This window comes from Monodelphis domestica, chromosome 6 (genome assembly GCF_027887165.1).
Source record: "Monodelphis domestica isolate mMonDom1 chromosome 6, mMonDom1.pri, whole genome shotgun sequence".
Taxonomy (NCBI): Eukaryota; Metazoa; Chordata; class Mammalia; order Didelphimorphia; family Didelphidae; genus Monodelphis; species Monodelphis domestica.
The window spans coordinates 71,037,005-71,613,720 of NC_077232.1; the positions used below are offsets into that span (position 1 = coordinate 71,037,005).

General features: G+C 36.4%; 1 protein-coding gene across 1 annotated transcript; it reads left to right on the forward strand.

Moving 5' to 3' along the window:
- The first annotated feature begins 42,809 nt into the window (after positions 1-42,809).
- On the forward strand, positions 42,810-486,854 carry SPON1 (spondin 1). The gene is made up of 16 exons (XM_001377891.5): positions 42,810-43,897; positions 68,619-68,725; positions 149,564-149,697; positions 233,516-233,589; positions 243,307-243,429; positions 281,369-281,517; positions 422,756-422,820; positions 458,917-459,118; positions 468,180-468,320; positions 469,401-469,476; positions 474,254-474,436; positions 476,602-476,772; positions 477,346-477,513; positions 479,386-479,550; positions 480,161-480,424; positions 484,754-486,854. Exons 1-16 carry the CDS (start codon positions 43,675-43,677, stop codon positions 484,915-484,917), a joined length of 2,409 nt encoding a protein of 802 aa, XP_001377928.2. The 5' UTR covers positions 42,810-43,674; the 3' UTR covers positions 484,918-486,854.
- Positions 486,855-576,716: the final 89,862 nt, after the last annotated feature.

Here is a 576,716-nt window from a genome sequence, read left to right on the forward strand (position 1 = left end):
TCCAAGCATTTGTAAATAAAAGACCAGATCTGAACAGAAATTTTAATGCCCAAATACAGAACTCAAGAGAATCATCAAAAGGTAATTAATGGGAAAAAACAAAAACAAAACAAAACAAAAATCAAACTTTTCTTAAGGGACCCAATAAGTTAAAATGATACTTATCCCTACAAGAAAAGAGGATATTGGTAACTCTTAAAAATTGTTATTATCACCTGGTTAGCTAGAAGAATTATACTTAGAAGGAACAGTGACAAACTATATAGGATGAAATGCCAAGACATAAATATGTATATAGATATATGTATGCATATGTGAGATTTAAAATGGTTGAGGTCTTAAACTGTAGTGATTAAAATAGTGGAAGATATAAATTGTGATAGATATAAGAGAGGGTGAGTAAATTTGACCTCAGAAATATGTTTCACTACAGTGTCTTGGGTTTAAAATCAAATATAAGGTGGTCGCCAGGGAAATATTCCCAATTATTCAAATACCCAAGTCAATTGGGTTTTATAGAGATTTTAATTAACAATACAATGAGTAATCAAAGAAAGGAAGGGCCTCAAAGCCAATATGGCCTAGACCTGAGTCTTAAAAGAGAAATCAGTCAGTTTTTTATAACTCACCATAAGATCTGTCTAAGTAAGGATTTCTAATGACACCAGGCCAGCAGCATCTCAGCTGCTTTTCCCCAGTCCCTCCTCCATCTGAATGTTTCAGAATCAGTCTCCTCAGAATGGGTCTCTCCAATCTGAATGTTTCAGAAATGACCTCTAGCTCTTCCCTGAGCTCTTATTTTTAAGGGCAAAATCTCCTCTGTCACCTCCCCTAAGTTCTTACATCTACCAATCACTGTAGATATTTCTAAAGGACCGCCCATTCTTAGTCCACACCTAAGAAGGTGTGGATTTTTGAGTAATTCACACCAGGAAAGCTCTGAGTAAGTTTAACAGTTCTTTGTTCCTTGTAAATTCACAAGTTGCTTGACCTTTATAGGTACTTAGCTTAAGAAAAGTATGGGTTTAAGTACTTTTCATTGTTCAGAAAAGAGTTTACAACTTTATCTTCCCCTAGGGCAGACCCAAGTAGGTAAAGTAGAATTCTCACATTCCTGCTTTAAGTAGAGTTCACTGCCCAAATGGGGAATGGTCTTAATCCAATCTTATAAAGTAGGGTCTGGGAAATTTTAAGGTTTACAAATAAATATATATATGTGTATATATATGTCTCTATATATATCACTAGAGTTAAAAAAAAGACATTAATACTAAGAGAAATGGAAAAAGAAATAAAATGGAGTAAATTTATACATCACAAAGAAGCACATGGCAGGAGGGAGGAGAACATTAATACAGTGGAAGGGTAAAGAGGTTGGAGATAGGAAATACTCAACTCTTACCTGCATTGAAATTGACTCAAAGAGGAAAGAACAATTAAATACATTGGAACAGAGAATTGATTTGCACCCTATAGGGAAGTAGAAGGGTAACAAATGTACTGGTGGGGAGGGAAGCAATACAAGGGAGTGAGAGGGTGGGGGGTAGTTTAAAAAACTGTAAAGAAAATAAGAGGGGAATAAGAAGGGATGGGGGTAGAAAGGGAACTATAATAAGGATGGGAATTGGGGAACCAATTAAAAAGAAAACACTGGTGTAGAAGGAAATAGTGAAAGAAGAAAGGGCAGGACTAGGAGTGGAAATCAAAATGCTGGGAAATACACAGCTGGTAATCATAACTCTGAATGTGAATAGAATGAACTCACCCATGAAATGCAAGTGAATAGCAGAGTGGATTAGAATCCAAAACCCTACCATATGCAGTCTACAAGAAACACACATAAGGAATGTAGCTATGCATAGGGTCAAAGTAAGAGGATGGAGTCAAATCTATTCAGAATCAACTAATAAAAAGAAGGCAGGAGTCGCAATCATGATATCTGACAAATCAAAGCAAAAATAGATCTAATCAAAAGAGATAGGAAAGGTAATTACATCCTGATAAAAGGCAGTATAGACAATGATGAAATATCAGTACTCAAAATGTATGCATCAAATTGCATTGCATTCAAATTTCTAAAGGAGAAACTAGTGAACCTCTAAGAAGAAGTAGATAGAAAAACTATACTAGTGGGAGAACTGAACCTTCCTCTATCAGAACTAGATAAATCAAACTGAAAAATAAATAAGAAATAGGTAAGAGAAGTGAATGAAACTTTAGAAAAATTAGAGTTAGATATGTGGAGAAAAATAAATAAGGACAAAAAGGGAATAAACCTTTTCAGCAGGACATGGTACATTCACAAAGATTAATCATGTACTAGGGCATAAAAACATTGCAAACTAGTGCAAAAGAGCAGAAATAATAAATGCAACCTTCTCAGATCACAATGCAATGAAAATAATAATTAGCAAGGGTACATGGAGAGGAAAATCAAAAATTAATTGGAATTTAAACAATACGATTCTCTAAAATCAGTTAGTTAGAGAACAAATCATAGAAACAATAATTTCTAATGTAATGGACTTCTCCATTAATGGCAATGCAGTGATCCTGAACAACTCAGAGGGATTTATGAGAAAGAACACTATCTACATTCAGAGGAAAAACTGTGGGAATTGAAACACCAAAGAAAAACAACTGCTTGATTACATGGGTCGAGGGTGGTATGATTGGGGATATAGACTCTAAATGAATATCCTATTGCAAACATCAACAACATGGAAATATATTCTGATCAAGGACATATGTATTACCCAGTGGAATTGTGCATCAGCTACAGGAAGGGTGGAGGTAAGGGAGGGAGAGAAATAATATGACTCTTGTTACCAAGGAATAATGTTCTAAATTGACTAAATAAAATTAAAATAATAAAAAAGATATTCTTTTAACAACAAATATATCTTCTAGATCCTTTGATAACACAATAACTAGCAGTTAAGAAATAGTTGATTACCTTTGGGACAGTGGCTTTGGTCAAGTAGTGGGGCCAGAAGCCTGATAACAAGAAAATGGGAGATGTGCAGAGACTAAATTCCTAGCTCTAGGCAGTTGACAGTTGTCCAAATATCTTCCCATCTTCATTAAATATAGCTAAGCTCCCTCTACTTCCTTATTCCCTTTTAAACCTCCTTGTAATCAGTCTTCTGTGTCTATAACTACTGGAATGCTCTTTCAAAGGTCACTATTTGCCAAATGTAATAGCCTTTTTTGCTCCTTATCCTCTAAAATCTACTGTAGCTTTTAACTACTTCCCACTAATGGATATTCTTTTCCCTTGGCTTCAGGGATACCACACTTGCTTGGTTCTCCTCCTATCCTTCTAATCCCTCCTCTGTTTCCTTTGCTCATCTGTGATCCTCTGCCAGACACCTTAATATGGATATTTCTTAAGGGTCTGTTCTCATTTCTTTTCTCTTTTTTTAAACCCTTATCTTCTGTCTTGAGTCAATACTGTGTATTGGTTCCAAGATAGAAGAGTGGTAAGGACTAGGCAATGGGGGTTAAGTGACTTGCCCAGGGTCACACAGCTGGGAAGTATCTGAGGCCACATTTGAACTTAGGACCTCCCATCTCTAGGCCTGGCTCTCAATCTACTGAGCTACCCAGCTGCCCCCAATTCTTTTCTCTTTTGTGCCTGCACTTTCTACCCTGTCTATCTTATTCACTGCCATGACTCAAATTGCTAATGTTATACAGAAGACTTTCAATCCATATCTGTGGGCTGGAGCTTTTCTTTGGGTTCCATCCACTTATCTTCTCCAAAGCCCTAGCAGGAAGAATCAAAGTCAGATCATACCAGCTCAAGCCCCCTCCTAAATTTTCAATGTGAGTATCTACAGTTTGGAAATCAGCAAACACTAAAAGTTTTGACTTGATTTCTTATTTTGTTGATTGCAAAGACCTAAGAAAGTGATGGAGAACATGTTAATAATGTAGGTTAAATATTTAAATGTATGTTGTTAAAAATTTACCAGTGGCAGACCAAATTGTGGCATCTGTTGGTGATGGAATACTATTGTTCTCAAAGGAATAATAAACGAGGAATTCCATGTGAACTGGAATGACCTCCAGGAGTTGATGCAGAGTGAAAGGAGCAGAACCAGGAGAACATTGTACACAGAGACTGATATACTGTGGTACAATCAAATGTAATGGACTCTCTTGTTAAGGCCCAGGATTTCACCCACCACCAAGGAAGACCACAGACAATGCAATCAGGCAAGGAAAAAGGCCATTTATTATGGAACTGGTACATGCACCAGTGGGAACCTTTGCCATCAGAGTTCCGAGTTGCTTCTGAAAGGCTGGGCCTTAAGTACTTTTCAGCATGTATGGCCCCCCTTCCAGCCCCTTATCTGCTACATAACATTGTTGGAACGTTGCTGGCATGTATGGCTCTTATCTGCTACATACTATTCTTGGAACCTTGACAATTTTATGTTATGGGGGTCTTCTTGGCCTTTATCTGGTACCCACTGCAGCTGGGGTTTTGGCATATTTATGGTTTTGAAAAACTCCCAACGCCAGGCAGCTCCTTGTTCAGGCCTTCCTTAACTTTCAAGGCTGGTCATTTTCCTGCTCTGGCCTCCCTCACTCTCCTAGCAGCAATGCAATGATCTAGGACAATTCTGAGGGACTTATGAGAAAGAACACTATCCACATTCAAAGAAAGAACTGTGAGAGTAGAAACACAGAAAAAAAAAACCAAACAACTGACTGATCACATGGTTTGATGGGAATCTGATTGGGGATGTAGACTCTAAAGGATCACCCTAATACAAATATTAATAATATGGAAATAGGTCTTGATCAATGACACATGTAAAACCCAGTGGGATTACTTATTTGCTATTTAGGGGAAGGGGGATGGAAAGAACATGAATCGTGTAACCATGGAAATATACTAAATCAATTAATTAAATAAAAACATTCAATTAAAAAAAGCCTTTCAACTGATCTTTTTGCTTCCAGTCTCACCTTTCCCCAATCTACCCTCCAGAAGCTCCACAAAAATATCACACCCTGTTCAAGAAGGTCCAGTAGCTCTCTTCTAGATAAAACATAAACTTTGCTTCTTGGAGTTTAAAGGCCATCACAACCTGGCTCTCAGCTAACTTTCTAGCTTCATTTTATATTACCGCTAACATTGTTTATTTGTTTAGTTGCTATTTCATATATTTTATTTGAAAACTTTCTCCTCAACAGCTAAGAAACCAAGCCCTGGATAATTTAATACTTTCATACCTGGAAGTCCTGCCCTGGGGTCCTGTCTTTATTCTTGGATGTCTGACTCCAGCCATGGTTCATTTTAATCTCTGGATATCTACTTTGCAGCTACCATATTACTATGTACACACCAGCCTTTCAACTATAAGGATAATTTTAGGGTTGTGACCTAATCTAAATTAATTTTGATCGCCAGGGAATATCCCAAATAAAATACCCAAGTCAGTTTGGAGATTTATGGTGGTTTAATTAATATAGAGGGAAGGAATTAAGGGGAAGAAAGAGGGAAAAAGTATAGGATTTCTCCCGCCTGACCTGTGCCAGGGGGAGTTCAAAGTCCTCCACCATGAGGTCTCCTATGAAGATTAGTGGCTTTCTAAGAGGATAGTGTTTGGAAGGTAAAGGAGAAAGAATCAGCCTAAACTCCAAGAGAGCTCAGTAAAGATACCTCACCTGAACTAGGCTACTCAGCTTCTTCCAGTATGGTATCAAGGAAAACTCACCACTAAACCTGGACAATAGCAGCCACCACGCCAAGATGCTGAAATGCTCAGCATGCAGCCACCAGCCACCTCTATGCCACCAAAGAGGCTGGAGAGAGGAAGTGATGCAAAATATATAAATGGTTTTTACATTACTTTCCTGGATCTCACATGTACCAATGGTAGCTTAAGGTTGACTTAGGACAGCCCAGGAGTCTGTCAGTTGTTTCTGATTTGTCATTTGCTAGCATATGTCTGTCATAGGCCATCCTCCTAAATACTTATGTATGGGTGTAGACATTCCTGTTTTTGTTAGACTAAGTAGGGTGGAGTAATCTAAAGTTCACAATCCCCCCTGATGATTATTGGGAGACTACTCTCCCCAATTGATCACTAAACATAATCATCCTGCACCTCCAAATTTTCTAACTGCAGGTGCATACATAATTTCACCTTCTAAGAGGAAACTACAATAGTTAGATAGAAGAAGGAAATAGAAGAAAGACAGGTGGCAAAACCAATGTTTGCTGGGCACATTGAGAAAAACCAATTAGGGGGCAGTCCCCTTTTGGCATAAGAGTATACATTCAAATAAATGTCCAATCAAATTTCAGTTCAATCAACCACACCCAAAGTTCGTTCTGGATCTTCTTGATGTAGTGTAGGTTTTATGGCATCTTTCTGCAACAGTTCATTCTCTGTATTTAGGTGTTAGCAAGCTTCTTCCATGAAGATCTTTACTCAAACAAAATTTCAAAATCTTGATTTTTATTAAAATACAATCTCTCCTTAAGTGAGTGTTAAGAAACATCCAGTTCAGCTCAGGATGCATGATTGAGTTACGGGGTTGTATGAGTCAATTATCAAAGGAAGAGAAAAAAAGAAAAAACAAAAACAAACAGAAAGAAAAAACAGAAGAAAATTAAACTTTTGGGAGAAAGAAAAAAATCAAAATCAGAATCAAAATATCAAAATCTATGTATATAAAATGTTGAGTAAACAAGAATAAATTCATAATAGGCCCTTGTACAGGTCCAATTTAAAGTAATTTCTATCCCACAAGTCTGTAGGACAGAATACAGTAATATTTCACTTACCCATTTGCAGCTAAAACTACAGGAATTTGCCACAATATAAGAAGAAAAAGAACTAGAATTTTATTTTAATAGGGAAGTGTCATTCCCTGGTCTGATTTTTTTGTCATTCTCAGGGATATGGGGAGCCAGGATGATAGTCAAACTTTGGTACTTGTCTTTCACAAAGAGTATAGATACAAGGAAGTCCTAGGACTTAACATATGTCAAGCATCGCAACCTCGACTCTCTAGTTTTTTAACCTGTGTGCTTTTTTGGGCACTATTCAGGTTAAGTCTCTGTTCCTTGTTTTTATCCCATTTCCTAGAATCAGACACAAACATTAATCATAGTCCCATAACATTTTATCAATAAATGGCAGGTTCTCACAGTTTAAAGCTTTTGATTGTGCATTGATATCATAGCAAGTATATATATATGTATATATATATGCATATATATATTAAACTTATATTACTGCAGAAAAATAATATTAATTGTATGTACCTTTAGTAAAAGAAATGAGAAAAAAAGAAAAAATCAAATATTCTAATCAAAATAAAAGAAAAGCAATAATAAAAATAAGGGGGAAAAGAAGAAAAAAATCAGGAATTCAATGCGTTCTTGAAAAACAGCATCCACTTGTCAATCAATTATTATCTCCAATGCATGTGATAGGATACAGTCAATCAGTCTCAACAGAAGATGCTCTCTTTACATGTGATCAATGAATCCAAGAGTCCTCTCCAACCTTTATAGATGTTGGAGTAGTTAACAATATTTGGAATGGTCCTTCCTAGGAAGGCTGAGTTGCTCCAGGATGCTAGAAATTCTTAATATATACCTTGTCTCCTGGGTTCAGGACATGAAATGAAAAGTCTAGTGGTTCAGATTGTACTGCAGCTCCGGATTCATGGAGTTCATGCAGTTTGTGCTATAATTCCTGTATGTAGGAAGCAATAGTAGGAAGCAATAGTAGTATCTCCCCCTAATAGCGATGTATATGCTGGGGAGAAAGGCTTAGCCTGTATAGGTGGTTGTCCAAAAATCATCTCAAATGGTGAGATGTGTAGATCTCCTCTAGTCTGGCATGATGAAGAGACATGAGAGGGTCAAGGTAAAGAAATTCAATGAAGCATGGGTAAATGGTGGGAGTAACTAGGACTCTCTTAAGGTATCCAAATACCTCATCATCTAATTAGTGAGGCACATGAATGGATGAACGAGATTTCCACTGTCCCTACCTACTATCTAGTGAAACCACAGCCACAGGGAATGGGCTTGGTGGAATTAGCAGGAAAAGAAGACCCTGTTGAGCTTGGCTGTAGTGTATTAGCCTTGTAATATACTATAAACTCCATGAGGGCAAGGGCAGTATTCCCTTATCTAAATACTACATATCCTAGTACATGTTCTACACACAGTTGTGTTTCATAAATGTTTATTGAATAAACTAATGATTTAGGATGTCAAAAGATCTCAAAAGATTGGGGTGTGGGAAGAGACTAACAAGATGAAATTTAATAGGAATAAATATCAAAACTTGGTTAAAATGATAAATGGACAAAAGGACAAATGTTGGCAGGGATGTGAAAAAATAGGGGCACTAATACATTGTTGATGGAACTGTGAACTGATCCAACCATTTTGGAGTGCAATCTGGAATTATACTCAAAGAGGTATAAAACTGTGTATACTTTTTGACCCAGTAAAACTACTATTAGGCTTATTTCCTATGGTGATAAAGGAGAAATGAAAATAAACTATATTTTCTAAAATTTTTATAGCAGCTTTATTTTTATATGGTGGCAAAGAACTAGAAACTGAAGAGATACCTGTCATTTGGGGAATGGCTGAACAAGTTGTGGTATATGATTGTAATGGAATACTATTGTGCCATAAGAAATGACAAACAAGATGATCACAAAAAAACTTGGAAAGGTTTATATGAAGTTATACAAAGTGAGCAGAATCAGATCATTGTACACAGTAACAACAATAAAGTATAATGACCAATTATGAATGACTTAACTATTATCAACAAGGCAAGGATCCAGAACAACTCTAGGGGAATTCATGATGAAAAAGGATAACCACTGCCATAGAAGGAACAGATGTACTCTGAATGCAGATCAAAATATCACATTCTTCATTTTATTTCCTCTACCAAATTTTCTCTAATGTAAGCAGTATCTTGTGTCACAACATGAGAAACCAGGAAATATGTATTAAATGATATGTACCACCTGTATCATATTACCTGTCTTCTTATGGAGAAGGGAGGAGTGGGAAAGGGGGAAAAAAGAGACTTTTTTGGGCATAGCTAACATGAGAATTCATTTCTCTTGGATAAGCACATATATTATAATTTATTACATACAACAAATCATGTGCATTGTAATATTGTTATTATATATTATATTATATGTAAAAATGAAAATAAATGGTAACAAAAAAGCTTGGACCAAGATTTTTAACAATTGTTAGAAACTGAACTGCTGAAAAATAAAGGGAACAGACTTCCTTGGGAGTTTGTGAATTTCTGATCACTTAGCAGTCTTCAGGCAGAGTAGAATAGATAGCCAGTTGGATGGAACATTGCTGGCATTCACTATTTAAGGAAGGTTTGGACTAGATAAACTCTCAGCCTTCAAACTCTAAGATTCTATGGCTTTATGACATTCAAGGTAAGATTATGTTTCAGTAGCCAGTGGCAGCTCCATGCAAATTAAAACAGCTGAGTTATGCACCATTGAAACATTAGACTTATAATGGAAATGCCAGCGGCCCTAAACTATAGCAGTGCTATGGTTAGCTGCTATTGTAATATATCACTGCACCTCTAGTGTATAGAGCCATTTACTTAATGAATGGATAGAACAAAGTGCCTTCTTTCTAAAAGAGAAACATTTGCACCTATCCTGCAAGATAGATAAGTGCCTGTTTCCTTCCTCCCTCCCTCCCTCCCTCCCTCCTTCCTTCCTTCCTTCCTTCCTTCCTTCCTTCCTTCCTTCCTTCCTTCCTTCCTTCCTTCCTTCCTTCCTTCCTTCCTTCCTTCCTTCCTTCCTTCCTTCCTTCCTTCCTTCCCTTCCCTTCTTCTTTCCTTCCTTCCTTCCTTCCTTCCTTCCTTCCTTCCTTCCTTCCTTCCTTCCTTCCTTCCTTCCTTCCTTCCTTCCTTCCTTCCTTCCTTCATTTCTTTCTTTCTTTCTTTCTTTCTTTCTTTCTTTCTTTCTTTCTTTCTTTCTTTCTTTCTTTTCTTTCTTTCTTTCTTTCTTTCTTTCTTTCTTTCTTTCTTTCTTTCTTTCTTTCTTTCTTTCTTTCTTTCTTTCTTTCTTTCTTTCTTTCTTTCTTTCTTTCTTTCTTTCTTTCTTTCTTTCTTTCTTTCTTTCTTTCTTTCCAAAAGACTTGGTGAGTGTAGATGAGTAGTGTGTAAAAAATCACAAAGGAGCTGCATGTCAGGAAGGGACAAGTGAATGACCTTCTGTTTGGACAGCTGAAACTTCTCCCTCTGGACTGTCATGTAATCCACAGATCCCACACTGAATTGTAATGTGGGGGTAGTTGGCATGGACTCTTTGGGGAAGATTTTAAAGAATAGCTCAAAATCTTCATACAACTCTGAGGAACCTTCCCACAGTCCCATTGCTCTCCTCCAGGAATACCTCAGAAAGGTTCTGGCACCATTTAAAATTACTCTTGGAATTTTTCCAGGATCTTTAAGGTAGCTGTCAGCTTTAGTGTACATGGATAAATAAGGAGTGACTAGGAATAGTGAGAGAGTCTTTAAAAAGGGACTTTTGCCATAGAGCTCTGACATAATTTGAAGCTGCTTTTTGAAAAATATCCATTTCATGGGTCACCATTTATTAGATAACAAAAAAAGTTCCCAAGAATCAGAGCTATTATTTAGATGAAAATTTCCTTCCAAAGGAAATATAAGTACAGTAGATTCCTGCCATATTCTTAAGAGTCCCTCAAAGCTCCCCCAAATTTTGGCACCTAAGATATTAGGATATTTAGCATATGGCTTTCCCTAGGGTGCCATCTTTTCTGAAGGCTGCCTACTTGCAAGTCATGCTACACATAATTAAACCATTGTATATTAACTTTAATTTTTACATGAGAGAGTTTGTCAGCCCAAAACTTCCATGTGAACTTGGGTTGGTCTAGCTGGTGCTTTCTGTCTGCAAATATGGGATTCTATGATTTGATACTGCATTTAGTGTTCATTTTTCCCAGAACTGAGCACCCCTATTACACACAAAAAGGAAAAAAAAAACCTCACCCTTCAAAACCCCCATGGGCAGATGCAATCAGAAGTTAGAGTAAAGATAAGAGATTCAGGGAGTTGATGGACAGAGATTGAAATTCTTTAACAAGTCACTTTGAGCCCTGCCTTGTGGTACTTTTTCCTGATGAAGAACAAGATAAAAAGTATTATAAAATGAAATTGCTATCGAAATGATGGAAGTCCTAGGGATAACAGAAAATATACCATGAGGCTTTGGTCTAATTCTGAATCAAATGTGTGCACTGGGTTTCAGCATCAAAAAGAAGAGAAAAAAGGAATGGGAGTGAGCAGGTGGGTAGGGTGACTCAGAGACTGAATCCCTTAAGTGGGCTTTGAAATGATAGAATTAGAGAAATTTTAAAAATGGAAAATACCCAATAGGTCATTGAGTTGGTCTCTGGGCAACACTTCTAAGAATTTTCCTGGCACAATAATCCACAGCTATGTGTTTCAAGGAGCAAGGAAGGAAGGACACCAGATTAGATGGGTGAAGTTTGTGAGGCCAGCAGGCAGAAACATTTTTCTCTTAAAAATTTTCCAAATGGGTTTTCTAAAATGAGCCCAAATATGGTGACTTGGAAATGTTATCATGACCTCCTTCCTTCTTTCTTTCTACTTTGCATCTGCTGTTCTGTCAGTTTCAACTCCATGGAAAATGATGCCCCTCCCAAGAGAAGCTCATCACTTCTAATCTCTATAACTCAAACCTCTATTGGCACTACGTTCCTTAGCATCCTGTCTCCGCTCATTGGAGATCTGGAGGCTGGAGAATCAAAATTTGTGCCCATGTCTTCCTTTGTAAAGGGCAGAAACTGAATTTTTAGTTCAATCCATTCTACAGTGGCTCTTCTATTTGTTTCATTTCTGGGTACAAGATTCCCCTTGATGCTTCCCTGCCCTCATTTCCTACCTCCTTTTGTGTTTTGCCTCCTCTTATAAGAAGAGCAAGTACTGTCTTTATTTTTACTATGTCCCAGTGCTTAGCATAGTGCCCAACATGTAGTAGATACTTAATACACATTTGTTGGATTTATTGAGTACTTTCTTTATACAAGGCTCTGTGCCAGATCCTGTTCTCAAGGAGCTAGTAGTTGAGAAGGGAAGGCATGTATTAATATATACTAATTTAACAAGACCTGGCCAATGTTACAGTTGAACCTATACTTACCTGTACTTACAACTGGCTTACCATGAAGCTGGGCTGACTACACATGCTGAAGGATTAGATCCCCTATTGGCCAGTCTCTATTACAGTGATAGCAAACCTATGGCATGGGTCCCAAAGATGGCATGCAGAGCACTCTCTGTGGGTACTCAGCTGTAACACCCCCCCACCAACTCCCCCACAAGAGTTCATTACTAGAAAGGTAGAGAGACTTGGGTGGAGCTGCTCCCCTAGCCCTCTCTACCATGCCTGATGACATTTTTTCACATCTCTGCCCCTCTGCCCAGAAGCCCAATGGGAGCACACAGAGGGTAAGATAAGCAGCTCACAGGCAGCAAAGCTGGAGGGGATCAGAAAGCTTGGGCCACTCCCCTCCCCTCTCTACACTCACTGAAGACATTCCTCACTTCACCTGCCCCCTCTGCCCAGCAACCCAATGGGAGTGTTTCCTCCCTCCCCTGTGTGGGGTAAAGGGGAGTCAGGGAGCATCTGGCACTTGGTGGGGGGGGGCATGGCACTTGGTCTAGAGGGTGGGGTGGTGTTGGGGCCTAGCACTCCTTCTCTAAAAGGTTCCCCATTGTTGCCCTATGATATTATATATGTATCCACATGTCTACATATATATGTAATCCAATATTATATATATAAATATATAAAATCCATTGCATCATGACCACTCCTATCAATAATACATAGATTACTATTTATAATAAATATAATCACAACTAATATTTATAATATGTAATAATATACATGTAATTATTTAGTTTATATATAAAATATCTAGATATATATAAAATGTGTTTATATACACATATCTGTATATATACACATGTATTTACATATGTGAATATATATTTATATGTATATGCATGTAGATATGTATACATATATTTGGAGATTTAATCCCTTAAGAGGATTTTGAAATGATAGAAATAGAGAAGTTTTAAAAATGGAATATATGCATATATGGTATATATATATATATATATATATAAATAGAGACAAATGAGAGAGATGTGTGCACACATATATACACATTATAACACTCATATGTATGTATGTGTGTGTATATCTAGTATATATGTATATGCATGTGTGTGTGTGTGTGTATAAAACCACTAAAAGCAGTCTTGGTATAATGGATAGAGCTAGTCTTGCAGTCTGGAAGACTTGAGTTTAAGTCCTACCTCTAACACATACTAGCTAGGAGAGTCTGGGCAAGTCACTTACTCCTCAGTGCCCAGAGAACTCACAGAAGGTGTTGACTTCCATATTGGAAGGACCTGAGAGTTCCCTTTATTAATGAGATCAAAAGTTTAGTCCACTATAGTACAGGGTGGCCTGTGATAAATACTTTAAAAGGAAGAAACAGAACTAAAAGACTTCAGAATGAGGTGAAACCATTTCAAGTAAAAGAAGGAAGAAGGAAAGCCTGGGTGAAGTTCAGAGATTATGGGACCATCCGAATGCTTTAGGCAAATATACTAATTGCTTACAAAACTTTAAGTAAATTCACATGTAGTGAGTGACATGTGTTGATTGAATTCATTTAATGAGGACCTACTATGTGCCAGACACTGCCAATATTCTAAAGTATCAGCAGCAAAACTTGGCATTTTCCTGGGATGAGCATTTCAAATTAAAATATGCAGCTTTAACAAAATCACATCATACTCTTCATAGAACTCTTTCCAAAAGGTCAACATCTGAGAGGTAAGTGAAGAGGCCAGAGCAATTTAGGGAGAATTAAGCAACAGAGATATATACTGTTATGTATCACAGAATCTCAGGGTTGAAAGGGACCTCAGAGGCCATCTAGCATGTTTAATGAGTTAATGGATCCATCCTGCCGAATTAATTAACTTTTAATTGGTTCTACTGTAGGGCTGCATTTAAGTGCTTTGTTGAAAGGCATACTTGTTCAGGCTGAAATTTTCTCAAGAAAGATTTTAACCTAATCCAATCTAAACCCATAAGCATCTATTAAGTACCTATTATGTGCAAGGCACGTGCTAAGCACTAAGGATACAAAGGCAAAATGAAAAACACTCCTGGACCCCAAGGAGTCTATATTTGCATACTTGTCCATGTACTGAAACCTGAGTTGAGTCTAGAAGGAAGTTAGGGATTCTCTGAGGTGGGATTAAGAAGGGAGTTCCTTGCAAACTTCTGGGACAGCTTTAGTAAAGCCTCCAAGGGAAGAAGTGGAACAATTCTCTGAGGAAAGGGCAAGTAGGCTGAATTGATTGAATTTTATTTCCAACTTCTCTTGAACACAAACCTTTTTCACTAACCATGCTCATATCTACCCTGTCCCATGATCAGATCATGCTCATGTTTTGACTGTCCTCTTCCTGCCCTCTTTTTGACAAACTGGGATTTCTCCTTTTCTGATTTACAGGGAAATGGAGATAATTTTTCTTGGTATTTAATTATATTATATGTTAGAGTGCTATATAGGTTCCCCTTCCACACTGTGGAGGTAGGGGGCATGGCACCACCTTCCCCTTCCCCAAATCTGGAAAATTAATGTAAAATATTTTAGCTCTTCTTGCCAGAGAAGAAATTGGAATTTTTTCTTTTATACTGTATTTACAATATATTATTGTAAAATTTAGATTAAATATTTGGTCATTGGCTTTAAATAGGTCAGTGTTAAGATATCTCTACTTTTCTATGAATGTGTCATCTCCTGGTTTTTGCATTCTCTTCTCAAACTTTAATTTTTTACTTATTTTAGCAAAAAAAGAAATGTGCATATTTGTGATATTAAAAGATAAATTATGTTGATATGCATATACATTATGTACTTCTGAGTTTCTAAACTTTTTCTGTGTTGTCTGCTGGACTTTGCTTATCATCTGCAGTTTCCACAAAACTCCCTCAAACTTTCCATTTAGTTTCTTATGCCAACTTGCAATATATGGAAACAGTAATAGGAAAAGTTGCAACATGGAAGGGATAACTGTACTTGTGATTGCATTGATGGAGGGAACTTCAAATGAGGTGATACTTTTGGTTACATGTTCCACAGATGTCACAGCAAAGGTAAGATGTGACTACCTCTGACCTGCTTAGATGCTCCTGTTTCTTGAGCCTATGCAACCCATGGGCAGAGACAGTACAATCTAATTATCCCAACTCTTTCCATTTTTACTTCTTCCTAGGATGCCGACTCTGAGCTCTGTCTCTTGATTTCCACTTTGGGTTTCTTGGCATGTTAACTGGTGAGGAGAGAAATTGCTAGTTCTGCTCCCTACTTAGGGTGCTTTGCTTTGAGATGATTTTTCTTAGGCTTGCTTGTAGGGTGGTCATTTGGTATGCTGCCTTGGCAGAATTCTTATACTGGATGAGAAACCTTCAGAAATGTCAAGCAAAAGCTTCACACTTAACCTAATGATTTTCACATTTTTTCTTTTTCTAGGACAAAGGACTTCTAAATGAAGATTTCCTTTTGCAATTGTATCAGACCCAGCAAAGATTTCTGAAACTGCAGAGTAGACTGGACCATCCACGCAAATATTTATTAAAATCCTAAGACAGGACCCTAAAACAAGAATTCTCTTTGCCCTTCCATGACTCAGGGATAAAACTTAACATTCAACATTTAGGCCTTAAGCAACCATCCAGTTACATTCACATCTTAAGTAATATTTGGATGGCAATTCCTCAATCCCTCTCCCCCCAATTTATTCCATCAATGTAACACTAGCTATCTCTTCTGTGCCAGGAGAGACAATACTTAGGCTATCCTACATTTAAGCTCAAAGAAATCATCTGTAATCATCTCCTATGAATGCTATCTACTAGAATCAAAATCCGGCTATCTCTACTGCCCATATGTGTAATACTGATAGAAACACTTATAGATGTGATGCAAGATTTAACGATCTTTTAGTATTCTTGAACACTTATTTTATCTTCCACCAGAGGAGGAAATTGGTATATTCTGATCAATATCTTAATATGATTGTATAATTTAAAAATAACTTCTTTTCCTTTTGAGGGGGAGGAGGTGGCTTCTCTCTTAATTCCATTATCCATTGATTTCTCTTTCCCACAACTATTTTTTACATTGCCTCTTCTGTGTCTTCCACTCATCTTCTGACCCCATGTATTAATCTTCTTTATCAAACTATCCTTCCTCCTTGTGCCATTGTTATCTCCAAGTCCATATAATATGAGGCTGAGAGAAAGGAAGGAAAAAGGGAAGGAAGGGAGAGGAGGACAAAAGAAAAAAGAAAGGGAAAGAGAAAAGGAGGAAGGAAGTTATTTAGATGAGGGCCTCCTTTTCCCTCTGGTCCTGGGTTAAGGAGCATCCCTACAGAAGATCCATGTATCTCTTAGTCTATGAGAGATGAAGGAAGCTCTTCAAGTCCTCCAGATCAATTACAGTAGGGATAGTTGTCCTGAAACTCCCACCTTCTGAGACTTATTCAAATGCCATTGTGAAAAAGCATATGTTGCTGTATCCCATCTGGGGAATGGCAGCCATATGCCATCATTAAGCAAATACTAAGATGGGAAAAAGAACAATCCTTTTACAAAGGACAGAATACAAATCAGGATCCATGTAAACAGGAAAGCTAGGCTGGGCCAGTGCCAGGATTTATTCAGAACATTAAAATCCAGTGTTGAGATAACTGATAAAACTATTTTCTGGCATGGGTATTCCAGGTCAGGATGTCAGTACTGACCAGGATTGAGATATAAAATGTGTCAGAGGAGTTTATATGCTCCACCTGTCTTTCCCAAATATCAGGCATTATAGTAGCTAATCAAATAGGTATGTGTGTGGCATTCCAAGAGGACTAGCAACTCTGGTATGAGGGTTTTCAGAAACATTTTAAGGATGCTTTTTCACCTTTGGAGTTTACCTTTCACCCCAAATTTCACTTGTGACTCCAAGATGCTGGAACATGTACAATAGCCATATCAAGGTACAACTGTCTCAGAGAACAAGCTAAACTAGGTTGAGGGTAACTACAGGTTTCAAACCTATTAGTGAGGTAGGGAAATGCCTACTCCAAGCCTCTGAAGACTTTTAATGGAATGGGCAGATGAGAACAATTTGTTCCAATGGTCATAAAGGTGGCTGAAGCGGTCTCTGAGGAATGCTTAGAGCTTGGCCAGATATTGAAGGTGCCAAGGTCACTCATTGCATCCTTGGTTATCTCATTGTCCTGACTTCTGTCTTGCCACTGGATTTCAATGATTCTAGAAGATAGAGTAAGACTGATGACTTTGTGCAGTTCTGCCTCACCTAAATCCAGTTCATGCACAAGTCAAGACATCATCTGTTATGTCATTGGCCCTTTTTGAAAAATGAAGGATGAACAACAGTAACAGTTGATTATATATCTGTATAATTTACAATTATCATTGTATGCCAGATCTACTGGGCCCCATCCAGAATCATTTGTACCAATAAAACCTGTTTTAGATCCTCACTTTTATCATGACCTCCAGGGATTATAAAGTAATGTAGATGCAACTTGGTTCATCAAAACATCTTGTTAATTCTAGCTGAAAGCTAAGGGAAAGATACCTGATGTACATGCATAGTTCAGATTCAATATTCCATCAAGATATATTAAGTAAGCTATATTACACTATATTGTAATACTCATTCTAATACCCATTATGATTATGAGTATTAATTCACCCTCATGTCTCCCCAAATTTTATTCAAGCATCAGTCTCAGATGTTCTACTTTTGTTGTTGTTTATCCTTATTATAACATTATTGGTATTCATTACTATAGTACTGTACATGCTTGATAGGAACCCTACATAGGGATGCAAGATTCTCCAATATCTTGGTAACAGTTCTAATGAGCTTGAATGTCAAGGCTTATTCCCTAGTTATTCTGACCTGATTTTGCTGGTTCTCTACTTCAGATGTCTTTAAGTAGTTATCACCTTCATTTATATGACTCTAATAAGTTCTATTAGAGTCTATTAGGCCCTCAAGGATCAAGGACTCTCCATTCCTTCTATCTGTTGTGATTCCCACATATTTTTGAGATCGTATGTTTACAATATCACATATTCAAAAGAAACCACCACATTTTAACAATAAAGTTATAAAGGTATTAGTGATTGACAGAATAATTCATTTTTCATTATCAATATAGCCAATTAACATGAATTAACTTTTATAAAGAGATATTTACAGAGGAAATAAAGCAAAAAAAGTAGAAAAGCAACTTACTTCCCTTCCTCCTGACTGGGAACCTATTCTTTCTTCTCTCACTTTTGTCCATGGGGAAAATGAATTCACACTTAAAGTTGTGATTAAAAACTTTCACCCCACCAAGTTCACTTCTGAATGAAGCATCTTTGATGGAATATTTACTCCCTTGCTGCAGGATGTCGAATTGTGGTTCATTGCTGAGTGTAATCAAACAAGTCACTCTTCAAGTCTGTCAGTTTGGATGATGACAAATTCTCCTGTGGACTTTTATCACTGAACCTTTACTCTCTAACCTTTTGAAGGTTCTTACCAAAGGAAAGAGAACACAGAAAAGAGGAAGACCCAATCCATTGCAGAAACAGGCCTCCCAGCAGGCCATGTTCTCTTGGGAGTACATGGGGCCTGATAGGAGGAAGAGTATGTTTTTCATTGAGCCCTGAGAGTTATCTTTAGATCTTAGGACTTGTAGGAAGAGTGAGTTCCTACATTGGGACGTTTTGTATGCAGACCATATTCCACCTCAGGAGCTAGACTAGATTCCTCTTGACCATGCATTAAGCAAACAAGAAGTTGCTATAAAATACCTATAAATACCCAGAAGGGGGGATGCAAGCTTCTTCATGTCATGTCATCATAAACTTCCAGAAGTTGGCTTACCAAATATCCATGTGTCTCTCCTACACAAATTCTTAGGACTATACTAGGACTCTATTGTTTCAATTATATGCTCTCAAGGACCTTACAATCTAATAGGGGAGACAACTGCAAACAACTATATACAAATAAGATATAGTCAAGACAAATTAGAGGTAATCAACAGAGAGACAGCACTAATATGAAGAAAGGCTGAGAAAGATTCCTTGTTGAACACAGTATTTTTGGCTTAGAATTGAAAATGAAAATTAAGGGGCATTTTCCCCAGGCATTCCCCATAAGAATTCTAGTCATAGGGAAGACCAATCAAAATGCACAAATGCAAGGTAAAGTATTTTATACCAAGAACAGTAATGAGATCAGTGTCACTGGGTTGTAGAATACACAGAGGGGAGCAATATTAGATATTAGATAATATTAGTAATCTTAGTAATATAAAATTAGAAAGAAAGGAAGAGTCCACCTTATAAAGGTCTTTTATAGTCAAATAGGGGATTTTATAGTTGATTTTAGAGGCAATAGGAATTACTGGACTTTTCTGAAAATGGGAGCTCACTTTGATAGCTGAGTAGAGGATGAACTAGATTGGGGAATGATGAATCAGGGAAAGGAGAAGACAGTGGTCCAGGTGTGAAGAGATGAGAATCTGTACCAGAGTGATGGCTGTCTCCTAGAAGAAAAAGGGGCAAGTGAGAGATGTCATAAATGTAGAAATAACAGGCTTTGGCAACAGACTGGATATGTGTGTGGGTGTGTGTAATATTCTTCTATTAAATCTTTCACAAATCTTTCATTGTATTAGTCTAATGCAATGGACTTTAAATATTTCATGGTGTACTTAGACCATCCATTTTCTGTTACTATTCTACATGATCAATCCACATCCTTTGGTGGTTATCATGAGCCTGATGATGTCTTTCACATCATATCTTTTTGTATTCTACTACTTTGTTGAAGCTATTGTCTGAATTGTTTTTTTTTTTGCTGATTCTCTTGAGTTTTCTAAGTAAGCAATCATGTTGTCAGTAAATCTATTGTCATTCAGTTATTTTCCAGTCATATCTGACTCTTCATGATCTTGAGGTTTTCTTGGCAAAGATACTGGAGTACTTCACCATTTCCTTCTTCAGCTTATTTTACAGATGATGAAACTGAGGCAAATAGTGTTAAATGACTTGCCCAACATCACACTACTAGTAAGTGTCTAAGACCAGCTTTGAACTCAGAAAGAGAAGTCTTCCTGACTGCAGGTCTCATGGTCTATCAATTGCACCATCTTATTGCCTTGTAAATAAATAGGGATAATTTGTTCTTTTTTCTCCCCACCAGTGTTTGTGTCTTTTATTCCTTTCTTTTGTCTTTTTTCTATTACTAAAATTTCTAGAATTCCAGAATAGTGTCAAGTACATTCAAGTACAAAGCATTCCTGCCTTACTCTTGTTTTTACTGGGAAAGTTGATATTTTTTCAATGTAAATAACACATTTTTTTCAGAGACACACATTTGGACATACATGTAATGATATTAGGACGACAGTCCTATGTCTATGTTTTTAGGATTTTTAGCATAAATGAGTATTGTGTTTTGCATGTCACCTAGAAAAAGTAATTGTTGTTCATTTCTTGTGGTCTACTCCAACTCCTTTTGGGTCTTTTTATTGTCCTTTGAATCATCTGAAACTAATTCTTCTTAGACCATAGTTTGCCATCCATATAGCATTACCAGGAAAATACTGGTGCTGAAAAGATGGAGTAATATGGCAGAGACCCAACTACCATCACTGAAAGTTACTTTACAATTTCTCAAATGCAATTTTGATTACCTTCCTCCTCCTCTTCAATTTTGTGTCTAACTTTTTTTTCCTATTTGCATTCCCTTTCCATGAATATGGGCAGCAGGTGGCACTAGGGAGCAAGGCAGGCTGGGTGACCACTGCACCAAGTTTTGATGTGTGTTTTATTTTCAGTTCCATCTATCTTCAAGCCTATGGTTCTCCATTCTTAAAAGATAGCCAGAAAACTAGAATGAGTTTTTCAATACCTGGCTCCCTAGTATCCTGAGCTATCAGGGGTTTGTGATTTATTTCTAATAGTATCTGGATCCTAAATTCATATGCCAGGCTTGTGCAATCTAATATTCTCTCACTTCGTCCCAATAATTCCAAATTTCCAGATTAGCTCTTACTTTCCAAACTTTTCATCTTTCTGGAATAAGGAATATTCCCTTATTTTCTCTCAATTTTAAGGCTTTAAACAAAATACACACAGCTTAGCATTTTTACAGACCAATAGAGTTTTATAGTAGGTAAATGAATTCTAAATTGAAAGCAACAGATAAAGAACAGAAAAGTTAGCATTCTTGTCTAATAGGAAGAGGGAAAAGTGGCTTTGCTTGGAAACTGAAGGTGTTCCTGTATCAGTCTCATCCTTTGGGCTGGCTCTCACTGCCCTGTAACTATAAATTCCTGGCTCTGTCATTTCAGATATATTACAGCCTAGGGTCAGTCCAGATTTCCTGATACGTTCTCAAAGATTATCTCAGCACCAGCTCATTTCTATCCTCAGCAATCAGGTCCTATTGACTTATTCATCTCTACTCAATGCATAAAAGTCTCTCTATAGATCTACCTACATCTTTTACTCTGCCTTCTAGAATCCTTCTTCCATTAATGAAAATAATTCTTTTTCTTTTAAACCTCTTCCTTTTTCACTCCTTTCATCTTTGAACTCAATGTCACATAGCGTCTTCTCAAACTGAGTTTGTCTAAAACAGTATTCATACTGTCCAAGGCACCACCGTCCTCACAGTCACTGAAGCTTACCCCATTTATCCAATCTCTCATCAAATATGTTCATTTCTACTTTCATAAAATCATATATATATATGATATATATATATATATCATATATATATATCCTCTTCTCTCCACTCACACAGCTACAACCCTAGGTCAGGTCCTCATCCCCTCTCACCTGGATTATTAGCTTCCTAAAAAATGTTCTCCATGCCTCAAGTTCCTTCACATTCTAGTCCACTCTCCACTCAAGTCCAAGTGTGATTTTTCCAAAATGCAAGTCTGACCATGTCACAGCCCCTTCTGAATGAGCTTCAGGGATGCCCTATTGTTTGGTAGCTGAAGCTCTTCATAACCTGGCCCTTTTCAACATTTTACTCCATTCTACATACTCTGCAGACCCACTTATAGTCATTTGAAAATAGTACCCCAAAATTCAATCAGGATTTTTATGCCATTTATTAAAATATTTTTCTTGTAATAACTAAACTTAAAATAAACATATTTTAACTTATTCCAAAGCAAAAACAAAAACAACAACAACAACAACAAAAAACAACAACCTTCAATTACATGAATATTTTAGTATGGAAAACAAAGTGACCAAGAAAGCACAAGGAATTGCAGTAACAGTATTTCAGAGTTAACAAGAACTCAAGTCCCCTAGTTCAATCCATACTCAACTAAGAACATCTACAATATTCTCAAGGTCTCCAATATGCCTCTACTTCAAGACCTATAGTGAGGTGAAACCCATAAGCTTCAGATTTCACTTTTGGACAGTTCTAACTACAGTGAAACTTTTATTTAGATCAAGCCTAATCGTGTCTTTCTTCAGTTTCTACCCAATGCTTCTAGATAATTCTCCTTGGGGGAAACCAAACAAGGCAAATCCCTCTTCTACATGACATCATGTTTCCTCTGTCTTCTCCTCTCTACAGTAAACATCCCTATTTCCTTTAATGGGCACTCTTCTTATATCTCTGATCTTTTCATTATTCTATTTTCTTTCTGCTGTTCTTGTTCTAGGTCATATTTATATCATCACCATCATCATCATCATCTCTCTCTCTCTCTCTCTCTCTCTCTCTCTCTCTCTCTCTCTCTCTCTCTCTCTCTCTCTCTGTCTCTCTCTCTCTCTCTCTCTCTCTCTCTCTGTAGGAAGTAAGTAAGGGATAGAATAAATTTCATGGATTATCTTTAAGAGGAAAAGAGGAGAATTTGGATACAAGCCCTGAGGGGAAAGATTCTGGAGGGAAGAAGAGGATTTGTGGGTTTGACTGTTTTTAACTCTCACCTCCTGTTTTGGCTGAGATGGAAGGAGGATCTTTGCTTTGACATTTCCATGGAAAACCTGATCTTGTGGGAAGATTTGGATATTCCTGGGTGGGAGATCTGCCTCAGAGGAGACCCGCTTTCCCCTGAAGTACAGAAACCATCTGCCTGAGATCCATCTGTCTGAAATCTGCTTGGTGATGGTAAACCCCAGGGTTTGGTCATCTGGGACTCTGGGTATACCTAGGAACAACCCCAGGCTTTAGGTAAGGGCTCAAAAAATCTGTGAACCCTTCATCCTTTTTGATAATCCATACTAATTAGGTTATCTTATAGTCAGATAGCTGGGTTTTCTGGATTTTAATTAGAGATAAGGAGTTTAGAGTAGCTTGAGTGAATTCTCCAGAAAAAGAAATAATTCACCGTGTGGTGAAAGAGGTTGGGTGGAAATTAGATCTATGGTTTTAGGAACCTACTCATCATTTCCCCTTTATTCCTATTATAAAAATAAACTTTTTTTCTAAAGCCAAAGGGGTTTATACTTTACTGGCCCTACAGAGGTCCCTAGGTGGATGGTTATCAACTCTCATCCATCTAGGAAGGATTTTTATTTCATATCTATCTATCTATCTATCTATCTATCTATCTATCTATCTAATATTTCCTAAAATATAATTCTTTCACACTAAACACAATATTACAGGTATTGCCTGCAGAGGATAAAGAATAGAATGATTATTGTCTATTTAACTTTAGATACCATGTTTAACTTCATGCAAGCTTACAAAATGACATTGTTTTCCTGGCTACACTTTTTAAAAAATAAAAAAAAATATTTATTAATTAATTTAGATATTTTTCCATGGTTACATGATTCATATTATTTCCCTCCCTTCCTCCCTCCCCCCTCCCATAACCAATGTGCAATTCAACTGGGTTTTATGAGTATCATTGATCAAGACCTATTTCCATATTATTATTTGCAATAGAGTGATCATTTAGAGCCTACATCCCCAATCATATCCCCATCGAATCCTGGCTACACTTTTGACTTATACATAATTTGGAATCCACTAAAGCTTTTTGACAACTTTTCCAGATACTTTCTATAGTAAATCTGCATAGATTTTAAACCGAAATATAACATTTGGTATTTATTTATATTAATTTTCTTCTTTTTCTTTTTATTTCAACTTGCAAAGCAGCCTGTTCACATAGCATTTGGTATTCCTTCCAGATTTATGTCATCCAGAAATTTGACAAGAAATTCACCTATTGCCTCTTCTAAGTAATTGATATAAATGAACAATAATACAGGGCCAAGATCATATCTATAGGACACTTTATTGGAAATCTACTTCCAAGCTGATATGAAGTTATTAATGACTGCTTTTTTGATGCAGTTATTCAATTACCCAATTGCCAAATCACCTAGTTGTATTATCATTTGTCCTATAAGTCTCCATCTTGTCCAAACAAATAGTACAAAAGGCATTGACAATTGCTTTCCAGAAATCCAAGTATGAGATGTCTATAACATTGCATTGATAAACCTGTCTACTTGATTTGCCCCAGGTCTATAATTTCATTTGTATACTGGACTCCTGGTGAAGACATCTTATATCATTGCAGATAAGCAATTGTAGTCTTATAATTTATAGTCTGCTCCACAATTTATAGGTTTTTTTTTTTAAACCCAGTTGCTTGGAGGTACTGAGAGGTTAAATGAATTGCACAGAAACACAACACTAGTCTGTGTCAAAGGCAAGACTTGAACTAGATCTTCTTGGTCAGTTTTTGATCTGCTATTCCAGCCTCCCTTTAGTTTCTTGGAAAAAGGCAAGGAAATTAGTCTGGTGTGATCTGTTTTTTTAAATTTCATTTTTAATGACTTTTGTTTTAATATCACATTAATTTATAAATATATTCTCCTACTCTCCCTTTCCCACTTAGTCTTCCCTCATAACAAAGATTAAAAAGAGGAAAAAAGTATTTCAGCTAGTCAAAGCATTATTTGTGTCTGTCAGTATATGTTACATACCATGCACTTTTAGTTCTTCTAAGGAATAAGTTTGGGCAATTTTTAGCAGTCACTGCTTTCCTCTCTGTTTGTTCAGTCATTTAGTCATGCATGACTCTGTAACTCCATGGATTATAGTACAACAGGCTCTTCTGACCTGCTGAAGACTTCCTTTTCTAATGTAAAGCCCATGGAGTTTCTTTGGAAAAAATAATGGAGTGGTTTAGTATTTCCTTCACTAGTGAGTCACTTTTTGTCAGAACTTTCCACTATGACTTGTCTGTCTTGGGTAATCCTGCATAGCATAACTCATAATTTCATTGAGCCACCAGAGGTAGTAATCTAGGAGGGGATTCCCTCACTAGATAGTCTCAAATAGTCTCTTGTATAATATGTTTTTCTTTAATGAAAAGAAGTCAAGCCAAGCTCACTGGTTTGTAGTTAGCAGACTTCCCCTCCTCTTCTTTCTCCCCTTTTAAAAATCAAGACAATATATGTCCTTCTCCAGTCATGTGATACTACTTCTATTCTCTAAGATCTTTCAGAGGTCATCAACAATAGTTCAGTAATCACATATAAAGTGAAGAGGAGAATTTAAATGGTTAACTAAATGAGATGATTAAGTTAATTAAATAATTAAGTCAGATGAATTCTTAGTGGAAATTTAAATTTTTCCTTTAGGGGAATAGGTAGTATTTTTCATCATAATGAAAAATCATCATTAGATACCTTCTGAGACTAGACTTCAGAAGAAAAATGTGATTTGGAAGATTAACAGCTGGCTAGAAAGTTGGCACATGAGAATTGGATTTAGATTTCTGACTATATATTAAAACACTGGAATGATAGGCTGTTGGCCAGGGATGAAGTACATCAACCTTAATGAGAGTTGGTAAAAAATAAACTTGCCTAGAGGCTTGCAAATCTGATCAAGAGTGCTATAAATTGAAATGTATAGGGAGGCAGAAAACTTTCTGAAGATATCTGCCAAGCCAGATACCTCAGAAAATACTAGATACAAAAGATAAAGAATACCATAAGTGATAGATAATTCACAGGGGACTAAGAAACGAACCAGGTATACAAATCATGATGCCACATGTATATATACATTAAAATGAGATAATATTTGTAAAGTACTTTGCAAACCTTAAAGTGCTATATAACTGCTAGTTATTATTATTTATAAAAACACAAAATCAATAAGAAACAGGGCAATTTAGAATTCTCTAATACAAGAAGACATTTGACTTTAGGAGTATTTCTAAAACTTTGTGGCATGACAGTTATAATTTGTTAGAACTCTGAGAGTACACTTTTCTTGGAAGGGAATGAAGGGAGTGGAAGAAAAGCATTCCATATTAAGACAATATAACCAAGGGAGAAGATCCAGGACCTTTGGACATTAGGCTATCAGGGTGGAGAACATTTGGGCTAAGATCAACAAAAACAGAACAGAAATTACACTGCTTTTGGAATATACTACTAGACAGAGAGATGAGAAGATGACTCTGGGAAATAGCCCACATACATAGTCAGGAGGTATGTACTAATAATGGAAGACTAGTCCTCCAGAGAATTACTGGAGTTTTCTGGCAAAACCAGAAACTGACACATTCTTGAATTACCTTATTACTTCAGTCTAAAAAGATGAAGGAAGAAACAAATGGAGATATTATTCTTGACCTGATTCTAACCAACAAGAAAGGATCTATTACTGAGTTAGAAGTGATGGGAACTTTGAGGGGGATGTGACTAAGGGAGTCACATGATAGAGGAATACAGAAAAGTCTGCATTATCCTGGCATACAACTTGAAATTTGAAAGAGCACATTTCAGAGTTCAGAGGAAAGATAGGTAGGATCCTGGATGAAGAAAAATCTAAGGTACCAAAAACAAAACAAAACAAAACCCTATCAAGATGTGATTGATTAGTCATGGTCAGTGATTTTTTAAAGGCTGAAGAAGAGAGGTACTGAAGAAATATTTAATTGTTTTTCAAATGAGACAAGAATGAAGTTTAACTCTAGGATTATGGGCTTAATTACTCCAATGATTTTGTGGATCTCTGATTTCATTAATGTGGGTAGGACCTCCAGTTGGACAGATCTCTACTGACCCATACATTCTCATTCTATGTGACTCTTGTCCATGTTAATCATGTAAATATTCTCCAAAATATATTCATTATCCTTGAGGCCTTCTTTTAGAACTTTTGATATTGTGTTAATATACAAAAGAACATGGTTCTATTCCAGAGTAACCCTCTTCTTGGGATAAGGATAGTATATTTCTTTTCAAGTTCATATATCTCACTAATGTCATTATTTATTCATTTCCAAAATATTTATTTTCTAGCAGTAAGTTGCAACCTGCCCAAACTCACCAATAATCTCTCTGTTACTCTTTGGATGACCTACAAATTTATTCTTTGGAGAATTTCATAGCCCATGACTCGTAGGTATATAGCATCACCAAAAAAATAACAATATTAAGAAAATAATTTGTTTAGAGAGATTAGGATCTTTAGAAGTACTGTAGAATTTTTCAGTTTTCCCCTTTTATTTAATTCTGTTCCCAGCTCATTGTCCATTTATATCTGTCTAAACTATTTTTGCTGATGGGCCAACTCTATATGTTGCCCATTAAATTGTGAATCATAATTTGGACAATAGGAATGAACTTAAAAAAAAACTGTGATTCATTTGAAACATGTCTCCAAAGAATTAAAGGGGGGGGGGGAATGAAGAATTAAAATTGATACCCAAGATGCAAATCAAAACAACTCTGAGGTATCACCTCACAACTAGCAGATTGGCTAACATGATAGCAGAGGAAAGTAGTGAATGCTGGAGGGGATGTGGCAAAGTAGGGACATTAATTCATTGCTGGTGGGCTTGTGAATTGATCCAGCCATTCTGGAGGACAATTTGGAACAATGCTCAAAGGGCGATAAAAGACTGTCTGCCCTTTGATCCAGCCATAGCACTGCTGGGTTTGTATCCCAAAGAGATAATGGACAAAAAGACTTGTACAAGAATATTCATAGCTGCACTCTTTGTGGTGGCCAAAAATTGGAAAATGAGGGGATGCCCATCAATTGGGGAATGGCTGAACAAATTGTGGTATATGTTGGTGATGGAATACTATTGTGCTAAAAGGAATAGTAAAGTGGAGGAATTCCATGGAGACTGGAACAACCTCCAAGAAGTGATTCAGAGTGAAAGGAGCAAAACCAGGAGAACATTGTACACAGAGACTGACACACTGTGGTACAATCGAAGGTAATGGACTTCTCCATTAGTGTCAATGTAATATCCCTAAACAATCTGCAGGGATCTAGGAGAAAAAACACTATCCACCAGCAGAGGACAAACTGTGGGAGTAAAAACACTGAGGAAAAGCAACTGCTTGACTACAGGGGTTGAGGGGAAATGTCTGAGGAGAAACTAAATGAACACTCTAATGCAAATACCAACAACATGGAAATGGGTTCGAATCAAGAACACATGTGAAACCCAGTGGAATTGTGCGTTGGCTATGGGGTGGGGGAGGAAAAGAAAATGATCTTTGTCTACAATGAATAATGTTTTGAAATGACCAAATAAAATATTGTTAAAAAAATTGGTACCCAATCTTAATTTGTGTTATTTTAATATGGCTATGTCAACTTATTGTGTATTAATGATTCATCTACTATATATTGGTTTTCCCACTTGTTATATGAGTTTGAATTTTCTTAAGCCTCCCTGTAATTCAAACCTGTAAATTTGCTGACCATGAGGAGAGATGAGGGATTTGGAAAGCCAAAAATGTTTTTAAATCATTCTTTTGAGTGATAACAGATCTTATTTAAGAGTCTACAAAGTCATGGAGCTTGATGAAATCACTTCAACATAATCTGTATATAAGAAAATTTAGAGGATTTTACTTTTTATATGGAATTCTTACTCTATTGAGAATGTATTGAACATTCCTTATAGTAGCAGCAAGCACTCTTTGGGAGCATATATCTCTCTGCTTTATGCTTTATGCTATGTGACACTGATAGTCACAAGATTATCTCTGCATATCTTTCATATGTGCTTTTAACATACGTACAAGATATATTTTGTGAAAGGAGAACCTTTAAATTGGCATTTTGCTTTACTATCTCAAATACTTTTTTATAGTCAAAAAACAACAAAGTGGGATCTCATATTCTTTGGGTCTTTAAGCTAATTATGTTACTGGAAAGTTGTGGTCTACTATAGAATATCTTCATCAGTGACTGACAGTTTTCTTCTCATTCCTTTATAAAGGATATCCTTGAAATATATTTAAATTAGTTTCATGGAAATCTTATAGAGCTAGGAAAGTATTCATATGGGTCAGTAGTTATTGACATTTTCTCAGTATTATTTTTTCTCATATGTAATAATATCTACCCCCCCCACACACAAGCATTTGGTATCTTCTTTTCTTCCATATGTCCTAAGGACTTATTCTTTAATGCCCTCACAATTATTTTGTCTACTGTAAAGACTTTTTTTTTCTGTATATACTTGGTTGAGTCTAGCTGCTTTTCATACATTTGTTTATAGGGCCATTCCTTTCCAAATTACATTTTTCAATTATTCATCATTTTTCTCATATCTACTCCCCTCATTGGAAAATACATTTTAAAAACACCTATAAATAAACCAAATTCTCATACTGGCCAGGTCCACAAATGTATGTATCATTGAGCAGACTGAATCCATTACTTCTTTTTCAGGATATGGGCAACATTCTTCACCACTGGTCATCTGGAATCATAATTATTCAGTACATTGAACAGAATTCTTGTCTTTCAATTTTTAAAAAAATTTTATGTGGTTGAGAGAGTATATTCTTCTGGTTTTCTATCTAAGACGCATATAGACACAGAAACCCTAGAGGTGGTAACACCCCTTAGCTCCCTATCACAATTCTTACTACTGTGAAAGGGAATTTTTTTTATCTTAACTTAATCAAGTACTTGAAGTGCTCCACCCTTTTAACTTAATCAGTCAGGAACTTGTGAATCCTTTTGATAAGAGTTCACACTCCAGAGGACAGGAGATGGATCCCACAGACACAGACCCCTGGGCAGTGCTAGGCAAATTGAGAGATTTTTATTGGTTCCTGAGATGTGATAGACAAGCCCACAGTGAAAGGGAGGAAGAACCAGAGAGACAGGAAGTGACTGGGAGAAAACAACTTATAAAAGACAGCTGAGAACATTCTGAGGATCTTCTGCTTTTGCTGTGCTGGTGGCTCTTGCCTTGAAGGACTTTCTGAGTTGGAGGACTTCTGCTTTGGAGGCTGAGACTCTTTGGCTCCTCTGGCCAGAGATTAGAGTTTTGACAGGGAGTGAGCTAGATTTCTTCAGGGCAGACTTAGAGTGGTAGGCTAGACAATTCCCCAATCACCTTCTTACATTTCTCTCTTTACTATCTTTATTCTGCTGTAATGAAGCTACTAAAGCTGCTAACAGCCTCATGACTTAAGAGTTAATTTTATAAACAGTGACCACAATAACTTTTTAATTCTTATATTTGTCAAACCCATTTTTAATTATTACATTACCAATTCATCCTTTGTAGCTGTTATCCTAAGAAATAGCTCCTGTGGAGAAGAGAACATCAGTCCTCACTTGCTGTCAACCAATTGCCACATAGAGCAAACAAATCAAATTGTCTGAAATAGCAAGGCACCTAAGGGAAACATAAGTGGGAGCATTTACCAGGAAAATGAAACCACCACCACCATCATCTTGACCACTATTTCCCCCCAGGCCAGAGAAGAGGGAATAACTGAGGAATATGAACCTGAGTCTTGTGAATAATAATGCCTTATAGCCCAGTTCCCTCAGACACATCTGGGAAACAATCCCAGTGGAGATGCAACCTGGCAATTGTTCTTGCAGGCACTACAGCTGTAGCTACCAATGACATAGAAAAGAAAGTTCTTGCCACTAAAAGGCCTTGTTAACATCAAATATTTCAACCTCAATAACTGATATGGCTTTATTGGTGGAAATGGTATTAAAGAAAACACAATATCTGTTTTGCCAATGCACCCTAAGAATCATGGGACTTTTTTCATTTGAATTGCAGATAAAATCTTCCATATGTGTTAAATGCCCTATTCAAAGAGGGACTATTTTATTTTATTTTTTCTATTTGTATCCCTAGCACCAAGCATAGTGCTTTGTGTATAATGCTTCATTCATTCATTTACTCAGCCTACTCACTTCCATCTACAATTCATAGAAATCTTCCTAAAGTTTTGTAAAACTTTATAATTATTTCTTAGCAGCTAAGACTCCATCTTTTATAGTAAATCTTCTTAATTCTAATGCCTTCTCTCTGTTTCCTATCTCATATATGATTTGCTTTGGATGTATTTGTATGCATGTTGTTCCTCCAACTCATTGTAAGCTACTTGAGGGCAAGGGATATCTTTTGCCTTTTTATATTCTTGGTGCTTAATACAGTTTCTGGTCCATAGTAGACACTTAATAAATGCTTATTGAATGCATTCTGATTAGTAGTATTCATTATATTCACATTTCATAATTTTACCTAGTCCTTCCTCAATTAATAAGCATTCACTTAATTTCTAGTTCTTTGACACTACAAAAAGAGCTGTGAGAAGTACTTTTGTACCTACATGATCTTTTCATCTTCTTTTGGTCTCTTTAAGGAGTATAGGATTTAATACCATTTCTTCTTCCTCTTATAGTATATTGGGGACTGAAACATTAGCGTCCAAATGTGGTGGATCCATTGTCATTGTTATAGAAATCTTGAGATACTATTGTTTTCAATCTGTTTATTGTCTTTCCAGTTTCATCTTGGTGTAACCATCAAGAATTATGTTAAGTTAGTATAAGCCATATTTTCAATGGTCCAAAGTCATAGAAACACTACTTTTAGAAGTGTAGTTATGAAATGGCTTGTTATGACCATTAAAGAGAAAAAGACTGTAATGATGGGCTAATATTCCAGTTCTGTGCTAGGAATGGTCACTTTTTCCTGTATGACTACCATGGTTATTTCATCCCCTAATAACAGGAACAAAAAGCCACCAGGAGTAATGAGGACATCATGGGAAGAAATATAAATGTTCACAGGATCAAGAGCCAAGAAGTTTATTACTCACAGGCAAGCAAATATGTGGTTTCATGGCCCTACAGACCTAAGGGCAACACAAGTGGTGGCTCAGGAGTATTGTGGAATAGGTATTCTTACTCAGAGTTTAGCTCACTGGGTTTCTGCCCATATATCTAAGCATATTATCTAAGCATATTGCTAAGCATATTATCAGTGATCCAATTGGAGGAGGGCCTTAGCAATAGTAAGTCAGTGGTTGATCTAGACTTCAACCCCCTACTCCCCTTTAATGACCATAATAGCATTGTAACTAGGAAAGTCTGTTAACCTTGAATACACAGATTAGCCAAGTTTGATAAATTGATTATGATTAGGAAAATTTTACACTTGTTGCTGAAATATGGTTGATCAAGCAAGTTAATGGGTAAATAGAAACTTACTGGAACATAGGTGGGTTGATCAGTGGGAAAACATAGAGTCACTTCTGTCAGTTATGGCTCAACAAGAAGCCAATCTTCCTAATAGAGGAGGTCAATTACAAGTGTTAATGAGAAATAAGATTAGATCCAACAAATGCAGTCTTTAACAGAATTTTTTTAAAAGACATACTTAGAAATGAGTTCCTTTTGCTAGAGTAACAAATGATAAGGATAAAATCCTTAGGGTTTTTTTTTTTTTTGTATATTTTTCTCTTAAAATTTCAGCTACCAGAGCAAATGCCTATGATTAAACACCTTCCCCCTTCCCCTCATCCTCAGCAGTTTACCTCTCTGATTTTCCATTTAGAAGCTATTCTCATTGTTTCCTATGGAGGCTTAGATTGGAAAAAGGGAATTACAAATAACACTACCTCTGGACACCAAGATTTTATTCTGCTCTTCTGTGTCAGGACAAAGTAAGTAGAAAATTTCAAAATTCTCACTGTACTGGAAGGAGGGAGAACCCCACTTCTCCAATCCTGATCTTGCATTAGCTTCATCTCTTCCCAAGATGGGAAGAAACACAACTCCCATTGTCTTTCTGGATAGACCAAGCCTTGCCAGAAGAATTTTAAATTTGCTTTTTTTTCTTTATTCCTCCCCATTTATAATTTATTTATTTTTAACATTCTTTTAAAATGAGTTCCAAATTCTCTCTACTTCTAACTCCTTCTCCATCCATTGGCAAGAGAAGCAATTTGAGATCAATTATACATGAAAAGAAATGGAAAATATATTTCCATATTAGCCATGTTGCAAAAAAGCAAGAAAAATAAAGTTAAAAAATTATACTTTGATTTGTGCTGAGAATTCAAAGGATGTTAAATTTGAATGACTTCAGAATATTCTGACTAGTTTGGATCTGTTGCCAAGCTTTCTGTCAATTTGCTTTTCCCTCTATTGCTTTTCATTGTTTTATGAGGTGACATAACTTATAATCTTCCATTATACTTTTCTATGGAGTTTTACAAATGAGTTTATATTTTAAGCCAATGTTGCCCTTGGTTGCCATTTCTTTCTGTTTGTAGGGACCTTAAATATTCAATTCATTGTTTCAGCTGGTTTTTAGGCTCTGTTAGTCTCTTCATTATGGTGCCTGATTTACATCAGCTAAACCACTTGAAGAAATAATAGTATGTATTGATATCTGTTGTTTTATCCAAGTTCTTTTCCCCTCCCCAACAGCTTGTTTAAAAAGGTAAAGTTGAATTTACCTAAATTGCATTGCATATTTTCTTCTTTTTGGTATTTATGGTTTTTTTTATTAAGTATCAATTTTCCGATTGTATACAAATAGCTATTCTTTCAAAATCTCAGAATTCTTTGCTAAAGGAGATTGTGACTATTTAGACAAAGGCCTCTAAAAATCAATATAGTTTAACTGGAACAGATGAGATTAACTTCTTTGACCTTTTTAATGAGGCTTTTCTGCTAATAGATCAGATGGATCATATACCGAATATATTTAGACTTTTAACAGGCATTTGACAAATTCTACTACTTGCAAGGGATATTGTAAAGAAGCTTTGGAAAGCATGCCATATTGAGTTTCAGCATCTGGGTTTGCCACAGCTCTGTTACTTACTAAAAGAGTGACCATGGCAAATTGTTTAACCTCTCTTGGTCTCAGTTTTATCATCAGTAAAGTGATGTGCTTAAAGTAGAGTTCTCTGAGGTCTCTTTTAGCTCTGTATCTATGATTATATGATTCTATATTAGATGGTCATAGAATCTACCATTCCTTCAATTATCTGATTATGTATTCCTGACTTTCATTTTATCATCTCCACTTCTTTTTACAACTTTTTTTCTGTTTCCTATTTAAGTTGGGGTCATAATCCATAGAACTACTAATAAACAAGGTCTCAGAATCCCTCAGAAATTATCTCCTAGTAGATAATTGAGTTATTTCCATTTGAAGATTTTCTCCATGACTGCTCTATAGGTCAAAGAAGATTCTAGCCTGTCCCAGGCTTCCTCTTCTCTCAGTTTTTCTACTTCTAATGAGAAGCTCTTTCCTCCTGAAGTTTCAGTAAAATAAAGCATTCTTTCTCTCTCTTTCTTTCCCTTTATGCTGGCTTTTATGAACACACAGGTAATGAGATATAGATAGCATTGTATTTCTGTACCAACTCTTGGGCTTTTTCCTCTAAGATTTAGTCTTTCCTTCTTGACCACAAGGAAGATGGAAACATTATCTCTTTCCCAAGGAAGTATAAAATCCTCCTGATGAAAAGGAGGCATTTTTTCCCAGTCACTTTTCTTTCCTAGAGATTCATCTGAATTTACTTACCTACATATTATAATGGTGAAAATTGTCAACCTTGGTGAACTGATTTTTTTTTTGTATTGATTCCCTACCAACCAACTTCAGCTTTCATTCTGATTATAAAATTGGAAGATCCTTACACTTCCAGGATTCATTATAATAGATCATACTACCTGAAGAGAAAATTAAACAGAAAACTAAATTATATTCTTCATGTGAAGGAAAGATATACCTAAACTTGTTAAATATTAATGAAATGTATGTGTCAAAGTTAGAGGGCTAGATTAGCTCAAGTATAGAAGTTAGAATCAACATCCTAATAATGATTAGTATTTAAAATGTTTGCTTTTCTTTAAAATTTGTAAAGTACTTTTATTCATTATTGCCATATTGGCAAACCTATGGCACACATGCTAGAGGAGGCTGCTTCATTATTCCTCTCCACTGTGCCTAAGGACATCACCCAGCCCTTTGCCCAGCAGCCTAGTGGAAGTGCTTTCTCCCTCCCCTGTCTGGGGTAAGGGACTAGCTCACATGAGGCATGAGGGTGCAGTTTTGGCACTTGATCTCTAAAAGGTTCACCATCACTACATTATCTCATTCAAGTCTAATAAAAAGCTTGTTGGGAAAGTACTACAGGTATTGTTATCTCCCTTTTAAAGATGAAGAAACTGAGACTTGGAGAGATGAAATTATATATCCAGGGGTACACAACTGGTAAGGCTCAAAAGGAAGAGTTTAACTAAGGCCTTGTGTCTCCAATTCCAACACTTTATCCAATTTGCCAGGCAGTCAGTCAGCCAAATAAGTATTAAGAACAAAACTGGAGTACAGAAATGTTGAATGAATTCAGAATTGGAAACTGAATGTGAGCTTTCTTATTTAAAGAATAGGACTTTTTTGTTTTTGTGTGCAGCAACAGCATTGTATATAAGCAGCAGAAATGGAGCCTGAACTAATGTTGGCATTATATTTCTGGTACAGAATGGAAAAAATGTCATCTTTCTATGAACTCTTAGTTTAACAGGAGGAATATGACATATTTGCAAATATGTTATTACTAGAATATAAATGTATTATATACATAAATATTCTAAATATTTTATAACCATAAATCTGATTTTGTCAGTATGGGGAACTCCTTGCAGCAGGATAGATTCCAACTGCCTATGATTTAGCAAGAAGCTGAGTTTAAGTGATTTGTCCACCTGTTACATGTCAGAGGCAGGATCTGAATCCTAGTCTTCCTAACTCCAAGCCCAGTACACTGCCCATTACACCAAGGTAATTTCTTAATAACTATCAAACAGAACTAAATGGAAACACTGTAAGTGAACTATATAGTGTGATGTGATACAGGAGGAAGGAAAAATCATTTTCAACTAGATTAGGGAAGGTATGAGTACTGTTCTCTCCCATTTGAAAATGCCCATTACCATGGAGAGCAATTAAAGGGCTATGGAGAATTCTCCAGCTGAAGAAGCTGGAAATTTAGGTGGAAAATTATTCTATTCCTGAAGACTGTTAAGGGTAGCAGAAAGAGAACTCTTTATCAAACTCAACATCTTATCGTTAATCTTCCAAACATAAGCACTCTGACTTTGGATCTTACCAATGTGACATGGTAAAAAGAACTCTGGGTTAGGACCTACCTTCAGGTTTAGATGCTGCTGTCTACTATCCATCAGTCATTATCTATTAAGCACCTACTACTATATGCCAGATCCAGTGCTAAGTGCTGAAGAAGCAAAAAGGGACAAGCTATGTGATCTGGGGCAAGTAATTTAAGTGGCACAATGGATAGAGTGCCAGGCCTGGCTTAAGGAAGACTCTTCCTGAGTTCAAATCTGGCCTCAGATATTTACTAGCTGTGTGACCCTGGACAAATCACTTAATTCTGTTTTGACTCAGTTTTCTCATCTGCAAAATGAGTTAGAAAAGGAAATGGCAAACCACCCTAGTTCCCTGCCAAGAATATCCCAAGAGGGGTCACAAAAAGTCAGACATGACTGAAAACCACAGATACAATTCCAACAAAATTTAACTTCTAAGGGCTTCAGTTTCCTCTAGATAAAATGAAATTCAGATGATGTCTAAAGCTCTTTTCAGTGCTAAGTTCTATAATTTCTCCTTCACTCACTTAGACTTTCATCTTATTTCTATCCCAAATACCATGCGACTCTTCTGGCACTCTAGGCAAGCAAGTGGCAAAGAACATGAACAACAGAAGCTCCTGATGAGTCCCTTTGCTCTGTGCCCTTTACTTCTTTACCATTCAACTATTCCTTGACCGCATGCAATTTGGCTTGTACTTATATCATTCCATGAGAACTGGTCTGTCAAAGCCATTTCCTTCTTGTCAAATTCAGTGATCTTTCTATAGCATTTGACTATGACTACCCTTTTTTTTCTCCCCAAAGACAGCATCTTTCTTGACTCCTGTGCCACACCCATATACTAATTCAACCCTTTCTTTGATTCTTTTCTGGTCACCAAGTTTCATTTCTCATTTCGCAGTTATTCTTGCTTTACCCATTCTTCTTAGAGGCTCTCCTACATTTTAAACTCCATTATCTCTATTTGAATGACATATCTATGACCTCTTCCTTAAACTCCAACTATGTAGTGGACATCTTCAATTGTGTGTTCTGTGCTCCCTCCTATGGGAAATATTTCCAGATCCATGTAGTAATTAATGCTATGTCCTCAAATCATCTTTCATTTATCAATGTCATGTTATATTTTACTATCTTTCCCCACAGAATGTAAGATCCTTGAGGACAAAATTTTTAAATGTTGCCTTGTATCTTCTGTGCCTAACATGTCTTGCACATTGATACTTTCACATAGTAAGGACCAAACAACAATAAGCATCAACTAAGCACTTCCTGTTTGCCATGCACTGGGGATTCAAAGAAAGGCAAGAACAATTCCTGATTTTGGGGGAGCTGACAGTCTAATGGGAGAGAAACCAACAATTATGTACATATGAGATATATAGTATAAGTGGAACACAATTTTAGTGGAAGACATTTGAATTAAGGGGAACCAGGACAGGCTACTTAAAGATGGGATTTGAGTTCAGACTTGAAGAAAGCCTAGGGATGAGGAGAATAGCATTCCAAGAATGGGGGACAGCTAGTGAAAAGGCATGGAGTTGGGAGTGGGAGCACATTGTGAGAGGAACAGTAAGGAGGCCAGGGTCACTGGATCATAAAGCGCACAGAGGGAATGAAGCATGAGAAGTCTAGAATCTTAGGTTATGAATAGCTTAAAAAGCCAAACAAAGGATGTTATATTTGATATAATAAGTAACAAGGAGTCAATAGAATTTCTTGGATGGGATGATGGCATGCTTAGAACTGCACCTTTGGAATGTCAATTTGGTAGCTGAATGGAGGATGGACTAGAAGGGGAGAGAATTGAGGCAGAGACAGCAGTCAGAAAGTAGTCCAGGTATGAGATGACAAGAGCCTATACTATGGTGGTGGTAGTGTTAGAGGAGAGAAAAATGTATAGGAGAGATGTTGTGAAGGTAGAATTGACAGGACTTGGCAAGAGATTGGATTGGGAGTAGGTGACTTGAGGAAAGCACCTAGGTTTTATAATAGATATTTTAAAATGTTTGTTGACTGAGGAAATGAATGACAGATCATCCATGTCCAAATCAGACTCATCAACTTTATGTATATCAATGGAACCACTATTATCAGTCTCCTTGGCTCAAAACCTTGAACTAATTAAATCTATCCACTATCTACTTCATTCTTCATATCCTGTCATTTTACCAAGTTTTCCTATTTCTAGCTTTAAGCCATCTCTCATATCCATCACTGGGCAACCATTTTCACCAAAAGCATCTTGTCTAGACTCATATCAGCTCCAACCTAGTACAACAGAATAGTTCCTTAACTCTTCCTACCTATAATCCTTCCTCTATCCTCTATATATGGCTATCAAGTTAATTTTCCTTTGAATACTTTCATTGTATTACTTTTCTACTAAAAAGTCAATAGTAGCTGATCAGTGACATCAGGGTAAAACACAGACTAGCTTTTGACCATATTCACAACTGATCCAACCATTCTGGAGGGCACTTTGGAACTATGGCCAAAGGGCTATAATACTTTGCATACCTTTCCATTTGATAATGCCACTACTGGGTCTGTATCCCAAAGAGATAATGAAAAAGAGGAAAGGACCTACTTCTACCAAAAAAATTATAGAAGCTCTTTTTGTAGAGGCAAAGAATTGGAAATTGAGGGGATGTTCATCAATTGGGGAATGGCTGAAAAATTGTGGTAAATGATCGTGATGGAATGCTATTGTGCTATAAGAAATGATAAGCAAGATGATTTCAGAAAATAATGGAAAGATCTGCAGGAAATGATGCAGAGTGAAATAAGCAAAACTGGAACACTGTACACAAAAAAGTAATACTGTACGATAATTATCTGTAAAAATATGGCTACTCTTAGTAATGCAATGATCTGGAACAATCCAGAAGGACTTATGATGGGAAATGCTCTCCACCTCCAAAGAAAGAACTGTTGGAGTTGTCTTTCACATCAGTGTATTTATGGTCTTATTTGGGGGTTTTGGTTCTATATGAGTTTGCTTTTATAACAATGACAAATATAGAAATGTGTTTTGCATGACAATAAAAACAAAATAAAAACTCTCTTCACAGAATCATTCTAACCTCTCTATCTAAACTTAATTACCATTGTTCTTTTACAAGGAACCCAGAATCTTAATAAGGTTAGTTTCAACAGTCAACATTCAGGATAAATAGTATTTAATTTGGAGCTAGAGGAACTGAGTTTGAATCTCACCCTCTGCTAGGTTAGTGTGATATCCCTTAACTTCTCTGGGCCTCAGTTTCCTCATTTTTAAAATGAGGGGATCAATTTAAATGTCCTCTACAATTACTTCCAGCTCTAAACCTATCAGACCAAACTGTATTATATGCTGTAGAATTCATTTCCCTCTTCCCATGCCATTCTACCTTAAGGTTCCAACATGGAAAAAAAGGTTATATTCTTTCTCTGAGGATAGACACTTCCTTATCAGGGCATGTTCCCTCTTCCTGGTATTTTTTCTTCCCTTATGTGTATAACTAAATATTATTCATCCATCAAGGCCTAGCTCAAACGTAACTCGAAGAGGACATAGATCATGTCTTAATTATATTTGTATCTCCCTTGGTGCCTAGCACAGGGTATTGTAGGTAGTAAATAGATAGAATACTTTGACTTTTTAAATTTTATGGAGGTAGTGTATTCTAAGTCATATCCATATTGTGCTCTGCCATGATGTGGCCTGAGGCACATCACAATCTTTATGGGCATCATTTTCTCAAGCTATAAGAAGAATTAAGGATGCATTGGGGTGTTCATGGAGGACCAGCATTTCTGACGTGAGGTTTTCTGATGCCTTTTCAAAGCTATTGATACACTTTTGGTGTCCATCTGTCATCACTGACTTTGGTGTCCAAATCCCACCTGTAGCTCCAAGAAGCTGTAGCCACACTCCTATATAACTGTTTCAGAGGACAGGCTGAACCAGATTGAGGGCAAAGAAATCTGTCAGCAAATTAGAGGAATGTCTATCCCAAGCTTGTGAAGACTTCTCCTGGTGGAATGGGCAGAGGAAAACAATTTGTTTCAACAGCCATGCCATGAAGACAGTTGAAACAGGCTCTGTGGAATGTCTTGAGACTGATCAGATATTGAGGATGTCAAGGTCATCCCCTGCATCCTGATTTTTGTAGTATTGCCACTGGAATTCATTAACTCTGGGAGAATAAAATTGAGGACTTTGTGAAACTCTGCCTCACTTAAATCCAATTTACACACAAGTCAAGACATAATTTTCTTCATAAACAAGAGGAATAAATGGATCTTTGAAGTTCCTTTCATTTCCTAAGTGGAGGAAGAGAAAGGAAGAAGAGAGAGAAGTGTGAGTGGGAGGTGGAATAAGGGGGGGGGAGTGTGTATGTGTTAGATAGCCAAAGATTTAAAATGTGGGTAGAAGACCAGAAGCCTATAGGTTAGGTGACAGAGGATTCCTGATTGGCAGAGACTAGAACTTATAGATCTGGAAAGTGATTTTGATCTAGCCTGCTCACATAGACAAATCCAAAATCTGTATATAAGTGTTCTGGGGCATTAAAGACAATTTCTTCCTTTGGGTCTAGAAAGGGACCAGATTGAAAACTATGTTATGGGTTGCTAACCAAGAAAATATTTTGACTACCTAGCTTGGGTACTACCTGATCCAAGTTTTAAACATATATGCACATATATGGTTGTTAAAAATACAGTACAACCTTCCTCTGGTATATTATTTCAGAATTTGAATAGTCTTTCTCTCTCTCTCTCTCAATAAAGTAGTAAAATTAGTTTTGTGGTCCTGGAATAAAAAGGGAAAGGGTGAATTCCAGACTCATATATCTAACTACTGTAACAGTGGCAGAAGAGCAGGTATGGGAAAGAATGGGCATAAGAGATGTCTGAGCCCAGGGTGCCAATTCAGTGCTTTGAATTAGGGTAGAATGGGGGTTTAGAAAGTAGAGCTATAATCAGGAATATTTTAATTTGGGACAATCAGAGATGAGTAATGGGGGAGTGTGGTTGGTTTAGAGGAAAGTTTCTATTGTGATTCAGTCATACTTTGTTGGACATTGGTACCCCCAGGGGTTGGATGTGAAGAGGGGCATCATAAAAAGGGAATCCTAGGAGAGAAGGGAGGCTAGCTGTGACTGTGACATGGCAGCTCAGGCTGTCAGACTTTGAGATGAAGTGTAGTGGAATGTGGTCACCATGGGGAGGCAGTGTCCCTTCTCTAGAAGGAAACGGTCCTCTTCATATTGCAGTCCTGGGCAAATGTTTCAACTTCTAACCTTAGTTATAATTACAACTTTATAAAGTGGTGAAATATCTTTCGCAGGGATAAGGTCTTCTAGACTGATTCAAAGGTGACCCAGAAAATTTATCATCAAGGCCTTAGGCAGGATGCTAGCTTAATAATTGGTTGTTAAATAAATGATATATAGCCCCTTCATTGTAGACATTTGGCAGAGTAGAAGACTATGACTTAAAGGGAGAAGAGGGGTGGGTGGTCAAGGAAAGGTGTTTTACTGGAAATATGGGAATCCTCAGGATCATATGGAGCTAGACGGAGAAAAGATTCATTATACGTGAGAAGGGATTGGATAAACATAGGCACAGAAATTCACGGAGGACCCAGGTGTAGTGGGAGAGCCAGGAAGCAGCATGAAGGCAACTGATGCCCACAGCTGTAGTTCATTGTGCCTACCTCCCAATTTTCCCTAACTTCACCCCCAGGATTGTGTAATAGGTTAAAAGATCAGAGGAACCAAGTGTCTGTGTTGGATGTGTGGTGGGATGAGTTAGGGGGCTGCAGACTGGTGGAGTGGCAAGGGTGCTGGGCTAGAACTTACTCCCAATCCTGTTCACCAAACTTAGCAACTATGCCAATCTTGGACCAAGTCTGCATAACTTTGAATTTAAAAAGTACTTTGACAGATCTTAAAGGGATGTTTGAATGTGCATTCTTACTGTTGCTTTACCAGGTTCTTCTATTTAGGGAAATGGGTGGAGAGAGATCAATCTCCTTCCTCCTGATGCCCAGTGTTCTGCTAACTGGCACCTTTTCAGCCATTGGCCCCGCTCTCTATGCTTCCCCAGCGAAAGGCCCTGGCAAGGAATCGTCAAAGTTAAAACTGCTTCTCACCCCTCCCCGAAGCGGGGAATCCGCCCCAACAGCCCGGCATCCAGGCCCCATCAGTATTTGGCTGGAGGGTGGGGCATTGAGAGAGGAAAAGAGAAAGCAAGTTTAAAGATAATGATTACCCACAACAGAGAAGAAAAGAAGGCCCTTCTTTGAACTTTTAGAACGACCATAACAACCACCACCCTGCCCCCCAACACCTTTTAAAATTCTGGCCTCTCCTCCCTTCCCCTCCCCCGTCTATCCCGTCTAGTTGGCGCACAGTGACCAGACTTTGGCCGGAAGGCGAGGGATGAATTTCGATGCTGTCAGCCCAGCTCACATGGTGAGCGTGGCTTGAGCCTGGCTGGATGTCTAGGAGACAGGCAGCGGAGGCAGCAGCAGCAGCAGCAATAGCGTCTTCCTGCTCTCTGTTATTTCACCAAACCTTGGGAATACCGCCGGGCAGAGTAAACATTACAACTGCTAATCACTAGCTCTGAAAGAAAACAGCACTTCACTTGGGGATCTGGGCAAAATCAGCCCTCCTGCCTCCGCCTCCCTCCCCCCTCCGCTCCTTCGCTAGCTCGCTCAACCCGGCGGCAGCTGATTAGAGAGCTGGGAACATTCCCCCGCTGGCTCGTTCGCTCTCTCTCCCTCTCTTTGTTTCTCCCTTCTTTTCTTTCCCCTTCTCTGCTCCTCTCCACAGTTTCTCGCCCCTCTCCGGGTCTCTGCTCCCTTGGGAAGGGGGGGGGGAGGTCCCTCCTCCAAGGCTGGAGCTGACGAGCCGCTACCCGGCTCAATCGCCTCCCCTCAGCCCGGCTTTCTCCAGGGGGCATTTCCACAGCAGCGGCGAGGGCGAGGAGCAGAAAGTTGTGGGGCTCCTGCGAAGATGGGACTTTCTTCTTTAACCTTCCGTTGGGCGCTCCTCACCCTGGCGCCGGCTCTCACGGTGTTGGCGTTCCCAGATGAGACCCTGGACAAAGTCCTCAAGTCCGAGGGCTACTGCAGTCGCATCCTGCGCGCCCAGGGCACTCGCCGGGAGGGCTACAATGAGTTCAGCCTCCGGGTAGAAGGGGACCCGGAATTTTATAAGCCGGGTAACAGTTACCGGGGTAAGTAGTCTATACGCTGGGGCTGAGGTCACTCCCAACCCCGGCCACTTGGCCGGCTACTCAGCTCCGAGTCTCCCGCCGGGCGGGTGGCTCTTTGCCGCTTGGGGGAGAACGGGAGCCGGCCCAAGAAGTTCTGAAGGTTCGCTTCCAGTGCCCAGAATATCAGCAAAGGATCTTTTATTGTTTTCTTTCCCTAGTTTGTGAACTCGGAAAAGGGCTTCCGCGTCCGCTCGGGGCAGTAGGGGGTTAACGGCAAAAGCATTTTTGTCTGCCACTTTTCTTCACGTTTGGTGATTCGGGTTGGAATGAGCTGAGCCGTCGGAGCAGCCCGGTTGCTGCTCCGCGAAAACCCAGCTTCGCCTTGCCTTCCATCGCTCCTACAGCCCCGGGTTCCGGGTGAGCTGAGCTAAGGTTTAAGGAAAAGCTGAAAAGAGTGCAAGGGTTCTAGGACCGGGAATGGGGGTAGGTGGGGTGGGGAAGGATCCCTAGTTAACCCCACTCCCCCAATTCACACACCCCTGCTTCTCACAGGTGTGCTGGTTGGAGGCAACGGAGGGGCGGGGCAGAGCTGGAGGAGGCTCTAAGGAACCCCACTGGAAAAAGATGGGATTCCGACCCCGGCACGTTTTCTCCCCACTGCTGCTTCAGGGACTTCCCGGGCGGGGGCGCTTGTATTTTTCCATTCTAACTCCCTGGCCTTCGGCAGGTTCACCTGGGACCTTTCCCCACCTGTATCTGGAGCTCCTAGCGGTAAATAAAGACTCTAGAATTGATCTAAATACCCAGTGAGGGTACCCTTGCTTCCTCCTAGTGCCGGAAACCTTTTGCTTTGAGGCCTGCAAAGCTGGCTGGAGGAGGAGTGACCTGTCAGGCCCTTGGTCAAATCTAGTGTCCGCGAAGAGGAGAACGAGCCTGGGAGCCCATTTCCTGGAGGGAGTTGGGGACAGCAGCTAATAGTCAGGTTCCTCCCTTTTTTTTAAGCACATCTCTCAACCTGGGTTTCTAGTTAGCTCGAGTCTATTCCTCCCCTTGGGGAAGTGAAGAAGGAAGGATTATCCTGGGAGGGGAGAAACCAGCTTAAAAAAGCTGCTTGGTTTGAAAAGAGGAGAAAGGTGCATGTATTGAGAGGGATGCAGGGTCCTAGGCTGGTGAAGAAGTAGAGGGAAAGGAACACCCTCGTTAATAAATAAATAAATAAATAAATAAATAAATAAAGGTGCCTGAAAAAGAGACAAAGCAAGCAAAGACTTGATCCTCTGGCACTTCTGGGAAGAAAACACACAAAGTTTTAGGAGAGAATTCTACTTAAAAGCCAAGGTCTCTTCCCTAGCCCTCCCCATTGCAGCTTCCAAGATATATTCATTTGTGTGTTTAGATGCAACATATTTGAGCCACTTGAGGGAATGAGTGTCGGGGGCTGCAGGAACCCTGAGTCTAGCAGAATTGACTGAGATCCTTCCTTCGGGTTCTCTTCTTCCCTCTGATGCTGGCCCGGGAGGCCTCACTGCGCCCTCTGCAGTTGCGGACAAGACAATCATAAAAAGCCTGACAGGTGAACTGTGTTTTCCAGTTACATAAAAACTCACCTCAGAAAAAAGGTGAAAAGGTTCAGTGTAGAACATGGAGAAAAGCAGCAAGGCTGCTGTCTCAAAAGACCCAAGCTGAAGGGCCACAGAGTGCCATTCACTTTGTCTTTTATGATTACAGGAATGCAGATCCTTTTCTCCTAACAAGATTCCCCTTCCACCTCCAGCTCAAAAACCTGAAGTAGGAGTAGTAATAGAAAACTTAGTGAATTAAAATAAAATCTTTTTGACTTAAAAAGGAGTAAATAGGAAAAACAACTTAAAACGTTTTACCTTTTTATATAGGGGATAGTATAGTGTATTTGAGCACAGATTTGTTCATCAGGAGACCTGGGATCCAATTTAGCTCTGACACAATTCTATTTTATTCCTGGACTGGGGTTTTCTCATCTGTAAAGTAAGGGAGAGGAACTATCTGGATTTAGCAGCCAGATGCACTAGAATAATCCCCACCAGGTAGTCAAAAGTCCTAATTTTGATTTTTGGAAACTGTACTTTCTGTTGTATGGTCTTGGGCAAATTATTTTAAACTTTCTGAGCCTCAGTTTACCCATTTGGAGGATAGGTAAAATAATACTTGTATACCATCCACCTTTCAGGTTACTGGAGATTCGGAAAAAAACTTTGCAAGCCTTTAAGTGCTTTATAGGTAATATGTACATTATTATTAACATCCCTAGCAGCGCTGACATCCAGTGATTCTACTCAAATGGCACTTTCTTCATAAAGATTTCCTGGCTCCCTCATCTGGAAGTATTATTTCCTCATATAAAATATATACAGATGTAAAATATATATCTAGATATGTTATATGTATCTAAAGCTCACATTCTAATTTGTATTATATTATTTATGTCTCTTTGCTAGTTGGAAAGCCACAAAAGAGTAAAGATATGTGTGTGTGTGTAGCATCTGTAGGAGCAGCACCATCCTTGAGGACATCATCTGGGAAATGGTCAATACTGTTAAATTTATTTGGTTGGACTTGAATAATTAATTGGTGGTCACCAGGGATTTAATTTCTAGATCCCAAAATAAATTACTCAAGTAAATGGAATTTATGGTATTGTATTTACAATAGAGGGAAGATATTAAGGAAGAGAGAAAAGGGGAGAGAGAGGAAGAGAGAGCTCTGGATTTCTCAAAACCAGGAAGAAATTCTAAGCCCCAGCCAGGGGAAAGGAGTCTAAGGACAATTGGCCTTTCTCAGAGGTTCACACCTTCAGAAAGGCAAGGAAACTAAGTCAGCCTTTTAACTCACCAAGGTGACTGTCTAAAAGGAAAGCAGTCTGACATTTCCTGCATGAGCTCTTCCAGAGGTCCAGTTCCACAGCCAAGTGTCTTCACTCCAAGTCTGAGTGTCTGTCTTCCAGTCTCTCCTCAAGTGTATCTCTTCACTCCAACTCCAGGTGTATAGCATACCAGGCATGTTAGCATCTGGGAAGTATGATTGATGTATTGATATTGTATTACCAGACACAAGGTCAGACCTCTTGATGTTCATTATATGGAAAAAACTCAGTCCTAGGCACTAACATAGGATGGGCAAATTCATGAGCTGGGCCTTGGCGGTTGCCCCTGTGCCTCCTATTGCTATAGGAGGCACCAAGGAGATGTGACTCCCCTCTTTTTCTAGTGATGCTGTTGCCCCCAAAGCAGACTCTCTTGTCTATAGAGTATCAAGGAGTTGATACTCTCCACCTATTCTCTTATTCCTCTTCTTTCCTTGGAGTTTGCGTTACTCCCCATGTGTTTCAACTTTTGCCTTTGAGTCATTATTATTCTCCCATTTCCTTAGCCTCCTCTCTCCACCTCAGGTTATTACCCACAGATAAATAATATAGGACTCCCGTGGGGGGTCGCTGTAGAGTGTCTTCTTCCAGTCCAACTCTGAGTGACTGAATGATCTTGATCTATTGATTGATCTTGTGTGCCTGTTTCCTCTATTTAAAGATCTTTTCCTCTTGTGTCACCTCCCCTAAATTTTATGTCTACCAACCACAGCAGAGATCCTCTCCGGGACTGCCACTCAATGTATGAAATGGGTGTCACACCTTTGTAGTCAGTTAACACCTGTTTTGGTTAGTTAACACCTTTTTGTAGTTAAAATGGGTAGATCTGCTTTAAATACTGAGTTAACACTTTGGGGATTAAAATCTAAAAATAGACAGGGGATTATAATTTAATCTTCACTATAAAGGAAGAGCTAAGTACTTTCATTGTTACAATCAGGGGATAGCGGAATCCAATCTTCACAATACCAGGGTGGATATATCTTTGAGCTTTTCCCATCATTTACTTTCCTTTTCTTCTTGACTCTTGAAGGGATGCCAGGGCTAGTCTTTGACTGATATTGTCACACTTTCTTGGCTAAAGTTAATTTACTGTTAGTTCTTGCTTCCCACTCTGGGTCCAGAAGCCTCATGTATGAAGATGAATTTAACTTCTCTAAGTCTATGCCAGTGGAGCTGGCTGGTCCATCTATGTTGGAAAAATTTCAAGTCTGTCGATAGGTTATGTGTTCATTCTGTGCCCAAGCATAGTCTTACAAGCTCAGAGAGCTTCATCTGTAGACTTGCTGCAAAGGGATGAATTTGTCAGCCAACCTCAAAGCATCTGCTAAATTATACAGAGAAAGATAACTTCATCAGTGGAAGGATGTACTTACATACTGATAGGACACACTCTTGAAAGATTGAAACCTACAGAGCTATATAGTACTTTAATATTTCAAAGAATCCATGATTTGATCTGTCTGACTTGACCCTTTACCAAAATGCTACCCTCCATTATTTAAATGATTCCATAGGTTTCTGGTCAGTTGTCTAAGGAGCTTCCTAGGATAGGTTTTTCTGCCTTTAACTAGGTTGGTCTTCAGATGAAACATTGTACAGTTATTGTTGACTTGAATACTTTCTGGCTTAATACAACTTTCCAAGGCTTGTGCTTTGCTGGTATCACCCTTCAGGAACCCAGAATATCTTGGATCCTTTTTAGTTGCCCTGGTAAGTTGTCAGAAAATGGAGTAGTAGAGGATATATATATCTTATTACTCTTATAAGATTTTAATAGGTGAGAAATGAGGAATTATTTTTATTTCCTTTGATATTTAATTTAGGAATTTATAAGATTTAGAGTTAGAAGACACTCAAGAAACCATGTAGTACAATTTTCTTTATTTCACAGAGGAGGAAACTCATATTTATGGAAAGTTAAATGACTTGCCTAAGGTCATACATGCCATAAATTTAAGAGCTTAGATTTGAATCCATATACTCAGATTCCATATTCATTTGCCTTTCAAGAATACCATGGTCATATCATATAACCCTGTATGCTGTAGGTAATTTTAAAAAGTTAAAATAATTAATAGCTCCTATTTATACTTTACATATTTCTTTATGTCTGTTATTTTGTAACATTTTTTGCAACACATATGTATAATGTTTTTCTTGTATCAGTCCCAAGAGACATGTAATAATAATATTGTCTCTGTTTTATAAAAGGAAACTGACACCTAAATTCACATTGTGGCAGAGCTTGTCAGTAGTGGTTCAGATCCTAGAACTTTGATCTTCCAACTTTAGTGACTAAATAATTTCAGTTGAGAATTGCATTCAATTATGTCTTTAGCCTTTCCCCCCTTTTGCTATAGGGATGGCATTATTTTGCCCTTGGTTTATGCCTTGACTTGCTTTATGTTGTGTCAACATAAATAAAAGGGAGACTATACAGAGGTCTTCATCTTGGAATGTATTCACCCTATGAACCTCATTAAGTCATTAGGAACCTAATGGTGCTGGCTTAGTTGATGTGACATTTTCTACATGAGAGAGTTGGCCTGTGCCCTCTGAGAACAATTATATTAAACATAGTTCTGATGTGTTTTATACAGCTTATTGACCACAAAAATTAAAATGTCATTCTTGTTTTTGCTAGTTTTTCAACTGGGACAAGCACAAACCAAACAAATAGATTTTGTAGATGAGTGGTTTGTTGACCTGCCTTGTATCACTCTTTGGTGTTAGAATTACCTAGAATGTACTTATAGACCAAAACCCCAGTCCCCTATATGTGTATTTATACATATATGTGTATATTCACATGTATGTAGTTTGGATGGGCCAAACTGATCTTTCTGGTGTTAAATTATTATTGTCCCCCTTATGTGTACTGAATGGGATTATTTTCTAACTGGAAAGAGACCTTTGTGGCTATCTAGTCCAAAATTCTCATTTTAAAGATGAAGCAACTGAGGTCTGGAGAAACTAAGTGAATTCTCCAAGATCACACAGGCCACCAGTATTGGGGGCCTGGGATCTGCCCCCAAAGCTTCTGACTTTAAAGTTAGGATCCTTTTGATTGCCTCATGCTGAATAGAGACTAAATTCTTAAGCCCATTGAAACAATCCTTCATGGTCAAGCTCTCCCTCATCTTTCTAGCCTTATCTTACATCAGTCTTCCTTGTGAAATCTCTACTATAATCAGATTATTCTCCCCAAACATCTCACTCTCTCCCACTTTATTTCTTTGCTTATGATATTGTTTATATCTGGAATTCCTTTTTCCTAGCTTGGTCTGTTGATACTCTACCCATATTTCAAGGACCTGAGAAGTTTTAAAGGACTTGGGATCTTATGCATCATACCAGTAACACTTTGAGGATAAGGGAAAAAAACCAGAGAAAACAACCAATTGAAATATTTAGAATTAATTTAAATGGTTTAAATTTTTTCTTAAATTCTTCCCTGGCTCTGTTTCCTGCTAATGCAATGTTAAATTTAACATATAAAAATAACAGTAAGACATTTATGTAACACTTTAAAGTTTTAATACAGTTTTATCTACATTATTTTCTTTTTTAGGCTCACAACAATCTTGTGACATAGGTGCTGTCATAATATTTTCAATTTTACTGATGAAGAAACTAATGACTTGTCCATGTCCACAAACCACCTACTTATTAGAGGCAAGATTTGTCTCAGGTCTCCACTTATTTCAAGTTCAGCCCTCTGTCGTCTCTGCCATACTGAGATGTTCACCTTTATTGATCGATGCATTTGAACACTGAGCTGTCTCCATCAGAATGTTAATCATCTTACACAAAAATGTAAAACAGATTCTTCCCATAATTATTCTATGCACTTTCTAAAGTAGTTTTCTGTGTGTCTGTCTTTGTTTCTGTATTTCTCTCTCTATCTTAGAATGCTGCATTTGTTGCTTACTTTATGTGTGACCTTGAACATTCACTTAAGTTTCCTGACTCCCTTTCTTTCCTTGGAAAATGAGGACAAGGATAACTGATCTGTTTACCTAACATGGTGGCTTCAGTGGTTAAATGAGATAATGGATCATTCTTAAAGTGCTTTGGAAACTCGACAGCACTACACAAATGCAACAATTTTTAAGTTGCTTGATTGACTATCACATTTAGGAGAAAGGTCCATGGATGGGAGGTTCTCTATAATTCAGTCTTTGGTGATGAGCAAATCACAGCAAATTTTAAATCTCTGTTTCTGCATCTGTAAATAGAGAAGTTGGACTTAGCTGACCTTTAAGGTCCCTTCTGAGTCTGTGATTTGAAGAGTCTATGTAAGAGTTCCATTTATTGCCTCTCAGATAGGAACAGGAACTGGGTCTGTGATTTCAGTATTATAAGAAACTCCCTGTTAAGGAAACACGCTACTAATGCAGACCTTCACTTTCCTTGCAATTTATAGATCTAGAGAGTTGACAAGGGGACTGAGAGGATGTGACATGGCCAGCATCTGTCAGAGGTGGGACTCAACTACGAATTTGAGTACAAGTCTTCCTGGCTTCAAGGCCAGCTATACAATTCATAAGGAATCAAGAAATATCTATTAAGTACCGATTGTGTTCTCAGTATCAAAAGTTTCTATTGTTCTACCTTTTAGGCAATCAAAATGACTTCCAGATGAGCTGTAGAGCATGAGGCTAACTAGGTTCTCTACCCTCTCAAACCTTCTGATAAAGGTCAAGTTTCCCCTCTGCCATTTCAGCTCTTTTCATTGAAGTTTTACTTCTTTTTTCAAGAAAATTACAATGTTAAAAGAATATTTTAAAATATTTTTTCATGTTTACATAATTCACTTTCTTTCCCTCCCAGAGCTGACAAGCCATTCCACCAGGTTATACAAATGTTATCACTTGATACCTATTTTTATATTATTCATTTTTGCTACAGAGTGATTTTTTAAAGCCTAAACCCCAAATCACATACCCCTATATACATGTGATAAGTGATGTCATATGTTTTTCTTTTGCATTTCTACTCCCATGGTTTTTTTCAATGTGGATAGCATTCTTTCCTATAACTCCTTCAGGAGTATCCTGGCTTGTTGCATTGCTGCTAGTAGCAAAGTCCATTACATTGAATTGTTACACAGTGTTTTACATTCTGTGTACAACGTTCTCCTGGTTCTGCTCATTTCACTCTGCATCAGTTCATTGAGGTTCTCCCAGTTCATATAGAAATCCTCCAGATCATCATTCCTTACAGTACAATAGTATTCCATCACCATCCATATATCACGATTTGTTCAGCCATTTCCCAAAGAACATTTTTTAATATCTCTGGTAACATAAAGCACAGATAAAATATTCCCTTATCTATAAGGTGCTCCTTTTTTATCAGAGCTCAATAATATAATCAATTGCTACATAGTAAAATCTCTGCCATTTGGTGCTCTAGGAAAATGAGTCAGTCTAGCTTGCTGAGGCTTGTGGCATTGGGGTACAGTTGTCTGGACTAGCTTTCATTCCTGATTTTAGTTTAACATCTCTGATCAATAGTACTGATCCTTTCCCCCTCTTTTCTCCCCAAGGAAGCAAAGATACTCAGCTGCCATATAAGCACTCAGAGTAGTAGTCTCTCAGTAACCAAGAATGACGATTGTCTTTGTGCGCTTTCATCAGGGTTAGGATAGATGAGTGTGCACAAAAACACTTGTGTGTGAAGGAGATTTAAGTGGAAAAGTCGATGCACAGAGACAGTCCCACTCTCGCGTTGGAAGCCTGGGTCCAGTGGCATGAAAAGTCGTTACACCTGGAGACTTCCTCAGCTGCATTGGATGGCCGTGTTGTCTTTTGTGCTCCAACACGCCCTAAGCACTCCACAGTGCTTTGCTGCGTCGCCCTCTCAGCTGTTGAACTTTCTTATTGGTTTCTTCCGTCTGTTCGGCCGAAGCAGCCTTCACATGCTGGGTGAGCAAAGCCCTGGTTCACCAGGGGTCAATGACCCGATGGCTACCCTCACAAGGTTTAGCCGGCCTGTTGAAGCCATTGCCCAGGGTGTGGCCACTGCCGCATGCTAGCAGCTACTGGGAGCCACAAGTGAGAGCTGGGTGTCAGGTGAGGGTCAGAGGCTGGAGAGCTGCCCTAGAGGGCACGACAATCCCTCCATACCAGAGATACTACTCCTTCCTGAGCACCCCATACACCCCAAGCACTCAGAGTATCAGGGCATCAAATATAGGATGGACTTTATGTCACTTGTTAGAAAATGTAAAACTCAAAAAACTTGTCTCTGGGTTCACAAATAAATCTCTCTTCCCCTCTAGTCAGCTTCCACTTCTCCCAGGAAACTCAACAGACTTATAATGCCTCTATAGGGTTATGTTCTACCTACCCCTCTTATCAGAGCAAAAGATTTAGGTTTGCTAGAGAATGACTCCTTTCTCTCAGACAGAAATTCAGATTTGCTCCTCTGCACTAGTGGTATCAAACTCAAACAGAAACAAATCCCTGTCAGCTATATACTGACTTAGAAAACCACAAATGATGATTATCTATGTTTTATGGTATTTTTATATATTTTGTTAAATATTCTCAGTTGTATTTTAATCTCATTCAGATCATACTTGACTTTAGGCCTGGAGTTTAACACATCTATTCTATACTGTGGTTTTGTTTGCTCATTGTTTCTCCTTTGCTTTGGTTCCTATTTGACTTAAGAATTTGGCATTATTTAGGAAATAATACTGGTCCTGGAGTCAGAAGGCTTGTATTTACAACCTCGCTTTTTTGTTTGCTATCTTTGGGCAAGCCATGAGTCTCAGATTCCTTATTTGTAAAGTGAGGAGATTGGATTGCATGGACACTAAATTGTCTTTCAACTTGAAAAGACTATAAATTTTTATTCTTTTTTTATCTCCACTGGTACCTCTCCTTTTTCTTTGCTTTATTGTGAACATTCTAACTTTTACCAGGCATGCTGACATGCCTGTAATCTCTTTTGCCAGGGAAGGTGAGGCAGATGGATCTTTTGACCTTGGGTGTTCTGAGCTAGACTATGTAGGGAATTATGCTAGTTTGGTGCTTGCACCAAGTTTAGCATTAATGTTATGAGCCCTTTGGAATTGGGGATTCACCACATTGCCACCAGGTTGGAAATGGAGCAGGTCAGAATTCTTGGAATTGGGTCTATGATCAGCCTCAGTATTTCCTTTCCTTCTTTTTCTTTTTAAACCCTTACCTTCTGTCTTAGAGTCAATACTGTGTATTGGTTCCAAGACAGAAGAGCAGTAAGGGCTAGGCAATGGGGGTCAAGTGACTTGCCCAGGGTCACACAGCTGGGAAATGTCTGAGGTCAGATTTGAACCTAGGACCTCCCATCTCTAGGCCTGGCTCTCAATCCACTGAGCTACCCAGCTGCCCCCCCCCCCTTTTTTTAAATACCACAGCTTTCTGTGTTTGAATTAATGATAAATTACAAGGTAGAAGAGTGGTAAGGATTAGGCAATTGGGATTAAATGACTTTCCTATGGTCACATAGATAGGAAGTTTATGAGCCCAGATTTGAATCTAGGACCTCTAGCACTCTTATTTACTGAGCCACTTAGCTCTCCCAGACCCAGTACTTTTTTTTTAAACCCTTACCTTCCGTCTTGGAGTCAATATGATGTATTAGCTCCAAGACAGAAGAGCAGTAAGGGCTAGACAATGGGGGTTAAGTGATTTGCCCAGGGTCACACAGCTGGGAAGTGTCTGAGGCCACATTTGAACCTAGGACCTCCCATCTCTAGGCCTGGCTCTCAATCCACTGAGTCACTCAGCTGCCCCCAGACCCAGTACTTTTAACCTAGATGAGATAGGAAGATCCATTCCTAATTAAAGAAAAAAAATGCTGACTCTATATATATATAGTAGTCTCTCGTTGATCGAGGATGACTATTGTCCTTGTGCAGTTTCATCTACGGTGTACCCTCATGTGGCTTTGGAGTCCAAAGGCTGAGGCACAAAGTTTGTGGTACATGGGGCCTGGGACTCCAGTTGTTATGGGAGGTGCGGCTGTGGCCTGGTGTCGGTGTTTACGCGCAGTGGCAAGACGTCGACGTCGCTCATCTTCAAAGGTGGTGGCGGCATGGTTAATGTGGGTTCGCCAGCTGCTTCTGTCAGAGGCAGCGAGTTCTAGTTGCTTTGGTGTCATGCCAGCCCACTTCAAGTTGGACTTTAGCTGATCCTTGAATCTTTTCTTTGGTTGGGCTTGTTTCCTGAGTCCAGCTGACAGTTCACCATAGAATACCTGTCTTGGTATTCGCTGTGGGCCCATGTGGATGATGTGTCCAGACCATCGTAGCTGGGTTCTGAGGACCAGGACTTCGATGCTGGTGAACTTGGCTCTGTCGAGGACTTCCTGATTGGTGATTCGGTCCTGCCATCGGATCCTCATGATTGACCGGAGAGAGTGTTGGTGGAATTGCTCCAGCTGTTTCATGTGCTTCCGGTACAGTGTCCATGTCTCACAACCATACAGGAGCTGAAGACCACTGCGTTATACACTTTGAGCTTCGTCGCAGTGCTTACACCTCTGTGTTGGAGGACTTTGCAGCGCAGCCGCCCGAGTGCCTGGCTGGCCTTTTGGATCCTGGCATTAATCTCGTGGTCTAGGGACCCGTCATTGGCGATAGTGCTGCCCAGGTACTTGAAGGTGTTGACGTTAGAAAGCTGCGTGCCGTCGATTGTAATGCACGGCTGGTTCATTGGCCTCACTGGTGCACGTTGGAACAGCACCTCTGTTTTGCTGAGGCTGATAGTCAGGCCAAAGAGTTTTGCTGTGGTGGAGAACCTGTCCACAATGGTTTGAAGATGATTTTCTTGGTGGGCCATGAGAGCATAGTCATCTGCAAAAAGAGCTTCCAGCATGAGTCTCTCAGTTGTCTTTGTTTTTGCAGTCAGGCAGCGAAGGTCAAATAGTGAGCGATCCAGTCAGTATTTGATGTAGACGCCCAGGTCTAGATCCATCACAGCATGTCATAATACTTGGGTGAAAAATAGGTTGAATAGTACCGGAGCGAGGACACAGCCTTGTTTCATGCCATTGGAAATGTTGAAGCGATTGGAAGTCTCTCCACCAGATAGGACTTCCCCTGTCATGTCGACATGAAAGAGCTGGATCAGTTTGATGAATTTTGCTGGGCAACTGAGCTTGCTGAGGATCACCCACAATGAGTCCCTGTTCACTGTGTTGAACACCTTTGTCAGGTCTATGAAGACAATGTAGAGACTCAGGTTCTGCTCAAGGCATTTTTCCTGCATTTGCCTCACCGTGAAGACCATGTCGTTAGTGCTGCGATCTGGTCGGAAGCCACATTGTGATTCAGGCAGGTTCTGCTCTGAAACAGATGATAGGAGTCTGTTGAGTATAATATGGGCGAGGATCTTTCCAGCAGTAGAGAGTAGTGAGATGCCTCTGTAGTTGTCACAGGCTGCTCATGAGCCTTTGTTCTTGTATAGTGCTATGATGGAGGCATCTCTGAGTTCTGGGGGCATGTCTTCCTCTTCCCATATGCTGGTCAGCACTATGTGGAATGCCTGGAGCCCCTTTCCATTTAAGGCCTTGTACACCTCGGTTGGGATCCCATCTTTACTGGGTGCCTTGCCTGCACTCATTTGTTTAATGGCTTTTTGGACTTCCTCTATTGAAGGAGGGACATCAAGTTGTTCAATGGAGCAGTTTTGGGGGATCTGGCCAAGGGCGCTTTGGTCGACTGAAGAGGGTCGGTTGAGAAGCTGACTGAAGTGCTCTTTCCACCTGTTGCTGATACCTTTTTTATCTTTTATGAGAGTGTCACCGTCAGAGGATAGCAAGGGAGTGGTGGTGGGTTTTGATGGCCCATAGACAGTCTTGAGGGCACTGAAAAATTGTTTGTAGTTTTCCATATCAGCAAACCACTGGATTTCTTCTGCCTTTTTTTCCCACCATCAGTCTTGCATCTTCCTGATCTCACGCTGCGCTGTGGCTTGGAGAGACTTGAATCTGTCCTTTTTGGAGCAGAGTTTGAGTTATTTTGCCACTCCATAAAGGCTTTGTTCTTCTTGCTCAATAGGTCTTCAATAGCAGTGTTGTTCTCGTAGAACCAGGACTGGTGGTTGCGTTGTTTTGGGCCTAGGACTGCCTTTGATGTTTCCTTCACTGCGTCTATGAACTGGTTCCATTTCTCGTTTGAGCTTCCAGTGAGTGGTCCCTTGGCAGACAGCTTGTTGTCCAGGCAGGACTGGAATGTTTGCAAATAAGATGGATCTCTAAGATGACTCAAGTTGTAAAATGCGTAAACTGTTTTGGATGGCGAGGCGCAATGCGCATTTGAAGAGTTGCTCTAACCAATTGGTGGTCTGTCCAGAATTCAGCTCCTCTCATGGCTCTGGTGATCTTTACATCCTGGATGTCTCCCGGGCATACAATGATGTAGTCAATGAGATGCCACTGTTTTGATCTTGGGTGCATCCACATTGTTTTATATTTGTTCGCCATTCTGAACACAGTGTTCGTGATGGTGAGTTCGAACTCTGAGCATTTGCTGAGTAGCAGTAGGCTGTTGTTCATTTTGCCCATGCCATGTTTGCCGAGCACTCTTTTCCATCTTTCATTGTCCTGGCCAATGTGGGCGTTGAAGTCTCCCAGTAGTATCAGCTTGTCATTTGTGGGCACTGAGTGCAGGACGGCACTCAGGTCAGAGTAGAACTGCTCAATGGTCTCCTCTGTGCTGGTCAGTGTTGGGGCATATGTGCTGATGATTGTGGCATACATTATTTAATGTTAATTCTCTTTTACTTTTCCAAGTTTAGTCAACTTATTAAGTATAATTTTTTAGTCTATGATTCTTTTTTAGAGAGTTTTAAGGTCCTAGACTACTGCTTAATAGCCAGAGGTTAGAAGTAAATTACAGCACCTACTGTGCTGGGCTGTTGTGAGGACCAAATATGATCACTTTTGTATGGACATGGCACATGGTGGGTACTATATAAATACTTATTTCTTTCCATCTTACCCCCAAAGAGGTGGGGCTTATGGGGGTACTTCCATGTACAGAATAATTCAAAAAGTCTGAATGGCAGAATTTTTTTCCTTGCACCCGATCTTTGTCAGCACAGTCAGCAAATATCTATTGAATGAATGGATGAATGGTTTATTAAATAATTGATATTTAGTAAACACCCACAACTTATTGTATCTAATGCAACTGGAGCCAGTGCAAAAGAAAAAAAATTTTTCTGTGCTTTTTGCTAATGGCAGAGTAAGGTGCTAGATTGTTTCCCACTCAGCAACAGTTATAAAAATCACAAGATTTTTGAGTTCGAAAGAACCTTTGTGGTAATCTCATTCAATTTATATTCCCAAATATATTCCTACAAAGCATTAAATAACAAGTGGCTATCCAGTGGGTGATTAAAACCACCTATAAGGATGGGGAACTTCTTCTGATGCTAGTTCATTTCACTTAGAGATAGTGCTGGTTTTTAGGAAGATATTCCTGACATCAAACTTAAATTTGTTTCTTACAACTTCCACTCACTGTTACTGATTCTGATCTCCAGAGGAAAATAGAATGAATCTTCTTTCCCTTCCATATGACAGCCCTTCAAATACTTGAAGACAGCTATAATGGTCCCCTCAGTGTTTTTTTTTTTGCCAGGATAAGTATTCCAAATTAAATTATCCCTCAGATGATATGGACTCAAGACTCTTCTCCATTCTGGCTGCTGTGCCCTAGATGCTTTCCAATTTACCAATGTCCTCCCTAAATCCTGGTACTTGAACTGAATATAGTACTGCAGGTGTGGTCTGATCAGGGCAGAGGATAAAGTGATGATTACCTTATTAGTCCTTGAATCTGTGCCTCTCAGTGTAGTCCAAGAATATATCAATTTTTTTTGCCTGACATATCACACTATTGACTCATATTGAGACTGCTATCCAGTTAAACCCCCAGATCTTTTTCAGATAAATTGTTCCCTAGCCAAGTCTGCCCTCTTATATTTGTGAGGTTGATTCTCTGAATCTGGATGAAACTTTATATTTAACCTTTTAAAACTGAACTTTATTTAATTTGGCTCAATGTCCTTGCCTGTCAAGATCTTATTGCTTTTTCATTGTTTCTCCTTGGCTCTGGTTCTTACTTGACTTAAGAATCTGGCATCATTTAAAAAAGAATACTGGATCTGGAGTCAGAAGACTTGTGTTCAAAACCCTGCCTTGCTATTTGCTGTATGACTTTTGGTAAGCCATGAGTCTCAGGTTCCTCATCTGGGGCATTCCTCCTGCCCTTCACTTTTATGTATTTTTATTGCCGGCAAATTGGTTTCAATTTTGTTTCTTTGGAGAGGCTTAGCACTTTAGATTCAAGTTTTTCTATTCTGACAATTTTTTGTGCAGGCTATAAATTCTGGTTCCATGATTATTTCTCTGTTGAGCTATTCATAAATACCCTGCTATGGTTCCATGTTTTCTTGGAAATCCATAGGGTCCTCTCTCTCACCACATACTGATTCATTTTCCTTTGTCTTGCAGTCCTTATTCACATATGTTTGGACTTATATCCTGGAGATGTCTTGGAGGCCAGATTCCTTTGTGTTATTACTATTTTCCCAGTTGATTTATCTGCTTGTGCTCAAAGTTTTAAACTGAGTTTTTCTTCTAGTGATCTTCAATGATTTCAGCCTTTCCTCCTCCCTTCCCTTATATTGCTCTATTTCTCACTTTCTGACTCCTTCCCCTTTAATATTAGATCACCTAAGGACTGGATCTCAAAAATTTAAATTAAATGATAGGGAATTTAGTTTTCATTTGCCTCAGTCCTTGCCCCAAATGAATTTTGGGGGGATAGACTGGCCTCATATGGATGATCCAGTCTCTTTTATTTCAGGTCCTCTCCCACATGTAGGCATCCTTCCCAGAATAAATCCCTGTTCTTTGGTTGAATAGTGCAAAGCTGAAGACATGTCTCTACTTTCCTATACCACCACCTCCACATGGAGTATATCTGTGACAGAAGTGAATTCTCTTGTTTGTTGCCACAGAATGGAATGATGAAAGGAAGGCAAGGGGTGTGCTGGCAGAAGCTCCAGTAGCATCAAGAGAACTACTGAGTGGATCCCAGAGTGGGGTTCCATTTTTCAGGTTTATCAGGTTGGCAGTGGAGGGATTAAGGATTGGCCTTCTCTGTTGTTAATTCATTAGGTGGTTATCTTACTAGGGTTGTTGGTAACTTAGCCTTTAATAACAGATGGAAATACTTTGTTTTTTGCATCTTAATCTTTTCTTTTGAAGAATTTTGAGAGGTTATGAGGATTGGAGAAAATAGCTAGATTTCCATCTTGTTAGTCTTGTGACCCTGTTGAGGTCTTCTAAAGTTCTGTGTTAGCTGATCCATAGTTGCATCACCAATACATCTGAACATCATACCATTTCTGCCTTTATCCAAATCATTGATAAAAATATTAAAGAATTTATGAGAAAGAATGCTGTTCACATTCAGAGAAAGAACTGTGAGAACAGAAATGAAGAAGAAAAACATAGATTGGCCATGTAGTTCTACAGGGATATGATTAGGATTTTGATGTTAAAAGATCATTCTGGTGCAAATATTTTTATTTATTTATTTAGAGAAACTTTTATTTAATTAAGAATATTTTTCCATGGTTACAAGATTCATGTTCTTTCTCTCCCCTCCCCTCAACCCCCTCCTAAAGTTGATGTGTAATTCCATTGGGTTTTACTTGTGTCATTGATCAAGACCTATTTCCATATTCTTGATATTTGCATTAGGGTGATCATTTAGAGTTTACATCCCCAATGATATCCCCATCCACCCATGTGATCAAGCAGTTGTTTTTCTTCTGTGTTTCTACTCCACATTTCTTCCTCTGAATGTGGATAGTGTTCTTTCTCATAAGTCCCTCCAAATTGTTCTGGATTATTACTCTAGTGCAAATATTAATAATATGGAAATAGGTTTTGAACAATGATACATGTATAACCCAGTGGAATTGCTTATCAACTCCAGGAGTGGGGGGAGGGAAGAGGGAAAAATCACAAATCATATAACCATGGAAAATATTCTAAATAAAAAAATTAATATTATAGAGCATGGGGCCCATTACTGATCCCTGGGTCATTTCTCCTGCTGAGTTATTATTGACCCTTAACAACTATTATTCTGGTGAGGTTGACATATTATAGGGAAGTATAAAGGGTAAAGGGAAATTATTTATATAGTGCTTCCTGTGTAACAGACACCGAACTGTGTTTTACAAATATCTCATTCTGTCTTCATAATAATTTTAAGAGGTAGGTGCTATTATTCTCTCCACTTTACAGTTGAGTGAGACTAAGACTGAGAGAAATTAAGCAACTTGTCCAGGTCAAACATATAGTAAGCCCCTGAATCCAGATTCAAAGAATCAAATGTTCTTGACTCCAGACCCAGGACTTTAACCACTATACAACCTAGTTATTATAATTTGGTAAACTTTTAAACTAAACATAAACTTTGAGTTTGTTTCTGTATGATTTCTTCCAACCCATTTTTGATAGGTTTCAGCTATATCACTTCACAAAACTCACAAGTGTCAGCCCTCAGATGCCCATGTCCACAAGCAAACTTTAGGTTTTTGTCGAGATAAGGGGCCCCATTTAACTGTATATCTTCTGGTACAGTAGAAGCTGCTGGCAGAGAAGACTGGATCATACCACTCCTACTCTCATGGAACACCTAGTTTCTGCCTGCCTAACTTGCTTGTGGGACTGAAAGCCCAGGTCCAGCAGAGATGGGACCATTTATGTATTTCTTAACCCTTTACTTGTATAAAAATGTGCTACTGTTTTTATTAGGTTCCTATCTTTTTTATGTGCTGCTATCAGTTTTTAAGCTTTGTGCCTCTTATCCGATTACTCTTATAAACCCCATGGCTTTCACTGATTTGATTTTTTTCATAGCCTGATGTTTTTAAGAAATGCATATGTTGTGTTATATATTCTCAATTAATCTGATTATATTATGGTATAGTCCATATCTTTCCTTGCTTTTTGTAAGAATAGCTTGAAATATTTTCTCAAATGCTTTATTGAAATCTTGGTAAGCTCTATGACAAATGTGCCCCCCTCCCCTTTTTCCTGAGTTTATTAGGCTTGTCAAAAACGGTAATGTTGTATCTGGCATGGTTTATTTTTGATGAAATCTTACTGACTCTTCAAAATGACCCCTTCCCTTTTTACAGATTCTCTACCCATCTCTTTAATGATCCATTCTAGAATTTCCCCCAAAACTGAAAACAAGCTCATCAGCTTTTCCCCCCCTTCTTCCTCTTCTTGCCTTTTTTGTGAAGAGGGGGCAGTTTGGGGAGGGAAAGAATTAAGACATTTTCTCATTTCCAGCCCTTTTGTACCTTTCCTATTCTCTCTTTCAAATATCCATGTAGTTATTTAGAAATCTCATCTCTATTCTTTTGGTACCAGAAAATGTAGTTTATCTGGGCCAAGTAGCTTAGATTCATCAGCGGTTGGATGCCTTGATACTATCTCCTTATTTATCTTGGTTATCAACTCCATGTTAGTCATTCTTCTTCTATCACTTACATTACGTAAGCCATTTTCATTGATAAAGAAGATAAACTTTACCAGTAATTGAGCAGCTCTTCCTTCTCTCTCTTCATCATTGCATCTATCTCAGACTCTGATCACATCATTTTATTTTTTTAAATTACACTTGCTTTTTGTCTTAGAATCAATAATAAGAATCGGTTCCAAGGCAGAAGAGTGGTAATGGCTAGGCAATTGGGGTTAAGTGACTTGCCCAGGGTCACTCAGCTAGGAAGTGTCTGAGGCCAGATTTAAACTTGGGTCCTTCTGGCTCTCTATTCATTGAGTTAACTAGCTGCCTGCCTCTTCAAACCTTTTATACACCTTTTTCTTTTCCCTAACATAATTAAAAAAAAATTTATTTAATTAATTTAGAATATTTTTCCATGGTTGCATGATTTATATTCTTTCCCTCCCCTCACAAAGCCAATGAGCAATTTAACTGGGTTTTACAAGTATCATTGATCAAGACCTATTTCCATATTATTAATATTTGCATTAGAGTGATCATTTAGAGTCTACATCCCCAGTCATATCCCCATTGAACCATTGATCAAGCAGTTGTTTCTCTTCTGTGTTTCTGCTTCCATAGTTCTTCCTCTGGATGTGAATAGTGTTCTTTCTCATAAGTCCCTCAGAGTTGTCTTGGATCATTGCATTGCTGCTAGTAGAGAAGTCCATTACATTCAATTGAATGACAGTCTCTGTGTACAATGTTCTCCTGGTTCTGTTCCTTTTGCTCTGCATCAATTCCTGGACGTCGTTCCAGATCACATGGAATTCCTGTAGTTCATTATTCCTTTGAGCATAATAGTATTCCATCACCCACAGATACCACAGTTTGTTCAGCCATTCCCCAAGGGCATCCCCTCATTTTCCATTTTTTTTAATTGTTAATAATAGCTATTAGTTTAATAGCATTTTAAAATTTGCAAAGTGCTTTACATATATAGTAACCCATTTGATACTCAAAACAACCCCATGAAGATATTTCCATTTTACAGCTGAAAAAACTGAGGCTGAGAGAGGTTAAGTGAACTGCTTAGGGTCAACCAGTTACTATAAGGCTGGACTTAAACTTGGGTCTTCCTGATTCCCAATTCAGTTTTATCAAACATACTACTTAGTGACTTAAAATATTCTTCTTTTTTTCCATTTGAATTAGTTTATTTAGTCAATTTAGAACATTATTCCTTGGTTACAATAATCACATTATTTCCCTCCCTGCCCTCCACCCCTCCATATCCATAGATATGGAATCTATTTCCATATTGTCAATGTTTGTACTAGGATGTTCATTTAGAGTCTACATCCCCAACAATATGTCATCAACCCATGTATTCAAGCAGTTGTTTTTCTTTGGTGTTTTTACTCCTACAGTGTTTCCTCTGGATGTGGATAGTGGTTTTCCTCATAGATCCCTCCAAATTGTTCAGGATCACTGCACTGCCACTAATGGAGAAGTCCATTACATTCAATTGTACCACAGTGTATCAGTCTCTGTGTACAATGTTTTCCTGTTTCTGCTCCTCTCAGTCTGCCCATTCCTGGAGGTCATTCCAGTTCCCATGCAATTCCTCCACTTTATTATTCCTTTGAGCACAATAGTATTCCATCACCAACATATACCACAGTTTGTTCAGCCATTCCCCAAGGGCATCCCCTCATTTTCCAATTTTTTTTGCCTCCACAAAGTATGCAGCTATGAATATTCTTGTTCAAGTCTTTTTCCTTATTATCTCTTTGGGGTAACATAGCCTTACATAACTCTTAACCAAAGCTAACATAGCTCTTAACAAAACTAAGATTGTCCTTAGCTTTCTTTGATTAGTCCATTCCTATTTTAATATTCTTGTCACTGTTTTTACAATTAGTACGATGTTGTGTTTATCTCAACCATTTTTTGGTTACCATCTTCTGTACATTTCTTCTTATTTAGTTGACATTTATTTGGATGTATTCCTTGAGTACCACATCTATTTCTTCAGACAATGCATATTTTTCCTTTTCATTGGAATTGTGTCCTTTTGTGGCTTAAGAATTTAATTCTTGAGAGTTTCTGAGATCTCCTGTACTGACTGACTTTTCTGTGTAGAATTTTACTACATGCAATCCCTTCTAATCTTCTTCTAAACCCTTTGACAACTGCTCTTCTCAAATCTAAGTAGCCTTTTCTTTTTTATAAACTCTAGGAGAGAGTGGCCATTTTGTCCTCAGTAAATTTCAGGTGCTTCCTACCCTGGATTAGTAGTGAAATACTCTGTTGGGCTTTTAAAATCCTTTGCAAATGAGCCATTTCTTACCATTCTAATCTCACTTTTCTCTTAAAATACTCTGCCATCCAACAATATTAAGTTCTTGATTTTCCATGCAGACAGTATTCAGGCTTTGCCTCCTGAGTTCTCTGTGCATTTTCACTAGTTGTTTCCCATATCTAGAATGTTTTCCTTCTTAGTCCCCACCTTCTGTCTTCCTTCAAGACTCAGTTGAAATCAGACTTTCTGCAAGAGGTTTTTTTCAGTCTTCCTTGCTGCTAGTATCTTCTCTCTAAGATTATTACCAATTTATATATCATACACCCACACAGCTGTTTGCATGTTGTCTTCTTGATAGATTGTGAGCTCCTCGAGGGACCATGTTTTTACTTTTCTTTGTCTTCCTACTTTTGGCAAGTAGGTGACATGGTGAATAGAGTTCCAGGTCTGAAGCCACAAAGACTTCCTGAGTTCAAATGAGTTTCAGACATTATTAGCTATGTGACCCTGGGCAGGTCATTTAACTCTGTTGGCCTTAGTTTCCTCCTCTGTAAAATGAGTTAGAGAAAGAAATTACAAACCACTCCAGAATCTTTGCCAAGTAAACCGCAAGTGAAGTCACCTAGAGTCAGAAATGACTGAATAGCAACAAAATGTTTAATATAGGGCTTGGCACATACTCGGCATTTAATAAATGTTTATCGATTGAAGATTCTCATCACTTCTACCTCAGCATTGGGTTCCTCCTCCCTATTTGTAGGATATAGAATAGCATTTTCCCTTGTTTATTTCTCCACCTTTTGAAGGATAAAATTATCATTAAACGATGTCAAGAAGTTATTATCTGCTCTGTTTTTGGCAGAGAGGGAGAGAGAGAGTATTTGCTTCAGCATAAAGTCTTAATAATTGAAGTCTGCTGTCAGTACTCTATCATGTCTCTGTGCCAAGTTTTCGATCTGTTTATTCAGCTCCTCATCTAGTTCCTCTGTTGATCCAGGGGGTCAATAATGTCCTCCAATGACACAGATGCTTTCTCCCTCTATTTCTCCTTCCATTGTTCTCTACTTAATTGTTTTCTTCCTTGTTCCCCTTCCCACATCTCCCCCATTTCCTAGATTTTCCTTCCTTGGAATTTTTCACAAGTATAGCTTCTTAATGTATAGTGACAATCTCTTCCCTTTTACATACTTTTTTTCTTTAACTAAACTTTGTTGATATAGTTTGTTTTTTAACTACTATGTCTCCCAATTTATCCTTCACACCTCCTTCTTCTGTTTCCCAAGACCCATCTCATAAAAAAATTAAAAGGGCAAAAAGGCAACGCAGTGAAACTAATCACAATATATCGAAAAATTGACACATGGAGCCTTCCATACACATAGTCTGCCATCCCTACCAACCTCTTGTGTTTTTTTTTAAATAAGGTATTCCAGTCATGAGTTTTATCCTATCACATTTCTATGATAATTATGAGGTCAAATTTAGTTCCTTACTTTAGGACTTTAATTTCCCTTATTGCCTAAATGTTGCAAATTTTACATAGATATTTGAGGCCAGGGATTTTATTATTGACCTGGATTTTGTTTCCTGTAAATTATGGTTGTCTCAGAAGCCATTCTTGTCCCTTCATGGGATCCAACTTGGTGGATATATTTTGGTTGTTTTCTTACTCCTACGTTATTTTTATTTAAAAGTCATTTCCGTTATATTTTGAGACACCATGCAAACACATTTTTACCAGCTTCAATTAGGTATACTCTATTCCTGTCCAGGAGTGTGTCACTCCTTTATTTTAAGCTATGGTCTACAATTCAAATTCCATATTCATCAGCCATCTTCTCAGCCAACTCACATCTCAAGTCATTTCCCTCTTTGATTCCCTTTGTATTCAAAGGACAGCAGTAAAGGAAACAAAACTCCTATCTCCAAGGCCTCAGGTTTTTTAAGACTTCATAATTTTTGTCAGTACCTTCATTTCCTTCTGCCAGATCATTTTTGTCCAGGAAAATCACAAGCGAGTTGTAGTCACTGGGTTTGACGAATCTTAGGATATTTTTCTGTTTTAGATATTCATCTCAGGAAAACAACAAATCTTTTTGTTGTTATAAGATCAAAAAATAGTTGCCTCAGTACTTTTAAGCAAGGAGTACTACCACTAGTCCTATTCTGCTAACTTTGGATGTTCTCTCTCACATAATAGCTTTTGTGGGTCTCCTTTATCATTCCTTGGAAAAAAGAAGTTGCTTCACTTTCAGAACATCCAACTTTCTCCTTTTTAGGAAGAACTTCAGCTTTTGAAGTTCATGTGTACAATTGTCCTTTTCGTTTTCTTAAGCCTTTGTGTGACCCTTCTATTTTCCAAACTGAAGAAGGCCAAATTTCTTCTCTGCCACTTCCAAGCTTTTTGCTCCTTTAAAGTTTTTTTTTTAATTTAATGCCTAGTTGTCTTTAATAACCTGGAGTGTGGAGTGAATCTTCCTCAAGTTTTATTTTCTCTTATTGGAGAACATAGAACATAGCAATCTCTTAACTGTGGCAGAAATGCACACCAGCACACTCAATGCATCGCTACAGATTTTTTTCCTGCTTTCTGTACATATTGAGATTACCAGGCTATTTTAAAATTACTTTTAAAAAATTCCTTGTCTCCTAAGCACCCCTGTAAGATATTATAGGATTTTATTGCAGCTCTTAACAACTTGATAGCCACACCTAGTTTTCTAGGTCCCAATAATAGGCATACTTTCTTTTTATTTATTCTACTTAGGTTCTGACCTCTTTTCCTTTGCCTTCTTTTACATTTTTTTCCCTCAGAGAAGTCAGGTGTAAAATTTGAAAATAGAGATTATTTTCCTTCAACTTTTTCTAACTTTTCTTCAAATGTTTCCTCCACAAATCTAGTCTCTTATCTTCTTCTCGTCTACTAAATCCCTAAGAAATACTTTGGTAATTTCCTTTTTTTTAAAAAAATTATCTCTTCTCCTATCCATTCCACCAAAGGGACAAATTAGAAACTCTGATGTATTGACATTGACTAAAGCATCTTTGCTCTGGGAGCTACACTTGCTCAGACCCAATGCCAATTTTATATCAAACTCTAAAGAAAATAAACAAAATAAAATAAGGGCCTATATTATGAAGACACAGTGCCTGACAGGCCAATGCTACTTGGGGTCTGTTTCCTGATTTCATTATTATCACAATGGAGCTTGGGGCTTTAGTCACCTGGCAGGTCTGAAATTAAATAAAAATGTTTGGAAGCATATGACAAGCCCTATTAATTTGGCATAGAAAATGGTCTGAAGATACAATTTTTGGTCAAGGGTAATAAGTGCCCTCTGTCACTAGAGATTTTCCTTGGAGGACTAGGCATATCTTCTTGCTGGGAATGTTATAAAACACATGGGGAAAATGCATATAACAGTAGAAAGAGTCCTGGGTTTGAAATGAGAAGACTTTTAAGCCCAGCTCTGCTACATCTGACGTATTTGAAGATAGTGGATCGAGTACTGGAATCAGAAAGACTGGAGTTCAAAATCTCACCTCAGATACTTATTAGCTATGTGATCCTGAGCATGTCACTTAGCCTCTGCCTGCATAAAACTGGAAAACCATTCTAGCATCTGCCAAGAAAACTCCATGATAGTTGGTCTATTGGATCAGGAAGAATTGGATAGGACTGTGAATCACTCAATAACAAAGTCAATTAACCTTTCTGGGACTTAGTTTCTTTATTTTTAATAGGAAGAGTTTGGAGTAGACACCCCTAAGGTCCCTTCTAGCTCCAAATCTATGATTCTATTATCTCCCTGTTCTGGAGCGGTTTGGAGTAGTTGACCTCCGTGGTCTCTTCTAGCACCAGGAATTTGTGATCAAAATATGCCTCTTCAGGCTCTAGGCTTCTCGGGTTTTACTCTAGTAAGCTAAAGAAGTCACTGTCATGCATCAAGCTGATTGATTCCACAGGTAGTCATTTTCTGTGTTCCTTCTCTCTCTGCAGTGACTCTCTCTGCTGCTACTCCCTCCTACTTCAGGGGTTTCACCTTGATTGCTCTCAAAGAGAACAAAGAGGGAGATAAAGAGGAAGACCATGCTGGGACTTTCCAGGTAGGAAACCTTCCATAGCTGTCATCCAAATCTCCATTAAATTACTTGATTCCAGAAGCTAAATGAGGCTTGACTCACTTGGTTGATGTTAGCATGTTCTACCATTAGTTACAATGTGTGGTTAAAGCCTTTAGAAAACTACCTCATCCTGATTTTAAAATATATACAAATGTAACTTTGTTCTTTGTTTGGTAATTCCTAAGTGTAAACGAAAGGAGAGAGACTGCCAAACTGGATGGAGTTCAGAAGAAAGACAGCTGAAAGGACTATATAGGAAACAGAGAGATTGATTTATGGGCAGAGATTAAAAGAATTAAACATGCTTTGCTTGGATACTTGGAGGAGCCTGGGCAAAGAAGGAGCTTAGGGAGGGCCTGATAACTGTCTTCAAATGTCAGGATGTGTTTGATTTCCTGTAGGAGGAGAAGCATCATTTAACCTTATTCCAAAGGAGAGAAATAGAAGAAATGAACCAAAAGCAGAACAGGAATAATACATTTTGTGGTCAAATAGACAGAATGGCATTTCTTTTCAGATGCTTAGAAGACAATGAATAAACTCATAGAAAGGCCTAGAGTCCAAGAAGGACTAACATAGTAAAATTTTTTTATCCCTAATTTTGTATTTATTCTGGAATCTATTTTTATCAGGCATTTTAACTGTAAGGAGATAACAAATGTTAAAATTTTTTATTATAACTGGCTTGTTGAAATGGTCTATTTGGAACCAAGGGCTGGAGAAGGCTTCCGCTCCCCAACTATCTCTGCCTCAAGATGCTTTTTTAAAAAGTTCTAAGTATTCTTGGGAAGGGCTAGCCCATTAAAGTCATTCATAATGACACATCATGGCAATTCACAGTAAGGTGACTCATGAGGTCTAGGCAGGAGAGAGAATAGATAGATAGGCAGAGAGAGAGGAAAGGGCACAGAAAGGGGTTATAAAATTTAACTAATTGATAATTGTGCCAAAGGCCAGATCTCATTAAGACTTTTAATTCTTTCTTATGTGATTTGTGAAATACTTTCAGTGATATTTAAAAACATCCTGGAGAACAGGAGAAATGGAATAAGATTAGGAAATGACAAGCATGATTTTTTTTTCAAAAACAGGAGGCAGAGACTATGAACCATAGGTCAGGGAGCTTGACTTTGGTTCCTGGCAAAATTTAAATATGTATATTTAAAACCCTTGCGTTCTGTCCTAGAGTCAATACAAGTATCAGTTCCAAGTCAGAAAAGTGGTAAAGGCTAGGCAATTGGAATTAAATGACTTGCCCAGAGTCACATAGCTAGGAAGTGTCAGAGGTCAGTTTTGAACCCAGAACCTTCTGTCAATTGGAATTAAATGACTTGCCCAGAGTCACATAGCTAGGAAGTGTCAGAGGTCAGTTTTGAACCCAGAACTTTCTGGCAATTGGAATTAAATGACTTGCCCAGAGTCACATAGCTGGGAAGTGTCGGAGGTCAGTTTTGAACCCAGAACCTTCTGGCAATTGGAATTAAATGACTTGCCCAGAGTCACATAGCTGGGAAGTGTTAGAGGTCAGTTTTGAACCCAGAACCTTCTGGCAATTGGAATTAAATGACTTGCCCAGAGTCACATAGCTGGGAAGTGTCGGAGGTCAGTTTTGAACCCAGAACCTTCTGGCAATTGGAATTAAATGACTTGATTAAATGACTTGCCCAGAGTCACATAGCTAGGAAGTGTCAGAGGTCAGATTTGAACCCAGAACCTTTTGTCTCTAGGCTTGGCTCTTTATTCACTGAGCCACATAGCTGCCCCTAAGATGCATTTTTAAAAGGATGGTTTTTAAACATTTAGAAACAAAAGTGATAATTGGGAGACAGTATGACCTTAGTAGGGATAACTCATGCCTTATTCATTTCATTTTTTTTTTGACAGGATTACTAGACTGGTAGAGTTGGGGGCCTATAGGTGTTGTACCCTTAGATTTCAACAAAGGACCTGATAAAGTCTCATGTAATCCTTGTGGATGAGGAGATACGTGAGCTTAGATGATAGAAATCATCTGTATTCATAAGTGGTGAATGATCAGACTTGAAATATAGACATTAATCATTTGATGTCAACTTGGAAGGATGTGTCTAGTGGAGGTCCCTGGGAAGCTGTCCTTGGTCCACCTTTTAATGCCTTGGTTAAAGGCACAGGTCACATGCTTATTCTATTTGCAGATGGCATAAAGCTTGTAGGAAAATATGACATAAAAATGACAAGACGACAAAATCTCATAGGCTCAAATGATAGACTATAGCTAATTATAAGATGGGTGCTTTGTAATGGTAGATTGCTGTTTCGGTATAGCATGAGTTCATAGTTGACTTTTTTTTTAAGTAACCATCACTGTAAATTATAAAAGCTGCCTCTAGGTTGGAGGGGCTTTAGCTTTACTTGTTTGCTCTGAGTTGACAGACTCCTAGAATGTTAGAGCCAAGGGGAAGGATCTCAGAGAATATCTAGTTGTAAAATTTAAGGCAGAGATCATTTGGTCCAGACCCCTCATTTTATAGATGAGAAATGGAGGCCTCCAAAAGTTGAGGCCACATATCTAGTAAATAGCAGAATAGATGAACTATGCATTCTCAAAAAAACTTCTAAAAGCTTGCTTCTTTATTCTTGATGAATCCAAATAATCAATGAAATGTTTATTAAGCATTTATTAGGTACTGTGGATACAAGGCAAAAGTGAGACAGTCCCTACCCTCAAGAAGCTTCTATACTAATATTAGAAAGTTGCCAGAGGTTGTATGTAGCCATTGTCCCTGGCTACATGTTTTTTAATACCTTTAAATAGATTTTATTTTTTAAAAACCCTTACTTTCCATCTTAGAATCAAAACTGTTTATTGGTTCTAAGGCAGAAGCACAGTAAAGGATGGGGATTAAGTGACTTCCCAGGGTCACACAGCTAATTAAGTAGCTGAAAGCAGATTTGAACTCAGGATCTCCCATTTCTGGACCAGCTCTCAAATCACTGAACCACCCAGCTACCCCTTAGTACATTTCCTTTAAATGTCTACTAAATACTTGAAAGCAGTGTAGTACAAAGAAAACAATACCAAAATGACCTGAATTCAAATTATGGCTCTCCATACTTGCTAGCTGTATAAATCCAGGCAAGTTTTTCTCTAAACTTTAGTTCTCTTGCCTTTTACATAGGAGTAATAAAACTACCGAGTAAACATCAGAAATATTCAGTATAATGCCTCAGATTAACTAAATGCCATAAAACTCTTTAGTATAAACCAGGGAGGCTTTACTGGACTAATTAAGTCATCTTAACCTCATCTACCCTTTTAATTCCTTTCATCATTTTTATATTCACTCATTCATTTATTCAATCATTCAGTCATTCAGCATTTGTTGAGCAAGTGCTATGTGTGCAGGCCTCCATAAGGAACTAACACTGTCAGCGTTTCTTTCATTTTCCCAAACAGTAGGCATAGAAAGAGCCAGAATAAATTGCTTCTCCCTTCAGTGAGCATCTGCAGCCTTTCTCTCTTTATGCTTACAGCAGTTTAGCTTGGTCTTAAAATCCTTTCCTAAGTTTATGTCTCTGTTTTCCTCCTGGCCTCTCTGCTAGGCCATTATGTCACTGACTACTTCTAGGCTAGCTTTTTCAGGCAGGAAAGCCCTGTTTCTCCTGCATTTCTCTGTTCTTAAAACAGCCTGAGGCCAAGATGCTGAAGGTCTTCAGTCTTAACTTCCCCACGTTTCCTTTCTTCTGAGAAGTAGAAAACTCCATCAGTTCTAAATCCCCCTGCCACAGTAGCTTTTTGTGGCCATCTCCCTCAATGCAATCTCCAGAGAACAGACTTTCAGTTGTTTCTATTTACCCCCAAATTAGGATTCTAGTTTTTTCCTCTATTCAGTTTAGCAATCAAGTTAGATAGGCCTTCTTTAAGAAGTCTGGGAAGCAGACAGTGTTTTACAAATTGATTAGATAATGGGGGAGTTACTAGCCATGAGAAATTTCAAAAGGTGGTAACAATTCTGGAGTTCTTATGCTGGGGTCAGGAGTCCAAGAACTTGAATGAGGAAAAAACTGTATCTTAATTTTCACTAACCTTTGGTTTCTTTTGTAATTCAATGTACTTTATTCTGAGAAGGTATCTATAGACTTTGCCAGACTGAAATAGGGAACCCTGACATGTAAAAATGTTGAAGGATCCCTTTTAATCCTTCCTTGTAGACTTTTCTCATCAGCCCTACCCAAAGCATTCCTTGAGCTGGTGTTCCAGAGAAATGGAAAGACGTTCTAAACTGCTAAGAGGATAATAGGTATTAAATGATGGCTCATTTGGCCCACAAAAGCCCAAATGAAATTTATTTAGATTTGAGAAAGAATCAGACTTTCTGGCATCCTGACAGTATTCAACAAGTACTTATTAAGCAATAAAGTACTTTGTGCCTGGCTCTTTGCTTAAGGCTGTGGACTCAAAGAAAGGACAAACAGGATCCCACCTGGCAGAAGCTCCCATTCTACTGGGAGAGATAATATGCACAAACAAGATATGTAGAGAGCAGATAGAAGATCCTCTCAGAGAAAGGTACTAGCATTTGGAGAAAGGAAGTGTCACTGATGCAGATCCTGTGTTAAAAAAGATGTTACCATTTGGAAAAGTTCTTCGACGTCTGGGAGTTCTCTCTGAAAAGGGTGGTATGAAGAGAGTCCTTAAGGCTTCATTCAGCAGAGGGCCTCAGGACTATAGTGACCTAAGGCACGTATTTATTTTCAGTGGTACATGGACCAGGTACCAATGTGATAAAAGGGAAAACTCGAAAGTCAAATGGAATAGTCTGCTCTTGAAAGGTAGTGAGCCATCTGGGAGATTTCCATGTAAAGGCTGAATGACCACTTGACAGGGATACTGTAGAAAGATAATTCAGGAATGGGTTGGATACCCTGCCCATGAGATCCTATTCAGCCCTGGGACTGAGGGATTCTGGCTGTACTACCACACCTCATTGCTTCTGAGAATTAGCAGGATACTCTGCTTCTTCTTTTACCCAAAGAATTGTTGCTGAGGCAATACTCCATTATAGAAAATCAAGGATTGCTGACAGCGTATCATTTTTATTTTTTAATTAAAAATCAGTTTTCTCTCACCTACTGTGTTGGAAAAAAAAAGAAAAAAACTGAAACCATTTTACACAAATATGCATAGTCAAAGCTCATTGCCACATAGATAATGTCCAAAAAATGTCTCATTCCATAGTCTAACTCCATCACTGTCAGGAAGTGGGTAGCCATGCTTCATTGTTGATCTGCTGGAATCATGGTTAGCCACTGAAGTGATCTGAGTTCTTAAATCTTTCAAAGTTGTTTGTTTTTTACAGTATTGTTTTAATTATATATACTAATCTTGTTTTAGTCACCTCATTCTGCATCATTTCATCTAAGTCTTTCTAGGTTTCTCAGAAACTGTCCCTTACATCATCTCTTATGGCACGATAACATTCCATTATATTTATATACCATACTTTGTTCAGCCATTCCACATTTGAAAAGCTTCCCTAGCAGTTCCCTTTTCAAAAGTTCCTAACCTACTCTAGAATGCCAGGATTATTTTTCATTCTTCAGATGCAGTATTTGTGGCTAATGAAAGCATAAACCTGAACCCTTCTTAGCAAAATCCACTGGCCCATAGAGAATTCTTCTCTTCCAAGTTATTCTGGATAAGCTGTCAGAATAATCTTATTAAAATACAGCTCTGATCACACCATTTCTAGGACCAGGAGCCCACAATGGACTCCTATTGCTTATAGTGCAATGAGAAGGGGAAAGAATACTTATTTGTACCCTAAAGATATTGATTTGTGCTCTAGTTTTATTACTTACTAGTTTTGTATAACCTTTGGTAAATCATTTTATCTCTATGAGAATCAGTTTTCTCATTTGTAAAATGAAGACAATAAGATTCGCACTACCTATATTAAATCTTTTTGTTTATAGAAAGGAACATTTGGTTCCAGGCTCTCTTCAGGAGGCAGCCCCTGGAGGGAGAGAAACGCTGGGAAGAAGCTGACATATAGATGACATGCTCCACGCTCTGAGCATGTCCCTATTTCCAGTTTGCCACATTAGAATGGGGAATTGGGGAATGTCTTTTTTTTATTGACAAGGAAAATATGGAGCACCTGAAATATTTTTTATGGTAATGGACTACAAGGAAGAATGCCAAACAAGCTGATGTGGCTTTCTAATAGTTCTGCATGGTGGTGGTTTTGATTTCTATATATCTTACAACCTCTATTATGCTATAATGAAAAATTAAGAATTAAATTCCATTTAAGGAATAGCTAACATTTGTATAGTGCTTGCTACAAACTGAGTTCTATACTAAGTGCTTTAAAATTATAATCTTATCTGATCTTCACAACAACCCTGGGAGGCAGGTGCCATTATAATCTTTATGAGGCAAATAGAGCTTACCTGGCTTGTCCAGGGGCAAATAGCTAAAATGTCTGAGACATAATTTGAACTTGGGTTCTCATCACTATGGGTCCAGTGCCCTATCCATGGCATACCCAGTTGCCTCATTCTTGCCTTGAATCTTCCTTTAAAGAAGTGCCAAAGCCACTTATGTTTTCTTCTATTTCAGTTCTACTCCTGACTTTTCAGACTACTTTACCTTGCTCTATAAGGTTACCTTTCCTCCTACAACCCTTTTAGCTCTTTCATGTGCTCTCTGCTATTAAATTGTAAACTCTTTGAGAGTAGACTAGATTTCTTTTTTCTTGCATTTGTATTCCCAGATCTTAGTATATTGCCTTTCCCCCCCACCTTTCTTACCCTATATACACACACAGGATTGAAATATTTAAATATTTAAAGGGGAGTTGTTCAAACTCTCATTTTAATGCAGTTTGAACTCTTTAATGTTAGTGTTAATGTTTTGGCCTCAAACTACTTTTTTAGGTCTGATTCCTCACTATTTTTTTATTCATAATCTACATTTTGGACAAATTGAATTCACAAAAAGTATCCTATACTTTTCTGATTCCTTGATTCTACTCCTTTCTCCCCCCCCCCCTCAATTCAATATCCTTTTATTGAATTCTTCACATCTCTGGAGGAGGCACAAACATCAAAGAAGACAAGTCCCATCCTAATCACATTCAATCTAATATGGTAAAAGAACATTTGATAAAAACTTTCAAATTATGTCAACCAATCATTCTGCTAGTATTTATTACTTCAATTGTCAATTGATATCAAGTGACATCACTATCAAATATCAATTATCTCTTTCTCTCCTCCCTTCACTTCACGTTGAGTTCTATCCTTTTAGAATAATGGTTCTCTCTATAGCTTTGGCTGTGGAAATCCTATCCATCCATCAACTTCTTTTTCAAATGTTTTATGAATCCTTCCCAGATACCTCTTGCACCTCAACCAGATATGCTTTTTTTCTTCTCTGAGTTCATATAGGACATTAGTTGTACCTGTAGGGGATTGGGGGCACTTAGCCCTCTTTATTATTATTATTTTTAATCTAGCTCATTTTCTAAAACTATGTATTGCTGTGTGCCAGAACTGGGTTACTTTGATTTTCCTATGCCCTCCTTCCACTATCAAAGTACATAACACTTTGCATGTAATATGTGTTCAATTAATATTTATTGAATTAAATTGAAGAACTGTTTGATGTTACTAATGAAACGAAACTCCCATATTCCTTACCGATTATTTGGAATCAGTATATTTATATATCAGTAGTCCCTGTGAACATTATATCAGTTTTCTAGATAAGCTTAGGAATCATTAAGCTGGAAATCTGGTGATATTACAGGGCATGATAAAGAAAATCTCTTGTTTTACAACATATAGCAATATACTTCCTACTGTATTTTCAGATTTCCTCTCCTATCAATGCTGGACTGATGTGAAAGTTGTAATTTCTTAAGCAATCATTGAATGGATGTTATGAAAAGGAATAGACTAAGTAGTAAGAGATATTAGAATCAGAGGACCTATAAGGTCAGGGTTAGTGTTGGCAGGGAACGGAGAAACTCTATAATCTAAACCACTCCCTTACTGAATGAAGGAATTTTCCCTTACCTCATGACGGGGGAATGATCATCTAGTTTTTACTGGAATACCTCTAGCAATGATGGACTCATCTCAATTTGGGATTGCTCATTCTCTTTTTGGACATCTGTTTGGTAGGAAATTGATATGGAATGGTCCAAAAGGTAGGTACTGTGTGCAAAAGGTAGTTAATCTATACTTAAATACATTGAGTGACAGCAACAATAATATTCTTCTATAAATTAGTGCTGGATTCTAGGTGGTGTTAGACCAATAAGAAATGAGAAATCTTTCAGATGCACATGGGCACATGTATACTTTTACACAAACATGAAGAAATTTATCCAGTGATTTCTGTATTTTTGCCTCATTGATAGAGGAATCTGGAGGAGAGGGGAATTAGTTTGAATTTGCTTCAAAGTTAGTGAGCATCCAAAGAAGAGGAAAATGGAAGAGGAAGGAAAAATAATAATAGCTGACATTTCAAGTTTTACAAAGAAGATGAGGAAATTTTGGAAGAGAGAAGACAGCCGCAGAGAATATAACATTCTGCAGCCCATAAACCTCAAGTTCACTGCCAAGAGGATAGAATAGGATGAATTAAGTGGGGAAATGAAGTGATGGAAGAAGGCAGATTGGAGTTTTTGATTATCTTCAAATTTGTCCATCATTTTCTCCCCTAATTTCCTAGCCTTCCAAGCAATCAATACCTTGATGTAACCAGGCTTATTTTAATCCCAGAATAACCCCTGATATCTAGAGATGATGAATCCTCAGGCCCCACTGTCCTTTTTACTTTGTGTTCATTTTGCTACTACTTATGTGTATATGAGTTACTTTTCTTGTAGAAAGTTACTTTTTCTCATTCAAGGAAAGAATTAGTTAATTTTTACCTTTACGTCCTTTGGGTCCAGCACAGTGCCAGACACATTATTAGGCCCTTAAAAATGCCTGATTAACAGACTGAAAGCTTTTGATGGATTTTGTCATTGTCGAGTTATTATTTGTATTTTTAAGAAATTGTTGTAATAATAATCTTTGTTAGTTGATCAGATAAGCCAAATCTGTGTTTATATACTCTGCTTAACTTGCAAGCCAAGTGGGAGTGTTTGGTTGATAGGACACTCTTCAGAGTCCCTAGGAGCCCTGAGGAACAAAGTGTTCCAAGGCCAAACAACTGGACACAGAAAATCATTAAAATCTGCACGTAGTTTTTAATCCACACTTCCTTATCTCTAGGATTCTTGGTATCTTCCCTTGACATTCTATATTCCTACAATATTATTTCCTGTTTTACTCAAAGGAACTTTAGTGTTTTTTTGTTTTTGTTTTTGTTTTTTTGTAGGGCTATTTGGATTTGGTTTGGCTCTCTGAGCTGGTCTACCAGTTTAGGAATCAGATTCATTTTTCTTTCCCTGGAAACAGAAAAATTCATGTGGCATTTGGGAGATGAACAGAAGGTAGCACTTTGCAGTAGGGTTTGATTCCCAGATGGCTTAGTGGATAGAGTGCTGATGGAAAGTCTGGAGGGTGAGAAGTAGAATCTGCCATAGAAGAGAACATGGAGATCCTGGGCATTTCCTTTAAATGGTGGTGCTGGGCATATACTTACCAATCAGAAGAGGGGGACCACAGGGATAGAATCAGAAATGCTAGTGACTGAGATCCCTCTTCCTTACCCTGCTAATTCTCCTCCACAGCGTGGAGGAGATATCAGATATTGAGGTTTCAGTGGTTTGTCCAGGTCTTGGTCTGAGAGATGAGCAAAGCCATAAACCATTTAGAACTAGAAGAGATCTCATGGATCTTCTAGTCCAATTCCCTCTTTTTTTTACAAGTATTATTGGTTTATTTTCCTATTTTCATTGTAAAGGATACCTCTTTGGATAGATGAGGGAAAAAAGGGATATATGCTGAAATAGTAACAGCAAGTACCAGTTTGTTGGGGATTTTAAAAAATAAGAGCAATGATCCCATAAGCCAACATGGGTTCCCTAAAAAGCCAACCCAGTAGTCCCACAACAGAGAACAGATCATAGAAATACTTATTTTCCAGAAACAAGTCTTATAGTTTATGATAGCAGAAGCAAAGTCTGTCTAAGGTCTAAGGTTGCACAATGGCAAGAGCTGGGATTTAAATTGGGGCTCTGAACCCAGATCCACCACTCTTTTCACTATACAATGCTGCAAGTTAAGCAGGTCAATATTTCTTTTTAATTGAACATTTTTATTTAATTAATTACTTTAGCATATTTTTCCATGGTTACAAGATTCATGTTCTTTCCCTCCCCTTCCCCCCGCCCCCATAGCCGATAGTGCAATTCCACTGGACTTTACATATGCCATTGATCAAGACCTATTCCCATACCATTGATATTTGCTCTAGGATGATCATTTAGAGTCTACATTTCTGATCATATCCCCATAGGCCCATGTGGTTAAGCAATTGTTTTCTTCTGTGTTTCTACTCCCACAGTTCTTTCTCTGGATGTGGATAGCATTCTTTCTCATAAGTTCCTCAGAATTGCCCTGGATCATTGCAGAGAAGTCCATTACATTTGATTGTGCCACAGTGTATCTGTCTCTGTGTGCACTGTTCTCCTGGTGCTGCTCCTTTCACTCTAAGCAGATCAATATTAAAGATGCTCACTAGCAGGTCTGTGACCACTGCTCCATGAGGTCTCTACTTTGTCTTCTGCTCCTTGGTATATGAGTGAAAATATAGATCAGTAAGTGTGAATTTGCAGCCAGAAGGAAGCAAAGATCTGTGGGTATGAGAAGAAACTTTTTAAAACTAGAGCTGCTGTGGGCATCTGACTTTTGGCAACCTTGGTCCTACCAATACATAGTAAACAACAACTGTGCTTAAACCATTCACTTTGCAAGTACTCTGAGGATTCTTTGTTAACAGCTTATTGACTCCATTTTTGTGTGGTTGCTTATGAACAGCTTTATATAATAATGTAGGAAATCTTAACCTAGGGTTTGTCAATTTTAAGACAAGTTTTTTTAATGACAGTGCAATCCGAATTTTGTTTTATGCATTTGAAAGTATTATTCTGAGGAGTCCATAGGTTAAACCAGACTGTCAAAGGAGGGACCATGTCTCAAAAAAGAGTTAAGAACTCTTGAGTTCGATATCAAAGAGTAAAAGCATCCTTTAGAGCAATTTAGTGTAGGGAACCACCTATCTCAGTGTCTCCAGAGGGCACTGATATGTTGAAGAATAGCATAGCCTGGTCAGGAAGGATCTTTAAAATAATGAATTTAATCCTGTAGGAAAAGGTCAAATTATGGTCAGCATATCAGTTTGAGGCAGTTATGTAGAAAAAAGATGTCAGAAGAATTTCCCTAAACTTTCAGGTTTCAAAAGAATCCAATTCAGATCTTCTAGACATCTCACTTTTGTGAAATATTCCTTTTGCCACTGTCACTAGATGAATGAGAGACAGTGTGGTATGTTGGAAAGAGCCTTTGAGGGAGGAGAGTCAGGAAAGCTGACTTCTCATCTCAGTGCTGTCACTCACTCACTAGGTGAATTTGGGCAACTGAATCTTCTCTGACTTTTTCGTTTTCATCTCTAAAATACAGTAGGAATAAATGATGTGGGTCTCTCTGAAGTTCCATGACTCATTCTCTAAATCAGGTGTTACTATATATTACACATTTATCTGAATACTCTAATCTTACCTTCAGGAAAGAAAAAGTGCCATTTAATTTGCCTATTATGTCTGAAACAATTAGCAATCAGCAAAGTTAATCCTTTAACTGACAGAGGAAGCTGGGAAACTGAAATGGCTCCGATGACAAAATTGGGTCAATTTTCCTAGAAGCACACTTGGGGTTTTTTGCCCCCCATCTATCAGTGTAATTGTGCAGAGATCCAGTTTTAACAGGTAGATGAATTTAAGTGACAACAGCAAATCATCTCCTATTTTCTTGGCTTTGCTGATCGATTTAGGTAGATTGAGTAAATTATTTGAAACTTTTATCTACATGGAGGTAAGATTAAAGAAATGCTATGTTGTATAATATCATTTTGCTGTTGAATTGTTTCAGTCATGTGTGATTCGTCATGACCCATTTTGCATTATCTTGACAAAGATACTGGAGTGGTTTTGCCATGTCCTTCTCCAGCTTATTTTACAGAGAAGGAAACTGAGGCAAACAGAGCTAAATGACTTGCCCAGAGTCACTCAGCTAGTATCGGAGGTCACATTTGAACCCAGATCTTCCTGATTCCAGTCCTGGCATTCTATCCATTGCTCCAACTAGCTAGCTGCCCTGTGACCGTTGGCAGATTTCTCCATCTCTCTGAGTCTGTTTCCTCATGTCTCAAAGGTCTCTTCCAACTCTAACTTCATTCATAACTCTAACTTTCATGATTCTAATTCATGATACCAACATTTCATAATCTTTCTCATGCCATGTTATGCTTATTATTGTTCTTACCTCACTTCCAAGGAAGCTTTACATGATGCAGAGACTTGAACTCTGAATGTAAAGTTGGAAGAACTGAGTTCAAATCCAGGCTCAAGAACTCATCAGATTTGTGGTTCTTGACAAGTTACTTAACTGTTTCTTCTTCAATTAAATGTGAATAATAATAGTACTTGCTTCTCAGAGTTTTCATGAGGGCTAAATGTGACAATTTTTATAAGCCACTTTGCAAACCTTAAAACTCTATAAACATTACTTATTATTATTGTTCTTATTGGCATTAGATTCTTTTGCCTCTGGATAATGTTCTGTTTTGTTTTGTTTTTTTGCTTAATTATGAGTTCAGTCTTTCTTGATTACTAAAAAGATATTAAACCATTAGTGACTGATACTTCTTAATGACTCAAAAGAGTGGTAAATGGAAATGATTTAAATAGCTCCAAACCACTTTCTGTCACAGTGCAAAAGTAGTCATTAGGCTATTTAATTAGGCTGGCTAATCTACTTGCAGACTAAATCCAATATTACAAAAATCTGAAATAAGTAAATTCATGTTTTGTTGGAACAATCTGTGTCCATCTTTTCCTCCCTTAAGGAATGCTAATTTATTGGGACTGCTGCTAAAGCATTCCCCAAACACAGAGCGGAAAGCTCTTGCTAAGTGACACAGTTACTGCTCTGTGTCTATACTTGTTAAAAGCCAGGGAGAAGAAAAAGGTCTGGGGCTGCTGTCAGCTATAGGTTGTCTCATCACGAAGGGAGGTGAATTAGTTCCGCTTCTGCCTTTCTACTGCAAGGGAAGGAAGAAGAGACCTGGCCATGATCCAGTTAATTTGATCTATATAGAGAGCCAAAGTGCCCAGCTGAGTTAGCTCCCCTGCCTGTCTACACAGATCCCCAAAGCATACCTCTCTGGCATTTCCAGGCTGTGAAAGCCTACTGGATCATTGCATTTCCAGTTAATTGCTCCAAAGAAGATTCAAAAAGCTACTTTTTTTTTCAAGAGAGAACCTCTCAATTTGTGAGTCTAGACAATTTGTGTGTTCCTAGACAAGAAGACCTTTCCATCACTAGCTCATCAGTGACTTTTTCTAATGGGGGAGACCACATGCAAACAAGCATAAAAAGCAAGCTCTAGAGAGGGCAAATAGGAAATAATTAAAAGAGGGAAAGCACTGGCATTAAGAAGGGTTAGGGAAAGCTTCCTATAGGTAGAATTTAGAGGTTAAAGGAAGTATAGAAGGAGAAGAGAAAAGGACCCAGGACAGAACTCTGAAGGACATTTATGGGTTAGAGGATATGATCTGGAGGAGGATCCAGCAAAGGGGAGACAGGGACAGAGTGGTCAGAGAGGTAGGAGGAGTATAGAGTGGGGTCCTGAAAACGAGAGAGAAAATATAAAGGGAGAGAGTAATCAATAGTGTCAAAGGCTGCAGAAAGGTCAAGGAGAATAAGGGCTGAGAAAAGATCATTGGATTTGGCAACTAAGAGATCATTTGAAACTTTGGAGAGAGCAGAAGAGAAACAGGATGATAGTTAACAGGAATGGAAGGATCAAGTGAAGGTCGTTTCCTTTCTTCCTTCCTTCCTTCCTTCCTTCCTTCCTTCCTTCCTTCCTTCCTTCCTTCCTTCCTTCCTTCCTTCCTTCCTTCCTTCCTTCCTTCCTTCCTTGGGAATACCTGGGCATATTTGTTGGCAAAAGGAAATGAGCTAGTTGAGAGGGAGAGATTGTTTAGTTCCAGTTACTACTTCTCTTGTCATGATTCTCATCCCTTCAGTTTCTGCTGTTTTGGTTCTATAATTATAAACTCACAGTAGGTGTCAAATGGGATAGGATGCTTTTTGGGTGGAGTTGGGGAAAAGATGGTTAGCCTGCAGTGACTGAATTCAGGGCTTCAAAGTAACTTTTAATTTAGTAGTTATAGTTTTGATTTTCACTGAGAGGAGCTACCTAGCCTCCCAGCTAGCCATTCCATGATACTCCAGATACCCCTCTAGTTTCCTAGCCGCAGCAGTTGCCTTGTCCTAGTGTGGGCACCACTTTTCCTTTTTCCAAACACAGAGCTTCCTAATATGATACCCTGTGATGACTCTCATTCCTGAGTGATTAACATACTCCCACCCCATCATACTCTCCCTATCCCAGAGAGTCCATCCCCTCAACTATTGTTATTCAGATCCCATCCTTGACCACTCCTTCATTTTTGTCTCCCCTAACTCGGACCCCAACTACATTCTACTCTAAAGGTACCTTCTATTCCTTCCACTGTGCTCTCTGGAATGCTTGCTCCATAATTTAAACCATTTCAACAAACATTTATTAAGCATTTCCCAAGTGACAGGTACTGTGCTAAACCTTGGGGATAAAAATAAGAAAACAAAAGAGAGTCTCTGCTCTCAAAGAACTTATAATCTCATAAGGAAAAATAAAACTCAAAAGAAAGCTTCAAAGCAGTTAGTGGAGGAATTACCCAAAGAGTATTCAGCATGGTGGCATGATGTTTGAAGGAGTTAAAAGCAAAGAGATTTGTTGATGGAAATAAAGTCATCTGGACAGTCCTGAACTTTCTGAAAAAGGCAGCTTTGGAGGAGTTTATTACTTTACTTTCCAGCCTTCCAAATGAAGAGGAGAGGTTCATGATCCTATTTAGGATTTTCTTAGGAAAGACACTAGAATAGTTTGCCATTTCCTCCTCTAGATCACTTTATAAATGAGAAATCAAGGCATAGAGGGTTAAGTGACTTGCCCAAAGACACAAAACTAGTATCTGAGGCCAGATTTGAATTTATGAAGATGAGTCTTCAGGACTCCAGGACTGGATACTCTTATCCAGTGTACCATGTAGCTGCTTCTATTGAGAAGGTGTTGAGGTACATGAGATTTCAGCTGATCAGTTTATCTTGGGGGAGGTATAGGTAACAAAACAGCTTTTATCATAAACCTAACAGAGACTAACTATTGTCCTTTATCTCTTCTCAAATTGGTTATCAGTGTCTTTGACAAGGCTATCTAAAGTTGGTAGATATACAATAAGTGCCTTCACTTTATTTCCTCTCACTCTATTTTTAACTTTCTGCAATCTGCCTTCATTCAACTGAAATAGCTTTCTCCAAAGTTGCTAATGAGTACTTAATTGCCTAATCTAAATGCCTTTTCTCAGTCCTCTGCCTTGACCTTTCTACAGTCTTTTGATCACCTTCTTTACTAGATATCTCTTCTCTGCAGGTTTTTGTGATTTTACTTTCTCTTAGTTCTATTATTTGTCCAACTGCTCCTCAGTTTCCTTTGTTGGATCTTCATCCAAACCATGCCTGCTAATCATAGTGATCTTCCAGTGTTCCACGCTGGGTTCTCTTCCCTTTTCTTTCTATACTGTTTCATTTGATGATCATTATCAGTTGCTATGGATTAAAATATCATCTCTGTGCATATGATTCTCAGATGTATTTATCCACTCCTAACCACTTTCTTGACCTCATCTTAATTCTCCAACTACCTATTGGATATTTTGAACTGAATGTCCTGTAGACATCTTAAATTCAGGAGATCCCAAACTCAACTCATCTTTTCCCTTGAACTCCTTTCTCTTCTCAACTTCTCTATTACTCTCAGGTACCACCATCTTCCTAGTCACCCAAGATCATAACCTAGGTGTGTTAACTCCTTGACTTCTTGACCCTGACTCCTCAATCTTTTCTCACCTGTCCCTGCTCCATATCCAACTGATTGCCAGTGGTGTCAATGATACCTTCATAACATCTATTATATAAACCCTGCTTTTCTTCTCTGACACTGCTACCCCTCTGGTGCAAACCCTCATCACCTCAAACCTATTGTTGCAGTGGCCATTTTATCTCAAGTCCCTCTCCACTCCAGGTCTCCCTCTACTCAGCTATCAAAGAAATCTGCCTAAAGTACAGGCCTGACTAAGCTCCTTCTCTATTCAGTAAACTCCAATGGTTACCTATTGTCTCCAGGATCAAATATAACATTCTCTGGAATTTATAGTGTTTCCATCTCTTTCTGGCATTCTTATACATTATTCCCTTTTGGTGCGTTCTGATCCAGTGATATCAGCCTTCTTGCTGTTCTTTGAACATGGCACTCCATTTTCAACCTCTGGGCATTTTCACTGGTTGTTCCTCTTGCCTGGAATTCTCTTCCTCATCATCTTTGCTTCCTGAATTCCCTGGTTTCTTTGCAGTCTCATGGCTAACGTCCCATCTTCTTCAAAAAGCTTTCCTAGACCTCCTTTATTATAGGGCCTTCCCTTTGTTGATTATCTCTAATTTATCCTCTCTACATCTTGTTTGTACATAGGTTTTTAAATATGTTTTCTTAATGATAAATGATCATTTATGTCTTTATTTTTACAATGCATTTTATATAAGTACCTCTTTTAATATTTATAACATCAATGTGAAGGAGGTAATTCAAGTATCATTACCTCAATTTATAGATGAGGGAACTGAGTTCAAATACATCATTATTGTTCTGTGGTCACATAGATGTTGGGAATCTGAACTGTTTCAAACTCAGGTTTTCTAGCTCCCAGTCCAGTAATGAAAAAAAAGGAGGTTTTATTGCTGATTTCTCTCTTTTTTCCACATTTGTCGCTTCCCACAGAACTCTCCTCTCCACCCCTACCCACAAAGAATGCTTCTTCTTTACAAAGAAGTATAAATAAATCACTGCATTGATAATGTCTGGCAATGTATGACTCCTGTGCCTATATTGTACCACTTGTCTCATAAGAAGTAGGAAGCACACTTTGCTTTCAGTCCTTTGATATTGTAATTTAATTATATTTCCATTATGCCAAATCTCAAGTCTTTGGGCTTCTAGTTTCCTCATCAAAGCAATGAGAGGCTTGGATTAGGTCATCTCAGAGATCCCTTCTGTCCCTATTAGTTTATGATCCTATAACCTCTATGTTTTTTTAATGGTTTAGTGTTCTAAGATTCAAATTAAAAATAGTGATAGGGTTTCTTCCCTCCTATTCAACATGTATAATATTATACTTATTCTATTTCTCACAAACTTGCTTATGCTTCTAACACAACTATTCCTGTTAATAGTACCAAGATTCAGCTAGGTGATACAACAGATTGAGAGTCAGGCCTAGAAATGGGAAGTTCTGGATTGAAATCTAGTCTCAGATACTTACTAGCTATGTGACCCTGAGGAAGTCATTTAACCACCCATTGCCTAGCCTTTAGTGCTCTTCTGCCCTGGAGTATACACAGAACAATACAATATACAGTATCGATTCTAAGATAGAAGTTAAGGGTTTAAAAAATTTATTTAAATTTAAATGAAAAAAAAGTCCCAATATTCTTCTGGTCCCTCTGATTTAGGGACCAGATCAGGGTCCCTCTGATCTTAGGGTCATATGTCCCTTCTTTCTCCTTCATCTTCTACTTCCAACTAGTTAATAAATCATCAAATCATTCACACAGTATTTTTCCAATATGCTCCTTCTGTCCATTTCTAATTGCTACCTTCCTAGGTTAGACCCACATCACATGCCACCATTACTGTAGTAAACCCAGATTGTTCTAGTCAGTTCAGAGAACTCTACATTTTAAGAATGGTTTTGATGAACTTGATCACATTGTGAGAGTCTGACCAGGACTGTGAGAAGACTCAAAACCATGGCACATGAAGACTGGATAAAGAAAATTGGAATGTTTAGTATAGAAGTGAGAAGGTTTAGGTTTAAATTTTATCCATGGCTTTGTAATACAAGAGTTAAGTGGTTAGTCTGGTAGGCCTAATTATGCATTAAATTAATGGAACATTAAGGTGTATTCTAAATTATAAAAGATTCTTCTTATAAGGGCCAGAGGATATCAGTTGGTGTTTTGCCTCCCTAAAGTCAATAATCTCTTTGATGGCAGGGGCCTTGACTTAATTTGTTTTGCAACTTCAGGGCCCAACACAGTGCCTCAAATAGATATTTGCTATATTTGTCCAATTGGCTTGAAGTTCAATGAAATAAATCCAGAATATATTTCTCTAGGAGGCACTGTGTTAAGCAGGGCAGAATAGAAAAATAGAGAGAGAGAGAGAGTAGACCATATTTTCAAGGAGAAACAAAGGGTGAGTCAAGGAAAATTGAGATCACTTTGATGCATAGTGGTTGGATGCCCATCAGGAGCAGGTAATAGGATATGATATTGAAATCTGAGTTGCAAATCTTATTGCCCAGGGTAGTTCCAGATCTGGCAGTGGGAAATGATTAAGGCATTGAAATGGCATTGGCATTACTCCTTCTACAAAACTGTCTTTACAGCACAAAAGGCACTAGGGCCTATGAGTTCTGGGGATCTGGTTGTCTGTGATGAATTTCCCTTTTCTTGTTTTGAGTTTTGCAGATCATTTATTTTCAAACCATCCTCTGTAGTATCCCTAAGCCTAATTTCTTTGTCAATCACTTTGGCTATTTTCTGAGTGTTCTGAGTCCTATTAAGGGCTATCCATTAAAGTTCCATTGAAGTGGCCAATGCCAGGATCCATTTAAATCCAGGTTTTTGCCACTAACTGCCTGGATAACCATGAATGAGTTATTAAGTTTCTTTCCTCTCAGTTTTCTCTTCTGTAAAATGATCTATAAAACCCAACCAAACAACCAAACAAAAATAATTAATTGATTAACAAGTGTCTAAAAGCCTAATTCTGTAATAGACCTACGATGCTAAACACTAGAGGTTGAAGAAGGCAAAAGCAGTGAGACACCTAACAACTACATACATGAAAGATCTCTGCAGGGCACATGAGATGGAATTTCAGAAGAGCAGGTACTATCAATAGGGGTAGGAGTGGGGGAGAGCACTGGAATGTCCCTTTTATGGAAGATGGATTAGGGGAAAATCTTGAGGGAAATCAGGAATAAGATGGCAGCCAGTGGATCTTTCCAGTTGCAAAAATGATTCTTTCACTCTACAGGGGTGAAATCAGGTCAGGCCCAAAATTTCAACTTTGGCCATCTAGGATGGGGAGGTAATTATGGAGGAAGTGGGAATAAATACCAGAGTTAATGAGAGAGGCTTACTCCACCTTAACACACATGCCAAGTAGGCTTGCTTCATTCTGTTCTCTGGCATTCAGTCTTCCTTGGGAGAGTTTCTGCTGTCTTAGTTCTGTTACTAAGCTCACAGTAGGTGTCACAATGGGGTGAGTTATTATTTTTTTATGGGGTGGCCAAAAAAGGTGGTTAGTCCACAGTGAATTCATGATAGAAAAAGTGCCCATGGATGAGTAATTATAGTCTTGGATTTTTATTTTTATAATTCTCAAAGACTTCTTAAGAAGTATCATACAACAAAATTCACACTTGGAATTTATTATTAAAATTGATTTTTTTCAGGCTGGAAAGTGTCACAAAGTCCAAAATAATAGAATTACACATATTCTTCCTGATCTTAAAAAAAATAAACCTCCTAGAAAGGAAGGAAATTATATAAATTATTGCATTTATATGGTATCTATTATATGCTAGGCACTGTACTAACTACTTTACAAATATTAACTCATTTGATCTTCATAATGACTCCGGGGAGGTAGATGCTATTATTATCCCCATTTTATAGTTGAGGAAAATGAGGCATTAGAGTTTAAAGAAGTTTAGGAAGGCCGGGACTTGGGTCATGTTAGTTTGAATAGAGAAGGGGGGGGGAATGTGGGAGAGAGATTCCTAAAGTATAATTGATCAAACTAGGAAACTGATTGGATCTAGGGAGCTATGGAGAAGCAGAAGCAATAATTAAAGATGAGGAAGGGATTCTTAAACCTGGGGTCTGCAAAATTATTTTTTAAAAATATTTTTAGTACTGTTTCAATATAGTTGGTTTCCTTAATAATCCTATGTAATTTGCTTTATGTAAATAAAAACAGGATTCTAAGAAGAGGTCTATAGGTTTCAGTAGTCTGCAGAGGAATCCATGAAACAAAAAAAGCTAAGTCTGAGATTTCAAGTCTATGCGACAGATTAGATGGGTGAACCAGAAACAGAATTTCTGAAGGGGAAAGAATGATGAGTTCAGCATTAGACCGTATGAATTTGAGGTGTGGGGAGTACAAATGTCTATCAAGTAACTGGAATTTCAGAAAAGTCATATGTATACTTGGATATGTCAAATCTACCATCAGTCCAGTAATCTTCTCTCTCTTATCCCTGGTAAGCATCATTCAGCATCTGCTGATTATGGCCAGCCACATTTCTTTTTTTTTTTTTTTCAAATCTTTTTTCCTAGTAGGTTCAGCTAGGGAAACCTATCTTCTATTTTCTGCCCTTTGATTTTAGGTTTGCAAAACAGAGCAGACCTTTTCTATATGGCAGCCTTTCTGAAGATAGTCACACTTCAGTGTTTTTTCTTCTTTAGGGCAGGTATTCCCAAATCTTAGTATGACATTTCTATGGTTTCTCATCTTCCTCTGCAAAGTGAAGGGGTTTAGCTAGATGATATCTACAGCCCTATCCAGCCCTAAATTTATAGCCCTCCAGGCTAACAAACTCTGTATTGGACCTTGTGAATTTGAGGTGTGAGCATTATGAATATCTATCAGGTCATTGGAAATTCAGAACAGACAAATGTGTATTTGGATATGTCAAATCTACTATGAGTTCAGTAATCTTCTCTCAATCATCCCTGGAAAATGTCATTTAGCATCTGTTTGATTATGTCCCATCACCCCTCTGGGTTTCTGGATTATGTCCATGAGATTGCATTTATGCCTTCCTAACTTTCTAGTTTCTTTACCCTTTGCTCCCCTCCACATCCCCTATAATCTAGCAAAACTGGCCTTTTCTCTGTGTTTTGGGCACAGCACTCCATTTCCTGACCATTTATACCTTTTCCTTGGTTGTCCCCTAGAATGATCCCTCCTGTATTACTACTACCTCCTTGATTCCTTGACTTTTCCTCCATATTCTCTCTTTTATGAGAAATATTTCACAGCTCTCTTTCTTTACCCCTTCCACTCAGTCCCTTCCCTCAGAAGTCAACTCCCATTGACACTATGTAGATCTTGAAGGTTATCTCTTCCATTATAATATGAGATTCTTGGATCCTATTTTGTTGCTATTATGTTTTTTTTAAGTCTTTCTTTGCAGCACTTCTTGCTCAGTGCCTTGCACACAGTAGGCACTTATTAGGCTTGTTAATTGACTGACAGTATCAATAGCTATGGTTGGCAAGAAAAAATAAACTAGATGGACTTATGTAAATTGGGTCACTTCTCTCATTGGGATCCCTTTCCTTTTTAATTAATATTATTGGTATTCATTAATTCATCCCTGTTTATAGGTATTTCTAGAGCTTGTTCTTTTAGAGTGCTGAGGGTATTGTGCTGAAAAGTGAGACACAAGATTCCTTCTGTTCCAAATTGGCAGCTTGGGTTATGTTTTGGCACACAGCTCAGTGTTCCAGATGATGGGGCTTTTGGCTTTCATTCCATCTGCTGTAAAATAACGCACAAATTATGCCAGGATCCAGAAAGGTTACATGTCCTTGTACACATTTTGAGGGTTGCCAAGAAGCTATAATCTGCCTTGTAGATCTTTTTCTTTCCAAACTTCTGCAGCTTTGTTATTACAAGAGTAGGACTCATTATGCATTGGGTTGGAAGATGGTAGAAACCATTTTTTTCTTATCTAGGGCATTGTCTCATTGGGCTCTTTGCAGTTGTCATTTTAAATGAGGTGCCCTGGTAGGTGAGTGTGTTGAGGTGGCCCTGGATTAGTCCATACTGCGAGCAGTTCTGGCCTTCTTCTCCCTAATGACCACAAAGGCCTGGAAGAGGCCGCCCTGAAGGGTGATCAGAGCTTGTTTATATAACATAGGACAAAGTGTAACAAGCACCAGATGGTCACCACAGGCTTGTGGTTTGTTGTGTTTCACCCATTAAGCCATTTCTAATTTCTGTTTGCAATCACTAAAAGTTAATCTGCAAAATTATTTCTGCATTCTCTACTGCCTAGTGAAACGTTCAAAGGGATTATGTTCTTAAAGGAGCACAACTCCTAAAGCTCACCTATTACTTAAGCCGAGCGACCTCCCTGGCCCAGCAGCCAGCTGGGTATTTGAGGACATGTGAGCATGACTCAAAAATTCAGAATAAGCAAAGCCCCTGCCATTGCAACATGATCATGATTTTGAGAAATCCAGCAGTCTTCTGAACTGAGGAGCTTTGTAAAAAATGGGAAATATTTTACATCTAAGGTTCTTAATTTTGTGTGTGTGTATCTTGGATCTCTTTGGAAGTCTGTTGAAGTTTGGAGATTCCATCTCAGAATCATTTTTGAAATGTATTAAGTGAAATTAAAGAAAACAAATTAGATTGGAATATAGTTATCAAAATATGTTTTAAATAGTTCAGTTTAGGAATCCCCATTTTAGATGCTTTTGGGCAATCATGAGTTCTTGTTTCAAGTGGAACCAAAATGATTTGCATAAAATTCTTATCTTGAGATTTGCTAGCATTGCTGCATATTAACTTATCCACCAATGGCAACTCCACTCTAACAGATGATGCCCAATAGCACTTTAATTTTCTGATAACACAGCATCTCTCCCACTTTTTTTTCTATCTGATCTTGTGCTTTATTGGTATGATTTTACCAATTCAGATTGGCATCTGTTCAGTAACTTCTAGTCTTAATGAATTTTCTGAATCACTAAGAGATTTAATTCTTTCCCGGGATCACAGAACTAGTATGTTGGGCTTGAACTCAAGTTTATATAACTTGAAAGTCAATGTTTTCTATGCATTATGCCATGCTCTGCCTCATATTTTAGTTGTTTATTTACATTAATAGCTGATGCTTTTAGATATGTAGATGTGATTCTAGTCACTTATGCCAATGAGATTCTCATAGATACTACCAAAATAGAAATGTGTGGAACATGGGCTTGGTAATGGGCAGTGTATCTGTAATGTGAGGATCAGTTTAGGCAAATTTGAAGAGGTCACTTAATAGAAGGATAGTCAGCAGGTGATTATTTGTTTATGATCCCCTATGTAGCAGAACCAAAGCATCTTAAGAATTGGAAGGGATACCAGAAGCTAGTCTACAATATATATATGGCTCTCATTGTTAGGAAATCTTGCCAGCCCTAAATTTTTCTCCTGAAATTTCTTCTGCTCTCAGCTCATATTAAGCATCTATGTTTTTCACAAATAGCATGAGTTTAAGACCCTTCATCATCTTTGCCACCCACATTTGGACCTTCTCTAGCCCACCAATACCTTCCATAGAACATGATTCCCAGAACATCAACACTCTAGATGTGATCTGATCAGGGCAGAACTGGAACTTCCTAATCTGGGACTATATCTCTGTCTCCTCCAATGTCAGCTAAGACCATAAAAGCATTTCTGACTTCACACCACATTCCCAACCCTATATTGAACTTGTAGTCCACCAAAACCTCGAGATCTCTTCCATACAATTTACTATATCCCTTTACTCAATTTCCAATTTCTTAAACTCAAGTGTAAGACTTCATATTTTTTCCCCTTTTAAGGAATGGAGAGATTAGGATATACATGGATTAGAAAGTTTTTGAGCTGATGCCAAATGGCTTTTTAAAAATGGAATGAAAAAGCATTTATTAAAAATAGGTACTATGTCTCCAACACTGTGCTAAGGGCATTCCTAGTTCTGAGAAACCACATACAAAAGAATTCAGGGAGGACAAAGGACAAAAAGACCTGGTAGACCTTATGGTTCAGTGATGGGGCAGAAGGTAAAGCCTTGGAGTCATGGAGTTAGACTCTCAAGTGTTGAATGTCTTGACATACATTAAGTATTGACATTCATGAATTACTATTTGGAATTACTATTTGGAACTATTGAAGGAGATAATATCACATAGTGGAAAGAAAATTATATTTGAAGGTAGAATAACTGAGTTGAAACTCATATGTAACAATGGGTAAATCTCCTTATTACGCTGGGCCTCAGTTTAGGGAATCAGTGTAATGTGATGGGGAAAATGTTGGACTTAGAATCATAAGGCCTGAGTTCAAAGCTTAGCTTTATTCCTACTTGTATGAACTTGGGCAAGTCCCTTTAACCTTCTTCAGATTATTTTTTTATTGGTGAAATGAAGAATTTGGACTAGTTGATTTCTAAATTCCTTATAACTATAAGTCTACGAACCTGTCTTATTTGCTAAGGTCCATTTTAAATGCTAATTTCTAAAATCCTTGTCATTTTTCCTACTAGGTTATATGATTGAAAGATTTGGGAGGATTTCTACAATCTGGTATAGTGGGTTGAATGTATCAAAATGAAGTGAATAGGACTAATGAGAGCCATGCACTCAGACTCCAAAATAATCAGCTATAGAATAAATGAATTCCAAGCAAGACAAGAGTTCATATGGAAAAGATGTGCGATGTATGAAATTGTGAGTGATTTTACTACTCAAAAAAAAGCACTAATTTAAGACACTGAATTCATGAAAAAATAGTATGCAGCATAGGGGAAATGATAACTCTATCATACTCTATTCTGGTTAGACAACATTTGGATTATTATGCTTAATTGTGAGAACTATATTTTATAATACCAAATAATAACAATGGCTAGCATTTATATAGTACTTTAAGGTTTGCTAAGCACTGTATGAACATCATCTCTTTTTAAACTCACTTCAACTCTGGAAGGTAGGTGCTATTGTTATCCCCATTTTACAGATGAAAAAAAGGAGGTTCAGAAAGGTTAAATGACTTGGCCATGGCCAAACAGCCAATCAGTGTCTGACGCCATATTTAGATAGAGGTCTTCCTGAGTTCAAGTTCAACTCACTTCACTTGTGCTATTGAGTGCCAGATGAGATAAGATGGAGCACTTTTCAGAAGGAGGTTGAGTATAATGGTAAGGGATTTTGATAAGGCGATGTGAAGATCAAAGATTGAAAGAACTTTATTGAATAGAAGAGAACTGGGGGAAATTTGATAAATGAAGGGCTATTTTGTAAATTAGGGATTAGATTTGTTTTGTGTGTTTCTACTACTAGAACTACTAGAATCATCTGATAAAACATGAGAATGAATTTGCCAAGATTTAGAACTGCTCCAAAATGGCATAATCTTACTTGTGAGGACATGTGCTTTTCATGTCCCCCCTCTCTCTCCATGGTCAATGAAGAAAAGAAGAAAGGATTTAAATTTTTAAAAATTTATCTTTATTTTAAAAAACCCTTACCTTTCATCTTAGAATTAATACTATGCATTGGTTCTAAGGCAAAATAGAGGTAATGTCAAGGCATTTGGGGTTAAGTGGGTTAAGTGACCTTTTCACAGTCATGCAGCTAGGGAGTGTCTATAAGCAGATTTGAACTCAGGACCTCCCATATCCAGGGTTGGCTCTCTATCCACTGGATCACCTAGTTGCCCCTAGAGAGGGCATTTTGAAAGATTTTTTTTTTCACTGAGGAACCATAATGAGGCAACTACAGATATATGTTGCTACAGAGAAAGATCAAATGTTGCTTGGAAGTCTCATGCAAGATCTTTTGATATATAAATGCATCGAAGTGCTAACATATATTGAGTCTTAGGCTAACCCCAAGGAAATTCCATCTATAAGTTCAGGAGGCTGAGGTGAATTAGAAGGTCATTTCTCATTGCCTTGTGGGAAAAGTAGGGTTAGGTTAAATTGCAGAAAAAAATTGAAAAGAGAATTGGAATTAAGGTTAGCTCTGTCTGCCACATTTATCAAAAACCTTGCTGTTGGAATCACATGGTGCACAGGAACAACTATTTGTCTCAGTTTACCTATATCGTAGACTTGGCTTTCTTTGTTGTTCTAGTCTAGTAAACTCAAACCTAAAAAGTGATAGCAACTCTTATCATTGCTGCATACAATAAATATTGGGACCCTTATTCTTCATCAAGTGATGTTAGAGAGGAATTATGTAAAAAGAGCACCAGATTGGGATATCAGAAGACTTGGGATGATATTCCTGCTTTGTTATTCACCTCAGTAACTTCCTCTCTCAGGTCTTAGTTCATTCATGTGTAAGATAAAAGGAGGCTGGACTCTCACTGTAAGGTCCATGGCTCCAATATTCTTTCATATTCTATTTCCCATTCATCTCTCCTGAGAGTTGTCCAAAGCCCCAGTGAAAGAGACTTAATTTGTAAACAGAAAATCTGGCTGTAGTTTTCAGTTTTATTTTCTTTTCTCCCTTTTTAATGTAGAGGACAGAACAGATGGCCAGATGTCAATGTGATATTTGTAGTTGATGTCTTAATGAAGTTATTGACTTCTTTGTATACACTAGAAGGGAGCAAAGAGGGATTAGGGTTTAATATTTGCTTGACTTGAATTAGAAGGATATAGAATTCAGGTCAGTTATTACTCAATAAAAGAATTTTGGATTTTTTTTTTCAGGAATGGGTCCCTGGTGCTCAGCATCCCTTGTCAGATTAACATACAACAAGCCATCAAAAATACAAGTTATTAGAAAAAGTCATGGTAGTGTGCTGAGCGGGTCCACTCTATATTTATTCATACCCTATTACCTCAGTTTGGCACTAATTTCTCTTCATACACATGTATTGTCTCTCCCTGATATCTCATTGTCAAAGCATCTTGGGTTCTTGAAAGATATGACCAGTAGAGCCCAAGCTCTGGAAAGAAGCCATACCAATCTAGAATGGCTTTGAGAAAAATGTCAAGGTTGGTCTACTCTTTTTTTTTCTTTAAAACCCTTACCTTCTGTCTTAGAATTGATACTACCAGTTCCAGAAGAGAGGTAAGAGCTAGGCAATTGGGGTTAAGTGACTTGCCAAGAGTCACATAGCTAGGAAGTATTTGAGCCTAGTTTTGAAATGAGGACCAACCATCTCCAGGCTTGGTTCTCTATCCATTGAGCCACCTACCACTGCCCCTTGTCTTTTCTTCTTGAGTTGTGGACTTGAAAAAAAAGATAAACATTTGGTTGCTAACCTTCTCATGATAAAGGCTGTTCCTGAACTGGCTAAATTGTTCCTCTCATGATGGATCTACATTTTGTATCCCTGGCATTCCAATTTAGTAGAACCTCATAGATCTCATTCTAACCTGCTTTCATTCTTATCCTATACTATTTTCCAAGCATCTCAAGCATGCAAAGATGATGCATGACTATTTCTTGAAGTGGTCTTAGTCTTTCTTACCTGTTATCATTTGCTCAATAGGACTGGACTGCCTTCTTCATTGTTAGTCCATCATCGTCATAACCCTAGGGTATGCAGTCTTTCACATAGGCACTTAATAAACATTTGTTGCATTAACTAGGTTGAATCTCTCCACCTGTTATTATTTCACCTGGTGTTTCAAAACCAAGCTCATATGTTACCTTTTACCAGCAGCTGGGAAAAAAATCTCTCCCTTCCAGATTTCTTATATAAAAAAAAACACTTGGCATATGCAGCCAAATCAGTATTTATTAGGCACCTACTTTGTGCCCCCAGGTACTGTGCTAAGATCTTGTGATATAATGAAAGACAAGACAATCCTTGCTTTGGAAGAGCTCTCAGTCTAATGATGCTTATCGTATTTTATTAATACCTATCACTTTCCTGACTTCTTCAAGGCAGAGACACTCCCATTTCATTTTTATATTCTGTATAATAAGAGCTTAATAATTACTTCAGAATTGTGAAATGCAAAGAATTAACTCCCATTCTTAAAAAAAACTCTCTTGAATACCATCCATTTTTGAGAATCAATGCATAAACCCTGGTAGAGAGTAGTGCCCAGGTAGGCACTCTCTGCCAATTCTTTAGTTTCCCCTGGAACAAGATGAATGACATATGGAAGATGGTCATGTATAACAGCTTGCTGCGTAGCAGCCCAAGTCAGAGTGAATCTCTCTGCTTTTTGGCTTTGCTGAGATGTAGTAGTGGTGGAGACCAGCAATATAGAATTTTATTGAAGGTAATTTCCCTGACTCTTCATTTATCTGATAGATCAAACTATTCCAAATAAATAAATCACAAAGATAACTGAAGGTCGCCGTTCCCCTTTAAGCACTAAGCACTTAAAAAATTAACTAATTTTGATGGCAATATTTTTATAATGAATTACACAGTTCCCTGTCTTATTATAGCTCAATAAAATATATCATGCATCTTGCCATGGTAAGCAAATGTAGCTATTTGCCTCTGCCTCTGGAGTGCTGTACTTTTCCATTCACTGTTCTTGCTATCTCCTTGGTGGTCAGCTGTCCCTTTTGGAATGGGTCCGAGCCTAGGAATATGAACCTCAACCTGAAATTTATGTATCAGAATCTTGTCTGAATACAAAAGCCATATATAATAAATCTATCGATGCTCCCAATTCATTTATCCTTATAGAAGTTTTGGCTTTTCTCTCTGATTCTTCAAGTTCTACCTAAGGGTGTTCATCTGAGAAAGTCTGAATTACATTAGAAAGAGCAATACTGTGGAATCTTCTTTTTTTTATTTTAAACAGTATTTTATTTGGTCATTTTCAAACATTATTCATTGGAAATAAAGATCATTTTCTTTTCCTCCCCCCTTTCCCCAACCCCTCCCATAGCCGACTTGTGATTCCACTGTGGAATCTTCTTAACTCTTAAATGCTTCTTGAGTTGTATCCTATGATATCCATGCTTCTCCTGTAGAAAAAAAATACCCAGGCTTGGGTTCACTATTGCCCTGCTTCTCAGAGATTTGGGGGAGGCATGGGGATAATCCTTGGCTTTATGCTTCTCAAAAGATTAAGAGCAGGTCAGCTAGGTGTCTCAGTGGATTAAGAGCCAGGTCTGGAGATAGGAGGTTCTGGGTTCAAATCTGCCCTCAGATATATCTCTAGCTAGGTAATCCTGGGCAAGCCACTTAACCTTTGTTGCCTAGCCCATATTGCTCTTCTGCTTTGAAACCAATATACAGTATCGAGTCTAAGATGGAAGGTAAGGGGTTAAAAAGAAAGACTTAGGTCATTGAAATTGTCAAAAGGCTGGTCCCCAGGTAAATGGGAAGCCTTTAATTTGTTGAATATAGAAGCTAATCCTCCTAATGTTTAAATGGCTCCTTAGAAATTCTTATAATAAATAAAGAGTAAATAGCACTGGACTTCTATGTTAGAATTACTGTAGCATTTCAAAGGACAGTCTTAATTACTGGCCACACAGGTCAAAATACAATGAAAAGAACCATATGCAAACCCTCTCTTAGGAATTACTGTTCTCTGCTATTTGGAGATGACTGATTCCCTTAAGCACAGTATTGTGAGCTTGACTGAACTTTATTCAGGTTCAGTGGAAAGGAAGTTGCTGCTTCATATCAGCTACGAAAATGGACCAGAGTTCCAAGAAGGTAGAATACAGCAAGGAGCACTTGAGCCTGATCCCCACACCACATAATTGTCTGTTCCTTGAACTCAAAATCTTGTAAATGACCCCCTGTTAGTGAAAAGATGACAGATTTGTAGTCAGAGATCCCAAGTTTGAATTGCAGCCCTGCAACTTAATTCTTGTGTAACCTTGGGCCAGTTACTTTTTCTCTTTGGGCCTCATTTTTCTGATCTGTAAAATGGTGGGAGGGTAGAGCCCTTACTTAAGTTCTCTTATAGACTGCCATATGCAATCCTATGGTCATGCTTTTGGACTGGAGACTGCTGTCTGTCTTGAGGCCCCCCTAAAGCATCCCCAACATCATTAATCAGTCCTACAAGCCAAGCTCCTCTCTGAGGAGGAGCCTTCAAGAAGAAGCCTTTCTTTCTTCATTTCCTAGTCCATGGGGACTTCAGCCTCAGCCTTACCTGAAAGTAGCTCCCACTATTATGGTTGTGTGATGAATGGGTTCTGTAAAAGGTCACGAATGGGAGGAGGAAGGAACAAGACAGATTTACTGGAAGTGCAAAAAGACTTGGAGAGAATGTCACAGAGCAAAGATGATAAAGGATAGCTAGAGGAGGGGAGTTCTTGCATCCAGCATGTTAGAAGCCAGAGCTTCTTAAGCCCAGGTACTGTAAACTTCAAGGGGGGGCAGGAAGCAATGGCAGAATCCCAAATTGGTTTGCAGGAGGGCTCCAAGACTACCATGTTTCATGGCTAACTCCCTTTATGATCTAGGGCAAATCATTGAAGCTCATTTCTGCTTTTCCTTTTGTAAAATCAATTGCTCAGTCAATCTACAAGCATTTATTAAGCATATAGAGTGGGTAAAGTGTCAGGAATATTAATATATGTAGGATGAAAGATAATTACTGCCTTTAAGGGGCTCCCATTCTAATAGGAGATAATATACACAGGGAAGCTGAAAATGGAGGGAGGGTTGAAGAGTTAGAGCTGATCATGGTAGAGGAAGTCCAGAAGTATAGTGTAGAGAGGAATGAGCCTTTAGGTTTCCTTTCAGATCCAGAGTTCTACAACTTCACAGATAAGATTAATAGCTGATGCTTATTCAGGGTGTCCCCAAAATTCAATTTAAAACTTCAATAGATGAAACCTACACTAAGACTTTTGGGACATGCTGAACAGGACTTTTAGATTTTGCAAATTGCTTTATGTACATGATCTTGTTTAATTCTTACAATGACCTGAGAGAGGTAGGTGCTATTATTAGTGTCCTCATTTTTACAGATGAAGAATCTGAGGCTCACAGGGGTTAAGTGACTTGTCTGGGATTACACAGCTGGGTTCATAAAATCATAGGTCTGAAGATCCTCATAGGCCATCTATTGTGACATCCCTTATTTTATAGACAAAGAAATTGGTGCTTATTAGTTAGGGAACTTGTTCAAGGTCATACTAGTAGAATCATAAATAGATTTAGATTTAGAGCTAGAAGTCAGAATTGGCCTAGTCCAACTCTCATTTATAGATCACAGGATCATAGATTTTAATATAGAAGGAGCCTCAGAGGCCATCTAATGTGAGAACCCCTATTTTACAGAAGGATAAATTGATTCTCAGAGCTGTTAAGTGATTTCCCTAGGTTTATATAGCTAGGATCTTAGAGCCACAGATTTAGTACTGGAAGAGATCTCATCTTATGGAGGAGGAAACTAAAGCGTGCAGGGACCCATCCCATGGACTTGAAATATTGATTGGCTGACAAAAGGAGATTCAATCCAACTTAATTCAATAAGTATTTATTATATACAAGTTAGTCATTTGCACTCAATGCTTTTACTTCCTATGCTCTCATTTTATTCTAAACCCTGCATTATGGTTTCTGATTTATTATTTAATCATACATATATATATATATATATAATTATATATCATCATTAAACAGAAACCTCTCCAAAGTGACCAATGATTTATTTTATTTCTTTACAATTTTACCTATCCATTCATTCATTTATCCATTGATATCTTAATTGCCAAAACTAATGGTAAATCTTTTCTCAATCTTGAGTATTCTTGACTATCACATTTGACTCTAGCTGTATGACTCTGGGAAAGTTACTTAACCTTTGTATGTCTCAATTTCATTATCTTTCAAATGGAGATTATCTGCAGAACTGTAATGAGGATCAAATGAGATATGTGTAAAAAAAAAAAAAAGCTCTAGACTTTTGTGAAACAGGGGGTCACTTAAAAGGACTCTAGAATTTGAGTTCCAGGAACTCTCACTTGATTATCTTCCTATTTGCTTGACTGTTCTTTTCTCCATCTACTTTGCTGCATCTTCATCCATGTTATGTCCACTAAAAACTGATGTGCCCCAAACCTCAGTCTTGGCTTTTTTCTTTTTGCTATAATTATTTCCCTTGGTGATTTTATGACTTGGGCTATCATCTCTATAGAGATTGTTTCCCATATTTAGCCTCTCTCCTGAACTATAGTCATGCATCACTAGCTACTTCTTGAACATTTCCAAATGTATGTGGAATAAGCATCTCAAACTCAACATGTCCAATACAGAACTCACTTTCTTTTTAAAAAATTAAATTATATTTTTGGCAATTAAAAAAATCCAGAATTCTTTATCTTTTATTCATAACTCTCTCTCATTCCAGACCTTATTACAATTGAGGACATCATAATCTTTCTGGTAGCCCAGGTTCACAACCTTAGTATCTTCTTTGATTCTTCACTCTCACCAATCCTTTGCCAAATATTTTCATTTCTACTTTCACATTACCTCTTGTATACATACTGCTCTCTCCACTAATACAATTATAACTCTAGTTCCTGAGGAATTTGGTGGTACATACAGTGGATAGAGCACAAGATTTAAAGCCAGGAAAATATGAGTTAAAATCTGGCCTCAGACACTTACTAGTTGTGTGACTCTGGGCAAGTCACTTAAACTCTGTGTGCCTCACTTTCCTTTATCTCTCAAATGGAGATAATCTGCAGAGTTATAATGAGGATCAAATGAGATAGTTGTAAAAAATGCATTTAGCATAACAGATAGAACAATGATTCCTTTACCATTTCTAGCTCATGCCCTAATCATCTCTGACTTGGACTATTGCAATAGCAATCAAGTGGTTCCCCGGTCTCAAATTTCTCTCCATTCAAATCTATTTTTCACTAAGCTTCCAAGGTGATTATTTTAAGTGATACATATTCCAGCTCTGCATTTTAGTTTTTCAAGTTTTCTTCAAAAGTTAGTAGAAATTTCACTTTCTATAGAAGGCCTTTCCTGATTCCTTAGCTACTGATGCCTTCCTCTTTCAGATGACCTTCCTTCTATTTTGTACATAAATGGTATGTACCTGTTTTTTGACCTAGTAACTCTTCCTATAAGAATGTAAGCTCTTTGAAGACAGGGTCTGTTTTTGCTTTTCTTTTTATTCCTAGCTCTTAGCATTGTGCCTAGCACATCCCATAAGCTTAATAAATGTCTGAGGACAGAGGTATAAAAGACCAGAAGCTATCATTTTAGAGTTTAGGAAACAGGCTCTAAGAGGTTATATAATTTGCTCAGGGTCACACAGCTAGAAAGTGCCTGACGTGTATCTTGAACAGGAATTTGTTATCCTGTCCCTAAGCCCCATTACTCTGTCCACTATACCATGCTTCCTCAAAATTAACAAATTTGTAGCTTGCTTCTTCTGTACAATACTGTATTAGGTGTTTGGAAGTAAAGAAGAAAGATACGTGGACACAAAAAGCCTGAGAAACAGACCCTGGCTACAACTGAATTGGATTAAGAGTTAGAGGTTGTGCAGGTAATCTTTTTCCAAGACCAGTTTCTTAAAGGTATTGGATTGTTAACAAAAGAACAAGCTAGAGTCAAAAAGGCTAGATGGATGCAAATTAGTCCCCAGATAAGTGGAGTTTTCTAGTGATTTCTGTCTTTTAGCTGTTCTTATCTTGAAAAAGAAAGGGAACCAAAGCCCTGACATAGTTAAGTATGTACTTGCTGTATTTTTTTTGTCAATAACAATTTACTGATGATAAACATGGAAGGTCAGCTGTGTGCTAAGCAAAGGATAAACAATTCAGTGTCTAGGTTCCATGGGATGGTGGTGTTACCATAGAAACATGGTCTGCAAGACTTTTCCCATTAAATTTAATGAAGCTTTTTCTCTCTCTCCTATCTTCCCTTGCCCCATACATACCCATTGAGAAAGTAAGGAAAACAAAACTCTTGTTACAAACATGTTAGAAAGCAGAACAAATTTCCACATTGGCCACATCCAAAATACAACTCAAACTGCTCTTGAGTTCATCATCCCTCTTTTAGGAACTCGGTGGTATGTAGCATGTGTCATCTGGAGTCTTGGCTGGTCATTATGTTGATCAAAGTTTTTAAGACTTTCAGAGTTGTTTGTCTTCACACAATTATTACTGAATAAATTGTTCTTGTTCTCTTCATGCTGCATCAGTTAATATACATCTTCCTAGGTTTCTCTGAAACATTCCCTTCATCATTTCTTATAGCATATTAGAGTTCTATCACCTTTTTATATTATAACTTGTACAATCAGTCTCTGACTAATCAGTACTCCCTTTAGTTTTCAATTCTTTCTCAACATAAGAAGAGCTGCTATAAATATCTTTGTACATATGGGTTCTTTTCTTTTTGTTTCTTTGGAGAATAGACCTAGTAGCAGTATCTCTGAGTCAAAGGGTATGTACAATTTACTAGCTTTTTGTTCATCTTTCAAAATTACTTTCCAGAATGGATGGACCAGTTAATAATTCCACTAACAGTGCATTAAAGTTCATGTTTTCCCACAGCCTCTCCAGCATATGTCATTTCCCAATTTTTGTTCAACTTTAACAATTTTGATAGGTGTGGCATGGCACCTCTGAATTGCTTTAATGCTCATTTAATTATTAGTGACTTTAGAGCATTTATTTACTTATTTTTAGAGCACTTTTCATATGACTATTGATAGCTTGGATTTCTTCTTGTGAAAACTGCCAATCCATGTTCTTTAACCATTGATTAGGTGGGGAATGGCTCTTATTTTTGCAAATTTGACTTAGTTTCCTATATATCTTAGAAACGAGACCTTTATAAATGAAACTTGATGCAATGATTTCCCCCAGTTTTCTGATTAATTTCCAATTTTAGTGTCATTTATTTTATTTATGAAAAAAAATAAATGTTTTAACCTTCCACCATCTCTATTTTTTCTCCTTAAACTCTTTCCTATCCATATATATGACAGATGGTTTATTCCTTGTTCTCTACTTTTTTTAATGATTTCTCCTATGTCTAAGTTATGTATTAATTTGGAGTTTACCTTGGTATATGGCATGGGAGATTGTTCTATATCCAGTTTTGGCCAAATTGTTTTCCCATTTTTCCAACAGTTTTGGTGGAATAGTGAGCTCTTTCCTAAAAGCTGAAATCTTTTGGGGGTTTTCACACAATAGTATACTGTGTAGGTTCTAAAATTAATAATTTCAAGAATTTCTAACTATACAACTGTGAACATTTGTTTCTGTATCTTCTGTACTTTAATTTGCTATACTGATTAGCCTCTCTATATTTTACCCAGAATCAAATTGTTTTAATGATTATGGATTTGTAATACAGTTTGACCAAGTTCCTTTCTTTCTACTTATAAATAAATTCCTTTCATATTCTTGACCTTTTTATCTGCTAGATTAATTTTGTGAAACAATTTGGTGGTATTGTCATTTTATTATATTAGTTTGACTACTCATGAAGAATTAATGTTCCTCCTATTATTTATATCTGTCTTTATTTGTATAAAGAGGATTTTGGAATTGAATTGTGTTCATACAATCCCAGTTTATCTTGGCAGGTAGCTTCAAAATATTTTATGCTTTTTAGGGTATTTTAAATGGAATTTCTCTTTCTTTGTGTACCTTCTAGTTTATCTTGGTAACATGCTGATTGATATATGTGGACTTGTTTTCCATTCGAAAACTTTGTTGATGTTTTCAATTATATCAATTTTAAAAATTTAATCAATTAGGATTCTCTAAGTTAACTGTTATATATGTGGAAGTGACAATTTTGTTTCCTTTTTCCTTTGCTGACTCCCTCAGTTTCATTTTTTTCTTATTGTTAAAGAGAACATTTTTAGCAATGTATTGAATTGCAATGGTGATAATAGACATCCTTGTTTTAGCCTTGATTTTATTGGAAAGGCTTCTAGTTTATCCCCTTTTTAGATAAAGTTGATTCTTGGTTGTAGATGGATACTATTTATGTTAAAGAAAACTCCATTTATTGCTTTGCTTTTGGTGTTGTTTTTTTTTTAGGTAGGGATGGATGTTGTATCTTGTCAAAAGCTTTTTTGCATCGGTTGATAGTACACTTTTTGTTTTTGCTCTTTTTAGTAATATGATCAATTTTGTTTATAATTTTCCCAATATCAAGCCAGTTCTACATTTCTCTTATAAATTAAAAAAACTTCTTTTGTGTATAATTTTTGTGATATATTGCTGTGGTCTTCTTGCTAACACTTTAACATTTTTATATCAATATTCATTGGGGATAGTGGTCTATAATTTTCTTTCTTTGTTTTGACTATGATTTTGGCATCAAGAATATATTTATATCATATATGGAATTTAGTAGGACCCCCCATTTCCCCAAATAGTTTATATATTATTGGAATTATGTTCTTTAAGTATTTAATAGAATATACCTATAAATTTCCTTGATCTTGACGTTTTATTCTTCAGAGCTTTATTTAGGGCTTGTTCAATCCTTTTTCTAGAATTGAATTATTTTAGTCTTGTATTTTTTTATAAAAGGGGTATTTTATATTTTAAAAAGTATTTATCCATTTCATCCAGAGTGTCCATTTAATTGGCATATAAATGAATAAAATACTTGCTAATACTTTCTTTAATTTCTTAATAAGTTGTGAATTTACCTTTTTGATATTGATAATTTGTTTTCCTCCTTTTAAAATTGCTAGTTAGTGGTTTGCTTAGCAATTTTTCAAAAAAAGAAAAAATGTTTCTACATTTATAACTTCATTTTTTTTGGTTTTGTTCATTTCCCCACTAATTTTCTCACTTTTTATTTATTTATTTTTATTGGAAGAAGATATTTGTTGATTTTCTAGTTTTTTGATTTCATGCCCAATTCAGTGTTTTAATTTTTTTTATTGATGAATATGCTTAGAGATAGAAATTTGCCCCACAAAGCACTAATTTGTCTGCAAATTTTTTGTTTTGTCTCATTGTTGTAATAAAATTTTTCTATCATTTTTAGATTCAGTCATTCTTTAGGATTACATTATTTAATATCCAAGTAAGTCTTACTTCTTCAGTGGCTTGAATATAATTGAATATAATTTTTACTCGGTTGTAGTCCATAAAAGATGAATTTGATGTCTGCTTTTCTGCTTCATTTGTGAATTTTTTTTTAACAGCCTCATATATGGTCAATTTTGTGAAGACACAAAACAGAGAAATAGGCATGCTCTTCCCTATTTCCATTCAGCAATCTCCAGAGTTCTATGATTTCTAACTTTTTAAAAATCTGGTTCATATATTTCACTTCTTTATTTATTTTTTGTTTAGATTTATCAATGTATAAGAAAGGTTGGTTATAATATGCTTCTACACTCCTGCATTCTATTTTTCTCTTAGAGCCCAAGATCCACCCACCTTACAGTTTGTTTTGCTTGAGATTTATCCCTTTTATAATTAGCCTTTTTCTCTTATTCTCCCCTTTCCATTCTCTTCTTCACTTTTGTTTCCTTCTCAAGGAATTTGAGGGTATCTGCATTTTTGTGCATGTATGCATTTGTGAGTGAATAGGTGTGTATTTTTTCCTTTGAATAGTGCAAATAAGGGTAAGATTAAAATGCTGCCTCCTTTATATGACTCTTTTCTCTTCCTGTGGACTTCTACTTGCCAACTCCAATTATGTGATATTCTGTTCTTCCTCTCTCTTTTTCCTCTATCTATTGTAATTTTCTTCTTCTGCCTTTCAATTCCTCAAGATCATCAAAAGATAATAGAACAATTTTCGGGTCCTCTGCCTAATTAAATTTGCTCCATAACCTCTAATGGTGACATATCTCCCCATATTAGAATGTACATCATTTTCCTTGTTTATTCCCAAATAATTGCTTTTTTATATTTTCTTAACTCCTTTGTATTTCAAAATTTCTATTCATCTCTAGTCTTTTAAATCAAGAATTTTATAAGTTGTAAAGATCCATTTCCCCTTCTAGGATTACACTTAGCTTTTCAGGGTAAGTTTTTTTTTTTAATTGTAAACTCTAGCTATTGTCTTCTGTAATATTTAGTTTTATTTAAAATATTCTGTTCTTTTATATTGCTGGACACTAAATCATATGTGATTATGACTGTGACTATTAGATACTTAACTTCTTTCATTTTGACTACTTGCAATATATATTTTTTTACATAAATAATCTGGATTATATGATACAGAATATTCTTGGAAGTTTTCATTTTCAGGTTCCTTTTAGGAACTGATCGGTGGTTTCTTTGAATTTCTACTTTGCCTTCAGGTTTTGAGAGATTTGGTTCTGTATTCCTTGAAAGATGATGTCTAAGTTCTTTTTTTTTTTTTTCATTATGGCTTTTAAGTAGTTCAGTGAGTCTTATGTTCTCTCTTCAGTTTGTTTTCCAAAGCAGTTACTTTTTTCCTATGAAATACCTTATATTTTCTCCTGTTTTTCAATCTTTTTACTTTGTTTTTAGTACTCCTAATTGTCTCAGAGTCAATAGCTTTATTTAGTCAATTTTAACTTTATTGGAGTTTTTTTTCCCCTTGGATGAAGTTTATACTTCTTGCTCCTAGCTGTGTATTCCTTTCTCATATCTTTCTTCAGTGAGTGCTCTTATTTCTTTTCCCATTTCCCCATTTTCCCCTCCAGTGCTCTCATTTGACTTAAAAAAATTCTTTTTGGCCCTTTTTTAAACTATCATTTCATCACTCATAAGAATTCTATTTGAACTTATGACTAAGCTAGATTTTTATTCAATGCTTTGCTTATAGATGTTTTGGAGTAATTCTTTTTTGAATTTGTGTCTTATTTGTACCTGTCACCTTAATAATTTTTTATAGTGAGATTCTTTTGTTTGTTTCCTCATTGCTTCAGTATATTCCTTGATTATAGACATTATGTTAGGGTTTTACTCTATGTGTTTCTGAGAGAGAATGCCTGGGTTGAGCTTTTGTCCTTTTGGGTCCCTCTGTTATTTTCCTATGGGGATTAATATTGAATTATTCTAGGGTCTCAGGGACAGCTCAAGCTTTGCACCTGAAAGCTTTCAGTGATCCCATAGAGGTCTGATTCTGGGTAAAGTATGTTCTGCAAGTTCCTGACATGTATCGGGTCTTGAGTAACACTTTTGTGGACTTCCCCTTGGAAGGTGTTTTAGTAGATTGCTGTTAGAACTTCAGGCAAATGAACTTCTCTGCAGGTTCAGAATGCCAGAACTATGAACTTGAGATTTCTTCCTTGATTATTCTACTATAGGCTTCAGACCGAGTCCGGGCTGGAACTGAAACCTGGCTCTACTTATGTTGTCTGAACCACACAACTAATGTTTATTTCCTTACTTAGTACACAGTCTTGGACGCATGACTACTCCTTACCTTGGAATGTCACTCCTTGGTCCAGGTCTCTTCAGACTGCATTAGGTCTATAACCCAGAGCTGTGTAGTGAACAATAGAGCTGCCAGTTGATAACTATTCCAGCATAAAATTGAGACTCTCTTATATGGACTTGGAACCTCTTCTATTCTTGGTGCACAAACTTGTTCATATTTCAGTTCTAACCCAGACCTCATCCTCAGTATCTTTAGACCTCTCTGTCTCCCTATATAACCTGGTCTGAAAATATGACTCACTATTCCCCCCCGCCCTTGGATTACCCAATCAGGGCTTGATCTGGTGCAATTTTTAGATCTTTGTTAGAGGGTTTGTATTAGGGAGTTCATTTTTGCTTTCTCATGCTACCCCACTCTCTTAGCTCTGGCTCCCTTACCCCCCAACACTTTAAGAGTAACACCTCCCTTCCTCAACTCCCACCTTTATGCATTTGTTATTCCCTCTGTGAGATAGGCTTCACTCCCTCCCCCATCAAACTTTAGCATTCTGGGAACCACTAAGCCCTGGCCAGGTTGATGGATTTCCTAATAACTCAGGTAAGAATGGCGAATTACCCATTAATAGACTGAAGATATGGCTCTGAGCAATCTGGCCAACTTCAAGAGGATGGTTTTCTTCCAGTACATAAAAGGTAACAATAATAATACTTCCAGGGGTTGTTGTGAAGATAAAATGAGATATTTGTAAAACACTGAAAAATCTTAAAGCACTATATAAATTCCAGGTATGATAGTGATGATAATGCATATAGAGAAGTAAAATACAGGGAAAAATTCATATATAACAAGTTACAATTTTGCAAAGACTGTTGCATTCTTCATCTTATATGCTGTCATATGAGCCTCTTATCAGTCATATGAGGTAGGTATTATAAATATATATATATGTATATATGTGTGTGTATATATATATGTGTGTATATATATGTGTGTATATATATGTGTGTGTATATATATGTGTATATATATGTGTGTATATATATGTGTGTGTGTATATATGTGTATATATATGTGTATATATATATATATATATATATATATATATATATATACTGTGTTCATTTTGAAGAAAGAAAAATGAGGATGTGAGAGACTGGTCACAGGTAGGATTTGAACTCAGGCTCTTTTGACACCAACTCCAATACTTTCCCAATATTCCATATTGCCTCTCAGTAAACTGGAGAGGGAAGACATTGGATAAAGAGAGACCATTTAGCTTAAGATATGGCATTTATATATCTAAATTGGAATTATCCTCAGAGGTTGTAGATTCCAACCCCGACCTGGGCAACATTTTCCTCTACAACTTATTGAACAATCATATAGCTTTCACTTCATGAAATTTAATGAGCCATGCATTGCCACAACCCACTTAGCTAGTCCATTCCTTTTGAGGCTAGCTCTTATCATGAAGATGTTTTTTATTTTCCATAGGCCTATATCTGCTTTTCTACAGCTTCCATCCATTCTCCCCAATTCTGTCTATTGGGTCCAACTAGAATATATTTAAACCCTTTTCCATATAACAGCCCTTCAGGTATTTAACTACCATCCCATTTAAAAACATTTCTCCTCTCAATTATAAACATTTCCAGGCCCTTCAAGTGTTCTTGATTTGTCTCTTCTAGATGCTTTCCAGATTATCAGTATCCTTTCAGTGAAGTGGTAGCTATAATTAAGTGCAATATTCCAAGTTAGTCAGACCAGGAAAGAGTATAGTGGGAGTATAGTCTCTCATTCTACCCTATGCATTTGAAGCTTGCAAACACAGTTTTTGATGGTCACTTCACACTGAATCATATTGAGCTTTCAGTCCACTAAAATCCTCGGCTTTAAAAAAAGCACCCACCTTTAGTCTTGGAATCAATACTATTAGTTCTAAGGCAGAAAAGTGTTAAGGCCTAGGCAGATGAGTTAAAGTGACTTGTCCAGAGTCACATAATTAGGAAGTTTCTGAGGTCAGGTTTGAACCTAGGAAATCTCCCATCTCCAGACCTGGCTCTCTATCCACTGAGCTCCTTAGCTGCCCTCAGCTCCCCCCCTCCCCACACTTTTTAACAAGAGATGTTATCTAGGGGAAACTTCTTCAATCTTTTTTTTTAAACCCTTACCTTCTGTCTTGGAGTCAATACTGTATATTGGCTCCAAGGCAGAAGAGTGGTAAGGGCTAGGCAATGGGGGTCAAGTGACTTGCCCAGGGTCACACAGCTGGGAAGTGCCTGAGGGCAGATTTGAATCTAGGACCTCCCGTTTCTAGGACTGACTCTTAATCCACTGAGCTACCCAGCTGCCCCCAACACTTCTTCAATCTTGTATGGGTGAGGCTAATTTTTTGAATCCCAAGTGAAGAGTTTTACATTTGCCACCATTGGCTTTGGTTTTTCTTTTGGGAGCTGAACTGCCATACAACATGTTAGCTACATAATCAAGTTTATCCAAATATGTCATTTGCAAATGTAATGAGTGTTAATTATTTTTCTTCATTACAAGGGAGGTTCCAGTGGAAATGAGAAGCAAATTAGGAAGTTAATTATGTAAAATAAAAGGAGGAGGCATTAATAAAATTTGAAAAAATGAGTAGCTTGTTATTTATGTCTTTATTCAACTTATAGGCATAAAAGTTAAACAATGGAGGGCCAAGGCCACTCCATGGGACATTTCACTACAAACTTGCCTTCAAATGAATGATGCATCAATGAATACACTATAAGTCCAATCTTTGAATGAATTCTCAATCTATATAATTATACTGTTACTTAGCCCATACCTTTCCATATTTCCTGCAAAGATAGAGTGAAAAGCATGGCCAAATACTTTCCTGAAATCTATATAGTCAAAGTCTATAGAACTCTGTCATAAAAATAAATGAGATTACTTTGGTGTCAACTGTTTTTGATGTAGTCCTGCTGGCTTTATTGATAACTGCCCCCCCCCCCCCTAATTCTAGTGATTCATCTTTTTAATAATGCATTCTCAGTTTTTTTTCAATGGTAAAAACAAAGCTTAGAGACTTTTAGTTTGAAGATTCTATCCTTCCCTTTCTTAAAAATCAAGTCATTTGTCAATTTCAAATCCTGAGATAACTTTTCCATTTTTCATGATTATCAAAATTAATTGTATTTGCTAATAATGTCATTACTGTGAGATTTAGTTCATCTGGACCAGTTGATTCAAAAATTATTGAAGGTGGGTTAAGTGTACTAACATTTATTCACTTATATTGTTTCAACTCCCTATTAAGTTTTGTTCCCTCTCTTCATCTTTTATGTTCCAAAGATCATTGAAGGAAAGAAAAACAAAACAAGAGTTGAATAATTTTGCCTTTTCCTCTTCATTCATTATCACCATCACTTTCATCCTGAGCAGTTTTCCTAATCCTTTTTGGATCTTCCCCCTGCCTTCAAACATAGCTCGAGACTATTTTTGTTATTCTTAGCATTCATTGCCATCTGGATGACTTGTTTCTTGGATCTTTTTGCTTCTTTGTTGTGGTGACAATTTTACATCTGTTAAAATCTCCTCTAAATGTTGATAGTCAATGTCTTTAGTTTTATCCATTTCCTCCCCCCCCCCCCCAGGATTAACAGCTTGTTTAAATATGTTAGGTTAGAGCTGTTGGATTGACACAGTGTCCTCTTTTTACATTTTTTTTCTTGTAATTTGGTATTGATTTCAACCTTGTCCACTCAATGATCAGACTGCAATGGACTTAGACACTAGATCTTGAAACAACTCTGTCAGTGACTAGTCATTTTCAGTTTGTTAAAATAGAATCAGTTGCTTTTATTTTACCCTTGGTGCTGGCCACACTTTTAATTTCCTACTTTTTCCTATAAAACTATACTTTCATGAGATACATGTGTGAATTTTATGAGATATCTATAAGTCTTTGGCCTTTCTCATTCTTTAATCTTGAACTGTATTTCTCATAAATTTTCATCTTTATTTCTAGTTCCACCCTCATACTGAAACCACAGAGCATCAAGATATATTCATATTTTCTCTTTCTCTGTTTCTTTACCTCTCAACTCCAATTATACTCCAAAGGTATAATTTTTAAGATCCCAGGTGCATCTCTATGCTGTGGTAAGACATTAAAGTAGGAATTTTGTCCCTGTCCAAAATGTATATGTATATATATACAAACATATATGTCCATATATATATGCTTATATGTATATATACTCATATCCTTAAATACATATGTTCACACATGCATATATATGTAGGATGTTTGTGGAAATTTTAAAGTAAAGGTTTCTTTTTAAAAAGCTATGTTTTGGGGGGCAGCTGGGTAGCTCAGTGGATTGAGAACCAGGCCTAGAGACAGGAGGTCCTAGATTCAAATCTGGATTCAGCCACTTACTAGCTGTGTGACCCTGAGCAAGTCACTTGACCTTGACCCCCATTGCCTAGCCCTTACCACTCTTCTGCCTTGGAGCCAATACACAGTATTGACTCGAAGATGGAAGGAAAGGGTTTAAAAAAAAGCTATGTTTTCATTGCCTTAGTGAGCCTAACATTAAGGAAAGAAAAATTAAAAAATATTTAAGTAGTACAAAAATGTTATCTAGTGTTGTTACATTTATCTTACTCAGTGATGTCCTCAGCTGTTTAACATTTATTGAGCAATCTGGTCAGTAAGAAGCCAAGTAGACTGGAGTAGATTTTAGCTAAGTGCCAACTATATGGTTCCTGATGGAAATGCTATACAGAAACTTTGAAGAGTTTCCATTGTGGGATTGGTGTATCCTGATGATATCAAGGGAGATGCTATTTGATGTCCTTGGTTGTTGCCAAACATATTCCCTACGGGCAATGGATCAAGTGACAAAGACTGAATTGCTCTGTGAAAAGATGAGAAAAATCAATTCCACTCCCTTAAAGAATTCACTCCCAAAGCGATTGTTACTAGCTTTCTAAAGTTGGAAATCACCCAAATGCATACAAGAGCCTTTCTTGGCTTTAAAAATGAAACCGTTTCTCAAACACACACACACACACACACACACACACACACCCAAAAACTTTTACTTAGTTGAAAAATAGGCCATAAATGAACACTTTTAAAAACTTAATAGTTAAAAGTAAATCAAACAAAATTTATAAGTTGATTTGAACAATTTGAAAGTATTATATTAATCTATTTTGGAGCTTGATAGTTAAGTAAAAGTTTTTTTCCCCTTAACTAGCTAAATTCATTTTAATTAGATTTTTAAAATAATCTTATTATTCAACTAGATTATCCCTGAATTTTTTACAGCACATAGTAGGTGCTTAATAAATGCTTATTGGATTTAATTCCAATTTATTTAATAGAATTGTGTGATTGTTTCTTAACATGAGAAATTAAGCTCTTATCTGTTCTTGTCCATCTCTGTACTATTCATTCATTCTCTTCTTATTTATTATTTATTAATTTTATGTTATATAATAATATTTATTAATTATAAAATAATAATCAATAAAATATATTAATATATTATTTAGAGAATAATGATTCTCTAAAAGTTAGAAGGGGTATCTGAAGCCAAGAATCTCCATACAGTATCCCTGATGGCTGGACCAACAGCCTCCTTTTGAAATGCCTTAGTGAAGGGAAAAGACTGGCCCCAAGACCTTTCCATTCCAACCTCATAAAGTTTTAATTGCTAGATTTGTTTTTATAGTGTTCATTAGACTTTTTTGATAGATTTTCCCTTCATCTGAATCAATTATTAACCACATAACCAGAATTTTGTTATCATGGTCCTTCTTTCCCTTATGCTAAGTTCCCCTATAGAATTTTAGTTCATGAGATCCTATTTATATATTTTCCATATCATTTGGAATCTCCTCTTCCAGGACCATAGAACACATCAGATTGTGGCCGTTTTTATTCATTATGAACTTAAATATATATTGGTCTGTTTCATTCAAGGTTTTAATCATGTTTACTTCAGCAACCTGATTTTCCTTAGTGGTCAAAATCAAGACCAGAATAATAGTTTTCCTTTTCATTTTCCTACCATTTTTAGGATGAAATTATAAGCAATTGAAGTATAAGATGGGGCAAATATCTCAATAAACTAGGATACTTTTATCAGGTAAGAACATATCTCAGTTGAATCAGCTAGAGATGTGAACAGGGCCAACATTATCCTAGCATTTCAACCAGAGAGGTCAAGATGTCTTTTTGAATTGGTCAATGGAGGACTTTGATCTTGCCCTGTGGATATTCTATAAAATAGTGGACCATTTCAGAATCCAGAGATTTGGATGAGTGGAGCAAGCAAAACTCCAGCAGTCTCCTGAAATGGGAGTCACTTTGCCAGGGCAGAGTATATGTAACTTTTCCTCCTCCTTGGCTAGAGGAGGATCAAGTGAACTTTGGAGGATTTGGACTTTTTCATTGGCATCCTAGTAGTGGCTTTGGGACAACAATGACTAATAGTAGTATGTGCAGGGGGAGCCCTGTATAGAACAAAGACAAAGAGAGAGGAAAAGAAGCTATAAGGCCCTTCAAGGAGTCTAACAGAAAAAACCACATCTTGAGGAGTTTAGTAAAAGGATTTCTTGAGGACTAGAGTAAAAAAGTAACTCCTTTGCCACATGTGCTCTAAGATTAAGTCTACTTTTCCTTGACTTTTTTTTGAACCACTGGTGAGAGTATTAATAAATTTTGGAGGGGGTGTATTTTGTTCCAACTGTTCTAACTATATTACATTATTAAATACCCCTTTATAAAAGTTCATTAAATTTGTTTGAGAGATTTAAAAAATACTCTTATTTTACATCTTAGAATCAATACTGTGTGTTCATTCCAAGGCAGAAGAGTGGTAAGGGCTAGGCAATGGCAGTTAAATGACTTTCTCAGCTTGGAAGTGTCTGAGACCAGAACCATGATCTCCCATCTCTAGGTTTGGCTCTCAGTCCACTGAGCCACCTCACTGCCCTCTTAAATGACTGTCAACAGATGATCATGGAGAAAGGAAGCCTATCAGTAGGGGCTTATGTGCTAGGGCATTAGAAAAATACTTTCCTCTTTTCCCCCACCCACATGCACATTTAACCCCTTTAATACTGCTACAGTTCTCAGGAGAGATAGCAGCTGAATTTTTGGGATCCAGTCTTGCAGTGTGAATGGGACTGGGAGGAGTAGCTTCAGAATATGCCCGACATAACTACAAAATACCTTAGCTTTCCTCCTTTTCAAAGAGAGAGATTTCTGGTAAAATTGCCTAGACCATTGAAATCTATTACTATGATGCCTTGCTCCCATGTCAGTGTTCTGATCTGCTTCTGGAACTTATCCCTTTCCTTCTTTTGGCCAGTAGTCTGTACCATACTTCCAAAATGCTATTGATTCAAACTCTCCTCTTTGAATCCTCACCAAAGTCTTCCTCCACTTCATTTTCCTTTTCCCTATTTGTCAATTTTCATAGAAAAAGCAACTGTCTGTTTTTATAATTCTTTCATTGCATGTTTATAGTTCAATCTGATCTTTTCTTTCTGAATAAGATCTAACTTCCTTAATCATATTTCAGTTATGACTCGCACTCTGCCATGCCTCAGTCATATAGATAAAGTCTTCCCATAAACAGTTCTAATTCATGTTGTTATCCATTTTTTGTACTTATATAGACATCTGAAACAGTATGATTTTAAGCCTTTTTTCTTATCTGGGCACATATTGATATTCTTCTTCCAATGTTTTATCTGTTACTTGCTGTGACATCTGGCTCAGTAGTTAAATTTGGTAGGAGGACAGTTTCTTTCCTTTTTTTTTTTAAACTTTTACTTTCTGTCTCAGAAACAATTCTTAGACAGAAGGGTAAGGGCTAGGCAAATGGAGTTAAGTGACTTGCCCAGGGTTATACAGCTAGGAAGTTCTCTCTCCTTTCTAAAGTTTGTGTGATCAAAAACACAAATATCCAAGCAAGAATATTCTTCCTTCTTTTCATAAGTTTCATTTTATCCCTGGCCAAGAGCCCATCATTCCTAAATCTTAAGGCTTGGACTAGAAATTAAAATACTTTTTTCCCAGAGTTATCTTTCAATAAGCTGTTCAATAGACACATTTGCCTTTCTCTTTCAAGACCTTTTCCTTCCATCAGCAGCAGTGAAAAATATGCTACTTGACCTGACCTGAAAAATATTCTGCTTTTTTGCTCAGGAATTTATAGTCCCTGAAGATGCTTTCCAGATTCCATCTCATGGGGACACTTGTTCCTACACACATCACCAGTATATTAGTCAGGTTCTGGATCTTAAGCAACAGTTACACATTCACAGTTACTTCTAACTTAACTCTATGATATTTATTAATAGGATATGCACCCGTAATGGAACGCCTACTTGCACCAAAATCATACAGATTGTTTCCACCTCATTGCCACCCTCAGGTCCCTATATTGGTCTCATTTTGGGAAATAATGTTGCACACATAATGTTTAGCCTAAGAAAATAGCTCAGTGCAGACACCAGGCAGATTTGAAGTGGCCCGAAGTGGGTAGGTTTAGTTCAGCTTCATACAGAGATCAGCAAAGAAAGCTGGAAACCCTCACAAATGCACCAAATTAGGATCAAGAGATCCAGGGGCCTCTGAACTTAATGATAATAAGTTAGTCAGATAAGACTAATTACATGACTTGGTAAATTTCTTTGATATCAGGGGTTGATCTCATGAATTTCTCAAGTATCCTAATAATTTTCTGTCAACATTTCTGTAAATTTTTCTTTCTTCCTCATGGAGTAAGGAACCTGGAATAATCTTCATCAATCAAAAATGTGTAGGAAGCATTAGGTCTATCAAGTCTCAGGAGGCACTTTGTTACTTCTCTAGTATGTGCCTTGGTAAATGGAATATTTGGAGTCAACAGTTGGCTGCTGATCAGTAACTGCTAGGAGCCATATCTTTTTCTATGACCACTAATGAATTTATTTTCTCCTAAGAAATCCATGGATTCATTTCCTATTTCCCTGAAGCAGGAGAAATTCCTTTTCATTAAGTTTTGTGAAATTGTGGATATTTAAAAATTATGTAGAATTTTGCACTTATCTTTATTAAACTTCATTTTATTTTGTCTATGTATGGTTTTTGTGTTTTTGTTGTTACAACTTATAACATCCACTGACAGCTATCTCTCGAAGCTTCATGTTATCTCTAAATTTAACAAAAGGAACACTTTTTCCATTCAAATTACTTTTTAAAAGCAAATTCAAAGGTTGGGAGAAGTCATGACTAGACAGCAGTTTTGTCTGACAAAGAATTGGTTCTTTTAGTAGATGGCAAGATTAATATAAGTCAGCTTCATGATAGGGGCAGGGGGAAAAGCTAATATGATATTAAACTTTATTCAGAGAAAAACAGCTTTCAGAAATAAGATGATAGTCCCTTTGTACTTTTCACTGGTCAGATCACATCTAGTATACTACATTTTAAGAAGGATATTGATAGATTAGAGAGCATCCCAGAGAAAGCAACCAAGATGATAAACAGTCTTGAGTTCATATTAGATTAGATTTGACTTGAGGTTCATTTGTTTATCCTAGGGAAGAGAACACTCAATGGACTCCATACTCTAACTCCTTATAGCTAATATGCTATGAAGTCCTATAATTTCTACTTTTATAATATTTCTCCTGGGTAACTCCTTTTCTCTTCTTACATTGCCACCATCATGGTAGAGGCCCTTATCATTTTATACCTGGACCATAACAGAAGCCTTCTGGTTGGTCTTACTGCCTCATGTCTTCCCACTCCAGTCCATCTTCCATTCAGCTATCAGTTCTTATTAAGGTACAGGTCTGACCATGTTCTATATTAACAGTGAATTTTAGTAGCTCCTTATCCAAGATCAACTATAAAATCGTCTGGCTTCCAAAGCTCTTGAAAAACCTACCTTACCAGTCATCTTGGGCTTCACTTCACTCCATATACTCTGCCTTCCAGTGAAATTGGTCTCCTTGCTTTTACTCACACAAGACAACTCCCTGTCTTCACTGTAGGCATTTTTACTGGCTGTCCTTAATGACTGCAGTTCTCCCTTTCTTTTCCTCTCTTTTTTGGCTTCTTTCCACTTCCAGCTATAATCACACCTTCTGCAAGAAGCCTTTCCTAATCCTCCATATTGCTAGTGACTTCCCAATAAAGTGATCTGTTTACATCTTGTTTGTACATAGCTGTTTGCATATTGTTTCCTCCATCAGATTGTGAGTTCCTTGAGAAATGAAACGAGGTTTTGTTTTGTTTTGTTTTGGTCTTCTTTTGTATCCTCAGTGCTTAATATAATGCCAAGTGGGTAGATGGCTCCAAATAAATTCTTCTTGGCTTGAAGGTGCATTGTTGCTGCTGTTGTTTGGTGAATGTTATTAAATATGCCTAGGAAAAGACAGGTGCAATGTTTTAAGGTTTTCAGATTGCCTAAGCACTGGTGTTCCCTCTTCTCATTATAATTTCATCAATGACCAAACATTTATTAAGTACCTCTTATGGTTCAAGTGCTCCACAAAGTGCTAGGGATACAGAGACTTCTATCACCTTACAAGTCAACTTTGCCTCTGAATGAAGCAGCTCATTTGGCAAAGACGACCCTGCTGCAGTATAGTCACTCAGCCACTCAGGGGAGGGGGGAGTTGAGAGAGACTTGACCATGAGAGATTTATGCGGTAATTTTGAGAACAGAGAATGTCCTATCTGGGAGGAACCTTAGGAGACATCTCATCCAGCCTCCACATTTTCAGCTCAGAGAAGGGAACATGACTTGCCAAGATGATAGGATCATAGATTTAGAGCTAGAAAGTACCTTAGGCACAAATGAAGAAAACCTGCTCATTATATAGGTAAAGAAACTTGAAGCTTGTGAACACTGTGATTTGATTTGGGTCATACGATTGTTATATGTTTGTATCCAACATTTGCTTCAAAGCCAACATTCTAACTATTATACCAGTGGTATCAAATGCAAATAGAAGATGGGGCCATTAAAGAATACATAAAGATCCCTACTGGCCACATATTAACTTAAAAACCACATGTAAACATTATCTATGTTCTATTGTATTTTTACTTATTTTATAAATATTTACCAATTACATTTTAATCTGGTTCTGGGGGTATTTAGGATTATTGCAGTTGCCATATGACCCATCCATGTGTTTGACAGCTTTGTACTACACTCTGCTCTTACTTTAAGAAATTTTAGCAAAAGATTCTCTCTTGTTGGCAACCCAATCTAGAACTTTCCTAGGTAGGAAATAAGATCATGGACCCAGTTCTGAAGATACCTTAGATGCCATGTAAATGAATTCCTTAATATTACATGTGAAGAAACTGAGGCCCAGCATGATTAAGTGATTTCTCCCTAGATCACATAGGGAGTAAGCATGAAAGGTAATATTCAGATCCAGGTCCATATGATTAAGGTAACCATGGCTACATCATTGAGAAGTTCCCAGGTAATTACCCAATAGATTAAATATTATATAGTATATACCAAACAGATAATATATCAATTATATCATAAATATAATTTAATCTTGTCTAAGAACTTGGGCCAGAAAATTCTTGGGATTGCTCAAACCAGTTAGTTTGAGTTGGAGGGGGATTGATTGTTCTAGCTGTCCCTGAAGCCAGATGGAGGAAGTTCATGACTTCTGTCAGAAGATAATACATCTGGGAGTCTTCTTCGTTACTATACACTGTTATTTGCCTCTTCCTATGTGGAGGCATCTCTTTTAGATAATAAATTGTTGAACCTTAGAGGGACTTAGAAGAAGTTCAGGATGATACCATGAGAAGAGCGTTTTATTTTGGAGTTGGAGAGCTTGACTTGAATCCTAGTTCTGTCATTTACCTTATATGTAACCTTAGGAAATAACTTTTAATTGTAACTTCAGTTTCCTCATCTGTAAAAATGAAAGGGTTGTATTATATGACATTTAAGGACCTTTTAAATTTTTAAATTTTGACTCAGTATATCTTTGTCATCTTTAGCATGGGGATTTTGAGATTTATGATCTTTTAGGATATGAGATGTGACAGATTGAAAAGGACAGAGCTTTAACACAGAAAGAAAGAGTATTGGCCTATCCAAAGACAATGAGTGTTTTTTGAAAATTTTATTTAATTAAAAGATTTAGAATATTTTCCCATGGCCACAAGACTCATGTTCTATGCCTCCCCTCCCCTAACCCCTCCCATATCTGACATGCAATTCCACTGGTATTAACATGTGTCATTGATCAAGATCTATTTCCATATTATTAATATTTGTACTAGGGTGATCTTTTAGAGATCCTTCCTACTTCCCCAGTCATATCCCCATTGATCCAAGTGATCAAGCAATTGCTTTTCTTCTGTGTTTTTTTTTCCCCACAGTTCTTCCTCTGGATGTGGATTGCATTCTTTCTCATAAATCCCTCAGAATTGTCCTGAATCACTGCATTGCTGCTAGTAGAGAAGTCCATTTCATTCGATTGTACCATAGTGTATCAGTCTCTGTGTACAATGTTCTCTTGGTTCTACTCCTTTCACTCTGCTTCAGTTCTTGGAGATCATTCCAGTTCATATGGAATTCCTCCAGTTTATTATTACTTTGGGCACAATAGTATTCCATTACCAACATATACCACAATTTGTTCAGCCATTCCTCAGTTGGAGGGCATCCCCTCATTTTCCAATTTTTTGCCAACACAAACAGCACGGCTATGAATATTCTTTTTTTTAAACCCTTACCTTCCATCTTGGAGTCAATACTGTGTATTGGCTCCAAGGCAGAAGAGTGGTAAGGGCTAGGCAATGTGGGTCAAGTGACTTGCTCAAGGTCACACAGCTGGGAAGTGTCTGAGGCCAAATTTGAACCTAGGACCTCCCATCTTTAGGCCTGGCTCTCAATCCACTGAGCTACCCAGTTGCCCCCTATGAATATTCTTGTACAAGTCTTTTTCCTTATTATCTCTTTGGGGTACAAATCCAGCAGTGCTTTGGCTGGATCAGAGGGCAGACAGTCTTTTAGTGCCCTTTGGGCATAGTTCCAAATTGCCTTCCAGAATGGTTGGATCAATTTACAACTCCACCAGCAATGCATCACTGTCCCAACTTTGCCACACCTTCTCCAACAATCTGCTAGGTGTGAGGTGATACCTCAGAGTTGTTTTGATGTGCATTTCTCTGATTTTAAGAGATTTAGAACACTTATTCATGTTCTTATTAATAGTTTTGATTTCTTTATCTGAAAATTGCCTATTCATGTTCCTTGCTGATTTATCAATTGGGGAATGGCTTTTTGTACAATTGGTTTAGCTCTTTATAAAATTGAGTGATTAGACCTTTGTCAGAAGTTTTTATTATAAAGATTGTTTCCCAATTTGTTTCTTCCCTTCTAATTTTAATTGCCTTGGGTTTGTTTGTACAAAACCTTTTTAAATTAGTGTATTTAAAATTATTTATTTTGCATATTGTAATTTTTTTCTAACTCTTTCTTGGTCTTAAAATCTTTCCTTCCCCAAAGATCTGACAAGTATACTATTCTGTGTTCACCTAATTTACTTATAGTTTCCTTCTTTATGTTCAAGTCATTCACCCATTCTGAGTTTATCTTGGTGTAGGGCAGTGGTTCTCAACCTCTCAATTTGAAACAATGAAAATACATAATGCATATGAGGTATTTACATTCCGAATCATAACTGTAGCAAAATTACAGTTTTGAAGTAGCCACCAAAATAATTTTTTTTGGTTTGGGGTCACTGCAACATGAGGAACTGTATTGCAGGGTCACAGCATTAGAAAGGTTGAGAACCACTGGTGTAGGGTGTGAGATGATGATCTAAACATAATCTTTCCCATACTGTATTCTAATTTTCCCAGCAGTTTTTGTCAAATAGTGGACTTTCCCCCCCAAAGCTGGGATCTTTGGGTTTATCATAGACTGTATTGCTGAGGTCACTTACCCTAAGTCTATTCCACTGACCTTCCTTTCAGTATCCTAGTCAGTACCATATTGTTTTGATGACCACTGCTTTACAGTATAGTTTGAGATCTGGGACTGCAAGGCCACTTTCCTTCACATTTTTTTTCATGATTTCACTGGATGTCCTTGATCTTTTGTTCTTCCAAATGAACTTTGTTATGTTTTTTTCTAATTCAGTAAAAAAGTTTTTTGGTAGTTCAATGGGTATGGCACTAAATAAGTAAATTAATTTGGGTAGGATTGCCAGTATTATTATGTTAGCTCATCCTACCCATGAGCAATCAATGTTTTTCCAATTGTTTAAATCTAGTTTTAATTGTGTATTTTTGTGGTTGTATACATATTGTTCCTGTGTTTGTCTCAGCAGATAGATTCCTAAGCATTTTATATTGTCCAGGGTGATTTTAAATGGAATTTCTCTATTTCTTGCTGCTGTGATGTGTTGGAAATATATAGAAATGCTGATGACTTATGTAGGTTTATTTTGTATCCTGCAACTTTGCTAAAGTTGTTGACTATTTCAACTAGCTTTTTAGTTGATTCTCTAGGATTCTTTAAGTAGATCATCATATCATCCCCAAAGAGTGATTGCCAATTTTAATACCTTCAATTTATTTTTCCTCTCTAATTGCTACTACTAGTGTTTCTAGTGCAATATTAAATAATAGAGGTGATAATGGGCATCCTTGTTTTACTCCTGATCTTATTGGGAAGGCTTCTAGTTTATCTACTGCTTATTATTTTTAGGAAAGATCTTTCTATTCCTATGCTTTCTAGTGTTTTCAATAGGAATGAATGTTGTTTTTTGTCAAAGGCTTTTTCTGCATCTATTGAGATAATCATGTGATTTTTTTCAGTTTTCTTGTTAATATGGTCAATTATGTGGATGGTTTTCCTAATATTGAACCATCCTTGCATTCCTGGTATAAATCCTACCTGGTTATAATGAATAACCCTTGTGATGACTTGCTGGAGTCCTTTTGCTAGTACTTTATTTAATATTCTGGCATCTATGTTCATTAAGGAGATTGGTCTGTAATTTTCTTTCCCTGTTTTTGATCTGCCTGGATTTGGAATCAATACCATATTTGTGACATAAAAGGAATTTGGTAGAACTCCTTCTTTGCTTATTCTGTCAGATAGTTTGTATAGTATTGGCATTAGTTTTTCTTTGAATGTTTGATAGAATTCACTTGTGAATCCATCAGGTCCTGCTGATTTTTCTTAGGGAGTTCTTTGATGGCTTGTTCAATTTCTTTTTCTGATATGGGGTTATTTAAGTATTCTATTTCTTCTTCTATTAATCTAGGCAATTTATATTTTTGTAAAGATTCATCCATTTCACCTAGATTGCCATATAATTGGGCAAAACAGTTTGTAATGATTGCCTTGATTTCCTCTTCATTAGAGGTGAAGTCTCCTCTTTCATATTGGATACTGTAAATTTGATTTTCTTCTTTTCTTTTTTTTATTGGGTTGACCAGTACTTTGTCTATTTTATTTGTTTTTTTTTTTCAAAGTACCAGCTTCTAGTCTTGTTTATTAATTCATTAGTTCTTTTACTTTCAATTTTATTAATTTCATCTTTAGTTTTCAGGATCTCTAATTTAGTTTTCATATGGGGATTTTTAATTTGTTCACTTACCACTTTTTTAATTAGCATGCCCAATTCTTTGATTTCTACCCTCCCTAATTTGTTAATATATGAACTCAAGGATATGAATTTCCCCCTTAGTCCTGATTTGGCTGCATACTATATATTTTGAAAGGATTTTTCATCATCGTGATTTTTCTTCAATGAAATTATTAATTGATTCTATGATTTTTTTCTCTAACTGGTTTTGGAGAATCATATTTAGTTTCCAATTAATTTTTGATTTGCCTCTCCATGTACCCTTACTAATTGTTATTTTTTATTTTTATTTTATTTTTATATTATATTTATTTTTTTATTAAATTGTATTTATTTTTATATTTATTTTATTTTATTTTATATTTATTGCATTATGATCTGAAAAGGTTGCTTTTATTATTTCTACTGTTTTGTACTTGTTTGCCAAGTATTTATGCCTTAGTACATAGCCAATCTTTGTGAATGTACCATGTGTTCCTGAAAAGAAGGTGTATTCTTTTTAATACCTATTTATTTTTCTCCATATATCTATTCACTCTAATTATTCTATGATTTCATTCAGATATCTTACCTCTATCTTATTTATTTTTTGGTTTGATTTATCTAGATCTGAAAAAGGAAGGCTTAGGTCTCTCACTAATATAGTTTTACAATTTATTTCCTCCTTCAACTCCTCTAATTTCTCCTTTAGAAATTTGGATGCTATACCATTTGGTGCATACATGTTGATTACTGATATTTCCTCATTGTCTATACTGCCTTTTATCAGGATGTAATTACCTTCCCTATCTCTTTTAATCAGATCTATTTTTACTTTGGCTTTGTCAGATACCATGATTGCAACTCGTTCCTTCTTTTTCTCTTTTTGAAGCCCAATAGATTTTGCTCCAACCTTTCACCATTAATCTGTGTGTATGTGTCTACCTGCCTCATGTGTGTTTCTTGTAAGCAACCTATGGTAGGATTTTGGTTTCTAATCCACTCTATTTGCTTCTACTTTATGGGTGAGTTCATCCCATTCACATTCAAAGTTATTATTATTACCTGTGTAGTCTTCTACATTTTGATTTTTTCTCTGTGTCCTGCCCTTTACTCATTCACTATTTCCTTCTATACCATAGTTCTATTTTTAATCAGTCCTCTTACCCCCCATCCTTATTTTTACTTTCCTTTCTCTCTCCTCCCTTCTTATTCCTCTCTTATTTTTCTTTTGGGATCTTTTTAAGCTATCGCACACACTCTCCATCCCTAGTATTGCTTCCCTCCCCACCCTCTGTTCCTACCCCTTCTCTTTTATTCCCCTTCTATTTACTTTTTAGTCTATTAAATTCCCTTCCACCTCTCTTTCCCTCCCCCCTTTTTTAACTCTCTTCCCCACTTCCCCCCTTGGTTTTCCCCTCTCAAATTCCCTATAGGGTAACATAGAATTTGATACCCTAATGGATCTAAATGCTCTTCCCTCTTGGAACTGATTCCACTGAGAGTAAGGTTTTAGTATTACCTTTTAGCACTCTCTTCCTCTCCTTTTTATAGTTGTATTCTTCCTCTCTCCCTCCCATGTGCCTTTTTTGTGTAGTATAGATTATCCTAATTTTCTTATTGCTTCAAGTTTCTCTTGGTGTCATCTTCTTTCCCCTCCACCCCTTTCTTCTTCTTTTTTTAATATATGATTTTAAACCACTTAGTACTGCAATCTCTATGGATAATTCTTCTAACTACTATAATAGTTAATATAATTTTTGACAGTTATAAATAACATTTTCCATTTAGGAATATAAACAATTTGGCCTTATTGAGGCCCTTAAAAGAAAAAAAAAAGACTGCTCTTTTTATTATTTACCTTTTCTTATTTCTCTTGGTTCTTGTTTTTCAATGTCAATTTTTCTGTTTAGTTCTTGTCTTTTCTTTACAAATATTTGGAAGTCTTCTATTTTCTTGAATGCCCATACTTTCCCCAGGAAGTATATTGTCAATTTTGATGGGTAAGTGATCCTTGGTTGTAGACTCATGTCTCTTGCCTACCTTATTCTGAATACCATATTCCAAGCCTTGCAGTCTGTTATTGTGTAGGGTGCCAGATCCTGTGTAATCCTGATTGGTGTTCCTTGATATCTGAATTGTTTCTTTTTGGCTTCTTGTAATATCTTCTCCTTAGCGTGGAAGCTCTTGAGTTTGGCAATTACATTCCTGGGGGTTGTCTTTTAAGAATTCAGTGTAGCAGGTGATCTATGGTCTCTTTCAATGTCTATTTGCCTTCTTGTTGCAGAACCTCAGGGCAGCTTTCTTGGATAATTTCTTGTAATATGATGTCAAAGTTTCCGTTTGTTTCCAGGTTTTCAGGTAGGCCTATGATTCTAAAATTGTCTCCCTGAGATCTATTTTCAAGGTCAACTACCCTCTTTTTAAAATTAATTTATTTAGTCAATTTAGAACATTATTCCTTGGTTGCAATAATCACATTATTTCCCTCCCTCCTCTCCACCCATCCTTCCCGCAGCCCATGGGCAATTTCATTGGGTATTATTTGTGTCCTTGATCAGAACCTATTACCATGTTGCTGGTGTTTGCATTAGGATGTTCATTTAGAGTCTACCTCCTCAGCCATTTCCCCTTGACCCATGTATTCAAGCAATTGTTTTTCTTCTGTGCTTCTTCTCCCAGAGTTTTCCTCTGAATGTGGGTAGTGGTTTTTCTCCTAGATTCCTCCAAGTTGTTCAGGATCACTGCATTGCCATGAATGGAGAAGTGCATTACATTCGATTGTACCACAATGTATCAGTCTCTGTGTATAATGTTCTCCTGGTTCTGCTCTTCTCACTCTGCATCAAATACCCTCTCAATAAGATGTTTTGTACTGCCTTCTAATCTGTCATTCTTTTGACTTTGCTTTATTAATTCTTGCTGTCTTGTGAGATCATTGGCTTCTACTTGCCCAATTCAAGTCTTTAATGACTGGTTTTCAGCAAATATCTTTTGATTTTCCTTTTTGGTTTGATCTATCCTGCTTTTCATTGCTTCATTGGTCATTTCTGGTCTTCAATTTGTTTATTATTTCATTTGATTTCTGGGCTTCAATTTCCAAGAGGGAGATCATGTCTTTTAAACTGTTATTTTCTTTTTGAACTATTTCCCACTTTTCTTGCCCCATCTCTTTCATTTTTCTCAGGATCTTGAATTTAAAGTCTTCAAGAACTTGTGACCAATTTCCATTTTTTTTGAAGTTTTGGGTGTATTTAATTGTTTGTCATCTTTCGAGGTCTCTTCTTTCATCTGGGGCTTTTTTCTTCATAAAAATTATTAATGGTTGAAGTTTTCTTCTTGGGTTTTTTTTTTTTGGTGTTTGTGGATTTTAGTTCCTGGGAGTTGATGGCAATTGCCTTGTTCCTTCCTGGTCAGATGTCTAAGTGAGGAATGTGAGTGATCTTTGTTTTGGGCTTTGGAGAGGTTTATGCCCTGAGGATATTTTTCCCAGTCCTCAACAGTATCCAGCTGCTCTTATTTGCCTGTCCAGCCCCCAGGAACTGAAAGATTGCCTTGAAGAGGCCTGGGTGTGGAGTGTAGGCAAGTCTTTGTGTTGAGTGCTGGAGAGGTTTTTACCCATAGGCTATTTTTCTGGTCTCTGGGGGGGGTTTGCTTTGAATGGCTTCTCTCTGCCCAAGCCCTGAGCCCTATCTACATGTTATGTTTCCTCAGTCTCCTGGGGTCCCTAGTCTTGCTGCACTTATGGGAAAATCTAGCTCCTGAGAACTTAAAGATTGTCTGGAAGAGGTCTGGGTTTGGAGTGTGGGCAAAACTGTATTCAGCCCTGGAGAGGTTATTGCCCAAGGGCTTTTGTTTTGGTTTTCTGGGCATTTTTTTCTGTGAGCTGCTCCCTCTGCACAAGCTCCACACCCTATTTCCACATTTCCTCCTGGGGTCCCTAGTCTTACTTATGGGCAGGATCAGCTGCTGAGAACTTAAAGATTGGCTGGAAAAGGTCTGCGTGTGGAGTGTTGCTGGAGAGATTTTTGCCTGAAAGCTTTTTTCAGTTCTTTTTGGCATTTTTCTATGAGCCATCCCCTCTCCCCAAGTTCTGCACTCTATCTCAAAGTTTCCTCAGCTTCCCAGTGTTCCGAGTCTAGTTTCTCTTAGGGGTAACTCTGTGTTGACCTCAGCCAGCCTCCCTCTTAGAACTTGGAAGTTTGTCCCATGCTTGCTGGGATTCTGTAAAGGTAGGTGAAGTGGGGGAGGGATAATGAGCTTGCTCCTTGGTGAGGGAAATTTTGGCCCCTTTTAGCATGAAAATGCCCTAACTTTGCCTTCCTTCCATTCTGTGCCCTACCATGGAATTCCTTCACTTGTTTGACTTTGGTTTTGTCGTTTTGAGGCACTCTGTCTCAATTGGTGGAGAAGAGAAGAGCTCTGCTTTTACTCTGGAGCCATCTTGACCGGGAAGTTGACAATGAGTTTTTAAGTGACCAGGTCCTACAAAGAATCAAATTATGTTCTGAGGGGGAGCCCAGAAGGAGTACCAGAACTACATTTGATAAGGGAAATCCAAAAGCACATTTGCTAGCAATTGCTATCAAAGAGAGAAAGATGAAAGGCTGTCATAGCAAGAATTCATAGATCATGCCATTCTAACCAAGAGAGTCCAGAGACCAGAAAAATCAAGATCTGAGTAGGGGAAATGAACTACCATGGAATTACTCACTCTGGGTTTTAGTACCAGGGCCTTGGTACTGGCTGTGATAACCAATTTGTATAGCAGCTTTTCATTATTTATAGATCATTCTTTTGTATAGCTATTGACCTTTCTAGTAGTGGGGCCCAGATTTTCTCCCCATTATCCTTCTTGATGTTCTGTTTCCTTGGCACTATTTTATCCTGGAGTGTCTCTTACTTTTATAGACATATACTGCCTTTGTCACTGCCAGTAAATAAAATCTGGCTATTGATTTAGGCAAAGGATAAAAGTGGGGACTTGTTATTTCTGCTACATAGTCACTCCTCAAGTCCAAGAATCCCTGAAATCTGGGATATGCACTAATATGGAGATCAATAGAGGCACAATAGGACCATCAGGGGTGACTTAAGGCAGTGAATGTGGAATGAGCTTTTTATAATAGCAGTATGAATTGGCAAAAATACACTAGTCTGTTTGTGGCATCATGGAAAGAAGGCTCAACAGGGGCTAAGCACTGTGTTTGTTTTAAGTAAATAGGAAGGCTTCACTGATCATGACAAGGGAGCCAAATATCATAGCAGGTAATCTGAGTTGTACAAACAAAGAAGTATACAATAGCAGTCAAGACACACAAACAGTTTAAATCTGTAGAAATCATGTAAAAGCATTTTTTCTCATGAATAGAAACAGCAAAGGACTTTGGAAAGACCACTGACTTTGGAGTTAGAGGACATCCATTTAAAACCATATTGCCACTTACTACTTTTTTGACCTAAGACAAGTCAATCTGGGTCTCTCCACTTAAATAAGAGTTAGATGACCTCTAAAATCCCTTCTCACTCAGTGTATGATTCTATGATTAAATCACCTAGACCTTTTGGACTGGTCCCTTGCATTGGTACTATCTACCTCCCATGATAGGAAAATAGAATCTCAGTGAAAAGAATCTCAAAGGTCTTTCTGTCCAAACATATATCTGAGCAGGAATCCCTTCCATAATGGCTCCAGTAAATATTCACCTTCCATTAAAAATATCTATTAATAGGAAATTCACAACTTCTTGAAGCTGATTTCAACTTTTTTTTATAGTCTGGGTGTTGGGGTTTTCCTCCTTGGGTTGAGCCATTTTCTGCCTCTCTGAAAAGTTGCCTTTTAATCTGACTCTTTGGTTATTTGGGACCGAAGAAAACAATTTTTATCCCTTTTCCACATGACACATTTTTAGTTGTCTCATGACAAACATGGGAAATCATGTATCACATAGTTTTGAGCATCCTCATTCTTTGGATAAGATTCAGATTGTCAATATCCTTCCTGAAAAGTCAAAGTCTTTCCTTGATCTGATTACTTCAGATGGGTTTTCATCAGTGCAGTGGCACTACTATACACTCATTCTGGACAGTGTTTTGTTAATGCAGCCTGAGATTATATTAACTTTATTTTTTGGCTGCCTTATTGCATTGTTACCTTGTGTTGAGCTTGTAGTCTACTAAAACTATTAGGTATCCTTCACACCACATATTTTCTAGCCCTGTCTCACCCCATCAGTATTAATGCTATTGATTTTTGTAGCACAATGTAGGCTTTTATTAAATTTCCCTTTATTAGATATGGTCCATCATTCCAGCCTATCAGTGTTATTTTGGATTCTGATTTTGTTCTTCAATATGTTAGCTACCCATCTTGGATTAATATATTTTGTATACAAAACAATGATAAATTTCTGGCTATGCCTTCAACCAAGTTTTTGGTAGCAATATAAAACAGAACAGGACCAAGTTCAGACCCTTAGCTACTCCAGTACAGACTTCTAGGTTGGCTTGTTGGCTTTGATGCTCTGAGTTTGCACTAACTAGTCCCATAATTTGTTAAATCTGATTTACTATTACTCAATCTACATATCTTCATTTACTTCCAAAGGATGTCATTAAAAGTTTTGTTTAATGCTTTTCTAAAATGAAATGCAATCTAACTTGGACTATAGGCATTTAAACATACTTTTTACCCCTTTAGATTTAAAATTGCTTGAGAAACAGAAAGCTATGTTATTTTCCATCTTTGTGCCTTTGGTGCTTAGCACAATGTACATCTCAAAGCAGGTACTTAAAATGTTTATTGAATTAAATTGACCATTTTCCACCTGCTAATGTGGAACAAGGATGATGATTTTGCAAAATGTTTTCAACGCTGACCTCTTAGAAGGGTTAAATGAATTTATTACCAGATTGATAATAATTTATCCAGTATGGTACAAAGAAAGGTTCAATTAAATCATAACTCATTTCAAGAGCTTTTGTTACACTTGTCATATATTTGTAATATATTGCTATACACATCCAGTAGATAATTAATACTTTTATATTGCACTGTATATTATTAGTCTCTTGATTTAAGTTATTTGGACCTTTTCAAAGATAACAGTCTAAGAAGTCAAAAACTGGGGAGACTTGTGTTTGTGATATATTTGATACTTTGGGCCAGTAATTTAATTAAATTCAACAAGAATTTGTCAAATGCCTTCTCATAGAAGGTATTATTCTAGATGTTGGAACCACAGGATAATGGCATCATAGATTTTGGTCTGGAAGGGACATAAGAGACAAATAGGTGGTACAAGTAGATAGAGTTCTCAGCTATAAGTCAGAAAGAACTGAGTTCAAATTCAACCCTAGACCCTCACTAACTATGTGACCTTGGGAATATCCTTAAACTTTGTTTGCTTCTGTTTCCACAATTATAAAATGAGAATAATAATAGCACCTTCCTCCCAGCTTTGTTAGTGAGGATCAAATAAGATAATATTTGTAAAGTGGTTAGTACAGTATTTGGCATATAGTAGGAATGATATAAAATATGAGGTAATCTTAGACACTGCCAAAACCAACTCTCTCAATTTACAAATGAGAAAACTGGGGCACAGAGAAATTAAATAACTTGACCAATCTTAAACGGTATTGCAAAGTAAAAAAAAAAGCCATGTAGTACTTGACCTCAAGAAATATATATATATATATGTATATAAGCATTGATAGTAATCTTCTCTCTGCCTATCTATCTATCTATCTATCTATCTATCTATCTATCTATCTATCTATCTATCTATCTAATATTTCTTTGTGGTGTAGCATTACTTACAATGAGAAAAAGACTTATAACAAAAGAAATGCCATCTGCTTCCAGAAAAGAACCAGTGGATTCAGAATCTAGAGCAAAGCAAACTTTTTTCACCTTCTTAGTTTTTTTTAGTTTCCTTCCCCAAAATGAGTAATATGGAAAAATGTTTTACATGGTTGCACATGTAAAATCTGGATTAGTTGCTTAATATCTCAGCAGATAGGGGTGGAATTTGATGGAAACTCAAAATTCTTTTTAAAATGTTGGAAACTTTTTATATATAATTTGGGGAAATTAAATAAAAAAACAAAATTCGCCAAATTTTATTCTTTTTATAGGAATTCACTTGGAGAAAGGGCTAGCTTATAGCTAATGGAGTCCTTGTACCTACTGGCTTAATAAGAACATCTATTCTATAATGTATATATTCTTGTAGATAGCAGATAGCGTCTACCATTGACCTCATGTGGTAAAAACCATTTCAAAGAATCTTAGACTTATCTTGCCTGAGAGTTGAAGGAGGCCTTTGTGGCTATCAAGTCCAAGCCTCTTTTTTTTTTTTTAATATAGCAGCATTCTTTTCTATTGCATTTCCAAGAAGTGATAAACCAATTTCTTCTTAGACACCTCTAGTGATGGGAAACTCAATAATCTTGAGGCAGCTCATTCTACTTGTGGACAGCTCTGAGTGTTAGGGGAATTTTTCCTTTCTATTGAAACATTATCTTTCCCTCTCTATCTTCTGCCCACTGGCCTTGTTTCTGTTCTCTAGTGTCATGTAGAACAAGTTTCATTCCTTTTTAAGGTGATAGCCCTTCTCTTAGGTAACATCCAGGTTTTCACTGTCCTTTATGGTTTGTGTATCACACAGTCCTCCAAATGTGCCTTTTCCAGGACAAAGTGTGCTATTAATTCGTCTTGTGTCAGGAATGATGTTTTTCTGTCCTCCTACAAAAATTGCATTAGCCCTTTTTTTAAAGCAATCTTTTATTCTACTCCTATTAAGCAGGCAACTCAGCATTTTTCATCTTATCTATTGCCAAACTATTTCTTCTTCAGGAACACAACACCATGGCAAATCCCTACAACTATACTCTCTCCCATCCATATCTCTTAAATTTTTCTCTCTCATCACAAACTTCCGTTCTTCGATCTTACTCATTTGCCTACCATAGTCTTTCCAATCATTCTTTTTCTCATTCTGGTTTGTCTTGCCTCCATGCTCAATCATCCATTTCAGTGATTAGCAAATCACCAGGCTCAAATACCTCTCCTCCCCCTTGACTTTTTGTTGAACCCATCCTACTATTCCTCCACCCTAAATAACAATTACTCTATGATTTCAGCAATCCTATTTTTCAGGTCTGCTGAGTATTGCTAGAAGAAATTATGAAATCAAAATTATTTCATTTTGTTGCCAATTTCTGTTGTATGGACTCATCTGGGTGCTAAGTTTTTCTTTGTAATCTCTTACCTCTAATTTAGCTCATATTTAACTTAAAATAAATTCTTGGTTGATTCAGGGGTAAGAAACCTATACCTGAAGTCAGAGAAATCTCAGTTCAAATCTATCCCTAGAGTTTTTCCAGCTGGGTGAACTTAAGTAAGTCATTTAATTACTATTTCCTCATCTATAAAATGTAGATGATGTTAGCACCTACAACACAAAGTTGTTGTGAGGACAAAATGAAGGTACTATTTGTAATACATTTTGTAAACTTTGAACAACTTTATAAATATTATTTATTCTTTTTATGTCAGAGTGGCAGAAAATGCAGCTACTAAGAATCACTCTGAACAATCACAATATTAATTAGCGATACTCTAAATTGTTTTATAATAATTTGCTTCGTGATTTTTCTGCTTCCAATGTCTCTCTTCTCCAAACTATCTGCCACATAGCTAGCTCCCTATTTCTTGCAAGATAAATTATGAAATATTGCATTTGACATTTGAAACTTGTCTCTTTCCTAGTTTTCTAGTTTCTTTATACTTTACTGTCCTTCACATACTCAACAACCCAACTACACTAGTCTACTTCCTGTTGTTGCATATGACACTCCATTTCCTGAGTTTTACTTGATTATCCCCATGCTTGACAAGCTCACACCTCCCATCATTACTTCCTGGATTTCCTGACTTTTTTTATATTCACCTCAAATCCCACTTTTCCCCCATTTATTTATTTATTTTAAAATATTTTCCCATGGTTATCAAATTCCACTTTCTGCTTGAAGTCTTTTTCAGTCAACCTCACTACTAGTGCTTGTCCTCTGAGATTATTTTCCATTTATGTCTTTGTGTAATTAGGGATTTGTATATTAGAATATAAGGCTTATGAAGGCATGGAGTTTTTGCCTTTCTTTGTAATCCCAACTTCTAGCACAGCTTCTGGCATTTAATAAGTATTTAATAAATATCTGTTGATTTGCTGGATTGGCCATTGTGGCCCAGTGAGGGGATGCCTCTGAACAGTCAAGTCAGTTAACATTTTCAGGCATGAAAATAATTCCTCTAGCCCCCTGTCTTTTTTTCCTAGTCATTTTATGGATTTCTTGGCTATCCAGGATTGCATGGGAATTAGGAAAGGTTATTTTCTGCTCCTAGTGTTGTCAAGAATAGATATACACTACATCAAAATATAGCCCTCAGCTAAGTCTTAAGCTAGAATTGTTTTTCTAGTGCCAGGGCAATTAGTATGTGCTTTGTATGGTCTTCTCAGATGAAGTGATAACATATAGGTTGTTTGATTACAGTTTTAGGAGCCCCATTTTAGACATGTTATCTATGGCCCTACAAGAGTTCTTGGATGGGAGGAGAACCCAAGAAACCAAAGAAGGTATTTTTCCAGATAAAATTTTTCTTTTAGGGGCCATACATATTGCTCTGTTTGTGGAAAGTGTGAGTGAATGAGAAATGTCTTTTCAGATTTAGCACCATTCATTGATATTGGGTGCTAAAATGCTTCTCAAAACATTTTAAGGATTTCTGAATTCTCTGTTTCAAGACCTATGGCATCTATGGATAGGGAGTAGTTTGTCTTGATTTAGTCTAACCTTGGGATTCTGTTCAACACATTGAATTAGTAGAAACCATTGCTTAGTACTTACACCAGCACCAAATATTTACCAAACTGGGGAAATGACAATTTAAAGAAACCTAAAGAAGAGACTTCACAGATGTGTCCTATCCTTGAAAAGAAATTCCTTTTGTTCACCTTTTATATGAATATGAATTGTCACTGCTACCAGCTGATGAACTTGTTGTGCCTCCTGCATTTTCACTGAGAGTATGAGTGAGGTGTTCCCACAGCCTCCAACCCCCAATTCCACTGTTCCAGCAGAGAAACCTACCTTTGACATTTTCTGTCCTGTTGCAGTCAGATCTTTTACCTTACCTACCTCTTTTACACCCCCTCCCCCTGGGAGAAACCATCCCACATGAGTTCTAGAATTATTTTTCCAAGTATTCCCTAATCACACATTGACATTCATGTTGAATGTGTCAAATATCTCATACTCACTTATTTAAGAGAAATTTTTGGAATTAGAATACCATTGGATGAAGGCACAGTTCTTTCTTTGTAGATGCTTCATGAGTTCCCAGATGTACAGCATATTTGTTACAGAACTATTTCAAGACTATCAGGTCTCTTTAAACAATCAGAACAGAAAGTTCTGATGTTATCCAGTTGGCCTGTGCTTACTAAATTAAAAACTAGCTTAATCTGAGTGCTGTGGCTCCTGCCATTTGTAAGCAATTGAAAGTCCTGACTAAAGGCAGGAGGCCCCACAGCTGTGCTTTTCCTGTTCTCTGTGCCTCAGACTATGCACATTTTCTGTCACTAAGTTTTTTTAAAACTCTTACCTTCTGTCTTAGAATTGACACCAAGTATTGGTTAATGACTCGGTAACTAGCATTAAGTGACTTGCCCAGGAGCACACAGCTAGAAATGTCTGAGGCCAGGTTTGAATCCAGGACCTCCCCTCTCCATTCATGAAGCCACCTAGATGCCCCTGTCAGTGTGAGTTTTTAGAATATGAGTTAGACCAGGAGCTGAATATTGGATTGACTACTTGGTATGGGGAGTCTGAGACCATAAGAGATTGGTTTGGGTAAACACAACTTTTGCTGAGTGAACTTTGCTTCTCCATTCATAGATGATAGCATTAAATAATTTAAAGCTGAAAGGACCTGAGAAATCATATAATTCAACATCTTTCCCCTATTTTCCATGTGAGGGAGCAGAAACTCAGAGATTTGAAGAGACTTGCCTGGTTTCAAGACTTGTCTGGTTTCATGCATCTAATGGGGAGCAGAACTAGACCTGGAGCCAGTTTTTCCAGGGTTTAACACTCCAGTTCAAGTCGAGAAGAATTCATTAAGGACCCACTAGGTGCAAGGTATTGTGCTCAGCTTTGGAGCTACAAAGCCAAAAGTGAAAAATAGGATCTGCCTACATTGACTCAAGGGAAACAATATGTATGCCAAAGATGACTTTAGGAGAGAAAGCATTTTAACAATGAAGGGATTCAGAAAGGTGCCCATCAGAAATGGCATCTGAGATGAGTCTTGAGGGAAACTTAAGACTCTATAAGATGGAAGTAAAGGAGGAAGTATGTTTCATGCATGGAGGAACAACATGGCTAAAGACATGGACTTGGTAAATGGGATACTGAATTTGGGAAATAGAAGTCAGCTAATTTGACTTGAAACCAATGTACATGAAGGGAAGAAGAACTTTAAATGTCAGTCTCGAGAGCTTGTATTTTATCCTAGAAGCAGAAGGAAAAGTCTGAATATTTTTGAACCAAGGTAGTGAACGACATAGGCAAAACCTCTACTTTAGGAAGAATATTTTGATTACTGTATGGAAATGTTTAGATTTGGGAGGTATAGAAGCAAGGAGTCCAACCAGGAGGCTAGGGCAATTGTCTAGGCAAAAGGTAAATAGAGCCTAAACTACTATGATAGTCTTATTATTGGAGAAGAGACAGATATATTGATTGTTGTGAAAAATGGAATTGACAAGATTTTCCCAATGAGTGATAGGAAAATAGAAGAGTTAAAAATGATTTCAGGTTTATAAATTTGAGAGACTAGAGGGGTGAGGGTTTCCTTAGTAGTAATTTAGAAGTTTGAGAGAAGAATAGTTTTTAATAATGATGATGATAATTAGAATTTGTATAGGACTTTAAGGTTTTCAAAGTCACACACACAATTTCATTTTATCCTCACAACAACCCTGAGAGGCAGGTACTATTACTATCTTCATTTCATAGATGAGGAAACTGAGTTTGAGACAGTCTAAATGATTCCCCTGGGGTCACACATCTAATAAATATCTGAAGTAGAATTTGAACTCAGATCTTTTTAGTTGGAGTTATGCACTATATTTACTGTTTTCACTTAGTTGCCAAGGGATGGGGTGGTGAGTTCTTTTTTGGGGGGGCTGAGTTAGGGATATCTAGGAAACATCTACATTGGGATATTCAACAAGAAGCTGGTGATATATAATTGGAGCTCAAGAGGAAAATGGGATGGTATATAAATTTAGAAATCACTTATATAAATGTAATCATTGAACCTATAGAATCTGATGAGAGAGATTGTGTGTCAATCTAGGGCAAAGATCTGGGGGACCACCTTGTTTAAAAGACAGGACATGGATCTGGTAGATGATTTCCACAAACATACAAATTAAGTGATATGGATGGATGTAGATAACTTCAGAGGAAAAAAATATCGTTGAGTAATGATAGCAGAGGGAAGGTCTGAATGTGGCAGTAAAGATGTAGGAATATGACCATTTTTCTTGGCTCAAAATGTTGGGCCAGGAGGAGCAAAGATTTCACAAATTCAAGAGGAAAAGAGTGTGAGGAGCAGGTCTAAGCTAAAAGAATGTTTATTTGTTATAGAAGGATGAAGGTTTTCCAAAGTGTACGAAGGGAAAATCACTTCTTTGCTTGCTCATCTGTAAAATGAGAGGGTTGGTCTCAAAGGTCCCCTTCCACCCTAAAGATATCATCCAAATACCTCTTCTATTATACCATCCAAATACTCTACCCTGAAATGAAGATGCTAACCAAGGGTCTGGTCCTGTTAGTAAGCAGTTTCTCTGTTTGCCTACCCAGAGGGGGTCAGCTCAGGAAATGAAGTGTCTTGAAATAATTTAATGCTTATTTGTACAGTGTGTTTAAAATTTCACTAACCTGATCATAAATTTGAATGAAATATTATAAAAAGCATTTAAAAGCAATTCAGTCAGAGCGATGCTGCTTTAAGGTCCATGGTGTTTTCAATTACTCATTTTGAGTATTTTTTCATGACACGCTTTAGCAATGGTTATTAAACATTCAGTTGGATTGCTGTTTAAATTGTAAAGTGTAGATTTATCTCCTATATGCAATGGTACCTAATGTAATCACTCAAAACCTGATTGCTTCTCCATTCCACATTAAGACCTCCTTATTCAAGTCTTTTTCTAGCAGTGTTGGCTAATGCTTCTATAGATCAGATCATATGTGATTACGTTGGCCTGGGGACCCCCTTTGCCAACACAGATGGTGCTCCTTCCACAATATATTGCTGTGGCCAAGAAGAATCATCCCCTGTTGGCTACCCTTCTGGCAAACAGCCCCTCCATGTGCAGCTAGTCTGATCTTTCTCCACCAGATGTAGTTCATTCCTGAATATGTATCTCATGAGTTTCCAGCTTGGAGGAAGGATCTGCCATGACCTGCATTTCTGTGGCATAGCCTTCAAGAGCCCCAGGTCATCTCTACCTCATGATGAAACACTAAAGTAGCACCTTAGGGGAGAGTCAAGGAAGAGAGAGGTCAAGACTGGACCTGTGAGTTGAGTGGCCTAGGAAACTCTGGTGAGGAAAGTCCCTACACTAATAAACATCAGCAACATTTGTTCATGTTCTAGTCTCAAATTAAAGCACTTCCAGTTTTACTTTGAGCCCATTCCCACCTATTTGGTATAGGGAATAAGGACTAGGTCTGAGATTTCATTGGTGTAGGAAACTCCCATGTGAGAATTCTCTCTACTAGTGGAGGCCAGTGCCTTCTCTTCAACAATGTCTTCATGAGTTGCCCAGAACATAGAAAAGTTGAGTGACTTTTTCAGTCTTCCATCTATTCTAGATGTATGGAACATGTGAAGCAGTATATGAACCCAGGTCTTCTTGACTCCAAGGCAAATTCTCTAGTCATTGTACCATGCTGCCTTTCTTTTAAAAATTAATTAGTTTGTTATATTAAAATTCCCAGGTATCTCCCACCCTTCTTTCCCCCACTCCTTCACTAGGGAAGGAATTATTTAACAATATAATAGTGTTCCATCACAGTTATATGATGCAATTTGTTAAACCATTGCCCAATTGATAGACATCCCCTCAATTTCCAGTTTCTTGCCACCACAAAAAGAATGGCCCTAAGATATTGAATAATATTGCTAATAGCTTGAGAAGCATTATGGAATGGCAGTTAGGGAGCTGACCTCAGAATCAGGAAGACAGTTCAAATCCTACTTGTGACATATACTAGTTGTGTGACCCTATTCAAGACTCTGAATATCTCTTATGTCCTGACACAAGATGTCCTGACAAAGTTGCAGAAGAGATACAGGTCCACATTGATACAGGTTATTTCCTTTTTCAAATTCCAATAAAATTATAGGTCTGTTTTTAAAAAGTTTATTGTGTCTAGGACCAGCATTTCATTGACATAGCTTCTTTTCTCTCATGTGCAACAAGGAGGGAATTTGCTTGAAAGAAGACCTGATTGTCCAGGCTTTCCTAAGGCAGCTTTCTCTCTCCCTTCCTCCCCTTTTCTCTTAGCTAAAAGTGAGGACTTAGAGCAAAGCTGCTTCTGGACCTTGATTGGTCCCAGCTTATCTGATATGATTTCCTGGTCATATAAGGGCATAAAAAGTTCCAGCCAGGTGGATAGACTCTAGATATCTCAGAATTAGTGGATTTTTGAAACCTATGTTAGTCATTTTACCTAATAAGGAAGACTCACCTTCCTGAGTTCAAATCCAGCTTCATACACTTCCTAGCTGTGTAACTTTGGGCAAGTCACTTAACCCTGTTTGTCTTAGTTTCCTCATCTGTAAAATGAACTGGAAAAGGAAATGGCAAACTACTACTGTATCTTTGCCAAGAAAACCCCAAATGGGGTCATGAAGAGTCACAAAGGACTGAACAATAACCATGTTCTGCTGACCAGAACCATTTCCATGTGAGGATGAAGGGTGACAGAACACCCAAGTGCCACTGTATCCTTGTTAGATGTCTTAATTGATCAGGGAAAAGTAAACATCCTTGTATTAAATGCTGGATGACTTGCAGAGCACCTCATCATCTAAACTAAGTAAATGCTTAGTTTAATAATTAATTCACTAATTAAGCTTATTAAAGTCCTACCTCTGACACATTTATACAGTAGGTTTCCATTTCTAAAATGCTTTCCTTATGTCAACCTTGGGAAGTTGGTAATGGAAGTCTTCTGATCTCTATTTCATAGCTGAAGAATTTGAGAGTAAAGTAAGTTAAAAAATAATGCAGTCACAATCCCAGTTAGTGAACAACTGAGCCAGGAATAGATGCCAGGTTTTCAGAGTATCATGTTCAATCTATTGGTCCCCCAGGTTGAGGATTAAAAACCAAAAAACAATAAATATGAGATTAGGGTAGATCAAAGGAAACATAGTCCCCAAAGGCTATCAAGCTAGACATGTCTTTTCAGAATTTATCCTTAAAGCAAGTCACAATTAGTCTGACTCAGGAATTTTTCTTTCTGGTCTGAATGGGGATCTTTTCTTCCATTCTTACTGTTGTTCAAGGCAGATATTTACTTTTCCTTATTGTGCCTCTTTCTTCCCAAGCCATCCTGGACTATTGCCTCTTTCTAGTACAGAATTTGGAGACTAGTGGCTTCCATCTTTTTTGGCCATAACTGGCATATCAAGACAAAAAAAGAAAGGAGCCAGTTGGGTTCATTAACTGGAGAATGTTATTTGTATCAAGAAAAAGAAATGGAAAGCCTTGGAGATGAATAGAGCCCAGTCTAAAATATCCCAAACTCCTATCCCTTTTTATCTCTGTTCCTCTCCTTCCCTACCTTTGCCTCTCTCAAAGTCAGATACTCCTTGTCCTCTAAAGGGTTAATTTACCAGTGTTTTCTGGCCCTTTCCCCTTCTTCTACCTCTTCAGTAGGTTTCCTCTAAGGGCCTCTTTTGGGAGCACTTTTCCCTCACTATCTCACTTACTTTTATGGTTTTAGATATAAAATTTACACTTATGATTCTCAAATCTCTATCTATTTTCTGAGTTCACAGGATTATTGATGTGGAAGTAGAAGGGAATAGCAGTATATTTAATTAGTTACAGCTCATATCTGAAACTCAACATGTTTAAAATTTGATTCACCATCTTCTCCTTAGTGGATAAAATGCTGGGCCTGCATTCAGAAAGGCCTGAGTTTGAATTTGACTTCAGATACAAACTAGCTGACTAATGCTAGAAAAGTCACTTAATCACTGCCTGCCTCAGTTTCCTCAACTGTAAAATGGAGAAAATGATTGTATCAACCTCTCAGAGTTGTGAGAATTAGATAAGAACTATTATCTATAAAACACTTAGCATAAGACCTGACACATAATAGATGCTTACTAAATACTTGTTTCCTTTCTTCCAAACCAGATTTTCTGCATTAACTTCTTAAAACAGTTGCTTCTTAGGTTTCTCTTACACAGTCTTTTTTTCCCCTGAGTTTTTTAAGCAGAAATGAAAATAATGATAATATTAAGTACTCTGCAGTTTTCCTAATGCACTGAGTTTTGGTTTAACAAATGCAGTCTTCTGAAAATAAATTTCTGTAATTCCTTTTTGAGCATAAGTTAAGAGTAGAAATTATACTTCAGGATAGTAATGGCCAGCACTTATATAATACCTACTATGTGCCAGGGATTAAGCCTTCATGATATTATTTCTTTTGATCCCCATAGCCATTCTGGGAATTAGGTACTCTTATTATCTCAATTTTACAGTTGAGGAAATTGAGGCAAATGAATTAAGTGACTTGTCCAAGGTCACACAGTAAGTGTCTAAGGCCAGATTTGAACTCAATTCTTCTTGGATCCAGATTCTATATGCTATCAACTGCTGCTATGAGCTCCTCTTTGACCTCAGGGAGTGTCTACAGTTGGTTAGTTAACTCCAGAGCTTCCCACTGACTTGATATCTTTTTAGAAATCTATAGACATGGCCATTATTATTCTCATCATCTCTTCCTATATCATGTGAGATTGATCAGTACCATTTTTTTTGGCCCAGAATCATTAAGTAAATGGCCCAGAATCCAAATATTGTGATGAAGTACCAGGTATCAGAATTCACCCAGGATGCATCTTTAGTGAACATAAATATAACATGGAGTATCAGAGGAAATAGGACCTTAGTTGTGACAGATCCTGAAATCATGTTGATTCATCTACCAATAATAATTGGAAGAAGAATATGTTATACTCTTTTTTCATCATGTCTGTGAGTATGGTAGGATCAGTCACTGGAGATGGAAGCATTACCTTTATTTTTAGTTTTTTTTAACCTTTCAAGATCTTTGAAAAAATACTTTTGTTTCATGAAAGAATTTTTGGGAATACATTTTCCATTCTTCTTGAGAATGCCTCTTTGATTTAGAACACACTTGTCTGATACCTCTTCTTAAGTGAATTTAAGAATATTGTCATTCTTAAGTAGGCTACACATTAGTGCTAGATAATACCCATGTAGATGATGATGAAGACAATAACTTCTCCCATTGTCTTCTTTATGAAAACCCAGAGCTGTCTTTGACTTTTCCTTTTATTTCAAATGCCACATCCCATTAATTGCCAAGTTCTGTCAGTTTTACTTCCCCACTCACTCTCATATCAGTCCCTGCAATTCTGATGACATAGATGATTGTAGCCACACCTAACTGGCTTTTCTGCTCTTACAATATTTTGTCTGTGATTCAGTCTTTATAAAAAAGTTTTATTGATATTTTTTGTTTATTTTTACATTGTTGTCACTTCCTGGTTTTTCTAAAAGAACCCTTCCTTGAATCAAAGAAGGAACATTAAGCATAGAAATAAAACACGGATCCAATCCCAAACTTAAATTCCTCATATCATACCCTCTGTTTTACTCATCTACTAATCTTCTTAATTTGTCAATTAAATAATGTCACTTTTTTACTATACTTCCCCAAATTTGTTAGTGCCAATTTTGTTGTTGTTATTGGTCAGTGATGTCTGATTCTTCATGACACCAGTTTGGGGTTTTCTTGGAAAAGATATTAAAATGATTTACCATTTCCTTTTTCAGCTCATTTTAGAGATGAGGGTCTTGTTAAGGGATTTGATCAAGGTCACATGGCTAGTAAAGTGTCTGAGACCAGATTTGAACTCAGGAAGTTGAGTCTTCCTGACTCCAGGCCCAGAACTCTATTCACTGCCCCATTTAGTTACCCTTGCTAGTGGCACATTGTCTAACAAAAAGGAATAAATGCTCAAATCTCATATTCATCCCCCTTTATTTTTTACCTGTCACTGTTTTTTAAAAAATCTTGTTCTCAGACAGGTCAGACTACTCTTTCTTTCTTCTGTTCTTTTTTGTTCTGCAATCTCCTGTCTCAGCATTTGTTCACATTGCTCCCTAACCATTCCAAGGGTAGTGAAATGGAATCTTTCTTCCCATTCCCCAACTATTGTATTATGTCTAGACATTGAATACCTCTTTCTTTTTTAGGCTCAAGTGTAGCTTCCTTCATGAAGGTCTCCCTTGTAATGTCCATGCTTTCCACATTCTCTCTTATGACCCAAGGACTTATATACATGTATTTTGTCCCCTTTGAGAGTTTAATCTCCCAGAAAGCTGGATCTGTTTTGTATTTATCATTGTATTCCCAAAGTCTAGCTGAATTTGGACATAGCAGGAAATTAATAAGGATTTCTTGAATTGAATTAGCTAATCTGATAAACCCATTGTACCAATATGCTAAAGAAAAACAAAAAACTCTTCAGAGTTCCCCCTTCAGTGCTTAGACCACACATATGCATGGTAAAATGGGGCTACTAGAGACAAAAAATAATTATTTGGTCTTTCTATTGTATTATTTTAATTTGCGTAAGTGAAGTAAAATGAAACAATGTATAATCCAATACAGATGAGGTAGTATAAAATGGTTTTGACATCCATTAAAGCTATTAAATGAAAATATCAAGAACAGGTCATTTGATATTAACCTTATTTCTTTTCATAACATAATTACTGGATTTGTTGATCAAAGGAATGCTGTTGATAAATTTATATGTTAACTAAGTTGGAGGTATCACTAAAGTGTTGGATGATAGTCAGGATCCAAAAAGATCATGATAGACTAGAATATTGGACCAAATTGAATAAGAAGTTATTTAAATGGGTATAAATGGAAAACATTACACTTGGGTTAATAAAATCAACTATACAAAGGAAACAAGGCCATACAGTAGTGGTTCATATAAAAGAAAGTTGGGTTTTTAAAAATATAACAAGCTTAATATGTATTGGTAGTATTATATTAAAACTAATAAAGCCAAATGTGATCTTGATCTATATTGAAAGGAATAGCATCTAAGAATTAATAGATGAGAATCCTGATCTATTTTGTCCTGGTCAGTCTATGTCTATAGAATTTTATTCAGTTTTGGAGCACAACATTTTTCCAATTGACAATCTGGAGAACATTTGGAGCAATCAGGATGCTGAAGGGTTGCAAGATCAGGCCATATGTAGATGAATAAACCAATCAGCATTAAGTACATGCCATATGCTAGACATTGTACTAAATGCTGGGGATATAAAGAAAGAACAAAAAAAGATGGTACCTGCCCTCAAGAAGAACAGTGTAATGGAGAAATGACATGCAAACAATTGTACAAATAATACTTATATATTTAGGAATACTATGTGTGTCTTTAATTTACCACATATGTGTGTTTATATATATGATAAATTGAGGGTTGGTTGAAGAAACTGAGCATGCTGAGCCTGGAAAAGAGAAAACCTGCCTGGGCAAGGAATAAAATGATTTATCTCTTCGAGTGTTTGAAGACCTGCTATGTGGAAGAGGGATTAGAATTATTAGGCTTGTCCCCAGATGGCAAAATGAAGAAGAATAGGTGGAGGTTGCAAAGAATTAAAGATGAATTTATTGTAAGGGAAAATAATAAGAACTCTCTAGAAGTAAAGATGGTCTGCTTCCTAAGGTATTGTGATCTCTCTCTCCTCCACAAATCTCCCCTTATTGAGAGTCTTCAAAGAAAGATTGGATTATCACTTAGGTAGTTTATTATAATGGGAATTCTTTTGTAGGTATGGGGTATTCTGAGTGGCTTTCAAAGTCTCTTCTAAATTTGAAATTCTGTGATTATGTGACAGAAGGTGAGGGACATGTATGAGTTAGAGAAAATACCAGTGTTTTGAATATGGAAGACAGTTATAGAAGTAGTTATATAAGTAGGTTTATGGAGAAAAACTTGGTTCTGTTCATGAGTTTGAGGTGCTGGTGAGATATCCACTTGAAGATTTCCTAGAGACTATTTGTGATATGTCTCTGGAGCTCAGAAGAAAGCTCATGGCTAGAGATTTAGATATGGGCTTCATGTTTATTAAATTAATATTTAAAACCATTGGAGTGAAGGAAGCTGCCAAGGGAGATGGTAAAGACAGTGAAGAGATACTTTCAGACAAGAGTGAGGTCCATGAGATGCTTATTTCCTCCTATCCCTTCATATTGTATATTCTTCTCATGCTTCTAAGTTTTAAGAAATATGAAGTACTTCTTTCTCCTTTTTATACTTGTATATTCCTCTTTTTATCTACTTTTCTTTCCCCTCTTGAAAATCTCAGAACAGAGCCAATCCATCCCCCAGGATCTGTTTTTCTTTTTTAATATGCTTTGAAAAAATTCGGAAGGGAAATTTAATAATAGTTTAATAGCTAGTATATTATGTCATTTGGACCTCATCGTGTAGGAAGGTAGATATTATTTCCTCATTTCATAATTGAGAAAACTGAGGCTCAGAGTGGTTAAATGACTTTCTCAAGGCCACACAGCTAGTGTCAGAGGCAGAGTTGTATATGGGTTCTTTTGACTCCAATTCCAAAACTTTCTTTACTTTGCCACTCATAGTATCTAGCTTGTAGGGTTGTTCTAAATACCAAATAATAAAATTACTCAATTATCTCTCTTTTCTCATTATAAAATGCTATATCATCGCACAGCTACTTCTAACTGCACAAATAAATTTATCTGTTAGGTATCTTTGGACACATGTCTTTATTTCGAAGGTCAGCTTTGGTCTTAACACTGGAAATGTTTGAAACTCCAATATTCCACTAAAAGCCCATTTTCCTCCTGTAACATTGTGCTCAGCTTTGCATTGTAAGTTATTTTCAGTTGGAAACCTCTCTCTTTTGGCTAATGCATTAATATCCAAGATTTCCTCTCATTTTTGGTAGAAGTTGCTAGATCTTGTGAGATTCTGACTGAGGTTCTTTGCAAGTTGAACTATATGTATGTATGCTTTCTTCTCCATTAGAATGGAAACTCCTTGAAAAAAGGGACTCTTTTTTTTTTTGCTTTTTTTCACATCCCAATATATTATCATAGTACTTAGCATTTAGTATTTGTTAATATTTGTTCATTAATATAAGGCATTTGGACCAGTTGATCTATAAGGCTGCTACCAACTCTAAATTCTATATTTTCTATTTATTTCCCATGTGGACTTTAGTTGAAAAAATCAAGGTGGGCTTGGGTTACATGGTTGCTAAGGTTCCTTCTAGCTGAGATATTTTATGATTATGAAATAAAACAATGGCATCCTTAGGAATTTCCTTGCTCAATATGAAATCCTCTTCTTTTTTGTTAGGCTCAGAGAGTGCTGTGGAATAGGGATGTTCTCTCTATTGAGTGTGATTCCCAACCTGTTATGGTACAGGAATGCTAGTTTTCCAAGTTCTGAGGCAGAAATTTACTAGCTCTTGCCCTATCAATACCTCTTCCCTGTCACTCAATGCTTTTTGTTGTCTCCATCTCCCCTCCACCAACATTCTAATAGAAATAGCATAGCCTATGTACTGTTCATGGCAAATAATACACAATTTTTTCCAAGCTACAATTGTCAAGGTTAACTTAATCTTTTAACACTGATTTATAGCTATATTGACAGTAGACAGGCAAGCCATATATCCTGAAACTATAATCTAACAATGTTCTTTTTAATATCCTCAGCTTGTTTTGGCTTCACATTCAGTGGCAATTCTATTTTTATTTGCAAAAATAGCTATCTCTATCCCTCTATCCACATTGGATTCTATACCTATAGGCATGATGTAAGGGGTGAAAGAAGAAAAAAAACTCCACTGGTAATTGCTTAAAAACTGCTTGCATTGTTAAACTTTTAAAAAACATTAAGAGGTTTTATGGGAGCTTGATTTGCAAACCCGGCCCCATAAAGCCAACATAACCAACAGCCAATGTTTTCCCAGAAATAGTTTCTCTCCTTTAATAAATCTTAGCTGCTAATGCCAGATTCATTTTCTGAAGATCACCTTTTCCTTTTGCTCAACATTCTTTACTGGCTCACTCTTGCCTACCAAATAAAATCTTCATTAGCCTGGCAATCAAAGTTGCCCACATTGTAGACATCATTTTTCCATTTTTATCTCTTAAGAACATATCACAATGGAAACTTATGATTGAAAAATTCATTATCTTAGGTACATGAAGAGTTTGATGGATACTGGATTCATTTTCAGAGTGTTTAATTTATATTTACCTGTGAAGTCTAAACAGACCCAGAAGGTTTCCACATTTGACAGATGCTCTGTGGAGGATTATTGAAAGAATATGGACCAAAATTGCATAGGTTGAGAGGCACAAATAAGTCAGAAGAATATTCACATTGATGATATGATAGATATGTTGGAGGATCTCCCCTTATGTACTCTGTTCTCTTACCAAATTGGATTATTCACTCTTGTGCAAATATATCCCCATGCTTTTCAAACTTTGTGTCTTTGCCCACCAACAAATCTCTGAAACTGAAAGGCCAGTCTTTACTATCCTACCTATCAAAATCCTAGCAATTCTGCAAGGTCCAGCTCCAATGTTGCTTTCCTAGTTGAAATCATTACTGACATCTCCCATTAACTTACCCACTCACTACCCACATAGATATAATCCCTTTGCTGAATCCCTATACTTAACAGTAAGTCAATCTTGCTTGAAAAAGGTGAAAGGTAGTCATAGGACTAAAAGGAGCCAGACACTCACCATCATCTTCCCACCTTTTGTCAATTAGAAATAGATATAGCACATAAAAGCCAAAGAGAAACTCCCCAAGCTGTGGTGTGAACTAATAAATTAGGGCTAAGTACTGTCATCTTGGAATTTGGAAGCCTAGACCTCCATGGAATTGGTTGCTAGGATGTATCTTTCCCCTCCCAGCAGCCAGAGTTAATAGGGGCAGATCTGTAGATTAGATCTGGGAGCATGAGAGAGTTGCCATTTAGTCTAAGAGTCACAGGGTGACTAGGCACTGATGTACAGTATCAGTGGATAGAACTTATCCATGGGGTCAGAGGCTTAAGATCTGGTTGGGATTCAGAGACTTTGGGAATACAGGGCACTGAGAAGCAGGGAGACATGAGTGGAAAGAATAGTGAACTGGGAACTTAAAGTTTTTATCTATAGCTAATTTAGGACTATAAACTCTGGAACATTAGAGAAAACTGTTAAGTTTAAATAGAGAGAATAGCAACATTTAAAAAGTGGAAATGATAGAAGTAGAGACTATATAAATTTACAGGTGTTAGCAACAAGGATTCTATATGGCTGTGGAATGTCTTCAAAGAACCAGAACTGAAGGAAGGTTACCCAAAGGACAATGGAGAAGCACATTTTAGATGTGAATAAGCTCTGTATCACATCACCAATGAAGAATTATGCAAGAGAAACCATGTAAAAGATGTCAACAGGGGATTATATTACTGGAAAAGAAAGTGGGTTGGCCATGTGGCAAGAGTGAGTATTTCTTAGAAAATTTAGGGGAAATCCCTCAGCATCTTGAGAAGCACCCCCTGTAGCACTTTCCTTGGAAGATATGGACAATAATTGTGCAAGACAAGAAGGGTGATGGGTAGGTCACATCATAAGGGGACTGCCCATATGAATGAGATTACAGATTCATCCATGAGAAGGGAGATTTTATTAATATAGATTATTACTCCAAAGGAAAATACTCTTTCAAAATTTTCTAGATTCTTGGCTCTGCTACTTATTTCTTTTGTGACATATATCAAGTTTCTTTTCCTCACTGGATAGCAGTTTCCTAATTCGTAAAATGAGGGAAGTTAATTAGATCTCTCATCAGAGCCATGACTAAGAAATCTGGAAGTAGATGGTGCCTGTATAGATAGTCCATCCCAGTTGGGTTCAGAAATATTGGGAGAAATTTTAGCTCAACTCCAACAACACAGTTGATTGCTGATTCAGCCTCAGAAAGAGGGAAATATCAGACACTGGTCAGAAAAGACAGCCCTTTTACATGGTAGATAGAGGACCTGGAAGTATTGAGGCAATCCAGAAAACTGCTAAGGGAAGAAGTACCCCAACCCTATGTTGGCAACCTCAGGAAAAGCCATAATTGTCCCACCCTAATTATATTTTTGACTTGAAAGTCCTTTTCAGCTCTCTGGTGCTCTATGTTCTGTGACCTTATTTATAATCATGGAAACTTATAAATATAGGAAACATTAAAGATTTTATACTGATGATTTGATCCTTGGAAGTAGAAACTTGAAAATCAAATGTGAGCCTGGATTTTTATGAGTATATATTTCTACTTTTTCCCCCTTCAGATCATAGATGAAGAAGAAACACAATTTATGAGTAACTGCCCTGTAGCTGTCACCGAAAGCACACCACGGAGGAGGACACGAATTCAGGTTTTTTGGACGGCTCCACCTGCTGGTACAGGCTGTGTGATTCTAAAGTAAGTTAAGATTGATATCCTTGCAGTAATGTGACTCAGCTTCCTGCAGCTCACTGACAACCCACACTGCAGTAAGAACACAGAAAAAAAAATGAAAGTACTGCCTAGGCAGATGCACTATGAAACTCCAATGAGCTTTGGTCTACATCTCTCAGTCTCTAATTCCCATTAGCACCACCTCCTATTTGACCCCACAGGAGAAGAGTTGGGATTTCCAAGGGGTAAACTTTTGACATAGGAGAATTCTGTCTTTTCTGTCTTTCTTTTTTTGTCTTTTCTATCCTTTCTTAATGCTTCCTTTTTCCCATGTAAAAAAAAGAAGACTGTGTTCCTCTTCCTCAATTCTATCCCTGGTTCCTAAAGTGATGGTTTGGCAGGGTGTCAGTAGTACTCAGCTACATTAAATCCAGGACGTGTGTTTTTGTGTGGCTAAATGTATTCAACAAACATTTATTAAATGTTTGGTAGGCACATAACTTTTCTAGGCTCTGGAGAAAATATAAAGTTTAGGAAGGAAGGCAGTGTCCCTATCCTCATGAATCTTACAGCATACAGGGGGATAAGATGCACAGATAACTATAATATACTTTATTATAGAAGTATATTAGAGAAGCTAAAATACAAAGTGCAAAATGGTATCTGAGGGTGACTGTCATCACTGATAAAAGGGATCAGGGAAGGCTCCATGAATGAAATAGCATTTTGGTTGGATAGCAACAGATGAAGAGAAGAAAAACCATGATAGAAGCATAATGGATTATAGAAGGGGACTTACAGTTAGGAAAGATCTGGTTTAAAATCCACCTCTGAGAATTACTAGTACTTTGACAATAATCTCTCTGTGCCCCAGTCTTCTCATTTCTAAAATGGTTCTGAATCTCCAACACCCTTCTCCAACCAACCACACTGAGAGCCACTGTAAGAATCTTGCTGACTTGGATCCCAGGACAAAGGCTACAACCTCAACAGAATATCTTGATTACAGGGTGGGGAGCACAGCTCCCTTCAGCCTCCATACCTTCATCTATACCTTTAGCTTTTGCTGCCAGCTGGGGAAGATCTGACCTCAGGACTCATTAATACTCTATCAGCCTAATAGAGTCGATCAGCAGAGCAGAGAAGAAACCCTTTCAGCTCAGAGTATCCCAATCACACAAATTCAGCAAATAATCAAAGGAGCAGGATTACAGCCAATGACAGAGAGCAAATAAGGAAAAAATATGAATAAACAACAGAAAAAGAAAAAAAGAAATTACAATCAACAGCTTCTGTCCAGGTAACAAAGAGCAATGTAACAGAGGAGGACTGAAGAACAGCAAGCAAAAATGCAGAAATTCCAGTACATTGATGTTGGGCTTTGCAAGAACTCAAAACACAATTCAAAAAAGAATTAAGAGAGACTGAAGACAATTGGAAAAAGAACTTAAAAAGCAAAATAAGTCATCTGGAAGCAGGCACATGTACTAAAACAAGAAAATAGTGTCTTGAAATCCAGAATTGACCATCTTGAAAATGAAAGCAAGTGAAAGATGACCTACAAAGAATAACAGATCAGAAGGAGAAGGATGACCAAGAAGCCGGGGATGAAATTCAGTCTTTAAAAATTAGAATCCAACAACTATAAGCAATGTCTTATAAAGGCAGCAAGAGTCCTATAAAACAAAATCAAAAGAATAAAAAAATTGAGGAAATATGAAATACCTCATTGATAAAACCACAGACCTGGAAAATATATCCAGAAGGCAATTTAAGAATTATTGGATTACTGGAAAATCATGACAAAAGAAAAAGCCTGGACTTCATTCTACAGAAAATTATCCAAGAAAACTGCCCTGACATTCTTGAACAAGAGGGAAAAGTAGAGATTGAAAGAATACACAGATCACCTCCTGCATTTAATCCCCAATTGACAACACCCAGGAATGTTATAGCCAAGTTCAAGAACTACAAGACCAAGGAAAAGATACTACAAACTGATAAGAAGAAACTATTTAGATATCATGGAACCACAGTTAGGCTAACACAGGACCTGACTGCATCCTTATTGAAGGATGGAATATCTTATTCATAAAAGCAAGGGAACTGGGTCTACAACCAAGAATTAGCTACCTAACAAAATTGAATATATTCTTTCAGGGGAAAGTATGATCATTTAATACAACAGAAGACTTCTAAGCATTTCTAAAGAAAAGACCTGTCTTAAACAGAAAACTTGATGCCCAAACATAGAACTGAAGAGAATCACTAAAAGATAATTAAGAAAGGGGGATAATTTTTTAAGGGACCCAATAAATCTAAATGATTTGTATTCTTTTAAGAAAAGATGATATTGATAGCTCTTAAAATTGTTATTATCATCAGGGTAGCTAGAAGAAGTATACTTAGAGGGTACAAAGACAAATCATATAGGATGATGTTAAAGAATACAAAAAAACTAGAAGTAAAAAAGAGGATAAAACTAAGAGAAATGAGAAAAGAGATATAATATGGTAAATATATATTGTTTAAAGAAGCTCATAGGGGGAGGTGGGTAGAAGACCAGTACAATGGAAATGTGAAAGAGGTTGGAGACAGTCTCCAAGAAAATTCTAATCATTACAATGGGAAGGGTCAGGAAGGTTCACATGGAAGGAAAACCTCCAACTCCAGATTCAATCATCATCATCAGAAACATCAACAACATCACCAACATCATCAACATTGACAACAACAATACCAATATTATCAACAACAGGATCATCAATATCAACAATATCGACATCATCAATGTCATCATCAACATCAACATCTAACTATTCATCTTTTCCTGGCCCAGAAAAGATTTTTTCTGGGTTGCCTAAACTAATAGCATGCTATGCAGAGTATTGAATGAGATCCCAAAGACCTAAACTCTTGGCTTGAGTGCCATTATATGTCCTTTGGGGGTAAAAAGAAAGCTTTCTATTTTCTGGACTCAGTTTCCTTATTTATGTATGAGTGAAGCTTACCTGGACTCTGTATTAAGTTAATTAAATCAAAGAATAAACCAGGTGTAAACAAGAAAAAAAGCTTTCTGTAGCATGGCAGCAAAGTTCAAAAACTTAAAACTCCAAGTATAGCTTGCCCCCTTAAGTCCCTGCATGACTAGGGCATTTTATTCCTTCTCAGGTTGGAGAAATTGACTGGCTCAGTACCTTTTCATTTCTATACCTAGGAGCTCCTTGTCAATGTAGTTTATGCTTAAGATGTTCAAATAACACATTTTGATTCAATGCAAAGAGCATTTAATTAAAATGGAATAAAGCATTAAATAACAAAGGAAAAGAAAAAAATAAATTTGAGGACAAGAAAAAAAAAATCATGTCAAACACATGAATGGCCCAGAGCCACAACACTTCTGAGAAAGGCTGACCCAGATTAAAATTTAATTGAGAAACATTGAACAAAATAAATAAAAATATAGTAAAACGTAGATAAGGTTACATTTTAAAACCAAGTTACTATGTGCCCAGCAGGCACTATAGTGGCCCTGGTTTTCATCTGAGTTTGTTACTACTGCTCTGTAAAGTCTACCTCATGCTCTCAGTGCTTATAGGAGAGGAATGGATAGAGAGAAAAACTCAATGGTTATATTACTTTGGGGATGGCAATGAGAGTCTATGCAAGGTATCAGTCATGCATTGCACAGGTAGAGTTCTACCCAATGGATATCTGGATTGTCCTAAGGATGAAGAATACCATCCTCAGATTTTGTCACTCTCCATCAAAGTTGTAATCACCCTGCCCTAGTTATACTTCTGCAATTCTGCTAATATTGCTCAAACCATATATATGCCCCTCTTTGGGGCATGCGTGAATCAGTGGGATTTACAAAATATTCTTTTGTATATCCTTGGTGTCCAAAAATCTCCAACTCCTGAAAATGGAACTGATTTTTAGAAACAGACAAAAAGCCATTTTCAATAAAATGTGGAGACTGGTGAGTGATGTAGCATGAGAAAACCATGTCTTCCATATTACTAGGAATGACTGCAAGAGAATGAGACTTTTTCTTGTGAAGTTTATAAAATGAATGTGAAAGTTCCAAACAAATATTGCTAAAATCCTTTTGTGCAACAGAATAAGTGTGCCCTTTAGCAGCTCCTTTTTAAAGTATAACACAATTGTATAGGTTCTGATGTGCTTGGAAAAAAAAGACACAAAACCCATTTAATATCCTTATAGTTACTACATGTATGCACATAGAGGAGACATCTTCACAATTCTATCAAGAATTTCCCATGAGGTACAATTTGTGATTGTTCTGATGGAATCTCCACCAATCCTTTGCTTTAGGAGTAAAGCATTTATGACTCTTTTGTAGCCTTTGTTTGGATGTAATATTGATTTATTGCTCAACATTAAGTGGTAAGAAGAAAATTAATTGAGGCTATTTGATGGGTCTTTGAATACATGCATTGTCAATAAAGATAAGCCTGAATGAATTTCTTTGCCACATGACAATATTAGGCTAAGAGAGAAATTGGGCAGGAAGAGGAGGACAGAGGAATTGAAACTGTTAAATCGGTTATTAATAATAACCAACATTTATATGGCACTTTGAGACTTGCAAAATACTTTTTTAAAAATTTATTTATTTTAAAATATTTTTCCATGGTTAGATGATGTATGTTCTCTCTAATCCTTCTTTCCTCCCCCCTTCTAGAGCTGACAAGCAAATCCACTGAGTTATACATATGTTATCACTTGATACCTATTTCCATATTATTCATTTTGCAGAATACTTTTCATACATTATCTTATCTTTTCTTCACAAAAACTCTGTGAAGTTAAGTGCTAGAGCTTTTTATCTACATTTTATAGATCAGGAAACTGAGGCTGAGTGATTAACCTATGGTCACATGGAGATCAGTATCAGGCATGGAATTTGAACCCCTATCTTCCTGACTCTTGAGTTTGATGCTTTATCCACTGTCATGGAATTCTACCAAAATCATTGTCATGAATGATGATGATGACAATACTTACTTCATGCCTGCATGAGGTATTTTCAAAGTGCATTTAGGCCCATTAGCTTCTTTGAGTTTGATGACAAACAACCTTGAAGGAGTAAGGAAGGAAAAAAAATTAGAGATTCATGAGGCTGTGACTTTGATGGTCAGTCTTCTTTCATCTCACATTTAGCAAACATTTATCAAGCCTTTCTTATGTATAATGCATAGTCTTTAGAAAGCCATTGTTTCATGACACCCTTGTCATTTCAAGTTCTACTTCCTTTGCAAATCTAGGAATTTGACCTCTAGAGGAGAAAACAGATGTTGAAAGGAATATTGCTTTTCTCCAAATATAGATGGGTAGGGATTGGCTAATAGGATTTGATTTTCTATAATGTATTAGGTTGTCAATGAAATGTTGTTGCTGTGTTTTTATTTGAAATCAGATGTAAATAGATTCCTCTTTCTTTAAGGTGGGTTAGCAAATAGGTAGTTCTGGCAATAGTCACACAATATCACTCAGAAAATTGGACCAAGAGATTCTGCCTTCATTCTAGGTCTTCTTTAGTCATCTAAGGAAGTCAGGCTTTCTAGCAATAGCCATTGTTTCTGGGAAATGGAAAACACAAGGCTTCATTGTTAGTTTTACTTTTGTAGCATTTTCTTCATTTGCTTCCTGAAAGTCACATTCATTCATGATTTTTATTCAGCTCCTGCTATTCCTGGCCCTCCACTGGGTACTATCAGGAATATAGGGTGGAAGAAAAGGCTCCAGTGAAATAGGAAACATTCAGTAGAGGAAATTATCAGAAGGGAGAAAGTACAAAGAGATGTATGTATGTGTGTATGTTTGTGTTTGGTGAATATTCATTCATTCCATCATCCCTTATTAAGCACCTACTATGTGCCAGGCTCTGTGCGCAGGACTAGGGATGAAAAAAGAGGAAAAAGATAGTCCATACTCTCAAGGAGCTTATAATCTAATGTGGGAGACAACATATTATCAAAATACATATAAAGCAAGCTATGTACAGGATAAATAGGAAATGATTAAAAGAGGGAAAGTACTGAAATTAAGAGAAGTTAGAGAAAGCTTCATGTAGAAGGCAGGACTTTAATTAGACATTAAATGAAGTCAGTGAGATCAGTAAAAGAAACTCTGTGGTATTTTCCCCCCTAAGTAAGACAATAGGAATATGTGATTTAGAACAAGACAGGTTGTTTCTTAGACCTTTGGAAAAATTAGCAATCTGCCTATACTGATGTATTCCTTTGTTGTCCAATGTGATTGGGTTGTGGGAAGTAACCTGTCCTTACTGATTTCCTGTTGACATGAACTTAATGTCATTCACATTTTCCATTCAGGTGCAAAATTTTGAACATTTCCAATTTCTAGAGTTTCTGCTTAGTTCCTTTGCATGCTGTTCCCTTCAAGTGGTTGGGCCTGCCTAATCAGTTTTCCAGGCAGCCTTCAGAATATGATAATGTCACCATCAATGACACAGGCTCCAATTGAAACATCTTAGAAGTATAGTAGGCATTTTCAAATCTACTTAATGGGAAATCCTATTCTTCTGAAATCTGCCTAAAGGACTAACCAAGGAGAGCTGCTCACATGTCTTTTGTGTTTGCTTGGTTTTGGGGAAAAGCCATTTAGCCCCATATATGTCACTGGTGTCTGAAATCTATAAGTACTTTCGGTATTCCACTAGGATTTAGTTCCACTGTAACTATTTCTTAAAGGTGAAATTTGAATATTTAGAGTGGAGGAAAAGTAAGCCAAAGATTTGTTCAAACTGGCTAAATAAAAAATGGCATTCTTTTCATAACTTAAAGGGAAGAATTTCTTGTCACTCAATAAATTTAAGAAGTCCAACATTCTAATCCAAACCAATCAAGCAAACATTTAGTCAGCAGTTATGTTTAAAACATTGTGCTAGACATTAGGAATATAGACAAAAATAAAAAAAATGCTCACTCCCCTTAAGTAGCTTACATTTTGTCAAAGGGGATATATATTAAAATAAGTCTATATGTGATGATTTGAGGAGAAAGGGAAGATCACTGATGAGTAGGAGAACCAGGGAAGTCTTCTTATAAGAGATGGCACATGAGCTGAGCATTGGAGGAAATAGATTCTAAGATGCGAAAGTGAAGAGAGAATATATTTCAGATGTTGGAAGACAACTTGTGAAAAAATATAAAGGAAGGAGATAGAATGATCATGTCAGAAAATGGCCAGAACAATATAATAAACTTGGAAAGATAGGACAGAGTGAAGTTTTGAGGGTTTTCAATGTTCATCTGAAAAGAATATATTTTATCCTAGAGGCAATAGGAAATGAGACGGTATTCTTGAGCAGGGAAATGATATGTTCATATTGAGTTTTTGGTAGTTTATTTTGTTAACTATGTGGAGGCTATATGGAAGAGGGGAAATCTTGGGGGCTTAAAGTCCCATTAGAAGAGTGTTGTAGTTCAAAGAAGTAATGAGACAAAACTAGAGTAATGGCTGCTTGAGTGGAGAGAAAGCGGTGTACATAAGCATATTTTGAAGGAAGAATCAACAAGACTTGGTAACATTAAAAATTGGGATAGGGATGGAAAGGAGAGAATTATGCATCATTCTGAAGTTGCATGACCATAAAAATAAGATTGGTAAGGTCTTCAACTATGTAGAAATATAGAAGCTTTGAGGACAGGTGAGTTTTGGAGTTGGGATGAGTGAGTCTGAGATGCTTATGGTACATTTGATTAGAAATATCTATTAGAGAGCTGGTCTTAGGGACAGGAGCTCAAGAAAAAGAAAGGAGTTTAGCTAGGAGATATCTGTGAAGAATTAATAAAAACACTTAGATTATATGAATATCTAGAGAAAAGATACTGAGAAAGACAAGAAAAGGCTGAGGTCAAAGCCTTAGGGAACATATATGGTGAGCATACTAGAATATGGATGATGATCCATTAAAAATGAAGTCATATGAGTGGGGGAGGGAGAAGGGGCGCAGGAGAGAGTAAAGCTAGAGGAACCAAGGTAGTATCCAGGAGGAGAGGGGTAGTCAGTTGTGGTGTCAAATTTTGCAGATAGATAATGAAAAATGAAATTGAGAAATAGTTACTAGACATAGCACTTGTGGAGTTGAGACTAGAAATCAGATTGGAATGGACCAAGAAAGAAGTAAGAGAAGAGAAAGTGGACACAGTGGATATGGATGGATTTTTCTAGAAGTTTGGCCATAAAAGGGAGTAGAGATTTAGTGAACAGTAAGGTCAAGTTAGAGACGAGAGGCTCCATTTATTGTCTGGAGTCTCATAGTTAGAAGGGACTTCATAGACCACCTGTTCCAACCCAGATTCTTGTATGGGTGAATAGTCTATGGAGTTTCTTTGTTTGGAAGGGTAAAGTGCAGAAGTGTTCAGAGAAAGTGTCATAATTACAGGGATTTTTGTCATAGTGTGTTTTAAGTGAAATTTTCTGAGATGTTAGAACAAAACGGCATAGAATACAGACTTGTCTTATCTCATTCTTTCTTAAGCAATTATGCATTTATTAAGTATTTACTAGTGTTGGGCACTGTGCTAAGGATTGGGAATACAAATATATGCAAAATAAAGAAATATCCTAACCTCAAGGAGTTTATATTGCAGTGAGGGAAAAGAACACACAAAAAAGCTGAAAAGGTGTGGGGAGGCAAGCAGAGAAGGTACCTATGCAAGAGCAAAAAAAAAAAAAAACAGAGAATAAGAAGTAGAGCTTATAGAGGGAGGGAAGGAGTGGCCATGTCTGACTTGAGTACTTCCTCAAAGTGGAGGTTTCAGGAAGATGGCGGCTTAGAGAAAGCTGAAGTTCAGATCTCCGGAAAACCCTTCCCGACCGATCTCAAACTAGAAGCTCCTAAGGCGCCGAAATTCAAAACGATCAACAGCACAGACCCTGGGAACCCTCCTCCTGGACCTGGACCCGGTTCAAAAGGTACGGCTCCCCTTAAAAGCCAGAACCCGAGATCCCTCGGACCTCAGGGGTAGGAGCGCAGAGTCCAAGGCTCCTGGAAGCGGCAGCCGCGCCGGGCTCAGAGAGCAGGGTCTGAGGAACAACAACCCTCAGGGTCTTCTACCCAAGTCCCAGTCCGGGTGAAAGTTACTGCCTGGGGCCTCCGCTGCAGAGAGCTGGTCAAAACAACAGCAACCCTCAGGGCGGGCAAGACAGCCTCACAGGCTGGATCCTGCTATCCAAGTCTCAGTGAAAGTCTGTGCTCTCGGAGCTTGGGGAAGCGGCAGCCCATCCCCCCGCAGGCCGACGAAACAGCCTCACGGCCAGGGATTCTGAAGGCAACTTCCGGAAATTGAGCCAGGGGGAGAGTGTGGCCTCGTGGTCCGACCCTTCCATTCCAGTTCCAGTGAGGCATATTCAGTTTAACCCAGGGAACGCTCATAGAACCAACATCTGCCCAGGACTAAAGCCTCTGATCACCAGACAAAGACAAGAAAAGCCAATCCTCCACGTTCAGAGATGACAAACTCCACAGAAGCACAGAAGCCCCAAAATACCAAGAAAAATAAGAAGAAAGGGGCGACTCTGGACACATTCTATGGAGCCAAAATACAAAATACAGAGCAGATAGAAGAAGATATACAAGAAAATTCTCCAAAATCTTCCAAAGGAAATAGAAACTCTCCACAAACACATGAAGAATTTGAATCAGAAAGGACCAAAAAGATGGAAGCCCTCTGGGAGGAAAAGTGGGAAATGATGCAAAAGAAATTCATGCATCTACAAAACCAGTTTGACCAAACTGTAAAAGAAAACCAGGCTTTAAAGCAAGAACTAATAAAGCAAAGCCAAAACACCAAGAAATTAGAAGAGAACATAAAATATCTCACCGACAAGGTGATAGATCTGGAAAACAGGGGGAGAAGAGAAAATTTAAGAATAATTGGACTCCCAGAAAAGCCAGAAATAAACACCAAACTGGACATGGTGATACAAGATATAATCAAAGAAAATTGCCCAGAGATTCTAGAACAAGGGGGCAATACATCCACTGACAGAGCTCACAGAACACCTTCTACACTAAACCCCCAAAAGACAACTCCCAGGAATGTAATTGCCAAATTCCAAAGCTATCAAACAAAAGAAAAAATCCTACAGGAAGCCAGAAAAAGACAATTTAGATATAAAGGAATGCCAATCAGGGTCACACAAGACCTTGCAAGTTCTACTCTGAATGATCGTAAGGCATGGAACATGATCTTCAGAAAGGCAAGAGAGCTGGGTCTCCAACCAAGAATCAGCTACCCAGCAAAACTGACTATATACTTCCAAGGGAAAGTATGGGCATTCAACAAAATAGAAGACTTCCAACTTTTTGCAAAGAAAAGACCAGAGCTCTGTGGAAAGTTTGATACCGAAAATCAAAGAGCAAGGAATACCTGAAAAGCAGGAAGCCAGTAAGAGGCCAAGAAGAAGAATGAATGACAACTTGAACTTCCACAGAAAATAGAGGCTTCAAAGAAACTCACAGATGGGACAAGAATAAGAGCCTTAAAGATGGATATTGAAGGTTGAAAAGTTCTCAGAGGTGATTAAATGTTTCAGGGTGAACAAATGATAGGTCCTGAGGGAAGCTTTAAGATGGGGAATCAGGGTGAGAAAATCAAGCATGTAATACTACTAATCATAGCTTAATTTGTATATTACCCACTATCTAGCAGGCACTGTGTCAAGTGCTTTCCAAATATAATCTCATTTGATCCCCACAACAACCGTGGGTTATAGGGGCTACTGTAAAATTACAGAAACTGGAACAAACAGAGGTTAGGTAACTTACCAGACATGTTGGAAGCCAGATTTGAATTCGGGTCTTGCAGACTCCAGGCTTGATGTCCTACCTACTGTGTTACCCAATAGCCTATAGCAGACACTCAATATTATACAAAGAGGAATGTGATAAGATGGGCAATACAATCAAAATACTAAGTGAGGAAAAACCCAGAGTGGAGAAAGGTAGCAGAGGATCATCACTTAGGACAGAATGAGTAAATGTTTCCATATGTTGGGGGTATCCTCTCACTCCTTGACCTCCAAATCTAAGCCCAGACCTGAGAGGGAGCCAGCCAGCCAGCTTTCTGGGGGCCCAAGCATGTATGTATTTGTTACTGACCATACAAAGAGGAAGAATAAAAAAAGAAGGTAAATTCTTAGATTTAAGGCTTTTGATTCATAAATTGCCCCCCAAATAACATCTCAACTTCTAAGAGCATTCTTTTCCAAAGCTAAATGCTATTTTTCTATCCTATGTCATCAGCTAAAACAGAAAGATGGGAGTGCAATACTCCTTCCATCCTTTTCTCATGCCTATTCCCAAGCTCTGTCACTGAACCAATGAGTATTTTTCCTACATGTATTAAATAACATGTACCATTCAGTAGTAACTGCTTGTTAATACTCTTTTCTCATCAGTAATTAGTTTTCATTTTTTACTATATTCCCATACTGTATTGTATAATTATGGGTTTTTCATTCATTGTTGTCATCAGATCAAAAGAATAAATGCCTAATTGAGGAAAAAATAAAATCCATCTTTTCCTGCTCTCTGGAAAAAAAAAAAGTGGAGGTTTCAGGAAACCAACTAATCAGAGGATAGGGTCACAGAGATGGAAGATGAGGATGAGAAGGCTGCTGGAGATGAAGAAATCCAAAAAGTCAATCTGAAAAGAACATACTAGGGGTTAAAATGGAAGAATTTACCTTAAATAAAATAATAGAATTTCAGAACTAGAAGAGCCCCCAGAAATCATTTTGTCTTAGAGAATCCTAGAGTAGAACAAACCTCAGAGTTCAGTTCCTTACCTGATATGTGAATTCATCTGCAAAATCTCTGTTAAGTATAATTTTCCAGGTTCCATTTGAAAGTCTCTAATAACAAAGAAGTCACTACCTCATTAGGCAGCTAGTTTTATTTTTGTGCAGCTTTGATTATTACTAAAATTTTCCTCAACAATGATTCAAAATTTGCTTCTCTGTAACTTCCCCTTATTGAATTTAGTTCTGCCCACTGAACCCAAGTAGATCATGTCTTCCTCCAATCACAGCCCTTCAAATATTTGAAGACAGTGATAATTCCCCCAACTTCCAGATATTCTCTTTTCCAGATCCTAAAAAGTGATACATTTATAAAGAAATGTAGGTGCCTTTCCTAAAAATGGGAGAAACATGGTAACTGAATCTCTATTCCCCAAGGGTGCACCAAGGAAACAAAACCTAGCCCACTGGTGGGGAAAAAAGAGGGGCTAGGGTAGATTGGACAAAATATTCATCAGCATCCATCAGGACAAATCCTGGCTTTATGGTGACATGATGAGATTTTCCTTCAGATCACTTTCAATCCATTTATTTGCCCACCTCTCCTTGAGTATGATCATTCAAAAAGTTTTTAATACCACTTACCTTTGCTATCATCCAGTCCTCATTTCTTCATCAAGATCTCATTAGGATTCTATGGGAATTTCTTTCACATATTTTGTTCACATGCAGGTATACCACCATTATCCCCTTGTTTGACTAGTCACTAGTAACCCCATAGGAAAAACTTTGGTATTTGTTTGATAAGACTTATTCTTTGAGAAACCTAACTGTTAGATCCTTTAATTTTACAAAAAAAAAGGAAACTGAAGCCTTGAGTGCGGTACCGGTGTGATTTATCAAAAGTCACATTGTTAATTAATGACAAATCCAGGATTAGAATCTGTTTCCCTTGCCTCCTAGGCCAATATTATTCCCAGCTTATAATGCTGTTATTTTCTTAATTTAGAATGAGTCTTTCTTCTTATTGGATTTTCACCACCTAGTGACAAAAGGTCTGTACTCTCTCACACAGTCCTGGAGTCCAAAGAGACCTTGGGCCATCTGAACATTCTTCCCTTTAACATTTCTCATAAGTGTTATCTAGTGTCTACTCAAAGAAAGAGTCTACCATTACTTAAGGTTTGTTCCAGTCCAGTAAGGCAATCTTATCTGAAAGACAAGAGGTTAAGTTTCTCAGTATTTATCTTTGCCCCACCCCTCCCATATCACCAGTGCAGAGTGCCATAGAACTATCCTCATGAGTGATTGTAACTAAAATCAGATAATAATGTTTTTTCTATTTGGTAGTTGTACATTCTATTGGTATCAGATCTTTTCATTTAATTCAATTCAGTGAACATTTTTAAAACACCATTTACTTACTGTGCTAATTGCTACCTTTTTGGTTCTTCATGAAGACACATTTCCTACCTTCCTGGGGATAAAAGTTTAGTAAGGGGATAGATACAAAAAAAATAATTATGATACATGATAAGTGAATAAAAGGTACAAAATACCTTATAAAGTAAATTGAGGGCAAGGGAAAGCATGGGCTTTGGAGGCAAAAAGATAATTGTCCCCTGTGGGCATTAAGGAAGACTTCAACAGGAACACAACTTTCTGGATGGGTTCTAAAAAATAAGTAGTGTTCTAACAAGTAGAGGGACATAAGAAGGCATTTCAGGCATAGAGAAAAGGATGAATAAAAGTGAAAGTGGGGAAATTTGGGGCATGCAAATCATAGACTTAGAGTTGGATGAACACCAAATGTCATTGATTCCCAAACCAGCCATTTTAGAGATGAGGGAAAACTGAGGTATCAGTAATTTAATTACTTTTCCAAGGTCATACATATAATTAGTAATTGGGCTAGGATACAAGCAAATCCAGGTCCTTTGATTATAAATCTTTTGTTCTTTATCATATTGGACAGTTCAGGCCAAGTCAAGTCAACAAGTATTTATTAAATGGCTAGTCTAGTGTAGGGAAATCAAAAAGCCTCAAAACAATCTCTGACTAGAAGAAATGGAAAGTTATGTGAATGGGCAAGGGGACAGCAATAAGTACTCTATTTTAGCTGAAGAGTACACTAGGAGAGGTGAGAGGGGTTATATGTAATAAGGATGGAAATATAGAATAGTGTCACATTATATAGATACTAAGGTAAGGATCATAGAATTTATAGGATCCTATGATTTAGAATTGAGAAGGACTTTAAAGTTTGTTCAGTCTCTCTTTCTCATTTTACAGAAGAAGCAACTCGTGGTCAGGAAGAGAAATAGTTTGCCAAGGTCACACAGCTAATAACTAACAGAACCTGGGTTTGAACCTTTGACTTTAAATACAATATATTTTTGATTATACTACCATACAATGCTAGCCTCTGTGTTTACAAAGATAAAAAAGTGACACAGTAAGCACAAAAATGTGTTAGGATGATTATTTTTTTCTCTTACCAAATAAGGGAGAATTTCTTAATCTTAAAAGTTGGTTGAGAGTTTGCAACATCTGGTGTTTAAATTGGGACAACTTATTTTTAGGCTCTAGTAAGACTAGCAAATTGATTTTCTAACATTATGAGAGAAGTTGGAGTTGGAAAGCATATTACTGTAGGGAAATCCTTTCTGTAAGAAACACATCATGAAGTAAAGTCATCGAGCTTTTGTTGGATTATCTCTACTAATGGGAAATTTATCATCTAGAGCAGTGTGATACAGTGCAGGGAAAGGCTTTGGTTTTGGAGTCAGAGGTCTTGAGTTCCAGTCTTAGCTTTGTCATTTGCAACCTGAATTATTTTGGCAATTCACTTAGACCTCTCTGGGTTCTGATAAATGAGGGACTTAAAATAGATGATTTGTAAGATTTCTATTAGCTGTAAATTTTTAATCTTATGATCTCCTGTTCCATTGTTGGTCAACTCAGATTATTTAAAAGTTTTTCCTTAGTTTAGTCATACTAATTGGACTTAGATTGCATTGAATCTTCCTTCTTGTCACATCCTCATTTCATATTTATCCCTGTTAGATTTTCTTTTGTCATTTTCAGCCAGTTATTCTGATCTATTGACTTTCTTTTATATCTTAATTTTATTATCTCTCACTTTAGTAATTTTGGAATCATTTTCTATTGTTTCTACAATTACTGATGTAGAAACACTTTTTTCAAATTATTTGTTTGACCATTAAAAAAAATTCTGAGTTCTCTGTTTTTACTCCCTCAAGTCCCTCTTCCACCCACTGATAAAGCAAGCAATATGGTATCAATCATACATATAAAGTTGCTTCCTTATTAGCTCTGTTGCAAAAAAAATAAAGTTAAAAAAGTATTCTTTAATCCATACTCAGACTCCACTGGTTCTTTCTCTGGAGGGGGATAGCATTTTTTTTCATGAGTCTTTTGAAGTTGGATCTTTATTGGATCATTGTATTCATTGGAGTAGCAAAAGCTTTCACAATTGATGATCATTACAGTATTGCTATTCTTGTGTCTAATGCTCACCTGGTTCTGCATACTATACTTTGGATCAGTTCTCATCAGTCTTCCTAGATTTTTCTGAAATCATCCCAAGGTAATAAATGTCAAGGGACTTCCGGTTAAGATGGCGGCTTAGAGAAAGCTCAAGTTCAGATCTCCGGAAAACCCTTCCCGACCGATCTCAAACTATAAGCTCCTAAGGCGCCGAAATTCAAAACGATCAACAGCACAGACCCTGGGAACCCTCCTCCTGGACCTGGACCCGGATCAAAAGGTACGGCTCCCCTTAAAAGCCAGAACCCGAGATCCCTCGGATCTCAGGGGTAGGAGCGCAGAGTCCAAGGCTCCTGGAAGCGGCAGCCGCGCCGGGCTCAGAGAGCAGGGTCTGAGGAACAACAACCCTCAGGGCCTTCTATCTGAGTCCCAGTGAAAGTCACTGCCTGGAGCAAGACAGCCTCACGGGCTGGATCCTGCTATCCAAGTCTCAGTGAAAGTCCCTGCCCTCAGAGCTTGGGTTAGCTGCAGCCCATCCCCCCGCAGGCTGACGAAACAGCCTCAAGGCCAGCGATTCTGAAGGCAACTTCCTGAAAGCAACGTGGTCCGACCCTTCCATTCCAGTTCCAGTGAGGCATATTCAGTTTAACCCAGGGAAAGCTCATAGAACCATCTGCCCAGGACTAAAGCCTCTGAACACCAGACAGAGACAAGAAAAGCCAATCCTCCACATTCAGAGATGGAAAACTCCACAGAAGCACAGAAGCCCCAAAATACCAAGAAAAATAAGAAGAAAGGGGCGACTTTGGACACATTCTATGGAGTCAAAATACAAAATACAGAGCAGATAGAAGATAATATAAAAGAAAATGCTCCAAAACCTTCCAAAGGAAATGGAAACTCTCCACAAACCTATGAAGAATTTGAATCAGAAATGACCAAAAAGATGGAAGCCTTCTGGGAGGAAAAGTTGGAAATAATGCAAAAGAAATTCACGCATCTACAAAACCGGTATGATGAAACTGAAAAGGAAAACCAGGCTTTAAAGGCCAGAATCAGGCAGCTGGAAGACAACAATCGTGTAAAAGAGCAAGAATTAATAAAGCAAAGCCAAAATACCAAGAAATTAGAAGAGAACATAAAATATCTCACCGACAAGGTGATAGATCTGGAAAATAGGGGGAGAAGGGATAATTTAAGAATAATTGGACTCCCAGAAAAGCCAGAAATAAACACCAAACTGGACATGGTGATACAAGATATAATCAAAGAAAATTGCCCAGAGATTCTAGAACAAGGGGGCAATACAGCCACTGACAGAGCTCACAGAACACCTTCTACACTAAACCCCCAAAAGACAACTCCCAGGAATGTAATTGCCAAATTCCAAAGCTATCAAACAAAAGAAAAAATCCTACAGGAAGCCAGAAAAAGACAATTTAGATATAAAGGAATGCCAATCAGGGTCACACAAGACCTTGCAAGTTCTACTCTGAATGATCGTAAGGCATGGAACATGATCTTCAGAAAGGCAAGAGAGCTGGGTCTCCAACCAAGAATCAGCTACCCAGCAAAACTGACTATATACTTCCAAGGGAAAGTATGGGCATTCAACAAAATAGAAGACTTCCAACTTTTTGCAAAGAAAAGACCAGAGCTCTGTGGAAAGTTTGATACCGAAAATCAAAGAGCAAGGAATACCTGAAAAGGTAAATATTAAGGAAAGGGGAAAATGTTATCTTCTTCTTTTACTCAAACTCTCTTCTATAAGGACTACATTTATATCAATCTATGTATACTAATATGTGGGGAAAATGTAATGTATAAATAGGGGGTAAAGAAAGACCAAATAGAATAATCATTCTCACACAAAGATTCATATGGGAAGGGGAGGGGAAGAAAACTCCTATAAGAAGGAGAGGAAGAGAGGGGGGGGGTTTACTTAAACCTCAATCTCAGGGAAATCAACTCTGAGAGGGAAAAACATCCAGATCCATTGGGATCTTGAATTCTATCTTACCCAACAAGGGTAAGGAGAAGGGAAAACCAAGGAGGGGAGGGGGAGAGGGAGAACAAAAAGGGAGGGAAAGAGAGGGGGGAGGGGGAGGGAACAAAAAGGGAGGGACTAAAAAGGGAAACATCAAGGGAGGGGGCAAGGGGGACTGTTTCAAAGTAAATCACTGGACTAAAAGGTAGAGCCGAAGAAGAAAAGGTTAGAATTAGGGAAGGCAATCAAAATGCCAGGGAGTCCACAAATGACAATCATAACTTTGAACGTGAATGGGATAAACTCACCCATAAAACGTAGACGAATAGCAGAATGGATTAGAATCCAAAACCCTACCATATGTTGTCTTCAAGAAACACACATGAGGCGGGTTGACACCCACAAGGTCAGAATTAAAGGATGGAGTAAGACCTTCTGGGCTTCAACTGATAGAAAGAAGGCAGGAGTGGTAATCATGATATCTGATAAAGCCAATGCAAAAATAGACCTGATCAAAAGGGATAGGGAAGGTAATTATATTTTGTTAAAAGGGACTATAGACAATGAGGAAATATCATTAATCAATATGTATGCACCAAATAATATAGCACCCAAATTTCTAATGGAGAAACTAGGAGAATTGAAGGAAGAAATAGACAATAAAACCATACTAGTGGGAGACTTAAACCAACCATTATCAAATTTAGATAAATCAAATCAAAAAATAAATAAGAAAGAGGTAAAAGAAGTGAATGAAATCTTAGAAAAATTAGAATTAATAGACATATGGAGAAAAATAAATAGGGATAAAGAGGAATACACCTTCTTCTCAGCACCACATGGCACATTCACAAAAATTGACCATACATTAGGTCACAGAAACATAGCACACAAATGCAGAAAAGCAGAAATAATGAATGCAGCCTTCTCAGATCACAAGGCAATAAAAATAATGATTAGTAATGGTACATGGAAAACCAAATCTAAAACCAATTGGAAATTAAACAATATGATACTCCCAAACCGTTTAGTTAAAGAAGAAATCATAGAAACAATTAATAATTTCATCGAGGAAAATGACAATGGCGAAACATCCTTTCAAACCTTTTGGGATGCAGCCAAAGCGGTAATCAGAGGTAAATTCATATCCCTGAATGCTTATATTAACAAACAAGGGAGAGCAGAGATCAATCAATTGGAAATGCAAATGAAAAAACTGGAAAGCGATCAAATTAAAAACCCCCAGCAGAAAACCAAATTAGAAATCCTAAAAATTAAGGGAGAAATTAATAAAATCGAAAGTGATAGAACTATTGATTTAATAAATGAGACAAGAAGCTGCTACTTTGAAAAAACAAACAAAATAGACAAGGTACTGGTCAATCTAATTAAAAAAAGGAAGGAAGAAAAGCAAATTCACAGCATTAAAGATGAAAAGGGGGACAGCACCTCTGATGAAGAGGAAATTAAGGCAATCATTAGAAATTACTTTGCCCAATTATATGGCAATAAATACACCAATTTAGGAGAAATGGATGAATATATACAAAAATACAAACTGCCTAGACTAACAGAAGAGGAAATAGAATTCCTAAATAATCCCATATCAGAAATTGAAATCCAACAAGCCATCAAAGAACTTCCTACGAAAAAATCCCCAGGGCCTGATGGATTCACCTGTGAATTCTATCAAACATTCAGAGAACAGTTAATCCCAATACTACACAAACTATTTGACATAATAAGCAAAGAGGGAGTTCTACCAAACTCCTTTTACGACACAAACATGGTACTGATTCCAAAACCAGGCAGGTCAAAAACAGAGAAAGAAAACTATAGGCCAATCTCCCTAATGAATATAGATGCAAAAATCTTAAATAGGATACTAGCAAAAAGACTCCAGCAAGTGATCAGAAGGATCATTCACCATGATCAAGTAGGATTCATACCAGGGATGCAGGGCTGGTTCAACATTAGGAAAACCATCCACATAATTGACCACATCAACAAGCAAACTAGCAAGAACCACATGATTATTTCAATAGATGCAGAAAAAGCCTTTGATAAAATACAACACCCATTCCTATTAAAAACACTAGAAAGCATAGGAATAGAAGGGTCATTCCTAAAAATAATAAACAGTATATATCTAAAACCAACAGCTAATATCATCTGCAATGGGGATAAACTAGATGCATTCCCAATAAGATCAGGAGTGAAACAAGGATGCCCATTATCACCTCTACTATTTGACATTGTACTAGAAACACTAGCAGTAGCAATTAGAGAAGATAAAGGAATTGAAGGCATCAAAATAGGCAAGGAGGAGACCAAGTTATCACTCTTTGCGGATGACATGATGGTCTACTTAAAGAATCCTAGAGATTCAACCAAAAAGCTAATTGAAATAATCAACAACTTTAGCAAAGTTGCAGGATACAAAATAAACCCACATAAATCATCAGCTTTTCTATATATCTCCAACACAGCTCAGCAGCAAGAACTAGAAAGAGAAATCCCATTCAAAATCACCTTAGACAAAATAAAATACCTAGGAATCTACCTCCCAAGACAAACACAGGAACTATATGAACACAACTACAAAACACTCACCACACAACTAAAACTAGACTTGAGCAAATGGAAAAAACATTAACTGCTCATGGATAGGACGAGCCAATATAATAAAAATGACCATCCTACCCAAACTTATTTATCTATTTAGTGCCATACCCATTGAACTACCAAAATACTTCTTCACTGATTTAGAAAAAACCATAACAAAGTTCATTTGGAAGAACAAAAGATCAAGGATATCCAGGGAAATAATGAAAAAAAAAAACACATATGATGGGGGCCTTGCAGTCCCTGACCTAAAACTATATTACAAAGCAGCAGTCATCAAAACAATTTGGTACTGGCTAAGAAACAGAAAGGAAGATCAGTGGAATAGACTGGGGGAAAGCGACCTCAGCAAGACAGTATACGATAAACCCAAAGATCCCAGCTTTTGGGACAAAAATCCACTATTCGATAAAAACTGCTGGGAAAATTGGAAGACAGTGTGGGAGAGACTAGGAATAGATCAACACCTCACACCCTACACCAAGATAAATTCAAAATGGGTGAGTGACTTAAACATAAAGAAGGAAACCATAAGTAAATTGGGTAAACATAGAATAGTATACATGTCAGACCTTTGGGAGGGGAAAGGCTTTAAAACCAAGCAAGATATAGAAAGAATCACAAAATGTAAAATAAATAATTTTGACTACATCAAACTAAAAAGCTTTTGTACAAACAAAACCAATATAACTAAAATCAGAAGGGAAACAACAAATTGGGAAAAAAATCTTCATAGAAACCTCTGACAAAGGTTTAATTACTCATATTTATAATGAGCTAAATCAATTGTACAAAAAATCAAGCCATTCTCCAATTGATAAATGGGCAAGGGAAATGGATAGGCAGTTCTCAGATAAAGAAATCAAAACTATTAACAAGCACATGAAGAAGTGTTCTACATCTCTTATAATCAGAGAGATGCAAATCAAAACAACTCTGAGGTATCACCTCACACCTAGCAGATTGGCTAACATAACAGCAAAGGAAAGTAATGAATGCTGGAGGGGATGTGGCAAAATAGGGACATTGATTCATTGCTGGTGGAGCTGTGAACTGATCCAACCATTCTGGAGGGCAATTTGGAACTATGCCCAAAGGGCGACAAAAGAATATCTACCCTTTGACCCAGCCATAGCACTGCTGGGTCTGTACCCCAAAGAGATAATGGACACAAAGACTTGTACAAAAATATTCATAGCTGCGCTCTTTGTGGTGGCCCAAAACTGGAAAACGAGGGGATGCCCATCAATTGGGGAATGGCTGAACAAACTGTGGTATATGTTGGTGATGGAATACTATTGTGCTAAAAGGAATAATAAAGTGGAGAAGTTCCATGGAGACTGGAACAACCTCCAGGAAGTGATGCAGAGCGAGAGGAGCAGAACCAGGAGAACATTGTACACAGAGACTAATACACTGTGGTATAATCGAACGTAATGGACTTCTCCATTAGTGGCGGTGTAATGTCCCTGAACAACTTGCAGGGATCCAGGAGAAAAAAACACCATTCATAAGCAAAGGATAAACTATGGGAGTGGAAACACCGAGAAAAAGCAACTGCCTGAATACAGAGGTTGAGGGGACATGACAGAGGATAGACTCTAAATTAACACTCTAATGCAAATACTATCAACAAAGCAATGGGTTCAAATCAAGAAAACATCTAATGCCCAGTGGACTTAAGCGTTGGCTATGGGGGGTGGGGGGGGGGGGAGGAAAAGAAAATTATCTATGTCTTTAACGAATAATGCTTGGAAATGATCAAATAAAATATATTAAAAAAAATAAATGTCAAATAGAATATAGCAGAGTAAAGTAAAGTTTTACTTCAGGTTGACACAAAATCCATGATCAAATTCTGTGTATCTGTTCAAACAGCCTAGCTGCAGATCCAAGTAACTGACCTCCAGGACCTCAGTGCTTTTCTGTTTTCTTAATATATAACTCATGGTTTTTTTTCCCTTTTCTCTTCTTTCACAGTCTTGACTCATTGGAAAATGGTGTACTCTTAACCATTGAATTGTCCCCTTGTTTATCCTTACTGTTCCTCCCCCTGGCAATCCTCTACTGAGTTGTCCTCCCACGATTCCAGTGGTTCTCAACCTCATAATGCTATGACCCCACAATACAGTTCCTCATGTTGCAGTGACCCCAAACCAAAAAATTATTTTGGTGGCTACTTCAAAACTGTAATTTTGCTACAGTTATGATTTGGAATGTAAATACCTGATATGCATTATGTATTCTCATTGCTACAAATCAAACATAATTTAAACATAGTGATTAATCACAAAAACAACATTTAATTATATGTTGAGAAATATTAATCCAGCAGGAGGTAGCCTGAGTGCTGGGGTGGGAGGTAAGTCCTGCCTGGGGAGGGGGTCCACAGATGCTGCCTTCTTGCTGTCGTCTCCCTCCAGCTTGAGCTGAGGCTTCACTTTGCTGGGGTTACTCGGCTCCGTTATCCGCTCCAGGAGTTATCCACTCCAGGAGTTATCCACTCCAGGAGTTATCCACTCCAGGAGTTATCTGCTCCAGGACTCGATCTTAACCCCTCCAGAGCCATTGCCCTGGTGCTCTCTCTGGGTCTCTGTTTGAGTCCTGTCTCTAGGCAACAGGATAAATCCATCGCCCCTCATAGGGGGAGGGCTGCTGATAGGTAAATAATATTAGTACGTGTGGGCAGCAGGGTCCTGTTCTTTCCGAGATCTTGCTATAAAGTAGCATGATTTCTCAGTGGCTAAAACCATCAGAAATATGTATTTTCCTGATGACTTTAGGCGACCCCTGTGTTTTGGTCGTTTGACCCCCACTGGGGTCATGACCCACAGGTTGAGAACCATTGCACTATTCCATTTACAGAATGGAGCCAATAGGATTCATTGCAAATTCTTGCTACTTATGGCAATTTCATTTCAAGCAAAGCCTGGATGAAAACTTATTATCCATGTTGTAGAAAGTATTTTTGTTTAGATGCAGTTTGGACTTGCTATCTCTGAAACTTCCTCCTGTTCTATCGGGGGAAAAACATAGCAATATGAGAATCAAACAATATAATAAAGACTATTCAACTAATTGATCTGAACTTTTCTGTCATATAAACCATGTTTCTTCATTTTGTTCACAATGATGTTATGCGAGACTGTTACATATTTTGTTGCTATCAATGGAAATATCTTTAATATTTTTTCAACCTATCAATCTATTTGTGCTATCAAAAATGGAAAACTGAGTTACTTTGATACAGCATGGTAGTCAACTCATATTGGCAGAATAATCACTATATTTTTTTCTTGATTCTTACATCTTCAATTTAATTACTTTTCTAAAATGTTCACAATAATTATTCATACTTTATCATTTTGTATCTAGTGGATTATATGCATAGGGACTAAAGCATAGGGACTAGTAGAAGTTAGACTACTGCACAGTAATTATATAGTCATCAGTCTTTATACACATCTATAACATGTGGTTAAGATGCTAGTGGCACTTTAAATTTCTTTGGCCAAGGACAAAAAAGCAAAACTTAGAACTTGATTTATTTATCACTAGTATAAAGCATCAGTGCCAACTATGTTTGTTGCTCCATATATTTTGAAGGTTGCAATATTTTCTAGTAAACTGATTCATGCAGACATTGTCAATAAAATGAACAGTCATAATAAAACTGGTGTGTGTACACTTTTATTTTAAACTTAGGACAATAACATATTTTGTAAGAGGAAGAAACACTTTATGAAATCCCTTGCCTATACAATCCTTGACTTAGTCATTTCATTTTTTCAAGGTCTTGTAACATTTTCTCACTGTCTAAGGAAATAATATGAAGATATTTATTATGTAAATAGGGAGCTAAAAGTATTCTTTATTTCTGAAAATTAGTGAGATACATTGTGATTGAATGCCAATTTCAGTAATAAACCTTTTGGGTGGGTAAATTTTCTGAATATTTAATTTACTCTTTGAATTTTAAAGTAAACATAAATAAGACATTTGATTAGAGCACAAGATAAAGAGTATTAGAGGCAGTTAATGTGATTCCTGTAACAAATGAAGCATTTGCAAGTCTTTTTTTGAAATCCTAAATTATGACTAATCAACCAGCTAATGAAATTTTAAAAAGCATTTGTTTATTATTTGAAAAATCTTCATCAAGTTCTCTTGTGGTTCCTTGCTTTATGATAGAGATGGCTTTAGCATGTTTTTCTTGGTAAATAAAGTTTTTTGATTTGAGGTTTAAGAAGCCCCAAGTGGCTTTAAATAAGGAGAGCCTGGTTGTTGAACTCCTATAAAGTGGTCACATTATTCAAGTCAACACTTTTGATTAGTAGGAGAAAAAAGTCACAATGTGTACCTCTTATGTCAGTGACATCTCTGATGACCGATCTTAAATTAGTGCTAAGTTGAGTGTCATGTTTATGAAATGAATTTCATACATTTTGAAATAATGAGACATGCAGAGTTAAAAAGAGAGTGGAAGTGTACATCTGTGAAACAGAAACTGTCACTCAACACGTTGATTAATAGCACACGTTTAAGTATTCTTTTGGTTCAAAATGATCCCATACAAAGAAAAATGGTTAATGAGAAGATGTACAATGAATGCCTTTGAAAACATGCATTATGTTAACCTACAAAATAAATTCCATCTTTTTTATATAAGACCTTTGCAAATGTATTGACCATGATATATATTTAAAAACAGTTCACAGGTTAGCAAAATATAAGTGAGTAGGGAAACAATTCAGCTTTCTGACTTTCATAGGCATAGCTAGAAGTTATCTTTATTGAGATTTTTAATGGAAGAACACTCTGAATAAAGGGTTTTATTTGCAAATAAATGATTCTAGAATTTGATATGTTGCCATTCTTTCAAAACACAAGGAAATCATAAAAAGACATTTATTGATCTTATAAAGGAACACATAGTATAATAGAATTAGAGCCTATATGACATGGTCCTTTCCCAGAAGGGCTTATCTTTGAGAAAATAGGAGAGAAACACATGAGAGAAAAGGCAATAAAGAATTAAATGCTAATAAGGACCATAAAAAAAGTTGCTAAGATAGTACCTGACTAATTACCAGATAAACATTAGAGAAAGTGGATAGTATTATTCAGTGATAGGAAAGAGCTTAGCAAGTCAAATGAAGTGTAAAGGTTTCATGGAGAGGATAAGACTTGAACTGGCTCTTGAAAAACAGGTAGGGTTCCTACCTCCATATTTTTTCCCTGGCCTTCAATTTGCCATTTCTGCTCATTGAATCTAAATTGTGCATTTTTTCAAGGCCTTCTTCAAATCCTACTTACTCTGTAACACTTTGTTCACCTGAACTCTTGAGAGTATCTTCTTTCTCTGATATCCTGTATCATATATTATCTTCTACTTTTCAGCTCTCACTGAGTCTGTTGTAAGGAGTCTTACATCTTTTTTATCTATTTGTTATAATTATGCCTGTATTCAGTAGATATTCAATACATATTAATTGATTATGAGATGCAAAGAGGATAAAGAATATATTTTTTGTCCTATCTTCTATGTGAAATTTGCCTCCCTTTACTCCTAACCCCTGTACCTCAGAAATCTCCCCATTTCTAGGTTTTGAACAATAATACATGTATAACTAGTAAAATTGCTGGTCAGTTCCAGGAGGTGAGAAGGAAGAGGGGAGGGAAAGAACATGAATCATGTAACCCTGGAAAAGTATTGTAAATTAATTAATTAATAAAAAACTCCCCTTTTCTGTGATCTTATAGAAGTGAGTGGTCCATTTTCTTGGCATTGAATCTGTGTACCCTGTACTTCAGACTTATAAAATAAAGAAGCAGGTTATAGGTTGTACTCCCATGAACTAGTATCAATTGAGATGTGGCCACAATATTGAGCTGACAGAAGTACTTTTTGTTTCATGAAAAAAGGACTGTCATTCATGAGGACCATGATGGGAAGCGTAGATTGAGAAGCATGGTTAAACTTAAGTAGATATTGGTGTATTCCATACCGAGTGGTATTTTACAGTTGATCATCAAGAACCCTTTCATGTAATTTCATATAAATAGCTTTGTTCCAGTTCCTTACACATAGAATTCCGTCTCTTGTCTTCAAGTCTCCATGCTACCTTCCATGCCTGTAATTGTAATATATTTCTTCCTCACCCCCACCTCTTGGAATTACCAAATTCCTTGAAAGGAAATTTTACTTTTGTTTTTATATCCAGGACACTTGGCACAGTCTTTGGCATAGAGTAAGTACATCATCTATGATTATCATTCATTCATTATTTGATTGTGGAGATCTATTTACAGGTCTTGGTAGGAAGTGATAAGACTGTAAGAATATCCAGTATTTTCCTTATCATCAAAAATTTCCCTTTTCTAGCTGAATTTAGGGCTAGTTTATATAGGGATATTAGTAGATGATGTTGGGCAGTAGAAAAGACCAATTTATCATCCAAATAGATGACTGTGAAGAGCCTGTTTTTGAGAAAGTCCTAGTAAATATATAAGTAGTGTAATAGATAATAATGAGGGGGTATATTTGGTTGTTAATTGATAGCTACAGATCAGACAGTTATTTTGTTTCTTCTACTTTCCCCTCCTCCCTTTATACCTCCCTTCCTCCCATTTCCTCCTTCTCTCCCAGGCTTCCTCTTCAGCCTCTTCAGCTTCCCTCCCTGTTGTCTTCTTCTTCCCACTAAATCACTCAAGGGTGAGTTTGTGGTGTCTCAAATGAAAATACTTTATCTTCTTTTACCATAAGCAAGGGTTTATTTGAGGAATATGGGAAAAGGTGGAGAATGGGGGTAAGAGGGTTAAGGATTTCCCTAGATTACAGGTTGGCCTCCAGTTGGAGGATATTGAGATAGAGTTCAACTTGAGAGGAATGATTGATAGGTCTGGCAATTCAGTCACTATCATAAACAGAGCAAGCCAAAGAGATTATCCAAGTCCAAGAGATAATCCAGCTCTTCCTTCCCTGGTATATGACAACCAGCAGAAGACAGGACCTCCAAGTTCAGCCACAGTTCGCTTTTGCCTTCAACTGTTTTCCAGTAACATTCCAAATGAAACCTTCATTTTATTAGCAGGTCACCACTCAGCCACTGCTTCTTCCTTTTGCATGCTTTCCCAATTCATCTTTCACAGTAGATGGTCATCTATTAAATAATTGGCTATTTTAGTAGAATCACCATAAGTCAGCAGTGTGAATTGTTAATCCAGAATGCTAATGTGAACTCGGAGGCATAGGATACGTGTCAAGATAGAAAGAAGCATAGTACTCTGCCATGGTCATAGCACAACTAGAATATTACATTAATTTTTTGTGCCATGTTTTGTTATAGAACACATAGGTTTTAGTCTTTGTTGCAGAAATAACCCCTTGTTATTGTTCAATATACTTCTAGTTGATTGAGGGGGTGACACAGGGATAGAGTTGGTACTCTGATGGAAATATTAAAGAACTAGAATATTTGTCAGTGGGATTTTCCTTCATAGAAATGGTTCTCATATGTAGGCATTCATACTGCATATGGTATATATTGTGGGTGGCTTGAGGTGGAAGATATAGGATAGTGGAAATGCCCTTTTAGAGCATGCTGGCACACACAAGGCAGACTTAATGGATGCCTCTGTACCTCTGGGATTTCTTGTTAGCATCCAGGGAATAGGAACTAGGAATAATTGGTCTCTTTAGGTTAACTCATAAAAAGGGTGGCTAGCATCAGAAGACTGATAGGAAGGCGGGGTGTTCTTCGTTGGGTGCAGATCAGATAGAATAGCCACCCACTATGCAAAAAACAAACCTTTAATAATTGACAACTAACCCTACAACCTGGCTTAGCTGCAGGAAGAGAGGACAAGTATAACCAGGAGGTAAATATGAATGTTTTGTATAATTTGGTAGATTTTCTTTGCTCCCTTGATTCTTAGAAGTAAATAACTTAGGAAATCTCACAGAATCTGATCTCTGGAGATGTAGGGGAAATTAGCAGGGTATGTGCAGTAGGAATGATATCGAGTCCCTAGAAATATGTGTTTATTAGGAGCCAAGAACGTCTTAGTCTGGATTCTCTAATGAAGGCAACAAGGACAACAATATCTGTAAATTAATAGAGGGCAAGTCCTATGCTTTATTCATCTCTAGATCCCCTATATTGCCCAGAGAAAAGCTTTTACAGTGCTCAGTAAGTGTTTGTTGAATAAATTAATTGCTCAGTAAGTGTTTGTGGAATAAATGAATGAATGAAAGGATGGCTACAGAATGACAATTCCTGAAGTAACTTTCCTCCATAGGCATTATTTCTTTCTTGTCCCCTATTTATCTGTCTTTTGTCCACTAGCTTTTTTTTTTCTGCTACCTTCTGGTAGCTTTTGCTTCTTACAAAGACATGTCCATGAGAATCAAAAGCAGAGCCTGAGATAGCATGAACAACTTGAGAGTCTATACCTTTCACCTCCCCATCACCACATTCATTAAAATTTTTAAAAGTCATTTTATTTGTGACTATGAGAACATTCTATTGCTACCTATGTTGTTTGCCTCCCTCTAGGCCCATATTCTATAGAGAAGAGCAAGAGTTGAATGAGGTTGGGCTGGGAGGGAGCTATTACCTTTCTCTAATGATCAGTTATATTTTTATGATTTAAGGTATATATTTTCCTTGGGAGTTACCCAGATTGTCATACTAAAAGTCTTGAAAGCAGGGAAAAGCTAAAAGAAGTGTCTCCTTGCTCATTGCCTATCCCTATGTAGGGCTTAAATGCAAACTGTGTTGATTTAGGAGTCTGACAGATGTGGAACACTTACAGCAGCTGTCATCAGCATTGTTTTGTTTTTCAAGCAGATGTTGAAGTTGACTTCGGTGTGGTGCTTTTGCCAGTTTTTGAGGGAGAAGAAAGAACAAAAGCGGATAGAAATCATCATGATATTTGTCATTTGGTTTCCTTTAAAAACATTAATCTACATGATTAATGACAGCATCAAGAGCTCTTTACTTAGATGTTAAAACATAAGACTATTGGGCCATCTTTTCTGATAAAATCAGAGGCTGACTGGTCAATAAGCTGTAGGCAACAAATCATATTCATTTAGAAATAGAAACCAAAAAAAAAGGATGATTTCCTTTGATTAGTAGGCAGATGTCAATCACTCACCACATAATGGAGTCTTGACTGGAGGTTGTAGCATCAGAAAGGCAGTGTGAAAAAGCAATCAAATCCAAATAGACCAGCATTTTGGAACTTTGCTCCATCTCTACATTTTTAAAGAACTTTGATGTTCTCCATTGCTTTGCACATCCCCTTCTTCCTATCTCTTGTTTATGATCAGCTAGGTGGCATTGTGGACAGATGATTGGGCCTGGAGTCAGGAACACCTGAGTATCCCATTCAGCCTTAAACACTGAGCAAGTCATTTAACCTTCATCCATGTCTCTTTCTCAACTGTAAAATGGGGATAATAATAGCACCTAACTACTAGGATCGTTTGAAGATCAAATAAGATAATATCTGTAAAGTGCTTATCACAGTCACTGACACAAGGCTTTTAATATATACTTCATCCTTTATTTTGTTCCCAATCTATTTCTCATTCTTCCCTACTTCCATTACATTATCAGCTCCTTGGAAACAACTTCTTTGTATCTCCAGTGCCCAGCAAAGTACCTTTAATTCAGTAGACATTTAATAAATGTTGTTTAAATGATTTCGCTCATGCATGTTGACCCAAAGCAGGGCAACCTGAATACATACACAATCACTGTGTTCAGATCTTCTCTATGGAAACAAATAATCACATCTGTTATCCAGCTCTCCCATTCAGCAGCTCCATGTGTACACTTGAAAGAGGACCTCCTGGTTAGGCTATTTGCTTGAAGGCAGTCACCTTCTCACCAGCTGTATCATTTGTGAAATAGTCTTCTCTAGGTCTTATTTTTCCAATCTTTCTTTGCCCTTGGCTTTGATCTTAGACATCTATCTGTTGTCCCACATGATTTTTGTTTTTGCATTATCTTCTTCTGAGTAATAAACAACCCCACTTTCCTGACCTTAGTGCTCTCCTTTACCCTCATCAGGCCACCAATAAACCTAAGGTGAAGCAGGAAGACAAGAAGAACCAAAGAAAGTTTAAAAAAAGCCTTACTCTCAAAGAGAATAGTACAGCAGACCCTTGGTATTCTTGGAGACCAGTTCTAAAGATATATAGGGAAATCATATGAACACTTTTATGGAACTATACTGGTAATAAATACAATTAGGATTACAAATCTCTACCATTGAAGAAGACACTGGATCTGCCTCTCCTCCTTCCTTTTTAGAGATCTTTAGGAAGGCACTTTTAGGTATAGGTTATACAAATAGGATGGGTGTATAAAAGCATATTTCAAAAGAATGGATTGTAAAATTGTAAACTCATTTGGTTGAAACCTTCTGGTTATCTACAAGGTATCTCATCCAGTGGGAAAGATGATAACCGTCATCTGGAGGAGGGTGGAAGAACTGAAAGGATTAATAAATAAAGTGAGCTACAATTGGTGGATTTGTAGGAGTGTCATGCTATGAGAGTTGATCTAAGGAAGGGAGAACTGTAGCAGTGCTTACAGCAAAGCTATAGCAAAATGGAGCTACTGAAGATTGAAGTAAAAGGTCTCAGTGATAAAATAATGTAATATAGACAAAGGGATTCCAGGAGGAAATTCCAATTTGGAGGATCAAATCCTGTTTTCTCACCCATGCTAGAACCGCATACACCATAGTATTGTAAAACAAAGACTATACAGGTCCCTGGGAAGTGGGTTGCGCATTGGAGGTAGAGAATCTCTTCACCCTCTTAGTATTTGGACAGGAACATTTTCTTACAATTTTGCAAATTTTGAAAAAAATTACAAATTTGCCTTATGTTTTGATCACTGTGAGGCTGGTTGCTTATAAGGAAAGTTGGTAACTGTCCTAAGGGAATCATCATTCTCAAATTCTACTACAGTGGAAGGATGTGCCAGAGAAGCAAGGAATATTGGTTCTTCATGTCAAGAGGGAACTTCTAAGAGATCATGATGCAGCAGAAAGAGTACTGAATTTAGAGTCAAATAATCTGAAATCAAATTGTGCCTGTGCCACTTAATATCTGTATGATCTTGAACAATTACTGAATTTCTCAAGGTTTCAATTTCCTTATCTGAAAAGGAAGCAGTCAAGTGAAATGTTCTTAAAGGCCCTTCTACCTCTCAATCCATGATTTTATTTACTCCAAATGGCTGGAACAGAATGGCATAAAGTAGGACACAAGAGTTATGTAACCAGAGAATATATGGTGTTGGAAGGAATCTCATACATCATGAAGTCCAATGTCTTCCTTTGAAGATGAGAAAGCAGGAAATCAGAGCACTTCAATGACTTCTCTAATATACAGGGTCTAAGTGGGAGAGCAAGGACATGAAGAAGGGAGGAAAATAGGAATGGGGTGGCTTACATACATTTCCACATACTTTCTCCTCCTTCTTTTCCTCCTATCTTCCTCCTCCAATAACTACCAATGATCTCTTCATTGCCAGGTCTTATGGCCTGCTACCTCTTAGGCAACAGAGAATCATTGCTGGGGGGAGAACATGTTATTTCAATGACCTTGGATTCAGGAATTTGAGAATGTAGGATGTTAGTGCTGCATTTTGAATTTCACTTTCTTTGCTTGGATAGAAACTACAAGTGAAAAGGAGAATCATGGAACTAAACATGGGGAACAGCTGTTTAAAGCAGTAATCTGCATTGCTGTCTTTTCATAAAAGCCCTAATTATTCTTCTACCAAGATGTGACATTTTACTTCCTTGGCAATCACCATGGTTTCTGGGGCAAAAAAAATATGTTTTTTAATACATTATTCAAGTTAAGTAATTAATAATATTTTATCAGAAAAGGATTGCTTTGTATTAAATAGGAAATGCTGAAAAGGTTTGTTGAATTCTTTTTTTTATCCTGGTCCAAAATTGTGAGATCAAAATCTTCTCTGTGAAATGAGGCATGTGGGTGTACTGTCTTTGGCATTTAAAGTTTTTCACAACCTGGACCCTAAACTATTTTAAGGTGATTGTGCATAACTTTCACCCCATTCTCATCTCAAGCTAATTGACTTGTTTTTTTCAGTGCACATCATTCATCTTCTACCTCTGTGCATTTGTATAGGTCATTTCCCATTCCTGGAATGTTCTCTGCCCTCACCTCCACCTCTGCCTCATTTCAAGTATTATTTTTTAATAATGACATAAGAAAAGATTGACCAGGTTGGACTTGGGGGATCATGTTAGACATTCAAACCAAGTGAGATACTTACAGGTCATTCAGCATTTTTTAAAAAAGGAGATTTATTTAGCCACTGTATAGAGAGAAACTCAATAAAGATTTGATATATTTCCTAAAGACTGAGTCCTTCTAATCCTCAAGAAGTTTGTTTGGCCAGCAGAGTAGGGTGTGTGACTTGATGGCCAAGGGACATCTATCAAGTCTGAAGGGCCCTGATTTCATGTGCACATAAAGTGGAGATGACTAATATTGGGACTTAAATTCTATTTCTTCTTCAACCGTCCAGCTTTTTCCTTAGAAAATTTGATAAGTATACTATTTATGCCTTTACCTAAGCTATTGTGGATCATAAACATCACTGGGCTGACCATAGATCTCATATAGACTATCCACTTTTCAGAAAAGCATTTTGTATACTAATGCTATCCTTATAGATAAAATGGACAGATTTGGACTAGGTGATAGAACACTGAAGTGAATTTGTAAATGGTCAAATAACTATACCCAGAAGTCTTCATGAGTCTAGACTCAAATCAAGCTGAAGGAGTTCCATTAGAAGAGCAGCTTAGGGATGTTTGCTCACCTATGGTGTCTAACTTTTTATCAGTAGCCTTTCTAGTAGCATAAGTGGTGTATATCAAATGTTCTTATGAAGAATAAATTAGATGACTGAAGGAGGGATCTATAATTGAAGACTAGCTTCCTTTAAGCCCCCTCAAATGATAGTAAATGCACCAAATGAAATAAATGAACAATAACAGGAAGGAAAAGGCTTTGTTCTCATGGGTGAAATGGCTGGCAGACTGGAAATGAAGAAGCAAAGTTCCTAATATATTAAAGAAATATTCTGGAGACAATTGAATACCAGGGAGCTCTCCAAAAGATAAGAATAATTTTGCAACAAGTACAGCTAAAAACTCATAAGAGAGAATGGAGTGACCACAAGAAATTCCCAGCATCATTTGCAGGCCTAATAAAAGAACTGAAGTGAAAAATCAGTAATGAAATGATTATTTTTTGTTGAAAATTTTATTGACATATTTAGTTTTACATCTTGCATATATATGTGAACCTCTTTCTCCTTTCCTCAGAGAGCCATCTTTTGTACCAAATAATAAGTGAGAAAAAGAAAAATTCAATTCAGACATTTCAACCAAAGTAATTCAGGCAAGTTAACTATAATATCAAACAAATCTCACATTTTATATAAGGTTCTATGCCTATGCTCCTCTCTCTCTGCAAAGAGAAGAAGAAGGGAAATGTATTTCCTGCTTTGGTGCCAAACTTGATCATTATAATTATGAAATATGCTGGTACAGCTAATGAGTGGTTTTCTTTTCATTTATTTTGTTGTATTTATTGTCTATGTCATTTTCCTGATTTTGCATAATTCCTTTTTGCATCAGTTCATATGAGGGTTCTTATACTTCTTTTTAGACTTCATATATTCTATTTCATTTATATTCATGTACTATTTTAACCATTTTCCAGTCAAGAGAGTTTACTTTGTTTTCCTTTCTTTGCTATGACAAAAAGTGCACCCATAAGTACTTTGGTGTATATGAAGACTTTCCGTATTTTGCCTCTTTGGGGAGAATTTCTAGGTTAAAGGGTATGGACATTTTCATCACATTCTTATTAGCAGAATTCCCACTGCTTCCCAGAATGGTAGGCCTGATTCATGACTCCACTACAATCTACTAGTGTCCTTGTTTTTCCATATTCCCTCCATCATTGACTCTTCTCATCTTTTATCAGCTAGTTTGCTAGTTGAGAAATGAAACTTTTTAGATTCTAGGATTTACATTTTGAGCAATTTTTCATATACTTATTAATACTTTGCAATTCTTTCTGAGGACTGTTCATATCCTTTGTCTACCTGTCACTAAATCCACTAGGAATAATTTCTATCTTTTATAGAAATTTTTTGTTTGTGTTAGCTAATAATAAGTCTATTAGACTTAGATTTTAGAAGTATTTGGTGCAAAGACTTTTATTTGCCAATAGTCTTTTCTTCAAATTGTATTGATTTTGTTCATGCAAAAACATTTCATTTTTTTTTCAAGATTGGTATGGTGTTTTACATATTTTACCTCTGAGCTCATAGTATCTTCCAGTGAAGTAAATACTATTATTACCTCCATTTTATGCATGAAGAAACTGAGACTGACAGATTAAGTTACTTGCCCAGGGTCACACAGCTCATAAATGTCAAAAATAATTTTATAATCCCACACATCCTTAATTTAATCCCAATGATCTCTTATTTTTATTAAAGTCTTATTTTGGTGCTTCATTCTGTCCTGGATATGAACCTGGCTTCATTCATTCATACAAGCAATAAGTATTTCTTCCACTCATTGCCACTCTACATTGAATACTAGAAATAACAACAAAACCCAAAACCTTTGTGACAAACTTGGGTGGTTCAATAAAGGAAATTTCCACATTGGCCACATCCAAAAATTGATATCTCATTCTGGATTTTAAGAACCTCATTTCTCTGCCAGCAGGTGGGCAATATAAATCATCTCCAGTCTTCTGAACACGTGGGACATAATCACATTAGTCAGATTTCCGAAGTCTTTCAGTGTTGTTTTTCTCTGTAATGTTGTTTTCCCAGTTCCACTCATTTCACTGCATCAGTACATAGAGAGATTCATAGTTTCCTCTGAAATTGTTCACTTAGACTTACAGCAAAATAATATTCCATTATATTCTTATGCCACAACTTACTTAGTCTCCAAAAGATGGATACACTCTTACTTTCCAGGTTTTAACTATTTTGATAATAGCTACAATGCATATTTTGATCAAAGTCCTTTACTTTCATCTCTTTAGGGCATAGGATTGGGAGTGGTATATAGTTAGATCTCAAATATATGCAATTTGATAACTTTGGGGGTATAAGCATAGTACCAAATTACATCACAAAATTCCTACACTGATACACAGCTCCAGCATGCCAATTTTCCTATAGACCCTCTAAAATCTGTTATTTCCTCTTCTGTTATTTTTTTTTTAGTTCTGATGAATATGAGGTAGAATGTGAGTAAAACTTTTATTTCTTTAAATACTAGTGATTTGGAGCATTTTTCATGTTGTTATTGATTGATTAGATTTATTCATTTTTAAAACTGACTTTCCATATCCTTGACCATTTATCTGTTGGGGAATTGGTTTTAGTCCTATAAATTTTAATCAATTCCTTATATATTCTGGTTGTGTTCTCTTAATTCTCTTAATCAGAGAAAATCATTAGAAGGGCTTTTTTAGCTACCTGTTGCCCATCTAGTTTTAACTAGAGAATATTTGTGTGTGTAAAACCTTGTTCATTTTACATAATTGAAATTATTTTATTATGTACGATCATTTGTATTATTTGTTTGGTCATGAATTCTTTTATTCTTAGATTTAGAACATAATTTCCTCCTTGTTTCTCTATTGCTTATGATATCACCTTTTATGTCTCAGTCATACGTATCCTAGGTTGGTCTATACATAATTTTGGCTAAGCAGATAAAAGATTTTCAATTTAATACAGTTGAAATGAATGATTTTTATCTTTGGTGATCACAATATGTTCCCCAAACAGAACTTTGAAAGTTACCTCATGGGATCCCTTCTAATTTTTATTGTAGAATAAGATATAAGATATTGACCTAACCCTAATTTCTACTAAACTGTTTTCAAGTCTCTTCAGCAGTTCTTCTCAAATGCAGACATTTTTTTATTTTATACTTAAGTTTATTGACCATGACTTAAGTTCAACTCTTCCTGATTCTTCCTTATCAGAAGATGATAGTAAGTCTGTTCCTCTGATCTACTTTTTAACTGTTTTTTGTATCAAATATTTTCAATGATTACTCCTTTATATTGTAATTTAAGATCTGAATATTATTCCTTCATTAATTTCTACTTTTACATTGTTTACCTGGATACATTAAACATTTTTATGCAAATACATCTTGTTATTATTTTGTCCAGTTCTGTTAAATACCCTCTTGTTTGGTATGACATTTTAAAAAAAAATGTATTTTATTCTATTTTATATTTTCTAGAGTGATTTTATTTTATTTTATTTTTTAGGATTTACTTATTTTTTGATATTTTTATTTAATTAGTCAATTAAGAAAATTATTATTTGGTTACAAGAATCATATTCTTTCCCTCTCCTCCCTTCCCATAGCCAATGCACAATTCCACTGAGTTTTCCATGTGTCCTTCATCAGAACCTATTTCCATGTTGTTGAAGTTTGCACTAGGATGATCATTTAAAGTCTACATCCTCAATCATATCCCCTTCCACCCATGTAAGCAAGCAGTTATTTTTCTTCTGTGTTTCTACTCCCACAGTTTTTCCTCTGAATATGGATAGTGTTCTTTCTCGTAAATCCCTCCAATTTGTTCAGGATCACTGCATTGTCATTAATGGAGAAGTCCATTACATTCAATTGTACCACAGTCTATCCATCTCTATGTATAATGTTCTCCTGGTTCTGTTGTTCTCACTCTGCATAGAGGTCATTTCAGTTCCCATGGAATTCCTCTAGTACGTTATTCCTTTGAGCACAATAGTATTCCATCACCAACATATAATACAATTTGTTTAGCCATTCCCCAATTGGAGGACATCCCCTCATTTTCCTTTTTTTTCCCACCACAAAGAGCGTTGCTATGAATATTCTTGTACAGGTCTTTTTTATTATTATCTCTTTGGGGTATAAACCCAGCAGTGCTATTGCTGGATAAAAGGGCAGACATTCTTTTAGCACCCTTTGGGCATAGTTCCAGATTGCCCTCCAGAATGGTTGGATCAATTCACAACTCCACCAGCAATGCATTAATGTCCCAACTTTGCCACATCCCCTCCAGCATTCATTACTTTCCTTTGCTGTCATGTTAGCCAATCTGCTAGATGTGAGGTGATACCTCAGAGTTGTTTTGATTTGCATCTCTCTGATTATAAGAGATTTAGAACACTTCTTCATGTGCTTATTAATAGTTTTGATTTCTTTGGCTGAGAACTGCCTGTTCATGTCCCTTGCCCATTTATCAATTGGAGAATGGCTTGATTTTTTGTACAATTGATTTAGCTTTTTATAAATTTGAGTAATTAGACTTTGTCAAAGGTTTCTGTTCTGAACATTTTTTCCCCAATTTGTTGCTTCCCTTCTAATTTTGGTTGCATTGGTTTTGTTTGTACAAAACCTTTTTAATATAATTGAAATTATTTATTTTACATTTTTTTATTTTTTTCTAACTCTTGCTTGGTCTTAAAATCTTTCATTTCCTGAAGATCTGACATGTATACTATTCTGTGTTCACCTCATTTACTTCTAGTTTCCTTCTTTATATTCAAATCATTCACCCATTCTGAGTTTATTTTGGTGTAGGGTGTGAGATGTTGATCCAAACACAATATCTCCCATACTGTCTTCCAAATTTCCCCGCAGTTTTTATCAAATAGTGGATTTTTGTTCCAAAAGCTGTGATCTTCAGGCTTATTCTAGACTGTCTTGCTGAGGTCACTTACCCCAAGTCTATTCCACTGATCCTCCTTTCTGTCTCTTATCTAGTACCATATCATTTTGATGACCACTGCTTTATAGTATAGTTTGAGATCTGGTACTGCTAGGTCACCTTTCTTTACATTTTTTTTATTTCCCTAGATATCCTCAAGCTACAGGGTCTAGTATGGTACTATAATATGAAATTGGTCTCATTTGCAGTCCAAAGGTCTGGGCTAGGACACCTGAAGCTATCCCCTTTGCTCTGTGGACATATAAATGGAATTCTTTGGTGTAATCTGGAATTCCCAATGCTTGAACTGTCAAAATCACTTGCTTCAGTTGTGAGAGAGCATTTAAGTGTTCTTTTGTGAGTTTTAGGGGTTCTTCTACTGCATTCATAGTTAAATCAGTCAGATACTCAGAGATGTTAAGAGTACCCAATCACTCACTGCCTTGAAGATCCACAAATCCCTAGGAATGCCTTTAGCTGTTTCTTTGTTCTTGGCACTACTAGTCTTTGAATGTCTGCTATTCTTTTAGTGGAAATCTTTCTAGTGCCATTCTCTAAGATAAAGCCTAGGTATTCTACCCTAGGGGAGACCCATTTTAATTTTCTTCTTGAAACTTTGTGACCTTTCTTGTACAATTCAATTAGCAATGTTTTTGAATCTTGCAGGTATGTTTTAGCAGATGGAGATGCAAGCAGTTGGTCATCCATATATTGTACTATCTTGCTAGGTTTAAACTTTATGGATTCTAGATCCCTTTTTAATAGCTGGAAAAATATTGATGTGCTTTCAGAACAACTCTGAACTAATCCAGTCCAGCAAAGCTTATGGTTCTCCCACTGAAATGCAAAAATGTTCTGACTCTTGGGGTCTAATGGGACCCTAAAATAGGCATGTCTCTCACTGTGAACCACTTAGCTGAACTGGGGATCTCTGATAAAATTGCACTCAGGAATGGAGTGATTGTATGGGTTCTTTATATGAAATTATTGATCACCCTCAAATCTTGCATGAATCTCCAGTTGGGGCTTCCATAAGATGTGGTTTTGTTCTTTTTGATTGCTTATTGGGCTATTGTATTCTGAGATTGTAGGTCTTAATATGTCTTACTCCAGTAGACTCTTGATAATTGGATCTATGACCTCTGTGGCCTCTTTGCTCAGTTTATATTGAGGAATTTTGGGGTGTTCCTTCTTTCACCTCAATTTTCACCAGTGTAACTGATTTAATTCTTCCTACATCATTTGAATGTCTAGCCCATGCACCCTGTGGTATGTCTTTGGGGATTTCAAACATTGGTTTGTCTATGTGCAGCTGATCAGGTCTTTCATCTAATTGCCCCAAGAATAGGAGTGAGTAGTGTTTCAATGCTTGCTTGGGTAGATGCAAATATATTTTTCCTGATTGCTCACACTGAATATTTGCCCCAGTTTTGCATAAAAAGTCCCTCCTCTAAAGATTGTGGAGGCATCCAGATATTAGTAAGAAGGTGTGATCAATTGATAAAGGACCTAGTTTTATCATCTTTGGTTCAAATTTTGGCACCCTTGGTATTTCCCTGGTATCCCAGCTACTGTCATGGATCCATCTACGGTGCTGTTCCCTGGGAATAACTTGAGAACAGATCTTGTTGCCCCAGTGTCAATCAAAGCTCTGTGGTCTTGTTCCCCAACTTTTATCCACACATAAGGATCTTGATTGTGATAGCTTTGCAGAACTGGTACCATGGTGTTCAATGATTCTGTGTACCCCAAGTCTTGAACTAACTCTTGCCCAGTAATCTGCTTTAGACCTGTGTCTTCTGTTTGTGAATCTGGTTCCCCTTCTGTTAAATATTGATTCTCTACCCCTTCTTGTGAAATTTTAATGATTTGGTATTCCCCGGTGTAGTTTTCAGCCTTGGAGTTGGTCATAGAGAGACTGACAGGCAATGGAATGCTGGTGAGAGAAGCTGCATTCTGGTTTATAGAGAGTTCAGGGTCAGAACTTCTTAGAGAGTGTATAGCTGCTTGATCTTGTCTTATATCTCCCTCTCCCATCTTCTTGGAGTTTGGGGAACTTGCTGGTCTGTGGGAAAGCATGTGCTTATGGCAAGGATTTTGAACAATGCTTTCCCCTTCCCAATTTTTCCTTTCACTGATTTCTTGTGATGTTTGGGATTATTGTTTACTTCTATATTTTTATCTGAGTGCTGTGATTTAGCTATTGCTTTGGGAAAGAAATCTTTTGCTCTAGGATTTAAGTTGGATTTTTTGTTCACACTCTCTTGATTCTCTCTGTACCAAAATTTGTCCTTGCACTGTAGCCTGTGGGGTTATGGATTTTTGTGTGTTAGAATTTGCAATTCTGGACTTTTTGGGGGCTGTCTCCAGCAGAGAGCTGACCAGAAGTAAGCTGGCAGTTTTGAATTCTCTCAGCTCCTCTATTCCTTCCTGGAATCTTGAGTCTTCCTTGCCCTTCCCCCACTTGGACTGTTCCTTTGCATTGCTGGATCTGATTTTTCTCTCCTTTTGTAACTTCTCTCTTACGCTATGATAAAGTTTATATTTGTACAGTATAGTATATAAAATGTCCTGACAGGCTTTATAGGACCCATTATCACAAGTGAGAGTTATAGCATCTGAGGCAAACTGGACAAGAGAACAGAGAAAGGTGAGAAAATCCATTGTCCATATGTACGTATTTGTCTATATTTGACCATCCATGTATTTATATGTCATCTACTACCCAGAATGTTTGGGGAATGTAGAATTATCTTTAATCAAATATTCTGGTTATTGTAGAATACACAGTTTTGTTTTTCTATATTATTTGACTTTTCTATAGTTTTGAAATAGAAACACTAAGTTGAAAATTATATCATACAAAATAAACCACCAAAAAATATAAAGTGAACATTATCCTTTCAAGATTACTTGTTAGTAATAGGGATAGTGTAAATGAATGCTAAATAGAAATACAAGGTTGAAGGAAGTTGCTCTTGACATGGATAAAGCTGGAAAATGTACTTTCCTGCAAATTGCTTTAATTTAGTCAGCAGTAAGATTAAAAAGACACTCACACCTGCAACTCTCAAATAATATAGTCCTCTCAGCAGCTGTTACTTAATTTGATTTTCCTAATAACAGCTCTTTGGTAACAGACAGAAAGGAGAAAATCCAAACAAACTTAATTTTCCAGTGATTAGCCCTAGGAAAAAGAGTCCAACTGGATTTGAATTGAAATTTATTTAAATAGAGGCTCAGCCATGTGTTTGAGAACTGGGCCATTTAATGAAGTTAATTAAAACCTTCCGCCCATTAGAGATCAAAGCATATGTGATCATGAAAACAGAAATGCTTCTGGAAGGAATGCTTCTTCCCACCATTTATAGGTGGGTAAGTGATAATGACTTTTTGGTGATATGAATGCCTTTGTAGTCTTCACTTCCCCACTCCTAGTAATATGTGATGATTTATAGTGATTGTATGTCAGAGATACCCATAGAAAGAAGGGTTAAGACCAGGGGTGGGGAAGACTTTTAATATATCTTTGGAGTTGATCTCCTTCCTTCTCCCACCAAGAAATGGGAAAAATTTCTCAGTTCAACTCACTTAGTGTTATTTAAAACCCTCTACCCTTACTTGCTGTGCACAATTATTCTCCAGGGTCACTCTCAGGCTTCAGGGAAAGCTTAGAACATTAACAGACCAACTAAATGCTCTTCCCTACATTTTTGTAGCTGCTTCAGTGAAATTCACAGCTTGTAAAGGAGAATCATAATTACCAACTGCTTTCTTGGGCATTGGGTCAAACATCTTGCCCCAACACTGGTAACTTTCCTGTGCTTTTTTGCACTGGAGGACGAGTTTTCTTCCTCAGAAACCAGAGCCCTGGAATGTAGGCATGATATAGTTGACAGACCTTTGCTATACTATTGGGATGCCATTAACTCACTCAGTAATCCTAAGCATGACACTTGGTTTCTCAGTCTCCATTTATTCATCTTTTATAAGAAAGGGATTGAAAGAGATAGCTTTTCAAACGCTAAAGCTTATGACCTTGAAGATTCCACCAGTCCTAACCTTCTATCCCTCATCCTAGAGGTCCCTGGGATGTTGAAATTATTCTAGGCACATCCACAATATACTGGCTGTTAGTGGGCAGTGGTGTTATTTCCTGAGGGTCACTGTTCTGTCCATAGCTGTTTCTTTTCTTTTTGGATTCTCACTATTTATCTTTTATCTCATTGAATTTGCTAGAAGTCTCAAGTGGTCCACAGCTCTTCACAGCCTGGTTCTTGTCTAGCTACCTTTTTTTCAGTTTCTTTACTCAATCTTCAGCTATCAGAGTGTGGAGTCCCTATTATATGACCTCGCTCGAGTTTCTTTTTTCTCTGGATGGTTTGGCTGCATTCTGAGCTCAGAGAGAAGACCAAAAAAAGGGTTCTTCATGTCACCATATAGAGATTCATAGGAGAGCTAGGTGACACAGTGGCTAGAACACTGTGCCTGGAGTCAGGCAGACTCATCTTCCTAAGTTCGAATCTGGCCTCAGATAGTTACTAGATGTGTGAACTGAGCTAAGGCACTTAAACCCTGTTTATCTTTGTTCTTCATTTGTAAAATAAGATGAAGAAGGAAAATGGCAAACCATTCCAGTATCTTTGCCAAGAAAACTCCAAATGGGATTGGAAAGAGTCAGACATGAATGAAAAACAACTGAAGAAGAGATACATAACCCCAGAATTTCCCTTTTGTCCTGAGCAAGAAAAAAAGGGAATTACTCTTACTTAATTTTTTTTAGGTAATATGATTAATGCCTTCCTTCTGTCATTTCTAGAGATGGCTAAGCATCTCTTCCCCAGAGTAACATATCCATGACCTTGAAATGAAATAGCATTTATAAAGTCCTTTATAGACCTTAAAATGCCATATAAAGGTTGGCTGTTATTATTTTTATTTAGGAGCTGACAAAACCTGCTCATTAATCCCAGTTTACTCCCGTTAGAGTCTGAATTAATTTACTGAGGTGATTAATAGTATAATAGTAGTCCTATACACTTAAGTAGATCTTTTAATATGGAATGGGGGTGACTCTAGGCTGAAGAGCTTAAGCTCTAGGAGGCTGAAGCAAACTAAAAAGGTTTCAAGTATAGTCATATAGAGGATATTTGTTGTATGTGAATCTGCCTTGAAAAAATTGGAAAGGCTATCCCTCAGAAAAATCTGAAGCCTTGGCTCACTAGTTCAATATAATAGTTGAGATCTCCAGCTTAGAGAAGAGCCCTATGCATGTTACAAGGTGAAAGAAAGGTCTCCTTTCCTAAGGAACCCAAGTATGGAGATTGTTGAATTTACTTTTCTTGTTCTTGGATTGAGAAATATCCACTGAGTAGCGCAGATTTAGAGTCATACAGACCTAGATATATTATTTAGTGCAACATATGAATCATACAGAAAGAAAAATTCAGACCCAAAGAAGTTAGGTAAGTTGTTCCTATGATAGCACTAGAATCTGAACCCAGAATTTTTTACTTCAAAGCAAATACTTTTTCCATTCTACCACATAGTCAGAAAGACAATCTGATAATAAAATGGAACTAGCAGGCTTAAAGTAGCTTTATTTTTGTGTAAATGTTCGCAGACTTTGACTTCATATATGATTATGAACTTTTCACTGAACACCTAGACATAAATACTAATTCCTACAAAAGCCGGACAACTATGTACATAGGTTCAGGTAATCAGGAAGTAAAGCACATATACAGAATTAAAGCTAGTGAACTTAATTGCTAGATTTCCAAGATTCTGCTAGAGTGATGGGCTAGTCTCTGACTAATTACCCTTTTATCTATGCAACTGGGGCTATATCTAAATTACCTAGTTATCATATACCCACCTCCTGTTCAAGGAGAGTATCAAATAAAGCTGTAGCAATCATGACCTTCCCCTTCCCCTCTTTGAAGGGAAGTTTGAACTGAGAGACATAGAAATACCTTAATTAGCTTCCATCTTTCCCTGTCTTTTTAATATTCATCATTGTACATGTAGGGCACATAGAAGTACAAAAGGAAAATAGTAAGGAGTTCCAGATAACAAGCTTAGGACATTCCCTTTCTTTAAGCTCTTAAGGCTTACTTGTGTCTTACTTCTGTCCATAGATGGGACAAATCTGCCCCAAAGCAAAATTTGTGACCAGTCACATAATTTCTTTGCAATGGTTCCCTGTTAAAAATTCTAGCTAAATATGGCCCCTGTGTACCATTACTACTTATGTAGTTTACTTAAATTCTGGTTCTGCTGGGTTTCATTAGCAGTTGTACTACCAAGTACCATGCCATCAGTTTGAGGGAAGTGCAACTTTTATAAGAAAATAATTAAAGAAAAAAAGGCTGAGTACATCACTTTATATTTCATTTTCTCTAATTAAGACATTTTATTTTGGATTTGGAAATACTTGAGGGAGGAAACAATTCATAGGGTTTTGTAGATGTAAGAAACTTATAAAGGTGGTCACCATAAGATCACTCATCTCATTCTGAATGGAACCTTAGAGATCAAATAGTCCAACCCCTTTCATTTGACATGTAAAGAAACTGAGGTCTAGAAAGGTTAAGAAACATTCTCTTGAATGGATAGTAAATGGCATACCTTGAATTCAAACTCAAATTCTCTGTTTTCAAAACAAGTATTGAATCTACTATGTCTCCTGTGTTTGAAACAGAAATTTAGCAGTTAAAATAATTTTCACCTCCAGAATAGGAAAGTATTCTAAATGAGAGCATTTTTACTGGTAATATGACGTGATAAAAAATTATTAAATAGGATCATAGAGTTTGAAGGGGACTGAGGAATTATCTTGATCAACACTTTCATTTCTTTTTTTTTTAAACCCTTACCTTCCATCTTGGAGTCAATACTGTGTATTGGCTCCAAGGCAGAAGAGTGGTAAGAGCTAGGCAATGAGGGTCAAGTGACTTGCCCAGGGTCACACAGCTGGGAAGTGGCTGAAGCCAGATTTGAACCTAGGACCTCCCGTCTCTAGGACTGGTTCTCAATCCACTGTGCTACCCAGCTGCCCCCAACACTTTCATTTCTAAAAGAGGAAGCTGACCAAAGAGAGGTGGAGTATGGAAGAACTGATAACTTTCCTAAAGGAGAGAAGGATAGAGACTTCAGATAATAGGACAGAAACTTTTTGTACTTGGAGAGGAATCTAGAATGCATTACTAAATTGATGATATTTAGGGAAAAAAGACATAATCAGTAAGAGTTGGGGTAGTTTCATCAAAAAAAGCTCCTGCCAGACTAACTACATTCCATATTTTAACAGTATTACTCAATTAGATCAAGAGAATTCCATGGACACAAGATAACTGAATTTCAGTAAACTATCTGACAAATTCTTATGCTATCATTGTGGACAATATAATGAAATTTTAGGATAAGTAATAGTACATTTAGGTGGATCCTGAAGTTGTCAAGGAATGGACACAAAGAGTCATCACTGATGAGTGGATATCTAGTTAGAGGGGAGTTCAGGGGATGTCCTCAGACCTAGGCTCTTCATTTTTATTAGTAATGTAAATGAAGGTATAGATGGGATGTTTATGACAGTGACATATTTCCAAAAACTGAGAGAAAAAAGTAAACTCACTGGGAAGCATAGTTGGGCTTCTCAACTAAACCAATGAAAATATTTCTCTTACCAGTGTTTATAAGATTGTGAGACTGGCTGCAGCTCTGTTGTTTTGGGGATTTGCTTTTTAGAGTCAAGCTGACCTTACTAAATCAATTGTAATAAGGATAAATATAAAGTCCCGACCTCAGATTCATAGACTATATATACTGTACAAAAGTGTAAATTATGAAAGGGTGTCTAAAACAACCATTCATGAGGAAAAGATTAAAAGCTTTCAGTAGTGGCCAATTTGATATGAATTAGTCATGATACACTGGCAAAAAAAGGCACAATGAAAGTCAGAGTGTTCCCAGTTGAGGGTGAAGGGAAGATGGAGTCCCTTCCTCTGATGAGATAAAATAGATGTCATAAAGTCTCTGAAATGATCTTTATTTTGCTTGTACCTTTACTGAAAATGGAGCCTTTCAGGCTTCATTTTGAGGCCATTTTAACTTATGTTCTAAAGAAGATAGGAATTGGACCTGTGATTCCCTTGGTACAGAGAATTCCCTGTGGGGAGAATAAGCATTTATACTGTGCTTACCATGTTCCAAGCACATTCCTAAGTACTTTTTGAATATTTCATTTGAACCCTACAATACCCCTGAGGTAGGTGCTATTATTATTTTCATTTTTTCAGGTGAGGAAACTGAGGCAAATAGTATTTAAGTTACTTGCCCAGCATTACACTACTAAATGCCCTAAAACTGGATTTGAATTCAGTGCTTTCTGACTCCAAGTCTAGTGCTCTATCCATTGTGCTATCTAGTTGCCTCCAGACATAGAAGGAAACATCTACTAATACAGGTCAGCACCTTCTCTACATCTTATGTTCTTTGAGAGTTGTCTAAAACACAATGGAGTTTAAATAACTCGTCTGGAGTCATACAATTGTTAGGCATTAGAGTCAGGACTTAATCTAAGTCTTCTTGTCTTTGAGGTCAGCTTTCTTTTACTATGCCTTGCTGCCTTTCTTGTTTTATATATGATTTGAAAAAGCTTGGCTTTTTCCAGTCCACTGAAGATTATGAGATGACAGAAAGTCATGATAGAGAAAAGAAATTACTGATAACCTCTGATGGAAAAGACAGAAATCCTTTACAAATATAGGTTGGGGAGGGGAGGGAGTAAAGAACAAAGATATAGAAGCAGAAATTATTGATTAGAACACCAGGCAATGAATTTTTTATATTATTGGCAAATAGGGGTAAATTCATTTAAAATAAGTCTTTCTTGCCATAAAAAGTAGAAAGGAAGACATTTTTCAAACTTGGCAAGGATTAACTCTTGTAATCTAACAGGACACTTCTGATTGATGGACAGATTTAATTTTCTAAAGTGTATTTTTCATGTTAAAATCACATCCAGATGCAATTGCAAATATATGCCATTTAACATAATCCATGCTGGCCTGTCTGCGGAAGCTGATTGAACAAATCTCTAAATGGACCTTGTGGGTTTTTGCCCATGTTATCTCTCAGGCAGTTTAATAGCTCTCTTTTCCATCATTTTGTTCATTCCTGAAATAAAACAGTCCTTTGACCTCTGGCCTTTTTAACCTCTTTCCCCTTCTCTCAGCAACTGGACACTTATATTCACAGCCAGCTGGTGATTATTTCCTGCTTGCTTTGGCACATGTCTGCCACAGGTTTTCATGGGCACATTTGAAACATCTTAGTTTTTGTAACTATAATTCATGAGTCTCTGCTCTGATATGAAAATCAATTTTGCTGTGTTAACAATTTTCTACTGGATTTAAAGAAACAATTGAAGTGCTAAAATGATATTGACAAGATGGATGATGGAGATAAATTCTGAGATTAGATAATGTTCTGCTCATAGTTCTGTCAGGAATTTGAGATGTTGCAGAGACGGGGCTGGAAGAGATGCCCTTCTGCTACATTTCCTCCTAGTCTCCCATTATTACAAGGGTGGTTAAAAAGGGGAACAAGAGATGGCAGTTCCAACAGGAACACAGAGGGGGGCAACAGAAAGTAGGGATAGTAAGTAGTATATGCTGGATGGTTGTTTGGAGTATGGCCTTGAGGCAAAGGATGCAAAAGTATAGAGAGAGGCAGTGATAGCAGTGAGACCTATCAAATTTCAAGAGCTTAAATCTTCGCCTATTGCAATCAAGTGAAAGTGGGAATACTGATAGTTTAGGAAGTAGCCTGAAAGAAAGAATGAGAGTAGATGAGTGCAGAGGGTGGGAGTCCTCAGTCCTATGGAACATCTTGGATTATTAGTTCTCTCCCATTTGCTACATACCAATATGCCAACTCTCCATAGAATATCTTTCATGACATCAACAGAGACCTTTCATGAATGTCTCACTCTTTTGTATTGATATTCAAGAATCATTGAATGAAGTTCTTTCTGTGCTGGAATCTACTTTAAGATATGTAAAGGATATGTCTTATTAGAGGAGAATCCCAAGACTGGGCTTTGTTCAACTAAATTAAATACTGTTTAGCATTTACATTTTCTGAATCAGTCAATTGTATGACCATGGTGATGTTTATTATAGAAAATCACCCATTAAAGGTTTTTTTTCTTTCACTTTTCTTGCTTTCATCAAGGATACCTTAAATATGTATATATGCTAGTATCATAAATGCTTTATGATAATGCAATACAATAAACATTTATTAATATATACTATATATGCCAGGCACTGGGATAAGAACTGAAGATACAAACAAATAACAAAAGACAACCCCAGCCTTCAATGAGCTTATAATTAATGAAGGAAGATAATAATAAAAAAAAACAACTAAAAGATACTTAGCTTTGGGAGGAGTTTTTTGCTCCATATCACTGTCTCTGATCAGAGTGGCAAAGGCAATTGAGGGTACTAATGAAGTTTAAATTAATCAGTATCCATGATGATAAGTTTCCTGGTTTTGAACTTATCCTAAGGGAGTATGTTGGTGGAGGTGAAACCAAGCAGAACATCTGGAAGGAAATGAAGAAAATGAGAAAATGGGCATATGAGCCATTTATTCCTGATATCTTACTTTCTCTCAGTCTCTCTTTTCCTACCCCATGATAATACCTTGCATAGCTCATCAGCTGCTAACATGTTAGATTGTAATTGTGTGGAGTTACATTACTTTCAACGATGAGACTAGATCACTGTATAAACACTGATAGATCTGTTCTAAGTCATATTTATTTGCTGTCCTTCTATTTTTATCTATAAATGTTCTTGATTTATCTACCTTAGCCAAGTCTACCATTTTCAGATTAATTTTTCCCCTTACTGCCTCTTCTTTTCTTTAGTATTTTTTTTTGGCATGGAAACATTGATAATAATATCTCATCTTCTTCCTTTATAATGTTTTACAAATAATGTGCTCTTAAATTGGTGTTGCTTTTCCTACCATATGTCTTTCCTTGGAAAGGGGTTTCTGCGGCCAACTTTTCTGTAATTTCATTTTCCATTTTACTGTTTTATGAGGTAATTATTATCCTTCTCTCATCTTCCCCTGGAATACTTTTTAAAAGCTCATCATATAAACCTTCGTGGTTCCTGACTTAATTCCCCTTCCCTGGAGTTAAAATGTTTTCTGCTACAGTGTTTTTTGTGCTCTTTTGCCTTACTTTCAGTGGCAATTATTTAACATTGTTTTAAATTCTTAATAAATGTTGTTCAACAGTCAATATTTTATTTATCTCCCATTTTTCCAGTGTTAGGTGCTTATCTAAGCAGGTTGATTTGATATTCCATTTATGTAATCTTTATTATAATTATTAATGCTTTATTCTAATTTTTCCTTGATTTTGAACTATCTGGCCAAACTATGACTAGATTGTCCACAGATAACCCAGAGTCACCACTTCCCCATTCTAAGCATCTGCCTTGGACTTTTGCAGTGTGTATATTCTGTCCTTAATGAAAGAAAAATGTAACTATGTTAAGCACAAGAGCCAGAGAGGAATTCTAGTAAGAAAAAATGAGGACTAGAAAAGCTCCTTTAAAATTTTCATAGGATTGGGGCAGCTGGGTAGCTCAGTGGATTGAGAGCCAGGCCTAGAGATGGGAGGTTCTAGGTTCAAATCTGGCCTCAGACACTTCCCAGCTGTGTGACCCAGGGCAAGTCACTTAACCCCCAATTCCTAGCCCTTACCACTCTTCTGACTTGGAAAAAATACACAGTATTGATTCTAAGATGGAAGGTAAGGGTTTATAAAAAAAAATTCATAGGATTGCAGCCAGTCTTTTTGTGACTGTAATTTTATTTAATTTTGTGAGTCAGAGAAGTAGATAATACAGCAAGAATGTAAAGATGGGAACCATTTAGAGCAGGGTTTCTTAGTCTGGTTTATGGGTAGATTTCTAGGGGTCTTGAACGTAGATGGGAAAACTATATATTTATTTTCATTAACCTCTAATTGAAATTCAGCATTTCCTTCAATTATTTAAAAATAATGTTCTGAGAAGGGTTTTATGTATTTCACCAGGCTGCTAAATGGTCCATGGCCCCCAGAAAGATTAAGGAAGCTTTTTAAAAGAATGTAATGACTATTTGACTAGATTCTTATAACACTGTCCATTAGGCAAATATATCTGCCACATATATGCGTATATATGAATATATACACATGTGTATATATGTATATATGTGATTATCTGTGTCATATTGGTGACACAGTGGATAGAGCACCAGTACTGGAGTCGGGTGGACTTCAGTTCAAACCTGACCTTAGACACTTAGTGACTATTACCCTGGACAAGTCACTTAACCTTGTTTGCTACAGTTTTCTCATCTGTAAAATGAGCTGGAGAAGGAAATGGCAAACAACTTCAGCATATTTTTTCAAGAAACCCTAAATGGAGTCACAGAGAGTCAGACAACAACAAAACCAAAAACACATTTATAATATAAATGAAATAATATAATAAATATATGCATGCAAACATATCCACACATACATATATATGGAGCTGATGCCATTGCTGGTCTTGCTATTGTGGCTGCAAAGACTGATCATGAGCAGTTATCCTATCTACATTGGATGCCTAACGAATGTTGAAGACTCAAGTTTTCCTCCCTTAGAGTAAGTGTCTGGATTAAATATGGCTTATACAACTGGAGGTAAACCTAAAATATAATCTGAATCTTGATATTTTTCCAGATTCCCTAGAAAGGAGGGAATCCTTCCTATGAACTCACCTGGTATTTTCCATATTCTACCTTACATAGTAGGCATTTGTTTAATTCTATCTTTTAATTCCCTGCTAATCTTAGGACTAGGAGTCCTATGGATTTCTAAAGTTGGTGTTGCCACAGCCCCCAAGACAGTGTAAGAGAAGTCCACAGAAGAAGTAAATCCTTAGACACAAAGGACTGCTGATGAGTGTCAGTAAAAGACAAAGAAAACACCATCTGTTTGCCACTGCAACTCTCTCCTCTGCATTTTGATCCCTTGGTACTACTGGTTCCTTTGATCTCCATTTTTAGACTTAATTTCTGGGCTCCCATTACTGAGTACAGTGTTCCCTTTCCTGAACAGAGTTCCATGTAAGACATGGTCTCGACAAGAATCATGATTTCCCTGGCAACACTTGATAGGCCAATATTCTTCCTTTCTGTATAGGTTGGCACTTTAATGATATAGCTACAAATTTGTCTATGTTGATTTACAATGCAATGAATGGTATGATCTCCATTATCCTTTTTGTGAGAGACCAAAAAATTCCTCCTATATAAGCACAGGCAGGAAACAATTAATTCTATTTTGGGATTTAGTTGTAAAGATGAAAAAAAGCATCAGAATTCATGTTGTTTAATCTACAAATGAACATGAGTTTCCTTTATGATATTCCTAACAAGAGTCATTCATTTTCTGCAAGTGAAAACCTCTATTGGTAAACTCATGATCTTCTGAGGTAGCTCATTCCATTTTTGGACAAACAGTTCTTATTCTTTAAATTATTTTTTATTATTTCTTTCTTTTCTTTTAATCATTGAGCCCAAGGCAGTCTCTTTGTAGCTTCTATCTATTGATTCTAATTCTACCTTCTGGATTTAAGAAGCCCAAGTTTAATTCCTACATGAAATTCATTCAAAATACTTGAAGAAGAGAAACTACCATGTTTTCTCTTAAGTATTCTCTTCATGTTATTGCCCTTCATTCATTTATTTGATTCTTAGATGTTTTGGTTTGAAGGCCCCCTGTAATCTTTGGCAGTCTTCTCTGAATACCTTCCAATTCTTCACTGTCCTTCCTAAAATGTGTATCAGATTTGATCCCCAGATATTTGTTACAGATTTAATGCAGGCAGAGGATCATATGGGAATACTATAGTTTATTATATGGGCTATGGGGTATCATAAATGGATAAACTGCTTCTCATTGATTAAAGAAACATTGAACTCCAGATAAAGCCTATGGCTTTTGTATTCCCAAGATCATCCATCGCATCTAGGGACATCTACAGTTGGCTTGATTTTTGTCTTGCCACTAGTCTTTGATGACTCTGAAAGAGATTAAAAATGAAGATCGTGGCTGATATCATTGGTCTTTGAAAATAAAAGATTGTTCAGTTCCGGGTTAATATGGCTGCAATCTAGACATGAATCACTTCCTCTCCCCAGCACCGAATGAAATAGATTACCTCAAAAGAGCATAAAAGTCACCTTTGGAAGAACAGAGGGACTCTCCAGTACCCCACAGAAATGAATGTACGTGGGCCTTGAACATTTCCACACTATAAGGAGGAGGAAAAGCTTGCACAAAAACATGAACTGAGCTTCCCTCCCCCCCCAACCAAACCAGAGTAAGGTATCAGAGCACTCACTGGGGAAGCAAATGAGTGAGGAACATCTCTGTCTGGGGAGGTACACCAAGGTCCTTGGGATCTAAAGACTGCAAGGAAAAGACCTCTCAGGGTGGTTTCACGGGAAAATCCTGCACTGAGCAAAGGGGTGGCCGTGCTGACAGACTGTGCTGAGCAAAGGGGAGGCCACGCTAAGCAAAGGGGCAGTTGCACTGAGAGGCTGCGCTGAGCAAAGGGGTGGCCACGCTGAGAGGCTGTGCTGAGCAAAGGGGAGGCCGCGCTGAGCACAGGGGCCTGCGCTCTAAGAAACCTCAGAGGCTGGGAAGAACTAGTCTGAAGCAACCTAAATTCACAGAAAACCTGCCCATATCACCCAGACCCCAGACCAAAAAGGAAAGGGGAATAAAACCACTAAAGGGATGTCTCACATGGCCCAAAATCAAGCCTCCAGGAAGAAAGGGAAAAAGGTGACTATTGAAAACTTTTATGGTGGGAGTACCAAGGAAAAGAAGAGAAAGAGGATGAAACCCAAACAAAATCAAAACATGCCTCCCAAATGGAAATTATCCACAAGCTCTGGAAGAACTCAAATTGGAGCTTACCCAAAAGATGGAAACCTTCTGGAAAGAAAATTGGGAGAAAGAGATCAGCAGTCTGATAGACAAGACTTCACAATTGGAGAAAGAGCTGGAAGCATCTAATAGAAGGGCAGACAAAGCTGAAAAGCAAAACCAGTCCCTGACGACCAGAATTAAGGAACTGGAAGACAGGGAGCGTGCAAAACAGCAAGAATTAATAAAGCTAAGCAAAAAAATTAATGAATTAGAAGAAAACACAAAATATCTCACTGAAAAGGTCACAGACCTGGAAAACAGAGGAAGAAGAGACAACGTGAGAATTATTGGTCTTCCCGAAAAACCAGAGATAAACAAAAACCTCAATGCTATACTACAGGAGATTATAGAAGAAAATTACCCACATGTTCTGGAGCAAGGGGGCAAAATAGAAATAGAAAGGGTTCATAGAACACCCTCTATATTAAATCCCCAAAAGACAACCCCCCCGGAATGTGATTGCCAAATTCAAGAGCTTCCAAGAAAAGGAGAAAATCCTACAAGAAGCCAAGAAGAGGAGCTTCAGATATTGGGGGGCTCCCATAAGGATCACACACGACTTAGTGGCTAACACACTAAGAGACCGCAAAGCATGGAACACAATATTTAGAAAGGCAAGAGAGCTGGGTCTCCAATCAAGAATCAACTACCCAGCAAAACTGACTATATACTTCCAGGGGAAAGTATGGGCATTCAACAAAATAGAAGATTTCCAAGCATTTGCTAATAAAATACCAGAACTAAGTGGAAAATTTGATATCCAATCACAGAAAGCAAGAGAAACATGAAAAGGTAAATATGAAAGAAAGGGAAAAGGAGATAAATCTTATCTTTTTCTTTAAGTCAAACTTTCTTCTATAAGGACTACATTTACATCAAATTATATTTATTAATATGTGGGGAAAATGTTTTGTGTAACTCTCAAAAATTGTATGCACCATAAGAGTAGTTAGAAGAATCATGCATAGGGAAAGATTGGGGCATCAAGAAGATTTGGTGAAAGGGGGGGGCAAAGAAAGGAAAAGGGAGGGGGTAGCGTCGACAATACTAAGACTTACTTCAAGAAATGGGGGGGGGGACTGAATAGAATAACCTTTCCCATACAAAGATACACATGGGAAGGGGAGGAAAAGATCTCTCATATGAGAAGGAGAGGAAGAGAGCGTGAAGTGGTATTACTTAAACCTTACTCTCAGTGAAATCAAATCTGAGAGGGAAGAATATCTAGATCCAGTGGGATCCTGAATTCTATCTTATCAAGCAGGGTAAGAAAGAAAGGGAAATTAAGGAGGGGATGGGGGGAGAGAGTATAAAAAGGGAGGGAAGGAGGGAGGGAGGGGAAGGGAGCACAAAAAGGGAAGGGCTAGAAAGGGAGGCATACCAAGGGAGGGGACTAGGGGGACTGACCTAAAGTAAATCACTGGTTCAAAAGGAGAAAGCTAAAGAAGAAAGATCAGAACTAGGGGAAGATATCAAAATGCAGGGAATCCACAAGTGACAATCATAACTTTGAATGTGAATGGGATGAACTCACCCATAAAATGTAGACAAATAGCAGATTGGATTAGAACCCCAAACCATACCATATGTTGTCTTCAAGAAACACACATGAGATGGGTTGATACTCACAAGTTTAGAATTAAAGGATGGAGTAAGACCTTTTGGGCCTCAACTGATAGAAAGAAGGCAAGAGTTGCAATCATGATATCTGACAAAGCCAAAGCACAAATAGACCTGATCAAAAGGGATAGGGAAGGTAAATATATTCTGTTAAAAGGGAATATAGACAATGAGGAAATATCACTAATCAATATGTATTCACCAAACGGAATAGCATCCAAATTTCTAATGGAGAAACTAGGAGAATTGAAGGAGGAAATAGACAGTAAAACCATATTAGTGAGAGACTTGAACCAACCACTATCAAATTTAGATAAATCAAGCCAAAAAATAAATAAGAAAGAGGTAAAAGAGGTGAATGAAATCTTAGAAAAATTAGAGTTAATAGACATATGGAGAAAAATAAATAGGGACAAAAAGGAATACACCTTCTTTTCAGCACCACATGGCACATTCACAAAAATAGATCATACACTAGGTCACAGAAACATGGCACTCAAATGCAGAAAAGCAGAAATAATAAATGCAGCCTTTTAAGATCACAAGGCAACAAAAATATTGATTGGTAAGGGTACATGGAGAGCCAAATAAAAATTAATTGGAAATTAAATATGATACTCCAAAATAGGTTAGTTCGAGAAGAAAGCATAGAAATAATTAATAATTTCATTGAGGAAAATGATAATGGTGAGACATCCTTTCAAACCTTATGGGATGCAACCAAGGCAGTACTTAGAGGAAAATTCATATCCCTGAGTGCATATATTAACAAATTAGGGAGGGCAGAGATCAATGAATTGGAAATGCAAATCAAAAAACTTGAAAAGGAACGAATTAAAAACCCCCAGAAGAAAACCAAACTAGAGATCCTAAAAATTAAGAGAGAAATTAATAAAATTGAAAGTGATAGAATTATTGCACTAATAAACAAGACTAGAAACCAGTACTTTGAAAAAACAGACATCCCTCCCTCCCTCCCTCCCTCCCTCCCTCCCTCCCTCCCTCCTTCCCTTCCTTCCTTCCTTCCTTCCTTCCTTCCTTCCTTCCTTCCTTCCTTCCTTCCTTCCTTCCTTCCTTCCTTCCTTCCTTCCTTCCTTCCTTCCTTCCTTCCTTCCTTCCTTCCTTCCTTCCTTCCTTCCTTCCTTCCTTCCTTCCTTCCTTCCTTCCTTCCTTCCTTCCTTCCTTCCTTCCTTCCTTCCTTCCTTCCTTCCTTCCTTCCTTCCTTCCTTCCTTCCTTCCTTCCTTCCTTCCTTCCTTCCTTCCTTCCTTCCTTCCTTCCTTCCTTCCTTCCTTCCTTCCTTCCTTCCTTCCTTCCTTCCTTCCTTTTCTATATTATAGCTTCCTCATCCTCAGCATCCAAGTCACTGGTTATACCACATCTGGGTCTTATTTTTAGAACATAAGTTATGAAAGCATTGTTTTCTTGTTACCATCAGGGACAGCAAGATATCAAGAATGCAAGTAGCACCTTTTCTCAGAATAACTTTTATAAACCATACCTATGAACATTGATTGTAGTGTCGTGGCAAAACCATTATATGTCTATTTTAAAACCATACATTCTGTTTAAACGTATTCCAACAATTTTCTGAAGAAACGATAAAATCTTTGGAAAGATAAGTGGGTCAAAAGTCTCTGATAGAGGGCAAGCCCTAAACCATTGGAAGCTTTCAGAGGTTACTGAAGAAGTGTTAGTCAATATACTCAAGGGATTGTATGCTAATTTCAGCACCCCATTGGGAGGGGATTTTGGAAAGAATTAGTAAGTCTGGTTGCCAGGGAAACCCTTTCTTGGAAAAGGCAGATGTGGACCAGAAAGCTGAGTGAAGAACAAAGCAGTTTCAAAGGAAGACAGGGATGCAGAAGAGAGCAGGAAGTGCTTAGAGAGCTAATTGGGTGTGCTAAGAAGGCAAATGAATACCTTTTCTCTGATAAATTGTAACAGGTTATTAAAAGCATCTCTTAAAAGAAAGAATGAAGGTACCTATGAGTCTTTTGACACAAAAGCTGTTTGAAGTTCCGAAGTCCCACTCTAAGGACATGTATGATGGAGATAAGTATAAACCCTTGGATATCTTTTGATTAGGTGGAAAAAAAAATCAGAAAAATATCTCTATGCATTTTTAAACTAGTCCTATTATTGAAAACTGGATTTGGGTTGATATTTAAACACTACATTTATTTGACTGCAACCTTTTGCATGATGACCCTGTTACAGTCACTGTGAGAAGGTATGCAAAGATGAATATGACATTGTCCCTGCTTGAAAGTAGTATATGATCTTGAAACAGAGAAAGCAGATGCATATAAATGATTAATGTATAAACTAAAATATGGTTACTGTTTTAGGATAGTCATAAAGTGTTAAAGGAACCACAAGAAAAAGTTATAGGGGGAAATAATGGATTTGGTCTGTATTTTCAAGAAAAAGGTCTCAAATTATACCTAAGGTATTAATGTTTCTTTAAATCATTCTAATTTAGGCCACTCTTTGACTGTTGTCTTTCATATTTTAATTGTTTGTGCAAGTCTATGCTGTTGTCTCATTTCAACATAAAAATAATTATCACTATTCACTTTGTGGAAGTTACTAGCATACATACAAATGTTGCTCCTGGTTGGAATAAACATTTGAGGGCTGCAAAAATATGAAAATGTCCAACTGTGATGTAGTAGCAAATAGGCCAGGTAAATGTAATTTACTAATTCTTAACTGTACTCTTTTTTGAGCCATTATTCTCTTTCCACAAGGAGAAATTAAAAGCTGATAGAGGATGTTAAAACCACTGAGGATGAAATCATTCTAGAAAATTTTAGGTTAATCCAGTTGGATGGTTCAAATGCAAATACTGGGAAGAGTTTTGAGTATTAGGAGAATATTGTACACATTTTAGACACTATGTAAATAATTATTAATTACAACTTTAAGGTGAGGCACTACTATGTACTGAAATGTTTGGAGTCGGAAATCTGATGTTAGTAATTTTTACTAGGTAAATTATTTTACTTCATTTGGCCTCATTTTCCTCACATAAAACATTAAACAATTAATTAAACAATCAAAAATAATTTTAAAAACCATCTTATATATTGGACACAATTAAAATGATCAGATTTTAGTAGTAGATAACCTTTAAGTTCCCTTCTTAGAGGCAGTTCATGCAGCAGAGAGGGTACTGGGCTTGGAGTCAAGAAGAATTATAGAAGGAAATGACAATCCACTTTAGTATCTGTGCAGAGAAACCAAATGGGGTCATGAAGAGTTGGATACAGGCTGAAATGACTGAATAACAAAAAAAAGTCATTAAGGTAGTACTATTGTTTTCTGCAACTAGATTCAACCTGAAACCCACCCCCTGCAAATGCCCCAGATATGATAGCATTTTCATACTGCTTAAGTTGTATAGAGTGCTTAATAAATATAACATTTTATTCTCACAAAACCATGGGAAGCAAGTACTATTATTATCCTCATTTTTCAGATGAGGAGACTGAGGAAGGTAAAGGTTAAATGGCTTGCTGAAGGTCATATAGCTAGTAAGCATCTGAACTGCAAGTTTGAATTCAGGTCTTCCTCACTCCATGTCCATTGCTCTCTCTGCTCTACCAAGGTACAAAGTACAACTTAGCTGCCTAAATATAGAACAAATAAGGCTGAAACCACTAGATAAGAAGACAAGTATTCCACAAGGAGTGAAACTGAAAAATATAAAAAAAACCTCATTAAATAACTGCTGGGATTGAAATGTTCTCAGCATAGCCATCTCCAACCCATACAGTGTTTTGTATTCAGTCAGTATAAAACCTTTGTAGGTATATGCTTATGGTTCTGCTTATTCGTGTCCCTGTGCTATTCATTTATGGCAATGACTAAACTTGAATTCTCTTACCCGTTCCCTCAAATCTTAGTTAAGGGGGAGCAACTGGAAGAAACGTAGAGATATGTGGTATCTTGGAGCCAAATAGACAGAAAACAATTTTTATGTCAGAAAAAAAATGTAGATTAGAAACCTGTAAATGAAAAGTTGTCTTCTCAGTGGAGCATTTTATATAGTCAAGGATCCTGGCCTTGCTCTCATACCTTGATAGCATGAGGAGACAGAAAATTCTCATCTTAGGAGGAGAAGGTGGAGAAAGCTCTGTGCAATAGGGGAAAAGAAAGGAGCCAAAAGAGTGAAAAAGCAAATCAAAAATAAGCTACTGGGTATCCAAAATAAAAGCTGAAATACATAGATTTGAAGAGAGAAAGTTTCAGTATATACTTAAATCCTAAGCAGATAAGCCATCCAAGAGGCTAATAAAGTAAAAAAAAAATGAATAAAAATTTAGTGAGGCAAGAACACAAGGTAATATGTATTATACTAAAAAGCAAAATGAACTAAAATTCTTTATATAAGAAAGATATCTCTTCATATCTCTAGAAAGAGTAACTAAAGTAAGACTCATCAAAATGGTTCATAAGAATAATAAGCCTCTTGAAAGAAAATAAGAAAAATAAATGTAGCTAGAGATCAATGAAGAATATGAAAAGTCAAATTGTAATGTAGAAATAAAATTTTAAAAGATGGAGAATCTATTAAAGAAAAAGAGACTCTAAAAGAGAGAATGGCAGATTTATAACACAGAGAGACACCAGGACAGAAGGAAATTTGGCAGAAGAGAATCAGAATGCAAAAAATTTTTAAGGTCTGAGAATGACTATTCTAGTGCAAGTAATCTTTATTTTTTCCATTAATTTTTTTTCAATTATAAGTAGAAACAGTTTTTGACATTTTAGAAATAGTTTTCTCCCTCTTTCCCCTTCCTCCCTCCCCGATGTGATGGATAGTCTGATAAAGGTTATATCTGTTCTCTCCTATAATACATATTTCCATATTGCTCACATAATGATAGAATTCACTTATCACATATATAATAGAAACCTCATGAAGGAAATAAAGTGGAAGATGGAGTGCTTTAATCTGCACTCAGATTCCAATAGTTTGTTCTTTGGCTATAGAGAGTATTTTCATCGTGAGCCTGTTGTGGTTATCTTGGAGACTTGCTTTGCTGATTATGATTGAGTCCTTCACAGTTAATTATTGTATGATATTTCTGTTACTATGTACATTGTTCTGCTTCTGCTGACTTCACTTTGCATAAGCAGATATATTTTCAGTTTGTCTTTTTTTTAACTCATCCTGTTCATCATTCCTTATGATTACAACTATATATCACAACTTGTTCTTCCATTCCAAATTAGTGAATTCTTTCCCCAAAATGGGGATATTTGGGTTTATTGTACATTAAGTTGTTATAGATATTAATTGCCATGTATTGATAGCCTGATGTATTCCTTTGATACACCACTCTATTTCTTAGGTGGTAGATTTTCAGGATTTCTAATTTTGTATTTAATTAGGAATTTTTAACTTGTTTTTTTTCCCCTAAGGCTTTTCTTAGTTGCATTCCCAATTCATTGGTCTGCTCTTTCTCTAATTTATTGATGTAAATATTTAGAGATAAGAATTTTCCCTTAAGCACTACTTTGGATACATCCCATGAATTCTGATAAGTTGTCTTCTCATTGAAATTTTCTTTAATGAAATTGTTGATTATTTCTATGGTTTGTTCTTTGACCTAATTATTCCTTAGGATAAGATTGTTTAACACCTAATTTTTAGTCTTTCTGATGCCTTTTGCTGAGTGTAATTTTACTTAGATTATGGTCTAAAAAGTAGGCATTTAATATATCAGCTTTTCTATAATTGGATGTGAGGCTTTATGTCCCATTTAATGGCCTATTTTTGTGAAGATGCTATGTACTGCTGTGAAAGAAGGTATATTCCTTTCTATACATTCAATTTTCACCAAAGATCTATCATATTCAGCTTTTCTAAAGTTCTGTTTACCTCCTTAACATTTTTCTTGTTTAATTTTTGTTGGATTTATCTACTTATTTAAGGGGAAGGTTGAGGGCCCTCATTAATAATGTTTTACAATGTATTTCTTCTTGTAATTCATGTAGCTTTTCCTTTAGGAATCTGGATGTTATAGCACTTGATGGATGTATATTTAATATTGATATTGTTTTATTATCTATAGTGTCTTTTATCATGATGTAAATGTACCTTATCTCTTGATTAGATGCATTTTTTCTTTGCTTTCTCTGAGATCTGCTTTTTTTTTTTTACTTTAGCTAAGGCATAGTAGTTTCTCCTCCAGCCTATTTTAAATGTGTTTCTTGTAGATAGTATATTGTGGGATTCTGTTTTTTTATCCACCCTACTGTCTTTTTCCATTTTATGGGTGAGGTCAATCCATTCACATTCATACGCATGATTACTAATTGTGTGTTTTCCTCTTATATTATTCCTATTTACTCCTCTCTCTTTCTTTAGCTTTTCCATGTTCACAGATATTTTGATTTTGATCACCACCTCCCTCAATTCACACTCCTTTTTGTCTTTTGTAAGGGTCAGAATGTAAGGGGTTGATATAAAAGGTTGGACTGGATTATTTAAGAATATGGTCATCAGGAATCTGATCAATTACAAAATGATCTTTTTAGCAATTTTATATAAAATATAGAAAGAGCGAAAGTAAGAAAATCAGAGGGAGGATAGAGTAAGATATCTAACCTAACACATTTAAGTATTTTGCTCTGACTCCTGGCTTAACCCAGGCAGGACTAATTAGTCCTTAACCAGAGGAGTATCAGCCTTGAGCTGAGGATCTGGGGATACAGAAAGCCTCTCTCAAGAGGGGAGGCCTCTCCTGGGGCTAGTCCCTTCAGAAAATCCAGGAAAGGAGTTGGCCTTTTTCACTCACCCCATGTAGTAGTTCTAAGGGAAAAGTCGAAGAGCAGACTGAAATCTCAAGCTGGAGTTCCTTCAAGATGAATTTGAAGGTGAAAGATATCTTCACAAGAACTTCTTGGTATTTTTAAAGACCATTCCTTTTTGTTACTTCCTGTGAATTCCTTCCATTTTACATGTACCAATAACAACTAAAGGATTTTATTATCACTGCCTAGGGGTCAGTCAATCAATTCTGATTCATCACCCACTATTGCACACGTGAGTCACAGACCCCCCCCCCCCCACTCAAGTTGTAAGGGGGAAAACGGGTTAATTCCTAAAGGGGTTAATTTTTAAAGGCATGGACTTGATTACTTAAGAGTTTGGTCACAAGGAATTTCATTAATTCCAAAGAGATTTTACTTACAATATATTTACAAAATGTAGAAATAGTGAAGCAAGAAATCAGAGAGAGGTTAAGGTAAGATATGTAGCCTGAGCACTAAGTAATTTACTCCTGGCCCCTCTTGGCAGGGAGAATTAGTTTCAATCTGCTTTGGCAAGGCCAAGAACCCAGGAAGTCTCTTCAGAAAATCCAGCGGTTGAGTCGGTTTTTCAATCACCATGTGTTAGTCCAGTAAACAGATCCTTCTGTCCCTCTTCACCAGCCTCAACTTGAAAGCATGAAGAATTGAGCTCCAGCAGAAGTGGAAGTCCAAGTTGAACTCTGCTCCCAGAATCCCAGTTCCAAGTTGAACTCCACTTTTAAAGACATTTTCTCTTACATCACTTCCTGTGCTTTCCCCTAATTTTATATCTACCAATCACAGTTGCTGCTCTGCTCCAAGACTGCCCAGAAGGCAGTCAGTTGATTCTGATTCATCACCCACTATAGCACATGTGGATCACAGATCTCCCACTTCATGATTAAGTGGGATATTTGTACTTTTGGTGATTAGATCTAAATGGGCAGATCTTTATACTTAAATTTTAAGTACCATGTTTGGAATTTTTGTGATTGAATCTAAAATAGACAGGTCTCCATAGTTAACTTTTAGGTAGGGTGTTTACAATTATGGAGATTAAAATCTAAAAATATACATGAGTTACAATTTAAATCTTCACAATCAGGGAAGAGCTAAGTACCTTCATTGTTATAATCAGGGGAAAACCAAATCCAATCTTCACAAAGTGTAAGTGTGGTGTATATACTTTTGGTGATTAAATCTAAAAATGGATGGGGGGGAAGACCTAATCCCATATTCATACTCCCCTTCCTATTTTCTTGTAGGGTAAGGTAGATTTCTACAGTTGGCTGAGTGTGGGAGTTATTTCCACTTTGAGCTAACTCTATTGAGAGAAAGCTTCAAGCATATCCATCTCCAACTATCTTCTCTACTGTATGTTCTTCTTTTGTGCCTCTTAATGAGTGGCAATTTACCCCCTTCTATTTCTCCTTTTCTCTTCTTCCCATGCATTCATCTCTTCCATCCTTCTTTTTTTGGGGGAAAGGGAAGTCAGTATATCTTATTTAGCCTTCTTCCCTCTGTCTATGTATACTCCTTTTTGTTGCTCCCTTAGTGATGTAGTTCTTAAGTATCTAAGGTACTTTAGGCATCTTGCATACTTGAAGTAGCTTACCTTTCTCAAGTATCATAGGCTTTTAATTATTTCCATGATCACCTTCCAAGGTATGCATGTACTCATCATTTATCCTCATCAAAACTCTTAAGTTTTCACTTTACCTTTTTTATGATTCTCTTGAGTGTCAGATTTGCTCATCAGATTTTCTTTTTAGCTTTTTTTTTTATCAAGAAGGTCTAAAATTCCTCTATTTCACTAAAGGCAATTTTTGTCCCTGAGAATAACGTTCTGTTTTTCTGGATGTATGATTCTAGGTTGTAATCCTATATCCTTTGCCTTTTAGAATATCATATTCCATGCCTTCAAGTCCTCTAATATAGAAGATCCTGTGTAATCCTGACTCTGTCTCCACAATATTTGAATTATTTACTTTTGGCTGCTTATAGCTGCTTTGTAGTACTTCTTTCTTGGCCTAGGGGTTCTGGAATTTGGGGATCATAGTCATGGGGTATTTTATTTTCATGTCTCAGGAGGTGATTGAAGAATTATCTTAATTTCTATTTTCCTCTATCAGGGCAATTTTTTTCTGATAATTTCTTATAATATGCTGTCCAGGCTCTTTTTTTTTTTATTGTGGTCTCCAGGTATCCCAGTGAGTCTTAGATTATCTTTCATAGATCTATTTTCAAGTCAGTCATTTTTTCCAGTGAGGCATTTAACATTTTTTCTATTTTTATTGTTTTTGATTTTCTATTACTTCATGTTTTAGGGTTTCATTAATTTCTATTTGTCCAGATCTAATTTTTAAGATGTTCTTTTCTACCTTGAGTTAGTTCTGTGTTTCCTTTTCCATTTGGCTAATCCTACTCTTTTAGAAGTTTTTATCTTCAATGTTTCTTTTTTTAACCTACATTTCCATTTAGTTCATTCTATTCCTTAGGGAGAAATAGAATTTTCTTCATTTTTTTTCAGTGTATTTTCATGCCTATTTTTCTTTTTGGCCTATTCTAGTTTTTTAGAGTTGATTTCTTCAGTGAAATTTTCCCTAGCCATTGAGTTTTTCTGTCAATTCTTTTATTTAGTTTTTAACTTCTTTTGAAGTCCTTCTAGAGGTTCTTTTGGGACCTGACATTCTTTATTACTTTCCTTTGAGACTTCACAGTGTTCCTTTTTTGATATTGTTTTCTTCTGAGTTCATATTTTGGTCTTCTGTCACTAAAGTAACTTCCTAAAGTCAGAGGTTTTTTTGTCTTTTGTTTATTTTTCTAGTTATCCCCCTCTCCTTGCCTCATTACCTTATCTATGTGTTGAGGTGCTTCTTTGTTCCTGGGGTAGAGGACACACTGCTCCAAGCTTACAGAGTATTCTTCTCTGGAGTCAGCCTGGCTGCCTTTATTTTTCATAGCATGTCTTGAGGAACTGGTCCTGCTACCTTGCTCTGAAGAGGTTTGAAGCTGTTTTATCCTACTATATTTAGCACCCCGTATTAGCAGTTATTTCATTGGCAGTGCTAGTCCCTTCTCTGTTGCTTCCTTGCCCCTGCCATGGGGCTTTGGTTGGTCTGGTCTCCTGCTTTGGGCCCTCTGTTGCCATATGGGAGTTAGAAATTTCCTGCAGTTCAGCCAGGCCCCTTCTCTGCTGACTTGTGGCATCAGAGTTCCACTGCCTAATGGGAGTGTGCAATTTTCTGCCATCACTCCTTTCTATATCTGTGTAGGGTGACTTGAGATGGGCTTTGACCCAATGTGCAGTTTTGTTGCCTCTGGCAGAGTCATGATATGTTTGGCTGCTCCAAGTCTGGCCAATTTTTGCAGATCCTCTGCTGCCTGGACACTACTCTTTCTTCTTACCCCAGTGAGACATGTTCCTCAAGTTTTTCCTTTGTTTTGAAGCAATTTGTGTGTGTGTGTGTGTGTGTGTGTGTGTGTGTGCGTGCGTGCGTGTGCATGTGCGTGTGCGTGTATAGACAGATCAAGAGAGTGGAGCATCTTTTACTCTGACTCCTTAGCTCCCAGAATGCAACTCCCCAAATGATTGATCTTGAAGAGAGGATGCACAGAGATAGCATAAATATCATGGGTCTCCATTAAGAATAGGAAATATGGAGAAAAACCTGAGTATGAAATAGTAGAAAAACTATATAAATTTTAACATTCACATAACAAAATACTGATTGACTAAATTGATAGATTATTGCCAGAAAGCATAAATATATGAACACATGAATATACAAAGCATCATACATACCCAGATTTAACTCCAAGGTAGATAGTATTTATATTATACAATTTCAGTAACAAACAAGAAATTTTGCAAGTGACCGTGAGAAAGACTTCAAGTTATGAGGAAATACTAATTTACATCACTTTCTATTCTGTCACCATGAGAAATCAAAGGAAAAAATGAAATAGATTATTATGAAAGGCAAATTTGTCTAAGCTAGATCCTAAAACAGCCTATCTTGAAAAGGTGAACTTAAAAATTAAAAAAATTTGGACCTTCTATAAATTAGAGATATTTGAAATATTACTTCAAAATTAAACAAAATAGTCACTAGCATATTTTGCAACTTTCAAAGAATCCAAAATGTGGGGTTTTCCTTAATGGACTTCCCTGACCAGCAGGGTCCCACAAGGGAAGGGGCTCACCTTTGTGATGGGACCCGAAGAGAGGTAGGAACCGAGAACCAGGATGGAGAATGAAAGACACTGACAAGTCAGTGTTTGAATAGGGCAGGCAATCCCTATGATACTCCCTTTGATAGGAGAGTATGAGTACAAAGGAACACAGGCGGAGGAGGAGATTAAGATAGGAAATGCAGGCGAGATGGTTACAGCCTCGGGGAAGGAGAAGGTCAAGAGGAGAGAAAGAGATAGTCATTGAGGAGCCCAGTGGAGCTCCATGAAAGGGAAAGGCCAAGAGGCAAGAGGAAGTTCATGGGATTGCCTCTGAATTTAATCCTGTCCTGCTTGGGCAGTACTCCCAAGCACGTAGTAATCACATCACAAAGTATAGACAATTAAGATTGGGTGGCAAGGTAGAGGGAACACCTTTGGGCGTGTAGATTGCAAACCGTGCTTTCCTGGGGAATTGAGTCCGAGCATGTTAATGAGTTTGTCTTAGCCAAGGGCCGCATGGCCAGTTCAAGGTTACATTCACAAGCCTCACTGGTATAACCTTATGCTTGGAGACACAGTAGCCATACAGTCATTTATATTTCATAGATGTGAATATGCTTGGGATGCTACACAAAACAAGGTAAAGATGAGGAGGTAAATGAGTATACTTTTCAAGAAAAAGTAGTAAAATAGTTTTTTAAATATTTATGAGATTTTTTAAAAAACAAATTGAACTGAAATATTTGATAGAGTAAAATAGGGATCAAATGGGGAAAAAATTCAAACAACTAATATTTTAAAGGAAATGTAATGAATCAGGAAAGAGGTGGAACTGAATTTATGTTCTCTGGCATACATCTCATTTTCTTCTTAAAAAAAAAAAAAACTTTAACCTTCTGTCTTAGAACCAATACTGTGTTCAAAGGCAAAGAGAAAATTAAGGATAAGGCAATGGAAGTTAAGTGACTTGACTAGGGTAACACCTGAGAAGTATCTGAGTTCACAATTGAACCAATAACCATCCTGTTATTAGGTCTGGCTGTTTAAATTTTTTTTTAATTTTTATTTATTTTATTTTATTGATTAATTTAGAGTATTTTTTCCAGGATTACAAAAATCATGTTCTTTCTCTCCCTTCCCCCAACCCACTCCCATAGCTGACACACAATTCCACTGGGCTTTTCATGTGACATTGGTCAAGACCTATTTCTGTATTATTGGTATTTGCATTAGGGTGATCATTTAGGGTTTATAACCCCAATAATGTCCCTATTGACTCATGTGATCAAGCAGTTGTTTTTCTTCCGTGTTTCTACTCCCACAGATCTTCCTCTGAATGTGGATAGTGTTCTTTCTCATAAGTCCTTCAGAATTGTCCTGGATCATTGCATTGCTACTCATAGAGAAGTCCATTACATTTTATTGTACCACAGTGTATCAGACTCTGTACAATGTTCTCCTGGTTCTGCTCCTTTCACCCTGCATCAATACCTGGAGGTGATTCCAGTTCATATGGAATTCCTCCAAATCATTGGTTCTTTAAGCACAATAGTATTCCGTCACCAACAGATGCCACAATTTGTTCAACCTTCCCCAATCAAAGAGTATCCCCTCATTTTCCAATTTTCTGCCACCACAGAGAGCTCAGCTTTGAATATTCTTGTACAAGTCTTTTTCCTTATTATCCCTTTGGGATACAACCCCAGCAGTGCTATGGCTGGATCAAAGGGTAGATAGTTGTTTAGCGCCCTTTGGGCATAATTCCATGTTGCCTTCCAGAATGGTTGGATCAATTCACAGCAATGCATTAATGTCCCAATTTTGCCACATCCCATCATTCATTACTTTGCTGTCATGTTAGCCAATCTGCTAGGTGGAGGTGGCACCTCAGAGTTGTTTTGATTTGCATTTCTCTAATTATAAGAGATTTAGAACCCTTTTTCATGAGCTTATTAATAGTTTTGATTTCTTTAACTGAAAATTGCCTATTCATGTCCCTTGCCCATTTATCAATTGGAGAATGGCTTGATTTTTTTTTACAATTGATTTAGCTCTTTAAAATTTGAGTAATTAGACCTTTGTTAGAGTTTTTTGTTATGAAGGTTGTTTCCCAATTTGTTGCTTCCCTTCTAATTTTAGTTGGATTGGCTTTGTTTGTACAAAACCTTTTTAATTTAATGTAATGAAAATTATTTATTTTTTATTTTATAATTTTTTTCAACTCTTGCTTGGTCTTAAAATTCTTTCCCAAAGATATGACAAATATACTATTCCATGTTCAGCTAATTTATTTATAGTTTCCTTCTTTGTATTCAAGTCATTCACCCATTCTGAATTTATCTTGGTGTATGCTATTAGGTGTTGATCTAAACCTAATTTCTTCCATACTATAATCCAATTTTCCCAGCAGTTTTTGTCAAATAGTGAATTTTTGTCTCTAAAGCTGGTATCTTTGGGATTATCATAGATTGTTTTGCTGAGGTAACTTACCCCAAGTCTATATCACTGATCCTCCCTTATATCTCTTAGCCAACACCATATTGTTTTCATGACCACTGTATAGTTTGAGTTCCGGTACTGCTAGGCCACCTTCCTTCAAATTTTTAAAATATTTCCCTTGATATTCTTCATTTTTTGTTTTTCCAAATGAAGTTTGTTTTAGTTTTTTTCTGATTCAGTAAAAAAGTTTCTTGGTATTTTAATGAGTATGGCACTAAATAAGTAAATTAGTTTTGGTAGGATTGTCATTTTTATTATGTTAGCTCATCCTACCCATGAGCAATCAATGTTTTTCCAATTGTTTAGATATAGTTTTAACTGTGTGGAGAGTGTTTTGTAGTTGTGTTCAAATAGTTCCTGTGTTTGTCTCAGCAGATAGATTCCTAAGTATTTTATATTGTCTAGGGTAATTGTACGTGGAATTTCTCTTTCTAATTCTTGCTGCTGAGGTGGGTTGGAAATATATCGAAATGCTGATGATTTGTGTGGGTTTATTTTGTATCCTGCAACTTTGCTAATGTTGTTGATTATATCCACTAGCTTTTTAGTTGATTCTCTAGAATTCTTTAAGTTGACCATAATATCATTTGCAAGGAGTGATAGTTTGGTCTCCTCACTGCTTATTTTAATGCCTTCAATTTCTTTTTCTTTAATTGCTACAGCTAGTGTTTCTAGTACAATGTTAAATAATAGCGATGATAATGAGCATCCTTGTTTCACTACTTATTTTATTGGGAAGATGTATAGTTTATCCCCATTGCAGATGATGTTCGATAATAGTTTTATATATGTGTATATATATATATATATACACATATATATATGTACTATTTATTGTTTTTAGGAAAGGCCCTTCTATTCCTATACTTTCTAGTGTTTCCAATAGGAATGAGTGGTATATTTTGTCAAAGGGTTTATCTGCATCTATTGAGATAATCATGTGATTTTTGTTGGTTAGCTTGTTGATATGGTCGGTTATGTGGATGGTTTTCCTAATATTAAACCATCCTTGCATTCCTGTTATAAATATCACCTGATCATATTGAATGACTCTCATGGTGACTTGCTGGAATCTTTTTGCTAGCATTCTACTTAAATTTTTTTCAACTATGTTCATTATGGATATCGGTCTATAGTTTTATTCTCTGTTTTTGACCTGCCTGGCTTTGGAATCAGTACCATATTTGTGTCATAAATTAATTTGGAAGAACTCCTTCTTTGCAAATTATGTCAAATAGTTTGCATAGTATTGGGATTAGTTGTTCTTTGAATTTTTGATAGAATTCACTTGTGAATCCAGCAGGTTCTGGGGATTTTTTCTTAGGACATTCTTTGATGGCTTGTTCAATTTCTTTTTTTTTTTTTGATATGACATTAAGTATTATATTTCTTCTGTTAATTTAGCAATTTATATTTTTATAAATATTCATCCATATCACCTAGATTGCCATATAATTGGGCAAAATAGTTTTTAATCATTGCCTTAATTTCCTCCTCATTAGAGGTGAGATCTCCCTGTTCATTATTTATACTGTTGTTTTGGTTTTCTTTTTTCCTTTTTTTAATTAAATTGACCAATACTTTGTCTATTTTATTTGTTTTCTCAAAATACCAGCTTCTAGTCTTATTTATTAATTCAATAGTTTTTTCACTTTTGATTTTATTAATTTCTCCATTAATTTTTAGGATTTCTGATTTAGTTTTCAACTGGGGATTTTTAATTTGTTCCCTTTCAAGTTTTTTGATTTGCATGCCCAATTTTTTGAACTCTACTCTTCCTAATTTGTTAATATATGAACTCAAGGATATAAATTCCCCCCAATTCCTGCTTTGGCTGCATCCTATAGATTTTGAAAGGATTTCTCATCATTGTCATTTTCTTCAATGAAATTATTGTTTCTATGATTTGTTCTTTAACTGATTTTGGAGATTCATGCTATTTAATTTCCAATTAATTTTTGATTTGCCTCTCCATGTACCTTTACTAATTATTATTTTCATTGCATTGTTGTCTGAGAATGTTGTATTTATTATTTCTGCTCTTTTGCACTTGTAAATGTTTTTATGTCCTAGTACATGGTCAATCTTTGTGAATGTACCATGTGCTGCTGAAAAGAAGGTATATTCCTTTTTGTCCCTATTTATTTTTCTCCACATATATACTAGCTCTAATTTTTCCAAGATTTCATTCACATATCTTACATCTTTTTTATTTACTTTTTGGTTTGATTTATCTATATCTGATTGAGGAAGGTTCAGGTTTCCCACTAGTATAGTTTTACTATTTTCTCTTTCAACTCCACAAGTTTCTCCTTTAGAAGTTTGGATGCCATACCATTTGGTGCATACAAGTTGATTACTGATATTTCCTCATTGTCTATACTGACTTTAATCAGAATTTAATTACCTTCCCTGTCTCTTTTAATCAGATCTATTTTTACTTTGTTTTTATCTGATATCATGATTGCAACTCCTGACTTCTTTTTCTCAATTGAGGCCCAATAGATTTTGCTCCAGCCTTTGATCCTTATTTTGTGAGTGTCTATCTGCCTTATGTGTGTTTCTTGTAGACAACATATGGTAGGATTTTGGTTTCTAATCCACTCTGCTATTTCCTTTTGATTTATGGATGAGTTCATTCCATTCACATTCAGAGTTATGATATCCACCTCTGTATTCCCCAACATTTTTAAATCCTTTCCTAGTTCTGCCCTTTTGACTTTCACTATATCTTTTAAAACCAGTGTTTTGTGGGAAAATTAAATTTAACTCTCCCCTGATTATAACAATGAAAATACTTAAATCTCCCTGATTGTGAAGATTAAATTGTAACCTTTGTCTATTTTTAGATTTAATCCCCTAGGTGTAAACAAAGTACTTAAAAGTTAAGTATGAAGATCTTCACTTTTAGATTTAATCACCAAAAGTGCAAATATCCCACTTGATCATGAAGTGGGAGGTCTGTGACCCATGTGTGTGACAGTGGATAATGAATCAGAATCCACTAACTGCTTTCTGGGCAGTCTAGAACAGGACTTCAACTGTGATTGGTAGACATAGGATTAGGGGAAGACATAGGAAGTGATGCAAGAGAAAATGTCTTTAGAAGGAGCTATTACTTCCTGTGAGAATTTGATTCTTCATGCTTTTGAGTTGAGGCTGGTGAAGAGCGGTGGAAGGATCTGCTGACTGGATTGACATGTGGTGAGTGAAAAAGCTGACTCTTAACTGCTGGCTTTTCTCTGAAGAGAACTGCTTCAGGTAAGGCCTATCCTCTTGAGAAACTTCCCAGGTCCTCAACTTTGCTGAGATTAGCTGAAACTAATTTCCGTGCCTGGAGGGGCCAGGAGTAAATTACTTAGTGCTCAGGTTATATACCTTACCTTATTCTCTCTCTGATTTCTTGCTTCAGTCCTTCCTTTTTGTAAATAAACTGTAAATCAAATCTCTTTGGAATTAATTAAATTCCTGTTGACCACACTCTTAAATAATCAAGTCCAATCCTTTAAAAATTAACCCCATTTCCCCCTTACATTTGCTTTGTCCCCCTAATCCCCACCATTATTATACTTACATTTCTCCTATTTATTCCCTTTTAATTTTTTTAGTATCTATTAAGTTCCCTCCCCCATCTTTCCCTCCTTTTTTGTATTCCCTGCCCCACCCCATCCTCCTTAGTTTTTCCCTTCTCACTTTCCCTGTAGAGTAAGATAGAATTCTATACTCCAATGATATAGATGCTCTTCCCTCTCAGAATTGATTTCCCTGAGAGTAAGGTTTAAGTATTTTCTATTAGCACTCTCTTCCTCTCCTTCTTATAATAATATTCTTCCCCTCACCTTCCCATGAGTCTTTCTTTTGTGATATTGATTATCCTATTTATCTTTTTCCTTCAACTTTCTCTTGGTGCTATCTTCTATTCCCCCCTCCCTTTTTCTTTTTTTTTGCACATCATTTTAGACAACCTTTTACCCCAGTATTTACTTATGAATGATTCTTCTAATTTCTATAATTGCGAATATAATTTTTGATTTACAAATAACATTTTTCCATATATCAATATAAACAATTTGATCTTATTGATGCTCTTAAAGAAGAAAACTTAAAAATAGTTTACCCCTTTCTTATTTACCTTTTCATGTTTCCCTTGATTTTTGTGTTTTGATATCAAACTTTCCACTTAGTTCTGGTCTTTTCTTTACAAATGCTTGTAAATCTTCTAGTTTGTTGAATGTCCATATTTTCCCCTGGAAGTATATAGTCAATTTTGATGGGTAGGTGATCATTGTTTGAAGACCCAATTCTCTTGCCTTTCTGAATATCATATTCCAATCCTTGTAGTGCTTTGTTGTGGAAGCTGCCAGGTCTTGTGTGATCCTGATTAGTGCTCTTTAATATCTGAATTGTCTCTTTTTGGCTTCCTGTAAATTTTTTTCTCAGATTGGAAGCTCTTAAATTTGGCAATTACATTCCGGAGGGGTTGTCTTTTGAGGATTTCATGTAGAGGGTATTCTATGAACTCTTTCAACATCTATTTTGACCTCTTGTTCAATTACTTCAGGGCAATTTTCTTGGATAATTTCTTGTAGTATGATGCCAAGGTTTCTATTTATTTATGGGTTTTCATGTAGACCAATGATCTCAAATTGTCTCTTCTAGAATTGTTTTCTTGGTCAGTCATCTTCTCTGTGAGATATTTCATGGGTTTTTTCCTATTTTGTCAATCTTTTGATTTTGCTTTGTTAATTCTTGCTCTTTTGTGAGATCATTGGCTTCTAATTGCCCAATTCTGATCTTTAAAGACTGGTTTTCTAGTATACTCTTTTGATTTTCTCTTTTGGTTTGCCCCTCACTTGCTCACTGATTCTAGCATGTGATGGCTTTGAGTGTAGTTCTGTAGGTGGGGTGGGTGGAATGTAGATCAGTTTGCATTTTGGTGGAAGCTATTTCACCCCCTTATAGTGTGGAAATGCCTAAATCCCATGTATCTTCAATGCACTGCACTACTGTGGAGTCATATGAATTCAGGGTTTTTTGAGATAGTCTATATTAGTAGGAGATGAGGAGAGATAGATTTATGCATCTAAAATGTAGCCATGTTTATCCAGCTCTTAAACCATCTATCTATCTCATATTTTCTTTCAAAAGTGAATCTCCTTTGTGGGAGAGATAATAGTAGATAAAAGATGATAATTAGCTAGAGATCTATTGTTACTCCCCACTTGTAAGTGATCAGAGAAGGATAGTAAGTTTTTTCTTCTTTCTATAAGAGTTGCATATAGAAGTATCATAATATAAATTCAATTGAAAGGAAGAAATAGGTTGGAGGGAGGAATTAGAAATGAGATCTTGTCCCTGAAGAGTAAATGAAAATACATCAAGAAGGAATATTCCAATGTGCAAGGAGCTACTGTGTATATTACTGTGGAAAGAGATAGGAGCATTATAATGAGTTTCATCTCAGGGGAACTTGCACATTTGAAGATCTCCTTCTCTGAGAAAAGAGTTGAACTTCCAAGTATTACATTCTACCCAAGGAGAGAGGAATATATAAGTACCCAAGGGAAGTCAAGACTGAGGTTAAGAGATGAGTCATGGAACAAAAGATAGTATAATTTGGCCTTAGGAGTGGTGAGTGATTATGGTAAGGGCAGAGGGGTAGGACTGAACCTTATTACCTAGATTATAGAATGAGTCTTAGCACATGGTCCTCCTTCCATTCAACATAAATTTCTTTATGAATTAAAATTCCTAAGCATGAGGCAGAGAAGGAAAAAAAGATAAAGTAAGATATACACATGCAATAATACAGAAATGGAGTAAAAGAGAGTTGAAATTTTGGAGTCCAGAAATTCTATTCTCATGAGAAATAGAAAATAAAGAAAGAATAAATAAGTTTACAAATTGGAAATTACAAGTCAGAATAGATTAGAAAGGGAGAGAAAAAGGAGTATGACAAAATAAATGAAAACATTGTGGAAAAGATAACTACCAAAAAATGTTACTCAAACAGGGATTCAATAGGAGAAAGGGAAGATTAGTTGGGCAAGAAAAGAGAAAATCAAAAGAGTTGGAGTCAGAACAGAAATAAAATAAATTAAAATGAGGAAAAATTAACAATTTAAGGTCAAGAATGTTAATATAGGACAGATAAATGAGAAGAGGGAAACTTTGTGAGAACAGGCTAGCATGAAAGTAAAACAAACTAATTATAGGAATAAAAATGTCTTAGATGAATAGAATAAAAATACACACAAAAGAAATAAGTGGAAGAAAAAATCTAACAATTATCTTGAATATGAATGGATAAAAATTCATTAAAAGAAAAGAAAGTGATAGAATGAATAAACAAATGAATAAAGACTATTAAACACTATTTGCAAAACACTGTGCTAAATACTGAGTACACAAATAGAAAAGTAAGACAGTCATTGCTCTCAAATAGCTGGCATTCTAATGGGGATACAGTACATATGGGAAGTTTCAGCTGCAAATCAGATTTTAAAAAATCCCATTATCCTTAAGGTCCAGTAGCAAAGCAGTTAATGATCTTTTTTCTTTATCATCATTTTAATTGATAAACTCATGTGTTTCTGGTATTGAACAGTGGTATTCGACAGTGACAGTTACTTTGATATGAATAAGAAAGCAAAACCCTACAATCTCCTATTACTTAAGAAGCACATCTAAAATAAAGGCACATACAAAATTTAAAAAGGAGAGCACTGAATAAAATTTACTGTCTTTTAGATGATTTTTAAAAAGCAAGACTTGCACTATTAGAAAAAGAAAAAAGAAAAATTCTTGCTAAACTAGAAACAACAAGAGTTCTAAATATATAACCATTCAATGGCATAGCATCTACATAAAGAAAAAGTTAATTGTAAAAAGGGATAGATAGTAATAATTATAAGAAACTTTAAATTCCTTTCTCAGAGCCAGATAAATCTAAGTAGATAGATAAACAATAAAGAAAATCTTGAACATGAATAAGCTATTTGTGAAGTAAGATTTGAAAGACCTAATTTGCTTTTGAAGTAGGAACATTATATTGCATATATGTGTGTTTGATTGCAAAACCTATGTAAGCTTCACAGTGTTCCTTATTACACATTACATATATTACACATATATATCACACACAATTCTCGCTTTTATGTCAGTGGACCATTCTGCAGACCTCTACCTAAGCTTCATTTGCAATTTACTTTTTTCTTTTTTTTTTAAATCCTTACCTTCCACCTTTGAGTCAATACTATGTATTGGTTATTTTAATAACCAATGAGCAACCCAGCTTCCCCTGCAATTTACTTTTGTTGGAGTGAAACACTGCCTTCTTAAAGACAAATGAACTATCTTGCTAACAAACCTTGTGGATTTCTTGTTTTTCATTTAGTAGCTTCTGAATTTCTGTATTATTTTTATCAAATTAATCCTAATGTTTGTGAGTGTTCTGATACAGCTGTGCAAATTCAGCATTTGTTCACCAGATCTCTAAAAGCTGCCCATGCCTTTCTGCTCCACTGTTGCCAACTTTGTGTTAACTCAGCTTTCCTTCTAAGTCAGCAAAAAACCATTACAGCACTGAGAAGTGCTGTAATCTGTTGACAATGTCTTATGATAATCATCTTGCCTTGGGGCCACTGCTTTTTTTGAATGAGAATCTTTAACTTGGAGAGGATGTCTATGTTCTGCACTGTGCCACATCATCACCTTCATCACTCTCACATTCTGTCATTCTCTTCTCTTCTCAGTGGCATAGTCTATTAAATGCCAGTGTTGCTTCAGATGTATACATGAATTTTATTGCATTAAGGTAAATTGAAGATATTGTCAGTGATGAGAACGTTATGAGATGCACAAGTCTTCAGTAGTGACTGTTTCTGTTTCTGATTCCATTACTCCCAAAGTTTCTCTGCCATGTGTTATACATGCCTTGTCTGGTCTTAAAGTCACATAGCATTACAAACTTGTCCTCTTTCAGCACATTGATAAAGAGGATCTCCAAATCTTCATAATTTTTTTCTTTGACTTCATCAGGGTTTGTCATAGTGGGACCATACACACTGATAATGGTGGTGCGGCATTTTCCTGCAGATGGCAATAACATTGTCTTGAGCTTGTCATTCACATCTTTTCAAAGACATACAAGATTTTGTTGACTAGATTAGATTTGATTGCAAACCCTATGCCAGCTTTACAGTTTACATCATGGCAGCCCTTCCAGAAAAATATGTATCGATCTCCAATTTTAGTAAGCCGGTCTTCATTTACCAGCCTTGTTTCACTCAAGGCTGCTATTTGAATATGATACTTGCTGAGTTCTCTCACAATAAGAGCTGTTTATCTTTGAGGTCCACTGGATTTTGTTTTATCCATAAGTGTGAACACATTTCCTGTACCGTTGATGAGTAGAATTGTCTTCACAAAAGTTTTTTTAAAATATTAAAAATTGAAATATTGAAAATTTAAAAAAATTTATTTATCTTTTTGTAGGGTAGGATACCCTCCTACCATGGTAAGAAAGCCTACATTAGGTTGGGTGAAGCAGACAATTTTTAGGGCGTCTTTTCTAGTACCTTCTTCACACTTGGAGGTGAGTAATTTGGTTCTTATCAAAAGCTGCTCAGACACTCAGGAGCCTGCCAAATTGCACTTCTACTTCCAGTGAGAAGACAACCCTATGCCTTAGGACATGTGACTATGTGCAGTTGTGACTACAACTCCAAGTATTATCAGTACCTGCTGTTTTTGTCACTTACCTGTTGTCATGGGATATTGAAGTAGGAGTTAAAATGAATAGAAAAATGCATAAAATTGTAAAATGTAACATGAGTGTTATTTTTTGACTCACACATAAATTGGATTTAAGTGAGACAGATTTGCATGAAGTCATATGCCTCAGTTGCTTATCCAGATTCAAAGAATTCCAATGGCAAGACAAAAATCAAGGTGACTAATGATGGCTCAGGATGCAGTGGATGACCTTGGCATCTTTGATATTAAACCAAGCTCTTCATGCTTCCTAATTCTGCCACCTTTGAGGCCCATTGGAACAAATTATTAATATATGACTACTCTGCTAGGAAATTATTCATATGCCTAGGGTAGAAACCCCTTTCTTAACTCACCAAAGGGTTTGAGACTGTTGGTTTCCATCAACCTAGTTTAGCATATCTGCTGACATGATTTTACTAGGGTGTGGCCACACATAGCACATGCTACAGCTTCTTAGAGCCATAGGTGATAGCTGGGTGGCAGGTGGACTCCAAAGGAGGAAAACAGCCTTGAAAATGGCTTCATAAAACCTTACTCCAGAGGTGCTAAATTTCCCCGATCACCTTGTACCCCTTACTAAAAATTAGTAATACTGAACAATTCAATAAGGATAAGAAAGGAACACCAGGTTTAGACTGAGAAGACCAGGGTTGAATCCTGTCTCTGCCACATAGAATACCTATGTTTCCTGGGCCAAGGCATACATACTCTCTGGACCTCCGTTTCCTCATTTGTAATCTGGCAAGTTCAGCTAAGTTATTTCTCCTGCTCCTTCCAGTTCTAGATCTATAATCTTATTATTTTTATATAGAACTTTTAGGTTTAAAAATGTTCTTTCTTAATAACTTTGCAAGTTCAGCAGTTGGTATTGATATTTTCAAGTTAATTTTATTATTTTATTTCTTTCTCAATGGTTTTGACTATTTAAAAAATTAATTTAAAAAATTAATATTAAGGTCAAAGAGAAATGTTCTAAAGCATGCAAATATGTGTGTGTGTATATATACACACATACATATTATCAGACATGTATTGTGCCCATGTATTTACAAACATACATTAATATTCACATATATGTATGTGGGAATATGTACACATATATTTACATAAACAAGAAACCCATTAATAAAATTAGACCAGGGGAAGACAACAGGAAATAAGGTCTTTCTAATTGAAAAAGGCTAAGTGAGTTCAAATGAGTTAGGAAATTATTGGTGAAAATTTTCCATTTTAAATCTAAATGAAAGTTTTTGCTGTGATGATTAGTGAATTATTTAGATCCTCATCATAGAGTGGGGAATTTGAGTAGCTAGCATACTGAGAAATTTAATTTAGATTTCTTTAATGCATTCCTTCTTGAAAAAAAAGTATTTTGGATATAAATGTTATTTAACCATGCTGCCAAATCACTGCAGAATATGAGAGAGATTTATAATTCTAGAATATCAAGGGACTCCTTATAAAGCACTTTATCATTTTGTAAAGCTGTTATCTTTTTGAAATAGAATGTAATTTGTAAGATTACATTGAATATTATACCCTTGATATTAGTAGCTTAGAGTACCAAACATTTCTTTTGAGCACAATCAGCAATTTTCTCTGGATACAAAATTATATCAGGCTCTGACAGACTTTGGGGAAAAAATAAACATCTGTAAGAAAACATGCAATACATCTAAAGAAAGAGATGGAAGAAATGATTGTGGATGTATAGTCATGGAGCCAAGGCTATTTCATAAAGAGAGTAAGAAGGCAACAGTTTCTGCTAATAGTCTCAATGAGATCACCAGGCTCCTTTGCTCCTATATGCTTCCTAAAAGAAATGTCAGGGGGAAATAATGCCTGTGTTAGTATACATGTCCTGGTGCCTTGCCCAAATGTTGGAATTGCTGGTTGTCTTTAAAAAAAAAGAAAAAAAGCTAGCTTAGTCTTTGTCCCAGTGGAGTGGTGTTCTGGGTGGCTGGGCCAGAGGCATGACTGAGGAGCTTTCCCTACTTGGCTGTTTTTTATGTCTCCAATTAAGTCTTTGGAGTGTGGTCATGGCCTGAACTTCTTGAGGCCTTGGACAAGAGAGTTGAGCAGAAATAACTCAGGAAGGTCAGTAGTGGTATTCCAAGTGTCCGCTTCTGAGCCCCATCTTATTCTCTCAGTCATGCCTTTTTTTGGAGATTGTGGGACTCTGGCAGACAGAGATTTTAGGACTCTTACTACATGATCTGTATATTACTATCTGTATGTGGTCTATATATTGCAAAGCCTTAGTTATGTACTTCAACTGAAACTCAACAGAGTCAATTAAAGTAATAAACTTCAATGAAAGTAACATCGATAAGAAAGTAACTTAGCTTTTTGCACTATTGTTTATCATTTAGGCTTTTAAGGAACACTGAATTCTGGAACTATTTAGGGAAAATAGAAATGGAGAAAACTGCTTTCTGGTATCTTCATTGGGATTTACCTACTAACTGTTCTCTCTGGGATTGCCTTCTAGCTTCATTTGTCCTTGTGAAATAATGTAAGATTTACAGGGGATTTCAGCAGTTTTACAAGCTTCACAATTGCCAGCCTTGACCTGAAGTGGAATGTGGTACTTTTAGATACTGTTACAGCTGTAGCAACAGACAGAGCCTACAGTTATCATAGAACACACAGTATCCCCCTTCCCAACACTGTTACTACTATTTACTAGTGTGGTTACTGTCAAACTTCTCAGGATTTTTTTTTCCCATTTGATCTCCCATAATCCTCTCCTGTCTTCTGAGTTTAATGAAAACAATGCATACATTTCTTATAACATGTCAAAACAGAAAGCATCATGACCTGGACACTTGCAGGTCCTTCTTGATACTGGACATAGTCGATCTTTTACCTCCTTCACTTTATCAAGAACTTAATGATTTCTTCTCCTGAGGAAGACTTACCTTTCACTAAATCTATTGTCTGCCTCCACAGAGTTACTGTCATTGTCCTGAGATTTTTGTACTTTACCTCAGACTAGATGAAGGATTATAGCAGATTTGTTTGTATTCCCTTGCTTAGGTAGGTAGGTAACAGAAAAAGAAATGTTTCATTCATTTATTTCAATATTTATGCTGCTGCCTTCCCTTTATTGTTTCCTGTTGACCCCTATGTATCTTGATTATATATATATATATATATATATATATATATATATATGTATATTTATTTGTTTGTTCTCTCCCAATTAGACTGTGAGCTCCTTCATGACATCAATGGTCTTTTGCCTCTTTTGGTATTTATAGCATTTAGCATAGTGACTGACACATAGTAGGTACTTAATAAATATTTATTGATTGGTTGCTTCATTAAAAGCTGGTTAAAATATTTTTTAGGGCTGATAATAGTTTGCTTTAATTTTCAAGAAGCTGTGTTTACTGGCACATACCTGTAATTCCTGCTTCTTGTTGTTTGCCCTTCATTTTTGAAGAGGACCAATAATATCATAGGGTGACTTCTTGACTTATACATTGGATTTATGAGAATCAGATTGCATCCAGTCATCAGCCTCACCTCCTTTTATAGTCACTTTAGTCCTGTGGTGGAGACTGAAGCTAATGGATCTTTTGAGCTCAGGAGTTCTGAGCTGCAGTGGGTTAAGGTCAATCAGGTGTCCACATGAAATACAACAGCACTATGGTGAACCCCTGAGGGTAAAAGGCCAAAGAACAAAATAAGGAGGGAACAATCTGGCCTAGATTATAAATGAATTGTTAATCATCAGTGGGTCTGGGCCAGGAATAGTCACTGCCTTTTTAGCCTGGGTGAGAGAGAAGCCCAGGCTCAAACAAACAATCAAACAAACAAAAAAACAACAAAAGCTTATCTGTAAATTATGTTAAGAAGTACAAAAATAGAGAAATGCAAATTAAAACAACCACCTCATACCTATCAGATTGGCCAATATGACAGAAAAGAAAAATGATAAATGTTGGAGGGGAAAACTGGGATATTAATGTATTGTTGGTAGAATTTTGATCTGATCCAACCATTCTGGAGAGCAATTTGTAACTATGCCCAAAGGATTCTAAAATTGTGCATACCCTTTGATCCAGTAATACCACTACTAGGTTTGTATCCCAAAGAAATCCCCAAAAGGAGGTCTTATTTGTACAAAAATATTTATTGCGGTTCTTTTTGTGGTAGTAAAGAATTGGAAATTCAGGGATTATTCATCAACTGTGGAAAGGTTGAGCAAATTGTGATATATGATTGTAATGGAGAATTATTGTACTATAATAAATGACAAGCTGGATGATTTCAGAAAAAAACCTGGAAATATTTACGTGAACTGATGCAAAGAGAAGTAAGCAGAAGAACACTGCACATGACAGTATATTGTGATGAATAACTATACATGACCTAGTTATTAGCAATTCATAGATCTAAAACAATCCCAAAACCTCATGATGAAAAATGCCATCTGTCTTCAGAGAAAGAATCAGTGAGGGCCAGATATAGACCAAAACATATTATATTTCATTTTCTTACTTTTTTTTGACATCTTCCACAAAATAGTAGTATATAGTAGTAGTCTCTCGGTAACCGAGGATGACGATTGTCTTTGTGTGCTTTCATCTATGGTGTATAGATGAGTGTGCACAAAGACACTTGTGTGTGAAGGAGATTTAAGTGGAAAAGTCGATGCACAGAGACAGTCCCACTCTCTCGGCGTTGGAAGCCTGGGTCCAGTGGCACGAAAATTGTTACACCTGGAGACTTCCTCAGCTGCATTGGCAAAAAATTGGGGAGTTAGAGGGATAGAAGGAGAGAGTATGAGAAGGATAGAGAGGATTTGGAACTCAAAATTTTTAAAATGAATATTAAAATTGTTTTTATATATAATTGTGAAAAAATAAAACATTATAAAAAAGTACAAAAATGCAAGTATTTCTTTAGGAACAAATCTTGAACTAGTCCCCTTTCATAGGTCTGTACAAATACCTTCAGCTCTTCATGTCACATTGTATTCATGGACGTATCTTTAGATTTTAGCTCTGGCTTGTCATGCAGTAAAGGCAACTCTTGTCACATGTGTCATCTGGTGATTACTAATCCAGAGGTTCCTTCTTCTTTGCTATGCGATAGGACAAGTTACCAAAATGAACCTTTGAGAAGTATTGTGGGGGAAATACATGAAAAACAGTAAAGAAATTATCTTTTAAATTTAAAAACATTTTTAAAATGGCAACTCCAATCATTTTCATTGGATGCTTCCATCCTCTTCCTTCATGTCTTTACCTCTTACATCCCTTGGTCTTTTAAAAGTCTTAGCTAAAGCCAACATTAAGCAAAAACCTCTTTCCAATCCTTCTTGATATGCGTTCCTTGCCTCTGGTGATTATTTCCAGTTTATCCTGTGGATACTTGCTTGCATGTAGTCTCCCTCATTAGTCTGTTCACTCCTTAAGAACAGGGACTACCATTTGCCTTTATTTGTATTCCCAGTATTTAACACCATACCTAGTATATAATTAAGTGCCTAGTAAGTGCTAGATGACTCGTTCGACTTTCATTTTTTTCAGTGAAAAAAATTGAGTTTCTGCTCATTGGACTACCTATACCCCAAATCAAATCAAAACCTTGGTTACAAATATGAATAGTTGAGTAAGATAAGTTCTTGCATCGATTATTTCCAGAAATACATGTTTCATTCTGCATTTTTGAATTTATCATCTCTTTTTTAGGTAGTTTATTTTATCATTGGTCATCTGCAGTTGTGCTTGGTCATTTCATTGACCAGAGTTCCTAAATCTTTAAAATTGTTTGAGTACACAGTGTTGTTGAAGCAGGACAAAATCATAAACTGTATTTTTTCACAGATGGATTTCAAGATGCTAATTCTTTCCCCTTGCTAGCCAGTAGCTCTCAGGATTTTTCAACAAATGTTGATAAGATACCAGAGTAGACTGAGCCCAACTCAGAAAAGACAAACACTTTAATCAAGAAAGGACTCTAAGGAAAATATCAGGCTTGGTACAATTACTCTAGAAATATAATTTAGTATCTTAATCCAATGGTTTTATATGAGATCATCCAGGCCTGTCACCTCTTAGCAGAAGAAGGGAGAGATTTAGAGAGTGAGGGAGAAGGAATAGCATTGCATCTAGGTGTGTGTGAATGTGTGTGTGTGATTGAGAGAGAGAAAAGAGAAAAAAAAAAGGGTGGGGGGAGAGAAGTCCAGTGTGTATTCTATGGTTTCTAGTCTCTCTTCTTTCCAAAACCTGCTCCTCAGTTTCCCCTGAGGATTGGCTACAAGTAACTAGATCTATATTTCAAGTCCTATGAGAATTTGAGAGGGACAGTTGTTGTCCCCTTTTAGAGGAATGGGTCAACTTTCAATTAAGAAAATCCTGCCATGCTAGTGAAAGAAACCTGTCTCTTCAGTCCACTCCCATGTCACATTGCTGTCTCCTTTTCAAGACCTGTTCTGACAAGAGCTGAGTGTATGTGGGATGCTTTCATTCCAAATAGCCAGAGGGTAACAAGGGATCAGAAGATGATACTGATATTGCTGGGGATAGCTAAGCATACAGTCCCCAACCAAGGAGCAGAATCCAAGTGGTGACATTTTAATATATTGTTATTTTCAGATTTGAAAATCTAGAGATTTTGAGAGTTCTGACATTCAACCTCTGAATAGGCCAGGTAAAAATAAATAACATTGGATGAGAAGACTGAAGCAGAGGTAACACATCCATGAAAAATCCCTAATTAAAGAGTCTATCTTGGTGGTCTTGAAATAACTACTTCTAAGCCTCAAAACATTCTTCTAAAATTCTCATATCTTCTGTTTGACAAGTTTAAGGAAGAGCTGGAACTCCTGAAGCAGTCTTTGTATAGAATGTCAAAAGTTAGTTTAGTCTACTAATTTTGGCAAGAGGCAGGGTGACATTTTCAGAGCAAAACTAAAACATATTTTAAATTCCTCTGTCCCATCACCCTTCAGGAGAAAAATTGGAGGGAGTACTTGTCTCATGTAATTTGTGCTTCTTCAAAAAGATTTCAGCAACCTCAGTAGTTTGAAATTAATAATATAGCTAAGGAAGTCCCTAAAGAAAATGCTGTCCATTTACTTACTTTTTGCCTTGAAGAAACTGTGATCCTCACACTGATAAGTGTTTGTTTGTTTGTTTTTTGCAGGGCCAGCATTGTGCAGAAGCGCATAATTTACTTTCAAGATGAGGGCTCTCTTACCAAGAAACTCTGTGAACAAGGTAAGACTAATACATCGCAATACATAGGTATAGACTATTTGACATGGGTGTTAAGCTTCTAGAGAAGCATTTAGGATATATTTTTCTTTTTTTCTTTGGTTTCAGTGAATGACATAGCTCAAATGTTTTAATGGTGTCTAGAGGTTATGTACATTTTGATCCTGCTTTCTCTCCAATTAACCAACTTGATTTCTTTGGTAAAAAATTTGGCAGCAGACGTTAGATGTTATTTTCTTTTGGGCAAAGTATAGTAATTTCAATCCAAACATATTTATTATTAAGCATTTGCAATGTGTAAGACACATGTGTTAGTAGCTAGAGATTTAAAAACGAAAATGGAAAAAAAATAAACAACCAGTCCCTATCCTCAGAGAACTTGCAATCCACAGCTAAGAGATTGTTTTCAAATGGATTTGCCATGAAGATGTTTCTAGGTGCTGGCACACGGCAGGAGCTTAATAATTGCTTGTTGAGTTGACTTGATTGAAAAACATGGTTTTATGGCTTGGTGGTGGGCGGGGAATGGACCAATTTCTTTTGGAAAACTGTTAAATGAAGTCTGACTTTTTTTTAAGTCTTTGGGCTCATCTTTTGGTTGTTGATGCTGGGGATATGAACAAATTCTTCCCCTCAGTGTCATAGTAAGGGTGAGGCATTTCCTAAGAAGAAAGAATTACTACATTCAGGGCTAACATGATGTATTAATCAAGGCTATCATAATAGCAGTGCCATGATAAGTTAACAAAAAAACTTGATTTAGGATCTTAAGAGTTTTTATTTAATGGAGAGAAAAGTAAATTAACCCATCTGTTTTTATAAAACAAAAAGGCAAGATGTATGAGACTTTAGTCATTCAGTTTAATAAATATATGTGTGTATGTATGTGTGTATATATATGCATATATATAAAACTATGAAACCACTGTATATTTGTACACTGGATATTTATATATATATATATATATATATATATATATATATATACTACAAATTATAGATATATTGCTGAACTGGAAGGATGTTGATGTGGAAGGAATTCAACACCAAGAATTCTTTTTTTTAAGTTTAATTAATTTAGAATATTTTTCCATGGTCACATGATTCATATTCTTTTCCTTCCCTCCTCCTACCCCCTCACGTAGCCAATGAGCAATTCCAGTGGGTTTTACTTGTGTTGTTGATTCAGACCTATTTCAATATTATTAATATTTGCACTAGGGTGATCATTTAGAGCAGGGGTCTCCAAACTATGGCCTTCAGGCCACATGCAGCCCCCTGAGGACATTTATCTGGCCCCCACCACACTTCCAGAAGGGGAACCTCTTTCATTGGTGATCAGTGAAAGGAGCACAGAATGCATCCTGTGCTCCTGGAGTACTGTATGTGGTGGTGCCGCAAAGTGCAACGTCGCTCAAGTACAATACTGCTTCTGGTGACATAATCCTTTGCATGGCGCCATGTTCTGAGAGTAACTGAAAGAGAACGAGGCATCATGCAAAGGATTATGTGGCTGCACAATGGAAGATGTCAGCATGGTGAGTGGTGATCTGGGGGAGGGGATTCCACACTGTGTATACTGCTGCCCAGCATAGTGGTGGCGATGATGGGCCTGTGCAAGGTGTGACAGGCCCATCACAGCTAGCGCTGCAGCCTCCGCTATCCTAGACAGCAATACACAGTCTCAAAGGCCCAGAACCACCTCCAGTACTGTATATAGGCATCAGATAATAGTGATCTGGCCTGTGACATCAGCAGTGGACTTCTACTACTACCACTGAGTGTTTTATAAGACATCCCCAGTTTTTAGGGTCAAATTAATATAAGACAGTATCTTATTTTCAGGGAAACATGGTAGTACACTAGCCCCCATATTCCCCCAGATGCACAACATAATGGCTCCTATAATAGGACATCTGGGGGAGTGTGGGGGCCATTGTACTATGTAGTAAAGTGGGGAGAGACTTTTAGGCAAAGGGAGGTTATAGGGGCCATTATGTTGTGCATCTGGGGTAGTAAGGTTGCCATTGCACTATGTGGGGGAAGTGAGGCATGAGTTTTTTGTATTATGGTCTATAATTACAGATTTATAAATACAGACTATAAGAGGACACACACTAGTGTCATGCCTTCTTTTTTTTTCCTGCCATGGAATCTGATTGCATAGGTCTTATCCATGTGATCAGATTCCTGTGTGAGTTTGCAGATCGCAGTACAGTTCGCACAGGGTAGTGTGAAATGGAAAAGTGGTGGAGGAACCAGCTCTGTAATTGTTCTGGTTTCATCGCCACACCAGTCTGAGCCTGAGGTAAAAGTGGAGTTCCACCAATATGGCCACTGGTGAGGCTGAAATGATGTGGACTGGGAAGGCTGCATTGATGGACGCAAATCAGACTGCATTGATGGGCAGTGCAGTCTGTATGCCTCTCTGTGGGTAAACTTATTGTTGGTATATTGTTTTTGAAGGGCTGTCTATATAGACAGCCCTTCATATATATATGTATATAGATATTTTACTAATAGCAATTTGGAATCCCTAGGAAACAATGATGTCAAGAAAGAGGAAAACTGACTTGGAATGTAGTATATTCAAAGAACAGTGGACTTATGATTACTTTTCATGCAGTACAAGGAAAGAGCTGTGTATTTGATATGCCAGAATATAGTGTCTGTGGTCAAAGAATACAATTTGTGTCAACACTATCAAACTCAACATAAAGATAAATATGATTGTTTGGTTAGAGATGTGAGAAAAGATAAAATATTAAAACTGAAAAATACATTGACAACTCAGCAAAATACTTTTGTGAAGCAGAAGCAAGTAAATATTTCATCACTGTGAGCAAGCAAGTTTTCAAGTTGCCAAGTGAATAGCCTGCACTGGAAGACCATTCGTGGAGAGAGAATTTGTTAAAGAGTGCTTTCTTTCTGTTGCCAAAGAGATGTGTCCAGAAAAGGCAGACTTATTTAGTACAGCAAGTCTTTCAGGATCTACAATTACATGAAGGATTGAAGAAATGGGAGACAATTTTCATCAGCATTTGCAAAACTCTGCAGGAAAACTTTCCTATTTTTCCTTGGCACTCAACAAGAACAATGATATTTGTGATTCTGCCCAACTTCTAATTTTTATTCAGGGGATGAATGACAATTTTGAAGTCACAGAAGAGCATGCTGTGCTGCAAAAAATCAAAGGAACTACAGGAGAAGATATCTATGAAAAGGTTTCACAAACTGTAAAGGATTTGGAGCTGGACTGGGCTAAACTAGCCAGTGTGACAATTGATGGTGCTCCTAGCATGGTGGGGTCTAAGAAAGGAGTAATTGTTCACATTAACCAAGAGATGGACAAATGTAACCATTCTCATCCAATAGCCATACACTGCCTCATCCACCAACAAGCGCTGCTATGTAGTAAATTCACTAAAGTGGGACTCTGTTATGAAAATTGTGGTATCTTGTTAACTTCATTAGAGCTAATGCACTAAACCATAGACAATTTCAGGAATTTCTGTCTGAGCTAAATGTTGCCTATGAAGATGTTCTGTACCACACAGAAGTCAGTTGGCTGAGTCAAGGGAGAGTTTTGAGACATTTCTATGACTTACTTCCACAGATTACAGCTTTTATGTTTTCAAAAAACAAAGAAGTACCAGAGCTCAGTGATGCAGAGTGGAAATGGCACCTGGCCTTTCTGACAGATGTAACAGAGCTATTCAACAGTTTCAATGTTCAACTTCAAGGAAAAAGGAAACTCACCTGTGATATGGAATCACATGTGAAAGCATTTGACGTAAAATTAAGCCTCCTTATAAAACAAATGAAGGAGGAAAATTTCTGCCGTCTCCCCTTAACTCAGAATCTGTTAGCAGAAAAACGCTTGATTGCATTCCCAAAAGAAATATGTGTGGATTCACTGGAAAAGTTGCAAAAGGAGTTCCATTTCAGATTTAAAGAGTTTCATCTCCATGAACAAGACATACAGCTATTCCATAACCCATTTTCTATTGACAATGAAAATGTGGATGCAATTTACCAAATGGAACTGACTGAATTGCAATTGTGATTCTGAAAGATGCATTCAAGTCAAGCAGCTTGCCTAATTTCTATGCATCTCTCCCCTCTGAGACATATCCTAATCTCAGGAACCAAGCACTCAAAATGGCAACCATCTTTGGCAGCACTTATGTCTATGAACAGACATTTTCCAGAATGAAACATCTGAAATCTCCAACCACATATAGACTAACTGATGCACACTTGCATCACTTGTTATGGCTAGCAGTGACAGATATGAAACCAGACACTGACCATCTCATTAGTCAAAAGTAGGCCCACAGTTCCTATTGAAATACTGGTCAGTTTGTTGATTTAAATTTACTTGTTCTTTATTTTAAATATTATATTTGTTCCCATTTTTTTACTTTAAAATAAGATATATGCAGTATACATAGGGATTTGTTCATAGTTTCTTTTATAGTCCAGCCCACCAATGGTCTGAGGGAGAGTGAATTAGCCCCCTGTGTAAAAAGTTTGGGGACCCCTGGTTTAGAGTCTACATCTCATATCATATCCCCGTCTACATCAATCCATTCAATCAAGCAATTATTTTTCTTCTGTGTTTCTACTCCCCCAGTTCTTTCTCTGGATATGGATAGCATTCTTTCTCAAAAGTCCCTCTGCATTGTCCTGTGTCATTGCATTGTTGCTAGTAGAGAAGTCCATTACATTCGATTGTGCCACAGTGTATCTGTCTCTATGTATAATGTTCTCCTGGTTCTGCTCCTTTCACTCTGCATTGGTTCCTGGAGGTTGTTCCAGTTCACTTGTAATTCCTCCAGTTCATTATTCCTTTTAGCACAATAGTATTTCATCACCAACATATACTACAATTTATTCTACCATTCCCCAATCAAAGGGCATCCCCTCATTTTCCAACTTTTTTGCCATCACAAAGAGCGTTGTTATAAATATTTTTGTACAAATCTTTTTCCTTGTTATCTTCTTAGGGGGTATAAACCCAGAAGTGGTATGACTGGATCAAAGGGCAAGTAGTCTTTTAAAGCTTTTTGGGCATAGTTCCATATTGCCTTCCTGAATGGTTAGATCAATTCACAACTCCACCAGCAATGCATTATTGTCCCAATTTTGCCACATCCCCTCCAATGTTTATTACCTTCTTTTGCTGTCATATTAGCCAATCTGCTAGGTGTGAGGTGGTACCTCAGAGTTGTTTTGATTTGCATTTCTCTAATTATAAGAGATTTAGAACCCTTTTTCATGAGCTTATTAATAGTTTTTATTTCTTTAACTGGAAATTGCCTATTTATGTCCCTTGCCCATTTATCAATTGGAGAATGGCTTGATTTTTTTTCACAATTGTTTTAGCTCCGTATACATTTGAGTAATTAGACCTTTGTCAGAGGTTTTTTTATAAAGATTTTTCCCCCAATTTGTTGCTTCTCTTCTAATTTTCGTTGCATTGGTTTTGTTTATACAGAACATTTTTAATTTAATGTAATCAAAATTATTCATTTTACATTTTGTAATATTTTCTATCTCTTTCTTTGTCTTAAAATCTTTCCTTCCCCATAGATCTGACAGGTAAACTATTCTATATTAATCTAGTTTACTTATAGTTTCCTTCTTTATATTTAAATCATTCACCCATTCTGAATTTATCTTGTTGTAGGGTGTGATATATTGATCTAAATCTAATCTCTACCATACCCAAGAATTCTTTACATTGAAACAATGATAGTTTTGATAAAAAATAAAGAAAATTAAAAGGCACCAAAAGGCACTGAGAAATGGAATTTGAGGTTACAGGTAAAAAGAGAAAGAGAGAAAAAAACAATAATAGCAATTAATATCACCAACAATGAAAATTTATGTAGTGTTTGCTATGTGTCAAGCACTGTTCAAAATGATTTAAAATTATTTTCTTATTTGAAAGGAGAAAAGAGAGAAAGTAGAAGAGGAATGGAGGAGAAAAAAAGGATGGACCATTCTAGTTTCACTTACTTCTCTGCCTAGCCTTGATCAATCTTTTTAATGAAATAATTACCATCATGCTAGAAGTTTTCACTCACTCTGATCTTTGGCATCATTAAGTCTCATGTCAGGGCAATCTTTACCATGTGACTCTTTTGGTTTTGCTCCTAGGATGCTAATTTCCTAAAAGGCAGGAGATTTGAGGTTCAGTTGATCCTTGTCAGTCCTATACTTCTCTCTTGGACACCCTCTATCACAATTCATGTGTTCTAAATCCTTTTTCTCCTCAGGTCCTCAGCTATACTCCCTACCACCCTTACACCAGGTGATCTACATTTCTACCTACTTCATTGAGAAGTTGGAGGCCATTCAAAGCTTTCTTGGATCCATCTTCTACTTCTCATAATGACTGAGTCACTCATTCTTTCTTTCCTATTTCACATAAAGACATCTTTTACTACTTAACATTACTAGTAACTCTGTGCCTTAAGTGCTGCTTCTCTCCCTTTTTTCATGACTTGCTTTAACAAGTTATTCCCTTTTTCTCTTGCATCTTCAACTTTTGCTTCTCTCCTGACTTCTCGCTTGCCTATATGTATGTGCATAGTTCTCTGCAATCCTAGAATAGCTTTATCCTTTGCCTTCTATCTCACCAAAGTACCATCCCATCTCTCTACTCAAATTTATGACCAAATTTGAAAAAGGAAACCTTTTCTTAATACTTTTACTTCCTCATGATCCACTTTACCAATATCTTATATTATGATTTCTCTTCTTTCTGCTCTGTTAAATGTCACCAATTACTTCCCAAAGCAAACTTCACTGAGTTGTCATTTTTATGACCATTCTGCAGCATTTAATATCATTCTACCCTTCCCATCTTTTAAGTTTTAATTTTCCTTGAAGTTTGCTCTTTGTTGTATCAATTTTCTATTCCTAGTAACTATCACTAGGACCACTAGGTGCCACAGTAGATAGAGTTGCAGGCCTGGATTCAGCAAGATTCATCTTCCTGAGTTCAAATAAAACAATAGATACTAACTGTGAGCCTGGGTAAGTCACACTGTTTGCCTTAGTTTCCTCATCTGTAAAATTATCTGGAGAAGGAAATGACAAACTACTCCAATATTCTCATCAAAAGAATCTCAAATGGGGTCACAAAGAGTCAGATATAAATTAAACAACTTAACAATAGTGGCTTTCAGAGTTTCTTATTACATTGAAGTTGTATAATGACTGTTTTTATATTTAAATTGAATCCATAGTGTCAACTTTCTTAATTCCTGAGTCAAATCACTTTCCTAATCCTCCTATTCCTTCCCTAACCACTTCGGTGTCTCTTGCTGATCACTTGTCCTCTTTCCAAACTCATAATTTGCTTTTCCCCCCTCTGTCCTTTGTACACTTCCTCCTGTGACAAAAATTACAGAGTTCCATATATCATTCCAAATTCAATGTGCTGAAACTTTAATGTTTCATGTTTCATCCACTCTTTAAATCTGCTTTTTCCTCTGGTTTTACTGCTCTTTCAGCAGTTCCACTATGCACCTAGTGTCTTTTGTTTCCAAACTTTAGTATATTATTATTATTATTTGTTTTTAGTATATTATTTTGGACTCTTTCCTCTTCATGTCTTTTCTTGTTCAGTAATTACGAGGTTCTGTTGTTTTGGTATTTTTAATGCCTCTTCCAGATATTCCTCTTTTTTATTCCTATTGCCATCACCCTGTCTAGGCCCTTATCAGCTATTTAGACCATTAACTGTTCTCTGTATTTGACATGATATTGCCTATCTCTTTGATGAACTCCTTAGTGTTACTTAGGATGTCTGGCTTCCTCTAAGGATTAGCTCATGTACCATCTACTCCCAGTATTCTTTCTTATTTGGCCCCAACTTGTCCCCATTTGGTAGTACTTTCTTCTTTCACAAAACATCTTGTATTTTCTTATCTTGAACTTATTCCCTTCTTTTTTTTAAACTCATCATGACCATCTACTATAAAATAAGCTGTTTACTTTTTTAATCTCTTCCTGGAAGACATACCCTCTTCTTTCTGCCTTATTATCATCTAATTTTTGCCAAGTTTGGAAGCCCCCAATTATCTCACTTTTTGATTTCTCAAAATCCTACAAGATATTCCTGTTGTTAAATATTTTTCTTTCCTTAAGGAAATAGTCTGTTGTCTTAAATTAGGAACTAGGAGACCTTGGTTCAAGATGGATTCAACATTATTGCATGTGTCACTTAGAGCAAGACATTTCATTTTTATGAGTTTTAGTTTTCTCATCTTTCAAATGGGGCTAATGATGCCTGTCCTACTTATTTTATAGACTGATTGTAGGGGTCAAATAAGAGTATATATATATATATATATATATATACTGGGCATTATATATATAATGCCCAGGGAACTTTAAAGAACTGTATAAATGGCAGCTTTGATGATTATTGTGTAGTTCCTTTAAAAATGTGTAAGAATATATGTCCAACTAGGTTTAAAAAAGGACTTTTCTGTTAAACTGCTAAAAGGTTTTGAGAAGTAGAAGAAGGATGTGTTTGAAGCAGGTTAAATGGAAAGAAATTGTGTTCATGATGCTGGAAAATCAAGAGTAGGAGTCTGACAAGTGGAAAAACCATTTGCTCATGTAGCCCTCTCTCCTTGCTATCAATCAATAACTATAAATGGGAGTTTAGAAGACTTGTTTACAAGTTCATTACTTGGCATCCATTGAACACAGAGGTGAAGTCAAGGGACCCAACCTTGAGTAGTTGGGGCAGGTTGACCCTCTTACTATAGCCTCTCAACCCTTAATAGGAATAACTGAGCATCTTCAAATGGTATTTAAGCATTACTTTTATTTTCATTAAATTGAATCATACACATCTATTTTTCTATTCTCTCTGCCCAAGCCTTTGGAAGATCATTCTTGTTGCTATTGATAATTTAAGTATGACAGAAAGCATTGGTAGGAAGCAAGGAAGTTTGCATATTTCCTTCAAAAACTAGGGGGCAGACTGAACAAATTTTGGTATCTGATGGTGATGGAATACTATTGTGCTTAAAGAAATAATGAACTGGAGGAATTCCATATGAACTGGAATGACCTCCAGGAATTGATGCAGAGTGAAAGGAGCAGAGCCAGGAGAACATTATACACAGAGACAGATACACTATGGTGCAATTGAATGTAATGGACTTCTCTACTAGCAGTAATGCAATGATCTAGGACAATTCTGTGAGATTTATGAGAAGGAACACTATCCACATCCAGAGAAAGAACTGAGGGAATAGAAACACAGAAGAAAAACAACTGCTTGATCACATGGGTCAATGGGGATATGATAAGGGATGTAGACTCTAAGCAATCACCCTAGTACAAATAGTAATAATATGGAAATAGGACTTGAACAATGACACATGTACAACCCAGTGGAATTGCTTGTTGGCTATGGGTTGGGGGGAAGGAGGGGAATAACATGAATCATGTGACCATAGAAAAATATTCTAAATTAATTAAATAAAAATTTTCATTAAAAATGTGGGATGGCAGAGCACATATGCTAAAATAAAGCCTATATATAGAAAAATGCCTTCTCAATGTGTTTAATTTCTGCTAGACATTAGAATGAAGTCACCTTATTTATGATGTCATGGATCCCTAATGAGCTTCTGTGCATATGAATTCCTTTAATAAGCTCACGATGGTTTTTTTTTTCTGTTTCAGATTCAACATTTGATGGGGTGACTGATAGACCGATCTTAGACTGTTGTGCATGTGGAACTGCTAAATACAGGCTCACATTTTATGGAAATTGGTCAGAAAAGACTCACCCAAAGGATTACCCACGTAAGCATATCTGCTGCTGGGAGGGTTAATGAGGGAAGGGAGGGAGAAGAAGATTTGAAAAAATAGTATGACTAGAGACTAAAGTAGATAGTCCATAGATATGACTTCTGAGAAAATTGAAGAACTCAATTAAGTCCTGTTGGAGTCGGGAAAAAAATCCTGACCCAAAAAAGAAAAAGTTTAAGGAAAATTCAAATAATATAATTAAAACAAACATTACTCAATATGTTTAGATTTTTGCACAGCATTTTCCCCAATTAATGTTTTCAAAATTTGTAATATTATATATATATATATATATATATACATATACATGAAGAGGCAAGTCAAGAAGACTGACACATAATTGACTATATCATTTATAAATATATATATGAAATATAAGTACCTGGGCAAGGTACTTAAGCTTTCAGTATTCTAGGCAACTTTCTGATAGCATGTCTATAAATTGCAGATAACTTGCATTGGTGAAGGGGGCTTCCTCATTAGGGGGAGTTCCCTATATCAATGAAATCATAACTCCCTATTTTCTTATAATTTTATTTACATAATTACATGTGTAAGTATGTATGATATGATAATAGGAAAATAGAAAATATGATTTTAGTAAAATGGATAGGGACTAGAAATATGATTATCATAAAATATCATTATAAATATAGATGTTATCTATATACACTTTTGATAATTATATAATAATAACACCATTTTCCTTTGGAGAATAGTCTTTTAACAGTTTCTAAAACTCAATTTTAAGCTCAGAATTAAGTATAAAAAAGGCTCTCAGGACCTAATGAGGTACCTGAAAACTCCTGTTTCCTGGTATTATGACTCTTACTAAGTCTTGGGGATTTTTATTTCACTTACAGTTACTATAAGCTTGGCAGCATAGTTTAGCCTTGAAGCCTCAGATTCGATATTGGGAGGGGGACGGTATTGTCTGATAGCTGAAAAAGTGCCAAGTAACATCATAATAGTGAAGAAAATGCAAAAACTAAAATGTAGCTACAGAACTAACCAAGTGTGGCATTTTGTGTATTCATTCTGTCAAGGTAAATAGCTCTGTTTGCCTCAGCATCCCCTGAAGAGATAACTGTACTTTTTGTACAGTATACAAACAGATATTCATAATAGCAAACTGTTTCATCAGTAGAGGGTTAAATTGTGTTCACAATCCTCTATTTAAGAAGGCAGAGAAGTGTGTAATGCATCTTAGAAAGATTTTTATCAAAATTGCACAGGCTTAAAGTACTGGTGCCTGAAGGGACCAGCTTTAGTTATCCTGGGAAAAATCACATATATGGAAGAGTTCATTCCTTTTCATGGCTGGATAAATGAGCAGTGATTACATTTTCCACTATCTGCCAATTTTTTTCATGGTTCTAGTCTTTTAGCTTTTATGTAAAGCTGGTGGCATTTTAGAATTGTATCCAGATAGAATTAGCTATACACAGAGATTTTCAATTTAAGCAATTTGAAGGGAAAACAGAATTGCTCTGTTGTATGCAAACCTCATTAAAATGGAAAATTTTTGCAGAATGTACAGATAGGGAGAGTGAAGAATAGAGAGACTCTATTGTTTGTGAGGAGTCAATATTTTTTCTTACAGAAAACAAAGGTTATTTGATTAGGTTTTTAGAAACAGCACCAAAGAAAGCCAAGAAGTGACCTCTAACAGAGTAAATACTGCTTTGCCTTCTTTTTGTCTTCATAGTTTTTTCTTTAGTTATGCAAGTACTTAAATTTTTTTCATTCATTTTAAATTAATTTTTTTCAATTAACAAGTATCTACTTTTCCTCCCCTCATTAAGAAAAAAAGAAAAAGCCCTGCAATATGTATGCTTATTAAACTTCTTTTAATTAAAGTTTTTAACTTAAAAAATTTAATACTCACTTTGACCATGTCCAAAAATATAGCTCGTTTTGTATTTCTATTTTAAAACATCTCTGTCAGGAGTAGGTATTCTGAATCCTAAATTCTCTGGAATTGTGGTTAGTCATTTCATTTATCAGATTTACTTTTGCCTCTCTATTAGGTTAGAATAATCTATTCGCCCACATTCTTTATCTTTTCTTCCATACTAAATCCCTTCTTCTTTTAAGATCATTATTACAACATTAAAAAAATCACTCCCAGGGCCTCTATTTTATTTGATTTTTTTCTATGAGCTCTGCTTACATTACAGTTCTTAGGAAGTGCTTGCATCATTTGCCTACTCTCCAATGGAATGCAAATATTTTATCTTTATAAAGTCTTTTTCTACTTATTCACTTGAATTTGTCCTTTTAAGTTTCTTTTTTTTCCCTTTTGTGTTTACATTTTAAAGTTTCCATTCAGATCTGGTTTTTCTACTAGGGGATGCTTGGAAGTCCTCTCTTTCATTAAAGTTCCACCTGGGAGACAGAAATGTGTTGGAGCCAGCTACAATAGAACTAATTGTTAAAATTTCATTGTGAACCTTTAAACTTTGGAAATTGGCAAATGTTACAAATTAGAGCTTGATTTTTATGTTGCTGACTATTTAGGCTTAAAAAGTGATGGAGAAAATGATGTTAAATTAAACATAAAATAGATTGTGCACACTTTGTTTTTTTGAGAGGGAAAGATTCCTTGGAGATTTGTCATTGGTATTTTGAAGTTTATTCTTTTTTTTTCCAGATCTGCATTTCTTGATTTTCGATTGTCCCTGGCTTTGTAATAGCTCTTTTTTTTTTCCAATTCCTTTTAGTAGTCTGATCTATGTTTGCTTAGCTAGAGGCTTCTAGAGGTTGATTCTGGTCCTCGCTCTTCAAAGAATTTCCCTTATTTTTCAGTGATGTCCTGAGAGAGGGAACTAGGACCACATTATTTGCCCTATTTTAACATAGTATGAAACTACTCATACAACTTAATATGTTCTTCAAAAACTTGAATGATTTTGTATATTTGAAGTTTTAGGGATATATGCATATCATTGTGCTTATTTTGTCAAGAATGTTTCTCAACTCTAGTACTTGATCTGAGAGTGGCTACAAAACTATGACTCTCCATTAGTTCTGGGAGAAAATCTCTGCTTTATAAATCATCAATGTTAAATTAATCCAAACTGGTAGCACACTGCATACTTCAAGGATACATCACGTATTGATAATGGATATTCCTCCACTGGTACAGATCAAAATAAGATCTGCAGAATGAGGAAAAGAGAAGGAAAATGAATAGTAATGAATTAAAATCCAGGAAAAAGGAGGGATTCAGAAAGCACTTTACTACCCCAATATAATCAGATGAATTATAGCCTAGAAGATCAGGCAATATTAAGTGATATTATGAAACCAATTGTAAGCATAGTAGTATCGCTGAATTGGAGACAGGAAAGTATCACACTGACCATGCAAAAGGGGAAAGCAGATATATTTTTATTTCTTTTTAAAAAATTATTCATTTATTTAGAACATTTTTCCATGGTTACATGATTTATGATTTTTCCCATCCCTCTTCCCTCCCCACTCCTCGAGTAGATTTTTCTAATTATAGGCTGTTGAATCTTTGATTCTTGATAAAATTCTTAATAGTAAATGAATCACATAGATATCCTGACAAGGGAATTGATCGCTTTAATCTAGTGTTGATTCAAGAATAAGTCATACCAGACAGACTTCATTTCCATATTTTTAAGAAAGCCATAAAGGATAATTATTTTTGCAAGATATTTGACGAAGCTACTCATAGTCTCCATGGGCAAGGTAGGGATGTTTAGCAAGGAGAAGAGAAGATTTTTTTATATGACCACATGGACTAGAAGATAGTATGGTCAACTAGATTTTGAGCTAATTGAATGATAGCAACAAAAGAGAGAGGATTCATTGGCCAATGGCAGCCTCATAAGAAACTTCAGGGAAATAGAATAGGGCATTGTCCTTGTTTGATGATACTTTTAATTAGCAATAATCATGCCTCAATTACACTTCATTGGCTGTGATACTGCCACAGGGAAAAGCTTGACAATGGTTTAAAAAATGATAATATTAAAACATAAATGGGTTGTATATATGAACCCATATGTGGGAGATATGTAGAGCATGAAACTCAAGCATTAATAACTAATACACTGAATGATAGAATTGAGATCCAAATGATCTTGATATACAGCAGTAATGAAATGAATATGGTAAGATCAAAATTAAGGAGTAAAAACATAAATGTATACACTTGGATTATATAAAAAGTGCATGCATATACTCACATATACATTAAAAGCTGACTTCACAGGATGGAAGAGAGAAGTATGGCTAAGCAACATTATGATTGAATGAAAAAGGCTTCAAGGTATGAGTGGATTTTAAGCTCAATACGAGTCAACAGTGTAATTCACCAGTCAAAATGTGATCATGACCCTGATATTCTTTTACGAGTATCCATCTATGCTTTGTGATTGTGAATTTTTTCTCCAGTTTCCCTTGAAACAGTTTTGGAAGCCTTGCTAACAAAATGGCACATGTCCCACTGAGGGTGACCAAGATGGTTAGGTAGTTTAGAATCATGAAATAGTAAGATTGGTTGAGGGAACTGGGGATGTTTAGCAAGGAGAAGAGAAGATTTTTTTTAATATGGCCACAGTAGCTTCTTCTAACATTTTAAAAACTTTTGTGTTGAAATGGGATTATATGTATTTTGTATCATGAATTAGTAAACTTCCTATTACTAGTTTTCTAGCAGAGGCTGGATGAGTATCAATCATTGAAACTGTAAGAGATTCTTTTTTGACATTTAGATATTTGATTATATGATCTCTTTGGTCAAATTCCTGTAAAAAGGGCCCTATTCTGATCCAGGGAATCAATAAAATAGACTGTGGCTAGGGTTTGAGAAATACTTGGTCCAGTCAAGCAGCCTAGGTGAAAGAGTTTTGCTCAGTGATCAAGGTAATCTTGGGAATAAAGATTGCTTATTATTGTTAGAAGCCTGCATTGTGCCATTTCTGTCTGGTGATAGTGTTCTCATTCGAAAGTGACCTAAAGGAAACAGGAAATAGACCAATGAGTGAAAATTCAACTAAGATATTGAAAATGTCCAGCTAAATAAATGCGACATGCTAAATTTCTCCAAATTACAGATGGCGAAAGCCAGCCTTATTGCAATAAATCAATGATTCTGATGTTAAAGAAGAGATAACTAAGTTTCATAGGACTTGACTAAAAACTTAAGGGACCTTCACAGACCTTGAGGGGCGTGAAAAAAAAAACTTTCAAAGCATTTTTTCTGATTAATTTCATCATTGTATTATTTCATCTATTGGCAAATCTAATTCAACATGCTTCTTCCTGTGTGTTTACTGTTTATCCAGTCAGCCCTATGCCAACATGTTTGAGGGAATGTAGTTAGTTTTCAAGAAATGACGTAGGGAATCAGGGAGAAGCATTTGTCAAATTGAAGAGGAAATTAGTAAAAAAAAAAAAAAAAGAGGTTTGAATACTGTTTTTTTATCTGGGACCCAACTTCTTGGGAAGCAGCCAAACATCAGCTCTTAATAGTGCAATGTAAGCACTGAACTTGAAGAGTCATAAGAACTAAGTTCAAATCCTATTTCTACCATTTTCTACATGCATGAATTTAGACAACTCAATCTTTCTGATCCTCTGTTTCCTTATATATGAAATGAAGGGGTTTGATTAGATGGATTTTTTTTTGTTCTTGATCTATGAAATCTTCTAGATACTACTGACTTTACCAGTCAGCCTAGCTCTGTATGATTACTGAGTAATATTTTAAAAGTCAAAATTATACTACCTTCAATACTCTTCCTCTACTTTCCCACAGCTAGTAGGGAGGTTATCACAGTTAGTTGGGAATGGGAGATGGAATGTAAAAAGTAATAAATACATAATCCAATTCCAAGAAAGAGAGAGTAATGATTAGCTCCCTGGGCATGTGTGTATGTGTGTATATGTGTATGTGTAGTTTCATCTAAAAGGATTAGGTGTCTTGAGACATCAGGCTAAAAAAGAAGGGCCTCAAATAGCCTGATTTCATTGTTATTTAGTCATTTCAGTCATTTCTAACTCTTCTTGATTCCATTTAGTATTTATTGGCAAAAGTACTAGAATGGTTTATCTTTTCCTCCTCCAGCTCATTTTACAGTTGAGGAAACTGAGGCAGAGTTAAGAGACTTGGCCAGAGACACATAGCTAGTAAGTCTCTGAGACCAGATTTGAGCTTGAGAAGATGAGTCTTCCTCATTCCAGGGCCAGAATTCTATCCAGTGTGCAGCCATCCTGACCTAAGCTAGAGGTTTATCTCACTCATGCATAGTCATAGACATAACACCCTGTAATCCCAACTCACTCATCAGGCAGAACCTCTAATGATATCCTAGTCAATGCTGGCTGAATGATCTCACTGTGGGAGGCCTATGCAAACTGTCTTGAATTCTTTGAAATACATTTGGAACAATTATAATTTAAAATATCTCCTTTAATACCCCCTACCCACATATGAAAAGACTAAACTACAATAAGCTTTAAAGCCCTTTCTTCACCCTTGGTAATTTAGAAATTTATGCTACCTTGTACTCTAGTTATTCTAGAAGAAAAATGTGTTTGTGAGACATGGTTGGCTTCAGGGATGCTCCAAGAGGAAAAATATAAATCGACAGCAATCCTAATCAGAAGTGGGATATGGAAAAAGAATTGCAGATTTTTTCTCTTTCCAAATTCTACATATAATTACTTTTTTTTTAATTTGAAGGGATGCTTTATGATAACATTTGATGAAGTAATTCATGTAGCCTCATAAAGTGTGATTTTTAACATTTCTTCATTAATCCTGAAATAAGTAAATGAATACAGTGACTGAATTGACCTCCTTAGACATTAAAAAAATTATTCAGTTACTTCAATAGGTTAGGTTGATTTGAAGTGAATGAAACAAATAGACTTTTATATATGATCTTTGGTTTTTAACAGTTTAACATTTTAGATTTGAGTTGAGTATTGTAAAAGGGATCTGGTCCATACTAGTGATTTCCTCTGTAGAAGAAAGAATGCTGTCTGCATCAGTTTTGAGACCTATAGCTATTGCTTATTGGATTTATTCTTCCCTAAAACATCTCCCACTTCCTCTCCTTTCCCCCACTCACAAAAACCTAAAAGAAATCTCTCCCAGCCCTAATCTTTCTCTTGCTCTCGAGTCCTACAACCCTAATCATCTGGAAGCCTCTATCTTGATTTTCTAATGCCAGCTCATTATTGATATATCAATAGTGGAACTTATTTTCTCAAACATGGCCCAATTTTCAAATGTGTTGAGGGCATCATCATCCTTTTATTAACCAAAGCTGCTCAACTTGTATATTAATTCCATTAGTGGAATTAAACTCTTTTGAGGTCAGAGATTATGTCATTTCTTAGATTGTTTTTCCTAGAAAATGCTCATCCTGCACATAACAACTTTGCAAAAAGTAGACTATGTTTCTTGAACTGAATTTGATTGAAAGCTCAGTGCCTTATAGTTGACATGGATCTCAAGATGGTATGGATCCCTGGTTCCTTCAGCCAGTCCTTTGGCAAGGTTTCAAATTGTATCAGTGTCTAGACCAGTTCTAGCTTTTCTATGTCCTTTCTAATATATATATATATATATAAATATATATATATATATATATATATATATATAGAACTAGACTCAATACTCCAAATGTAGCTTTATTTGTACATACTAATGCTAATAAGATGATTAGTTCATTCTGTGCACCAAGCTTTTATTAATGTAACTTGAGAGGATATTATGTTCCTTTCACTGCTTTGTTTGGTTTTGTTGTTAAATGTTACTTTTTTATTCAAAGATATTTTTCCCAATTACATGTAATAACAATTTTCATCATATGTTTCCCACAAAGATAAGATTCAAGTTGTGTTCCTTCCTTACTCCCTCTCAAGAGATGGTAAGCAATTTGTTCTGAGTTATACATGTATTATCATGCAAAACATACTTCCATATTGGTCATTGTTATAAGGGAATATTCATATAAAACAAAAAGCCCAAAATAAAACAATAAATAAGCTAAGTTGGAAGATAGTATGCTTTGGTCTACATCTGATTCCAACAGTCCTTTCTTGAAGTTAGATAGTATTTTTTATCATTAGTCAGTCAGAATTGTCACAGATCAGATGTAGACCAAAGCATACTATCTTCCAATATTGCTATACTCCGTACAATGTTCTTCTTGTTCTGCTTATTTTGTTCTGCATCAGTTCACATAAATCTTTCCAGCTTTTTCTGAAATCATCCTGCCTATCATTTCTTATAGCACAATAGTATTCGATCTCCATCATGTGTCACTATTTGTTCAGCCATTTTCTAATTGATGAATATCCCTTTAACTTCCAACTCTTTGCCACCACAAAAAAAGAGCAGCTAAAATATTTTTGTGCAAGTGGATCCTTTCCCCATTTTAAAAAAATCTCTTTGGGATACAGACCTAGTATTCTCATTACTGGATCAAAGGGTATGCGTTTTTTAAAGCCTTTTGGACATAATTCCAAATTGTCCTCCAGAATTTTTGGATCACTTCACAACTCTACCAGCAACACATCAGTGTCCCAATTTTGCCACATCCCCTCTAACATTTATTATTTTCCTTTGCTGCCATAATGAGCAATCTGATAGGTGTGAGAGAGTACCTCAGAGTTCTTTTAATTTGCATTTCTCTAGTAAGTGGGATTTAGAACATTTTTATATGATTATTGATAGCTTTGATTTCTTCATTTGAAAACATCTTATGCATATCCTTTAGCCACTTGTCAGTCAGGGAATGACTTGTATTCTTATACATTTGATTTCATTCTTTATGTATTCAAGAAATAGGACCTTTATTAGAGAAATTTATTTTAAAGTTTTTATCCTAGTTTGTTTCCCTCCTTACCTTGTTTGCATTGGTTTTGTTTGTACAAAACCTTTCAAATTTAATATAATCGAGATCATTCATTTTATATTTTGTAGTGTTCTCTATCTCTTGTTTGGTCATGAATTCTTCCCTTCTCCATAGATCTGCCTGATAAGCTATTCTGTATTCCCCTAATATACTTATGGTATCACTCTTTATATCTAAATTATATACCCATTTAGACTTTATCTTGGTATAGGATGTGAGATATTAGTCCACACCTAGTTTCTGCCATATTGTTTTGTGGTTTTACTCAGATTTTTTTTTAAATACTGAGTTCTTATCCCCAAAGGTGGGGTCTTTGGGATTATCAAATACTAGGTTATTATGGTCATTTACCTCTGTATATTCTGTACCTAATCCATTCCATTGATCCATTATTCTATATCTATACCAGGCTATTTTGGTGATTATTGTTTTATAGTACAGTTGGAGACCTGGTACTGCTCAGCCACTTTCCTTCACATCTTTTAATGAATTTCCTTTATATTCTTGACCTTTTGTTCTTCCAGATGAATTTTGTTATTATTTTTTTCTTCTAGTTCTATAAAATAATTTTTTCCCACTTTAAACATTATTTTATTTGGTCATTTCCAAACATTATTCATTGGAAACAAAGATCATTTTCTTTTCCTCCCCCCACCCCCTTCCCACCACCTCTCCCGTAGCCAACGCACGATTCCACTGGGTATCACATGTGTTCTTGGTTCGAACCCATTTCCATGTTGTTGGTATTTGCATTAGAGGGTTCATTTAGAGTCTCTCCTCAGTCATATCCCCTTCCCCCCTGTAGTCAAGCAGTTGCTTTTCCTCAGTGTTTTTACTCCCATAGTTTATCCTCTGCTTGTGGATAATGTTTTTTTAGATCCCTGCAGATTGTTCAGGGACATTGCGTTGACACTAATGGAGAAGTCCATTACCTTTGATTGTACCACAGTGTATCAGTCTCTGTGTATAATGATTTCCTGGTTCTGCTTCTTTCACTCTGCATCACTTTGTGGAGTTTGTTCCAGTCTCCATGGAATTCTTCTACTTTATTATTCCTTTTAGCACAATAGTATTCCATCACCAACATATACCACAATTTGTTCAGCCATTCCCCAATTGAAGGGCATCCCCTCATTTTCCAATTTTTGGCCACCACAAAGAGTGCAGCTATGAATACTCTTGAACAAGTCTTTTTACTTATTGACTCTTTGGGGTACAAACCCAGTAGTGCTAAAGCTGGATGAAAGGGCAGACAGTCTTTATAAAAAAATTTTTGGCAGTTTTGTGTGGCACTGAATTAGTAAATTAATGTAGGTAGAATTGTCATTTTTATTATAGTTGCTTGACCTATCCATGAGCAATTAATATTTTTCTAATTGTTTAGATCTGACTTTATTTGTATGAAAAGTGCTTTGTAATTTTATTCATATAATTCCTGTGTTTTTCCTGGCAAGGTATATTCTCAGATATTTTAATTTTCTAGACTTATTTTAAATGGGATTTCTCTTTCTATCTCTTGGTGCTGGACTTTGTTGTTAATATATAGAAATTCTGATGACTTATGTGGGCTTCTTTTGTATCTTGCAACTTTGCTAAAGTTATTAATTATTTCAACTAGTTTTTAAGTTAATTCTCTAGGATTTTCTCACTGTTTTTGAGCTTGCAATTCCCTAAAATTCCTAGTTTTTTTCCATATCTCATTCCAATACTGGACTCATATAAAGATTTTTTAAACTACATTTTGTAATTTGACATTTATCTCTCTTAAAATTTCCTTTCTTTGACTTGGCCCATCAGTCCAACCTGTTGGGATATTATTGGAATCAAATTCTCTTACTCAACATATTTGCTCTCCCTCCGAGCTTTGAATCATCTGCTAGTTGGATAAGCATGTCGTCTGTTGCCTTCAACAATGCCTTATGTCTATAGTCTGTGCATCTCTCTATTGTCCATAATTCATCAGGGAACATCTGTTGCAGCAGCAGCAGCAGCAGCAGCAGCAATAAGAACAAAACAAGACCTGGAGAAGTTTATAATATATAGAATGGAATAGAGTATAGGGGAAACATGTAATTTCTATTTGGGAATTACCTATGAGGCCTAGGTATTTCACCTCTCTAGAGTACCTCCCTATGTATACTTGCCTCTACTCTTAAAAAAAGTTTTGCATAGCATAAACCCTACTAGTTGCAGACAAAACTTCTGGTAGTACAACTAAGATAGTGGAAGAGAAGTAGTCAACCAAGCATTGCTAACATTCTGCTCCAAAAATCTTTAAAATCATGCCTTAAATCAAACTCTGGAGTGGCAGAGTCAACAAGAAGTCAGAATGAGACATACTTCCAGCTCAAGACAATGTAGGAATTTGGAAAGAAAAATTAGTAACACCACTGAGGAGACTGGCCCAAAGTCCACATGGATAAAAACACCAGTGATGGAACTAGCTGGGAGAGACAAAAGGAGCAGCAACTTCAAGAGCTTCCAAGATAGATGTGGTAAGGGGGGCAGGAAACTTGTCATATAAAGACCTTACAGAGTACATCTGTGTTAGTATGCTATTGCTGGACATAGTACCAGATGCTACTTGGCAGCTCCATTGCCTGTACTTACTTCTGAGTCATAGTTTAAGGGTAGATAGGAACACTTTCAGTCAAGGGGGATCTGGAATCTTGAGAGGAAATTGCTTGGAAACTCCATGGCTTGTACCCAATTCTGGGTCATGATTCAATGGAATAGAGGAATCCTTTTGGTCAAGGAGTGGACACACTGAGGGTCAGAATTACTTCTGGCCTCAATAGATCAGGAACCCTGAATAACAAAATCATTTCTGGTCCCAAGGGCTAAGAGGTCTTGAGAAGCAGTATAAATTGCAATCCCAATGGATCAGGGGCCCTTCCTAGGAAAGGACCAAAGAATAAACCAAGAGAGTAGTGCCCACACTTCTCTCCAGTTCACATCCCCTTGGAAGAACCAAAATCTTACAGACTTCCAGAACTGACTCTGAAAATAGCAGTGGAAAAAATAAAACATAAGCTTGAAACAGAGCCTCTGCCTGGCTCCATATTAGGAACTGAGCCCAACATTAAGTTCCAAATCAGGAAATATGATGGAAAAAATGAAGAAGCAACAACAAAAGAACCTGACCATAAAAATCTATTAAGATGACAGAGAAGATCGAGACACTAATTTAGAAGACAAAAATGAAGTAAAAATAGCTACAAATAAAGCCTCAAAGAAAGATGTGAATTGGACACAAATTCAACAAGAATTCCTAGAAGGACTAAAATGATTTTTAAAATAAGAGTGGTAGAGGAAAACTTAGATAAAGAAATGAAAGCAAAGGAAGAAAATTAGAAAGTTACCATTTATAGCTTGGTAAAAAAGCACAAAGATAATGAAGAAATAATATCTTAAAAAACAGGGTTGTACAAATGGAAAAAGGTATAAAATTAAGTGATGAAAATAAGTTTTTAAAAAGCATAATTGGTCAAATGGGCAAAGATGTACAAAAACTCACTCTATAAATAATTCTTTAAAAATTAGAAATGGGAAAGTGGAATTTAATGACTGAAACATCAAGAAAAAATAAAGTAAAAGAAAAGAAAAAGAAAAGAAATTGTGAAACATATCATTGGAAAAACAACTGACTTGGGAAATAGATCTAAGAGAAATAATGTAAAAATTATTGGACTACCTGAAAGACATGATCAACAAAGGAAACTAAACATCATCTTTCAAGAATTATTAAGGGAAACCACCTCGATACTCTACAACCGAAGGGTAAAATATAAATTGAAAGAATTTACCAATCACCACCTGAAATAGTTCTCCAACTGAAAACTATCAGATATTTTATAGCCAAATTCCAGAACTCTCAAGTCAAAAAGAAAATATTTCAAGCAGCCAGAAAGAGACAATTCAAATCCTATTGAATACATAGTCAGGATCACATAAAATTTAGTAGCTACCACATTTAAAGCAACAGAGGTCTTTGAATATGATATCATAGAAGGCAAAAGAGCTGGCTTTACATTCAAGAAGAAACTACCCAGAAAAAAAGTGAATATAAACCTTCGGGGCAGGGGCGGGGGGATGGATATTTATTGAAACAGAGGACTTCTAAGACTTTCTGATGAAAAGACCAGAGCTGAATAAAATAATTTATTTTCAAATATAAGACTCAAGAAAAGCATAAAAGCTAAGTATGAAAGAGGAATCATAAGGAATTCAATAAAGTTAAACTGTGTATGTTTCCATGTGGGAAGATGATAGAAAGATCAACCTCATTATTATTAGAGGTGTTAGAAGGATTCAACATGAAAAGATGGCACGGGAATGAGTTGATTATGTTAGAATGATATTTTTAAAAAATGGGTAAGTGAGAAGGGGGAATGCCCTGGGGGTGGGGGGGGGGGAAAGGGAGAGGAAGAATGGGGAAGATATTTTTCACATAAAAAGGCACACATGAAAGAGTATTTACAATGGAGGGGAAAATAAGGGTGGGTGGGTAACACTTGAACCTCACTCATATATAAATTGGTTTAAAAAGGGAGAAAGTACACATGTATATGTGTGTGTGTATGCATCTAGATATATATATATATGTGTGTGTGTGTGTGTGTGTTTACACACATATATATGAATAAAAAGGAATATACCTTTTCTTAGTTGAATATCATGCCTTCATAAAAATTAACCATTTATCAGAGCACAAAAATTTAACAAGCAAATGCAGAAAAGCAAAACTGTTAAATGCACCAATTTCAGATCAGAGATTAAAATAGATTTGAATGTAAAAATTATATTTAATAAACATTGTGGAAGTATTAATTAAAAGCTAACTGGAAACTAATATAAAGAATGAGTGGGTCAAAGAAAAGATCATAGGAACAATCACTAATTTCATTAAAGAGAATGACAACAAGAAAACATTCCAAAATGTTTAGGATGCAAAGCAGAACTTAGGGAAGAAATTATATTGCTGAATGCATATATCAATAAAAGAAAAAAAATAAGACCAATAAATTGGGCAGGAAACTAGAAAAAACTAGAAAAATAACATATTAGAAATCTTCTATTAAACTTAAAATCAAAGATGTCTTTTGCTGAAATGTAGCTACTGCTAGAACACTGAACACATTAAACATATTTTAAGATGAAAAAAATTATGTGTTGCATTTTGTTAGTCTTCTGCATCTATAGATATAATTATATGATTTTTTGTCATTACTCCTTTTTTAATTTCATAATATTTTATTTGATCATTTCCAAGCATTATTCATTAAAGACAAAGATCATTTTCTTTTCCTCCCTTGCCACCCCCATAGCCGACGCGTGATTCCACTGGGTATCACATGTGTTCTTGATTCGAACCCATTGTCATGTTGTTAATATTTGCATTAGAGTGTTCGTTTAGAGTCTCTCCTCTGTCATGTCCTCTCAACCGCTGTAGTCAGGCAGTTGCTTTTCCTTGGTGTTTCTACTCCCACAGTTTGTCCTCTGCTTATGAATAGTGTTTTTTCTCCTAGATCCCTGCAGATTGTTCAGGGACATTACACCGCTACTAATGGAGAAGTCCATTATGTTCGATTATACCACAGTGTATTAGTCTCTGTGTACAGTGTTCTCCTGGTTCTGCTCCTCTTGCTCTGCATCACTTCCTGGAGGTTGTTCCAGTCTCCATGGAATTCCTCCACTTTATTATTCCTTTTTGCACAATAGTATTCCATCACCAACATATACCACAATTTGTTCAGCCATTCCCCAACTGATGGGCATCCCCTTGTTTTCCAATTCTTGGCCACCACAAAGAGCGCAGCTATGAATATTTTTGTACATGTCTTTTTCTCCATTATCTCTTTGGGGTACAGACCCAGCAGTGCTATGGCTGGATCAAAGGGTAGATATTCTTTTATTTCCCTTTGGGCATAGTTCCAAATTGCCCGCCAGAATAGTTGGATCAGTTCACAACTCCACCAGCAATGAATTAATGTCCCTACTTTGCCACATCCCCTCCAGCATTCATTACTTTCCTTTGCTATCATGTTAGCCAATCTGCTAGGTGTGAGGTGATACCTCAGAGTTGCTTTGATTTGCATCTATCTGATTATAAGAGATTTAAAACACTTCTTCATGTGCTTATTAATAGCTTTGATTTCTTTATCTGAAAACTGCCTATCCATGTCCCTTGCCCATGTCATTACTCTTATTGATAGTCAGTTAGACTGATAGTTGAATATTGAACTACATTCCTTGTATAAATCCCACCTGGTTGTAGTGTATAATCTTTGTGATATATTGCCATAATCTTTTTACTAGTATTTTATTTCTTTAAAAAATTTGAATTAATATTAAGTAAAATGGTCTATAGCTTTCTTTCCCTATGTTTGTTCTCTCTGTTTTATGCATCACAACCATATTTCTGTCATAAAAGGAATTTGGTATGACTTCTTCCTTGCTTATTTTTTCAAATATTTTATATAGTATTGAGATTAATTATTCCTTGAGTGTTTAGCAAAATTCACTTGTGAATCTATCCAATTCTGGGGATTTTTTTTCCCTAGGGAACACATTGATAACTTGTTTAGTTACTTTTACTATGATAGGGCCATTTATTCTATTTCCTATTTTCTTAAACTAAGCAGTTTATATTTTTGTAAATATTTGTCCATTTCTTTTAGATTATCAGTTTAATGACACATAATTGAGCAAAATAACTCCTAATAATTGTTTTTATTCCATCTTCATTGGTGATAAAGTCACACTTTTCATTTTTATGCTAATAATTTGGTTTCATCCTTATTTTAATCAGACTAACCTATGACTTATCTATTTTATTGCTGTTTTAAAATAGAACTAGCTTGTCATTTTATTTAATAGTTCAACATTTTTTTGAATTTTCAATCTAGAATTGCTGGGCAGTTTTTCTTGATAATTTCTTGGAGTATGATATCTAAACATTTTTGTAACTTTCTGGGATTCTAACACTTTCAGTGTTCTGACCAGAGTTAATGGAAAATTCTGCCAATGTAACTGAAAGTAGCCAATTATCCTCCACTTGTGATAGCAGGCAGGGATTCCACTCTCTGGGGAGTAACTACAACTGATGGGGCCCATTTCACTCAGTAACCACACTCACTGATGTGAGCTCCTTCCTCACTCCTCTCCTATTATCACAGCCCAGAACAGAGCAGATACCCATTCTGCATTCCCAAGGCCTCCAAAGTCCCTAGTTAGTCAGTAGATCAATCTCCTGTCCTCAGAGCTCAGCACCCACTGACTCTGCAGTGTCTACCCCTTCAATCTACAGCTGTTCCCATGGCCTTCTGCCTAAAGATTCCATTGGTATCCTTTGGGGTACAGGCAAACAAGATGAAACTGTTAATTTTATTCTGCTCTGTGAAGTTAATAATTCTGCTCAGGGGACCTTGTTGATTCCACTCAATTTGCTCTGTTCTTCAAAGGCCTAGAGCAGTAGGTCTGAGGCCAGAAAAGTCACAAACCTTCCTCCTTAGTTTTTCTGGGCTGTTCAGCTTCACTCCATACTCCTATCTGTTTTTGTTACTTTTATATTTGATTCTGTAGGGTAATATAGATTTCTATTCCCAATTGCCTGTGTATTTTCTTCCCTCATTGAACCAGTTTGGATGAGAATAAAGTTCATGTTGCCCTCCCCCCATCTTCATTTTCCCCTTCATTATAAAAGTTCTTTTATGTGCAATAATTTATGATTTTCTATTTTTCCCTTCTCCTCCTAATGCATTTCACTTTTTCATGCCTTAAATAATTTTTTAGATATTATCCCCTTATGTTCAATTCATATCCTTGTCCTCTGTCTATGTATAGACCTTTTAACAGCCCTAATAATATTAAAGTTCTTAGGAGTTAAAAGAATCATCTTCACATATTGGGGAGTAAACAGTTTAACCTTATTGAATGTATTTTGATTTCTCTTTTTTGTTTACCTTTTTATGCTTTTCCTGAGTCTTGTACTTAAGAATCAAAGTTTCCTTTCATCAGGAGTATTTGAAAGCCTTCTATTCATTGAATACCATTTTTTTTCTCCTGAAGGATAATGTTCAGTTTTGTTGGGTAAGTGATTCTTGGTTGAAATTCTATTTCTTTTTACCCTCTGGAATATCATATTATAGGCCATCCAGTCCTTTATTGTAGAAGCTACTAAATCTTGTATTATGCTCTGACTATTGCTCCACAATGTTTGAATTGTTTATTTTTGGCTGCTTGCAATATATTCTCCTTAACATGGCAGTTCTAAAATTTGGCTATAAGATTCTCAGCAGTTCTCTTTTTAGGATCTCTTTGAGGAGATAATGTGTGAATGTTTTTCTATTTCTGTTTTATGCTCTGGTTCTACAATATGAGAGCAGCTTTCCTTGGTAATTTAGTGAAATATGACAACTAAGCTTTTTTTTTATTGACCAGGGCTTTCAGGTAGTCCAATAATTCTTAGAGTATCTCTTTATTGGATTTATTTTCTAGGTCACTTGTTTTTGCAATGACATATTTCATATTTACTTCTACTTTTTTATTCTTTTGAATTTTTTTAATTGTTTCTTAATGTCTTATGCAGCCAGCAGCTTTCATTTGCCTAATTCTAAATTTAAGACATGATTTTGTTTAGTAAGCTTTTGTACTCTCCTCTTCCACTTGGCCAATTTTACTTTTTTAAGAGTATTTTTTCTCAATGAATTTATATATATATATATTTTTTTCCCACCTAACCAATTGTGCTTTTTAAGATTTTTTTCTCTTCAATGCATTTTTGTGTATATATTTCCCTTTTTGAACAATTCTGCTTTTGAAATACATCTTCTCTTAAGTAGATTCTTGTACCTCTTTAACAACTGACCTATCCTATTTTTAAAGTATCAATTTATTCAGCATTTTTTGTGCCTCCCTTATGAAGCTCTTGAATTTTTTTCATAATTTCCTGTATCACGCTCATTTTTCCCATTTTTATACTACTCCTTTCATTTGCCTTTTTAAATCATTTCTGAACTCCTCAATTAATTCTCTTTGGTCTTGAGAGCAATTCCTATTTTTCTTGGAGGCTTTGGATGCAATATTTTTGAATTTGTTTTTTGGTTTTCTCTATCACCAAGATAACTTTCTATGTTGAGTTTCTTTTGTTATTGTTTGATTGTTTTCTACACTTTTTCTTTCTTTTCTTTTAACTTAAAATTACTGTTAAAGTTGGGCTCTGTAGCTATGGTTGAAGAGAACAATGTTCCAAGAACTTTAGGTTCTTTGTGCAATTGCCTTCAGAAGTATCTTTGGGTATTTATCTGCTTCTAGTTCCTCCATGGTGGGAATGATGTAAGAAGATGTGAGTTTAATATTTTCCCAGCTTTTACATTGGTCTGTGAGTAACCACAAGCAATTTTTTCTGCCTTGGAACTGTGACCAGAGTCCCATATTCCCCTATGTGTACAAGCACTGTGATGTTCTAGTGATTTTTCATCACCCTGAGGTGGAGACCCAGGATTGCAACCTGCATCTCTATATGGGCAATGTGACAATAATCTTGCTTCCAGAGCCATCAAAGGGATCCCTAAAATCTCCATCTCAGGCACTGTCTGATACCCCTATCTGTGACTGAAAGCTCCAGATAGATACCTTTTGTGCTGATTCAGTTGTCCCCAAAACCTGTTTGCCATGGTGGAGTTCTGCCTGAACACAGTACTTTGTTTTTTATTTCCACCATGGTGGAAAAGATCTTTTGTGCTAGTCTTCTAAGTTATTTTGGATTGAAAAATTATTTCACCCCATGTTTTAGGGGGCTACACTGCTCCAGAAATTGTTTTGAGGCATTATATCATAGTTGTGTGGATAGTAATTTGGTAGCAATCAAGGCTTGTCATGCCCTCCTAGGCAGCTCTCCAGCCTCTGACCCCCACCTGACACCCAGCTCTCACTTGTGGCTCCCAGTAGCTCCTAGCATGCAGCAGCAGCCACACCCTGGGCAATGGCTTCAACAGGCTGGCTAAACCTTGTGAGGGTAGCCATCGGGTCATCGACCCCTGGTGAACCAGGGCTTTGCTCACTCAGCATGTGAAGACTACTTCGGCGGAACAGGTGGAAGAAACCAATAAGAAGGTTCAACGGCTGAGAGGGTGACTCAGCAAAGCACTGTGGAGTGCTTAGGGTGTGTTGGAGCACAAAAGACAATATGGCCATCCAATGCAGCTGAGGAAGTCTCCAGGTGTAACGATTTTTCATGCCATTGGACCCAGGCTTCCAACGCCGAGAGAGTGGGACTGTCTCTGTGCACCAACTTTTTCACTTAAATCTCTTTCATGCACAAGTATCTTTGTGCACACTCATCTATCCTAACCCCATCCACCCTCTTCAAGACCTGCGGTGATGGGGGAGTGGCGATGCAACAGGTGGAGCTGACCACTGGCAGTTGTAGTCATGATCCTGCATGTAGGTGGCCCACGGACCAGTGGTCACTCGGCCCTGTGGGCAGCAAGGATGTTCAGCGGCATCCTGGGTGACTGAGCAGCCCTCTCTAGGACAGCACTGCTCACCCTAATCAAGGGAGGGGACTAGAAAAGGTGTCCCAAACATTGCCTGCCCTACAAACACCCGGTCTGCACACTGCAGCTGGTGGGTCATCCCTCTAAGTGGTCGAAATCAAAAGAAACAAAATACAAAGAAACTCCTACTAGGAGCATGGAACATCAGAACATTACTTGATAGAGAGAATACCCCAGGACCTGAGAGAAGAACAGCTCTAATTGGTAAAGAACTGGCGCGATATAACATTGACATCGCAGCCTTAAGTGAAACACACTTACCAAAAGAGGGATCACTCAGCGAACCCACCACTGGATACACCTTTTTCTGGAAAGGTAGAGCCACAAATGAAGACAGAATTCATGGTGTCGGCCTGGCTATCAAGACCAGTTTGCTCAAACAGCTGCCAGACTTGCCTGTGGGCATCAGCGAGAGGCTCATGAAGATCCGTTTGCCTCTCAGCAAAGACCAGTATGCCACAATCATCAGCACATATGCCCCAACACTGACCAGCACAGAGGAGACCATCGAGCAGTTCTACTCTGACCTGAGTGCTGTCCTACACTCAGTGCCCACCAATGACAAGCTGATACTACTGGGAAACTTCAATGCCCACATTGGCCAGGACCATGAAAGATGGAAAGGAGTGCTTGGCAAACACGGCGTGGGGAAAATGAACAACAACAGCCTAGTGCTACTCAGCAAATGCTCAGAGTTCAAACTCACCATCACAAACACTGTGTTCAGAATGGCAAACAAATATAAAACAACGTGGATGCACCCAAGATCAAAACAGTGGCATCTCATTGACTACATCATTGTACACCAGCGAGACATCCAGGATGTAAAGATCACCAGAGCCATGAGAGGAGCTGAATGCTGGACAGACCACCCATTGGTTAGAGTGACTCTTCAAATGCACATTGCGCCTCGCCATCCAAAACGCACCCAGACAGTTCTCTCATTTTACAACGTGAGTCGTCTTAGAGATCCATCTTATTTGCAAACATTCCAGTCCTGCCTGGACAACAAGCTGTCTGCCAAGGGACCACTCACTGGAAGCTCAACAGAGAAATGGAACCAGTTCAGAGACGCAGTGAAGGAAACATCAAAGGCAGTCCTAGGCCCAAAACAACACAACCACCAGTCCTGGTTCGACGAGAACAACACTGCTATTGAAGACCTGTTGAGCAAGAAGAACAAAGCCTTTATGGAGTGGCAAAATAACCCAAACTCTGCTCCTAAAAAGGACAGATTCAAGTCTCTCCAAGCCACGGCGCAGCGTGAGATCAGGAAGATGCAAGACCGATGGTGGGGAAAAAAAGGCAGAAGAAATCCAGCGGTTTGCTGATATGGAAAACTACAAACAATTTTTCAGTTCCCTCAAGACTGTCTATGGGCCATCAAAACCCACCACCACTCCCTTGCTATCCTCTGACGGTGACAATCTCATAAAAAGATAAAAAAAAGGCATCAGCAACAGGTGGAAAGAACACTTCAGTCAGCTTCACAACCGACCCTCTTCAGTCAACCAAAGAGCCCTTGGCCAGATCCCTCAAAACCGCTCCATTGAACAACTTGATGTCCCTCCTTCAATAGAGGAAGTCCAAAAAGCCATTAAACAAATGAGTGCAGTCAAGGCACCCGGTAAAGACGGGATCCCAACCGAGGTGTAAAATGCCTTAAATGGAAAGGCGCTCCAGGCATTCCACATAGTACTGACCAGCATATGGGAAGAGGAAGACATGCCCCCAGAACTCAGAGATGCCTCCATCGTAGCACTATACAAGAACAAAGGCTCACGAGCAGCCTGTGACAACTACAGAGGCATCTCACTACTCTCCACTGCTGGAAAGATCCTCGCCCGTGTTATACTCAACAGACTCCTGTCATCTGTTTCAGAGAAAAACCTGCCTGAATCACAATGTGGCTTCTGACCAGATCATAGCACCATCGACATGGTCTTCACGGTGAGGCAAATGCAGGAAAAATGCCTTGAGCAGAACCTGAGTCTCTACATTGTCTTCATAGACCTGACAAAGGCTTTCGACACAGTGAACAGGGACACATTGTGGGTGATCCTCAGCAAGCTCGGTTGCCCAGCAAAATTCGTCAAACTGATCCAGCTCTTTCATGTCGACATGACAGGGGAAGTCCTATCTGGTGGAGAGACTTCTGATCACTTCAACATCTCCAATGGTGTGAAACAAGGCTGTGTCCTCGCTCCGGTACTATTCAACCTATACTTCACCCAAGTATTACGACATGCTGTGATGGATCTAGACCTGGGCGTCTATATCAAATACCGGCTGGATGGCTCACTATTCGACCTTCGCCACCTGACTGCAAAAACAAAGACAACAGAGAGACTCATCCTGGAAGCTCTCTTTGCAGATGACTGTGCTCTCATGGCCCACCAAGAAAATCATCTTCAAAACATTGTGGACAGGTTCTCCACCGTAACAAAACTGTTTGGCCTATCAGCCTCAGCAAAACAGAGGTGCTGTTCCAACCTGCACCAGGGAGGCCAACTAACCAGCCATGCATTACAATCAACAGCACGCAGCTTTCTAACATCAACACTTTCAAGTACCTGGGCAGCACCATCACCAACAACAGGTCCCTAGACTATGAGATCAATGCCAGGATCCAAAAGGCCAGCCAGGCACTCGGGCGGCTGTGCTGCAAAGTCCTCCAACACAGCAGTGTAAGCACTGCGATGAAACTCAAAGTGTACAACGCAGTGGTCCTCAGCTCACTCCTGTAAGGTTGTGAGACATGGACACTGTACCGGAAGCACATGAAACAGCTGGAGCAATTCCACCAACGCTCTCTCCGGTCAATCATGAGGATCCGATGGCAGGACCGAATCATCAACCAGGAAGTCCACGACAGAGCCAACTCCACCAGCATTGAAGTAATGGTCCTCAAAACCCAGCTACGATGGTCTGGACACGTCATCCGCATGGACCCACAGCGAATACCAAGACAAGTATTCTATGGTGAACTGTCAGCTGGACTCAGGAAACAAGGCTGACCAAAGAGAAGATTCAAGGATCAGCTAAAGTCAAACTTGAAGTGGGCTGGCATGACACCAAAGCAACTAGAGCTCACTGCCTCTGACAGAAGCAGCTGGCGAACCCACATTAACCATGCCGCCGCCACCTCTGAAGATGAGCCACATCAACGTCTTGCCGCTGCACGTGAAGGCCGACACCAGGCCACAACGGCACCTCTCATAACAACTGGAGTCCCAGGCCCCATGTGCCACAAACTCTGCGCCTCAGTCTTTGGACTCCAAAGTCATATGAGTGTACACTGTAGATGATAATGCACAAAGACAATAGTCATTTTTGGTCACTAAGAGACTACCACTATATATAGCAATCAAGTGGGTCTGTGTTCTTTCTCCACTATCTTAGTTCTCCCCACCCCTCTTATTTTAATCTTAAAAGGAGAAATTGTATATTTTTATGGTAATAAAAGATAAAATATGCTGATATTATACAATATGTATATTTTATTCATTTCTGAGTTTTAAAACTCTCAAAAAATTCGTATTTAATTTCTTATACTGACCTGATATATCAAAACCAGGATATACCAACAAAACCCAGCATCAAGAAATAGAAATAGAAATTCCATTGAAAGTAACCACAGATGATATTAAATACTTGGGATTCTTCCTGTGAAGACAAACCAAGGGATTGTATGAACAAAATTACAAAACACTTTTCATACAAATAAAGAGATCAAATCTATTGTAAATATGTTAAATACTTGTGAATTTTAAAAGTCTCCATCTTGGTCTAGCACCCAAAAATTGTGCACACCCACACTACACGGACATGTGCTAGTCAATGACAAATCAGAAATAACTAACTGCCCACCTGGGCTGTCCTAAGCCCAGCTAGAGCCAACCATTGGCATTTGTGAGACACAGGAAGTGAGGTAGGGAACAGCCTCTGGAATTCGCTCACTTCCTGTGGAGAGAGCGAGACAGGAGTTGGTGTTAGGAGCTTGGACAGGGAGGATGCCCGCAGACAGCTTTCCTTCAGATCGGTCACGTGAGTTAAGGACTGATTCTTTCCACCTGGGCCTAAAACTCACTCTGCCTTGGTCAGAGGTTGAGTAGCCCCTTTCCTTTTTCTCTTCTCTCCTTCTCTCCCTCTCCTTTCCCTACTCCCAGTGTGATTAAACCTCCATAAACTCCATTCTGACTTGAGTGTTTCATTTTAGGAATTTCATAAGTAAATTCCTTGGCGGCCATTGTTCAATATTACATAAATCCTGTAGCCACATTTTTAACCATTACAGTGCTAATAACCTCTCCCAGAAGCCTAAAATTTCTACCATTACATACTCATGGGTAGGCCAAACCAATATACTAAAAATGACAATCCTATCTAATTTATTCAATGTCATACCAAACTATGAAAGAATTATATTTTAGAGATAAAGAAATAATTGTATCTGAAAGAACAAAAGGTCAAGGACATTAGAGAAATCAATGAAAAAAGAATATTAAGGAAGGCTGTCTAGTAGTTACAGATTTCAAAATATATTACCAAATATTAATCATCAAAACAATCTGGTACTGGTGGGTTAATGGAATATATTAGGTATAAAATATAAAGTAGTAATTGACCATGGTATTCTAATGTTTGATAAACTCAAAGATCTAAGTTTTGGGGATAACAATTCACCATAGGACATAAAATTGCTGAGAAAATTTGAAAGCAGTTTTGCTGAAATTAGGACCAACATCCACACCATATACCAAGACAAAATCAAAATAGATAAAGTATTTAGACATATGAGATGTTATTATCATAAGTAAATTAGTGGAACATGGGAAAATATAATTGTTAAATATAAAAATAAAAGAAGGATTTATGACTAAATAAGAGATAAAAGAGGTCATAGGAAGTAAAAGAGATATCAGTTATATGAAATTATGAAGCTTTTATACAAAAAAAAAAAACCTAATGCAGCCAAAATTAGGAGGTAAACAGGAACTGAGGAAAAATTTGTTAACATTTCTGTGATAATGATAAAGTCTCATTTCTCAAATGTATTCAGAATCAAATTTATTTTTTAAAAAAGAGCTATTTCCCAATAGATAAATGGTCAATGGATATGAACAAGCTGTTTTCAGAAGAAAAAAGAAAACAAAGCTATCATTAATCACATGAGGTAATGGTCTACATCACTATTGATTAGAGAAATACACATTAAAACAACTGAAATATCTCACACCTGTCAGATGGGCTAACACAACAATAAAGGAAAATGACAAATATTGGAGAGAATGTGGAAAATTGGAATACTAATGCCATATTGGTGAAATAGATAACTGATCTAACCATTCTGGAGAGCAATTTGATGCTAGTTCCAAAGGGCTATAAAACTGCATACCTTTTTGCCCAGCAATAACACTGCTAGATATCTATCCCAAAGAGATAAAAAAGAGAAAAGTACCTATTTATACAAAAATATTTATAGAAGCTCTTTTTAAAATGGCCAAGAATTGGAAAATGAGGGAATGCCCATCATTTGGGGAATAGCTGAACAAGTTATGGTATATTATTGTGATGGAATACTATTGTGCGATAAGAAATGATGATCAACATCCTAGTGCAAACATCAACAACATGGAAATAGGTTTTGATCAAGGACACATGTAAAATCCATTGGAATTGCACGTAGGGCTAGGGGAATGGTTGGAGGTAGGACAGGGAAAGAATATGATTCTTGTAACCAAGGAAAAATGTTCTAAATTGACTAAATAAAATTTTCAAAAAAAGAAATGATGATAAAAATGTAGAGGTAAACATTATATGAAGAATTATATAAATTTATGCAAGTGAATTCAGCAGAATCCAGAGAACATTGAACACAAGAACAGCTATAGTGTAAAGATGATGCACTGTGAAAGACTTAGCTACTCTGATCAAAACAATGATTCAAGACAATTCTGAAGGACCCCCTATACATTCCCAGAGAGAGGTGAACTCTGCAGATTAAAGCATATTTTTAAATTTTTTCTTTTATTATTTTATTTAATTTTCTTGGAAATATATTTTCAAGCCTTCATGTGTATAACTGAAATCAAAATGCTTGACTTCTCAAGCATGAAGGGGAGAAGGAGACCTTGGAAATCAAAAGTTTAAAAAATGATTTAAAAAAATTTTATACTACTTAACTGGGAAATGTTTAATAAAATAAGTAAAAATAATTTATTATAAAAATCATGGACTACACATTCTGTCTGTAGCACTAAATGTTTTTTAATGAACTGCCATTAGTGTTGTTTCCTTGGAAGCATTTTTGCAATAAGTGGCATGTTTTGTGCAAGGTTATTTTTTTTTATTATTGGAACTTCTGTTATCTTGCAAATTTTTTAAGATAATTCCTTTTTTTAAGTGATATACATCTGAATTGTTGGTCCATCTGTCATTGCCCTCTTGCCCTCACACAGACATCACTATCAGTTTGGGACAGCAGAACCACAGGTTTGTTGGAAGCTTTGCAGATCATTGTAAAATCAATGGCCATTCATTTTGAAGTCCTGACATGGATAAGCACTCCAAGGACAGTTTTGTACCAACAGCAGAATATAGAATTTTCTCTATAGCAGAAGATATTTGAACCAACAAATAAAGTCCAAAATATTGCTAATATTATCTCTGACTGTCTAGTCTCCTACGTTCATTTAGCTTATGCAGGATACTGCTATTGAGCCTATATTGTATTAATGATATAATTTAATGTAAAAAAGATGCATCCCTAAAAGTGTGTGTGTGTGGGGGGGGTCTCCCCCTTCTTTCCTTGCATAAGTTTCAAACCTGGAGTCAGGAACTTCAGGCCCTGACTCAGGATATGATTATCTTGTTGATGTTTCCTAGAAGGCAGACTTCCATCTGAGTATCCTTTATGGACTTTCAGTGGTCAGGAACATTCCATGTCTTGTTAACTGAGCCCTTGGAAAGTTATCACTGATGAAGAGACTAGGCTCCTAGAGTCTAGACTGAAATTCAGCAATGTTTCCTTCAGACAAGTTGGTTTCATTAGCAAATTACAGTCCAGTCATTATTGGAACTAATACACCTAATTTCACTGACAAAATGGATGTGGTAAACAATTGTAAGCATGATATGAACACTTATGTATTTCTTTAATATTTCCAACATATTTGTCAATTCCTACTTTGATATGCCTACTGAAAAAGGTCAGTTTTAATAATGATAGCTCAGCTTTCTATTTTCAATAAAATGCTCTAAATATCAAAAATATTATGAAATGGTGGTAGAGAAGGCTAGGGTAGGACGAAATATCACCTGATTGCATCAGACTTTGCACATCAAAGTCTACTCCTGTTAGATATTTATAAATTTAGCTTCTCCAAACAGTGAGTTACTAAGAATATACCCCAAAAGAATTGTTTGTGTCAGATAAACCACTAATATTCTAAAAAATGGGATTTCTGTAACTTCTACATTGAACTAGTCCTCTCTATTTTTAAGAAAACTCTGGTGCTGAATTGAGAATCACAATGAGTCTCCTAAAATGTTCGATAGCACAGGCAAAGCTCAGAGGAAATATGAACCCAGAAATTGCTCTTGAGGTGTTTCAGTCAATCACTGGATCATAGATTTAGAGCTAAATGGACATCAGAGGCCAAGTCAGGGTCACATATAGCTATGAATCAGATCAGAATTTGAACTCAGATCTTTCTGAATCATTGGACCATTCCAATAAATCAATTATGATTCATTAAGCAGCTATTATATATTAGGCAATGAGAAGTCAAATACAAAGAATGAAATATTTCTTTTTACTTTTAAGGAACTTCCACTTTGATGCAAAAGCTAACACCTTGTCATCTGACATCCTATAAAAGCTATTGTTCCTTTACCTGTAAATTCCACTTATGTCATTGTGGGAGATGGCTTGGCAATGCCAGACTCTGAGAATTAGTTGGGTAGAAACTTGTGGCAAGAGCATCCAAATGCTTCTCTGATTTTATACAGATCCAAAGATCATGATGATCTTTACCCAAAAAGAATGTCATGACCTCCAAGTAAGATAAGGAATTGGGATAGCGAATGATAACCAATAATGAAATTTAGTTTAACTTTTTAAGGAGAGGATTTAACTTTTTAAGAGGAACCACATTTTTTCTCTAGCCCTTAAACTTTAATTAAATTCTTGCTAGCATAATGAGTTTGGATAGATTTTTCAGAGCAAAAAAATGTAGCATGTTTTCTCACCACATGGACTTTCCCAAGATGTTGCAGCTCAAAGCCAATGAACAATGGGGAGCAGAATCTCATTTTATTGCTGTTGGCTCACTGGAGTGGAACCAGGAGGATTCCTGCCAGGTTCTACTGGCCAGCACAGTTAGGGTTCATGTGTATCAGTGGCATTTAGTCCTGTAAAACAAATTGCATTTACCATAAGAAAACAGAGATGAAAGCATTGTGGTGTAATGGAAAGAGAGAAGACCTAGTTTAAATGTTGTCTATGCTTCTTGCCAGTTAGGTGACCTGGGCCATGACACTTTTCCTTCCTGGGTATCAGCTTCTTTATCTATAAAATGAATAGATTGGACCAGATCACAGACAAGGTTTTCCTTCTAGGTAGAAGTAAATTCTACATAATTCCCGCTGTTAGTTTGGTGTAGTAAAATAAGCACCACAATTAGAAAAAGAACCTAATCATAATGCTAATATTAAATAATAGCTAACATTTATATAGTTCTGATTTACTCCACAACAGCCTTGTGATTTAGGTGCTATTATTATTTCCATTTTACAGATGAAGAAACTGAGGCAAATAGAGGTGAAGTTACTTACCTGGGATTATACAACCAATATGTCTGAGGCTGGATTTGAACTCGGTTTCTTCTGACTCCAGGCCTAGCACTTTAATAACTGAGTCATCTAGCTGCCCTTTCATTGAGTTGCATTTCTGCCACTTACTCTCTATACCTCCTTGGGCAAGTCATTTAAACTCTCAGGAGTTCAGTTTCCTCAACCATAAAATGAAGGTGTTAAACCAAATCAAGAGTTAGCAAACTAAGGCCCACAGGCCAAATCCATTTCATGCAACCCATAGGCTAAAAATATATTTTATATTTTAATATAAATTTCTAGGAACTGAAGTCAAGCTCATTGCTCTTTATTTTGTAAATCCCATTCTTTCCTTTAAAAAAAATCAGGAAAATATTTGCTTTTTTCTAGTTCTATGTGTACTCCTTCTTCTAGTCTCTGACTTCTCAAAAAGCATTGTATATTACTTGGTAATCATATCCACCATATCTTTCAGTTCTCTAAATTGCAGCCCATTTGGGGTTGGTATTTTGAACTAATTAAAGATAATTAGGTTCCCTCTTCCTTTCACCCTATTTATTTGGAAGTATCGGGTTCCTAGTAGACCTCTGTGTCCTTTCCAGTTCAAACATCCTTCCCCTTGGTTGAGAAATATTAAAAAGGATATATGATCTCAATGATTTGGGAGTTTCCCTCCAATGATGCATATTGCAACCCATAAGCCCCTGTAACTGTTCTCCATATTCTGCCATGAGTTTGCCACAAGGAACCCACTGTTCTAGAGACCTTCCTCACTTGTCAAAAAAAGAAAGGCACAAATTAAGAGATGCACAGTTCTGTCATGTTTCCATTATCTATTAGCATCATTTCATCCTCACATAAACAACCACTCTGCCCCTTATTTGATCCTTTGCTTTTCCCTAATATAGTTAACCAAACCATTTTTCCTGCCTTTATCTTGCCTTATGCTAAGCTCACTTTGAGCTGTAGTAGCCATGACAGTATTCTTTTTTAAGTAAAATTGTCATTGATATCTTTTGTTTTCATGTCACCAACATTTCCTCTGTATCCCTCCTCTCTATTAGAGAATCATTTCCATATAAGCTTTTTTTTTTTTAAAAGAAGAGAAAAAACCCAATAAAAACATAGAAAAATATCCGGAAAAATGCAGTATCTCACACTACTGGATAGGGGAAGGTATACTGACATCATTTTTGTGGACTCATTCCCACTACTATATGAAATAAATAGTCTGCTTATTGAAATCCAAATGAATATAAAAAGAACAAATCAGTTCAGTACTAGGATATTTTTTGGATTGAAATCTCAGGTTTGAGCCAGAGGCACAAAACTAGTGTTTGAAATAGCTGGAATTCCCTGCAGGTTCACAAAGCATCACATAGGGATTGTGATGAAGGTGACTGTTTGACTTATTCTGCCTCCCCCAAACCTTCACCTTTTGTGATGGTGCCATAGACTACACTGATGTGTTGATGTGTTCAAAGACTTCCCATAGCACCTTTCTCTTTCTCATCTATGCCAGTAAAGCTATGGATCTGAACACAGTTTCCCTTCCAAGGACACTTCCCCAGACCTGAAGGGGTCTTGCTTAGTGAGAGACTGTTGATGAAAGGTCTTTACCAATTTAATGAAATATATTGGTTCCATTGTCCTTTTATTATTCAATACTTGTGCTAGTCCACTGTGAGAACAGAGGTTATGGAAAGAAATCACGTAGTCAGACCTCCTGCCCTAAATCAAAAGTCTTTCCACTAGATGCTATGGTGATATGTCTTCTTGTTTTATGCCATTTGAACAATAGAGAGTGCACTCTTATGTTGCCTGGGTCGCTTCTAACTATTCTCAGTAATCATTTAGAAGACTCTGTGGGGGCAAGAAATCTCGAGTGGAAACCATAGTTTATATAGAAGAATGAGTCCTGCATAAGTGAACTGAGTTATAATAAAATACCTTAGGAGGTTATAGAGAATGCCATCTTGATGGCAAGAGGTGCAGTACTAGAGATAACATTTCAGAGTTCTTTTTGTAGGTTGGAAAGGGACTAGTATGCTGTGGAAAAGTGAGTCTTCTCCATAAAGGGCTGTGAAATACCATAATCCCCAAATGTAAAATAAACAGGGCATCCAAATTAAAAGTGATATAGCAGCTGTGAAGTTGGAATATTTCCTTTATGAACAGTGGCCTTGACTTTGATGAAATGTGAGCATCAATTCCACTACAGCCCTTGTCCTCCTGGGAGAGATGATTGCTTGTAACAAAATCGAATGCTATCACTACCTGGGAATATGGGGGAATTGGCAGGAGTTGCAATAAGCTACCAGCTGTCCCATTGGGTCTTTGGCTCAAGCATAGAAGACTGGACATACTGACAGATTTTAGATCAGTTGTAGCCATCAAAATTCTGACAACCATTTGTCAGATTTGGGGGTCTATGTGGTTCAGTGCTGGCTTGACCTAGCTGATACTGGAAAGCCACATTGCTAAGAGTTACTTATAGACTTGAATGGAAATATAGGGACCTACAGAAAATTGCTTCTATTTATGGTATAGGTATCATGCCTGATTATAGAAATGATATAGTATCTCTTTGGTATAGGCATTCTACTTATGTTATTGGTATGTTAATACTATTATGTTTGATAAATATAACTATTATTTATAAAAAGGATTTATTAAAATGACTGATTAATCCAACATCTGAGTTTGACTTTAATAGTGGTTCATCTCTTTGATCATTGCAGTGTTCAAGCAGGTGAATAAGTATGGACCTCAGTTTCCTCATCTGTAAAGTAAGGTGGTTGAATTAGATGGTCTCTAAGATTTTTCCAGGTTTAAATCTACAATTTTATGATCTCTTACCCTATATAGTGTTAGAGATTAGGGAAACAGATTCTCCAGGTGATTAACTGTGACTTTCATTACTGTTTTTATTAGAAGACCCCATTGATTTCTTTTGGATTTACAGAAGATGTCTTTGGGCACCCCGTACAATTTTCTCCCAATATGAAACTTGGGGTCAGTTACAAAAACCAATCTGTATATGCGATGCTTTATGTTTTGCAGAGTCCTTTACTTATATTGTTTCATTTGGTCCTCACAACAATCTGTTGAGGTAGGTGCCATTATTATCTCCTCTTTTCAGATGAGAAAACTGAAACCAGAAAAGATGAAGGAATTTAAGTCAGCATCATCCAGCCAGTAATTGCCTGCATTAGAATATAAAATCAGGTCTTTCTGACTCCAAGTGTGATGTTCTATTCACTAGGATGCCATGGTAGGATGAATATTTGTAGTAGTTTGTAAATACTCAGTACAGCTATTTTATGAAAATGGGAGTTGTCCACTGAAGTATAGTCTCCATCTTGTGTAAGTTGGTATGACTTCTTTTCTGGCCTACTGTAACTCCAAGGACTATATTTCTACCTTCTGAAATCATCTCTCCATTTTGGCAAATAGCTGCCAGAGGCCCAAGGTGTAAAGGATTTTTTCAAATCAATTTGATTGGCCAAATGTGATCCTCAAAGACCCAACTTAAATTTTTCCCTCAGACACTAGCTGGGTGACTTTAAGCAAATTACTTAACCTCATTTGTCTCTTTTCTTAACTTAAAGTGGGGTTAATAATACCATCTACCTCTCAGGGATTTTGTGAGGATCAAATGAGGTAATATTTGTAAAGTGTTTAGCCCAGTGCCTGGCACATGATAATAAATTTTATTATTATTATTATTAAGGCTGAATATGGTAGATAAAGCTTTTCTCATAAGGTAGTATACAATACGTCATGGTCTGGACTGTACAGAGCTAAGTTCTAAGGAAAGTTAGAGAGTTGATTGTCTTATCCAACCTATGAGTCCAAATCTTCTCTCTTTTTATAGTGCTTTCATATGTTCCCCACTCCCACTTTGTACTGCTTTGTTAGGGTGGTCTCATATTGTGACCACTATGTTTACTTCTGACTAGTAAGGCTTTGGTTCTCACCACTTTCCATATTCCAAGGTTAAGGACTAATTTCCAAGAAAATCTTATGGTATGCATCCTTATAATGAGGCTTTGAGATGAAATGCCCAGAATTAAATAAAGATTAAAGAAATCTCTGCAGAAGCCCTCACAATTTAGAGCCTGAGTAAGCAAGCTACCCCACAGAGACATTTATGATTTGCTTTTGTGTTCTTTTTCCTTCTGGATAGAACTTAATAGCAAGTACAGTATGTATTTCACCCTCAACTGGGAAAATACATGGAGCTGCGCAACTACTGTTAATTCTGAATAAGCACTTACTGGAGTGCTCATTTGTAAAATGTTGAGAGAAATTAATGGGGCTTGCCTTTATTTGTAGTCTATTTTTAGCAATGTTAGGGTTACATGGATTTTGTGTCTTCGGAGATGAAAGTGTTGATAATGTCTTCTATATCGCTAATTGACCCCACATTACTCAAAGGTTGAAAGATAGTTGAGCATCATTGCAAGGTGTCTCGAGGTGTGTGTTGGTATGAGACTGTGACCAGCCTTTTTACTAAATTAGAAATGTCTACCTCAGGACTTTCCTAGTTGTTCCTTTTCCTATTTAGATTGGCCTTGAGTAGGCAAGAATTCAGTTAATGCTTAAGGAAAAAGGCATACATTCAGTCCTTTTCTTTTTCTTCTGTAGAGCCAGGACTTTCTCCAAAGAGAAATGGATTGGGAAGGGGGATACTGTCTTTCATGACCTTCAAGTTAAAGGCCTCAGACCTCCTCAAAACACATTCTAGGTCACAGATCACATGCTTCTGATCTGCCCTAGGTTTACTTTTGTTTATTTCTGTATACTTCTTTTCTTTGAAAAGAATTCAAAACAAGTCAAATATAAGCTTCACAACGAGTCTGGCAAACATATGGAACCATTCAACTCCTGTTAATTCTGAGTTAATGCTTATTGACTTATTCTTTTGTAATAACTGAAGAAAAATAAACAGAGCCTGATGGTTTTGGTCTTCACCCATGTTGAGACATGATAATCATGGGTTTTTTCCCTGCTTCTACCCCCTGCTCAGCAAGGACTCTAAAAAGGCAAGATCTATGCCAAGCAACTTAAAAAAACCTGATTATTCTTCTTCCTTTGCCCTCTTAGAAGCAAAGAGAAAAATTGGATTCACTCTGTTCCATATCCTACAAGAATGTTTAAGAAAAAGTATTCCATGGGACAGGAAGCAAAAATAGAAATCTTGTTCTGCAATGTCTTTTTTGTACATTATTTTCTGATGCCAATGAGAATCCTTTTAACACTGTAACTATTAGAACTAAAACTAGTGATTCTGGCTGTCAGGATAAATTGTAGGAAAGGCATCTTTAAATCAACTTTCTAAGACAAATTTGGTTGTAGGGGAAAGTATAGGGTTTTGAATAATTTCCTGGTGGCCGTTGCACAGGATAGGGAGCAGGAAAGGTTTTCTCTAGAAGATAGTGGAGCAGGTTACCAAGAGATAGTGTTGTACAATGGGAAAAGTAATGGCTCTGAAGAGGACTTGGACTCAAATACTGCCTATGACATTTACAATCTGTCTAATTTTGAGCAAATCATTTACTTTCTCTGAGTCTCAGTGTCCACAATTGGAAAAGGAAGAAGTTCAATAAGGGAATCACTGAAATCTCTTTCATCTCTAGATGTATCATCCTATGATTTAGTAGGTTTTCTTTTTAACCAATTATTCTCAGTAACTAGGTGCAAAACTCAATTGTTATGACTAAACCAGGTTCTAGTACAGTTAGCCTTCTAAATTTTAGTGCCCTGGGGCAAAGTTTACTCTGCTGTTATAACTAAGTTTCTCCAAAGGACATTGTGAAGAAAATGCCCATGTAAAGATTATTGTATTTGGAATCAAAGAGTGAGACCTCTTATACTTAATACCACTGTCCATCAATCAATAAATGTCTATTAATTCCCTACTATTATCTAGGTACTATGCTAAGTGCTGGGGGATATAAAGAGTAAAAAACAATCCTTGCCCTCAATGAACTCATAATCTAATGGAAAAGACTCATCTGTTGTCACTGTAGACAATTTATGTGATCTCTTTGGACCTCAGTTTCTCCAACTGTAAAATAAGGAGGTTGAACCAAATGACCTCTCTGGCCTTTCCTTGTCTAAATCTACTATCCTTCATATTTTTCTCCTTTTGCACTTGTCCTCATTATTTCTCTCTTCTGAAACAGTTTAGGAGAGACCTGGCCATACCAGAACTAGCTGGGGAACTAAGGAGATAAGATTCTTCTTCTGCCTCAGCTTGTTGTGTTGTTGTTGTTGCTGTTGCTGCTGCTGTTCAGTCCTTTCAGTCTTGTCTGAATATTCATGAATCCATTGGGGGTTTTCTTGGCAAAGATACTGGAATGGTTTGCCATTTCCCTCTCCAGCTTGTTTTACAGATGAGGAAACTGAGGCAAAAAGAGTTAAGTGACTTGCTCAGGGTCACATGGCTGGTGTGTAAGGCCAGATTTTAACTCAGGCAAATGAATTTTCTCAACTCTAGACCCAGCATTCTGGGCACTGTACCACCTAGCTGTCCTTTCTCCTGGTTCTACACTTCCCCCAATTTGTATGTTGCCTATTCTAGAAAGATTCCTGACTAATGCTTATTTGATTAAGGATTGAGATTCTGTCTTTAACTGTTTTGAATAGTCATACAAACCATTTTAAATGAATGTTCACTTCTGTTAAGTCATAAATAGGATTAGGAAAGATTTCACTGGGAAGTAATATAAATCAAATTTTTGACAACATAACCATAGAAATATCTAGTATCCTTCTCTCTTCATGATATATTTATAGCACCTGGGCAGTTGTCAGTCAGGGATATTTCTGTTACAGCTAATACCAACTCATACAGCTCCTTATTTGGTTCTCAGAAACTTCTGGGATAAATGTTAGAAGAGGGAAGAAAAAAAGCCAAAGCAATCTTTTGGAAAGGTTTTAAATATGCTAATCACTGCTACTAGGAACTTGTCAAGCTTGGAATTTCCCACCTGTTCATATAGCTTGCAGATAATGAAGCATCCTTGTAAATGAGGAAATTTGGGGAAAGTCGGAGAAATGGGCCATTTCACTTAACAAAATGAACTCAGTCTTTTTAAAAATTTTTTATTGGGGGGGGGGAGCAGATAGAAGGGATGACCCTTCCTCTTCTGTATGTAACTGCATAAAGCTTATGGCTCTGTTTGCCATAGCCCTGTGACATGCTGTTGGGGCATCCCAGTTTGCAGCTTCCAAAAGCTGATAAACTATAGTGCAGGTTCTAGAAACTTGTGGAAATGGGACTACTGGATCATGCATCTAGAACTATAAAGTACGGGAAAGGCTATCTAGTCCAATCCTTTTATTTTACAAATGACGAAACTGAGGTCACAGAGATAATGTGAATTGTTCATGATTACACATGAATCAAGCATTAGTGGGAAAGTTTGAATCTCTGGATCCAGGTAATGCTCTTTCCTTTTCATTTGGTTATTTCTCCTGCAGTTTTTCTTGCTGCCTATGATTGGTATTAGGTGTTTATTGGAGCTGGCAAATGCAAGTGAACCTATCTGCTTCAATATGACAGTGGAATACCATATATAATAAGTCCATTTACAACCATTGATCCCTTTCTGTTCTGTGTGCAAGTTCTTGTACTGGATGCTATGCTTGTTTTTTCATTTATTTATTTTTTGCAATGACTTCTCTTATTTCTGAGTTTCTCACTCTTTTCCTCTAATCATGTTCTCTTGTCAAAATTCAACCCATTTTCAAGAGCCACTGGAAATTCTGACTCCTTCATGAAGGAAGGAACCTGTGAAGTGGGGTTCAGGAAAGATGTTTGGGCCAGGGACAGCAGTTCTTCTACCTAAGCCTTGAAAGTGGGACCTGGATATAATCTGGGTAGCAAGGGCCAGAGAGAAGGTAAGGAAGGGTGACTGGGTAAAGAGGGACAGAGCAGGATTAAGATATCTAGGCAAAGTATCTGCAAAAATTCCCAATTTGTATATATTATTTAAAAACTTGCAACTCAATCAAGATATTCATAGACTTTAAAAATATTTCATTAATTTTTTCAAGTTTACATTAGCAATATTTAATCATTTCTTAACTGTAAAAATTAAGAAGATTGGAAGATATTCTTTAAAGAAAATGAACAGCAAAGCTTTAATGTTCATTTTGGGTTGTCTATTTTCTCTTTTGCCAATGTATTGTTAATGTCTAGAGGCCATTTATGCTGATAGTTATTGATTTGTTTTCATTCCTATACACAACCAACTAAAAATCTTTATTTACAGACATGCATTCATGTCTATAAAAATATTTTAAAGTAAATTTCCTTTTATGATAGCAGGAAAGAACAAGGAAGTCAGAGATCCAAGTATTGTGTTTGGGTTATTGGGGACAGAATTCTAAACTCTTTGAAGATGGGAGTTTCCCTAATTTCTCTTTTCATCCCCAGAGATAAGTACAATGCCTATCATGGAAAAGGTACTTAATAAATGCATATTAATGCTGCTGCTGAAGAATAAAGGTTGGGGGAAGCAATCAAGTATCCAGGCTAGACATCTGGGTAGTACGTGGGGGACAGTAATTCATGCCAGAGATTTGGCTGAAGATTGGTGAAAGGAAATGGGAAATTTTTTTTATCTTAAAGAAAAAAATATTTAAGATAAAATGAGTAGACACCTTAAAGGTAGATTTTGAGCAATATAAGAAAAAATGTTCTAATAATTAAAGTTGTCCAAAAGTGAAATAGGTCTCTAGAAGTAATATATTCCTCTCAGTAGAGGTCTTCTAGGAAAGACATGACCTTCCAGGAAAGTTGCATGACCACTTCTATGGGATGTTATAGTGGTGATTATAGATAGGAAGTGGAATAGGTAATTTTTAAAATTTCTAAGCTTTCATGATTGACAATTTCCTCTTCTAAAAATATAAATATCAAATATCATGAGAAGTTGGCTGAAGACTTTTAGTCATTTCTACCTCAGTAAGAAATCAATAAGCACTTTCTTATCAATAGTGAAAATCAGCTGTCAGTAGGGAAGAAAACTCTTGGTAGAAGGGCACAGAGGAAAACTAGTGATTTTGAGTCATAGAGGACAGGATCCCAATATGGCACTACCATTAAGGGCTCTGTGAAGTCAGAAAGCAAGAGGAGGATATTCACAGGGTCATAGATTTAGAAATGGATGGGATCTCAGAAGCCATCAAATCAATAACCATCATTTTAAAGATGAAGACAAGGACCAAAGAGTTTAAGCAATTGATCCAAGGTCACACAGGTAGTAAGAAGAGAGTTAGGACTTGAACCAATGTTTTCTAAATTTTGATCCAGTCTTCTTTCCCTGATGCGACATTGAGCCTGAAGGAGAAGAGAGTCACAAAAAAAGGGAGATGGAAAGTACTGAAGACACATTTTCCTGACTCCATTTTTCTTAAGATTGGCTTTTGAGCCTTTCCTACTATGGTTACCTTGCTATATTCATGTTTATATTTCCCGTATGTTATGAATTCCTTAACAGTAAAAAATGCACATATTATGGATATCATATTTCTTCTCCTTTCAAACAATTTGAATCACTTTATAAATGCATATTGACACCAACAATAACTAAGTCACAATTTTATTATTTTTTTTAGGACGGGCCAACCACTGGTCAGCCATTATTGGTGGATCACACTCCAAGAACTATGTGCTGTGGGAATATGGAGGTTATGCTAGTGAGGGAGTTAAGCAAGTTGCAGAACTGGGATCTCCAGTCAAAATGGAAGAAGAAATTCGGCAGCAGGTGAGTCATAATGATGTGGATAAGCTATTAAGAATGAAACCTGGTGGAATGGTTAGGGTGAAGGAGAAGGAGGGAGGCCTTTTTTGCTACTTTGGAGTATCCCCAGGATTTGTAATTCACAAAAACTATTTTTATCAAGTATTATAAATAACTGTGATTTCAGAAGAAGTGGAGGAGAGGATTGGAATTGGTTGGAGAGGAGAAGGAAGGGGAAAAAAGGGAACTACTTTACCTCAGCTTATTTAGGACTTGGTAGATAAGTCCTAGTGTGGTACCCAACGTACACATAGCTAAAATATAAATCTCTATTATCGAGAATTGGTAAGATTAAAAAAAATTAAGTATTCAGTATGTTACCTAGTCAGGGGCTTCTTATCACTAGCAAACAGAGTAGAGGTCTAAAGAAACAATTCATCTTGTTGATTTTGCCCAGAGTACATTTATATTTTGTTGAGAGTGAACTAAAAAATAAAGCCAGTTAATGTTATGTTGTAGATATGAATTCACACTATATTAAATAACCATTTAAATTATTAGAAATTTGAAGTGATTTGGGGATTAATTTTCAAAGTTTAAAAAAAATTCCATCCTAGGAAATAAAATGCAAGATGATAACTGAGATTTTTGGTGGGGAGAAGACAAATAATTAACTAATATTATTACAGAGGAGACAACTTTCATGCCTTATGTCTTAGAATCCTAGCAGCTGTATTGTTATAAATTTCTACCTCAGACAGTTGGTTAAACATCAAGAGAGAAATATTAGGCCATAATTTGTGTGTGTGTTGTATAGCACTTTTCCTGCAATAAAGAGAAAAGAACTTAAAATGTGGAATATTGTTCATGATGCATTTAGCATTATAAAGAAGGGAAACCAAAAAATACAGAGGCAGAATAGCAAAGAGAGGAACCCTCAATGGGACATATCTATGCTTAGCATGAATAAGTGCTTAGAGCCTTGACTTTTAAACTGGTCTAGCCCCCCAATGTTGAAGTTGAACTGGTTTTATTCTCTTGTTCTTGTGAGGTGACCAACTAGACATACATGATTAGGGGAGGATGTGCCCTTCCTCTTCATTCTCCCCTATCCCAAAAAGCTATTGTTCCCAGAGGGACTGATAGCTCTAGAGGGTTTTTGGGTCTCAATATTCTTCCTAAAAGGCCCACTTTCTGGACAAGTAGCTCTTGAGGGCTCCCAATAGCTAAATAAGGTATTAACTGACTATGATAACTTTTAAGGCTCTTCATGATCTGGCATTATCCTACTTATCTAATCTTATTTCATAGATAGAACCACTGGGTTAACTCCCCTTTGTACTCTACTTTTTGCTCAAAGTGTGTTTTGCTCTTTTGAGAGGCAAACCATTATAATATAGAGTCTTTCTCAAATGCTTCTACTCTCTATCCCTGAAGGTCAGGGACCATATCAGAAAGTGCTCTTCTCTGTTTAGTAGTGAGCAAGAAGTAGATGAAGGCTTTTAGATCTTGGGAGAGGTAAGTGCTAAAATTCATAACAGAAAAGAGACTTTAATTATTGCATTTATAGCTGTTGGGTATTTCTGCAAAGAAAACTCAGAGCAGGAAAATTTGTCTCAGGCAATATTTCGTATTTTTCCCCAAAGTACCAAACTAGATTCAGTCATATCATAAAAACAAGGTTACATTTCAAGGCACTGATAGATGATAAATATTGGCATATCCCTATTTTAACCCTTCCCTTCCATCTTAGAATCAACCCTAGGTTCCAAGACAGAAGAACTAGGGCTAGGCAATGGGGGTTAAGTAGCTTGCCTAGGGTCACATAGTTAGGAAGTGTCCAAGGATGGATTTTAACCCAGGATTTCCCCTTTCTAGGCTTGGTTCTCAATCCACTAAGCCACTTAGATAGCCCTGACACATCTTTATTTTGCACAGAATAAATTTTGAGGACAAATATGGACTGTGATTTCATAGGCATAGGAAAAGGTTAGGGTAGAAATTATCTCCACCAGTATAGATTGGTAACTACTTGTTTGCCATTAAAAATCTTTCATTATCTGGCTCCTACCTATCTGTCCAGATTGATTTCACATTAGTCCCCTTAATACATTCTTGCCTTCTGGACAAATTAGTCTACATGTTGTGCCACATATGTAAAATTTCCCACATCTGTGCTTTTGAATGTGATTACTGCTTCTCTCCCCACCTCATGCCTGGAGTGCTTTCCCTCCTTATTTTTGCATCTTAAAATCCCTTGTTCTCTTCAAGACTTAAGTTCAGTGTCTCCTTATCATTGTTAAGCTTCTAGAAGGAGCAGTTGCCTCTGGCTGTCTCTGTTTCTTTATTTATTTTTCACTCTTCATATACCTAAAATCTGGCTTTCAGCCCTTTACTAAGGTGCAGAAAAAGAACACTTTATAGTTGTCATCTTCAAATTTAGTGCTTAATTATCACTATTTTTGCTAAAAATAATAATGCTGACTATAACATTTTTAGATTAAAAAAAAAACAACCCTTACCTTCTGTCTTAGAATCAATACTGTGTAGTAGTTCCAAGGCAGAAAAGTGGTAAGGACTAAGCCATGGGGGTTAAGTGATTTGCCCAGGATCACACAGCTAGGAAACATATGAGGTCAGATTTGAATTCAGGACCTCTTATCTCTAAGCCTGGCTTTTAATCCATTAAGTCACCTAGCTGCCCCTCCTTGACCTCTCCTTAACATAGTTATCTTTGACTTGAAGCCAATACAAATTTTTTTTCTTTATGGTGATTTTAATTATAGAGAATATGATTTTACAATTCTCTGTCAATCTTCCATAACTTAAACAATAAATACAATTTCTGTATCTTTAAAGGTGGGAAAATACTAATCTAATATCAGGAAACAGGGACAAAAGGTCATGTTAAAATGCATCTGGCCTTTCAAAAAATTTTTCTAAATGGGTTCATCTGTAGACCCAGGAGAACACAGGTCTCCATTATTTGTTTTTTTTAGAATTAAGAATTATTCCATTAAAGCCATTCACATTAAGATTTTCTGAAAAATTTAAATAAAAATAAAAAATTTTCTTATAAGTTCTCAAACAGCTTTTGATCAAGTTAGGAAAACTTAGGAAACTGCCCTACATGATTTATATCAGACAAATCAGCACATACTGTACTCTGATGAAAAGGGATTGAGCATATGAATTAGCTAAAAAGTGTAGAAAGGAAACTAAAACAAGTTCTGGACTTTCTTGCCACTGTGTTGGAACAAGAAACAGAGGGAATACTAGAGAGAGAAGAAATTGACAAGACTGACAGTTGGTGGGGGAAGGGGCAACTGGGAGTGGCAGTTGGTCTTGTGAGGAGCACTTCCTGCCTGGTGTGGGAAGTAGGAGGAGCTTTGCTTCCCAGTCTCAGGATAGAAGTGCCTCTATTTTCATCAGCCCAAAGAGACAGGCCCAATCAGCTCTGAAGATCAGAACTTTCTTGTTGTTTGCTGTCTACTACTAAGATTTTGAAATTAAGAAAACTAGCACAGATATAGCGTACACAGGAATAAGAGAAACCCTCCACCAGCCTGTGAGGCCTCAGCAAAGCTGAGAAAGACTCTATCCTTATTTAGGGGCATCCCTCTTCCCTTTTCCCTGATACCTCTCCGATCAGAACTGGTTATTAAAATTTATCTCATCTGAATATCGCAGTCAGATGAGAGGACTATCTTTTCTGGGGCATAAAGGATGCTGAACCTCAGTTCAGTCATCCAACTACAAATGGTCCTTATCAGACCCCTGCTGGGTGACCAAAGTCTGGGGAAAGGCTTGTCCCTCAGGGTGGTCCATGTTTACCTGCTCTGGGACATCTTTGGCATCAGTCCATAGAGAAGCCATCCCTGCAGGCTATCGTAAGTGGCTCATTTCTTAGACACCTCATTTTGTTCAAAAATAGCCTCTTGGCAGAGGCATCTCTCTCCTTTGTCTCACCGGCAACCATATTCCCTCTCTCTCTTCAACTCCTCCATTCCTTGCTACAAACCTTCTGTATCCTCTGTTCCTCATATCCATTCATCTTTCCCTATAAATATTACAAAAGATATAATTGAGTGGCTTAGTGCATGGAAAACTGATTCTCTAGTCAGGAAGACTTGACTTGAGTACAAATATGACCTCAGATATTTCCTAGCTGTGTGACCCTAGGCAAGTCACTTAACTTGAGAATTACTGAAAAGAGGATCCACTGGAGAAGGAAATGGTAAATCACTTCAGTATCCTTGCCAAGAAAACCCCATGGATAGCTATGTTCCATAGGGTCAAAAAGAGTTGGACATGACTGAATGACTAAATAACAAAGGATATGTTAGAAGTTGAAGCCTCAATCTATATATTACATTTGATTATGATTTATGGAAATTTAAGGGTAATTTTGAGAATGTTCTTAGTTCATTCTCATTGAGAACCTTGAGACCAGGGGGAAATGAGAGACTAAGAGTTAGAAATGGAACAAGTAGGAAAATCAGATATAGTAGCCACTGTGACAGGTAGGCTGTATTTGCATATTTAAGGTCTTGCAATATCAGATATCTGCTCTACTTTCCAGTATTTTTTCTTAATTTTAAAAGGTCTTACTACCATTCTACTACTGCAAAATTCCATAACTTCTAGAATTATAAGTATTCTAACATTCTATGATGTGATTTGGCAAATCTATTAATTCTTTCTTAATTTATAATAAATGTAATTTATACATATGATCATTGGCATAAAATAATAATCACAATATTAACTTACATTTATATGGATATTAAGGGTTCATGAAAATTTTCATATACCAAGCCTTAGACATTTTTATTGCTCATTAGTACTATTGCTTCTGTTTGGTTGTATAAAATATCTTTTGTTTGAAGACAGACTTTTCAACACAACTTCGCATGTGTGTATGTGTTTTCCATTGATATCTTGGGGAATCTTCATTTCTCCTATTAAAAAAATGTAAATGTTTTGCTTAAAGTAATATTTCCTTCTTTTCTTTTCCATTCTAAAACCATTTATATAAATTAATTGGGTTTGGAAAAGATAAGACCCATACATATTGGAAAGAAAACGCATTTTATTATGCTTTAGAATACAAGTTAGTAAAAGTTTATATTTTTAAAATTTCCTATGTTATAACAAGTTAAGAGAGATAATACACAGGGAAGGGTATCTTTCTGAGAGCAAGAGGGCTTCTGTAGTACAAATTCTTTCTAACAGGAATTTATAGTATGCGGACAACCCATAGTCATGCTATATTCATCACTGATCAACCATTAACCTTGGGGATTTCATAGGATAAAGAAGAGCCTTTCTAATATTTTAGTCTCCCATTGCTTGGAAGGTGGGGAAGGAATCTGTCCAAGACAGGATAGACTCTGGTGGTCTTTTGGTTGGTCTTGTACAAAAAAAATAGAAGAAAAAAAGATAGACATGATTGCCTAGTCAACATTGAAATGGATGTTTGCTCTAAAATGGAGTTACTCATGTCAAGAACAGGAAAATACAGTAATCTTTTTCTTCCAGGACATAAAGTACAGTATAATGAAAAGAACAGTGTTGTGAATCAGCTGAGCATGAGATCAGTGTCTTTGAGAGGCTATTGAATATTTTCATTTACCCTTTATTCCTTCCCTTCAGTCTTCTAGAAAGATGTGGCTCACCTCTCCTAAAGTGGCTTTTTTTTCTGTACCTTCAGTCTCATCATCCCCCTTTTCTTCACCCTCCAAAAATCAGCCTGTCTCTTATATGCACCTTTAATCTCTGCCTTTCTATCTCTTTGCCTGCAAACATAATGAAGTCTTCTGTGTGCTAAAAACTTCTTGCCTTCATTCAAAGACCCTTTTAATGTGTTATCCTATCAGTTCTCTCTGACTTATCTTCTTACCAAATCCAAAGCTTTTGTTTTTAATTCTGCCCTTATTTTCCTTGGACCTAGGGAATCCTTTGTTACTGTTAAAAAAAAAACAAAAAAAGAAAAACCTTTGCTTTCTGGAAAACACTCCTCTCCTTTGTCTTTCAAGGTCTCAAACTTTTTCATGGTTTCCTCCTAAATTCCCTGATCATTTCTTTCCTGCCCATTTGAAAGTACTTCATCTTTATCCATCCTCTTAAACACATGTATTCTCTTGAAGTTTTGTCCTAGGCAAGTCCTCTTCCCTTCTCCCTCAGGCCAAGGGATTTTGACCTTTTTTTCTTTTGTATCATGGTATTTTGGCAAGCTAGTGAAGTCTGTGGATCCCTTTTCATGTTAACATCTTTAAATGATTGAGTAACTATTAAACTTCAGTTAGAGATTAGTGAAAATAAAGAAGTTATTCCTTTCTATCCAAATTTTTAGACTCCTAAAACCCTACTCTTATTTTCTCTTGGTAATCTCACTCACACCTATGGGTTAAATTGTCGCTTCTTTTCTGATAATTCCCAAATTTCTATCTCCACCCATAACTTCTCCCCAGAACTCTAGCCTTGTATCCCAAACTACCAGCACCTGCAAAGAGACTGCTAAAACTTTCAAAGAATGTCTATGATTGAACTTCTCCTGTTCCCCTATTCCAACCCTATTGCAAACTTACCTCTCCCCTAACTCAGTTTTTCTGCATATAGTGTTACCATATTCCCAGCCATTCAGGCTTGAAATATGGGATTAATCTTTGGCTCTTCTCTCTCTCTTACCCCATATTTCTAATCACTCTTCCAGTTCTGTCATTTTTATCTCTCCAAACTTCTTGCTCCTTTATACTGAACTTCTATTGTGTGCCTAATGCTTTATGTGCACAGTGTTTGTGCCAAATACAAATACTTGATAAATATATGAGCTAAATTCATTAATTGAGCTAGACAGAATCATGCCTCCCTAGCCTCACCAGGCAACACTCACTATTTCCTACATCTTAGGCTTTTCTCTTAGTTTTCATCTTTTATTCCCTTCCAGATATCTAACCAAATTAGCCAAGATATGATTGATTATGAAATCAAACCAAACCACACCAAATTCAGATTAATTGACTTAATGATCATAAAATTAGCCAAACCAAAAAATCCATATTGGAGATCACACAGCCAGATTTTTTTAAACATTATTTTATTTGGCCATTTCCAAACATTATTCCTTGGAAACAAAGATCATTTTCTTTTCTCCCACCCCCCCCCCATAGCTGACATGCAATTCCACTGGGTATCACATGTGTCCTTGATTCGAACCCATTTCCATGTTGTTGGTATTTGCATTAGAGTGTTCATTTAGAGTCTCTCCTCAGTCATATCCCCTCAACCCCTGTAGACAAGCAGTTGCTTTTCATTGGTGTTTTTACTCCCACAGTTTGTCCTCTGCTTGTGGATAGTGTTTTTTAGATCCCTGAGATTGTTCAGGGACATTGCATTAACACTAATGGAGAAGTCCATTACATTTGATTGTACCACAGTTTATCAGTCTCTGTGTACAATGTTTTCCTGGTTCTGCTCCTCTTGCTCTGCATCACTTCCTGGAGGTTGTTCCAGACACAGCCTGATTTTTAAGTAATCTGTGCACAGCAGAAGAGGCAAGATGACAGTAGTGTAAATGGAATAAAAAAATTGCAATGAGGCAGATAAGAGACAATATTACATCTACCAGTTAAATGTTTATACTGTCCCTGATCTGAAAAAGATGTCACATTATTTTTTTCATTCTGTTCTTTGTATCTGGAACTATATCTTAGATATCTCAGGAAAATTATGTCTAGCATTCAATCAAGATCAAACCCAGGAAAAAGAAGTTAACTGATTCTTTGGCATGGACATATACACCAAACTTTCAGAATCTCTCTATTTGCCTTCAGCTGTGTTCAAAATCAGAGTTGAAGGCTTTCTCAATCCTTGTATTCAATGAGAATGGGAACATACTGCTCCTAATTCTTTTATTTAATTAGTTCAGAAATGTTACATATTTTCTTGCTTATGAACTTTTTTCTAACGCAGTAATTTACTCTGAAGGTCACACTCTATCTACTCAAGGTTCTATAAATTATAAAACAGTCTTTAGCTGCTGAATACAATAAAATCTAAACAGAATAAGACCAAAATTAATAAAAAGATAAAGTGAATCTGAGAATATGAATTTGAAAACAGCTTGGAGGCCACCAAGTCCAAATTATTCTTGAACAAGAATAAACTTCTCTCTCTCTCTCTCTCTCTCTCTCTCTCTCTCTCTCTCTCTCTCTCTCTCTCTCTCTCTCTCTCTCCTTCTTCTTCCCTTTTTCTTCTCCTCCCTTTCTTTTTTGTCTCCCTACTTCCACCATGCTTTATCTCTCAATTCTTTGTAAGTAATATCAGCACCTCACTAATGTGAATTAAGTTGTCTCTCTGTGCTTCCTGTTATTCTAACTAAATTAGATTTGAAAATTTGACTTTTGTCCAATCTGACCCTACCTCTTAAAATAGAAAAACAAATTGCCCATATAAACATTATAATGGCCACTTAAATGAGGGTAACATTCAATACAAGCATCATTTCTATGTTATTAAATAAAATGAGTGAAGGGAAATGCTAAGGAAAAAAATCACCTTCATGAGTAAAGCCAACCTTTAGGTCACTTCAGTAACTCATTTTGCTAATCTTTAAAGCTTTAGAAATAAAATAGTTCTTCCAATATATGGATTGAAGTTTAAGTCTTCCTAGATGAGTTCTTAACCTCTTTATGTGTTGTGAATCCCTCTAGCAGCCTGGTGAAGACTGAATCCCTTATCAGAATGACATTTTCAAATGCATAAAATAAAATACATAGTATTACAAAGGAAATCAATTATATTGAAGTGTGATTCTAAAAATATCTTTTAAAAATGTATACACCTATCCTATGCCCCAGACAGAACTTTAGTCAATTTCTTTGCAATATGAAATGGTAGATCATCATGGCTGGAATAGATCATAGGATCTATCTACTATAACTTACTCTCTTTTCTATGGAAAAAAATGAGGCCCAGAAAAAGTTAGTGACTTAATGTCAAACAACTGATAAAAGGCAGAGATGGGTGCATTTCACTAAGCCATAAAGCCTCCCATTTTCCTAATGTGAATATCTGAGATGAGAGAAAATCCATATGGTTATACAAAATGGAGAACAGCTTATGGTATGGGGCCTGAGTCAACTGAATCTTATCTCATTTGGATCATTTAAATTTTGATTAGAAGCATGTCTTTATTATAATTTGGCTTCAGCATTCAAGCCCTCCCCCTCATACCCCATACTTTGATCCCAAATGATCACTCCAGTCTACTGGTCTATTATCCTCTCCATCACTATTAGTTTTCATAATCACATCATTGTCATCACTGTCACAACAACCTACATTTACACAACACTTTTACTGTACAAAAAGCTTTTCTTACTACAACCTAAAACCTTGGCCACTTCATTATTATTATCTCTATGTTAAAGGTGAATACGAGGAGGTACAGAAAAATTGGATGGAAAACTAAAGGACACATAGTAACTAAGCAACAGGACTAGAAATCAAAAGCTCTTGTTATAGAGTTCAAAACTTTCTCTCCTATTCTCTGCTATTTCACTCCATGTATCCAATGCTGAAGTCCAAAGATCCACTCAACTCTTACTACTTGTTCCATTTTGACATCCAATTCTTTAAAGTTGAGAAGATAATATAATTGAGCCACATACAGATTTATTCATACCCATGCCTTATCGAGAAGAGATCAAAAGATTTCCTTTGGAATGATAGATAGAATGTTTATTCTTTTTCTCATAACTAATTCTTTTATTGAATTAGAAGCCTTGCAAGGACTATCTTTATGATTACTATGGAATGATTACTATGGAGTGAGAGAACATGCCTTTAGAAATTGGGGGTACCCCTTGGTGACTAGTAATCACTGTTGATATTGATCTCTAAGGACCTCTTTTTTGTAGCCCTATAAAATGAAGGGTGAGAGGCTTACCTTGATCTTAATCTTAGACTCAGAAATGCTGTTTAGTTTCAAAGTTGAATAAGCTTGCTAGGAAATCCAAAATGAAGTATCCTTGTGCCTACCAAGTGGCTGCATAGTGGATACGTGCATACTTCTAAATACCTTTCTGTTTAATATTATTATTCTAATGTTTTTAGTGCTTCCTTATCTTTGATATTATTAAAACACTTGTCATCTTTCACAAGTCTCTGAGTGATGCTGTGCTTTCTTTCAAATCTAGCTGCAGAGAAGCTGGACTGCTACATTTCCTACACAGAATATGAATTTCTCTTAAACCCAAAAAGATTTAATGGGGTTGGGGTGGCTCAAAGGGGATCTTAAAAACCAAATCAGAGAGGTAATGGAAAAATTGAGAGATGAAATGAGAGTGATATTGGAAAAACATGGAAAAAGAAAGAGTCAACAACTTGGTAAAGGAGATCTTCACAGGTTTGAAGATTTAGAATTGGAAGGTTCTCTAGTCCAACCCCTTCATTTTATAAAGGAGGATGGTGGATATTTCTTCCTATTGATTGCCTTCAAAATCACACTAAATTCATTAGGTATTTATTAGGGTCATAGGATGTAGAGTTAGTTAGCAATCATCTGATTCAATACTTTCATTCCACAAAAGAGAAAACTGGGGCCCAAAAAGATTAAATAACTTATCCAAGGTTGCACTCAGAGGCTAGATTCAAATCCATGGTGGCCAACTCCAAATTCAGTACTCTCTAGAGCACCATGCTGTAAAAACATTAGAAATAGTATGTATCTAGTTTATCTATTGAAAGAATCTCCTTTAAGCTTGATTTGATGTTGATAAGTTAATGGATTTTAATAATAGACCAGCAGTGAGGAAGGAGGGCATGTTGTTTTTAAAAAGGCAACCTCTTTCCTCTCCTACCAGCCCCCATTGCTTTACTTTGCCTCTTTTGTTTTTAACTTCCTCTTCATTTTGAAGGGATATGTATTTACTTAAAGGATTCTGTCATAGAACCCCAGAGTCTGACTGAGCAATCTGGCACAAATGGAAGCTTTGTTAACATTTCTCTGCATCACACTGCAGCAGAGAGAGATACGGTTTTAGTTATTTATGATCCCATCTGAAAAGAACCTTGACCTTCTGAAGGAATGAGCCCATCATGACAAAGGATTTTATTTGAGGTCATGAATGAAAGAAGACCTCTCTGGAAAGGAAAGACTTTTCCCTATTTGCACATAATCTCTACTATTCCTTCATGTCTCTCCAGCAAGAATAGTATTGGACATCCTTTAATTCTTTGGAAAGCCTGTCTTTGTAAATCAAGTAAAATTTCCATCACTTGCAGTTCCTCATTGGGAAGATGGGATCATTCATCTTAGACTGGGCTGAGAAAAGAATTTGTAAAGCAAATGAAGTATAAAACAAGATCTTAGGATGGTCTGATCAACTCTCTTAGGAGAACAAAAGGTTTGGACTTGAGCATATAAATTGTCTGAATGCCTAATGTTGCTGCTAATTACTAGAGTTCTGTCTCTTTCTGAAAGAAGGCCTGCCAAGACCTATGCTTGGAAAGATTATGTTAACAGAATGTTGACTATGTGCTTTGAAAATCATGAAATGTAGTCTTAAAAACTGATAATTCAGAACAGCCCATACTGCCCTCTTCCTCTAAATTAGCAAGACTTGGCATTAGTCAACTCAGGAGCTCTCCCCCATATCCCTTCCAAATTCTATCTCCTTTGCTCTTCATCACTCTTCTGCCTGTGGTTGTGACTTTGATTTTATAAAGAATAGAAAGGTCTCCTTTTGACTTTTTTTTCCTTTTGTCTTAGTCAGTTCTTTAAACAAATCCTATCCCCTCCCCAACAAGCCCTGCCACAGACTAGCTTTCATAACTTTAAGGTTCTATTTCTAATACTATTAGATTTTTTATCCTAAATTCAGAAAATTTTTGTTCCCAAACATTGATTAAGGATATTAAGAAAATGAATTCGTGCCAATTGAAAGTTCTCTCCTGATATAAAGGTTCATTGCCAACTCCTCTTGTCTGCTTCTCATTGGATTCACATCAAAAGCCCCATGGTTATAACATTTCTTTGGAGAAACAGGAGGATCTGAGCATTTATCTAGATAGCATTTAGTGGATTCTACTATAATTTGGATTAACAGTTGTGAATACAAAGGAGCCTTGTACCCAAGGGTCCAATAGTTATTTTATGAAGGGATGGGTGGATAGATGTATGGATGAAAATACTTGAATGAAATCTATTTGAAAATTAAATAAATCTTTTAGGGTGAAATAATATTTTTAGACAAGGGGTCCCTAAATTTACCTTTAAGCTGAAGAGAATAGATGATGAGAAAGTGAGGCTAAAAAAATGAAATCCTAGTAAAGAGTTAAGCCAGCCACATAAAAAGGAGGCTTGGAAATAAATAGATTTCTTTTAAACTAATAACTCATTTTGTGTCTAGCTCTGCAGGAGTACCCCCAAATGGTAGCCTTCAAATCTGATCCTGACCACTCACTCATTGCTCCTGATAATTGTGCTGTTTTCTTAATGCTATGTGAAAATGCATTCTCATTTACTACATGTTCAGGTGCATATACAGACACAAATTTGGAAAAGAAAATATTAAAAAAAAACATTTCCCCCCCAATCATTTCTCTTTCATCATTCCACCCCCTTTTCATGTCCCTACAAAATACTTTACTAAACAACTTTGACATAAATGAGAATGGTAGAGAATGTTTAGCACTTGCTAGGACTGCCAGGAAGTTAAATTTAAGCAGCAGGTCGCTACTCGGGATTGCCTGGTGGGTTGGAATAGAAGAGCTAGTCAACTCTTTATTCTTCAACATCTTTGAAGTTGTCTTTCTGGCCCTTCCCTCCTTGCTTTGTCTTCTTACCTGCCCTGGGCAGTTGCTATATCTCCAAGTTTGGGAACTTTCCCATTGTAGAGAGACGAATCTTCTTGCCTTTCTTCCCCTGGATCAAAGATGAATGAACACAAAATAAGGAAGAAGAGGAAGTCTATAAGATGTAAACCATCTGTCAGCTAATTAAATACTATTTTTTCCCTCCTGTCCCTCTCAGAAACTCACATGTGGCCTGGTTATCTTCTACAATCATGTGCCAACATCATAAAAAATTGCTTTAAGAAATATTTTAGGAAAACTTGTTTCCAATTAACTTTCCTTCCCCAACCAATGTTTTTAATGTTTTACAAAATGGAAATGAAGCTCTAAAAGGATAATTGTACATAGTTATATAACCCTGGGCAAGTCACTTAACCCCCATTGCCTATTCCTTATTGCTTTTCTGCTTTGGAACCAAAACACAGTACTGATTCTGGGATGGAATAAGGTAAAAAGTTATTTTTTAATAATCAGGAACCATCACAAGGCAGTGATATCTTATGCTAAATCTAGGAAATCAGGGATTCCTAGATTTCCTAGAAGGGTGAATAATATACAGAAGATCTATTTGGATGCAGTTTTCCAGGGGAAACACTAACAGAAAAATGGAAAAGAACTTGGAATTTTACTTTTTTTCCAAAATCTGAATAGCAACATGCATTTTTTAAAAATTCTGTGATAGATGACTATTTCTCTAAACCTAAAATGCTAGTTGCTTTCCCTTCTGAAAGAGAAGGTAAAAAGATTCAAGGAATAATGGTCTAATCTTGGAATTAGCAAAACTGAAGTGTTTAAGATTTTTTAAAGGGAGGACAACTGAGAAATGGCTGACAGACATACTGATGTGTAGCCACAGATTGGAAGATAAAGGATATCCCACAGAGCTGTAAAGGAAGGAAAATGGCTACTAAACACTTAAGATTAAGAAAGATATTCATTTCTTTTCCCTGAAAAGAAGGAAGCTGTACTTTCTAAGGGAAAAGTACCTTCAAGAAATGATTATGTGAATCTATAGGTGCTCTCATTTGATAAGGAAAGTTCAGAGGAAAAAGAGACAAGTAGTGATGCCTAGGAATCCCTCCTGAAGAGTCAATGAAGTTCTTATTTACTGACAATAGCAGCAAGACAGAGGTTGTCTATCTTCTCAGGACATGTACACAAATTGTGACACCTCCCAAAAGTTGTCTTACAACTACTACTGACTTAACTACTAACTCAGCTAGCTAATGATCTCTGGTCATTCACATGGACTCAATAGATATTGTCATTAGGAATATAGGAAGCAGCCCTATGGATTATGAAGTTTGAGCAAGAAACTGAACATCAAAGGGACAATGGTGGTCCTTCCATCACTTCTGACTATTAAAGATATTGCCTTTACAAGAGAATCACTGATTTAATAAGTGAACAGCTAGTTAAGGTGATGGATTCCAGGTGTGAGATATGGATTTCTGGCCAATGTTTAGAGTATAAGTGCTGAGTTTATGATCATGTAGAGAGTATCCCTTTGAAAGGCTGATAGGAATGTATTTGGATATGTACATACATGCATATGCACATACAAATAAAAATATATGAATATATGTCCAAGAAACTAGTTACCATAGAGAACAGCTATATTATAGGTAGAATAGACTTGGACATTTCCCTGAATTCAAGAGGTTAATTTCTGGGACACTTATGCATTGTTGGTAGAGTTGTGAATTAGTTCAATCATTCTCAAGAACAATTTTGAGAGATGCCCAAAGATTTTTAAGACTCTGACCTTTTACTCAGACATAATAATAAAAGTGTATATCTCAAAAAAATGGAAAAGGACCTATTTGCATAAAAATATTTGTTGTGCTTTCTGTGCTAGCCAAAAAATGGAAATTCAGGGGCTGCCTATCATTTGAGGAATGGCTAAACAAATTGTGGTATATGATTGTGATAGAATACTATTGTGCTATAAGAAATGATGATTAGGAGGGTTTCAGGAAAACCTGGAAAAAACATATATGAATTAATACAAAGTGAAGTGAGTAGAATTAGGAGAACATTGTAAATAGCAGCAGCAGTGATGACCAACTATGAAAGACCTAGCTAATCAGATCAGCATCTGATCTGAGATAATTCTAAAGAGCCCATGATAAAAATGCTATCTACGTCTGGAAAGAGAACCGGTGAAATCTGAATGCTAATTGAAGCCTTTTTTTTACTTTATTTTTGTTATTTTAGTTGTTTTCTTTTGTAACATGGCTAATATGGGAATCTTTGTATGATTTCACATGTATAATTTATATAAAATTGATTACCCTCTCAAGGAAGGGGTGGCTCAGGAAGAAGATAATTAGAAACTCATCTTTTAAAAATTATTATCTATTTATCCTTTTATTTTATCTATTATTCATATCTTTTATTTTATCTATTTATTCATATTTTCCTCAATTTTTTCATTCTTTTCATTTTGTTTTATAGTGTCCTGCTGCCTTGTGAGATCACTTAATTCTAGTTGTTGTATTCTGGTTCTTAAAGACTGGATTTTATCCCTGTTTTTTTGGTCATACTTCTCCTTCTGGTCCGTTTTCTTTGGAGGTCGTCTTTCATTCTCTTTACCTCCTTTCCCTCATCTTTTATCTTCTTTTCCTCATCTTTCATCTCCTTTGCCTCATTTTCAAGCTCATTGATTTTGGTTTTCAAGACACTATTTTCTGTTTTGAGATGACTTGTCTTAGTTTTTAAGTTCTTTTCCCAATTGTCTTCAGCCTCTCTTAATTGTGTTTTGAATTACATTTTGAGTTCTTCCAAAGCCTGTATCCAGTTCACTGGGATTTCTGATTTATCATTTGATGATCCCTACTCCTCTGTTCCATTAGCTCTTTGTTCGTTGCCTGTATGGAAGCTGTCTACTGTAATTTCTTTCTTCTTTTTCTGTTGTTTGTTCATATTTACCACTTCTTTACTCCCTGTATTTGTCACTGCTCTTGCTCCTCTCATTTTTTTTTTGGTTTTGGGGTTTTCTTCCCTCTTGGAGCTTTGACAGAAGATCTCTCTGTGCAGTGTGTGGGGAAGGGGTGTTGGAGTTTGAGCTTGAGCTTCCCTGTCCTCTGGAGGCTTTTTATTGGATTAAAGTCCAGCAGTCTGTGGGGGAGGGGTATTGGAGCTTGTGCTTCCCTGACCTCTGAAGGCTTTTGTTGGGATTAAGTTCAGCTGGGTTGGGCTGGATGTGCCCTGAGGCCAAAACCTCCTGGAAGGCTGGAGCAATATGGAGGGTCTCTGCCTCTGTGATCAGGCTGCACACTCTTCACTCCCTCTCCAGCTCCCTCCCTACCACCTCTGTTCGACACTCTGAGCCTGGCCCATCCCTGCCCACAAGGTACACCCTCCAGAAATGTGCCTTTGCCTGCCCAGAGGTTCCTGCTGCTGCTGGAGGCTTAGTGTTCTAAGTGGAGTGGGGGGAGAGGAGTCCTGGTACCTTCCTTCTGCCTTCCCCTTAAACCCTAGTGTTCTTGCTTTCTGACTTTTGGGGGGTGTACCTTTTGGATTGAGTCTAGCAGGAGAGTTCCTTGGCTCTGTTTTGTTAGGTTTGATTTTCAGTCCCCTAGGAGCATTTAGTTTGTAATTGGTAAGGAAGGATATTCGGAGTTCTGAACTTTTGCTGCTTCTATGCTGCCACCTTGACTCTGCCTCCCTCAAATGTATTTCTTTTAAACAACATCTTATTGGATTTTGTTTTCTAATTTATTTACTATCTATTTCCATTTTATAAATTATCTCATCCCCTTCATATTCACAGTTATGATTACTAACTGTATTTCCATCCATCCCATTTTCTTGTTTCTTCTCTCTCTTTTTTTCTATGCCTCCCCAAAAGTCTGTAATCTTCCCTCCCTTTTTTCATCATCCCTTCTTTATCTTACCGTCTTCACCTCCTATTGGGTTAGTTCCAATTCTAAATCCAACTGAGGATGCATATTTTTATTCCACCTCTCTCTTCTACCTTCTCTCTTTCTCACCCTTTTTTGAAGATAATTCCAAATTAATTAATTAATACCATAGTCTCTATCTACATAAATTCCTTTTAACTACTCTAATAATGTTATACAGTTGTTAGGTGTTATATGTATTATCTGCCCTTATAGGAATGTAAACAATTTAACTTTATTGAGACCCTTATGATACTCCTTCTTGTTTACCTTTTTATGCTTCTCTTGAATCTTATATTTGAATGTCAGATTTTCTATTTTAGTTCTGGTCTTTTCCTCAGGAAGTCTTGGAAGTTCTATTTCATTAAATAATAATTCTCTCTCTGAAAGACTATGCTTATTTTGCTTGCTAGGTGGTTCTTGGTTATAATCTTAGATTCTTTGCCTACTAGTATATCATATTCCAAATCTTCTGGTCCAATCATTTTGAAACCACTAAATGTTGTATGATTCTGATTGTGAACCCATGATGTTTGAATTATATTTTTTCTGGCTATTTTATTTATTTTCTCTTTGACCTAACAGCTATGAAATTTGGTTACACTTTTCCTGGGAATTTTAATTTGGTATTTCAGTAGGTGATAGATGGATTCTTTTGATTTCAACTTTATCCTCTGGTTCTGATATTGAGGAAGTTTTACTTGATAATTTTTTTAGAACATGATGTCTAGGTTCTTCCTTTGATCATGACTTTCAAGTAATTTAATAATTCCTAAATTTTTTTTCTCCTTGATCTATTTTTAGGTCAGTTAGTTTTTTGATGAGTAATTTAACATTTTTTCCTATTTTTTGATTCTTTGACTTTGTTTTATTTCTCCTGGAGGCATGATCTTCAAGTTGCCCAGTTGTAATTTTTAAAACATTATTTTCTTCAATGAGATTTTGTACGTCTTTTTCCATGTGGCCAATTCTGCTTTTTAGAAGCTCTTTTCTTCAATAAATTTTTATACCTCTTTTACCATTTGACCATTTTTTAAAAGGCACTTTCTCAATTTTTGTGCCTTTTTTTACCAAGCTGTTAACTTACTTTTCATAACTTATTTTTCTTATATCATTCTCACTTCTTTTACCAATTCTTATGTACCACATATCCCTTTCTTTTATGAATCCAAGAATTCTTGTTGGATTTGTGTCCAATTAGCATTTTTCTTTGACACTTTTTATAGCTATTTTCACATTGTTTCTTTCTTCTGATTTTTTTGTCTTGGTCTCCTCTGCCATTATAGTAGCTTTTTATGGTTAAGTATATTTTTTGTTATTTACTAATTTTCTAACCAATTTCTTGACTTTGGACTTAATGTTATAGTTAAGATCTATGTATTTGGCAGTGGGAAATATAGGTTTCCTATAGCAAAGCATGTGATGAAATCACCTATTCTATTTTTTTGTGGAAAACATAGAAGAATAAGATACATTCATAACTGGTTGAATGGATTATCATTACTGATTCATTGTCAAATTTAAATGTTTCTGAGTGGAGTGCTCCAGATGTCTCTCCTTTGTCCAGTGGCTATTTAATATTTTTTAACAAATTACTATAAAGCCATGAATTAAGCAAGTGCTAAATACATTTAATGACAGATTCAGGATTCAAAAAAGGGTTTAGCTGACTGGAACATTGTATCAAAGTAGCAAGGTAAGATTTAATAGAATAAATATAATCTTAAAGGGGAGTGGGGTTTGGTAAATAAGATATAGCTTCAATGATAGGAAAACTTAAGTTTGAGTGCTGCCTCTGACACATACTGGCTATGTAACCCTAGATAAGACATTTAACCTCTTAGTGTCCCTAGAAAACTCCATAAGTCACAGGACAATTATTGATTTCCATTAATAGAGAAATATTTTTCATCAAAAGTTCCCTTCACTGATGAAATCAGATTCAGATTGAAAAACTAAAAAAGGGGGTGAGGGGAAGCCTTATACCTGGATTCTAAACCCCTCCCCAAAACCTACTTAATATAGTAAGATAGGAAGGCCATGTTTATGGAAAGGATCTAGGGTAGGTATCTTAGGAATGGACTCTTGGGAATCTAGTGAAGCCTATTGCTTCTTATAATAATGTTTGGAAATACTTAAAATAAAGTACAAAGAATCACATAGAAAACAAATTATTTAATGTTAGAGGTATAAACTTTTATATATATATGTATATATTTCTCTATACATACACATATGTTTATATATACATATACATGCATCTCTGTATATATGGCACATGTATACATACCTATATATACATACAAACTCATACATTTATATGTGCACACATCTATGCAAATATCTGAGAGCAAATTCATGGATGCTAGGTTTATAACCAACCTTTGATCTAAGAGTTTTAAAGGACTACAACTTCATGTGAACCTTTAGTCTAATATGGAAGCCAAAAATATTAACCCCATCTTTGGCTGATAGAAGAAAGAGTAGTCTCTAGGATAAGGGAGGAAATAGCATTGTTGCCTGCTGTTCTGCTGAAACTACATCTGAAGTCTTATATTACATTCTAGAAAGTGTTTTTTGGTTTGTTTGTTTTTTAAGCAAGGATAATTACAATCCAGAAAGCACCTGGAGAAGAGCCACCAGGTTTCTGAAAGATCTCAATTTCATACCATGTGAGGGTTGGTTAAAGAGGGTAGACATGTTTATTCTGGAGGATGGAAGATTTACTGGTGAGGCATGAACACTGTCTTCAAGGGTATGAAAGGCTATAATGGTCAGGAATGGTTAACTTTTTCAGCTTGACCCTGGAGACCAAGGAAACATTGCAAAGAGGTGAGTTTGGGCTTGTTATAAGGAAGATGTTCCTTATAATTAGAACTATCAAAAAGAAGAATGGGTTACTTTGAGATGTAGTAGGCTATTAGCCACTTTAGGGTCTGTTATAAAGGAGATCTTTGTTCATGTTTATTTGGTGTTAGATGACATCTGAGGGTAAAGTTTAATTCTGCAATTCCCCGACTGTGAATTTGGAGGAAAAATCTAGAGCTGAGCATAGGATTTTTGGAAAGTAAGATCTGAGAAGTGTTACCAAGAGACTAGAGCCCAGAGGTCAGACACAGAGTGAGAACTAATTTCAGTTAGAACTAATTGGAAACCAGCTATGTAGGTATGGCAGCGGGTCAGTTGAATTTGCTTCCTTAGTGGGCTGCTCTAAGCTATGTGGAGGTACTACTTCCTCCCCCATCCTTTTACATTCCTTTGTCAACCTGTTCACTAACGAAATCTATAGAAGGTAGTTTTGACCCAGGACCCTGAAGTCCACATAAGTATTTCTTCCCTCCATCTTTAGAGTAAAACTATTAAGAGAAGAAGAAAGGCGACTTTTATCATTTCCTGTGCTATGGTATATAATGAAGAGCTCTGTCTTCTCAGCAGCAGTCCATGCTATTTCCAGCCTTTTCAATCATAATTCAGATACCAAGAGAAAACTGAGGAATTGTAAAAGAAAAAAAGAGTTAAGTGCTTATCTTCCATTCCTATTTTCAGTTCTAAATTAATGCTTAGTGAATATCAGTATCTTCTACCCTTTGGGCTATCACTAATTCACTAGGGTACTTTGAGATAAAGGTCTGTTCTGAATCCATAAACTCTAAATTTTTGTACCAATGTCCCAGGCCATGACAATCACTTCTTAGAGAGGATTTAGAGAATATGACACATGGAGCAAATAAGACAATAATGCTAAAAGCAATTATTCATTACTTTGGTTGTATTTTTCCTCATGCCAGGGAAGCAACTTAACTTGAGATACAAATGGAGTACGTAGAGGGAAGGAAAAAAGAGAGTAAAGAAAAAGAGAATATGGGTTAAGGATGTCCTGGAATTTCAAGTACTCCAAATATTAGTATCTTTAGTGCAGAGACTATAGTTTTAGAGCAGAGTTAGGACTTGAACTTGAGGATAACTATATGTATTTGCCAAGAGGATAGGCTAGGCCTTGGGCAACATAAAATTGAGGACATGGAAGGAGGGGAAAGTTGATTGATGATCATTTGAGACTCTCCTTTGAGTGACTCTATATTCACATTATATGAGGCTTTCTCCAATTCTGCATTTTTCCCTGAAGCAGCATTACATACTATGTAATGCAGAAGGTCAGGTATTTTTCAGAGAGCAGTAAGATGACTGAAATGATAATGGCAGAGGGACCATGAAAGGGGAGAGGCCTGCCCTAAAGCAGAAATAAATTATTTCAAAAATGACAGAGATCAGAAAACTCAAAGTTTTTCTGGGCTTCTATACCTTAATATATAAAGTAGTGCCAGGCTTCAGGGTCTGATAAACATTTACTTCATAAGGCTGATATTCAGTGACTGACATTCATTTGTGGCTATACTTCTGTCACTCCATCTCCATTTTTAATACATAAATATTTTCTTGAACCTAAAAAAATAAGGCAGAGGTTTGTAATAGTAAAGAACAGAACCACAAGGAAACCACATTTCTTAAAACATCTCAGAACAATCTCAAAATAATAGCTGAAGCAGACATACCCAGTGCTTGAAAATGGAGTATTTATTCTTCCCAACCCCAGTGACTCATCATGGCATGCCTTTTATTTTTAATAAAGTGGCAAATTTATCTGGAAACACTTTATGGGAAAATATCATTGATAAGCATTTAATGCAAATTGGACTCAATAGGTGTCTCAAAGTCTTCATTGAGATAGATTTCTTATTTGGAATATTGTTATGGAAGAATTTTTTATTCAGAGGGAAGAGACTATAAAGGTTAGGGGAATCTATCACAAACATGTATTCATGTTTTTAAGACAAAAACTATAAAGTATATGGGAAAGTATTTTCCTATCTAGTGATGGTGAGCATTTAGTAAAGGTCATTGGAATGAGAAATAGTAGCTATATTGTTTAAGGGGAGAGGGGAAGAAAACAAGTACTTATTAAATATTTACTATGTACCATATGCTTTGGTAAGTACCTTACAAATACTTACAAATACTATCTCAGTTGATCCTTGCAACAACTCTTTGAAGTAGTTGCTCTTGTTATCCCTATTTTACAATTGAAAAAACTAAGACATAATAGTAGTTAAGTGACATGTAGTGTCAAGAGCTGCTCGACAAATTACTTGTGGTTTGATGAACTGGGAGGAGAGAAATGATTCTGGGATTATAGGAGGGTCAAACTGACAGATATGCAGAATCTTCTTGCTGATCAGTGACAAAGTTTAATGATTTGGGGTATACACTTTATAGAGAAAATGATGTAGGCTAAGAGATTTGGTAAAGTTCTTGCAGAGACAATGGTTAGTAATGATTTACAAGATAGAGACAATGGATTTAGATAACCTCAGTGGTTCTAAACAGAGTTTTCTATAGGTGATAATTCAATTTGTCAATGCATAACTACCTGGCTAAGTTTCTCATAGAATTCCTGTACCGGTGATTTCTTGGAAGAACATACAATATTTGTGAAGGAGAAAAGTTTATTTTTCTCATGCTGAAGAGCAGGCTATGTGTTTGGCAACTCCTATACTATGGCTGCAATTTTACTGGGGGACTACAATGTAGGAAATGTCTGAGGCTAGATTTGAACCAGGGCCAGCACTAAATCTACTGTACCATCTATCTCTAAATAATAACTAGTATTATATAACACTTTAAGGTTGGAAAAGTGTATTACAAATGATATCTCATTTTGTCTTCAAAACAAACCTAGAAGGTAGGTACTATTATTTTTTTCCATACTGTGGCTGAAAAAGGGTAAGTATTTTGCCAAGGGTCACACAACTAAAAAGTCTCTGAGGCTAGGTTTTGAACACAGGATGTCCTGACTCTAAGTCAAGAATTGTCAACAGATAGATCAATCAGAAAGAGAATATAGATGATAAAACAAATTAGAAACCTAGAATAGAGATGTGTAATGGTGGAAGTTCTCGACTCCAGAGAACTACTATAACTTATTATTTAAAAAGCAGAAAATCTGACAAATTAATAATGTTCCTTAATGATTATTTGATTCTACAAAAGAAGAAATCAGCTATAAATGGAACTACTGTTCTAGACCTGATGCTGACCAATAGAGAGAGGAGATGGTTATCAGTATAGAAATGGTAAGAACCTTGAGATCAAGTGATCATTCCAGCCGAATGTTCATGATAGAAAGTGAAGTGAAACCTGGGCATAATATGTATATTTTAGATTGTGGGACAATGGATTTAAAAGATTTTAAAAGATATATAAGATTCTTATGACATTAATAGATAATATCATTGTGAATTGTGACAAAGAAATCACGTTCAAAGACTGATATATATTAATTTAAGGTCTCCAAGGAATTCAGCTATGTAATTCCTAAATGAAAACTCAAGTCAGCCATCAACCTTTTATAGAGTTTAATTACAAGCAGGAGGAAGAAAGGAATTAGAGATAGAGAGAGAGAGGGAGAGAGAAAGGGGAAAGAAGGGAATAGGGCTTAAATACCCCTTCTGTTTAGGCTGGGCCAAAAGGCCCAAGCCCTTAGATAGCTGAGGCAAAGAAAGGAGATCAGTCCCTATTACGTGACCAAAATGGAGAAACAGTCTCAGGGGCCTCCACCTCCAGCTTCCTTCAGAGCAGCACAACCTCTCAGAGCCAAAAAAACTCTCCAACCCACCAACCCCTCAGTCCTCAGACCCCCCTCTCTTTAAGCAAACCATCCAAGTTCCCTCCCCTCAGTTCTCACATCTACCAATCACTGTCCATGTCTTCCCTGTGCCAATTGTGGCTCTAGCTTAACCCAGGACCGCCCAGAGGTCTGTGGCTTTGCACATGTCTGTTGAAGGTCATATTCTCAAATAATTAAATTTTGATCTATGCTGCAGCCCTTCCTAAATCCTGTTAGGACTGAGTAGGGTGGAGATTGCAATTTCCAAGACCTGGTTCTGTCATTCCAAGTATCTCCATTGTATCAATTCTAAAATCAATCATGACTCAAAGAAATTCCTGTTCTATGCTTAAGCATAGGTCAAAGCCCTTTCCATTGTTCAGCAAAAGGTTTCTGTCTTAAAGTAATCTTAAGAAGGGAGGAGTAGGAACCTCCCATGCCAGTGGGGTTCACATTATCAATAGGGAATTTTTCAAGTATGAAATTTCCCAATGGTGAAATTTTCAACATTTATAAGTCTAAGAAATTTTAAGGTTTACAGAATCCAACATAAATGAGGAGACCTAGCTTCATTGAATAAGAATGTCACCAAAAACAAATTAATCTCATGGTGGTGAAAGAATTTAAGAATATAGTTGCTGAAATACCTCTGTTGATCTCTGAAAAATCATGTTAAATAGAAACATTCCAGTGGACTAGAGATAAGAGAATAATTTGATTTTCAACAAAGGAAAATGGAATAGATCAGTGTCTTTGATTTTGGTTAATTTTTCTGAAATTTATTCTTAAGTGATGGTTTATGTCTAAAAGAGAAGCAATGATTGCTAAGGACCAGCATGATTTCATCAGGAATAGGTCATGCCAGTCTAATCTCATTTCCATTTTTGATAAGGTTACTAGGTTGATAGACTAAGGAAATTCCATAGGCATAGCATACCTGGGTTTTAGTGAGACATTTGACATGGCATTTCATAATATCCTGTGGGTTAAGACCAAAAGATATGAACCACAAAAATTATTTTGCTAAGTTAATTTGTAACGCATTGAATGCCTGAACCCCAAAAGTGTGCTGTTTGTATTCCCTAGGTGACTTTTAAGGGGCTGGTTCTTTTCTTATTTTTAATGGTGATTCATCTGCAGACATAGAATACTCATCATATGAAAATGAAACACCGATATGAGGGATATCTAATTTATTCTAACATACTAAATTACTTTAGTGTGTAGGTTACTGATAATAAGAACAGTAAAAACAAAGTCACAGTCACCACTGAAGACCATCACTAGACTGATAGCATTTGATTGCTCTTTGGGTACAGGCATTCAGTAAACTCCAAAGTTACGTGTTGGGGCAACATTATTGATGACAAAAATTCAAAAAAGATCTTGATGGAAAACAGCAATGGACTGAAAATTATAAAAGACAATATCAATAAACAACAAAGTTCTAATATCTGAGGCAAAAAAACATATTGAGGCTCAAGTACATATTGGGTTAAGCATCACGAGACATGTTTTTGTGAGTAAGAAAAATCTGAAAATTTTAATAAAATACAAGTTTAATATCTTATGAATGTAATAAGAAAGTATAAAATAAAAGGAAAGAGAGAGAACAGAAGAGAAAGAAAGAGAAACAGAGATAAAGGAAGAAGAAGGAATTAGGCTGCATTAATAGTACTAGAGTGAGGAGGGGTGATAGCTCTTTTTTATTCAGCCTTTGTCAGACACATCTGAAATGTTATGTTCAATTCTCAGGACCCTTGGGAGTGGTATTAACAAACTTGAGTGAGTTAAAAAGTGATCCTCTAGGATACTTAGGGAGACTGAAGATCATGCTACAAAAGGATCAGTTAAAGGAACACAAAAGCTGTCTTCAGATTTTTGAAGGGCTGTCATGTGGAAGAACAATGAGGAAGAAGTGGGAGCAGTGGGTGGAAGTTTCAGGGAACTAGATTTTGGTACAATAGAAGCAAAACTTTTCTAACAAATTTGGAGCTGTCCAAAAACCATATAAGCTTTATCAAGTAATAGTAGATTCCTCTTTGCTAAAGATCAATTGCAAACAGGCCAGCCACTTATCTTGAATATTATAGAGAGGATTTTTATTCAGTTAATAGGTAAGAGTAGATAACCTCTGAGGACCCTTTTAAACATCCCTCAATTCTGTGAATTTGCCCGAAATTTCACATTATCCTCTTTAGTTGACTGAAGGTTCTACTTTGCATCCACATATCTGTGAAGATTATCTGTGGTATATTGCACTGAATTCCCTCTGCACTAGCACAAGAAATAATGTTTAAACATTAAACTAGAATTCCTATTTCCAACCCATTTCCCTGTAGGACCTAGTTTCATTACTTCTTAATTTATCTTATTATTCAAAAGTCTGCTTAATTAATCAATAAGCACAGAAAGAAAATCAAAAGTCTATTAACTGTGAAGCAAGGCTATTTCAAAGTGTATTGATTTGAAGGCAGTGGGCAGTCTGTTTACTTGATACAACTTGCAAGAGCAATACTAAGGGTTTAGACTGTAAGTAGATGATGGGCTAGAGATCTTTAAAAAATCATTTAAGCAAAGCAGTTTGCCACTTATTAGAGAAATCCAGCCAAACTAACACAAGGAGGAGGTAAAAAGTGTCAGGAGGAATTACACCTTCAGGAAATCTAGGGGTCAGAGGTGAAAAGAAAGAACATTCCAGACATGGGAGAGTTGTGCAAATGCATGCACTCAAGAGATAGAATGTCATGTGTGAAAATCAGGATATAGACTACTATAGTTGGATCTTAGAGTACATGGGAAAAAGTAAATTACAAGAGAACAAGAAATGTAGGAAAGATAAAGGTTTTTTTTTTAAACCTTTAAATGCCACACAGAGGATTTTACCTTCAAACATGAAGGTAATAGGGAGCCATTGAAGTTTATTGAGTTTAGAAATGTTGATATAGAAAGATTTACACTTCAGTAAAATAATGTTGGCAACTGATTGAAGGGTGGATTGAAGTGGGAAGAGAGTTAAGACAGGAAAGCTAATCAGAAGGCTGTTGAAATAGCATAAGCAAGAACTAGTGAGGGAGTATTCTTGAGTGGTGGCTCAATTAGTAGGGAGAAGGATAAAAGAGGGAATATTTGATGGCTGATTACAGTGTGTAATGACAGCAAGCTAGGAGTTGAGGATGACTTTGAAATCATGAACCTGGAGGACTGGAAAGATGGCAATGCCCTCTACAGTAATAATAAAGTTGAAAGGAAATGAGAATAATGAGATTTCTTTGGGGCATGTTGAATTTGAGGTGCTGACAAGATTTTGAGATTTCCAAAAGGCAGTTGGTTATGCAGAACTAGAACTTAAGAGAGAGACTAGAACTGGAGATAGAGATTTGGTAACTATTTGCATGGAGAATTGAACCAATGGGAGTTGATAAGATCACCAAAATAGGTACAGTAGTAGAATAAAATTTAAATAAAAATGGATTAATAAACCATCCATAAGGATCCTATTGCTGCATATTAACTTAGAAAACCATACATTAATATTATCTATGTTCTTTCATATTTTTATTTATTCTGTTAAATATTTCCAAATTAGAGTTTAATTTGGTCCTGGCAATAACAGGAAATGTTGCAGATTTATCCATTTAAACACAGTCTGTTTGATATTTGTAGTAGAGAAAGAAAAGAAAGGCAAAAACAGATCTTCAAGAGAAACCAAGAGTTGTTGGCTGTGACCTGGATGAAGATATCCAGTAAGGGATAGAAAAAACTCTACTGATCATCTAACTCAATTCACTTTTTTTTGGTTTGACAATGTATTTATTTTATTTCTAATGGATGAATGAGGAATACTTTAATATAGAGGACAATTTATATACATAAGTAGACATATAACCAGGGGAGTTTTTGTTTTTTTTATTTTATTATCATGCAAATAATATTTCCATAATTGATCCTTGTTGTAAGATAACACTCATACAAAATCAGAACTCCAAAATAAAACCATAAATACACTCATGTGAAAGATAGAATCCTTTGACCCACATCCATCTGACTCAAACAGTTCTTTCTCTAGAGATGAATATCATTTCTCATGATAAATCTTTCAGTATTATCCCAGGTTGTTGCATTGCTGAGAGTAGCCAAGTTTTCACAGCTGATCATTGTAGAGTATTGCTGTTACTATGGACTTAACTATTTCTGCTTATTTCATTCTGCATCATTTCATGCAGATCTTTCCAGCTTTTTCTGAAATCATCTTGCTTATCATTCCTTAGAGTGCAATAATATTCTATCATCAACATGTACCATAATTTGTTCAGCCATTCCATAATTGGTGGACATTCCCTCAATTTCCAATTCTTTGCCTCCACAAAAAAGCAGCTATAAGTATTTTTGTACAATAGGTCTTTTTCCCTTTTTTTTATTATCTCTTTGGGATACAGACACAGGTGTGGTATTAAAGGATCAAAGCCAATCCGTTTATTTTGCAGATAAGACAATGGAGGGCCAAAGAGGTGATGACTTGCCTTTGGTCACTGAAGTAGAAAGTGACCAAATCAGAATTTTAACCCTAATTATTTTAGGCAGTTTAGCTCCTTGGGAGAGAGCTGATTCAAATCATCCTTTGCAGTTCCAAAAATGAGAGCTGCTTTGCATGTGTCCGTTGGAGAGCCATTACTTATATGGGTTTTCCACTGTCATATTGGCCTGCAGAAAGTCAGGGTGTGAATTGTGTTTGTGTGTGCCTTTCTCTGCTGCACAGCCTGTTCCCTGTAGCTATGAGTTCTGTTATTATGTACTTTCCCAATCAATGAATGTAATAGAGTAACTAATAATATTTTGGAGGTCTCATAATGAAAAAAAATATGACCTCTTACTTGAAAAGATTTGGAAACTCTAAACTAAATGGTCTCTAAGGTCCCTTCCAGCTCTGGCATTTTGTTATTCCAGGCCAAAAATAATTCAGTAAAGCATCTATCTACAGTCCTTTGAATTCCTCTCTCTCTCTCTCTCTCTCTCTCTCTCTCTCTCTCTCTCTCTCTCTCTCTCTCTCTCTCTCTCAGCCATTTTGCACTTTAGATTAAAAAAGGCTATTGAGGTGGTAGAGGTGCCTGTTTTATTCATGAAGATGATTCCTTTTTTAGAGTTTACAAGGTCCTTCTTTCCAGAAATTCTTTCTAGCACAGACATAGTCAATGCTTGTACAGAATGTTTCCGGACGAAATATCCTGTACAGTGTTCATGCTGGCAACCTACTCTTTTATATTTCAATAGATCATAGGATTATAGATTTAGAGCTAGGAGGGGCCTTAGAAGTCCTCTTCAGTTTCTACATTTTACACATGAGGAAACCAAAGACTAAAGAGTTTAGGTAATTTGCCTAAAGTCACACAGAGAGTAAGTGGCAGATCTGGGTATGAAACTCATTTCCTTGGGTTGTATCTTTTCATAATATCATGGAATCATAGATTTAGAACTGGCTATGAATCTAGAATTATGCCCAAAGAGTTATAAAACTACATATACCTTTTGACCCAGCACTACCACTATTAGATTTATTTCCTAATGTGATCAGGGAAAAAAGAAAAGAACCTATATGTTCTCTAATATTTATAGCAGCTCTCTTTGTGGTAGCAAAGAACTGAAAATTGAAGGGATGCCCATCATTTGAGAAATGGCTACACAAATTGTGGCATGTGATTATGATGGAATACTACCATGCCATAAGAAATGATGAGCAGATTAGTTTTGGAAAAACATGGAAAGACCCACATGGAAAGAAAAAATGAAATTATAAAGAGTAAAATGAGCAGAATCAAGAGAGTATTGCATACAGCCACAGAAATAGTGTTTGAAGAATGACTTCTTTTTTTACACCTCAAGAGAAAGAACTGACAACTAGGAATAAATAAGATATAGTTTTATGTGTGTATATATATGTACATATATATATATATATATATATATATATCTTTTTTGTCAAACGATGCCCCCTCTAATGAAGGGAACAGAGAAAGCAAGGGAGTTATCTGAGTATTTTCCTATAACAATCAAATAAATAAACTTAAATTTAAAAAACAGATTAAGATTTGGAGGTTATCTTCATTTTATAGATGAGGAAACTTGATTCCCAGGTTGTCATGTGCCCAGAGTTACCCAGGAAGTATGTGACAGGGCTAGGATGTGAACCTGGGTCTTTATATTCCAAATCTGACATATTTTGCCCTGTATCTTGCTGGATTTCTAAAGCTCTGATCTTAATTCTGATGCAGACTTTGGGGACCATGCTGAGCTGCTTTGGAACTCAAAATCAGGCTAGAGGCCCAAATGGTATGATAGAATTAGCACTGGGCTACTTTCAAATTCAATTCAACAAACGTTTATTAAGCTACCATCTATGTGTGCAAGTCACTGTGCTAAGTTTCAAAGAACTGACTTACAAATAAACTTTTGAAAAGCATTCTTCATTATAAATTAGCTACTGTCCTAGTCTTTTTCCTCCTATCCCTCCTGCTACTGGCTCTTTTGCAAAGTTTGCCGCAGGCAGCTAGAGAAAGTCATTTTTTTCCTCTCTCCCACAGTATTGTGATTCTATAAATCATGACTTCAATTAAACAAGTCTTAGATGTTAAAAAATAAATAAATTACCAAGCTGCACCAAACTAATCCTAGCTCACCTTCTTGGCAGGGAAATGGGTGACATCAGCATTCTTTTCTATGCCCCTGAATAAATTGTTACCTCCTCTCAGAAGGAGAGAGTAGTGACTTCCAAAGCCTGCATGCAAAAATTCTGTAATAAACACTGTAAAGGTAGAAATGAATTATACATAGAGGGTGGTAGAAGGACAGTTTCTGGTTTGCTTTTTATTTTTAAATCATTACCGTTAATTTGTATGAAGCCCCTCTGCCCCTTGGGGATTATCTATTAATTACTCTTTGCTCTTGTATATCTGAGTCTCAGCACTGAGAGGCAAGATTCTGACTCTTTTCTTCACACCATTGGATGGAAGGTGATTGTAGCTACAGCAGCAATCTCTTGAACTGTATCAACTACAGAGACTGCAGAAGCTGCTAGACTAGGTCAACCATGATTAATCTCAATGCCCTAAATCACTGAAGGAAGAGTGGGGGGGATGTTTCCATTTTAATTAACTGTAAATGGAATGTGGCACTCTACTACAATTTCATTTTAACTGAAACAGAAAGAAGTCCTAAAGGAAACATGAAACTCATCATGTGGTTGATTCTTCCCTATCCTCTTTCTGGACCATTGAACTGAAATTCAGTCCATATTGTATTGGGAAACCCTGGCAAGTTCCAAGGATTTGCAAACAGATTGAGAAGTAGGAAGACAAACTGGTGGATCCCACCCAGGTCTGTCTGTACTCTGAGCTGTCAGAACCATTAAAGCAATGCGAAGGTTTATTTTATTTTAATTTGTACTATTAAAGTCTGCTGAGCAGTGTGAAAAAATGGCACCAGAATTTTATCAGTTTCAAAGGCTCTTTCTAAAAGAGGAAAATGTAATGAATTGTGACTTAGGTCTGTGTTTACCATACAAGGAATGATTGGATTGTCCAGTTTAAGACTTCCTTGAGTCCCTTAATCCTCCTTAAATTCTTTTTAATTATATTCAATTCAAGCTATCAAGTGTTTAGTAAATCCAGCTAGTTCTTAGCCTTATTCTAGATGCTGAGAAGGGGACACTACATAAGTATGTTAGATTCCCTTGCCTTTGAAGAAGTTTCATTAATTAATAATAACAGCAGCAGTAGCAGCAATAATAACCAGCATTTATATGTCACTTTGAAGTTTGTAAAGTCCTTTATAAACAACATCTCATATTATCTTCATGATAGCCGTGGATGTTAGATGCTGTTATATCTGTTTTACTAAGAAGGATGCAAGGCACACAAAGTGACTTGCTCAGGATCGCACAATTCATCTGTGTTTATTTTTATCATTCTCTTTTTATTAATAGAATTTATTTCCAGTTATCTTAGCCCCTCTATCCCCTCCATGCATCATAGAAGGCATCTTCCAGCAAACAGATGTTTTTGTATCATCTGTGTTTAAAGCTGAATATAATCTCATGTCTTCCATGCCTCCAGGCCATTCTCTCCATCAACTGCTCTACCTAGCCGTCATCTTATTGAGAAGAATAATTATGAAATATTTAATCAACTGAGTAAAAGAGTATCAAAATGTGCAGTAAATGCTTAGTAGTTGAGAAAAGGTAGGCTAGAAAAGATGGGGAAATATTAGGACTAAAGTATCTTCTTTCAGGAGGTTCTTTTTAAACTAAACCTTGCATGATTGGTAATAGACAGGCAGAAATGTGGAGAAAGTACATTCTTGGCACAGGGAATAGCAAAGGCAGACACTTAGAAGAGAGAAGATCTGAGGCATGTCCATAAGATGGGGAATAATCTGGTTTGTTTGGAGCATAGGTTAATTATAATCTCTAGAAAAATTTGAAGGTCAAATAGCTTGAACTATATTTAACAGGTAATGGAAATCCAATGAAGGCAAAGAAATTATAATGACAATAATAAAGCACTATACAAATGCTAGCTAAGGCTTACTAAAAATCTTTAAATATTTTTTTTTCATTTGGTACTTATAACAACCCTCTAAAGTAGGTACTATAAAAAGCATGGAGAAGATGACCTGAATTCAAATCCCAGTTCTGACTCTTACTAGCTGGGGATATCCTAGGCAAATCAATAAACCTTTCTGATCCTCAGTTTTGTTTTGTTTTTTTAATCTGTGGAGTAGGGATAAAAATAACACCTGCCTTATAGGGTTGCTGTGAAGATAAAATGAAATTATATATATAAAGGACTTTTATGCCCTCAAAGTGCTAGGTAAATGTTAACTATTGTAATTTTAGTCTGCCTGTCTAAGCATTACTACCTTGAATCATAAGGTCTTAGTTTTTCACCTGGTCTTCCAGAGCTTAGCCTCATCTGAAGAATCTTCTACTTTCCTTTCCCTGTCTCCCACCCTTTCTTCAGTGAAACAAAGATTTTGTCTCTTTCCCTAATGATAGAAATAATTCCTATACACTAATGTTAAGAATTAAAATTTTTGTTTTCAGGGTTTATTTATAAAGGGCTTTCAGATTGAGAAGTATCTTTAAGTTGCAGAACAAAAATGAAATCATAGTATAAGAGAATAAATAGGTTTTAATTTCCTTCATTGCACTAAGGAAGTAGAGAACTTCAAGGAGGATCAGAGTAACAATGTCATATTCCACTCAAATCCCATTTCCATATTATTCATTTTATAATAGAGTAATCTTTTAAAACCAAAACCCCAAATCATATACCCATGTAAACAAGTGATAAATCATATGTTTTATTCTAGATTTCTACTCCCATAGTTCTTTCTTCAGATGTGGATAGCACTTTTTCTCATAGGTCCTTCATCATTGTCCTGGATTACTATATTGCTTTTAGTAAAAAAGTTGATTACAATTGATCATTCCACAATGTTTCAGTTACTTGTATAATGCTTTTCTGGTTCTACTTCTTTTACTCTGCATCAGTTCATGTAGGCCTTTCAAGTTATTATAGAAATCAAGCAGTTAATCAGTCCTTATGACACAATAATATTCCATCACCATCATATATCACAATTATTCAGCCATTCCCCAATTGAGGGACATCCCCTCATTTTCCATTTTTTGCCACCACAAAAGCACAGCTATAAATATTTTTGTACAAACAGAAACTTTCTCATTATTTTTTTATTTCATTGGTATACAAACCTAGTAATGGTATTACTGGATCAAAGGATATGTGTTATTTTAAAGCCCTTGGTCATAATTCCAAATTGCCTTCCATAATGTTTGAATCAATTCCCAATTCTACCAGCAATGCATTGGTGTCCCAATTTTGACACATCCCCTCCATCATTCATTATTTTCTTTTTCCGTCATGTTGGCCACTCTTACCAGCACCTTTCTCTGAAAACAAATGGGGTAAAAGGGGAAAGAAGGAAAAGAGAGATTCAAGTCAGAAACATTCAGTATGACCATTGAGCCCATAGATGGACATTTAGTGGACATATTTTATAATGTTTGTAGAAACAATGCCTTCCACAAAAAGCTTTCAGGAAGCAGCTTCATTATAGTGTGGAGGTGACTCTGCATTCTGAAAGACTGATAAAGGAGTAAAAACTATAGCAGATATTACATAGATGAAAAGAACTTGGAGCATAGGCAAGATGGTAGACTATATGCCCATTTTCCAAAGACTGACCCCACTAAATTTGGAATAGCTTATAAATTCAGCTGTAGAATGATGATTTTGGATGAAGATATAGAAACTGTCAGATATTCTATGAAGTTTTAGAAAGTTTGTGTTGTGGTCTCTTAGATGAGTGGAATAGAAGGAGATCAAAGATTCTTGGGCTTAAGAGGCAGTTATAACATCAAAGCTAATGGTTAAAAGTGTCTATGTGCGTTTCAGTAATCTGGGAATTTTGCCCATTCATTATTTTCTTGATTCTATTAGCATAGTCTAATGGTCCCCAAACTTAATTTATGTCTTTAAACACCTTCTCAGTAACCTTTTTATAACCCCTATTCAATATGAAAAGTAACAAATTTTAGAATTTATATCGTACATATTCATTTAAGAAACAAAATGTAGTATGCATTTTACTAGATGGACTCTAAAACCTTTTCCAAACCTTAGATTTTGCAATTAGTTTTTGGTATACAAGAATACAACACATTTTTTACTTCATTGATTGGAAATCCTTTAGGAGTTTTTTTATAATATGTAGGAGCCAGTTACTTGACTCAGTGGATTGTAAACCTCAAAATTTCTTAGACTTATAAATGTTGGAAATTTCACCAATGGGAAATTTCATACTTGAAAAATTTCCTATTGATAGTGGGTCTTGACTATTGGAATGTGAACCCCATTGGCATGGGAGGTTCCTTCTCCTCCCTTTTTAAGATTACTTTAGGACAGAAACCTTTTGCTGAACAATGGAAAGGACTTTGACCTATGCTTAAGCATAGAACAGGAATTTCTTTGAGTCATGATTGATTTTAGAATTGATACAATGGAGATACTTGGAATCAATCTCCACCCTATTCAGTCCTAACAGGATTGAGTAAGGGCTGCAGCCTAGATCAAAATTTAATTATTCCAATCTCTACCCTACTCAGGTTAACAGGATTTAGAAAGGGCTGTAGCAAAGGATCAAAGATTTAATTATTTGAAAATATGACCTTCAACAGACCTCTGAGCGGTCCTGGGTTAAGCTAGAGCCTCCATTGGCACAGGGAAATTGATGGACAGGTGATTGGTAGATGTGAGGACTGCGGGGAGGGAACTTGGATGGTTTCCTTAAGGATAGGGGGGTCTGAAGACTCGAGGGGGTGGAGGAGTTTGTCGGTGTGGTTGCGGTGTGCTCTGAGAAGCTTGCGCTGAAGGAAGCTGAAGGTGGGGGCCCCGGAGACTGTTTCTTCATTTTTGGTCACGTGAGTAATAGGGACTGATCTCCTTTCATTGCCCCAGCTATCATAGGGCTTGGGCTTTTTGGCCCAGCCTAAACAGAAGGGGTATTTAAGCCCTATTCCCTTCTCTCCCCTTTCTCTCTCCCTCTATCTCTCTATCTCTAATTCCTTTCTTCCTCCTGTTTGTAATTAAAACTCCATAAAAGGTTGACGGCTGACTTGAGTTTTCATTAAGGAATTACATAGCTGAATTCCTTGGCGACCTTAAATTAATATATATCAGTCTTTTAAAAGTGATTTCCTTGTCACAGGATCAAGTGCTAGGCCTGGAGTTAGAAAGACTTGAGTTCAAAAATGGCATTGGGCACTTAGGTGTGTGACCCTGGGCAAGTCACTTACCCACTTTTTACCTTAATCCACTGGAGAAGAAAATAACAAATAACTCCAGAATGTATCCCAAGAAGTCCCCATGAACAGTGTAGTCCATGGAATCACAAATAGCCAGACATGAGTGAATAACAACAATGACAACAATAGTGGTGGACTTGAAATAGAAAGACTTGACTTTGAATTCTGCCTCAGACACCTACTAACTTTGCTGACCCTGGAGAAGTTACAACCACTCTGGGACTCAGTTTCCTCTTCTATAAAATGTAGATAATAATAGCACCAACTACATGGGGATACTCTGAGATTCAAATGAGGTAACATATGTAAAGTGGTTTGTAAAATTTAAAGTGCCATATAAAAGCTAGTTGTTATTATTTCAAAAGAAAAATTTTCTATTTGCCAAATATTTCTCAAGCTCTCTTGAAGAGGTTCTCATATCCCAGATTAAGATCTTTTAATGTAGACAACCATAAGTTAGATGTAGTGTGTAATTAGAATCTGTAGAATGGACTGGTAGTTCTAAGGATATTTTTTTACCAAAGAGTAATGTTCTTGATACTTCAAACATCTGGAATTTTATCACTGTGGGTAATGCCTCTGATAATTCTTCCTTGCTTTAGGGAATGGTATTTCAAGCTGTTGTGACCAAAGAAAATCCTTACAGGCAGGCAACCTGGGTGATGATCTCTTCCAAAGTTAACTAGGCAGGCTCTCTAGATGATAGGTTGTCTTTCACTGAGACCATATTCAACTTGGAGTATATCCTATCTTAACTTGTACTACCTTTGGAAAAGCTCTGAGAATCATTTTCATCTCTGTGCCCCAATGAGTAGAATTTTGTTGGAGTCTAGCAAGAATATCAACTTATAGTGTCTGCATTTCATAACATCCCCTTTTTTCATATACATTTATATATGTATACATACACATATATATAATACACATAAGTATATGCATTTATGTAGGTATATATGTTTCCCTTGCTTCTCACTAGCTTAAAGGTGAATTTCAGATTCTCCAAGGTATTGTCTGTAGACTACAGTCCGTAGAAAATATTACAATGCTAAAAAGATTTTGTGTGCTCTCCCAGCAATTTACTCTATGGCTGTTAGCCAATTAAGTGAAGTTTGGAAAAGCTTATTACTAAAGGATTGGCCCCAAGGTGATGAATTTTTCTGAGGCACAATAACTCATGAAAATCATTTGTTGAGGTATAGATGCTTTTAAAATCACACTGATGAAATCATGATCCCTAAAGTATTTTAAGACTTGGAGAACACTATAAAACAATTCATTGGAATCAGTGAATAAGGATGATGAGAACCAAAATCAAAGGTAATGGCATAGAATCCTCTACTTCATATTATTATTCCATTCAAATAATCAGTTTTCAGTGGTTAGGATTTTGTTATTAATGTCAAAGTTCATGGTGTATGAGCTATACAATAGACCTCAGAGGTCCTCCAGTATTACCTCCAAACCAATGTCAGGATTCCCTCTACTCAACACTTTCAGTGATGGACATTGCCTTAACTTCTGAGGCAACACATTCTGTTGTCAGGTAGAAAAAATTATCAACTCACATATTCAGCACTTTAAACATTGCAAGCCATTTTCCTTACATATATATGGAAGGAAAGGAAGAGGTAAGTCATGTATGACAATTGTCTACATTTTACAGGTAAGGAAATTGAGACACTTGGAAGCTGAGACATGTCTGTGATTATATAAATTGATAAGTATCTGAGTTAGGATTCAAATCCAGACCATCCAATTCAAACACAAGAATTCTACTTTTTATGGGTACAAAAATGTCATCTTTTCATTGATACTTATTTCTTAATAACTACTGCCCCATTGGTCCTGGGACCAAACAGGGAAAATTGAATTCTTTTCTTGGATTTTGACATATGTGTGATTTTCTCATGATGTTCCCATAGTCATACATATAGACTAAGGGAAATATTCATGAAACCATTATGGGAGCTGAGTGGTTTTTCCAATGGGTCATCAGTTACTCAATCAGAGCTGTCATTCAAGACCCTATCAAAATTCAGGACTGTCAGGTGACAGAAAGGCTGTTTGGTTGTATATCATCCAGGGGACAGAAACAGAGGCAAAGATTGGGATTTACAGAGGCAAATTTTAGCTTGGCTATAAGGAGAAACTATAAATACTAGAATTATCCCAAATTGGTAGCTATGGGTATTAGTAGATTATCCATTATTGGAGCTCTTTAAGCAAAGGTTAGAAGAATATTTGTTGGGAGTAGTGTAGAAGAGATTATTGGTTTGGATCAGGTAAGATTCTGTGATAGACAAAGCAGATAGATAATGGCTTGAACACAGAATTGAATAGGAGGAGAAGAGTAGATTGGGTTGCATCTAGGAAAATGTGCAATACTTTGAATAACTTTGAGCTACACATCATAGAAGCTCATCTATGAAATTATCATATTCTCTCAGTGATATTCAAAATTGTTTAAATGCCGCATTTTCAGAAGTATCAAAATTTCAGGTGACCTAAAAAGGATCTTAGCCCCACCACTTTTTGATGAGAAAAGGAGCCCTTCCTTTAACACCTATTGTTACACAAGGATATTGGAGAAAAAAATTCTGTTCACATTTAGTGGAACTAAATGGCCTCCAAAGTCTCTTCCATGTCTCCATTTCTGAGATTGTTGAATACAAAGCCAAGATAAAAATGTAAGATTCAAGCTTATCTTTCTGGTTCCAAGTCCAGCCACCTTAGTTGCCTTTACAAAAAAAAAAGGAAGAGCAGAATTAAATCAGAAAGTGAGATAATATTTTTAATTGTTTATCACAGTGCCTGGCATGTAGGCTTATTTATTTTTTAAAATAAATATATTTTGGGCATCCATTGGACAACTAATAAACAATTCCCACAATTAAACAGGAAATGGTCATTATCCTTTCTATTTAAAAAAGTCATTCAACAAGCATATATCTAATTCTTCCTATTTGTCAGTACTATTCTAGGATTTGATTTAATAAAGGCAAAAGTGAAGTTGATGTACCCTTAAAAAGCCTACATTTTAGGGTATGGGTGTGTGTGTGTGTGTGTGTGTGTGTGTGTGTGTGTGTGTGTAAATTGCAAGGTAGTTTGTGAAGTCATTTACAGTCATGAAGATCAAGAAATAGCAGAAATAGAATTTAATCTTATAGGCAACCTTTTCTGAAAAATTGATGTCACTATAACATGGGATAGTAGTACTATTTAATTATAGAGATTATGGAGAACTGGTAGGAGAGTAATCATTGTTTTTCCACCAGATAGGGAAGGTAAGAAGATTTAGTGATGATAACATGGAAGAGGAAACAGATGAAGTGATTCTTTATTAGTTATATTTTATCATCCTGTAGTGAATATGAATAAAACTAAGATAATAAAAAAATAAAAAGTATCATATATTTGAAAACCTTTTCAATATTGAGGTAGAAAACCAGAGATCCTTGGTTAATTAACAGTACTAATTAAAAGACTATTTTATATTCAAGGTTTTATTATTTAATGCTTTTGTAGGTAATTATATAACATTCCATTTTATTAGATTAATTATAAAATCATAAAGGAATTGGTATTGATTTCATCTTGTGCTCAAGGACATTAAGAAACATCTTTTCACTTAGTCAACTCTTCTTGAAATTATATGATTACTGTATGCAAGGAGACCACCATTAAGTTTTTTTGCAATTTATGTGCCAATACCTGATACAGAAGATTAAGCAGAGAGATTCTTTTTTTAAAATCTGAACTTAAGAAGCAACAATGAAATGAGTCCTTACACATACACTGTGAAATAAAAAAGTGGATTGTACATGACATTGTGACTGTTAAGTACTGCTTGCTTTTACTTTTTAAGTATATGACAAATTAAACATGTGACTCAAAGCTTCTCTGTTTTTTTCTGGGATTCATTCTGGCCTTTTATCTATTTTCTGTACATTTAACAATGTTTCAATGATCTTTTTTTATTTTTTCTTTCCAATTTCATTTTTTTCCCTGTGGGATCAACCATCTCCCTACACTCTTTCCCTCTCAGATCCTATGCCTCCAAAAAAATTAAAAAAAAGGAATCAAAGTTTCCAAAAGGTCTATTCATTCCAATCTAGTTTTATATTTGAAAATGTGTCTTATTTTGCATCTTAAAACCATTACCTTTCTGTTGGGAGGTAGGTAGCAAATTTCATCATAGGTCCTCAAAAACTAGCTAGACCATTGCATTGATCAGAGCTATTCAGTATTTCAAAGTTGTTTATTATAATATGGCTATTTTTGTATAAGGTTTTTCCCCCTGTAACTGTTCCCTTTACTCTGTCTGCATTGATACATGTATTAGAGGGTTGGTTTGGGTATAATGGAGAAAAAGTTGATGATAAATTCCCAGAAGGTAGAATGAGGGTGAGATGGATTCGCCCCCTTTAGCCTTATTCAAATATGTCTCCCCACTAATCCTGCTTTTATTCCCCTCTAATAACTGATTTAATGGGTGAACCTTTTCCCTTGGGGAAAGAGAGAAATCAGCTCTCTTCCTCTTCTACTATGACAAAGAAGTCAATTTAGGATAATTGACAACTTTATTCTAACAATTGTGGTTAGGGGTAAGATAAGAAAGATAAGTAAAGGTTATGGTGTATAGGAAAGAGGGGAAGGGAAATCACTGTCTGTCTAAAATCTCCCTTTCCCTCCCTCCAACATTGAAAGTCTCAGACTTGCCAGCCTGGTCTCTGAGAGGTCCAGGTTTGTGACCCCTGATCTTTTATCACATCGGAGCCAATGTCCAGACCCAGGGTGTCACAGGAGCTGTGTGAGATCTTGTTATGCTGTTCCTTATTCTTCTCAGGTTTCTGCCACACTTTTTGGTATCTTTGTGTGGTAATTTAAGTTCAATGAGGGATTTTGTATAACTCAGGAGACACTCTCTGATCAGACCATCACCTTTTGTGTGAAGGAAGTTCATTCCCTCCCCCTCCTGAGTAGCCTGACCTGTCCATCAACATTCCCCACATTTTTATTTTATTTTTTTCATAAACCTAGCATTTATTTATTTAAATCCCTACCTTCTACCTTAGAATCAATACTGTGTATTGCTTACAAGGCAGAAGAGCAGTAAGGGCTAGGCAATGGGGGTTAAGTGACTTGTCCAGGGTCACATACCTGGGAAGTGTCTGAGGCCAGATTTGAACCTAGGACCTCCCATCTCTAGGCCTGGCTCTCGATCTACTGAGCTTACACCAGGTTTTACATCTGTGAACGTGCTGTACATCAATAAAAGTGAGGGGGCAGTGACTGACCAGGCTTTTGAAAGAACATGGAAATAGAGCAGTCAGGTAAGGGGGAAGAGACAGGAGTGGCAGGTAAGGCAACTTGTGGTCAGGTTACTTAGAGGAATGATAAGATTTAAAACTATGATTGTCTACCTTTTCTAATAAACTTTATAAAATATATATCTGGGTAGAAATGTTAATTTAATTCTTATACTTTACTATCTCAAGATAGAGACAGATCAACTGCCTCTCCTTGGAATCTCCTCTTCCCTCAAGATTCTAAGCCTTCTCAACCATCTCCCCCTGTGGATGGAAACTGTTTCATTTCTTCCAGGCTCTGTCATTCAAAGTCTCTGGATTATTCCTCTATCACATACTTTAAGTATTTCCAGATTTCTCTGAAACCACTCCTTTTGGCATGTCTTAGAGACAATATTTTATTTATTTAGCCATTCTTCAATTGATGATCATTTCCTTGGTTTCTAGCTCTTTGTTACAACAAAAAGAGCAGAGAAACCTTATGAAGAACTTGATAAGGTCCTCCAAACCAAGGCAATGTATACCTTAATACTTGATTACTTCAGAGTAAAGATTAGCCATTTTAAAGGGTAAAAATTATGGTTGGACTGAATATTTGAGAATTGGTCACCAGGAATTTAATTACTAAATCCCAAAGAATTACTCAAGTCAGAATGGCTTTTATGGTAGTTTATTTACAAATAGAGGAAAGAAATTAAGGAAATGAGAGAGAGGAAGAAAGAGGATAGCTGCTCCAGCCTGATCTGAACCAGGCTGGAATTCAGAGGCCCCAGCAAGGTGGGGGGCCCAGAGGATTAAATTTAGCAAGGCTTTCAGCCACTGAGGCCTTCTCCAAGATGAGGGGTCTCTTCAGTGGTTAGTATCTCTAGAAAGCCAAGTAAAGGGAGTCAGCCTTTTCACTCACTACATGACAGTCCAAAGGGAAGCAGTCTGAGATCTCAAGCCCGAGCTCCTCCACAGTTGAGTTCCAAGGCAAAGACTCCCTCACAAGAAGTAACCACAAAATTTAAAGGCAGTTCTTTTTATCACTTCCTGTGCCTTATGTGTACTGATGTTGGCTTAAACTTGACTTTGGCCTGCCCAGGAGGCAGTCAGTTGTTTCTGATTTGTCACTTGCTAGCACACATGAGTCATAGACCTTTCTACCCCACACTAAATCATTAAGTGGGGGTGTATACATTCCTGGTGGCTAAAATTCTAAAGAATAAGTAGGGTGTAGTTAATCTCAATTTCACTAAATGGGAATGACAGTGAAAAATGTGGTTTGGGATTAATAAATGAAGGAAGTTACCGGTTTCATATTTTCTGATACCTCAAGAGTGAATATCATGACTATTTTCTTCAAGAGATTCATAAAGTATTAGTCTTGGCAAGCATTAAACAATTACAATAAACATAAAATTAACTATATTTTAAGAGACAGGAAATGTCTGATTACTGAAATGGAAGTTATTTCAGAATTGTCTATATGGAGTGAGATCACCAGCTTGTTAAAGTAAAGATAAAAATTGACAATTAATGGATAATGAAGAGGGTTGTAAATAGAAGAGGGAAAGAACATGGGAAAATGCTCTAAATTAATCAATTAAGTAAAAAATTTAAAAGATATTTTTAAAAATTGGCAATAAATTTAAGAGAAAGTATAGAATTGGGAAGAAAATACTGAAATTTAAATAGCTCCAACCTAACCTCTTAAACAAACTACTGATTCTAGTAAAAGAAAATAGATAATGTAGAAGACATTAGCCCTAACTTTCACCTTTTAATGGGAAAACACTAGCCCTGTACTTGGGAAATGTGGTGTTTCCTTCCAGATATCAGGTTTTCCAAAATCCCATCAAAAACACCTCAACACTTGGTAATAAGATTCTGCTTTTAAAAATGCAATATTATCAGGAAATAGATGGTAATGCTTGAAATCCCTGAAGCCTCAATCTGGATGCATTTGCCCTAAAAGCCTGGAAGGGGTTGGTGAAGGAAAGAGAGTTGAAATTCTTTTAAGAATATGCTTTGCTTACCTTAAAAAATGATTGAATAGTTCTTAGGGCAACAGATCATTGGAATTGAGTGGCATATCCCTTCAGAAAAATCTTCTCAAATGGCATACCTATTCTTAATCTTATGATTTGGCAAGAGTAGTAGATAGAGAGTGTCTTACTTGAAATTATGAAGAACTGAGTAAAAATCCTGCTTCTGACACACAAACTATTTGACCCTAGACAAGTTACATATCATTAACCTCTTAATTCATTTATAAAATGGGAGTAATAAAAGCACTCATCAATCTTTCAATCAATAAGCATGTATTAAGCACCTACTATATGCTAGGCATTATGCTAAGCACCAAGGCTACAAAAAGAGACAAAAAACAGTCCTCAAAACCAGAGATTTTGTTGTGAGAATCAAATCCAATGATATTATGTATGCAAAGTTCTTTGTAAAACTTAAAGTACTATGTAAATGTGAGTTGTTATTATAATTGTTATTGGTGGTGTTATGTAGGGTCAAAAAGGTCTGAATTTGGATTGATCTCTACCACATCTTTCCTGTGGGACTCTGACCTAACCTCTTAACCTCTCTGAGCATCACCTGTAAAAAGAAATAAAACTAAATGGCTTTTAAGGTTTCTGCAGATCCAAGTATGTGATTCAATGAAACTAGAATGGCTAGGGATTGTCTCAGAGTTCACAGTGGCAAAACAATTTTAATAGCTTTATGGTCAATGAAATTAAAAGGATAGCTGATAAGGAAAGAAAAAGAACCACTGATGATAAACTGAATGTCACCAACATTCTTTTCCCCTTATAAACTTTCCTCTATGACTTTTCCCTATGTATATATATATATATATGTTATAGATAGCAACTATTTAATTATTAAATATTGAAGTATGTCTATTGTTGGTAAATATTTGATTATTAATGGTTTAAATATTTTCTTTAAAAACATATCTTAAAATAATGTTTATTTAAATGAATAGTCTACCAGGCTATTTCTGACTTTATGGGATACTATTCATGGCCAGAATGTAATAATCAAAGGGCTATAATGAAGGTTAAGTTAGGTCCACAGGCTAACCTTTCATATCAAGAAGATAATCACCTGTGTGGTTGTTTCCAGGTCTGGGGTAGTAGATATGTTATAAAGTATTTGAGTAATGATCAAAGGAGTGAGAAATAGAAGTGATATTGTAGTGATGATATGCTACAGACCACCCAACCAACAGGAAGAATTGGGTAATGAGTTTCAGATGTCAAAAATCTCATGAAAGCATTATAATATTGGTATAGACATTTTTTCAAGTTATCCAGATGTCTGCTGAAGATTCCTCTTAGTTAAAAGCAGAGTAACTGATAAATTCTTGACTTGCTTCACTGAAAATTCCTCTTTCAGAATATAGAGGAAGAAATTAGGGAAAAAGCTATTTTAGAACTTATTCTGACTCCCAGACTTTTTGGCTAAATATGGCAGGCAAAAAAGCCCATGCAATCTTGGGCTGCATTTCAATAGGCAGAGAATAAAAAAGGAATGAAGGAAAGAAAGAAGGGAGAAATGGAGGAAGGAAGAAGAAAGGAATAAACTAACATCAAACTGGGGACATTTCATTAAAAGAGAATACTTGGGGGTAAATAGGATAACCGTCATCATGTAAATGAACATTTTAGATGGAAAACAAATGAGACTTGTTTTGCATAGTCCCAGAAAGCAGAACAAGGAACAGTAGAAGATCAGATGGGTTTGATTGCAGGGAAATTCCTAAGAACTTTATTTATCTCTAACTGAAATTAATTACTTCAAGGGATAGTGGGCTCCTTCTTACCAGAAATCTTCCAATTAAATCCTAGTACTATGTACCAGGTACTATTCAAAGTAAAGACTGATATCATGGGAAGGGGAGGGGAAGAACTCTCATATGAGAAGGAGAGGAAGAGAGCGTGAAGTGGAATTACTTAAACCTTACTCTCAGTGAAATCAAATCTGAGAGGGAAGAACATCTAGATCCAGTGGGATCCTGAATTCTATCTTATCCATTAGGGCAAGAAAGAAAGGAAAATTAAGGAGGAGGAGGGGGGAGGGAGTACAAAAAGGGAGGGAAGGAGAGGGGGGAGGGGAAGGGAGCATAAAAAGGGAGGGGCTAGAAAGGGAAGCATCTCAAGGGAGGGGACTAGGGGGACTGACCTAAAGTAAATCACTGGTTCAAAAGGAGAAAGCTAAAGAAGAAAGGTCAGAACTAGGGGAAGACATCAAAATGCCAGCGAATCCACAAATAACAATCATAACTTTGAACGTGAATGGGATGAACTCACCCATAAAACGCAGACAAATAGCAGATTGGATTAGAACCCAAAACCCTACCATATGTTGTCTTCAAGAAACACATATGAGAAGGGTTGACACTCACAAGGTTAGAATTAAAGGTTGGAGTAAGACCTTTTGGGCCTCAACCGATAGAAAGAAGGCAGGAGTTGCAATCATGATATCTGACAAAGCCAAAGTACAAATAGACCTGATCAAAAGGGACAGGGAAGGTAAATATATTCTGCTAAAAGGAAGTATAGACAATGAGGAAATATCACTAATCAACATGTATGCACCAAATGGTATAGCATCCAAATTTTTAATAGAAAAACTAGGAGAATTGAAGGAGGAATTAGACAGTAAAACCATATTAGTGGGAGACTTGAACCAACCACTATCAAATTTAGATAAATCAAATCAAAAAATAAATAAGAAAGAGGTAAAAGAGGTGAATGAAATCTTAGAAAAATTAGAATTAATAGACATATGGAGAAAAATAAATAGGGACAAAAAAGAATACACCTTCTTTTCAGCACCACATGGCACATTCACAAAAATAGATCATACACTAGGTCATAGAAACATGGCACTTAAATGCAGAAAAGCAGAAATATTAACTGCAGCCTTTTCAGATCACAAGGCAATTAAAATATTGATCGGCAAGGGTACATGGAGACCCAAATCAAAAATTAATTGGAAATTAAATAACATGATACTCCAAAATCGGATAGTTAGAGAAGAAATCATAGAAACAAATAACAATTTCTTTGAAGAAAATGACAACGGCGAAACATCCTTTCAAACCTTATGGGATGCAGCCAAGGCAGTACTTAGAGGAAAATTCATATCCCTGAGTGCATATATTAACAAATTAGGAAGGACAGAGACCAAGGAATTGGAAATGCAAATAAAAAAACTTGAGAATGAACAAATTAAAAACCCCCAGAAGAAAACCATACTAGAGATCCTAAAAATTAAGGGAGAAATTAATAAAATAGAAAGTGACAGAACTATTGAGCTAATAAACAAGACTAGAAGCTGGTACTTTGAAAAAACAGACAAAATAGACAAAGTACTGGTTAATTTAATTAAAAAAAGGAAAGAAGAAAGGCAAATTAATAGCATCAAGGATGAAAAGGGGGATCTCACCTCAAATGAAGAGGAAATTAAGGCAATCATTAAAAACTACTTTGCCCAACTATATGGCAATAAATATACCAACCTAGGTGATATGGATGAATATTTACAAAAATATAAATTGCCTAGACTAACAGAAGAAGAAATAGTTTTCTTAAATAATCCCATATCAGAAATTGAAATCCATCAAGCCATCAAAGAACTGCCTAAGAAAAAATCCCCAGGGCCTGATGGATTCACCAGTGAATTCTATCAAACATTCAGAGAACAGTTAACCCCAATATTATACAAACTATTTGACATAATAAGCAAAGAGGGAGTCCTACCAAACTCCTTTTATGACACAAGCATGGTACTAATTCCAAAGCCAGGCAGGCCAAAAACAGAGAAAGAAAACTATAGGCCAATCTCCCTAATGAATATAGATGCAAAAATCTTAAATAGGATACTAGCAAAAAGACTCCAGCAAGTGATTAGAAGGGTCATCCACCATGATCAAGTAGGATTCATACCAGGGATGCAGGGCTGGTTCAACATTAGGAAAACTATCCACATAATTGACCACATCAACAAGCAAACCAACAAGAATCACATGATTATCTCAATAGATGCAGAAAAAAGCCTTTGATAAAATACAACACCCATTCCTACTAAAAACACTAGAAAGCATAGGAATAGAAGGGTCATTCCTAAAAATAATAAACAGTATATATCTAAAACCATCAGCTAATATCATCTGCAATGGGGATAAACTAAATCCATTCCCATTAAGATCAGGAGTGAAACAAGGATGCCCATTATCACCTCTATTATTTGACATTGTATTAGAAACACTAGCAGTAGCAATTAGAGAAGAAAAAGAAATTGAAGGCATCAAAATAGGCAAGGAGGAGACCAAATTATCACTCTTTGCAGATGACATGATGGTCTACTTAAAGAATCCTAGAGACTCAACCAAAAAGCTAATTGAAATAATCAACAACTTTAGCAAAGTTGCAGGATACAAAATAAACCCACATAAGTCATCAGCATTTCTATATAATTCCAACACAGCTCAGCAGCAAGAACTAGAAAGAGAAATCCCATTCAAAATTACCCAAGACAAAATAAAATACTTAGGAATCTATCTCCCGAGACAAACACAGGATCTATATGAACACAACTACAAAACACTTTCCACACAACTAAAACTAGACTTGAACAATTGGAAGAACATTAACTGCTCATGGGTAGGACGAGCCAATATAATAAAAATGACCATCCTACCCAAACTCATCTATCTATTTAGTGCCATACCCATGGAACTTCCAAAAATTTTTTTTACTGATTTAGAAAAAACCATAACAAAGTTCATTTGGAAGAACAAAAGATCAAGGATATCCAGGGAATTAATGAAAAAAAATACAAAGGAAGGGGGTCTTGCAGTCCCAGATCTCAGACTATATTATAAAGCAGCGGTCATCAAAACAATTTGGTACTGGCTAAGAGACAGAAAGGAGGATCAGTGGAATAGACTGAGGGCAAGCAACCTCAGCAAGACAGTATATGACAAACCCAAAGATCCCAGCTTTTGGGACAAAAATCCACTATTTCATAAAAACTGTTGGGAAAATTGGAGGACAGTGTGGGAAAGATTAGGCTTAGATCAACACCTCACACCCTACACCAAGATAAATTCAAAATGGATGAATGACTTGAACATAAAGAAGGAAACTATAAGAAAATTAGGCGAACACAGAATAGTATACATGTCAGACCTTTGGGAAGGGAAATACTTCAAAACCAAGCAAGAATTAGAAAGAATTACAAAATGCAAAATAAATAATCTGGATTACATCAAATTAAAAAGTTTTTGTACAAACAAAACCAATGTAACCAAAATCAGAAGGGTAGCAACAAATTGGGAAACAATCTTCATAAAAACCTCTGACAAGGGTTTAATTACTAAAATTTATAAAGAACTAAATCAATTGTACAAAAATCAAGCCATTCTCCAATTGACAAATGGGCAAGGGACATGAACAGGCAATTCTCAGCCAAAGAAATCAAAACTATTAATAAGCACATGAAAAAGTGCTCTACATCTCTTATAATCAGAGAGATGCAAATCAAAACAACTCTGAGGTATCATCTCACACCTAGCAGATTGGCTAACATGACAGCTATGCAAAGTAATGAATGCTGGAGGGGATGTGGCAAAGTGGGGACATTAATTCATTGCTGGTGGAGTTGTGAATTGATCCAACCATTCTGGAGGGCAATTTGGAACTATGTCCAAAGGGCGATAAAAGACTGTCTGCCCTTTGATCCAGCCCTAGCACTGCTGGGTCTGTACCCCAAAGAGATAATGGACAAAAAGACTTGTACAAAAATATTCATAGCTGCGCTCTTTGTGGTGGCCAAAAATTGGAAAATGAGGGGATGCCCCTCAATTGGGGAATGGCTGAACAAATTGTGGTATATGTTGGTGATGGAATACTATTGTGCTCAAAGGAATAATAAAGTGGAGGAATTCCATGGAGACTGGAACAACCTCCAGGAAGTGATGCAGAGCGAGAGGAGCAGAACCAGGAAAACATTGTACACAGAGACTGATACATTGTGGTACAATCGAAGGTGATGGACTTCTCCATTAGTATCAATGCAATCCCTGAACAATCTGCAGGGATCTAAAAAAAAATACTACCCACAAGCAGAGGATAAACTGTGGGAGTAAAAACACCGCTGAAAAGCAACTGCTTGACTACAGGGTTGGAGGAGATAAGACTGAGGAGAGACTCTAAATGAACACTATAATGCAAACTCCAACAACAGGGAAATGGGTTCGAGTCAAGAACACATGTGATAACCAGTGGAATCATGCGTCGGCTATGGGAGAGGGAAAGGCGGGGGGGGGGGGGGAGGGGAGGGGAGGAAAAGAAAATGATCTTTGTTTCCAGTGAATAATGTATGAAAACGACCAAATAAAATAATATTAAAATTAAAAAAAAAAGATTGATATCATGTAGAAAGGAATCCATAGTGAATTGGAGTAGGTAATCATTTTATGTGACTTATAATGCAAAATTTAGTGAATTTCTGAGTTAAATTTAGCAAAGGAAAAATGATGAAATTCTTAGAAGACAAAAATTCTACTATCTTGGAGTTTGTGAGAGATGGGGATGGTGGCATTGGACAATATGATGTGCCTTCTAGATTTTGAAAGAACAGATTTCAGAAGGGTCATAGAGGGGACAGATAGGATTCCACAACTCTAGATTCCAAAAATAAAATGTTTTGAAGTGAGATAAGGGGATTTTAAAGATGGAAATTTAGAAAACTAAAATTAAAAGGATGAAATTTCAGCAACTTAGATGCAATCAATTTCAATAAGAAAGAAGGGAGAAAGGTGTCTAAAAAGACTTACATGACTGAACAGAATTTGTCATTGAATTAATTTTTAAAAAACTGTAAAAAGTGGAAAGAAGAGCAGATAATTGAGGAGAGTTGCCAATAAATAGCAATATATTCTATAAGCACTTCAGGAAAGGTAAAAGCACAGTATGAATGGAAAATTGCAAGAAATGCTAAAGATATTTTTAAAACTTTTGAAAGAATTTGTGCTGAAGTCAAGAAGAAATGAAGGGAAGTCTGACCCTCTGCTTGGCATGAATTGAAGATAATAATGGACAGGATTTAAAAAAATAAAAGGCAGAATTATCTTCTGCAGACTATAAAGAATAGAACAAAAATGTTTAATAAAACTGAAATTCAAAGGAGAGGTTAAGAGAAAATGAATTCAAGTCAACAAGCCTAAGGGAAAATCCTTACACTGAAAGAACTTGCAGCTATGATTACTGAATAACCATTCAGAAAGAAATGTAGGAGATGGAAAACTTGAGGTGGATAAATGCCTTAGTTTAGTTTAGTTTTTTTTTTTAAATAAGGATTTAGATACTTTAAAATCTATTATACTTGATGTTGACTCTTGGTAAAAACTCAGAAAAGGATATAGTGGTCACATAAAGCTGGTGTGGGCTTGCTAAGAACAAATCTTGCCACGCTAACCTTGTTTCCTTTTTTGAAAAAATTACTAGCCTGGTAGTACTAGAGAAAGCTATACAGTCCTGGATTAGAGCAAGACTTTAACAAAGTCACCCACGATATTCTTGTGGATGAGATGAAGAAATGGCTTGGAGATGACAATACTCTAATAGTAATTATAATAGTAGCTAACCATTAATTAGTCCTTTAAGGTTACATACATTATTTCATTTGGTTAATAACACTGTAATAATTTAAATGTAAGTTTTTATGCTAATATGAAAGTTCTAAAGTAATATTGTGGTCTCTGATTCAAAAAATTAACTCTTAAGTCATGAGTCTGTTAGCTGCTCTTAACAATTTGGTTTAATAGAGATGTAGTAAAAGAGAAAAATGTAGAAAGGAAGTAGAAAGTATTGCCTAGCTAGATACCCTATAATTTCTATCCAAAGAAGTCCAGCTCACCACCCACCAAGGGCTCATTCAAGTCCCAGTCTCCACATGGAGTCATGGTAGTCTCTTAAGCCAGGAGTCTTGGCAGTGTCTTCAGCCAGGGTTCTCTCAATGTAGCCTCCTCCAAAGTCAAGGCAGGAATCTCTGGAACCAATCACTCCAAAAGCCAGGAAAGGAAGGCCTCTCCAGAACCAATCTCTCCAGAAGCCAAGAAAGAAAGGTCAACTATTCACCCAGCAAGCCAACACAGTATACAAGGAAAAAGTCTCCTCTTCCAGTCTGGCTCACCAATGCAGAGAGACTCCAAAGAGGAACACCAAAAGAGCAGAAGTTCAAAGGAGAAGCTTCTTGGACAGGAAGCTTAGGACATTTTATAGTTCTTTTTCCACATCACTTCCTGCCCCTTCCCCACTTTACAGGAAGCAATTGCAATCTTTCAGTTTGCCTAGTACTACCCAGGGGCAGAACAGTGGCCTCTGGAGTTGTCACCCAATTTAGCAGGTGACTTGGGAACTCTCTTAACTTAGTGTCAAATAAGTGTACTTTAAGTTTTTGATTTGATTAGCTAAAAATGGGTAAGGGGAGAGTTAATCCTATATTCTCAACACCAACTCTGGGAAGTAGGAATATAGGCATTATTATTTCCTTTCTATAGATGAAGGGAACAGAAATTTAGAAAGTTGTGATTTAAAACATCATAAAACTGTAAGTTGTTAAAAGTGGGATTCAAATGCAAATCTCTACAAGTTCCAAGTTCAACACTTTTTCTCAATGTCATTGTATAGTCATTTTTCAGTCATATCCATTTCTTCCTGACCCCATTTGAGTTTTTTTTGGAAAAGATACTGGAGTAGTTTGCCATTTCCTCCTCCACCTCATTTTCCATATGAGAAAACCAAGGAAAACAAGGTCAAGTGCCTTGGCCAGGGTCATGCAGTTTGTGAGTATCTGAGACCAAATTTGATTTCATGAAGATGAGTTTTCCTGACTCGAGACCCAACACTCTATCCACCCTCCTACCTAGTTGCCCCATTCATATGCCATAACTGGCAAGACAAAATTCAATAGGGGTAAATTTAAAGTTCTGTTAAAACATCAAATCCATTACAAGTCAAATACATTAATTTGGCTATTTCATGAGAAAAAAAGACTTTGCATCCAAGTGGACTGGAAGTTCAATACAAGCCATATGGGAGAGGTGGAGACCAAAAGACCTAATGTACTTTTAGTCATAATTAAGAGAAACATCAGAAACATGGGATCAAGAACGAAGCATGTGATAACTTTGGCTGGTCAAAATATGTAACAAGATCCAAAAGAGGGCAATCAGAATGGTCAAGTTTAGAAGAGTTGTAGTGTTAGAAATGATTGAAGGAACTAGTGATGTTTAACTGTAGAAAAGAAGTCTTGGGAGAATATGATGGCATTCATCAAATGTTTGGAGAATTTTCATGTGAAAAAAAGATTTAAAATTGGTCTGCTCAGATCCACAGGACAGAAATAGGAGTAATGGATTGGAATGGAATGAAAGGCAAATGTCAACTTGATATAAGGAAAATTTTATAGCAATCAAATCCTTCACAAAATGGAAAGATTTGCTTCAGGAGCTTCCAAATTCATGAATCTCTGAAGATTTTGAAGCAGAAACTGAGTTTGTTAATCCTAAAGGTAAAAGCAGACTTTGGAAACTGAGAATAGAGAATGAAAGATTATTTGACCAAAGCTCATACTATACAAGTTTATTTCCAGTGCTCCTCTAAAAGACAAGCCTTTGTACAACTTTTAATTACATTGTAAGTCAATATTGCTGACAGGCTGATAGATGATAAAATCCAAATTCTGCTAGCTCATCAGTTAGGACAAGATGATAGGGTGGCCACTGTTTATATATGAGCCCCTCATTGGCTCTATAGCCATCCCTAAACCAGAGCAGCTCTATTGTACATATGTAACATCAGATAAATACAGGGGATAATTCCTAGTTCTTGGATGCAGAAGACCTTGGTCCAAATCCAAATTATACTACTTTCTAGTTGTTTAATCACCTCTCTGATTCTCAGTTTCCTTATTTGTATGATTGATATAAGAAGACCTGAATTAACTACAATTTGGAGTGTTATAAGGATCTAATGAGTTAATGAATGCAAAAAAAAAAGCTTTGTAATTTGGCAAAATGCTACATTACATAAATGTGTCATTATCTTTAAAAGGGGATTGATATAGAACTAATCCATCTTCATTGTAGAAAAATTGAATAATTCAAAGTGTATATTCTACTGATGGGTAATCTTATAGCATCTTTTTAGGACAGGATCTTTTACCCTTGTCCTCTTCTTTCCCACCCCATGATTATTTCCCTTTGGAATGAATGTAGCCAGTATTCTGATGGTTGGGGAATCAGACCCATGGATTTTTCTCTTATAGAACAGATAGCTCAGAAAGCCTTCACCCTACAGATGAGGATATTTCTTCATGAAAAAAAATCACCTCTTACCAACCTGGAGGAGGAAGAAATGACTGAATAGGCTCCCTCTACCCAGTTATCTGAATGTTTTCCAGCTCTGTAGTGTTGGGAAATGTTGTCATCGGCAAGGCTGTGCAGGCAGGTTGCACTACAAGACTCTATAATGAGATCCAGCTTTTAAAGACAGTCTTTAATTACAGGTCCTAGAACATGGGCATAGTGATCGGATTGGCAATTAAAAATGTAGGCCTCTAATTAGAAAAGTGAAATTACTTGGGGACCTCAGTTGGTTATTTGCTTGTGGGTAAAAAGAAGACAATTTAATCTCATTATTCACTAAGCCTTTGCTTGGCTTTGCTTGCTCCCTCTAGCTTCTGGCCCATTTCTCTGTCATTCCATATTTCCCTACCAGGATTCTCTAGTGCATTCTGAATATCCAATACTTTTTTATTCTTATTAATTTTAAAGACTTGATGAGGGACAAAAGGAAGCAGGCATGGAATTGGTTAATCAGGAATAGTCCTGTTTATTATGCTTGGTATCATGGGCATTAATATCTGACTCCTGGGAACCAGTGAATATGTATACACTTGGGATAGACCATTAATCAAACCATTAATGACCAATTAATCACTGGTACTTATTGAGCATCTAGTATGCCTGAGGCATTGTACTAGGTGTTACATAGAATATATAGTAAAAGATAAGTCTCTCTGCTTTGGGGTAATTAATAGTCATGTTGAGAATGAAAGCCATGTTCATAGAAAAAGATTAATGTCAATACATGACAATCTAGGCTACAGAAAATGTCAAATGAGTTATTCTGACAAGTTCTCTAGGAGTTCAGAGAACAGAGAAGTCAAGTCAGCAGGGGTCAGTAAAAGCTTTTTAAAGAAATGAAGTCTGAAGTTAGACATTGAAAGATAGCTTGGATTTGGAAAATTGGAGAGTGTGAAGTAGAGAAATTTGGACAAGTGGGATAACTTATGCCTTGGTACAGAATTCAGTATGTTTGGGATCCCAATAGATCTGGACAAGACAGAATTAGAATAAAAGAGTAGTGGAAGATAGCTGGCCCCAAAAGGTAAAGGACTTTTGATTCAAAGCTAAAGAAGTAAACAGGCATATATATATTTTACACACATTTATGCATATGTCTCTTTTTGTTAAGATCATTTGGTCCAAACTTTTCCCTGCAAGCAATAAGAATCTTCTTCTCCAACTGTCTGCAGGACAGAACTGTTAACCTGTTAACCTGCTCCTTCTGACTTCCCTATTTAAAGAAGGAATATCACAATTAACCATATCACTGGTTTGAAATCTTGGTATTACCTTTTCTTCTTCCTCTTCATTACTCTCTAATATCCAGTTACTTACTACATGCTATTAATTCTAAGAGTGTAGAGTAATGCAAACAGAGCTTGAGGCCAGGAGGATCTGAGTTCAAATCTCACCTTGAACACCTACTAGCTGTACGAACTTGGTCAAGTGACAACTACCCAATGCTTTAGACAGGTTTCTAAGATTATATCAGTTTCAGAGAGAAGATACTAATCTACATTGAAATAGGATTTTGTCATGTGGGAGTTCCCTACAATCCCTGCAATTATTTGCCCAGTCTTTGTCACTTTCAATTCTCTCAAATCAATTATCTCTCCATTCCCACTGCCTTCACCCTTTAATCGATCAGGCTTATACTATAGAATGTAAGTTCCTCAGGGATAAGAACTGAGTAAAATTCAAACTCTTTTGCCAGCATTGAAGGACACCTGCATTCTTATACCATCCTGACTTTCAAGTTTCATTAATATGCCTTTTATACATACTATATGCAAACCAGTCTTGTTTCTAGCCCCCAAATACTTTCTCATATCCTTATATTTCCTCCTAATGATCTCTTTGCACTATCACCAAATCACAGAATTTTAGAAGTAAAAATGACTTCAGAACTCAAGTCTAACCCAGAGCTAAACAAGAGTCCCTTTTACCACATACCTAACAAATGATTGGCCAGCCATCTGCCTAAAGACCTCCAGGCATGTAGAACTTACTCTTTCCCAAGGTAACACAATCTACTTTTACACAGGAAAAAGTTTCTATGTTTGCCAAAACATTTTTCCTTACATAGAGCCTAGATAAATCAGTCTATTTGACCTATTGCTCCTATTTCAGCCTCTTTAAACCAAGTAGCATGAATTCAATTTGTCTTCCACATGAAAAGTCTTTAAATGGTTACAACTATTTCTTTATTTTCCAAGTTTTCTTTAGGCTAAATATAAACAATTCTTTTAAATGAGCTCCAGATTCAATAGATTTCAATATCCTTCCAATCTGGCTTTCTTTTCTCTAGAGTCAGTCTAGCTTGTAAAGGTTCTCTTTAAGATGTGATACTCAGAATTGAACACAATACTCTGTGATCTGATCAGGATAGATACATTGGAACATTCACCTCCCTCAAGCTAGGTATTTGTCTTTTCAATTTAGACTCTTTAAGGTAAAAAGAATTTTTTTTCTGTCCTCTCAAGTATACAAATTATGTTATGCTTTTAATCCACTAAAATTCCAAAAAATTTTCATGCAAACTACTGCCTAGTCATATTCCTCCACATTTCTGTCCTTGTTTGATTTTTTAGAAATCTATGTATAAAATTGTTTACTGATCTCTATTTCACTTTCCTATATTCTGCCCAGGGTCCTAATAGTAATCTGTTTGGATACTGACACTGTCACTCATTGTATTATTTTTTCCCTTCAGCTTTGCAAGTTTAATAAACATTCCATCAAAACTTTCATTCATGTCATTGATAAATACATTAGACAGTACAGGAATAAGGATAATTTTTTCTGGGACCCTCTACTAGAAACCTCCTTCCAAATTAACATGGACTCTTCTTTGGATGCTGTCATTCAACCAGTATGAAATCAAGCCAATTGTACCATCATCTAACCCATATAGCCAAATATCTTATCCATGAAGCTATCAAGATGATGTGCTAAAGAAGAATTCAACATCCCCTATGTCCATTTCACTGCCAGCCCTTAAAACTGTTCCTTTAAAAATACAATAAACATTTTTTTCAACTTTTCTCCTTATTTTACTGCCAATATGATCTTGGACAAATCCCTTAAACTCTGGCCCTTCATTCCTATCTGTAAAATGAAGAATTCATCTAGATAACTTTTAAGGGTTTTTCCAGCTCCATATCATCTTACTGTGTATGATATACAGGGTATACACTGGGGATGAAAAGAAAAAAGCAACACACAATCTATGCTTTCAAGGAGTTTATTTTTTACTTGAGATAGGTGTAATACAAAATGTAATCCATTGAGGAAATACAGGGTCATTTGAACACAGAGAATTCATTAACAACTGGGAAGGGAAAGGGAGAATCAAGAAAGATTTTAAGGTGAAGGGAACATCCAAGAAGAAAATACTTCTGAGAGAAGACAAAAGGAATTAATTCCAGCCAAGGCATATAGGTTGTGCAAGTGCACCATAAATGGGAGAGAAAATGTCACAGTTCAGGTACAATTGCTAGTTCAATTTGGTTGGAAGACACGATGCATGAAAGGAAGAATTATTGCAATAAAGCTGGAGATAAGGTAGAGCCATATTGTGGCAGACCTTAAACAGCAGACTGAGAATTCTTTGGCATTTTGAGGTTAGGGGATTTGTTAGTGTGGATACTGCTTCCTCCAATTTGAATCTAGATACCTTTAATTATTAGTAGACAGTCTTCAGGGTTTGCTGGGCCTGAAATAAAAATTCATAACCTTGCAGCCAACTTGGGGTTAATCTTAGCTAGTCCTCAAAGAGTCTTTCCCTAAGTTCATATTCAAAATGTGTTTCCAGCTTGGTAGAAACTGCCTCCTCTTGAGATTTACTACCATAGCCTTCTAGTACTTAGGGTCACTTCCATACAAAGATAAAGTATTAGCACAAGAGAGCAATGATACATATATTCCATACACTGAAATAATGGTTACTCTCCCAAATCAACCTCTCTGGCTGGGAAAATGTAATATATTTTTATGTGATCATAGAGATCAAAGGCACGTTAGTAGCCATTGGGCTGAATCCCACTCAATTTTAATTTAAGGAAACTAAGACAAAAGTTAAATGACTTGTCCAGGTAACACAGCTAGTAAATATCTAAGGCAGGATTTACTGATGAATCATCATGAGCTGGGCTCTGCTCTGGTCACATTTTCTACCACTATGGGAGATTGTGGGTAGGATTGAAGAAAAAGACATTGTCTAGTGTTGAGTGATGTTCCAGGCTTGACACTTGCTATAGGACCTGGCTGTCTCATACTTTGCCTTCCACCTAATCTAGGTTATCTCCTCTCAGGATTTCCACAGGATTTTATCATTCTTTTGTATAGTTATGGACTAGATAGAGATGTATATATTCCCTTTGAAATTCCTCATCATTTTTCTTTCTCATTGCTTTGTAGAGCCTTGTAGTAGAGGATGTTTGTAGGTTATCTTGGCTCCTCTAGAACTTTTACACCAGTAGCTTACCTTTTCAGACTTGTTTTATACTATTCCTCTCTACCACCTCAATTTTCCAGCCAAAGTCTTGTACTTGTCACTCCTCAAACAGAACCAGAAGACCAATTATGGTTATCCTATTAGTTATCTATGTGTCCTTGGACAAATAACTTATCCTCCATGCCCTTTCCATACACCAACTTTTAAAATACTTGACCATTCAAAAAAATGGAAAATGAGGGAGTATCTTTTGATTGGGGAATGGCTGAATGAATGGTGGTATATTATGATAATGGAATCCTATTGTGCTATATGAACTGGAAAGACCTCCATGAACTGATGTGGAGTAAAATGAGCAGAACCAGGAGAACATTATACACAGAGACTGAAACATTGTGGAACAATCAAATGTAATGGACTTTGCTTCTAATAGCAATGTAACAATACAGAGAAACTTTATGAGAAAGAAAGCTATCCACATCAAGAGAGAGAACTGTAGGAGTAAAAATGCAAAAGAAAAACATATGATTTATCACTTGTTTAAAAGGGTATATGATTTGGGGTTTTGTTCTTAAAAGATTATTACAAAACTTAATATGGAAATAGGTATCAAATAATAATACATGTGGAATTTCTTGTCAGCTCTGGGAGATGGGAGGGAAAAGGGGAGGGAGAAAACATGAATCAAGTAACCATGGAAAAATATTTTAAAATAAATAAAGAAAAGCAAATAAAAATAATACAAAGAACAAAAAATAAAATACTTAGCCACAACTACCTTTGCTGAATATCTATCATTTTTTCAGTAATTGATTTATGTGATTTTCAGATCTTTTCCCATTATAGTCATCCAGTCTCTTTTTGCATTAACTCAGCTTCTCAAAGTCTCTTCTAAAATATGGCTTCTAGATCTGTGTACTATATTTCCTATGACCAAGGAAGGTAGTGTTTGAATTTGTTTCATCCTTTTCTCCATCTTCATCCCTTGTCAGACTGTACATGCCATGCAATCAGGAACTCTTATTTTTCTGTGTTTCTGCCCATAGTGCTCTATGTAGGGATCTTGTACAAAGTCCAGCAAATGTTGATCTAGTGACTGGCAGTGATGATGACAGGACACAAGAAGCTAGCAATCTAGGCTCATAGTTCTTAGCCCCTGATTTTCATGCCTTCAATTTGTGGACCCTAATTTCTTCATTTTTCAAATGAGAATAAAATCCATCCTACATACTTCATTTGAGTGTTTTGAGATATGGACATAAAAGTGTTTCAAAGAGAGAGGTTGAAAGTATGATACAAGTATAAGGGAGAATTATTAGATCAAGGATTTGGGGAAAGATATTCACATCAGACAGAAAGAAAGAACAAAAGAACAAATGTGTGAGCATGTATATGATAGTGTTAAGACTCCATGTTGTTTTCTGCTTATGGTTGAAAGGTCAGGGTCCTTTTGTAGAAAATGAAAAGCAGGCTCAAGCCCTCCTTCCATTTTTCCTGAAATACTGACACAAAAGCTCCCAACGCAGTGCCTGTTTCAGATATACATAGGAAAGACCAAAAAGATTCTTAGAATCTTAGTTTCTCAGGCTGGAGTTCTCAGAGTTCCTTTAGCTCAGCCTATACATAGGTAGATATCAAAGGTAGGATCATGCAATTTGAAAATGAGTTGATAAAAGTCAGGGCATTCAGCCTGAAAAAGAGAAGACTTGGGGTAGACATCATAGCTACCTCCAAATATTTTAAAGTCTCTTTTATGGAAAGGGAATTCAAATTATTTTAGTCATTTCCAGGAACTACAACTGTGGCCACTATATAGAAGTTGAAATGAAGCTGTCAGATTACCCAGTGGATTGCCTTAGGGGAATGACTTCCCTATAATGAAGATCTACCAGTGCAAGTTAAATAATCCCTTGAACCAGGAATATTGTCAACAAGATTTCTGCTCAATGGATTTAGACTAAATGACCTGTAAGGTGCCTTCCAAAAGTGAAATTTTGTGAACTATGGACACTCAAGAGTTTGTTACAGAATTTCTTTCAACAGGATGGTATGGTGGACAGGGTACAAAACTTGGAATTAGGAACTCCTAGGTCTAAATCTTACCTCATATACTAGGTATGTGGCCAGGGACAAGTCTTTTAACCTGCTTTTGCCTTAGTTTCTTCATCTGTAAGATGAAAGGGTGAGTCTCAGCCTCTAAGATCCTTTCTAGCTCCAAATCTGTTTGAAATTATTTTAATTTCTTTAAAGACTATTGGGGGGGGGGGAGAAAACCTTGAGTTCATTAACGTGGCTTTCATCCCTTTGTAATTTTCCAGCTCTTGCTCTGATATATGTGAAAATTCACGAATGGTCATAGGTGGTCTGGAAAGCAATGTAAGAGCTAATATTACCAAAAGGAAAAAAAAATAGAAAGAGAACAAATATTTCCAAAATAAAGACAGTGAGAGCTATTTGCTCATACATCAAATTATAGTCTATTGCCCATGACTATGAAACAGCTTTGTGGTGGGGAAAATGTAGTCATAATTTTATTAGGAAGCAATTAGACTGAAATTCCTTCTAACTGGATTCGATGGACAGTGCCATTAAGGTAGAATTAAGGTATTTGTGCAGATAGCTCACTTATTTTAAATTACTTTCCTGTCCTGGAGCCTTTAATAGCATACTTTGTGTTTGAATTCAATTTGGGAGACACCAGGCATGCTAATTAGATCGTCTTTGTATTCTTTGCTAGGGAGGAGGGAGAAGGGCTATTTTCCTCTACTTCCACACAGTTGTATTTTCAAGGCACATATTTCTTGCTCATAATATTCTGTGCAATTAGCTGCAGAGATTCCTAGCCATAAAAGCACCTGCTATTGAGGCTGACAATAGAATAGGCAAATGCAACTTCTGGTTAATATGCCACTCTATTGCTGAAACATTTTTTTAAAATTCTATTAGAATTAGCATGTGGGCCTCTGCTGTGCTCTCTGTCCCTTTCCTCCAATTCTGTATGTCTTCTTAGTTCGTATAATTGGATTCCTTCTTGTTTTTACTGCCTGTTGCCCAATGAACACCTTTGTAAGATTGCTAATAAAGCCTCCTTCTGCTAGGTTTGGGGATTAGTAGGTTCTTTGTCACTGGGGATAGAATTCATCTGGGAAGCAATGTAGAATCCTGGAAAGTATGTTGGAGTGAGAAGTCCTAGATGGCCATTTTTGGCTCTGACAGTATCTATATATATGAACATGGTCAAATCACTTCTTATGTCTAACCTTCAGCTTTCACATATATAGGAGAGGATTAATTCTCCCCAGGGGTGCTGTCAAGAAAGTTCTTGGCAAAGCCTTAAATGCTGTATTGATGGTGTTATTACTGTAATTATCCTTGAAATGAGAGGGTTTACTGGATCATGTCTAAGGTCTCTTTTAGCTCTAAATTCTATAAGTTCCTGCATTTGTTGTGGTTGGGGAAGGTTACATAGAATTCTTGAGTTGGAAGAAGAGGACTTAAAGTACCATACAAATACAAGTTATTACTATAGAATTATTTGTTAGATACCACAAATGAATGGAAGAGCAGGGATATAATGAACTGACTAAGAAATTATTCTCTGAGAGAGAATGGGAATAGCTTTAGAGGGTCACAGTGAAATAAAATCATCTTCAAGGCTCTAACTAGGCTCTCAAGGCAATGAATAACTTTCTTTGAAAGGAATCTGAATGTGGATAAAATTTGTATTAAAGAAGTTTCATTGTTTTTATATCAATGGGATATTTGTATCTGTCTCTGTCTCTGTCTCTGTCTCTGTCTCTGTCTCTGTCTCTGTCTCTCTCTCTCTCTCTCTCTCTCTCTCTCTCTCTCTCTCTCTCTCTCTCCCTCCCTCCCTCCCTCCCTCCCTTTCTCTTTCTGTTTCTCCCTACCTCCCACTTTCTCTCCCTCCTTCCTTCTCTCTGTCTCTATCTGTCTCTCTGTCTCTGACTCTGTCTCTATCTCTCTCCCTCTCCCTCTCCCCTCCCTTATATTTCCCTCCCCTTTCACATGCAAAAGTACATGTGGAACCATTCCCTAAAAAGACTATTGGCTTTGTAAATTATGACGACATTCAGAAGTAAGAAACAAGTTTTTCCCTTATTATCCTTGGGGAAATGAAATTCTCTAAACAATTTCTTGGAACTTACAAAAGCACTTTCTTCACAGTAATCATGTGAAATGAATTGTAGGAGTAGTATTATCCTTGTTTTACAGCTGAGCAAACTGAGATTCAGAGAAGATAATTTACCAACATTCACACAGCTGGTAAGTGGGAGAGCCAGGATCAGGACTCTTGTATTTTGACTTTTAAGTCCAGTAATTTTCCATCCTTTTCTAAAATGGGGAGAAGATAGGAGTGGAGAGAAAGCCTAGGTTAGCACAAGGAAAGAACAAGAACTAGGGTTTATGGTATACTCTGGAATCTTAAAAAATGAGGCAATGTTCTAAAAAATTTTTTTTCCTGCCGAGATATCTGATGCAGGCTTCAAGGCAAACCCGAAGTATGATCAGGATTTTGTTTCCCAGGAATCTTGGGGCTCTCTGCCAACCTATGACTACTTTCCAGGAACAAAGATCATTTATCTCTGAGGAGGAAGATTATGATAATCAGTCTCCTTTGCACTAAAGAATTGTAGGTTTCAGAGCTGGAAAGGACCTCAGAGATGATTTGTCTAACCTACTATGATCAGATTTTATTGTTCCACTTCTAGATCTAGAGGTGGGAGTACTCACCAGTTCATAGGATAGCCCATTTATCTTTCACATCATTCTAATTATTATAAAATACTTCTTTATATTGAGCCAAAATTTGCATCTTTACATCCTCCACCCAACACAAATTCTGCCCTCTCAGGTCAAGTAAAACAAGGATAATCTCTTTCCCACAATGAAAACTCTTCAAATGCATGAAAACAACTATTGTATTCCCTTCAAGTTTCTTCAGTTCCCTCCTTTGATTGACTTATACAGCATCATTTTAAAGCTCTTCCCAATCTTTGTTTGCCTCTCCTGCATCCATAGCAGATGTGGCACCCAAAACTCAGTACTTCAGATATGGTCTGATCAGGACAAAGTACACTAGAACTAAAATCCATTCCTTGTCCTATTTACTATATTTCTCCTAATGTAGTATAAAATGATTAAATTTGGGGACTGCCTCATCATGCTATTGATTCATACTGAAATCAAAATTTACTAAATTACAACATACTAAATGTAAAGTGTTGCGCTTGAATCTGAAAATTAAAATACAAGAAAAAAAGATTTGTGGGGAGGGGCCTAGGAAGTGGTTCGGGGGGGGGGGGGATTAAATGGAACATTTTAGTGGACTGCAAGCCCAATTTAAATCAGTTATGTGACATAGAAGTCATAAAATCTAAAATGATCCTTGGGTACAGTCATAGAAGAATAATGGGCAAAGCAAGAGAAAATAGGCACTGTGTACTATGTGCTCTGTGCAGATTTATCTTATGCATATGAGGCAATAAATGTTTGAATGAATGACTAAATGAATGAAGTATTTTTATCACTCTTGGACTAACTCCCCCTGTAAAACATCAAGTCACATGACTCTGGGTAACTTTTATTTGATTGCTTTGAAATCTATTCTCTTAAAAGGGACAAATCAGAATTTACTGGCCATTCACCTTACCTGTCAAGAAATCTAATTTGACTTGTCACTTCCTTTTCAATACTGGATGCCTTCCAATTGCCTTATTCCAGTCCTATATAGCAGCTCACCAAGTCTCAGTGATGCCAGTGGACTTGTTTGTTTTTCTGTGTTGAAAGTCTTGTTAATTTTATTTATTAGCCATCACCTGCATATTCCAAGTCTATTTTCTTTACTCTGTGTGATTTCATACAAGTCTTCTCATATTTTTCTGAATTATTCTTATCTCTGTCTTTGCCTCAATGTACCACAATTTCTTCAGCTAATCCCTGACATTTGGATACACAATTTTCCAGATTTTTGCTAGAAAAAGGTTGCCATTATGAATATTTTTATACATATGGATCCTTTCTTAACTTACCAACCTCTTTACTATATGATGGTCCCAGCTGCAGAAATTCTGGGTCAAAGGATAAGAACAATTCAGTAACATTTCTTGCATAATTCTATATTGTTTTTCATAATGGTTCAACTAATTAACAGTTTTACCAGCAGTGAATTTGCATGTCTGTCTTTCTACAGCTATTGAAACTTTAAATTTTCTCATCTCTCAACATCTTTGCTAGTGTGGTGGATTGAAAGGATAGCGCAGACTTGCTTTAATGTGGATTTCTCTGATTGTTAGTGATTTCCTGTCTAATCTAGCCACTGTTGTCCCAGCTTTCTTTCTCAATGCCACAGGCTTTGAAATACGCAAACCTCTTCAATTGAAGGAGTCTTCAGGCTTATGGGTGTCCTTTTTCTTCTTTCCTCTACCACCTGGAGCAAAATGACATATACTCATCTATGCATATATGTGTGTATATATATATATGTATATATATATAAAGGCATATATATGTATATGTGAGTATATTACTATGTATGTATATATAAACATATTTTCCTCTGCACATGCATTCTAGAATATGATGTATGAACTAATACATATTAACTGTACACTAATTAAATTAATAAGCATTAGAAGAAACACAAGGCTCTGACAAAAATATCTGGCTTTAGAACTTCCCTCCTGGACTATATTAACATAAAATTAACTTTTGAAAACAGTACATAACTCAAAGATTCCAAAGCTGCTTCATCAAAGCAAGTGTTTGTCAAAGAGAAATGCTTCTTAAAGCTTAAGAAAACAGCATCTGTCTATTTTTAGAATGACCCAGGAAAGAATAAATTTGTGATATGAAGCAGCTGGATATTTTCTGTACTGAAAATGTAAGCACATTATTTCAATGGTGTCCATGCAGCTCCCTGATGTGGAAGAGGATTTAGATGTCACGGTATATGAGCAGTACAGTGTTGAACCAGAGAAAAGATGTTGATGATGTTTTTTTATCCCACATCCCAGATGAATGCTATGAGTTAAACAAGGGTAGAAGCACAGTCCTTCTTTCATTCAATCATTCACCCATTCAACAAATATTTATAAAATGCCTACAGTTTGCAAAACTTTGACCTCAACTCTGCAATAATAACAACCTGTGCTCTAATGGAGTCTAATAATAATAATAATATTCTGATGGAGTAAGGGTGAGGCTGATTTGCAAAAAAATTATAACACAAGTTAGAATGTGGTAAGTGAATAGGAAAAGTCATGCTGAGAGGGATAAGAAATTCAGAGAGATAGGGACTCTAAGCTGACGGGATCTAGAAAGAATTCATAGAGAAGAAACTGCTTGAGCAGGTCTTTAAAGAGAAAAAACAATTTCAAGAACTGGGAATGTAAAGGGACTACATTCTAGGCATGGGGGATAGTGTATACAAAGGCATAAAAGGTGGGAGATGACAGGATAGAATAAGCTAATAATGTGGTCTGGCCAAAGGAAAAGTTCAAAAAAGGAAATAATGTGAAATAAGGACAGATAGATAAGTCAAATTGGATTCACATTATAAAGGGCCATGAATTTCTGAATAAGGAATTGTGATTTTTGTCCTGAACCACTGAACTATAAGGAGTTGATGGGATAACCTGTTGCTTAGCAAGATCCCTTTAGAAGCTTTAGGAAGAGTGGATTGAAGAAGGGAGGATCTAGAAAACAGGAAACTAGGTAAGCTATTACATGACATAGTGGAAAGAATGCTGGTTTTTGAGTCAAGAAGTGTTTGAAGCACACCCCAAATGATAGTTATGTATAATTTGAGTCACTTAAACTTTCTTAGTCCATTTCCTTTTCTGAAAAATGGAGAAAACTATATTTGCCATACAATTCAATAGACTTAACCTAAGTATTTACTAAATTCAAGAAACAAAATATTATCTGCTCTTAAAGAAATTGTGTTCAACTAAAGAATATAACAAACAGATCAATAAATATAAAATAGTATCAGAAACACTATTAGCTCTGTATGGATGTGAAGCATGAGAAGGATAGTATTGCAAAGATTTCATAAGATCATAAATGTAAAGCTTAATGGGATCTTAGTGGCTAATGCGCCCAGACTTTCTTTTTACAGATGAGCAAACTGAAATACAAAGGGGTAAAGTTATGGTAAAACTGTAGAGTGGAATTTGAACCCAGGTTTTCCTGACTCCAAGTTCAGAACTCTATCCCTTAACCATACTGCTTCTAGTTTATTAGGAGGAAAGTACTTTGGAGACTTTCAAACAGTAGAGGTTTTATTGTTATTATTGTAAGTTATTAGCCCAGGAAATAAGTGATGAAAGCCCATAATTCTATAATTCTCTTAGATATGGAACTAGAGATCAGGAGAGAGGTCAGGGCTTCACTTTATCGAAATTAAATAAATGAAGTTAGCAGGATGGACTTTATGATCTTGAAAACATTACCTTCCCAGTCCAATAGCAAATATGTAGGCTTTCTGACATTTCTTAATGAAAGTTCTTTTCTCTACTAGGTATATGGTCCTCTCTGGGCAAAGCTTTTTGGAAAGTTAAAGCCCCCAAAGGGCTTATCTATAATACTCTTTAAAAATTCTCTTCCTTAAAAGTCTTGGGACTGGTCCCAAAGAGTATCCCCCCTCTTATAGGACTTATTCCTATACCTGAACATCTTTACCTCAATGAGTACTGTTCTTTGATGCTATGGAAAGAGTCCATGGACTGGTAATAATGTTTTATTGTCCCTAGCTTTATTTCTCTCCAGAGCCCTAATTACATTGAGCTTTTTTTTCTTTTAAGCCCCAAACCACAATGTCAGAGTGAGCATCAGGTTCACTAGAATCAGCTGATCAAACTGAGATCTAGGAAAATTAAGTGACTTGACCTGACCAAGGTCACATGATAAGCATTGGACCCTCTGAATGGAAGGTCAGTGCTCTGTGCCACTATAAAATAACACAGACATAAAATACAAGGCATGATATTTCAATGACTTCACCAGCTCACTGTTGAATATATACTTTCCACCAGTATAGTTTAGAATCCATATGTGTCTACTTATCTTATATAATTGAAATCCTTTTATAAAACATATTCCCAAAGTAGTGTATTTCTTAATATTTCAAAGATACTGATACATCATTTGAACTGTCCTTCTCTTATCACTTCCTCTCACTGAATGACATGCCCAAATCCTTTTCTAGTTATCTATATTCTGGATGATCAGTTTGTGTACACACTTTATCACAGGTACTACAGTCCATCTACATCCATCATAGCCTTTCCATTGTCCTCAAGTCAGCTGCCATTTTGATTCTTTAAAGATCATGATGATCTATGACTTGCAGCCATAGAGTATCACATCAGGAGGAAAATATAGGTGTTTAATATGTGAGTTTTTGAGGCAGGAAACAGCCTGGATATTGCTGAGAGCATGCTATAGTTTCCCAGAAGTTATCCACCTCACTCTTCCATTATTGTTAAACCTAGTTTCAGAGATAAAAATAAACATTTGATCATTATGTTATAAGCTCAGCTTACTTTTCCAGCATCCTATCATAGTATTCCCTTAAACATTTTCTATATTCTCCAAACAGAACTATTCTTCTTCATCAATTCTCATCTGATTCTCTTATCTCTTTGCCTTTGCTCCCACACTTTCCCTTACTTGCAATGCCTCTCCTCAACCCATTTCTGGTTCATAAAATACCTTCTTTCCATAAAGGATCTGATTAAGTCCTACATCTTCAACAAAGCATTCCCTGAGTTTCTTCCTCCCATTGCCCCCCTCAGAAATCAATAAACATTTTTAATACTTACTATGAACAAGGCATTATGCTAAGTGCTGGGGATACAAAAAGAGGCAAAAGATAGTTCCTGCTCTAAAGGAGCTCAAAATCTAATGGGGAAAATTATTTTCCTCAGGTTATTCACAGCATTTGCTAGAAAATCTTTTCATTAATCTCATGCTTCCTCATAGCATAGTTATTTGTATAAATGTCTTTCTCTTCTCCTAGGTTATAGAGAAAAAGATCTGTATTGTGTGTATCCTAATATTCCCATAATTTTCCATAGTGCTTTATAAATAATTGGTGTTTAATACATTTGTTGCATAAATAAATATACTTAAGTGGTGGGAACAGATCATATAGAGCTACAGGATTTAGAGCTAGAAGGAACTTTGGTGATATCTAACCCAACTCCATGGAAAATGAAAGGATTAAGGAAGTCATTGTTAGCAATGGAATAAGGGTTTATCTTGGGCCAAGTGAAAGGAGAAGATGGGATATCTACTCAAGATAGATGAAAAGAACTGCTGGTTTTAGTTAACTTCAAGTTGAACTTGAATCATTAGTTTCATATGAAAGCAAAAAAAAATGAAAATGGAATTAGATGATTTTTGAGTTATGCTGTCAGAATAAGGAAAGGACAAGTCCTGCCATCCTGTACCCTAGTTTGACCATATCTTGGGAATTAGGGTAAGTTCTAGGAACCAATTTTTTTTTGGTTATTTGGTTCCATTTTATTATTCAATATTTATACTCAACATCAATGTCTAAAGTAGTCTTATCAAGTGTTATCTACTTTTCTTGGCTTGTTTTCCACTGTTTTAAACATTTATTTATTTAAGTATATTTACATGGTCATATGATTAATGTGATTTCTCTCTCCCCTTCCCAGACCTGACAAGAAATTCCACTGGGTTATACAATGTGTTATCACTTGATACTTATTTCCATATTATTCATTTTTAAGAGTAATCTTTTAAAACCAATATCCAAAGAAACAAGTGATGAATCAAATGTTTTTCTTCTGCATCTCTACTCCCATAGTTCTTTCTCTAGATGTGGATAGCATTCTTTCTCATCAGTCCCTCAGAATTGTCCTGGCATTGCTATTAGTCACAAGTTGATTACATTTGATCATCCCACAATGGTCCAGTTACTGTCAATGTTAATCTGGTTCTGCTCATTTTACTCCACATCAATTCATGGTCTTCCCTCTAAGAACTAGTTTTTTTTTTAATTTAGTCAATTTAGAACATTATTCCTTGGTTACAAGAATCATATTCTGTTCCTCCCTCCAGTACACCCACCCTTCCTGTAGCCCAAGGGAAATTCCATTGCGTATTACATGTCTTCTTGATCAGGACCTATTCCCATGTTTTTGATGTTTGCACTAGGATGTTCATTTAGTCTATATAGCCATTTGACCCATGTAGTCAAGCAGTTGTTTTTCTTCTGTGTTTCTATTCCCACAGTTTTTCTACTGAATGTGGATAGTGTTCTTTCTCATAGATCCCTCCAGGTTATTCAGGATCACTGCATTGCAACTAATGGAAAAGTCCATTACATTCTATTATACCATAGTGTATCAGTCTCTGTGTACTATGTTCTGGTTCTGCTCCTTTTACTCTGCATCAATTCCTGCAGGTCATTCCAGTTCCCATGGATTTCCTCCAGTTTATTATTCCTTTGAGCACAGTAGTATTCCAACACCAACATATACCACAATTTTTTCAGCCATTCTCCAATTGAAGGGCATCCCCTCATTTCCCAATTTTTTGCCACCACAATGAGTATAGCTATGAATATTCTTATACATGTATTTTTCCTTATTATCTTTTTGGGGCACAAACCCAGCAGTGTTATGACTGTATCAAAGGACAGAGTCTTTTAGTGCCCTTTGGGCATGTTCCAAATTGCCCTCCAGAATGGTTGGATCAATTCACAACTCCACCAGCAATGCATTAATGTTCCAACTTTGCCACATCCCCTCCAGCATTCATTACTTTCCTTTGCTGTCATGTTAGCCAATAGGCTAGGTGTGAGGTGGTACCTCAGAGTTGTTTTGATTTGCATTTCTCTAATTATAAGAGATTTAGGATACTTTCATGTGCTTGTTAATGGTTTTGATTTCTTTGACTGAAAATTGCCTATTCCTGTCCCTTTCCCATTTATCAATTGGAGAATGGCTTGATTTTTTTGTACAATTGATTTAGTTCTTTATGAATTTGAGTAATTACACATTTGTCAGAGGTTTTTGTTATGAAGATTGTTTCCAATTTTGTTACTTCCCTTCTAATTTTGGTTGCATTGGATTTTTTGTACAAAAACTTTTTAATTTGATGCAATAAAAATTATTTTTTTTACATTTTGTGATTTTTTTCTAACTCTTGCTTGGTTTTAAAATCTTTCCTTTCCCAAAGGTCTGACATGTATACTATTCTGTGTTCACCTAATTTACTCACAGTTTCCTTCTTTATGTTCAAGTCATTCACCCATTCTAAGTTTATCTTGGTGTAGGGTGTGAGATGTTGATCCAAACCTAATCTCTCCCATACTGTCTTTCAATATTCCCAGCAATTTTATAAAATAGTTGATTTTGGTGCCAAAAGCTGGATATTTAGGCTTATCAGACTGTCTTGCTGAGGTCATTTATCCCAAGTCTATTCCACTGATCCTCCTTTCTGTCTCTCTTAGCCAGTACCATATTGATTTGATTACCACTGCTTTATACTATAGTTTGAGATCTGGGCAAGGCCACCTTCCTTCACCTTTTTTTTTCATTATTTCCCTGGATATCCTTGATCTTTTATTCTTCCAAATGAACTTTGTTATGGTTTTTTCTAATTCAGGAAAAAAGTTTTTTGGTACTTTGATGGGTTTGGCCCTAAATAAGTAAATAAGTTTGGGTAGGATTGTCATATTTTTTATGTTAGCTCATCCCACCCATGAGCAGTTAATGTTTTTCCAATTGCTCAAATCTAGTTTTAGTTGTGTGGAAAGTGTTTTGTAGTTGTGTTCACATAGTTTCTGTGTTTGTCTCGGCAGATAGATTCCCAAGTATTTTATATTGTCTGGAGTGATTTTAAATGGAATTTCTCTTTCTAATTCTTGAGGCTGTTATGTGTTGGAGATATATAGAAATGCTGATGACTTATGTGGGTTTATTTTGTATCCTGCAACTTTGCTAAAGTTGTTGATTATTTTGACTAGCTTTGTAGTTGATTCTCTAGGATTCTTTAAGACCATCATATCATCCACAAAGAGTGATAGCTTGGGCTCCTTATTGCCAATTTTAATACCTTCAATTTCTTTTTCTTCTCTAATTGCTACTGCTAGTGTTTCTAGTACAATGTTAAATAATAGAGGTGATAATGGGCTTCCTTGTTTCACTCCTGATCTTATTGGGAATGCATCTATTTTGTCCCTATTGCAGATGATGTTGGCTGATGGTTTTAGATAGATACTGTTTATTATTATTAGGAAACATCCTTCTATTCCTATACTTTCTAGTGTTTTCAATAGGTATGGGTATTGTATTTTGTCAAAGGCTTTTTTTGCATCTATTGAGATAATCATGTGATTTTTGTTGGTTTCCTTGTTAATATGGTCAATTATGTGGATGGTTTTCCTAATATTGAACCATCCTTGGTATAAATCCCACCTAATCATACTGAATAGCCCTTGTGATGACTTGCTGGAATCTTTTTGCTAGTATTTTATTTAAGATTTTTGCATCTATATTCATTAAGGAGATTGGTCTGTCCTTTTCTTTCTTCATTTTTGGCCTACCTGGCTTTGGGACTAGTACCATATTTGTATCATAAAAGGAATTTGGTAGAACTCCCTCTTTGCTTATTAAGTCAATAGTTTGTATAATATTGGGACTAATTGGTCTTTGAATATTTGGTAGAATTCACTTGTGAATCCATCAGGCCCTGGGGATTTTTCCTTAGGGAGTTCTTTGATGGCTTGTTCAATTTCTTTTTCTGGTATGGGATTATTTAAGAATTCTATTTCTTCTTCTGTTAATCTATGCAATTTATGTTTTTGTAAACATTCATCCATATCACCTAGATTGCCATATTTGTTGCCATATAATTGGGCAAAATAGTTTTTAATGATTGCCTTAATTTCCTCTTCTTTGGAGGTGAGGTCTCCCTTTTCATCTATGATACTGGTGATTTGGTTTTATTCTTTCATTTTTTAAATTAGATTGACCAGTACTTTCTTTATTTTTGTTTTTTCAAAATACCAGCTTCTAGTCTTATTTATTAGTTCAATAGTTCTTTTACTTTTGATTTTATTAATTTCTCCCTTAATTTTTAGGATCTCTAATTTAGTTTTCATCTCAGGATTTTTGAATTGTTAGTTTTCAAGTTTTTTGAATTGCATGTCTAATCCATTGACCTCTGCCCTCCCAAATTTTTTAATATAGGAACTCAAGGATATTAATTTTCCCCTGAGTACTGCTTTGGCTGCATCCCATAGATTTTGAAAGGATGTCTCATCATTGTCATTTTCTTTAAATTATTAATTATTTCTGTGATTTGTTCTCTAACTAACTGATTTTGGAGAATCATATTTAATTTCTAATTAATTGTTTATTTGTCTCTCCATGTGCCCTTACTGATTATTATTTTTATTGCATTATGATCTGAAAAGTTCGCATTCATTATTTCTCCTTTTCTGCCTTTGTTTGCCATGTTTTTTATGCCCTCGTACATGGTCAATCTTTGTGAATGTCCCATGTGCTGATGAAAAGAAGGTGTATTGCTTTTTGTCCCTATTTAGTCCCTATTTATTTTTCTCCATATATCTATTAACTCTAATTTTTCTAAGGTTTCATTCACCTCTTTTACCTCTTTCTTATTTATATTTTGGTTTGATTTATCTAAATTTGATAGTTTTAGTTCAGGTCTCCCACTAGTGTAGTTTTACTATCTATTTCCTCATTCAACTCCACTAGTTTCCCCTTTAGAAATTTAGATGTTATCCCATTTGGTGCATACATGTTAATTACTGATATTTCCTCATCACCTATACTGCCTTTTATCAGAATGCCCTTACCTTGCCTATCCCTTTTAATCAGATCTATTTTTACTTTAGCTTTGTCAGATATCATGATTGCAACTCCTGCCTTCTTTCTATCAGTTGAGACCCAATATGTTTTTCTCCAACCTTTAATTCTAACCTTGTGAATGTCTACCTGCCTAGTATATTTATTGTAGACAACATATGGTAGGATTTTGATTTTTAATTCACTCTCCTATTTGGTTTTTTTTTTGTTGTTGTTGTTTTATGGGTGAGTTCATCCCATTCATGTTCAAAGTTATGATTACCACTTATGTACTCCCCAGCATTTGATATCCTCTCCTAGTTCTCTCCTTTCTTCTTTTGCTATATCCTTTTGAACCAGTGATTTGCTTTTAATCAGTCCCCCTAATCCCCACCCTTAATAAACTTCTCTTTCTGCCCCCTTCCTTTTTGTTCCCTTCTTATTTTTTAGGGTCTGTTGTTTCCTTCCCCCTCTCTTTCCCTCCCTTTTTGTACTTCCTGCCCCCCACCCCATTTTTTCCTTCTCACTTTCCCTGTAGGGTAAGACAGAATTCAATACCCTGATGGATCTAGATGCTCTTCCCTCTCAGAATTGATTTCACTGAGTGTAAGATTTATATATTACCTATTAGCACTTTCTTCCTCTCCTTCTTATAAGAGTATTCTTCATCTCCCCTTTCCATGTGTATCTTTGTGTGATAAATATTATCCTATTTATTTCTTCAAGTATCTCTTGGTGCCATCTTCAATTCCCCCCTCCCTTTTTCTTTTTTTGCATATCATCTTATAGCACTTATTACCCCAATCTCTTCCTGTGAATGATTCCTCTAATTACAATAATAGTGAATATAATTTTTGAGAATTACAAATAACATTTTCCCTATATACTAATATGAATAATTTGATCTTATTGAATCCCTTAAAAAAGAAAGTTTGAATAAAAAAAATAGTTTCCCTTTTCCCTCTCTTTCTTATATACCTTTCCATGTCTCTCTTGATCTTTGTGTTTGGATTTCAAACTATCCACTTAGTGCTGGTCTTTTCTTTACAAATACTTGGAAATCTTGTATTTTGTTGTATGCCCATGCTTTCCCTTGGAAGTATGTAGTCAGTTTTGGTGGATAAATGATCCTTATTTGAAGACCCAATTCTCTTTCCTTTCTGAATATCATATTCCAAGCCTTGTAGTCCTTTAGTTTTGAAGCTGCCAGATTTTGTGTAATCCTGATTGGTGCTCCTTTATATCTGAATTGTCTCTTTTTGATTTCTTGTAAAATTTTCTCCTTAGCTTGGAAGCTCTTGAATTTTGCAATTACATTCCTGGGAGTTGTCTTTTGAGGATTTAGTGTAGAAGGTGTTCTATGAACTCTTTCAATGTCTATTTTATCTCCTTGTTCAAGAACATTGGGGCAGTTTTCTTGGATAATTTCTTGTAGTATGATGTCAAAATTTCTGGTTATTTCTGGGTTTTTGGGTAGACCAATGATTCTCAAATTATCTCTCTGCTCTGTTTTCCTGATCCATCATCTTTTCAGTGAGATATATTATCTTTTATTCCATTTTGTCAGTCTTTTGAGTTTGCTTAATTAATTATTGCTGTTTTTCAAGATCATTGGTTTCCAATTGCCTAATTCTCGTTTTTAAGGACTGGTTTTCCTTTTTGGTTTTGTCTGTCTTGCTTTTCCCTCTGTTTCTCCAAATGGGAGTTCTTGTCCTTTAAACTGGTATTTTCTTTTTTAAGTATTTTCCACTTTTCTTGCCAGAAAGCTTCCATCTTTTTGATAAGCTCCAATTTAAATTCTTCAAGAGCTTGTGCACAATTTCCATTTTTGGAAGGTTTTCATGCATTTATTTGTATTTCCACTTCTATTTCCTCTGTATCCAGTGTTTTCCCGCATAAATATTATCCAGGGTCAACCCCTTCTTCTTGTTTTTCTTGGTGTTGGGAAGTTGTTTTTCCTGGGCATTGTTTGCCATTACTGTGGTGGTTTTTCCTTCCATTTCCAGTTAGAAATCTGAGTGAGATGGGCAGGGTCTCTAATTGCATAGAGCTAAAGAGCAAGGATTTTGGCTGAAGCCAGCTCTCCAGTCTCTGCAGTTTCTGATGTTTGCTGCCCCTTCTTTGTGCTATCTCCCCACAAGGGTTCTCACAGTCTTTTCTCCTCAGCCTGCTGGGGCCTCAGGTCTAGCTGTTCTCAGGGGTAGGTCCTCAGTGGTCTCAGTCAGCTGCCAAGGACTCAGAGGTGCCCTTCACTTGCTCCCAAGGTGCCCATTGCTCCCCCACTGATTCTAGCATGTGCTGGCTCTGGCTCTGGCTCCGTAGGTGGGTAGGGAAGGATGGATCAGTTCACATTTTGGTGGAAGCTTTTTAACCCCCTTATGGTGTGGAAATACCCAAATCCCACATACCTTCAATGATATATCCTACTGTAGAATCCCTTCATTCATATGACTTTGGGTTGGTTTTTTTTTTTTACTTTTTGAGGTAGTCTGTATCAGCAGGTGGTGAGGAGAGGAAGAGTCCTGCATCTAGACTGCTGCCATGTTTACATGGAAGTCCTAGGAACTAGTTTTAAGAAGATCTTACAGAGTAAAACAATTTGGGAGGACAGGGGCTAATATTGTAAAAGGACTGAATCCCATGTCTCTGAGTATCCCTAATTCTAAGAATTGTTTCATATGGAGAAGAGAAGATTTGGAGTTATATGATCATTTTCTTCAGGCATTTAAAAGATTATCATATGAAAGAGAGAGCAGTTGAATGTGGAAGAATTTTTGGTTTAATATGGAGAAATATTTCTCTACATGTAGATCTGTTGCAAATAGAATGAACTCCTAGTCAAGGCAGTGACTTCCCCTAACTTCTTCAGAAGCTAGATGCCTAAGCACTTATTTAGACATGTTAAAAAGGGTTAGAATAGAGCTAGAGTTAGAATTAGGAGTCTTAATTCCAAACATGTATTCTAATCCAGTCTGAGACACTTACTAGCTGTGCAACCATGGGTAAATCACTTAACCTGTGTGCTCAGATATATTTTGGACTAGGTATCCTTTGAAATCCATTCACACTTAAAGACTGAAATTAAGATGAAAGGTCTAGAAAGCTAATGCTAGTTAGAGAGGAAATTAGCCATTTTCCCCATTTAATAAATGAGAAGACTGAGGCTAACCAAGGTTAAATGACCATGGTACCACAAATTAGTGAAAGCATTTTGATTTTAATCCAAGCATCTGAGTGTAAATCTAAGGCTTTCCTGATGTTCCTTTCTCAAACACTCATAATCATAAGGACCAGAACTGTGATTTCCTTGTTGTTGAATCCAATTAAGGAAGCTCCCTCTACCAGTAGAAGTGGTGGTTTTTGTTCAATTGTTTCAGTTATATCTGACTCTTTGTGACCTCTATTTGAGGTTTTCTTTTCAAAGATACTGTAGTGGTTTGTCATTTCCTTTTCCAGCTCATTTTACAGATGAGGAACTGAGGCAAGCTCAGGGTCACATAACTAGTAAGTGTCTGAGGTTGAATTTGAACTTTAGGAAGATGAGCCTTCCTGATTCTAAGCCTCGTGTTCTAACCACTGCTCTGCCTAGCTACTCTGAACTACCTAACACTATCTAGAAGTTGGTATCGTCTTTGCAATTTGTAATCTTAGTAACCTAGAGCAATGAGAAATTTGCACAAAGTCACAGGCAGGACTTAAAACCAGTTCTTTCTGGTTTCCAGGATAGCTCTGTATTCACCATACCACATTGCTTATCAAATATACCAATTAAAAGATTGATCAGATAATTTACAAAAGGAATGCAATACAGAAAATTTATATAAATATATGAAACATCCATTTTTCTGAAACCTATAATATAGAAATATAAGAATGCAAAAGGAGAACTGAGCAAATGTCAAAGGATGTCTATATACTTCTGTCTAGTGAGCTGAGCATGGACCCTGGAGACACTGGCTGTTTCCATCACAGGTGCTCTCCTGGGAGCCACAAGTGCATTTTTGTAAGCTGAATGCAAGTATCTTTTTTTATTTGACCTACAAGACCAAAAAAGTGAGCAATCTCTAGGGGATGCTCAATCCTAGAACAAATCAGAAAGCTGTTTTGTCCCAGCTGCAAGGTCAAAGCTTAGCATTTATTTATCTGTTTATTCATGCTTCAGACTAGCCTTTGAAGTCCCTTCCAACAAGTCTGTGATCAGAGTTGCATATGTGTCTGTCTTTATTTCCATCACAATGGCTAGACATATATCTTCTCTATTGCTGCTAATGAGCTAGTTATATGAAAATATAAGGAAGTAGTATAGGGGAAATGATAGTATCTCCCCTCTCTTTCTTCTTCCCTCTCTTCTATCCCTTTTCCCTGCTGCTTTCCTTTCCTCTCCCTCACTCTTTTTTTTAGTAAAGAAAATTGAACAGACTCTTGCTTTCAAAAAATATGTCAAACTGAGAAGCATTTTGTTGAAAAGAATAAATATCAGAGGCAAACTTGAGAGTATTTCCCTTGTGTCTGATGAATAGGAAGGAAAGAAAAATGCTAAGAGACATTTGCAGGTATCAGAAAGGGGCACCTCCATGTGGAATTGAAACAAGAGAATCTTGGTCAGCCCATTCTCTTGAGATGTGAAGCCTTCACTAATGAGCAAGAAGGGAAGGTAATGTGCACATTAGCTTTGGGTTTAATAACTTCACTTCAAGCTACTTATTAGGCAGTTAGAATATTCCTTTTTTGAAGGAATATCCTCTATATCAGAATTGGCGAAGCTTTTCGAGTTTGTGTGCCCAAACTGCAACTTCAAGCTGCCTGTAAGCCCCTGTGCATTACCCCCAGAGAGCAGAGGGAGGAAGTACTTGTGCAACTGGACAGAGAAGCAGAGCATGCAAAAAATGTCCTCAGGTGCTGGGAAGAGGGGGAAGAGAGAAGCTCCACTTCCCTCATGCCAGCTTGGCACATGTGCCAATACTTCTCCAACACTGCTCTATATTTTAAAAATCATGTTCAATTCACTAGATGTTCGGAAATAAAATTGTTTCTGCTTAATACAGCCTGTGGAAAGACTAGCCTATGTCAACTGAGTCAATGGAAAGAATCCTGGTTCTGGATCATAGTAGCTAGGTTCAAATGCTATCTCTAACAAATTTGTGCCTGTGCTATCTTGTCCCCTCCTTGGACCTCATTTCCTCCCCTATAAATGAGGGAATTGGACAGAAAAGATGACCTATGGGATCATATTAGGTTATCTATGATACTAAACTACTATGACCATCTGAATTGAAGATCATCTAATGTGACTTATTTTTGTTTTGACTGAATTGTGTTTCATTACATCAAATTATTTTCAGCTTTGTATGTTGCTAGTGAGACCAGAGAAAGGGCTTTTATAATTTATTCCTGCTATATGGGAATGAGGAAGGGAATTCATAAACCATCCAGCCTGGGAGGGCAAAGGGGGATTCAAGTTTATGGTGGAAGGAGAAAACTGGAAAGACCAAGAACAAAGAAAGAGAGCAGAAGAACAGAGGACAAAATTAGTTCCAAGTTTTCTTATTAGTAAGATCAAAATTAGTTGCTAGATTTCTTTAGCTCTTGTATTATTCCTTTTGTGTTACTTTATCATCCCGTAGTAATATTAATAAATTAGCAAAATAGTTAATTCCTTTCCTTAAAATCCAGGAGTTATCTGCAACTTGAGAACTGAAGAAAATGTTGAGTAAAGAAGTTATGTCTTCTGGGAAGTTTAGTGAATGTAACAGCTACAAAGAAACCATACCAGTCAGGTGAGAAGAACAATGAAGCCAGATCAGAGATCCCAAGTATCACAAAGCCAAAAAACTATGCAAGTGGTTCTAAGGAGAAAACACTAAGGATCTGAGAGTAGGCTGGCATAACAGGGTGCTGAACATGAAATCAGGAATAGCTGGATTCAAATCCAGCCTAAAATACTACTGTCTGGGTGGTTGCAGACATAATAAAAACCTCTCCTAGTCTCAGTTCCACATCTGAAAAATAAGAATAAAAGGAGCACTAAGAAAATAAGATAATTTACATGAAGTCATTGGCAAGTCCTAAAATATCTATGTGAATATGATTTTTATTGGTGTTGTTGACCCAAAATGAACCCCATGATATCTTCCCTGAAATGAATTTTGTTACTCATCAGCTGTGTGACTTTGGGCAAGTCATGTTGCTTTTCTTTTTTTGTTCCCTCCTATCCCCCTATAAAATGAGAACATTGAAGATTAAATGATTTCTTAGGTTCACTCTGATCCTAATATTCTTTGAATTCATAAGTTCTTTGGACAATGCTCTTGAATGTGTTTTTCAAAGTATATAAAGCATTATATAAATGTAAGATGTGAAGGTACATGAATTAAAACCTTGAAATAATGAAAAGAGTATTAAGTTTTGAGTCAGAAAACCTTGATCTCAGAAAAACTACATCAGTAGAACACAAACTCTGGTGAATTCTTCTAAATTGAAAGGGTTTTGGGTTCAAGTTCAGTTATGAATTCTGTCTAATGTTTAAGGATCAACCTAGGTAAATCAATTGTCACATCACACTCATCAGTGGCCAATAACTTTTTCAGCCATCACTGTTTAGATATTTTTTTTGTGTGTAGCACCTGAGGTCTCTACCTCCACCCAAGGGCCACTAATTAGATATTCCATGTTCCATGTTATTATCCTCTTAAAAACTTAGTTTATGAAGTTCCCATCAATATGTTTTTTAACCTTTCATGTAAAAGAAATATTTCAAAGTTTAATTACATAAAAACATAAAGAAATAATATAAATCATGATCCTTACTATCGTGAGTGGAAACATAGATTTTCATTAGGATCTTGCATACTACTTCCACATGTTGGGAACACATGAAAGCAAGCACCAACGAATTAGACTATATGAAAGAAACATGAGATCAAGTCATATATGAGAAAGGAAAAGTAATGCTTGATATTCTGTAAAGCTGTCAATATAATTTTCCGATGTCATACTGCTGTCAGCTAATATTGTATCATATCTATTCCCCTTTGGAATCTCTACTGCTCCAGTTTATTTTTAGCTATCCAGGCATCTTTAGGTTTTCTCAGTATTCTAGCCAATATCAAATAGGGATCCTTTATTTAACAAGCCTTCCTCTTTCAGAGAAAGGCATATTTCTGTTTTGTAGCCAGGTAGCACAGTGAATAAAGCACTGGGCTTATGTAATAATTAAAGGGATTATAGAGGATTGATGAGGTACTGGGGATAAGAAAGGTTTTGTAACAGGGAATACAGGGATTGAAGGGAGAGAGAATATGGCAAGTGGGTTTCCTCACCTATGATAGCCTGAGGGGATGTCTTCTCTGATTGATTGATGTTGAAGATACTCAGAACAGGTAAGCACAGACTCTTCTGAGGGACAAGCCTTTCTCTAGACCAAGGTTACCCAGAGGTGGTCCAATAAGGACCATTTATGGTTGAATGGCTGTCCTTGGGTTAAGCTCCCTCTATGTCCCCTGAAATGATAGTCCTCTTATCTGACTGTGGTTTACTTAAATAAAGATGAATTTTAATAACAAGTTTGGATTGGAGAGGTATCAGGGTAGAAGGAATAAGGATTTCCATATACTTTTCCCCAGATGCAGTTTGAATTTCTCTCTCAGCTTTTAAGTTGAGGCCAGGCCTTGCAGGCTGGTAGAGGATTTCTTTTATTCCTGTCTATGCTAATCTGTGCTAGCTTTCTTAAATTCAAAGTTTTTAGCAGTAGACAGCAAGAGGAAGAAAAGGTTCTGACTCGCAGAACTGGTTGGGCCTGTCTCTTCAGGTTGATGCCCCTAAAGACTGGCCTTACAGTTCAAACTGCTCCCCTTAAATCCTTTTGTTCGATGACATGAATCCAGGTAGAGCACACAGTTGGGAAAATCAGGAATAGAGGAACGTCTATCCGGAGACAGGGAGAGAGGTTCCTTCCAGTCTGAGGGTCAGGAAAGAAAGAGAGAGCCAGGAGACTGTCACTCCCAGGAGCCCCTCCCCCTACCAACTGCCATTTTTGTCAATATCTTCTCTCTAACATTCCAATTGCTTTGTTCCACCTGAGTGGCCGAAAGTCCAAAACTTGCTTCAGTTTTCCTTTCCACTCTTAGAATCAGAGAAACTCATATTCATGAATTCAAATCTGGCCTCAGATATTTACTAGTTTTGTGACCCTGAGAAAGTCACTAAACCTTGTTCAATCCTTATCTGCAAAATGAGCTGGAGAAGAAAATTACAAAACATTCCAGTATCCTTTACAAAGAAAATCTCAAAATGGGGTCACAAAGAGTTGGATATAACTGAACAAAAACAACAAAACATTTCTGTTAACTAATTCTTTTAGCCTCCATTACCATCTATTAGAAAGTGCTATGGTTTGTAAACCTGTCCCCATAGATGAGGATTTATAGCTCCTTAAACCTGCTCTTTCAGTTCTCTATTGCGCCTCAGCTACAGTCCAAGGATGAGTTGCTATTTTCCTGTCTACCTGCTATTCTTGCTTCCATCTAACAATTTTGCAAGTAGTTTATCTTAACATAGCCAAAGTTTACCTCAACTAGTTTTTTCAACTAGTGACTATAAGTTTTTGCTTTTCATTCAGGTTAAATGAGAAAATCCAGAGGTGGAGACCAAGATTGAGTATGCTTTGTATGTTCTTCTCACTCTTCTTTTTACTGCTTTTCCTCCAGTTTCCTTTAAGTCTCTTAGTTTTGCTGTCATCTAATTTATGTTACAAAATGATATTTCTTAGAATTTTTTTCTGTGAATTCAATGTCTTCAAGGGTCTAATTTCTCAAGGAAATAAGAGATATTGTGGTGAGAAAACTGTTGAAACCTCATATGATCTTGTTCTACTGTTCTATACAAACAGCAACATCAGTGTTAACCAAAGAATGCCTACTAGGCTTCTGATATTGATACCCATCAACAAATCAGTCTTTTTTTCTGTATGCTGTCAAATCATAGAGTTGTAAGCTATAGCTAATGGAGGTAGCAATCACATCAGTATAAGGTGAGATCATTAAAGCATAAATACTAAGGGAAGATCCCTTTTCTTTCTTTGGGTTCCAAATCACATTGTTAATTAATTGAGTATGAAGAACAAAACAAAATTGTCACAAAAGTAAGTCCAAAAAAAATTACTATGTCTTGTTAATCTATGAAGCTTAATTTCACATCTCTCACTTACTGAAGTAGTGAACTTATTTTTTGAATCCTCAAAAGAACTTTATATTTCTCCCTAGTACTTTTCATCTAGTTCAGTTTGGCTCATAATGTTGACCTTCTGAGACCTCTTAGCATCTATTCTATATTCTATACTATATTCTATATTCTATACTATATTATATTTGTTATCAATTTTAGCTTTTTATCAGCTGAGGAGTTGACAAAACATGCCATCTCTGCCTCATTTTCAGGAGTTGTTTTTCATACCTCAATGCTTTATGATAATTTGCTCTTATTGTAAAAATGTGATAGTTTAACATATCATTACTTTGGGGATCCATAATGTTGATGATGTGAGTACATTTGCCCACTTCAATCTCCACTAACAATTTAAGAGTTATAATGACCAAAAAGATTCATCACCCTGAAGCTACCCAAGCAATAATCAAAATCTGATAACTGTACTTATATTTGGAAGAGTGAGGAAAAATGTTTATGTACAATGCCATATCAATGTAAACAGATCTTAAGACTGTATTTTCAGTGCCAAGAGGATAATTAATTGAGATATTTACATACTAATATTACCTAATCAACTTTGTAGCAAGGTAATTAATTTATAGCTTACAGTCAGCAAAACCCTGGACACATAAACAAACCCAGCTGCTCACACATAATCATTAAACTGCTTTTAAATACCCAGAGCAATAGCTGAAGAGTAGACATAAAACCTGCTTCATGGAAAGGCATCTTCATATTTCATACCCAGAAAAAGAAAAGTGCATTTTCAATGTCATTAAGGGATGGATCATTGTGCAACAAGATCTATATTCCCTAAATGCACTGTACAATCAAGTTACACTCAGAATAGAACATGGCAGATGGTTGACTACCATGTATGTTCAGTCTCAAAACACAGATAATTGCCAAAGGGTAACCTAGCTACTAGATTTATACATAGCCTCGGAATCTGAATGTTGCAATTTGATTCAATATCATCATCACACATTCCATTGAGTTATAATAAATGGAAGAGATGAATGCATAATGCCTGTCAACAAAATTGTCTTTACCAGGTTGGGCAAGATGAAGGAATTCTACATTGTTTGGAAAGCGGCATCTTTTAAAAACTGAAGATATTGCTCAGAGTCCATAGCCTAGCAAGGTCAAATAAAGGCATAAAGCAGATAAACTAAGAGTTCAAGAGCTAGAGCTCCCAAGAATCCATCATAAGAGGTTCTTTAAGGAGACCTAACAAATATCATCATCAATCATTAATATGGAAAAGTATATTTTTCACCTCTACATTGGGAAAATAATACAAAATATACACACAAGTCAAAGACATGAAATAGTAACCTGCTCTTCTAATCTTTATTGCTATAATGAAGCAGCAGCTAATTCTGAGGATCACATATATTTCAAACTCTTCATTTTATAGGTGAAGAAAATCCCATCACATAGGTCATAAATAGCTGAGCTGTTATTTTAATCTTGGGCCTCCTATTCTAAAACCAGTAAAGTATTATTCTCAGCTAATCTAGAGGAGGTGAAATCATTTAAATCCTGTCTCTTCTATACTTAAAGCTGAAAATCATTCACATGTTTCATTTTGTCTTTATCTGTTTCTCAGAATCTACCTGGAGTACATTTCAACTAGGATTTAACCTACAACTAACTCCCAATACCTTTCTACTCTATAGGTTTGGCAGAGTTTCTTCAATAATACTTTTGTTCTTAAGAAACTAGACTGCTTTGTTTAGATTTATCAATGACTCTTGAAACATGATAGGCAAAGGGACAGCTAGGTGGTACAGTATACAGTAGTACAAGCACCATGCTTGGAGTTAGGAGGACCTGGGTTCAAATATGACCTCAGATACTTCATAGCTATGTGACCCTGGGCAAGTCATTTAACCCTATTTGCCTAATCTTTGCCCTTCTATCTTAGAGTATTACTAGGATTTTTTTAAATGACAGGCAAGTCAATTACCTGAAACTCACATTGATTTTTTTATTCACTGAGTAAATAACCAGCATGGAGAAAACCAAATAATATACATTGAATAGATCCAAATTGTTTTTTTCTCAATTCATTCTAGAGTGCTATTTATGAAGTAAGAATTTAATATATGATGGCTGAATAAATAAATAAATTTACACCAAAGTCAGAAAGCTATCTAGAGGCTTGGTATCCACAAGGAATATTGTATTATTGGCTAGAAGGGATCTTAGAAATCATCTAGAAAAATTTCCTATTTGTACAAATGAGGAAACTGAGGCCCAGAAGATTAAACATTTCATTCAAGGCTATGCAATTAGTAAGCAGATCTGAAACCAGGATACCTGACTTCAGATCCAACTTTCTACTGTACAACACTTCTTTAGCAAATCAATGATGATGACTTTTCTACAATGAATGAGAATACATTCATAGAATCAGGATGTGCAGACGAGAAAGGGATGTTAGAGGTCTTCCAACCCTTACTTAAATAGGCATTTCTTCTTTCACAGCTCCCACAAGTCATCATCTAGTCTCTAATTAAAGCCTTTCTGTGGTTAGAAAATTGCTGCTCTCCAAAGCAGCCCATTACGTTTCTGGACAGTACTAACCTGTTGGCATTACTTCCATATAGAAAGTTAAAAATCTTCCTTTTTTTAAAACTTTCAATCAAAGGTCTAAATTCTGCCATCTAAAACAAAGACAGCATGATATAGTGGAAAGTTGTGTGTGCATTGTTACTAGTGCTGGAATGAATTGTATAAACAGTAATGGCTATAGAAGTGCAGAGAAGGGGGAAATTGGTGTAGGCTAGAGCAATCAAATTTTATGAAGAGAATCCAGTAGATTTCAGCTTGGAGAGACAAGAATACCATGAAAAAGAATTAATTTTTTTCCTGGAGTCTTTGGAGGGTAGCAGGATAAAGACACAATAAAAGGTGTGATATGTAAGAATAATCCAATAGGCAGCCTATAGGGTAGGTTAAAGAGAGGACCAAAAGGAAGGAAAGTTGGGAGAAACACCTTTTTTCATTTTCATTTTTAAAATTGTGAACTCAACAAACACCTCAAAATTAGCATTTCCATAGACAGTGTAGGTCAGAAAAAGAGAATTTTACATGTATAATGGATGTGGTATTGCTACTTCACACTGTAGCATTTTATGCCTTAAACATGGTGTATGGATACCTACTCACTCTCTTGGCTAGTTCTCACACTGGCAGGTATAGGATCCCAGTGAAGGAATAATTACCACAAAGTTACACTCATTCTCTCTCTCAACTGCAGGCATAATCCTGTTGTGAGGGAATATATTTCCTCTACCCACCTCTCTAGCTTGAGCTTCTACCATTGAGTTTCTATTTTTATAATCATTCACTCACAATAATAGCATTTTAGATCGTAATTGTAAACATTACCTTAATAAAAAAGGATAACATCATAGGAATTCATATTATACTAATTATAGGAATAATAAATATGTCACAATTCACCCACATATAAGAGTTACTACACTCTGATCAGTGTACTTAGTATATGTTAAGGAAAGTAAACTCACATTTATGGAAACTTGCCAAAGAGACAGATCAGTAAGATAAAATGATTTTCTTGGGGTAACTTACAGCTCTGAAAAGATAAATATAAATGTTCTCTCTCTGTTTCAGGAATTGTCAATGTGGGTTAACTTCATCATTGGCACTCTAGAATTATGGTTATAATGATCATTTCCTTAATCGGAATCTTAGCTTTCAAAATTCTCTTTAGAGTGTTTTTGTTGTTATACAAATTTTTCTCCTGATTCTGCACATTTCACTTCCCATTATTTCATATACATCTCCCAGGTTCATCTGAATCACCCCTTTTGTCACTTTTTTATGGTGCAACAATATTTCATTATATCTATAGGCCATGATTTCTCTTAGTCATTTCCCAAATGATGGTAGCTCTCCACCCTGCCCTTTAAGTTTCCTTTTTTTTGCTGTTACAAAAAGAACTGACATATTTTTTGTATATGTAAGTCCTTTTCCTCTTTTTTAAAATTTAGACTTATTAAGGATATTTCTAGATGAAAGAATATGCCTAATTTAATGACCTTTTAACCACAGTTCCAAATTGCTGTCTGGAATGACTGGAACAATACAAAGCTAGACCAACGGGACATTCATTAATCTCTGTTTTCCCACAGCCTCTGTAACAATTGTCATTTTCCTTTTTTTTTTAAATCATCTTTGTTGATCTGAAACAGGTAGAGTCTTAGCATTCCTTTACTTTTTATTTCTCTAATTTTTTGTGATTTAGAGGAATTTTTCATATAATAGCTTGAATCTATTCCTTGGAGAAATGCCTGTTCGAATCATTTGGTCATTGAATATCTATTTTTTCCATAAATTTGTATTGATTTCTTTTTTATCTTGAATATAAGATTTTTATTAGAGAAATTTGCTATGAGGTTTTTTAAAAATTAATGGTTTCCCTCCTAATTTTATCTGTATTGATTTTTTTGTGCAAAACATTTAAAATTTGTATAATCATACTTATCCATTTTATATTCTGTGTTCTTTACTATCCATTTTTGGATCACATGGTCTGATCTCTATCCATAACTGTAAATGAATTTCTTTGCTTTTCTAATTTATGAAATCTATATTATATATTCATTTGAAGCTTTTCATGTTAGATGATATGACAATTAGTTTAGACCTAATTCCTACTAGATTGATTTCTAATTTTCTTAGACACATTATGAAGACTAGTGAGTCATCATTCAAAGAACTAAGGTGTTTAGGTCTAATAAATATTATGCTTCTATGTTCCTTACTTCTCTCTAATTTCAACCTAATCTGTTCCACCTTTATTTTTAATTAGTCTTCAGTAATTTTGATGGTTATTGTTTTGAGTATAGTTGGAGATCTTGTACTGCTATACTCCCTTCTTACCCAGTTTGCTTTTCCATTGTTTTTCTAGGGATTCTTAAACTTTTCTTCTTCTAACTGAATTCCATTATTTCTTTAGGTCTATAAAATAATCTTTTGATTAATGTAGCACTAAATAAGTAAACTAATTTAGTTGGCATTATCATTTTTATTGATGTGGCCTAACCATGAGCTATTAATACTTCTGCAATTTTCTTCTATTTTGTAGAGGAAAGAGATCAGCAGATATTGAACACTATATCATATCATTTTGATGTGTTCATCACTTTTGCTAAATTCCTTAAAATTATTTTATTTTATTTTATTTTATTTTTAGCATATTTTCCCATGTTTACATAATTTATTTTCTTTCCCCCCCCTCTTGCCTCCCCACTATTAGAGCCGACAAGTAATTCCACTGGGTTATATAAATGTTGTCTTGATACCTATTTCCATATTATGCATTTTTGCTAGAGAATGATTTTTTAAAGGCCTAAACCCCAAATCACATACCCATATATAGATATGATAAGTGATGCCATATATTTTGCTTTTGCATTTCTACTCCCATAGTTCTTTCTCACAATGTGGATAGCATTCTTTCATTTAAGTCCTTTAGGAGTGTCCTGGATTGTTGCATTGTTACTAGTAGCAAGGTCTATAATATTGGATTTTTCCACAATGTTTTATTTTCTGTGTACAATGTTCTTCTGTTTCTGCTCATTTCAGTTCGCATCAGTTCATTATGATTCCTTTGGAATCTCCCAATTCCTTTGGAAAACCTCCAGATCATCAATCCCTGTATCACAATAGTATCCATCACCATTATATGCCACAAGTTGTTCAGCTATTCTTCAATCAATGGACACTTGGTCATTTTTCAATTTTTTGCCACCACAAAGAATGTGGCTATGAATATTTTTGTACAAGTATTTTTCCTTATTATCTCTTTGGGGTACAAACCCAGCAGTGGTATTACTAGATCAAAGGGTATGCATTCTTTTAAAGCCCTTTGGGTATAATTCCAAATTGCCTTCCAGAATGGCTGGATTAATTCACAACTCTATCAGCAATGCATTAGTGTCTTGATTTTGCCACATCCTCTCAAATATTTATTCTCCTTTACCATCATGTACCAATATGATAGGTGTGAGAGGGTACCTCAGAGTTGTTTTAATTTGCATTTCTCTAATTCTGAGAGATTAAGAACACTTTTTATGTACTTATTGATAGTTTTGATTTCCTTATCTGAAAATTGCCTAATTTAATTGGGATTAATTGTTTTTTTTGTACAATTATTTGTACAAATTAATTGTTTTTTTGTACAATTGAATTAGTTCCTTATAAATTTGAGAAATGAGACCTCTGTCAGAGGTTTTTTGTTGTAAATTTTCCCCAATTTGTTGCTTCCCTTCTAATTTTGGTTATATTGATTTTGTTTGTACAGACACTTTTAAATTTAATATAATCAAAACTATTCGTTTTACATTTTGTAGTGTTATCTATCTCCTGCTTAGTCTTAAATTCTTTCCTTGCTCATAGATCTGACATATACATTATTCTATGTTAATCTAATTTGTTTATTATTTCCCTCTTTATATTTAAGTCATTGACCCACTCTGGTTTAATCTTAGTATAGGGTGTAAAATGTTGATCTAAGCCTAATTTCTCCCAAACTCTTCTCCAATTTTCCCAGCAGTTTTTGTCAAATAGAAGATTCTTGTCCCCAAATCTGGGATCTTTAGTTTTATCAAACACTATCTTGCTACTGTCATTTACCCTCAAGTCTATTCCATTGATCCACCCATCTACCTCTAAGCCAGTAGCATATAGTTTTGATGATCACTGCTTTATAGTATAGTTTGAGATCTGGTAAAGCTAGACCGCCGTCCTTCACATTTTTTCCATTATTTCCCTTGATATTCTTGATCTCTTGTTCTTCCAGATTGTAGCATACCAGGCATCTTAGCATCTTGGAAGTATGATTGATGTATTGATATTATATCCTGTATATTCATTTACCAGACACATGGTCAGATCACTTAATGTTCATTGTATGGAAAGGGACAATCCAAAGGACTAGCGCAAAGGACAAGCAAATTCCTGGGCTGGGTGTTGACAACCACAGAGTCCTGGCCCAGACTACATTCATTTACAAAGCACCGGTTGGATTAATCTCCTCTGTGATTTCATCATTGTCAATGCTACCAATGTAAAAACCTATATCATGTCACGTATTCATTAATCACCTCCCACTTGACATTCCTAAGATCCCCAATAAAAGCTGGGGAACATGTGCGAGCCTTCTCTTCTGATCTTCTCTTACACCTCTTACTCTCACAGGGTTTGCTCTCCCTCTTGTCTCTTACAATCTTGATCTTGCTGTGGCCTATTATGTTCCTCATGTCTGACTGACTTACGCAGTGCAGCTGCCCCACACATCTCCCATTAATCTCTTGACCACCTGGTCCATGGGGGATGTCCCGGAGTCCTGTACTCCACGCAGGTTCTCTTGGTTCTCATACTTATAATTTCTCCACTCTGTTATGTTTCTAGAGAGGTAATTACGAAGCTCGTATCTCCTGAGGTGTTTTAACTTGTAGTCTCTGAGTCTTTATCCATGAGTCTCTTCCTCTGACTGCCTTATCTATTTTACATCCATATTCCTCTAGCCTCCAATTTCCTTCTCAGGTCACCCACCCACAGATAAATAATATAGGACTCCGTGGCAGGTCTCTGTACAGATGAACTTTGTAATAATTTATTCTAATTCTATAAAAAAAGTGTTTTGGTAGTTTGATAGGTAAGCACTGAATAAGTAAATTAATTTAGGTAGGATTGTCATTTTTATTATATTAGCTCATGCTATCCATGAGCAATTACTGTTTTTCCAATTTTTTGGTTCTAGTTTTATTTGTGTGAAGAGTGTTTTATAGTTATGCTCATATACTTCCTGAATTTTTCTTGGCAAGTAGATTCCCAGTTATTTTATCTAAATGTCTAGAGTGATTTTAAATGGAGTTTCTCTTTCTAATTCCTACTGCAGGGTTTTGTTGAAAACATAGGAATGCTGATGATTTATGTGTGTTTATTTTGTCCCCTGCAACTTTGCTAAAGTTATTGATTATTTCTACTAGTTTTTTCATTTATTTTCTAGGATTCTCTAGGTATACCATCATATCATCTGCAAAGAGTGATAATTTAGTTTCTTCATTGCCTACTTTAATCCCTTCAATTTCTTTTTCTTCTCTAATTGCTACTGCTAGCATTTCTAGTACAATATTAAATAGTAGTGGTGATAATGGGCAACTGCTTCACTCCTGGTCTTATTGGGAAGACATCTAACTTATCCCCATTGCAAATTGTACTTCTAATGGTTTTAAATGAATACTATGTATTATTGTTAGGAAAGGGCCTTCTATTCCTATACTTTCTAGTGTTTTCAATAGGAATGGGTGTTTTATTTTGTCAAAGGCATTTTCTGCATCTTTTGAGATAATCATGGAATTTCTATTAGTTTGATTGCTGATATGGTCAATAATGTGGATGGTTTTCCTAAATCTTAATTAAACCATCCTTGCATTCATGGTATAAATCCACCTGGCCATAGTGAATAATCCTTGTGATAACTTGTTGTAGTCTTTTAGCTAGTATTTTAATTAATATTTTTGAATTTTGCAAAGAGATTGATCTGTAGTTTTCCTTCTCTGTTTTTGGTCTTAGTGGCTTAGGAAGCATTACTATATTTGTATCATAAAAATAAATTGATAAGACTATTTATTTGCCTATTTTGTAAAATAGTTTGTAGAGTATTTGGATTAATTGATCTTTAAATCTTTGATAGAATTCACTTGTGAATCCATTTGGCCTTGGTGATTTTTTCTTATGGAGTTCTTTGAGGATTTTTCAATTACTTTTTCTAATATGGGATTATTTAAGTATTCTATTTCTCTTCTGTCAATCTACACAATTTATATATTTTTAAATTTTCTTCCATTTCACCTAAATTACCATATTTATTGCCATATAATTAGTCATGTAAATAGTTCTTAATAATTACCTTAATTTCCTCTTCATTAGAAGTGATATCACCCTTTTCATTCATGATACAGTTAATTTGGCTCTCTTCTTTCTATTAATTAGATTAACCAATACTATATATATTTTATTTGTTTTTTTTCAAAATACCAGCTCCTAGTCTTATTAATTGGTGTAATAGTTCTTTTACTTTCAATTTTATTGATTTCTCCTTTGATTTTTAGGATTTCTAATTTGGTTTTTATCTGAGGGTTTTTAATTTGTTCTTTTTCTAGTTTTTTTTTTAGTTACATGCCCAATTTGTTAATCTCTTCTTTCTCTTTTTTTGTTGATATGGGCATTCAGGGATATAAATTTCCCCCTGAGTGCTGCTTTTGCAGAATCCTAAAAAAATTGATATATTGTTTCCTCATTGTCATTTTCTTCAAAGAAAATTTTTAATTGTTTCTATGGTTCTTTAACCAATTAGTTTTGGAGAATCAGATTATTTAATTTCAAAAAAATTTTATTTGCCTCTCCATGTACCCTTATTAATTATAATTTTTGCATTATGATTTGGAAAATTTGTATTTATTATTTCTGATTTTTTCAATGTTTTTATGCTCTAGTACATGGTCAATCTTTGTGAATGTACCATGTGCTACTGAATGGTATATTCCTTTTTGTCCCTTTTTACTTTTCTCCATATATCTATTACCTCTAATTTTTCTAAGATTTCATTCACATCTCTTACTTCTTTCTTATTTATCTTTTGGCTTTATTTATCTAGATCTTTTAGAGGAAGGTTGAGATTTCCCACTAGATAGTTTACTGTCTATTTTCTCCTTAAGCTCAAATAGTTTCTCCTTTAAAAATGTGGATGACATACCATTTTGTGGATACATGTTGAGTACTGTTATTTCTTCATTTTCTATATAACCTTTTATCAGGATGTAATTAACTTCCTTATCTCTTTTAATCAGATCTGTTTTTACTTTGGCTTTGTCAGATATCATGCTTGTGACTTCTGCCTTCTTTTTCTTAATCAATGCTCAATAAATTTTGTTCCAGACTCTTACCTTTACCCTGTGTGTGTCTACCAGCCTCATGTGTGTTTCTTGTAGATAATATATGATTTTGGTTTTTAATCCACTCTGCTATCTGCTTTTGTTTTATGGATAACTTCATCCCATTCACATTCAGAGTTATGATTACCACCTGTGTATTCATCATCATTTTGATTTTATCTTTTAGTCCTGCCCTTTCTTCTTTCACTGTTTCATTCTATGCAAGTTTTGGTTTTAATCAGTCCCCCTTTTCCCTACCCTTATTTTACTTTCCTTCCCACCCTTCTTATTCACCTCTTATTTTTCTTTAAGGTCTATTAATTGCACCCCCTGCCAACCATTTCCTCCCTTTAATATTTCCCACCCTATTTACCCCCTTCATTATTTCCTCTCAACTTCCCTATAGGGTAAGATATAATTCTATATGCCAATACATCTGGCATTTCTTTCTTCTCAGAACTGATTCCACTGAGAGTAAGCTTTAAGTAATACCAACTACCACTCTCTTCTTCCCATTCTCATAATAGTATTCTTCTCCCTCACACTCCCCTGGCCACCTCTTTATGCAGTATAAGTTATCCTATTTTTCTTCTTCCTTCAAGTTTCTCTTAGTACCATCCCCTTCCTTGCCTTTATTTTTGCATATCATCTTAAACAACTTAGTATCACAATCTTTGCCTATGAATAATTCTTCTGTCTACTATGATAATGAAAACCATTTTTGAGAGTTACAGATATCATTTTTCTATATAGGAATATAATAAATTTAATTTTACTGAAGCCCTTAACACTTTTCCCCTCTTTCTTGTTTGCCTTCTTATGGATCTCTTGAATATTGTGTTTCCACATCAAATTTCCCATTTAGATCTGATCTTTTCTTTAGGAATGCTTGGAAATCTGTTTTGTTAAATGTCCATACTTTCCCCTGAAAGTATATAATCGGTTTTGATGGATAAGTGATTCTTGGTTGTAGACCCAATTCTCTTGGCTTCCTGAATATCACATTCCAAGCCTTGTGATCCTTCAGTGTGGAGGATGCCAGAACCTGTGTAATCTTAACTCGGGCTTCTTGATATCTGAATTGTCTCTTTCAGGTTGCTTGCATCATTTTCTCCTTGACCTGGAAGCTCTCAAATTTCACTATTATATTCCTGTGGGGTTGTCTTTTGAGGATTTAGTATAGAGGGTGATCTAAGGATTTTTTCAATGTCTATTTTTCCTTCTTGTTCAAGAATATCAGGGCAGTGTTCTTGGATAATTCCTTGTAATATGATGTCAAGATTTTTATTTTTTCCAGGCAAGACCAATCATTCTCAAATTGTCTCTCCTCGACCTGTTTTCCAGGTTAATTGCCTTTTCAATAAGATATTTTATGTTTCCTTCTATTTATTCATTCTTTTGATTTTGCTGTATTAATTCTTACTGTCTTATGAGATCATTAATGTCTACTTGCCCAATTCTAGTCTTTAATACTGGTTTTCAGTTATGACCTTTTGATTTTCCTCTTTGGCTTGTTCCATCCTGCATTTCATGGCTGCTAGCAGATCAGTTCTGGTGTCCAATTTGCTTTCTACTTCATTTTATTTCTGTGCCTCTTTCTCCATGTGGGCAATTTTGTTTTTTAAATTGTTATTTTCTTTCTGTATTACTTTCATTTCTTTTTCTCATCTTTCTTTCCATTTTTTTTATCTTTTTTTAAAATTTTAAACATTATTTTTACTTGATCAATTTCAAACATTATTCATTGAATAAAAATCATTTTCTTTTCCTCCCTCCCCTCCAGCAACCCCTCCTTTAGCTTATGTGTGATTCCACTAGGTATTACATGTGTCCTTGATCTGAACCCATTTACACATTGTTGGTATTTGTGCTAGGATGTTCATTTAGAATCTATATCCCCAATCATATCCCCTTGGCTCCTGTAGTCAAGCAGTCACTTTTCTTCAGTGTTTTTGTTTCCACAGTTTGTCCTCTGCTTGTGGATAGTGTTTTTTCTCATACATCCCTGCAGGTTGTTCAGGGAATTTGCATCAACTCTAATGCAGAAGTCCATTACATTCAATTGTACCACAGTGTATCAGTCTCTGTGTACAATGTTTTCCTGGTTCTGCTCCTTTTGCTCTTCATCACTTGCTGGAGGTTGTTCCAGTTGCCATGGAATTCCTCCACTTTATTATTCCTTTGAGCACAATAGTATTCCATCACCAAAACATACCATAATTTGTTCAACCATTCCCCAATTGAAGGGCATCCCCTCATTTTCCAGTTTTTTGCCACCACAAAGAGAGCAGCTATGAATATTCTTGTACAATGTCTTTTCCTTATTATCACTTTGGGGTACAAACCCAGCAGTGCTATAGCTGGACAGTCTTTTAGTGCCCTTTGGGCATAGTTCCAAACTGCCCTCCAGAATGGTTGGATCAATTCACAACTCCACCAGCCATGAATTCATGTCCCAACTTTGCCACATCCCCTCCAACATTAATTAATTTCCTTTGCTGTCATGTTAGCCAATCTGTCAGGTGTGAGGTGGTACCTCAGAGTTATTTATTTTGATTTGCATCTCTCTGATTATAAGAGATTTAGAACACTTTTTCATGTCCTTATTAATAGTTTTGCTTTCTTTAACTGAAAACTGCCTATTCCTGTCCCTTTCCCATTTATCAATTGGAGAATGGCTTGATTTTTTGTACAATTGATTTAACTCTTTGCAAATTTGAGTAATTAAACCTTTAATACTGGTTTTCAGTTATGACCTTTTGATTTTCCTCTTTGGCTTGTTCCATCCTGCATCTCATGGCTGCTAGCAGATCAGTTCTGGTGTCCAATTTGCTTAATTAAGCAATTAATTAATTAATTAATTAAACCTTTGTCAGAGGTTTTTGTTATGAATATTGTTTCCCAATATGTTGCTTCCCTTCTAATTTTAGTTACATTGGTTTTGTTTGTACAAAATCTTTTTAATTTGATGTACTCAAAATTATTTATTTTACATTTTGTGACTCTAAGTCTTGTTTGGTTTTAAAATATTTCCCTTCCCAAAGGTCTGACATGTATATTATTCTGTGTTCACATAATTTTCTTATTGTTTCCTTTTTTACATTCAGTTCATTCACCCATTCTGATTTTATCTTGGTGTAGGGTGTGAGGTGTTGATCCAAACCTAATCTCTCCCACACTGTCTTCCAATTTTTCCAGCAGTTTTTATCAAATAGTGGATTTTTTCCCAAAAGCTGGGGTCTTTGGGTTTGTCATAGACTGTCTTGCTGTGGTCACTAACCCCAAGTCTATTCCACTGATCCTCCTTTCTGTCTCTTAGCCAGTACCAAATTGTTTTGATGACCACTGCTTTATAATACAGTTTGAGATCTGGGACTGCAAGGCCCCCTTCCTTTGTATTTTTTTCATTATTTCCCTGGATATCCTTGACCTTAGTTCTTCCAAATGAACTTTGTTATGTTTTTTTTTCTAGTTCAGTAAAAAAGGTTTTTGGAAGCTGAATGGGTATGGCACTAAATAGATAAGTTTGGGTAGGATGGTCATTTTCATTATTAGCTCATCCTACCCATGAGCAGTTAATGTTTTTCCAATTTCTGAAATCTAGCTTTAGTTGTGTGGAAAGTGTTTTGTATTTGTGTTCATATAGTTCCTGCGTTTGCCTCAGCAGATAGATTCCCAAGTATTTTATATTGTTTAAGGTGATTTTGAATGGAATTTCTCTTTCTAATTCCTGTTGCTGAGATGCGTTGGAGATATATAAAAATGCTGATGACTTATGTGGGTTTATTTTGTAACCTGCAACTTTGCTAAAGTTGTTGATTATTTTGACTAGCTTTGTAGTTGATTCTCTAGGATTCATTAAGTAGACCATCATATCATCTGCAAAGAGAGATAGCTTGGTTTACTCATTGCCAATTTTAATACCCTCAATTTCTTTTTCTTCTCTAATTGCTACTGCTAGTGTTTCTAGTACAATGTTGAATAATAAAGGTATTAAGGGGCATCCTTGTTTCACCCCTGATCTTATTGAGAATGCATCTAGTTTATCCCCATTGTAGTTGATGTTGGCTGATGTTTTTAGATAGATACTGTTTATTATTTTAAGAAAGATCCTTCTATTCCTATGCTTCCTAGTGTTTTCAATAGGAATGGGTGTTGTATTTTGTTAAAGGCTTTTTCTGCATATATTGAGATAATCATGTCATTTATTTTGGTGTGCTTGTTGATATGGTCAATTATGTGGATAGTTTTCCTGATATTGAACCATCCTTGCATTCCTGGTATAAATCCCACCTGATCAAAGTGAATAACCCTTATGATGACTTGCTGAGGTCTTTTTGCTAGTATCCTGTTTAAGATTTTTGCATCTTTGTTCATTAAGGAGATTGGTCTGTAGTTTTCTTTCTCCATTTTTTGCCTGCCTGTCTTTGGAATCAGTACCATATTTGTGTCATAAAATGAATTTGGTTGAACTCCTTCTTTGCTTATTATGTCAAATAATTTGTGTAGTATTGGGATTAGCTGTTCTTTGAATATTTGATAGAATTCACTTGTGAATCCATCAGGCCTTGAGGATTTTTTCTTAAGCAGTTCTTTGATGGCCTATTCAATTTCTTTTTCCGATATGGGATTGTTGAAGAATTCTGTTTCTTTTTCTGTTAATCTAGACAATTTATATTTTTGTAAACATTCATCCATATCATGTAGATTGGTATATTTATTGCCATACATTTGGTCAAAATAGTTTTTTAATGATTGCCTTAATTTCCTCTTTATTGGAGGTGAGGTCTCGCTTTTCATCCATAATACTGTTAATTTGATTTTCTTCTTTCCTCTTTTTTATTAGATTGACAAATATTTTGTCCATTTTGTTTCTAGTCTTATTTATTAGTTCAATTTTGATTTTATTCATTTCTCCCTTAATTTTTAGGATCTCTAATTTGGTTTTCTTCTGGTGGTTTTTAATGTTTGCTTTCAAGTTTTTTGATTTGCATGTCCAACTCATTGATCTCTGCCCTTTCTAATTTGTTAATATGTGAACGCAAGGATATAAATTTTCCCCTGAGTACTGCTTTGGCTGCATCATATAGTGTTTGAAAGGTTGTCTCATCATTGTCATTTTCTTCAATGAAATTATTAATTTCAAAGAAATTATTCAAAGAAATTATTGTTTCTATGATTTGTTTTCTGACTAGTCGATTTTGGAGAATCATATTACTTAATTTCCCATTAATTTTTGATTTAGCTATCCATGTACCCTTACTGATCATTATTTTGATTGCCTTATGATCTGAAAAGGTTGCATTTATTATTTCTGCTTTTCTGCAGTTGTATGCCATGTTTTTCTGACCTAGAATGTGGTCAATCTTTGTGAATGTGCCATGTGCTGCTGAAAAGAAGGTGTATTCCTTTTTGTCCTTATTTATTTTTCTCCATATATCTACTAACTCTAGTTTTTCTAAGATTTCATTCACCTCTTTTACTTCTTTCTTATTTATATTTTGATTTGATTTATCTAAATTTGATAGTGGTAGGTTCAGGTCCCCACTAGTATAGTTTTACTATCTATTTCCTCCTTTAAATCTACTAGTTTCTCCATTAGAAATTTGGGTGCTATCCCATTTTGTGCATACATGTTGATTAGTGATATTTTCTCATTATATATACTCCCTTTTATAAGGATATATTTACCTTCCCTATCCCTTTTAATCAGGTCTATTTTTTACTTTACTTTATCAGATATCATGATTGCACTACCTGCCTTCTTTTTGTCAGTTGAGGCCCAATAGGTCTTGCTGCACCCTTTAATTCTGACCTGGTGAGTATCCACTCACCTCATGTGTGTTTCTTGTAGACAACATATGGTAGGATTCTGGATTCTAATCCACTCGCCTATTTGCCTACGTTTTATGGGTCAGTTCATCCCATTCACGTTCAAAGTTATGATTGTCACTTTTGAATTTCCTAACATTTGGATATCCTCTCCTGGTTCTCTCCTTCCTTCTTTTGCTATATCCTTTTAAACCAGTGGTTTACTTTTAGTCAATCCCCCTATTCCCCTCCCTTGATATGCTTCCCCTTCTGGACCCTCCCTTTTTGTTCTCTTCTTGTTTTTTTAGGGTCTGTTAAGTTCCTTCCTCCCTCTCCTTCCCTCACTTTTTTTTGAGCTCCCTCCCCTTTACCCACATTAGTTTTCCCTTCTTCCTTGCCCTGTAGGATAAGATAGACTTCAAGATCCCAATGGATCTAGATTCTCTTCCCTCTCAGAGTTGATTTCACTGAGAATAATATTCAAGTATTACCTATTAGCACTCTCTTCCTCTCCCTCTTGTAAATGTATTCTTCCCCTCCCCTTCCCATGTGTATCTTTGTGTGACAAAGATTATTCTGTATATTTTATTTCTTCAGGTATCTCTTAGTACCATCATCGATTCCCCCTCACCCTTCTTTCCCTTATCATTTTATAGCCTTTAATGTCCCAATCTTTTCCTATGAATGATTATTCTATTTACTATAATAATGAAAACATTATTGAGAGTTACAAATAACATTTTCCCCATACATACATATATATATATGTGTATATATATATGTGTGTGTGTGTATATATGATACACACACACACACACACACACACACACACACACACACATATATATAATTTGATCTAATTGTAGCCCTTAAAGAAGAGAGGTTAAAGGGAAAATTTTTTTCCTTTTCTCTCTCTTTCATATTTACCTTTTCATGTTTTCTTGATCTTTGTGTTTGGATATCAAACTTTCCACTTAGTTCTGGTCTTTTCCTTACAAATACTTGGAAATCTATTTTGTTGAATGCCCATACTTTCCTCTGGAAGTATATAGTCAGTTTTGATGGGTAAGTTATTTTTGGTTGAAGTTCTCTTGCCTTTCTGAATATCATGTTCCAGTCCTTGCGGTCTTTTAGTGTTAAAGCTGCCAGGTCTTATGATATCCTGATTGGAGCTCCTTTGTATCTGAATTGTCACTTTTTGGCTTCTTGTATGATTTTCTCAGCTTGAAAGCTCACCAATCTGGCAATTACATTTCTGGGATTTGTTTTTTGGTGGTTTTGGTGTATAGGGTGTTTTGTGAACTTTTTCAATGACTACTTTTCCCTTGTTCAAGAACTTCAGGGCAGTTTTCTTGGATGATCTCTTTTAGTATGGTGTCAATGTTTCTGTTTATTTCTGGCTTTTCTCATAGACCAATGATTCTCAAATTGTCTCTCCTTCCTCTGTTTTCCTGATCTGTCACCTTGTCAGTGAGATATTTTATACTTTCTTCTATTTTGTCAGTCTTTTGACTTTGCTTTAGTAATTCTTGCTGTTTTACAAGATCATTGGTTTCCAGTTGCTTAATTGTAGTCCTTAGGGCCTGGTTTTCTGTTATAATCTTTTGATTTTCTGCTTTAACCTTTTGGTATTCTGCTATGATTTCTTCATTTTTTTAACCATTTCCTAATTCTCTTTCCAGAAGGCTTCCATCTTTTTGATAAGCTCCATTTGATATTCTTCCAGGTCTTGTAGACAATTTTTTTGTTTTGTCTTTGTTTGAGTTTCAGCCAGTATTTCCTCTGTAGTCTTGGTTATTCCTCTGTAAAACTTCTTGAGGGTCACAGCCTTCTTTTTAGGTTTTTTGGAAGGATTTTAAGCGAGCATGATTAGCCATTTTTCTAGATGTTTTCCTTTCCCTCTTTAGTCAGAAATCTGAGTCAGCTGGTCAAATTCCCTGTGTATGGAGTTAATGTGCAAGGATTTTGCCTGGGGCAGGCTCTCAATTCTCTGTAGTTCTTTGCAGCTCTTCTCAGTGCCAACTTCCCAGGGGCACTCAGGGTCTGCACTCTCCTGTCTGTCTGGGTTTCTGGTTTAGCTGCTTTCAGGGTTAAGTCACCAGGGGGTCCTAGTCAGCTCCCAAGGACTCAGAAGTGCCCCCTGCTAGCTCCAGGAACACTCCTCGCTCACTCCCTGGCTCCAGTGGGCGCTGGCTCTGGGCACCTAAGGTCTGCGCACTTTTGCATGCTGGGGTTTTCCACCTAGCTGCCTTCAGTGGTGGGTCCCCTGCTGTCCTAGTAAGCTCCCAAGGACCCAGAGGTGTGCCCTACTCATGTCAGAGGCACCCCTTGCTCATTCATCTTGGTGTGCTCTGGCTCTGTAGGGGATGTTAGGGGAGGGTGGATCGGCTTACATTGGGGTAGAAATCCTTTCACCCTCTTATGGACCGGAAAAGCCCCAATCCCATGCACCTTCAATGCTGAGCCTCACTTTACAGCTCCTCTGCTCCTCTGAAAATGATTCTTAAGGTCTTTTGGGGTAATCCTTGTCAGTGTGTACTGGGGAGCGTAAGTAAGCTATGTTTAGATTGCCACCATGCTTACCCAGAAGTTCCTCTTCTATCTTTCTTACTTGATTCTTGAACTCTTTGTTGAGTTCCTCAATCATTTGTAATCCATTTCCTTTTTATTTTTATTTTTAAGTTTCAATGTGTTTGCTTGTTTGTCACTCTCTGCTGTTGGTTCTGTATTTTGCTCTTTTTCTCCATATAAACTATCCAGGGCCAAAAGTTTTTTTCTGCTACTCTTTATTTCTTTTGTTACTGGATTGTTAGTGGATTGGAGTTACTGCATGTTGATGGACTTTTTAGCTTCTATCTTGCAGACCTTTGCCTTGGTAGTATCTTCCATTCCCAGTCAGAAGTCTGAGGGAGAGAGCCAGGCAGTTCTTTTTGTAGCATACTCCAAACTGTTTTGCCCTGTGTGAACCTTAAAGATTCCCAGGCCCTTCTTCATAAGGTTAGGATTGTAAACCTTAAAAAAATTCCCAGACCCTACTTCATAAGGTTGGGTTAAGACCATTCCCCATTGGGACCATTCCCCATTTGGGCAGTGAAGGTACTTGATCAGGAATGTGAGAACTCTACTTCACCATACTTCAGCATGCCTTAGGGGAAGAAAAAGTTGTAAACTCTTTGCTGAACAATGAAAAGTATTTAAACCCATACTTATAGTAAGACAAAAAGGTCTTAAGCTGTGCCTATTTTAGGACTACTACAAAAGGGTGCTAAGTACCTATAAAGGTCAGGCAACTTGTGAACTTAGAAGGAACTTACTCAGAGATTCTAGTCTACTCAGGTGTGAATTACTCAAAAGATTAGTCTTCTTAGGTGTGAACTAAGAATGGTCTGTCCTTTGAAAAAATGTCTACTGTGATTGGTAGATGGGAGAACTTAGGGGAGGTGACATAGGAGAAAATTCCCTTTATAAGGAGATCAAAATCTAAGAGCAAAAACAGTCTCTTAGAGACAGGCTCTTGAAGACAGTCTCCTAAAATAGTCCCTTAAAACAGTCTCTTGAGGAGTCTCTTGGGACAGTCTCTTGAAGACAGTCTGAGGGAGGCTGACTCTGGCTGGAACTCCCTCTGAGGAGACTCTGTCCCTCTGAATCCTTGTTTGGACAGATCTTGTGGTGAGTGATGAAGGACTGACTGATCTTTCTCTTAAGGCTTAGGCCTGGGTTGGTCAGGGCTGCCCTGGGCCGGCCTATCCTTTTCTCATTATTTCCTTTTTCTCTCTTTCTTTAATTCCTCATTGTATGAATTAAAATCTCTATAAAACCCAGTTGACTTGGGTATATTTCATAATTGGGAATATTTTCCCTGGCAACCACTTTATTTTTAATATAAAAAACATATCTTTGCAGTCACAATTTACTCATCCACTCTTTTATATGCTATCAATTTGTCTTCCACTATTTTAATCACTAACAGTTTATGCCAACCACTATTTTAATTATCACACCTGAGACTATTCCTCCAGCCCCCACTGCTTCTGTTATAGCCAGTCCTCTCTGCTCAATCTCCACACTCCTCTGCGCAGGCTCCGCATCTTCAGCCTTGGGTCCCAAATATCACTGCTAAGATCTTGCACTGCCCTCCAGGGTAAGTCTATGGTGCCCTCAGCCAGCCCCCAGGAATTTATAGATTGCCTCAGCCCTCTCTCTAACATGGTAGGTAGTGTGGGGGAGAGGTGACCATCTTCCACCTTTATAAGTATAATTTTATTCCCTTATAGCATGGAAATCCCCAAACACTGCCTACTTCCAAGGCTGCATTTAGTGGGAGAGTCCCTTTAGTCATCTGATTTTGATTTCTGTCTTTTTGAGACACTCTTCTATTTTTGGTTGGAAGGAGATTCAGAAAGTTCCTGTTACTCAGCCACCATCTTAGCTCTGCCTCCTCACTTTTGCTGAATTCTCTCTTTTTTTTCTTCTTTAAAAATTTCCTTTGTAACAAAAGATGATTTTCTGGCAGACGAAAGACTATAAGGGGACATTAGGGTAATGTAAAAACAAATGATATAACTATATTATTTAAAATATCTTTGTTCATTTATTTACATATCTTTATTTCTATTCATTTATTTCTTCTGTGTATCTTCACAGATAGATTCCCCAATATTTTGTAACATCTGGGCTTTGGGAAGGACCTTCTCTTTCAAGATCTTTGTGCTGGATTTTGTTGGTCATCAGATATTTTAATGAATTTTGTGGGCTGATTTTATATCCTTAAACTTGGCTGGATTTATTGTTTAACTAATTATAGGTAAATTTTAGGATTTTCCAGGTAGATAATCATTCTGCCAAAAAAAGGAAAACAAAAAAAACCCATAGTTTTCTTTCATATTTGCTTATTTCCTCAGTTTCCCTTCTTTATTTTGCTATTCTACCTAGCATTTCCTGTACTATCTCAAATAATAGTCATACAAATTGACTTACTTCTCTTATTCCTGATCTAGGTTATATGCTCATCTGGTTTTGTCTCCTGCTATGGCTCAGGTAATAGGCAATCCAGACAAGATTTGGTTCCCATGCTGTTTCCTGCTATAATTCTAAGTTGCTTCAAAACTGCTTTCCACCAATCTTAGCTTTCATTTACCCACATCTTCCCTAGGTTTCTGTCTGTCTCATACCATCCAGGATTGGATAAAGGAGCCTTTTACCACTTATCTTCAGTTTTCTTTATCATTGCTCTTTCTGGTACATTTTTAGAGATTTCCTGAAGTAATTTTGAGGGAACTGAGCATCACTAGGTGTTAACATTTTAGCCACAAGAGCAAGAGACACATTAAAGAAATCATTTCTTCCATTCCACTGTTGGCTCTCTGATGAAGACACTCATCCCTTCATGCCCAGTCATTTTCAATGTTGCCTTAACTCTAGACCAAGGGTTTTTGGCCTGTCATTGAGTTACAGGACCCTTTTGCAGTTATATGTCCCATTTCAGAATCATATTTTTAAATCCTTAAAATAAAATAGAAGATTATAGATGAAGCCAATTTACTGAAACAGTTATATACACATCTTTAAGTTTACAAAGTCTGAGTTAAGAATCATTGCAGACAATGCTATGATAACAGGCAAAGAGCATGGGCTCTGGAATCAGGGGACCTGTGACCAAATTCTAGCTCTTCCATGTCTTTGCTCTGTGATCTTAGGCAATTGCTCTATCTCTCAACCTTTGTTTCCATATTAGTAAAATCAAGGCATTGGAATAGATGGTCTCAGAAGTAGAGGCAACTGGTGGCACAACAGACACATCACTGAGCCTGGAGTCAGGAAGAGTTGAGTTCAGATGTGACCTCAGACACTTACCATTTGTGTAACTCTGGGCAAATGCTTAATCTCTGCTGAGCCTTGTGAACTGTAAAATAAGGATAATAACCATACTTGCCTCCAAGTGTTATTGTGAGTCAAATGCACCAAATTATGTAAAAAAACAATTAGCACAGTGCCTAGAACACAGAAATCACTATATAAATGCTTAATCTACATCCCTTCCCAATCCCTTGCATCACTTGCAACTCTAAATCTGTTTTCTTATGAGCTCTTTTTTTCCTACAATGTTTCTCATCAGTATCTCCCTTAACTCAAAATGTTACATACTTCATACCACTACACTAATATTCTACATAATGAACCATTTTTGAATATTGTTGTTGTTTGGTCATTTTCAGTCATTTCTGATTCTTCATGACCTCATTTGGGGCTTTCTTGGGTAAAATAATAAAGTGGTTTGACATTTCCTTCTCTATCTCATTGTACAGATGAAAAACTGAAGGCAAACAGGCTTAAGTGACTTGCTCAGGATTGCACAGCTAGAAAGTAAGTGAGGCTAGATTTGAACTCATGAAGATGAGTTTTCCTGACTCCTGGCCCAGCACTCTCTCCACTGTGCACCTAATTACCCAATTTTTGAACATACTATTCTCCAAATAGAAAACCTTCAATGGCACCCCATTTCTTAGAGAAAAGTCTAATCTCTCCAGCCTGGTATTCAAGGGCTCCCACAAAGTGGTGCTTTGAATGCTTGTGATACTTGCCTGAAATATAATGTTCAGTGCCAAAAATATGTTAGGAAGAATAATAGTGAAGTGTAGAGAGTCTAGAACAAAGCAGAAATGATGAAAGGACTTAATTTAATGTTAATTATAGATTAATTTCAATAACTGGAGGTCTTTTGGGCTAGGAATAAGAAGACACAAGGTAGCACTTGGTTGCTGCTTCAAGCATTTGAAAAGAATGTGTAGGAGGAATTAGGCTTCTTCTGCTTTGCTCCAGAGGACAGAACTAGAAAGAATGGGTGGGTAGTATGACAGACAAATTTAAACTTAATTTCAGGAATGTCTTGTAGAAGATGGAAATATCCTAGAATCAAATGGGAAATCTTCAGGAGGTAATAAGTTCCTTTTCACTGGAGGTCTTTAGGATGATATCAAAGGTAAGATAATGAGTTGACCAGTTTGGGTAAGGAAGTAACAGTGAAGTAGTCAAGGATATCCTTAATGATTTGTTGTTTTATAAGAAGGGGCTTTGGTTGAGACATCATTTTGCATCTGCAACTCTGCTTGGTTTCAAATCCATGGAACAAGATGTCCCTGCTAGGTATTGCCTCATACCCTATTCCAGTTTTCTAACTTCATTTTGTGTGTTGTCTTCCTTTATTAAAATATAAGCTTCTTGAGGGTAGGGACTTTTTCATATATATATATATATTCATATTCATATTCATATATAGCAATACTTTATAATTAACTCCCACAATGAAGCATTTTGTGTCTTACATATTAAACTTATATTCCACTAAGATCCTAAAATTTTGTTTATGTGGATTTCTCGTATTCTTGGGTCTATGTAATGGTATAGTTGATTTTTTTAAATGTATATTCAACAGACATTAAACACTTATCTCTATCAAATTCTTATTAAATTTGATCTATCATTCATGGCTATTACAACATCTTGGAACAACATATCAGTCATATGATATATGATTTCCCCCCCAGTTTTGTGTCATTCATGAATTTGATGAGTATACCTTCTATGTCTTCACCTAAGTCATTGGTAAAAATATTAGACAAGAGAAGACAAAGTGTGGAACCCTGTGGCCCTCCACTATATGTTTCTAATGAGTATGGCCATTTGATCAGTTCCACATCAGTTTATTATTATTTAAATTATTAAATAATTTTCTCCATCATAACCCCAAGAATAGCATGAGAACTTTTATGAAGTGACTTTTAATCTAAACACACTGTGTCTTTAGCAATCCCTAATCAGTCTAGGAAACCTGTCAAAAAAAAGTATAATTTGGAATGAAAAAAAAATTAGACATGACATGATTTGTTCTTAGTGAACCCATACTGGCTTTATAGTGATTACTTCTCTTTCTAAATGCTTATTTTAGTAATCTTTTATAAAGTTTTTCTAAAAGGTCATTATCATACTCATTGATTTATTTTCAGTCAATCTTGATAGTCTTACCTACATCATTTTTGAAAAAAATTATGACATTTGCTGATTTTGGTTTCTTTCCCCATTACCAGTTATTATTACTGTCTGCCCTAAGCAATGGGTCTATCCCTTTCTTGCTTTTCTTTTTGCTCTGAACAACTTGAAAATAACTACACACAGGCTCTCAATATCTAGGAAAGGATTAGTGTGCAGAGTCTCTTTCAGAGGCCCCTGGGAAAAGGAAAGCTACCAAATGGCTTTGACTTGTCCTGCCCCCATGTCTAGTGCTCAGAGGGCAGAGAAGAGAAAGGCTGACAGACAGTGTGACCTGCCTTGAACCCATCTTGGAAGGAAACCACAAGCAAGCTTTGTTCTTACTCTGAAATGGGGCCTGATTATATCTGATTAATAAATGCAACCCTGTGTCCAAAGTAGATGACAATGTGGAAAAAGGGTTAGAAACCACTTTGTGCAGGAAAGGGCTGATGAGGTTGCCAGAGAACATTCTTTTGTTTGCGGCTAGTCTAAAACAGAAGAAAACTTTTGACTTTCAGAGACCTCCAACATCCTGTCCCTTCCTCTCTACTATCTTTGTTAATTATGTTAATCTTGCTTAGGATTAAGATTTATTTTGCCTCTACTGTGATGGATTTTGATATTTATTCTTCCATTAAGAGAGAAAAATGCCATTTCAAGCAGCTTAATCTGTTCATAATTACCAGAATGAACACAGACTTAGGGACAACCAAATTAAACAACCACTGAAGACTGGATAGAGTTCAACTCTGTTTTTAAAAACAGATACAGTTCTAATCGCTACTTTATATTTCATCTTACAATCAGCATCTCCATGTTGTGACAGCTGTAGTCATCTAAATTTCCTTTTACATGATGTAGAACAAATCAAAGATCACAGTGTCAATTAGAATATTAATTATATATTGTGAATGTGGTAGCTCCAACATAAATAAAGTCTATGGTGCAATGGATTGAGGACTTACTTTTGAGTCAAAAGCCTTGTGTTCACATTCTACTTCTGCAACTGATTATCTATGTCAGTAACTGAGGACAAGTCACTGAATTTTCTATGGGCCTCAATTTCCTCATCTGAAAATTGAGAAGGTGAGACAAAATGACTTCTTATAGTAAGTCATAAACTCCTGAAGAGCAGAGACCATTTTTTGTGTCTTTAACCTTAGCCCTATGCCTGGAATATGGTAGGTTCTTCATAAAGACTTTCGACTTATTCCCAGGTCTAAATCAATAATCCTAGTAAGTAGAGAAATTGCCTGTTTATTGCCATAGTTGGTGACAAATAAAAGAAGCAGTCCTCCTATGATTGTTCATGGGACTTGGATATTCTCCCTTAAAAGCCGATGTGAGTTTTCTCTGGAATTGCTCCCTACTTTGAGGCTTAGTATCCTTCTCAGTAAAATAAGTGAAGTAGTACTGTTCTGTGCTGGGGCTATAAAGAAAAATGAAACACTCCCTACTCTCAAGAAGTTTGTATTCTATTAGAACAAACAATAGCTGCCTAGATTAATATGTAAAAAAGAAGAAAGACGGAGAGGAATATTTGTATGATGCTTATTGACCCCTTCTCTGAATAGTATTTTTAAATACATTGAACAAAAATCCAAGAGACTACAAAGAAAACCAAAGATTATTGAAATTGATGATAGTTTTTCCCATTTAAGTTGATTGTCCCTTTGAAATCTATCCATAGACCCTCTTCTGTGGATCCCAGTTTAAAAATAACAGATCTACATAGTTACAGCTGTTAAAATTAGTATAGAGTGCTTGGACTTTTGAGAAGATTTGTTTCACCAGAAAATGAGGGAAATGCTCCTAACTTTAAAATTTGGTGACCATATTCCTTCTTACAATGGTCTCTTTTCCCCATTTTTAAGAGAGTGGGGACAGCAGACAGTAGGTCACTTGGCTAGATAAACTCTATTAAATAAAGAAAATTTTGCTAGAAAGAGGAAAAAATAATGTGGTGAGGTATAGTAAGCACATGAATTATTGGGGTGGGGACTTTTAATTTAGTAATAAAAGTGTAAATTGATTAAAATTACTTTTTTGAAGTGTCACTATTATCCTCAACAGTTATTATTATCCTCTAAATATACCTAAGCATAAACACTCCTGGAAGGAATATTGCAGTGAATTACTACTACTGGACCAACTGGTCCTACCTTGATGCAAGACAACATAGCTTTCCCAACTAATATCATAAAAGAAAGAAGAAAGATATTCTTTCACACTACCTAAAATTTTCCCTGTATCCCACTTCCTCCTGTTTCCTGGAAAGCTATTCACAATCATACATTCTGCATTCTATTTTCTGTAGTTCAGTGGATGTTCTTCACCACTTTCCCATAGATAAACTAGTTTTTAATTTAAAAATAGAATCTATTAAATTTTGAATCTATTGAAAATATAAAGTCAACATCTTTATTCAGGCACATGACTTAATGAGGTCCACTTCTTGTTTCAGTGAAAGACAAACAGGTAAAGGATTCCATTCTAAGCAATGAGAAGGTAATTTGATATTTATTGATAATGATGATATTATCAAAGGTGATTAAGCAAACAGGTCCCTAACATAGCTAGATTATTTATTCACTAAGACATCATAGAGATAAAATGAGATCAAGAACATAAACATATATAGATTCAAAAGTATTCTGTTCAATTACCAATATTAGTGATATGAATGGGAGTAATTGTTAACCATAGTTCTTATTGTAGGATCAGTCCACCTTTATTTTCTTAACCTCTTCTACCAAATATTATGCATAAGTCATCTTGGGAAATTTCACCAACTCTCTAGATCAAACTTTCACCTGCCCATTGTCTTCAAGGACATCCATAACTTTGCGTCTTTGGAGACCTATAATTTGCAAGCAAGTAACACCCCTAGGAGAACATTTGTGCTTAAAATATCACTTTATTTAGATATTTATTGGTACAGAAGAGCCCTTTGATATCATTGTACCATGTGTAATCTTTCAAGTACAATCTAGCTTAATTGTTTCCTTCTGACATTGATCCCATTTGAAGTGCCAGTTCCAAAGAGATACACATGTACACACTCAATAGACTGACTAGGCTTAAGCAAATTATAGTCTAAACAATGAAAACTCATCATCTAGTGAATATTTTCAGTCTGGACAATGGCCATTTATGAGTATATTGTAAGGCACCAAATAGGACTGTTAATAAAATATTCACTTAGATTTTTGCATATCTACTCAAAGTTTTTTTTAATTCAAAAGAGTGAGGAAAAGAGCTATCAGAAACAGTAGCTATGATGTAGGAAGAAGAGTACTTGAGATATTCAGAAATTCACATAAGGGAAAATCTAAGAAAGCCATGAAGCCCAGTGCCCCAAGGACCTGTACACAAATATAAAAACATTGAGTAACAAGCAAGGTGAACAAGACTCCTCATTCAAGGAGGCAGATTTGACCTAATAAATATTGGTAAGATTCACTGGGGTAAAATTTGTCACTAGAATGTGGTTTGTAAAGAAAATGCCTAATTAACAAGGTGCATCCTAGACATTACAAACTAAGAAATTACCCTCATGAGAAAATCCTGAAAGCAGAAAGGACTAGCATATAAAGAAGGTATAAGATTTAAAACTTGGGTTTTATGCTAAACTTGAGAGTTCTAAAATAGTATTATGGTCACTTATTTAAAAATATTTAATACAATTTAAGTCAAAATAACTTTTAGCAGCTTTATTTAAAAAGATGTGGAAAGAATGAAAGTGGGAAAATGTAAGAAGGTAGAAAATTGTCTAGCCTACTACCCTAAGTGCTGCTTTGGTGTCTGACTCAGCCCCAGCAGGGTTTGGTAATCTTCAACCAGAGGTCCCAGATAGAGTTCCACAGCACAGCCTCCTCTAAAGCGAAGGTAGGAATCTCCAGAACCAATCTCTCCAGAAGCCAGGAAAGGAAGGCCACTCACCCAGCAAGCTGATCCAGGGGAAACGTCTCCTCCTCTAGTCCAGCTCACCAGAGAGTGACTGAATCTTCAAGCTGGCCTTTTAAAGTAGTTTTCTCAGTGTCATTTCCTATCACTCCCCAACTTTACGGGAACCAATCAGAGTCTTTCAACTTGCCTAGCACTGCCCAGGGTGAGGGGAGGAGGGGAGTGACCTTTGGAGGTATGAGCTTACTCTAGCAAATTACTTGTGAACTCTCTTACTTAGTGTCAAGTAGGGGCATTTTAAGTTATTGATTTCATTAGCTAAAAATAGACAAGGGGAAAGTTAATCCTATCTTTAAAAAAGTGAAATGGAACTCACTTCACTGTCTGAAAATCAGTGGAGGTAGAAATGGATGCATTGTTGTCATTCTAGTATACTGTAGCATAAATAGATAGAATGTGGAAATATATTACTTTTGGAAACAGATAACAGACTTGTAATAGACTATGAAGGGGAATTCTTTATTCTCTTTTTCTATTTTAAGTTAACACTTTGTTAGTCACCAATTAAGAATTCATAAGTCACTTGCTAAAATGAGTAATAACTCCAGAACTCAAAGCACTCCTAGTGTAAACCTTAAAATTTCTTAGACTTATAAATGTTGGAAATTTCACCATTGAGAAATTTCATACTTGAAAAATTTCCTATTGATAGTGGGAACTCTATTGGAATGTGAACCCCATTGGCATGGGAGGTTCCTCCTCCTCCCTTCTTAAGATTACTTTAGGGCAGAAACCTTTTGCTGAACAATGGAAAGGACTTTGACCTATGCTTAAGCATAGAACAGGAATTTCTTTGAGTCATGATTGATTTTAGAATTGATACAATGGAGATACTTGGAATGACAGAACCAGGTCTTGGAAAATACAATTTCCACCCCCCTCAGTCCTAACAGGATTTAGGAAGGGCTGCAGCAAAGGATCAAGATTTAATTATTGAGAATATGACCTTCAACAGACATGTGCAAAGCCACAGACCTCTGGGCAGTCCTGGGTTAAGCTAGAGCCACCACTGGCACAGGGAAGACATGGACAGTGATTGGTAGATGTGAGAACTGAGGGGAGGGAACTTGGATGGTTTCCTTAAAGAGAGAGGGGTCTGAGGACTGGGGGGGGGGGGGTTGGTTGGAGAGGTTTTGGCTCTGAGAAGTGGTGCTTTGAGAGTCGGCTCTCAAGGAAGCTGGAGGTGGAGGCCCCTGAGACTGTTTCTCCATTTTGGTCACGTGAGTGATAGGGACTGATCTCTTTTCTTTGCCTCAGCTATCTAAGGGCTTGGGCCTTTTGGCCCAGCCTAAACAGAGGGGGTATTTAAGCCCTATTCCCTTCTCTCCCCTTTCTCTCTCCCTCTCTCTCTCTATCTCTAATACCTTTCTTCCTCCTGTTTGTAATTAAACTCCATAAAAGGTTGACTGCTGACTTGAGTTTTCATTTAGGAATTACATAGCTGAATTCCTTGGCAACCTTAAATTAATATATCTCAGTCTTTTAAAGTGATTTCCTTGTCACACTAGTTAACACTAAGTAAGAGTGTTCAAATGGGCAAGTCATTTGCTAAAGTGAGTGATAAATTCAATCAGTCAGAAACTTGTGGATCCTATGATAAAAGTTGATACCTTCAGAAGCCTATGACATAAGGTTAACACCTTCAGAGGCCTACGATGTTAACATCTTCAAGTTATCAACTTCAGAGATGAGAAGTGGATCCCATAGACACTGACCTGCTGGGCAGTGCTAGGCAATTTGGAAGCTGTGATTGGCCCCTGTGAAGAGGGGAAGGAATAAGAAGTCACTTTAAAAGCCCTGAAATTCTTAGGCTAGAGAGAGTCTTTTGCAAGTCGTCATCTTTGGTAGTTGCCTTCTACTGGTGACCTGACTCTTGGAGGTAACTTGGGACTTGGATTGCCTCTTGGGTGAGTGAGTAGCTGGCCTTCCTTTCCTGGTGTCTAGAGAGAAATTAGCTTCAGAGAGGCTTTCCCTTCTTGGAGGAGGCTATGTGGGTAGAACTCTGGGTTCTCTGGTCAAGGATTAACAAACCCCATCAGGCTGAGCTGAGCACTGGAGCAATATTTAGTGTGATCGGCTAAACATCTTCTCTACAACCCTTTTGTATTATTCTGTTTTCACTCTTTCCACCTCTTCTTCTTTGCAAATAAAAGCTATTAAAAGTCATTTTGACTTGTTATAATATTTTTAAATTGGTGAAGACAAGAATATTTTAGACTTCTCATATATTTAGTCAAACACTTAATTTAATTCCTTACAAGACACCTGTTCTAAGAGTGACAAGGAATTCAAATATCTGGATATATGCTGGAGCTTTCAGCCCATAACAAAATAGCTAATCATTCCTTGGTTTGCCTTAATTATAAATTCACCCTTCAAAAGTTGAGGGAATTACATGAATTTCTCTCCTGGATCTGATTCTTAACACCAAAGAGAAAACTAGGTGGTGAAAATTATAGGAAATTTGGGTGGAAATAAGCACTCCGAAAAGGAAAGAGAATAATACATCTCGGAATAACTGATATACAACCTGAATTTGGAGAAAGCAGATATCCAAAGTTTCAGAGTAAGGATTAGGTAGAATACCACGACTTCAACTTCTACCCAAAAAGTCAACTCTAGGGACACAAAAATAGACTGTGTTCATTCTGAAGACTCAATGAGAAATAATTCTGATGAAGAAGAAAAGGTAAAGTGTATCTAAATATATATTTATGGAAGTAAAGCACCAGTCAACTTAGATATAATCAGAAGTACTAAAAAAGAACTGAGGTTATCAAGGAACACTAAAGAGAATAATAAATATTTCTCTGTTTTCTGTTATTGTTAGGGAAAAGAAGAGGATCAAAAATAATAGAATTATTGCTTGCGGTACTTGGGACGATAACCATGATAACAAGGCAAAACTACTACATTCTATTGGGCTTCACTTTTCTCTGACTTATCTTTGTTCTGAAAAGAAATGGAATAAACCTGGTTAAGAAGTTTGTACCCTAGAAAATCTGGACGATAGTAAGAGAGAACATATGTGTACTTGATGAATTCAAGTCAGGCCCAGATGAACTATAATCTCAGAAGTGAAAGTAACAGGAATATATTATTATGGAGCTATTATCAGTGATGTTTGAAAGAATGGAAATGAAACCACAGGTTTAGAAAATGATAAATGTTTTTATAACAGAAAAGAATAGAAGGTACAGATTTCATTCCAGTGAACTAGATTTCAATTCCTGGAAAACTTCTACACTGTATTTTTAAAGGGATTATTAACAAACATCTGGAAAGGAAGTCATAATCACAAATAGCTTCATCAAGAACAGATCATGCCAGATTAATTTGGATAAAGATACAGATGGTATGTGCATAAAGTTTACAGAGGGCAAAGTTGGAAGGAATAGCTAACACAGTGATGTCTATCAGGATCCAAAAAGATTTTGACAGACTAACATGTTGGAATGCATCAAATATTATTAATACATATTAATAATGTAAAGTTTAATACTTGAAATTAAAAAAAAAACCTCAGAGTTATAAGATGGAGGAAATCTTGATTAGATAGCTATCCATATAAAATAAGGCTTAGGGATTTAAGGGCCTGAAATTTCAGGATGATCATCAGTGGGATGTGGCAGTCAAAAAACAAAACAAAACAAAATATCCTAATGCAATTGAAATATTAGGAGTGGCATATTTTTAAATAATGTGGGGTGGGATTGAGGATGAGGGTAGGGAGTTCTAATGTATTCTATCATCATCAGACATTACTTAGAATATTAATTTTTAATGTTGAAGTAACACATTAATTAAGAAGGACATTGATAAGCAGAAGGTGACCAAAATGATGAAGGAATTCAAAAGCATGTCAAATGAAGGTTGATTAAGGGAGCTTGTGATATTTAGGTTTGAGGAGAGAAAAACCAAGACATAATAACTGTCATATTCTGTATTTAGAAGGCAGAACTAGGAATAGAAACCAGGAAGAGGTAAATTTAGGCTCTGTAAGGGATAAGGAGGTTTGTTTTTTTCCATTTCCGTCTACCCCCCACTCTCACCCAAAACCCATGTAAATGCCTTTAGTTGCCATGCACATCAACTTGGGAGCAAGACTGACAAGAGCTGGGTAGAGCTATGAAGCTAACAATCTTTGTCCGATTCCTTGGCTAGAAACAAAATAGTTATACACTGTTTATGACTGAGATTATTTTTCCTATTTCAAAATGAGGACAACTTGATGTTTAAATTAGACTTCTAAGATTAAAGCAATGTAGATATACATTTGAGGATTTTACTTTAATTGAATAATATGTGCACAAGGTCATTCTTAGAGATTCTAATATTATAATTGCCTCTTATCTTAGTGATGTTCATCCCATTACTTTCAGATCAAGATAGAGCCCTTTAAACATACTGTGAATATGATGAAGTTCTAATAGCATTAAGCTTTGGAGATTTCATTATTTCAAGATCAATCTGGAAAAATATCAGCAAGAATTCAAATGATGGCCTACATTGGGTTTGCTATTAACATCAAGATACTGGACACTGTTCTCAGTCCCAATCTTGTATAATATAAAATGTTGAAAAACTGTAAGTCCACCTGCTTTTGTGATTTGAATGATTCTTTGATAGTGGTAGCATCTGAAAAAAAGAAGAAATGGTAGGTGGGAGAAAGCAGGAAGCCAGTGTGGCATAATAGAAAGGGTACTGGAATCATAATCATGGAGACAAACTTCAATCCTTGTATATATTCTTACTAGCTGTGTAGCCTGGGACAAGTCAAGTATCCTTTCTGGGCTTCTATAAATTTAGGAGCTTGAACTTGATGACCTCTAAGATGTCTTCCACATCCAAATCTAAGATCTTATAATCTTTTATGAATCAGATTTTTCCAACATTTGCCACTATTGCAGAAAAAAGACCAATTTGAGAATTTGAATTCCAGGACAGTACAGTACAAGTTCATTCTGTTTGACACAGTAATTCTTGAAAAGGCAAAATAAGGTCAAAGTGAAATTCAGTTCAATTTAATAAACATTTTCTGAGCACCAACTCTGTACCAACATTTCAAATCAACTAAAGGAACTGCTTATCAAGGCCTGGGAAGCTTTCATACCACTCCAGCCTTATACCATTTAGCAAACTGAAGAACAGAGACCCCTGAGAGAACTGGCAGTGTGCTGAGAGAAAATATTTCCCTGGGATAAAGAGTCCTCTCTAAGATCCATTCAGTTAGTCCATAACGAAGATCTATCTTTGAACTTGAGATAAGATCTTTGAACTTGAGATAAGGAAATAATAATAACAACAATAATAATAGAATATCAATAGTAATAATAAAAACAACTGACATATTTTAGGCTTGCAAAGTATTTTTCATACATCATCTAGCTAGTATTCACAACTGGCCAGTCATTATTTGACAGAATTGGCCATCAAAAAAGGATTACTATCAAAGAAACTAGATGTGCACTTTTTGATATCTTGTGTTATACTTCTTGCTACCCTTCCCATTAAGCACCAATCCATTTATGAGGCAAAGTACCTTTAATGAGTTCCCAAAACCAATCAAGGATGGTGCTTATCAAGAGATACCAAGCTGCCTGTTAATAAAGACACAATTTATTATGAATATTCCCCATTGGCTCCTTTGGCCCTGCAGAGGGGGCAACTCAACCAAAAAATTTTTAAACCCTTACCTTCTGCCTTAGAACTATGTATTTGTTGCATAATCGGAAAAGGATGGGAATAAGGATAAGATTTAAGAGAAGTGGAAGATCCTCTTTAAGGCACATGCTAGGAACTATAGAGAAAGGATTTTAGTAGGCAGGGGGCAGAGGAGGAAAAGTTTGGAAGGGACAACTATTAGAGTGAGTGACTTCCTATGGTAGCAAAGGGCTCTTCCTGTCCTGAAAGGAAGGAGAAAGACTGGCTTGTTGGAGCTTGGCTACCTCAGCCTGTCTGTGGAGAAGGAAAAACCTAAAAATCATCTTGGGAGGTTCTCTGTTTGACTCGAGATCATCTAGCAAAGGATCTGACTATATCTACTGTGTTGCTGTTGTTGTTGTTGTTGTTTTTTAAATCAACTTTTCGGAAGCTTTTGTCTAAAATCTTGTCCGGTTGGAGTTGAGGTTGTACTTCAGGGGTCAGACCCACTGGGTTTGGACTTAGCCATTTTGAGAGCAATCATAATGGGTTTTGGAGACAGCTTTTGAACTCAATAAAGCCCACTACTGAGGGCCATAGATAGGCAGCTTAGCCAGTTCTTTTGGGGAACACTAGGTAGAAAAAGGGCGCTGGTAGGTTAGCTTGAAGAAATGGAAGAATTCCTCTTGCAAGGGATGTAGATTGTTGTGGGTTAGATAGCTAGATCCCTTAGAGTCAGGGACACTGTTTTGATCCTCAGTTCATATACTCTTTCTTTGAATAAATAGAGATACTGATTTTATATAACATTGTCTCCAAGGCATTTTGCAGGACTGACTCAGTGAGAAAAAATGATTCTCCTTTACTCTCACTAACAGGGCTAGGATACCTGAAGACCACGGCTGGGTATTTAGGGAGTTATCTAAGTGGAAACTACATCACATCTATCCACTTGAGTTCTCCTATTGGACTTCTGGGTTTCTTAGTAACCTTCTGCTTTTTGTTTTTTTGTTTTTTTTTTTAAGTTACAAGGCAGGAAAGTGGTAAGGGCTAGGCAATGGAGGTTAAGTGACTTACCCAGGATCATACAGCTAGGAAATGTCTTTGGCCAGATTTGAACCTATGACCTCCCATCTCTAGGCCTGGCTCTCAATTCCCTGAGCCATCCAGCTGCCCCTTCAACCAGTTTTTAATTCATCTCTCTGTATCATCTTCTGCCATTCATATCTTCATCTTTTTCACCAGAATACTTGAGCCCTGCTGAAATCTATATACACAATATCAACATTTCCCTGGCCAATCATTTTAGTAACCCATTTAAAAAAGGAAATATTTCAAGTCATGTATGACTTGTTCTTGATAAAACCAGGCTGATTGTCACTTGTCTTTTTAAATATTCTTCTCCATATATACTATTTCATCACCTTTACTGTGATCAAAAGGCATCTCTACACTGAGAATTCCTACTCATATATCCAGCCTTTTAGTCTCTCCTGCACTGCAATCAAACATTGCTATTTACCAAGCAGTTACTTATTCCTATGTATAGCCCTAAATATTGCCAAATCAGCAGGTCCAAAATGTTATACATTAGCTTTCTCATATATTAGTCCCTCTTTGAAACTTTTCTATGGGCACCACAATCCAGCATCATTCAGGTCTATAAACTCAAAGTCACTTAGAATATTCCCAATTTCTAATTTATTGCTAAGTCTTATTGCTTCTGCCTTCACAGCATCACTTCTGTATGTGTAAATTCTCTACCCACATAGTCACCAACCTTTTAATCTTTCATTATTTCTTTCCTGGATGGCTATAATAATAATTAGTGTTCCTGCTTGCCCTCTTTGTCTTGTTTAATTGATTCTCTAGACTAGTGGTATCAAAATCAAATAGAAACAGGTGCCACTAGACAATAAATAAGAATCACTTTGGGCCACATATTGACTTTTTAAAACCACATATTAACATTTTCTATGTTCTATTTTGCTAAATAGTACTAAAGAACATTTTAATCTGGTCATGGTGTCACTCAGGTGTATTGCATACTACATGGATTATACATTTGGCATCTCTGTTGTAGATAGCAGTGAAAATTATCTTTATAAAAGATAGGTTGACCATGACACTCCTTTATTCAAAACATTTCAGTGGCTTCTCATTTTCTACAGTACAAATATAAATTCCATAAGGTTGTAGGAAGGCCTTCCCCAATCGGGCTCCACCTACATTTTCAGTCTTATTTTGTATTACTCCTCATCATAAATTCAGCATATCAATCAAATTAAACTACTAGCTGCCCCCTAAACTTGACCCCTCATTCTCTTATTTCTATGCTTTTCCACAAGCCATTCCTCATGACTGGAATGTGATCTCTTCTTATATTAGCCTCTTAGGATCATTGATTTCATCAAGGTTTAGTTCCTGTATCATCATATCCCCACAGTTGTTAGTAGTTTCTCTGATCTCAATTCACATTTATTTACCTTCTTTTCTATTTATTTGCATAAAAGTCATATCTCCAAAATACAAAGTGCTATTTAATTTGTGTCTTTGCAACTTCTCTACCTAGCACAGTGATTTGTACATAGTCAAAACAATGTTTGTTGATGAATGTTCACGAACTATCTTTTGAATAATACATTATTTAATTTGTGCCAGAAATCAAAGTTCACTGACATTGATTTTGAAAGCTCCACTCTTTTCTTTTTAAAGACCAAGACTTTTGTCAGTCCCTAGTCTTATGGCACCTGTCCCATTCAGAGTGGAGAATCTTAAACCCATGTAGGGCACATCATTGCTCTCTTGCCATCTCCTTACTTGGGTTTCATCTCCTTAACTTTTATTTTTACCATTCCAAGCCCAAAGAGCATTCTTTTTTGAAGGAAAAAAAAAAGGTAAACGTGAGTAATTCTACCTTTTTTGTACCATCATTTTGAATCCTATGATTTAGGTTTAGATATGGAAGCAATCTTTACAGGCCATTGGCCTATCACTGGTCTTATACCCTTTGATGTTTGTCTTGACCTCAATGTAGTTTTTAAGCCTTTTGTTGTCCTTAGCATTCATTACCAGCATCAGCTCATTTTGAGTTTCCACAATCCTGATGCTGTTCTGATAAGATTCTGTCACTCTTTCTTTATTCATCCTCAGTTATCAGGTTTGTTCACAGTAGGACACTTCTATACAGAGAAGTGTATCATCCTGATAACAGCAGTAATGGAATCAGACTGTTTCAGTAATTCCCCAAATATCACACACATTTTGCTGTAAATGGTAATGCTCACATCTTTCTGACTTACAATGGAAAAATAATAATAATAATCGGTTCCATTCAGAGACATAGCTCTTAGCTCCTGGATAAAGAAAAAATGGCAAATTAGAATATAAATGGAAAAAAGATTTTGCTAGGATGAATCTTCAAACTTATAAGCTTTTTATTCTGTACTTTTTGCATTTGGCAGTTGTTATATGCCATGAAAGATAGATGTGCTGCTTGGAAATAAAGACCTGGTTATTATGAAGTAGTGGAAAGGGCACTCAAATAGTCGTTAGAGGATTTGGGCCCAAGTTGTGGCTCTGTCATTGGTTCATTTTGTGACTATAGCCAGTTCACTAAAGTGAGGAGGTTAGACTAGCTGGTATATACATTTTTATGATATGATTCTGTAAGAAAAACAAGAATTACTATTTTATTGCTTATTAGTATGGGTTACTTCCATGATTTATTGTGGGAATATTGAATCTTGGGGGAAAAATATAGAGCTGAAAAAAAGATCGTGGCATTTGTCCACTTAAAAGAAATAAAACATCAAAATGAAGAATCTATGTGAAATAATATTATTGTAGGCAAACCTGGACTATACTGGCAAAACTAATCATGTAAAGTATACTGATAAGTAAATATTAGTTCAAATAATCCCCTCAAGTGATCACATGAATTCAAATTTGCATTATTCAGAGACAGCTAGGTGGCATAGTGGATAGAGCACCAGACTGGAGTTAGGAGGATCTGGGCTCAAATCTGGCCTCAGACACTTCTTAGCTGTGTGGCCCTGGCAAATCCCTTAACTTCAATTGCCAAGCCCTTGCTGCTCTTCTGTTTTAGAATTGATTCTAAGATAAAAGGGGAGAGGATTTTTTTAATCACCATTATTCAAAGTTATTATATAAGATATAGAAATATGCCATGAATTCAAATAATGCAGCTCACTCAGAGGATTCATTATTCACACCAATCAGGACTTAGCTGTAAATGACAATTTGGTCCTTGTCTATGGATTGAGAAGCCCTAGTTGTACCAGTCTTAGGCCTTGGGAATAAGATTGCATTTACTATTTCCTGCCTGACTAGGTTATCCTAACAAGACTCATTGTCATATTTACTTTGGGGGTATTATTGTTGTTGTAATTATTTTGGATGGAAACAATATTCAGCATGTTGAATTATAAACCTGGGTTTGAAACATCGTTCTATCATCATGGCCTGGATGACATTGAGCTTGTTATTTAAACTCCTTGAGATATTTTCCTCATCTATAAAATGGGGAAAATAATAATACTTGCATGACCTCTATGGTAGGGTTTCTTTGAATACAAAGCTGTGGAGATGACAAATCAGCATATAAATTCAATTCATCTGAACTAATTTCAACAAAGAGTTAAGTATCTACAATGTAGCAGGCACTGAACCTTAGAGATACAAAGTCAAAAATGAAACTATTCTGGTTTTCAAAGAGCTTGCAGTGTAGTGGGTGGGACTGATTAGAACACTTGCAGAGATAAGTGAATATGCAGTATATACAAAGTAATTGTTAGAGGAAGATAGAACTAACAACTGTGGGATGAACAAAAAACTGTGGGATTCAGAAAAGGCTCTATTTTGGGAATGAGTCAGCATTGGAAATGGGTTGGAAAGAAGCTGAAGAGTATTTTATCAAAAATTGGAAAATGAGGGGATGCCCTTCGATTGATTGGGGAATGGCTGAACAAACTGTGATATCTGTTGGTGATGGAATACTATTATGCTAAAAGGAACAATGAACTGGAGGAGTTCCATGTGAACTGGAATGACCTCTAGGAACTGATGCAGAGTGAAAGGAGCAGAACCAGGAGAACACTGTACACAGAGACTAATACACTGTGGTACAACTGAATGTAATGGACTTCCCTACTAGTAGCAATGCAATGATCCAGAGCAATTTTGAGGGACTTATTAGAAATAACGCTAATCATATCCAGAGAAAGAAATGTGGGAGTAGAAACACAGAAAAAGAACAGCTGCCTGATCACATTGTTTGATGGGGATGTAGACTCTAAGAGAACACCCTAATGAAAATATTAATAATGTGAAAATAGGTCTTGATCAGTGACACATGTAAAACCCAATGGAATTGTATGTTGGCTATGGGAGGGGTATGGAAGGAGCAGAGGGAAAGAAAATGAATCATGTAACCATGGAAAAATATTCTAAATCAATTAATTAAATAAAATTTAAAAATAAAATTTAAAAATAAAGAGTATTTTATCATTATCATTATATTTATTTTATAGTGACTGATGGCAGTCCTATGGCAAAACCTGTGTGCATGTCACTAACAATCTAAGAAATACTTGATCCTTGAATGAATCAGAGTTCATATACAAATATATATATAGAGAGACATATATGAAGTATTTTTATAATGTTTGTATTTATACTAAAATTATATACCCACCCATATATATATATTTTTTTCATATATATATATATAACTGGGTATGTGTATTTCTATAATATATGTGTATATGTATATTTGTATATATACATATATATGTATACACATTATATGGTTCCAAAGTCAAAGATTCTTGGGAAACCATAACTTCAAATACATAACCCTACTGTATTTCACTTCTCTTTCTTTTTTTTTTAATTTTTCTTTTTAAGAGAAAATATAATTGTAAAAATTGTTATGTGAAGGGTCTGGGAAAATGCATACTTGGAACATGGGAAGGTTTGAATATTGTACCTTTCAGTATCCAAACCATTCATCTTCCACTGCTGAAGTGTTAGCACCTTTATGTAATTCTGCTTCTAGTATCCCTCTCTTCTACTATAACTTCTATAGGGTTAGGGTCTCAGTGCAATGTAGAGGGCAATATTTTTCATTTTGAATCTTGAGAAATTTAATTTCCCATCTTTAAATTCCCATCCCATAATGTGCCCATACTGAGCACAATTTAGGGAGAGTGCAAGTTAATTTTTTACTTAAATTTTTTTTTAGTCAACAAGAATTTTTCTCTCCTTCAACCTTATCTTCCACTGAAAAGAGATAAAATATCATTAAAAAATATGCAGTCAAGAAAAATGAGTTACTGTATTGACCATGTCCAAAAACATATATGTCTTTATATGCACTCTAATTTCCTCATCTAATGTTTACAAGAAGTCAATAGCCTATTTCATCTTCAATCTCTTAGAATTGTGAAATATCATTGTTCTGATCAAGATTTTTTATAAATATTCCAAGTTGTGTGTTTTTACAATGTTTTTGTTATTTAGCATGTTGCTTGTTCTACTTATATCACTTTGTATCAATTCATAAAGGTCTTCCCAGGCTTCTCTGAAGTTATCCCTTTTATCATTTTTATGGCATAAGAGTATTACATTCTATTCACATACCATAATTTCTTCACCTATTCTCCAAATGATGGATGCTTCCCTGATTTCTAGTTATATGATTTGGAGAAGATTTGATTCTTTTATTTATTATTATTTATTTTTATTATTATTATTATATTATTATTTATTATTATTATCAGTTTCTCTTTTGCCATTTCTCACAACTGAAAGCAGAAGGAACACATACACAAATAGATGTCATCGTGGGCATCTATGTTCCCCTGTGGTATATGTATACATGACTAATGTATTTATGGCATTTCTTTGGGTTGAGTATGTGTGTCCCATTGTGCTATGTTCCTGTGTGTGTGTCGTGCTGTATGTGTGTGAGAAACAGAAAGACAGATTAAGAAAGGAGAGATAATAAAATCCTAGATATGTAGAGAAACAAAGATGTCTCTCACCAAGGAATTCTTAGCCTGGAACCAAACATATTGATTTTAGGGAACTATGAACTTTGATAAGGAAAAGGTATATTTAATATGCCCCTAAACATTTTATAGGACTCCAACATTTGACCAATCGTACAGAAGTTACTTGATCTATCATGGAACAAAGGTTAATCTGCCCTAAAGGGAAAGCTTGAAAACAAAACAAAATAAATGTAAGCTGCAAGTCAGCTACAAGTAATTTCTCTCTCTTTCCTGCTTTTCATCTCTCAGAAGTATATCTACATGCTTTCAATCTCACTGTCTTGTTTCATCACCATCATCACTGTCTTCATCATCACGTCTTATAATCTTCTTACACATTAAGGTTTATAAAATGTTTTCCAAATAACAAGCCAATGAAATAGGTTGTGCCTGCCTTATTACCCTTATTTTCTAAATGAAGAAGCTCAGGGTCAGAGAAGTAAGATGGCTTATTCATGGTGTCACCACTGAGAAATAGAGGAACCAGGATACAGTTTGAAGGTTTCTGACCACAAATTCCATGTTATTTTTCCCTATGAGTATTTTCTCATTCTCTTTTGTTCTCTCACTCCTCCCTTCTCTCCACTCTTCCCTCTTCCTTTCTCTGTTCTCATTTCCTCTTCTTTCTTCTCTCTCTGTTATTGTCTCTTTCTGTCTCTCTCTCAAAATACTCCCACATAAATTTCAGAAAGTTAGAACTCTAAAGAGTCAGCATGTCATAGTGGAAAGATTAATGGATTACTTAATTATTCCTAGGAGTAATGAAGCTGGACTACTATTTCTAGATTTGCCACTAACTTGCAATCATGGTCAAATCACTAGACTTCTATAGGATTGATTTGTTTGCCCCCAAAAAGATCAATGTCATGTACTTTTTGAGTCAGGTACTGAAGATGTCAATAATTAAGAAAATTCTCTAAGGAGGGGAAAGAGTCATTTTCATTTGCACAAGGGAACGTAGGAAAAAACTAGTTTGGACAGAAGGAGAGAAGATGGAATGTAAAGGCCAAATCAGGCCTTTATCGGGATATTAATAATCAAGAGGCTGTAATTGGCAGACAGCATTGTTGCTACCAAAGCTTAAAACAGAGGCTCTTAATCTTTATTTTCATTTACATGAATCCCTTTGGCAGCCTGGTGAAGTTTATGATCCTTTTCTCAGAATGTTTTGAAATGCTTTAAAATAATTCAAAAATTAAATAACTTTGAAAACATGTTCTTTAAAAGAACATACAGAGGGGGCACTGCCAAGCCTAGAGACAGGAGGTCCTAGGTTCAATTCTGGCTTTAACCATTCCCTGACTGTGTGACCCTGGGCAGATCACTTAATCCCCATTGCCCAGCCCTTACTACTTTTCTACCTTGGAACCAATATACAGTATTGATGCTAAGATGGAAGATAAGGGTTTTAAAAATAAAGAAAAGAAAATACATAAGATTATAAAGGAAGCTGAATGATATAGAAATATGGCTATCAAAATATTTGCTAGAACCACATTCAGAAACCCCTGAGTTAGAGAAAACATGAATACCCCGCAAGGATATATATATTTTTTCCAAGTGGCTATTATAAGGTTGGCCAAATCCCTCACTGTCTCTTGAAACTTTTCATAAGGCAGCTCATGCCTGAAAAAGATTTCACCTTGTAGAGCTGATTCAAAACAGTCCTAATCATTGAAACAGTGCATTATTTTTAGAGCCACCAATTTGTGGGAACCTTATTTGACCCAATTTGCCAAATACCTCAATGGAAGTTTCAATCTCTATTATAAGTTTGGGCGGGGGCCTCTCTCACTGAAAACTAGGTGATTTAATTTTTCAAAAGATTTGTGAAATTCCCTAATGGAAGGAGCCAATGAAGTATCATATATTTGTAATTAACTTATTTTGAATAGAGAGCTAGAAAATCTAAAGGTAAACTACCTGGTCCTGAAATCCTGGGAAAAAGCAATGAATCTCCATATGAAAAAAAAATTACTATTTCATTAGCAACTCCCTTCAATTTTGAAAGTGCTTGTTGTTTAATGAACAGGAAAGTTCACAAGTGAACAAATCAACAGAAGGAGGATGGAGTGATCTCCATATTTGCATTTAAGTATGATTCTGGAACCAGAATGTATTTGCAGCAACTGGAGGAATGACTAAGTTTATTGGTCCTGATTACTATTTTAGTATTAATATGGTCTGTCTGAAACAATAAAAGTCCTCATTTACAGTGGTATCTGCCCAGAAAAGCTTATTGTTCTTTGGAGGGCATTTGATAATTGCCTCAAAATAGACTGTGAAAGTATGAGGTTTCCATCCCGTTGATTTCCCCGATTAATTTTGGAAGGCAGTATAGACTGTGGAAATAACTTGTAATTGGATTTGCAGTTAGAGCCCTATTTCCATCAGCTCCATTCCTGGTTAATTTTGGAAGGCAATGTAGACTATGGAAATGAGTTGTCGTAATCAGATTTATAGATCGGGCCCTATTTCCATCATTGAAACCATGCCATTATGGGATCAGTTGGAGGGGTTTAGTGATGTTTGGCTCAGGGAAGAAAAGACTTATAGGAAACATGAAAGCTGTATTCAAGAATTTGAAGGGCTTTCTTGAGGAAGAGATATTTTTAGATTTGCTCTGCCCCACTCCAGTAGATAGATTTAGTCATGGAGAGGTAATTTTAACTTCAAATGAAGGGGGTGGGGGGAAATGTTTACAATTAGAATTGGCCAAAAAGGAAATGGTTGCCCTTAGAGATGTGTCCCCATCACTGGAAATTTTCAAGGAGAGGAAAGATAATCACATCATTGGGATGCTGTAAATGGGGTTTCTTCTCAGATATAAGTTGGACTCTGAGATCGCTTTTAACTCTGAATTTCTGGGATACTGTAATTCTCCATTATTCCTTGCATCAGGCTAGATGATGAAGAGCTTATCATCAATTATTGTGTATAACAGACCCATATCTGAGTGTCTATATCTGCCCTAAGGTATTTCAGAACCAGTAGGATGCATCCACAGTAGATTTTTCCACAGACCTATAAAATGTATGAATGCAATTGCACAGAAAGAATTGCATAATTCTGGGCTTTCAGATTTCATTTTTTCTTGGGTGCTTTCAACTAGAAATGATAATTCATATGGGAAAATTGCATATTACTCCCAGTAATTTACTTAGAGAAAGGTCAGAAGAATTGTAATATTACTCCATCAAATTGAAAACACATGTCTATCCTGTCTTGGTGCCCACAGGAAGGCCATGTTGTCCTGCATCTCACAGCAACTTGTGCATTTGTCTTTTAGGGAGTTCTTTGATGACTTGTTCAATTTCTTTTTCTGATATGGGGTTGTTTATGTAGTCTATTTCTTCCTCTGTTAGTCTAGGCAATTTGTATTTTTGTAAATATTTATCCTTATCACATAGATTGCCGTATTTGTTGCCATATGATTTAGCATAATAATTTTTAATGATTGCCTTCATTTCCCCTTCATTAGAGGTGAAGTCTCCCTTTTCTTCTTGGATACTATTAATTTGGTTTTCTCCTTATCTTTTTTTAATGAGATTGACCAGTACTTTGTATATTTTATTTGTTTTTTTTCAAAGTACTAGCTTCTAGTCTTATTCATTCAATCAATAGTTCTTTGACTTTGAATTTTATTAATTTCTCCTTTGATTCTTTTGGATCACTAATTTAGTCTATATCTGAGGATTTTTAATTTGTTCACTTTCTAGTTTTTTAATTTGCATGCCCAATTCATTGACCTCTTCCCTTTCTAATTTGTTAATATATGAACTCAAGGATATGAATTTCCCTCTGAGTACTGCTTTGGCTGCATCCCATAGATTTTGAAAGGATGTCTCATCATTGTAATTTTCTTCAATGAAGTTATTAATTATTTCTATGATTTGTTCTTTAACCAATTTTGGAGAATTACATTGTTTAATTTCTAATTAATTTTTCATTTGCCTCTCCATGTACCTTTATTAATTATTATTTTCATTACCTTGTGATCTGAGAAGGTTGCATTTGTTATTTCTGCTCTTCTGCACTTGTTTGCAATGTTTTTTATGCCCTAGTACATGGTCAATCTTTGTGAATGTCCCATGTGCTGATGAAAAGAAGGTGTATTCCTTTTTGTCCCTATTTATTTTTCTCCACATATCTACTAACTCTAATTTTTCTAAGATTTTTATTCACTTCTCTATCTCTTTCTTATTTATTTTTTGGTTTGATTTATCTAGTTCGGATAGAGGAAGGTTCAGGTCTCCCACTAGAATAGTTTTTCTATCTATCTCATCCTTGAGGTCCACTAGTTTCTCCTTTAGAAATTTGGATGCTATGCCATTTGGGGCATACAGATTGAGTACTGATATTTCCTCATTGTCTATAATGCCTTTTATCAGGATGTAATTATATTCCCTATCTCTTTTAACTAGATCTATTTTTACTTTGGTTTTGTCAGATATCATGATTGTGACTCCTGCCTTCTTTTTATCACTTGATGCCCAATAAATTTGGCTCCATCCTCTTACTTTGACCCTATGCGTATCTACCTTCCTCATGTGTGTTTATTTTGGACTGCATATGGTAGGGTTTTGGATTCTAATCCACTCTGCTATTTTCTGGTGTTTTATGGGTGAGTTCATTCCATTCACATTCAGAGTTATGATTACCAGCTGCGTATTTCCCATCATTTTGATTTCTACTACTACTATTTCCTTCTGCACCAATGTTTTGTTGTTAATCAGTACCCCTAATTCCCACCCTTATTTTACTTCCCTTTCTACCCCCTCCCTTCTTATTCCCCCCTTATTTTCTTTACAGTCTTTTTAAACTACCCCTCCACCCTCTCCCTCCTTTGTACTGCTTCCCTCCCCACTGTTTGTTACCCTTCTATTTCCCTATAAGGTGCAAATCAATTCTCCACCCCAATGGATTGGATTGTTCTCTTTGAGTCAATTTCAATGCATGTAAGAGTTGAGTATTTCCTATCTCCAACTTCTTTATGCTTCCAGTGTATTGATGTTCTTCCCCCTCCCACCATGAGCTTCTTTGTGACATGTAAATTTACCTCCTTTTGTTTCTTTTCCCATTTCTTTTAGTATTAACCTCTTTTTTAGCTCTAGTTGTGTGTGTATATATATATACACACATATATGTATTTATGCATACACATATCTATATACATATTTATGTCTTGTAATTTCATCCTATACAGTTTGTCACTGTTCCCTCTAAGTGTAATTCTTCTAGCTGCCCAGGTGATAATAACAATTTTTAAAAGTTACCAATGACCTCTTTTCTCATAGGGATACATATCATTGTAACTTATTGTGTCTCTTAAAAATTTTTTTTGTTTTTTTGTTTTGCTTTGTTTTTCTTTTTTCCCCTCTTTTTAAATTACCTTTTGATGATTCTCTTGAGTTCTGTGCTTCGGCATCACATTTTCTGTTCAGGTCTGGTCTTTTCTTTATAAATTCTTGGAATTCTTCTATTTTGTTAAATGACCATACTTTCACCTGTAAGAATATAGTCAGTTTTGCTGGGTAGTTGATTCTTGGTTGTAGACCTAGTTGCCTTGCTTTCTAAAATATCAGTGTAGATGCAGCCAGATCCTGTGTTATCCTCACTGTGGTTCCATGGTATCTGAATGACTTATTCTTAGCAGCTTGTAATATTTTTTCCTTGGTCTGATAGTTCTTGAATTTGGCTATAACATTCCTGGGTGTTGTCAGTTGGGAATTAAATACAGGAGGTAATCTGTGGATTCTTTCAGTCTCCACTTTTCCCTCTTGTTCTAGAATATTTGGGCAATTTTCTTGGATAATTTCCTGTACTATTATGTCCAGGCTTTTTCTTTTGTCATGGTCCTCTGGTCAACCAATGATTCTTAAGTTGTCTCTCCTGGAACGATTTTCTAAATCTTCTGTTTTGTGCATGAGGTGCTTCATATTTTCCTCAATTTTTTCATTCTTTTGATTTTGTTTTATAGTGTCCTGCTGCCTTTTGAACTTGCTAGCTTCTAGTTGTTGTATTCTAGATTTTAAAGACTGGATTTCTTCCCTGGCTTTTCGATCATCCTCCTTCTGGTCTGATTTTCTTTGGAGGTCATTTTTCAATTTCTCTGTCTCATCTTTCATTTTCTTTGCCTCATCTTTTGAGCTGATTAATTTTGGCTTTCAAGCTACTGTTTTCTGTTTCCAGATGATTTATCTTGCTTTTTAAGTTCTTTTCCCAGTTATCTTCAGCCTCTCTTAATTGTGTTTGAATTGTATTTTGAGTTCTTCCAGAGCCTGTATCCAATTCACTGGGTTTTCTGTTTTTTTGTTTGGTGTTCCCTCATCCTTCTCTGTTCTGTTTGCTCTTTGCTCATTACCAGTATAGAAGCTGTTGATTGTAATTTATTTTTTCTTTTTATGTTGTTTGTTCATATCTACCCCCTTCTTTACTCCCTGCTATTGCCTGATCTCTTGCTCCTCTAGTTTATTTTTGTGCTTCTGTGCTTTTCTTTCCTTCACCCTTGGGGTTTTGTCAATAAATCTCTCAGTGCAGTCTGCGGGGGAGGGGTATTGGAATTTTTGGAATTGGAATTGGAATATTGAGCTTCTCTGCCTTCTGGAGGCTTTGCTGGAATGAAGTCCAGCAGTTTGTGGGGGAGGGGTTTTGGAGCTTGAGCTTCCTACCCTCTATAAGCTTTGATGGGATTAAGTCTGGCCGGGTTGCTGGATGTTCCCAAGGCCAAAACTTTGGGGAAGAGGGCAATATGGAGTGTCTCCACTCCTGCAACTATGCCTCCTGCTCTGTGTTTTTCCTCTATCTGCTTCCCCACTGCTGGTGTTGGACACTCTAAGCCTGGCACAACTTTGCCCAGAAGGTACCCCCTCTAGACCTGTGCCTTTGCCTGCCCAGAGGTTCCAGCTGCCACTGGAGACTTAGCGCTCTAGGTGGGGGAGGGGTCCTGGGATCTTTATTCTTCCTTCCTCTTAAATTCGAGTGTTCTCGATTTCTGACTTTGGGTGGGTGTACCTTTTAAGTTGAGTCCAGCAGGAGTGTTCCTTGGCTCTGTCTTGTTGTTAGGTTTGATGTTCAGTCCCCTAGGAGAATTTAGTTTGTAATCGGTAAGGAAGGGTTTTCAAAGGTCTGGACATTTGCTTACTCTATGCCACCATCTTGACTCTTCCTCCACAGTCTTTTTCCAACCTGTGCATTTGTAACACTAAAGATCATCAAGGTGATTCACAAGCTACCAGATGCTGCCATAAATTTAAAAAATAGTCTAAAATGTCATAGGATTTAGACTTCAAAGTGTAAAGATTAAAATTTAGGGGAGACTGAGGCAGGTAGAAATTAGTTTCTGTCTGCAAGGAGTATTATAGTTTTATGATGTTTATTAAAGATTAAGGATTAAAGAAAATACAGGATAAGAAAGCAAGTGACTAGGCCAGAGAGAGGCCTAGACACAACCTCACCTACATTATGAAAAAAGCCACGTCTGCTTGCAAACAGAAACAGGAAAGAAAAAACAGAGACAAAAGGGCCTTTCCAATCAGGTAAAATAACTTTTCGATCTCGGCCCACATGAGAATTCAGTGAGATTACAAAGCATTTTGGGGAAGTGGAGCAAGGGCTTTTGGGGATTGAAGTCCTGGATTCGAGTCTATTTTTACAAAAGAAACTTTAGATAGATTTCATCTGCTGCAAACTCTTCACATTAGAAATGAAGAAAGTAGAAAAGGGTACACCCAAGGACATATTGGTACTAGATGGTAGAGAAGAAGAAATGAGGGTGGAGGATATTTAAAATAGTTTCTTTTATACAAGTAGGTTCTTTTTCAGGGGGACCTAGAATTTCAGGGTATCATTTAGATGCTTTTAACTGCAGATTCTTGCCCTGCCTCTCCAATGTACTCAGCTCTAGAAACTCCAAACTCTCTTCCACTGTTTTCACAATGTAAATCTGCCTTTAGACTTGTCTTCTTCATTAGTTTGCCTTGGGTTTATAGTTTTCTTGAATAAAAACCTTCCTGGCTATTTTAATGTACTCAGAACTATTTCTCCTTCTATTTAGATTCATGGCTAGGGGTAAAACAGTCACAACTTTCCCCAGAGCAGAAATTTTAAATATGTAGCCCATGTTTGGCTCTGGGTCACAATTCTATGAGGTGAACCACATTAAAATGTAATAGGAAAATATAATTAGTAAAATAAATAAAAAATAAAATATATATGTTAATTTGTGTTTTTTTAAGTCAATTTGCAGCCTGAAGGGACACTTACATGCAGTTTCATGGCTCCCATTTGTATTTGACTTTGTCAGCATTGCCCTAAGACAACAAAATTTAGAAGATATAGAAAATGGACAAATGCAACCTTTTGATCGGGTAGAAACAACTGAGCTTAACAGGTGGAATAATAATAGCAATAATATAATATAAGAAGCTACTAGATTATGGGATACAGACTGGAACTGTGATGTTATTGGCACAGGGAAACTCCAAATGAAAAATTCTACCAATTCAAATTGGTACCTTCTCTGGAATTAATAGTTTTAGTTGCCTACAGCTCTGAGAGCCTAAGTGACTTGCTGAGAAACACAACTATGTGTCAGAGGCAGGACTCGAAATAAGATCTTCATGACTTTGAGGTCAGCTCTTTGTTCAGTGTTCACTATGTTCACAGATGCATCTGCTAGGTTATATATATTCTTATTCATGTCTGTCTCAATGAAATTTATGTTAATTACTTTTTAAAAAACCTTTCCTTCTGCCTATTGGTTCCAAGGCAGAAAAGTGATATGGGTTAGGCAATAGTAGTTAAATGACTTGCCCAGAGTCACATAGGCAGGAAGTATCAGACCAGATTTGACCTCAGGACCTCTTGTCTCTAGGCCTAGCTCTCAATCCAGTGAGCTTCCTAGCTGTCCCCTTATTACTTCTTTAAGATGTTGATCCCAAAGCTTTGATTTAGTTTTGCTTGCCAAGGTGCTGAAATGACTAGTAAGTCAAGGTTTTGCTTCCAGAGTAAATGCCACTAGGCATCAGTCTTTTCTGTAACTACCAAAAGACTTTTTTTTTCATAAATAGTCCATGAGAGAACAGTGACATCTGTGAAACAAGGAAAGGTCATGTCTTTTAGCATTGTTGTCCTCATCAATAGCAGATATTGATTTTATGCTCATCTTCTTCATGGCCTGAATCTTAATTCAAGATTAAATACTTCATTGTTTATTCATAATTATTACCATTATTGTTGTCATTGGTAGGAGAGCTTTGTTATTTATATTATTATCATATAATCTATAAATATTGGTCTTCAATAAAACTCTCCTCCACACCCTAAGCAGAAGGAGCATGATTAACTTTTCAATAAATTTGTTAAGTAGACATAGAGGGCACATCAGTGTTAAGAGGAATAAAACAGAGGGAGTCAGAGAGGATACTCATGGCTGATGTCTGACAGGTTATTCTGTGCAAAGTCAGGATGTAGGGTGAAATAAAAGGCCAAAGAGCACCTAAATGAATATTAACAGGGAGAACTGTAACAGATTTTTTGTTCCCCAAAAGCTACTTCATAGGCATAGAATCGGAGAGAACTCCAAGGTGACACATAAAAATAAAAATCAGTCAATATTTGAACAAAGTTCTTTCTCTTCACAGTCAGTGTACCTTTTTCCTGTACCATTTTTTTCACAGAATCCACTAGAGAATTAGTACTTATGAAAAACATTAGAAAAAATCACTGAGTATGATGCAAAGAACAATTATCCTATTGAACTGATGGGTATCTGCTTCCCACTGCAGATCTCTTATTTTAAAATAGATGGTAAAAATTTAGCTGAAAATTCTCCTGTCTAGGGTGAATTAAAAAAATCCTTTAACCATTGCTCCATACTTAGCCATATTCTTCTGTATGTTTTTTTTTTCATTTTCAGTTACTTTTTTCTATAATAATGATAAAGGCATGGATCATTAGGCTTATTGAATTGACAGATGACACCGATCTGAGAGGAGTAGTCAATGCATAGTTTGCCAAGAATTTGAATCTAAAATTATGCAGGTTGACTGTAATATTGGAGAAACATCAATAAGATAAAATTTAACCATGATATATCAAAAATCCCACCACACAACCATTCATTTTTATAATGTTATTGCCTGTGTGTGTGTGTGTGTGTGTGTGTGTGTGTGTGTGTTGGATGGGGGAACCTGGCTTGGCATTATCAACAAAAAGGATCTAGGCTTTTGAAGGGCAGTTATGTGAAAGAGACATTAGACTTGTCCTGCTTCTTCCTAGGAGCAAAGAATCTTTCTGAAATTTAGAAATGTAAAAAATTAGAATGCGTGGTCTTGGTGGAAGAAGGAATTGGTAGATTCATCTTCAAACTGATCCTGGATGACCACTTACCAATTCGTTATGTTATAGAGAAGTGTTTTTTTTTCAGGTAGTTTGGAGTAGGTGGTTTCTGAGAACTGAGGATTGTGAAACTCTCCTAGCAAATTGTAAGTTTCTCCCTTCTAATATGAACCATACATTTGATGCAAATGCTTAAAAAAAGCTGATGTGCTCTCTGCCTGCATAAATTGAACATGGCATTCATAATATGGAAGGAAGTTATTTGGATATCCTTTACATTAGCCAAAATATCTGCGGAAAAGTTAAGTTTCAGAACTGTATTTAGAAAAGACACCAACAAACTAGCAAGGATACAGAAAAAGGGAAAAGGATGGCGAGAAGGTCTAAATTCTGTCATATGAGAAATGGTTGAAGAAACTAGGGATGTTTATACTTGGGGAAATAAGCATTAGAGAAATAGACATGATCCTTTCAAACAGTACAAGGGCTGTCCTGTGAATGAGATATTTTACTTTTTCTGTGTTCTCTTAAGCCATGGTCCTTTGCCTGAGGTTCACAAACCTACAGAGAGAGGTCAGAATCCAAATCTGTCCCAACAGAATAATCTTCGATGGGGAAAATTACATTTTTGTTTTCAATATTATTTATTTAATTTATAATCCTATGCATTTTATTTTATGCTTCTAAAATATTATTCTGGAAAAGTTCATAGATTTTACCAGATTACCAAAGGGGTTCATGCCAAAAAAAAAAGGATGGAGAATCACTGTGCTGGAGGGTAAAACATTATTTCCACAAATAATAATCTGTTACTTCTTTTAATATATGCAATTCTTTCTACTATACAAACTACTTTCTCATCTTTTCCCTTATAGAAACCATTTCCAGTAGGCAGAGAAGATATTAGGATACTACCCTTGCTTTTTTAGCAAGTTGATTGAATAATTAATTGAAATGACTGACCTCCTACTCTTCTAACAGTTCCAGAAGAAGAACAAATAAAGGCCACCAAGCTGGCCTGCTGTGTTCAAAGTGTGAGGAGGTGTAACTCCCAGAAGAGTATTCAGACCAAACTGTGAAGGGACCCCTCATCTGAGGACAGGGTATTGTTTAGCTAGCAGTTAGAAGAACTTAGGGGAAGTCACCACATTGTCCTTTGAGTTTGTTTTCTTTACAAGCTCATCCTTTATATATCTTAGTTAAACTTAGCACACAATATAGAAATTACAATTTTAATAAAGGAAGATAATCAATAGATATTTCATTCTCATTCCAGTTCTGTGGGTCGAATCTCCTGCCTCTAACTGTGACATCACTGCCATCTTGTGGCAAAATACCTAAGAGGGGAAAAAAAGATGCCTCTAAAGTATTTAAATTGAAATGAAAAGAAATAAAGCAGGGACATTCACTTTATCTAGTTTTTATTATAACCTTGAGATCAAATAGTTTGGGGTGCTTTATATCTATAATCATCTAGTAACAATTTCTTTTTTCTCCTTCTGATTACTAAGTTTTGGGCTTTCAATTGTTTATTGCTGTTGTGTATAAAGACATTAAGCAAAAAGGAAGGAGTTAAAGCTACCCCATGGGAGTATGGGGGAACAAATGAGAAGCTAAACCTTAATCACAGATTGGAGGACTTGGGAAAGTTGGATTTTTTCACTCAATGCTTATTTATGGAGCATTGGGTATATTCTTCCCAGTAAGTCTGAAACAGATACCAAACTATTCAGCACTCAGAGGGAAAGAGAAAAAATGAGAATCTTTGGGAGTTATGCAGGTCAGAAAGATGTTTAAATTTAAGATAAAGGTACAAATTACTGGTTGAAAGGCATGTCAAATTTATGTTTTAAGCCCCCCATCCCTGAGAACTGAGACATTTCTTTTACTTAATATATTTTTATGAGCCTTAATAAAGTTAATGTTGATTTTGTAGGAAAAATGGAGGTAAAATTTTGTGATTAACTATTAGGCAAAGACTTAGTCATGTTGATGAAAGTCTATCTCATGGTCTATGCAAACAGCAGAGCTCTCAGATCATGGCAATTCTCTCTGGATGCTGCCAAAAATACTGTTGAGGAGAGAGCAAACTACTTCTCCCTGGAAAGGAGATGATTCATTCTGATTAGAAAAATTAAAAGTACTTTTAGCAACCATTCCAGCCATCACATTGTCCTTTTATCTTATGATCAACTAGTATTTGGATAAGGAATCTTTTAGGAACCATGTGAACTCTTTGAGACTTCAAGATATTTTATATTCAGGGTCTTTTGTAAACAAGATTATTTTGTAATTGTGGAACTGGATGGGCATTTTTTCTTACATCTGTTGAAAAAAGTCAAGTCCAAAAACAGTTTACAGGCCCAGTTAAAAGATCCTTAAGGTATGGCCTCTGTAGGTCAGGTAGAAATGACAAATAGGTAATGTAGAATAGACAAAGCATGAATCAGATCAGGTCATTAGTATCAGGAATAATTAAAATTATGAGGGTGAGGTTTGTTGCAGGGAGAATTCATGGGTGATAACAAGAGGTGGGGCCTGGTGCAAAGAGATTCAGGAAGTCAGTCAAGTACCTTGGATAGTTCACTGGGACAGCTGTTGCTCAGACAAATTCTAACAGTAGACAAGGAGCTATTATTCTCAGAACCTCAAACCTTTTTGATCTCAAATCCCTTTTTTATTACTCTCTTCATCATTCATTTTCTGAAGACCTTTCCCCTCTTCAAGATCTAGGACAAGATACAGGAGCCCTAACTATTATAGACTTAATTAGGTTTGCTTTTGTTGGGTTTTTTAACAGTTTTAGCAAAATGATGAACAACTAATTGTCAAGTCTTCCATTTGTTACAGCTTATAAAACATAAAATATCTTTCTTTGATGTCCTGCTGTGGCACAAAGGTGACCTTTGCCTGTCAAAGGCTTTGCTGGTGAAATGAAAACTCTAGCAGGTCCTACTAAATTGGAAAGACTTCAAAATTAAGTTTCACATTGTTCTATATGTGTGTCATTCAAGGAGCAATTTAAGTTGAGTATCTCATAACCAGCAGGTTGATCAATAGGAGATAATTTTTTTTCAGCCACATAAACCCAAAGGCCATCTGCTAAGGTTGTAATTTGTGTCAGTGGAGGGAGAACCCATACTGATAAAATCACAGTTCTTTTAAAGTATTTCTTAATTATCATTTTGATCATAATATAGATTTCCCCTTCAAATTTAGCTTGCATAAAACCCAAGTCTAGCCTAATTAATATTGTTTTCAAGTGAATAGTTATGCAATTTTTCCTAACAACAAGATCTCAGTTTTAAGGTCTAACCTAAACTGGACCATGCAGTAGATTTCTTTTTAAAAAAATGATTTCCTTAGTGATCTTTCTAAATGTTGACAAAAACTAAAAATGAAAAGTTTCCTTTTAAATGGCAAGAATCCTTAGTGTATCCTTAATTTTCTTTATGATTATTTTTGTGGGGGGAATGGAGGGAGAGAAATGAAAGTGATAGAAGCATATCTTGAGAATCATTTTCAGTTGGTATATATGTGGTCCCAGAAATGGTCCTCTGAAGTAAGATCCTTGCAAGTAGAGCATATAAGTAAACTGATAAGATGACATTTTAGGTACTGTCATCTAGTGTTGCCTTAGTCCACGTTGTAAAGTCATTGAGCATTGGGGGTAGAGTCCAAGAATATGTATTACAATTCCAACTCTGTCACATGGATGGTTGTGATTTTGGGAAACTTGCTGAATGTCCATGGACTTTTAGTTTCCTTTAGTATAAAACAGAAAATATTTAACACTTGGCCTGATAACTACTCAGTGTTGTCATAAAGGTCAAATGAAAATAATGCACATAAAAGACCTTTGCAACCATAAATTATTAATCAGATAACATCTTATAAAAATGAATTATATTCTTGTTTTTTATTACCATTGGTACTTGATTTCTCTATCCTATGCCCAGCTGCCTAGCATCTTCACTCCCCCTCTATGAAATCATGCTATCTGTACAGAATATGACAGTTATTCACACTGAGGTGTAAATGATTGTGAGGGCTTAGCCTATTATCCTTCCCAGGGGTACTGAAACAGAGAATAAGATCTGAAATTGAATGAATGATGCTCTAGCAGTGGTTCTCAACCTTTCTAATGCCGTGACCCCGCAATACAGTTCCTCATGTTGCGGTGACCCCAAACCAAAAAAATTATTTTGGTAGCTACTTCAAAACTGTAATTTTGCTACAGTTATGATTTGGAATGTAAATACCTGATATGCATTATGTATTCTCATTGCTACAAATTGAGAGGTTGAGAACTGCTGCTCTGTCCCATCATCGAATGGGTCCCATTTTGGCTTGGGATAGAAGTATTCCTGGCATGCCTGAAATCATATGCTCCACATGATCAATTATCAGGAAGTCATGGTCTGAGATTGTAATTTTAATTGTAGTTTCAATAGGAGAGTGCCACAAACAGAATTTTTTAAAAAACATGTAACTGAGTTGTGAGTTTCTAATTTCCTTAAGTAGCTTTCTAGGAATGACTCCTACGGGAAGCACAAGACAACCAAGAATATTTTTAGTCAATAGATTCCATGCCAGAGATTTCTTGTTGGTCCAGTGTCATATTTGGCTCTTAGATTTATTACACTTCTGACAAACTGAAGATCTAATGACATAAGAATTTTCTGTGACTTAAAAAAAAAAAACTATTGGCCCTCATTTTTTATTTACCTTTATATGCACCAGAATTTGCTTGTTGGTTTCAAGGGTCAGCTATCTGACAACTGTAGCCGTAAAAGAAATCAGGAGCTCCAACAAGTCTCTCAAAGCACTGCTAATTTTTAAATATGAATAATCTTATTGTGCCAAAGGAAATTATTTGTTATTAAAAGTATTCATAGTCAGTGAAGCAAAATTGGCTTGTGTGTAGCAGCAAACAATCAAAGAGTTCAGTCCCTGCTCCTCCAGCTCTTAGTCAAGGAATACAAACTTATTTCAACATAGATCAAGCTAGATATAATTGGTATGGTCTTCTATTATTTTTTAAAATCTTGAGATGCATTCTATAATAGGAATAGAAATGTAATTGTAAATTTTTAAACTTAAAGGGACCTTAAGGGGTGTTGATTCAGTTATAATTAAATTAATATATTTACCCAGTTATTAATTTTTATAAAGTTTATTTGGGTAGACAATCATAATTTTAAATCTCATTCTTACTTTAAGTTCAGACCGCATTTTTCCTAGCCTCCATCAATGCTTCTCTCCCTTTACCTGTCTCTCCAGCACCGTGTCTGTACAATAAGGCCCCCACAAGACCTGCTCCCTCTCTTATATTGACATACACCATGTAATGGATGCAAACTCTGGCATTTAGAGAATGTGGATGGACAGGTTGGCCCTCCAGGAGTGGGGAGGGAATGAATTTCCCTGACACAAATCTAACCCTTCATTTTATAAATCGGGAAATTGAAACCCAAGGATATTAAGTCACTAACCTAGGGTCATATAGCTAATAAGCATCTGAGCCAATGAGATGAGGAGTCGGGTCTTCTTGAATCCAAGTCTAGTGTTCTAGATGTAACATTTGAGCTTACCTGTTGTTTGGGATAATGAATGTAACTGGACTTACTTTGGTCCTCACTGTCTGAAGGTCAGGAATATTATATTTCATCCTTCCCCTAGGGTTCTCCAGGACTTTTAAGATCATTATCTTAAGCTTCTACTGATTGTGTTCCCTCGGTTTTAGGGAAGTTTCATCTAACCACTTAAAAGTCAGATTAACTTTTGCAAAAAGTTTTTACAAATATTTGTTCCAAAGGAATAGTAAAACAAGCATAAAGAATTTTCCTCTAAACCCTAAGGGGCCATGATGCATCCTCTACCACCTATGTCCTGGGGAGGAAGAGAGGGATTTGGTACCCAATTTAGTTCAGTTTCTATATAGCATTTAGTACCACTGAGTTCCAAATTCAAAGTATTCCCTACCTTGAGTTTGTGTCCCAGGACCCTAGTTTCCTCAGGATTTCTGTGCAGGGATGACTGCAACTTCTCATCTGACATCCTGAGCTCCAAATCCCCATGGCTTGAGCTCTCAAGGCAAGGAATCCAAACCCTACAATTAAAACTAAAAAGGACAGAAGAAACAGGTCAAAATTCTTGGATGAAGCAAACCTCCAGACCTTCCCTCTCACCTAACTTCAAGGTGTGCTTTCTGTAGGTGAATAAAATCTACCCTTGGACACTATTGAAAACAGTAAGCAGTTGTCCATCAGTCAGTTAAATGTAAAGATGCACACAATTCTGGCTATGAAGCCAAAGCTAGTTAACCCAATAGTTAGAGCCTGGAGTCAAGATGAGTTCAAATCTAGCCTCAGATGATGCATACCCCTGGATGATTCACCTTCCCTTTGTCTACCTCAATTTCATCCTATGTAAAATGAGTATTATATTAGTACCTGCTTCTTAAAGACATTGAGGAAATCAAGTGAAATAATATTTGTAAAATGCTTAGCACAGTACCTGACACTTAGTACTAACAAAATAAATGATTGATTGATCTATCCTGTTTCCAAGGAGAACTAGTCCAATGTCTTGCACTCCATCTTTATTGGTCTAGATCTGGGTCATATGCTTGTTATATATGTAATAAACTTACACTCCCTCACCTGATATAGTTAAGCAGTAGTTATGTCTGTGTGCTGAGAGTATTGCTTATATATATATATATATATATATATATATACTGCTTAGTCATATTTCTACCTTAAAATCAACTACTCAATCAATATACCTTTCATTGGGATCAAGGGGAAATTTCCAAAGTAGGCATCTTTGCCTCCTTGCTCACCAGTAAGGTTTGTTATTTCCCATCCTTCTAATTCCAGGGGAAACTTCCACACAGCTTCTCATTTTTAGGCTCTATACCCAGTGGAAAACTCACTTCTTCATGCCTTACTAGTGGAAACCCAAAGCCAAATTATCATTACAAGTGTCAGTAGTATTGCCTGTGAATAGATGCTAGACTTAACTTCCATTTTTCCATTCTAATGGAGTAGACAGGGTTTGGGGGAGAGGGGAGGGAGACATAATAGATAATCCCCCAAATTATTTTTTAACTTTGGAATGAATGTTTGTATTAACACTTGAATATGTGTGTCTGATGTTTTCATTTCAAGCCAAATGAAGACTTACTACCTGTGTGACCATGAATAATGATGATAACTTAGCAGTTATAATTTTTTTAAGGTTTCAAAGCATTTTACATTCATTTTTATCAGTTGATCCTCTTATCAACTCTAGGTGATAGTTGCCATTATCTCTATGAGGAAACTGAGGCTGTTAAAAATTTAAGTGACTTGCCCAGTTATACAACTTATCAGCATCCAAGGTAGAATCTGAACTTGGGTTTTCCTGACCTGATCTGAGGCGTTAGATGGTGCCCCAGTGAAGAAAGCAATGAGCTTGGAGTCTGTAAGCCCTGAATTGAAATCTAGGTTCAGACATTTACTAGATAGGTAACCTTGGATGAGTCATTTAACCTCTGTTTGGTCAATTTCCTTGTCTGTAAAGTGGAGATAATAATAGTACCTAACAGTGTTATTGTGATGATCAAATGAGATAATAATTGTAAACTCTTAGAGTAGTGCCTGGCACATCATAAGTGCTATAGAAATGTTCATTACACATCCTCTAGTTAACTCTATCATCTAATCACAGAAAATATTATTGACATTTATAAAGATGATTGGGTTTTTGAGGTGAGTTTTCCATTGAGTACAAGGCATAAAAATGAGAAACTGCATGGAAGTTTCTCCTGGAGTTGGAAGGAAAGGAAATACCCAACCATACTGATGAGTGAGGAGGCAAAGGTGCCTACTTGGGGAATTGTTCCTTGGTCACAGTGAAAAGGATATTGGTTGAGCAGCTGATTTCAAGGCAGAAAGATGACTAATGAAAATAATGTAAATAATAACAACCACAACAATAATAATAATACTGCAGTCACCATTCTATCTTCTGTGTCAACTATTTGCACCATCAATTTACTCAATAGTAAAATTAGGTTGTTAGAATCAGTGGCCTCTGAGACCCTTTCCAGCTCTAGATCTGTGATTCTCTGATCCATGCTAGGATTTAATTTGAAAGGAAATGGAAAACAGATGATTTTCTCTTCAAGTTTTTCTTCTACCTGGATTTCAACTACCAGCTGGGAAAAGTTATTGTGGTTTAAAAGTTCTTTTTCCTGATCATGAGCTTCAATATAGTAGGGATCCCCTGGACTCCTTCATTTCATTTCAATTAAATTGGCTTTGATGAAGATTAATTAAGCACCTATTCAGTATTATGCTAGGTGCTGGGGATATAAAGACAAAAATAAAGTTCCTGCTCTCAAGAAGCTTAAAGTCTATTGTATATACATTGAAAAAAATTAAATAATTTTTGAAGTGGAGTACTAACCCTTGGGGAGATTAGACTTCATGTAGGAAGTGACACCCCACCAGAGCTTTTGAGTTAAGAATCCCAAGAGGCAGAGGTAAGAAGGGAACATATTTTAGATTCAGGGTAGGAGATGAGATTGTCCTATACAGAGAACCATCACATAGGTTATTCTCTGGTATTCAGGATTTACTGGGAGGTAAATTAAGGAAAGAGTGATGGAAACTAAGGAATGTTGAAATATTTCTCTTCTTCACTGGTGAGAGAGGGAGCATTAGGGAGGTCATGGTCAAGAGAGAATATTCATTATATATGATCTGCCCAGGGTAATGTTAGAGGGTAATGGTAACAAAACAATTTTATTCTTGGGGTGCAGGTCCTTAATGACTTTGTTTTTGGTCTTTTTTTTTTTACAGAGCGATGAGGTTCTCACCGTCATTAAAGCCAAAGCACAGTGGCCAGCCTGGCAGCCTCTCAATGTGTAAGTCAGGGGCAGACTATGCCTTCCTTTGTACCATCTAGTTTTCAATGTCACAGAACAGACCTTTCTCCACATGGTGCTGGAAAAAAATCAATAAGCTGCAGCAAAAGCCTCCTGACTTTTTTAGTCAGTAACACCTGTCAGGAAGTGATAATGGGGTTGGATTTATACAAGTATGTATGAAGACCCTCCTCCTGGATTTCATAGCAGGAACTCAGGCTCAGCCAATATTTCTCATCTAATTATAGTTTTAAATAAGACAGAGGTCTTTACTAAGACCAGTGTGACACTCCTTCATGTCTTTGCCAATTATTCTTTCTTGACAAATATATTTTTTTGTTTTTTAAATTAAATTTTGGGTTTTTTCTATTAAGCATTTATTTATTATGAGGCTAAACTTAGTCTTTAAACCTATATGGGCATATTAAGTTCTTGAGCTTATATTCATTCATGTTTATATCTCTTAATTGTGGAGCTAGGAGGCTAGGTGGATGAAGTGATGGATCCAGGGTCAGGAAAACTCATTTTTGTGAGTTTGAATATGACCTCGAAAAATTATTATTAACTGTGTAACCTTGGGCAAGTGACTTAATGTTGTTTGTCTCTTTTCTTATCTGTAAAATGAGCAGAAGAAGGAAGGAAATGACAAAATACTCTAGTATCTTGGCAAAGAAAATCCCAAATGGGATCACGGACAGTCAGACATGACTGCAAAATGACTGAACAACAACATTTCACTTAAAGCATTTTCTCTACAACTCTGTGAGAGTAGGCAGTCTCTGTATTATTTTTCTCACTTAACAGATGAAAAAAAAAAAAAACCAGAGGCTTGAAGATGTTAAGTGGCTAGTAAGTGTTGGAACCAGAACTGAAACTCACGTCTCTTGACTCCAAGTTCAGACTTCTTTATACTCCCCCATGCTGTTTCTCATTCCTCCCACACCCAATTGCTTTCAGGGCCTCCTTTCCATCAGAAAATATCTCTTTCTTACTTTATATCTCATTCAAAAATGTCCTGGCTCTAAGGCAGTCTAAAAAAGAAAAAGCTAGTTTTATAAATCTCTTCAAATGGGACCATTCTTCAGTTGATAAGAGTATTCCCATTTACACAAAGACTTGTACAAAAATATTCATAGCTGCGCTCTTTGTGGTGGCCCAAAACTGGAAAACGAGGGGATGCCCATCAATTGGGGAATGGCTGAACAAACTGTGGTATATGTTGGTGATGGAGTACTATTGTGGTAAAAGGAATAATAAAGTGGAGAAGTTCCATGGAGACTGGAACAACCTCCAGGAAGTGATGCAGAGCAAGAGGAGCAGAACCAGGAGAACATTGTACACAGAGACTAATACACTGTGGTATAATCGAACGTAATGGACTTCTCCATTAGTGGCGGTGTAATGTCCCTGAACAACTTGCAGGGATCCGGGAGAAAAAAACACCATTCATAAGCAAAGGATAAACTATGGGAGTGGAAACACCGAGAAAAAGCAACTGCCTGAATACAGAGGTTGAGGGGACATGACAGAGGATAGACTCTAAATGAACACTCTAATGCAAATACTATCAACAAAGCAATGGGTTCAAATCAAGAAAACATCTAATGCCCAGTGGACTTACGCGTCGGCTATGGGGGGTGGGGGGGGGAGGAAAAGAAAATGATCTTTGTCTTTAACGAATAATGCTTGGAAATGATCAAATAAAATATATTAAAAAAAAAAGAGTATTCCCATTTAAATAGCAAGGCAACCTAATGCTTTTACAGCATAATTCCATTTACGAAACTTTGGTTAGGAATTTCCAGCTGTCTCACAGAGGTGATTTCATTTGGCCAAAAGATGAAAAAGTATATATCCTAGTTCCACTGCTATTCAATATTTACTTTGGCAGAATAATTAAAATGTTATCAGGCTCTTAAACTTGGCGATTATAAAATCCCCAACTTTTATGTTTATATGACCCTACTGTTTTTTACATATGCAATCTCACAACAATTGAACAGAATCTTTTAGTACAATTATTTTTTTTTAATGCAGAGGGCAATTAGGCAACAACTATTGCCAATAATCCCAAGGAATATTATACTCTCTCATGTTAAGGTTCCATAGTCAGTATATTAATTAACCCTAGGATCATAGCATTATAAATTTAGAGCTGAAATAGACCATAGAAGTTACCTTGTTCTTTGTTGCTGTTTGCAGATTGGCCCATTACACTTCTACTTGAAAGCCCTGGGTAACTTTTTATTGCTTTACTTGTATCTCTTCTGTTTGGAGAAATTTTGGGTGCTGAACCATGCTGCAATTTTCTTGACATCTTAGGTACAGAGAGCACTAAGGTTTTGATGCTATGAGTCTGTGTCATGAGATTATTGGCAGCTACATTTTTCACAATTTTTTTTTGTGTTTGTTTGTTTGTTTTTATAAAAACCCTCATCTTCCATCTTGAAATTAATACTGTGTTCCAGGGCAGAAGAACAATAAGGGCTAGGCAATGGGTGTTAAGTGACTTGCCCAAGGTCACACAGCTGGAAAGTGTCTGAGGCCTAGGACCTCCCATCTCTAGGCCTGGCTCTCAATCCACTGGGCTACCCAGCTGTCCCCCTCAATGTTTTATAAACCCTCCTTCCTTCAACTTTGCCTCTGGATTCTGGCCCATGGAATTTAAACACTTTTGTCCTTATTTTAATCAAATGCTTTTCTAGAATCCTTGTACTCTGAGAGTAAAAGGTACAGTTGCAAATCCTGTCAGAGATATACTGAAATTCTACCTCACAAATGTCAACCCCATCAACCCTTCTCCACATTATTTCATAGTGAAACCCTAACTTCTGTGTATTTTGGGTTCTTCCCAAGCTGGGTTCTTCCACTCAGAACAGAAATTAGCCTCTGAAATGAATTCAAATTGTAACTGAATTCAATTGCCCAGAACTTGTTCCTTTGCTTCCTTTTAAAGAGATTTTTCTCTTATGTCACCTCCCCTAAATTTTCACATCTACCAATCACAGTAGACGCTTTTTCATAGGACTGCCCATTCTTAGTTCTCACCTTCTCTGGGTAGACTAAAACTTCACACCTCTTTTGTTAAGCACCTTTTGTAAGTTGCTTGACCTTTTAGTGATTAATTTAACCTTTATAGGTACTTAACACCCTTTTGTATTACATCTAAAACTAGACCTAGCTTAAGGTTCTAGCTTCACTATAAGTATGAGTTAGGGACTTTCATTGTTCAATCAGAAGTTTATGTTCCCCTAAGGCACTGTCTGAGCAGGGTGGAGTAATTTTTAAGTTCTCAATACATTCCTGATTAAGTACCTCCATTGTAGAAAATGAGGAATCGCTTAATCAAATCTTCTGAAGTAGAGTCTGAGCAGTTTTAAGATTCACATAATCTAGCACATGTCTATAATGGCTGTAACAAGGGAAAGCTGAGGTTGGTGGATAGATTGAGCTTGGGATTGTTGAGTTATAGTAGCCAATCAGGCATCTTCACTCAGACTGGGATCAAAAAGATAGATTTCCAGTAGTGGGAAAACAACAGGGCCTAGTAAGAAATAGAGGAGGTTAAATCTTCTATGCTGATCATAGAGATAGATCAAGATTATGAGAAATAACCATTGTACTTCCTGCCTGGACAAGATAGGGAGATTTAATGTATAAAAAAAGAAAAAAGGATGTTATAGTGGTAATTAGGGGCTCAGTGGATTGATAGCCAGACCTAGAGATGGATGGTTCTGAGTTCAAATCTAGCCTGAGACACTTCCTAGCTGTGTGACCCTGGGCAAGTCACTTAACACCCATTGCCTAGCCCTTATTGCTCGTCTGCCTTGGAACCAATTCACAGTATTGATTCCAAAAGAGAAGCTATATATTTTTTAAGAAAAAAAAAGGTTCCTAAAGCAAAAATATTCAATCTGAAATTAACTAGATTGATCCTTGGACATGTAGTCTACTTCCAAGTCTATATTGAAAGCCTTTTCAAAGTTCTAGGACTTGCAAAAAACTCATTCCCTATTAACACAACCTTGAGAACACAGGATTACCTTCTCACCATAAGCAAGAACTTAAAAAACTTAAAAACTCATCTGAAAACAACTATTCAAAATGGTGCTAGGTCCATCTCCAAAAACACAACCTTTAAATTTATAAAGATCACAGTCAACTTCATCCAAATGAACTCATAAAGAATTTCTTAAATGCTCTTTTCATAATAAATGTTTATAAATGGATATTTGGTTGAAGTACCTGTTGAGATGGGCTAGCTTCCAATTTTTCTCAAATCACAGACTGAAGTATTTAAAGTAAGTCATTCTCCTTGCGCTCTTATTACCAGGATGACCTTGGACCGGTCTCTTTACTTCCTGGGACTTCACTTGTCTCTTCTATAAAATTATAGAGGTTCATCTAATGATCTCTCAATCTATATTAAAACTCAGGTGCTATAAGCATTATGGAGTATAATTCCAAGTCATTCCTCTTGCCATGTAATTGGCTACTTCCTAAGTCCTTCTATCCCACAAATGATCTGTAAAGTCCCTTAACTAAGAAATTTTTAAATCAGGGGTTCTTCACCTGGGGTCTGTGACCTTGAGTTTTCTAATTTGAGAGCTATATACTAAAATAATTGGTTTCCTTTGTAATCCTATGCATTATATTTATTTTTAAATTATTCCAGATGATTGTGATGGAATACCACTGTGTAGTAAGAACCTCTGAGCAGAATTTTTTTTTACTTAGAAAGAACTACATGAGATAATGAAGAGTAAAATAAATATAACCAAGAGAACATTATATATAGCTACAGATATCATATTTGAAGAATAACTTATAAATTGTTCACCTCTAGAGAATTAACTAATAAGTAGAAATATGAAACATCCCTATTTACATGTCTGTTTGCCAGATAATGCCTTCTGTGGTGTGAGGAGGGAAGGAAAATACCTGGGAAGAAATTAAATTAATAAATAATTTTTAAAATTATTCTGAAAAAGATTCCATAGTCTTTACCAGACTTCAGAGGAGACTAGGATTTTAAAAAATGTTAAAAAAAACTCCCGCTTTAGATCATAAATTTAGAGCTAATAGGGATGTTAGGGCCCCTATAGTCAAAATATATCAATGTAAATTTTGAGTTATAAGGTACTCTATAGATTATCTAGTTCAACCTCCTCATTTTACAGATTTTAAAAAAAGAAAGAAAGAAAAGGGTAAAAAAAGCATTGTAAAAGAAATGAATCAGCAAGCAAAACAAATTTATGAATTGACCACATCCAAAAAAATTTCAATCTCTACCCTGAGGCCATCATCCCCTAATGCTGAAAAGAGCAAGAAAGACATTTCATCATGAGTGAACTACAATCATAATTTGTCAATTACATTGATAAAAATTCTTGTCTTTCAGAATGATTTGTCTTTACAAGGCTGGTGTTGTCATTAAAATTGTTCTGCTGGTTCTGCTCATTTCATTCTGTATCTATTCATAGAAATCTTTCCAGGCTTTCTTATACTGTCCCCTTCATCATTTTTTATGGCACAATATGAGTTCCATTGTAGTCATATATCATAATTTGTTCAGCCATTCCCTAATCGATGGACACCCTCTTAGTTCCAGTTCTTTGCCATTACAAAAGGGTGATTTCATTCATTTTTAATGTACAAGATTTTGTGAACTTGGTATCATTCAATAAGATTCTTTTACTCATTTTAACTGGTATCCATACATGCTGTATTAATATAGAAAGAGGAAAGGCATATACTTTCTAATATGAATACATTTATAGCTTTTTGGCTTTTATCTCTCCTGTATTTTTAAGTAATTATAGCTATTCTTATTAAAGCTAAAATAACACCTGATAATTCTTTTCCTAAAATGAAATCTGAAATTTTATCTATTTTCACACACAGAAATTCTACATTCTGTTTTGGTATTATACACTCCCTGAGTTTATTTCTCAAAAAATTAATTACCTTAAATGATGAAAAATAACCATAAGCATATAAGATAAGGAATAACATTTCCCATAAGGCCTTAGTAGTTAAAAGAGAAACCCAAATGAAAAAAAACTAAAACAAATATGTTTATTCTGGGTACCATCTGTCTGAAATTCTGCTATATTAGGCCTCCTCTTCTTGTTTTTTATGTACTTGTAGTCACTAGAGTCCTAATTACTGATTTTACTTCATTTGTCTTTGTATCACTCCCTATATTCTCCATATTATAATGTTCCCTTAAATTATTGGCTTATAATTTTCCTGCTATTCTCTACTAGTTGAACAAAAGGTTTCCCGTTTTTTTGTTATTAAAAATAAAGCATCAGTAGACATTTTTAACAGATTAGGCTCTTTTAACTTTTAAATTTTTTGGATAATGTCCTGTTAGTTCATTATTGGATCAAAAGATATCTTTAGGTCTATTAAAATTATTTAACAATGCAACTATTCTTCATCCTGTACAACTTTCATAGAAAATAATGAAAATTTTGACTAAATAGTTTAATTAATACCCAACTGAATAGTAGCACATCTTGTATGTAAAGCAAGTTGTATGTGTGCCATCAAGATCTCTTTTTCCTTGTTGGAACACAGAATTATCTTTTTCTCAAAGAAAAAAATGAGTTATTTTAATTGAATTTTGAATTTTTATCAGTAGCCCTTTATTTACCTAGAAATATCATTTCCCCATTCTCTGGCCTTGAATCGTGAAGTGCCTGTTTTCTCTTTGATGACAAAATAGCATATTATCTGAAGCCCAGGAAAGAAGATAAAAGAATGAATTTAAACTTTTATGATGGAATTTTATTATAAACCATATTTTATGATGCAACTTTAAGATATCAAACACAATATTTGATCCAGGAGGGCAATCTAGGATTCTGCCAAAGATATCCTTCCCATAATATGGTGGCCAAGCTTCTGAATGTCAAGGTCTCTAACTCTAATACTATCTGCACAACTGCTTCAGATTCCTCTATTTTTCTATCAATATACACAAGCTGATTTGTATTATAAATACACACTGGAAATCAATAAATAAGTTATCATGTGAAAGGGGAGAGAGGCTGGTTCAGTCTGAAGGAATAGATTTCAGCGTTAGAAGCCTAACCAGGTGATCAAAGCCTCAGAAGGATAGAAGCCTGAAATTGTGGGACTCTTCTATTCCAGGACTGGTCAGGGACTGGTTCAGAACTCTATATGGCTCGAGCACATTGAGAGCCTACTTTTGATCCAGTAGGATTGGGAAAATCAACAAGGATAAAATCCTGTTTTGTGAGGCACCAAAGGCATGAGGTGGTTTGTACAGATTGTCAGAATTCATTACCATTGTAGTAAGCATAGAGTGCTGAACAAATAGGGCCCAAGGCAGAAGGCAAGTCTGAGATCAAAAGAAGAGGCCAGGAATATGTTGGTGATGAGATCCAAGGGAGAGGAATGAAAGAGTGCAAGGTAAGTATGGAGTGCAAAGAGATTGAGGATCTAAACAGGTTGAGCTTTCTCCATAACTTTAATTGCTCAATGTGGTAAATAAGCTTTGGAGTATTCTATTAATCTTGCCTGCTTTCCATGTTTCTCCATACTTTAACTTCAATGGAAAGAAAGCTGGATTTGGAATCAGGAATGTCCTGGGTTTGAATCCTTCCCTGATCTAAGAAGTCTCAGCTTGAGTATAATAATACTTGCAATAACTAGGGGTAGCTAGATGGCACAGTGATAGACCTGGAATCAGGAAAGACCCAAGTCCAAATCCAGGCTCAGATAGTTCCTAGCCTTGTGACCCTGGGAAAGTCACTTAACCTGTTTGCCTCAGTTTCTTCATTTATAAAATGGAGACAATAATGACACCTACCATCCGGGGTTGTGGGGAGGATCTGATGAGATAATAATTGTAAAGCACTTGCCACCGTGCCTGGCAAATAGCAAGTGCCATTTAATGTTAGCGAATATTATTATTATTTCTCCCAATGTCATGAAGTTCAAACAAAAAATGCATATAAAACATTCTGTAAATCTGAAAGCATTATATAAACATTGGCTGCTATTACTTTCCTTGGCCCTCTTGGTATCTTTCTTCACAACACAGCTAACTGCAGGATGAAGGCTGCTGCAGAGACCTAGTCCAAAAGCTTGAGCTATTTCTCCTTTGATAGGTTGGATACAGGCAACTTCAGGTACTAGTCCCCTCCTCAGGATTACTTGTAGCAACTTATACTTTTCTCCTCCATAGAAGTATTGTCCTGAGTTCCTAATTTAAGTAATACTGAGACTTACACCCTGTTCTTCTGACTTCAATATATGCCCACTTTCCATAATGCCACACATTCTCTGATTGGCAGTTATTGACAGCTTATGATTCTGAAAGTATAATGATCATTGTGGTACATTTTGAAGAATAACATGACAGGATGTGTTGGAATTTGGAGGGCAACGGTTTTGAGATATAGAAAGTCATTAGAATGTTATTACAGGGGGCAGCTGGGTAGCTCAGTGGATTGAGAGCCAGGCCTAGAGATGGGAGGTCCTAGGTTCAAATCTGGCCTCAGACACTTCCCAGCTGTGTGACCCTGGGCAAGTCACTTGACCCCTATTGCCTAACCCTTACCACTCTTCTGCCTTGGAGCCAATACGCAGTATTAACTCCAAGACAGAAGGTAAGGGTTTAAAAAAAAAGAATGCTATTACAACAGTCCAAGTGAGAGTTGTATATGCTTAGTCTAGACTTACATCGATGGGATTGAATAAACAGATAAGAAATAAATGAACAAGAGAGAGATGAAATAATTTGGCATTTGATTGCAAAGGAAGAGGAAGTTTGAGGAGAGAAAGAGAAGTCATTGGTGGCTATATGATTTCAAACTTGGTGATCTGAGATATCACCAATATAAGAATAAAAGAATATCAAGAAAGAACTTCTGATTCTTCTTTCTAAAGATGTCTATGATGTTACTAATTGGCCTCTTCTTTTTTTGGTTCCTCCAATCCCATGTCAAGCACAGTGCCTTTCACATTGTAGGAAAGGAATAAATGGCTGCTGCAGTGAATTGTTGAACTTAACCTTCTACAGTATCATTCTCAGTCCTCTCACCATCCTGATCACCCTCCTCTATATGTAAAAGTTGACAAATCTTTTGCCTAAAATATGGTACCCAGAATGAATCTAATCATATCACTTATGAATCTATTTCACATCTTAAGTGTGACTCTCCCTTATAGTGTCCCCAAGTATTCATCCAGGATCTGCTTTACAGAGATGAGTAATTTATTACCCTTTGGGGAAAACTTCTAATTTTTCCCTTTGAAGTTCTTCTATGGAGTAAACCTTTGGCCGTTTCACAGAACTGGATTTGTGTGGGATCTCAGAGAGGCAACATGTGACAGCAGAACATTATCTCTGGAGTCAGAGCCCATGCATTGTGTCTAGTTCTAGACTAGACACCAAACCAAACAAGTCTTTTACCTCTTCCACATGGCAGACCTTCAAAAAGATAGTTCTTATATTTCTTGTAGTCACCCACTCCCCACACACAACTTGCCAAGTTTCTTCAATTGGTCCTCATATGGCATGGTTTCTAGCCCTCTCCCCCATTACTCTTTGCCCTTTTTTGGATGTGGTCTAATTCGTCAAAATTGTTCTAAAATATTAGGCATCTTAATGATACCTACAATGTTACCAATTCGTGTTCTCTTTTTCAAACAATAATCACCATTTTTTTCCAAGCCTGTGTCAATCATAGTGCCTACACGTACCAGGAATAAATGGTTGCTCCAAAGAATTGACTGACTGAACAGATTACTTTATAAAACAGTTATTTATCTTTTTAAATTTAAATTTATTTTATTTGTTACATTAAAATACTCAGTTAACTCCCTCCCTCCTTCCCCTCCTCCATTAGAGAAGGTATCATTTGACAAAAAAATGTATGCATATATAAAACTGTGTTTTACTTATTTTTTACTCATCAGTTCTTTCTTTGGAGGTAGACATACACAAGTCATTCTTCAAACAGTGTTTCTGTTGCTGTTTATAATGTTCTCTTGGTTCTGCTCATTTCATTCTTCATAATTTCATTTAAGTCTTTCCATGTTTTTCCATAGTTAACCTGTTCATCAAATGTATTCCTTCACAGTCATATGCCACAATTTGTTTTGCCATTCCCCAGGTGGTAGGCATACCTCAATTTCTAGTTCTTTGCACCACAAAGAGAGATGCTATAAATATATGAGAACATATAGATTATTTTCTTTTTTCCCCTGGTTTCCCTGGGAAACAGACCCAACAAGGGCATTGCTGGGTTCTCAAAGAATTCTCAAAGAATACACAATTTTATAATTCCCTGAGCATAATTACAGCTTGCTCTCCAAAATGCCTAGATCAGTTCACAGTTCCACCAACAGTGTATTAGTGCATTTTTCCATACTCCCCCCCCAATATTTCCTTTTGACCTTTTAACCAGTCTGATGGGTGTGGGATGATATCTCAGAGTTGTTTTGCATTTTCCTCATCAATAATACTTTAGAGCTTTGATTTCTTCATTCAAAATTCTCTGCTCATATCTTTTAATCATTTATCAATCTGAAGATCATATTCAAGTTTTCTATATATTTTATTTTATTTTTACGTTTAAATGTTATTTGGTCATTTTCAAACATTATTCGTTGGAAACAAAGATTGTTTTCTTTCTCCTCCCCCTCCCACCACCCCTCCCATAGCTAATGCACGATTCCACTGGGTATCACGTGTGTCCTTGGTTCAAACCCATTTCCATGTCTATATATTTTAGATGAGACATGTATCTGAGAAACTGTCTCTAAAAATTTCCCAACTTACTGCTTTCTTTCTAATCTTAACTACATTCGTTTTATTTGTACAAACACTTTTAAATTTAATGTATTAAATATTATCCTTTTTCCATCTCACAATGGTATTCTTTTCTTCTCCTACCCATAATTCTAATAAGTAATATGTTCCCTACTCTTCTCTTTAGCTCATCATCCTGATCTCCCTCCTCTGGATGTATTAGTTTGTACATCTCCTTTCTCCAAACTGAATTTTAGAATCCAGCAGTACTCTAACAAGGGCAGAATATGGCCAAGTGGAATCTTTGTTCCCAACATTATTTCTTCCATTGATATAGTTTTAAAATCCCATTACTTTTTTTTTGTAGTTAAAGCATGCTAGACTTCTAGCTTACTAAACTCTGCAAATCTTTATGTAAACTGTCATTTTGTCCTCTCACTACCATCCATCCTCTCCCCTCACATCTCTGAGGTTGATTTTTTAACTCAGGTGTAGGATCTTTACATTTTCTGTTACATTCATCTTGGTTGATTTAATTCATTGTTCTGACCTGTTGATATGTTTTTACCCTCATTCTGTCATCCAGTACATGTCATTCTTTCCAGATTCAAGCCATCTGAAAGTTTGCTTAGCATGCAATCAATAGCTTCATCCAGGTTATCAACAAAAATGTTGGAACAGAACTGAAACAGACACTGAAAATTCAGGCCAATTCAACAAGAATATATTAATCAACCATTGTTTCCCAGGTACTGTGGACAGAAATGAGGTTATATCTGTCCTAAGATAGAAGGAGCTTTCATTTTCATAAGGGAGAAATAATATTACATGCTGGTGATGGTGAGAGGAAGAAGCACTATTATCTGTACTTCTCTGGAAACTTCCCTCTAGACCTATATGTCTCCATTAACCACAACTCCTTAGTTTGGTAATGTTGAATCCTGATGCAGTTCTGTGACCTGAAAATCCCTCAGGTAAATGGTGGGGTTATAGAATTTGTTTATGCATATATTTTTTCTTAATGAAAACATGTTCCATTGAAGTTATTTATGAATGCTTTCCTTAATTAGTATTCACAAATCACCCAACAACTTTGTAAAATGCTGTAAGAAATTGATATCAAGATCACAGGCTTAAAGTTTAAATAATAATTTCCCTCCCCCTTTTTAATTGAAGATCAAAATTTTCCATCTCACAGGAGGATCTTTGGCCCACCATCATTCAGCAACTGTCACCTCTCTTATCCAAACTGGATTATTTTCACTCTAATTAAGCAGAAGTTTCACCATTCTTAGCTTTGCAGTGAATCTTTAAATTTCCATTTTTGCAGTGCTTCTGTGACTACGGCTGCATTAATGAATACTAACAAAGAGTGATTCAAATCAACAGACATTTAAATTTAGGCAAGTGAAAGGAATTAGATTTTTGAAAAAAAATCCCAAGGCCAGAGATGACATCCATAAAGCACTACTGTCAATTAGTCTTTTATGTTATTTCATTTGCAAGCAGTAGAATTAATCAAAGATGGAATCCTTCATAACATGCCAACTGTAGTTCACACAACAGTATAAAGTAATCTTTCCTTCAAGCTAAGTCGAGTTTTCCACAGGACCCACCTTTCGAGTCTGTCTTTAGCATGATCCAATTAAGAAATCAAATAGGGGAACCAAAGACTAGCTATAGGAGCAAAGTTTTGTTTTGCAAAAACAGTCCTACCACTCATTAATGTGTTTGCTCAATTGAGGTTAATGGAATTCTCTGCTCCCTAGCTCATTAGGAAGCAAGACTGACCTACTTTTACAAGGTCCTGGCCAGCGGAACTGACATGGTTTTCAATGAGTATTGTTTTTATCCCCAGGACCCATTTAAACAAGTGTAATCGGGAATGAACAAATTAGCTTGCAGATCATTGTTTAGCACTGGTAGAGCTCATCCAGCTGAGAACTATGTTAGGAATGGGAAAGGATATATTTTGAGCATAAGAATTAAAAATTCCTCACTCATTTGTTATGCATTTGACTAAGTGGGATGCCGGTTTATTCTGCATTCTAATTTCCAAATGTAATGCAATGTTTATTTTTATTCACTTCCTTAAAAGTGAATACGGTGAACTATTATCTTCCTTTAATAATCATCCACTATACTTAATTAGCATTTGATTACATAAATTGTTCATAATTGTTGTTCCAGCTAATAGTTTTGAGATGAAATCTAGATTACTATAACCTCAGTGAGAAAGCAAATCGGAGGAAGGTTATATTCAACTTTTTCAATTTGGGGTTATCTATAAGATCATCTGTTTCCACATTGTCACCAGAATTCTTTATTATATAAACTTGTTCTTTAGGGTATGGATATTTTCAGTCATAGCTATGGAATGTTTCAGGAGGCAAGGACAAAGGCAACATCAATGACTCCTCTGCCAAAAAAGATGTAGTTTAATCATATGTGTGCCAAAGGGCCATCCAATTTCCTCAGGGATGGCTCCTACCAGCTGTTACAGTTAAAATGGTGTGAAAAAGAAAGAGAGAGAGACCAGCTGGCTGGCTGCTTAGGCTGAATCTCATGTGGTGTCTGCAGATTGATGGGGTCACAAGAGCTAGAGCTCAACTTTGAAAGTTCACACATTCAATTGTATCAGATCACCAGTGTGAGCCAGCTTTGCATGACTAATTCACACTGGTTGAATCCACATGGGACAAATTGATGTCCCAGGTACCAATTTTCCAATTTACAATGGGAGGCATATCTGGGGAGGAAACTGGTACTGGGAATTTGTACCAGTCACTGGTTTTCTAGAAAGTCCATTCAGAAAATAGATAACGGCCCCTCAGAAGATTGCTAGGGGCCAATCTAATCAGAGTAGAAGAAGTTGAGTGTTGGTTTAAACAAACCTGTGATTTCCTCTATGTGGGAGGCTTCCTCAGAACTCTGCCATTGCAGATCTGAACCTCTTCTGCAATTTGTAGTTTACATTTATCTCTTTCCCTATGCTAGGGTATTTCTCTATAGATAGGCTTTACTGATCATTGGACACAGAATGTCATCTCCTTTTATTCTGTTTGGAGGTAATGTGGTATAGTGGAAAGAATCCATTATTCAAAGATAGAGAGCTTAGGTTCACATTCTCACTATGGTACTTAATATCCATGTGGCCTTGAGCAAGTTCCTTAACTTCCCTTTTTAAAAATTTTCTTCTAAAATGAAGATTGGGGCTAGGTCACTTCTATGATCCTCCCAGCATCTAATTTATTCTCTGTAATCTAGAGGGGAAAGAGTACTGAATTTGGAATCAAAGGACCTGATTTCCGTTCCCATAACTGCCACCTGTCTGAAGTTGGGCAATTCACTTACGTTCAGTGTTTCTTCATTGATAGAGAGTTGAATTAGAGAATCCTTAAGATCCCTTCCATTTATCTATCTATGATCCCATGATTTTTTTCCAGACTCTACATGATGCCTCCAACAATTCTAACAACCTTCCCTCAACAATGTTACAATGAATTCTATCACAGCATATATTTTACATTTATATTTTTGTCTTCATAGATAGTTGAGCTAGAAAAAAATTTTGGAGGTCATGCAGTCCAACCTCCTCACTCTGCAGTGTTGGAAACAGAAGCCCAGAGCAATTAAGAGATTTGCCCAAGGTTATATCCATTAGTATACAAGCTGAGCCTTTTAACCCTGATCTCTAGACTTCTAGTTAAGGACTAGGATCTTTAAGTCTGCAGTTTGCTAAGCTCATTCTACACCTGCAGCTCTTAAACTCATTCAGTATACGGGTCCTTTTTTCCAATTCAGTTTCATAAGATAACTCTTCCTGCCTTTATTGTGGATCTGCAATGACTATACCATGATCCCTAAAAGTAAATTGTCACCTTAAACCTGCAGGAAATTGGACACAAGTCTAATGAGATGCACTCTTCTAGGTGTAGGATAACTCCCAGAATTCAACCTAGGTACTTTTGGAAAGGTATTAGTTTCATTAAACCTTATGGTCCTTTCAGCTCGGACTTTCCAGGAGTCTGAAAAAGCTACCCTTAGCTCTGAGAATCTTACCACTTAGTGCTTTCATGTAGTGAATTACTTGGTTGCCTCCTAGTGTCAGAAAGGAGTTCCAGCAGCATCTGGAACTTAGAAATTCATAGAGTATCTGACATTGAACCCAATCAGTTTGTGGCAGAGTAAAACCCCAGAATCCCAGAATATCAACTTCGAAGGGACCTCAGAGGGCACTTACCCTGGCCTGAGCAATATTACCCCCTATGTCATCTTTGAGGCCATTGTCTCCTGGGTTTTTTTTGGAGCTTCTCTATGATCAGTGTAGCTTTTAATGGCCATGCTTTTTTTCATTGTTTACTCATTTTCCCCAGCATAATTCTTGACTCTGAACTTTATATTAGAGTAGGATTCTGATCACTTCTGGGGAAGAGGTGGGGAGTATCAGACCTAACATTCTGCTGCTTTTGCAACACAGTCTGGGAGACTGGTGTGATATGATCCAAGGAGGTGGCTATTTACTGCCCTCTGCATTTGTGGTCTTCACACAAATCTAGTCTCTATTCCCTGTGGGGCACAACCTCTCCTCTCTGACATGGAGCCTTGAACAAGAACTGGAAAGTGAGCAACAGAGCTCTTAGATGGCACCCATTCCTGATCCTTGTGCTTATGCAGGAGTTCCCTGGGATGTCTTTCTTTCCATGTGATCACTGCCCTTACTATCACTAGGAACTAGATGGCTCCCCACTATTGCTGCCATTGGTCAGCCTATACCCCAATATCCACAGTCCTCTCTTATCTGCTCAAGTATTTTGAGCTGGAAAAGTGATCCACTGTGACTTTTTCTTAACTTTGCATCTCAGAATTCAGTTTGGTGAATTTTCTAAGCCATTGTGAAAGAGATCTGGGAAGCTGAGACCCTACCATCTTGATTTGTCCCTCTGTACAATCATTAAGTAGGTCATCTAGCCTCTACTTAAAGACCTCCAGTGGGGGGGGGGGGCAACCTACAGTTTCCCAAGGCAGCCCATTGCACTTTACGATGTTTTTAATTGTTATAAAGTTTTTTCTAATATTGACCCCAAGTCTGTCTCTCTCTAACTTTGACCTGTCCTGCTTAGAAAATGTTTTATTTTTCTTCCATATGACAGTCATCCAAGCCCTCAGTGAAAGCTATTATGTACTTAATGGTCTTCTTGTCAGATTAACCTTTCACATTCTCTTCATATAGCATGGTCTCTAGTACTTTGAATATCCTAGTTGCCCTCCTGGTGACACTCCTTCTTTTCCATGTCCTTACCAAAACAAAGCCCCCAGGAATGAATGCCTGCCCTGAGATGTGCTCTTATCAGGGCAGACTGAAGCAGTGCTACCACCTCCTAGACACTGTGCCTCTCTTAATGCATCATGGCATAGCATTCCTTATTCTGGCTGCCATTCCACACTGATGACTCATTCCCGAGATCTCTTTCTAGAGAACTGTTTTACAAGTCACCCCTCGCATATATTGGTAAATGTTGCTCTCCAGCCTTCCTCCCATTTTGATTTTCCAGAGTCAGTAGTAGCAGGGACAAGTTGATCTAAATTGATTCAATCTGATCAACTACTGAGAGGGTCTAAGTACTTAATTACCCCCACCCTTTATTCTGGCAACCAAATACAGAGAAGAAACTTGCAGAATAAAGCATATCTAAATAATACAATTTTATTATTCAGTAAGTTACATCCATTTTAATCCCTATGCAGTTAATAGACATTGTTTCTCACTTATCTACCTCAAATGATGCTCAAGCATCTAGGAACCCATCTCTACTTTTGTTCACCCTCATTATATACTTGGCACCTAGTGGCATAGCTTTGCTTTGCACATGCCTAGATCAAATTATAGGGAGCAAACTCTTATGTCACTCTGATATAGTTTTATTGCACCTCAATTACTTAATAGTCCTCTAGTGCAGAGGTGTTAAACCACATTGAGTGGCAAAACTCCCAAGTATGACTTAACCCAGATAAACATGAAATTGGGAAATATTTAGCAAAATAAATAAAAATAAAATAAAATGCTAATATGTGGTTTTCTAAGTTTATATGTGCCTCACTATGAACTTTAGGCTTGATTTACTGGCCCCAATTAAATCTGAGTTTATCCCCACTGGGCTTCAGTTTACCTCTTGTTACACCAACCTGGTGCCATTTCGGTAATCTTTTATGAGTTCTATTTTCCTGCTTATGTTTAGTGAATATAGCTGAGTTTTTGCTTCTAGTCTTGCCTGCATCAGTGGTTCTTGAAATAAAATACTTGCAAAAGATTGACACTATATATTCCTACAAAGAAAGTACAGCTAGTGATATTAATTTACAAATAAAAAGAGGTCTATTCTAGGGCCTGAGCCAGCAGCTGCCCAAGTGTCTACCCCTAACCCAACCTATTAGTTTATTTTGTTTTATAGCTTCTGGGTTTTAATGATCCTCTTGCAAATTTTTATTTAACTCCCTAACTACAATAACATTACCTCACTTTATATTAAATTCAAAAAGAGGCAATAAATGAGAAATATAGTGTGTGGGCCTACAACCCCAACTCAGTTCTTGGCTATGAGATTATTCAATAGAAACAAAGCTGACATGTATATAGAGCCTTAAGGTTTCCTAAGCACTTTATGAATAGTGATCTTATTTCTGTCTCACAAAACCCCTGTGGAATAGATATTAAAATTATAATTCCCTTTTTACAGTTGATAAAATGGAGGCAATGGACAGTTAACTGCATAGCCCATGTTCACGTGGCTACTAAGTGTCAGAAGTAAGATTTAAGCTCATCTTCCTGACTTTAAAAGTCCAATGCTCTTGGAATGCATTTTCTCATTTCTTAATCCTTCTAATGCTGATATCAATAATCTATGCTATATACATTTTAGAGGAGCAATTCAAAACCATTGGAGCTGGTCCCCTAGGACAACATTTTGAGTTACAATTCAGTCAAATACTCAACCTCAATGTTATGCTCTTCCATCCACCAGGAACAACATCCCATACTTACCCAATTCTTAATTTTCTCCTTTATATCCTTATTTATAACCTCTAGATGGTGCTAGATGACTCCAGCCCAGTCTTATAAAGTCTTGGGATGTTTCATCAGTTCCTGCAAGCTGAGAAACCCTTGTTAGCAAATGATCCAGGGACTAAAAAGCAGATTGCTCTATTCAAGAGGTGATATAAAGGAAATTGTATTGTGCCCCAGTACACATACAAAAAATATATTGATATTCCAGGTACAGATATAGGGATGCTATTGACATTCATTCCGAAAGGTAACACAGCTGATATCTCTGAGACACTAACATGCAATATGATTTAGTACGAACCTCAGCCTCTTCCATGTCTAGCACAGTGACTGGCATATAGTGAACACTTAATGGATTTTTTTCTTTCATTTATTCCCATCTACTACAGACAATTTGGAGTTTGTTTATGGAAATGAGATTCTGACTCAGTAGAGGAGTAGCTCCTTCCAAGTATGTCAAATTAGTGATCAGGCTCAAATGGCTTTTATCTATGTACCATTTACCAGGGGAACATTTAAGAACACAAGGAGATCATTTTCTATGGTTTTTTTTTAATCGAGTCAATATGTGCAAAGCAGACTATGGAAGCATTTCAATTTTCCCTAGTGACTGGTACTTTTCAACTTGAAAAAACAGATTTTAAAAAGTATCTCTTTTTCATCTTCACTGAGGTCCCCAGGTTTAGGTAAGCCGAAACTTAGATCTCACTACTGGAATATATCCCTGGATTCTGCATCAAACCAAACAATATTAATAAATATTTCCATGTCGTGTAACATTGGTTTTCCCATGGTGATGTCAACAAATTGAGTCATTCCCTCCTGGAGCCTAACTTTCCTCAAAGGTCTCTATTCAATCAGTGTAGTCCCAGATCAAGTTCCCATCATCCATTTGTCATAGCTACTTCTCAGTGCTTTGTGCAATTAATCCAAAGGGATGTTATCCAAAATCTATAAAGATACCAAATGATTCTAGTATGAATTTAAGTAGGACAACTTTATCAATTCTTGAATGGTTATGTTATCTAACATTGTATCCTGATGTTCACACTTACCTAACACTTAGTTTTTCCAAGTTCTTTATTTACCTTAACCCATTTGATCCTCATAGCATTCCTGAAAGGTTGATACACTGATCATCTGCATTTCATAAATAGGGAAATGGAAATCTTAAATAGGTTTGTGGATGTGTCATGGGATTTCATAGCTAATAAGTTTCTGAAAAGATTTAAAATTAGGACTTCCTGTCTTTTTTTTACCAGTTACATATAATGACAAATTTCCATGTAAGTTTTCTGAAATTATAACAATCTAATTTATCTCCCCCCTTCTCTTCTCCCTCCCACTACTGGCAGGAGATTTGATTTGGATTATATTTGTATTATCATGCAAACATATCATGCAAAATATATTTCCTTATTGGTCATTTTTTTTAGTGAGTAATCTTATAAAACCAAAAGCCCTACACATAAATCCAAATAAACAAGTGAAAAACCATATGCTTTCATGTGCATTCCAACTCCAACAGTTCTTTCTCTGGTAGTGGAGAGCAGCATTGTTTGTCATAAGTCCCTCAGAATTGTCCTAGATCATTATACTACTGATAATTGCTAAGTTTACACAGTTGTTCATTCCATATTATTGCTGTTACTGTGTGCACTCTTTTCCTGGTTCTGCATCAGTCCATGAAGGTCTTTCCAATTTTTTCAGAAATTATCCTTTTCATCATTCCTTAGAGAGCAATAGTACTCTGTCATTATCATATATCACAGTTTGTTCAGCCATTCCCTAATTGATGGATATCCCTTTAACTTTGCTTTCATGAAAAGTGCTTTCTAACTAAATTCCTATGATTGTCTTAGAGAACCAAGTCAGTGGTCTCTCAGAGGGGAGGGTCCTTCTCTCTAGGTGTGACAGTTCACTCGAATAAGAATGAGAGACACTGAATGCTCAATCCGTATTTAGGCATCATCCAGTGTTCTATTTTGAAAAGAGTTTGTGTTTATTTTATAGGTTCAGTGAGTACACACTTTTTGGGTATACAATCATTTTTCAACATGCATGATCATCTACACATAATTGGATATGTCACACATTAACAAATAATTTAATCAACATTTTATTATCGTTTTCTATGTGGCTACAACAAAGACTGAGATAAATGACATGAGTAAGGTGATCTGGAGGTTAGTTCCTACTGACCTAGAGGATGACCAGTTACAAGAATCATTGTTACTTTTGGTCAATTTTCACAATCAATCACAATTACTTAGGAGATGGATAACAAAACATTTTGTAGCTAGGTACAGGGTTAGAGGGTAATTTAAGACAGACCAGAATTGGAATTTTCCTCAGTTTCCAAGTTGTATATTTTTTGTGCTTGATTCAGGCACCTGGCAAGTTTGCTTGGTTGTTATAAACATAACAAAACAGTGAAGTGTGTCTATAGCTTATGTTTCAAAGGAATTATTAATACACCTGTAATGCTTGGCCTGCAATGAGTCTGAAGTGTGCCTTTGCTTGAGAGAGAAGGGAGGGGTAGTGGGTAATGGTCTTTACATTTTAATTCTGTGATTATAATCTTTTGGGGTAATGATCTGGGAGGATTATATACGTGTGTGTGTGTGTGTGTGTTAATCCTATAAGTATTTGCTCTCATGTTATTTTTCCTATGTTGGGGAGAGAACAATGATCATAACAATTCCATTAGAGAGAGAAGTCACATAAAAGGAGATTCAGTGGGTGCCTTATTTCGTTGCCTACTTTAACTCTTTCAATTTCTTTTCTTTCTTATTGTCTTCAAGTCCAGCATTTGATCCCCTATGTCACACTCCACATCAGCATGAGAGAAAATAAGAAATAAGACAATGTATTTTTTTGCTTTTTTTACACTCTTCTGCTGTACTTTATAAGAAGGGAACTAATTTTAGTAACCCATATTAAACTATTCGAGTAGAGTCAAGATGGGGCTCACAAAGAGAAGCCTTCAGTTGCATTGAATGGGACCAGACTACTACAAGGAAACAATGTTGGATATTATCATTTTGCAGGTTCTTTTGTAGAGGTAATGTATTTAAAAGTCTAAATATCATTTCCAAGTATCTCTAGTCAATTGTTCCAGTCACTTAGCATAGCCAGAGACATTTTCCTGTACAATTTGAGAATACTTCTTTAGTCATCTGACGCAGGCTCTGTGATTAGAATGTTAGTCAATTTTTGAAAAATAATTCCTCTACCAGGTATTAACTTTCCTCCTTTGTAGCTTCCCAAATATAACTCAATTATGGGTCTTAGATCTCCCACCCCTACTAGTATTTATTCATTATAATTTCACTAGATCATCCTGCATATCATCAGTCCAAGTTTGGGGGGTTAAAGTCACCTCTTCACTGGAAAAAGTCTCACAGCACTAATGTTTGCTATCTCATGCCATCTCTTACCAAGTCCTTCTTATTTAGCATTGTCATGACCTTCTGAGGAATAGCCCATTCCTGTTGACATAAAGTTAATTTGGATAAGTCTCCATGTCAAGGTTCATTTCTATCTTTATCTAAGTTGCTATTAGTTTCATTGTTTTTTCCCACAGTGCTAGCCTGTCAAGATTTTTGGGATTAACTCTGTTACCCAACACATAAGCTGTCATTTACAGCATCTTATCATCATCTCATTTGCTAAGTGGGCCATCTGTCCCAGCAACCAGGTTATTGATAAAAATGTTAAACAGCACAGGACCAAGTATAGGTCCCTGGAGCCTAGTGATAGAGACTTCCCATCACACAAAAATGGTTCATCAATCTCTCAGCCTAAACATTCAACTAGTTTAAAATACACCTAAATATACTCTCATTTATTTCATATCTAGCTCATGGGAGAAATATGAACTGGAACAGATTATGAGAAATAACACAAGGCAAGCATTCAAGACATTCTAATACCATAGGCATTTATTTAAGCATCTATTATGTGGAAGGCATTGAGGACACAAAAACAAAGCAAAAAAGCAGAAAAGACTTTGTCAAATTCTTTACTAAAATCTGGACATATTATTTCTATATTATTATCTACCAAGCTAGTTACCTTGCTAAAATAGTACATTGTTAGTTTGACATGAACTGTTTCTGATAAGCCATACATGTTCTTAGTGATTACCAAGTCACTTCCTAAATGTTAACAAATCAGTTCTTTAATAACAAGTTGTCAAAGGTTTTCAAGGATCAACATTGATGATTAGCATATTTAAAGATAACATCCTGTTCTCTTTGAAAGAGCAGGTCCTTTGCCATTTCCAGTCTTGTGAGTCCTCGATTATTTTCCAGCATTTCTCTAAGAATATTGACAGTGACTTCACCCTCATGTCTGTCAGGTCTTTAAGTGCCCTAGGATGCAGTTCATCTTGACCTGGTCACTCTAACTTCTTGAAAATAGAATAGATGCTCTCTTACCATGTTCTCATTTATCTTGGGTTTCACCTCCTTGGTAACCATTTTTCTTTGCTTTTCCCAAGTCTAAGGACCATTCTCCTTGGAAAATAAAATGCAAACAAAAAGAAACTTGAGTGGTTCTTCCCTCTTGTTGCTGTTTTGATCATCTCATCTACCATTAGTAGTGATCTTATCTCTTGTTTGACATTTCTTTACTTCCTTTATCTCATCACTCAAGAGATTTAAAAGAGCTTTTATTTTTGTAGTTGGCCTTGCTTTAAATCACCAGCATTTTATTATTATGGCTTTTAGTGGTATTTACACTCTTCTTATAGGACTATATATTTCTTTTGTATTCATCCTTCATTTTCTGGCCTTGATTATATCTTTTGTATATGTCTTTTTATTTTATTTTATTGTCATGCAAAACATACTTCCATACAGGTAACTGTTGTAAGACCAAACTCATATGTAACCAAACTGCAAAATAAAATCATAAATACACTCATGTGAAAGATGATTCCAACCCTTCTTTCTCTGGAGGTGGATAGGATTCCCCATTATAAGTCTTTGGGATTTGTCCCAGATCATTGCATTGCTGAGAGTATCCAAGTTTTCACAGATACTTATCATGTAATAATTCTGGTATTGTGTACAATGTTGTCCTAGTTCTGCTTATTTCACACTGTCCATGTCTTCCCTGTGCCAATGGTGGCTCTAGCTTAACCCAGGACCGCCCAGAGGTCTGTGGCTTTGCACATGTCTGTTGAAGGTCATATTCTCAAATAATTAAATCTTGATCCTTTGCTGCAGCCCTTCCTAAATCCTTTTACTCTGAGTAGGGTGGAGATTGAATCTTCAAGACCTGGTTCTGTCATTCCAAGTATCTATTGTATCAATTCTAAAATCAATCATGACTCAAAGAACTTCCTGTTCTATGCTTAAGCATAGGTCAAAGCCCTTTCCATTGTTCAGCAAAAGGTTTCTGTCCTAAAGTAATCTTAAGTAGGGAGGAGAAGGACCCTCCCATGCCAAGGGGGTTCACATTCCAATAGACTATCAGTAGGAAATTTTTCAAGTATGAAATTTCCCAATGGTGAAATTTCCAACATTTATAAGTCTAAGAAATTTTAAGGTTTACAATTTCCTGCAGATATTTCCAGTTTTTTTCTGAAATCATCTTGCTTATCATTTCTTATTGAACAATATTATTCCATCACTAACATGCACCACAATTTGTTCAGCCATGCCCCAATTCAGGTCATCTCTCAATTTCCAATTCTTTGCGACTACAAAAAAAAAAAAGCTGCTATTAATATTTTTGTACAAGTAGGTCATTTCTCCTTTTTAATTATCTCTTTGGGAGATAGACCCAATAGTGGTATTACCAGATCAAAGTATGCACAGTTTTATAACCCTTTGGGCATAGTTTCAAATTGCCCTCCAGAATGGTTGGATCAGTTCACAACTCCACCAACAATGCCTCAGTGTCCCAATTTTGCCACATTCCTTCCAATATTTTCCACTTCCCTTTACTAACATATTGGCCAATCTGATATATGTGAGGTGGCACCACAGTGTTGTTTTAATTTGCATTTCTTTAATCAAGAATGATTTAGAACATTTTTTCATATGATTTTTGATAGCTTTGATTTCTTCACTTGAAAATTGCTTGCTCATATCAAATGAGGAATAACTTAGATTCTTCTAAATTTGATTTAGTTCTCTATAAATCTGAAAAATTGGAACATTATAAGAAACATTTGTTATAAATTTTTTTCAGTCTGTTGTTTCCCTTCTAATCCTGGTTACATTAATTTTGTTTGTACAAAAGCATTTTAATTTAACATAATCAAACTTATTAATTTTACATCTTATAAATATGTTCTCTTATTTGGTCATAAATTCTTCCCTTCTCCAAAGATCTGCCAGGCAAACTATTCTGTGTTCCTGTAATTTAGGTAAGGTATCATCCTTTATAGATAAATCACGTATCCATTTTGACCAAATCTTTTTATAGGGAAGTGATGAAAACCTTTTAGAGGGGTAGGTAATGTCCTCAAGCAAAAGTGGAAAGGGTGAAGGTAAAAGCCCACAGCCCAGGCCCGCATCCCTCTGGCTTTCTAGTAAGAAATTATGGTGAGGGGGCATCTGGGTAGCTCAGTGGATTGAGAGCCAGGCCTAGAGACTGGAGGTCCTAGGTTCAAATCTGGCCTCAAATACTTCCCAGCTATGTGACCCTGGACAAGTCACTTAATCCCATTGCTTAGCCTTTAACTTGGAACCAATACCCAGTGTTGATTCCAAGATGGAAGGTAAGGGTTTAAAAAAAAAGAAATTCCAGTGAACTTTATCCTGGGCAACAGTGGGCATGACCACAGAGAGGGCTCCAAGTGCCCCCTTGGGCATGCATGCCATAGGTTCAACACCATGGGTATAGTGAGTGCGATATTGGGTTATACTTAGCTTCTGCCTGTATATGTCTTTTTAATACCTCAATTACCCAAAAAAACCCATTTGGATTCCAAATTCCCTTGAGATATTCTTTTTTCCTTCTTATCACAGACATTTATATCTTTAGAATTTTATTATTTTGAGTTTTAGACATCCCTTTCATAATAGACTCTTACACTAGTAGACTCTACATATGCTTTCTCAAAATTTTCAAATTAAATCAACAATGTAGATCCAAAATGTAGGACATTTCATACTATTCCTGGATTTTTTGTCTTCCCTTTTGCAGGTTTTAAGATGAACAATCACTTGCCTCCAAGAATCCTATCATATATATCATAGCAATCAGTTTCTCCTGACAGAATTGTCTTAGAGTAGCATTTACTCTTTGCTTCCTTCACCATTTGATATTTTTCTATTAAGACAAAGAATTTCTCAACTGCTCTCCTTTTTACTAAGAAAGGTAGCTCCAGGAATAAATTAGATAGTTAAAACTCTTGTCACTATTATATTATGAATCCTTTTCAGATTTTTAATCTGTTTCTTATACTCATCACCTAGTTACTTTTTTAGTCCAGGTGGTCTAGTATATCCTCTCTCAATAACATAAATTATATTAACTCTTAAGATGAGTGTGATGTAGGTGGGCAATGGTAATCTTTTGCAATGCTCCCCCCACATCTACCTTGACTTTTACTGAATGTTCTCTTTGCTGATGATACCTAGGGATCATCTTATTCATTGGAGCATAAGAAACTGCTTCTTCATAAGAGGATTCTGCTCTTTCCTATTACTAAATTTCAAAAGTTCAGTGATTCTCCTCTTTTTTCTTTGTTTCTTGTTCTTTCACTTTTCATCTTTTGACCTATGTTGGTTTCCCTTCTGCCTTTATAACTCAAATTTCTTTGTTTCTTCCTCAAACTTCTTCAACTCTTTCGAGGTGGATTTCATTCTCTCTGATAACCTGAAGTTAAGAGGTGCTCACCACCCACCCTTTCACCTTTTCTTCTAGACAGACTCACACTTTGCACATACATAGTTGTTCCTTGGAACTGACAAAAACAAATGGACATGCTCTACAGGCCACTCAAGATTCTCCCTGTGCTGAGAAGGCACTATCTGTGGTCCTTTATCGTTTTTTGTTCTAACTTTTGAGGGTAATCTTGATTAATTGCGCTGGCAAACTACTCATTGGATAAGCCTGTTTACTTCTCTGGGGACTCTGTTGAAAGTCTATCCTGATCAAATCTAACTTTCTTTATTATGTCTTCCTTGCCTCAAGATATGAATGGTGACCTGCCTTAATTGATAATGAAGAGTTTCCTGCCAAGTTCTAATGGAAAATGAAACTGATCCAGTTCTCAATTAATTCTAATTACTCATGTTGTTTCTCTTCTTTCTGTAGGAAGGAAAGATCTTCTTTTCACTACTCCAGCTACTTTACTCTCTTCATTTTCCATCTGAGTTTGATTTTTGAGGAAATAATTGTTTAGAAGCCATCCTCTCTCTCAATATGATATGGCTAAGCTAATAAATGAAGTCTTAATGGAATATAGCTTTACTGAATTACCAATTACAAAAGACTTTTATAAAATCCCATCCCAACTAGGATCTTGGACCCAACTCAACAGCTTTTGATATATGGGAATCTATGTCTTGTGGGATAATCATGATGAGTAAAATCTTAAGGTATGGAAAAGTAAAGAAATTGAGGTTATGGTTTATATTTAATAATAAAAAAGTTGTAGGGATTTTTTAAAATTAAAGTCTTGAGATTTAAAAAGTGCAATCCACTCCATTCTTATTTCATAGCATTTTACTGGTATATCCTTTTAGTTCCTTTTAATCCAAAATCCTATATCAGACTACCACTATTTCTGTCTTAAATATCTACTGCAGAAAACTAAAACCAGGTCAGTAATTTTGTCCAAGAAGTGATTGTCCCAGATTTCTTTTGCCCAAAATATCTACCTAGGTATGGAATTGGCCCCATTCAGTCACCAATAGTGAAAATACTTTTTTGCCCAAAGATATTTGTTGAAAGCTGTTCATCATAAACCCTGAAGAGCATGTCAGTGTTTCATAATACCACTTGGTGTGATTCACATGGGTAGAAAAGATATTGCAAAAAGGGATCCAGAAAACATTACTAAGGAGTAGAAAATCTTGGTCAAGAAACTGAAGACCTTAGAGGACACAGATGAGAAGGTAAATGTAAGAAGTTAACAGCTGGTTAAGAAGATGGTACCTGAGACTGGGTTTTAGACTTCTGGATCATATCTTAAAATATGGGAATGATGGGCACTTGGAATGGGATGTGATATACTTAACAAGATCTTGTCAAAATTTATTTGACTGAAATATTGCAAGTTTAATCTAAAAAAGGTGAAAAGGATGAAGGAGAGAGAAAATTGTCTTTTTATATATACCAACAGAGATGCAATAGGGAATAGCAACTATGGAAAAAGAGTGATTTTAGAAGCATGTAGTAACTTACAGGAAATAAAATCCAAGGAAGGGGCAGTAATAAAACTTATTGCCTCAGATGTCTGTACACAAATTCATAAAGTATATGTATAAGCAAGGTGAACCATAGATCGTAATGCAAAGGAGCAATTTTATTTTCATGAGGTTCACTGAGATTTGGTAGGGCAGGACTTATTACTGACATATAACTCTGGAAGACAATGTATTTTTCAAAATCATACACATAATCGATCAGTCAACAAGCATATATTAAACCCTCTGTGCCAGATACTGGTTAAGTGTCCACGATACAAATAAGAAACAAAAAAGTCCTTGCTCTCCAGCCAAGTACATTCTAATGAGAGAGACTGAATATACATAAAATATATATTAAAAAGTTCACAGAAGAGAAACCAGGTAACTTTAGGAAAGGAAGGCACTAACACCTTAAAGCAAAGTCTCCTTCAGGGAGTGGTATTTGGTGGGGCAGCTGGGTGGCTCAGTGGATTGAGAGTCAGGCCTAGAGATGGGAGGTCCTAGGTTCAAATATGGCCTCAGACACTTCCCAGCTGTGTGACCCTGGGCAAGTCACTTGACCCCCATTGCCTAGCCCTTACCACTCTCTGCCTTGGAGCCAATACCCAGTATTGATTACAAGATGGAAAGTGAGGGTTTTAAAAAAAGGAAGCGGCATTTGGTTTAGTCTTGAAGGGAATTTTGAATTCTGTCAGGTCAAGCAGAAAGGGAGAACATTCCAGGCAAGGTGACTAGCCAATGTAAAAATAAATATGCCAGTAAGACTTTATGCAGTAATGTGTAAGAGAATTGGGGAAATAGTAAGGAACCACATTGTGAAGAGCTCTGAATGTCCAAGAGAAAAAGATTTTATGTGATCCTTGAAGTAATAGGGTCACGGTGTAGTTTATTGAGGAAGGAAATAAGATGGTCAAAATAGCCTTTTGGGAAAATCACTTTGGCATGTGTGTGGAGGGCGAATAAGGGCATGGAGAGAGGCAGGGAACCCTAATTTATTAGACTTCTGTAATGTCCCAGAGAAGAGGTTTTGATGGCTTGAACTAAAACAATGGCTATGTAAACAAAGATGTGAGGATAGAAATGGTAAGATCAGACAATCAATTGGCTGTAGAGAGCAAGATATAAAGGAGTTATGAAACCAAAGTTATAAACCCAGGTGATTGGAATGATAATGGCACCCTCAACATTAACAGGGAAGTTTGGAATGAGGAAAATCATTTATTATAAGGTAGACATATTGAACTTGAAATGCTTAGGGTAATTCCAATTTAAAATGTCTAGTAGACAGTTGGTGATATGAAAGTGAAGCTCCAGAGAGAGATTAGGCTGGGAGACATTTGCATAGAAATGATTATTGAGCACAATGGAAATAATGAGATCACAGAGTAAAAGAAGATGAAAAGAAAAGATTGGTCCTCAGACATTGCCTTGGAATGTAACTATAATTAGTGGACATGATATGGATGAAGACCCAGCAAAGAAAATTGAGAAAAAACTGCCAGAAAGGTAGGAGAACCAGGACACAACAGTATTACACATATACATACAAATACACACACAAAAGAGGGAGTATTCTATAGATAATTACCAACAGTGCCATGCTGCAGAAAGGTTGAGAAAGGCTGAGGATTGAGAAAAGGTTATTTCATTTAGCAATTAAGATATTACATGGGATGATAATTGAATATCATCTAAAAGAGTTCATTGAAAATTTGTTGTTGTTTTTGGTGGGACAGAATTGAACATACATATGAGCTACAAGGGAGCAACAAGTAGATAATGTTGTATTTAGGTCAAGCACCTCTTAATAAGTCCCATATAAACCTACAGAAACTTGGTATCTTGGTACTTTTTGCTCTGAAGTTAGATCAGTTTTGTCTGCTACTAAGGTGTTGTGAGTGCCTTGGAGTATCATTTGGGAAATGTGCATTCTGGGGATGGGTAGTCTTACCATGTACTTGCCCATGGTGACAATTTGGCCAGTCTATGAGTTCTATCCTAGTACTAGACTAGAACCCCATATCTAGACAATGACTCATTTTCCCATAATGCAAATTGCCCAAGTATATCTGTTGAGAGAGGTCTACCTCAACATGCCTGAAAGACTGATTGGATACATATGTGTTCAGAGGAAAATGCAGACAAGATACTAGTCATGTCCATTTGGGATAATTATGAAAATATAGCGGTATTAGATTCATTGGGCAAAAGTCTTCAAATCTCATAGCCAGTATTTTCTCCGAATGATTCATTTAGGGATAAATAACACCACTAGAAAAATTTTAGAAAACTTTGCTAGAGATTACAAAGTCTTAGAAATGATTCTTAAGACTTTAATGGTGCAGGTGTTTTTTTTTTCCTCATTAATGCTGTTAATTGAAGGTATATCTTTCAGAAGACAAAAGCAGAATTGAAAGTGAACAGCTGGTTGGGAATATGGTAGCTGAAAATGTGTGTTAAATTAATGGATAATGATTTAAAATATAGTAGTAATGGGCTCTTGGCCAAGGCTAGAGTGTTGCTAATGAGGACTTGTAAAATATATATTTGTCTGGGGTTTTTAAAATCTGATAGAGGGAGGCTATAAATTGAAAGCAGAGAAGTTGAGAATGAATTGTTCTTGTATATCTCCCAATCCAAATAACAAATAGTGAACATAATGTAACACAAAAAGAAGGCAGGAGCAATGAGTCATGATTCACAGGAGAAAATATCCAAGAAGGTTAGCAATAAAACCTATAGCCTCAGATTGTTATGTGCAAATGCACAGTTTATGCATAAAATTACGGAGATGGAAATACTAATGCCAGAAAGCATATTTCATCTTATATGTATCACTAACACTTGGTTAGGACTTGTGAGTAAAATAGCCTCAGGTAGAATACACTTTGTAAAGGAGAGAATAAATAAAATGGGCATTGGATAACAAGAACATCACGTCCAAGGACCAGAGGACATGATAAAGAAGTATGGCAGAGAGAATTTGATGAGGCTCTGAGGAGAGAGAAGCAAATAGAGCATTTTCAAGGCAATGTTCTACAGATTACCTGATCAGAGGACAGAAGAGATAAGAAATTTGGGAAATGTCACAAGCTCAGAGCACTGGCAGAAGATTTTAACTATCCAAACAAGTATTCTAATCTATGTGTGTGTTTGTGTGTCTGTCTATCTTTCTCTGTCTCTCAGAATCAGAGCAACTGACATATATTCTATAACATAAATTTCATTTCTCAAAAGATGGGACAAGTTATGGTAGAGTAGAATAAAGTCAGATATAGTCTGAAGTACAACCCAAATTTGGGAAGAATAGACTTCAAATTCAGAGATAGGGTGGGTGAGATCCTCTAGCTTAAAATAATACTTGAGAAAATAGCCCAAGGAAATGAAGTATGAAATGCTCTTGATCAAGAAAAGGGGAAGCTACCAACCAAGATTTTTAAAATTTTTTATTTAATTGATTAATTTAGAGCATTTTTCCAGAATTACAAAAATCATGTTCTTTCCCTCCCATCCCTCCAACCCCCTCCCATATCCAATGCACAATTCCATGGGGTTTTACATGTGTCTTTGGTCAAGACCCATTTCCATATTATTGATATTTGCACTAGGGTGATCATTTAGGGTTTATAGCCCCAATCATATCCCCATTGACACATATGATTAAGCAGTTGTTTTTCTTCTGTGTTTCAACACCAAGATTTTTTTCTGAATGTGGATAGTGTTCTTTCTCATAAGTCCTTCAGAAATGTCCTGGATCATTGCGTTACTGCTAGTAGAGAAGTCCATTACAATCAATTGTACCATAGTGTATCCATCTCTGTATACAATGTTCTCCTGGTTCTGCTCCTTTCATTCTGCAACAATTCCTGGAGGTCATTCCAGTTCACTTGCAATTCCTTCATTTTATTGTTCCTTTGAGCACAATAGTATTCCATCACCAACAGATACCACAGTTTGTTCAGCCATTCCCCAATCGATGGACATTCCCTCATTTTCCAATTTTTTGCCACCACAAAGAGTGCAGCTATGAATATACTTGTATAAATCTTTTTCCTTATTATCTCTTTGGGGTATAAAACCAGCAGTGCTATGGCTCGATTAAAGGGCAGGCAGTCTTTTAGCGCCCTTTGGGCATAGTTCCAAATTGTCTTCCAGAATGGTTGGATCAATTCACAACTCCACCAGCAATGCATTAATGTCCCAACTTTGCCACATCCCCTCCAACATTGCTTTCTTTTGCTGTCATGTTAACCAATCTGCTCAGTGTGATTTGGTACCTCAGACCCACCAAGATTTTAAAAAGATGGTTATAGAAGATAAAAATAAGGGCAGATAATGGTGGACCAATACACAAAAGTAATATGATTGTGGAACAGTAAGGTCAGAGTGCTTATGAAAAGTAAATAGTGCTGGTAGGCAACATTAATGACAACAAAAAAGATTGAGGAATGTTGGAAGTAAGAAGGGGTAAGACTATAGCTAGGGAGGGCAGGAAGTACATTAATAATGGATGATAGAAATATCCATGTCTAATTTGTCTCTATGATACTAAATTTTGTTGTGGAAAGGATAGATTACCAACCCTCAAAAATAAATGATTGATAAAGAGTTGAAACTTAACATAGGTAAGAAGACAGCTAGCTTTCCTCATGAATTTGATTCTAGATCAAATATATCATAATTTTCTAAAAGAATTTGAGAGAACTAGTTGCTATGAGGGAAAGTTTTGTTTGTTCTGAAGAAAACTCCTAATGATTAGAGCTATCCAAAGGTGGAATTGGTTTCCATGGTAGGTAGTCCATTCCTCTTCATTGAAGGTGTTGAATCCATCAAGTATTTATGAAGCACTTACAATATACAAAGTGCTATGTTAAAAGCAGGAGATAAAAAAAATCCCTGCTCTCAAGGAGCTTACATTCTACTGGGAGTAGGAATATGACAAATACAGAAATGGGAATTACGAGGCAGCTAATTGGCACAGTGGACAGACTACTCTGCCTTGATTCATATCTGGCCTCAGATACTTACTAGCTATGTGACCCTGGGCAAATCACTTAACTCTCTTTGCCTCATTTCCTCATCTGTAAAATGAATTGGAGAATGAAATAGCAAACCATTTCAGTATCTTTGCCAAGAAAACTCTAAATGGGGTCACAAAGTGTGAGATGCAACTGAACAAAAAATATATATTTTAATAGGAAATGGGAGCTAGTCTGAGGTGAGAAAGAGTAATAATGCTTGAGAGTGAGCAGGAATTAGTGTTGGATGTGGCACTTGGCCAGAACTTTAAAGGAAGCCAGGGATTCCAAGAGTTTTCAAGATAAAGCTGCATTACTGTTTATAAATAGGATGGCCATTTATGTATGGATTGGACTTAGATGGCCTCTGGGGTCCTTTATATTTCTGAGGTTCCTTAATTTAGGGCTCTCCAATAAATAGTCTGCCCTGTTAGGCCATCTTAATTCCACACATGAGAAATACTTGTAATTGGAGTTTCAAGACCAACTTGAATTGGGCCAGAAGCCCAGTGAGATCCTTTTCTCGCCTTTCCTGAGGAAAAAAATATGGAGGGCTCCCTGTATTGTCTGAGAACAGCTTCCCAATTCTACCCATTTCTCAAAACAGAACTCCAGTCTCTTCAAATCAATAAGTATGTCTTTAACACAACCAATTCCTCAAAGGTGTCTGTCATCTGTCACTAAGAGCTCTGAAGTCTCTGTATGCCCTTTCGGGAATATTGTCATTTGCCAAGTGACATTTGGTTTTTGTTGGTGACAGGTTGTCTGGGCTTCTGAAGCAGTATGGTACAGTGAGAAGATTGGGTTCAAATCTCAGCTCTGCTGCTTACTCTTTGTGTGAATTTGGACAAGTCACCTAACTTCTCACATTCCTCATTTGTCAAATGAGGGGATTGTCCCAAATAAGTTCTTCTCAGGAGACTCTGTTTGAGAAGGTGCCCAGGCTTACTCCTCTCCTGATCCCTCCACTTTCTCCTCATACTGTTTTTCAGCTTCTTTTTGTGTGTTATATTTTCCCATTAGAATTAAAATGCTGGGGAGCAGGGATTATTATATTTCAGATTTTTTTTCATATTCGTGTTCCCAGCACTAAGCACAGTGTCCAGTTTATAGTAGATGTTTAATAAAAACTTTATTTCATTAGGCTCTAGGGTCTCTTCCAACTCTTAATCTATGATCCTATGATTTTCTATTTAGGGAATTAGAAAATAATGTTCTTTTTGCCCAAGGAAAAGTTCCTCATTTGTGATTAATCAAACAATACCATAGTTAAAAGGCAATCCCCTCTTAAGGAGAGGGAGAGAGTTTAAGTCAGGATCCATGTAAATATGAACCTGCAATCCAGATCAGATTGGTTGCTAAGATTTTCTTTAAAGTACCAAAACTTAAAGTGTAAAAGCACACTAGAAAACCAGTAATAAAAAGAGAGGTAGAAGCTGGGAGATCAGTACTAGACCAGGAGGTAAGATACAGACTGTGTCAGGGGAATTGAATATTTGTTTGACTCTACGCATCTCTCTGAAGCCATGATCTTTAATGGTGGCTCCTTGAATTCCCTGCTCCTCCCCTGCAATGACATGCTTGCGTGAATCCACCATTCCTCCCCCAGTTCCAATTGTGCCAGAAAGAATGTGAACTCACATAGCATTGAACATTGTAGTCTGATGTTTTGCAAGGCTCCAGGATCTTGTCACTTCGGATATGAATGAAGTAACCTCACACAAGAATGTTCAGAGGGGTATTATTCAGGAAGCATTTCCTCAGCATGAGGATTCAAAGGAAGAACCAAGATTGAATTGCTGGTCTCTATAGCAACAGTCCAGTGTGTCTAACTCAGCCCCTTACCCTCTTTATCATGTTTGAGACAGCTAGATGGGAGCAATGAATGCCTAAGCAATTGTGTGAAGCCAGGGATAGCAATGAATTCATCCCCCTGGACCTCTGAGCAGGACGGATGCATAAATGCCTTCTAATTGGGAGTAAGTAAAAGGCTGTGTTCTTTCTCCTCTGCAATTTGGAGAGATTCATGAATGTTAGAATCCCTCATTTCATTTATGGGGGAAATGCAGACCAAGGCATTCAGGTGTCAAATGGAGAATCAGAATGGTAGAATCTCAGAGTTGGAAGGGACCACACAGAGCAAGTCTAATCCTTGGCTTCGACAAGGGAATTAAACTATGACCCTGATAATGGCCTTGACTTTGTGTGTTGGATAATTTCCCTCTCTTTAAATGTGTGATCCTATCAGAGTGAATAAAGAAGGCAACCATTTTGGGCCAAATGTCAATCACTTTTCCAGCTAATATTTATAAGTAGAATCCAGTGATTTTATGATATATTATGTAATATAGGGACTACTTTTTCAAGTGCAACCTATTTTTGAAGCATTGTACTTTTAATTAAACATACATTGAGCCATCCATCCTATGTCTCATTTTCTCATATTTGACTTAATCTATTTAAAACATATGTACCAGAGTATTGAACACAGAATCAGGAGACTTGGGTTTAAATACTGCTTTTAACATGGACCAGCTGCTTGACAACCTTTCTGGACCACAATTGGACCATTTTCAATGATGTTAATAATTAGCACCTTTCTTACAGAGTTGTGAGGATCAGTGATATAATAGAGGTAATTCTGAGATTAATGGTATTATCTAAATATGTTTTATTGTTATAATTATGATTAATTCTGACTATGGATAGGATTCTTGGAGAAAGCTGTTCTCTTCTTAGAGACACTACTATGAATAGGTTGAGATGTGGAAGGATAAAATTCAGGGAGACAGGAAAATGAACTTTGGGAATAGTCTATGATTACTCAAATAGAAAACATAAAAGGTAGCTAAGTAAAATGTGGGGTGCTCTGTGTAGGCCAGTGTGTGGGACTTCACAAATACTGGGTAAGGATTTGCAAAGGTTTTATTCAGGAGGCCATGATGGGGTGAGATGGGTCAGGGGAGGAGTGATCAGACCTGTGCATTGGGAAGATTAAGCTAGCATCATAGTGATGAATGGATTGGACAAAGGAGAAACTAGAGTCAGGAATACAAGTTGGAACGGTAAGGCAAATAAATAAAGCAAAGAGTAATTAATATCTGAATTAAGATGATGACAGTGGAAATGAAATGAAAGGGTTTGGATAATTCATTGCAAAGAGATATTGGATAGGCTAAGGTGGTTTGAATAGAGGTGGAAAAGCCAAGGATAGGGATGAATCAAAGAGGACTCAATTGTTTCTTATATGGACAACTAGTAACAGAAACAGAGAAGTAAGGAAGAAGAGTAGGTATGAGAAAAAGATGATTAGTTTGATTTTGGACATGATGAACTCAAATCATCAGTGGAAAATGGAGATGAGGGAAAGGAACTGGGATTTAAGGGGGGAGTCTATGATAACTGCTGTTCACAGGGTATTATGAAGTCAGTAAAAGAAAAGTTAAAGGAAGAAGGAACTTTAACTTGTACTGGAGCAATTGCATATCCTTTCCCATCTATAATCAGGTTTGAGAGTTGGGATAGATTTAATCTTCTAAAAACTTATTTACTCTTTTCTAGAATTATATATTTACTCATTGATATATATATATATTGAATGCTTTCAAGATTAGATGAAGTCTTTATGAAGGTCTTGAGAACTGAATCATAGGAACATCCTAGAATGTCAGGCTGACCTCAGGTATTCCTATGTTCTCTTTCTTAAGTGATGCATGAAAAAGAACAAGTTGCTGGCAGACAGCACAGAGTGGCCAAAATACGTACTTGCCTCACTCAGAAAGAGAGCCAAATAATAAAGAGAGCCAATGGGAGCAATTACATGCTTCTGGTTTTTGTTTCCAGGAGAGCAGCACCATCAGCAGAATTCTCTGTGGATAGAACTCGACACTTAATGTCCTTCCTGACCATGCTTGGTCCTAGCCCAGACTGGAATGTTGGCTTGTCTGCAGAAGACCTCTGTACCAAGGAATGTGGCTGGGTTCAGAAAGTGGTCCAAGACCTAATTCCATGGGATGCTGGCACTGACAGTGGAGTAACCTATGAGGTATGTATATGTGAGTTGTCTCTTAAAACTTAGTATTAAAGAATGAATAAATAAGCATTTATTAAGGACTAATAATGTACAAATCTCTATGCTAAGGCTAAAAATAGAGAACTAAATAAAACATCCCCCCTCTCAAGGAATTCATGTTCAAATATGGGTGTCAATGCATATGGAAGGTTTCAGCTGCAAGTAAGGTACAAACATACTTAGGGTATAGTGGCAAAGCTGAGAGTAAGGCAGCATTCACTTTAATACCATTAACGCTGATAAAATTCTATTGGTTTCTGATGTTGAACTACTTGGCAATGCTAAGGAACTTGGTTGATCTTTCTTTTTTTAGTCTTCTATAATTGAGGTTATAGAGTCCCTAGAAGTAACAGTCACATCTCACTTCCAAAGGGGGTGTTTCCTAGGAGTTGGGGTGGAAGCAGGATTGGTAGTATGAGGACAAGAGATTCTCAGGACCTGCCATTATCAGGACCTTTGGATTCCCCTGTCGGTTTATGGTAGTGGTGGTGAGGAAGGAAGGTCCATTCTTCACAGTGATTTCTCCTTTAAATGATGGCTTTGGAGTCTTAGACTGAAGTAGAACTAGTAGTCTAAAGGGTACCACTATTTCTAAGTCTCTAAGGTTCAGGATCTTGAACTATATTTATTGGGGTCTTAAAGGGAGGAGGTGGTCAAGATAGTGTTTGTTGTTGGTTATTCATTGGCACAAGCTATCTTTTGTCTCTCCCTCAGGGTGCCTTATTGTTTCAGCCAGTGAAATAAGCTTGTAAACTCTGCTGATTCATGGCCTCATTCTTTTGTGAGGTGGCTAAATCTATGGGCCATTTGCTTCCCCAACCATTACCAAGAGTCACAGGAAAAAATATTAAGTACTAGTGTTCTGCTTTCCCAAGACTCTGTCCCTGACTGATCCCCCAAGTGATGAGTCTTAGCAAGGCACAATTATCCTTCCTGATGTCCACCTCAGAGGCTGGTGATGTCCAAGGATCATCTTTATTTTATCTGACAACCCTCTGGATCTCTTCTCCATGAATTTTTAAAAATAAACTAATTTTTTTCAAAGATATGTCTCCTACCCACTGCCTCCTAGCACTCTTGAGCCCTTTGGGAAAAGCAAGAAAATTAAAAAAAACAACATGTCCAATTAAACAAAACAAGTCTGTAAATTGGCTAAATAAAAATAAGTCTCATTTTAAACTCTATGTCCATACTTTTTCTTTAAACCCTTACCTTCTGTCTTGGAATCAAATATTGATTATTAGTATTGATATTAGGGCTAGGCAATGGAGGTTAAGTGACTTGCCCAGGGTCCCACAGCTGGGAAGTGTCTGAGGTCAGATTTGAACCTAGGACCTCCCATCTCTAGGCCTGGCTCTCAATCTCAATGAGCTACCCAGCTGCCCCCCATACTTTTTATCAAGAGGTGTGCATGAGTCTTCTGGAATTGTTTTTGGTTGTTGGATTGATCAGAATTCTAAATATTTCCAAATTGTTTTTAAAATATTGTATAAATTGTTCTCTGGTTCCATTCCTTTCATTCTGCATCAGTGATTATAAGTTTCCCCAGGTTTCTCTGAAACCATCTCTTTAATCATTTCTTACAGCACAATAGTATTCCATCACATTCACATACCCCCACAAACTTTAACTTTCTACATACAAATAAGAATAAAACATAACATTTTATTTTATTTCAGCTTAATTCCATAAAGTTCAGGGTGACTCCCCCTTCCTTCCAACCAGTTCTGGTGTACCTGTATTTGGTGATTACTCCAATCTGTGTACTTTATGGTTTTTAAAGACTTTAGCAACATCTTCTTGAATGTCATATTTCTAGACAGAAGATTATTATAAGATTGCAGTCCATTTTCCTTCTTTAAAATGTCCTTTAAAAAGACCAGAGCTGCACAATATTTTCCAGGTTCAGAAACACCAAAGTTTTCCTCAAGGAAATGAAAATGTTTTCTATTTTGCCTTTGATAATAGTCTTTACTCTGATTCCTCCCTCTCAAGGGGAGTGGTGAGTGAAGATTAAATAAAATGCTGGTCCTGGATGCCTTATTGTAAGCATTCTAAAGTGGTAGGAGCAAAGTGGAAGCACGTCTGTTTCTTTGTAAGTCTCAGGTGCTGCACTGGATAAGTTTAGTGATGGGAGAGTTGAAGAAAGTCAGGAACTGACAATTATCACCTGTGGCTGATGAAGTTTTTCTCTAAATCAGACTGAACTGGCACTAAGAAACATAGTATTGGAAGATGGGCTGCAGGCTGCTTGAGGGTAGGAACTTGTGCCGAAGCAAAGTGCTATCCCTATAGTAGGTGATAAATTGATACTTGGTGAATTGGATTCATATGATCTTTGCAATAGCAATTATTCAACTAGTTTGTATTAAATGCCTACTATGTGCCAAATATTGTAAAGACTTTTATTCTCTGAGTAAAAAGACTCATAAAATCACAAAATATAAAAATTGGAAGGGACCTCAGTTGCCTAATAATGTACTAACAATCTTAAACTGGCCATTATACTTAGGCTATAGAGTTGAGTGAGAAGTTTTTTCTGAGGAGAAAAAACTAGAGACAGGCAAGGTATTTTATGGCACAACAGTACGGGGGGGTGGGAGGGGCGTGTGTGTGTGTGGGTTGTGTGTGTTGCCCTGTGTTGGATGTGTATTCTTCTAGGAAATCTTGTACATCAAACTATGCCATAAGTACAGGTCTAAGAAGACTTCCTGAGCTCTTTCTTAATCTCTTGGCCATGTCTTTTTCAAGAGTTAATTGATACTAGAATAAGGATAGGAACTGGACTTGTGATTTTTTTCACATAGTGAAATCCTAATTGAGGAAACTTCCTCTACCATTACAAGGATGCACATTCTCTGCAACTTGCAGTCTTAAAGCATTTCTTAAAACACCGAGTTGCACAACCAACGTGTGTCAGAAGCAGAAGTCAAATTCGGGTATTCTTGATTCTGAAATCATCATTCTATACACTACCCCTAAGCTGTTTCCTAGGAACACCAGACACCAAGAGGAAATTCTACAAATCCTTCAAGACCCAACTCAAATTCACTATGCTCCAGAAAGCCATCATTGACTAAGTATGGACTTGAATGAACTCTCCTTCCTCTGAACCCCAGGAATACTTGGGATTGTTATATGTTACTTAGCTCTTAATTATGTTCCATCATTGTTATCTTGTACCTGGTTTGTTGTAGGTGAGTCTTGCCTCCCCATCCAGATTGCAAGTTTTCCAATCATAGGAACAGTATCAAAGACTTCTTGTATGACCTCACAAGTTTATTTGGCGTTTCAGTTTTATATGATTAGTCACTTACAAAAATGAACAATATGGAAATATGTTTTGCATGATAAAAATAAATAAATGAAGGAATAATAGTTCATATTTTGATAGCTTTTTAAAGTTTTTGCAAAGTAATATAGCTTCATTTTGATTGTTTGCTCACAATAATTCTATGAAGTAGATGTTATTACTATACAGATCTGATAGATGGAGAAATAGTCTGAAAGAGGTTAAGTTGCCTAGCATTACATAGCTAGTAAGTGGCAGAGGCAGGAGCAATCATCCATAATTATTTGATGCCATTCTGCTTCCTAGATAAGATAAAGATATAGATACCCAATAAATATTTGTGGGATGGTTGCTTTTAGACAATGTGGCATAATAGAGAGCTGACCGTAGAGTCAGAAAGACCTCAATTCTAATCCCATCTCTGTTACTTACCAGCTGTCTAACCATAGCCATGGGGCAGCTAGATGTTGTATGGGACAGAGTATGGGAAAGCTCATCTTCCTAAGTTTGAATCTGGCCACAGACACTTGCTAGCAAGGTATATAGATAGATGTCTATTATTGTTGTTGTTATTATTAACTGTATTATAAACTCTCTATGTCTGTTGTTATTAACTATGTATAAATATATATGTATGTATACCCATATATATGTATGTATGTATATTATATATATATATATATATATATATATATAGAGAGAGAGAGAGAGAGAGAGAGAGAGAGAGAGAGAGAGAGAGAGAGAGAGAGAATTATTTGCAATGGTGGGTTCGGCAAAGACTCCTAGGAAACTTAACATGATTTAATAATCTTGAGATCTCTGTCCAAGTATGGAACTAGTAGGGAGACACTTTGCTACTACAGAAAATCTCTCTGCAGGGGTCTCAATCTTTTTCTTTTTTTCCAGCAGAAACAGATCTGACTAAACCATTTTCCAGCCAAGTAGCTACAGAGAAGTTGCCAAAAAGGAGATTATCTCCTAGCTCCAGTTCTTCCTTATTCTTAAAGTGCTTGTACTTTTAGCCAGGACAATCCCTTGTTTAGGGTCACTGCCTGAAAAGGAAAATACACACAAAAAAGTCCCAAACTAAGTCCCCTTTTTTTCTTCAGTGCAGGCAGGCAGATAGACCTTGAAGGTGAATGATTATTTATGTGAACCAGGGCAAGAACAGATTGCACTGGGAGCTACACAGCATGGCCAGCACACAAGTATGTGGGCAGAGAACATTTTAAAGACCAGATGAGTGGGTTTTTCCCCCTGTTCAAATTCATTAATGAGAGCATCTTACCACTCTGAGAGGCAGTGTAGTACAATGGGCAAGACTCTGGACTTGAAATCAGAAGCCCCAGGGATAGGTTATCTCTCTGATGTTTACTAATAGTGTGACCTTAGACAACTCACTTCCACATTCTGAACCCCAATTTCCTGTTTTGTAAATAGAACCCGGCTCTAGCCAACCTCACAAGAGCTATTGTGAGGATGAAATGAGGTCATGGATATGAAATCACTTTGAAAAGAGCAAGGTATTATACACAAGTCAGGAGATTTATTTTTTTGGCTCAGCCTTGCTTTTTTAGAATGCTTGCATGCTGATGAGGCCACTAGAGATTTTTTGAGAGTTTACTTCTTTCTTTTAATATTAAATCATCCAGGCCTGATCTTCATATGAACTTAAAGAAATCTTTATGATTTCCTACAACCAGAACTTAGAAAACCAAATGAAATCATTTGAATCTTCATCATGGCCCAAAGGGAATCAGATTTTTCCTCTACTTAGACTGGGAACACAATCATAGACAAAGAAGGATAATTAAATTCCCAGGCTGCTTCTCCTAAATGTGATGCAATAGTATCACTAGCCATAGGACTGACCCCATATATATTTTTCTTATGATTTAGATGTATGAATTCCATATATAGAATGACTCGCAGGATTGGGTTCATTGTACACCTTCATTCAGCAAGTATTTAATAGGCCCATATGCTTCCAAGCACTGATGGGGGTACAATAAAATGTATTATACAACCTTCAACCTTTGGGATTTCACAGTCAGGCTGAGATGACAAGATATACACATGCAAAATGAAATAATAGATGAGCAGTATACAAAAGAGCACAAGGTAGCATGTGATTAAATTCCAAATGCAAGATACAGACAAGCATGTCAAAAAATCAGGGCATTAAAAAAGCAACTCAGTGTGGCACATAGCCCACCCTACACCTCAGTATGCATCTTTTCTACAATATATTCATCAAAGTATCATTGTGAAAACTTCCAGTGCTAGGAATCTCATCTGGTACTTTTAGACGATTCTGATTGTGGCTTGTTGTTGTTGTTTTGCCTTACGTTGATGCAAAATCCACCTCTCTGAAACTTCTACCATTCTTCTAAATTCTGCTTTCAGTTAGTGAGTTCAGAAAAAAAAAAGAATTGGAAAAGGGGACAGCCTCAGTGGCACTGCTCTCTCTGGATTCTTCTCTATCTTCTTTCCTGGGAGTCATCATCCATCTCCTGACCCTTAAGTGTGTATACCCCATAAGTTCCTGCTTTGAAATCTCTTGTTTATACCCTTTCTAATTTATTTCATCAATTCTCATGGATTAAATTATCTCATGCCTATAGTACCCAAATTTATATACAGAGTCTGCATCAAGCTCACATTAGCAACTTCCAGGTAGATATCTTCACCTAGGTGTTCCATCATCATCTCAAACTTAATACCTACAAAATGGAACTAATCGTCTAAAACCATCCCAATTCAGATTCCCCTCTTTGTGTTTTGCTTCTAGGTTAAAGTACCTAAATCATCCTCACTTTTTGCTTCTCCCCAATTTTCCTCCCCCATATCTAATCAAATCACTTGCCAATTGAGGTTGTTCTACCTCCTCAGAAGCCTCCAGAAAATGCATCTAATCCTTTTTTGTCATTTACACTACCCTAATTCAGGCCCATTTTACTCTTTATTTTGACTATTATAACTATTTTCTTTGTGTTGTGTCAAGGAAGATCATCCCCTCCCTCTCCTGAGTAACTTGAGCTTGACCTGTCCATCAAACATTCCTGAGATAACACAGTTGTGCCAGGTTTGTGTCCCTCTACATCAATCAAAGTCAAGGCTTTGGGCTTGTGAGGGGGAAGAACTGAGAAGAGAAGGAAGGAGGAAGTCAGGAACAGAGCAGTCAGGTGAAGGGAAGGAGGAAGAGACATGCAGGCTAGGGACAACATAGTCAGGTTACTTATAGGAATGATTGTCTACCCTTTCCAATAAACTTTATAAAATATATATCTGGGTAGAAATATTATTTCAATTCTTCCAGTGTCCCCAATGCTGAGCACAGTGCTTTGTACATAGTAGGTACTTCAAAATGCTCATTGATTATTCAATAAATATTTGTGAATCAAGTTGAATCACTAGAGATAAGCAAACAGAGAATGGATATACACTAGCTTGCAAGCAATCCTTCTCACCTTTGGGTTGGCCTTAGAGACCTACATCTGTGTTTTTATGTTTCATGTTTCTATGCTGGGTTAGAGTTTACATCTTCTGCTTCTGCTTGCTAGAGGGTTAATTTGAGAAAAGGGCTGAAAGCCAGCTTTTCCTCTGTGAAAGAACAAAAGCCTAGAGCCTTCTCAGGAAGTTACTGCTGGGGATTCAGACAAGGAAACCTGTCAGAATTTGAGAGGAGGACACTGAGCAAGAGAACAGATCATCTGTCTGTGAGAGAGAGACAGTGCCTGTGGGGGAATGCCAGTCTGGGGAAAGGAAGCAACACCTGAACAAAATGAGAAAAGCTCTGTTTATTCACCCTCAGGATAAGGTTGGGGGAAGGAAAGGGAAGGGACAAGAGAAGGAAGCCAGGGGCACGGTATATCAATTTGAGGCAAAAAATATTATTAATAAAAAAAATGCATGCTTCAGGATTTACACCAGCACCTTCTTCATATCTGGGTAAGATCAGCTTTCCCTGTTACACAGATGCGGAGAAAAACTCACCTATATGAAGCAATTTGTTCAGAATTACGTGGCTGGAAATGACACAATCAAGACTTGATCCCAAATCTCTTATATGAAGGCTTTCCCAATTCCTGCCTCCCCTCCATCCAGCTACATGTGCCTCCCACACCACGTGCTAGAAAAAATAGGTAATGGTACAAAGAATAGACACTAGATCTCGAATAAGTAAGACCTAAGTTCAAATTCAGACAAGTCACAACCTCTCAGACTCAGTTTCCTCATCTATAAAATAGGGATAATAATAGCAATCACCTCCCGGCATTGGTGTAAGGATCAATAATATAAGTAAGATGCTTTGTCCATTTCAAGTACTATATAAATGCTAGCTATTAGTATAACTTTGAATTTTCTTTTTACTGATATATGTCTATATTATCTCCCCCAATGGAATGTAAGCTCCTTGTGGACAAGGATAGCTTCATTTTTGCCTCTGTATTCCCAATTCCTATGACAGTTCATGGCACATAAAAGGCCTTAATAAATGCTTGTTGATTAGTTAATTCTGACTCTTAGACCAGTTCCAGTCAATTCAGCTCAATTCTAAACAACAAATATTTACTCATGTAATTGTGAGGCCATTATCTGTCCCATCTGAGAGACTGTCTCTTGGCTTCATCCCTCTTAAATTTTTCTTTGCCCTCATAACCACCCCTTTTACTCTATCTCTGACTGTTTTCCTTGGTCATCACCTTGTTATGAACTTACTTTTCTTGTTTTCAAAAGTTGGATTTCATAATTATATTCTGAATTCAGTGCTAAGCACTATGGAACATCAGAAGAAGAGACGGGCTCTCTACCTTTGAGGATTTATAGTCTAGTCTCATAGGAGAGATGGGACATGGATGCACATAACTTAATAAAATAAACCCAAAAGGTAATGTTAACATGATTCTCTAAATTCCAGGTCTCTCTCTTTATCAGACATCAGTCTTTTAAAAACAAATCCTAAATAGTTTTTCATGTGCTTCCCTCATGCATGCTTCTTCGCTCTAAAGTAAATTTTTAAAATTTTCTATTATACTCCTATCATATAGAGGCAGCTCATAGTACAGGGAATAGAGCAGGAGATCTGGAGTCAAGTTCTGAGTTCAAATTTGACTTTAGACATTTGCTAGATGTGTACTGCTAGGCATACCACCTGTTTACCTCAATTTCCTCATATGTAAAATGTATAAGTAAAACCTAATTTCCAGGATTGTTGTGAGGATCAAATGGGATAAAATTTGAAAAAAGGTGCCTAGGACAAATTAAGTTCTATATAAATGCTTATTTCCTTTCCCTTCCCTATTATAAATCATTATTTTGATCTCTTCCCATTCATATTCATTTTTTGTCTCTCTGGCCTCTCTTCAAAACCAAGTATTTGCATGAAGAAATGCCCGCTGGAAATATTTTTACTTTAAAAAATTCATGAAGTCTGTTATAGACAAAAGAGTGGTTGCTCACAAGACACAAGGGATTCTAAGGAGAATTGAAAGTAGCAGCAATCTTCTGGATGATGGTCCTTCACTATTCTGCATTTCCACCTTCAATGTTGTTTCATGGAGCAAATGCTAAAACCATTCTTTTCACATTGAGCTTGAGCTCTTTCAATGCCATGAGGTGACTGCCTGACTCTGTTATTATTCTCCATTTGGATCCAGTTTATATGTAAAAATCAAATGGCTTCTGCATCTTTCGTCTGTATTTATTGCTGCTTCAGCCTATGTCTTCTTTTCTTTATAGTCACCCAATAAGCCAACAATTCCTCAAGAGAAAATCCGGCCTCTGACAAGTTTAGATCACCCTCAGAGTCCTTTCTATGATCCTGAGGGAGGTTCCATCACTCAAGTAGCAAGAGTTGTCATCGAGAGAATTGCAAGAAAGGTATGGGGGTGAGCCTTCAGTTGACTGGGCAACCAGAGAATCATCTAAGTAAAGTCATTTCCCTGTCACCAGAGTTGTCCTGACTCCATTGCAGACCCTCCTAACACTAAAGAATCCTAATAGTCCAACCCTTAGCCAAAGTATGAATTCCAGCCACAATGACTGAGGAATTGCTTTTCAATTCTAAAACAATCCATTTAATTTTCAGACAATTATAATTCTTAGGAAATTTAAATTTTTTATTTTGAGCAATAAAGTCTCCTGTGTTTTTTTTACCTCCTTTCTTGGTTATCCTTTCTGAGACCAAGAAATTGCTTGATATTCCTTCCATATAATATCCCTTTAGATAATTAAAGATAATTGTCCTGTCTTCCCTAAGTCTTCTCTTTCTCAGACTAAATAGCATTATCATTCACCCAGTCCTCATGATACATAGTGTTGACACTTCTTGCCATCTTGGTTGACTTCTGAGCATCTATGTCACTGCTCTTCCTCAGGTGTAGTGCTCAAAAGTTGACATGACATTCCCCATATGGTCTTGATCAGAGCATGAGGGCTCTAACCTCCCTTAGTCTCAAAAAATACTGAGATATATATATAAAATATATATATCCAATAAAATTGGTATTCACCAGGCTAGTAATACAAATAAGGGTTCCTGGTCCTCTTTAGTAAAATGCCAACCAGGTAATCATAAAAGATAAGATGCCCTCTTTTTTAGGAACATGATTACTGAGCTTCAGTATGTGAATCATTTAATAGTTGTAAAACAGCAATAACACAAAAAAAGCAACTTGATTCCTATCTATCTTGAAGTAGAGATCCTAATGGTTCTAAAGATCAGATGATTTCTCTCTACACTGCCCCCCCCATGCTAAATCATAGTCACAAAGTTTCTTTGCTTTTCTTTTCCTCTCAGAGTCTGATCTTATCTCATTTATGGTAAATCTTAAGCCCTTACAAAAGTCTATGAATTGAGGCACAAAACACTCTGTTCTGGGTGCTGTCTGCTGATTTATCTTTCAAACAAAAACATTCCTTCCTTTAATTTCCACTGTCAAAAAAAACCTTTATCTGCAGGGGGAACAATGCAACATCGTGCCTGATAATATTGATGATATTGTGGCTGATCTGGCTCCAGAAGAGAAAGATGAAGGTATTTCTGATTGTTTTTATAGTTTAATTACATTTTTGCTACACAAGCATACAGTTTATTTCATCCTCCAGTGTATCTTGGATATATCATCTTTGTGATAATAACAGCCAAACAAGAAAGAAACCATTGAAAATGGATTTATTGAAGGTATAGGAGTGAGAGATGTGATAATTAGAGGAAGAAAATCCTACAAGAGGTTGTAGGTTAATTAGATCATATATCTACAGCCAGAAGCATATAAACCCAATCCCCTTATTTTACAAATAAGGAAACTGAGGCTCATGAAGTAAAGTGTCTCTTGGGATCCTCAAAGTAGTGACTATCAGATATAAGATTTGAACCTAAATCCTCTAACTCCAGGGCTCATTCATTTGAACTCCATTGCTTCCCAGGTAGGGGAGGGGAGAGGATTAAAGATATCAAAGGAAATTTGGCCTTGGTCACACTTCTTTCTCTGAGCCAAGAGGAAAAGAAGAAAGGATAGATGAAGACAGGTGTTTTGAAATGGGGAAAAGTGTGGAAGGGGCTCAGATTGGATGAGATATATGAATCAAGGTGATCTATTTTTACTTATTTATTGTTTACATTAGTCAGTTGATATCTCTCTCCCCTCCCCTTTTTAGGGAAGGCATCATTGGACAAAAAGATAAGTTGTATATATACATATACAACTTTGTCTTATTTCCATTTATCAGTTCTTTGTCTGAAGGTAGACATAAACAAGTCGATCTACAAACAATAATTTTGTTGCTGTTTATAATATTCTCTTGGTTCTGCTTGTTTCACTCCATAACTTCATGTAGGTCGTTTCATGTTTTTTCCAAAAGTAACCTGTTTGTCATTCCTTACCTCTCAGTCGCATTCCATCACAAGGGTATATAAGAGTGTGAAACTGTATATCTCTGGCAAAGGAGAGACAGCATTTCAGCAATCGGGGTTTTAAAAAATAAATTTGAGGAACTCTTTATTAGGTATCAACTGTTTCAATAATTTATTCATCAACAGATGCTAACTGAAAGTCTACTAAATCCAAGACCTAATTCTGGGTCCTATAAGACATATAAAGAGGGGCAACTGGGTAGCTCAGTGAATTGAGAGTCAGGCCTAGATACAGAAGGTCCAAGGTTCAAATCTGTCCTCAGACACTTCCCAGCTCTGTGACCCTGAGCAAGTCACTTACCCCCAGTTGCCTAGCCCTTACCCCCTTCTGCCTGGGAACCAATACACAGTATTGATTCTAAGATTGAAGGTAAGAGTTTAAAAGAAAGACATATAAATATGTTTAGATGAAACTGAATATACACATACACACATATGTACACACAAACAGTATTTACCTATTTATATATATAGATGCACATACTTTGGTACCTATTTATGTATATTCAGTAGTCCCAACTAACAAAGGCCATCTTTGTAAATTTTATAGCTCTCAGAATTAGGTCTTGGATTAAGAAGGTTTTCAATTAATATCTGTTGATGAATAAATTAATGAACCAGTTGATATTTAATAAAGAGTTCCTCCCTAAAATGATTGTTAATTGCTAATTTTATAGTCTATCTATTTCTCTATCTGACTTTCCTTATTTAATCATCTTATCTCTCACTCATGGATCTGCAGTCTGTTTTCATTGGTTCCTTCCCATAGATAATTACATGTGCTTAGATCTCCCATGCCCATATAAATGTTTACTCAAATGTACTCTGAGCAAGCAACTATCCCATCTCCCGTTTAAGTCAAATTCCTCTAGTAGCATACACTTGCTGCAATCTTACTACTCCTTCACTCCTCAACAAAGCACAGAACATATTTGGGAGACAGAGTAGTACAGTGTGATTGAAGTGCATAGAAGAGTGCAATACGAAATAAGATTTCAAAGGCAGAGAGGTGTCAAATTGTAGAAGGCCATGAATGTCAGCAAAAGCTGTCGAGATTTTACTCTAGAGGTGAGAGGGTGTCGTGGGCAATTTGGGGGCAGAGAAGTGATGTGAAAAGATTTATGTTGAAGCATCTGGCAGCTATGATGAAGGATGGACCAGAAAGGGAGAGAGAGCAAATGAAGAGACTTATTAGAAAGTTATTGCTTAGTCCAGGCATGTGGGGATGTGAACCTGCACAAAATTATTAGCAGTGAGAATCAAGAAGAATCTCTAGGTGCAGAGATATTGAACAGAGGGGTATAATCTATGTGAATTGGAAAATGATTAGATAGATGAGAAATAAAGATGAAAGCCACCCAGAAATAGTGAGTCAAAAGAACCAGTTTTGGAAAAAAATAAGCAAACTTTTTGACATGCTGAATTTAATGTGCTGATGGGACATTGTAATGGATGTTCTATTCTGATGCTTAGAAAGATGATGTCAGGAGCTGAAATGATAAACTGGGGGATCATCTGGATGGATAGAGGTGATAGTTGAAGTTATGGTACTAAATGGTATTGCAGAGAGAGAAAAAGAAAATCAGGTACATAAGAAGTAACAAAGAGGTTAATTTTGGAAAAATCTTAAAAATATAAAGTTTTGAAGATTAAAACAAATTGAATCAAGAGAATTTTATATTTCTCAACAGAAATATTGTTTGAAGAATGTTTTGTGTACATCCACTGTCAGAGAAAAACTGATAAGTAGAAATAAGATATAGTTTTATATATGCATATATCTTTTTGTCTGATGAGCTCTTCTTTAGTGAGGGATGGGAGTTTACTGGGTATTTAAATGTAATAAATAAATACTTTTTAAAAAAGAACTTAATTTTTAAAAAGAGTAAGGAGAAACAGGATGCTGTGCTAGCTCTGAAATCAAAGGACACAGTATCCATTCAGGGGGAATGTTCAATGGTGCCAAATGCTACAGAGAAGTCAGAGGATAAAAACCAATAAAAGGCTATATTTGGTGATTAGGAGGTAATTTGTACTCTTTGAAAGAGCAGTTTTTATAGGGTACCTAAAGCAGAAGTCAGGTGGCAAGAGGTTGAAGGGAGAATAGTTTTTGAGAAAGTGGAAACATTTGATGTAGACAACTTTTAGAAGAATTATTCTCTTGGTTTCTATGATGCTTTATTCTCTGATCCTCCTTCTCTAGCCATCACTCTTTCTTTTTGCTGAAGGAAGGAAGGAAGGATGAATATATACATATATAACATATATGTATATTTAGTGTCTATATTTCCCAGATGCTGCACTAAGCACTTTAAAAATAATATATTTGATCCTCACAACAACCCTGGGCCTGGGAGGAAGATACTATTATTATCCCAATTTTAGAGAGAGAAAAACTTATGTGAACAGAAATTAAGTAATTTGCCCAAGATCATACAAGCTAGTAAATGTCTAAGGCAGAATTTAAACTCAGGTTGCCCAACCCCAGATCCATCAGTCTATCAAATGTGCCACATAGTTACCTCATCCCTCCCCCTTAAATCTTTATTTTAGTCTTTACACACACACACACACACATATAAACAAATTTGAGGAGGGGGCATCTCTAACAAATAAGTGGGCAGTTAGGTGGCATAGTGAATAGAGCATTAGGCCTAGAGTAAAGAAGACCAGAGTTCAAATCTCATTTCAGACACTTACCAGCTATGTGCTCCTGGACAAATCACTTATCCCTGTTTGCCTTAGTTTCTTCATCTGTAAAATATGGATAATAGTACCTCCCTCTCAGGAATATTATAAGGACAAAATAAAATAATCTTTGTAAAGTACCTAGCATGATTCCTAACACATAGTAAGCTTGATAAAAATGTTAGAAATTATTTTATTCTAAGTTTTTATTCCTAAGTCATCATCTTAGGATAATGGATATTGAAGTATTTGGTTTATGAATCTTATAATCAGGACTGACAACATCCGTGCTGTTTAAAGTCTTCACCTCATTTAAAGACACTGATTCTCTCCCTACTAGAAGTCCCCCTTCCCACCAGTCTCATTCCCAGATGTTTACATTTTCCTAGATCCCGCCCAACTGTTTTGGGGTATTATTTTTAATGTGTCAAATTTCTTGATTTTATCAGTAAAGACATTCCTTTTGCAACCCTTATGGCTGAAAATTTCTTCCTTCCATATTCAACCTTGAGGTGCTATGTAGAAAAGGATCAGGAGTCAGGAAGTCCTCTGCCTCAGGCACTTGCTCACTGTATGATCCTGGATGTGTCACATAACCTCTTCAAGCCTCAGTGTCCTCATCTACAAAATAAGGATGATAATATCCCTTAATTTATAGGGTTGATATGAGAACCAAATGAGATTACATGTAAATGGCTTTATAAACTTTTAAAGTGTTAAAGGAGAGTGAGGAAAAATGATGATTTTGTTGGGATGTTGTGCCTCTATAATATACACAAGCCAACACTGTGTCTATAACAAAAGATTCTTCAGCTTGGTGTGATCTTTCTGTAGTCTTCAAGGACTTAGGGTCACATTCAAATAACCTCAGTGAAACACCTGGGTAGGACATTGGTGGAAATTCTGGAAGAATTTCTAAGTGAGATACCATTTATGATGTAAGATTGCAAGAAGAAAAAATCTAAAGTATTTCCCTTTCAAAAAGCCCAGAATATCCCTGTCCAGAATCCTTGAGTGTCGAAAAAAATAAAAGAAACAAATGATCTTACCTTCATGGTACTGACAGGCAATGGCCACACAGAGAGAAAAGGTCTTGCTTCCACATCAGCCTATGTGCCCCTGGGATAATGCATGCACAAAATCTTTCCATTGCTATGAAGGACAAAATAGCTTTAATAATTGCTTTAACAAGACTAAACCTTCTTTTCAGATGACACCCCTGAGACCTGCATCTATTCCAACTGGTCCCCATGGTCAGCCTGCAGTTCATCCACATGTGACAAAGGCAAGAGGATGCGACAACGCATGCTGAAAGCTCAGCTTGACCTCAGCGTTCCATGCCCTGACACCCAAGACTTCCAGCCATGCATGGGTCCTGGCTGCAGTGATGAAGGTAAGGATTTGGTCAAGATAGTGTGTGCCTGGCAAAGCAAAGACCATTCAAGGCTAAGCAAACTACAACTAAAAGCAATGGTAGCCAACAGGGAATAGAGTTTAAAATGGGTTTATTGGATACTATATCCTTTTTTGATATTCTTTATTGCTAAATTCTTGAACATAGTATCTTCTACTTCTCAAGGTGGCTCTAGCTCATTTCCCCCACTGAGTAATTTTATATTTTCATTGAACTTCAAAAAATAACTAATAGCAATTCTCATAGTCTACACTCTTCTGAAGGCAAATTAACAAAACCTCCTTTCTCTAGGACCCAGTTTTTACTTCTTTCATAGCATGACATTCTTAATTTAAACCATGCCAACTCTTCATGACCATTTATTCCTTTTCTAAGTACTCACAAGCTTCCCCTTTAATAATTGCTTCCAGAATTTTTTTCAGAAAAAAAGCCAAGTCCACTAATCAGTCATTTTATTTGCACTTATACTTATCTAATTATCATTTGGTAGATACTTTCAGTGGCCATGATTCTCTATGTCACAGATGTTTATCTCTGTTGATGTTTGTGACTCAATTTTTCTAATATCTCTTATTCTACCCACTCAGTGTAATACCAGTGAAGAGAAAATAGCTAGAATAGCTATGAAATCAGACTAGGCATTAATTTGTTTATCTGTGCTTATTCTAATTCTCATCACCAAAGAAAAGTGGCTGGGAATTAAGTTGGGTAAGCTTACCTCCTGCTGCAATATGGCTATGGGATAGGTATCTCATCCTCCCCAGGACAGAAGAGGATGAAGAATTCTGGAAACTTCTGGTGGCAGTTTTTCTGCATCTAGATTCAGCAATCTCTCATGAATCCTCTACAAGAACAGGGCCTCCAACTTAAGTGAGCTCCATTATCATTTGGGCTTCTTTGTAACAGGTTCTCTTACTCAATTAAGTGTTTTGATAAGGATGCCCTCAAATCTCCTCATCCAAAAGTACATTTACTCTACCTAAGTCCATTATGAGCTTAATTTCATGGATTTGAGTCAGGAGGTAGAGACAGAAGAGGATGACAATTTGAAATATTCCTATTTAAAGAAGTATAATTTTTTACATTGGAAAAATAGTCATGCCTTTTCAGGAAGGATATTTCTAATTTACACATCACTGAAATCATGAAGAAGACTGTCTTGGCTATATCATCAGGCACATGGAAGGATATGTTCTTTGTGTAACCATAGAATCTTTTGCCTAGTGGCATAGTAGCTAGAGTACAGGACTCGGAATCAGAAAGAGCTGAGTTCGAGTCATTATTCAGATATTTACTCACTTTGTGACCCTTTGCCTGTCTGTGCATTTGCTTTCTCATCTATTAACCGGACATGTAGTACCTGCCCCACAGAGCATTTGTAAGGATTAGATGAGATAATTTGTGAAATGGTTTTGTAAAATATAAAGCTCTATGCAAATATTATTATCTCATTTGACATGTCAGGAATATAGCAGGGGTTAGAACACAGCTCTAGAAAATTAAAATCCAGATCAACTCACAGTCTGCTAGTTATCATGATCATGGAAGCATGTACCAGGTTATTAAGCTATACCCAAACTTGAGCTGCTTTTAACAGGGCACAGAGTACCTTGGAGAAATTTGTGTTTCTTCAGCTATAGAAATGTTTATTTTCTCTCTAATTCCCTTTTTGTCCATCTCCTTATTTTTCTTTTCCCATCCTCAAACCAGGAGTAATTTGTGATTCACAGATATATATTATGATGGAATAGAAGAAGGGTCTGGACCTGTGATTTCATTGATACAGGGAGCTCCCAGCAAAGGAAACTTCCTGTAACAAAGTGGGTTGGCACCTTCTCTGCAACTTAAGGTCTTAGAGTGTTGCCTGGGGTTGACTGAAAGTTTGGCTTGATGCCAGGTCTTCCTGGCTCCTAGATTGGTTCTCTAGCCACTATATGACATTGTCTCTGGTGATGTTTATTGTCTACATACCACAACATTGAATTTTTCTTTTGCTTCATTTCTTTGGTATTTCTTTTTTCCTGCCTTGGAGACTACAGAGCAGCTAGCATTTCCATCTTTCTGATAGCACCCTGATTTAGACCCAAGAAGGATGACTGGGAGATTCCCTAGTCCTAGCTAAAACAACTCTCCTTCTGTTGTAGATGGCTCCACCTGCACTATGTCAGAGTGGATCACCTGGTCACCATGTAGCATCTCCTGTGGTGTAGGGATGCGCTCCCGGGAGAGATATGTGAAGCAATTCCCTGAAGATGGCTCTGTATGCACTGTGCCTACTGAGGAAACGGAGAAGTGCACCGTCAATGAGGAATGCTGTGAGTGCAAGGCTGATGGTGTCTTTCTCTGTGTCATGTCAGATAGCTTAAGGCAGGGTCACTGAACCTATTTATGTGTGTTAAGGATCCCTTTTGGCAGTCTAGTGAAGTCCATGGACTCTTATCACAATAATAATATTGCTTGCCTATATTCATAAGGGAAGGAAATATTAAATTTCATTTAGTGGTTAGAGAAAATAAAAATATAAATGTTTTGTCCCGTTCAGTTCATGTAAGACTTTTCAGGTTTTTCTTAATCCATTCTGCTCATCATTCCTTACAGAACAATAATATTCTGTCACTATCATATACATTGGTTTAGCCATTCCCCAATTGATGGGCATCCCCTCCATTTCTCATTCTTTGCGACCACAAAAAGAGCTGCCTAAAATATTTTTTTTGTAAAAAGAGATCCTTTTCCTTTTTTTTTTATCTCTTTGTGAAATCTTATCCATGAGCTTCTTGGGGGTCAGGAGACCCCAGGCGAAGAATCCTTGCCTTAAGGACTTGCAAACCAGATCCATTCTCTAACTCTTCTTCCTTTGTTCCTTTCCTTCTCACAAAACTGACCAGCTCCCAGCAGTTGCCTGACAACTGAATGGGGAGAGTGGGATGAATGCAGCGCCACCTGTGGGATGGGAATGAAAAAGAGACACCGAATGATCAAGATGAGCCCTGCAGATGGGTCCATGTGCAAGGCAGAAACTAGCGAGGTGGAGAAGTGCATGATGCCAGAGTGCCGTGAGTCTTCAGTCCCCATCGAGAGCCATCAAGGCTCATGAGGGTGTCCTTTTGGTCCCTTTGCACATGTCACATCAGCTAAAGGCATCCCTCGGTCCAGACTTCCTCTCCAAATATGGAGCCAAGGCTAGAGGATCTTATTGCCAAGTAGGCTTTTTGCAGGGTAAGGCTAGTGGCTAAGGCTCCAGGAGACAGACAGAGATGAACAGTATCCCTGGAAGGTGGGCTTCCTGCAGTAGGGTTTGTGCACTGCCACAGGCCCAAGATCATTAGACTAGATGATTTCTGCCAGCACCCTAATATATACCATGCATTCTGAGAAGTAACCAATTGCATATAATAAAATAGCACAAACAATATTTTAGAGATAGAAGAGATATAGAATCAAGTCCTGACTCTACTACCTGTGTCACCTCAGAAAAGTCACCTAACTTCCCTGGGCTTTAGTTTCCTCTGTTGTTAAAGGAGTAGGTCAGACTATATGAGCTCTAAGCTTCCCTTCCTATATTTACAATCATAAATAAAGTTTATAGTACAATTGTTCCCAATATTTTTTAGTATAAAGATCCCTAACACTAAAAAAAGTGCACAAAGCTCTATATGATAGTATATGATATTAATACCTATTTGCTGCAAAAAAAAGATTTAAAAAGCTGACTTAGCTAACACCCAGCATATAATTGCACCCACCCAGTACAAGTTAATTTAATTTAAATTTGTTTTGTTAATCATAACAGCCTCTATATTTATATAAACATGTGAGAAATGTATGTGGTCTATAGAAGATAGGTTTGCTTGAATTTTAAACTACTATCTAATGAGGAAACTGGTTGATTTATAAAATAAAGTAACTTTGATCAAAATCAGTCAGTAAGAACCTATATGCCAGCCACTGGGCAAGGTTTGGGGATAGAAAGAGGGACTGGGTTTCTGATTTCACCAATATAGGGAATTCCTTCCTAAAGAAAGCCCCTCTCCCAATGCATCCCTGGACCTCTCCAACCATTTATAGTTCTTTGATAGTCTTTTGAACACTGAAAGTTTAAGTGACCTGCCTAGGAATTTCCTCTTAGAATTAGATTTGGGATATATAAAGGTAAGAAGGAAACAGTTCTTGCCAGCAGCCTCCCTGCAAAATCTTACAATATAGTTTGGGGAGACAACACATGCAAAAACAATCATATGCAAAAAAACTTTATTATCTGTATCTATACATGTATGCATATTTGTGTGTGTGTGTGTGTGTATATATATATATATATATATATATATATATATATATATATAATTATAATCTAAGAACTGGAAAGGACCTTGGGGGGTCGCTGATTCCAACCCAGACTTGAACAAGAATTCCTCTACATGTCCAACACCTGCTCATCCAGGTTTTGCTGAGATCATGAACACCACTCTTTATACATGAGGAAGCTGAGGGTACAGAGGACTGAAGCAACTTGACCAGGACCAATGAGTCACAGAATGAAGATTTGAACCCAGGTCCTATACCTGCAAATTCAGTGCCTGTGTCTTGTTTTAGCAGTGTCTTGCTGAGTGTCCTACTGCAGCATCCCTTATCCTCAACTGTTTCAAATGCTAATGCCCCACTTCTAGCTACCTGATAGAATGGGATGGGATGAGGAAGAAGGAAATGCTTCCCCTAATACTCAGTATGGGAGTGATGTATTGTACAATTTATTCCACAATGTCAACTCATAGTCAAACACACCATGACATGGGCCAGCACCCTGGTCAGTTGATTTCGTGAGAATGCCCTAAATAAACCTGTCTAGAGATAAGTCAGAACCTAAAGATCAGGGAAAGGTGCATCATTGGGGGTTTCTTCTTATTGCTAACAACTGGCTCTTGGACTAGATACAATCCCTTGCTTGCTGTCTGCATGGTCGGAATGGAGTGACTGCAGTGTGACCTGTGGGAAGGGAATGAGGACCCGCCAAAGGATGTTGAAGTCTCTTGCTGAGCTTGGAGACTGTAATGAAGAGCTGGAACAGGTGGAAAAGTGCATGCTGCCAGAGTGCCGTAAGTGAAGGAACTGTGTTTCTGTGTCATGCCCACATGCCTGTGTGGGTGTCTGTCTGGTTCCTCTCCATCTTTACTTCTTAAATGAATAGCTTTTAAGACAGACCAGCTCTCTGGGAAACCTAACCCACTAACCTTTAAAGGAAATGTGAGATTTAAAATTATTTCCAGTAATATATCCAACCCTTCATTGTGTAAAGGTTGAACACAAAACTGATACATTTTCCTGACTTCTTATTTCTCTAAGTTACTCTATAACTCATACCTTGATCCTGCCAACACACATACATACTCTTTAAGGAACTCAAGTTGGGCAACTCTATTAAGATCTAAAACTCGGCTTCAGTCCTTAATCAGCAAGTAATTATTAAGTACTTACTATTTGCCAGGAACCAAGCATATTCTATACTGTCTTTTGAAGATAAGAGAAGGCCATTTAATTTATCTAAGAATATGCCTGATGATATCAGTTTCTGATTTCTGTGACTTAAAAAGCTTATCCTGAACACTAGGCACACCACATATGGTTCCTTGGTTTTCACTGAAGAAATTCACCAAGAATAGTAAGGATCCAACTCTACTGATAATACTCACTTTCTTCTTTTGCCAGCCATTGACTGTGAGCTCACCGAGTGGTCCCAGTGGTCCGAATGTAACAAGTCATGTGGGAAAGGCCATATGATCAGGACCCGAATGATAAAAATGGAGCCACAGTTTGGAGGAGCTCCCTGTCCAGAAACTGTGCAACGGAAAAAATGCCGAATTAGGAAGTGCTTGCGAAACCCATTGATCCAGAAAATGCGCTGGAGAGAGGTCCGTGAAAACAGGAGGAGTGAACCCATGAAAGAAGAAATTGATGGTGAGCAGTATCCAGGTATGTTTCTTCATTGATAGAACCAGGCTATGGACCTGCCTGAGAATAGAAGCTTAGTCTTCTCAGAGAAGACAATCTTAGGAAATGGAGCTCCCTTTGAGACAGAAGATATATTATCCATCAGTCAACAAATATGAGGTGCCTACGAGGCACTATACACTTGACAAAAGACTGGGAATACAGTTTATCTAAAGAGAAGTGGGAGGAGGGGGGAAGAACAAGCCTTTGCCCTCAAGGAGCTTCCTTTCTATTACATGCCCTTGTTTAAGTATATACAAAATAGGTACAGCTAAAGGAATCAGGGAAGGTTTTATACAGAAAACTGAGTTTTGAGAGAATCTGGACATTTTAAGATGCTGAAGGAGGATGAGAATGCATTCAGGCAAGACAGATGGGATGCAGAATAATGAACTGGCTTATTTGTTTGGATCATGATCTCCATAAAAAGGAATAACATGAAGCATACCAAGAAAGTCATGTTCACTAGCCCAGAGAGTGTAGAAAGAGAAGTAATAAACAACCCTCATATTAATAATAGCACTGGTAGCTGGGGTTTCCTTCTACCTAAATTGAGATTTTCCTGTTAAAAGAAAGGATTCACAAAGGTTATGTTGTTGGTGGTTGTTTTTCTATAGTGTCTCCCCTAACTGTTCTTGCTCAGAGCCTCTGGGGTCCCTGCTATTCTCAATGACTGGCTGCCAAGATGCCATTCTTTTCCAACGTGTTGAAGAATTTAGGTGAATTCATGCTATCAGTGGGGCAAGCTTTCTCTGGAGCAAACAATCCAGAGAAAGCAATAGAAATGCAGTTATGTCAGCAATATGATGGACTGAGCCAACAACAACACAAGACCTGAACAACAAAGATAGAGCTGATTGGAAGGGGGAGATGTTATTAAGTCCAATAGTTAATGGATATTATGACTTTAAAAATGATGCCACCTAGCCCCAGGCAGGCTTAGAAAAGCAGTAAGGTGTTGCATTCATTTCCAGGAAGTTACACAGGATGATAGGGCTGGAACTGGAAAGGATCTTAGAGGCCAACTAGTCTTATTCCCCAAACATTCATTTTACACATAAGGAAACTGAGGGCCCATGAGATTAAATGCTTTGCCTAAGTTTATATAAGTAGTATACATCAAACTTGGGATTCGTTCTTCTTACTCCAAAGCCTATGCCCATTCTACTGTACAGTGCTAAATACAATTCATGGTTTAGCACTTTGGGTTTAATCAGAACAGGTCCAATCTGTGAGACTACTTTAATAATTAGTATGTATGTAATACATTAAGATTTGCAGAACATTGAATCTGTTATCTTTGTGTTCTTTAACGCTCACAACTCTGGGAAGTAGGTGCCATTATTAACCCCATATTTCAGTTGAGCAAACTAAGGTTTGAGAGCTTAAATGGCTTGTCCAGAATGCCAGAGATAGTAAGCAGAATAGATAGGATTGGAATTTATATCTTCCAGACCCCAAGTCCAGGACAATAGATACTAAACCACCTAGTTGTCTAAAATTACAAAACTGCCTTATCCGTCTCTGACTTTCTCCTCTCCCCCAACTTCCTGGCTCATACTGTTCCCCATCCAGAGTTGCCACTGAGATACGTATTTTTTTCATCAGCAACTTTAAAGCATGAAGCAAATGGGTAGTAGATTCAATTAGATGAATTTTGAGACCATGTCATAGACTCCCACCTAGGAAAGTGAAAAGAAAATCAATCCCTTGACTGTACCCATCAACTCCAAACTCCCAAATTCCTTGGCCAAAAAGGAGATATTGATTTAAGAGAGCTAGAAGAAAGTGAACTGGAAAATTAGGGGCAGGGAACAGAGAAGAGACTAAACTGAAATAAGTATAAAAGGAAAAATAGACATGGCAAAAATGATGTAACTGCTTCTAGATAAAGAGCAGATTGTGAAATGGTACAACTGTTCTCAAAATGAATTTTGAGGTTGATTTTTCAGTATTTCGCGTAGGATGTCATATTGTGAAATGTGAATATCACTTTTCCGACTGGGGACACTGAAAAATATACTTATCTCAAATGATATCAATATGGTCAATCAATTAGTATTTATTAAATGTCTTCTATGTGCCAGGCACTGGAGAGATTTTTGGAAAAGGGAAGAGATAGTCCCTGTTCTAAAGAGCTCACAGTCCAGTGGACAAGGCAATATAGAAACAACTATGGATAAAAAATATATATATATATATGTGTGTGTGTGTGCAGGAGAAGCTGGGGAAAATATCAGAGGGAAGGCACTAAGATTAAGAAGGATGGGGAAAAACTTTTTTTGTGGAAAGTGAGATTATAGCTGAGACTTGAAGGAAACCAGAAGGTATAGATGAGGAGGTAGGAGTAAGTAATGGTAGTTAGCATCTGTATAGAACTTACCATGTGCCAAGTACCTTACAAATGTTCTCTCATTTGATCTCCACAATCACCCTAGGAGGTGGCTGCTATTATTATCCCTATTTTACAGATAAGGAGATGGAAGCAATGGTTAAGTCACTTGTCCAGGGTCACACAGATAGTGAGTGTCAGAAATCAGATTTGAACTCAGGTCTTCCCTGATTCCAGTCCTCTATCCACTGCACCATTTAGCTCATCCTAATACTACCAAGATTGTCAACAGGCATGCACCCATTCCCTCCAGAGGAAGATTTAAGTCTCAGACAAAAGCTCACTACCTAGTAAGCTAATCAAGCTGACCAAGGTACCCCCCCCCAATACACAACTGCCAATTTGTTACTTGGTTCTAAAAGCTCCTTGTTATTATACAAAGGCAATAGAAAAGATATCTGGAGATCCATTTTGGGGATGTACCCAGAATTGGTATGCCTTAAAATCCAAAGAATAGGGCACCTAGATAAGTGGATAGAGCACTCACTCTTGGAGTCAAGAGGATCTGAGTTTAAATGCAGACTCAGACCCTAGCTGTGTGACATTGGGAAAGTCACTTAACCCGCTTTGCCTTACTTTCTTCATCTGTAAAATGAGCTGGAGAAGGAAATGACAAACCACTCCATTTTCTTTGCAAAGAAAATCCAAAAATGGGATCACAAAGAGTTGCATACAACTGAAATATAACAAAAAAAATGTCAAAAGAGAAGCTTAAAGTAGGGAAGAGACAGAAGAAGTCAGATTCCAACCCCTATGTTTTACACTTTAGGACACCAAAGTCCAGAAATGTTAAGCAACTTGCCCAAGGTCACACAGATACTAAGAGAGCTAGTGTCAAATGCAGGTCCACTAGACTCCATGTCCTGAGCTCTTTCCACTGTCCCACGTTCTCTTCTTCTTTAATAACTATACTAAAAAGTGGTTATGGTCAAATACTCCCAACACCCATCTTTATAAATCACATTGTTCCTATAAATAGCTTCCAACACCTTTTCTATACCACAAACTCAACTAGAAATACTTATGTTCTCAGAGCAAAGTATACTGTCTTCTGAGCCTCAAAAAAATATTTTCAATAATGTTTCACTTGATTCCTTTGTTCTTAAATCAGAGAGCAAATACATTATTCAGGTGATTCACATAATGTGAAAGCAGAATTTGGGTAGTGGGTAGAGCACTGTACTTTGAGGAAGAAAAACCTGGATTCCTCTCCTGATTTGGACACTCATTAGCTTTGTGACTCTAGTCAAGTCATTTCACTTCTGACTCCTCAGTTTCGTTATCTGTAAAGTAAGGGGTTGGATTCAGTGGCATCTAAAGTTGAAATCTATGATCCTTTTGAACCCTGGTGAGGATAAAGACATAAACAAATCATTATGATGGAAGCATAGGATCACATGTAACATTTAGAGTGGGAAGGCATCATGGATTCCTACTTCCTCATTTCATAACTGGGAAACTTGGGATTCAAGTTTAGTTGACTTCCCATGGTCACACAGGGAGGATCTGAACCTAAGCTTTCTGATCCGAAATCTGGTCCTCTTTCCACTAGACCTCCTCCACTAGCAGTTCCACAGAAATACATGATGCCACTTGCAATTGCTATAAATCATTTTTGGTATCATTAAGTTGTTTCAGTTTGGGGTTTTCTTAAAGATACTGTAGTTTGCCATTTCTTTCTCCAGCTCATTTTACAGATGAGGTAACTCAGACTAACTTGCCCTGAGTCACACAGCTAGTAAGTGTTTGAGGACAAATTCGAACACGGGTCTTCTTAACTCCATACCTGGTGATCTATACACTCATTAGTTGCTTCTAGGCAACATTACCCAATTAAGAGGGTTCAGCTGTGAGAGTCATTGACTGGGTTCTAGGAATTTTACCTTAAGGTCTTAATAAATGCCTGTTTTGTGTTTTAGGCTGTAGGATGCGCCCATGGACCGCCTGGTCAGAATGTACCAAACTGTGCGGGGGTGGGATTCAGGAGCGCTACATGACTGTAAAGAAGAGATTTAAAAGCTCCCAGTTTACCAGCTGCAAAGACAAGAAGGAGATAAGAGCATGCAACGTTCACCCCTGTTAGCAAAACACTGGCCTAAGAAGTTAACACACTCTGGGCTCAATGGAAAGTTGGTTTGGTTTGGGGTTTGGATTTTTTTTAAAGAAATGCAAATTGTGTATATTAGTTTTCATTTTTGCAGTGTGGTTTGCTTACTAGGCTTGCCGGCGCAGGCAATGAGTCCCTTTTACAAATACTTCCTCAAAGATGTGTGCTGGGCATGACCTCCCAGAGCTCCAGCAGCCCTTTAGTGCAGAAAAAAAAAGAAAGAAAAATCCTAGTGGGTCATTGAATACTAAAGTAGATTGTATCCATGACTGTATAGGAGAAGTAGACCAATGTTCTAGGAAAGAGGAAGTGGAAAGGGAAGAAAGATGGAAGCAAGGTAACTTGTTTCATGTGGAGAAGCATCTGTGTATTTGAACCAGAGTTAATGCTGCCCAAGCATTGTGTATCAGTGACAGCCCAAGAGTATGGAAGGGTCAGAAGTCAATCTCTGCCAGACCAAAGGGACCACCCTCCTTTTCTTCCCTGGTGTAAACCAATCTTCTTCAGGACTTTGGTCCGTTTCTGGTGTCTTTGTTATTAACTTTCTCTTTGGATCTCCTTCAGATGACAGGTCTTATGTGAACACATCAGCAATTCTATTGCATTGATTTTCTTTTCGATTAAGAAATAATGAAACACATTTATTTTTATTGTATTCAACTCAACAGACAAGAGTCATTAAATGCATACCACTTGAAGGGTTCCTAGTTGGCAAAGGGAGCGGGGAGGGAGGATGCAAAGATAAAAATTGGTATAGTCTCTGCCTTCCAGGATCTTACCACTTTTAGCAGGGGGGATAAGAGACAGTATTACTAATAAACAAATTGGCCAATGATTCATATTTTAAACACTGGTTAGAAATGGCTGGATTTTTTTAAAAGACACTTTTTCCTGATCTGTTACATTTCTTTTAGAAGCCTTTTTGACATAGGGATGTACCCTCCTGTACTATTTTCATGACATCAGAACTGTGGAGGCTGTCCTGGGTCCTCCTGACCCTCAGGTTGCCAACAATTTCCTCAAGCTGGATTCACACAACTTTGTCATTTTGAAAGGCGTATTAATTTTTAATCATTTTTTAAAATGAGAAATGCATTTGCAATTAAAAAACCCATTTTTCATTAAACTGTTTCCTTTATACCTTAAAACATCTCTTAATTTGAAAAGTGTGTATTGGTGACCCAGAGAGCTGTCACAGATCACAGATACTTTGCAGGGAAAATGGACCTGAGTTGAGAGGTAGCTCCAATTTTTCCAAATATTTATCTCTATGGGGATTTGTCTGAAAGCCTGCAGTCACAGGCCTTGGTACTAGGACCCAGGGGCAATAACCTAAGTGCAAAAGGGACTTTTCTCCCAAGTGTCCCCAAACTCCACTGTGCATCACAAATTACCTTGTAAATAATGACCCCTTCTTGGAGGATGAGTGCGTGGCTCCAGGGATCCACTCTTCAGACTCCATCCTAGACTATTCTTTTTCCTTGGAGGCCTTGGTGTGAAGGGACCAATAGCTCACTGAGGCCAATTCTGTCTACTTTCATTTCTTGAGATTTGTTCCTTAAAATTCCAGGTTAATTTTCATACCAGGGCTTTTATTACTCCTTGCTCCAAATATTTACATGGGGTCTCCATGAAATATGTACAATTCTTTGAATGTCTGAAATTCTTTGAATATCCATCCTTCAGGAAGAATTTCAATTAAATTTGTCAGGACAATTTCAAATATGATATACAGAAGCTCTGTATGTGAATATATACATTATTTTCTTTAACATAGGAGGCTGTTCAATAAAGATGTCATTGTGGTTGCCTGGCATGGTTTTTTTTTAAGCTAATCAATGATCTGGGAATTTGAATTGTCTTATTACAAATCCCAGCAAATTCAACTGTTTCCAATAAAAGATGCAGAGAGATTCAGGCTCCTCTTCTATCATTCTACCCATCCATTTGCGACATTCACCTGGCTCCCCAGAGAACCTTTGAACTGGATCTATGTTTCTCTGTGCTTTTGTCCAAATGTGATTTAAAGGCACAGATCATTGCCAAAACATGATGTTCCTAATAAAGAATTCCTTCTATCGATTGCAGATCTCTACAGATCCATCTCTGCCATTTATAAGTTTTAAAAGCTGGGTGGTAGGTACACATGAAAAGCAGAGTTGGAACTCATATCTCACTGACTCTTAGGCCACCCCTCCATCACACTACTCTGTCTCACATGTGTACTTTAATGTTTTTGCAATATGTTATTTCATCAGCATAAATACTCCCAGAAAATCAGCTCATAATCTTGTAAGAATTCTCAGTAATTACTCTGGCCCCCAAATCAATCACCCTAAAGTCAACCAAGCTGGGAGCATTTCCTTACTTTGACTGGTACTCTACTCTTATGCCAAACAGTCCATTTTTGCCCAGTCCATCCCAGAAGGCATTTCAACTTGTGTAGAAATCACCGATCTTGTTTTGCTGACAGTCTTTAAGAACCCATGGTTCACTCTACACCACAAATGAGGCATCAAAGTATAATTTTGGGGCATATGCCCATTTACATACATATGCACACATAGCAGAAAACATGAACTTATTCATTTTTTTAAAAATAGGAAGGAAAAATTAAGAAATTGGGGAAAACTATATTTAAAGGGCCAATGTTTGGAAGATCACTGTCCTATTCCTAATAATGTGGCTCTGATTATCCATCAGCCAAGAAAAATAATGATGCCATTGTTGTGATAATTTATTAACTTTCCATTGATAATTTTTACACCTCAATTACCTATCTATGCTGCTGAATGCTAGCACAGTGATTTTGAGAGACTCTTATCAATGACATGGTCAAACTTACTCTAGGATTTCCTGCCTGTACCATGGGAGTCATTTTGTTTTTTCCTTCTTGGATGATGGGTTTTGTTGAAGATGTGATGATCACATCATCACAAATATTTTTTTACTAAGATATTCTTCAATGTAGGTTTTTTCCTTTTAAAAAATCTTTATTTTATTTTCAATGTAGTTTGATTAGCAAACAAGAATCAAAATAAAGGTATCACCTACTGTTTATCTAGGCACCTTCTTTGTGTGTAATATACTCTAGTAAGAATTGACAAATTAATAATGATTGTAGATATTCTAATCGATTACAATTCAATAGTCATGAGATCAAGAAGTTTTTAAAAATAATAACTTTCATTGAATGTTTTAAGATTTTAAAAGGCACTTTATGTTTTCTGCTTTGACCCTTACAACAACCCTGGAAGTTCTTATACTCATTTTACAGATGAGAAAACTAAGGCTTATGTGTCTTGCCCAACATCCCAGAATCTGAACTCAGGTCTTCCTAACTCCAAGGTCAGTACTTTGTTCATGGAGCAATCTAGAGATTTTTCCTCTATGATATGTTGGATCATTCACTTGTCTGTTTCATATATAGCAAAACATACTTTTGAGACTGAGTGAAGTCTTTTTAATTATCATCTTAAGAAAGCAAATGATTTTATGCCTTTATCACTGTTTGTTCTCTGTTGATATTAAACAATTGGGCGGGGGGATGAGAGAAGGGAATTGAGACAAAGCTACTCTGTGGCCTGCTATCTTTACAAATAAAATCTGAAGACAATAAATAAATGGGAGTAAGTTGGAAAAATGTGACAAATCATTAATCATGGAATCAGTCATTAGTAAGAAATCTAAAGGAAAACCACCTATTAAATGTAAGATCTGCCAAGCACATATTATAAATAAGAAATCAAATTCTTCCTAATACTTTTCTTACCATGGGCCCGATTCAGAATAATCATTCTCAATATTCCTGGAGAGATGTCCTGGACTTTTGAAAGGTAGGTTCATAAAAGGTTAAATCTATATCTAGAATAGATCTCAGCCATTTAGTCTGATCTCTCTCATCACAATTTACAGAAGCAGGAACTGAAGTCCAAGAAGGATAAGTGATTTGCTGAAGTAATATAGGTAAAAACATCAGAGGTGGTATTTGAACCCAGGTTATCTGACACAAGAACCAATGCTCTTTCTCCAATATTATAATGTTCCTCCCATTCCATTTCTAAATTACTAAACTGTAGCATAAAGCAGCATTGGCTCGATCTGCTACAAATTCATGATTACTAAATCTAACTAAGTCTTCATTTATTTCTGTAAGCTTTTTCTACCTCTTTGATACCTTAGCATACTTTCCATAGCAATTGTTGCCAGTCTTCTCTTTCCTGAAGCCCCTGGGGCTACCACCACATTCCATCCTGCCTCTCAAGATTTAAGAGAAGCCTAAAAAGGCAAACATGAAAGAGTAATCATAATGGATTCAGTAGATTTCAACTGTTAACATTCCAATATGGGAAGATGGTAGTATAACTCTTAAAAACTTAGTCATTATTAGGGCTAATTAAGAGGAGTTTACATAGAGAGAGGGTATGAGTATAAGTCAATTATGTTGGAATAATTTCAAAAAAATGAAATGGGGTAAAAGGTGCCCTGAGAGAAGGGAGGGGAGGTAGTTTGGGGATGCTCTCATGTAAAAAAGATGAGCAAGGAAGAACTTTTAAACAGAGGAGAAATAGGGGTTGAGAGAGCAGGCAATGATTGAAGCTGACTTTCATCAGAATTGGTTCAAACAAAAAATACACATACACACTCAGTTGTTTATAGAAATATTGGCAAATAAGAGGGAAAGAAGTAAAAAGGGGAGACCAGATTAAGGGAGGAAGTAGTTAGAATCAAAAGAGAGGAAAGATAGTACAAAGAGAGTAAAAAAAACTGATAACAGAATAGAAGAAAATATACCACCATCATAACTGTGAGTACAAAGGAAATGATCTCACCTGTAAAATAGAAGTAGATAGCTAAATGGATTAGAAACTAGATTCCAACAAGGGACACACTTGAAACAGAAAAATACAGATAGAGTAAAAGGGTTGGAGCACAATTTAATATATTTCAACTAAATAAAAAGGCAGAGGGAGCAATCATGATCCCAAAGGAGGAACATACCCAATTAAAGGATAGAATCCAGGGATACTATATTTTACCTTCCCCAAAAAATGTACTATAGGCAATAGAATAATATAAAAAAATTAAAGGAAGGCTTCTCTGATAAATAACTTATTTCTCTAATATGTGCTGAGTATAGAACTGAATCAAATTTATAAAAATAAAAAACCCCAATTGATGAATGGTCAAAGGATACGAACAGGCAATATTCATAGGAATAAATCAAAACTGTCATATGAAAGAATGCTTTAAATCACTAATTATTAGATAAATGCAAATTAAAACAACTCTGAAGTACCACTGATAAATGCTAAAGGAGATTAGGGAAAAATGGGTACTCTAATGAACTATTTCAGAGCCCCACAAACTTTAGGAGAAAATACTTCAAACAATCAGAAAGAAACCAATCTAATTCAATGGTGTCAAAGTCATGAGCACACAAGATTTAGCACTAAAGACTTAGAGGATTTATGATGTGATAGTTTTGAAAACAAAGAAGCTAAGATTACACCCAAGAATTAACTACTCAGCAAAACTAAATCTAATCCTTCAGAGGTAAAATGAATATTTAATGAAATAAAGAACTTTCAGACATTTCTGATGAAAAGATCACAATTGAATGGAAATTTTAACATTCTAAAACAAGATCCAAAGGAAACATAAAAAGGTAGACATAAAAGATAAATGATAATATACTGAATAAGTTTAATCTTTTTACTTTCCTATGATGATACATATAGCTCATAAGAATTTTATCCTTTTTTGGGCAGTTGGGAGTCTATATAATAGATAGAGGGCATGGGAGTAAGTTCATTAATAATGGAATAAGCTTCATCAAAAAATGGAGGGTTAAAAAAGAGAGATAAACTTGGAGAGGGGGAAGGCAAAGGAATATTGGAAGAAATCATCTTACAAAAATGAGGTCCTCAAAGAAGAGTTTTTACAATGGAGGTGAAAATGAGTAGGGTTAGACAATGCTTGACCCTCACTCTCATCTTAACTAGTTAGAAGAAGGAAGAATATTTATTCTTCCTTCTTCTAACTAGTTAATGTGTATACATATATACACATACATACATATGCATATATAATGTATATATACATATGTGTATATATACTTTATATACATATACACATACTCTGTTATAGAAATTTGTATTTCCCAACAAGGAAGCAGAATGAAGGATAAGGGAAAGTGGGAGGTGATAAAAAGGAAGAACAAATTAAGGGAGGAAGGAGTCTAAATCAAAACAATTTTTGAGAAGGGTCAGGATTTTTGAAAGAGAGAAAAAAGGATAAAGAAAAAAACTAGTATGGAATTTTTTAAACTACAGTTAGTAATCATAATTGTAAATGGGATGAATTCACCCATAAAATGGAAGTGGATAACAGAATATATTAAAAACCAGATTCCAACAATATATTGTTTATAAGAACAATACTTGAAACTGAGACACACAGAATTAAAATAAGCAGTTGGAAGAGGATCCATCATAATTCAGCTAACATAAGGAAAAAAACTCTTTTTTTAAAGTGTCAGAACTGGAATTAAAAAGACCTGGGTTCAAATCTGTCTTCAGATACTTCCTAGCTATGTGTGATTCTGGGCAAGTCATTTATCTCCTATTGTCTAGTCCTTGCCGCTGTTATGTCTTAGAATTGATACTAAGACAGAAGACAAGGACTTTTTAAAAAAGAAAGAAGTTAAGGAGATGAATAGAGTTTTAGAAAAGTTAGATAGGACAGATCTCTAAAGAAAAGTGGATTGAAATAAAAAGGAATATACCTTTTTCTCAGTTATACATGCCAACTTCACAAAAAAATTGACAAAGTATTTTATAAAAACTTCACAAACATGCAGAAAAGCAGTTTGCAACAAAAATTACATTCAATAAAAGGTCTTAGAAGCAGAGATAAAAGATTAATTGGAAATGAAATAATCTAATCTCAAAGAGTAAGTCATAAAATCAATAATTTCACTAAAGAAGATAACAATGAGACAATATAACAAAATCTGTGGGATACAAAGCAGGATTTGGGGAAATTTTCATGTCTCAATATGTGTATATCAGTAAAAGAAAGAGATCAATTAATTTAACATGCAACTAAAAAAATAGGAAAAGAGCAAATTAAAAATCCCCAATTAAAGACTAAGTTGTAAATACTAAAAATGAAAGGAGAAAGTGATAAAATTGAGAGTAAGAGAACCATTGAATAAATAAGATGAGGATTTGGTTTTCTGAAAAGCAAATAAAATTGAAAGAGCATGGGTGAATTTGGTTTAAAAAGGAAAGAAAAAATCAAAGCAATCATTTTTGCCTATTTTGTCCAATTATATGCCAATAAATCTGATAATCTAAATGAAATGATTAATATTTATAAAAATATAAATTGTTCAGATAGAAGAATAAATAGAATACTTAATAATTCCATCTCAGAAAAATAAATTGAGCAAGTCATCAATGAACTCCCTTAGAAAAAAAACCCAGGACCAGATGAATTCACAATTGAATTCTATCAAATATTTAATAAACAATTAGTCACAATACTATATAAAATATTTGGGAAAATATTACCAAATTCTTTTTATGGAACAAATATGGTGCTGATATCTATGTCTGGAAGACCAAAAACAGAAAGAAAAGTATAGGCCAATTTCATTAATGAATATAGATATAAAAATTTAAAGAATTAGCAAGGAGACTACAACAATATATCACAAGGATCATTCACTATGACCAGGTAGGATTTATATCAGGAATGCAGTGCATTCCTTTATTATTATAGGGCATTACAGAAAAATTCTAAGCATAATTGATCTTATCAGCAACAAAACTAACAGAAATTACATGATTATCTCAATAAATGCAGGAAAAGTCCTCAACAAAATACAACACTCATTCCAATTCAAAACACTAGAAAGCAGAGGAATAAATGACCTTTCCTTAAAATGATAAGTAGTATCTATCTAAAACCATCAGCAAGTATCAACTGTAATGGGGATAAGTTATAAGCCTCAATAAGATCAAGGATGAAGCAATGATGCCTATTATAATCCCTCTTAATATAAATAAAATATTATTTAATAATACTATAGAAATTCTAGGTTTAGTAGAAAGAGAAGAAAAAGAAAAGTGAAGAAATTAAAGTAGACAATGAGGAAACTAAACTATCACTCTTTGCAGATTATATGATGGTATACTTACAGAATCCTAGAGAATAAACTAAAAAACTAGTTGAAATAATTAATAACTAGCAAAGTTGGATATAAAATAAACCCACATAAATCATCAGCATTTCTATATATTACCAACTAAGTCCAGCAGCAAGAGATAGAAAGATAAATTCCATTTAAAGTAGGTCTAGACAATATAAAATACCTGAGAAAATATTTGCCAAGACATATGTAGGAATTATATAAACACAACTACAAAATACTTTTCACACAAATAAAGTCAGATCTAAACAATTGGGAAAAAACATAGATAGACCAAGCTAATAAAAATAACAATTCTACCTCAACATTTTTTAATTAAAAAATATTTTATAGAATTAGAGGAAATAATAATAAAATTTATCTGGAAGAACAAAGGTCAAGGAATTAATGGGAGGAAAAACATGAAGGAAGGTAGCCTAGAAGTACTGTATTATAAAGCACTAATCATCAAAGCAGTCTGGCAGTGGTCAAGAAATAGAGTAATGGATCAAGGGAATAGATTAGATCTATAATATAAAGGGATAAATGACCTTTGCAATCTAGTGTTTGATAAACTCAAAGACTCCAACCTTTGGGAAAATAATTTGCTATTTGATAAAAATTTCTGGGAAAACTGGAAAACAATATGCATAAACTATGTCTAGAACAATATTTTTCACCCTATACCAAGACAAGTTCCAGATAGTTATATGATTTAGACATAAAGGATGATACCATAACTATATTAGGAAAACAAAGAATAGTTTACCTGGCAGATTTATGTAAAAGAGAAGAATTTTTGATCAAATGAGATAGAGCATTAAAATATGTAAAATGAATAATTGGATAATATTAAATTAAAAAAGATTTGTATAAACAAAACCAATGTAACCAAGATTAGAAGGGAAACAACAAACTGGGGGGAAATTTTATAGCAGATTTCTCTAGTAAAGATCTAACTTCTCAAATGTATAGAAAACTAAATTAAATTTCTGAGAATGCAAGTCATTCTCCATTTGACAAATGGTCAGGGGATATGAACAAATAATCTTAGAGGAAAAAATCAAAGCTACAGATAATCATATGATAAAATGTTCTAAATCACTCTTGATTAAAGAAATGCAAATTAAAACAATTCTGAGGTACAACCTCACACAATCAGATTAGCCAAAATGATGGTAAATGAAAATGACAAACGTTGGAGGGGATGTGACAAAATTGGAACACTAATACATTGTTGGTGAAATTTCTAACTAATCTAATCATTCTGGAGGACAATTTAGAACTATACCCAAAGGGCTACAAAATTGTGCCTACTCTTTGATATTCTAATGCCACCACTAGGTCTGTATCTCAAAAGGATTATAAAAAGGGGGAAAAGATCTCTTTGAACAAAAATATTTATAGCAACTCCTTTTGTGGTATCAAAGAATTTGAAATTGAGGGGATGACCATTATTTGGGGAATAGCTGAACCTACTGTGGTATATGATGGTGATAAAATTCTATTGTACTATTAGAAAACAATGAACAGGATGATTTCATAAAAAGGCTGGAAAGACCCACCTGAATAGATGCAAAGCAAGTTAAGCAGAACCCGGAGAACATTGTAAACACAGCAATATTGTACTTAGAAAGACTTAGCTACTCTCAGCAATACAAATGATCCCAGACAGTTCTGAAAGACTTACGACAAAAATTGCTATCAACCACCAGAGAAAGAACTGTTGACATCAGATTGCAGATCAAAGCATACTATATTTCACATTAGTTTATATATTTTTTATTTTGGTGTTTTGATTTTATATGAGTATTCACTTATAATAACCAATATGAAAGTGTGCTTTGCATTATAATACATGTATAATCCATATCAGATTGCTTACCAACCCAGAGAAGGGGAAAGGGGAAAGGAGGGGGAGAGACAACTTGGATCTTATAATTTTGGAAAACACATGTTGAAAAGTATTATAACATATAATTAAGAAAATAAAATATATTTTAAAAATAATAACAATTAAAGGACTTTCAAATATTCCAGATGAGAAGACAAGAGTGGAACAGAAAATTTGATTTTCAAATTTAAGACTCAAGAGAAGCATGAAAAGGTAAAGTGGAAATAGAAAGCTTAAGAGATTCAATAAGGTTAAACTGTTTATTTTCCAAATGGGAAGATCATACTTTTACCTTTTAAGAACGTAATCATTATTAGGGTAGTAGAAGGAATATAAATAGACAGAGAGCACTGGAGCAAGTTAAATATGATGGTATGATATATAGAAACAAAATTAAGGAGTGAGAAAAAAGGATTGCACTGTGAGAAGAAGGAAGGAGGAATAGAATGGAATAAATTATTTCATAGGAAGAAGTGTGAAAGTGTTATTACAGAGTAGGAGAAGTTGGATGCGAGGTGGCAGGCAATTCTTGAATCTTACTCTCACCATAATTGGCTCAAAGAGGGAATAATATTCACACTCAGTTGGGTATAGGAACTTATCTTACCCTGAAAAGAAATAGGTTGGGAGAAGGATAAGAAAAGTTGGGGACTGATAGAAGGGAGGACAAATTGGAGAAGGCAGTGGTAAGAAGCATAATAATTTTTAAGGGGGGAAGATGACAGGAGAGAAACAGAATGGTAAATAGCGAAAATGGGATGGAAGGAAATATATAGTCTTCTTAATTGTGAACTTAAACGTGGTGAACTCACCAATAAAATGGAAACAGAGTGGATTAAAAGATAGAAGCTGACAATATGTTGTTTATAAGAAACACATTTTAAGCTGAGAGATATACCAAGAGTAAAGGTAAGGGGCTGGAGGAGAATCTATTATGCTTAAGCTTAAGTTAAAAAAAAGCAGAGGTAGAAATCATGATTTGAGGTAAAACCTAATTAAAAGAGATAAGCCAGGAAGTTACACCTTGCTAAAAGGTACCAAAGACAATGAAGTATTCTCAATATGAAACATATATGCACCAAATTATATAGCATTCAATTTTTTAAAAGTTAAATGAGTTATAGGAGGAAATAGACAGTAAAACTATGCTAGAAGAGGTCTTCAAATATCCATTCTCAAAAATAAACAGTTCTAACCTAAACATAAATATGAAATAAATTAAGGCAGTAAATAGAATTTTTGAAAAATTAGATTTGCTAGATCTTTGGAGAAAATCGAATGGAATAGAAAGGAATATGCTTTTTTCTCATTAGCCCATGATATTTTCAGAAAATTGACAGTATATTAGGAGATAAAAATCTCACAACCAAATGCAATAAAGCATAAATATTAAGTGCTCCTTTTAGACCATAGTGCAAAAAGAATTATATTCAATAAAAGGCTGTGAGAAGATGACTTAAAAATTGGACAATAACCTAATCATGAATGAGTGAGGCATAGAACAAATCATAGACACAATGATTTCATTGAAGAGAATGACAACAATGGGACAATATACCATGATTTATTGGAAACAGCCAAAATAAGACTTAGGGGAAAATTTATATCCCTGAAAGCATACATCAATAAAAGAGAAAGAGTAGCTCAATGAATATTTCATAGAACTAAACTAGGGGAAAAATTTTAAATTCCCTATGTAATCACCAAAAATGTTTTAATCTAAAAATCAAAGAGGAAATTAACAAAATTTAAAATTAATGTATGCACTAATAAAACTAGGAACTAGTTTTGCAAAAATCAATAAAAATAGATGAACTATTGCTTAATTTGATTTAAAAAATATTAGTTCCAAGACAGAAGAGAAGTAAGGGCTAGGGAATTGGGGTTAAGCATCTTGACCAAGGTCACATAGCTAGGAAGTGTCTGAGATCATATTTGAACCCAGGACTTCTGATTTCCAAGTCTGACTCTCAATCCACTGAGCTACTTTGCTGTTCTCATGCCCCAAGTGGGAGTTATACCAAGACAATAGGACTGATTCAATATAGCAAAACTCTAAATATAATTGACCATATTGATAACAAATGACAAAAATCATGATTATCTCAATAGATGCAGAAAAAAACTTCTTAACAAAATATCATGCCCTTTCATATTAAAAATACCAGGTAGTATAGAAATAAATTGAACATTTCTTAAAATAAGTAGTATCTTTCTAAAACCACAAGTAATAATTGCATGTAAGAGGGATACGCCTTCCCAATAAGAATAGGGGTAAAGTAAGAATGTTTATTATCACTACTATTATTAAATATTGTATTAGAAATTATAGGTATAACAATGACAAGAAAAATAAATTAAAGGAATTAAAGTGGAAAATGAAACAAAACTTATTATCTGCAGATCATATAATGTTATATTTAGAGAACCCTAGAAAAGCAACTAAAAACCTAGTTGAAACAATAGCTTTAGTAAGTTTTCAGGCTATTTAATAATTTAATAAATAAATAAAATATTTAATGATAAAATAAAAAAATTAATAAAATAAGTCATCAATATTTCCATATATTACCAACAAAATCCAGCAGATAGAGATAGAAAAAGAAATTCCATTTAAAATAACTGGAGACAGTATGCCATAGTTGGGAGTCTCCCTGCCAAGATAAATCCAGGTAGTATATGAATGCAATTTTAAAATTTCCCACAAAAATACAGATTTAAAGAATTAGAAAAATATTAATTGCTCATGGGTAGGTCAAGCCAATTTAATGAAAGTGAAAATTTTACCCAAATTTATATTCACTTAATCAATGTTATATCAAACAACCAAAAGTTACTTTATAAAGCTACAAAGATAATTTTAAAATATTTTAAGAACAAAAAGTCAAGAATATGAAGAAAATCAATGAAAGATGCAAAGAAAAGTCCTGGCAGCACCAGATTTCAACTATATTCATCAAATCCATCAAAATAATATGGTCCATGTTAAGAAATAGAGTTGTGGATAAGTGAAATAGATTAGGTACACAATACAAAGTGATAAATAACCATAATTATCTAATATCTGATAAACTCCAAAATCCAAGTTTTGGAAGCAAGAACTCACCATATGACAAAAATTGACATAAAAACTCAAAAGCAATTTGGCAGAAACTATGAATAGACCAATATCTTACATTGCCTATCAAGATAAGGTCAAAATGGGTAAATCATTTAGACATAAAAGTTTGATATTATAAGTAAATTAGGGGACCATAGACAATTGTTCCTGTCAGATCTATGAATAAGGAAAGAGTTTATGATCAACATAATCATAATCAAAGAGAGAATGACAGGAAGTAAAATATGAATAATTTTTTGATTACATGAAATTCAAAAGATTTCATACAAATGAAACACATGCAACCAAAATAGAATGAAAAGCAGGAAACTGTAAAGAAAATTTTATAGCAAATTTCTCTAAGAAAATCCTCATTTCTGAAATATATAATAAGGACCTGAGCCAAGTTTATAAAAATAAGAGCCATTCTTCAATTGATAAGTAATCCAAAATATATGAAAAGGTAATTTTCAAAGCTATCAATAGTCACACACAAAAAAATCATTCTAAATCATCACAGATGAGAGAAATACAAATTAAAGCAGTTCTGAGTTACTACTTCACACCTATAAGATTGGATAACATGACAGAATATGAGAATATATACTGGAGAGAATGTGTAAAAATAAAGACACTGATGCACTGTTGGAGGTATTGTGAACTAGTCCACCCATTCTGGAAAACAATTTGAAATTAGGCCTAAAAGGTTGTATGCCAAAGAGATCAAAGCAAAGAGAAATGGACCTAAATGTACAAAAATATTTACAATAGCTCTTTCTGTGGTAGCAAATTTTTGGAAATTTAGGGAATACTCATGAATTAGGGAACAACTAAATAAGTTGTGGTAGACCATCTGGGATGGAATACTATTGTGGTATAAGAAATGATCATCAGGATTGTTTAGGAAAATCTAGGAAGACTTATATTAACTCATTTAAAATGAAATGAGGAGAAACAGGAGAACATTGTAAATAGTAACAATAATATTGTAAAATTAGCAATTCTGGTCCAGACAACGATCCAAGACAATTTCAAAGGACTTATGATAAAAAAAAATCCTGCTATCCACCTTCAGAGAAAGAGAGAGAAAATTGGTAAATTTGAGAGTGCAAATTGAATTATACTTTTTTCACTTGCATTGTTTTTCTTGCTTTTTTCCCAACATGCCTAATATGGAAACGTGGCTTAAATGCATTTACATGTATAACTGATATCAAATTACTGGTCTTATCAATACATGTGGGAGGGACAGAAGGAGAGAGAGAATTTGGGACTCCATTTTTTCAAATAAATGTTTAAAATTAATAAATGAAAAATTCCCCACAAAAGTGAGAAGGCAGGTTATCAAACGACTCATTTAGTTCTTGCAAAGGTTCTGCCAAGATTATTGTATTCAACCCATTTGCTTCTCAATTACATATACAATTTTCCAAAGATAATCTATCAAATTAGAAGTAGGTCAATTCACATTTTTTGGAAAGCATTTATTTCATTCACCCTTCCTGGCTATCATTCTTTCACCTTTTCAATAACTTTATTGCTAGTTTGAAGTCCTAAGGATAGCCTAGTTTCACATGTCCAGAGTTGATAATTCCTACAATAATCATTAGATAGGATTCAATTCATGAGAAAGTGAATATAAATCTGGAAGGAGCTTCAGGAACTACCTAGTCCAACTTCCTTAGATAAGGAATTAGGGCCAAAAAGGTTAAATGACTTGCCCAAAATCATACAGGTGGCAGAAATGGGAACTTCTGTCTTTGGATTGATTGCTCTTTTCATCTCTCAGTTCAACAACAAACATTTATTACATGCATGTTGTGTAAAAGTCACTGTGCTAGGAACTGGAAACACAACAAATTTATAAGTAGAATAGATGAATCCAACTCAAGAACAAAATCTCTGGTATGTGCCAATCAACAGATATCACTCTGTTATCATTGAGTTTATTGTGACATCTCTAATTTATTTATTCTCCATAGTAATTTTACTCCTCTTATGGATTCCATATTTTCATACATTTAATGATTCAAGGAACTGTAGAGGTCATCTATTCCAATCTTCCCATTTTACAGAGGAAACTGAGGCACAGAGAAGTATAAGTGACTTGCCCAAAGTCATACAAATAATGACAGAAAAATGCACCCAGGACCTCTGACCCCAGAATAAATGTTCTGTGTATCACACTGCCTTCCACGTAAACTCTCACACTTCCCTTTACTTCTCCTTACTCATTGTCCATACTTGCCTGAACTCAATCTCTGGAATTTCAGGTGCAAATTTTATTATACTCATATTCCTCATCATCCAAGTTCAGCTTTTCCCTTCACATAAAGCAAGCCAAAGTGGGTTATAAATGACTGAGCAGGGGACTATCGAGTGAACATGTCTGCTCTGCTACAAGGAACAATGCCTGGCTCTCAATAGAGCAGAAGACCAGTCCTCCATGAAATAGAACCATCAATATCAGAGCCCTTATACTATCAATCTGTTATCCTTCTAACTAATCCTACAAAGCTCTTTAAATAACTATTCACCATTCTCACTTTTCACAGCTAAAGGTATACAAAGAAAACATGTTCCAAAACATGTTCCATTTGTTCCATCCTCCTCTTTCTGCTTCTTGGGACTGGTACAAGTACAGGAAGATTACTAAATATGCCATATCCTAGATTCAAGAAGTGTACTTCATTGATTTTAGCATTTTGTTGATTAGAATGCATCTAGTCCATAGAGCTTCTCTTGGGCATCTGCCTACTGGGTCACTGGGGCAACCAAAGAATCATGCTTGAGGAGTTGGGGGAATAGGGAGAACAGTGTGTTTCAGGTCAGAGTTCCTGGGTACTTTTTCTCCTTCGTGATGCTTCTGGAAAAGTCACACAACCTTTCCTGTACATCATTTTCCCCACTCTAAAATGGGAGAGCTGGACTAGGTCAAGATCTCTGAACTTGAGTTTTTTTTTTATTTTGGTGACTTTTAATATAATTGACTGTAATATAATTGACTATAATCCTTTGTAATTATATGTATTTTAATTTGTTCATTTAAAATATGAGTGAGAAGGGATCACCCTTTTCTTTCTTTTTTTTATAAACCCTTACCTTCCATCTTGGAATCAATACTATGTATTGGATCCAAGGCAGGAGAGTGGTAAGGGCTAGGCAATGAGGGTTAAGTGATTTGCCCAGGGTCACACAGCTGGAAAGTGTCTGAGGTCATATTTGAACCCAGGACCTCCCATCTCTAGTTCTGGCTCTCAATCCACTGAGCCACCCAGCTGCCCCTTTACCCTTTTCTAAGAGAAACCATGACACACTCAAAAAAAAAAAGTTTAAGAACTCCCAGGTTAGATGATCTCTAAGATTCCTTCCAATTCCAAATGCTGTGATTTTATGAAGGTGTTCAGGCATCTTATCCTTACCCACAAAATTCTATCAGTTTATAACTAATATGCAATTAGTCCATTTAATTAATTTATAAAAGTTCATGTATTTAGTTTAGTAAATGCCATTTATGCTTATCTCTCCATCCCTCTGCCTGCCCTGCCCCATTATTGCCTGCCTTTAAGGATTTATTGCTTCAGTCAGAATAACCTGACCTGCTCTTTTGTGTATTGGTCTAGGCTCCATATTTTTTATTTATAGTAGTGTATTATTTAACCTTGGTACTGAGGACCATCCTATTCCTAAACAGAGATCATCTTCTTATATGTTAAGTCATAACAGAATAAGAAATGCAGTAACGTGCGTTCTCTGTTGTTTCATGATAGGTCTGGCATCACATACACTGTAAATAAAACGAGTGGCACATTTTACAAAAATAAAGAAAATCCACTAGATGTCACCAAAAGCTCCTGGATAGAGTTGGTTCCTTCTCCATGTCCTCAGCATTACTGAGAGCAGAATACAGCATAACTGCAGTCTTCCTTCCGAATCACAGGTCATCTATATAAGCTGCAAACACGGCATTCAACCCAGTTTTAGAGCCATAGCACTGAAAGAGGATGAGAGATTTTCTTAAGCGTTTGGAGGGAATGCTAAGGAGCGCAGGATGGAAATACATGATCAGATGAGCTAGATTCGGCACTTATGACCTCACGTCAGAACTGATGAAAGGAACTGCAGCCAGCAGGTCCAAGTATTAAGAAAGTGCAGGAGGAATTGAAGGTGTAGGAATATCTCCCAATTAGATTATAAGCTCCTTGAGGACAGGCCCCATATTTTATTCAATCTTTATGCTTTCCCCAGCATTTAGCACACTATGAACATAATGAGTGTTCAATAGTGTATGTTAAGCTTACATATAGTAGACTAATAAAATATAGAGTTGCATAAAACTTCATCTGGGCAATGGAGACAAGGTCTATATAGACCTATAGACAACCCCCCCCAAAAGATCTTTTTTTGATTATGCATTTTATTGTTTATTTATTTTTAAATGTTTTCCATGATTCCATGATTCATGTTGTCTCCCTCTCCCATCCCAGACCTGACAAGCAATTCCACAGGGTTATACATGTGTTATCACTAATTTGTTTCAATATTTTCAAGAATCATAAACTTTACTGTTTCTTTTCATCATTTGGCACATATCCAAGGCACATAGGAAAATAAGCAGAAATCATAAATTATTTTTTAGAGAAATATACACAAACCCCTCCCATCTACAAGCACACAAGTGTTTCCAATAGCAGGCATGAACCATTTTTTAATAGTAAAAAGGTGTCTGAAAACACACTTCAGATAATCCCAAAAGTCTGGGACCCTAAACAAGTTATTGATGGCATACATTAAAAACTAAATAAAACCAATATTTTCTATAGGAATTTAAAGAGGAACGAATGTGAATATGGCAAGGATTCCTTAAAACAAAGTCACATTAACCTGGTCTGTGACATGTTCACAGCAGTTTAATCAAAAGCCTGTTAGGAAAGATGTGCCAGATCTAGACTTTAATTTTAGTGGCCATCCTTGAAGTGTGGCATTTGAGGAAGAGTATCTTAACTAAGAGAAGTGTTTCCATGAATGTGAAAGTTCTCACTGCTACACGGGCACATATGTAAAGAGGATCAAATTATCTATATATCTTACTAGAAAAATCATTACACCTAGCTTTTTCATATTTGTTTATAGGATAAACATACCTTTACTAAAAATAAATGCATTTAGGGTTAGGATTAGGATTAGAATTTCCATATTATTTATTTTTATAATAGATTAATCTTTTAAAACCAAAACCCCAAATCCTATGCCCATATAAACAAGTGATAAATCATATATTTTCTTCTGGATTTCTACTCCCATAGTTCTTTCTCTTGGTGTGGATAGCATTCTTTCTCATAAGTCCCTCAGAGTTATCCTGGATAATTGCATTTCTTTTAGTTGCAAAGTTCATTTGATCATACCACAATGTTTCAGTTACTGTGCACAATATTCTCTTGGTTCTGCTCATTTCACTTCACAATAGTTTATGGAGGTCTTGCTAGTTCATATAGAAATCAAGCAGCTCATCATTCCTTATAGCATAGTAGTATTCCATCACCATCATATACCACAATTCATTTTGCCATTCTCCAACTGAGGAACACCCACTCATTTTCCAATTTTCTGAGTATAATTTTTAAAAGTGAAAATTAAATCGGAGCCAAGTCCATGAAGTGGGGATATTGTGAGCCAAGATAAATCAAAAGGAAAAAATTATTATTGGACAGTAGTAAAAAAAAAATGTACAGGGCCTTGAGAAATGTGTATATCATTCTATAAGAAAGGAAGGGGGCACATATAGGATTGTGGTAAGGATCAAATGAGATGATATATGTGAAGCTCTTAGTGAACTGTAGTAGTAGTAGTCTCTCGGTAACCAAGGATGACGATTGTCTTTGTGCACTTTCATCTGTGATGTAGATGAGTGTGCACAAAAACACTTGTGTGTGAAGGAGATTTAAGTGGAAAAGTCAATGCACAGAGACAGCCCCACTCTCTCAGCATTGGAAGCCTGGGTCCAGTGGCACAAAAAATCATTACACCTGGAGACTTCCTCAGCTGCATTGGATGGCCATGTTGTCTTTTGTGCTCCAACACACCCTACGCATTCCACAGTGCTTTGCTGCGTCGCCATCTCAGTTGTTGAACCTTCTTATTGGTTTCTTCCGTCTGTTCGGCCAAAGCAGTCTTTACATGCTGGGTGAGCAAAGCCCTGGTTCACCAGGGGTCTATGACCCGATGGCTAAAGTACTAAATAAATGTTAGTTGTAATGGAAAAGAAGAGACAGCAAGTGGAAAGGCCATTGCATAAGATCAATAAAGAAGAATTGATGGATGATTTGAATAGCTATCAAACACCTCCTTAACTGGAAAAGTATGTCAGCGTGAAGGACTCTTTCCTCAGTGGAGTTGCTTTTAAAATTAATATAGCCTTGTTGGGTTTAGAAAAGCTGTTAAGTATAACCACAATTTTTATGGTTGTGTCTGCTATTGCATAATAGCATAAAGGTATAATACAAAAATGTACTCTATTTGATGAATTCCTTGATCCTCTGGTATCTGCCCTGAGCTCTGTTTAAAAAAATACACACATAACAAAGGTTATCTTGTCTTTGGCATTCAAAGAGTAGGATTCTTATAATTTTAAAGAACTCTGGGCCTAGATAAAGAAATGGTTATTAAAAAGGCCAAGTGAATGAGGGAAATGAAGGAATTTGATGACCCATTTCTCCAAGAATATTATCTCCACGTAACCAAGAGGCAAAATAAGCAGGTTTCTGGAAATTGGGCTCCAAAGTCAGCATTCAGGATGAATAAAAGCAAGCTCTCTCTCCAGAGATTTGCCTGCTGGCAGCCACTACTAATAATAAAGTCAGATAATCCTTATGAAAACTCTGGACCTAGGCTGTATTTCCTGAAATCTGCTTTCTGTTGCCTTTGTACAACCTGTTCCCATGTCCATCCTCCCCACCATTATCCATAGAGGCAAACCTTCTGTAATTATAGCAGAGAAAACAGAACAAAAATAAGAAAAGCATCCCCTTGGGAGCCAAGACCTAGACCAGGTATAACAAAATGGTATGATCCTACCCTCCCCCCTTCCTTAGGAACCCCAGTTGAGCACCCTGAAGGTAATAGTTTCAACTATGTCAACATTAGACCACAGACTTTTCCTTGATTAAAAGAAGCTCGGGTTGGGCAAAGAATTTTGTATCTTCCAAAAATATGGGCCTCCTCCAGTGACACATAAACACTTATCATGACATTTGGCCATTTAAGGAAAAGTGTGTTTTTTTTCTGGAAAGAAGTGAACTACCTCTCAACAAATGTACCAATCTCATTATAAGACCATGAGGCTAAGTACCACTTTACCATGCTGTGGTCTTTGCTTTTCATTGATCAATTCTGAAATTCAGAGAGATCATGCAAAACTATTAGACAGTATTCCCTTCATTTCACAAAGGAAATCTTAGAAAAATATACAAAAGGAAATTTTTGTACCCTCAACATTGGGCAAGAAATACTCCAATGCATCCACAGTCTTATCAAGATATTTCCCTCATAGAGGTATTTTGTAACACATGACCTTAGGAAACTTCTCATTTTTCAAGTCATTAGTTTCTTCATCTATAAAATTATGGAATTGTTCTTTTCCAGATGTAAAGCTAGGATCCTTTGTTCCTATTATATTCCTGCCTGCCAATCCTTTTTGACTCTTATTGATGCCTTCCCTAAGTTCATCACAGTAGAGGTTACCCAATGTTCTAGAAGTCTTCACATAACAAGGATACAAATAGAATGCATTAGTTGGTAATACCAGGCTCTTACCATATGATGAACCTATCTTCTTTTAACAATCATTAACATTTTTCTTTTTGTTAATTCCCTTTTTGTTATGAATTTTAACAATTTTCAAACATAAACACATACATATGAAACTGCTAACTTCCAATATGAATTTTAAAAGAAATATTTATTTGCTGATACCCCTTCAGAGCTTCTCTTTTGTGATTCCTTATCTATAACATTTTAGCCCCATCCCCACCATTCATTTCTCCATTATTCATTTTTCATGGTCTTCAGTTTCAATTCTTTAGAGATTCTAGTGTTATAAAACTCAAAAACCTATGATGCCACCAAAAGAATGTTGGTATTCAAAAATACAGACCTTTGTATTCAGAAAGAAGCTTGGAGCTATAGAGGGAACTATGAAAGTTCCCAAAGACGGCACAATCCATGCTTTTTTACTTCTGGAGCCATCATTTTCTATTTTTGGTATCTTTCTAAGATATATGTGTAAAGGAAAGGAGGAACCTCACATAGATCAGGGACCATATGTGAATGCAGAAGGTTGTCTAATACCATACTAGGCAAGACATAAGTAATAAAATGGAGGGATGGTACTTGGACACAACCATGACAACCCCCTATAATTCTCTGCCATACCATCTCATTTCCTAGTTGATTTTCTCTACAGATTCATGAACAGAAAAATCCCTTAAAACTCAATTACTCCTTTAATGGAAGTGCTTGTAGTGTGAATTTAGGGGTGTTATACTTCTTGGATTGTCACATCTGTTTTTCATAGATCCACTTTGGGTCGATGACTTGGCTTTAAATATAGAGGGGATCAATGGTTGATAGCACATGAGTAGCCTTACCAGGTCAAAATTTTACATTCAATTCAATTTGGTTGAAACAACTTTGCTCCATTGCCACCTGGTATAAGAAGATGATGTGGGAAAAAGAGTACTTACTAATACCTAAGGATGTTGGGTTCTAATTTCGTCTGTCATTTTTCCATTGCATAACCTTTAGCAAGTAAATTGACTTCTCTGAACATCAGTTTCCTCATCTGTCAATTAAGGACCAGAATTCTTCATCCATTGTAAGTATGTTGCAAGAATCAAGTGAGATAAAGAGAAGTGTTCTATAAAATATAAAGCTATAGTGCTAGCCGTTCCATCTCAATATACATAAATATATGGTTTCTTAGAAGAGCTCTAGTGTAGGAATCACAAGGCCTGATTTCTAGTCCTAGCTCTAACATTAATCAGGTATAGAAACAAGTCACCATTTCTTTGGTTCCTTCAGCTAAAATATTAGGAGATTCAGTTAGAAGAAGAACTCTTTTTTTTCTAATTGTAGTTTAAAATGATTTCAAATTTGTATTTTTGGTAAACTTTAATTTTACCAACAATTTTGACATTCTATGTTCTAAGGGCACATCCAGATGGCATGCATAGTCTATGTTGTAAGGATTCTTACAGCTTTGAAATTCACTGTTCTTTGTTTTTAAGTTGTGACCTGTTCTAATATTATTGATTATAAGGATCTAGTGGGAGCATATTAGCTCCATTTGCACCAATTGCTATTGAAACCTTTTCCAGAGGAGAGGTTTGGGCCCTGCCATATAGCTGATCACCCCTCATGTCCATCCTTTGAGGGATAGGGACAAGGGCTCTTTAGAAGTTTATTGATGTATTTTTCTGTAGAATTTTAATCTAGGACCTACTATAGCAACTCCCTGAAATATATTCAGCAAGAACTTAATAAGAATGTGAACTTGGAAATTTGTTTCCAAAATCCAGTGTATGCTCAGAGAGTTCACTGGCCCCAGAGAAAGAAGGTGTTTGGAATCCTGGTGTAAGAACCTGATCTGTGAACTACTTTCATGACCATCACTTTAACCTGACAAATAAAAGTATTATAAAACTCTCAATTAGAGAAATGCAAATTAAAACAACTCTGAGGTACCACCTCACACCTATCAGATTGGCCAATATGACAGTAAAGGAAAATTATAAATGTTGGAGGATGTGGTAAAATTGAGACACTAATGCATTACTAGTGGAGTTGGCAGGCATTGTGGAGTGCTTAGTCATACATCAAAGATGCCAAGGTCATCCCCTGCATCTTGGGCCATCACCAGCCCTCTTGACTTTTGTCTTTATACTGGACATAGATGACTTTGGAAGAGACAGTATGTCACCCACCTTTTTGCAACTCTCCTTTAGTCATTTAAATCCTATTCACGTAGATATCACCCATTAGTAAAAAAAAAATTGGAAAATGAGGGGATGCCCTTCAATTGGGGAATAACTAAACAAATTGTGGTATTTGTTGGTGATAGAATACTATTGTGCTCAAAGGAATAATGAACCGGAGGGATTCCATGTGAACTAGAACAACCTCCAGGAATTGATGCAGAGTGATAGGATCAAAACCAGGAATACATTATACACAGAGATGGATACACTGTGGCACAATTGAACGTAACTGACTTTTCTACTAGCAGCAATGCAATGACCCAGGACAATTCTGAAGGACTTACAAGAAAGAACGCTATCCATATTCAGAGGAAGAACTGTGGGAATAGAAACACAGAAGAAAAACAACTGCTCAATCACATAGTTCGATGGGGATATGAGTGGGGATGTAGACTCTAAGTGATCACCCTAGTGCAAATATTAATAATATGGAAATAGGTCTTGATCAATTACACATGTAAAACCCAGTGGAATTGCACATTGGCTATGGGGGGAAGGGAGAAGGGAAGGGGAAGAACATAAATTATGTAACCATAGAAAAATATTCTAAATTAATTAATTAAATAAACTAAAAAAAATCACTTATCAATGGTCCTCCTCAAAAATGAAGGATGAACAACTGAAAGACAATTATTACTATCAATTTCCTCAAATCTTCTCTTCTTTATTCTTGTCTTCACCATAACTTAAATAACACTTATTATCCTAAGAGTTTATCCAGGTTTATTCATTCATAAATTTGTACAGATCACCATATTTTGAAAAAACAGTGCCATCTTTTTAGAAAGCATTTTTTCTCATTTACCTGCCCATGCTTCCAGCTTCTATCTATGTCTTGTTTAAATGCAAGATGTTCAATGAATTCCCCATAGGTTCACTTTGGTCTTTTTAGAAATTAACTCTCATCAGAAATACTTCTGGTTTTGTTTTCAAGATTTTATTCCAGAGAGCTTTCTATCTACCACTCTTAAGGCAATTTTCTATAGAATTTTAGACTTTGGGATATTATCTATCTTTTCTCTGAACTTTGGGACATTTGTTCTTCAGGTATCTTAGACAGAAACATCTTCAATATCATGCAATCTTCAAGAGCATAGTCATTTGCCTACAGGTTCTACTGGGGAAGAAAAGCATCCAAGTAAATAGGCATATACACAATTTGTGTAGAAAATGTGTCCACTAAAATAATCAACATAAATATGAGAGTAGATGGAGTTGATTATTGTGGGTCACTTGAAAAGGGTGAAACATACAAAAGCATCTATGATCTTTTCTTTTCTTATAAACCAATTCCTGGGGCCTTTAAAATTGGATGATCTCCAGAACAGATTTCTTTTGTATATGGTTGGTCAGGTCAGTGTGCTTTTCCCAACTTGATCTTTGTCAAATGCCATAATCACATATTCATATGGCATATCAGGTTCTGAGGTGTCAGGGTCTAAACAGGGCATCTCCACTATATTATTGATGAGGATATATTGCTATAGAAACAGCAGAATATCTATTCTATTTCATTGTTATGAGCCATTAAAGGAGCTGTATCCCAAAGAAATTACAAAGCTTCAAGATGATTCTTCTCCCAGGATTACAATTTTGAATTTTGCTTGCACAGGAACTCCTGGTGCCCAGGGTGAAGAGGGAGTCATTTCGAATCTAATGAATCCCACACATCATTCTCAGTTGAGAGAATGAAAAACACCATTTTAATGGCAAAACATTACTTTCTCCTGCAAATTGTCAAAGCAGATGAAATTGGGTTGTTGCCTGACTACATATAAACACTGAGCCCAAACCACTACTGGAGACCCCAAGAAAGCAATTAAAATTTCCCTAAGTTTTCAGCTGATGATAAATAGCAAGAGAACAATTTTCCCTCATTCCTTACAGAAATCCATTGTCTTATACCAGATGGTAGGGCAGTTAATGCTTTGGTGCCATTCAAGAAAACAGATGTCATAAGTTAAGAGTAGAAAGAGATAGGATAGGTTAGATTTTATTCAGGAAATAAGTCCCTGAGTTCTGACTACATCCCTTCTAACTCTAACCCTCCTAACTTTGCCCATTCTCCAAAAGGCACGGCTGATTCTAACACATTTTTCAATTTCAAAATTACAGGCAAATAGTTGGAACAGGCAATAGAGACCTAGAGTCAGGAAAGTACAAATTAAAATATGGTCAGACATTTACTAGTTGTGCAATCCTGTCTACCTCAGTAAGTTCAGCAAAATTGGGATAATAATATTTACATCAAAGAGTTGTTGTCAGGACAAAATGAAATATTTTTAAAATATTTTTGAAACCACAAAGTGATATATATGCATATATAACATGTCTACTGACAATGAGATGTTGATATGTAAATATGGCATCTTTTTATGAAGGAAATATGACAAAATAGATAGAGGGCCATCTTCAAGGCCAGAAAGACCTCAGTTCAATTTCTGCATCTGACCTATATTGACTATGTGACTCTGGGCAAATAACTTAACTGGCCAATGCTCTAGGTAACTCTTGGACCATAAATTGCAGAGCAGATGTTGACCCACATCACTAGAGAAGTTTACTCCCCTGTTTAGCCCTTATACCTGTGAAATCACAGACTAGTCTATTTCTAAAATTTACTGCCATGCTAGGGGGTTGTTTATATGTACAATTGTGGTGAATACCAAGTCGTTTCACATTGTTCAGACTTCCTGGCTCAAATCGAAAGTACAAAACAGCCCTTTCTGAGTGTTCCTCACTACTCCCTTCATGTTTGAAAAGGATTTTAGAAATTAGAGAATAACAGAATCTCAGAGTTGAAAAGGACTCAAGAGAATTTAGTCCAACTGTTACCTAGAGCCAAAATACCCATGACAATGTTCAAAACAATTAGAGCTACAACTAGGAATTCTGGAACATAGGGGGAAATCAGTGGGTGGAGAAAGGATATGAGTGGGGTCTGGGTGAAACTTCCCTATACAGCATCTGCACTACCCATCATTCAGGATGAAACATGGTCCAGAGAATCATATCTCCACCTCTGAGTAGATAATTTCCTGTACCCAAAGAGCCAGAAACCCTAAAGTGCCTCCATTGCAGATGTATCATATTAGATACATCCCAAGTAGCATCCCAGGCCATGAGGTCACAGGTCCCTAAAGGGCACTTATTTGCTGACAAATCTGTCTGTGTGTCCGATTATTTTTCAGACCAATACTTGTCCTTGGGCTTTTCTTCCCCTTTCTTTGGGAGAAGATATTTGAAGGACTCTAAAGTACTCTGTTCTACACACATCCCAAAGGGCAAAAAAAAATAGTCTAGAAAAGGATAGAAAAAAAGAAGTTCCTATGTCCAGGATTAGTCTGTAAGACTAAACTGCATACCATCCAGTCTAGGATCTTACATCTCTGGCAAGGCTGGGAGAAGTGGGATCTCGGATAGTCTAAAGAAATAGCATCTCTCCATCAGATTTCAATCCTGCCTGTAACTCTACTCTGCACCAAAGACCTGGTGTTACCTTTCTCCATTATCTTTCTCTGGTATGGAGAATTCACCACAGTGAAGAAGTATGACACATCACCTCCATATTGGTGATTTAAGGCAAATCCCCATTCATCTGGCCCTAGTAATAGCTCTACCAAAAGCATTTATCCATCCTCTGATCCCATTGTTTCTTTTGACTGCCCATTCCAAAGCTGAACAGTTCTCTTTATAAGAATCAAAATCTATAAATGCCCTCCCCATACACACACTTATAATTTATTTTCACTGAACCAAGTTTTATTCTATGGTGATAAAGAGAATAATTCTAATCCTTCTTATACTTGATAATTCCTCCAAATGTTTGAAGATATTTACTATCTCCTGTTCTATTCTTCTTTTATCCAGGATATATATGTCCAGATCCTTCAACCTTCTCTTATGTGGCTTGGTCTTGAATTCATCACTTTCTTGGTTATTGTCATTGCTAGCCATGTTGCAGTTTTCCAATTCCCCTCATAAAATGAGGTCCCCAGAACAGGACATCCTATTTCAGATATATACTGATTGTACGATAGCATAGTAATTATAAGACCTCATTCATTATAGGCACTAAATTCTGATATGGCAATCAGAAATCATATTAATATTTTGGGGAGGGCTGCCTTAACACATAGTCAGGACTCAGTTTGCTAAAAAGTCTTTCACAGGAACTACTTTCTAGTCTTGTTTCTTCCTGCTTGCAATATTTTTTTAAACCTAAATGCAGTACTTGACAATTATTCCAATTACATTTCCTTTTATTATCTTTAGTCCCTCACACACATTTATCTACTCTAAGATTCAAACAAATTTAATAAAATTGATAATTTAATAAATTTATATAATAAATTTAAGAAATTTGTATAATAAATTTAATAAAATCATCCAAATAATTGATTTTAAAATTTTTAATGCATTTAGTTCCATGCCTGACACATATAGGCCCTTTAGAAATATTTATAAACTGATTAATTTATCTTTCAATTAATTTGGAATATTGTATTATCAATACTATCATCCAATCTCCATCTCTCCATCTTACTTCAAAATGGTGTCATGAGCAAATTTATCAAATGTCTTGCATTGCTGAAAAATAAATTATTGCAAGCCTCTTCACAAGAAGCTAGTATGAAAGAGAATTTTAATTCCCTTTATCTATTTTAAGTTAATCAAGAACTTAAAGTATCCCTACTTAACACTTAGAAAGTCACTAACAAAGAAAGTTCACACCCTAAAAGGCCACAAGCACTGCCCACTCCCTCCCAACCCCCAGCAGTGCTAGGGAAATTGGGAGGTTGTGAATGGTTTTACAAAATTTACAAAATGTAAAATAAATAATTTTGATTACATTAAATTTAAAATGGATTGTATAAATAAAAACAAAGCAATCAAAATAAAAAGTGAAGCAACAAATTGGGGGGAAATCTTCATAACAAAAACCTCTGACAAAGGTCTAATTGCTCAAATTATAAAGAGCTAAATCAATTCTATAAAAAAATCAAGTCATTTCCCAACTGATAAATGGACAAGGGACATGAATAGGCAGTTTTCAGATAAAGAAATCAAAACTATTAATAAGCACATGAAAAAGTGTTCTAAATCTCTTATAATCAGAGAGATGCAAATCAAAACACCTCTAATGTACCACACCTCACACACAACAGATTGGCTAACATGACAGCAAAGGAAAGTAATAAATGTTGAAGGGGATGTGGCAAAATTGGGACATTAATGCATTGCTAGTGGAGTTGTAAATTGATCCAGCCATTCTGGAGGGCAATTTGGAACTATGCCCAAATTGCACTAAAAAGCTGTCTGTCCTTTGTCCATAGCACTGCTATGTTTATATCCCAAAGAAATAATAAGGAAAAAGACATGTACAAGAATAATCATAGCTGTGCTCTTTGTGGTGACAAAAAAATGGAAAATGAGGAGATGCCCTTCAATTGGGGAATGGCTGAACAAATTGTGGTATATGCTGGTGACTATTGTGCTCAAAGGAATAATGAACTGGAGGAATTCCATGTGAACTGGAATGACCTCCAGAAATTGATGCAAAGTGAAAGGAATAGAACCAGGAGAACATTAGACACAGAGACTGATACACTGTGGTATAATTCAATGTAATGGACTTCCCTAATAGTAGCAATGCAATGATCCAGAACAATTTGGATGGAATTATGAGAAAGAGCACTATCTACATCCAAAGGAAGAACTGTTGGAGCAAAAACACAGAAGAAAAACAACTGCTTGATCACATGGAGCAATGGGAATATGATTGGGGATATAGACTCTCAATGATCACCCTAGTACAAACATCAACACTATGGAAATAGGTTTTGATCAAGGACACATGTAAAACCCAGTGGAATTGAACATCGGCTATGGGAGGGTGTGGGGGATGGGAGGGAAAGAACATGACTCTTGTAACCAAGAGAATATATTCTAAATTAACCTATTAAATAAAATTTTTTAAAAACCCAAACAAATAAAAAAAGAATGAATGGGTCAAAGAACAAATCATTGAAACAATAAATAATTACTTTAAATAGAAAAACAACCAGGAGACGACATACAAAACTTTATGGGGTATAGTCAAAGCTAAACCTAGGGAGAAATTTATATCACTAAATGCTTACATCAATAAAGCAGAGAAAGAGCAGAAAAATGAATTTGGGCATGCAACTAAAAAGGAAAACTAGAAAAAGAATAAATTTTAAGTCCCCAATTAACCATCAAATTGGAAATCTGAAGAATCAAAGGAGAAATGAATAAAACTGAAAGTAAAAAGTCCATTGAACTAGTAAGACAAGGAGCTGGTTTTGTGAAATAAATAAAATAGACAATCCACTGATTAATTTGATTTAAAAAGGAAAGAAGAAAACCAAATTAACAGTATAAAAAATGAAAAAGGTGAAATCATAGCTAATGAAGAAGAAATCTCAACTATATGCCAATAAATCTGACAATCTATATGAAATTAATGTATATTGACAAATATATAAACAGCCCAGATTAAGAAAAAAAGGAACTAGAATACTTAACCTCATCACAGAAAAAGAATTTGAACAAATCATCAAGAATTTCTTAAAAGACCCTATGGTCAGAAGGATTCACAAGTAAATTCTACCAAATATTCAAAGAACAATTAATTCCAATAATATATAAACTATTTGGGGAACGGGGAAAGGAATTCTTCCAAATTCCTTTTATGACACAAATATGGTATACTTAAACTAGGAAAAGCTAAAACAGAAAAAGAAATCTATAGACTAATTTCCCTAATGAATACTAATACAAAAAAAAATTTAATACTGGCAAGGAGATTATAGCATTTTACTACAAAGATCATACAACATGACCAGGTGAATTTTATAACAGAAATGCAAGAATGATTCAATATTAGGAAAAATATCATCACAACTTACCATATCAATAAGAAAAAAACAATTAAAAACATATTTCAATAGAGGTAGGAAATGTCTTTAACAAAATATAACACCTATTCTTTATGAAATCCATTGGAATAAAATAAGCTTCCCTTAATGTGACAATGAGTATGTATCTAAAACTATCAACAAGCAATACCTGTAATGGAGATAAACTAGAATCCTTCCCAGTAAAATCAAGGATAAAGGTAGGATAACCATTATCACTAATAATATTTAATATTATGCAAGAAACACTAGCTATAAAAATAAGGGCAGAAAAATGAAGGAATTAGAATAGGCATTAAAAAATCCCAAAATGATCACTCTTTGCAGATGTTATACCTAAAGAACACCAGAAAATTAACCAAAAAACTAATAAAAATAATTAACTTTAGCAAAGTTACAGGATACACAATTGATTCACATAAATTATTAGCATTTCTATTTATGCCAAAAATAGTTCAATAGAAAGGGATAGAAAAGACATAGATAAATAATTGTAGACAATATAAAATACATGGGAGTACTGAACAAACCCAGCAACTTGATGAACACAATTACAAAACACTTTTCACCAAAAAAAAAAAAAGACCAAAATAATTGGGAAAATATTAATTGCTCAAGAATAGACTGTCAATATAATAAAAATGACATTCTTACCTAGATTAATTTACCTATCCAGTGCTATACCAAACTACCCAAAAATTATTTCCTAGAACTAGAAAAACATAATAACAGAATTCATTCAAAAGAACAAGGGCATTAGTAAAAAAAAAAATATGAAGAAAGAAAGGAAGTCTAACCATACTATATCTCAAACTAAACTATAAAGTGGTAATCATCAAAAAAATCTAATCCTGGCTAAGAAATAGAGGAGTTGATCAATGGAATAAGTTAGGAATCAACAAAACAAAGTACTGATTTGTAGTATTTGTAAAGAAAGTGGATAAAGTAGTTACTTGATAGTAAAATGAAAGAATATCTCAGCCCTAACTTTCTAACAAAACACTATTGACCTCATCTAACTGCATCTTAATAGGTATCATTCTAGTCCTCCTTCTTGGCATTGGACGTGTAAAATGTAGCCTGCTTTATAGAGCATCTGGCAAACATCCAACAGATTTCTGGGTCAAGTCCAATCCTTACCATGAATCTCAGTTCTTTATTGGCTTATACATGTATCATTCTTCAAAACCTATTTCCATGTTATTCATATTTGCAGTAGAGTGATCTTTTAACATAAAAACCTTAATCAGATCCCTATAAAACTACATATCTTTTTCTTCTACATTTCTGTTCCCACTGTTTGTTCTCTGGATGTGGATAGTATTCTTTCTTATAAATTCCTCTGGATTGTCCTGGATCATTGCATTGCTGCTAGTAGAGAAGTCCATTACATTCAATTTTGCCACAGTGTATCAGTCTCTATGTACAATGTTCTCCTGATTCTGCTCCTTTTACTCTGCATCACTTCCTGGAAGTCATTCCAGTTCACATGGAATTCCTCCAATTCATTATTCCTTTGAGCACAATAGTATTCCATCACCAACAGACACCACAATTTGTTCAGTCATTCCCCCATCTATGGACATCCCCTCATTTTCCATTCTGCCACTACAAAATATTTTTGTACAAGTCTTTTTCCTTATTACCTCTTTGAAGTACAAACCCAGTAGCAGTATGGCTGGGTCAATGGGTAGGCATTCTTTTAAAGCCCTTTGTACATAGTTACAAATTGCCTCCAGAATGGTGGGACCAATTCCAAACTCCACTAGCAGTGTATTAGTGAATTTTGCCATAACCCCTCCAACATTTATCACTTTCCTTTGCTGCCAAATTGGCCAGTCTGCTAGATGTAGGGTGGTACTTCAGATTTGTTTTAATTTGCATTTCTTTTATCAGGAGGGATTTCGAACACTTTTTTCATATGCTTATTGATAGTTTTGATTTCTTCATGTTAAAACTGCCTATTCATGTTCCTTGACCATTTGTCGATTGGGGAATGGCTTCATTTTTTTGTAAATTTGACTTAGTTCCTTATATAATTGGGATATTAAACCTTTGTCAGAGGGTTTTGTTATAAAAATGATCTCCCAGTTTGTTGCTTTCCTTCTAATTTTGGTTGTATTAGTTTTGTTCATACAAAACCTTTTTATTTTGATATAATGATATTCATTTTACATTTTGAAATGTTCTCTCTCTCTTCCTTGGTATTACATTCTTTCCTTTCACACATATCTGACAGGTATACTATTCTATGTTCACCTAATTTATTTATGACTTCACTCTTTATATTTAAGTTGTTTAACCATTTTGAATTGATCTTGGTATAGGCTGTAAGATATTGATCTAAACCCAATTTTTCCCAAATTGTTTTCATATTTTCCCAGTAGGTTTTGTCAAAGAGTGAGTTCTTGTCCCCAAATCTGAGATCTTTGCATTTATCAAATGCTAGCTTGCTGATGTAATTTACCCCTAGTCCATTCCATTGATCCACCTCTCTATCTCTTAGGTAATACCATAGTGTAGTGCATTTTCTTAACACTGCTATCCTGCCTTCTGTCCCATGGGGTTGAGCCATTTTCAAATGGCAGCAAAACACCCCCAACAGAGCAACTGAATGATTAGGTAATAGGAAGACCAGAACTGAGCGAAAGTGAAATGTCAGCTTCTATGTGGGTCCTGTAGAGGATGTAGTAGAGGGGTAATAACCCCTCCAACTTCCAGTACAGTCTGGAATGAATACTTTCAATAATGACATACATGACATTATAAAGATAAGAAATGTTTTCTAGTATCTTTCGAGGTATAATCACTGTATTAATTAGCCCCCAAAGAAAGGAGGCATAAATATTGTGAACTTTTAATGCTCTAAAATAATAAACTAAGATTAGTTCTTACTGATGGATTTGGGGGGTCCTGAAAGAATAGTACTCACAACTTTATTTATTTTTGTTGTTTCCACTGAATGAACATCTCACCTATAACTAACAGACTTGGTTTAACTTTCCTGAAACCTTCAGGGAAGGATTAGATATGAAACCACAGCTTAGGAAACTAAAATGGATCCTAATTAAAATATCTCTGTTATTTTATGTGTTTCTGTAAACATTTGTAAACTCTTTGTAATAGCAGGGAGGGAGCAAACCATGTGGCCATTTTAGTCCCCTCTAAGGATACAGACATTATTTGCATCTCCTGGGGGGAAAATGGAGAAATTAATTCAATCATCCATATATTTTTGTCTTCACAAGACCAAATATGTAGGTATGGATTTTTCATCATTTCCTTTCCTATGTTCATTGTTTTTAAAGAAATACCAAAAAGAAAATAACCTATGTGTAGCATTTGCTGATCTTTGCCCCTAGGTAAAAAAAACAGATAAGGTTTAAATGAACAGGTTTCTGTTCCCAGGGAGATTCCATGAATCAAGACCTTTTAACATATCAATAAGATAAAATATACTGGCAATGTTTTTACAATGAGAAAATTAATCATATAAGTCTTTATTTTTTAAATATCCCATTTGTTAGAAATCTGGTCATTGCTGAAATATGGTTTCCCTTTTATATCAGGGAGATTTTAGGAACACATTTAATGCTTTGATTTCTAAGGTGTGGATGATGGAAAGCATTGTCAAAGGCAAAATCAGAGCAATGCCTTGTTTGGCCCCCAAACCAGAAGAGAGACACTGGGTCCCTTAAATAAAGGCCACAAATGCAACAGCAGGCTCTCTGCAGGAGATCTGGAATTCTCACAGAGATGCGTGATTAGGGATGTCCATGCTCACTGACTTCTTGAGCTCTGCCAAGCATTTGGACCTGTTTTTCAACTGTGAGAATTCTGTTAAGCACTAATTCATGTATTCAATGCAACCACTCCAACACTTTCAAGGCTTGTATCTTTTCATGAAATTAATCCAAGCAACCAATGCATAGTTCATTTGACAAATATATTGTTATACACTATTCCTTTTAAGCATTTGAAAGCCTGGGTCTTCCTCTGAAACAGACAGTAAAGTCTTTCCATGACTTAGAGAAAAAGCTGTTTTTCCTTTTTTTCTAAAACTGGAAAATCTCAGTTAAAAACATGGATGGGTCTCTGAAATGTTCTGGCCATAGTCACCAGCTTCAAATGTTTGAAGACTTGTCTTCATCTAATAGATGAATTGTTGTCTAGCCCAAAGACATAGAAATGGGAGGAAAAGATGGAAGTTACAAAAAAGATTTTAGTTCAGTGCAATTGTAGTCAGAAGTCTCCCTCTCCTGCTTGAGCCATAGGTTCCTATGATGAGAAATGATGTGAGTCACTGACTTCCTCTTCTACCCATATCTTTTAGAGTTATCTGAGAAATATCCTAGAATAATCTGCATAACCCAGCCCAGCTACCCCTAAAAAGAAGATGAGAGATGAAAACACAAACAGAAAGGAAATGAAATAGTCTTATCTTAACTGCCAAAAAAATTCAAAGGTAAGTGTGGGTAGGAGGATTATGGAAATTTAGTCTTAGAATTCTGGGAATACTGCCTAGAAACTGGTAGAGGGAGGAGAAATCTTTGTACACTTATGAGCTGATCCAAAGAGGGGATCAAAGATCAATTTAAATGATCTAAGAATCATTTCCATTGCCATCTGAAGAGACACTTTGATGGAAAGAAGAGTTGTGGGACCTGTGTATCAAATAGCAAAAGTATGAAAGGATCATAAGCATGGGGACCACCTTCCATCAAAATTGATTCTATATCCATATTTAATATATGTAACATGTTTATACATATTTATGTGTACAAATACATGTGTATATGTATTCATACAACACATACATATGTAAATTTAGTAGATTATCCTTAGGAATTGCCTAAAGCACATAGGGATTAAATTAATTGCTTGGAATCACACAAAGCAGCTAGGTGATGCAGTAGAATGGAAGCCTAGAGTTGGAAAGGCATCTTCACGAGTTCAAATACAGACTCAGATATTTACTAGCTCTGTGACCCTGGTCAAGTCACTTAATCCTTTCCCAGTATCTTCATCTATAAACTGAACTAGAGAAGTAAATGCCAAACCATTCCACAATCTTTGCCAAGAAAACTCTAAATGGAGTCATTATGAGTTGACTGTGACTAAAAATAACTGATCAACAAAAACAAATTTGATTTTTAAAATAGTTTTTGTTTTAATTGTCTAAGGTCCACCTTATCATCCTCCTGTATAACCAGCCCACCCCAACTGAAAACACAAGAAAGACAAAATTCAATAGGAACAAGGACAATCAATTAAAATAAATTTCTATATTGGCCATGTCCTAAAAAAAATTTGCCTCATTCTACATTCTGAATCCTTCACACTTCTCTCAGGAGGTAGAGAGTATTTGTCACCATTAGTCCTCTGGAATTCTGATTGTTGGTTACACCAATAAGAGTTCAGCATATTCTATCACATTTATATAATATGGAATATTAGTATTGAATTGTAATGGTTTTTTGAATGAAATCTTTCTTAAACTTCTAGTTTTGTGGATTTGTCCACTTCAAAGATAAAGTGATTTACTTCCAAGCCTCAGGGCATCTCACTGGATTGGCTCTTGTTGGAGACAGGGTGGAAATATGTGCCTAATTTACTTATAAGCATGAACTGTCTTGGGTTGAAAAGGTCAGCAAGCTCCAACTGCCATTTTGGACTACAGTGACCCAATTACATAGTGGGGAGTGAAGGGGCAGTTTGGTATCCTCCTGAGACCCAACATTTCCTATGATGAAGTAATTATAGAGGAGCTGGAGTCTCTAAGTCTACCTTCTCATTGGCTATTTACCAATCAGAGATGTCTTGGGATGTCCAAGGGAGGGACTAAATGGTGGGGTCAACAGGGGTAAAAAAGACATGTGCAGGGAAATTTTCTCTCTTTTGCTGCTCTGTTTTGGTTATTCTCTTGGGCCCTGCTCTTTTGCCCTATTTGTGCTCTTTGGTGTCCATTTGGACTGTGGAGGGTGTCTACTTGTTAGTTTAGACTGTCTTGAATAGTTGATTAATAAATTAAGTTAAAATTAAGAAAAATTGCTATTGGGAATTTGAAACCTTACAAAACCATAACTCATCCATTCATTCTTTAATTATTGGACATCTCCTCAGATTCCCATTCCTGACTTCCTCAAAAAGGGCTATAAATACGTATGTACAGAATTTGTTTTGGCTTCCTTCTCTGTCACTCTTTTTTTGGGTTCTCTGAGAAAAAGTCCAGGATAATCTGCAATACCCAGCTCAGCCACCCCTAGAAGAAAAGACCAGTACAAGTGAAAATGAGGTTCAACTGTATCATTTATCCCATTCACTCCTATTTGTTTATATAAACGTCTAATTATATACACTGATTATAGAAGATAATTTCCCCTAACCTTCCTTTCTCTTCTTTCACAATACATTCTTCCCATCTCTTTCCAGTCTTTTCTTAAGATCATTAAGACCTAACAAAACCATTTCCAGACTTTGTCTGATTATATTCCCTCTATGGACTCTCATGATGATGAGGACACATATATCTCCTGTATTTGAATGTAAATAGTTTATCCTTATTCATTTTTTTATCACTGGTATCATATAGTACTGTTTATTTTTTTATGTTGCTCTTTACTCTTGAATTTGAACTCCAAAGTTTCTCCATAGCTCTGGTTTTTTCATCAAGAGTGCTTGGAAGTCTTCTCTTTCATTAAAGATTCATTTTTCAACCTGTAACTTTATACAATATTTCATTTTACTGGATAAATTTTTTCTTGGCAATATGCCCGTTCCTTTGCTTTCTGGAATAATGCATTCCATGTTGCCCACTTCTTCCATAAAGTGGTTGCTAAAGTAAGTGTGATCTTGATTGTGACTCCTCAGCACTTGAATTCTTTCTTCCTGGCTGCTTGCAATATTTTTATTTTGATGTATAAGCTCTGGATTTTGACTACATTTTTTGTTCATTTTGGGATTTCTTTCAGGAAGAAACTGGTGGGTTCTTTCTGCAGTCACTTTGCCCTCTGGTTCATGATATCTGGGCTTTTTCTTCTTTTTTTGGTCATTGCACTCATATGGGCCAATGATTCTTAAATTTTTTCTCCTTGATCTATTTTCTCTGTCAGTTGTTTTTGCTATGAGGCACATTACACTTTTATCTTTTTCATCCTTTAACATATTTTAATATTTCTTGTTGTATTGAGGAGTTTCTATTTGGTCCATTCTAATATTCAGGGAGTTTATTGCTTGGGCAAAGCTTTGTACCTTTTTTTGCCAAGCTCTTCATTCTGTAATGTAATTCCATTCCCCCTGCTCCCCTCTCAAATCCTTTTATTACAATCCTTCTATTATAATTCTCTTTCCAACTTTTTCTTCCATAGCTTTCAGTTCATTACCATTTTTTCCTTCAACCTCTCTCATTCTCTTTACAAAAACATTTTAAACTTTTTAAAAAATTTTGTTTACATGTACTTGTAGAATTCAGGCCAGGTTGCAGCTGCTGCAACCTGGCCTGAATTCTACAAGTACATGAATTTGGATCTCTAAGAGTAGACTGCTATTGGACTCTGTCTTTATCAGCCAATTGGATAGCTTTATTGTTCAGAGAATCAGAACTGTACTCTGCACACTGGGTTAGGTGCAACAACTGAGAGAGAGCTCAGCACTTGGGTTCTGAGCTACACTGCTAGCTGCTAGACTTCCTTTTTTCTCCACACACTGCCCAAGACTTCCCTATTCAGGATCACCACTCCACTCAACAGGACTCCTAGTCTACCCTGGATCTATGATCTGGGGAACAAACCTGTCAGTTCACACTTGTCCTCATCGCAGTGCCCTAGTATCAATCTAGAACTTCCTCTTGTCCTAATGTAAGCCTATCTTTTGGGGCTCCTGGGCTGAATGCTTGCCCAATGTCTGAAGCCCTCCCAATCTGTTTTCCCATGCCAAGCTGGACTGGACAAAGGACTTTTTTGGATTGCCTCATCAGTATCCATTCTGGCATTTTTTTAGATCTGTTTGGAGGAGTATGTGGAAAAAAGTTTACCACACTTCTTCCTACTACTATATCATCTTGGCTCTGCCTATATAATTTGGATTTGAACCCAGGTCCTTATGACCCCAAGTCCAGCATAATATTTGGAATAATGTCCCACCTTTATTGTAAAATATTAGAATGTTTTAAGTTGAATGCCTCAGTGGTAAGAAAATGCTTCAATAGTGTTAAACAAGGCTCCAATATTATCCCTCTAAAACCCAGTTGCTTGAGAATTATCACTGTCTACTGAAAGAGAGAGGGCAATTAGTTGGCACAGTGGATAGATCTTTAGGCCTGGAGTCAGTAAGACCTGAATTCAAATCCAGTCTCAGACAGGTACTAGCTGTAAAAGAAGATGGAAAAGGAAATGGCAAACCATTACAGTATCTTTACCAAGAAAACCCCAAAAGGCATCATAAAGAGTCATATGTGACTGAAAATGGCTAAACAACAAGCTGAAAGAAAGACAAAAGAGTAGTGTAGTGTGAAAGAAGTAATAAAAACCTATAATGCCTGCTAGAAGTAAAATGCATCCTCACTAGTGAGAAAAACCCCACAATTCCCGTCAGGAATTAAGTAAAATATCAGCAAAGTAATAATGTTCTAGGTAGAGTAGCACTGCTGAAAAATGGGATAAGGAAATGTAGCCAACTGATATGGAAATGTGAACGCTGACCTTCTCCCTTGCCATGATATAGCCTATGCTAATACCACAAGTCATGGAGACCATATAAGTCTCCTGTGGTAAAAAGAGCCCCATGGAGTGCTAGGGGGGGAAAAGTCTCTTGGCATTCTATGTATTTGTGGTCAAGTCCTTTTCTATTTCTTTTAAAATATAAATTAAACTGTTTCCTTTTCTGAGATCATTTTAGTCTGAATATTTGTAAAGAGATATAGTGGTTGCCCTTCCAAAAGTACCCAAGACTGGAATTCCCCATTCTACCTAGATCGGGACAAATGTGTCACCTAAAAAAGATGCCCCCAATGAATAAGTGGACCCATCAGGAGTAAAACTCCCTAAGAAATACATAAAAGAAAGATTCCTTAACAATTAGAGCCATTCGAGTGTGGAAATGACTCCAGTGAAAAACAATGGTTTAGTCATCATTAGAGGCCCTCAAACAGAGGCTGGTCCCTACTTACCTATTGGGTACATTACAAAGGAGAATCATATCCAGGTGAGCTTTGAGATTCTGGGAGATAAACGACCAAGCTGAGGTCACTCTTCCCAATTATGTTTCATTTTCTAATTTGTACTCTCTAGTTTATCTGAGCCACAGGAGAGATTTCCACAAGTAATACACTTCCATTTCTGGAAACATGATATTGCTTCAATTATTCTGTTAACATGGGGCAATTTGTCAAGATCTCATTTCGTTCCATCATAATAGTTTCAATTTCAATTGGTGCATCCACTGTACTGCTATCACTGCCTACCAGAAATTTTCATCTAATTGGAGACATGACATCTACACAGAAATATTTAATTAATGATACAGTGCTGTAAGTATCAAATAAATGGTACTAATAGCAAGCATTATGAAAATTTACAGGAGGGACGAATTACTATGCGTATTGGTGGTTAAGGAAGACATCACAAAGTCAGGCCCTGGGAGAGCTTGGTAAAAGGAAAATATTTCAGGCATGAGGGAAAATCAGCATAAAGTTGCAGGAAATAGGAGATGAGGTACTGCATGAAGAACGACAATAGACCAATATAATTGGTCTATAGAACGTAGGGGGAATATGTAACTTGAAAGGAATTAAGTGGCCAGTTATGAAGACTTTTAAGTGAAAACATAGGATCCTAGAATTCACAGTCACTGAAGATTATGTAGTGTGTGTGTGTGTGTGTGTTTCTGTGTCTGTTGGTGGCAGGAAGGTGATATAGTCAGATCTATGCTTTAGGAAAATTAGTATAAGCCATGAAGGTTCCAAGCAGTACTTGTTTCAATAAGTGACTGATGGTTTCTGATATCTTTGAAGCTGGAGCAACACATGTCTTTGTATAAGACTATTGGATGTAGAGGGTCTTTATGAACCTCCAAATTGAACTTTCCATTCTCTGTCCTCTCTGGAAGAGGAACCTTCTTTGAATGAATGTAATGAGGCAAGAGTTGAGACCTTTGGTACTGTACTAGTCTTCAGTTCATCATTAATGTCATCCTCAGAGAATTACCAAAAAAGGACCTAATTTCAGCAATCTACTCTTACCAATCTCTCCATGGGAATATATTAAGGCAGGTAGGGGGAACAGGGAATAGTGTGCTGGATTTAGACTTGAGAAAATCTGCATTCAAATCATGCCTAAGACACTCATCAAGGGAGGTAGTTAAGTCATAAAGTGAACAGAATTTTGGCCCTGGAGTAGGGAAGACCTGAATTCAAATCCAGATTCAGACACTTAATAGCTGTATGATGTTAGGCAAATCACTTAGTCTCTGCCTGCCTTGGGGTCCTTAACAGTAAAACAGTGATAATCATAATATACTTTCTAGGATTGTGGTGAGGATCAAATGGGACAGTATTTGTAAAAGCATTTAGCTCTTTATCTGGCAAAAAGTAAGCACCTAATAAATGCTTGTTCCCTTCCCCCTTCTCTTTTCCTTCTCCATAGGCAAGTTCCTTAATCTCTCTCCCTTAATTTCTTCATCTATAAAATGAGAATTACAACAGCATCTTCCCATAAGGTCATTGAGGATCAAATGAGATAAAATACATGCAAAATACTTTGTAAACCTTAAAACTTGATGTAGATGTTAATTATTACTGCTGTTGTTACTCAACCATTTTCTGTATATATTTTATCTCCAAACTTGACTAAGCTCCTTGAAGGAAACGACCATTATCATCCATTTATGTTCCTCATTGTATCTAGCATAAGAGCTAAGCATATAAAGGGCACTCAATAAATAAACCGAATTGCTGGAAAGAAGCCTTTATTCCAAAAGAATTATGATGAAACAGTAAGGCACTAATGGCACCCGAATTTGGGTTTGGAGAGGGGAATCTGGTGAACTCATCAAAATCTGAACATACTATGAAAATTGAAAATAGATTTCCTGATGGTCCAGTCCCCAGATAAGTATGAAAAGGTTTGGAGCAGTTTAGCTAAGACTACTGTAGACAGTCTGACATACACACACACACACGTACACCATAATCCAGAATCAACAGTAATACTTTCATTTCCATAAAAGGGGAAGAGTAATAGAAATATGTTCACATATTTAAGAAGTGCTCAGAAACAAAAACTATCTACTGTTCAGCTCTGCTGGGGTTTTAGAAATACATAGAATAGAATGTACTAGTCTGAAACTTCTCATGCCAGGAAAATAACTCCAATCCCACAAATGCCTATAGCCTCCCAACGAATCATTGATTATGACGCCCTCCCCCAAGAGTAGCATCATGTATGAAAGGACAGGGGAATGGGACTTCCTTCCCATAGCACTCAATACATCTGCCACAAGTAAGAAAACAAGGACCTGTCATGTTTGGGAGTCATTTCCTTTCTTTAAGCAAAGTTGTTGCTTGTCTTTCATTTTTGAAGAAGACAAATGCTATCACGATGGAGTCAGGACATAATGTGCTTGGTTGTGACTGATGGGTCCAATATGAATTTGGAAGGCTCTAGCACAGACCAGGCACAATTGGTAACCCATTACCAATGGTAAGTGAAACCATCTTCACAAAAATTTTAGACTTTTTTTGTGTTTTGACTACAGGGTGGGATCTCTACTTGCAACTATAAACTGACCAGCACTGGGTGAAGCAGACAATTTTAAGGGCACGTTTTAAAGCCTCTTTCTCACAGTAGGAGGTGAGCAGTACAGTCCTTTTTTAAAAAAAAGCTGGGGGGCAGCTGGAGGGCTCAGTGGACTGAGAGTCAGGCCTAGAGATGGGAGATCCTGGGTTCAAATCTGGCCTCAGACACTTCCCAGCTGTGTGACCCTGAGCAAGTCACTTGACTCCCATTGCCTAGTCCTTATCACTCTTCTGCCTTGGAGCCAATACACAGTATTGACTCCAAGACGGAAGGTAATGGTTTTAAAAAAATTAAAAATAAATTTTTAAAAAGCTGCTCCAACTTCCAGGGGGCAAATTCTACTGTTGGTTCAGACCAATGGGAAAATGACCCAATGTCCTGGGCCACCTATGTGCTGGGTAGTGACTATGGCTCTCAAACAACATTTCCTTCCTTCTACTATATCACTGGCAAATCACTACAGGACTTCAAGATAATTAAATATTAAAACATAGGATGATGAGTGATGTCTTGTCTTGACTTGTTCATGAACTGGATTCAAGTGATGCAGAATTGTGCAAAGTTGTTAGCCTCACTCTCATCCAGAGTTGCCAGTGTCAAGATAAAAGTCAAAATGACTAGTAATAACTCAGGATGCTGTAAATGACTTTGAGGAATCAGTACACAGCAGAAGAAAGAGTAATTTGGAAAATTCAGCTCTTTGTATACCCAGGGTGAAAGTTAATCCTGAATTTGTATAGTTTTTTTTTCAAATTTAAAAGATCAATTTAAAATTCCAGTTTAAAATTAAATTAAAAATCCAATTTAAAATTGACATGGGAAGTGAATATTATAAACCAAAATAGTAATAATAATGAATATTGAAAGAAATAAAATAAGAAACAGAAGCATCAATCAGATTACATGAGATGATGCTGATGGATGTCAGAAAGGAGGAACTATTTCATTCTCCTTTTCACTCTCTTTGTGAATAAGGAAAACTATCTTAATGGAGGGGTACACCCTTATCATTCCTCACCCCAAGTCATTTCCTGGCCACTTCAAATCAAACTCATGTGTGACTCCATACTTGGTCACACCTAAAGAATTCCCTTGATGACTTCTAGCTACACAGTGATTTAACTTCTGAAAAAATTTGGTGCTTTGGTATATGAGTGAAAAGCCCTAATGGTTCCTTGGTTTTCATCCTGCCCATGAATACAGGGTACTGAGGAAGTTAGAAAAGGAAAACAGCTCCCAGATGGTGCTCTGTTGGTTATGACTCTCCAAAGGTCATCATTGTGTCCAGTGAAAAGATGGGAAGAATGAGTCTTCTCTACCCATGATGTCATGGCAACCATATCCATGTGACAGCTAATAAAGGAACATAAAACTAGTTAAGCTTACACCAGGGTCCTTAGCTAACTTTGCTCCCTTTTTTTCTATCCTTCACTGATCTTAGATGAACTAATACTCCAAGATAGATATTTAGGCCCTGAGAACTATGTTTATACCTGTTCAATGTAATAATGAAAATAAAAGTAATATGTAATAATTAAAATGCTACATTAAATATTTAGAAATGGGTTTTATTAAGTGATATTAGTTAAAAATTGTGTTCACCTTTTATAAAATTAACTCATGTCACAAGGATGATAGTAGCTTTTTACAATTTAATTTAATATAAATATAGTATAAAAAAAGAAATAAAAAGGAAGGAAGGAAGGAAGGAAGGAAGGAAGGAAGGAAGGAAGGAAGGAAGGAAGGAAGGAAGGAAGGAAGGAAGGAAGGAAGGAAGGAAGGAAGGAAGGAAGGAAGGAAGGAAGGAAGGAAGGAAGGAAGGAAGGAAGGAAGGAAGGAAGGAAGGAAGGAAGGAAGGAAGGAAGGAAGGAAGGAAGGAAGGAAGGAAGGAAGGAAGGAAGGAAGGAAGGAAGGAAGGAAGGAAGGAAGGAAGGAAAAAATGTATTTCTTAGCCTACTAAAGTCTGGTCCATAGAATTTCAGCTCATTCCCCAACAAGGTTCTGATCTCCACATGGATGTCTGGTAGTCTCTTCAGAGCAAGAGTCCATGAGGGTGTCTTCCACCCAAGCCACAGATGCCAAATGGAGTATAAGAATCAATCCCAGAAAACTCACACCAAAAACCTTAATCTCCTCTATGGTCTCACCTTTTATAGCCCTTTTCTCCACATCACTTCCTGTCTCTCTGAGCTGGTCTATCATATCTCAGGAACCAAAGTTTCTCTGACCTGGATCTGTAACCCTTAGTTCTGGGTTATGTTCCTAGAGTTCTTAACCTGTGACCTCTGTTTGGAGTATTCCAGTCACACTAATGGGATGGGGCAAATGAGAAGAAAGTTCACCACCCTGGGAGGAAGGGGTTCCCTTTACACACCAGAAAAAGAAACACAAGTCTGAAAAAGCAGCCAGATGGTCAAGCACAATAAGTTCATCTAATTATTAGGAAGTAGAAATGATGGGTGACCATCAGATTCATCCCTTCGCCTACCCATTTTACAATAATCCAAAGCAAGAACACTATGTGCAATAGAGAAGAGTCACAACAAAAGAACATCATCTGGAAGCCATCTCCTTCTTAACTACCATCACTCTCCCAGCTCTGCTCCTGACTCATTGGACCCTGTTACATCCCAGTTGTGTTCTCACCTTGGAAGATGCCCCAAACCCTCCCCTTCCATTGATAATTTTCTCCCAGAACCTCCATTTTGAGGGAAGGCTTAGGCCAGTCATCCTTTACTTCTTTCCCAGCTCTACCTCTTATTCTGGATTCTACTACCAGATACCCTGTTACTATGTTGTTTTCTAACTGTCCTACACTCTTAAAAATAGTCTCTTTTCATATCTCCCTACTGGCTTCCTTGACCTCCTTTAAGTTTCAGCTAAAGTTCTGTCTTCTACAGGGAGATATCTGAACCCCTTTAATTCTAGTACTTTCCTTCCTTCAATTAATTATCTCTCTTATCCTGCACACAGATTTTTGCATATATTTATTTACTTGTCACCTTTATTAGATTGTGAGTTCCTTGAGAACAGGAACTTTCTTTTATCTCTCTTTGTATCCCCAACACTTAACATAGTGCCCAACACATAGAAGACAATTAATACTTTGACTATCTAATTACTCTTCCTCTATCCCTGTTTTTTCAAGTATGGTATTCTAGAATGTAAGCTCTTTGAGGGAAGAGTCTATCTTTTTTTTCTGTTGTTATTTGTTTTCCCAGAAATTATGAAAGTGCTTGGCTCATAGTAAGTGCTAATTAAAACAACTTTGATGGTCTGACTTTCCAGTGAACCTCATCTTACATCACTGGAGAGGGGATGATCAAAGAACTACTGAGAAATTGATACATCATGCAAAAATGTTTCTATATGCTCAAAAAGAGTGAAACAGTTCATCTTCTTATGCTCCCAAATATTGTTATACATGGGGTTGGCCAAAAACAGTTAGGAAATATCTTCCCTCCTGGAGGTATTTCATTCTACATTTTGAGCCTATCACCTCTCTGTCAGGAGGTGGATAGCTTTGTTCGTGATAAGTACCCTGGAATCTTGCTTGTTCATTTTTTTATCAGAATTCTTTTGTTTTATAAATTTTTTTCATTTTTTCAATAATGCTGTTATGCAAATTGTTCTTTTACTTCTGAAGAGAAAGTCTTCTTGACAGTGTAGTCCATTGTGCTTGCTTATTAGCAAAAAAAATAATATTTTAAAAAGATGGTTTGAATGAATTTGGTAAATGAAATCAATTACTAAGAGCCAATATGGCTTTATCTAGGAAGGATAATGACAAGATATGCTAATATTCATTTTTGACAGGGTTACTAGATCAAGGAAATGCTATAGACATGGCACTCCTGGATTTCAGTAAAAGCATTTTAAAAATTCTTTGTAGGCAAAATGGAAAGATACAGGCTTGATAATAGTGCAGAATCATGGATTCAGTTAAATGACTAGATCTGAAGGGTGTAGATTAATGAATCAATGTCAAAGTGGAAGGAATTCAGTCTCTATTCAAAACCCAAAGATCTGTCCTTGGCCTTGTGCTGTTCAATATTTTCATCAATGAATGTGATAACAGCATAGATGGAATGCTTATCAAATTTTTCCAGGGCACAAAGCTGGGAGGAATAGCTAACATGTCAGACAACAAGGTCAAGATCTTTAAAAAGTTTGAATTACTAGAAAATTGAATGAAATGATATAAGATAAAAGTTACACAAAATAAAATTCCTTCACATGAGTTGAAAAATTAACTTCATAACTATGGAAGAACTCATCTAGACAATTGTTTTCTTTCTTGGTGGATGTCAAACTTAAACTGCATTAATCATGGTCTGTTACAGGATCCCAAGCTAGAATAATCAGGCTTGGTTAATTGAGGCACTAATAGTATGCAGAATGAGGGAAGAGATGGTCTCATTGCCCTATTCCCTGGTCATAGTACATCTTGAGTGCCATATTTAGTTATGAGAAAGAAAGAGAGAGAGAAAGAGAGGAATGGCTTGATATCACTTCATGGGCATTAGAGGACAGATGGATAAATAGGTATAGAAGAAAGGAAGGATAGAGGTAAACAGAAATGGAGAGAGAAGGAGAAGAAGAGGAGGGAGAGAGAGAGAGAGAGAGAGACAGAGAGAGAAACAGATGGACAGAGATAGACAGAGAGAAAGAGAGATTTATAAGCACTTAATATATTGTTCCAGGCCCTATAAGTGCTAGTGTTACAAAAATACAAGTAAATAATATTGTCTTTACTTTCAAGGAACTAACATTATAATAGCAAAAGACAGAACATGAAGGGAATCCAGAAGTGGGGGAGGGGCATCAAGGCTGCTAGTGAGGAGATGGAAAAGTTTGGAGAGTGAGTTGAACTGGGTATAGGTGGGGACCTTCATCCAAAGATGATCTCAGCTAAAGACTTATGAATCAATAGAGCAAGTGTCTGCCTATGCTTATGGTAAGCACATTTTAGGAATGTCATTTGGCAAATCAAAGAAGATCAAAGAGGAAAATGACCTGAAGGAGGAAAGGAATAAAGTACAATGTTAGGGTCAGCTAAATGAACTGTAGATGTTTAGCCCCCAGAAATGAGTTAGTGAACATGATAGCAGTCTTTAAGTATCTTAAATATTATGATATGGAAACAGGATTAGATTTCTTCTATTTCATTCCAAAGAGTAGAGTGATCAGGAATGGGTAGAAGCTGTAGAGAGGCAGATTTTAATTCAAAATAAAGGAAAAACATTCCCCTAAAGTCCTATTCAAGTCTCTCTGATAAATGGAAGTAATTAACTTCTACTATGCCAATTGGAGCCACAGATTTTTATAGGCTCTTCCAAGCTAGACTCTGAGTATAAGATCAATGATTAGCTGCATGTCCATCATCCTATGACCATTCTATGTTCCAAAGGGATCATTACCATATGGTCTACAAAGCTGTTACTATTTCAATCACAGAAATTCTCAAAGATGGTTCCGGTAAATTTTAAAGGGATTGCCACCTGTATAATTGGAGAGAATAACCACTGATGAGATTTTTTTAAACCCTTAAAATATCAAAAGTTTAACCACCATGTGGTGCTGTTTGCTATATCATTTATGCCTGTTCACAAGAATGGCACTGATCACTATGCAAAGCCACCTTCCTTGGCAGAAGGGTTGATAACAAGATTCCTATTTGAAGCATAGATTGAACTAATTGTCCTTTGAGGATCTGTAGGTCTCGGAGATTCTGTGATTGTCTGACTTATTGATTCTAGACCCATCTTCACTATGCGACATAACCTGTGCTTTCCTGGTTCCATTTTTTTTTATCTTTCACCCACCCCTACCTGATTGCATCATAGAATCTGAGTCTCAGGGGGCCTCAGAGGTAATATAGTCTAACTTACTTATAACAGATATTCCCTCTATAACCTTCCTAATAACTTCTCATCCAATTTCTTCATGAACATTTCCAGAGATGGGATATTCACTACTTCACAACCTCATTCTGTTTCAGGGCAATGTAATTGTTAAGATGATCTTTTTTTTTTGTCAAGCTGAAATCTATGTCTCAGTGACTTCTAGCCAAAGCTTCTAGTTTTACCCACTGAAGGCTAGCAAAATAAGCCTAATCTTTCATCCAAATGACACCCTGGAATGCCAGGAGGTGTACTCCATAACTTCCGCATTTATTCCACCAGGAAATATGAGGCTTAGCTCATTGAAACCTCCTTTAGGTTACACACATTTCCCCTATATACCAGTCTCCAAACCCCAAATCCCTTTCAGAGAGAAAACAATGATTTTCTTCTCCTTGTTCAATCCTCTGTTAATAACATATGAACTGCAAAGTTCTTTAAACTGATTTTACTTTGAAGCACGAGAGGGGAACATGTAATATGGATGAGATGATGGAGAATAGGACCAGGAAAAAAAAAGATTTCTAGTAGGAGGAAGGAAGGTTTAATAGTCTATTATTCACAATAGTTCTTAAAGTTTAATGTTATTCCTCAATGAACCTCAGGATATGTCCCTATTGTCATTAGCTCCCTCATGACATTATAATCTTTTTTCTTAATCTGGTCCTAGATTTCAGCCCACAATGTCCATGCCTTAGCAGATCTACCTTTTCAGATTTTTATGATCAGCTTTCCAAGCCCTCAATATAACAGAGAGGAATTTAAGCCTAAGCAGGAAACTTTCTTTTCCTTTTTCTCCAAACTCCATTATCACTGATCACTTCACACTCACCCCGTTGGTTAAAGCTTCTCAATGACTCTTATCTGAACCTTGGAAAGACATTCTTCACATTCCAAACCTTCATAGAATCTCAAACATCACCTAGTCCTACCTATATCTGAACAAGAAGCCATTCTATAACATACCTGACCAATATCCATTTTTTGCCTGATGACTTCTACTTCTATGTAATAAAAGGGATATCTTAAGTCAGCCTTCTTCATTTGGCATTTCCTTCATCCTATCTCTGGTATCTGTATTGTCTAACTCCCTCAGGAAATGATCATCTTATTTTTTTATGGATAGGCCATTCGAGTAGATTCTAAAAGTCATATCGTTTAGAAATTTCAAAACTTAATGAGGTAGTTCATTACCTTGACAGCATAGAATTGTAGAATAGTGATGGAATGTGCTTCAGAATACCTTAGTCCCACCTTCAGGGACTTCAGGCAAAAATCACTTGTCCTTTATTTATCTAAGTTTGCTCATTTGTAAAAATATCTATAGTACCTATCTTCACAGTGCTCTTATGAAGAGTATATGAGATCAAACACTTGGTGACAATTAAGCTACCATGTAAATATCAGTTGTAATTATCTCTTTTACCTACTAATGTGGACTGTAGCCCATGTGTCCTGGTCAGATGATGAAGGACTTTAGATACCAATATAGAGAGTTCATATTTTATCAATAGGTAATAGGAAGTCAGGACAGGAAGGTGGTAGAATGGGTAGACCTCTGGAGTCAGAGAGACTTATCTTCCTAAATTCAAATCTTATCTCAGACAATTAACTAGCTATGTGACCCTGGGTAAGTCACTTAACTCTGTTTGCCTCAGGTTCTCATCTGTAAAATGAGCTGGAGAAGAAAATGGCAAATCACTCTAATATCCTAGCCAAGAAAATCCTAAATGGGGTCACAAGGAGTCAGACACAACTGAGACTAGTGAAAAACAAATAGGAAATCACAAGCTTTTTATTCATGGAAGCATGTTCTTACTGTGTAAGAGGTGTTTCTTAAGATTATTTTGGCAAATCTGCAGAGATTATATAAAATAGCAATAGAAACTCCATGAAGAAACACAATTTCATGAAATATTTATAAGAATAGTACAAACTAAACTTGTTTTACAGAAAACAAAAAAAATTGTTTTCTACAGTGAACAACTCAAAGTGCAAAAGCATTGGAAGAAATACATATCAAATCAGTATCAGAAATTGCATCAGAATCAACCCAAGAAATCCCAAGAGATGTGATCAAATGGATAGTGGACACACTTATGAAATTCAAGAAGAATCAAATTTCCTCTCATCATTCTTTTGAAAATGAAAGAAAGAAGTAAGAAGCTATACAATCTCAGGAAGAATTCATGGAAGTGCTGAATGCTGCCAAGAAATCTCAGGAGAGGATTATAGGAAAATTTATCAGGATGGAAAATTAAATGAAAAACTTGAAAATTTCAATTAAGAAGAAGTAATATAATGGGTTAAATAACTATAGACCAGATAGTTGAAGTGGAAAAGCTACCTTTAAAAAGCAAGTCCATTGGGAAGAGATTTGGATGCAGTGATGTTGAGAGTTAAACATTGAGAGGGAAAACTAAAAAGAGAACATTTCAAAATAATTGGGGTCCCAGAAAAATAACAAAAAAAGGAATTGGATCATTTTATTTTTGGAAGTTATCCAATAAAATTTCTTAGAACTATCAAAAACAAATACAATGTGAAACATTCTACATTCAATAATGTAAAATATAAGAATTATGTTTCATATTTATTATTTGGTTCAATTATAGGCAATAGTTAAATAAGAAAATATTATTTCCACTTAACAAAATGATTGGCAATTAAGCAGAAAATGACGGAAGATAAATCAAATAAAATTACATGAAAATTCTGTTCCATAAAAAGACATGTGTAATAGAATAAAAGAAAAACAATGTAACGTAAATTTATTAAAGATTAAAGGATTTCAAGAATCCAACAATATGTTGTTCATAAGACAACTAGCATTTAAAAAGATTTATAGATTTTAATTGAAAGCATGCACTAACATTTCTCCTCTTCTAACCAGCAAAAGAAATTAAATCTTCCCAATTGTTAGTGATATCTCTGCTCAATTTTCTTTGTATTTTATTTGTGCTAACATTATGATGTAAAATTTAATGATGGGGGTGGTGAGAAGAGTTGTCTCATATCTCCAACATACATCAGAGAGCTTTGAACATGACAGATTCTTAATAAATGAAACTAGAGACAAAAAAAATGAAAGCTCTTGAAGAAAAAATAGAAACAATAAATGTCTTTGAAAAGAAGGTGGAAAACATCCAAGTAGTGGGCTCTCTCCAAATCAAAATAAACCAAACATCATGTAGTGACTAAATAAGACAATAATAGACAATAAAATTAAAAGATTGGAGAAAATAAGAAAAAATAATATGTTCACAATAACAATATAATCTGTAAAATAGATCAAAGGGAGGTTATTTTGGAATCATAAGACTCCTTGAAAAACCCTCTTTAAAGCCCAGATTCCATATTTAAAGAAATCATAAATTAAAACTGCCCAGACTTACTTGAATTAAAAGACAAAATGAAAATAGAAATGAAGGCATTGGTTACTTCCTAAAATAAATTTCAAAATGAAAATTCCTTGGAATATCATAGTCAAAATCCAGAGCTCCCAGGTAAAAGACAATAAAGTAAAAGTAAAAGACAATAAAGCATCCAGAAAGAGAGAATTTCAAGGATAAGGAACCATAGTGAAGATCACACAATTCTACACTGCAACTACATAAAGAAAAGAAAACCCTGGATATTCCAAAAGGCAAGATAAAGGCATACAACTAAGAACAGCATATCCTACAATACTAAGTACAATCCTAAAATGGGAAAGAAAAGAAAACCTTCAATGAAATAAATGACTTTTGAGCATTCTGATGAATTGAGTAGAGACTTTGAATTGTAAACTGAGTCAAGATAAATCTACAAAGTAAATAAATTTAAACTAATGGAAGAAGATAAACAATGATGAAATATTACATTCTAATGAAGAAAAGACAAAAATCCATTAAAATAGAGGAAAATCAATAAAACAAACAAACAAAAAAGACTTAGAGTGGTTCTGTTCTGATCATCTTAGGAGAGGAAATAAAATAGGGTAAAAATAATATAACTGAGGATAAATGAGAAAGGAAATGAGCATACTGTTCATCATAATTAGAGAATTATACAAGAAGAATATACAGATATGGAGGAAGGGGTGATGGAAGTGGAATCTTCCTGAATTAACTGTTCTTATCTGAATAAAAATAGGGTTAAACACATGCACATAAAGAATTTGGCAAAAAAATATCTTAAGTCATCAGGAAAAGGGATGGGGGAAGATAGCAAGGCTTAAGAGAGAATGGAGTCAGAGAAGGAATAAATACCATCAAAGCAACTTTAGCTTTGGAGGGTGAATTCTTAAAAAGCAAATTAAAAAGAAAGAGAAAAGTCAGAAATTGTGATCAAGGTTTGGGTAAGTGAAAGAAAAGATGCTCCCCTACACACAATCTTTAAACAATGCCTCAAGTTGAAATTTGGAGTGACAAAGATAAAAGTAGTTCAAGTAGATGCATTTTTCTTGCCTAAAAAAACTTAAAAAGTTGACAGAAAAGATCTTTGAAATGGAAACAGACCATTTCTGTTACAAATCAATAGAGTAACATGAACAGAAAGTTCACAAAAGAAGAAAAGCAAGCTATAACTATCAACAACCTTGTTTAAAATGCTCCAAGTTAATTAACCTAAAAAATAAAAATGGAACCATCTGAAGTTCCACATAGACCCAAAATATTGATAAAAATTACTGGAAATGACTGTTATTTGAGATGTTATAGGACAACAGACACATTAATGAACTATGGGGGATCTGTAAATAGGCATCATTATACCCAGAAATCCACTAACTGTGTGTACCTTTTGACTGAGCAATAAAACAACTAGGGATATGCTCAAAAGAGGTCAAAGAAAGAATAAAAGGACCCATGTGTACAAAAACACATTCAAAGCAGCATTCTATTATAGCCAAGAAATGGAAATCAATGGTATACACATCAATTGGAGAGTAGATTTACAAATTATGATATAGGATTAATAAACTAGAATCATATTCTAAGAAATTACTAAGCAGACTTCCAGGTAAACATGGCTGCAATCTAGACTCGAATCGCTTCCTCTCCCCGGCACCGAATGAAATAGACTACCTCAAAAGAGCATAAAAATCATCTTTGGAAGAGTGGAGGGACTCTGCAGTACCCCACAGAAACAAAGGTACTTGGGGTTTGAACATTGCCACACTATAAGAAGGAGGAAAAGCTTGCACAAAAACTTGAACTGAGCTGCCCTTCCCCTCCTCCCCCATGGAACCAGAGTAGGGGCTCAGAGTGCTCACCAGGACAGTGAGTGAGGAATGTATCTGTCTGGGGGGGGGCACACCAGGGTCCTTGGGATCTAAAGACTGCTAGGGAACTACCTTTCAGGGTGGTTTTACTGGAGAACCCTGTGCACTGGAGAGCGCACAGACTGAGGGGCCCCTGCAAACAGCGAACAGTGTGGAGTCTCGAGAAATGGTAGAAACTGCCAAAGCTCAACTCATCACTGTAGTTGTGGGGGGGGACCCCAGGCTCCCTGGAAACTGACAGGGATTACCAGAGATCTATCCCTCAGAGCAGTTTTACAGGAGATTCCTGTACACCGGTAAGAAGAGACTACAGAGCATGGGGGCAGGCACACTAACAAACCACGGAGATGGGGAAGAACTAGTCTGAGGCAACCTAAATCCACAGAAAACCCACCCATATCACCCAGACCTCTGACCAAAAAGGAAAGGGGAAAAACCATCAAAGGGATGGCTCACACTACCCAAGATCAATCCTCCAAGAATAAAGAAAAAAATAGTGACTATCGAGAACTTTTATGGGGGAGGGGGGAACCAGGGGACAGAAGAGAAAGAGGATGAAATTCAACCAAAATCAAAACAGGCCCCCCAAAAATGGAAATCTGATTCCACAAGCTCTAGAAGAACTCAAAATGGAGCTTATCCAAAAGATGGAAAACTTCTGGCAAGAAAAATAGGAAAAAAAAGTCAGAAAGAGGTCAGCAGCCTGACAGACAAGTCCTCACAATTGGAGAAAGAGCTGGAAGCCACAATAGAAGGCAGACCAAACTGAAAAGCAAAAGTAGTCCTTAAAGACCAGAATTAAGCAACTGGAAGACAGTGATCTTGCAAAACAGCAAGAATTAATAAAGCAAAGTAAAAAAAAAATCTCACTGACAAGGTGACAGACCAAGAAAACAGAGGAAGGAGAGACAACTTGAGAATCATTGGTCTACCCGAAAACCAGAGATAAACAAAAATCTCAATGCCATACCACTGGAAATTATATAAGAAAATTGCCCCAATGTTCTCAAACAAGGGGGGGAAATAGAAATAGAAGGGTTCATAAGAACACCCTCTATATTAAATCCTCAAAAGACAACCCCCAAGAATGTAATCACCAAATTCAAGAGCTTCCAAACTAAGGAGAAAATCTTACAAGAAGCGGAGCTTCACATATAAAGGAGCCCCCATAAGGATCACACATGACAGCAGCGAACACACTAAGAGACCGCAAAGCATGGAAAACAATATTCTGAAAGGCAAGAGAGCTGGGTCTTCAACCAATAATCAGTTACCCATCAAAACTGACTATATACTTCCAAGGGAAAGTATGGGCATTCAACAAAATAGATTTCCAAGTATTTGCAAAGAAAAGACCAGAACATAGTGGAAAGTTTGACATTCAAACACAAAGAGCAAGAGAAACATGAAAAGATAAATATTAAAGAAAGGGAAAAGGAGAAAAATGTTGTATTTTTCTTTCATTCAAACTCTCTTCTATAAGGACTACATTTATATCAAAATATATATATTAATATGTGGGGAAAATGTAATGTGTAACTCTCAAAAATTGTATACATCATTAGAGTAGTTAGAAGAATCATGCATAGGGAAAGATTGGGGCATCAATATGATATTGTGGGGGGGGAGAAAAAGGGAGGAGGAATCATTGATGGTACTAAGATTTACTTCAAGAAATAGAGAGGAAAAAACTAAATAGAATAATCTTTCTCACACAAAGATACACATGGAAAGGGGAGGGAAAGAATTCTCCTATAAGAAGGAGAGGAAGAGAGTGCGAAGTGGTATTACTTAAACATTACTCTCAGTGAAATCAACTCAGAGAGGGAAGAACATCTAGATCCATTGGGATCTTGAATTCTATCTAATTCAACAGGGTAAGAGGGAAGGGGAAATTAAGGAGGGGGAGTGGGAGGGAGTATAAAAAGTGAGGGAAGGAGAAGGGGGAGGGGAAGGGAAGAAAAATGGAGGGGCTAGAAAGGGAAGCATATCAAGGGAGGGGACATGGGGAACTGATCTAAAGCAACTCACTGATTTAAAAGGTTATAGCTAAAGAATAAAGATCAGAATTAGGGGAGGATATCAAAATGCCAGGGAATCCACAAGTGTCAATCATAACTTTGAACATGAATGGGATGAACTCACCCATAAAATGAAAATAAATAGCAGAATGGATTAGAATCCAAAACCCTACCAAATGTTGTCTTCAAGAAACACATTTGAGGCGTGGTGATACTCACAAGTTTAGAATTCAAAGATGGAGTATGACCTTGTGGGCGTCAACTGATAGAAAGGAGGCAGGAGTTGCAATCATGATATCTGACAAAGCCAAAGAAAAAATAGGCCAGATTAAAAGGGATAGGGAAGGTAAATATATTCTGTTAAAAGGGAGTATAGACAACGAGGAAATATCACTAATCAACATGTATGCACCAAATGGTATAGCACCCAAATTTCTAATGGAGAAACTAGGAGAATAGAAGGAGGAAATAGAAAGTAAAACCATATTAGTGGGAGACTTGAACCAACCACTATCAAGATTAGATAAATAAAATCAAAAAATAAATAAGAGGTAAAAGATGTGAATAAAATCTTAGAAAAATTAGAGTTAATAGACATATGGAGAAAAAATAAATAGGTACAAAAAGGAATACACCTTCTTCTCAGCACCACACAGCACATTCACAAAGATTGATCATACACTAGGTCACAGAAATATGGCATACAAATGTAGAAAAGCAGAAATAATAAATGGAACCTTTTCAGATCATAAGGCAACAAAAATAATGATCAGTAAGGGTACATGGAGAGCCAAATCAAAAATTAATTGGAAATTAAATAATATGATACTCCAAAATTGGGTAGAGAACAAATCATAGAAACAATTAATAATTTCATTGAGGAAAATGACAAAGGTGAGACATCCTTTCAAATCTTATGGGATGCAGCCAAAGCAGTGCTCAGAGGAAAATTCATATCCCTGAGTGCATATATTAAGAAATTAGGGAGGGCAGAGATCAATGAATTGGACATGCAAATCAAAAAACTTGAATTAGAACAAATTAAAAACCCTCAGAAGAAAACCAAACTAGAGATCCTAAAAATTAAGGGAGAAATTAATTAAATCCAAAGTGATCGAACTATTGAACTAATAAACAAGACTATAAGCTGGTACTTTGAAAAAACAAACAAAATAGACAAAGTAATGGTCAATCTAATTTAAAAAAGGAAAGAAGAAAAGCAAATTAACAGCATCAAAGATGAAAAGGGGGACCTCGCCACCAATGAAGAAGAAATTAAGGCAATCATTAAAAACTACTTTGCCCAACTATATGGCAATAAATATACCAATCTAGGTGACATGGATGAATATTTACAAAAATATAAATTGCCTAGACAAACAGAAGAAGAAATAGAATTCTTAAATAATCCCATATAAGAAAAAGAAATCCAACCGGCCATCAAAGAACTCCCTAAGAAAAAATCCCCAGGTCCAGATGGATTCACAAGTGAATTCTACCAAACATTCAAAGAACACATAATCCCAATATTATACAAACTATTTGACATAATAAGCAAAGAGGGAGTTCTACCAAATTCTTTTTATGACACAAACCGATTCCAAAGCCAGGCAGGTCAAAAATGGAGAAATAAAACTATAGACCAATCTCCCTAATGAATATAGATGCAAAAATCTTAAATAGGATACTAGCAAAAAGATTCCAGCAAGTGATCAGAAGGGTCATTCATGATCAAGCAGGATTTATACCAGGAATGCAGGGCTGGTTCAATATTAGGAAAACCATCCATATAATTGACCATATCAACAAGCAAACTGAGAAAAATCACATGATTATCTCAATAGATGCAGAAAAAGCCTTTGATAAAATACAATACCCATTCCTATTAAAAACACTAGAAAGCAAAGGAATAGAAGGGTCTTTCCTAAAAATAATAAACAGTATATATCTAAAACCATCAGCTAACATCATCTGCAAAGGGGATTAACTAGATGCATTCCCATAAGATCAGGAGTGAAACAAGGATGCCCATTATCACCTCTATTATTTAACATTGTATTAGAAACACTAGCAGTAGCAATTAGAGAAGAAAAAGAAATCGAAGACATTAAAATAGGCAAGGAGGAGACCAAATTATCACTCTTTGCAGATGATATGATGGTCTACTTAAAGAGTACTAGAGAATCAATCAAAAAGTAGTCAAAATAATCAACAACTTTAGCAAAGTTGCAGGTTACAAAATAAACCCGTATAAGTCATCAGCATTTCTATATATTTCCAACACAGCTCAGCAGCAAAAATTAGAAAGAGAAATCCCATTCAAAATCACCTTAGACAAAATAAAATACTTAGGAATCTATGTCCTGAGACAAACACAGGAACTATATGAACACAAGTACAAAACACTCTCCATACAACTAAAACTAGACCTAATCAATTAGAAAAAACATTAACTGCTCATGGGTAGGACGAGCCAATATAATAAAAATGACCATCCTGCCCAAACTTATTTATCTATTTAGTGCTATACCCATTGAACTTCCAAAACAAATTTTACTGACTTAGGAAAAGCCATAACAAAGTTCATTTGGAAGAACAAAGGATCAAGTATATCCAGGGAAATAATGAAAAAAAAATACAAAGGAAGGTGGCCTTGCAGTCCCAGATCTCAAACTCTATAATAAAGCAGTGGTCATCAAAACAATCTGGTACTGGCTAAGAGACAGAAAGGAGGATCAGTGGAATAGACTTGGGGTAAATGACCTCAGCAAGACAGTCTATGACAAACCCAAAGACCCAAAAACACACTATTTGACAAAAACTGCTGGGAAAACTGGAAGACAGTGTGAGAGATTAGGCTTGGATCAACACCTCACACCCTACACCACGATAAACTCAGCATGGGTGAACAACTTGAAGATAAAGAAGGAAACTATAAGTAAATTAGGTGAACACAGAATAGTATACATGTCAGACCTTTGGGACAGGAAAGATTTTAAAACCAAACAAGACTTAGAATCACAAAATGTAAAATAAATAATTTTGATTACATCAAATTAAAAAGTTTGTATACAAACAAAACCAATGTAACTAAAATCAGAAGGGAAGCAACAAATTGGGAAACAATCTTCATAACAAAAACCTCTGACAAAGGTCTAATTACTCAAATTTACAAAGAGATAAATCAATTGTACAAAAAATCAATCCATTCCCTAATTGATAAATGGACAAGGGACACAAACAGGCAGTTTTCAGCCAAAGAAATCAAAACTATTAATAAGCACACGAAAAAGTGCTCTAAATCTCTGATAATCAGAGAGATGCAAATCAAAACAACTCTGAGGTATCACCTCACACCTAGCAGATTGGCTAACATTACAGCAAAGGAAAGTAATGAATGCTGGAGGGGATGTGGCAAAGTCAGGACATTAATTCATTGCTGGTGGAGTTGTGAATTGATCCAACCATTCTGGAGGGCAATTTGGAACTATGCCCAAAGGGCAATAAAAGATTGTCTGCCTATTGATCCAGCCATAGCACTGCTGGGCTTGTACCTCAAAGAGATAATAAGGAAAAAGACTTGTACAAGAATATCCATAGCTGCGCTCTTTGTGGTGGCCAAAAATTGGAAAACGAGGGTATGCCCTTCAATTGGGGAATGGCTGAACAAATTGTGGTATATGTTGGTGAAGGAATACTATAGTGCTAAAAAGAATAATAAAGTGGAGGAATTCCATGGAGACTGGAACAACCTCCAGGAAGTGATGCAGAGAGAAAGGAGCAGAACCAGGAAAACATTGTACACAGAGACTGAAACACTGTGGTATAATCGAACGTAATGGGCTTCTCCATTAGTGTCAATACAATGTCCCTGAACATTCTGCAGGGATCTAGGAGAAAAAATCACTATCCACAAGCAAAGGACAAATTGTGGGAGTAAAAACACCAAAGAAAAGCAACTGTTTGACTACAGGGGTTGAGGGGACATGATTGAGGAGAGACTCTAAATGAACACCCTAATACAAATACCAACAACATGGAAATGGGTTCAAATTAAGGACAGATGTGATACCCAGTAGAATCACGCATCAGCTATGGAAGGGGTGGTGGGAGGGGGGGAGGAAAAAAAATTATCTTTGTTTCCAAGGAATAACGTTTGAGAATGACCAAATAAAATAATGTTCAAATTGAAAAAAAAATGACTAAGCAGATAAATTCAGAGAATCCTGAGAAAACTTTGGAAACTGATGCTGCATGAAGTGAGCAGAATTAGAACAATGTAGACAGTGACTACAACTTTGTAAATAAAATAATTCTGAAAGAATTTGTTCAATTTAACAATCAATACAGACTCCAAGTGGATAGATGAACTGGAGTACAGGTGAAGACATGAATTTTCAGACATGCCAAATTCATAAAATTGTTTTTGTCCATTACAATGACTTGCAACAAATTATTTTTTTTCCTTTTTTTAAATGGGGAGGAAAGACAAGAGAAGAAAAGATCTAATAATAGTGATGCCAAATTTTACAAATTAGAAAATTGAACTAAAAATGATTACAAGCTAGTTAAATATAATCCACAACTGCTTATAGTTATGAATCACTTCACTGACCAATAAAGAATTGTCAAAATATTCTTCTGATGCTAGTAATTAGTGTAGTAGTCATGACAGAAAGTGTCCCCAGGGCTTTTGCCAATATGCTGAAAGTGAAATTTCCATATGTGGAGAATGCAACAGAGTCAGTTGTGGTTTGAGTTCATGCAGAGTAATCAGTAATGTGAACTACAAATATTAATTACCAAATAATATAATTCCATAGAAAATGAGACAACACAAGTCAATGCTTATAGTTGCAAGTGTGGTTCAGGTCTGTATAGCTAGACAGATTAAAAAGAGTCCAAGAGAGGTTCAGCCAAGATAGTGAATTAGAGGCAACAAATTCTCTAAATATTCTCTTCCAAACAACTTCAAAATAACACCTCAAATTGAATTTTAGAATGGCAAAGTCAAGAAAAGGATAGGTAGGTATATTTGTCAAACCTAAGACAACTTGGGAAATTGGCAAGAGAAATCTGCTAACACCAGCCTGAGGGCTACATCAGAGTACATACAGCAGCAGAACCAGAGGATGGCCTGATAGGCATCAGTGATAGTGGCAGCAGCAACAGTTTTAGAATCTCTCAGCCCTGAAATGAAAAGATGATTGGACAACTAAGAGATTACTGAGGACCTTTTGTTGGCACTGAAAGAAGCTGGCACTGATTGGCAGCTCTATTACCCATAAACAGTTCTGGGCCAGTCTGGAGAGTAGTGTTCATGGTTGTTCACAAAGGAGCAGAGGCTCTGGTCACAGTTCCAAGGCAGAGAGGAGCAGTATTCCTTGTGGCTACAGGAGAACAGAGGACTTGGTCATAGCTCTAGGGCCAAGACAAATACAGGTATGGACAGTTGTAGATCAGCAAGGGACCTTCCTAGTTAATGAACAGGGTCTAACCAGAAAAGCAATGACCATATCTCTTCCCAGATCATTCCACCTTGGAAGCACCAAAAATAGTAACAGAAAAAAGTCAAAGAGTTGAGACAGTGCCTCTTCATCTTCAGGGAAAGAGAGCTGAAACTTAATATGATGTTTAAAATCAGAAAACAGACAAAATAAAGAGTGAACAACAAGAACTTGAACATAAAAAAGCTATTACAATGTCAGGAGGACAAAGGCACAAATTCAGAAGATATTAATGTGAAAACAGCTATAAGCAAAGACTCAAAGAAAAATACTAATAAAAAACAAGAATTACTGGAAGAACTAAAGAAAGAGATAAAAGTGGTGGAGGGAAAATAGAAAAATAAATGGGAGTGATGCAATAAAATTATGAAAAGGAAATTAATAGTTGGGCAAATCAGGCACAAAAGAATACTGAAGAAAATAGCATCTTAAAAAAGAGATTTTTTTTAATATGGTAAGAGAGGCACAAAAATTCAGTGAAGAAAAAACTTATCAAAAAGCAAAACTGGCCAAATGGGGAAAGAGACACAAAAGCTCACTGAAGAAAAATTTTTTTTTAAAAATTAGAATTGAGCAAGTAAAATTTTATGATTCCATGAGCCATCAAGAAACAACTAAACAGGTTGGTGGAGTCAAGATGGTGGCGGAGAGCCAGTGAAAGTTCAGACCTCTGAAAACCCTACCTTACCAATTACAAACTAAATGCTCCTAGGGGACTGAAAATAAAATCTAACAAGACAGAGCCAAGGAACCCTCCTGGTGGACTCAGTTTAAAAGGTACACCCCCTCAAAAGCTGGAATTAGAGAACACTTGGGTTTAAGGGGAAGGGAGAAGGAAAGTCCCTGGATCCTTCCCCCATCTAGAGTGCTAAGCCTCCAGCAGCAGCTGAAACCTCTGGGCAAGCATAGGTGCTAGTCTGGAGGGAGTACCTTGAGGGCAAAGTTGTGCCAGGCTCAGAGCATTGAATACAGGCAGTGAGGAAGGAGTTAGAGAAGGAGTTCATAGCAGGCTGCTTACTTGCTTCAGTGGAGACCCTCTGTATTACTCCCCCCTTCCAGGAGGTTTTGGCCTCAGGGCACAACCAGCCCAACCCATCTGGACTTAATCCCATCCAAAGTCTTCAGAGGGCAGGGAAGCTCCCTTCACCACAGACTGCTGGTATTTAATCCAATAAAAGCCTCCAAAGGGCAAGGAAGCTCAAGTTCAATACCCCTCCCCCACAGACTGCACTGAGAGATTTGCTGACAAAACTCCAAGAGGGAAGACTGACAGAAAAGCTCAAAACCAAAAAAATAAATGAGAGGAACAAGAGCACAGACACCTACAAGGAGTTAAGAAAGGGTAAATATGAGCAAACAACTGAAAAAGAAAAAGAAATTACAATCGACAGCTTTTATAGAGGCAATGAACAAAGAGCAAACAGAACAGAGAAGGATGAGGGAACACCAAGCAATAAAACAGAAAACTCAGTGAATTTGATACAGGCTTTGGAAGAACTCAAAATACAATTCAAAACACAATTAAGAGAGGCTGAAGACAATTGGGAAAAGAACTTAAAAACTAAGATAAGTCATCTGGAAACAGAGGCGCTTGAACTAAAATGACAAAATAGTGTCTTGAAAGCCAAAATCACCAGCTTAAAAATAATGCAAAGGAGATGAGAAATGAGGGAAAAGAGATGAAAGAATAGGTAAAGAGGATGAAAGATGACCTCCAAAGAAAATCAGACCAGAAGGAGAAGGATTACCAAAAAGGCAGGGAAGAAATCCAGTCTTTAAAATCAAGAATACAACAACTAGAAGCAAGTGACTTCACAAGGCAGCAGGACACTATAAAACAAAATCAAAAGAATGGAAAAATTGAGGAAAATGTGAAGCATCTCATTCACAAAACAGATTTAGAAAATTGTTCCAGGAGAGACAACTTAAATCATTGGTCTACCAGAAGACCATGACAAAAGAAAAAACCTGGACATCGTCCTACAGGAAATTATCCAAGAAAACTGCCCCAATATTCTAGAACAAGAGGGAAAAGTGGAGATTGAAGGAATCCACAGATCACCTCTTGTACTTAATCCCCAACTGACAACACCCAGGAATTTTATAGCCAATTCAAGAACTATCAGACCAAGGAAAACATATTACAAGCTCCTAAGAAGAAGTCATTCAGATACCATGGAACCACAGTGAGGATAACACAGAATCTGGCTGCATCTACACTGAAGGATAAAAATGCATGGAATATGATATTCCAGAAAGCAAGGGAACTAAGTCTACAACAAAGAATCAACTACCCAGCAAAACTGACTATATTCTTATAGGGGAAAGTATGGCCATTTAACAAAATAGAAAAATTCCAAGCATTTGTAAAGAAAAGGCCAGACCTGAAGAGAAAATTTGATGCCCAAGCAAAGAATCAAGAGAATCATCAAAAGGTAATTTAAAAAGAGGGGGGAAAGGAAAAAAAACCCTTTTTTAAAGAGACCCAATAAGTTAAAATGATATGTATCCCTATAAGAAAAGAGGTCATTGGTAACTCTTAAAAAATTTTATTATCACTCGGGCAGCTAGAAGAAGTACACTTAGAGGGAACAGTAACAAACTATATAGGATGAAATGCCAAGACATAAATATGGATATAGATATATGTATGCAGAAATACATATATATGTATGTATATATATGTGTATATATATATGTATGTATATATATATATATATATACACCTAGAGCTAAAAAAGAGGTTAATACTAAAAGGAATTGGAAAAGAAACTGTAGGGAATAAATTTATATGTCACAAAGAAGCACATGGTGCAAGGGGGAAGAACATCAATACATTGGAATGGTAAAGAGGTTGGAGATAGGAAAAACTCAACTCTTACATGCATTGAAATTGACCTAAAGAGGGAAGAACAATCCAATCCATTGGGGCAGAGAATTGATTTGTGCACTATAGGGAAGTAGAAGGGTAATAAACACACTGGAGGGGAGGGAAGGAGGGAAACAGTACAAGGGAGGTAGATGGTGGGGGTGTAGTTTTAAAAGATTGTAAAGAAAATAAGGGGGAATAAGAAGGGAGGGGGTAGAAAGGGAAGTAAAATAAGGGTGGAAATTGGGGGGACTGATTAAAAACAAAACATTTGTGTAGAAGGAAATAGTGAAAGAAGAAAAGGCAGAACTAGGAGTAGAAATCAAAATGCTGGGAAATACACAGCTGGTAATCATAACTCTGAATGTGAATGGAATGAACTCACCCATAAAACATCAGAGAATAGCAGAGAGGATTAGAATCCAAAACCCTACCATATACTGTAACACACATGTGGAAGGTAGATATGCATAGGGTCAAAGTAAGAGGATGTAGCCAAAGCTATTGGATATCAATTGATAAAAAGAAGGCAAGAGTCACAATCATACTATCTGACAAAGCCAAAGTAAAAAATAGATCTAGTTAAAAGAGATAGGGAAGGTAATTACATCCTGATAAAAGGCAGTATAGAGAATGAGGAAATATCAATACTCGACATGTATATGCCAAATGGCATAGCATCCAAATTTCTAAAGAGAAACTTGTGGAGCTCAAGGATGAAATAGATAGAAAAACTATACTAGAGGGAGACTTGAACCTTCCTCTATCAGAACTAGATAAATCAAACCAAAAATTAAATAATAAGGAGGTAAGAGAAGCGAATGGAATATTAGAAAAATTAGAGTTAGTAGATATGTGGAGAAGCACATGATACATTCACAAAAATTGACCATGTACCAGGGCATAAAAACATTGCAAACAAGTGCAAAAGAGCAGAAATAATAAATGCAACCTTCGCAGATCACAATGCAATGAAAAAAAAATTAGTAAGGTTACATGTAGTGAACCTTCCACAAACTCATGAGAAAGAGTTCCTCTTCCCAGGTGTTTGTGACATACTATTACTGCTGAGTATGCAAAAACATAGAATTCTCAGTTCAAGGCTGCATAAAGAATTCTAAGAACTCCTGAGAACTGGTCAACTCCCCTGTTCACATTCTGGGAAGGATTGGGGAAGATAGGTTATTTCTCTCGAGGAGAGCTTTAAAACCTGTGTAGCTACACACAATAAACTATCATTATCCCTGCTTTGATAATGTTCCAATCTTTCTTTACTGTGACTCTGTAGCCATCCCTGGCAGTTATATGGAGAGGCAAATCAAAAATTTGTTGGAAATTAAACAGTACAATTCTCCAGAATTGGTTAAAGAACAAATCAGAGAAACAATTAATAATTTCATTGAAGAAAATGACAATGATGAGACATTCTTGCAAAACGTATGGGATACAGCCAAAGCAGTACTAAGGGGGAAATTTATATCTTTTAGTTAATATATTAACAAACTTGAGAGGGTAGAGGCCAATGAATTAGGCATGCAAATTAAAAAACTAGAAAGTGAACAAATTAAAAATCCTCAGATAAAGACTAAATTAGAGATCCTAAAAATCAAAGGAGAAATCAATAAAATTGAAAGTCAAAAAACTATTGATTTAATAAATAAGACAAGATGCTGGTACTTTGAAAAAACAAATAAAATAGACAAAGTACTGGTCAGTCTAATTAAAAAAGGAAAAAAAGAAAACCAAATTGACAGTATCCAAGATGAAAAGGGAGACCTCACCTCTAATGAAGAGGAAATTAAGGCAATCATTAAAAACTATTATGCCCAATTACATGGCAACAAATATGGCAATCTAGGTGATATGGCTGAATATTTACAAAAACATAAATTGCCTAGACTAACAGAGGAAGAAATAGATTACATAAACAACCCCATATCAGAAAAAGAAATTTAACAAGCCATCAAAGAACTCCCTAAGAAAAAGTCCCCAAGTCCAGATGGATTCACAAATGAATTCCATCAAACATTCAAAGAACAATTAATCCATATATTATACAAACTATTTGACAGAATAAGCCAAGAAGGAGTTCTGCCAAATTCTTTTTAGGACACAAACATGGTACTAATTCCAAAGCCAGGCAGGTCAAAAACAGAGAAACAAAACTATAGACCAATCTCCCTAATGAATATAGATGCAAAAATCTTAAGTAGGATACTAGCAAAAAGACTCCAGCAAGTGATGACGAGGGTTATTCATTCTGACCAGGTAGAATTCATATCAGGAATGCAAGGATAGTTCAATATTAGGAAAACCATCCACATAATTGACCATATTAACAAGCAAACCAACAAAAATCACATGATTATCTCAATAGATGCAGAAAAAGCCTTTGACAAAATACAACACACATTCCTATTGAAAACACTAGAAAGCAAAGGAATAGAAGGGCCTTTCCTAAAAACAATAAACAGTATATATCTAAAACCATCAGCAAACATCATCTGTAATAGGGATAAACTAGAAGCCTTCCTAATAAGATCAGGAGTGAAATAAGGATGCCCATTATTACCTCTAGTATTTAACATTGTACTAGAAACACTAGCTGTAGCAATTAAAGAAAAAGAAATTGAAGGTATTAAAATAGGCAATGAGGAGACCAAGCCATCACTCTTTGCATATGATATGATGGTCTACTTAAAGAGTCCTAGAGAATCAACCAAAAAGCTAGTCAAAATAATCAACAACTTTAGCAAAGTTGCAGGTTACAAAATAAACCCGCATAAGTCATCAGCATTTCTATATATTTCCAACACAGCTCAGCAGCAAGAATTAGAAAGAGAAATCCCATTCAAAATCACCTTAGACAAAATAAAATACTTAGGAATCTATCTCCTGAGACAAACACAGGAACTATATGAACACAATTACAAAACACTTTCCACACAATTAAAACTAGATCTAAACAATTAGAAAAACATTAATTGCTCATTGTTATGATGAGCTAACATAATAAAAATGACAGTCCTACCCAAATTTATTTAATTATATTCAGTATAAATTAATATATTTAATTAATATTTAATAAAAATTCAGTGTCATATCTATCAAACTACCAAGAAAAAATTTTACTGAATCAGAAAAACAATTATAAGCAATTATAACAAAGTTCATTTGGAAGAACAAAAGATCAAGACTATCAAGGGAAATAATGAAATAAATATGAAGGAAGGGGGCCTACCAGTGCCAGATCTTATAAAACAGTGGTCATCAAAACAATATGGTACTGGCTAAGAGACAGAAGGGAGGATCAATGGAATAGACTTGGGGTAAATGACCTCAGCAAGATAGTATATGATAAACCCAAAGATCAAAGCTTTTGGGACAAAAACCCATTATTTGACAAAAACTGCTGGGAAAATTGGAAAACAGTATGAGAGAGATTAGGATTAGATCAACATTTCACACCCTACACCAAGATAAATTCAGAATGAGTGAAGGACTTGAATATAAAGAAACTGTAAGTAAATTAGGTGAACATAGAATAGTTTACCTGTTAGATCTATGGGAAAGGAAAGATTTTAAGGCGAAGCAAGAGATGAAGAACATTACAAAATGTAAATGTAATTTACAATGTAAATTACAAATATAAAATGAATACTTTTGATTACATTAAATTAAAAATGTTTTGTAAAAACAAAACCAGTGCAACCAAAATTAGAAGGGAAGCAACAAATTGGGAAAAAAAGATTTATAACAAAGACCTCTGATGAAGGTCTAATTATGCAAATTTATAAGGAGCTAAATCAATTGTACAAAAAATCAAACCATTCCCCAATTGATAAATGGGCAAGGGACACAAATAGGCAGTTTTAAGACAAAGAAATAAAAACTATCAACAAGCACATGAAAAGGTGTTCTAAATATCTTATAATTAGAGAAATGCAAATCAAAACAATTCTGAGGTACCACCTCACACCCAGCAGATTGACTACCATGACAGCAAAAGAAGATAATAAATGTTGGAGGGGATGTGGCAAAATAGGGACATTAATGCATTGCTGGTGGAGTTGTGAATTGATCTACGTTTCTGGAAGGTAATTTCGAACTATGTCCAAAGGGCTTTAAAAGACTGCCTGCCCTTTGATCCAACCATGCCACTGCTGGGTTTATACCCCAAAGAGCTCATAAGGAAAAAAAAACTTGTATAAAAATATTTATAACCATGCTCTTTGTGGTGGCAAAAAAAAAACCTAGAAAATGAAGGCCCTTTGATTGGGGAGTAGATGAAAAAAATGTGGTATCTGTTGGTGAGGGAATACTTTTGTGCTCAAAGGAATAATGAACTGGAATGACTTTCAGAAACTGATGCAGAGTGAAGGAGCAAAACCAGGAGGACCTTATACACAGAGATGACTACACTGTGCCACAATCGAATGTAATGGACTTCTGTACTAGCAGCAATGCAATGACCCAGGACAATTCTGAGGGAATTATGAGAAAAAACACTATGCACATCCAGAAAAAGAACTGTGGGAACAGAAACACAAAAGAAAAACAACTGCTTATCACATGGTTTGATGGGATTATGATTGGGGATATAAACTCTAAATGATAACCCTGGTGCAATTATTAATAATAGGGAAATGGGCCTTGATTAATGATACACGTAAAACCCAATAGAATTGTGCTTCTGCTCCAGTGGGGGAGGGGAGGGAAAGAATATGAATCATGTAACAATGGAAAAATATTCTAAATTAATTAAGTAAATAAACTTTAAAACAAGAAAGTAAAAAAAAGAAGACAATAGGCATGAAATTTTGGCTTAAAACTTTTTCCCAAACCCGGATTCCTTTTCTCACAAGAGAGTCCAAGGTGTAGGTAGGGGGAGTTAACATAAAAATTAAGTACAATGGTAATGAGGGACATATGTAGAGAACATGTGTGGCAAAAGGTTAATAACTACCCTATCCTGAAGACTCTTTCTGCCTTTGTTGAATCCTCAAGTTCCCCTTAATGATACCTCTTTGCTGGTCTCCAAGGGATGATGCTTTTCTTGAGTTCATAACTGGTACTTTTTATGTACCATTAGTGGCCACATTCTGATTTCTTGGATGCCCATTGCTCTGGATCTATCTTCAGTTTGTCTCTCCACTTTTGATTCAGATGCCTCCAATATCATTAGCCATTACAACTCCAATGGAAATTGCTATTACCACCATTCAGCATACTAGGTTGCCCCAACTTTGTTAACCTTCAAGCAATTAATGAAGAATAAGATAGGAATAGATCAAATATACTGGATGACATAATTAGTATGTGAAAAATCTTAAAAAGTTACAATTATAGGAAAATCTAATAATATATGCAAAAAGGCCATTTTCTCTTTAGCAACTGAATCAATAAGCAAGCATATGTGGAACATGGCAGATAATGATCCTACCATAAACCTGTTTGAAGTCCAGTGATGTAGACAGACTCTAGATAGAGGGGAGCATTTGAATTGTTCCTGACTGGAGATTTGTTGTGAACTTGAGTGAGGAAAAAAAACATACAAAATTTGAATTGGACAATGGGAGAAAATGGGCATATAGTCAGGAAACTGACCTATCACTATAGACAAATCCTGTTGCTGCTCATAGGAGGTAGGAAGGGATGACTGAAAGCATCCTCTGGTTTCTATTCTGAGAAGCCATGATTTCAAGGCTTCAATGCTTCACAGATTTCTAAAGACCCTATGATTTCTAGGCTTGATTGCTGAACAAATTGTTTACATCCCTTTGCCATCCCCTAAGTCCACATTGGTGAACCCATGACAAGCATGAGGGAGGGGAGTGTGCCCTTTCCCCTCTCCATGCATGCCTGAGGACATTTCTCACATCACTGTCCCTCTGTCCAGCAGCCTAATGGGAGTGTTTCTTCCCTCATCTGTCTGCGGTAAGGCAGGGAGCTGACATGCCACATGAGGGTTGCTGTTTGGGCACTCAGTCTCTAAAAGATTCACCATCACTACCCTAGTTTGATGTTAATATAGCAGTGCAAGAACTGTTGAAAACTTGTTTTGCCTATTCTACTATAGTACCAGTTCATAATGTGTCAAGTTATCTCATAACTACTATCCCTTAGAAATTTTGGAGGTTGAAGATTTTGGGAAAAGGTAAGAATGTTGGCTACTTTATTTTCATTACATGTTTTGCATTCTATTTAGGTAAAAGTTATTTTGAATTATGTCATGTGATTAATTTTGACTAATTGGAGGCATGATTCAGAGGAAAATTTGGGGGCCTATTAAGTACACTTGAATAATGAACTGCAATAAATTCCAAGAATTTGTCTTTGGGATGCTACATAGGGATTGTGAGAGGAAAAGGGGGTTATTTTATAAAAAGGTTGGACTGCATTATTTAAGAATAGGGTCTCCAGGAATTTAAGTTATTCCAAAGAGATTTATTTGCAATTTATTTACAAAATATAGAAAGAGTGAAGTAAGAAAACCAGAGAGAGGATAAGGTAAGATATCTAGCCTCAGCACTAAGTAATTTACTCCCAACCCCTGGCTCAACCCAAGCAGGGAGAATTATTCCTTAGCCGTAGAAGTCTCAGCAAAGCTGAGGACCTGGGGAAGTCTCTCTCAAGAGGTAGGTCTCTCCTGAGGCTAGTCTCTTCAGAAAATCCAGGAAAGGAGTCAGTCTTTTCACTCACCATGTGTCAATCCAAAGGAAGAGAGTTAAGAACAGAGACGACAGGAACAGGATCACAGGTCCAGTCAGCAGATTCTTCTTCAGCCTTCAATTCTAACTCAGAACTATAGAAGAAGACAAAATCCAAGTTGAACTCTCTGAAGATCTCAGACAATTCTCCCACAAACCTCAGACAATTCTGCCTGAATCTCTCCACAGGAAGTTGAAACTCCCTTTTAAAGACATTTTCTTTTGCATCACTTCCTGCACCTTCCTCCAATTTTTAGGTCTACCATTTACTGATAAAGTTCTGCTTTAGGACTGCCCAGGGGCAGTCAGTTTGATTATGATTCATCACCCACTATTGCACATGTGGGCCACAGACCTTCCCACTAAATGATTAAGTGGGATATTTATTCTTTTGGTGATTAGATCTAAAAATGTGCAGGGGAGTTAATTTAATTTTCACAATCAGGAGTTAATTAATTTCATTTTCACAATCAGGGGAAAGTTAAATTAATTTTCATAGGATCAATGTCAAGTTTTATACTTGAGTTCAAAAATTAGTTTTACACATAAAGTTTGGAAGAAGTCCTAACCAGGCAACAATTCAATTTAAAATAATTCTGGGGACAACTAGAGCAGTGTGAATCAATAGACTGATTTTACTATTTTGATAGTCTATCATTTAATGAATGTGGGTATTCTCCCCTCAAATACATGGGAAAACCTCCCCAAGACTTTGTATATAGCATCAAGGCTTTGTGCACCTGCAAATTCCATTACACAGAGACCAGTCTGTTGATGAGCCTTTCCTAATGTGCCAAAGTGGTCCTTGGATGACTGAGAAAAGTCTATCACCAAGTCCATGCTCAAAGACTTTCCAGACTGGTAGAGTCTGACAGAGTTTGAACTTCATTGTCATAGCCTTCTAAAATCAAAGGTCATATCCACATCATGATGAGTCCAAACCATAGCTTAGGCAGTACTATCTCTAAAATATGCATCACAAGTATGATCAGTCAGTTGACATTTACAGATTCCTAGTAACACAGAACTTTCTCCTAAAGGAACCTATTCCACATTTGGAGTGTTCTAATTATTGGAAATATTTCCTTTTATCATGCTGAAAACTGCTTCTTTGTAGATCCCACCCACTGTTCCTAGTTAATATTAATAGCTGACATTTACATAGTACTTCAAGGTTTACAAAGTGCTTTACATAAATTATCTCATTTGATCTTCACAAAAATCATGTGGGATAGAGATATGTCAAAGAGCATTAACCCCATTTTATAGATAAGGAAACTGAGATTCAGAGGCCCGAGTTACACAGCTTGTTAGTGTCAGAGGTACAAGTTGAACCCAGATTTCTCCTGATTAAAAGTTCTAAAGGTTTTCCCATTGCATGATGCTGTTTTTCTTTCTGCCCTCAGAGATTAAATAAATTTCATCCCTATTCCACATCCTTCCCCAAATGTTATACTCAGAAATGAAAAAATACTCAGAAATAGATCACATTGAAGAGAAGATTTAGATATAATACTTCTTTATATATTCATGTATACATACATTCAAATATATAGCAGCTCACTCAGAATATATCTCAAACCCAGGATGTTTAGATTGGGAGAGGAGAAATCCTGGTCCTGCTTTGCTTAGGTGAGTCCTCAGAATTTATTTCAGCTTTCTCTCTCTTAAAGGTGGATATGTCCCAGTGTCAAGTACTCTAGTAGCTATAACATTGGCCTTGAGGCCATTTCCTCCTCATGTATTCCCAGGCTTTAAATAGATTGCTATTCAGCCTCTAATACTCTCTATTTTGCCAAATTTCATCCAAATTCTCAATCTATAGTGGAGTTACCATCTAAATTGTTGGTTCTGCTTCAAGGGAGTCATTTTGGTTTATCTAAGGAATAGCCTTCTAAAGTATCTAGAGACCACCTTCTCCAAAGAATAGTCCATCTCCTGTCTCCACTTTTGCATTCTTTTATGTAGCATTTTTTAATCTATTCATCCTATGAACTGCAAATCAGTCTTGCACATAGAACTCATATTCAAGTATTTCCCCTTGGAGAATGGATGGGCAGCCTCTCCTACTCATTACATAATTTGCTTTGCCAAAAGCACATAATTATCACATCCTTCTGCTAAGAGCAGTGGTCCCTGATGTATTTGCTTAACCTTATCATGAAAGAAAAAACCACTTACAGACAGGATAATTCCTCACCAAGGTTCCATTTGAATATTTCAGACAATGTGTGTACGCATGTTCCTACCAACCCGAGATTGCCCGCAATTTCTGGAATTCATTAATGTAGTCAATTAAGGATGGCCCATTGCCAGTGTACTGGCATGGTGTTAATTACCTCTGCATAGTGGTGCTGTAGCCACAAGTTTAAGGACTCTTTATTGAGTTCCTGAAAGTATGAGCCAAGTTAGAGTAACCCATTCTGGCTGCCCTATGATATACACCATTTAATTTTGTTCACACCAAAATATGTGACAATGCAAAATGGCACTGCAAAAGGTAATTTACATTGACCCAGGAATACCAGGGTCTTTTCCAGTTATCAGTCCCCAACACTAAAAAAAATACAGAGGGAAATAGCATATGTTTAGAAACCATCACTTCCATCCCTATCAATCAATCAATACGTTTTAAATAAGTACTCTTGTCTACCAGAGGCACTAGGGATATTGGGACAAAATAAGACAGCCTTCCTTCAAGGAGTTTACAATCTAGCTAGGGGAGAACATATGTACATGGAATAGTATGTACAAAATAGGTAGAAGGCATTTTTTGACAAAAGAGAACCTGGAAGCAACCTGGGGGTGCTATTGGCACCATACATGAAAACAACCTTCATCTACTGAGGTTGGGTTTTGAACTGCTCAGTCATCCACATCAATGGAAATTACTTAGTGGCAATACTGAGCTGGGGGGGGAGGGGAGAAGGTGGCATTCTGTGGAAGCCAGTGTGGGATTGTCAAGTGAACAGAACACTGGATTTGATATCAGAGGACTTAGGTTCAAATTCTAGTTCTAATACTTCTTACCTATATGACTTTGGACAAGCCATATCCCCTCTCTAAGCCATCAGACTAGATGATATCGCTAAGGTCCTTCCCAGACCTAAATTTGTCATCCTGTCATTGTGACTTTAGTGAAAATTCTCTGTATAAAATTAATTGTTGGTGTCAATTGTATTTCTGTAGCAGTAGAACAGAAGGTTAAGGTTATAAGAGGAAATATGATTTAGTGAAAAGAAAACCGATTATAAAGTCAAAGATTTTGCTTCAAATACCAATTCTGATATTTATTACCAATATAGTCTTTAGCAAGTAATTTCCCCCTCTGTGGGCCTCAGTATCTACAGATATAAAAAATTGGGGGCATTATTAAATGATTTTAGGATTCCTTCCCACTTTAAATGTTTGAGTCTATTAATGAGCAATAAGGGAGAAAGATTAAGCTCTGTGTTCTTTTCTTCCGAGCTATAAGAAATTTTGGGCCTGGGGCAAATTCAGTTCAGAGGCAGTGGTGGAAATGACCACTGGGAGAAGAGGCAGCCCATCCCCCAGAGAGGCTTTCTTGTTCTCATCCCTGTCAGGGCTGGGGAGGAAGGCAGGATCCTGAAGAAGGGTGCCATGGCAACAGGACCCTGTGATGATCAGCCTGGGGGAAGTTGTACCACACAGCAACACAAGCCAGCAGAGGATCACACATTGAATTGTATAGGGTAGGAAGTGTCCTCTTCCAAGGGGGATGATCCCCCTCACCTTCTTATACAGATATTGGCTCTCTAGGGCATAATCTCACTTACCCCAAGCTAGTTCTGTCTCTGCTTTCATTGGCTAAACAAAGTACATTCATATTTGTGTCTCTCTTGTTCTATCAAAACTTTTCTTTTCCACACAAGCTCAGGGACTGATTAGCACACCCTTGTGCCCTATTTAATTTCTCTTGCTACAGAGAAAAGCTATTTTGAAAGCTGAAAATATTGCACTTATGTAATAGACCAGAGGCTATACACATGAGGACATCTAATAGAGGATTATCAGAACACTAAAAATAAATGAATTATATACCTGATCTATGAATGAGGTATGTTACAGTAAAGATAACCAGCCTCCCTGTAATCAAGGGATCTGTTGCTGTGGTTTATTTTTATGTCTCTGGCTTATATAAATGATGGTTCCCTGAACTGTCACAATGGCTGATGATCTAGGAAGCCTATGCCAGCATGGACTGATGCCTCTAGAGGATTAATTAGGCATTCATTGCCTCTTCTTTGATGTTATATGGAACACAGGTCTTAGTAGGAACAGACTTCCTATTTCCCAACATTCCCTTTTTTCTCCTTCAGTATATACCCTTAATGAGGCATTTTCTCAGTATCATCAATCTTCTCTTGTAGAGTTGAGGTTGATTAGGTGTGTTTGAACTAATTCTATGCTTATTTTAGACATGGAGTTTATGGTTTAGCAGTCTGTTATTAACAGACATGGTAGTTTCAGAGTAGGGCTCATAGTTTCTGCCCTCCTATGTCATTGTATCAATCAATCTTCATTTGGCCAAGCAACAACTATAGGTCCTAGCCTAGACTTTTCCCTCTTCTGGTCTGGGATTCTTATGGAAATTTTATCCAGGGAGGACAAGAGAACCTGGAAAGAATGAATCCTAATCTACAGTCATAGGAGACTAATAGGTATGATAGTGGACAGAAGATCATGTGTGTCCTCTAGTTGCAAGTAAAAAAATGGATTAAGAAACAGAAGATTGTTTGGTAAACATGGAATTTGAGCAGTGGTAGTTGGATGGTCTTAAGAGTTTTGTTATCAGATTTCAAAAGCTTAATAAATCGTCTTCTTCTGCAATTGGGATATGCTTATAAAGTGTACCAGGGCATTCCATCAGTCACTCAGCTCATTCCTTCCCCTAGACAATGCTACAGTTAATTCTTACACATCTTTCATAGACTCCATATTGTCCCTCACCTTCTGCTTTCCATAATTCCATATCAGACAGCATCCTTATCAATTTCAAAATTCAAGAAATACTCATTGAGGGATGCCCTTTATTGGGTCATAATTCCAATGGACCATCCCTTCTCACCTCTAGAGAAGCTTCCTGTACCTGCTTATTTCATTAACAGGGTAGGCATTTCTTAGGTAGTCTAGTTACTGCCTTCCCTTTTTCAATTTTCCCAGTGTCTAAGCTAGCCACATGGGGTAGTAGATAGAACACTAGGCTTGGAAGCAAGAAAATTTGAGTTTGAATCTTCTTCCAAGTATATAGTAGCTGTATTACCCTGTACGGGTCATATAAGTTCTCTGGGCCTCAGTTTCCTCATCTATAAAATAGCAACAATTTTTGGCAACTCAAGGCTGAATAATTTAGCCCCATTACAATGGGGGGAAACAGTGGGTTATAGGACAAAAAAAAGGTTCTTGAGTCTTGTCTTGGCCTTATAGTTCCGTGGCCCTGGAAAAGTCACTTAAGTGCTTTGTGCCTCAATTTGCTTATCTGTAAAGTGGCAATGATAATAGCATCTACTTACCAGGATTATTATGAGGCTCAAATAAAGTAATTTATTTGTGGGTATGTATTTGTAAGCATTAAAGTCCAATATGGTATATGTATGTACAGTAGGGTTCTCATGTCTGTGGAAGATACATTCTAAGACCTACCACAGATGGGAAAAACCGAAGATAAGACACTACCTGCTGTCTATATATGTGTATACATATAAATATACATATATATGTATGTATATTGTATGTGTGCATGTTTGTATGTGTTTTCTTGCTTCTGCCTCTCTTCTTGGAGATCCACAACCTCCTACCCCATTCCAGCCCAACAAAAAAAGTGAAAATTAAAGCAGAAAAGATTACCACTGCAGAGGAGCAGATTGCTTGGGGTAGGGGAGGAAGAGACCTCCTGCTATTCCAGTTAACCAGGGATAATTGAAACCACAGAAAGCAAAACTGTGGATAAGGAGGTCCTACCCTGTGTATGTATATGTCTTCGTGTGTCTCCATATATATGTTAGCTATTATTGGTATTAATAATATATATTCAACCAGTATTTATTGAGCCTCTACTCTATATTCAATTCTGTGTTAAGCTCTACAGAACATAAGAGCCCTAAGACAATTTGCCCTCAAGGAAGCTGGCAGTCTAATGGTAGGCATATGTCACTCACAAAAAATATTTCATTTGTAATATAATTCCATATCTGAAATGTAAAGATGAATCCTACAAATGTTAAGAGAAAAGACTGATCAATAGCTAGTCTTTAGAGGCTAGGGGCCATCTTACTTTGGAGCCAGCAATAACCCTTTATACATTTTCCATAGTTTTATTTAAAATTGTTAAGCCGCATGTATGTTGGACACTTCAACAAATTACAACTTCAATAAATTAATGCCCTAGCTGCTAGGGGATATAAAATCTAAGTAAAACATAGTCTATGCCCTTAAAATATGTTACAAATAACTATTACAATAATAATGTTCAGTTGCTCAGTCATATCTGACTCTTCATGATCCCACAGATCACAGCTATCTTTAGGGTTTTCTTGGCAAGGGAACTGATATGGTTTTCCATTTCCTTCTCTACTGAATCCTTTTGTATAGTAACCAGAGGTTAAGTAATTTGCCCATGTAGGTAGGAAGTGTCTGAGGCTGGATTTGAACTCAGGCCTTTCTGACTCCAGACCAAGTGACCTTAACCATTGACCCACAATTTTGAAGAACATGGATATTGTTTTGTTTATCAAATTGCCTTTGTTATACACGCTTTGCTTTCTTTTTTCAATTGGAAGGAAGGTGAGGAGAAGAAATTAATGTTTCCCAATTGAAAAAAATAAAATTAAGGTCAATATTAATGTCATAAACCCTATGAACCCTAATGTACTATAAAAATGCTAGCTATTATTAGTACAATGAAGGCCTAAATTGGAATAGTAGTAGCTGGATTAGAAAAGAGAAGACTGATACAAGTGATGTTTTAGAAACAGATTCAACTAGAGGGTCAGGTAATTAAGCCATTTTCTCAAGGCCAAAAATGTACTGTAGGATGAGAAATTTAGAGGGTGAGGACAACAATTTTACCATTCTAAGGAAGAAAGCATAGGCTGAGTCTAAAGGTAGAAAAGAACTGTGGCAGGCTGGACTTGGTGAAAGGATGAAGAGACAAGGGGCATGAGTGGGCTTCCATCAGCAGAGCAGGAAGCATTTGGGTTATTCTTGCAATATCTCATGGAGTTCATCAGTGAGGTGAGGACAGATGGGGTGGAGGTAGAAACCTGGCTTTGAGGTGGGGCAGGAGGTCCAATCTTTGACCCATTGAACTGGTCCATTCAATGCCAACAGTAGTAGTCTAGGCTCCTGAGGTCCAAGATGGGAGAGGGTAATTCAGGACATTGGTGTTCTATGCCATGAAACCAATTGTCAGTGCTAAGACACCAACTGGTGCCCACCTAACTAAGCTTTGACAATATCTCAGAAATCCAAATTTCAATACTCTGGACAAAATAACCCTGAGAAGAGAGTCATGTTGTTTATCTTCTGATCCCTGCTCTGGCTATGCTTGTTTCCTCTGCTGTAGAGTGAAGAGGTGGGAGAAGGTGGTCTCCAAGGTTACTTACAGCTCTAATATTCTGGAAGTCCCTGAGATTTAGGCTTTATTTGACTCTACCTCAGCACATCATCACACAATTTCTATAAGAAGCAAATAAACAGTTTTGAAAGTAATGTGTAGAATCTATTAGGTACTTTTCTAAAAAAATAAGTGGTATGAAATAGATATTCATAGTTTCATAGGAATCTTCTTTTTGTATTGTGCTGTGTGTTTGGAAATCATCTACTTTTGGGTATTTGAAGACAGAATCTATTTTTTTAAGAATTAAATGAGCCTTCCTCTGCAACATTGGAAAAGTTGTTTTCTCTCTGGGGCCTGGGGTTTCCTACTCATTTTGCTAGATGATCCATGAGGCCCCTTCTAGTGCTAACATTGGGTTGTGCTACTTTGAGGGACTGTAGAGGGGATTGGTTTTAAGATCTTTCATCCCCCTTCTCAAAGTAAAATCTATATACTTCTAGGGTTACCACTTTGCCCAGACCGCTTTCCTAAAGCATCACAGTTTGGGGATAATAATGATAAACCACTAATCAGATGACTCAGTTATCAACAATATTTCATTAAAATATAAATTTATCATGTGGAATCCTTATTCTTCCCAGAGGTAGACTCACCAGCAGAGATTTCAAGGTGTCTTGGGAGTTATCTGTCTAACCCTTTCCAGATGGTGTCTATTTCTCCTATCATCACTGAGCAAAACTGTGGATATCACTGAGGTTATCTTTTGTGATACTTGCCTCAAATATACTTAAGTATGCTTCCTCAGGTTAAAAAAATATATTTCTAGTTTGGGATATGGTCAAGAAGACTATTATCAGTTGACTATGAAAAGTGAGAGAAAAGGATGAGTAAAAGATAAGAACAAGGTTTTGTATCTAGGATATAAAGAACCATGGTTCCATAGAAAGGAACAGTGAGAACATAAGTAGCCATTACTTGATTATGTAGAAAGATCCCTGGATATAGATTTGAATCCAAATTTTGCTACATATGACCTATGTGATATTTAAAGCCATTAAATGTCTCTGGTTTCTAGTTTCCCCATTTGTAAAATGAAGGTTTTGAATTATATGATCTTCAAGTACCTTCAAGATCTAAATCTTTAGTCTTAGAGAATAGGAAAATAAATAAAAATAAACTAAGTTCATTTTTGTTCATATTGTGATTGTGATGCCAATGAATATTCAGGTGATGAGATCTCATAAATTACACTATCGCAGGATCTCAAGATTTTAAGGAATGTTACTAAACACCTAGTCCAAATATATACCTAAAAGAAAATCCCCTTGGCATCCCATCCTTCAATGGCCCCATCTAACAAATCCTCATTCTGGCTTTGCTTGAGAAGCTCCAGTGAGAGGGTATTCACTGGCTCCTGAGGACAGCCTATTCCAGTTTGGAATTGCTCTATTTGTTCAGAAGTTTAGGGAAATGGGGCAGGTGGGAGGGAGAGACAGGAAAGAGGGGTTTGATGGGGAAATGAAAGTTAAGAAACTTTCCAAGAGGAAGAGCATTTCTCCTACATCATCTAGGTCACCAGAGAGGACCTTCCACAGAGAAGGTAAAGAACAATGTAGCTACCTGTTGCTTCTTCCACTAGGGGAAAAAATAAAAAGAAGCAAACTGTTCTGCTACCCTTTAGGAGAAGTGATGGTATGAAGAAAATATAGAGAGCAGAGCCCTTGGAACTCTACCTTTTAAGCTCTATTCCCTTCACGGTACAATCTTCATGTCTGTTGGTCTGCCTTCTTCAGAACTGAAAACAACATGATGTCTTCCAAACTGTCTTCTCAAGGGAGATCAATTTTGAATCAAGGAATAAATGTCTTGCAAACAACGGAAGGATACCTTCCATAGTCCAGTCATGTCACATTTGTTAGGGCTCACTTTCCTGATGTATTGTAGCTGGAATTGAGTAAACCAGGGCAAGTTATTAATGGCTTCCATTAGAAAAGTTAGAAGGTAGATACATATCCATTGATGTCAAGATATTGCCAGGTATAGCTAAGCAGATAGACTTCTAATAAGGTTGGAAGGGGGACAGAAGATCAAAAAAGAGGTCATGATGGGAAACAAACATACATGCATGAATGCATACATATACACATGATCATTTGCACTGAGGCAGTACCTTAAGGCATGAAATTAAATTAGTTTTCGTAGAGGGGAAAGAGAAGAGGATCCAAAATAGAACCTTAGAGAGCCAGTATATTAAGGAGTCAGAAGACAAATGAGAAACCAACAAATAAGAGGATTGCTTAAAGAGACAGATGGGAAATCAGGAAAAGGTCATCTTCTCTGAAGTGGAAAACTTAGAAATAAAGGGGTAAAGCCTCCTTCTCTTTGAGGCATTAGCTTCATTAGTCTTTCATTGTATCCCCATTGCTTAGTGCACTGCCTGGCATAGAGTAGGTGTTTAATAAATGCTTGTTGATGATGCATGAAAGTCTCATGCCCTGCCCCAGACCTTTCCTTACCATCCTCACATTCTCAGACCACTAAGCTTCCTATGGCAACACAAGAGATGCTTGCACATAAAATGTTGAGGTCACAATAGTATATCTTGTGGTTATTCCTTCCACCACTCATGAGTCCAGTTTCCTTTTATCCTTTGTCCTTTTTAAAAATTTATCAATACAGTTTAACACAGCAGATACTTCTCAACAAAAATTCAAACGCATCCCTTTATGACTTATATTCCCCTTCCGCTAACAAAAAAACAAGAGGGAAAAAATTTACAGAAAGGAAAAATGTGTCTTCTATCTTTGATGTTGATACAAATATGAATCATTTTTAAATTTTATTTTATTTTTGTTTCCTTTTCCTGCTGACTTTGTTTACAGTGTTGTAGTATATGTAACATATATGTTAATATATGTTTGTATATACATACATAATATCTATCTAAATATATATTGTCCTTTTTATTTTGTTCTCATTACTTTCTGCCAAGTGATGTCTTCCCCAACCTTAGGCAAACCATTAATTTTCAGTGCTCACCCATGCTCTAAGAATTTAGGTTGCAGATAATTATCCTCATGCCAAAGTTCTCTTCACCAATAAAATCATGGATCCAGTTTCTAGCTCTATGTTTATCCCTATCCTTCCCAATCAATAACCTAATATTTTTTTAAATTCCTCATATCCATCTTTCCTTATGATACAATGTTTCATTATGTTCATATGCCATAATTTATGTTGTTGCCCAATTGTTAGACATCTACATTTTTCCCATTTTTGCTTTGTCACAAAAAAATACAAATATTTTGTGCCTTTTTCCTTGCTGTTGATACCTTCCTTAGAATATAGTCCTATGACAAGGGATTTATTAATTTTTAATAATATATAATTTACATGTTACATATTATTTAGTAATTATTTTATTACTTATTATAACCATATAATTTCTATATTGTTTATTGATAATATTTATTATATAATTTATATTTTATATGTTAATAATAGAGTGTTATTTATTATTAAATACACATATGATAATATATTAACTTGCCCTTAATCTTTTTTAAGGATACATAGTTCTCATAACTTTGGTACTGGATTAAATAGCCTTCTGGAATAAAGAGAGATTTGAGGCAAGGAACAACTCCTGCCTCATACCTTGTCATATTCTACTTTATCTTCCACTCAGCTACCAAGTAATTTTCCTTGAGCACAGGTCTGACCAGGTCACAGGCCACCTCAATTCAGCAAGCTCTAGTGACTCCCTATCACTCCCAGGATCAAATATAAAGTCTTCCATTTCATTTGTATAGCCCTTCGTGCCCTTCCTTGCCTGTTTTTTACATTTTACTCCCCTCACACATTCAACAATCCAGCAATGTCAACCTTCTTGCTACTTCTCAAAAATGACACTCCATTCATCTCTTGAGTCTATGCCTTTTCATTGGCCCATTCCTAGAATGCTTTCCCTCCTCACCTCCACTTCCTGACTTTTCTGGCCTCTTTCAAGACTCAGCTCAAGTCTCAGCTTCTGCAGGAGGTCTTTTCTACACACACATCTTCTCCCTCACCCCTCCAACTGCTAGTGCCTTCCCTCTGGGATTATTTCACATTTATACTGCATATATCTTGCATGTACATAATTATTTGCATGTTACTTCCCCATTAAAATGAGTTCCTACATCTCATATGTTTTTTAACTTTCTTTGTATCTTAGCATAGTAACTTATACATAAGAAGTGCTTAATCAGACTGACTGACTTTGAGCCTCCTTTCCCCTCCATTTCTGAATGGGTCTCTTTTTACTAGATAAGGTTGTTTTTTTTTTCCTGCTCCCAGATAACCAATAATTCCTGGAACATTAGACCTCTTCCCTGCCAAGAAAGAATATTGATTTACTTGAAATCTTGCCATCTTTCAAAAAAGTCAATAAAAAAGAGCTGCCCAGGATTAACTATATCCAAGATCCTACAAGTTGGGAAGAAAACCCAAGAAGAGTACAGAAAGAGCTGGGAGAGGGGGAGGCATCCACTTTGGGACACAATTTTACATTTGAAGAGCTTTCTTTGTTTTGCATCTTGAAAAAATAAGACATCAATCTTACAGATATACTGGAGGAATTGGTAAAATTACTTTTCTCTCTCTAGAGTAATAATTGCTACACCTGCCATAGTATGTGTAGTTTTTTTAAATTTTTTTTAAATTTATTTATTTAGTAAATTAATTTTGAATTCGTATTCCTTCCCTCCCTTCACCCTCCCAGAGTCAATGAACAATTCCACTGGGTTTTAAATGTATTGTTCAAAACCTATTTCCATAGTATATGTAGTTTTATTAATGGAAATCACACTAAATAAAATATATTACCATTTATTTTGCTACTATTAACTCAATGTTGTTCTAACTTATATTTTTATTGTTGTTCCTTAGTTCTTTCACTTCTGTTCTCATTTGAGATATTTTTGGCAGAGAAACTGGAGTGGTTTGCCATTTCCTTCTCCAGCTCATTTTATAAATGAGAATACTGAGGCAAACATTTGTCCAAGGTCACATAGCTAGTAGGTGTCTGAGGCTGGATTTGAATGCAGGAAGGCGAGTCTTTCTGCCTCCAGGGTGGGCACTCTACACACTGTCCATCCTACATGCTCCCTGTCTTACATTAAAAACCTCCTCTATAGGCTGTCTACCCCTCCCCATTAGAATGTGAGATCTTTCTAATTAGGGAAACAATGTTCTGCAAATAAGTGCTTAATAAATGCTTGTTTTGTTCCAGTCATTTTCTTTTTTAAAAAAAGTTTTTAAACCCTTACCTTCTGCCTTGATTCCAAGGCAGAAGAGGGGTAATGGCTAGGCAACTGGGATTAAGTCACTTGACCAGGGTAACAGGGTTAGGAAGTGTCTGAGGTCGAATTTGAACTCAGGACTTCCCATCTCCAGCTCTGGCTCTCAATCTACTGAGCCACCCAGCTGCCCTTTGTTCATCCATTTTCACCAATCAGGTGGCCATCTTCAGGGCCTGCTTCATCTGTTCAATATCCTCTGAAAATATGACTTCTAGAAATCAGCATAATACTCCAGATGTGCTGACCAGAACAGAGAACAGTGCTATGAATTCTCTGCCTCTCAAATCAACCTAAAATTCTGCAGGGTTTTGTTTTGGCTTCATATCACACTGCTAACTCATACATAGTATGCTAAAGCCCCAAGATGATCTTCAGACAAATGGTTTTACAGGCATTCCTCCTCTATTCTTTACTTGTGAAGTTGATTTGTGAACCCAAGTGAAATATTTTATATTTCTCCCTACTGAATTTCATCTTATTAGATTTAGCCTATAATTCTACTGTCTGTAATCTTTTTTGGGATCCTGCTTCTGCCATCAAGTGTATTACCTCTCCCATACTTTCCATACTTGGGTCACCCATAAATTATTGTGAATACCACATATATCTTCATCCTCCTCGCTGATAAGAATTTTGAAGAGCAGAAAGCACAGGATACTTTGTGGTACTTTACTAAAGGCATCCCTCAAAGTTGCAATCCCTTTTATGACTCATCTTTGGGCTCACTCTAACTAGCCCTAAATTGATCTAGTATCCATCTTTCTTGTCCACATCTTGTTTACAAAGATTTGCCAAATGCTTTTCTGAAATCCAGATATACTGTTTCTATCTCATTACCCTGATATCCCAGTTGAAAAAATGAATTGTAATTATTTTGCCAAGTACTATTCTTTAGGAAGCTATTTGGCCTTTTAGTGATCCCTATTTCTTTTTCAAAATAATCATAGTCATTATTTCCATTTCTCTCCTCTCCAATTCCATCAGTCCTTCAGGACACAAACACATATTAAGCACCTGCTGTGTGCTAGGCAGTGAACTAGCACTGAGGCTATAAAGGAGATTTTCTGCTCAAAAGAATCTTACATTTTAAAACCCAGTGGAATTGTGTGTTGGCTACAGGAGGGGGTTGGGGGAGGAGAGGGAAAGAACATAATTCTTGTAACCATGGAAAAATATTCCTAATTAAATAATTAAATAAAGTTTTGAAAAAAAAATCTTACATTTTAATGGAGGAGACAACATACATATATAATTAGGTACATGAAAAAGCAGTATAAGTATGTATGTGTGTATGCATATGGATAATATGTGTGGAGGAAGAAGAGGAAAAACAGGGAGATAGAGAAGATGAAAGACAATATCAGAGGTGAGTGTACCAGCCATTGGAGGAAAGGAAAAAGTGAAAGATTTCCTATAGAAACTAAAATTGGAGGGCAACCAGAGAACTTGAGATGTAAACATGAGGAAGGTAAGCATTCCAGCCATGGGTTTTAACCATTACAAAAGAACAAGGAAGAGAGATGGAGCATCATTTCAAGGAATACAAAGTAGGCAATGTGTACACTGAATAAAGAGGAAGAAGACAGGAAAGTAGGAGAACTTTAATCACAAATACTTCAAACTAACCACCATTCACACAAACATTGCCACCCCAATTCCTGTTGCCCCTATCTCAGAATGAAGTAGCCTTTTCCTTTGTCAGCACCAACTGCTCCATTTTGCCCTTGATTCCCTCCCTATACATCTCTTTCTGGAACTCACCTTCTACTTTTTCACCTCTCTCCCAATGTCTGCTTATCCACTGGTTCCTTTCCTTCTGCTTACAAACATACTTTTTCTTCTATCACTAACATCCAAATTTTTATTCCTAAAAAGCAGATGATTTCCCTGTTCAAGATGTTTCAGTGGCTCCCTATTGCTGTTGGATAAAACTGAAACTCCTCTTCCATATTTAAAGCTTTTAGCAATCTGGCTCCTACCTATCTTCTCAGTCTAATTAGATATTATACTCCTTCGCTGAACACCCCAGCCAAATTGGACTACTTATTATTTCCTGTACATGGCATTCAATCTTCTGCTTTGAAACTTTTACACACTGTCTCCCATGTTTATAGTGCTCTCCATACTCAAATCTACCTCTTGGAATTCCAGATTCCCATCAAAACTCAGCTCAGGTAACACTTCCTTCAAAAGGCAGCTGTTAGCAACCTCTGTTTCCCCCACAAAAATCACTTTGTACTTATCTATAAACATATTATATCCTACCAAAGAATGCAGGTTCATTGAGGGTAGAAAGTGTCTCTTTTTATGTTTGAATCTCCAGTGCCTGAAGACATATTGCATTAGTTGGGGAGAGCTGGAGTATTAGTAAAGAACTGAACTAGAGGGTCATGGGATTTTAGACTTGGAAATGAATAGACCTTTTTAGGCTCCTTAGTAAGTAAAGAAGAATCTTTGCCTGAAAATAAACAATTTTGTCTTCGCTGTATATAGTAATAATGTATGGAACCAGAAGAAATAATGAAAGAAAAGGTGGTAGTCCTAGCTCCATCTGAGAACAACCTTTCCCAACTGAGGGAGAGAATCTTTGAGGTTTCTCCAGCATCTTTGTAGCTCCTCAGGCATGCAGCAACAGCTGTGCTTTGCCCATATGGATGATCTGTGACCCCCTTGAAGCTTGCTTTGACCTCTGCATATCCATTCCAACAAACAGAAGAGTAAACACATGGTGCTTTTTATTCTAAACCCTCCCACAGGGTTTGTGTTTTCTAAAGCTTTCATTAGTAGCAAATGTTAATTGAAGCAGTGAATTATTAAAGGTTCTTATATGACAAGCTTTCAAGTGGCTCATCTGAAGTCAATGAAATTTGGATGGAGAGAACATCCTACAACCTTGTTTGGAAATGATACTGTGTGGAGGGTTGGAAGGCCTACATCTCTAACAGAATATCTAGGAAGCCTGAGAGAGGAGCATTATTCCTTTGTCCCTCCTTAGGGAGATCTCCTGCTATGTGGATTTGAGAACATTCTTCATGTAGCCTTAGAAAGTTTCAAAAATATTGATGGCATTAAGTTCAATAAACTAGACCCAGAACTTAAAGGTTATTACTTATTAATCGAATAAAAAGTGGAGAACTTAAATGTTATTACTTATTATTCTAATGAGAAGTGGTATAGGATAGTGAATTAAATGATGGATTTTGAGTCAAGAAGACCAAGAATCAAACCTCTACCCAGAGATTCATTCCCACATCTTCAAATGGATTTGAATATCTCTACCAGGAATGAAGAAAAATGAATTTACTAAGCAATTATCAGTTGCTAGGTAGAGTGCTAAGCCAAACAAGTAAAATAGTTCCTGTTCTCAAGGAGTTGATTAAAAGTGGAATCAGCTTCCTGGCAAGGTATTGAGTTTATCACTCCTTTGAAGTCTTTAAACAGAAGTTGGACAACTTGTAGATCAAAAGGTAAAGATTTCTCTCATATATAGGCTGAACTAAATCAGTAAGGCAAATCAAATAGAAATAAGGGTCACTAAACCATATAGAAGGCCATATATTGACTTACCAAAAGCTCATATGAACATATATTCTATTACATTTTTATTTATTTTGTTAAATATTTCTTAATTACATTTTAGTCTGGTCAAGGCTGCACTCAGGAGTGTTGTAGGCTGTATACTCGAGGGGTAGAATCTTTGATGCTTCTAAATTAGATAACACTGAGATCTCTTCCAACTCTCAAAATTGTATGATTCCATAGCTTTTCTTATATTCCATTGTTATCATGTCACTCCATTACTTAACATCAATGCTACTTGTTGGGTACCTAATTATGGATTAACTTTCTGTAGCATTGCAGACCCTCACAACTTGGCTCCAATATACTTGTATATTTTTATCCCATTCCCTTTTTATATTCTATATTCCAGCCAAATCATCCTACCTGACATCATATGACCTCTTCTTTCTCTGTGTCCTTATTTGTGTTGTCTCCCATGCTTGAGTCGGGTTATCATCTCTCTGCTCCAAACATACACCTACTGAAGACTCTATTTCCTTCAAAACCTAACTCAGAGGCTCCCTCCTCTACTAAAATTTACCTAATCCATACCCAGGTGAAGATGATTTCTCCCACCTCGTGTTCCCACAGCAATTGCTCTGGGCCTCCCTTTTCTATCCATCTCACTCTCTCTTATACTATAACCATATGTGCTCTTCTCACCTACTCCTGGATTATAGGGACAGAGCAAAACAGACAGAGCTGGAAGGCTCCAATCCAACTTGTAACTGTCTGAGGCAAGATCTAAAGTCAAGAAGATGAGTCTTCCTGACTCTAAGCCCAACATCTACCCACTGAACCTCTTAGCTGTGCTAGATTGCTTATGAATCATTTAAGCACTCAATGTTCTAGACAGCTCTCTAATATTACAAGTCATAGACGAGATAACTACATTGGCATTGGCAGAGAGATTTTCCTCACCCAAATACAAATAAAATCAGAGGGTCAGTGCCAATGGCTATCCTAAAACATGGACAACATTTGCCTCACCAACCTCAAAGGGATGTTTTTAGGAAAGTGCTTTGTAAACCTTAAAATGCTCTCTATAAATGTACATTGTTGTTATTATAATTATATATAACTATTATATTTATTATATAACTCTATAAATGTGAGTTATTATTATTATATACACAAAAACAGTTATAGGGCAACAACTTGCCATCCCTTTCGTATTGCTCCCTAAAACAGGTTTTCTATTTCCCTTCCCACCAGAACCCTCTTTTACACAGGGCTGATACTAATTCTGTATATTGACAACAGTTTAAAAGTTATTGAAGGTCATAGTATCTATTGAATTGAAAAACTAACATTTGCTCCTGGGCAGTGTAGAACAGAAGAAAGAACATAAGTGTGGATATAGAAGGGCTTGGGTTCAGTTCCCAGTTCAGTGACTTACTCTGTGTAACCTTGGTCAAGACCCTGCTCACATCAGCCTCTAGTGTTGGACTGGGAAGCTTCTGGGGTCCTGCAGGCTCTAGATGCCACAGCAAAATGATTTCAAAATTCCCTTCTAGCTCTAAGTGCAGCATCTCTCTAGAGGAGAATTTCAGGTTCTTCCACAGCCATTCCTATCACTACCTAATTACTGAGTGGAACTTCACAGGATGGGTCTCTGGGCATGAAAGCTGGCTGTTTGTTAATTCACTGAGGGAAGCAGCATGAGCAGGGAAGGGCTCCACGTCTTTACCTTGACTGCCCAGCCTACCTCCCTCCCACCCACTGGGGTGCAGTGAGGATCAAATGAGATAATAGATATGGAAAAAATTCTGTAAACTCTTAAGCAGCATATAAATGCAAAGGATCATGATTATTCCACTTTTTCTAATTGTTCTCTGCCCTCTGGTTCAAATGGACTCAATTGATCTTATGGTAGCCTCAACCCAGGGCCTTTTAGCCTCTCCTGCAGGGAATCAAAAAGGTTTCCCTTGTTTACCCATTAACAGCCAACTGCTGCAGCCAATTTCACATACTGGAGATAAAGACATAAGACACAAATGAAATCACACATTCAGAGACTGAGACCGGTAATAGAATGGGAGGGGGAGGGTTAATTCTCCCCAGGGGATGCAGAATTGAAATTTGGACCACTGCTGCCAGGGCTCACATTCTCTAATTACAGTATCTAATTACTATAACTTGTAATTACAGAACATTGTAATTTCACCCACTTCACATTTGTGGCACATAACGTCAGCTGAGCAAGTCCAATCTGTCCACCACTACCCATCAGCAAATCTTTCATTCTACAGTCATTCCACTCTAGCCCTGACAACTTCCTAATTCATTTAGTCCTGGCCATTTTAACCTTTGTCGGCGCCCAATCTCACCTACACATACAACAGATTCCTCAGCCTCACATGTCATTAAGGAGATGGAGATTCATATTCATATTCAATGTAAGCTCTACTCCCTTCTCTATTTCTCAAAAATTTCATCATTCTCATTCTCATTCTCTGTCCTGGTCTCTTTCTCTCCACCTCCTTCCCCATCCCCACCCCCAGGAGACTAGAAACCCATACCTTTCATTCAAGGTGATTCTATTACCTGCACTGTGCATCTTCTCCCTTGCATCTTCTCTAAAATGGTGGTCCAGCAGTCATCTTCATTCAGTGATAGCATTTCACTCTCCTAGGACTCCATGTGCCTTAATCTGACAGTGTGTGAGTTCATTTCCTCAAACCTCAATCAATCTTCCTTGATCCTTCTACCCCAGTCTTTCTACTCCCCCTCACTGCTAAATTTCTTGAAAGCATTACCCACAATGCCTCCATTCCTCCTGATTTTTTTTTCCTTGAGAAATACTTGGAATTCTGATGGCTACACACATAAATCTGAGGAAGCTTTTCTCAAGGATGTTCAGTGATCCACTAATCTCAAAATTCAGGGGCTTTCTTTTTCAGTGCCCATTTTCCTTGACTTCGATATAATTTGCCTGACACTAAGAATCACATTCTGCTCCTGAGTATCTCCTGGCTGCAGAAGTACTACATACAGGTTCTCCTCCTACTTCTCTGTAAAGTATAGGCTAGTGAACATGACTACTTTCTCAAAAACTTTGAGAATATCTTATTAAAGGGATAGCTTGTGAGTATAAAGAAATGAAAGCAGTAATCATTAAGAACTAGCATGATACTCACTTTATTTCCTTTTTTGATAGGTTTAGTAGACTGGTAGATTTGGGAAATGTTAGCAACTTGGCAACTGATTGCTAAGTGGAGAAGTAAATTCAGAGTAAAGGATGGATGAGCCCAGGATATTAAACATGAGTGATTATAACATCCAATGTTCAAATACTATAAATACACAATTACTCATCACTTTATTATCACATTTATGCCACCCAACTCAAAATGCAACATGCTATCCTGGTCTAATAGAAATCTACCTGCCATGTAATATTTTGGGGGTTTTATATTCTATATTGGCTGAACAATTCAAAATATGGAATTTTGGCATACCATATTCAATATATTCTGCACCAGAGTTGCCAAACACCAATACACACAAATGCTGCCAAAACAGATTTAAAATATAATTGGGAAATAGTTAAAATAAAAAAAGTAGAAGATAATGTTAATATGTAGTTTTCTAAGTCAGTATGCAGCCTGACAGTATCTTTATGTAGGCTTTAGGGGTTCTGGACCTCTTAGAGTTTAATACTACTCTATAGATGTCTGTGACTGCATTCTAGCCTTTATTGAACCTTGTTCTTTGACTTTTCTGACTGCAGGCAAAAGGCACTAATTGACTTATTCTACCACTTTCTTTCCTGTCAGCCATAAGGTATGAGGAAAATTATCTGAATTTTGGAGAACCTTGGTGAAGAGAATTGTCCCTTTACCACACTGGTCCATGAAGGCATGGTCTTCCATGGAAACGTGTCTGGGATGAGACCTGTCTTTATCTTCTCCTTTAGTTCACGACTATGAGACCTCAAAGTGTCAGAGGACACATTAGAGGTCTAGTGGTCATAGTCCATGGCATAACTTCTATAATTTCCACAACGTTAGCTGATACAATCTGGCAGCAAATCAACCCAGTAATGTCCTGCAAGCAAGGCAGCAACTTCATCAGTTGGGAATGCTACATTTTAGAAGTAAATTTGATGGGGTAAATCCTCTTTACCATTCACTTTACCTTTGAGTTTCTTCTTCCCAGAGACTGGAGTGGTATAGAGGAGATTGTGCACATTGTTCAGAATGATGGGTTTCTACTTCTTTTCTTGAGCTTGAGTCTTTGTAAATAACCCTTTGCAAAATTAATGACAATAATAATTGCATTTACATAGTGCTTTATGGCTTGCAAAGCACTTTACAAATATCATCATAGTTGATCCTCACAACAGTACTGACAGATAGGTGATATTATCTCCATTTTATAAATTATTATTAATTTTATAGATGAGAAAACTGAGACTGATAATAGTTAACTCATCAAAGGTAACAACTAGTTAAAATTCTGAGATTAGATGAGAACTCAGATCTTCTTGACTCCATGTCTAGAGCTCTAGCCATTGCACCACCTACCTGTCTCTTAGAGTTATTCAATATTAATTACTTATCAATAACTACAAGAAGTATCAATTGGATTAATGATGTTGAGGGGGAAATCACTTTTGATTGATATTAGGAAGAAAACACTGAACCAGAATGAGACCATGAGCTGGTAACATTGAAAAAATACCTCATCCTCTTGGGGGTGTACCCCTAAAATACCAAGACAGAAAAACTACCTAAAGGTTTTTAGGATCTTTAAAGGTCAGGATAAAGGGTATCCAGGATTTGCTCATTAAGACATAAAACAGTCACAGAATCCCTGTACTTGCTCAGAAGTGCTAAGCTGGGCCTTTCCATTATAGGCCATCACAAATTTCCAGAATTGGGTTCCTTTAGGTTCTAGGTTGGCAGCAGTCCAAGACCCCTGTGACTCTTGAGAACTGGGCTCTCCTAGTCCAGACCCCAGAGAATTTTTAAGCATAATGTCTAATTGAAATTAAACATCTATTTGAACTTCTTACCTAGCTGAAATATATCTGATCAACAGCCTGGATTGTTAATAA

What these genes read in the sequence shown, in the direction of transcription:
- SPON1 (XM_001377891.5), top strand. Translation starts at nt 43,675, where the DNA reads ATGGGACTTTCTTCTTTAACCTTCCGTTGGGCGCTCCTCACCCTGGCG. An exon ending in TCGAGAGAATTGCAAGAAAG is followed by an intron (nt 468,321 to 469,400) that starts GTATGGGGGTGA and finishes CTTTATCTGCAG; the next exon opens with GGGGAACAATGCAACATCGT. An exon ending in GTGCATGATGCCAGAGTGCC is followed by an intron (nt 477,514 to 479,385) that starts GTGAGTCTTCAG and finishes CTCTTGGACTAG; the next exon opens with ATACAATCCCTTGCTTGCTG.